This window comes from Dendrobates tinctorius, unplaced genomic scaffold (assembly GCF_039654945.1).
Source record: "Dendrobates tinctorius isolate UK_male_01 unplaced genomic scaffold, ASM3965494v1 ptg000139l, whole genome shotgun sequence".
Taxonomy (NCBI): Eukaryota; Metazoa; Chordata; class Amphibia; order Anura; family Dendrobatidae; genus Dendrobates; species Dendrobates tinctorius.
The window spans coordinates 9,881,211-10,328,440 of record NW_027361807.1 but is presented as its reverse complement, the minus strand read 5'-3'; the positions used below and the strand labels follow the sequence as shown (position 1 = coordinate 10,328,440).

The window sequence follows — 447,230 nt, the reverse complement described above, 5'->3', positions numbered from 1 at the left end:
CAGTGCTGCAAGACGAGTAGGACTGCCACCAGTTCCTTGTTAGATATAAGTCTGATTCATTAATGGGATTTTATCGGGCCAGAAATCATTCCTGGTTGCTTGGGAAGTTAAACCAAGGAACGGATGTGTGGATTCGTGGATCGATATAAAAGAGCAGCTCAAGGTTAGATGATGTAATTAATCGCCTTAAGGGCACACTAGACTATACACTATAAACACAATGGTTACACATACACAATGGTCAGATTTGCAAATACAGATAGTGGTAGGACAAAAGATATCACAATATATGTCAATCACCAGGTGATGTTAGATCATGGGTGAGATGGGCCAGAGTGGGCATAAGCTGTCTGCTTGGTCTCTTCTCAGCACATTACTCGACGTGGCCCCCTCTTTCAAAGAGAGAGGGACCACCGTACACTATCCTTTATATCCTTTGAGTCACTCCCCTCCTGCTCTCTGGGATTAACTTAAATCCCATACCCTTGCCTCTGCAAACTTCAAAACCTACCAAAGCTCATAGCTCCTTTCTGGATGGTCCTAAGGTGGTGGTTCGGGGGCCATCAGATCCAGCCGGGCCCCTGCTACACATTAAGACCAAACACAGCTTTGCTATCTGGTTTCTACTGGCTGTACTATGTTCTCCATACCCTTGAGTGCTATAACGGGTCGATACCCAGCTGGGTGCTCACCATGTTCTGCGTATCTCGGAAATCTAACCAGTGTGTGGCCAAGACATACGGTAAGTCTATATTCTCCTTATGAAATCATAGCTGACTCAACAAAGTAGTTATCACATGGTTTAGATCCACATGGCAAGCAAGCCTTTTTTTTTGCTCTGAGCTGGCTCAAGTTGCCAAATCTGTCATTCATAGACTTTGAGGCTTGACCCCTCTGCTGAGCTAGCTGCACACTGAAGGGTGCTGTTTATTTTTCAAAGCATCTGCAATTCAACCTTGCATGCTGGATATCAGGGTCTGAACCAAATAATGACTGATGAAATCCATTATTGCCTAAGCAGTGCTTAGATGTTATCACAATTTCTGTTTATCCACCGCTTTTGTAGGGTTGGCCACAGCTTCTCAGTGAGATTGAAATCTGGGACACTTTCCGGACATGGATCCAAAATGTCAAAGTTGTATTCTCCGAGCCACTTATCTATCATTTTTGGCCTTGTAACATGGATCATTCTTCATGCGTGGCAGTGTAAAGCAAAATTATGAGTGAGCCCACTGCATGCATGAAAAGCAACCCCAAACATGAATGGTCTCAGGATACTTTACTGCTGGCTTGGCATAGGACTCATTTTTTCTTCTCCTGACAATTATGCTTTCAGATGTCTGAAAGAGTGGGGACTCCATCAAGAAAAAAAACCTGCTGGAAAGACAGGGATTAGACACTGATATCTTACAGTGCACAACAATTCAATATATATATATACATATATATATACAGTATATGCATACACATATCTGCCTTCCTGGTCATTTAAAGCATCTGTGGCATGATAAGAAGAGGATTAAATGACGGTGAAACTATAAAAATGCAAAATAAAATGCAGGAACCTAATCCTTGACTGCCCCTAGTGATAAGTCCTGAACAGGGAGGGGATGGGGAGGCGCCAGTGAGCCCCCACTAGCACTAAAGGCAAAGCAGGAAGACGGACAAGGGGATACACTTAAGACAACACAAGAGAGCTCACACCAGGCAATCCTCCAAGAGGCTCCAAGAAGAAACTAGTGGAGTTCTAGCACTTCCAACAGACAGAGGTAAATAAAGCTAACACCAGCACGTAGCTGAAGGGACTCAGGATATTTAAACATCCGGCAAGGGTATGTCAATAAGCAGCAGAAGGTGAAGGTCGCTGCTAGGTCCTAAAGGGAGAATAATATCAGTCCATACAGAGATGAAAATCAAGAAGGTGCTTGCAAAGCCAAGTGCAATGACCTTCTAAAGCTGGATCCAAAATGACTGTCTGTTGCATTTGGTACACCCGTGACAGTACCCTCCCTTCTACAAGTGGACTCCAGACACTCATAACCCAGTTTCTCAGGATGAGAGGAATGGAATGAAAAAAACAGCCTAGGGGCATTCAACTCTGATGCTGAAACCCACATCTTCTCTTCTGGACCATATCCTCCCAGTGCACCAAGGACTGCAGGGAACGACGCTTAAGACGAGAATCAAAAATCCTCGAAATCTGGAACTCCAAATTACCAGCAGCAATGATTGGGGGCGGTGGCAGGGGGGAGGACTTAAGAGGTTCAACAGACTTCTTGATAAGAGACCTGTGGAGCACATTGTGGATTTTAAGAGCCAGGATTAACTCAAGCAGAAAAACTGCAGGGTTAATGACACCAGTTATTTTATAGGGGCCAATAAACCTAGGTCCCAGTCTACAGGAAGGGATCTTCAACTTGATATTCCTGGTACACAACCATACAAAGCCATTATTCACACTTAGGTCCGGACCTGGCGATTATTTCCTGTCAGCCATACGTTTGAACCTGTCTCCCATGACCTTCAAATTACTCTGAACCCCTCCCGCAACACAGAAGAGAGTGACGAAGCAAAACGTTCCTCATCAGGACCTCTCAAAGCCCCTACCCCACTAGAGGTACCAAATTGTGCATGGAAACCGTATGCACCAAAGAATGGTGACCTGCCAGTAGATTCTTGGCAATGACAATTAATAGCAAACTCGGCCAACAGTAAGTAAGATGCTCAATCTTCATGGTTTTTGGAGACAAAACACCTGAGGTAAGTCTCTAAATTCTTATTAATGCAATAGGTCTGTCCATTCGACTGAGGATGGAAAGCAGAGGAAAAGGACAGCTGCACCCCCAGCTGGGTCCAGAAAGCTTTCCAGAACTTAGAAACAAATTGTGTCCTCCAATCTGACACCACATCTGAGGGAACCCCGTGAAGCTTCACAATCTCATTAATAAAAACATGAGCAAGAGTCTTGGTGTTCGGAAGTACCGGTAATGCGATGAAATGCATCATTTTACTTAACCTATCTACAATCACCAGAACCACAGTCTCGCCTGCCGATACCGGTAGGTCAGTAATAAAATCCATAGACAGGTGTGTCCATGGTCTACTTGGAATGGGCAGTGGAAAAATAGGACCAGATGGAGGGGTATGCAATACTTTAGAATGTGCACAAACACTGCAAGTAGACACCTATTCAACCACATCCCGATGCAACCCCAGCCACCGAAAATGAAGAGAAAGGAGGTCCGCCGTTGCTGCTAGGTAATGGCGGAAGAATAGAGCGGTGTAAAAACAGGCACACATGGGTTATATCGGGCAGCACGGTGGCTCAGTGGTTAGCGCTGCAGCCTTGGAGTCCTGGGTTCGAATCCCACCAAGGACAACATCTGCAAGGAGTTTGTATGTTCTTCCTGTGTTTGTGTGGGTTTCCTCCTACACTCGAAAGACATACTGATAGGGAATATAGATTGTGAGCTCCATCTGGGACAGTGATGAAAATGTGTGCAAACTGTAAAGCGCTGCGGAATATGTTAGCGCTATATAAAAATAAAGATTATTATTAAGATTATTATTTATGTCACCCAATGTGAACAGGAGCGGACGTGGATGCCGGAGCTTGTTTAACTCACAGAGCCCGGCCAAAGAGCGCACAGCAAGTGGCCACAGAACTCTACCCCAAGGACACGGGGTTAGTGTTAGGAGTCAGATTTCTGCCCTGACTATAGCAGTAATCTAGACCAGGGTTTCCCAACTCCAGTCCTCAAGGCACACCAACAGGTCATGTTTTCAGGATTTCCTTTGTATTGCACAGGATAATTGCTTCACCTGTGCAATACAAAGGAAATCCTGAAAACATGATCTGTTGGTGTGCCTTGAGGACTGGAGTTGGGAAACCCTGATCTAGACCCTCACATTCTGCAGTCTTCTGCTCTTTGTCCACTGCAGAAGGGATTGCAGAGGAGATTGCTTTGCAGCAACTCTCTCCGGAGGCTAAGTCCTTCATCCCATCCTCTGAGCATGCTCGTGGGACGATCTCCCATTGGAGTTCAGGAGTCAGGTGCTCAGGTCCTGCTCCTGATTCCATTGGTCCAGCTCAGGGTTCTGGAGACTTCCGGAAGGTCCCGTTAGCTATAAAAAGTGCGCATGGCTGTTCCGCCATGCGCTAGTATAGTCATGCTTGCTGCTGTGTGTTTGTTGATGGATGCATGATCTGATGAATGACGCATTTGAAACCCCCATTCCTATGATATTACGAATGTGTGAGGGAATGAGATAGAGCCAGTATTTGCGCCATAGCTCCACAGCAACACTTGCTAGCGCCTGCGTTTTAGCGGTGTCTCTCTGCGGCACTTTCCTCACCGCGCTGCAGTTGCAGCCTAGTTGTGCATCCATGGTTGCGATGCTCTGCACACAAGTAGCTACGGTAGGTCTTTCGGTTGTAGTGCCGTAATATATAACTACTCCGGTGACCATCTACCATGTGTGTGCCGCTGAGTCCCTGTGCTGCTAACAGGCTCAGCGTTACCATATTTATTATTTGTTATAGCAGCTCTGTGTCCTCAACAGAGACTGCTTGTTACACCTGGGTGATATCAAACCCTGTGCTCATTACCGCCATAGTGCTCTGCTACCATCTAGCAGCGGTTTCGACATCAACCACACGGTGGACCCCGAGCAGCGAACACGCTTTATTTATATTTTTATTTAGCATGTTCCGCCGTTCATAACAGTTAGAGTCCTTCTAGGCCCAATGAGTGCGCGGCGTCGCTGCCACGAGCACCGCTATAGACGCTGACTATGGAGTGTGGAGCACGGGGCACTGAGGCGTGCCGAGTCACTGATGATGGCTAATGCCTGACTCAAACTCTGACCTACCTACGCCTAAGCCCGGGCGCTAGCAGGCTAGGCTGCACAACACATGTGTACCAAGGGTAGGGGTTTCATAATGAGTCAGTCACCAGAGACATTCATACGTGCATACACCACTCACTCCTTATAGTCTGAAAATACAGGCTATCCTAGCTCATGGCTGAGCGGCCATGCGAACCTTTTATAGCCACGAGCGTCTGGGACCTTCCTTGCTTCTCGGATGGGCCAATCCGAACACGAGCAGGACCTGAGCACGTGACCCTTGATCTCCAATGGGAGATCACTCCACGGGCATGCTCAGTGGCCCGACATGGAAACTTAGTCCCTGGAGAATCTCGCTGCTGAGCAGCATGCATTGCCATAGCTGTGCCAGAGGTAGCAGCAGCAAGCAAACCCACGGAGTTGGTCTGGGCAGAGCGCTGGGACCGACGAGTTTGCTGAGCAACTTTCTCTGCGGCTGGAGAGGAATGGGAGACCGCCAGAAGTAAGGCTCGGGATTCCCGCTGTGCAGTGACAGGAACCCGACGCCTAACACCCCCTGGTTGACCAGCAAGCACCAAGTTATGATGTTCCCTAATTACGGAGCAAATCAGATGGTACAAATAACCTCCCCAAAGGTCAGGAGGCAGAAGCATCCCCCCTGAGCCTCCAACACCTCTCCCTCCAGGTTGGGGTATAAGGTTGAAATAACTACCCCTTCTGCAAAATTGGGGCAGGTTCCTTATGGTCAGCACCACCAGGGAAGCTCAGGGACAAAGCATCTGCCTTCCGCCTTAGTTTTTTTTACTCAAAGATTGAATCTGGAAAAGAACACGGACCAGCCAGGTTGTCTAGGGTTAAGATGTTTAACAGATTGAAGATATGACAGGTTCTTGTGGTTGGATGGACTCCATCCAGTGTCGCCAATCCTCAAGCGCAAAATTAATTGCCAAACACTCCTTATTACCCACGTCATAATTTCTCTCAGCTGAGGATAATATTTTTGAAAAGGAGCATGGACACCATTTACAAGGGGACGGACCCTAAGACAACACAGCCCCAACCCCCATCTCCGACACATCCACTTCTACGATAAAAGGTTGAGAGACATCGGGTTGACTGAGTATAGGTGCAGTGTCAAAACAACTCTTTAAGGAGGAAAATGCCTGCTGTGTAGCATCCAACCATTTAAAAAAATCAGACCCCTTCTGTCACGGCACAGCCTTACCTCCTGAGTAAGCCCTCTGGCTTTTTTCTTCCCCTACCCAGGGAAGAGGGGGCACTACTGTGCACAGCAGTACACCAACCTGAAAACAAGGCAACACAAACAAGGGTTAACAGAAAACTCCAGGCATACAAAATATTCACTCACATGTAACAGAGGAATGCACTGGGGTGTGAAGGTAGGGAAATAAACCAAAACAGAGAAGGATAAGGAATTACCACACATACAAACCAAGCAACAGTCACTATTAATGCTTTCAACTCTCCTTTTCATAAGTACTCCTCTCCCACTGTTAGCCATGCAGCAAATGCTTGCTCTTGTCACGTGGACCCGTCCTGTGTGACACGACCAGCAGGTTGGTAACTAAAACAACAAGACACGGCACGTGTAACTGTCCTGTGTGACACGACCTGCAGGCCGGTAACTAAAACAACAAGACACGGGGGAAGGGGAAACAGTTACAACGGTGGGCCCTGCGATAGGGAACGGGGGCGTGGAGACCTCCTGCACTCCCCTGAGTCAGTGTCCCTCATACTCCTAACGTTCCCTATACAGGCCCCTCACCTGTTGCCAAGCTGGAACCTGTCACCCTAGCACACCCTACACCTATCCCTTACTAGGGAGCTGGGTGGTGCAGGCACTGGCCCCACCGCTGTACTAATACACACCAGGGAAAAATACGAACAGGGATGACACCACTTAGCTTTGCTCTGTTGCTCTTGCTCCCAGCAACAGAGTCCACCACAAGAATGCAGCTTTCCTCCAGAATAGCTGCTACTTCTCCAAGCTTTGTCAGAGCTGCAAGGAACACCTCTCTGTAATTCCTTCCTTCACCAGACTTTACACCAGAGCTCCCCTGAGCTGCTCTCTGTAGTTCCTTCCTTCACCAGTCTTGGTTGGAAATGAGCAATATCACCAACAGTGATTGCAACACCTGACACTCTTTTATAGGTCAGAGCCAGAGCAATCACACCTGCTTTATAATCATATGCACTAAACTAAAGTAACCAGAGTGCAATGACCCTAACGGCCACCAGGGGCAAAACTAGAACTGAAACCACACAGAGCAATGACCCTAATGGCCACCGGGGGCAAAATCTAACTTTAAGCACACAGCTTAAGGAAAAAAAAAGGTTACTAGTGCTTTTATTTGTCATGATCCAGCATGGATCATGACAGCTCTGACATGGATTAGTAACAGAGCCCAGATAAAAAAGGGGAAGGGAGTGGCTAACCGAGCTCAGCTGTGAACACAGGGATTCCCTACATTGCCGATTAACCCCTGTTCTACCAGAAGAAATAAACACATATAAAATGAAGCAGGATTGCTTCTTCTCAGTGCCAAAGTAGGAGCAATCAGACATTGCAGTCTTCTGGATCCACACTGTCGTGGTAACCCCGTGACACCTTCCTTGTCAAATCAGTAAGGGGTTTCACCATTACTGAACAACTTTGAATAAACTTCCGTTAAAAATTAGTAAAGCCCAGAAAGCTCTGTAATGCCTTCAGGTTCTTGGAACGGTCCCGATCAAGTGCAACATAAACTTTCTCTGGATCCTTCCAAAAACCCTGGATCCCCTTCCCTGCCACAGCTCAAGCTCACTAGACATCTTTGAGCCTGTTTCAGAAGAAGAAGTTTCCAAACTCCTCGCTTCTGCTCAGCCTACAACCTGCAACAGTGACCCCATTCCTTCAAATCTCCTGCAGTCTCTCTCACCAGTGGTCACCACTCACCTGACTAAAATATTTAACCTCTCTCTTTCTTCAGGTATATTTCCCTCCTCATTTAAACATGCCATCATAACCCTTTTACTTAAAAAGCCATCCCTGGACCAGAACTGCACTGCTAACTACAGACCAGTCTCTAACCTTTCCTTCATCTCTAAACTCCTGGAACGCATGGTCGACTCCCGTTTAATCCGCTATCTCTTGCATAACTCTCTTCTCGACCCCTTACAATCTGGATTCCGCTATTTACACTCCACTGAAACTGCCCTCACTAAAGTCTCTAATGATCTAATAACAGCTAAATCGAAAGGTCATTGCTCCCTGCTGATTCTCCTGGATCTCTCTGCCGCATTTGACACTGTGGATCACCAGCTCCTCCTCACTATGCTCTGCTCTATAGGCCTCAAGCACACAGCCCTCTCCTGGTTCTCCTCCTACCTCTCTGACCGCTCCTTCACTGTTTCTTTTGCCAGCTCCTCTTCCTCTCCTCGTCCCCTTACTATTGGGGTCCCGCAGGGCTCAGTCCTAGGCCCCCTCCTCTTCTCTCTATACACTGCCCCTATTGGACAAACAATCAGCAGATTTGGATTCCAGTATCATCTCTATGCTGATGACACACAATTATACACTGATATCACCCCTACCCTAATTCAAAATACCAAGGATTGTCTGTCTGCTGTCTCTAAAGCCCCTGTTACACACTGCGATATCGCTAGCAATATCGCTGTAAAGTCACTGATTTTGTGACGTTGCAGCGATATTGCTAGCGATATCGCTGCATGTGATACTTACCTCCGACCGGCTCCCCCGCTGGTTATCGCTTATCGCGCGAGAAGCTCCTGGATCATTTCTCGTCGGTCACTTCCTGCTGGGCTTCCTGTGGCGCCGACGAGCGACACATGGAGCCGGACGGGAGGACGCAGGATCGCCACGTCTGACAGGTAAGTAGCGATCCCCGTCCCCAGCGATGTCGCTGGTGAGATCTGCCTGTGTGGCAGCTCACTAGCGACCACCTAGCGATGCACCAGCGATCCTGACCGCGTCATATCGCTGGTCGGGATCGCTGGTGTATCGCTAGGTGTAACGGTACCCTAACATCATGTCCTCCCTCTATCTGAAACTAAATCTCTCCAAAATTGAACTTCTTGGGTTTCTCCCCTCAACTAACCTCGCTCTACCTAACATCGAAATAACCCTGGAGGGTTCAACCATAACTCCCAAGCAGCATGCCCGCTGTCTTGGGGTCATATTCGAGCCGAACTTTCCTTTACTCCCTATATCCAATCACTCACTCACTCTTGTCACCTGCATCTTAAAAACATCTCCAGAATCCGACCTTTTCTCACCTTTGAAACTGCTAAGACTCGTAATGTCGCTCTTATTCAATCTCGTCTGGACTACTGCAACTCTCTTCTGATCGGTCTCCCTCTTACCAAACTTTCTCCTCTCCTATCCATCTTGAATGCGGCAGCCAGGGTCATATTTCTGTCCAGCCGCTTCACCGATGCCTCCATCTTGTGCCAGTCTTTACACTGGCTACCTATTCGCTACAGGGTCCAGTATAAACTCATCTCTCTCACCCACAAAGCTCTCCACAGTTCTGCACCGCCTTATATCTCCTCTCTGTCTATCGCCCTACACATGCCCTCCGTTCTACAAATGACCTAAGATTGACATCCCCCGTAATCCAAACCTCGCACATCCTTCTCCAATACTTCTGTCATGCTGCGCCAGCTCTCTGGATTGCACTTCCCCAGACGATCAGACTGATACCTAGCCCCGACCTATTCAAGCGCGCTTTGAAAACCCATCTCTTCAAACAAGCCTACCACATCAACTACTCAGTAAACTAACTTTGCCCTGTTCCCTCCTTCCAAATATTATTCTGAATCTGCACCCAACTATTCATCTGTCTCCACACCCTCCCTGCACTTGATACTAGTCTATTGCACTTAAACACACGGCTGATGACCGGATTATGCAGCTTTATTTGAAAATCCCTATTTATTATAATTGTCAGCCCTGAAATAACAAGCACTTTTTACCTACTGTGTCCCCCCCATTTCCTTGTAGATTGTAAGCTTGCGAGCAGGGACCTCACTCCTAATGTCACTGTTTAAATTGTCTTAACTTGTATTGAATTTATTGTCTGTACATGTCCACGCTTAATTCTAAAGTGCTGTGGAATATGCTGACGCTATATAAATAAAAATTATTATCATTATTATTATTATTATTATTATTAAAACCTGAAGATGATAACAGGTGCCCCTAAAACTGTACCACCTGGACGGCAAAAAACATTTCTCTAGTTTGGTGTAAAGCTTGTTATCCATTAATATCTGAATCGCCTGTTTAACATGCCCCTGATGTGTCTCTAAATCAGGTGAATAAACCAAAATATCATCCAGATAGAGCACCACAAACCTGCCCATCAAATGATGGACAATATAATTTATAAAATGCTGGAAAACCGCTCGAGCATTGGTCAGACTGAAAGGCATTACCAGACTGTCGAAATGTCCCTCAGGGGTTCTGAATGCCATTTTCCATTTGTTTCCTTCCCTGATTCTAACCAGGCTATAGGCCCCCCTTAAATCAAACTTGGAGAACACCTTAGCACCTACAACCTGGTTGAATAAATCTGGAATCAGAGGAAGAGGATATGGATCTCAGATAGTAATTAGATTCAATTCCCGGAGATCTAAACAGGAACGGAGACCGCCATCTTTCTTCTTCACGAAAAAGAGCCCTCCCACCACGGGGAAGATGAAGGTCTGATATGTCCTTTCCAAGAATCTCAGCAATAAAATCTTTCATAGATCATCTCTGAGGACTGGATAGATTGTACAATCTGGACTTGAGTAGTTTTGCTCCGGGAGTCAGGTTAATTGGACAGTCATATGAACGATGGGGGGGGCAAAACCTGACACCTCTTCTCAGAAAATACATCCCCCTAACCAGACAAAAACACAGGTAAGGTCCCCGTAGATAACGCAGAAAGGGAAATGTTTAAGCAGTTATCATGGCAATAATCTCCCCATTCCACAATTTCTCTGGATTGCCAATCCACTATCGGATTATGTTTCACCAACCAGGGTAAATCCAGTACAATTGAAGTGGGGAAACCCTCCAGAACATAACAAGGAATTATCTCATAATGAAAAGACCCCACCTTCAGTCTTATGTTATGTACAATCTGCGTCAAAGCTCTCTGTGCAAGTGCTTTTGAGTCAATGGCGTAAATAGGAATGGGCTTAGCTAAGGTAGAGCAAGCAAGCTCATGAGTTCTAGTAAACTCAGCATCCACCATACTGACTCCAGCTCCATTGTCTACAAACACAAAAATTCTATCAGTCCTGCTCTCTAGCACCATCTCTGCTGTCAAGACAAACTGAGAATTATAGGTTGAAGACAAAAACATACCCCTTGATTATCCAACTCCAGACTACCAAGGGTTAAATAAGTCACTTTTTGCTTAGGAATCAGAGGACAAGCCCCAATAAAATGCCTATTCCTCCCACAAAACACACCCTTTTGCTTGCGAATCTCAGGGGAGACATATGACGCAGGAGCATATCCTAACTGCATTTCCTCTAACTCCACATGTACTGGTTCACCCCCAGATCGTCCCCCTGGCACAGGAGTATTGTCCTTTAAAAAGGGCTCAGGACAAGGTGGTCTTACCTACCTATCTCGCAGGTGTCTATCCACACGTATAGCTAATGACATGGCAGCATCCAAGGTCTTGAGGGTTTCGTACACTGCCAAGGCATCTTTCAGCCTTTGTGTAAGACCTTGACAAAATTGACTTCTATGAACTGGGTCATTCCATTTAGTATCGTTTTCCCACCTACGAAATTCAGAGATATAAGTCTCCACCAAACAATTCCCTTGCTGAAGACAATGCAGCCTGGATTCAGCCAAGGACAATCGGTCAGGATCATTACAGATAAAGGCTAAAGCCCTGAAAAATCACTCTACCATACCATTATCCTATTGAACTTTTGCACTGCTCTTTCCATCTAGCCTCTGCATCACAGGATTACTCGGAGATTTTCCCAGACTATTGATGGAACAGGACATAACTCTATACTCTATCCATCTTTTATATATTATTTTTAGTGATGAGGGATGCTCAGGTTTTTCCGAGCATGCTCGGGTGTCCTCCGAGTATTTTGGCGTGCTTGAAGATTTAGTTTCCATCGTCTCAGCTGCATGATTTGCGACTGCTAGACAGGCTGAATACATGTGTGGAATGCCTGTTTGTTAGGGAATTCCCACATGTGTTCAGCCTGTCTACAAGTCGCAAATCATGCAGCTGAGACGACGAAAACTACATCTCCGAGCACGCCAAAATACTCGGAGATCACCCGAGCATGCTCGGGAAAACCCTAGCAACGCGTATACTCGCTCATCACTAATTATTTTGTACCCATGATAGCCACCTGCTGCATTATAAGTACCAGGGTTGCAATACCAATTTGCCATACTTTATTTCCTCTATTCTGTCTGTGTTCACTGGTTAACACCTCGCTGTGTCTCCAGTCTTTGATATCTCTGCTTATTTTAATTATTGACACTTTAATATTTTGGTATTTAATAAACATTATTTTTTTTTATCATGGTTCTCGTCTCCATTCTATCCTTTACATCTATGCACAAACAAGAAGTATTCAGCTCACCCCTCTTCATTCCTGATCACACCTCCGACGCACGGAAACACCCTGACCCGGGTGTATAGTGCATGCACAACATAAAGAAGGATTTTTCCAGCGTCTCCAGGAGATAAAATAATAATTGCTTTATTGAGAATATAAAATCTTCATACCATCAGGTAAAAACGACATAAAGAGGCGTATGGAGGGGAGCAATTTCCTACGCGTTTCACCCTGAAAGGGCTTAATCATGGAATGCGTAAGAAAGGTCTCCAAGCAAATATTTAAACACATCAAGAAAACAGGTGAATCAATTAGGTGAAAAACACACCCATTCATTTAGCATGAACAAAACCAAATTTAAATCAACTGTGCAAAGGATGGAGACCAACACACAAAAAGTTTTTTAACTTCTAACCCCTTTTTTTACCCTATTCAGTCTAGGCCATCTATCCTAGATACCTTTCAGGAAAAGGTGGAGGCAGATCTTGTTGTTCTAGATAGAAACACTGGTATTGATAAAAACAATCTTAATCCTCAAGAAATTCTGGCACTGCAAGATCTGCAATCCAACACAGGTTTAATTATTAGGGAAGCAGATAAGGGGGGAGGGGTCGTAGTTCTGGACTCTTCACTTTATTTTAAAATAAATCATGACATTCTATCTGACGAAAAAACCTACCTACATCTCCAGGGAGACCCTACTAATTTTTATAAAAGTAAAATGGATAAATTACTTCAGGATGGTTTGGAGGGGGGCATTTTTTCTCAGAAAATATATGAATATTTAAAAGTGGATTTTCCTATTATCCCCATTTATCATGCCCTCCCCAAACTCCATAAAGGTATCTTTCCACCACCATTCAGGCCTATTATATCAGGCATAGCTTCCCTTGGAGAAAAGCTGGGTGCTTGGATAGATCATTTTTTGCAACCTTTAGTTAGGGACATGCCAGGCTTTCTGAGAGACACCAAATCTTTAATAAATAATTTAAATTCTATCTCATGGCAAGCAGGCTATATGTGGCTGACTTGTGATATTGTCAGCCTATATCCGTCTATACCACACTATGTAGCCATAGATTGTCTTCAGGTGTTTCTCAGGAAACATAGCTCTTATCCTCCACAGACTCAAAATTTTATTATCACAGCTATTAATTTTTTGTTGACACATAATTATCTTTCTTTTGATGGGGAATTTTTTCTTCAGAAGTGTGGCGTTAGCATGGGAGGGAAATTTTCCCCCTCCCTTGCTAACATTGTGGTCGCCATTTTTGAAGAATTTTATATTTTTGATGATGACAATAATTTTTCAGAACATATAATTTTTTATACACGTTATATTGATGATCTATTATTTATTTGGAAGGGAGATGTTGCTACAGCACATTCCTTCATAAATCATCTCAATCAAAATTCTTTTAACCTTAAATTTACTTTTTCAGTCCATCCGTATACCATCAATTATTTGGATGTGACTCTTTTTGGTAACCACAACATAATTGACATTCTTCCCTACCATAAGGAAACTGACTCCAATTCCATTTTGTTAGCCAGTTCATGTCACCCTCCACATATGGTGAAAAATATCCCCATTGGAGAATTGATCAGACTTAAACGTAATTGTTCTAGGTCTGATCTTCTCCCACATGAAACTAATAAAGCTATTACTAAACTAAAACATAGGGGGTATTCTAACTGGTGTCTGAATAGAGCCCAAAAGATAGTGAATCAAATTGATAGATTGGATCTTTTTTCAGACCATCACAAAAATAAATATAATATCAATCATCAATTAACTTTTTCTACCAATTTTTCTCCGCAATTCAAGGATATTGTAAAAATAATACAAAAACATTTACCGATTTTATCACAGGATAATTTACTTTGCCGTATTCTAGAAAAAAATAAAATTAGTTTCGTAGCAAAAAGGGCGCCCAATTTAGCCCAATATTTTGTCACCTAGTTTAGTAGTCAGTAATAATAATAAAAAAAGTAATTCCAAAAATTGGTTATCATGTACTGGCTTTTTTGGCTGTGGGCATAATTTCTGCATTTCATGTAAACATGTCAAGAAATGCAAATCATTCACTTCTATGTTTACTGGTTTAACTTACAACATTAGGGATTTTATTAATTGTAATACCCCTAATGTTGTTTATCTTATTGAATGTACTTCTTGCTCAATTCAATATGTAGGTTGTACGACTTGTCCTCTTAAACAGCGTATACGCAGACATATGTCAGATACATTAAATCCTTCTGCAGTAAATGTTTCTGCAGTCTCGAGCCACTTTATTACTATTCATAATAGGTGCCTGGATTCCCTTACATTCACTGGCATTGAAAAGGTGTACAAACCAACCAGGGGAGGGGACCACCGCAGAAAGATGTGTTTTTTTAACTTTTATATTATACACTAGTATTTTTTTTTTTTTTTTATTATTTTTTTTCCCTTTCTTTTTTCCTCCCTTTTTTTTTTTTTTATCTTTTTTGTCATTACATTCTTTTTGTGTGTTTGTCTCCATCCTTTGCACAGTTGATTTAAATTTGGTTTTGTTCATGCTAAATGAGTGTTTTTCACCTAATTGATTCACCTGTTTTCTTGATGTGTTTAAATATTTGCTTGGAGACCTTTCTTATGCATTCCATGATTAAGCCCTCTTAGGGTGAAACGCGTAGGAAATTGCTCCCCTCCATACGCCTCTTTATGTCGTTTTTACCTGATGGTATGAAGATTTTATATTCTCAATAAAGCAATTATTATTTTATCTCCTGGAGACGCTGGAAAAATCCTTCTTTATGTTGTGCAATCTTTACATCTATAGTTCGAATATTTTTTGTTCATCGTAGTCAATGAAGTGCCTATATTACCTGTGGACACCATTATATAATTAAGCTCCAACTGGGACCCTTAAAGGGATCATACGGATCCTAAAATGTATTTTCTAGCTTTCCATCCTTATACCCAAGCCACTTTTGTAGTTTGCTTGATTATTCAATACCCTACAATTTTCCTTATCTGGCTAATTCCTAAATGTGTTTTTTTACTTTACTTCTTGTGATATTTCATTTGAGTGGACTCAAACATGACATCACAGCAGGCTAGGACTGCACTCATTTCCCTGCAGCGTCTATCAACCCTCTTGGAAGGGAATGTCACGGGGGCAGCGCTGCAGTTTTTCACTAGTTTCTTGCATTGCCGTCCCCTATGAAGAAGTTTTGGCTCCTGGGCGATGGACGTTTAGCAGTTAATGATACCATCACCCTCAAAAAAATCATCAGCATGGGGAAGCCTCTTTCAGGGCCCCCTGCTGACGACTCATTTGAGGGCAGTGCTAGAAGCTGTGGGGTGGTGCTGGTGCTACTCACTGCTTCTATTTATGCCCCCTGATGATCTCTTCTTTCACAGAAGCTGTGGCAGAGACAGAAGCAAACTGCTGGAGCTGCACTGCACTGCCAGAATGCCCATCACCCAGGATCCTGGACATCTTCAGTGGCGTGGTGATGCAACAAACTAGTCACTAATTGCAGTGCGGTCCCCTGGTGACATCCTGTTCCAGAAGGGGCGATGAACGCTGCAGGGAGTGAATGTTGCCCCAGCCTCCTGTGACATCACATTTGAGTCTCCTATCAAACAAAAAGTCATAGGAAGTGCATTAAAAAAAAGAACATATAGAGATAAGATAGATATTGAAAAGTGTAGGATATTGTGTAATAAAGCAATTTACAAAAGTGAATAAGGTGTACACATAGATATTTAGAAAAAGTGCTGGACCACCCCTCTAAAGATGCAGTGAATTTATCAGTTGGGCAGAGAGAAGAATGGTTTACTAAAGCTAAGGAAATAATATCAAGCTAACTAAAAAAAAAAGCCATTTGAACGTCATATCAGGACTACACTAGAGATGAGCGACTTTCAATCTTCGGTTCGGATTCCGATCGCCAAATTTGCAAAAGCCTTTGGAGTAAATGGGAGGCAAAAGCAAACGCTTACACAACACCTTCAATTGGACCCAAAAGCTGCCAAAAAACATCAAATTAAGGGCAGACACCAGGAAAGTGGTACGAATTTTAGACTGGAATTTACAGCTTTGAATTGAAGCCCAAATTAAGATGAGGTGGGTGAGGCATTGGCGTAGGCCTGCTGTGCTGGGGGCCCTGATACCACATGCAACAGCTCAACCTGCTTTTATGCTCAGCCACACTCAGGTGGCACAAATATCAGTTTTGTAGACTACCATTGTCAGAAAAATGTAAATATAGTTACACGGGCGTTTGACCCAAAGCAACTGGAGGCCTGCCAATCTCAGAGGCAAACTGCTAAAGGCAACATTCATGAAGGAGACCCAACCAGGACTCTACACATTTATAAAAATTAGTGGCAGACCCTACCAAAGTGGCATCAACTTCAAAAGTATAGAACTAGTATAATGGGGACCAACACCTAGCCAACTACAGCCAACCCACCATTTGTTGGTGTCTGCCACATTTCCAACAATTATTGGCAGACACCAACAAAGTGGCATCAATTCCAGGTTGGCTGTAGTGGAAGACATGTCGCTCCCTATTATACTATTTCAACTGTGGTGAAATTGATACCATTTTGGTGGTGTCTGCCAATAATGTTTCAAGACGTGAACATTCCTGGTTGAGTGCCCATCTGCTGGGTTGGCTGCACTGGAAGAGAGATCGGTCCCTATTATACTATTTCTACTCTCGTGAAATTGATGCCACTTCAGTGATGTCAGGCCTCATTTTATGAAATCTGTTCGTAATAATAGAACCAAAATATACATATGGCACAATGGGTGCACTGCTAACCAGATAAAAATATCAGTGTCAATTCAAACTGCGACATACGATTAGCACCAATAGTTCAAACCAATGATACCAATAGTTGATATAAACAAAAAAAGGTACATGTAATAAAAATGTTTTATACGTATTGATGATATTAGTAACTTTTTACACTGTGATACAAGTAAATTTGAATAATCAAGACAATTAGTACTAGATGTTAACTATAAAGAAAAAGGCTTACACTATAAATTCATACCTATTTACTTGTCACCAGTCAAATATATACGGGAATATAAATAGAGTTATTATATACCAATAGTGGATAATTTCAATTAAATACACATAGTGTGATTGTGGCTTGTAGGATCGCTACTTCCAACAGGTGGCACTATAGAGTTCAAGTCCTCTTTCTCTCTGCAAATTTGCAAATTAAATACACAAATATCCACATTGATTCAAAAAACACGGACAGATAGTATGCAAGATTTTGGTAAATCCTATTAAGGGTAATATTATAATAACTTTGTGTATAGTTATTTTGCTTGTTTGGGAACAGGAACAGGAATCAAGGTCGTAAAACTGTTGGCAAAATTCCACACAGAAATTGATACAATAGGTCCAGCAAATACCAAAACCAGTAACAATAACAATTCGCATTATAACACACCATGCATAAAGTAGTTCAAACCAATGATACCAGCTGTTGAAATCATCAGAAAGGGTGCATACATAAAAATGTATTAAAATGTAAAAATGTATTAAAATGTATTGTGCATATTGAAGGTATTGGTGACCATTCAAACTGGGACACAGATAAACTTGATTAATCAAAGCAATTGGTACCAGCTGTTATGTTATACGTGGAAATAAAAAAGTGTACACTATAAATTAATGCTTGTTATCTTATCACCAGTCAAAAGAAATTGTGCATATTACACCAAAAATAAAAATATTATATGCCAACTAGCTATGAACCCGTTCTACGCCCGGGTGGCGAGCATTTTTATTGGTACATGGCCTCCTATCCTGGTATGTGCTGCCCCCCTCCTATCCTGGTATGCATGGTCCCCCCACCCCCCTAATCCTGGTATGCACAGTCCCCTCACCCCCCAATCCTGGTATGTTTGGTCCCCTCACTCCATTATCCTGGAATGCATGGTCCCCCTCACCCTCTCTATCCTGGTATGCATGGTCCCCTCACTCCCTTATCCTGGTATGCATGGTCCCCCTCACTCCCCTATCCTGGCATGCATGGTCCACCTCACCCCCCTATCCTGGTATGCATAGTCCCCTCGTCCCCCAATCCTGGTATGCATGGTTCCCTCACCCCCCAATCCTGGCATGCATGGTCCTCTCGCCCCCCCTATCCTGGTATGTATGGTCCTCTCACCCCCCCATCCTGGTATGCATGGTCCCCTCACCAACCTATCCTGGTATGCATGGTCCCCTCACCCCCCCTATCCTGGTATGCATGGTCCTCTCGCCCCCCCCTATCCTGGTATGCATGGTCCCCTCACCCCTCTATCCTGGTATGCATGGTCGCCTCACCCCCCTATCCCGGTATGCATGGTCCCCTCGCCCCCCTATCCTGGTATGTATGGTCTTCTCACCCACCTTTCATGGTATGCATGGTCCTCTCACCCCCATTACTGGTATGTATGGTCCTCTCACCCCCCCCATCCTGGTGTGCATGGTACCCTCATCACTCTATCCTGGTATGCATGGTCCCCTCACCCCCTTTCCTGGTATGCATGGTCCTCTCTCCCCGCCATCCTGGTATGCATGGTCCCTGTACCCCCCTATCCTGGTATGCATGGTCCCCTCACCCCCCTTTCCTGGTATGCATGGTTCTCTCGCCCCCCCTTATCCTGGTATGCATGGTCCTCTCGCCCCCCCTATACTGGTATGCATGGTCCCCTCACCCCCCAATCCTGGTATGCATGGTGCCCTCACCCTCCAATCCTGGCTTGCATGGTCCCTTCACCTCCCAATCCTGGCATGCATGGTCGCCTCACCCCCCAGTCCTGGTATGCATAGTCCTCTCGCCCCCCCTATCCTGGTATGTATGGTCCTTTCACCCCCCATTCATGGTATGCATGGTCCTCTCACCCCCCTTTCCTGGTATGCATGGTCCTCTAACCCCGCCATCCTGGTATGCATGGTACCCTCATCACCCTATCCTGGTATGCATGGTCTCCTCACCCCCTATCCTGGTATGCATGGTCCTCTCACCCCGCCATCCTGGTATGCATGGTCCCCGTACCCCCTATCCTGGTATGCATGGTCCCCTCACCCCCCTATCCTGGTATGCATGGTTCCCTCGCCCCAGAATCCTGGTATGCATGGTTCCCTCACCCCCTAATCCTGGTATGCATGGTCCCCCCACCACCCTATCCTGGTATGCATGGTCCTCTCACCCCCTATCCTGTTATGTATGGTCCCCTCACCACCCTATCCTGGTATGCATGGTCCCTTCACCCCCCAATCCTGGCATGCATGGTCCCCTCACCCCCCAATCCTGGTATGCATGGTCCTCTCGCCCCCCCTATCCTGGTATGTATGGTCCTCTCATCCTCCTTTCATGGTATGCATGGTCCTCTCACTTCCCTTTCCTGGTATGCATGGTACTCTCACCCCGCCATCCTGGTATGCATGGCACCCTCATCACCCTATCCTGGTATGCATTGTCTCCTCACCCCACTATCCTGGCATGCATGGTCCTCTCACCCCGCCATCCTGGTATGCATGGTCCCCATACCCCCCAATCCTGGTATGCATGGTCCCCTCACCCCCCTATCCTGGTATGCATGGTCCCCTCGCCCCCCAATCCTGGTGTGCATGATCCCCTCACCCCTTAATCCTGGTATGCATGGTCCCTCACCCCCCAGTCCTGGTATGCATAGTCCCTTCACCACCCTATCCTAGTATGCATGATCCCCTCACCGCCTAATCCTGGTTTGCATGGTCCCCTCACCCCCCAATCCTGGAATGCATGGTCCTCTCGCCCCCCCTTATCCTGGTATGTATGGTCCTCTCACCCCCCTTTCATGGTATGCATGGTCCTCTAACCCCGCCATCCTGGTATGCATGGTACCCTCATCACCCTATCCTGGTATGCATGGTCTCCTCACCCCCTATCCTGGTATGCATGGTCCTCTCACCGCGCCATCCTGGTATGCATGGTCCCCGTACCCCCTATCCTGGTATGCATGGTCCCCTCACCCCCCTATCCTGGTATGCATGGTCCCCTCGCCCCAGAATCCTGGTATGCATGGTTCCCTCACCCCCTAATCCTGGTATGCATGGTCCCCCCACCACCCTATCCTGGTATGCATGGTCCTCTCACCCCCTATCCTGTTATGTATGGTCCCCTCACCACCCTATCCTGGTATGCATGGTCCCTTCACCCCCCAATCCTGGCATGCATAGTCCCCTCACCCCCCAATCCTGGCATGCATGGTCCCCTCACCCCCCTATCCTGGTATGCATGGTCCCCTCGCCCCCAAATCCTGGTGTGCATGATCCCCTCACCCCCTAATCCTGGTATGCATGGTCCCTCACCCCCCAGTCCTGGTATGCATAGTCCCTTCACCACCCTATCCTAGTATGCATGATCCCCTCACCGCCTAATCCTGGTTTGCATGGTCCCCTCACCCCCCAATCCTGGAATGCATGGTCCTCTCGCCCCCCCTTATCCTGGTATGTATGGTCCTCTCACCCCCCTTTCATGGTATGCATGGTCCTCTCACCCCCCCATCCTGGTATGCATGGTCCCCGTACCCCCCTATCCTGGTATGCATGGTCCCCTCAGCCCCCTTTCCTGGTATGCATTGTCCTCTCTCCCCCCATCCTGGTATGCATGGTCCTCTAGCACCCCCTAATCCTGGTGTGCATGGTCCCTTCACCCCCCAATCCTGGTATGCATGGTCCTATCACCCCCCCCCCTATCCTGGAATGCATGGTCCCCTCACCCCTTATCCTGGTATGCATGGTCCCCTCACCCCCCAATCCTGGTTTGCATGGTCCCCTCACCCCCTATCCTGCTATACATGGTCCCCTCACCCCCCAATCCTGGTATGCATGGTCCTCTCGCCCCCCATCCTGGTATGCATGACCCCCTCACCCCCCCATCCTGGTATGCATGGTCCCCCTCACCCCCCCATCCTGGTATGCATGGTCCCCCTCACCCCCCTATCCTGGTATGCATGGTCCCCCTCACCCCCCTATCCTGGTATGCATGGTCCCCTCACCCCCCCTATCCTGGTATGCATGGTCCCCTCGCCCCCCAATCCTGGTGTGCATGATCCCCTCACCCCCTAATCCTGGTATGCATGGTCCCTCACCCCCCAGTCCTGGTATGCATAGTCCCTTCACCACCCTATCCTAGTATGCATGATCCCCTCACCGCCTAATCCTGGTTTGCATGGTCCCCTCACCCCCCAATCCTGGAATGCATGGTCCTCTTGCCCCCCTTATCCTGGTATGTATGGTCCTCTCACCCCCCTTTCATGGTATGCATGGTCCTCTAACCCCGCCATCCTGGTATGCATGGTACCCTCATCACCCTATCCTGGTATGCATGGTCTCCTCACCCCCTATCCTGGTATGCGTGGTCCTCTCACCGCGCCATCCTGGTATGCATGGTCCCCGTACCCCCCTATCCTGGTATGCATGGTCCCCTCACCCCCCTATCCTGGTATGCATGGTCCCCTCGCCCCAGAATCCTGGTATGCATGGTTCCCTCACCCCCTAATCCTGGTATGCATGGTCCCCTCGCCCCCCAATCCTGGTGTGCATGATCCCCTCACCCCTTAATCCTGGTATGCATGGTCCCTCACCCCCCAGTCCTGGTATGCATAGTCCCTTCACCACCCTATCCTAGTATGCATGATCCCCTCACCGCCTAATCCTGGTTTGCATGGTCCCCTCACCCCCCAATCCTGGAATGCATGGTCCTCTCGCCCCCCCTTATCCTGGTATGTATGGTCCTCTCACCCCCCTTTCATGGTATGCATGGTCCTCTAACCCCGCCATCCTGGTATGCATGGTACCCTCATCACCCTATCCTGGTATGCATGGTCTCCTCACCCCCTATCCTGGTATGCATGGTCCTCTCACCGCGCCATCCTGGTATGCATGGTCCCCGTACCCCCTATCCTGGTATGCATGGTCCCCTCACCCCCCTATCCTGGTATGCATGGTCCCCTCGCCCCAGAATCCTGGTATGCATGGTTCCCTCACCCCCTAATCCTGGTATGCATGGTCCCCCCACCACCCTATCCTGGTATGCATGGTCCTCTCACCCCCTATCCTGTTATGTATGGTCCCCTCACCACCCTATCCTGGTATGCATGGTCCCTTCACCCCCCAATCCTGGCATGCATAGTCCCCTCACCCCCCAATCCTGGCATGCATGGTCCCCTCACCCCCCTATCCTGGTATGCATGGTCCCCTCGCCCCCAAATCCTGGTGTGCATGATCCCCTCACCCCCTAATCCTGGTATGCATGGTCCCTCACCCCCCAGTCCTGGTATGCATAGTCCCTTCACCACCCTATCCTAGTATGCATGATCCCCTCACCGCCTAATCCTGGTTTGCATGGTCCCCTCACCCCCCAATCCTGGAATGCATGGTCCTCTCGCCCCCCCTTATCCTGGTATGTATGGTCCTCTCACCCCCCTTTCATGGTATGCATGGTCCTCTCACCCCCCCCATCCTGGTATGCATGGTCCCCGTACCCCCCTATCCTGGTATGCATGGTCCCCTCAGCCCCCTTTCCTGGTATGCATTGTCCTCTCTCCCCCCATCCTGGTATGCATGGTCCTCTAGCACCCCCTATACTGGTATGCAGGGTCCCCTCGCCCCCCAATCCTGGTATGCATGATCCCCTCACCCCCTAATCCTGGTGTGCATGGTCCCTTCACCCCCCAATCCTGGTATGCATGGTCCTATCACCCCCCCCTATCCTGGAATGCATGGTCCCCTCACCCCTTATCCTGGTATGCATGGTCCCCTCACCCCCCAATCCTGGTTTGCATGGTCCCCTCACCCCCTATCCTGCTATACATGGTCCCCTCACCCCCCAATCCTGGTATGCATGGTCCTCTCGCCCCCCATCCTGGTATGCATGACCCCCTCACCCCCCCATCCTGGTATGCATGGTCCCCCTCACCCCCCCATCCTGGTATGTATGGTCCCCCTCACCCCCCTATCCTGGTATGCATGGTCACCCTCACCCCCCTATCCTGGTATGCATGGTCCCCTCACCCCCCCTATCCTGGTATGCATGGTCCCCTCGCCCCCCAATCCTGGTGTGCATGATCCCCTCACCCCCTAATCCTGGTATGCATGGTCCCTCACTCCCCAGTCCTGGTATGCATAGTCCCTTCACCACCCTATCCTAGTATGCATGATCCCCTCACCGCCTAATCCTGGTTTGCATGGTCCCCTCACCCCCCAATCCTGGAATGCATGGTCCTCTTGCCCCCCTTATCCTGGTATGTATGGTCCTCTCACCCCCCTTTCATGGTATGCATGGTCCTCTAACCCCGCCATCCTGGTATGCATGGTACCCTCATCACCCTATCCTGGTATGCATGGTCTCCTCACCCCCTATCCTGGTATGCGTGGTCCTCTCACCGCGCCATCCTGGTATGCATGGTCCCCGTACCCCCCTATCCTGGTATGCATGGTCCCCTCACCCCCCTATCCTGGTATGCATGGTCCCCTCACCCCAGAATCCTGGTATGCATGGTTCCCTCACCCCCTAATCCTGGTATGCATGGTCCCCCCACCACCCTATCCTGGTATGCATGGTCCCCTCACCCCCCTATCCTGGTATGCATGGTCCCCTCACCCCAGAATCCTGGTATGCATGGTTCCCTCACCCCCTAATCCTGGTATGCATGGTCCCCTCACCACCCTATCCTGGTATGCATGGTCCCTTCACCCCCCAATCCTGGCATGCATGGTCCCCTCACCCCCCAATCCTGGCATGCATGGTCCCCTCACCCCCCTATCCTGGTATGCATGGTCCCCTCGCCCCCAAATCCTGGTGTGCATGATCCCCTCACCCCCTAATCCTGGTATGCATGGTCCCTCACCCCCCAGTCCTGGTATGCATAGTCCCTTCACCACCCTATCCTAGTATGCATGATCCCTTCACCGCCTAATCCTGGTTTGCATGGTCCCCTCACCCCCCAATCCTGGAATGCATGGTCCTCTCGCCCCCCCTTATCCTGGTATGTATGGTCCTCTCACCCCCCTTTCATGGTATGCATGGTCCTCTCACCCCCCCATCCTGGTATGCATGGTCCCCGTACCCCCCTATCCTGGTATGCATGGTCCCCTCAGCCCCCTTTCCTGGTATGCATTGTCCTCTCTCCCCCCATCCTGGTATGCATGGTCCTCTAGCACCCCCTATACTGGTATGCAGGGTCCCCTCGCCCCCCAATCCTGGTATGCATGATCCCCTCACCCCCTAATCCTGGTGTGCATGGTCCCTTCACCCCCCAATCCTGGTATGCATGGTCCTATCACCCCCCCTATCCTGGAATGCATGGTCCCCTCACCCCTTATCCTGGTATGCATGGTCCCCTCACCCCCCAATCCTGGTTTGCATGGTCCCCTCACCCCCTATCCTGGTTTGCATGGTCCCCTCACCCCCTATCCTGCTATGCATGGTCCCCTCACCCCCCAATCCTGGAATGCATGGTCCTCTCGCCCCCCATCCTGGTATGCATGACCCCCTCACCCCCCCATCCTGATATGCATGGTCCCCCTCACCCCCCCATCCTGGTATGTATGGTCCCCCTCACCCCCCTATCCTGGTATGCATGGTCCCCCTCACCCCCCTATCCTGGTATGCATGGTCCCCCTCACCCCCCATATCCTGGTATGCATGGTCCCTTCGCCCCTATTAAACTGCACACATACACAAAAAAAACATTTAAACTCACCTTGCTTCCTTGTGTTCCAGCGCTGTCACATTCTGCTGGGGCGGGGGGAGGAGTGCGGCGCCGGAGTATGCGCATGCCCATACCGCGCGGTCCGGCACCTTATTGCTGAAGACACACTGCAAATGTGTTTTCAGTAAAATGGCGTCAGATAGCGTTATGCGCATGCGCGATACTCACGCGCACTCCGGCCGAAGAGAAGCGCCGTGGCAACGTTCCTCCGGGTCAGGTAAGTATGCAAGTATGGCGCCGGAAATCGCGGTATGCAGTGTGTACGGTACCGCCATCTCTGGCGCCATACACACTGCTCACTGCTGGATGCCTCATTCTGGCTGTAGCCAGATTGCGCAGGCGCGTCGCGCTTGCGCAGTCTATAAAGACTTCAGAGTGACGCTCCCACGGTTATATTATAGATAGTAGATGGTTATACAAAAAAATACAATTATCCTCATTGATTGAAAACAAACCTTCTGCATATTTCACCTATTTGACTGTAGGAAACATGAGTAAACAGTGTCCAAATAGCTGCATTGGATATAAAAGTCCCGACTAAGTCCTTGAATCTGCATGGATCAGTCCTTAAATTGCCAATCTATAATACAGCCAATGTAGTAAATACCTCAAGTAAATACCTCAGGTACTGTCCTGTATTGCTAAACATAATCTGAAGGGAAAAAGACCTAGAATGATCCGTGGTGCACCTCGTTTCAGGGAGTCCTGGCCGGGTGTGGGGAAGGTGACTTGACGGACAGACTTGACTGGAAGTAGGAGGGAACGGTTGGTGCACTATGGACGGAGATTGACAAGGACAGCAGGGTGATAGCTGGGAAAGACAGATAAGAGAGTGCAGTACCTAGAAATGACCACAAGATGGCAGGGGGGAGTAGTTCAGGACTCAACAGCAGCTTAGGGCTTGAGAAACTCTTAGTCATGGGGGGCGGGGAGAAAGGAACCCAGGAGGGGAATTCCCGGTGAGAGAGGGGATAAATTGGACTGGTTGGGGTTCCAGGCAGGCTAGTCCCGGGAGGAGCTCAGGTGAAAGAGACTCAGTACAGAAGACTGACGACGGTGGAGAGCTTGACCAGGGGACGGACAGGAAGAGACAGTCAGGGGGGTGGCCCTAACACAACGGACCGCAGGACAGACGAGGCCCTGGGGGTACCGATTGGACGACGACCTCGGGCAGGTGAAGCGCTGGCGGTAGATTGGTCTAGGACAGCCCCAGCGAAAGATCCGCGAGGAACGTCACTATGACAGAAGGAAAGGTGAAGGTACCCAGGCCTGGATACGGAGAGCTGTAAAGGTGCTGCGGTGTATGGCTACAGTCGTCAGGAGGACAGCCAATAAACTCGGACCTGTTACAACTGAAATCTGCCTCCGTCTCGTCTTTGCATCGTCTGGTCGCGGTAAGCAGTGTACCACCCCCCAATCCGGGCCCCTACCACACGGTGACCACCCAAAGTAGTGTAAGCCGCGTGTGAAAGCAGTCGGCGTGTGACGTCACTGTGTTGTTCGTGTGCGGAGTCCTGGAGGGGTCGTACAATCGCTCACGCATTTCGGAGATGCATCTAACTCCTTCATCAGAGGGTATTACAAGACTGTGGCTCTCTGCTTTATGTCCTAGAGGTCCAGTGTAGTCAGTGGGTAAGTAATGCATTTATCTGTTCACAATTTTCTAATCGCAATTTTAAACTATTCATAACACCAACAGCTATATGGATATTAATAATTATAAAATGGCAATATATATTGAAAAAATGTATAATAGAAAGTTATTGAAAAATGAAAGAATATATATAATAGAAAATAATAATAAATGAAAAATATAAAAAGTATATGTGGCGCCCCTGAGGGTTCAGTTGCCACAGAGGTACTGCACCTCCTCCTGAGGTGTGGTGCCCCACCATCCAGGTAAGGTGGGAACTCCTGACCTCGCTCCAACTCTCGCATCCCACACAACACAGTAGCTCAGCAAAGTCACATTGCGGCTCCCTGCTTGGAGTGTAGCAGAGCACCTTTGGTGGCTTCTTGCTTGGAACACTAAACGTGCTGGGAGGTGGGTGGAGTTTAGAATACATAATAGAGAGGGAAGGTTTAGAATTTCAGACTGTTCGAGGTCAGTCACTCAGAGAGGAGTGAGGAGAGGAGATCCCTGGAAGAGGGATGGAGGAAGGAGTGCTGCAGCTGCCTCAGTGATCTGAGCCAGCTGGCACGGGAAAGGAAAGAAGGAGAAAGACATTGAACTGAAACATGATCTTCCATAAAAAGGAAAGAATAGTACGGAACGTAGGAGTAAAAGGGAACAGAGGACGTGGGTTAGAGGAAGAACCCTGCCTAGAAGTTCTAAGCGCAAAGCAGGGGCCCGGTCCCCGAGGTTGTATGGACACTAATGGTTCTGCAGCAGACACCGGTGGAGCAGTGGGCTGTAAATGCACTACTCCCATCTAAGACTTGGGGGCACAACAGCAACATTGATAGTGAGCCGGGACTCAGGAGTAAGGAGTCCCCGAAGCAGGCTACAGCTGTCTGCCGTACAAGTAGAGTTCTTGGGAACATCTGTCAGGAGGAACTCCAGTGTAACTCAGTACTAGGAGATCTTCACACTTAAAGGCCCTATAGAGGAGACGTTCAGAAAGGCACATGTTGGCGGAGTGTTGGAGGGGAGCGTTCTATCTTGCCTGGAGGTCGACTGAGCCCCTGACCCGGAGGACACAGCACGGAGGCAGGCACCTGTGTGTACTACAGACTGTGAGTAAAACTTTGGAACTACAAGCTTTGGTGTCCTCCATTCATTCCTGCGCCAACACCCCTAGTGCCGCTGCATCTGGGTGCCAGCTTCTACACTGCCTGCGCCTCTCAGCTACCCCTACATCTACACTGCCCTGGGACTACAGCTCCACCTGTGGGGAGCTTCACCATCTTGGCTGCAACACACCACCAGTCCCAGAGGATCTGCATGCAGCGTCGGCCTAACATCTCACTTGCCGAACACCACAGGTGGCGTCACAAACTATTCATCAATTCTATTTCATTGTTCTTTCACCCCCTTTTGCCATGGAGCCCCAGGGCTACGGACCGGGTCACAGCTTCCGTGACAACTCCCATTGAGATCAACGGGCCCGGTGCCGAGTACCCTGATAGCCCTGGTTGGGCGCTCCATATAGATAATAGAAGGTAATGAGTAAATGAAAAGTTTATGAAAAAATAGAAAAAAGAAATAATACTAAAAACAATTTTGTTATAACTGTAAATTTTTATTAACATTTCATCAATTTTTGACAAAGGAAAGTCAAGACAAGCTTTTACAGTGCAAAGCAGAGAAAATAAGGAGAATGTCAATGACTCTCCAACCAAACTACAGGGTAATGAAACAATTGCCATATATACTTGAGTATAAGCTGACCCGAGTATAAGCAGAGGTACCTAATTTTGGCACAGAAAACTGGGTAACCTTATTGACTCAAGTATAAGCTAGGTATGCATTGTTCCCTCATCCCTGTGTGGCTTCCCTATCGCTGTCCTGGTATACGTGGCTCCCCCCATCGCTGTCCTGATATGTGTGGCTTACCCGTCCTGTCCTGGTATGCGTGGCTCCTCCTGTTTTGTCCTAGTATGCGTGGCTCCCCCTGTAGCTGTCCTGGTATGTGTGGCTCCCCTGTAGCTGTCCTGGTATGCATGGCTCCACCATCCTCTCCTGGTATGCGAGGCTCTCCCCCTCCCATCCTTGTATCCATGCTTCCTATTATAAAAAAAAAATCCTACTCACCTTCCAGTGTGCCCTCGCAGCATCTCATTGGTGACGGCTTCATGCAGCTCTTCCTGTGCCGAGCAATCACATAGCACTGCTCATTAAGGTAATGAATATGTGCTCCATGCCTATGGGAGTGGAGACACGTGCATATTCATTACCTTAATGAGTGGTACCACGTGATTGCTCAGCACAGGAAGAGCTGCAGGAAGCTGACACCAATGAGATGCTGCAAGGGCGCCGGCACCAACGAGATGCTGCGAGGGCATGCTGGAGGGTGAGTAGGATGTCTTCTGGAAGCTGGCAGCTGCGTGCTATAGGAGAAATGAATATTCATTTTTCTTAAGCAGCACAGACTTTAGCCACAGCTGCCAGCTCCTGCCTCTGTCACCCCCTTCTCCACCACTCCCCCTCCCTCGCCGGCTTTCTGGGACAATGACTCGTGTATAAGCCGAAGGGGGAATTTTCAGCACAAAAAAAGTACTGAAAAACTCGGCTTATGCACAAGTATATACAGTAATCAAGCATGTAACCTTAATTTGTATGAACAATAAGACAGGACACACACCATAAGGAAAGGAAGGGAAGGGGAGAGAGCAAGTACCAGAGGGAGGGAGGATCAAGCATTCAATTACTGAGTTAATCAATTCTCTGCGCCCAGAAGTAATTCCATGGAGCCCGGTCTGAATCAAAATTCTCCACACTCGCATTCAGTCAGAATCGCCGTCACATATTTCATCCTTCGGATGTCATTAACTCTATATAGTAAACAAAGGTGTGACGGCGGAGAGACCTGTCTCCAGTTGAGGGCGATCAAGCATCTTGCCGCAGTAAGAATGTGTAATAGCAATTTAGCTGACTTTGTCCCCATTCCTTTAGGAGTGAGATTTAGTAGGTATATGATCGGGTCCAGTCCCACTTCAGCAAAAAGAACCTTGGAAATCAACAAACCCACCTCCCTCCAAAAACTCCCAATCTCCAGACATGACCTAAAGATATGATACAGCGTGACCAATGATGTCACTGATGCTGTGCAGCCTCCCAGCCTGACCTGCAGTGAACTCAGCAGCGTGGGAAAATGAACCGTCACTTTCCCACATTGTAGAGTTCACCGTGGGAGAGGCTGGGAGGCTGCGCAGGCAGCTTTTCACTCATTCTTCCGTGGTTTATAGCCGGGGCGGTCGCATTAGCACCGATCCCGGTTGTAAACTATTTAACCCCTTGAGAAGGACTGTGTCGTGGGTAGAGTTGAGCGAAATGGGTCGGTCATATTCAAAAGTGGCCGATTTTCGCTGAAGTCGGGTTTCATGAAAAGAAACCCGACCATAGCGTGAGGTCGGCCAGGAGGTCGGCGACCAGAGCACCAAAGTCGCGTTTCAAAAGATGCTTCCAGCGCCCTTTTTGAGCCAATGATGGAGGACGCACACTGTGGGCAACCCGATGACATAGGCATCGGTCACCACCATCTTTGAGAAGGGCATGCAAATGATTGGCTGGCTTTGTGTGGCGTCACAGGGGCTATAAAAGGGCATGAACGCCGACCGCCATCTTACTTATGCCGATCTTAGCATAGGGAGAGCTGCTGCTGCTGATTCTGTAGGGAGAGCGTTAGGCAGGGAAGAAGAACCAAAAAACTGCTTCTGCTGTTAGCGATTTCCACTTACAACACAACACTTTGTGTGCAGTGACAGGGGAGGCTCTATTTTTTGTGCATCAGCTCTGTTGGTTATTAGGCTGCCTTATAAGGCTCCCTGATAGCTGCATTGCTGTTTGCACACTGCTGTGCAAACTGCTTTTCTAAAAGCAAAAATACTTTTCTTCCTCTTTTCTGCACAGTTACCAAGGGTTCATTTTTCCACCCTTTTGTGTGTGCACTGTGCAGCAGTCCTGCTTATTAGGCTGCCTGCGTCCATACTTGGACTGAGAGCATCATTGTCAGCGTCCTCAAATCTCTAGTGAGATCCAAAATCTCACCAATCCTATAGACACCCTCCACCTTGTCATACACCATCCAATTTCAGCCTGTTACATTGAGGTGTAATCTCTCCTGGGCCAGAGACAATAGTTCTGCATCCTCAAATCGACAGTGAGATCCAAATTCTCACCAATCCTATAGACACCCTACACCTTGTCATACACCATCCTATTTCAGCCTGTTACATTGAGGTGTAATCTCTCCTGGGCCAGAGACAATAGTTCTGCGTCCTCAAATCTATATTGAGATTCAAATTCTCACCAATCCTATAGACACCCTACACCTTGTCATACACCATCCAATTTCAGACTGTTACATTGAGGTATAATCTCTACTGGGCTAGAGACAATAGTTCTGCGTCCTCAAATCTCTAGTGAGATTCAAATTCTCACAAATAGCAGATACACCTTCTACCTTGTTTTACAGTACCATATAGCTGGTGGTATTTTGGGTACATTTTCACAAATATGAGCAAGTATGGTGGAAGACGCCATGGAAGTGGGCGGGGGTAGCCAGCTGGTCCCGATGGTGGTGATGGTGGTGTTGCATCTGTTGGTAGTGGCAAAAGCACAATAGCACCTAAGGCAGGAGGTGTTGAGCCTGCGTCATCGTCTGGCTCCACAAGGCCTCGAAGGCTCTCTTTTCTGGGAGTAGGTAAACCACTTTTAAAGCCGGAGCTTCAGGAACAAGTTTTGGCTTACATTGCTGACACAGCCTCCAGCTCTCTCGCCTCCTCTTCTGAAGTTTCAAAAAATAAAAGCACTGAGTCATCATTGGAGGCTCCTGGTCAGGAACAACACCTTTCCTTGTGTCCTTCACCCCTACCAAAAGTGAAGGATGTGGCAGGCCACACTACCGATTACTCCATGGAGCTCTTTTCACATACCATGCCTGGGTTAGCAAGTCAAATCGTGAATTCCCCAGTCCAAGATGAATCTGACATGGAGAGCACTGATGCACAGCCACTGCTAGATTTTTATGCTGGTACATTGACTCAGAGCACTACATTGTCCTCGCAGTGTACTGAGGCAGAATCAGACCCTGATGAAACTCAGGTGCCCCTTCCCGCATACTATACCACCTTACATGGTGACACAGAGGAAGGTGCACATGAAATTGAAGAGGAGGTGATGGATGACCCATTTGTTGACACAGATTGGCATCCATTGGGGGAAGAGGGTGCCGCTGCCAATAGCTCAGAAGAGGAGGAGGAGGATCTGCAGCAGGCAACAACATCGCAACAGCTGTTATCTGGCGGGACCGTAGCAGTCCAAAAACGTGTTACAAAAAACAAAAGAGTTGCAGGACAGCTTGGCCAGACGGTCAAATTAGCACAGCGTGCAAGGTCTCAAAATGTCTTCCATAGTAGGAAGAGTGCAATGTGGCACTTTTTTGAACAAAATCCTAATGATCAGGCAAAAGTTATCTGTAAGAAGTGCGCAAAGACCTTTAGCCGAGGGAAAAATCTGAGAAATTTGAATACCTATTGCATGCTTACACATTTAACCACCATGCACTTGCAAGTGGGTCGCCCTCCCAGGGCTGTGGGGTACTCGGTACCGGGCCGGTGTCAGGGGGATGTGTTACAGCAGCGGTGACACGGTCCGTAGCCCTGGGCGCCCAAGCAATGGGGAGATGTAGTTAATGGTAGGATAGTTTGTGACGCCACCCGTGGTGTTTGGCAAATATGGTGTTAGGCCAAAGCTGCATACAGATCCACTGGGACTGATGGTATGTGCAGCTTAGATGGTAAAGCTCCCCACAGGAGGAGCTTTAGTCCCAGGGCAGTGTAGATGTAGCTGGCATGGGGATGTAGCAGTGCCGAAAGCGTAGGGAACAGACAAGACACAGCGGTTGTAGTTTCTGTACCTTTACTGAGTATATGCAGTCCAGAGTTCTGACTACAGATGGTATTGGAGCAGGTTAGCCTGGAAGCAGATCAGGATTCTCTCTCAGCAGAAGGGCTGTGCAGTCTCCTTCCTAGCACTTTGTAGTGTGAAGCACTCCAGTACTTAGTTACTCTGAAATGCCTCTCTTCAGATGTTCCTAGAACTTTACTTGTATGACAGACAGCTGTAGCCTCTCTCGGGGACTCCTCTCCTGAGTCCTGGCTCACTAGTCAATTGCTGTTGTGTCCCAAGTTTTTGCTGGGAGCAGGGCATTTACAGCCTCCTACTCCTCTGGTAACTGTGGTAGGACCGTCAGTATCCGTACCACCGTGGAGACCAGGCTCCAGCTCTGTGCGCTCTCAAGCTGAGGGAGCTCGCCTTCTGCAGCTCAACCTCTCAGCTTCGCACCTCCCGTCTGCACACTTCACCCTCTGCAGACTATCTGATCTTTTTCCCTCCTGGCCCTCAGAGGACACTCCTTTCCAGAATCCTGGTTCAGAGTTCCCCCTGCTGGCCCGGAGTGGAACTGTGTTGCATGCATTAGGTTAACTGCTGGAGAGACCCATCACTGCTTCCAAGCCTGGCATTACCCTCCCCTGGAGGAAGGCAAAGCCAGTGTGGCGACCATACACCTGGGGGCGCCACATTCCCCCCTAGTGAAAGTCAGCACTCCTGGGCTGAACAAAAACATGAAAAACAACATATAAACATTTAAACAACAATAATTGTACAAGATTTGAAAAAGAGAAAAATGTACAAAAACCAAGAGCTCAAAAATGGTCCTATGATGATAAGTCCAGCATCATTGTCCATGGTCCATCCCTGGGCAAATGGTAAAAGTTTTTGACCACACACAAGTCCTGTGGTTCAGTGTTCATAAAACAAACCAAAGAGAACTCTTACAGGTCACCTGTAGGTACAAAACTTGAAAAACAGTTACATATTTACACAATTTCAACAATTACATTACTTTATATACAATATCTAACTGGTAGTATGCCTTGTGTGGTGCGGGTAGATCTGCGTAAGACTGGTGCAGTGGGTAATGTACTGGATACACTACTGGGTGCTCCACATGGCACAGGAATTCTAGATTGTCTAGTAACTCTTGGACTCACCATGGGCATAACAGGTTCACCACTGGCAGGGCGAGGGTTCTCTGGCTCCAGTGCTGGTGTGGCCTCTGTTGCCTGATTTTCTCGATCTTCAAGGTCTTCTTGAGTCCTATTCTCCTGTGCTTCTACTTGGGGAAATAACAACACCGGCACCACGATTGCATCATTAACTCTAGTCCAATTCGCAGGGAACTCTCCCAGTACGGTACTGACTGTCTTTTCTTCCTCTTTAGGTGGGATGTTATCTGATCCTCCCGCTTTTTCTTTCAACTGGTCAGGGCATAACTTCAAGTGATCCCTGGATACCGCTGCTGAGGTCTCTCCTCCATCTTTGCTAACAAGGCATACTTTGGCATTATCAAAGTTCGAGGGCAGAATTGTATAGGGCTCCTCTTCCCATTGATCATCCAGCTTATGCAGTCTTCTTTTTCTCTTGAGAACTTGTTCTCATGGCGAAAAAGGAACAACAGGTGCATTTTGGTTATAAAGTTTCTCCTGCTTCTGCCTTGCCTGAGCAGACTCTTCTCCACACACTCCTGTACCCTTCTGTACTGCTGCTGCCTCTCCTTGTCCCAGTCAGCATCTGGTGACGTTACTTCAGCTGTCAGGACTCCCATATCCAAGTCAATAGGCAGCTTACCAGGCCTTGCTCTCATCAGGTACGCTGGAGTACAGTTGGTAGAGTTCACTGGGATATGGTTGTAGAGATCTACCAGATCGGGTAACTTTTCTGGCCACAGATTTCTCTCCTCCAAGGGCAATGTCTTCAGTAAATCAATCACTACCTGGTTCATCTTCTCGCACATGCCGTTGGTCTGTGGGTGATAAGGTGTTGTCCGGATCTTCTTACAACCATACAAGTTGCAGAACTCATGGAACACTTCTGCCTCGAAAGCTGGACCTTGATCTGTGAGTACCCATGTGGCCTACAGAAGTGCTGTTGGAAGGCTCTGGCCACTGTCCTGGCCGTTAGATCTTTGACAGGCACAACCACCAGGAATCTTGAATAGTGGTCCACAATGGTAAAGGCATAGAGGTAGCCTGACCGGCTTGGAACCAGCTTCACATGGTCCAGGGCTACCAACTCCAGGGGCTGTTTGGTGATGATTGCCCGTAAGGGAGCTCTCTGGCTGTCTTGATCCTTTCTGCGCAGGTTACACTGTCCACACTCCCAGCACCACCTCTCAATGGCCTTCCACATGCCAGTCCAGTAGAACCTCTCTCGGAGCAATGTTTCTAACTTCTTCCAACCAAAGTGTCCAGCTCCATTGTGGTATGCTCCTAGGACCATTGATGCATCTCTCTTTGGGACCACTGCCTGCCAGACCAGCTCATGTATGCGGGCATTGATACTCCTCCGACACAGCTTCCCTTCATAAATGAACAGCCGACTTCTTTCCTTCCACAACTGATGAGTTTCTTCAGGAGAATTCAACTCTGGGCATGAGTCACCTTGTGTCAGCAGCTCTTTCACCAGGCGGACTGCAGGGTCATTATCTTGCGCTTCTGCCCAATCATGATGGGGCAACGGATTCAGAGTGACTTCCTTCAAGCCAGGCCGCCTGTTTCTCACTCCTTGAGCACGTTGGGCCGCCAGTGGTCGGTGGAAGGGAGGCAATTCTACCTCTTCCAGAGCCTCAGGGTCCTCTCCTGCATCTAGCAGATTAGGCATCCTGGATAGCGCATCAGCATTGGCATTCTTGTGCCCTGCCCGGTACTTGATGGTAAACTCCTAATTGGATAACCGAGCCATCCATCGCTGCTCCAGTGCTCCTAGCTTGGCAGTGTCCAAGTGGGTCAACGGGTTGTTGTCCATGAAGATTGTAAATTTGGCAGAAGCTAGGTAATGCCTGAACCTTTCGGTGACAGCCCAGACTATGGCAAGGAACTCCAGCTTAAAAGAACTGTAATTATCAGGGTTCCTCTCAGTGGGACTCAGCTTCCTGCTGGCGTAGGAGATCACTCTCTCTTTTCCATTCTGTACCTGCGACAGTACTGCGTACCGAGGTATTGTGGCTTCCTCCTCCCCACAATTCAGAAGGCGTACAGGTACTCTCCCCTTTCGTACATCAACCACCCCTCTGGCTGTCAGGACAGTGGACCTGCTATCTGAATATACTGGCTGTACCAATGCCTGGTAATCCTGCCCTCTGAGCCCTATGGCTGCCCAACACCAAACCAACATTTCACATCTGGGGGGTATCACAATGGGAAAAGCATCACTCACTCTGACGCTGCCAATCTCTCCACCAGAGAGTTCTACCTGTTGCCTTTGCATCAGGGCTTGGATCTCCTTCTGCAGGACTCTTTGTTCTCCGGAACCAGCAGTCTCAGCCACCTGTTGCAACAAGACAATAACCTCGGACAGACAGTTTTCAATTACATTTGTACCAAGAGTCATCATGGGATTACATTCACGTCGATCAATATCAACAATTATCAGACCTTGTGATTTTAGTTCCACCCGGCCCACTTTAACAGTAATTTCCTTGCATCCAATCTTTGGCAAGGCATGACCATTACTAGCAACTACTGTTAGTTCATCAGTTGGGCCACGGGTGAGTTCAGAATCAGCCCAGTACCTCTTGTTCAAAATATACGGCATAGTGGTCACCTGGGAGCCAGTGTCCAGCAAAGCGTTCATGGGGATGCCGTCAATCACCACAGGAAGGATCGGTCTCCCTCCCACATACTTGGCTCTCCAATTCTTTGGGCCTGGTGATCCTACTCCTGGGGGTTGGCCCTCTGCCCCAGGGGTTGCTCATTTAAAGGACAGTACCTTGCAAGATGACCTGCCTTGTAACAGCGGCGACAGATGGGACGTCCGTTCTGGTCGTAGCGATCGTTGTTCCTTCCTCGAAGTGGCGGGGTTCTCCTCCTCCGGAGCCACGGGACATCCTGTGGACTGGAAGCAAGCTGGACCTTTTCTTTGGAGGAATCCTGCAGGGACTGCACGGTTCTGGTGAGTGCAGCCATCCCTTTGGTCAGCTCCTGGACTTGAAGACGCAGCTCCTCAGTTGGATCTTTATCCAGGGTCTGGGCATCAGCCTCCACAGGGATGGAAGGAAAGGATGTAGCTTCCTGATGGTAGGTGATCACTGGGCGCCTAGGGAGCGCTGGACGGTTGTCAGAGGATTCCTGTAGTACCCGGATAGCCCTGTCCTTGAAATTAGCAAAGTCCAGATCATGGTCTTGCAGGGTTAAAATACGCAACTGCCCTCTGTTGGTACTGGACAGGAGCCCTTCAATGAACTGCTCCTTTAACAGTTGATCTTCTTCCTTTACACTGTCAGGGTCAACTTGTTTAATTGCTCGCAGCGCCTCCTGCAGGTTGAGAGCATAGTCTCTGATACTGTCCTGTGCCCTCTGTTTACAGCCAAAGAACCTCATCTTGATTTCAGCTGCAGTGCGGGTGTCAAAAGTGCTCTTCAGCTTGGCCAGGACCTTTGCAACAGTCTCTTTATCAGTGTCTTGCCAAGCTTTCACCTCCCTCAGTGCTGCACCCGTTAGCTGTCCAATCAGGATATTCACTTTCTGGCTTTCAGACAGGTGGTAAACTTTAAACAAGCTGCACAGTCTCTCTTTAAATTCACTCAGGGTATGTGACTCACCCGAGTACTGCAGTAGCCAGGCCGCTCCCGGTATGTAGGGCATGGATAGCGGCATTATGGGGACCGCTGCGGCGGGTGCTCATCCTGGCGGTACCGCGGGGTTGGCAGCAGCGTCTGCCGCTGCATTGGCTTGTGGCGCAGACATTCTCCCGTGGTGTTTGTCAAATATGGTGTTAGGCCAACGCTGCATACAGATCCACTGGGACTGATGGTATGTGCAGCTTAGATGGTAAAGCTCCCCACAGGAGGAGCTGTAGTCCCAGGGCAGTGTAGATGTAGCTGGCACGGGGATGTAGCAGTGCCGAAAGCGTAGGGAACAGACAAGACACAGCGGTTGTAGTTTCTGTACCTTTACTGAGTATATGCAGTCCAGAGTCCTGATTACAGATGGTATTGGAGCAGGTTAGCCTGGAAGCAGATCAGGATTCTCTCTCAACAGAAGGGCTGTGCTGTCTCCTTCCTAGCACTTTGTAGTGTGAAGCACTCCAGTACTTAGTTACTCTGAAATGCGTCTCTTCAGATGTTCCTAGAACTTTACTTGTATGACAGACAGCTGTAGCCTCTCTCGGGGACTCCTCTCCTGAGTCCTGGCTCACTAGTCAATTGCTGTTGTGTCCCAAGTCTTTGCTGGGAGCAGGGCATTTACAGACTCCTACTCCTCTGGTATCTGTGGTAGGACCGTCAGTATCCGTACCACCGTGGAGACCAGGCTCAGTTCTGTGCGCTCTCAAGTTGAGGGAGCTCGCCTTCTGCAGCTCAACCTCTCAGCTTCGCACTTCCCGTCTGCACACTTCACCCTCCGCAGACTATTTGATCTTTTTCCCTCCTGGCCCTCAGAGGACACTCATTTCCAGAATCCTGGTTCAGAGTTCCCCCTGCTGGCCAGGAGTGGAACTGTGTTGCATGCATTAGGTTAACTGCTGGAGAGACCCATCACTGCTTCCAAGCCTGGCATTACCCTCCCCTGGAGGAAGGCAAAGCCAGTGTGGCGACCATACCCCTGGGGGCGCCACACAAGCGTGGACGGACTACCAAACCTCACGTACCACATGTGCACCTGCTCCAAATGAAGGTAGTCAGCAACGCTACATTGCTTCCCCCACTGTAAGCCCACCGGTTAGCACACCACCAGCAGCAAATGTCGAGGTGTCGTCGCAAGGGCAAAGCAGTCATGGAATCACAATGTTATTTCTACGAAAGACTGAATCTAGGCCATCAGCAACACCACCAACACCATCACCTTCACCAACCCTCTCTCAGTCTGCCATGTCCACCGCTAGTTCCACCATATGCAGCTCTCAAGTCCAGCTCACCCTACCAGAGACTCTGAGTAGGACAAGAAAGTACTCATCCTCTCATCCGCGTACACTGGCTTTGAACGCCTACATTGCCAAACTAATCTCGTTAGAGATGATGCCCTAGCTTTCTGCGAGCTCATGGCCTACGCAGTACCACGCTATGACCTACCCAGTCGGCACTTCTTTTCACGAAAAGCCATCCCAGCCCTCCACGTGCATGTGAAAGACTGCATTGTCCATGCACTCAAGCAATCAGTGAGCGGAAAGGTGCACCTCACACCAGATGCATGGTCCAGTTGGCATGGCCAGGGCCGTTACGTGTCCATCACTGCGCACTGGGTTAATGTGGTGGATGCAGGGTCCACAGGGGACAGTGGCGTTGGGACAGTGTTGTTTAGCCCACGGCATAGGAAACAGTTGGCAGTAGGCGTTCGACCCTCCTCCTCCTCATCCAGAAGCGAAAGCTCGTCCACAGAGCGCAGTCGCACGAGCACACCATCCGCAGCTGCCAGTGTTGCACACGAGGTGTCCCACTATCGAACAGCTAGTGGTAACCTCAGCAGGCTGTGTTGAAGATGATGTGTTTGGGCGACAACAGACACACCGCGGAGGCACTGGCCGACTACTTGCAGCGACAAACTGAGTTATGGCTGGGCAGCCTACATCTTGAGGCAGGCAAGGTAGTTAGTGATAATGGCTGGAATTTTGTGGCAGCCATAGCCCTTTCAAAACTCAGACACATACCTTGCCTGGCTCACACCTTGAACCTGGTGGTGCAGTACTTCCTTAATAATTACCTGGAGTTAACACCCCTGCTCCATAAGGTGTGAAGACTGTGCTCACACATCCGCAGGTCGCCTGTACACTCCAGTCGTATGCAGAAGCTGCAGCGATTGCTCCACCTTCCCAAGCACCGCCTAATTATCGACGTTGCAACAAGGTGGAACTCCACCCTGCACATGGTTCAGAGGCTGTGCGAACAGAGGCAGGCTGTAATTCATTTGTGGGAGGATACACGGGCAGGCAGTTTGCAGGCAGACATGGAGTTGTCTGGTGTGCAGTGGTCGAAGCTGAAAGACCTCTGTAAAGTCCTTCAGTGTTTTGAGGAATGCACACGGCTGGTAAGCGCAGATGACACAATCATAAGCATGAGCATCCCACTTATGCGTCTGCTCATGCAAACTTTGACGCAAATTAAGGAGCAGGCGTCTGCAGCCGAGGAGGAAGAAGAGGAGGGAAGCCTTGATGACAGTCAGCCATTTTCTGGTCAGGGAAATCTCGTGGACGAGGTGGAGGAAGAAGAGGAAGAGGAGGAGGATGATGGGGATCATTATTTTGGGGAGGAGGATGCTTCTTAGGGGGCAAGAAAAAATGTTGGCGTGGCAAGGTCAGGTATAGGGTTTGTGCGTGACTGGAGGGATGTGGATTTGCCAGAAAGTGCTCCTCCACCCAGCACTCGCAGTGCATCATTGACACCTGGAACATTGGCCCACATGTCTGATTATGCCTTGCAGATCCTAAAAAGGGACCCCCGCATGGCCAAAATGATGAACGATGACGACTACTGGTTGGCCATCATCCTGGATCCACGCTATAAAGGCAAATTCCAAAACATCATGCCACAGGAGAACCTAGAGCTAATATTGGCTAACAAACAAGCAACTCTGATAAACCGTTTGTTTGAGGCATTCCCAGCACACAGCGGTGGTCATTGTAATACTATTGTAGGAACTCGAGGATTCTGATAGCGTGGGGCAATGATCAGACAGAAGCGGGTTACTTTAGTGCAAATTGTGTATTTTATAACAGCAGTGACACCCAAAAACAATATGCTGATAACCTGAAATGAGACAAGTCCTAAAGCTATATAGCCATTCAGTAAAGTTCTTAAGACAGAGTCCTCATAGACATGTGATCCAAAGGTGAGTGTAACACTCAGGTGACGTGGCGCAGTTCACACAGTAGTGATGCAGAAAGAGTCCAATCCAGGTATGTAGCAGCACAGGGAAGTCCAGAACAAGTCTATAGGTAAATCCCAGATGAGAGAAAGCACAGGAAAGTCCAAAAACTGATTTACAAGTTGATCCCAGGAGCGGCGTGAACACAGGTGAGTCCAGGAACAGGTTCACATTAAAGCATACGGTTGGTGACAGTTCCGACTGCTCTCACTGGGGAGAGTGAAGGGTTAAGAATAACACATAGTTCAGGAACATAGTTCTTACCAGATAAAGTGAACCAAGGGTTAAGTTCCAAAGATGAGTGCAGCTTTCCCTACAGAGAACAGGGAATGTCCAGAGCCACAGCAGAAGCACACTAAGAAGCAAACAGCACAGCTGAAGGAAGCAGAATACTCCAGCAAGGAAAGCAGCACCTGAGCCGGGTTTTATACACATGAACAGGAAGTAGGGCAAACAAGAACAGCAACCTCCATCTTGACAAAGGGCAAATTCATTCACAAGGTGATTTAGAAAACCCGGAATACTGACAGTCACGTTTTTCCAACAAGCCGTAGGTGGAAACATGAATCCAAAGGGAGTTTGTAGCTATATTCCGCGCTGCCGCTTTAGACAAATTCCAGGAGAGTGCTGTATGATTGCAGTGGTTTTATTCTACGCGTTTCAGGGGTCTCATGCCCCCTTCATCAGGAAATACCACCTGGATTTTGTCCCACCCTCCCCTGCTGACACGTAGGTTGCCAGAAAAATGGCTTGCTTTTGTCCTCCTCTTCCGCGGACTTCTCCAATTACTCCATTTGCAGCTGCTGAATTTCCAACATCAACATATGTCAATTTTTCCACCTCCCTAACTGGGCTGCCTCCCCCCACAGGGCCGGGGTCACCACCTGGCGCACGCACCCGTGCGAGTGCCGTTGCCCTGGACAGGTGGGCGGGCACACTGTTTGGCAACGGCACTGGCACAAGGTCCCTCATAGTAGAATCAAGTGTCTCTGATGGTGGGGGTGCACACCCGCCGTCAAACACACCGGCGTACTATGAGGGGCCCTGTGCCAGTGCCGTCGCCAATGAGTGGGCCCCCCCTGCTTGCTCAGGATCACAGCACTTGCAAAGTAGAAATACTTACTTCTCCCTGCTCCACCGCCGTGACGTCTTCCGCGTTTCCTGACAGTGACATTCTGGTCAGAGAGCGTGATGACATCACATCTGTACGCCCTCTGCCTAAACAGTCCAAGTGCAGTGAGATGGAAGATGGGGACGACGAGGAGTCCAGACTAGTACAGGGATTCCCTAGCGAGGAGACTTATTTAATTGTTTTCAATGTTGGGACAGCTATTTTTGGGGAGCACTATACTTTGGAGAATGATATATGAGGCCCACCATACACTGGAGCATTGCAAAGGTGGACATCAGACACTGGAGCAGCATTTACAGGGCCCATTATGCACTGGAGCATTAGAAATGGGGTCCATTATATATGGAGCATTATTTGGGCCCATAAGACAGTGGAGCTTCATCCATGGGGCCCATCATATACTGTAGCATTTTTGTGGAGCTCATCATATACTGTTTCAAACATTATATGGGACCAATGATTCTGTATGGAGAAATATATGGGCCTCATTACTCTGTATATCGCACTATGCGGTGGCCATAATACTGTATGGAGTAATATACTGTCCGTTTTTGGAGCTATTGGAGAATTTAAAATGGATATCAGTCATGAGATGTAAGAAGTAAAGCATTTTTCATTGTACTATACCGCTATTTCTCTGCCGTATCAGAGGATTATGAATTGTGGCATGTGTTAAAGGAGCCCATTGACACTCTTTGGCCCTGGGCCCATGAAAATCTGGAGCCAGCCCTACCCCCCCCACAACTTTAGCCAAATAACCCCCAGTTTTCAATGCCTAACTATTATTATAAAGTAAATTAAGGTTGACAAGCTTAAGTAATAAGAATTGATGCTTTTGGCATTAAAATAGGCACTGTAGGTGTGTTTCCTGTCCTCCACTCACTGCCGACTTTTCTTCCCCATTGACTTGCACTGGGTTTCGTGTTTCAGTCGGCCTTCGACTTTTCACGATAATCGGCCAATTTAGTTCGACCAGACTTTTGAGAAAGTCGGGTTTCATGAAACCCGACTCGACCCGAAAAAAGGCAAAGTCGCTCATCTCTAGTCATGGGACTTGACTGTACGGCGGATAGATATGGGATATTGTTGCTTTTTTATTTTTGAATTTTTACAGGAGAATGATGGATTCACTTGGATTGGGAGTTTAATAAACATGGGAGACCAATGTGTTTAATTATTTCATTAAAAGACTTCATTGTTAATGTCTGTGTTGTGGTGTAGTGACCACTGTGTCCACTAGGGGCGCTGTGTGGATGTCCCAAGAGAGAGAATGAGTGGCAGAATACAGAAGGACCATTATGTATCTCAAGGTGGGTGGCCTTGAGATGGAGACTGATGCATGTGTTGATCAGCAGTGATACTGCTGAGGTGCTGTGTCAATGTATCAGGGATAAGTCTCCAGGTAGCTGGGGAGATGGGCAGTCCAGTTACCTACAAACCCACCCAGGGGTGTGTTTAAGGATGCTAGTGCGATATGGGGCAAGAAGCAGGCACGGATTAAATTTGGAACTCTGCAAAAAGGAAAGGAAGAGGGAGGACTGGTCGCACCAAATCCATGGGTCTATTTCTTGGCAGTACAGGGCCAGCATGTCAGGGGATGGAGAGAGCTCGATTGTGGAGGAGCAGCTCACCGGGTGCTGGTACATGTGACGGGGAGATGCCCACTTATCCAGGGTCTAGAGGATGGTACCTTTATAAGAAACTGGGAGCACCATATCCTACCATAGGCATGATTCAGAAGGTATGGGACACCATTAAAAGGATCAGAGGGGTGGATGAGCTGACTAGGTACTCACCGGTGTGGGACAATGAGCATCTGCCGGAACTTAATAAGCTGCGTCAAATGGGCAATTGGAAGGCGAAAGGAGTAAGATATGTGTGCCAGCTGCAGAGTGGAACGGACCTGAAGACCTTTGAGACATTGAGAGAGGAATTTGATTTGCCTTCGGTATGGGGGTTTCAATACTATATGCTTCGACATGCTTGGAGGGCACAGTGTAGATTGGGAGCCATGACGATTCAGGGCGACATTGTACTAGACTTTGTGTGTATGAAGGGAGGGACGAGGGGAGTTATATCGAGCATATATCATGATCTACTACACTCCTATCTGGGGGACAATCACCTCACTGCAAAGAGTAAATGGGAAAGGGAGGTGGGTACCCTCACAACAGAACAATGGGAGACTATTCTTGAATATGTCCCGAAGATCTCTCTAAGCGAGCAGGCACGGCTCTCCCAATTACGTAATACATAGAACATACAAAACCGCTGGTCCTATTCAAGGCGGGCTTGAGGGGAGACTCTAGCTGCCCTAGATGTCGCACAGACCAGGCCGGACTGTTACATATGTTATGGTCGTGTCCGCGGCTGGTGGCATACTGGCTGATCGTTATCAACAAAATTGAGAGAGCTTATGCATGTACGCTCGACAGGAATCCAGTGCTGTGTGTTTCGGGGGAGGTGGATGGGATACCTGTCTCAGAACATTACAAAGTGGCAATAGCGAGGTTGCTGTATGTGGCACGCAAACTAATAGCACGAAAATGGAAGGATTCGGAACCCCCCACTAGGAGGGAATTTATTGCTTAGACACGTACGGTAATGCATTTAGAGGAAAGCATTTACAGGCGAAGGCATGGTGAAAGCACTTTCGAAAAAATATGGTCCGCCTGGATGGCGGTGATATGATTGCTAAGACTCTCAAGTATACCCGGCATAAGGAGTATTGGGGGAGGGGGGGTGGCTTTGATTGTATTACTACAAGATATGTGAATTATTACATGTATATTGATTTCCACTGTTTATTGTTTAAAATCTTTTGAAACCTAAATAAAAATAACTGGTTTAAAAAAAAAAAGGATGCTAGTGCAAAGTGTGCATGAATGGTTCAAGGACCTGTGATGAGGTCATAGCCATGTGACCCGGTGGGCGTGGCTACGGACCAGATAAGGTGGCCAGGGTAGGTCACATGAGGTGAATGCAGGGACCTGGTTGGCCCATGGTGGAAGGTCCCGCTGAGAGATGGGGCTGTCTGCCTGACAGCAAAGAAGTGGCTGTGTGTAATGGCTGCATGTGCCTGATGATTTCCTAGAGGGAATGGATGTCTGCAGCATGGAGGAACAGCCATGAGGAAACCCTGACGTGGGTGAGATAACTGAGGCTGAAGAGCCTGTGTATGCGTAACCTGTGTGACCACAAGGGATTACAGAGCTGAACTCTGTCATTGATGCTATCCTGATGAAGTGAACTGTATGTCATGCTGTGGGTTTATGCTGCATAATAAACCGCATGGACTATAATGGTTTTATGGAAAACCCGAGCTGGATCGGGTTTTCTGGTGGCTAAGCGAGTATCCCCTATGTGAATGACAGCACTACCTCACAGTGTGTTGTTTTGTTTTTTTTAACCCCTTCATACTATTGTATTAATAGTAGATAGGTGTCTGTAACGAATGGAAGTTCACATTCGTTGTTTATTGCAATATTTGTGGAACCTGTGACTAAGTGAGCCCCAGAAACCCGTAGTAAGTCCCCTCGAACAGGGTCAAAAAGGAATGTCTGGAGAACACTGGTGCTACCTCCAGTTAGACCACGGACACGTGGCAGTTGTCCCAGCGGGACAGACGGATAAAAAGGGTAACAGAAATGGTGGAGCTGACCGGTGGTCCCGGGTATAAGCTCCCACAGGCGTAGTCCAGTGGTTCAGTTGGCTGAGTGGCGGAGCTGGACAGAACTGGCGTAGATGGTCCAGATGTCGTCCTGGACAGCCGGGTAACAGGTAACAGACAGTCTGCGGAGACAAACAGTATAAGCGGAATACTTGACAGAACACTGCAGGTGCAGAAGTACAACAGCAGCGGAACCAGAAGCTAGCAACAGAACATACTTGTTGCTCCGGCACCCTCCCTATGGTGGAGGGGCTAGAAATAGTAATTACTAACACGCCATTGGTCAGAAGTATTTTTGAAAAATGCTTTAAGAGACCAGGAGCGTGCACGCGACCTAAGCACTCTACCGGGGACCTGCTGGCCGTACGCCAGGAAGGAGGGGAAAGTGAGGAAGCAGAGGCTGCAGCAGGATGGCGTGGGGCCGGTACAAGGTGGGAGTCCCGACGGGGACCCCGCGGAGGTACGGGACTGGGATCGGGTGTAACAGTGTTTTATTGACATCTCTGCATTATTAACCAGGCTTAATGTCACCTTACAATAACAAGGTGACATTAACCCCTTATTACTCCATATGCCACCCGCTACAGGGCAATGGGAAGAGAGAGGCTAAGTGCCGGAATTGGCGCATCTTACAGATGCGCCTTTTCTGGGGTGGCTGGGGGCAGATGTTTTTAACCGGGGGGGGGGCAATAACCATGGTCCCTCTCTAGGCTATTAATATCTGTCCTCAGTACCGGGTTTTCCTTCTCTGGCAAAGAAAATTGCACGGGAGCCAACGCAATTTTTTTCTGTGATTTAATTCTTTAATATAACTCCTACAGCTACAAATTTTTACACACATACACTAGTAACATTAGTAGTCGGGGACATATATAAATCAAAATGATATGCAATGGTTTACTGTATGTAATCCATGTGTCACATCCTGTCTGTTTTGCAATTAGTTTACAGAAGCCGACAATTGAATTATTGGCTATTCTACTATCTATATCTCTATCAAATATAAAGATATATATGTATATATATCACTGGCACACACATATATATATGTATATATACACACACACCTATTCTATGTGTATACATGCATTCTATGTTTTCTATTTTAACCTGTCAGTGTGATTTTACTGTACAGCCGCATATGAATTGCCGGCTTTCAAAGGACATCGGTGTGTAAAAATCGCACAGCACTTGCATGGTGCGAGTGCTGTGCGATTTTGTATCGCACCCATTGACTTCTATTGGGGGATGCGATCCAATGCGATCTGTTTTGCGATTACAATCGCAGCATGATGAGATTTTTTTTTTTTTTTTCCCAACCCGATCTTGATCCGATCCGAGCTGGAAAAAATAGTCAGATGAAGACACCATAGATTAACATTGGCACAAATTCAATCCAATTTTTTACCGGATTGAATTCGTCCGATTTCATCGCAAGTGAGCATGAGCCCTAAGAGTATGTTCACACGTTGAGGATTTGGCTGCGGATTTTCCCACGTGGATTTGGCTGAATCTGCAGGTAAAATAACCTGCGTTTTACCTGCGGATTTAGTGCAGATTTCCTGGGGAATTTCTGCAGATTTTGTGCGGATTCCTATAATGGGAGAGGTGTAAAAACGCTGCAGATTCCGCACAAAGAATTGACATGCTGCAGGAAATAAACCACAGCAAATCTGCGCAGAATTTTCCGCAGCAAGTGCACAGTGGATTTGGTTTTCCATAGGTTTACATGGTACTGTACACCGCAGCAGAAACTGCTGCAGATCCGCAGGGCCAAATCCGCTGCGGATCCAAAGCCAAATCCGCAACGTGTGCACAGACCCTAAGGCTGGAGTCACACACAACCATTAAAAAATCGGTCACATTTTAACGGTACGAAATCGCACAAAGAATTCTTGGCCAGATATCCATCTGTCATCCCATTTTCCGGCAAGGAACCAATTTTAATCGCATCTAAGCATCAAATTGACATCCAATGCCAATGCCTGATGCCCTATCCTGTAGACCTGGAGAAGTTGTGCGATTTAATCGCAAGTCACACGTTTGGTGCCTTTTCCATGCGTTTTTTTTATCGCATCCATAGACTTGCATTGGGGAATCCGATCCGAAAATCGGTGACAATCGCAGCATGCTGCGATTGTCTCGGTCTGAGGATTGGATGCGATAAAAAATCGCATGATGTGAGCTGCCCCATAGAATAACATGGGTTCGAATGCAATGCGATTTTTTTTTTTATCGCATTGCATTCGACCGTTTTAATCGCTAGTGTGACTCCGGCCTAAGAGAGGAAATCCTGCCAATTAATGAAAGCGAGAGCGGCTTCCATTTGTCTAATGTGACCCCTGTTACAGCTAGGGGGTGCTGTATGTACTCATCAGGATATGTATGGAGACATAATGGTGATAGTGAGACAGATACCAGTGTCATTGTGAATGGCCGGTATGTGTCGCAGAGGAGATCCTCTGCACTGTAAGCCAGTAGTGTTGCTCTGGGACCTGTAGTCCTACAAGCTTTGTTTTTGCTTATTTACTTATAAGGGAGGCTTACAGGGTTAACCCCTTAACGACAAGGGGTATTTTTGGTTTTGCATTTCAATTTTTTGCTCCCCTTCTTCCCAGAGACATAACTTTTTTATTTTTTGTTCAAAATAGCCATGTGATGGCTTGTTTTTTGCGGGACAAACTGTAATTTTGAACTACACTATTGGTTTTACCATGTCGTATAAGAGAAAACAGGAAAAAAATTCCAAGTGCGGTGAAATTGCAAAAAAAGTGCAATCCCACACTTGGTTTTGTTTGGCTTTTTTTGCTAGGTTCACAAATGCTAAAACTGACCAGCCATTTTGATTCTCCAGGTCATTACGAGTTCATAGACACCAAACAGGCCGATGTTCTTTTTTTTCTAAGTGGTTAAAAAAATTCCAAAGTTTGTAAAAAAAAAAAAAGTTGCCATTTTCCAAGACCCATAGCGTCTTCATTTTTTGGGATCTGGGGCCAGGTGAAGGCTTATTTTTTGCGTGCCGATCTGACATTTTTATTGATATTATTTTGGTGCAGACACGTTCTTTTGATCGCTTGTTATTGCATTTTATTGCAATGTTGCAGCGAACAAAAAAATGTAATTTGGGCATTTTGTTTTTTTTTTTCTTGCTACGCCGTTTACCGATTCGATTAATTCTTTTTTATATTGATTCCTCAGGCGATTTTGAACGTGGCGATACCAAATATGTGTATTTTTAATTTTTTAAATATTTCTAAAAACTTCTTTTTTTTTTTAACTTTTTACTTGCTTCAATAGTCTCCATGTGAGACTTGAAGCTGAACTGGTCTGATCGCTTCTGATACATAGAGTAGGGCTGCAGCCCTGCTCTATGTATCAGGAATGCTCATTTGCTATGAGCGCCGACCACTAGGTAGCGTTCATAGCTATGCATCAATGACAACCACAGGGATCTTCACCTGATCCAGGGTTGTCATGCCAACCCGTCGGCGACCCGCGATCATATGACACGAGCACCGATGGGAGCAAGAAAGGACGCGCAGGACACTGTCAGAGTTTGACAGCGGCATTTAACATGTTAACAGCCGCAGGTGAATCGCGATTTCACCTGCGGCTGTTAGGGGAACATGTCAGCTGATCAGATCAGCTGTCATGTACCATAAAAGGTGTGGGCTCATCGCCGGAACCCGCACCAAAGAGGGGGAGGCGTCCAATGACGGACTATATCTGTCATTGGACATTAAGGGGTTAGTTGGAGAGCTGGGCAGGACTGACTAACCACACATACACCACCCACTTTTGGGGGTGGCTACAGCTACATACAGTTGTGGCCAAAAGTATTGACACCCCTGCAATTCTGTCAGATAATACTCAGTTTCTTCCTGAAAATGATTGTGAACACAAATTCTTTGGTATTATTATCTTCATTTAATTTGTCTTAAATGAAAAAACACAAAAAGAATTGTCCTAAAGCCAAATTGGATATAATTCCACACCAAACATAAAAAAGAGGGTGGACAAAAGTATTGGCACTGTTCGAAAAATCATGTGATGCTTCTCTAATTTGGGTAATTAACAGCACCTGTAACTTACCTGTGGCACCTAACAGGTGTTGGCAATAACTAAATCACACTTGCAGCCAGTTGACATGGATTAAAGTTGACTCAACCTCTGTGTCCTTGTGTGTACCACATTGAGCATGGAGAAAAGAAAGAAGACCAAAGAACTGTCTGATGACTTGAGAAACCAAATTGTGAGGAAGCATGAGCAATCTCAAGGCTACAAGTCCATCTCCAAAGACCTGAATGTTCCTGTGTCTACCATGCGCAGTGTCATCAAGAAGTGTAAAGCCCATGACACTGTGGCTAACCTCCTTAGATGTGGACGGAAAAGAAAAATTGACAAGAGATTTCAACGCAAGATTGTGCAGATGTTGGATAAAGAACCTCGACTAACATCCAAACAAGTTCAAGCTGCCCTGCAGTCCGAGGGTGCAACAGTGTCAACCCGTACTATCCGTCGGCGTCTGAATGAAAAGTGACTGTATGGTAGGAGACCCAGGAAGACCCCCACTTCTTACCCCGAGACATAAAAAAGCCAGGCTGGAGTTTGCCAAAACTTACCTGAAAAAGCCTAAAACGTTTTGGAAGAATGTTCTCTTGTCAGATGAGACAAAAGTAGAGCTTTTTGGGCAAAGGCATCAACATAGAGTTTACAGTAGAAAAAAAGAGGCATTCAAAGAAAAGAACACGGTCCCTACAGTCACACATGGCGGAGGTTCCCTGATGTTTTGGGGTTGCTTTGCTGCCTCTGGCACTGGACTGCTTGACCGTGCATGGCATTATGAAATCTGAAGACTACCAACAAATTTTGCAGCATAATGTAGGGCCCAGTGTGAGAAAGCTGGGCCTCCCTCAGAAGTCATGGGTCTTCCAGCAGGACAATGTCCCAAAACACACCTCAAAAAGCACTAGAAAATTATATGAGAGAAAGCACTGGAGACTTCTAAGGTGGCCAGCAATGAGTCAAGACCTGAATCCCATAGAACACCTGTGGAGAGATTTAAAAATGGCAGTTTGGAGAAGGCACCCTTCAAATATTAGGGACCTGGAGCAGTTTGCCAAAGAAGAATGGTCTAAAATTCCAGCAGAGCATTGTAAGAAACTCATTGATGGTTACCGGAAGCGGTTGGTCGCAGTTATTTTGGCTAAAGGTTGTGCAACCAAGTATTAGGCTGAGGGTGCCAATACTTTTGTCTGGCCCATTTTTGGAGTTTTGTGTGAAATGATCAATGTTTTGCTTTTTGCTTCATTCTCTTTTGTGTTTTTTCATTTAAGACAAATTAAATGAAGATACTGTAATAATACCAAAGAATTTGTGTTTGCAATCATTTTCAGGAAGAAACTGAGTATTATCTGACAGAACTGCAGGGGTGTCAATACTTTTGGCCACAACTGTAGTGTGACCATGGTTGGGTCACATGGTGAGAGTGTATGGACCTCAATGGTAAGAGTGTAAGGACCTGGATGGCCTGTGTTGGAAGATCCTGGGAGTAGGATCGGATTCCTAAAAAGCACATGGTGAGGCCATGGACCTGAAGGCCTGTGCATTGGAAGGCCAAGGCGTGGACTTCCTGAATAGCACATGGAGTGGCCGTATGTGCAGAGTCTGTGACAGCACTGCATTGGGGAAGCTACCGTTCCTTCTGCGCTTCTGAACTGGCGGGAGTACTCTGGTCACAAGGACGGTGATCCCAGTAAGGCAGCTTTCCCCAGGAGAGAGGACTGACAGGAGTCAGCGTGTGGATCAGGAGCGCTTGTAAGATAACTCCAGACAAGGGGGTTATGGGCAGACAAGTATCTGCCAGTAGAACAGACTGTTAGTGCCTATGATGTTCCATGGATGTTTATGAACTGTGTGGTCACCCATTGTAACTGGACAGAGTAAGGTCCAGCATGTTTAGAGACTGCAACTTAATGTTGTCTGTGGGTGCCTGTTGTGTTCTGTGAACATTAATAAACTGTTCGGTGTGCGGTTGCCCACAGTAACTGGACAAAGAAGTCCAGGATGTTTAGTGACTGCGAGGTAAAGCTGCACATTATGAAGTGCTATGGACTAAGTTAGGTCTGTAAAGTGTAACATGGCCTAAGATGTGGTTTATGATGCTCAAATAAACTGTTTTGTGAGAAAAACATGCCTGTGTGACTGAATCCCGTTGCCACGCGAGTGTCCCCCAACACAAGCAGTAAGTGCTGTCTTACATATGGTGGAGAATGCGTGCATGGTCCAGGGAGTACAAATTTTTTTTCTGGACAGTTTGTTGTGGATCAGCAGGTCCACAACGATTACAAGAGTTTGGTTGTAACTCGGCATGGTTACGAAGTTTCCTGTGTCGTCCGGATGTCTGCAGAGCTGTCTGAAGGTCTGCAGTGCCGCTTGGAGCTGTACAGTGCTTGGCAGAACCTTGCAGAGCTGTGCAAAGTGGTGTAGAGCTGTGCAGAGCAGTGCGGAGCTTCGCTGTACAGAACCGTGCAGAGCCTTGCGGAGCCGGACAGAGCCTGGCAGAGCAGTACAGAGCCGTGCAGAGCCTTGCGGGGAGGAGCTGCAGTTTCAGTGGTCGCAGCAAGAGGTTCTGCAGCAGGAGCTGCAGTTGCAGCACCAGCGGCTTGTGATCAGCAGCCGGAGGTGGCAGTGGTTTGTGGCTGCAGCAGGAGCTGTGGCAGTCCCAGCGGGAGCTGGTGAGGTGTCATAAGGACATTAGTAGTCCTGGTCGTACAAACTCTTAAAGGACCAGTGCAAGCCCAGAGACATATTGGTGTATTGTGCGAATTGGGGCCTGAGTGTGTGGTGGGGGAGTCCAAAGGGTGTACCCCAAAAAGGAGGCGGTGACCCAAACTGGGATGGTTGCCCAAAAGGGGTGGAGTCCCAAAAGGGGGCGGTAACCAAAACAGGGATGGTTGCCAAAAAAAAGGGGTGGAGTCCCAAAAGGGGGCAGTAACCCAAATAGGAGTGATGGCAAAAAAAAGGTGGTGGCGAATGCGCCATTGGACTGTAGCCAGGAACAACGTAGTTCATGCTATGTAGGTTCATGCTATGCTGTGGATTGCTCGGCCAATTAGACATCATGACAGTGTCCATACTGGCTAGATGGGGAAAGTGTGATGGGACAGTTAGACCCGAAGAGTAGAGTTATGTCATGTCTGTCATGTCTGCCCTGTCTGTTTTCTCTCAAGAACTCCTGGAGCGATGTGCATGCGCATATCTTGTCTGTCCTGCTCGTTCCCTAGAGCAGTGTGCACACTCACCTCATGTCTGAGCTGCAGGATGCTTGCGTTTCTGCTCTGTCTTCTGTGATCTTCTCGTCATGTTTAGAATCTCTGATCACGTGTCCCTGTCTGGATCCTGCACTGTCTGGTTCTGCAATCATCTCGTCATGTCTGTAACGCTGATCATGTGACCTTTCCTAGGATCCTGCACTGTCTGGTTTGGTAATCATCTCGTCATGTCTAGAACTCTGATCACGTGACCTGTCTAGGTTTCGGCACTGATTCTGCAGTCGTCTCGTCATGTCTGAACTCTGATCATGTGACTACACTCTGTTATCCTGGGTCTGAACCCGGAAGTGCTCCCCTGGTCCTGACCTGGAAGAGGAGGTGCTATGCCCTATATCAGGCCGCCCCTTCCTATGCTCAGGGCCTGAGTATTGTGTCCCTGCATGGCTGCTTGGTCTGTGGGGCGCTCCTTCTATTCTGTGCCCTTGCACTCTGCTCTGTCGTGCATCTCTGCACACGCACCGTGCTCGTATTCCGTCTCTTGTCTCGTGCCTTTTCTAGTGTTTGTCCTTCGTGCCATGTTTTGTCTTTGCCCTGCTTTGCCTTGCTTTGCCTTGTAGTCCTTGTTTGCTCTGACTCTGTTCCGTGTTTCTTTCCATGTTTCCTGTCTCGCTCTGCTTTGTGGCTTCAGGTACCCTGCCTCTGTCTCTGCCCTGAGGTGTCCTTACACGTCCAGGTCTCCATCTCTGTACCCTGCCCTGACGTGTCCTTTCACGTCCAGGTCTCCGTCTCTGTACCCTGCCCTGGCGTGTCTCTACACGTGCAGATCTCCGCTCTGAACCTCTCCGTGGTGTGTCTCTACACATGCAGGCCTCGCTCTGTACCCTGTCTAGTCCCAATGTTCTTCCTTTGCGCCGCTCTGGGCTTCGGCCTACCCTCTGCTGCTAGACTGTCCCTGTCCCTGGCATGCTCTCCGCATGCGCAGGTCTCTGTCTCATTCTTTGTCTTGTCCCTGTTGTTTCGTGCGCTCTTGCACATTTCGTACTAGGCTTTGCCATGCTGTCTCGCATGTGGCTCTGTCCTGTACCCTTTGCCTAGCCCTGCCTTGTGGCTCCATGCCTCCGTGCACGTGCCTGGTCGCCTGCCTGGTGTGCCTCAGCCGTGCCGCCTCTAGTCGTGCTCGCCTGTGTGCCACAGCCGTTCCCTGTCCAGTGCTATAGTGGTCTGCCTGCGTGGCCCCGCAGCGGTGCCGCCTCTAGTCGTGCCCGCTTGCAACTGCGATCGTCGGTACCACCTGCCGGTGCTTCCAGCCATGGTCTATGTGCTTCCTTGCACTCACGCTGGTTCTCACACTGTGCCTTTTCATGCTACTCTTGCACAAATCCTTTGTCTCTTTTGCTCTTCTCTGACCCCTAGTTCGCCTGCCGGATTCCATAACCTGCCGACCGCTGCCAGAGGTCCGGACCTAGATGACTGCGGGCTGATGTCCGTAGCCAGATACCTGGACCCTGTCGGTCGATGCCAGCATTTGGATTCCGATGCCACCGTACTGTGCCTCCCCCTGGCATGCCCCTTGGCATGAGCAGGCCACTGTCCTGTGAACCTGACCCGTCCCTGGCATGCCCCTTGGCATGCGCAGGCCACCGTCCTGTGAACCTGACCCGTCCCTGGCATGCCCCTTGCCATGCGCAGGTCTCTGTTCTGTGAACCTGATCCTGGCGTGTCCGTTGACACGCACCATGTCACTAACTCTATCTTGTTTCCTTGCATGGAGCCCTGGCTGACTTCTGGATGTCCGGATCCTGCCGATCATCCTCTGAGCTACAGACCCTGATGCCCTGGTTGATCGTGGACTGTTGTCCGATGTCCGCGAACCATCTGCACGTTCCATGCTTGTACTTCGGCGTGCCATTGCATGCACCCTGTTCCACAAACTCTGTATGTTCACGTTTGCTCCTGTTGCACCCTGAAGAGTTCCTCAAGTCTTGGACCTCGGCGTGCTCTTGCACGCACCTTGCCTTATGTTCTGTGTGTCCACGTTTTGCACCTGTTGTATATGAAGTCTTCCTTAATGAAGTTTCTTTGAATTAACGACTCGTCTTGCCTTGTCTTGTTTCCCTGAGCCGGCCGTCTGGTCCAGCTGCCATGGTGGCTCACCCCCTTGGTCTTGCCCCTGACACTCCCTGTATAGGGGGTGGTTCTCATTAGGTCAGCTTGCCCTAGGTGGGTGGGTGCCACTGCCCAGAGGGTCCACTCTTTCTAAGAAGAACGACTCAGCGTAAGCTGACGCTCGTCACAAGTTAATTTGCTGAGGATACTTCCTGAACGTTCTGGGTCACCTGGAACAGTGCCAAGAGTGAATGGCCCCAGTGGGGACGTTAAAGGACCTTTGACAGTCTACCTCTACATTGACACGACTGAGGGGTCCACGTACCCTGAAGTGATGGTAGTCCTGGACTTACTGTATACTATGGTAATAGGTCGGGACTTGGAAGCCCTGTGGGACTGGTGGATAGATGGAAAGGTGTCTGTGGAATTAATATGTGTCAGAGGTAAAGCTATGGAGAATGCGCCCCCTAGAGTTGACAGTCCTAAGTTAGGCATGACCAAGGGGAATGGTGGAAGGGCCCAACTTAGCGACATGACAGTGGCTGCAATACCAGAAAGTATGACCGGACGGAAGTGTGGGTCTGACCAATTCTAGGACTTGGCAGAGGTGAACAACAGTGTGACCTGTTATGAATGAGTCACTGTAGGAGGCAAAAAACAGAAATAATAGCTATGTCCAGAAAACCAGAGAAGTTGGCAGCTATCAGATTGCAGACCCCTGAACCTATCAACAACAACTAGCAGTAGCCGTGGGGAGTTCCTACGGTGCCCTAGACCCCTCGATCACAGCCGGAGCGCTAAATAGCCTAAAGACAGAAAGAGAAATCTAAACTACCCCAGAGCAGACCCCAAAGCAATAGGCAGCCCCCAACATATAATGACGGTGAAGCAAGATGAAAAAACAATCACACAGACAGAAAGATAGGTTGAGCAAACGATGGGGCCCAAGCTAACTAAATAGGACAGGATAGGACAGCGGCTGTCTGCAATCTGCCAAAACCCTTTCAAAAACAAGAGCCAACAGACTGATATGGAAAAAGGCCCTGAAGACGCTAGGCTTCAAAAAGACTATATCAGTACTCAGGTATTTTCTGAAGACAGAGCAAAAAGGAATTCAGCTCACCCCAGCAGGGAATGGCAGAAATCCAGAAAAACAAAGCAAAACAAAACACAAATGCAAAAAGCAGAGCAGTAAACTTAGCTTTTGAGGAGCAGGAATCAGACTGGTCTCCAAGAATCCCTCAGAGAAATCACCCGCAAGGCAGAAGGGAGTCGGCTGCCTTATATCCAGTCCGTAACTCCAGACACCCAGTCATCATCCTTCAGCTCAGGTGTTTGGTAATCAGCCTCACTACCTTCCTTAACCAGAAGAGGGAGTTCATCAGACCTCAATGGCGAAGGGGAAAATGAACTCACAACAGTGACCGTTGAAAACGGGGTAGTTCCAGTGAAGGGGTCTGACACCTGTTTAAATGGGGACTTGTTGTGCCAGGGTGACTACAATTCAGACTGTGACTCTAACGCAAGGGGAAAAGAGTGCAGTAAGGTTGACTCAGGTACAATGGCAAGTCTTCATCCTATCATCCCGTCACCGGAGATATAAAGGGCGAAAAGGGGCTGAACAAGTTGCACCCTTTGAGGATATCAATAAAGAAAAAAACAGTGACTTGTGCTTTTATTCAGGGTGTTAGTACTCTTCCAGACACTGAAGAGGTCGGAAAGGAAAGTGACATGTCATTGCCATTAGCAACTGCTAGCGCTGAGTACAATGTTGTGCTGTCAGAAACACTGACACAGTGTAACGGCAATGCTCCACAAGGTGAAGGCTCCAGAAAACATGAGGCTGAAGAGCTGGAGAGGGTGGAGTTCTCTGAAGTTCTGGAGAGATAAGAGGTACCTAAGGGTGATCGGGCAGAGTCTCAAGAGAGATTGAAGGTGTGAAGTATGGAAATCGCCAGCTCCGCGCCGCTAGATCAGGCGAGTCAACTGGAGTCTGAGCTCTTGGCAGTCAAGACTCAGACTGGCGAGAAGGAAGTGCAAGAACAGAAAGCAGAGAAAAATGCGGTTTTGGAGTCTGGGAGCGAGAACAGTGATTCTGCAGAGAGCCCAGCAGAGATCTTAGAGGCGGTCGAAGATGATAAACGGAAGACCCCAGAGAAAGTGGAACCTGTTGATGAAGGAACAGGTAGAACTCTGAAGTGGCAGAGTGTGGGTGGGTAAGATGGCCTATCTGAAAATATAATTAAAGAAGTGATGGTGCGACACGTGCTGGCCAAAAGAGAACAGGATCATGAGATAGAGCTGCTTAAAAAGACCGTGGAAGAGCATGTGAAACGAGAAAGGGGTCTGAGACAAGCGGCTGAGCGCAGAGTGGATGAGCTGGAGAAGGAAGTCTCTGAGCTCAGAGGTCAAATTGTGACCAAGGCCTTAAGGGAAGATTTGGAAGTGCTCAGAGAAGCATTAGGAGTAGAGTTGCGCGAAACAGATCGGCCAGATTCATAAGTCGCCGACTTATGGCAAAGTCGGGTTTCGCCGACCGAAACGCGACCACAGCGTGAAGTCGGGCCATGCGGTCGGCAAAACGAGCGCAAAAGTCGGAGTTCTCAGAATGCTTGTACGTGACATGTGCAGCATCCAGGGAGAGAGAGATTTTGCGCACTTTAAAAAAGCGGTCCGGAATGTAGGTGTGTTTACTGTCCTCCACTCCCTGCCGACTTTGCTTCCCCATTGACTTGCATTGGGTTTCGTGTTTCAGTTGGACCTTCGACTTTTCCCGATAGTCAGCCGATTTCTTTCGACTCGACTTTTGAGAAAGTCGGGTTTCATGAAACCCGACTCGACCCTAAAAAGGACAAAGTCGCTCATTTCTAATTAGGAGGCCTTCTGCAAGAGAAGAAGTTGGTGGTCATAGCCTTACAGCAGCAGTGCCTGAGTGGTAACAAGGCGGAGCTGCAAATGTGCATCTTGACAGGGGGTCTGGAAGTGTGTGAAGTTGAGGGAGAGTGTGCGCTAAAAGCAGAACAAGACAGTCACCTGGTCGTGGCAGATGTCTTGGTGGAAAGGTCCATGGCAAAGTGGGAGTCATTCGTCCATGAAGAGGAGACTTCGCTCTTCAAGTGCGTGATAGAGGTACCCGAAGACATGCAAGAAGCATGTACCAGTGAGGATGTGCATGAGGCCTTTAGAAAGGCGGTAGAAGCGTGTAGTGTACACTGGGCACCTGAGACTCAGCAGTTGATCATACTGTTGACTAGAGAAGTCACAGTGAAGCAGATGGCGGTCCTGAGGGATAGGCATCTACAATGCCTCCGCATGAAACAGATGATCATGTTGAGGAATAAGGAAGCCACTCAACATTTGGAGCATGCCAGGAAAGCTCAAACTCGGCTGGGCTTTGTGCAAGACATCGTTCAAGTGCCAAGAAATCTGGTGAGGTGAGTCTTTGGGAGACATGGAAAGGTGATGCAAGAACTCGTGATAGATCCGGTGTGGTGAGAGTGTGGATTCCAGCTGGGTAGCTGGTGAAGATGAGATAATTTCATTTGTCATTGTGGGCTCAGTGGAGAGCCTTAAAAATATCCGAATGCGCCTCGAATATCGGGTGACGTACCTACGAGAGGTAGAGCAGCTGAACCGAGAAAAAATGCAGATTAAGGTACAGCTACTGGAGTTGGAAGGGAGATGGCGGCCACCTTCAACCCAAGGTAAAGAGAAAAGAAGGGACCCTCCAAATAATGGAATTGCTGTTAGCCAAAGACAGCCAGCAATAAGACGCCTGGGATGCAGAGAATCTGAAAGTGGCAGTTCTCTCAGTACAAAGCTAAGGGATATGGACAATAGCTCCTGTAACGTATTAGATGGGTCATACTCAGACCGGACAGTAGGCTCGACTGTCAATGGGATGTATGACCGCACCAACCGTGGATGGTAGCCATGGAGAGAAAGGTCGGGTGAAGAGGCGTACTTGAGAAATATGGAAACTAAAAAGGCTCTGGTGACACAGACAAATGGTGACTAGTGATGAGTGAACGTGCTCACCACTACTTATTACTCACTCGAGTATTTCGGTACTTGGTGTACTCGGCGAGCACCGAGTATTTCCTGGATTACTCTGCGGGAACTCGGGCATCCACCCAGCTTTTTTGGCGGACATTAGAGACCCAATCACGATGCAGGGATTGTCAGTCATTCAATGAAATGCCGCAGCCATCTTTGTTGTGGTCGTGCAGTGATTGGCTGGCCGCATAGCATCATCAGGGATATAAGAGACCGGACGCCGCCATGCTCGGCGCATTCAGCTATGGATTTAGACAGTGTAGGGAGAGTGACTGCCGAGATAGGGTCAGATTTATTAGTCAGTGTGGGGTCTACCATCGCAAACTACTCAAATCCAACTAAACCAACAGTCCTTCTAAGGACTAATTCCGGAGTATATAGGTTGCAGTGTTAGGTAGGCAGGGTAGTGTACGTCGCTCTACACATATCAGTGTAAGGCCTGCAGGCACTGTAAGTATGTATATCCCTAGAACGCATACCTGGGGCCTCGCAGGCCTGCTAGGTTAATTGTTTTCTATTTTCTGTAAGATTTCTTTAGTTAGAATTGTGAGACTCTAGGTATTCCTCAGGTATATAGTTGATAGTAATTTCCAGTTGTTCATATATTTTTATGTTACAGGCATTTCGGTATAACAACTCTTTTTTGGGAAAAAGGTTTACATGTGATCCTCAGTCTTTTTGTCTTTACAATTGCTGGGGAAGACTTTGTCTTTATGACTCAGTCTTTATGACTCTGCTGTTGCTGTGAAGAGTGTGGATTCTGCCTGACTACATGGTCATGTGATCTTGGGAAGGAGGCTCCCTCACAAAGTCATGCGTCTCTGACATCATCACAGGTCCTGAACACACTGGACCAGGAGGACAGACAACATCCTGTGCATTGTGTGCTACTTGCTGAAGAGACTTTGGAGGAAGGAGTCAGCTTTCTTGTTTCTGCAAAAAGAAACTTTCTGAGATACAAAAATCCAGAGGCTTCTACTGCACCTAAAAGAAAGTGGTAACCTGTTGAAGGAGAGAGGAGGCGGTCTGCACTTTACCCTAAGCACACACACTAACAAAGAGTGTACAATCCTGATTGTAATCATATTTTTTTTCTTCATTTTAGTTTACTGACATCTAAGGTTACAATGGCACAGTCTACATCCAGGGGCTTGACTGACCAAAAAAATCGAAGCAATCATTTTTGATAGTGATGAAGACAGTGAACTTTCTTTGTCTGATGAAGAGTACATGCCACGAGCTAATGTCTCTACTTCATCGTCCAGTGATTCTTCAGATGATGAAGAAGTAGTGGATCCAGCAGAACGATTAAATAGAACATCCAAAACTAATGTTTTTTGGAACAGTATTGCTGGGGTTCTTGGACGCACCCCATCACATAATATTGTAAGACTTGCTCAAGGAACAGTAGGAATTCCACAATTCTTGTCCAAAAGAGATGTTTTCTGTAAATTTTTTTCAGATGATATTGTAGATGAGGTAGCTCTGTGTACTAGCTTAGAAGGAAAACGTATCTCTTCAGGAAGAAAAAAAACATGGAAAAATATAACAAAAGAGGAACTGTATGCTTATATTGCCCTTACTCTTCTGGCAGGGTGTACAAAATCATACGATGTTCCAATCAGGGAGTTATTTCTGAACCTTTTTCAGATCCACACTACAAAGCTACGTTAGTCCATAGATTTGAGAATATTCGGAGAAGCCTTCGTTTTGATAAGAGAACTCGTCCTGTGAGGTTGGATACAGATAAATTAGCCCCTATTAGTTACATCTGGAATCTTTTTATCAAGAACTGTACAAAGTCTTACCCTTCTAGTGACAATGCGATAGTGGATGAGCAACCTCTTGCCTTAAGGGGACGTTGCAAATTCATTCAGTATATGCCCAGTAAACCTGCCAAGTATGGAATAAAAATTTTCTGGATGTGTGATTCTGCAAGCTATTATGGGATGAATGGTCTGATTTACTGTGGCAAAGAAGTTGATGCTCCAGTCCAGAAAGACCTATGTTCTGACGTAGTGAAAACATTTGCTGTACCAATTTTCAATTCTGGAAAAAATATAACAATGGACAACTACTTTACCAATCTTGAACTGGGCAAATTTTTGCTTCAGAAACAACTTACACTTGTTGGTACTATGAAGCCAAACCGCTGAGAAATTCCTCCAATCATGAAGCACAATCCACAGCGAACACTTTATGAGAGTGTCTTTGGTTTCTGCAATCAAGCAACAATGGTGTCTTATAAAGCAAAGGAAGAATAATCCGTGATATTACTGAGTACCATGCATCATGATGGAAGTATTGACACCAATGACAGGAAACAGAAACCAGAAATCAACCTGCATTATAATAAAACTAAAGCAGGTGTGGACAAAATGATTAGAGAGTATTCGTGCAAGAGGCAGACAAAACGTTGACCTGGAGTCATTTTTTCTAATATGCTTGATATGTCAGCCCTCAATACCTATATTGTTTATAGTGAAACTCATCCAGAATTCCATGCCAACAGGAACGAGAAGAGACGTCTATTCTTGACGGAACTTTGCTATGAACTTTTAATGCCTACCATGATGGAGCGAAGCAACATGAAATGCTTGCCAAGGCAAGCTACGGAAGCTATGATCCGATGTGGTATACATTTTCAGGAACATCCAGAGCCAAGAGAAAAAAAAAAGAAAGCGTTGTTATATTTGTCCAGCAAAAAAGGAAAGGAAATCTGAGCGTATCTGTACTACTTGTGGACAAAATGTCTGCAAGGAACATTCTTCCGAACAGATAACATGTGAAAATTGTTGGGGTCATCAGTAAAGTTGAAAAGGAAAGTTTGAAAAGAAATATTCCTGCACCATGTTTACTACAACTTTTATACAAAAAACGTTTAGACAAAAAAATCGTTATTATAAAGAATTATATAGAATGCATATATTGGGCGTTTTATGCACGTGTACTTACTTTTTTGTTGCTTTTTTGCACATAATTATAATGTTTTGAAATATTCACATCTTAGGCTGTGTTCCCACTGGCGCTGGGGTCCGCCAGGAGGGGATCCGTAATGGATCTGATCTCTTGGTAACTCCAGTTAAGGCTGCCGGAATGCCAGAATTCCGCCAGCCTTAGCTGGGGTCACCAGGAGGTCAGATCCATTACGGATCCCCTCCTGGCGGACCCCAGCGCTAGTGGGAATGCATCCTTACTTTACAGTTTTCAAATAAACTTTGAAAAGTATTTTTATTTGAGTTATTCCATGTTATTTGCACACAGGCCTGAAAGGCCCCAGGTATGTGAAAGTGTAGATTTCTATAGTTATGCGTTCTAGGTATATACATATCATTGCATACATCAAGAGGGTCTATTCCCTTCCTGTCTGCTGGCGCTGCTGCTGCTACCGATATATTGACCGTATTTACCTAGCCCCAGATCTAATTGGCTTGGAAAAAATTTTTGGCCATGGTTAATAGAGCTTTTTTTATTGCAAAGCAATCCAGAGCCCTTTTTTTCCTCCATTTGCTTTTTGACAGTGTACAATTCAGCCAGTTCCTTTTCCTAGCACAGCGTGAAAATCCTGCAATTTTAAAGGGGTCCCAAAAATCACTTTTGAGTGCATAGAGAAATATTTGATTTTTATGTGGTATGATAGAGTAGATTTTTTTTTTTTGAGTGTCTTACACAATTTCTTGACACCATTTTGCATTTTACAGTGGGGTATATCTGTGACACGCCTCATACATCCGTGTGATAAAAATTTGGGGGTTTTAGGCCAGTATTCCAGTGTTTTCCTGTCTGTTACTCAAGTTCTATACAGCACTATGTTGCATTTTTTTAAAAAACAGGCCACATTTTACAGTGTGGTACATCTGTGACACGCCTCATATATCCATGTGAAAAAAATTGGGAATTTTAGGCCATTATTCCAGTGTTTTCATGTCTGTTACTCAAGTTATATACAGCACTGTGTTGCATTTAAAAAAAAAAAAAACAGGCCCCATATTTTACAGTGTGGTATATCTGTGACACGCCTCATACATCCGTGTGCAAATTTTTTTTTGCATTTTAGGCCTAAATTCACTTTTTTTTGCAGTCTGTCACTCTAGTTATATCCAGCACTCTTTTGCATAAAAAAAACAGGCCACATATTTTACAGTGGGGTATATCTGAGACACGCCTCATACATCCGTGTGGTAAAAATTTTGGGGTTTTAGGCCAGTACTCCAGTGTTTTCCTGTCTGTTACTCTAGTTATATACAGCACTCTGTTGCATTTTTTAAAAAACATACCACACTGTAAAATATGGCCTATCTGTGACATGCCTCATACATCTGTGTGCTAAAAATTTGGGCATTTTAGGCCTACATATTCTAGTGTTTTTGCAGTCTGATACCATACTTATTGACACCAATTTGATAACCAAAAAAACATTTTTAACTACAGTCCTGATAGGTTAAAGTGTGGCTTTCCCGCACACGTATCACATTCAATTTCGCTCTAAATTCAGCCATTTGTAGTGAATGTGTAAAATATTCTAGTCCATTTATAATGGTCAAGGCGCGTTGCAAGGGACAGGGAAGTGGACGTGATGGTGCATGCCGAGGCCATAGGCAAGCTGAAATTGGGCCACAGAAAACACCCACATCTTCTCATTGGACCTTAGTGTCCAAAGTCCTAGGGGACCGCACCAAGACAGCACTATTGAAACCAGAGCACTGTGAAAAGGTTGTGGTGGCCATGTAACTGGATGTATTATCTGCTATCCAACCAACAATCAGCACCTTGTCTTACACACGGTCATGTCTGAGTAGCCGTGAATCTTGGCCGCATATTCCTCACCCTGATCCTCCTTCCTCCCACCATGCTGAGTGCCCTAAGACATCTGATTCCACACTCTGTCACTCTGAAGAGCTGTTCACTTTTCCATTTATAGATTCATGTCTCTCGCCTGGTCCACTTGAAGCGGGGCAAGATGAGATTCCATGCAGCGATGCACAAATATTTGAGCAGCCACAGTCACAAGAGATGGACGATGATGAGACACATTTTCCGGAAAGTCCAGAAGAGGACCATGGTGCCGAAGAGGATGCAGAGGTGGTGGATGATATAGTAACTGACCCAACCTGGCAGGAGGACATGCAGAATGAGGACAGCAGCACACAGTAGGAGGGAGGCGTAGCACCCCTTCAGGCAGGAAGAAGCCGTGTGGTGGATGCAGACAGAAGGCGGGCAACCATTCCCCGTAACACCAACATGTTGGAAGTTGCCAGTCCAACTGTTAGGTCTTCCCAAGTTTGGTTATTTTGTAAAGAATTTTTTAAAAATAAAAAATACAGCCTACATATTGAACAGTCTGGTATGGCTGTCAGACGTCTGATGTATTTGTGGCCTACAACTTTTGGCAATTCTGGACTACATTCCAATGTATTTGCTGTCTGTTACCCTAGTTCTCTACACTATTTTGGGGTAGAAATAGAGGTCACATATTGAACAGTGTGGTATCTCAGTAAAAAGAATTCTGTTTCAAGTTGTTATGGCTGCTTCATGACTGTCTTAAATGCTCCAACCACTACCACCATCATCATCTTCAGCCTAGAGGTAGACACTGTGCAGATAGAAAGTCTGAGGAGCAGAGGGTGAATGCTTGGGCGGTGTTGTACTCTGTCTCTGTATTACGAAGGCTAAATCTTCTAGATGAAATCATGACTGGGAAAGCCAGAGCAAGAGCACATGGAAGAGCACAGGGGAAGGACTCGCTACTACTGAAGCCTGGTGTTCCTGGGCTGGATTCTGACAAGCCCTCACCTACTAATACTGAACTGGTTGGATGATGACGTCAAAAAGGAGCGCCTGCATTTTCTATAACAGAAGCTAGAGATTTTGACATTTTTGCTGCATTTCAAGGGATGTCAATTGGAGAGTGTAGTGGTCGTAGATATGACTTTTACACCACCACCCGAGCTGCCGCCTCTCCACCACCCGAGGTGCCGCACCCCCGACCTTATGTCTCTTCCCTTTATTCCCGCAGAATGAAAGTCCGCAAGGACAAGATCCTCTCCCCTCTGTTCCAGTCTGTCTTTGTAATTTTGTTCACTGTAAACAATATCTATTACTTTGTATGTAATGCCTTCTCATGTACAGCACCATGGAATTAATGGCCCTATATATATAAATAAATAATAATAATAATAATAATAATAATAATAATACTATATGGGCGTTTCCATCCAACATGTTATTGAATCAAAATCTTGTTTTTCTGATAGTTTGTGCACAGCTGAACAGAGTTATGTCAAATTGGTAGCTACAACCCAGTGGGTGTTGGCACAGTGTCATGTGGATTACAGTCCCCAGATGTTATCTAGATCCCTAATCTCACCTCTACTTTAGCAGCATGATGAATTAGTAGGAAAAGCACATGGTATTGATGGAACCATTGTTTTCTTGCCAGAGAAACTCAATAAGATCAATGAGGTGGTTAGCCGCTGTGACGGGCTCAGGTTCTGCTGAGCCCATTTTTTGAGTGGACCCTCTGCGTCGTGGCACCCACCAACCGAGGGCGAGCTGACCTTGTGAGGAACCACCCCTATACATCAGGAGTATCAGGGGCAAGACCAAGGGGGTGAGCCACCACGACAGCTGGGACCAGACGGCCAGCTCAGGGGGACACTATGTGAGTGTCTGTCGACCAGGGACAAGCAGGAAACAAGACAAGACGAGACGTAAGTTCAAGGTATCTTCATTTAGACAACTGCAGGAACATTCATGCAAAAACGTGAGAACAAGCAAACACGGCAAGGTGCGTGTGTGGGCACGCCAAGGTCCATAACATGGTACGTGCCAGGTGGCACGCCTGGGTACAGGCAAAGGCACAATGGCATCGGACTCCGGACAGCTGGCAACGATCGACATGATCAGGGCATCAGGCTGCGGACATCAGCTCCGGACAGCAGGCCGCAGTCATCTCTGGCAGCGATCGGCAGGTTCCGGGCATCCGGCAGGCAAACCAGGGTTCAGGCAAGGAGGCACAACAGATATCCAAACATGGTGCGTGTTAGGGAACATGCCGAGGTCCAAGGCAGGATTCCAGGCAGGGTGCATGCTAGGGGCACACCAGGGTCAAGGCAGGGTGCGTGTGTAGGGGACACGCCAGGGTTCAAAGCAAGGTGCAAGGCAAGGTGCGTGTGTAGGGGACACGCTAGGGTTCAAAGCAACAAACAAGACAGGGTGCGTGTGTAGAGACACGCCTAGGCACAAAGTTTAACAAACAAGACAGGGTGCGTGTATAGAGACACGCCAAGGCACAAGGTACAAGGCAGAGTCCTGCGCGTGTCAAGGGGCATGCCAGGGTCTGGTTCAACATACAAGACAGGGCCCTGCGCGTGCACAGGGGCACGCCAGGGTCAGGGTTCAAGGCAGGGTGCGTGCTAGGAGCCACGCCAGGGTTCGAGGCAGGGTGCGTGCTAGGAGCCACGCCAGGGTTCGAGGCAGGGTGCGTGCTAGGAGCCACGCCAGGGTTCGGGGCAGGGTGCGTGCTAGGAGCCACGCCAGGGTTCGAGGCAGGGTGCGTGCTAGGAGCCACCCCAGGGTTCGAGGCAGGGTGCGTGCTAGGAGCCATGCCAGGGTTCGAGGCAGGGTGCGTGCTAGGAGCCACGCCAGGGTTCGAGGCAGGTTGCGTGCTAGGAGCCACGCCAGGGTTCGAGGCAGGTTGCGTGCTAGGAGCCACGCCAGGGTTCAAGGCAGGTTGCGTGCTAGGAGACACGCCAGGGTTCGAGGCAGGGTGCGTGCTAGGAGCCACGCCAGGGTTCGAGGCAGGGTGCGTGCTAGGAGCCACGCCAGGGTTCAAGGCAGGAGACACGCCTCACTGGCCAGCGCACACGGCTGAGACACAAGCACGCGACACGACTAAGGCACAGGAGGCGGGCAAGGGCAATTTGTCAAGTATGCCTGTCCTGTGTGACACGACTCAAAGGCCGGTAACTAAAACAACAGGACTGACTAATGACCCTGTCCTGTGTGACGCGACCAACAGGTCGGTACTGAAACAACAAGACAGGGGGAAAGGAAAACCAACAGGGCAAGGAAAAGACACAGCAAGAAGCGGAACCTGAAGAGGAACATAGGCAGAAACACAGAGTGAGAGAGAGAACAGAGCTAGTAGCAGAGCATAGGCCGAAGCCCAGAGCCGGGCCAAGGCAGAGCCTTGGGACTAGTCAGGAGTGTGCTAGAGAGCACCAGAAGACAGAGTACGGAAAACCAGGCAGAGACAAAGAACGTGGAAGTACTACAAGGCTCAGAATAGCAAAGGCCAGACATGGCGAAACAGGCAAGGCAGAGAACAGAGGAAGGACTACAAGTCAAAGAATAGTTAAGGCGAGAAATAGTAAAACAGGCTAAGGCAGAGAACAGCGGAAGTACTACAAGGCAAAGCAAGGCAAGGATAAACATGACACAAGAGACAACACAAGACATGGCACGAGACAAGAGGCAGAGTACAAGCACAGAGCGTGTGCAGAGACGCACAACAGGGCAGAGTGCAGGGGCGCAGAATACAGGGAGCGACCGAGCAAACCAAGCAGCCATGCAGAGAAGCAACACGGTAATCAGGCCCTGACCATAGGGAGGGGCGGTCTGATATAGCACCATAGCACCTGCAGTTCCGGGTCAGGATCATGGAAGGACTTCCGGTTCAGATCCTCCAGGATCATAGAGTGCATCGCTAGAACAGCCTGGGTAGAACCATAGAGCAGGTCACATGATCAGGAGTTCCAGGAATACAGCGGATTGCAGAACCAGAGCAGGGCTGGAAGATAGCAAAGGTCACATGATCAGAGGTTCCAGGAGTACAACAGATTGCAGAGTCAGACAGAGACGGATGGTTACCCAGCAACAGCGTGCAGCCATGAGGTAAGGCACGCGTGCACACTGCTCCAGGCAACTTGCGGCATAACAGACATGGCGGACATGGCAGACATGACAGTCGCACACGGAATGGAGAAATTGTCATTTTTACTATTAGTTTCACATTTGATGTAAAACACACTTCACCAACTTGCTTTCACTCTTGAAACACTATATTCTGAAGCCTTGAAGAAAAATATGAATATATTGTGAAGCACATACTGTAGGTATGAATAATTATTTATCAGACAAATGATTGTCATGGTATAGGACACGGTTAATGTCCTGCTCTCTCAGGGTTAACTTTTGCTGGCCTCCCTTTGGATCTGGGAGGGGTATTTATACTCACTCTAGACTAGGATTCCCTGTCAGCTATACTGTTGTTCTGACACTGTGTCTGACCCCCCCTTGTATACTGCATTGCTTGATTGCCTCCCTTGTATGACATGGTCTGTCTGCTCACTCTGTTCTCTGTCTCACATTTTGGCACTATTGTCTTCGGTTCTGACCTCCTGGCTTGGCTATTGTTACTCCTTTACAGTTTGTCCCTATTGTACCGTCTATTGCCCGTTCTGGTTTACTGATCTCTTGCAACATCCTGACTATCCGTTCTGTCTAATCCTTTGGTATTGTCGTGCTGTCTCGTGCTTTGACCCCGGCCTGTTCTGGTTTACATCCCTGTCTATGCCCCTTGGTAACTTTGTCCCATAGTTACACTTCTAGGAGTTTTCCTTCAGCTCCTAGCTCTCCGGAGCTTAGGCCACGCCACCAGCAGTAAAGTGCTTAAGGTCCAATCTGGCCTGAAGCAATCTCTCTCTGCTCCTGCTTCCTCTGAGATACCTGTGGCTGGCTCCACCCCTTCGCAGTCACGTGCTTCAGGTCCTGTTTGTCTGAAGCACGCATCTTCACCGCTGCTGCCTCACTACACAGGTATCTTTGAGCACAGTTTGTTTTACTCTAGAAACACGCACTGGCTCAGTGAGCAAGTGCGGTGTTCCTGACATTATAGTTGAACACAGAGTCTTCCCCTGGTGGTGGGGTGTTAGCACATTATGAATCCGGTACAGGCTCTCACTGAGCAGGTTAATGAGCTCTCCCAGCTTATGCAGAAGCTGTCTATGGAGTATCAAAACCTGGTTCATTTGCACCAAGAGGTGCAGAGATGTAGCAGATCCTCTACCGGGGTCTGTTCTGTCAGGGTTCCGGGAGGGGTGCCCCACTGATGTATATCTTGCAGACCATAATCCACCGGTAAAGTCACCCGACAATTTTTCCGAAGATAAAAAAATTGTTTAGGGTCTATAAGGAGGGCTGCAAGTTGTTCTTTGAATTGCATCCCCGGACCTCTGGCAATGAAAGGCAGTGGGTGGGGATCATAATGTCCTTGTTAAGGGGGGCTCCGCAAGCAAGAGCTTTCTTTCTCTCTTCCTCTGCTCCTGAACGTATGTTGGTGAACTTGTTCTTTGAGGCTCTGGGGCACATCTAATACGAGCCTGATAGAGTGCGTCTAGCAGAGGATACGGTGATGAGTGTGACACAGGGGAGGCACTCTGCTGAATGGTTCTGCTCAGAGTTTAGATGTTGGGCCGCCGAAGTATCCTGGAACGACGACACCCTGAGGGGGTTGTTTCGCAGGGGCCTGTCTAACCGTCTGCAGGACGCTCTGGCATTACGTCCTCCTCCCGATACCCTGGAGGGTGCCATGATGCAGGCAGTTTGTATGGACTGGAGACCGTGCTAGGGGAATGATGCAACAAGAGACTCCCTTGTACTCCAAATTGTGTTACACTGCACCCGTATCAGAGCCCATGGAGATTGAGATTGTCTCAGGAAAGGAAAGAAAGGGAAGACACCGTAAAGACAACCATATATGCTTTTACTGTGGAGCCTCTGGACATTGGAAAAGGGGCTGTCCTTCCTGCCCTTCATCTGTAAAATTGTTGGGAAAACAACTGAGTCTGGGCAACAATCGAGGAGGTTGCCCAGATTTAGTACCTGGAACCAAACTACTCAAAGCTATGAAAGAGTATGGTTAGGTCTATATATATTTGGACAGAGACAACATTTTTCTCATTTTGGTTCTAGACATTACCCCAATGAATTTTAAACAAAACAATTCAAATGCAGTTGAAGTTCAGACTTTCAGCTTTCATTTGAGGGTATCCACATTAAAATTGGATGAAGGGTTTAGGAGTTTCAGCTGTTTTTAAAGGGACCAAAAGTAATTGGACAATTGACGCCAAGGCTATTTCATGGATAGGTGTGGGCAATCTCTTTGTAATGTCATTCTCAATTAAGCAGATAAAAAGCCTGGAGTTGATTTGAGGTGTGATGTTTGCATTTGGAAGGTTTTGCTGTGAATGAAACATGTGGTCAAAGGAGCTCTCCATGCAGGTGAAACAAGCCATCCTTAAGCTGCAAAAACAGAAAAAAAAATCCGAGAAATTGCTACAACATTAGGAGTGGCAAAATCTACAGTTATGTAAATCCTGAGAAAGAAAGAAAGAAAGCACTGATAAACTTATCAATGCATAAAGACCTGGGTGCCCACAGAAGACAACAGTGGTGGATGATCGCATAATAATCTCCATGGTGAAGAGAAACCCCTTCACAACAGCCAACCAAGTGAACAACACTCTCCAGGAGGTAGGCGTATCAATATCCAAATCTACCATAAAGAGAAGACTGCATGAAAGTAAATACAGAGGGTTCACTGCACGGTGCAAGCCACTCATAAGCATCAAGAGTCAAAAGGCTAGACTGGACTTTGCTAAAAAACATCTAAAGAAGCCAGCACAGTTCTGGAAGAACATTCTTTGGACAGATGAAACCAAGATCAACCTCTACCAGAATGATGAAAAGAGAAAAGTATGGTGAAGGCGTGGTACAGCTCATGATCCAAAGCATACCACATCATCTGTAAAACACGGTGGAGGCAGTGTGATGGCTTGGGCATGCATGGCTGCCAGTGGCACTGGGTCACTAGTGTTTATTGATGATGTGACACAGGGACAGAAGGAGCCGAATGAATTCTGAGGTATTCAGAGCCATACTGCGTGCTCAGATCCAGCCAAATGCAGCCAAACTGATTGGTCATTTCATACTACAGATGAACAATGACCCAAAACATAAAGCCAAAGCAACCCAGGAGTTTATTAAAGCAAAGAAGTGGAATATTCTAGAATGGCCAAGTCAGTCACCTGATCTCAACCCAATTGAGCATGCATTTCACTTGTTAAAAGCTAAACTTCAGACAGAAATGCCCACAAACGAACAGCAACTGAAAACCACCGCAGTGAAGGCCTGGCAGAGCATCAAAAAGGAGCGTCTGGTGATGTTCAAGACTTCAGGCAGTCTTTGCCAACTGAAGAATCTGCTGAGTTTTGGGGTGCCAGTTACTAGTAATTAAAAGGAACTACTTGATCTTTAAAAGGGGGTTTATTACAAACAAGGTATTTACAATGACATACATAAGGGAAGTCTAACTAAGAGGAAAGGATACAATTAAAGGGAAGAGGTTAAAGGAAGAGGGTAGTAGCAGCAGGGATGTAGGGAAGAGAGAGAGATATAAATCTGATCCTCACATATATATTAAACCAATATACATCCACACCCACATACAAGCCATGACTCCACCCTTGCTCTGGTATCCTTTGTAGTAGAGTGTCCAATCATCTTCCCCTTGATGGCGTCCTTGGATTTAGGATAAAGTCCTGGTGTCAAAAGGCCTGAGGGCATTCAGTTTAGGCCAAGACAAGATGTCCATCTGAAGAACAATGGCTTGTACTTCACCTCCACATGGAATGTGTGTCCAAGATAAGATATTCAATTGAGGAGTAATTGCTTATACTCCCAACCACACAGGGGTTATGTATCCTCCAAGAGGTTGGAGACACAATGTACATCTACAAAGTAGATTCTCTTTATTGAAATAACAAAGGACTTTTCCATCCTGGACATAATTGCCTTCCTGTGTAATCACATCTTAGATCTTATGGTCAGTCCCTTTGATGTAGGTTTTAGCTGTTATGTAGAGCTCAAAGAATATTCACTGCCCTTATAATATATAAACTGTTCATGTTGGCTCCAACACCAACAAAGGGTTTTCAACCAAGTACTAGAAATGAACATTTTATTTACAATTATTTAATCTGTCCAATTACTTTTGGTCCCTTTAAAAACTGGGTGGCACGTTAAGGAGCTGAAACTTCTAAACCCTTCATCCAATTTTAATGTGGATACCCTCAAATGAAAGCTGAAAGTCTGAACTTCAACCGCATCTGAATTGTTTTGTTTAAAATTCATTGTGGTAATGTCTAGAACCAAAATTAGAAAAATGTTGTCTCTGTCCAAATATATATGGACCTAACTGTACATCAAAGAGAGCCTTCACAAGGGGCATACTCGGCCCTCAGTCTCACCCGTGGCAGCGGGGTTTGTCTTTTTAAAGAAAAAAGATGGTGGGTTGCGACCATGCCTCAACTTTTGGGAACTGAAGAAAATTACCGTTAAGAACACGTATCCTCACCCGCTGATTCCTGATTTATGCAACCAACTCACGGGGGCAAAATGGTTTTCAAAGCTCGATCTACGAGGGGCTAACCTTAAAAGGATCCGGGAGGGGACGAATGGAAAACAGCGTTCCTGACAACCCTAATTCCAACTCTAAAGGCCCTTTTACATTTAGCGATGCACCAGCGATCCAACCAGCGATCCGACCCGGTCAGGATCGCTGGTGCATCGCTAAATGATCGCTAGTGAGCTTTCATACAGAAAGATCTCACAGCGATGCAGCAGCGACGCAGCGCACGATACTCACCATTCACACACAGCGATCCTGCGTCCTCCCGCCCGCCTCCACGCGTCGCTGGACGTCACAGCAGGAAGTCTCAGCAGGAAGCGCCCGACGAGAAATGGAGCCGGACATTCTCGCGCGATGAGCGATGGACAGCGGGGGAGCCGGTCGCTGGTAAGTATCACACATAGCGATATCGCTAGCAATATCGCTATAATGTCACAAAACCAGTGACGTTTTAGCGATTTTGCTAGCAATATCGCTTAGTGTAAAACCCGCTTAACCCTAACTTTAGCCCAAACCCTAACCCTAACTGTAGCCCCAACCTTAACAATAATGGGAAAATGGAAAGAAATACATTTTTTTATTTTATTATTTTTCCCTAACTAAGGGGGTGATAAAGGGGGGTTTGATTTACTATTTATAGTGGGTGTTTATAGTTTTTGCATCACCACATTTTGAGAGCTTTAACTTTTTTATTTTTCTGCTGCTGTTTCTGTTTGGTGGATTTTTTTTTGCGGGACAAGATGACGTTTTCAGCGGTACCATTTTTATTTACATCCGCCTTTTTGATCGCGTTTTATTGCACTTTTTGTTTTGCGGTATGATGATAAAGCATTGTTTTTTGCCTCGTTTTTTATTTATTTTTTATGGTGTTCACTGAAGGGGTTAATGAGTGGGTTAGTTTTATAGAGTGGGTCGTTACGGACGTGGCGATACCAAATATGTGGTATACTTTTATTGTTTTGTTTATTTACATAAATAAATGGATTTCTTGGAAAAATATTTATTTTTTCTTTATTTGGGGATTTAAAAAAAAAAAAAAAAACACATTTTTACACATCATTTTTTTTCAAATTTTATAACATTGTCCCAGGTTGGGACATCACTATATCATGTCAGATCGCTGATCTGACACTGTTCATAGCACAGAGTCAGATCAGCAATTTGACAGGCAGTGAAGGTGGCTTGCACTAAGAAGTTACTTCCCTGCAGGACCTGTCGGCCATCTTGGAGCCGGGGGTCACCATGGAGACCACCGGAACAACGCGATCGTATCGCCATGTTCTGGTGGGAGAGCACAGGGCGCCCCCTCCCTGCGCGATTCTTCTCTATACCGCCGTCAGTACTGACAGCGGCATCAGAGGGGTTAAATGCCCACGATCGGTGCTAGTACCAATCGTGGACATTGATGTGGATTGTCAGCTGTCACATACAGCTGACACAAGCATGTGATCACTGCGCCGCTCAGCGTGAGGCCGCGCGATCGTTCTACTGCCGTACTAGTACTGCTGTTTGCGGGAGCGCCTTATGGCGTATGTTGGGGAGGGGTTAATTTCACAGTAGTGGAGACAGCAAATAGTGTCTCTTGTGAAAGGAGAAGCTCCTTTGGGCTGTAAGGCCCGATGTGTCCGGTTAAATTTAAAGGGAGTGGAGACTGCGTCGCCTAAAGCCCCCGCTACACACTGCGATATCGCTAGCAATATCGCTGTAAAGTCACCGATTTTATGACGTTGCAGCGATATTGCTAGCAATATCGCTGCATGTGATACTTACCTCCGACCGGCTCCCTCGCTGGTCATCGTTGGTCGCGCGAGAACGTCCTGGACCATTCCTCGTCGGCCACTTCCTGCTGCGCTTCCTGTGGAGGCGGGCGGGAGGACGCCTGGATTATTATTATTATTATTTATTGTTATTGCGCCATTTATTCCATGGAGCTTTACATGTAAGGAGGGGTGTACATAATAAAAACAAGTACAATAATCTTAAACAATACAAGTCATAACTGGTACAGGAGGAGAGAGGACCCTGCCTGCGAAGGCTCACAATCTACAAGGGATGGGTGAGAATACAGTAGGCGAGGGTAGAGCTGGTCATGCAGCGGTTTGGTCGATCGGTGGTTACTGCAGGTTATAGGCTTGTCGGAAGAGGTGGGTCTTCAGGCTCTTTTTGAAGGTTTCGATGGTAGGTGAGAGTCTGATATGTTGTGGTAGAGAGTTCCAGAGTAGGGGTGATGCGCGAGAGAAATCTTGTATGCGATTGTGGGAAGAGGAGATAAGAGGGGAGTAGAGAAGGAGATCTTGTGAGGATCGGAGGTTGCGTGCAGGAAAGTACCGGGAGACGAGGTCACAGATGTATGGAGGAGCCAGGTTGTGGATTGCTTTGTATGTCATGGTTAGGGTTTTTGTACTGGAGTCTCTGGCAATGGGGAGCCAGTGAAGGGATTGACAGAGGGGAGAAGCTGGGGAATAGCGGGGGGACAGGTGGATTAGTCAGGCAGCAGAGTTTAGAATAGGTTGGAGGGGTGCGAGAGTGTTTGAGGGGAGGCCACTGAGCAGGAGGTTTCAGTAGTCAAGGCGAGAGATGATGAGGGCATGGACTAGGGTTTTTGCAGATTTTTGGTTGAGGAATGAACGGATTTGTGAAATATTTTTGAGTTGAAGTCGGCAGGAAGTGGAAAGGGCTTGGCTATGTGGTTTGAAGGAGAGATCAGCGTCAAGGATTACCCCGAGGCAGCGAGCTTGTGGGACTGGGGAGAGTGGGCAGCCATTTACTGTAATGGATAGGTTCGTTGGGGGGGGGGTCACATGAGATGGGGGAAAGATGATGAATTCTGTTTTGTCCATGTTAAGTCACCGCGTCTGACAGGTAAGTAGCGACCCCCGACCCCCCCGCTATGTCGCTGGTGAGATCTGCCTGTGTGGCAGCTCACTAGCGACCACTTAGCGATGCACCAGCAATCCATATCGTTGTTGGGATCGCTGGTGCATCGCTAAGTGTAACGGTACCCTACGATGGAGGCAAATATTTCCTGAAGAATTATATTAACATTTTCTGGTCCATCTGATTCAGGGTTTCCCCTCACTCTAATGTTACACCTCCTGCCCCTGATATCCAAATCCTCTACTTGAACCTGCTTCTGCTGCATAATAGAAGTCTGCTGTAAGTAAGCCACATGGGATCTTTTATCATGCTCTCCTTCCAAAGAATCAATTCTGCTTGCTAAAAGCTGCAGGTCCTGTCGCACGCACGCAGTTTCTGACCTGCAAGTGTCTTGACCTCCGTTATTAATGCCTTAGGCTGAGTGCAGACGGACTTTTTGGCCCTGCAGATTTTTCCGCGCAGAATGGAAGAAATCCGCAGGTCAAATGACCTGCATTTTTCCTGCGGATTTCTTCCATTTTTCATGCGGTTTTTGTGCAGTTTTCCATCGCGGTTTTCCCCCTGCGGTTTTGGTGACAGGGGAGATGGAGAACCGCACAAAAGAAGTAACATGCTGCGGATTTTGTACCGTGGGAAAACCGCATGGAAAAATCTGCAGCGTCTGCACAGCGTTTTTTTTTTTACATTGATTTAAAGGCTACTGTACATCACAATGCGGATATGCAACGTTTCTGCGCGGTAAAATCCGCTGCGGAACCACTGCAAATCTGCATCGTGTGCACACAGCCTTAAAGTTCTTCCTTGAAGGGAAACGAGAGAGGAACTTCAGCCACTGTGGGGGTACATGATAGTCCGAGGGGTCACCCTCTTCATCAGAGGACCCCTCCAAATAATCGCTCCCATCTTTAGTTCAGGTATTATTAGGGGTTAACTTAGGAGGTTCTCTATGAGGGGCAGAGACCCCTTTATTTCCCTGAGATCCATTCCCCGCCATATGAGAATGTGTGGGTGATCTGTTGTAAGGGACCTGTAGGCTCAGACTGATCAGGTGGGGGAGGAAAATGGCTTCTCCCCACAGCATGCTGCACAGCTCCCAGGACCGCAGCATGCTGGCCAGGAGAATAGGGCTCTTGCAATAATCCAGCAGGGCAGCACAAGTTTGGAGTGTCATTTAAATGTGGAGCTATGTCCCCAGGTAGCCCAGTGTCAGCATGGCCTGAAGACCTCTCACCAGTACCTCGGATAACAACCCCAGCGTCCTCTGCCTGTTTCTGAGCCGCCTCCTCCATGAGGAAAAATGGCGCCCCAACTCCAGTGGAGCCCTGATCCCGGAGGAGGAAGGCATTCAGAGCCGTCGCGGAACCCGCGGACGCCGCTCCAGACAATGCCGGGTACCTGGATCTCCTGGGGCCCATCTAGTAAGGTATTTGAGCGCTGATGCAGCATGCTTCAACCTTTAGTCTTATGTGCCCGGAGAGAGTTCCGCAGCTACACGACCGCTCACGCTGATATCAGGACATGCCCCCCCCGTACTAAAAGCAATTTTAATATAATTATTTAAAAATTGTGTAAATAATTGACAAATTTGTCGAAAGTTACAATTTTTTTTTGTGAAATTAGGAAAAATTACAATTAAATGTCCACATACTGTATTCAAAAGTGAACAGTTCAATATCAAAATTCAGTCCATTAGGGACTAAAGTATTTACATTAAAAATCCATTTGGATTCACTTCTAGACTTGAACGTAACATAATTGCCCCCTCTCCAATTTCTAGGAATGTTTCCTAAACCTAAAAATACAGTATTTATAATAGATTGGCTATGTTTAATGAAAAAATGACACGATAAGGGATGTCCTTTAAAACCTCATTTGATGTTATAAATATGTTCCCTAATTCGGACCGACAACAATAAATACAGTAGTTTACCATACGGGCAAATGACTTCCTTTGTATGGCATGTTTATAAATTCATTGAGTTTAAAGGTTGTGGACTTATCAGAGCTAGCAATTTATTTGAACATCTTTTGAGTACCATTAGTATTTTTACAACCATAGCAAAGACCACGCCTACAAAAACCTTTTGGTCTTTGTTGGAAAAAAATGTCTGTGGTTATTTGATTATTTATATTTTTATTTATGTTTGTAATGAAATTCTTAGCCCTTTAACAGATCTTGCCTTTCCATTTTGATTTTGCACTGTAGCAGTCACTAGATTACCTAAATTTTGGGCTTTACGAAATGCAAATACAGGTTTTTAAAAAATAAGTTGCCCCGTTGCGGGGTCCTGTTTTAGTATACCGTTTTTTTTTAGAACTCGGCAACGAGATCTCGTTGACGAGATCTCAATCTAAGCATGCGCCGCCCCCAGCGGCTATTTTCCTGGAGGCCACTGCATCGCAGCAATGGATATACGGGGCCTCTGGGCTTTCACAAGATGCCGGTGGAGCCCCCCACACACCGCAGAGCACCACCGCCGAACCTGCCACTCCAGCCTGGGAAAGGATTTCCTGGAGACCACCGCATCACAGCAATGCATATGCGGGGCCTCCGGGCTTTTACAAGATACAAGCGGAGCCCCCCCGCACCACAGAAAACCACCGCCGAACCTGCCACACCAACCTGGGATGGGATTTCCCGGAGGCCACCACACCTGCTGCACCAGTCTGGAATGGGGGTCATATCGCCAGACCATCGAACACTCCCTGTGACCCCGCTCCACCAGCGCTGCTGATGCCCCCCGGGTAAGCTGAATTCGGACTGTAAGACGCACCCGCATTTGACACATAAATTTTTTCCCATATTTTCTTTCTGAAAATTTGGGGTGCGTTTTATGGTCCGCTGTGTCTTACAGTCTGAAAAATACGGTAGGCCAAAAAGTATTTATTATAAAACAACACCGTGACAGACTTACCCCCTGAGACTGTACAAGTGTCCAGAGATGTGCTGGGAAAGCCGGGAACTTCTGCTGTAATGTGGGATGCTGCTGTGAGCACGCCTGCAGGTGGACAGGACCTGCAGCACGTGACCACTGTGGGAGTGGTTTGGAGATGGGGCTAGATCCTGAACTCCCAGGGATGATGCCAGGAGTCGGGGAAGCCCAGAGAAGTGTCAGGCGAGCCGAGGTCAGACCAAAGAACAGCGCGTTAGCCAAGGGGACAGACAAATAGCATGGTAAGAGATGAGCCGGGGACAGAAACCAGAGAGAGATACAAGGTACCAGAGGGACTAACGAGCAGACAGTCGGGGGACAAAGGAGAGATCAAAACCAGGAGTATCACGAGAAGTACCGAATCAGGAGACAATGCAAAACGGGGAACAGACCATACACAGGTCATACACAAGCACACAAACAGATACAAGCAATACAGACAGGTATTCACAGGGTCAGCTGCTCACCCAAGGTTGGATGTATAACTGACAACGGGCATAGATCAGGAGCTCTCCCCAACCAAAGAGAGGCCACATGGTGTTAACCCTAGAAGCACTGTCAAAGAACTCCTGAGCAAACCATGGCAGTACCCCCCCTCTCAACAGGGGGGCCACTGGACCCCCAGGCTTCCCAGGATGCCTGGCATAAAATGCCCAGACCAGGTGATCGGCATGCACCGAATGGGCTCGGGCACCTGACCGATCCTCTGGATCATACCCCTTCCAGTGTACCAAATACTGCAGTGTACGACGCACCCAACGGGAATATATAATGCGTCCCACCTTGTATTCCAAGTCACCCTCCACCAATACCAGAGGAATGGCGGACAAAGAACTCTCCTCAACAGCTCCCAAAGGCTTCAACAGCGACTTGTGGAACACGTTGGAAATTTTCAACGAAGCCGGGAGACGTAATCTACAAGCCACTTGATTAATAATCTCCACGATCTCATACGGGCCATTGAACTTCGGACCCAACTTGGCTGATGGGACCGTGAATTTTATATTACGAGTGGACAACCATACCTTCTCCTCTACCTGGAATGTTGGACCTTAGACCATTTTCTTGTCTGCAAAAAACTTGTATCTCCCCTGAGCCTTGGAGATGTTATGACGAACCTCAGCACACAGCACCTTTAGAAGCTGTACGGTACTCTCATCCCCAGGACAACCCAAGTCCAGACGAGAATACTCCCCAAAATGCGGACAGAACCCATAGGTAACAAGAAAGGGAGACATACCAGTGGACTGACTCACACGACTATTGAAAGCAAACTCAGCCAAAGGTAAAGCATCACACCACTCATTCTGCCTAGTAGAGGCCAAGCACTGCAGAATTTGCTCCAGGGACTGATTAGTACATTCAGTTTGTCCGTTAGACTCAGGGTGATAGGCAGAAGAAAACGACAAAGTAATCCCCAATTTCTTACAAAACGCCCTCCAGAATTTAGCGACGAACTGCAGACCTCTGTCAGACACATTCGTCGGCACACCATGCAAGCGCACATGTTGCACAAACAGTCTGGACAAGGTCTGCTCTGAGGGCAATGAGGACAAGGGTAAAAAATGGGCCTGTTTGAAGAACCTATCCACCACCACCCACACAGCGGTATTACCTCTGGAAAGAGGGAGGTCGGTGATAAAATCCATGGACAGATGAGTCCATGGTCTATCAGGAACTGTTAGAGGTACCAATTCCCCAGCCATTAAAGGCCATCAAAAGACTCTAGCTACTGCCTCTCTTGTGGCCGAAATACCTGGGTGGGCACTCAGTTTTGAATCATGGAACTCCCGCAGGAGCTTGGTGCGTAAATGCTGCGGAACAAACAATTTGTTTTCAGGTTTGGACCTTGGAGCTAAAGATTGAGCCCCCACAATCTCCCGTTCCAATTCCGACGATACTTCGGCTATAACGAAATTGGGTTAAAAAAATGGAGGATGGTGGATCAGGGGCGGTTAGCGGCTCAAAACTACGTGACAAAGCATCAGCTTTCACGTTTTTAGACCCTGGACAAGAGGTTATAGAGAATTGGAATCTGGGAAAAAAAGAGACCAACAGGCCTGTCTAGGAGTCAATCTTTTAGCAGACTTAATATACTCTAGGTTTTTGTGATCAGTGATGGGGTGAGCCGCCCCCTCCAAAGAATGCCTCCATTCCTCAAACGCCAACTTGATTGCTAAGAGTTCTCTATTATCTACGTCTTAATGCCTCTCAGCCTGAGAAATTTTTTTTAGAGAAATAAGCACAAGGTTTAAGGTTAGTCAGAGAAGTAGATCCCTGTGACAACACTGCCCCCACCCCCGCAGCATCATTTTTTTGGGGGCCCCCCTATTTTAATAGCCAGTAAAGGCTATGCAGACAGCTGTGGGCTGATATTCATAGCCTGGGAAGGGGCCATGGGTATAGCCCCGTTGCCAGGCTACAAATATTGGCTCCCGGCCGTCAGCAATCCCCCTCTGGTGCAGAAAATTGTTATATAGCCATATATATTTAAAAAAAAACAAAAAAAAAACGGAAAATTGCGTGGGTTCCCGCACAATTGTCTGCGCCAGAGGGGAAAAGCCGACGGCCGGGGGCCAATATTTGTAGCCTGGGAAGGGGGTAATACCCATGGCCCCTTCCCAGGCTATGAATATCAGTCCGCAGCTGTCTGTATAGCCTTTACTGGGTATTACAATAGGGGGATCCCCCCCCCCAAAAAATGACGTGAGGTCCCCCTATTTTTTTAGCCAGAAAGGCTAGGCAGACAGCTTCGGGCTAATATTCATAGCCTAGGAAGGGGCTATGGATATTGCCCCCCCCCGGCTACAAATACCAGCCCACAGCAGCCCCAGAAATGGCGCATCTCTAAGATGCGCCAATTCTGGCACTTAGCCCCTCTCTTCCCACTGCCGTGTAGCGGTAGCATATGGGGTAATAAGGGGTTAATGTCACCTTGCTATTGTAAGGTGACATTAAGCCCAGTTAATAATGGAGAGGTGTCAATAAGACGCCTATCCGTTATTAATCTTATATTACTAAAGGGTTAAAAAAAGACAGCCAGAAAAAAGAATTTTAATGAAATAAAACATGACACGGTTTTTCATTTTTATTGTACGCCCAGATCCTAGTGAAGCCATCGATCACCTGCAAAAAATTTAAAAATACAAACCAACCTATACTCACCTTTTCGACGCAGTCCCTCGACGATCTCCCCTTTAGAGCAGTCACATCAGCAGATGTGACCGCTCTACAGGGCCTCCAATGACACACTGACCAGAGATAACCCTCCCACAATGTATCATTGGAGTTCACTTTATGGCAGTACTGCTGCGTGAGAAAATTCCCACGCTGTAGTGCTGCTGTAAGTCACAGGTGAACTCCTGTGAGTTATACAGCGCAGAGGGTTATTTCCGTCACTGTATCGCTGGAGCCCCTGGAGAGCGGTCGCATCAGCTCATGTGGCAGCTCTCCACGGGAGATCGTCGTGGGGCCCTTAATATTATGTTTTTTGGTGCACTGGTAAAAATGGCATGAAACTCTGAAAAAATAGTTTAGAGCGGTGAACTAGGAGTCAGGAATGCTTCAAGGGGCGATCCCCATGATGTCCCCGTGTCATTTGAGCAGTGTTTCCACCATTTTCTGATGTTTTCACACCTTAAAAGGACCCCCGGGGGGGATCGCAGTAAAAATGCTCAGGTCTCGGGTCTTCCATAGACTTACATTGGGCTCGTTGTTCTGTCCGAGTACCCATTGTGCTTGACCCGAGCAACGAGCGCCCGAGCATTTTAGTGCTCGCTCATCACTAGTGTGCATGAGATTTCCGAAATCTCAGACTTTGCTGGTACTGTAAAAAACTGCATTAAAAAAGCAGCAAAAATGCAAAGTGTGCACATAGCCTAAAAATCACAGCATGCGTCAGTTTCTGCTGAGGAGACTCGCCTATTCATGTCTATGGCAGCACTAAAAAAAAGAAAACCAAACAACTGATCCCACGAGATCATCGGTGTAGCAGCCAGTTTGTACATATACAGTTGTTACCTAAGGAAACGGGTTTTGGTCTGGTACATTTGAATTACAGCCTACAACCAGATGCCGCACAGATGTGTGACCTTGGACTTAACCTCAGATTGTTGCACCATCCAGTCCCACGGAAAGCCCGTCAGTGCCATGTCACCCGGCTGTAGTGCAGCACGGAGGTCCGGCACACGGCGCCGAGCTTCCTGTTAGCCCAGCGCGGCGGTGGGAGGCTCCAGCTCATCCCGTGACATCACGCTGCACAGGAGCTGCTCCATTCCCGAGACGATCACTCTGCTCCGGCCCCTGAGCCCGCAGGGAGGGGAAGAAGCGTACGTCTGCGAGCAGGAAGCGACACCGGACTGCAGGCAGCACAGGATGGCCGGTGTCCTGTGCTTACCGGAGCCGCTCACGGCCCAGCAGCTGAAGCGGCTGGAGGAGCACAAGTACAGCGTGGCCGGTCGCTCCCTGCTGGAGCCCCTCATGCAGGTCTACTGGAACTGGCTGGTGGAGAAGGTGCCCCTATGGCTGGCACCCAACACTATCACCATGGTCGGGCTGGTCATGAATGTTCTCACGACCCTCATTGTGGTATACTATTGCCCTACTGCCACCGAGGAGGTAAGAAGACACAGGGGTGGCAGGGTGGGCTACAGGGCTTGGAGCAGTGCCAGGTCTGTGTATACATGATAATGGCAGTGCCAGGTATGTGTATACATGATAATAGGCAGTGCCAGGTCTGTGTATACGTGTATATAATATAATGGCAGTGCCAGGTCTGTGTATACGTGTATAGTCTATAATGGCAGTGCCAGGTCTGTGTATACGTGTATAGTCTATAATGGCAGTGCCAGGTCTGTGTATAGGTGTATATTCCATAGTGGCAGTGCCAGGTCTGTGTATACGTGTATATTCTATAATGGCAGTGTCAGGTCTGTATATACGTGTATATTCTATAATGGCAGTGTCAGGTCTGTGTATACGTGTATATTCCATAATGGCAGTGCCAGGTCTGTGTATACGTGTATATTCCATAATGGCAGTGCCAGGTCTGTGTATACATGTATATTCTATAAAGGCAGTGCCAGGTCTGTGTATACATGATAATGGCAGTGCCAGGTCTGTGTATACATGATAATGGGCAGTGTCAGGTCTGTGTATACATGATAATGGCAGTGCCAGGTCTGTGTATACGTGTATATTCTATAATGGCGGTGCCAGGTCTGTGTATACGTGTATATTCTATAATGGCAGTGTCAGGTCTGTGTATATTCTATAATGGCAGTGCCAGATCTGTGTATACGTGTATATTCCATAATGGCAGTGTCAGGTCTGTGTATATTCTATAATGGCAGTGCCAGGTCTGTGTATGCGTGTATATTCTATAATGGCAGTGCCAGATCTGTGTATACGTGTATATTCTATAATGGCAGTGTCAGGTCTGTGTATATTCTATAATGGCAGTGCCAGGTCTGTGTATGCGTGTATATTCTATAATGGCAGTGCCAGATCTGTGTATACGTGTATATTCCATAATGGCAGTGTCAGGTCTGTGTATACGTGTATATTCTATAATGGCAGTGCCAGGTCTGTGTATACGTGTATATTCCATAATGGCAGTGTCAGGTCTGTGTATACGTGTATATTCTATAATGGCAGTGCCAGGTCTGTGTATATTCTATAATGGCAGTGCCAGGTCTGTGTATGCGTGTATATTCTATAATGGCAGTGCCAGGTCTGTGTATACGTGTATATTCCATAATGGCAGTGTCAGGTCTGTGTATACGTGTATATTCTATAATGGCAGTGCCAGGTCTGTGTATACATGATAATGGGCAGTGTCAGGTCTGTGTATACGTGTATATTCTATAATGGCAGTGCCAGGTCTGTGTATATTCTATAATTGCAGTGCCAGGTCTGTGTATACGTGTATATTCTATAAAGGCAGTGCCAGGTCTGTGTATACATGATAATGGCAGTGCCAGGTCTGTGTATACATGATAATGGCAGTGCCAGGTCTGTGTATACATGATAATGGGCAGTGTCAGGTCTGTGTATACATGATAATGGCAGTGCCAGGTCTGTGTATACGTGTATATTCTATAATGGCAGTGCCAGGTCTGTGTATATTCTATAATGGCAGTGCCAGGTCTGTGTATGCGTGTATATTCTATAATGGCAGTGCCAGATCTGTGTATACGTGTATATTCCATAATGGCAGTGTCAGGTCTGTGTATACGTGTATATTCTATAATGGCAGTGCCAGGTCTGTGTATACGTGTATATTCCATAATGGCAGTGTCAGGTCTGTGTATACGTGTATATTCTATAATGGCAGTGCCAGGTCTGTGTATATTCTATAATGGCAGTGCCAGGTCTGTGTATGCGTGTATATTCTATAATGGCAGTGCCAGGTCTGTGTATACGTGTATATTCCATAATGGCAGTGTCAGGTCTGTGTATACGTGTATATTCTATAATGGCAGTGCCAGGTCTGTGTATACATGATAATGGGCAGTGTCAGGTCTGTGTATACGTGTATATTCTATAATGGCAGTGCCAGGTCTGTGTATATTCTATAATGGCAGTGCCAGGTCTGTGTATACGTGTATATTCTATAATGGCAGTGCCAGGTCTGTGTATACGTGTATATTCCATAATGGCAGTGTCAGGTCTGTGTATACGTGTATATTCTATAATGGCGGTGCCAGGTCTGTGTATACGTGTATATTCTATAATGGCAGTGCCAGGTCTGTGTATATTCTATAATGGCAGTGCCAGGTCTGTGTATACGTGTATATTCTATAATGGCAGTGCCAGGTCTGTGTATACGTGTATATTCTATAATGGCAGTGTCAGGTCTGTGTATCCGTGTATATTCCATAATGGCAGTGCCAGGTCTGTGTATACGTGTATATTCTATAATGGCAGTGCCAGGTCTGTGTATACGTGTATATTCTATAATGGCAGTGCCAGGTCTGTGTATACGTGTGTATTATATAATGGCAGTGCCAGGTCTGTGTATACGTGTATATTCTATAATGGCAGTGCCAGGTCTGTGTATACATGATAATGGCAGTGCCAGGTCTGTGTATACATTATAATGGGCAGTGTCAGGTCTGTGTATACGTGTATATTCTGTAATGGCAGTGCCAGGTCTGTGTATACGTGTATATTCTGTAATGGCAGTGCCAGGTCTGTGTATACGTGTATATTCCATAATGGCAGTGTCAGGTCTGTGTATACGTGTATATTCTATAATGGCGGTGCCAGGTCTGTGTATACGTGTATATTCTATAATGGCAGTGCCAGGTCTGTGTATATTCTATAATGGCAGTGCCAGGTCTGTGTATACGTGTATATTCTATAATGGCAGTGCCAGGTCTGTGTATCCGTGTATATTCCATAATGGCAGTGCCAGGTCTGTGTATACGTGTATATTCTATAATGGCAGTGCCAGGTCTGTGTATATTCTATAATGGCAGTGCCAGGTCTGTGTATACGTGTATATTCTATAATGGCAGTGTCAGGTCTGTGTATCCGTGTATATTCCATAATGGCAGTGCCAGGTCTGTGTATACGTGTATATTCTATAATGGCAGTGCCAGGTCTGTGTATACGTGTATATTCTATAATGGCAGTGCCAGGTCTGTGTATACGTGTGTATTATATAATGGCAGTGCCAGGTCTGTGTATACGTGTATATTCTATAATGGCAGTGCCAGGTCTGTGTATACATGATAATGGCAGTGCCAGGTCTGTGTATACATTATAATGGGCAGTGTCAGGTCTGTGTATACGTGTATATTCTGTAATGGCAGTGCCAGGTCTGTGTATACGTGTATATTCTGTAATGGCAGTGCCAGGTCTGTGTATACGTGTATATTCTATAATGGCAGTGTCAGGTCTGTGTATGCGTGTATAGTCTATAATGGCAGTGCCAGGTCTGTGTATACATGATAATGGCAGTGCCAGGTCTGTGTATACATGATAATGGCAGTGCCAGGTCTGTGTAAACATGATAATGGCAGTGCCAGGTCTGTGTATACATGATAATGGCAGTGCCAGGTCTGTGTATACATGATAATGGCAGTGCCAGGTCTGTGTATACATGATAATGGCAGTGCCAGGTCTGTGTATACATGATAATGGCAGTGCCAGGTCTGTGTATACATGATAATGGCAGTGCCAGGTCTGTGTATACATGATAATGGCAGTGCCAGGTCTGTGTATACATGATAATGGCAGTGCCAGGTCTGTGTATACATGATAATGGCAGTGCCAGGTCTGTGTATACATGATAATGGCAGTGCCAGGTCTGTGTATACATGATAATGGCAGTGCCAGGTCTGTGTATACATGATAATGGGCAGTGTCAGGTCTGTGTATACGTGTATATTCTATAATGGCAGTGCCAGGTCTGTGTATATTCTATAATGGCAGTGCCAGGTCTGTGTATACGTGTATATTCTATAATGGCAGTGCCAGGTCTGTGTATACGTGTATATTCTATAATGGCAGTGTCAGGTCTGTGTATCCGTGTATATTCCATAATGGCAGTGCCAGGTCTGTGTATATTCTATAATGGCAGTGCCAGGTCTGTGTATACGTGTATATTCTATAATGGCAGTGCCAGGTCTGTGTATACGTGTATATTATATAATGGCAGTGCCAGGTCTGTGTATACGTGTATATTCTATAATGGCAGTGCCAGGTCTGTGTATACGTGTATATTCCATAATGGCAGTGTCAGGTCTGTGTATACGTGTATATTCTATAATGGCGGTGCCAGGTCTGTGTATACGTGTATATTCTATAATGGCAGTGCCAGGTCTGTGTATATTCTATAATGGCAGTGCCAGGTCTGTGTATACGTGTATATTCTATAATGGCAGTACCAGGTCTGTGTATCCGTGTATATTCCATAATGGCAGTGCCAGGTCTGTGTATACGTGTATATTCTATAATGGCAGTGCCAGGTCTGTGTATATTCTATAATGGCAGTGCCAGGTCTGTGTATACGTGTATATTCTATAATGGCAGTGTCAGGTCTGTGTATCCGTGTATATTCCATAATGGCAGTGCCAGGTCTGTGTATACGTGTATATTCTATAATGGCAGTGCCAGGTCTGTGTATACGTGTATATTCTATAATGGCAGTGTCAGGTCTGTGTATACGTGTATATTCTATAATGGCGGTGCCAGGTCTGTGTATACGTGTATATTCTATAATGGCAGTGCCAGGTCTGTGTATATTCTATAATGGCAGTGCCAGGTCTGTGTATACGTGTATATTCTATAATGGCAGTGCCAGGTCTGTGTATACGTGTATATTCTATAATGGCAGTGTCAGGTCTGTGTATCCGTGTATATTCCATAATGGCAGTGCCAGGTCTGTGTATACGTGTATATTCTATAATGGCAGTGCCAGGTCTGTGTATACGTGTATATTCTATAATGGCAGTGCCAGGTCTGTGTATACGTGTGTATTATATAATGGCAGTGCCAGGTCTGTGTATACGTGTATATTCTATAATGGCAGTGCCAGGTCTGTGTATACATGATAATGGCAGTGCCAGGTCTGTGTATACATTATAATGGGCAGTGTCAGGTCTGTGTATACGTGTATATTCTGTAATGGCAGTGCCAGGTCTGTGTATACGTGTATATTCTGTAATGGCAGTGCCAGGTCTGTGTATACGTGTATATTCCATAATGGCAGTGTCAGGTCTGTGTATACGTGTATATTCTATAATGGCGGTGCCAGGTCTGTGTATACGTGTATATTCTATAATGGCAGTGCCAGGTCTGTGTATATTCTATAATGGCAGTGCCAGGTCTGTGTATACGTGTATATTCTATAATGGCAGTGCCAGGTCTGTGTATCCGTGTATATTCCATAATGGCAGTGCCAGGTCTGTGTATACGTGTATATTCTATAATGGCAGTGCCAGGTCTGTGTATATTCTATAATGGCAGTGCCAGGTCTGTGTATACGTGTATATTCTATAATGGCAGTGTCAGGTCTGTGTATCCGTGTATATTCCATAATGGCAGTGCCAGGTCTGTGTATACGTGTATATTCTATAATGGCAGTGCCAGGTCTGTGTATACGTGTATATTCTATAATGGCAGTGCCAGGTCTGTGTATACGTGTGTATTATATAATGGCAGTGCCAGGTCTGTGTATACGTGTATATTCTATAATGGCAGTGCCAGGTCTGTGTATACATGATAATGGCAGTGCCAGGTCTGTGTATACATTATAATGGGCAGTGTCAGGTCTGTGTATACGTGTATATTCTGTAATGGCAGTGCCAGGTCTGTGTATACGTGTATATTCTGTAATGGCAGTGCCAGGTCTGTGTATACGTGTATATTCTATAATGGCAGTGTCAGGTCTGTGTATGCGTGTATAGTCTATAATGGCAGTGCCAGGTCTGTGTATACATGATAATGGCAGTGCCAGGTCTGTGTATACATGATAATGGCAGTGCCAGGTCTGTGTAAACATGATAATGGCAGTGCCAGGTCTGTGTATACATGATAATGGCAGTGCCAGGTCTGTGTATACATGATAATGGCAGTGCCAGGTCTGTGTATACATGATAATGGCAGTGCCAGGTCTGTGTATACATGATAATGGCAGTGCCAGGTCTGTGTATACATGATAATGGCAGTGCCAGGTCTGTGTATACATGATAATGGCAGTGCCAGGTCTGTGTATACATGATAATGGCAGTGCCAGGTCTGTGTATACATGATAATGGCAGTGCCAGGTCTGTGTATACATGATAATGGCAGTGCCAGGTCTGTGTATACATGATAATGGCAGTGCCAGGTCTGTGTATACATGATAATGGGCAGTGTCAGGTCTGTGTATACGTGTATATTCTATAATGGCAGTGCCAGGTCTGTGTATATTCTATAATGGCAGTGCCAGGTCTGTGTATACGTGTATATTCTATAATGGCAGTGCCAGGTCTGTGTATACGTGTATATTCTATAATGGCAGTGTCAGGTCTGTGTATCCGTGTATATTCCATAATGGCAGTGCCAGGTCTGTGTATATTCTATAATGGCAGTGCCAGGTCTGTGTATACGTGTATATTCTATAATGGCAGTGCCAGGTCTGTGTATACGTGTATATTATATAATGGCAGTGCCAGGTCTGTGTATACGTGTATATTCTATAATGGCAGTGCCAGGTCTGTGTATACGTGTATATTCCATAATGGCAGTGTCAGGTCTGTGTATACGTGTATATTCTATAATGGCGGTGCCAGGTCTGTGTATACGTGTATATTCTATAATGGCAGTGCCAGGTCTGTGTATATTCTATAATGGCAGTGCCAGGTCTGTGTATACGTGTATATTCTATAATGGCAGTACCAGGTCTGTGTATCCGTGTATATTCCATAATGGCAGTGCCAGGTCTGTGTATACGTGTATATTCTATAATGGCAGTGCCAGGTCTGTGTATATTCTATAATGGCAGTGCCAGGTCTGTGTATACGTGTATATTCTATAATGGCAGTGTCAGGTCTGTGTATCCGTGTATATTCCATAATGGCAGTGCCAGGTCTGTGTATACGTGTATATTCTATAATGGCAGTGCCAGGTCTGTGTATACGTGTATATTCTATAATGGCAGTGCCAGGTCTGTGTATACGTGTATATTCTATAATGGCAGTGCCAGGTCTGTGTATACGTGTATATTATATAATGGCAGTGCCAGGTCTGTGTATACGTGTATATTCTATAATGGCAGTGCCAGGTCTGTGTATACATGATAATGGCAGTGCCAGGTCTGTGTATACATTATAATGGGCAGTGTCAGGTCTGTGTATACGTGTATATTCTGTAATGGCAGTGCCAGGTCTGTGTATACATGATAATGGCAGTGCCAGGTCTGTGTATACATTATAATGGCAGTGCCAGGTCTGTGTATACATGATAATGGCAGTGCCAGGTCTGTGTATACATTATAATGGGCAGTGTCAGGTCTGTGTATACGTGTTTATTCTATAATGGCAGTGCCAGGTCTGTGTATGCGTGTATATTCTATAATGGCAGTGTCAGGTCTGTGTATATTCCATAGTGGCAGTGCCAGGTCTGTGTATACGTGTATAGTCTATAATGGCAGTGTCAGGTCTGTGTATACGTGTATAGTCTATAATGGCAGTGTCAGGTCTGTGTATACGTGTATAGTCTGTAATTGCAGTGCCAGGTCTGTGTATACGTGTATATTCTATAATGGCAGTGCCAGGTCTGTGTATATTCCATAGTGGCAGTGCCAGGTCTGTGTATACGTGTATAGTCTATAATGGCAGTGTCAGGTCTGTGTATACGTGTATAGTCTATAATGGCAGTGCCAGGTCTGTGTATACGTGTATATTCTATAATGGCAGTGTCAGGTCTGTGTATGCGTGTATAGTCTATAATGGCAGTGCCAGGTCTGTGTATACGTGTATATTCTATAATGGCAGTGCCAGGTCTGTGTATGCGTGTATATTCTATAATGGCAGTGTCAGGTCTGTGTATGCGTGTATATTCTATAATGGCAGTGTCAGGTCTGTGTATATTCCATAGTGGCAGTGCCAGGTCTGTGTATACGTGTATAGTCTATAATGGCAGTGTCAGGTCTGTGTATGCGTGTATATTCTATAATGGCAGTGTCAGGTCTGTGTATGCGTGTATATTCTATAATGGCAGTGTCAGGTCTGTGTATGCGTGTATATTCTATAATGGCAGTGCCAGGTCTGTGTATACGTGTATATTCTATAATGGCAGTGCCAGGTCTGTGTATGCGTGTATATTCTATAATGGCAGTGCCAGGTCTGTGTATACGTGTATATTTTATAATGGCAGTGCCAGGTCTGTGTATACGTGTTTATTCTATAATGGCAGTGCCAGGTCTGTGTATGCGTGTATATTCTATAATGGCAGTGTCAGGTCTGTGTATATTCCATAGTGGCAGTGCCAGGTCTGTGTATACGTGTATAGTCTATAATGGCAGTGTCAGGTCTGTGTATACGTGTATAGTCTATAATTGCAGTGCCAGGTCTGTGTATACGTGTATATTCTATAATGGCAGTGCCAGGTCTGTGTATATTCCATAGTGGCAGTGCCAGGTCTGTGTATACGTGTATAGTCTATAATGGCAGTGTCAGGTCTGTGTATACGTGTATAGTCTATAATGGCAGTGCCAGGTCTGTGTATACGTGTATATTCTATAATGGCAGTGTCAGGTCTGTGTATGCGTGTATAGTCTATAATGGCAGTGCCAGGTCTGTGTATACGTGTATATTCTATAATGGCAGTGCCAGGTCTGTGTATGCGTGTATATTCTATAATGGCAGTGTCAGGTCTGTGTATGCGTGTATATTCTATAATGGCAGTGTCAGGTCTGTGTATGCGTGTATATTCTATAATGGCAGTGCCAGGTCTGTGTATACGTGTATATTCTATAATGGCAGTGCCAGGTCTGTGTATGCGTGTATATTCTATAATGGCAGTGCCAGGTCTGTGTATATGTGTATAATCTATAATGGCAGTGTCAGGTCTGTGTATACGTGTATATTCTATAATGGCAGTGCCAGGTCTGTGTATACGTGTATATTCTGTAATGGCAGTGCCAGGTCTGTGTATATTCTATAATGGCAGTGCCAGGTCTGTGTATACGTGTATATTCTATAATGGCAGTGTCAGGTCTGTGTATGCGTGTATAGTCTATAATGGCAGTGCCAGGTCTGTGTTTGCGTGTATATTCTATAATGGCAGTGTCAGGTCTGTTTATGCGTGTATATTCTATAATGGCAGTGTCAGGTCTGTGTATGCGTGTATATTCTATAATGGCAGTGCCAGGTCTGTGTATACGTGTATATTCTATAATGGCAGTGCCAGGTCTGTGTATGCGTGTATATTCTATAATGGCAGTGCCAGGTCTGTGTATACGTGTATATTCTATAATGGCAGTGCCAGGTCTGTGTATATTCTATAATGGCAGTGCCAGGTCTGTGTATACGTGTATATTCTATAATGGCAATGCCAGGTCTGTGTATACGTGTATATTCTATAATGGCAGTGCCAGGTCTGTGTATACGTGTATATTCCATAATGGCAGTGTCAGGTCTGTTTATACGTGTATATTCTATAATGGCAGTGTCAGGTCTGTGTATACGTGTATATTCTATAATGGCAGTGCCAGGTCTGTGTATATTCTATAATGGCAGTGCCAGGTCTGTGTATAGTCTATAATGGCAGTGTCAGGTCTGTGTATACGTGTATAGTCTATAATGGCAGTGCCAAGTCTGTGTATACGTGTATATTCTATAATGGCAGTGTCAGGTCTGTGTATGCGTGTATAGTCTATAATGGCAGTGTCAGGTCTGTGTATGCGTGTATATTCTATAATGGCAGTGTCAGGTCTGTGTATGCGTGTATATTCTATAATGGCAGTGCCAGGTCTGTGTATGCGTGTATATTCTATAATGGCAGTGCCAGGTCTGTGTATACGTGTATATTCTATAATGGCAGTGCCAGGTCTGTGTATACGTGTATATTCTATAATGGCAGTGTCAGGTCTGTGTATAGGTGTATATTCCATAGTGGCAGTGCCAGGTCTGTGTATACGTGTATATTCTATAATGGCAGTGCCAGGTCTGTGTATAAGTGTATATTCTATAATGGCAGTGCCAGGTCTGTGTATACGTGTATATTCTATAATGGCAGTGCCAGGTCTGTGTATATTCTATAATGGCAGTGCCAGGTCTGTGTATACGTGTATATTCTGTAATGGCAGTGTCAGGTCTGTGTATGCGTGTATATTCTATAATGGCAGTGTCAGGTCTGTGTATGCGTGTATATTCTATAATGGCAGTGTCAGGTCTGTGTATACGTGTATATTCTATAATGGCAGTGTCAGGTCTGTGTATACGTGTATATTCTATAATGGCAGTGTCAGGTCTGTGTATACGTGTATATTCTATAATGGCAGTGCCAGGTCTGTGTATATTCTATAATGGCAGTGCCAGGTCTGTGTATACGTGTATATTCTATAATGGCAGTGTCAGGTCTGTGTATGTGTGTATATTCTATAATGGCAGTGCCAGGTCTGTGTATACGTGTATATTCTAGAATGGCAGTGTCAGGTCTGTGTATATGTGTATATTCCACAGGGCTGTGGAGTCGGTAAGCCAAACTTGCGACTCCGACTCCTCAATTTCCCTTACTCCGACTCCAACTCCGACTCCGACTCCACGACTCCGACTCCGACTCCGACTCCCACACATATTGCTTATATTTAAGTGAAAAATTTATTGTAGTACAATGTGAACCTCAGACATTTAATCATTTTTATGATCCAATAATCAAGATATTTAGATAGAACAGAATATATATTGGTGTACTACCCGGTTATCATTCTTTTTGGTACAGATACGATATGGATAGACAGATATGGATAAATGGATAGAGCAGATTTCTAATCTGCTTTTGCTATTGAAAACATTATCTATGAGCTCAAAAACCTTTCAGGTGATGCAGTTTTTTAAAAAGATGATCAGCTTATGCAGCTGAAAAACGTATCCTCAAAAAACACAGGAAAAACACTGTGTGTGAATGTAGCCTTAGATCAGGAATATAACAGCCATTTATAGGACATTTCATAACTTTCCCAAACTCCTATGAAAAAATATTCAGCACATCCTGCATTGAACTACTGTACCCAATTTATTATATATTTTATGAGTCGGAGTCGGTCCATTTTATACCGACTCCAACTCCGACTCCGACTACACCAAAATGAGCACGGACTCCGACTCCAACTCCGACTCCACAGCCCTGATATTCCATAATGGCAGTGCCAGGTCTGTGTATACGTGTATATTCTATAATGGCAGTACCAGGTCTGTGTATACGTGTATATTCTATAATGGCAGTGTCAGGTCTGTGTATACGTGTATATTCTATAATGGCAGTGTCAGGTCTGTGTATACGTGTATATTCTATAATGGCAGTGCCAGGTCTGTGTATACGTGTATATTCTATAATGGCAGTGCCAGGTCTGTGTATATTCTATAATGGCAGTGTCAGGTCTGTGTATACGTGTATATTCTATAATGGCAGTGTCAGGTCTGTGTATACGTGTATATTCTATAATGGCAGTGCCAGGTCTGTGTATATTCTATAATGGCAGTGCCAGGTCTGTGTATATGTGTATATTCTTTAATGGCAGTGTCAAGTCTGTGTATGCGTGTATATTCTATAATGGCAGTGCCAGGTCTGTGTATGCGTGTATATTCTATAATGGCAGTGCCAGGTCTGTGTATACGAGTATATTCTATAATGGCAGTGTCAGGTCTGTGTATACGTGTATATTCTGTAATGGCAGTGTCAGGTCTGTGTATGCGTGTATATTCTATAATGGCAGTGCCAGGTCTGTGTATACGTGTATATTCTATAATGGCAGTGTCAGGTCTGTGTATACGTGTATATTCTATAATGGCAGTGTCAGGTCTGTGTATACGTGTATATTTTATAATGGCAGTGCCAGGTCTGTGTATATTCTATAATGGCAGTGCCAGGTCTGTGTATACGTGTATATTCTATAATGGCAGTGTCAGGTCTGTGTATGCGTGTATATTCCATAATGGCAGTGCCAGGTCTGTGTATACGTGTATATTCTATAATGGCAATGCCAGGTCTGTGTATACGTGTATATTCTATAATGGCAGTGCCAGGTCTGTGTATACGTGTATATTCCATAATGGCAGTGTCAGGTCTGTGTATACGTGTATATTCTATAATGGCAGTGCTAGGTCTGTGTATCCGTGTATATTCTATAATGGCAGTGCCAGGTCTGTGTATACGTGTATATTCTATAATGGCAGTACCAGGTCTGTGTATATTCTGTAATGGCAGTGCCAGGTCTGTGTATATTCTATAATGGCAGTGTCAGGTCTGTGTATCCGTGTATATTCCATAATGGCAGTGTCAGGTCTGTGTATACGTGTATATTCTATAATGGCAGTGTCAGGTCTGTGTATATGTGTATATTCTATAATGGCAGTACCAGGTCTGTGTATATTCTGTAATGGCAGTGTCAGGTCTGTGTATACATTATAATGGGCAGTGTCAGGTCTGTGTGTATGTGTATATTCTATAATGGCAGTACCAGGTCTGTGTATATTCTGTAATGGCAGTGCCAGGTCTGTGTATATTCTATAATGGCAGTGTCAGGTCTGTGTATACGTGTATATTCTATAATGGCAGTGTCAGGTCTGTGTATCCGTGTATATTCCATAATGGCAGTGCCAGGTCTGTGTATATTCTATAATGGCAGTGCCAGGTCTGTGTATACGTGTATATTCTATAATGGCAGTGCCAGGTCTGTGTATACGTGTATATTATATAATGGCAGTGCCAGGTCTGTGTATACGTGTATATTCTATAATGGCAGTGCCAGGTCTGTGTATACGTGTATATTCCATAATGGCAGTGTCAGGTCTGTGTATACGTGTATATTCTATAATGGCGGTGCCAGGTCTGTGTATACGTGTATATTCTATAATGGCAGTGCCAGGTCTGTGTATATTCTATAATGGCAGTGCCAGGTCTGTGTATACGTGTATATTCTATAATGGCAGTACCAGGTCTGTGTATCCGTGTATATTCCATAATGGCAGTGCCAGGTCTGTGTATACGTGTATATTCTATAATGGCAGTGCCAGGTCTGTGTATATTCTATAATGGCAGTGCCAGGTCTGTGTATACGTGTATATTCTATAATGGCAGTGTCAGGTCTGTGTATCCGTGTATATTCCATAATGGCAGTGCCAGGTCTGTGTATACGTGTATATTCTATAATGGCAGTGCCAGGTCTGTGTATACGTGTATATTCTATAATGGCAGTGTCAGGTCTGTGTATACGTGTATATTCTATAATGGCGGTGCCAGGTCTGTGTATACGTGTATATTCTATAATGGCAGTGCCAGGTCTGTGTATATTCTATAATGGCAGTGCCAGGTCTGTGTATACGTGTATATTCTATAATGGCAGTGCCAGGTCTGTGTATACGTGTATATTCTATAATGGCAGTGTCAGGTCTGTGTATCCGTGTATATTCCATAATGGCAGTGCCAGGTCTGTGTATACGTGTATATTCTATAATGGCAGTGCCAGGTCTGTGTATACGTGTATATTCTATAATGGCAGTGCCAGGTCTGTGTATACGTGTGTATTATATAATGGCAGTGCCAGGTCTGTGTATACGTGTATATTCTATAATGGCAGTGCCAGGTCTGTGTATACATGATAATGGCAGTGCCAGGTCTGTGTATACATTATAATGGGCAGTGTCAGGTCTGTGTATACGTGTATATTCTGTAATGGCAGTGCCAGGTCTGTGTATACGTGTATATTCTGTAATGGCAGTGCCAGGTCTGTGTATACGTGTATATTCCATAATGGCAGTGTCAGGTCTGTGTATACGTGTATATTCTATAATGGCGGTGCCAGGTCTGTGTATACGTGTATATTCTATAATGGCAGTGCCAGGTCTGTGTATATTCTATAATGGCAGTGCCAGGTCTGTGTATACGTGTATATTCTATAATGGCAGTGCCAGGTCTGTGTATCCGTGTATATTCCATAATGGCAGTGCCAGGTCTGTGTATACGTGTATATTCTATAATGGCAGTGCCAGGTCTGTGTATATTCTATAATGGCAGTGCCAGGTCTGTGTATACGTGTATATTCTATAATGGCAGTGTCAGGTCTGTGTATCCGTGTATATTCCATAATGGCAGTGCCAGGTCTGTGTATACGTGTATATTCTATAATGGCAGTGCCAGGTCTGTGTATACGTGTATATTCTATAATGGCAGTGCCAGGTCTGTGTATACGTGTGTATTATATAATGGCAGTGCCAGGTCTGTGTATACGTGTATATTCTATAATGGCAGTGCCAGGTCTGTGTATACATGATAATGGCAGTGCCAGGTCTGTGTATACATTATAATGGGCAGTGTCAGGTCTGTGTATACGTGTATATTCTGTAATGGCAGTGCCAGGTCTGTGTATACGTGTATATTCTGTAATGGCAGTGCCAGGTCTGTGTATACGTGTATATTCTATAATGGCAGTGTCAGGTCTGTGTATGCGTGTATAGTCTATAATGGCAGTGCCAGGTCTGTGTATACATGATAATGGCAGTGCCAGGTCTGTGTATACATGATAATGGCAGTGCCAGGTCTGTGTAAACATGATAATGGCAGTGCCAGGTCTGTGTATACATGATAATGGCAGTGCCAGGTCTGTGTATACATGATAATGGCAGTGCCAGGTCTGTGTATACATGATAATGGCAGTGCCAGGTCTGTGTATACATGATAATGGCAGTGCCAGGTCTGTGTATACATGATAATGGCAGTGCCAGGTCTGTGTATACATGATAATGGCAGTGCCAGGTCTGTGTATACATGATAATGGCAGTGCCAGGTCTGTGTATACATGATAATGGCAGTGCCAGGTCTGTGTATACATGATAATGGCAGTGCCAGGTCTGTGTATACATGATAATGGCAGTGCCAGGTCTGTGTATACATGATAATGGGCAGTGTCAGGTCTGTGTATACGTGTATATTCTATAATGGCAGTGCCAGGTCTGTGTATATTCTATAATGGCAGTGCCAGGTCTGTGTATACGTGTATATTCTATAATGGCAGTGCCAGGTCTGTGTATACGTGTATATTCTATAATGGCAGTGTCAGGTCTGTGTATCCGTGTATATTCCATAATGGCAGTGCCAGGTCTGTGTATATTCTATAATGGCAGTGCCAGGTCTGTGTATACGTGTATATTCTATAATGGCAGTGCCAGGTCTGTGTATACGTGTATATTATATAATGGCAGTGCCAGGTCTGTGTATACGTGTATATTCTATAATGGCAGTGCCAGGTCTGTGTATACGTGTATATTCCATAATGGCAGTGTCAGGTCTGTGTATACGTGTATATTCTATAATGGCGGTGCCAGGTCTGTGTATACGTGTATATTCTATAATGGCAGTGCCAGGTCTGTGTATATTCTATAATGGCAGTGCCAGGTCTGTGTATACGTGTATATTCTATAATGGCAGTACCAGGTCTGTGTATCCGTGTATATTCCATAATGGCAGTGCCAGGTCTGTGTATACGTGTATATTCTATAATGGCAGTGCCAGGTCTGTGTATATTCTATAATGGCAGTGCCAGGTCTGTGTATACGTGTATATTCTATAATGGCAGTGTCAGGTCTGTGTATCCGTGTATATTCCATAATGGCAGTGCCAGGTCTGTGTATACGTGTATATTCTATAATGGCAGTGCCAGGTCTGTGTATACGTGTATATTCTATAATGGCAGTGCCAGGTCTGTGTATACGTGTATATTCTATAATGGCAGTGCCAGGTCTGTGTATACGTGTATATTATATAATGGCAGTGCCAGGTCTGTGTATACGTGTATATTCTATAATGGCAGTGCCAGGTCTGTGTATACATGATAATGGCAGTGCCAGGTCTGTGTATACATTATAATGGGCAGTGTCAGGTCTGTGTATACGTGTATATTCTGTAATGGCAGTGCCAGGTCTGTGTATACATGATAATGGCAGTGCCAGGTCTGTGTATACATTATAATGGCAGTGCCAGGTCTGTGTATACATGATAATGGCAGTGCCAGGTCTGTGTATACATTATAATGGGCAGTGTCAGGTCTGTGTATACGTGTTTATTCTATAATGGCAGTGCCAGGTCTGTGTATGCGTGTATATTCTATAATGGCAGTGTCAGGTCTGTGTATATTCCATAGTGGCAGTGCCAGGTCTGTGTATACGTGTATAGTCTATAATGGCAGTGTCAGGTCTGTGTATACGTGTATAGTCTATAATGGCAGTGTCAGGTCTGTGTATACGTGTATAGTCTGTAATTGCAGTGCCAGGTCTGTGTATACGTGTATATTCTATAATGGCAGTGCCAGGTCTGTGTATATTCCATAGTGGCAGTGCCAGGTCTGTGTATACGTGTATAGTCTATAATGGCAGTGTCAGGTCTGTGTATACGTGTATAGTCTATAATGGCAGTGCCAGGTCTGTGTATACGTGTATATTCTATAATGGCAGTGTCAGGTCTGTGTATGCGTGTATAGTCTATAATGGCAGTGCCAGGTCTGTGTATACGTGTATATTCTATAATGGCAGTGCCAGGTCTGTGTATGCGTGTATATTCTATAATGGCAGTGTCAGGTCTGTGTATGCGTGTATATTCTATAATGGCAGTGTCAGGTCTGTGTATATTCCATAGTGGCAGTGCCAGGTCTGTGTATACGTGTATAGTCTATAATGGCAGTGTCAGGTCTGTGTATGCGTGTATATTCTATAATGGCAGTGTCAGGTCTGTGTATGCGTGTATATTCTATAATGGCAGTGTCAGGTCTGTGTATGCGTGTATATTCTATAATGGCAGTGCCAGGTCTGTGTATACGTGTATATTCTATAATGGCAGTGCCAGGTCTGTGTATGCGTGTATATTCTATAATGGCAGTGCCAGGTCTGTGTATACGTGTATATTTTATAATGGCAGTGCCAGGTCTGTGTATACGTGTTTATTCTATAATGGCAGTGCCAGGTCTGTGTATGCGTGTATATTCTATAATGGCAGTGTCAGGTCTGTGTATATTCCATAGTGGCAGTGCCAGGTCTGTGTATACGTGTATAGTCTATAATGGCAGTGTCAGGTCTGTGTATACGTGTATAGTCTATAATTGCAGTGCCAGGTCTGTGTATACGTGTATATTCTATAATGGCAGTGCCAGGTCTGTGTATATTCCATAGTGGCAGTGCCAGGTCTGTGTATACGTGTATAGTCTATAATGGCAGTGTCAGGTCTGTGTATACGTGTATAGTCTATAATGGCAGTGCCAGGTCTGTGTATACGTGTATATTCTATAATGGCAGTGTCAGGTCTGTGTATGCGTGTATAGTCTATAATGGCAGTGCCAGGTCTGTGTATACGTGTATATTCTATAATGGCAGTGCCAGGTCTGTGTATGCGTGTATATTCTATAATGGCAGTGTCAGGTCTGTGTATGCGTGTATATTCTATAATGGCAGTGTCAGGTCTGTGTATGCGTGTATATTCTATAATGGCAGTGCCAGGTCTGTGTATACGTGTATATTCTATAATGGCAGTGCCAGGTCTGTGTATGCGTGTATATTCTATAATGGCAGTGCCAGGTCTGTGTATATGTGTATAATCTATAATGGCAGTGTCAGGTCTGTGTATACGTGTATATTCTATAATGGCAGTGCCAGGTCTGTGTATACGTGTATATTCTGTAATGGCAGTGCCAGGTCTGTGTATATTCTATAATGGCAGTGCCAGGTCTGTGTATACGTGTATATTCTATAATGGCAGTGTCAGGTCTGTGTATGCGTGTATAGTCTATAATGGCAGTGCCAGGTCTGTGTTTGCGTGTATATTCTATAATGGCAGTGTCAGGTCTGTTTATGCGTGTATATTCTATAATGGCAGTGTCAGGTCTGTGTATGCGTGTATATTCTATAATGGCAGTGCCAGGTCTGTGTATACGTGTATATTCTATAATGGCAGTGCCAGGTCTGTGTATGCGTGTATATTCTATAATGGCAGTGCCAGGTCTGTGTATACGTGTATATTCTATAATGGCAGTGCCAGGTCTGTGTATATTCTATAATGGCAGTGCCAGGTCTGTGTATACGTGTATATTCTATAATGGCAATGCCAGGTCTGTGTATACGTGTATATTCTATAATGGCAGTGCCAGGTCTGTGTATACGTGTATATTCCATAATGGCAGTGTCAGGTCTGTTTATACGTGTATATTCTATAATGGCAGTGTCAGGTCTGTGTATACGTGTATATTCTATAATGGCAGTGCCAGGTCTGTGTATATTCTATAATGGCAGTGCCAGGTCTGTGTATAGTCTATAATGGCAGTGTCAGGTCTGTGTATACGTGTATAGTCTATAATGGCAGTGCCAAGTCTGTGTATACGTGTATATTCTATAATGGCAGTGTCAGGTCTGTGTATGCGTGTATAGTCTATAATGGCAGTGTCAGGTCTGTGTATGCGTGTATATTCTATAATGGCAGTGTCAGGTCTGTGTATGCGTGTATATTCTATAATGGCAGTGCCAGGTCTGTGTATGCGTGTATATTCTATAATGGCAGTGCCAGGTCTGTGTATACGTGTATATTCTATAATGGCAGTGCCAGGTCTGTGTATACGTGTATATTCTATAATGGCAGTGTCAGGTCTGTGTATAGGTGTATATTCCATAGTGGCAGTGCCAGGTCTGTGTATACGTGTATATTCTATAATGGCAGTGCCAGGTCTGTGTATAAGTGTATATTCTATAATGGCAGTGCCAGGTCTGTGTATACGTGTATATTCTATAATGGCAGTGCCAGGTCTGTGTATATTCTATAATGGCAGTGCCAGGTCTGTGTATACGTGTATATTCTGTAATGGCAGTGTCAGGTCTGTGTATGCGTGTATATTCTATAATGGCAGTGTCAGGTCTGTGTATGCGTGTATATTCTATAATGGCAGTGTCAGGTCTGTGTATACGTGTATATTCTATAATGGCAGTGTCAGGTCTGTGTATACGTGTATATTCTATAATGGCAGTGTCAGGTCTGTGTATACGTGTATATTCTATAATGGCAGTGCCAGGTCTGTGTATATTCTATAATGGCAGTGCCAGGTCTGTGTATACGTGTATATTCTATAATGGCAGTGTCAGGTCTGTGTATGTGTGTATATTCTATAATGGCAGTGCCAGGTCTGTGTATACGTGTATATTCTAGAATGGCAGTGTCAGGTCTGTGTATATGTGTATATTCCACAGGGCTGTGGAGTCGGTAAGCCAAACTTGCGACTCCGACTCCTCAATTTCCCTTACTCCGACTCCAACTCCGACTCCGACTCCACGACTCCGACTCCGACTCCGACTCCCACACATATTGCTTATATTTAAGTGAAAAATTTATTGTAGTACAATGTGAACCTCAGACATTTAATCATTTTTATGATCCAATAATCAAGATATTTAGATAGAACAGAATATATATTGGTGTACTACCCGGTTATCATTCTTTTTGGTACAGATACGATATGGATAGACAGATATGGATAAATGGATAGAGCAGATTTCTAATCTGCTTTTGCTATTGAAAACATTATCTATGAGCTCAAAAACCTTTCAGGTGATGCAGTTTTTTAAAAAGATGATCAGCTTATGCAGCTGAAAAACGTATCCTCAAAAAACACAGGAAAAACACTGTGTGTGAATGTAGCCTTAGATCAGGAATATAACAGCCATTTATAGGACATTTCATAACTTTCCCAAACTCCTATGAAAAAATATTCAGCACATCCTGCATTGAACTACTGTACCCAATTTATTATATATTTTATGAGTCGGAGTCGGTCCATTTTATACCGACTCCAACTCCGACTCCGACTACACCAAAATGAGCACGGACTCCGACTCCAACTCCGACTCCACAGCCCTGATATTCCATAATGGCAGTGCCAGGTCTGTGTATACGTGTATATTCTATAATGGCAGTACCAGGTCTGTGTATACGTGTATATTCTATAATGGCAGTGTCAGGTCTGTGTATACGTGTATATTCTATAATGGCAGTGTCAGGTCTGTGTATACGTGTATATTCTATAATGGCAGTGCCAGGTCTGTGTATACGTGTATATTCTATAATGGCAGTGCCAGGTCTGTGTATATTCTATAATGGCAGTGTCAGGTCTGTGTATACGTGTATATTCTATAATGGCAGTGTCAGGTCTGTGTATACGTGTATATTCTATAATGGCAGTGCCAGGTCTGTGTATATTCTATAATGGCAGTGCCAGGTCTGTGTATATGTGTATATTCTTTAATGGCAGTGTCAAGTCTGTGTATGCGTGTATATTCTATAATGGCAGTGCCAGGTCTGTGTATGCGTGTATATTCTATAATGGCAGTGCCAGGTCTGTGTATACGAGTATATTCTATAATGGCAGTGTCAGGTCTGTGTATACGTGTATATTCTGTAATGGCAGTGTCAGGTCTGTGTATGCGTGTATATTCTATAATGGCAGTGCCAGGTCTGTGTATACGTGTATATTCTATAATGGCAGTGTCAGGTCTGTGTATACGTGTATATTCTATAATGGCAGTGTCAGGTCTGTGTATACGTGTATATTTTATAATGGCAGTGCCAGGTCTGTGTATATTCTATAATGGCAGTGCCAGGTCTGTGTATACGTGTATATTCTATAATGGCAGTGTCAGGTCTGTGTATGCGTGTATATTCCATAATGGCAGTGCCAGGTCTGTGTATACGTGTATATTCTATAATGGCAATGCCAGGTCTGTGTATACGTGTATATTCTATAATGGCAGTGCCAGGTCTGTGTATACGTGTATATTCCATAATGGCAGTGTCAGGTCTGTGTATACGTGTATATTCTATAATGGCAGTGCTAGGTCTGTGTATCCGTGTATATTCTATAATGGCAGTGCCAGGTCTGTGTATACGTGTATATTCTATAATGGCAGTACCAGGTCTGTGTATATTCTGTAATGGCAGTGCCAGGTCTGTGTATATTCTATAATGGCAGTGTCAGGTCTGTGTATCCGTGTATATTCCATAATGGCAGTGTCAGGTCTGTGTATACGTGTATATTCTATAATGGCAGTGTCAGGTCTGTGTATATGTGTATATTCTATAATGGCAGTACCAGGTCTGTGTATATTCTGTAATGGCAGTGTCAGGTCTGTGTATACATTATAATGGGCAGTGTCAGGTCTGTGTGTATGTGTATATTCTATAATGGCAGTACCAGGTCTGTGTATATTCTGTAATGGCAGTGCCAGGTCTGTGTATATTCTATAATGGCAGTGTCAGGTCTGTGTATCCGTGTATATTCCATAATGGCAGTGTCAGGTCTGTGTATACGTGTATATTCTATAATGGCAGTGTCAGGTCTGTGTATATGTGTATATTCTATAATGGCAGTACCAGGTCTGTGTATATTCTGTAATGGCAGTGTCAGGTCTGTGTATACATTATAATGGGCAGTGTCAGGTCTGTGTTTATGTTTATATTCTATAATGGCAGTACCAGGTCTGTGTATATTCTATAATGGCAGTGCCAGGTCTGTGTATATTCTATAATGGCAGTGTAAGGTCTGTGTATCCGTGTATATTCCATAACGGCAGTGTCAGGTCTGTGTATACGTGTATATTCTATAATGGCAGTGTCAGGTCTGTGTATGCGTGTATATTCTATAATCGCAGTGTCAGGTCTGTGTATACGTGTATATTCTGTAATGGCAGTGTCAGGTCTGTGTATACGTGTATATTCTATAATGGCAGTACCAGGTCTGTGTATATTCTATAATGGCAGTGCCAGGTCTGTGTATATTCTATAATGGCAGTGTCAGGTCTGTGTATCCGTGTATATTCCATAACGGCAGTGTCAGGTCTGTGTATACGTGTATATTCTGTAATGGCAGTGTCAGGTCTGTGTTTATGTTTATATTCTATAATGGCAGTACCAGGTCTGTGTATATTCTATAATGGCAGTGCCAGGTCTGTGTATATTCTATAATGGCAGTGTCAGGTCTGTGTATCCGTGTATATTCCATAACGGCAGTGTCAGGTCTGTGTATACGTGTATATTCTATAATGGCAGTGCCAGGTCTGTGTATGCGTGTATATTCTATAATCGCAGTGTCAGGTCTGTGTATACGTGTATATTCTGTAATGGCAGTGTCAGGTCTGTGTATACGTGTATATTCTATAATGGCAGTGTCAGGTCTGTGTATATTCTATAATGGCAGTACCAGGTCTGTGTATATTCTATAATGGCAGTGTCAGGTCTGTGTATACGTGTATATTCTGTAATGGCAGTGTCAGGTCTGTGTATATTCTGTAATGGCAGTGTCAGGTCTGTGTATACGTGTCTATTCTATAATGGCAGTGTCAGGTCTGTGCATACGTGTATATTCTGTAATGGCAGTGTCAGGTCTGTGTATGCGTGTATATTCTATAATGGCAGTGTCAGGTCTGTGTATACATGATAATGGCAGTGCCAGGTCTGTGTATACATTATAATGGGCAGTGTCAGGTCTGTGTATACGTGTATATTCTATAATGGCAGTGTCAGGTCTGTGTATACCTGTCTGTTCTATAATGGCAGTGTCAGGTCTGTGTATACATGATAATGGTAGTGCCAGGTCTGTGTATACGTGTATATTCTATAATGGCAGTGTCAGTTCTGTGTATGCGTGTATATTCTATAATGGCAGTGCCACGTCTGTGTATACGTGTATATTCTATAATGGCAGTGTCAGGTCTGTGTATACGTGTATATTCTATAATGGCAGTGCCAGGTCTGTGTATATTCTATAATGGCATTTTCAGGTCTGTGTATACGTGTATATTCTATAATGGCAGTGTCAGGTCTGTGTATGCGTGTATATTCTATAATGGCAGTGTCAGGTCTGTGTATGCGTGTATATTCTATAATGGCAGTGTCAGGTCTGTGTATGCGTGTATATTCTATAATGGCAGTGCCAGGTCTGTGTATGCGTGTATATTCTATAATGGCAGTGCCAGGTGGTATACGTGTTGTGGTGTAGTTACCACTGTGTCGGCTAGGGGGCGCTGTGTGGGTGTCCCAGGACGGGTGTACAGGCACATTCAGTGTGGTAACAGGAGCAGGGTCCTAAATGACCATTGTGGGTCTCAAGGTGGGTGGCCTTGGATGCAGTCTCCAGGGTGTATTGATCAGCAGAGGTACTGCTGATCTTTCTGTTACACTGTGTCAGGGAAGCCTGTGTGTCTATACAACCTTTGGTGATGTCATAGCCATGTGATCCCCTTTGGGTGTGGTTACAGGGCTATGTAATTGAGGTGTTTGGCACATGTGAGAGAGTGGAGGGAGTCTGTCAGAGTGTGGACAGACTTCCATGTGTCCAGGTGGGACACTACAGAGAGTGTATATGGGGAGGACTACAGCTCCCAGCATGTGCTGAGACTCTCAGTCCGAGTCTGAAGCCACGGACATTTCTGTTCCTTTGCCTGAAGTGAAGGTTACATTTCAGTGTTATGCTGTCTATGGTTTATGGAGCAAATAAACCTTATGAACTTTGGGAAGAACCTGCCTCATGATTGTCTCCCGCTGCACCTGAGCGAGTCACATCCCTACAATTGGTGACAGACTGCGGGCAGCGACTCCCAGAAGCACGTGTGGCAGTGCTGGCGATTCTGAGCCAGGAGAGCAGACGGTCTGACAACCGTGAGTAATACTGACCGAGGTCAGAGAAAGTGACTGTATTAATATTTGTGGGATACCTCTGAGGAGAAGAGGCGTCCAGGAACCTGTGTGGCCGACACAGGTAACAGACAGGAGTCTGTGTTGCACTGACCTGGGTCAGTGAGAGACTGTGTTCCTGGAGGGTTCAGTGAGCAAGGTCCTGGAGGGTCAGTGTTGGGAGGTTCTGGGAGAGGAATCGGATCCCTGGAACACATGCTATGACCTTGGACCTGATGAGGCGTGTGTTGGGCAGTCTCAGGCGGAGACGGATGTCCTGAAGAGCACCCGCTGAGCCCCTGGACCTGGTGAGGCTGGTGTGTTGGGAGACCCTGGGAGGAGGGTCGGCTCCCTGAATAGCACCCAGTGTGCCCTGTGTGGTGGACGGTCTCAGGCGGAGACGGTACGTCCTGAGTGGCACACGAACAGGACATGTGAGAGACTGTGCATGTGTTTTTTTTCTTTTTTTTTTCTTTTCCTCTGCAAAACCTGAAGGTGCTTGCTGTGGCTCAGTGGGGTCACGAAGGTCTCGCAGCACAGGGACCTGGTGTTTTCTTTAAGGGATCTGCCCTGGGAGCATTGGTAGCAGACGCTGTCTGTCTACACCATCCTGCTGCAGCTTTATTGCATGTGACTAAGTGGATACAGTAGTTGTGGCTTTACACAACTATTAAGGGTGAGTACCCTGTATTATTGCTGCATAACCCATTATATCTGCACTGGTAAGGCCCTATGGGCGCACTTTTGTGGCTTTTTTATCTTTGAGGGTGACAAGCGGCTTCCAGTAACCCGGCGGGGTTACGAAGGTGACAAGCGGCTTCCGGTGGATCGGCGGGTCCACGAAGATGGCGCAGCAGGAGCTGCATTGACACCAGCCGCTGTGTATGTGTGTGAACAGCAGCCGGAGGTGCCGCTGATCAGTGACAGCAGGAGCTGTGGTGGTGCCAGCAAAGAGTTGTGTGGTATCGTGAGAGACAAACTGTACTGTGTGAACTGTGGCATAAGAAGTTCTGCAGAACGGACATGGGGAAATCCCAAAAGGGGGCGGTGACCCAAAAGGGAGTGGTAACCAAAAAAGGGGTGGAGTCCCAAAAGGGGGCGGTGACCCAAATTAGAGTGGTAACCCAAAAAGGGGTGGAGTCACAAAAGGGGAGGTGACCCAAATTGGAGTGGTAACCCAAAAGGGGGTGGAGTCCCGAAAGGGGGCGGTGACCCAAATTGGAGTGGCAACCCAAAGCGGGGTGGTGGTCCAGAAAGGGGCCAAGTTTGAAGAAGTGACAGCACTAGGTGACTCAGTAGGTACGTCTGGAGTACCGCAGTGTATGTGCAGGTCTTTTTCAGAATGTGGAATATCCTTTCCAGGTAGTAATGACGGGCCACAGATGTGTACAGTGATGCTGCACCGGGAAGGAGCCTTTGGTCGGCTGGACTCAGAGAGTCAGGTGACTCTGACAGGAACTCCTCTCGTTTTCTCTCTGACCGAGAAAAACGTCAGGGTTCACTGTAAACACGGGGTCACGGTGAACTACGCAGTAGACACAGTAGTGTTTGAGGGGACCAAAGGTGGTGAGTGCCAAGGTAGAGGGATACCACGGGACTTAGTCTATGCCTGGGAGAGGGGCCGGGACTTTCTTTTGTTTGATGACATTTGGTCGGATGATGGAGATGCTTCGACTATGGGGCCAGCGGACACTGAGACAGTGACGGCTCCTGACATGGACAGGTCAGAGGTAGAACTGACCAGAGGAAGAAGTACATCTGCCCAACTGACGGACTTGACGTCTCGTGATAAGACAGATGGTGGGCTGGGAGATGAGACTACTGGACTAGACACATTGGTGCTGGACGGTAACTGGAGGGTTCACTCGACTGGGGTGACTGACCCAGTGGTACCCTTTAACGATATAATTAAAGAGGTAGTGGTGCGACACGTGATGGACAAAAGAGAACAAGATCGTGAGATACAGCTGATAAAGGAGACTGTAACAGAACATGTCGAACGGGAAAGAGTCCTAAGGCAAGCAGCTGAGCACAGAGTGGATGAGCTGGAGAAGGAAGTCTCTGAGCTCAGAGGTCACCTGTCAGCATGTAAAACCATGAACAAGACCCTGTTGGAAGATATGGAGGTGCTCAGAGAAGCCCAAGAGAAGCATCAACAGGAGATTCTCAGGAGAGAGGATCAGCATCGCTACCTGGCAGAGGAGCGAGATAAAGTTCTGCAAGAACTCAGTGGAGTAGTAAAAGGTCTTCTGCAGAAGAAGTGGATGGGCAAAGACGTACAGCGGCCTTGCCCGACTGATAGCAAGGCAGAACTGCCAAAGCCCATCTTGGAGAAGGGTCCTGAAGACTGTAAATCTCAGGAAGATGGTGAGCCAAGAGCTGCACAAGACAGTCACCCGGTCTTGGCAGATACCATGAGGGAAGTGTCCGTGCGGAACCCAGAGCCATCTGTCCAGGATGAGAGCAAGTCCATGACCTTCAATTGCGTGATGGAGGTACCCGAAGACATGCGAGAAGCGTGTGCCAGCGAAGGTGTGCATGAGACCTTTAAAAAGGCAGTAAAGGCCTATAGTGTGAGCTGGGCACCAGAAACAGACCAGTTGGTGATACTGGCAGAAACGGAAGACACAGAGAGAAGGGTGGCTGTCCTGAAGGAGATGCACCTACAATGTCTCCGCACGAAACAGATGCTCGTGGAGCGTAATAGGAAAGCCGCTCGACGTCTGGAGCTTGCAAGGGAAGCACAAAGTCGGCTGGGCTTTGTGGAAGACATAATTCCGGTACCCAGAAATCTAGTGGGGAAAGTCGTTGGCAGACTTGGAAAGGTGATGCAGGAGATGGTGAATCGATCCTGTGTGAAGAGAGTGAGGATCCCACCTGCTGGTGAAATCCAAGTAGTTATTGAAGATGACATGGTTCCTGTCATTGTGGTTGGTTCGGTGGAAAGCATTGGGAAGCTTCGCATGCTCCTGGAATATCGGGTAGCGTACCTGAAGGAGATTGAGCAGCTAAGACAGGATCGACTGCAGATGAATGAGCAGATAGAGAACGTCAGGTGGCGTCCACCTCCAACCCAAGGTGTAAGGACCCGAAGGGATCCTCCAAGGAATGAAAGGACAGGTAGTCGAAGGCAAGAACGTCGAGAGTCCGCAAGTGGCCGTTCTAATCGTAGTAACATAGGCACGAGACCCGGTGGTGGACATAGTGACAGAGGGTCAGACTCAGACCAGCCAGTTGGCCCAGCTGGACGTGGGACTCATGACAGTGTGAACTGGGAGAGCCGGCCGGTGAGAGAAAGGTCGGGTGACAGAGCGCACTGCAAACAGGTGGAGACTAAAGAGTGTCTGATCACACTGACGGACGTTGACGGGAAGGCCAAAGCCCAAGGCCGAGATACTGACCGCTGGGGCGGGGGAGGCCTAACGTGAATATGAGGCAGTTTGACTACCGAAACAGACGGAGATGGTCCTCTCGACTTGTAGGGCAAGGTGACATGGGTGCCAGGTCTCAAGATACCTGGGTGATGTCATGTGTTCAACCCCACAAGTTTGAACAGAGGGGGGAGGTATGTGGTGTAGTTACCACTGTGTCGGCTAGGGGGCGCTGTGTGGGTGTCCCAGGACGGGTGTACAGGCACATTCAGTGTGGTAACAGGAGCAGGGTCCTAAATGACCATTGTGGGTCTCAAGGTGGGTGGCCTTGGGATGCAGGCTCCAGGGTGTATTGATCAGCAGAGGTACTGCTGATCTTTCTGTTACACTGTGTCAGGGAAGCCTGTGTGTCTATACAACCTTTGGTGATGTCATAGCCATGTGATCCCCTTTGGGTGTGGTTACAGGCAGCGTCGGACTGGCCCACCGGGGAACCGGAGGATTCTCCGGTGGGCCCTGGCATCTGGTGGGCCCTGGCACCTGCAGGCATACAGGGCCAGCAGTTGCCTAGGGCCCCCGCTGCTCCAGGGGCCCCCAGCCAGTGGTGTGTCGCACACCATGCAGCTGCTATGGGGGCCCCTGCCAGCGGAGCAGCAGCGGGTGTCAGGAGGCAGGAGCCCCTGTCCCCGCTGCTAAAGAGAAATGAATATTCACTGCGAAGCAGTGAATATCATTTCAGGTCTCCACCCCCAGAGGCCCCGCCCCCAGCCCAGTAAGCTGCTCTGCATCTGTAAATCAGGGCCGGCGCCGCCCTCAGGCCCCTCTGCTCCTGACTCACAGCCAGTGCGCGATGACGTCACTACATCGCGCACCCGCTGGGTGTCTGGCAGAGGGGGCAGCTCCTGACACTGAAGCCGGGATCAGCGTGGGAGCGAGGAGGAGAGGTGAGTATTGTTTTGTTTGTTTTTTTTATATCTCTCTCGCTCTCTCTATCTGTCTCTCTCTATCTATCTATCTCTATTTCTCAATATATCTCTATATATCTCTCTCTCTCTATCTCTCATATCTATCTTTCTATCTCTATCTATTATCTATATCTATCTATCTCTATATCTATCTCTATCTATTATCTATATCTATCTCTATCGCTCTATCTTTATATCTATCTTTCTATCTCTACATCTATCTCTATATCTATCTATCTCTATATCTTTCTATATATATCTCTATATCTATCTATTATGTCTATCTATCTATCTCTATATCTATTATCTCTATATTTATTATCTATCTAGCTACCATCTATATCTATCTATCTTTATCTATATATATCTCTATCTAATATCTATATCTATCTATCTCTATACCTATCTATTTATCTATCCGTTATCTATCTCTATATCTTTTCTCTGTATCTATCTCTATATCTATATCTCTCGCTATCTATCGCTCTATCTCTATATCTATCTTTATATCTATATATCTATCTCTATCTATCTCTATATCTATCTCTATTTCTCTCTATATCTATCTCTATATCTCTATAGCTATCTATCTATATATCTCTATCTATCTCTATATCTATCTCTCTATCTCTATATCTATCTATCTTTATCTATTTATCTCTATATCTTTTCTCTGTATCTATCTCTCTATATCTATCTATCTCTATATATATCTATTATCTCTATATCTATATCTATTTCTCTCTATATCTATCTATTTATCTCTATCTCTATATCGATCTCTCTGTATATCTATCTTTCTATCTCTATATCTATCTATCTATTTATCTCTATCTATTATCTATATCTATCTCTATCTATCGCTCTATCTCTATATCTATCTTTCTATATCTATCTTTCTATCTATATCTATCTATATCTATCTATTATGTCTATCTAGCTATCTCTATTATCTATATCTACCTATCTCTATATCTTTCTATCTTACTCTATCTCTATATCTATCTGTTATCTCTATATTTATTATCTATCTATCTCTATCTATATCTATCTCTCTATTTATCGATCTCTGTATCTATCTCTCTCTCTATCTACCGCTCTCTCTATCTCTATCTATCTTTATATCTATATCTATCTATATCTATTATCTCTATATCTATCTCTATATCTATCTCTATATATATATCTGTTTCTCTCTATATCTATCTCTATATCTCTCTCTCTATAGCCATCTATATATTATCTCTATATCTATATATTATCTCTATATCTATCTATCTCTATATCTATCTCTATATCTGTTATCTCTATATCCATATCTATCTTTCTATCTAACACTATATCTCTATATCTATCTCTATATCTCATTATCTATCAATCTCTATCTCTCTCTCTTTATCTATCTATTGATCTATCCATCTATCTCTATATCTATCTCTATATCTATCTATTATCTCTATTATCTATATCTATCTATCCATCTATCTAGCTATCTCTATCTATCTCTATATCTCTCTATATCTTTCTAACTCTATATCTATCTATATCTAGCTATTATCTCTATATCTATCTTTCTATATCTATCTGTCTCTATATCTATTATCTCTATATCTATCTATCTCTATATATCTCTATATCTATTTTTATTTATAGCCATCTATCTATATATATTTATCTCTATATCTATCTATATATGTCTATATTATTATTATTATTATTATTATTATTATTATTATATCTGTATATCTATATCTATTATCTATCTCTATCTATTATCTTTCTCTATCTATATATCTATCTATCTCTATATCTTTCTATCTATAGCTATCTATCTCTATATCTATCTATCTATCTATCTATCCATTATCTATTTTCTATCTATCTCTATATCTATCTACCTATCGATCTATCTATATTTCTTTCTATATCTATCTTTATATCTATCTCTATGAATCTTTCTATCTGTATCTATCCATTATCTACTATCTATCTCTATATCTATCTATTTCTACATCTATCTTTCTATCTATTTCTATCTAACTCTATATCTATATATCTATATAGCATTATACCCTATGAGGGGGTGCATTATTCCCTATGAGGGGGCAGCATTATACCCTATGAGGAGGCAGCATTATACCCTATGAGGAGGCAGCATTATACCCTATGAGGAGGGCAGCATTATTCCCTATGAGGGGATGCATTATTCCCTATGAGGGGGGCAGTATTATACCCTATGAGGGGGGGCAGTATTATACCCTATGAGGGGGGCAGCATTATACCCTATGAGGGGGCAGCATTATTCCCTATGAGGGGATGCATTATTCCCTATGAGGGGGGCAGTATTATACCCTATGAGGAGGCAGCATTATACCCTATGAGGGGGTGCATTATTCCCTATGAGGGGGGCAGTATTATACCCTATGAGGGGGGCAGTATTATACCCTATGAGGGGGCAGCATTATACCCTATGAGGGGGTGCATTATTCCCTATGAGGGGATGCATTATTCCCTATGAGGGGGGCAGTATTATACCCTATGAGGGGGGCAGTATTATACCCTATGAGGGGGTGCATTATACCCTATGAGGGGGTGCATTATACCCTATGAGGGGGTGCATTATTCCCTATGAGGGGGGCAGTATTATACCCTATGAGGGGGGCAGTATTATATTCTATGAGATGGCTGCATTATACTATGAGGGGGCTACCCCAACTCCTGCTACATAATTAAGACATGTACAACCTTATATTATACCCAGATATTAGCGTGTTTTACCGCATAATTGGTGGTCTGGTATTTAACTCTATGCAGCTACATAGTGGGCCCCAAGAATGATTTTCTCTGGTGGGCCCAAGGTGTTCCAGTCCGACGCTGGTTACAGGGCTATGTAATTGAGGTGTTTGGCACATGTGAGAGAGTGGAGGGAGTCTGTCAGAGTGTGGACAGACTTCCATGTGTCCAGGTGGGACACTACAGAGAGTGTATATGGGGAGGACTACAGCTCCCAGCATGTGCTGAGACTCTCAGTCCGAGTCTGAAGCCACGGACATTTCTGTTCCTTTGCCTGAAGTGAAGGTTACATTTCAGTGTTATGCTGTCTATGGTTTATGGAGCAAATAAACCTTATGAACTTTGGGAAGAACCTGCCTCATGATTGTCTCCCGCTGCACCTGAGCGAGTCACATCCCTACAATTGGTGACAGACTGCGGGCAGCGACTCCCAGAAGCACGTGTGGCAGTGCTGGCGATTCTGAGCCAGGAGAGCAGACGGTCTGACAACCGTGAGTAATACTGACCGAGGTCAGAGAAAGTGACTGTATTAATATTTGTGGGATACCTCTGAGGAGAAGAGGCGTCCAGGAACCTGTGTGGCCGACACAGGTAACAGACAGGAGTCTGTGTTGCACTGACCTGGGTCAGTGAGAGACTGTGTTCCTGGAGGGTTCAGTGAGCAAGGTCCTGGAGGGTCAGTGTTGGGAGGTTCTGGGAGAGGAATCGGATCCCTGGAACACATGCTATGACCTTGGACCTGATGAGGCGTGTGTTGGGCAGTCTCAGGCGGAGACGGATGTCCTGAAGAGCACCCGCTGAGCCCCTGGACCTGGTGAGGCTGGTGTGTTGGGAGACCCTGGGAGGAGGGTCGGCTCCCTGAATAGCACCCAGTGTGCCCTGTGTGGTGGACGGTCTCAGGCGGAGACGGTACGTCCTGAGTGGCACACGAACAGGACATGTGAGAGACTGTGCATGTGTTTTTTTTCTTTTTTTTTTCTTTTCCTCTGCAAAACCTGAAGGTGCTTGCTGTGGCTCAGTGGGGTCACGAAGGTCTCGCAGCACAGGGACCTGGTGTTTTCTTTAAGGGATCTGCCCTGGGAGCATTGGTAGCAGACGCTGTCTGTCTACACCATCCTGCTGCAGCTTTATTGCATGTGACTAAGTGGATACAGTAGTTGTGGCTTTACACAACTATTAAGGGTGAGTACCCTGTATTATTGCTGCATAACCCATTATATCTGCACTGGTAAGGCCCTATGGGCGCACTTTTGTGGCTTTTTTATCTTTGAGGGTGACAAGCGGCTTCCAGTAACCCGGCGGGGTTACGAAGGTGACAAGCGGCTTCCGGTGGATCGGCGGGTCCACGAAGATGGCGCAGCAGGAGCTGCATTGACACCAGCCGCTGTGTATGTGTGTGAACAGCAGCCGGAGGTGCCGCTGATCAGTGACAGCAGGAGCTGTGGTGGTGCCAGCAAAGAGTTGTGTGGTATCGTGAGAGACAAACTGTACTGTGTGAACTGTGGCATAAGAAGTTCTGCAGAACGGACATGGGGAAATCCCAAAAGGGGGCGGTGACCCAAAAGGGAGTGGTAACCAAAAAAGGGGTGGAGTCCCAAAAGGGGGCGGTGACCCAAATTAGAGTGGTAACCCAAAAAGGGGTGGAGTCACAAAAGGGGAGGTGACCCAAATTGGAGTGGTAACCCAAAAGGGGGTGGAGTCCCGAAAGGGGGCGGTGACCCAAATTGGAGTGGCAACCCAAAGCGGGGTGGTGGTCCAGAAAGGGGCCAAGTTTGAAGAAGTGACAGCACTAGGTGACTCAGTAGGTACGTCTGGAGTACCGCAGTGTATGTGCAGGTCTTTTTCAGAATGTGGAATATCCTTTCCAGGTAGTAATGACGGGCCACAGATGTGTACAGTGATGCTGCACCGGGAAGGAGCCTTTGGTCGGCTGGACTCAGAGAGTCAGGTGACTCTGACAGGAACTCCTCTCGTTTTCTCTCTGACCGAGAAAAACGTCAGGGTTCACTGTAAACACGGGGTCACGGTGAACTACGCAGTAGACACAGTAGTGTTTGAGGGGACCAAAGGTGGTGAGTGCCAAGGTAGAGGGATACCACGGGACTTAGTCTATGCCTGGGAGAGGGGCCGGGACTTTCTTTTGTTTGATGACATTTGGTCGGATGATGGAGATGCTTCGACTATGGGGCCAGCGGACACTGAGACAGTGACGGCTCCTGACATGGACAGGTCAGAGGTAGAACTGACCAGAGGAAGAAGTACATCTGCCCAACTGACGGACTTGACGTCTCGTGATAAGACAGATGGTGGGCTGGGAGATGAGACTACTGGACTAGACACATTGGTGCTGGACGGTAACTGGAGGGTTCACTCGACTGGGGTGACTGACCCAGTGGTACCCTTTAACGATATAATTAAAGAGGTAGTGGTGCGACACGTGATGGACAAAAGAGAACAAGATCGTGAGATACAGCTGATAAAGGAGACTGTAACAGAACATGTCGAACGGGAAAGAGTCCTAAGGCAAGCAGCTGAGCACAGAGTGGATGAGCTGGAGAAGGAAGTCTCTGAGCTCAGAGGTCACCTGTCAGCATGTAAAACCATGAACAAGACCCTGTTGGAAGATATGGAGGTGCTCAGAGAAGCCCAAGAGAAGCATCAACAGGAGATTCTCAGGAGAGAGGATCAGCATCGCTACCTGGCAGAGGAGCGAGATAAAGTTCTGCAAGAACTCAGTGGAGTAGTAAAAGGTCTTCTGCAGAAGAAGTGGATGGGCAAAGACGTACAGCGGCCTTGCCCGACTGATAGCAAGGCAGAACTGCCAAAGCCCATCTTGGAGAAGGGTCCTGAAGACTGTAAATCTCAGGAAGATGGTGAGCCAAGAGCTGCACAAGACAGTCACCCGGTCTTGGCAGATACCATGAGGGAAGTGTCCGTGCGGAACCCAGAGCCATCTGTCCAGGATGAGAGCAAGTCCATGACCTTCAATTGCGTGATGGAGGTACCCGAAGACATGCGAGAAGCGTGTGCCAGCGAAGGTGTGCATGAGACCTTTAAAAAGGCAGTAAAGGCCTATAGTGTGAGCTGGGCACCAGAAACAGACCAGTTGGTGATACTGGCAGAAACGGAAGACACAGAGAGAAGGGTGGCTGTCCTGAAGGAGATGCACCTACAATGTCTCCGCACGAAACAGATGCTCGTGGAGCGTAATAGGAAAGCCGCTCGACGTCTGGAGCTTGCAAGGGAAGCACAAAGTCGGCTGGGCTTTGTGGAAGACATAATTCCGGTACCCAGAAATCTAGTGGGGAAAGTCGTTGGCAGACTTGGAAAGGTGATGCAGGAGATGGTGAATCGATCCTGTGTGAAGAGAGTGAGGATCCCACCTGCTGGTGAAATCCAAGTAGTTATTGAAGATGACATGGTTCCTGTCATTGTGGTTGGTTCGGTGGAAAGCATTGGGAAGCTTCGCATGCTCCTGGAATATCGGGTAGCGTACCTGAAGGAGATTGAGCAGCTAAGACAGGATCGACTGCAGATGAATGAGCAGATAGAGAACGTCAGGTGGCGTCCACCTCCAACCCAAGGTGTAAGGACCCGAAGGGATCCTCCAAGGAATGAAAGGACAGGTAGTCGAAGGCAAGAACGTCGAGAGTCCGCAAGTGGCCGTTCTAATCGTAGTAACATAGGCACGAGACCCGGTGGTGGACATAGTGACAGAGGGTCAGACTCAGACCAGCCAGTTGGCCCAGCTGGACGTGGGACTCATGACAGTGTGAACTGGGAGAGCCGGCCGGTGAGAGAAAGGTCGGGTGACAGAGCGCACTGCAAACAGGTGGAGACTAAAGAGTGTCTGATCACACTGACGGACGTTGACGGGAAGGCCAAAGCCCAAGGCCGAGATACTGACCGCTGGGGCGGGGGAGGCCTAACGTGAATATGAGGCAGTTTGACTACCGAAACAGACGGAGATGGTCCTCTCGACTTGTAGGGCAAGGTGACATGGGTGCCAGGTCTCAAGATACCTGGGTGATGTCATGTGTTCAACCCCACAAGTTTGAACAGAGGGGGGAGGTATGTGGTGTAGTTACCACTGTGTCGGCTAGGGGGCGCTGTGTGGGTGTCCCAGGACGGGTGTACAGGCACATTCAGTGTGGTAACAGGAGCAGGGTCCTAAATGACCATTGTGGGTCTCAAGGTGGGTGGCCTTGGGATGCAGGCTCCAGGGTGTATTGATCAGCAGAGGTACTGCTGATCTTTCTGTTACACTGTGTCAGGGAAGCCTGTGTGTCTATACAACCTTTGGTGATGTCATAGCCATGTGATCCCCTTTGGGTGTGGTTACAGGCAGCGTCGGACTGGCCCACCGGGGAACCGGAGGATTCTCCGGTGGGCCCTGGCATCTGGTGGGCCCTGGCACCTGCAGGCATACAGGGCCAGCAGTTGCCTAGGGCCCCCGCTGCTCCAGGGGCCCCCAGCCAGTGGTGTGTCGCACACCATGCAGCTGCTATGGGGGCCCCTGCCAGCGGAGCAGCAGCGGGTGTCAGGAGGCAGGAGCCCCTGTCCCCGCTGCTAAAGAGAAATGAATATTCACTGCGAAGCAGTGAATATCATTTCAGGTCTCCACCCCCAGAGGCCCCGCCCCCAGCCCAGTAAGCTGCTCTGCATCTGTAAATCAGGGCCGGCGCCGCCCTCAGGCCCCTCTGCTCCTGACTCACAGCCAGTGCGCGATGACGTCACTACATCGCGCACCCGCTGGGTGTCTGGCAGAGGGGGCAGCTCCTGACACTGAAGCCGGGATCAGCGTGGGAGCGAGGAGGAGAGGTGAGTATTGTTTTTTTTTTTTTTTTTATATCTCTCTCGCTCTCTCTATCTGTCTCTCTCTATCTATCTATCTCTATTTCTCAATATATCTCTATATATCTCTCTCTCTCTATCTCTCATATCTATCTTTCTATCTCTATCTATTATCTATATCTATCTATCTCTATATCTATCTCTATCTATTATCTATATCTATCTCTATCGCTCTATCTTTATATCTATCTTTCTATCTCTACATCTATCTCTATATCTATCTATCTCTATATCTTTCTATATATATCTCTATATCTATCTATTATGTCTATCTATCTATCTCTATATCTATTATCTCTATATTTATTATCTATCTAGCTACCATCTATATCTATCTATCTTTATCTATATATATCTCTATCTAATATCTATATCTATCTATCTCTATACCTATCTATTTATCTATCCGTTATCTATCTCTATATCTTTTCTCTGTATCTATCTCTATATCAATATCTCTCGCTATCTATCGCTCTATCTCTATATCTATCTTTATATCTATATATCTATCTCTATCTATCTCTATATCTATCTCTATTTCTCTCTATATCTATCTCTATATCTCTATAGCTATCTATCTATATATCTCTATCTATCTCTATATCTATCTCTCTATCTCTATATCTATCTATCTTTATCTATTTATCTCTATATCTTTTCTCTGTATCTATCTCTCTATATCTATCTATCTCTATATATATCTATTATCTCTATATCTATATCTATTTCTCTCTATATCTATCTATTTATCTCTATCTCTATATCGATCTCTCTGTATATCTATCTTTCTATCTCTATATCTATCTATCTATTTATCTCTATCTATTATCTATATCTATCTCTATCTATCGCTCTATCTCTATATCTATCTTTCTATATCTATCTTTCTATCTATATCTATCTATATCTATCTATTATGTCTATCTAGCTATCTCTATTATCTATATCTACCTATCTCTATATCTTTCTATCTTACTCTATCTCTATATCTATCTGTTATCTCTATATTTATTATCTATCTATCTCTATCTATATCTATCTCTCTATTTATCGATCTCTGTATCTATCTCTCTCTCTATCTACCGCTCTCTCTATCTCTATCTATCTTTATATCTATATCTATCTATATCTATTATCTCTATATCTATCTCTATATCTATCTCTATATATATATCTGTTTCTCTCTATATCTATCTCTATATCTCTCTCTCTATAGCCATCTATATATTATCTCTATATCTATATATTATCTCTATATCTATCTATCTCTATATCTATCTCTATATCTGTTATCTCTATATCCATATCTATCTTTCTATCTAACACTATATCTCTATATCTATCTCTATATCTCATTATCTATCAATCTCTATCTCTCTCTCTTTATCTATCTATTGATCTATCCATCTATCTCTATATCTATCTCTATATCTATCTATTATCTCTATTATCTATATCTATCTATCCATCTATCTAGCTATCTCTATCTATCTCTATATCTCTCTATATCTTTCTAACTCTATATCTATCTATCTCTATACATATCTCTATATCTAGCTATTATCTCTATATCTATCTTTCTATATCTATCTGTCTCTATATCTATTATCTCTATATCTATCTATCTCTATATATCTCTATATCTATTTTTATTTATAGCCATCTATCTATATATATTTATCTCTATATCTATCTATATATGTCTATATTATTATTATTATTATTATTATTATTATTATTATTATTATTATTATTATTATATCTGTATATCTATATCTATTATCTATCTCTATCTATTATCTTTCTCTATCTATATATCTATCTATCTCTATATCTTTCTATCTATAGCTATCTATCTCTATATCTATCTATCTATCTATCTATCTATCTATCTATCTATCTATCTATCTATCCATTATCTATTTTCTATCTATCTCTATATCTATCTACCTATCGATCTATCTATATTTCTTTCTATATCTATCTTTATATCTATCTCTATGAATCTTTCTATCTGTATCTATCCATTATCTACTATCTATCTCTATATCTATCTATTTCTACATCTATCTTTCTATCTATTTCTATCTAACTCTATATCTATATATCTATATAGCATTATACCCTATGAGGGGGTGCATTATTCCCTATGAGGGGGCAGCATTATACCCTATGAGGAGGCAGCATTATACCCTATGAGGAGGCAGCATTATACCCTATGAGGAGGGCAGCATTATTCCCTATGAGGGGATGCATTATTCCCTATGAGGGGGGCAGTATTATACCCTATGAGGGGGGGCAGTATTATACCCTATGAGGGGGGCAGCATTATACCCTATGAGGGGGCAGCATTATTCCCTATGAGGGGATGCATTATTCCCTATGAGGGGGGCAGTATTATACCCTATGAGGAGGCAGCATTATACCCTATGAGGGGGTGCATTATTCCCTATGAGGGGGGCAGTATTATACCCTATGAGGGGGGCAGTATTATACCCTATGAGGGGGCAGCATTATACCCTATGAGGGGGTGCATTATTCCCTATGAGGGGATGCATTATTCCCTATGAGGGGGGCAGTATTATACCCTATGAGGGGGGCAGTATTATACCCTATGAGGGGGTGCATTATACCCTATGAGGGGGTGCATTATACCCTATGAGGGGGTGCATTATTCCCTATGAGGGGGGCAGTATTATACCCTATGAGGGGGGCAGTATTATATTCTATGAGATGGCTGCATTATACTATGAGGGGGCTACCCCAACTCCTGCTACATAATTAAGACATGTACAACCTTATATTATACCCAGATATTAGCGTGTTTTACCGCATAATTGGTGGTCTGGTATTTAACTCTATGCAGCTACATAGTGGGCCCCAAGAATGATTTTCTCTGGTGGGCCCAAGGTGTTCCAGTCCGACGCTGGTTACAGGGCTATGTAATTGAGGTGTTTGGCACATGTGAGAGAGTGGAGGGAGTCTGTCAGAGTGTGGACAGACTTCCATGTGTCCAGGTGGGACACTACAGAGAGTGTATATGGGGAGGACTACAGCTCCCAGCATGTGCTGAGACTCTCAGTCCGAGTCTGAAGCCATGGACATTTCTGTTCCTTTGCCTGAAGTGAAGGTTACATTTCAGTGTTATGCTGTCTATGGTTTATGGAGCAAATAAACCTTATGAACTTTGGGAAGAACCTGCCTCATGATTGTCTCCCGCTGCACCTGAGCGAGTCACATCCCTACAGTGTATATTCTATAATGGCAGTGCCAGGTCTGTGTATACGTGTATATTCTACAATGGCAGTGTCAGGTCTGTGTATAGGTGTATATTCCATAGTGGCAGTGTCAGGTCTGTGTATACGTGTATATTCTATAATGGCAGTGCCAGGTCTGTGTATATTCTATAATGGCACTGCCAGGTCTGTGTATACGTGTATATTCTATAATGGCAGTGTCAGGTCTGTGTATACGTGTATATTCTATAATGGCAGTGTCAGGTCTGTGTATGCGTGTATATTCTATAATGGCAGTGTCAGGTCTGTGTATGCGTGTATATTCTATAATGGCAGTGCCAGGTCTGTGTATGCATGTATATTCTATAATGGCAGTGCCAGGTCTGTGTATATTCTATAATGGCAGTGCCAGGTCTGTGTATACGTGTATATTCTATAATGGCAGTGTCGGGTCTGTGTATACGTGTATATTCTATAATGGCAGTGTCAGGTCTGTGTATATTCTATAATGGCAGTGCCAGGTCTGTGTATACGTGTATATTCTATAATGGCAGTGTCAGGTCTGTATATGTGTGTATATTCTATAATGGCAGTGCCAGGTCTGTGTATACGTGTATATTCTATAATGGCAGTGTCAGGTCTGTGTATACGTGTATATTCTATAATGGCAGTGTCAGGTCTGTGTATACGTGTATATTCTATAATGGCAGTGCCAGGTCTGTGTATATTCTATAATGGCAGTGTCAGGTCTGTGTATACGTGTATATTCTATAATGGCTGTGCCAGGTCTGTGTATATTCTATAATGGCAGTGCCAGGTCTGTGTATAGGTGTATATTCCATAGTGGCAGTGCCAGGTCTGTGTATACGTGTATATTCTATAATGGCAGTGCCAGGTCTGTGTATACGTGTATATTCTATAATGGCAGTGCCAGGTCTGTGTATATTCTATAATGGCAGTGCTAGGTCTATGTATACGTGTATATTCTATAATGGCAGTGTCAGGTCTGTGTATGCGTGTATATTCTATAATGGCCGTGCCAGGTCTGTGTATACGTGTATATTCTATAATGGCAGTGTCAGGTCTGTGTATGCGTGTATATTCTATAATGGCAGTGTCAGGTCTGTGTATGCGTGTATATTCTATAATGGCAGTGTCAGGTCTGTGTATGCGTGCATATTCTATAATGGCAGTGCCAGGTCTGTGTATGCGTGTATATTCTATAATGGCAGTGCCAGGTCTGTGTATACGTGTATATTCTATAATGGCAGTGCCAGGTCTGTGTATACGTGTATATTCTATAATGGCAGTGTCAGGTCTGTGTATAGGTGTATATTCCATAGTGGCAGTGCCAGGTCTGTGTATACGTGTATATTCTATGATGGCAGTGTCAAGTCTGTGTATGCGTGTATATTCAATAATGGCAGTGCCAGGTCTGTGTATACGTGTATATTCTATAATGGCAGTGTCAGGTCTGTGTATACGTGTATATTCTATAATGGCAGTGTCAGGTCTGTGTATACGTGTATATTCTATAATGGCAGTGCCAGGTCTGTGTATATTCTATAATGGCAGTGCCAGGTCTGTGTATAATCTATAATGGCAGTGCCAGGTCTGTGTATACGTGTATATTCTGTAATGGCAGTGTCAAGTCTGTGTATGCGTGTATATTCTATAATGGCAGTGCCAGGTCTGTGTATACGTGTATATTCTATAATGGCAGTGTCAGGTCTGTGTATACGTGTATATTCTATAATGGCAGTGTCAGGTCTGTGTATACGTGTATATTCTATAATGGCAGTGCCAGGTCTGTGTATATTCTATAATGGCAGTGCCAGGTCTGTGTATACGTGTATATTCTATAATGGCAGTGTCAGGTCTGTGTATGCGTGTATATTCTATAATGGCAGTGCCAGGTCTGTGTATACGTGTATATTCTATAATGGCAGTGCCAGGTCTGTGTATACGTGTATATTCTATAATGGCAGTGTCAGGTCTGTGTATACATTATAATGGGCAGTGTCAGGTCTGTGTATACGTGTATATTCTATAATGGCAGTGTCAGGTCTATGTATGCGTGTATATTCTATAATGGCAGTGCCAGGTCTGTGTATACGTGTATATTCTATAATGGCAGTGTCAGGTCTGTGTATACGTGTATATTCTATAATGGCAGTGCCAGGTCTGTGTATATTCTATAATGGCAGTGCCAGGTCTGTGTATAGTCTATAATGGCAGTGTCAGGTCTGTGTATACGTGTATAGTCTATAATGGCAGTGCCAGGTCTGTGTATACGTGTATATTCTATAATGGCAGTGTCAGGTCTGTGTATGCGTGTATAGTCTATAATGGCAGTGCCAGGTCTGTGTATACGTGTATATTCTATAATGGCAGTGTCAGGTCTGTGTATGCGTGTATATTCTATAATGGCAATGTCAGGTGTATGCGTGTATATTCTATAATGTCAGTGCCAGGTCTGTGTATGCGTGTATATTCTATAATGGCAGTGTCAGGTCTGTGTATGAGTGTATATTCTATAATGGCAGTGCCAGGTCTGTGTATGCGTGTATATTCTATAATGGCAGTGCCAGGTCTGTGTATACGTGTATATTCTATAATGGCTGTGCCAGGTCTGTGTATACGTGTATATTCTATAATGGCAGTGCCAGGTCTGTGTATGCGTGTATATTCTATAATGGCAGTGTCAGGTCTGTGTATGAGTGTATATTCTATAATGGCAGTGCCAGGTCTGTGTATATTCTATAATGGCAGTGCCAGGTCTGTGTATAGTCTATAATGGCAGTGTCAGGTCTGTGTATACGTGTATAGTCTATAATGGCAGTGCCAAGTCTGTGTATACGTGTATATTCTATAATGGCAGTGTCAGGTCTGTGTATGCGTGTATAGTCTATAATGGCAGTGCCAGGTCTGTGTATACGTGTATATTCTATAATCGCAGTGTCAGGTCTGTGTATACGTGTATATTCTATAATGGCAGTGTCAGGTCTGTGTATGCGTGTATATTCTATAATGGCAGTGTCAGGTCTGTGTATGCGTGTATATTCTATAATGGCAGTGTCAGGTCTGTGTATGCGTGTATATTCTATAATGGCAGTGCCAGGTCTGTGTATGCGTGTATATTCTATAATGGCAGTGCCAGGTCTGTGTATACATGTATATTCTATAATGGCAGTGCCAGGTCTGTGTATACGTGTATATTCTATAATGGCAGTGCCAGGACTGTGTATATTCTATAATGGCAGTGCCAGGTCTGTGTATACGTGTATATTCTGTAATGGCAGTGTCAGGTCTGTGTATGCGTGTATATTCTATAATGGCAGTGCCAGGTCTGTGTATACGTGTATATTCTATAATGGCAGTGTCAGGTCTGTGTATACGTGTATATTCTATAATGGCAGTGCCAGGTCTGTGTATATTCTATAATGGCAGTGCCAGGTCTGTGTATATTCTATAATGGCAGTGCCAGGTCTGTGTATATTCTATAATAGCAGTGCCAGGTCTGTGTATACGTGTATATTCTATAATGGCAGTGTCAGGTCTGTATATGTGTGTATATTCTATAATGGAAGTGCCAGGTCTGTGTATACGTGTATATTCTATAATGGCAGTGTCAGGTCTGTGTATACGTGTATATTCTATAATGGCAGTGTCAGGTCTGTGTATACGTGTATATTCTATAATGGCAGTGCCAGGTCTGTGCATATTCTATAATGGCAGTGCCAGGTCTGTGTATACGTGTATAGTCTGTAATGGCAGTGCCAGGTCTGTGTATACGTGTATATTCTATAATGGCAGTGTCAGGTCTGTGTATGCGTGTATAGTCTATAATGGCAGTGTCAGGTCTGTGTATGCGTGTATATTCTATAATGGCAGTGTCAGGTCTGTGTATGCGTGTATATTCTATAATGGCAGTGCCAGGTCTGTGTATGCGTGTATATTCTATAATGGCAGTGTCAGGTCTGTGTATGCGTGTATATTCTATAATGGCAGTGCCAGGTCTGTGTATGCGTGTATATTCTATAATGGCAGTGCCAGGTCTGTGTATGCGTGTATATTCTATAATGGCAGTGCCAGGTCTGTGTATACGTGTATATTCTACAATGGCAGTGTCAGGTCTGTGTATAGGTGTATATTCCATAGTGGCAGTGCCAGGTCTGTGTATACGTGTATATTCTATAATGGCAGTGCCAGGTCTGTGTATACGTGTATATTCTATAATGGCAGTGCCAGGTCTGTGTATATTCTATAATGGCAGTGCTAGGTATGTGTATACGTGTATATTCTATAATGGCAGTGTCAGGTCTGTGTATGCGTGTATATTCTATGATGTCAGTGCCAGGTCTGTGTATACGTGTATATTCTATAATGGCAGTGTCAGGTCTGTGTATACGTGTATATTCTGTAATGGCAGTGCCAGGTCTGTGTATATTCTATAATGGCAGTGCCAGGTCTGTGTATAGTCTATAATGGCAGTGTCAGGTCTGTGTATACGTGAATAGTCTATAATGGCAGTGCCAAGTCTGTGTATACGTGTATATTCTATAATGGCAGTGTCAGGTCTGTGTATGCGTGTATATTCTATAATGGCAGTGTCAGGTCTGTGTATGCGTGTATATTCTATAATGGCAGTGTCAGGTCTGTGTATGCGTGTATATTCTATAATGGCAGTGCCAGGTCTGTGTATGCGTGTATATTCTATAATGGCAGTGCCAGGTCTGTGTATACGTGTATATTCTATAATGGCAGTGTCAGGTCTGTGTATAGGTGTATATTCCATAGTGGCACTGCCAGGTCTGTGTATACGTGTATATTCTATAATGGCAGTGCCAGGTCTGTGTATACGTGTATATTCTATAATGGCAATGCCAGGTCTGTGTATATTCTATAATGGCAGTGCCAGGTCTGTGTATACGTGTATATTCTGTAATGGCAGTGTCAGGTCTGTGTATGCGTGTATATTCTGTAATGGCAGTGTCAGGTCTGTGTATGCGTGTATATTCTATAATTGCAGTGCCAGGTCTGTGTATACGTGTATATTCTATAATGGCAGTGTCAGGTCTGTGTATACGTGTATATTCTATAATGGCAGTGCCAGGTCTGTGTATATTCTATAATGGCAGTGCCAGGTCTGTGTATACGTGTATATTCTATAATGGCAGTGTCAGGTCTGTATATGTGTGTATATTCTATAATGGCAGTGCCAGGTCTGTGTATACGTGTATATTCTATAATGGCAGTGCCAGGTCTGTGTATGCGTGTATATTCTATAATGGCAGTGCCAGGTCTGTGTATACGTGTATATTCTATAATGGCAGTGTCAGGTCTGTGTATAGGTGTATATTCCATAATGGCAGTGCCAGGTCTGTGTATACGTGTATATTCTATAATGGCAGTGCCAGGTCTGTGTATCCGTGTATATTCTATAATGGCAGTGCCAGGTCTGTGTATACGTGTATATTCTATAATGGCAGTGTCAGGTCTGTGTATACGTGTATATTCTATAATGGCAGTGTCAGGTCTGTGTATACGTGTATATTCTATAATGGCAGTGCCAGGTCTGTGTATATTCTATAATGGCAGTGCCAGGTCTGTGTATACGTGTATATTCTATAATGGCAGTGTCAGGTCTGTGTATGCGTGTATAGTCTATAATGGCAGTGTCAGGTCTGTGTATACATGTATATTCCATAATGGCAGTGCCAGGTCTGTGTATACGTGTATATTCTATAATGGCAATGCCAGGTCTGTGTATACGTGTATATTCTATAATGGCAGTGCCAGGTCTGTGTATACGTGTATATTCCATAATGGCAGTGTCAGGTCTGTGTATACGTGTATATTCTATAATGGCAGTGCCAGGTCTGTGTATCCCTGTATATTCTATAATGGCAGTGCCAGGTCTGTGTATACGTGTATATTTTATAATGGCAGTGTCAGGTCTGTGTATACGTGTATATTCTATAATGGCAGTGTCAGGTCTGTGTATACGTGTATATTCTATAATGGCAGTGTCAGGTCTGTGTATACGTGTATATTCTATAATGGCAGTGCCAGGTCTGTGTATATTCTATAATGGCAGTGCCAGGTCTGTGTATACGTGTATATTCTATAATGGCAGTGTCAGGTCTGTGTATACGTGTATATTCTATAATGGCAGTGTCAGGTCTGTGTATACGTGTATATTCTATAATGGCAGTGTCAGGTCTGTGTATACGTGTATATTCCATAATGGCAGTGCCAGGTCTGTGTATACGTGTATATTCTATAATGGCAGTGCCAGGTCTGTGTATACGTGTATATTCTATAATGGCAGTGCCAGGTCTGTGTATACGTGTATATTCTATAATGGCAGTGCCAGGTCTGTGTATACGTGTATATTCTATAATGGCAGTGCCAGGTCTGTGTATACGTGTATATTCTATAATGGCAGTGCCAGGTCTGTGTATACGTGTATATTCTATAATGGCAGTGCCAGGTCTGTGTATATTCCATAATGGCAGTGCCAGGTCTGTGTATGCGTGTTTATTCTATAATGGCAGTGTCAGGTCTGTGTATACGTGTATATTCCATAATGGCAGTGCCAGGTCTATGTATATTCTATAATGGCAGTGCCAGGTCTGTGTATACGTGTATATTCTATAATGGCAGTGCCAGGTCTGTGTATACGTGTATATTCTATAATGGCAGTGCCAGGTCTGTGTATATGTGTATATTCCATAATGGCAGCGCCAGGTCTGTGTATACGTGTATATTCCATAATGGCAGTGCCAGGTCTGTGTATACGTGTATATTCCATAATGGCAGTGCCAGGTCTGTGTATACGTGTATATTCTATAATGGCAGTGCCAGGTCTGTGTATACGTGTATATTCCATAATGGCAGTGCCAGGTCTGTGTATATTCTATAATGGCAGTGCCAGGTCTGTGTATACGTATATATTCCATAATGGCAGTGCCAGTTCTGTGTATACGTGTATATTCTATAATGGCAGTGCCAGGTCTGTGTATACGTGTATATTCTATAATGGCAGTGCCAGGTCTGTGTATACGTGTATAGTCTATAGTGGCAGTGCCAGGTCTGTGTATACGTGTATAGTCTATAATCGCAGTGCCAGGTCTGTGTATACGTGTATAGTCTGTAATGGCAGTGCCAGGTCTGTGTATACGTGTATATTCTATAATGGCAGTGTCAGGTCTGTGTATACGTGTATAGTCTATAATGGCAGTGCCAGGTCTGTGTATACGTGTATATTCTATAATGGCAGTGCCACGTCTGTGTATACGTGTATATTCTATAATGGCAGTGTCAGGTCTGTGTATACGTGTATATTCTATAATCGCAGTGCCAGGTCTGTGTATACGTGTATATTCTATAATGGCAGTGCCAGGTCTGTGTATATTCTATAATGGCAGTGTCAGGTCTGTGTATACGTGTATAGTCTGTAATGGCAGTGCCAGGTCTGTGTATACGTGTATATTCTATAATGGCAGTGACAGGTCTGTGTATACGTGTATATTCTATAATGGCAGTGCCAGGCATGTGTATATGTGTATATTCTATAATGGCAGTGCCAGGTCTGTGTATATTCTATAATGGCAGTGTCAGGTCTGTGTATACGTGTATATTCTGTAATGGCAGTGCCAGATCTGTGTATACGTGTATATTCTGTAATGGCAGTGCCAGGTCTGTGTATACGTGTATATTCTATAATGGCAGTGCCAGGTCTGTGTATACGTGTATATTCTATAATGGCAGTGCCAGGCATGTGTATATGTGTATATTCTATAATGGCAGTGCCAGGTCTGTGTATATTCTATAATGGCAGTGTCAGGTCTGTGTATACGTGTATATTCTGTAATGGCAGTGCCAGATCTGTGTATACGTGTATATTCCATAATGGCAGTGCCAGGTCTGTGTATACGTGTATATTCTATAATGGCAGTGCCAGGTCTGTGTATACGTGTATATTCTATAATGGCAGTGCCAGGTCTGTGTATACGTGTATATAATATAATGGCAGTGCCAGGTCTGTGTATACGTGTATATTCCATAATGGCAGTGCCAGGTCTGTGTATACGTGTATATTCCATAATGGCAGTGCCAGGTCTGTGTATACGTGTATATTCCATAATGGCAGTGCCAGGTCTGTGTATACGTGTATATTCTATAATGGCAGTGCCAGGTCTGTGTATACGTGTATATTCCATAATGGCAGTGCCAGGTCTGTGTATATTCTATAATGGCAGTGCCAGCTCTGTGTATACGTGTATATTCCATAATGGCAGTGCCAGGTCTGTGTATACGTGTATATTCTATAATGGCAGTGCCAGGTCTGTGTATACGTGTATATTCTATAATGGCAGTGCCAGGTCTGTGTATACGTGTATAGTCTATAATGGCAGTGCCAGGTCTGTGTATACGTGTATAGTCTATAATGGCAGTGCCAGGTCTGTGTATACGTGTATAGTCTGTAATGGCAGTGCCAGGTCTGTGTATACGTGTATATTCTATAATGGCAGTGTCAGGTCTGTGTATACGTGTATAGTCTATAATGGCAGTGCCAGGTCTGTGTATACGTGTATATTCTATAATGGCAGTGCCAGGTCTGTGTATACGTGTATATTCTATAATGGCAGTGCCACGTCTGTGTATACGTGTATATTCTATAATGGCAGTGCCACGTCTGTGTATACGTGTATATTCTATAATGGCGGTGCCAGGTCTGTGTATCCGTTTATATTCTATATTGGCAGTGTCAGATCTGTGTATATTCTATAATGGCAGTGCCAGGTCTGTGTATACGTGTATATTTTATAATGGCAGTGTCAGGTCTGTGTATATTCTATAATGGCAGTGCCAGGTCTGTGTATACGTGTATATTCCATGATGGCAGTGCCAGGTCTGTGTATACGTGTATATCCTATAATGGCAGTGCCAGGTCTGTGTATACGTGTATATTCCATAATGGCAGTGCCAGGTCTGTGTATACGTGTATATTCTATAATGGCAGTGCCAGGTCTGTGTATACGTGTATATTCTATAATGCAGGGCTGTGGAGTCGGTAAGCCAAACCTGCGACTCCGACTCCGACTCCGACTCCTCAATTTCCTTTACACCGACTCAGACTCCAACTCCGACTCCGACTCCGACTCCCACACATATTGCTTATATTTAAGTGAAAAATTTATTGTAGTACAATGTGAACCTCAGACATTTAATCATTTTTATGATCCAATAATCAAGATATTTAGATAGAACAGAATATATATTGGTGTACTACCCGGTTTTCATTCTTTTTCGTACAGATACGATATGGATAGACAGATATGGATAAATGGATATATAGATAGAGCAGATTTCTAATCTGCTTTTGCTATTGAAAACATTATCTATGAGCTCAAAAACCTTTCAGGTGATGCAGTTTTTTTAAAAAGATGATCAGCTTTTGCAGCTGAAAAACGTATCCTCAAAAAACACAGGAAAAATGCTGTGTGTGAATGTAGCCTTAGATCAGGAATATAACAGCCATTTATAGGACATTTCATAACTTTCCCAAACTCCTATGAAAAAATATTCAGCACATCCTGCATTGAACTACTGTACCCAATTTATTATATATTTTAGGAGTCGGTCCATTTTATACCGACTCCAACTCTGACTCCGACTCCACCAAAATGAGCACCGACTCCGACTCCGACTCCACGACTCCGACTCCGACTCCACAGCCCTGCTATAATGGCAGTGTCAGGTCTGTGTATACGTGTATATTCTATAATGGCAGTGCCAGGCATGTGTATATGTGTATATTCTATAATGGCAGTGCCAGGTCTGTGTATATTCTATAATGGCAGTGCCAGGTCTGTGTATATTCTATAATGGCAGTGCCAGGTCTGTGTATATTCTATAATGGCAGTGCCAGGTCTGTGTATATTCTATAATGGCAGTGCCAGGTCTGTGTATATTCTATAATGGCAGTGCCAGGCCTGTGTATATTCTATAATGGCAGTGCCAGGTCTGTGTATACATGTATATTCTATAATGGCAGTGCCAGGTCTGTGTATGCGTGTATATCTGCTATATAATCGTCTAATTCTGTCTGTAATGGAAATCCCGCGTCGCTGATTGGTCAGCGACTGCGCGAATTGGCGCGGAATTCGATCGACACACGCCACCGCTACCGTCGGGACATCTGCGGCGCGCTAGCCGCTGATCTCCCGACGGTTGCCGCGGGTCATCTCCTGTCGCACGGAGGTCAGCGGCGACGCAGCGCTCAATGTACGGATGATATCCATGGTCCGGAGGAGAGGAGAGTCTCCTCGAGGCACTGGGTACCATAAACTTGTAAAAAATAGAATTAAAATAAAAAATAGTGATATACTCACCTTCCGACGGCCCCCGGACTCTCTCTGTTCTCACCACGCTTCCGGCATCTTCCGGTCCCAGTAATACTTTGCGCGAAAGACCGCTGATGACGTTGCGCTCTTGCGAGACTGACATCATCTCCAGTCCTTCGTGCTAAACATTACTGCGACTGGAAGGTGCCGGGAGTGTGGTGAGAAGATCGGGGGCCGTCAGAAGGTGAGTATAACCCCCGCTGGCCATATTCTAGAATACCCGATGCGTTAGAATCGGGCCACCATCTAGTATTCTATAATTCAGTGCCAGGTCTGTGTACACGCGTGTATTCTATAATGGCAGTGCCAGGTCTGTGTATACATGTATATTCTATAATGGCAGTGCCAGGTCAGTGTATACATGTATATTCTATAATGGCAGTGCCAGGTCAGTGTATACATGTATATTCTATAATGGCAGTGCCAGATCTCTGTGTACATGTATATTCTATAATGGCAGTGCCTGGTCTGTGTATACATGTATATTCTATAATTGCAGTGCCTGGTCTGTGTATACATGTATATTCTATAACGGCAGTGCCAGGTCTCTGTGTACACGTATATTCTATAATGGCAGTGCCAGGTCTGTGTATACATGTATATTCTATAACTAGCTGCTGGCCCGATTCTAAAGCATCAGGTACTCTAGAACATGGCCAGCGGCAGATTAAAATAAAAAATGTGATATACTTACCATCCGACGGCCCCCGGAATCTGTCCCACCTCGCTGCCGGCATCTTCCTTTCCCAGTACTGCTTTGCACCAAAGACCGCTACTGACGTCCTCTCGTGAGAGCGTTGACGTCATCAGCGGTATTTTGCGCAAAGCAGTACTGGGAACAGAAGATGCCGGCAGCTTGGAGAGGAGGGACAGATTCCGGGGGCCGTCAGAAGGTGAGTAGATCACTATTTTTTATTTCAATTCTATTTTTTACACGTTTATGGTACCGAGGGTCCGAAGGAGTCTCTTCTCCTCCGGACACTGGGTACCGGCTAGCGCTGGGCATCTCCGGCTGCGTCGCCGCTGACGCCCCTGCCCCCGGAGATGACCCACGGCAACCGTCGGGAGATCAGCGGCTAGTGCCGCTGATCTCCCGACGGCACGGTAGCGGTGGCGTGCGTCCTGCTATTTGTGGACTGCGCCTGTTGCTGATTGGTCGCAGCCGCCAGGCCGCAACCAGTCAGCGCAGCGGGATTTCGGTTACAGACAGACATAAGGCGTATATATATATATATATATATATATATATATATATATATATATATATATATTCCCTAGGACTTTCAGATTCCAATCAACAGACAGTCTCCAGGGTCCCATAGGTGACGGCCTGTAGTCTGCTGAGCAGATCTTAGTGCCATAACAGACAGTGTGCCAGTCTGCGACCACCCTATAGTATTATTTGGATCTGGCCCTTGCATTGAGAAGGCCCCTAGAGTGTATGGATATGTGCTCCGATGACAGGGCACATATGTAGTACACGTGTATTAGAAGGGTATGTGTTGTGTAGTAGTGGGGGACGTTTTTGTTGGTCTTCAGCTCAGCTCACCTAGAGATGTAACATCTTTGGCATTTTGTTACTATTATGTGTGTAAATATTTTGGAACGAGCTTCCTAATCCACAGAAGTGTGCACATTGTATCATGTACTACATGTTTCCTCCTTGTTGTTAATAATTTATCAGCTATTGATTGCAACATGAAGATCTGACAAGATGGGAAGGTATTGAATTCCCCCCTATGGAAGCAACCATTTGCATTTCAGCGTAGAGTAAAGCCTAAAGTTATTTTGACACGGGACATGAATTGTGCTGAATAAATGGCGATAGATCCACTATAAAAGCAGTGGATAAAGTGAAATACAGTGGGGGAAAAAAGTATTTAGTCAGCCACCAATTGTGCAAGTTCTCCCACTTAAAAACATGAGAGAGGCCTGTAACTGACATCATAGGTAGACCACAACTATGAGAGTCAAAATGAGAAAACAAATCCAGAAAATCACCTTGTCTGATTTGGCAAGATTTATTTTGCAAATTATGGTGTAAAATAAGTATTTGTTCATTAACAAAAGTTCATGTCAATATTTTGTTATATATCCTTTTTTGGCAGTGACAGAGGTCAAACGTTTTCCTTCCTCCGTCAGGCACAATAGATCTGACAGGCACACAGTAATTAGTTTCACTTCTCTCTCCTTGCCCACTTATCAGAAAACCCCACCCCTCCTAGTTATCTCCTGACTCTACAGGCTCTGTGAAACCTGATATCACAGTGACTCAGCAGACCTTCTAGTGAGCAGATATCAACACTTTGGCTTCTCAGGCACATTGCGCCTGATTTCAACACAAATTGAAAGGTTAGTATTTTCTTTTTTTATTCATCACGATTGTGTATTTAGCTTGTTTTATGAAGGATTAATGCTAAGTTAGTGTACATAAGTACTGTTTTCTTAGACAAAAGGAGGGTGGCTTCTAAGGCACATTGCGCCCTAACACATACTCTTTCTCTCTTGCTTCAGATTTTCTGCTGCAATGGCCAGAAAACAGTATGATTCATCTAAACCCCTTCATTTAGAAGAAATGAAGATTTTTTTGTTAGAAGATGATGAGGAAGAACCAGCAGTAACTGAGGATTTAGAGGAATCTAGTGACATTTCATCTGAAGATGAGGTAGCAGAATGTAACACTGATTCTGGAACAGAGCAGGATGGTGATGACACTGATACAGAGGAAACAGACACAGATCTAGCTTATTATTTGGGCAAAGATAAAAATACAAAGGACGTCCCAAGGACGTTCCAGAACAAACACCGACTCTACCACCTTCTAAAAGACGCAGTTGTACTACCTGCTCATTTGTATCTGGTTTCAGAAGGCTTTCTAAATATGACTGCAAAATATGTAAAGAATCAATCTGCCTTTCCCATGCAACTTTCGTCTGCCAGCCTTGCTTTTCTAAGTGTACCTGTGCTGCTTCTGCTGCAATTGAAACCACTGAAGATGAGTAGAAAATAATTAAGTAACATCTAAGTGCAATATCCTTTAAGTTTTTTTCCATAATTTTATATTTATGCAATAGTTAAGTAAAGATAACTGGAGCCTATTTGGCGGTACTACCGAAAAGTGGTACTTTTAGTTTTAATAAGTTTATGGTTAATAAATGTTTTTTTTGCATCTGATTTGGTGTAATCTCTTTTAACACATTCCTATGAAGGTCACTGACTACTTCTATAGTCCTGAAATTGAAATATGTAGCTACTATAGGTGGTTTTCTGACCTGTGCTTGTCAGGCACATTGCGCATGAACTGAGGAGAATCTATATTGCGCCTGACGGAGGGTTAAGTCTTCACAAGGTTGACACACTGTTGGTGGTATGTTGGCCCATTCCTCCATGCAGATCTCCTCTAGAGCAGTGATGTTTTGGGCATATTGCTGGGCAACACGGATTTTCAAATTCCTCCAAAGGTTAACTATGGGGTTGAGATCTGGAGACTGGCTAGGCCACTCCAGGACCTTCATATGCTTCTTAGGAAGCCACTCCTTCGTTGCCCTGGCGGTGTGGTTGGAATCATTATCATGCTGAAAGACCCATCCACGTTCCACTTTCAATGCCGTTGCTGATGGAAGGAGGTTTGCACTCAAAATCTTACGACACATGGCCCCATTCATTCTTTCATGTACACGGAGCAGTCGTCCTGGTCCCTTTGCAGAGAAACAGCTCCAAAGCATGATGTTGCCACCCCCATGCTTCACAGTAAGTATGGTGTTCTTTGGATGCAACGTCGCATTCTGTCTCCTCCAAACACAACAAGTTTTGTTTTTACCAAACAGTTCTACTTTGGTTTCATCAGACCATATGACATTCTCCCAATACTCTTCTGGATAATCCAAATGCTCTCTAGCAAACTTCAGATGGGCCTGGACATGTACTGGCTTAAGCAGGTGGACACGTCTGGCACTGCAGGATCTGAGTCCCTGGCAGCGTAGTGTTATGAGCTCATTTTCTCATTCACCTTTGATGTCCGATGAACTCCCTCTGCTGGTGAAAGGAGGTGGTGAAACTGATTTGGATGGGAGAGACCTGTCACCTGAACAGGTGGATTGCGATTGGACATCTGGAATCTCTGAGTGGATATAAGGCAGCCAACGCCCTGTAGGGTTGCTGGTGATTTCTCTGCTCTGAGCTCTGGCCTCCAGTTCAGTTCCTGTCTTCTAAAGCTAAGTTTTTGCTCTGTTATTGTTCCATGAGATTTTGTCTGATTTGCTTAGTTTTGTGTTCAGCCAGCCCGGCTGGGGCTTTGCTGAATTTCCATTTTTGTCCCTGATCGGTTAATTCTCTTTTGCTCTGTCTTCAGTATATATCGGAGTGCTGATATAGTGTTTTGAAGTCTAGTGACTTCAGGGCTGTTTTTCCTATCAGACGTGTTGGGACATTTTTGGTAGGGTTTTTGCGGATTGCAGCCAGCATCTTTTCTGTCCTTTCCTATCTAGTTAGTTGGGCCCCATTGTTTGCTCTGCCTGTCTTTCTGTCTGTGTTTGTGTTTTCATCTGTTTTCACCGTCAATACATGTTGGGGGCTGTCTATTGCTTTGGGGTCTGCTCTGGGGCAGTTTAGATTTCCCCTTTCTTTCTTTAGGCTTATTTAGTTCTCCGGCTGTGACAAGGCGTCTAGGAACACCGTAGGAATGCTCCACGGCTACTGTTAGTTGTTGTGAATAGGATCAGGGGTCTGCAATCCGCTAGCTACCAACCTCTCCGGTTTTCTGGACTTAGCTTGTATTTTTGTTTTTTCCTCCTCCGGTGACTCATTCATAACAGAATCACCAGCCATACGCAGATTCTTAGGATCTGAAAGGCATAATCTGATATGTGGGCCAATGTTCCCGGTGTCAATGATGCACTGCGAGTGCTGGGTGGAGGAGCACTTTCTGGCAAATCCACATCCCTCCAGTCACGCACAAACCCTGTACCAGACCTTGCCACGCCAACATTTTCACTTGCCCCACGAGATGCATCCTCCTCCCCTAAGTAATCATCCCCATCATCCTCCTCCTCCTCCACCTCGTCCAGGAGAGGTCCCTGAGCAGATAATGGCTGAATGTCATCAAGGATTCCCTCCTCCTCTTCCTCCTCATCAACATTGGCTGCAGACGCCTGCTCCTTAAGGTGCGTCAAAGTTTGCATGAGCAGACGCATAAGTGGGATGCTCATGCTTAGGATGGCGTCGTCTGCGCTTACCAGCCGTGTGCATTCCTCAAAACACTGAAGGACTTTACAAAGGTCTTTCAGCTTCGACCACTGCACGCCTGTCAACTCCATGTCTGCTCTCAAAGTGCCTGGCCGTGTATCCTCCCACAAATGCATTATGGCCTGCCTCTGCTCGCACAGCCGCTCCACCATGTGCAGGGTGGAGTTCCACCTTGTTGCAATGTCGATAATGAGGCGGTGGTTGGGAAGGTGGAGCAATCGCTGCAGCTTCTGCATACGAACGGAGTGTACAGGCGACCGGCGGATGTGCGCGCACAGTCTTCGCACCTTCTGGAGCAGGGCTGTTAACTCCGGATAATTTTTGAGGAAGCACTGCACCACCAGGTTCAAGGTGTGAGCCAAGCAAGGTATGTGGCTGAGTTTTGAAAGGGCTATGGCTGCCACAAAATTACGGCCGTTAACACTAACTACCTTGCCTGCCTCAAGATGTACACTGCCCAGCCATGACTCAGTTTGTCACTTCAAGTACTCGGCCAGCACCTCGGCGGTGTGTCTGTTGCCCAAACACATCATCTGCAACACAGCCTGCTGACGCTTTCCACTAGCTGCTCGATAGGGGGACACATCGGATCCGGCAAATGTTTTGTAAAACCTGATGTGCCGGATCCGGTTTTCTGCCGGATCCGTCTTGTTCTTGACAGACAAAACCGGATCCGTCTCATCCGGTTCATCCGTTTTTCTATCCGTTTTTCGACGGATTACGCCGGATCTGGTTTTTAAAATTGACCCTTGTGGCCTTCCGAACGGGATTGGCTACTGGAAAACTATATATAGCATGTTCCTACAGCCCTTCTTTGACAGGTTGTAGAGGAGAAAGTGCAGGTTGGAGAGAAGAGCAAGTTACTGGCGAAGATGGATGTTGTCATTGGAAATATTACCACTAGAAGTTCTGTGACGGTTTCAGTAATGAGGGACAATTTTGCACTGTACTTTGTCACCTCAAGGCAGAGTACACTGGCAGGATGACAGAGTGTGAAAGATTTGTGCCCTAACCAAACTTGTGTACCTTCTGGACCAACAGTATATACCTTTGCCAACCAAAGTTGGCTATCTTGTCATGGTCTTACTATTTTTAGCTTTAGGCCACAGGTGTGTACCTGGTTGTGTTTTATGCAAAGTATTTCACCTTTTAACAAAAGTTGTGTACATTGTTAGGAAATCACCAACAATAAACACAACTTTTCAGGTGAAATACTTTGCTTCAAACACAACCAGGAACACAACTGTGGCAAAAAGCTAAAATTTACCCACAGTTATATACCTGGTTTTGAATACCTTTTTACCTTTTAAATACCCTGTATTTAACCTTTTTTTTTAAACATATTTCGCCGCAGAAAGAAATGACAGACAACCAGTGTAAACAATAATTTAACTTTTATTTAAAATATTTTTTTTTGTGTAAACTGTTTTTAAAGTTAAAAAAACTTTTTTAATAAAGGTTTGAAACCAACCAAATGGGCATTTTTTATTACAAAAAAAACATAACTCGGTGTAGTGTGGGGTGGAAATACTGCTGGAGGGGCTGCGGGACACTTCGACAATGGGAGTGTGGAGAGAGGACTGGGATCGTGGTGGGGAAGGAACAGTTAGAGGTGATGGTGTGGAAAAAGCTACAGAATGGGTGGACATGTGGGAGGCAGAAGAGGTGGTGGGCGGTGGAGTGGAGGGTTGGGCAGGGACTGTAGGAGCAGATGATGTTGATGGAAAGTTGTATGGGGAAGGAGTTTGGTACGGGGAAGGAGTTTGGTACGGGGAAGGAGTTTGGTACGGGGCAGGTTGCTGGAAGTGGGGAGATGTCTGGTACTGGGGAGGTTGCTGGTACTGGGAAGGTTGCTGGTACTGGTGAGGTTGCTGGTATGTAATAGGAGGGGGAGGATGGAAAGTGGCTGGAGGGGGTGCAGATGTAATAGGAGGGGGAGGATGGAAAGTGGCTGGAGGGGGTGCAGGTGGAGGAACTACAGTGGTGGGAGGTGGAGGTTGGGAGGTAACCTGCTGTAGAGCACCGTGGCACGAATGCATTACATGCATCTGCTGGGTAGGAGATAGTGTTGCCATGCGCTCCACAACAGACCTGAAAAAGGTGTGGTTTGGCGAAGATCTTGCTTCTGAATGCATGGTTTGCAGAAGTGTCTTCACCTCCAGAATGCTGGAGTTGATCTGCTGAAAGCCTGCGGAGATTTGCTCTGACAAGACTTTTAGACAGTTCTGGAAAGATGCATTCAGATGCAAGAACTCTGGCGCATAACTCTTTTCCTGACCCCTCTGCCGCTGCCGCCCTGTACCCGCAGGTGTACTAGAGGTGGCAGGGGCAGAAGGGTGGGGTAAAGGGAAAGCGATCTCACCAGCAGCTTCATGTAATGTAGGCGGCCACGATGCTCCTGTGCTGGTGGATGGGACAGATGGGTCGAATGTGTGGGAAGGCTGGGAAGGTGCAGATGTACCGGGGCGGTCGAAGTGTCCCTCGGTGCCGGTCTCCTCAGGGATCGCCTCAGAAGGGTCCAATCGTGCAGGCTCCCGAGTGCTGCTCACCGTGCTGTGGAATAAAGAGAAAAAAAAACATTTAAAATACTGACATGGTATGGCCCTGGCTGAAAAAAAAAAAGTTACATCTAACATTTGTTTTCACATGTGGTGTGTAATATTTACCTTCTAGTGACCATTGTTTCCCGGAGGAACGACAGGGCTTGTGCGTACTTGTACTTGCTCCTGCGTCCTCCAGATCCACTCGGGGCCCGCATCTCTTTATTGAACTCCTTCTTGAAAGGAGTGGTTAGTATACAACATCAGTGTTTCACAAACTCCAGTCCTCATGGTCCCCAGGGGTCATGTTTTCAGGATTTCCATAGTAAATAGAAATCCTGAACACATGATCCGTGGGGACCACGACGACTGGAGTTCGGGAAACACTGGTTTACATCAAGCAACCGGTACTGTATATACTTACGCTCTTTAATCTGGGCCCGAACATCGAGGTCCTCCCAGCGGCCCACAAGGAGCGAACAGATTTCCTCCCAGAGTCGTCGGGTAACGATAAGGTCAGCGTGGCGGCGGTCAGCCATATTCCAGAGCGGCTCCCTTTCTCTGACGAGATCGATGAGGTGGTCCACATCGAGTCCTCCATCCTCACCGTCAGAGTTGGGAGCACGCTGTGAAGGCTGTTAAAGAAAAAGACAAAAATAACATAATTAGCCTCCACAAAAGAAATGAAATAAAAAGTGCAAAAAAACAAAGCAAAAATATTTATACTTACACGCTGGTGACCGCCGCGTTGCTGTCGCCGACGACCCTGGGAGGCACTGCGAGGACCTCTTGGCCGAGCACCAGATTGGGAAGACTAGAGAAGAAAACAAAAAATGTTATGTCTTTGGATGTAGGCATTTGTTTGCTGTGTGTGGTCTGCAGAACATTGTTTTCTATGTGTTGTGTGTAGTGTGAAGTTGTGTTTCTGCGTTTGATGCAAAAAACTTACCAATTGTGAGCCCACTCCAAGTGTCTGTCCACCCCTTCCTTCTTCTTCTGGGAGCTCCTCTTCATCTTGTGAATCCTGTTTTGAAATAAAAGGCAATGAATAGACATATATTACAGAGATGATGGATTTTGGAAATAAAAACTTACCGTCAAACGCTGACGATGCGAGGGAGGGCTCCCAGAAGATGATGTGCTGTCTTCCTGGTGGCCACACTCCATGCCTGTGGGTGGTGTTCCAGCTGCTGCCATTGCTGCTGCTGCTGCTGCATCTATTGGGCGGCTGTTGAATAAAGAGAAACAAAGGGCCAATGAATATCTTGATATTCAATAGCCCTAGTTTGGAGGAATGGGGGATTTGATAATTACCGTCTCTCATCTGCTGCTGGCCTCCCCTCCTCAGCATGTTCCATTTGCTGCTCCATTTGGGGTGGTGGTGGTGCTGATGGTGCTGCAGTGGTCTCCTGCCTTCTCCTGCTGCGCTTGGTTGCTTTCTTGGGTGGCATGTTGGGTGTGGCTGTGGGTCCCACTGTCTTGCTTTTATATATGTCTTGTGGGCAGAGCTACTGAGCATGCTCAGACCAAAAAAACCGGATCCGGCCACCGGATCCGGCTTTCGCCGGATCAGGCGCATTGCGGCGCTCATAGGCTTTCATTGTGTGAAAAAGCCGGCGCGTCCGGCTTTTTCGCCGGAGACAAAAAAACGTTACAGTAGCCGTTTTTTCCAGACGCCGGATCGCGACACATTGCCGGATCCGGCGAAAACCGGATGAAACGCATGGCCATCCGGCGCGATCCGGCGCAAATGCAAGTCAATGGGGGGGAAACCGGATCCGGCATTGCATTTCGCCGGATCCGGTTTCTGTCAAAAGCGCCGGATCGCGCCTGACGGCGAAAACCTGATGTGTGAAAGAGGCCTAAGGAGTAGGCCAAAATACCTGTCGAGAGGTGCAGAAGTCTCATTGACAGTTACAGTAATTGTTTGATTGCAGTGATTACCTCAAAAGGTTGTGCAACAAAATATTAAGTTAAGGGTACCTTCATTTCTGTCCAGGCCTATTTCATGAGTTTTGTTTTTTTTTTAAATTCTGTGGAAGCATGGTTGAAAAGCAATGTCTGACTTTAATTTTAATAGATTTTATATTTATTATTACTTTTGTCAGATTCAAGTTATTTCTGTCACCATTGTGGGTTTTTCTGTCATTAAACGAGGGGTACCAACAATTTTGACCATGTGTGTATTTATCCAGGTGATGCTGAATGGCCAGAACAGCTATGTGTTGGTATATACAGGTGTAAAGTGAGGAGACATCACATGTTACCCAGGTATATGTGTGGAACCATTTAAATGTTATGAAGCATGCATAACAAATATCTTGAATTATGCAAAAAACCCGGTATTCCGTGTACTAAGGGTTGTAGTGCAACCACGCACACAAGTGCTCACGAGTGAGCCAATACCTGAGACTATTGGTCTAATAGAAATAGGTAACAAAAATGTATGTCTTCACTAGGGCGTGTATGGTAGGAATAACAGGAAAAATTACATGCAAACATTCTACTTCTTTTTTGGAAAAAATACCCATGGAAAAACCTTTCGATTATTTTCTCACCAAAAAAATGAGGTAGGATGGTTAGTGATAGATGTTTTTGTCCTGTGAATGCGAGTCAATGGCTGCAACATAATCAGAGTCATACAGAACATCCACTGAGCCACCCTTACCGGACATTTTTATAACTACCGTATTTTTCGGACTATAAGACGCACCGGACCATAAGACGCACCCCAATTTTCAGAAGGAAAATAGGGAAAAAAATAATAATGTGTCAAATGGGGGTCTGTCTTACAGTCCGAATTCAGCTTACCTGGGAAGGGATCCGGCACAGGTGGAGGAGTAGTCACAGGGGTCATTCAGTGGTCCAGGCTCGTGCGGTGGCGGCTCTGTGCTGGGGAAGGTTGGTTGTGCTGGGGCAGCTGTGCTGGGGCAGCTGTCCTGAGGCTGGGACAGCTGTGCTGGGGCAGGGGCAGCTGTCCTGAGGCTGGGGCAGCTGTGCTGGGGCAGGGGCAGCTGTGCTGGGGCAGCTGTCCTGAGGCTGGGGCAGCTGTCCTGAGGCTGGGGCAGTTGTGCTGGGGCAGGTGGGCCTCTGCGGGGCGGTGGTGGTGGCGGGCTGTGCTCCGGTGCAGGGGCGGCGGCTCCGCCGGCATTTCCTCCAAGCCCGGAGGCCCCCCACACATCCCTTGCTGGCCGGCGCCATGTTGCGGTGGCCTCCGGGAACATGGACGCCGGGAAGATGGCTGCCGGTCCGGGAACGGCGCATGCGCGGCTTCAGATCTCATCACGATCTCGGGACGAGATCTGAAGCCACGCATGCGCCGTCCCCGGACCGGCGGCCTTCTTCCCGGCGTCCATGTTCCCGGAGGCCACCTCAACATGGCGGCGGCCAGCAAGGGATGTGCGGGGGGCCTCCGGGCTTGGAGGAAATGCTGGCGGAGCCGCCGCCACCACCGCCCCGCCCGCTGCCACCACCGCAGAGCCCCGCCCGCTGCCACCACCGCACTGCAGAGCCCCGGAGGTGAGTATATTGCGACCATAAGACGCACCCCCCACTTTCCCCCAAAATTTTGCGCTGCCCGGGCATAGTAACTAACTACCGATAGTTATAACAAATTATAATGATTATATCTATATAAAGCTGAGTGTAGAGCCCCGCCCACACTGCATAGCCACATTCACTATAATATCCCACATCATCCCGTCAGCCAGAGCCACTGGACTACTACCCATAATATCCCACATCATCCCGTCAGAGACAGTAAAAGTAGAATAGTGAAATTGCACAGAAACATGGTTCACTAAGATCCCAGGTTTTCTACTGATCAGGCTGATATTCTCACTTAACTGCCACCATAAATCCCACAGTCATGCTTTTCACCAATGGATAGGCACAAACCTTATACATTAGTACAGTAGAGAAACCTTCACACACATTTTCATGCACCGTCAACTTGTAATTTGTCCGGCTGAGTTGTTCATGGATGTAGAGCATCTGTATGCAGTGTAGTATCATATTTAATGGGTTGTTATGGGAAAAGCATTATGTGTTACATGGGTATATTCAGGTGAATTATGGGGAAAGTAGCACTTTAAAAAAACTCACAGCACAGTAACACATCAATAATGCATAAAAGTGTCTGTGAGAAAATATTAAATCCACATGACATTTAATATGTGTACTTTCCTACATGCATGTGTGTCATTTAATGATACCACATGGGAGGGGGGGGATTCATTTCTGTCATGTACTCACTGCTCCTTTCTGGGGGACAGACGATGGCTGGGAGCTTATGCTCCTGGGGATGCTAGATTTCTCCCACCATGTCAGTGTCTGCTGAGGTGTTGTCAAGTGGGAAAACTTGCACATAGCAACCAATCACAGCTCAGCTACTTTTAACCAGCTCTGGTGAAATGAGAGATGCTTAGTGATTGGTTGCAAGGAAAACTGTTGGTCATAGCAACCAATCACAGCTTAGCTTCTTTTGAACAGCTGTGGTGAAATGAATGATGCTTCGTGATTAGTTGGTGATTTTTATATATAGAGATAAGATTTTGCAAAGCACTTGATTAACAACCAGTTCAATTTGCAGTTCACTTGCAATTATCATCATGAAAAAATTACATTCTTGGACTTGGAACTGTCTGGTTCAGATGGATATACTGTCGTTACTCACAAACACAGGAAGCCCTCAGCTGGTAATACAATTTTAGATGCACGTAGTTTCCATCCTTTTCATGTTAATAAGGCAATTCCTGTAGGCAAATTCATCAGAGCCAAAAGAAATTGTAGTACCACTGAGGGCTTTTGGATTGAATCTGAAAACATCACATGACGTTTATCTGACCGTCATTATCCAATGTGGGGTCTAAACAGAGCACAGAAAATTGCCACTAATCGGGACAGAGTTGATTTAGTCAATAAAAAATCAGAACCCAAAGCCAAAAAAAAACAAACAAATGCACTAAGGCTGGTTTCACATTAGCGTTTTTTAGCGCAGCACATTGTGCGTGTCCATGCGCATGCACCCCTATAGACAGAGGGGCGCATTGTCTAGCGTTTGCACACGTTTGTATGCATTTTCGTGCGCATGCGTTTTTTGTAGTGAGCGCCTAGGCGCGCCGGACGCAACCTGTTACATTTTTGGTCCCTCCAACCCGTGTCAAAAAAAGCATGCGCACGGAATGCGCCAGAATAACACATTACAGTCTATGGGAACGCGTTTCAAGTCGCATGCGTTTTAAGAGTTAACATGGCTAGAAACGCATGCGCCTAAATAAAGCAAAAGCATGCAAAACGCATGATGCGTTTTTTGCATGCGTTTCTATTGCGCACGAAGAGCAACGCTAAAAACAGCTAATGTGACAGTAGCCTAACTTTGGTTTTGCACATAGTCCATACTTTCAGTCCATCTCCCATATAGTGCAGCGCAATTTACTTTTTTTATATGATGATCCCATTGTTATGGATATATTTCAAGACGGTGTCGGGATTGTACCCAGAACAGAAAGGAATATTAGGAAACTCATTATCTCCAAGTTTGCATATTGATTATTCCAACAAACCCAGTTCTGAAACGGGGTTGTCTCTCAAAGGCTATTACAAGTGTGGCCAATTACCATGTAAAACCTATCATTTTTTTCGACCATGACCACAGTAAGAAGATTTTTATAAAAAAACTTTTTGAATTCTAACAGTGATCATGTGGTTTGTGTTACTGAGTGTACAATTTGCAGTCTTAAATATGTCGGTTCCACTATCTGAAAACTATAAATCTAGAATAAGAGAACACCTCTATGATATTGAAGGATTTAAAGATGGAAACATATCACACGTCTCCAGACATTTTATGGAAAGTCACCATCGTAGTATAGTAGGTTTTCGTGCATATGCCATTGAACATATGCCTAGACATATTAGAGCTGGTAAAAACCTTCTCAAAAACATGAATATACCAAATAAGAGTCCAGAATGAAAAAGACTCAAATTTATTAAATGGCACAAAAAGGGATGACAGAACAAATGGATACAATTAATTACCATAAATTAATATCACAAGGAGATGGATACATATTAAACACATTGGCCATAACAACAGTATTCATATGAATATAATAAAGTGCATAGTATATAAATACTTAAAATAAAATTAATCATAAAGTGCAAACAAATACCAAAACATAGATACCCGTGATAGATGGCACAGTGTGTCTAAGGCGCCCTCCAACGTACGTTTCGCCTACCGTGGCTTTTTCAAGGACTCCACGTCACAGGAAAGTACTACCAGGGGCGATGGAGTCCGGAGGACAGCAACAGGTCCGCCAACGTCAGAGAACTACATGCGGTCTGGAAAGTACTGCTCGTCGCCGGGTCTCACGTGAAGAACAAACATGTCAAAATACTGTCAGACAATACCACGACAGTAGCCTTTCTCTGCCACCAGGGCGGACCAAGACACCCGACACTTCAGGCGTTAGCAGATCAAATCTTCAGATGGGCGGAGAAGGAGGTCCTCTCAATCTCAGCCGTGCATCTGGAGGGCTCCAGGAACCAGATCGCGGACTTCCTCAGCAGAAGAAGGATAACCGCAACAGACTGGGAGCTCAACAACGAAGTGTTCAGCAGCCTGTGCGACCGTTGGGGACAACCAAGAATAGACCTGTTCGCGGACAAAGGGAAAGCAAAAGTCAGGGCCTTCTACTCCCTGAACCTCCTGGGAAATCCGACAGGGATAGATGCCCTATCACAGTCCTGGAGCAGGGGCCTGTTGTATGTCTTCCCGCCCCTAGCCCTCATTCCACGGGTCCTCAGAATAATCTGCGAGGACAAAGCCAGGGTCATATTAGTGGTTTCCCCTACTCAGGAAATTAGCGGGCGAGGAACCCATTCTCCTGCTAAGAAGAGAAGACCTCCTCCATCAGGGTTCGGTCCTACATCAAAGGCCGGAGGCTTTCCAGTTGTCAGCCTGGATCCTGAGTGGCGGGTCCTAAGAGCAAGGGGTCTATCAGACGAAGTCATTTCTACCCTACAAGCAAGTAGGAAACCCGTGACCGCAGAAATATATAATAAAATCTGCAAAAAGTACTGCAGCTTTTGTGGAGAGGAGACAGTCGGAACTGACCAACCCAACATCCCGAAGATAATTGACTTCTTGCAGCAAGGGTTCAAAAAGGACCTTAGACCCAGCACTCTGAGAGTGCAGATAGCAGCCTTGAGCATGTTCTATGACACAGCCCTATCATCACACCCGTGGATAGCCCGGTTCTCGAGAGCGGTGCAAAGGCTTAAACCCTTAATAAGGAAGAGCATCCCGCTCAGGGACCTTAACCTAGTCCTCAGTGCGCTATGTAAACAGCCATACCAGCTAGGGGCAAAGATAAATATTGGTAATCTCTCTCTCAAAACAGCCTTTCTAGTGGCAGTTACCTCAGCCAAGAGGTTAGGAGAACTGCAGGCCTTATCGACCCAAGACCCCTACTTACAAGTGTTTAGATACCGCTTAGTCCTAAGACTCGACCCGGCCTTCCTACCCAAAGTTATCTCAAACACAAACATGAATCAGGAAGTAGTACTCCCTTCTTTTTTCCAGTCTCCCAAGAATAGCAGGGAAGAAGCCTACCATAACTTGGATGTAAGGGAAACTGTACTCAGGTATCTGGACGCAACCAGACCCTGGAGGCAGGACAGCAATCTTTTTGTCCAATATAGAGGCCCTAATAAGGGGAAGAAGGCGTCAAAATCAACAATAGCAAGGTGGATTAGATCCACTATTAGCATGGCCTATAGAGCACAGGGTCAGATTCGCCCGGGGATCCTGAGAGCCCACTCAACTAGGGCCATGGCCGCATCATGGGCAGAAAAGGGAGGAGCCTCGGCAGAACAGATCTGCAGAGCAGCGTCTTGGGTCAGTCTTAGTACTTTCTCCAAGCACTATAAATTAAACGTAGCATCCACACAGCTAGCATTTGGGAGAAAGGTACTCCATGCAGTAGTCCCGCCCTAGGACCAATATACTTTGGTACTACTCCAGTGTGCTGTCAGGTGGTGACCTGGAAAACGGTAATTAGACCTACCAGTAATTGTGTTTCCAGGAAACCATCCTGACAGCACTGTTAGATCCCTCCCTATGACACTTTCCATACAACTGTGATGTAACATGTATATGAAGAATGTTGGATTAAATAAAGTCTATGTTTGCATCCATCCAGATGTGTTACTTTGTGAAATCACTGAGGGATGGCAAGGGGAGGATCCTTTTAAACTCTCGTGGTTTCCTGTCCCACTACGGATGAGAAGGACGTCCTCCAGTGTGCTGTCAGGATGGATTCCTGGAAGCACAATTACCGGTAGGTCTAATTACCGTTGATTTTTCTCTGTGCAGTCTCATATACAGTATGACAGTATGTGCCATGTTTTTTTATTTTTCCTTGATTATGTGTGAGTACTGTATTTTTTCGGACTATAAGACGCACTTTTCCCCCAAAAAATTTCGAGGGAAAATGGGGGTGCGTCTTATAGTCGGAATATACTTACAAAATACAGTGGCGGTGGTACCAGTCCGACGCTGCAGGGCAATGCAGCCTCCCTTCCCAGGCTGGTGCGGCGATGATGTTCTGTGGTGTGGTATATTTAAATCCAAGTTTGTATACCACTCTTTATCCAGTGTTCAAGAGCCATGTAGCTCGAAAAGCATATGGATTGATTCCTGTTACACAACTCACCCCTCTTTATTGCTTTGTTGTCTGAGATGCCCATTTTTTCATCACTTTTATTTTTAAAGGATTTTCAATAAAGATTTTGTGAATTTTTAATTTTTTCGGTGTGTTGAGCTGGTTCCACCCCTATTTTCCTCATTGAATAGACACACCTGCCCACAATGTAACACCACCACCACCAAAGGCTCGTCTGGTGACACAGTGGCTGATACATAGTGCTCTCTTTGACGTCTCCAACATCATTGGCGGTCTTTATTTATGCTCAGCCTGAATTGACTTACATCAATGAACACCACTGAGGCTCACTGGTCCCTCGTACAGCGTAGATGCTCCCTGGCCCATGCAAGACTAGGACTCGTGCCTGCTAGTGTGGTCAGGTCTGATGCTCTTGCTGATCATCTAGCACACAGACCACACTGATGAAAACGGTTTGGAATGGTCTGACATGACACTTGGTGCAGCTCCTCTCCCTTCAATGTGCTTGGAGTTATGAGGTATTCATCATCCAGTTCTATTCACAATAAAGCGATCATCAGTGGGATGTGGCCAAAGGACGTACACTTTTCCTCCTTTCTGTGACTCTTCCAATCTCTATGTATCTCTGTTGCAACTTGTTGATGACACTCTGTGACACTCTATGCTCAGTGGCCACTTCTGACTGAATATCCTGCTTGAAGACTCACGAAGGTGAGGTATCAATTGTTAGGAGTCATCTTGGTCTCATGATGTCAAAATAGCATAATGAGGATGACATAACAATTTTAATTGAACACCAAAATTTGTTGGCCAATTAATGGATCAAACACCTATTGTGGATTTTGCAATGAAGCTCCTTGAAACATTGAACAGTTGGACATGTACATTCAAACATTTAGAGACGTTTACATTAAGTTTACCTGAAAAGGTTAGAGGGCATTTTAGGAGCATCCTGAAATTTCACCAGAAAGCCAAATATCCCTAACTTTTTGTGACTACTGTGTATATATAATTTATATTCTTGAAGTCTTTTGATTATATGGCTTGAAAGTTTGAACCCTTTGTTACAGTAAGAAGAGTGAAGACGCTGCTGACTGAGGAGTCATGAGCAGCTCTTTACACAACTGTACCGATTTCCGTGTCCGTTTAAGCTGTGTTTGAAAAAGCCACTCCTTGGATTCAGCCCTTATCGTTGGCCCTGTTTGTTAGCATGATTAGTCATATTCACATACACACAGATCTCTTCAGGAAATAAACGTGCTCATCGCTTCTTGTTTCATACTTGCTTTATGCACCAGTCAGGTCAGTCAATAAGTGGATAGAACTGTTGAGCACTTCTGATATACCAAAGTTGGTATTGATGGCTGTGTGGTCTTCAGCAGGCACAGGCCTGTACATATTGAATTGACTGTCTGGTTTTGAATTTCAGTCCCAGAGAGGTGGTACCTGTTCTAATAAAAGGTACGACAATCAGTAGATTTGGTTTCCAGTACCATCTCTATGCTGATGACACCAAATTATGCGCTTCTTCTCCTGACATCACGCCAGCCTTTCTAGAAAACACCGGCAATTGTCTAAACGCTGTGTCTAACATCATGTCCTCACTATATCTGAAACTGAACCTGTCAAAGACTGAACTCCTGGTGTTTCCTCCCTCTACTAATGTACCTATACCCGACATTGCCATTTCTGTGTGTGGTTCCACTATTACTCCCCAGCAACAGGCCCGCTGTCTTGGGGTCATACTTGATTCCGAGCTTTCCTTTGCCCCCCACATTCAATCACTGGCTCGCTCTTGTCATCTGCACCTCAAAAACATTTCTAGAATTCGACCTTTTCTTACTTTTGACTCTGCAAAAACTCTTACTGTTTCTCTTATTCATTCTCGTCTCGACTATTGTAACTCTCTTCTAATCGGTGTCCCTCTTACCAAACTCTCCCCTCTCCAATCTGTCTTGAATGCTGCAGCCAGGATCATATTCCTCACCAATCGTTACAACGATGCCTCTACCTTGTGCCAGTCATTACACTGGCTACCCATCCATTCCAGAATTCAGTATAAACTTATTACCCTCACCCACAAAGACCTCCATGGCTCAGCACCACCCTACATCTCCTCCCTTGTTTCAGTATACCACCCTACCCACGCCCTCCGTTCTGCTGATGACCTGAGGTTAGCATCCTCATTAGTCAGAACATCCCACTCCCGCCTCCAAGACTTTACACGTGCTGCACCAATTCTTTGGAATGCACTTCCCTGGTCAATACGATTAGTCCCCAATCCCCACAATTTTAAGCGTGCCCTTAAAACGCATTTATTCAGACTGGCCTATCGCCTCAACACATTAACCTAATCTATCCCTGTGTGGCACAGCCAAAAGTTTTACCATAACCAGATTCCCTGCATCATGTTCCCACATGCTTTATGCATCCATTAGCCCTCTGTGTCTGTACTGTTACACACTTAACATTATGGCTGGTCCATACATTCAGAGCAACTGTTACCACCCACCTTTCGTGTCTACAGTACCTCTTTCCTCATAGACTGTAAGCTTGCGAGCAGGGCCCTCTTTCCTCTTGGTATTTGTTATAATCTATTTGATTATTGTTATTCTGTAATGTCTATTGTCTGTACAAATCCCCTCTGAAATATAAAGTGCTGCGGAATATGTCGGCGCTATAGAAATAAAATTTATTATTATTATTACGACCAAAACACTGCAACTACTGAGCTGGGGCCGATAAACAATGGGGAGGGAGTGTCAAACTTTCAGGATGCGAACCACCATCTGATGTCCTTTTTTAAGGAGAGGCCATCAATATGAAAGTCACAAAACCACTTGCAATAGATGACACAAGTTGTAACAGTTTGTGAGTATCTGTATTTGCTATTAAATAATTTCAGATCAGATTTCTCTATAAGGCTATGTGCACAATAAGGCCCTGATTATTCAAAACCGGCAGTTTTCCCACTGGGCCTTGATGAGGGGGATGTGGTGGAGTCACACACTCCTGATTTATAAAGTGGTGCAAGTGAAAAAACACACTCAAGAGTAAAGTTGTTTTACAATAGAGTAGGAAGTTAAAGGGAAGGTAAAATATGAAAAATAATTTTAAAAGGTTTGTTATTTCCACTTTTAAACACTAGGGGGAGCAGCTACTGAAATTTGACACAAAAACCTAGTGTACAACTAGCTCACATTACGACTGCAGTAAATATGGGCAGAATCTGCTCACGTGTGTAATATCACTCCTCTCCTCACCTTCTGGGTGTTTGCTAAGGGAAAAGAGAGGATGAGATTTAGTATCACAGTGCGGAGCTATTTTGTCGGTGACTGTAAAGTTATACTGACAATTAGACGGTCACCGAGGAGGGCAGGCAGCAAGGATTCTGTTGGTGCTGCACGCTGTATCTTAAACTGGGAAATATACATGCACGCCCACACATTAAAATACATGCTCACACTAGCATGCTCACGCTCAGCCAGACACCCTCATTACTAAGTCGATATGTAAACACAAACACACGCAAACCTACACACAATGTCACCAGCCTATGTAGGAGTGTTAACAGTATGAACATACATAGGCTGTAACCAGACAGCATCTCTTAATTTAAAAAAAAAAAAAAATGACAAAAAAACTGCGTGGGCTCCCGCTTAATTTTAATAACCAGCAGAGGGAAAGCCGATGGCTGGGGGCCAATGTTTATAGCCTGGGAAAGGGATAATACCCATTGAGCATCCCAGGCTATTAATAACTGTTCACAGCGATATACATAGCCTTTACTGAGTAATGAAATGGGGGACCCCCCAAAAAATGACGTGGGGTACCCCTATAATTGATATCCAGCAAAGGCTATGCAGACAGCTGCGAGCTGATATTAATAGCCTAGGAAGGGGCCATGGTTATTGCCCCCCCCAGGCCAAAACATCAGCTCTCAGCCATCCCAGAAAAGGCGCATCTATAAGATGCACCAAATCTGGCGCTTAGCCTTGCTCTTCCCACTTGCCCTGTAGCGGTGGCAAGTGAGGTTCATATTTGTAGGGTTCATGTCACCTTTTTATTGTCAGGTGACAGCAAGTCACAGGTTAGTAATGAAGACGTGTCTATAAGACACGTATCCGTTACTAACCCCATAGTGATATTGTATAAAAACACAGACACCCAGACTTAAGTCCTTTATTTGAAATAATGTCAGACTCCTTTAATAATCTTAATTAAACCATACTCATTGAATGCCTAATCCACCGACACCAATGTCTCCTGCAACAAAAATAAAATAAACCACAATGTTCCTCACCTGTCCACAGAGAAGATAATCCATAATGTCCCACGATGATCCTGATCACTTTGATAGCAGTCATATCAGTGATGTGACTGCTCTCAGACATCTGGCGATAGAATGACAGGAGGTAATCACTTTCGCAGTGTATGACTGAGCTGCAGTGAGAGAGTTCACCAGCTGATCAGCTCCGGTGATCTCCCTTATGGCACCACTGCTGTGTGGGAAAGTTCTCATGCAGCGGTGCCGTAAGTGAGGGCACTGGAGCTGATGAACTCCGGTGAACTTTGACGGCAGCTCAGTGATATACTGCGTGAGCTATTAACACCTGTCAGTGTATCGCTGGCGGCCGGGTAGAGTAGTCACCTCCCCTGACGTGACTGTTCTACGTGCGAGATCGCCGTGGGACACAAAGGATTATGTGGACTTTGGCGGACAGATGAATATATGTTGTTTTTTTATTTTATATTATTTCTAGGAGATGATGGCATCAGGGATTTGGTGTTAGGTGAGTATAATGGGTTTTTATTTGACTATGTATGTAGTTTTACTTTTTTTTTTATATCGGTGAGCACAGGCGCTAGCACATGATACTACTCTCCCATCAGCGGCACCTGCTGTCACTATTATCAGTGACAGCAGACATAGCCTGATGGGAGCAGTAGTCTCATTGGCCCATGCCTGCTTTTTTACTGCAAGTTACCGCTGCGGGTCACTGTCAGCTGCGGAATCATGCTGACATCTGCCAGCATGATCCCACAGTGCAGTGACCGACAGTACCGGCGGTAACGTTACCACAGATGACAGTCACAGCTGCGGGTTCATGCTAACATGTGACAGCATGACCCCGCAGCGCTTTGACTGGCGGTCTTACTGGCCACCAAATCTGCTGCTGTGTGAAGACATCAGTGACGCAGAACTGTCTCATTCACAGCAGAGGCTTTGTCACAGAACAGATTATATCAGTGACTGACATAACCTGTGCAGATTAGAAGCTGCAGACCCCCATCACTGGCCATCACACAGTCTGTTCTCACTGCTGCCAGCAGCTGAGCCCCATCACTGCCAGCCCAAGCCCCATCACTTCCAGCAGCCTGGAACACTGAGGGAAGGAATCACTGATAAGGAGTGAGTTATGTATTGTAATCATGAAGTGGCCCAGAATACAGGACGATTTTCCCTCCTCACTAGAGTTTCACTTTCCATAGATCACTGTTCAGTGTGTGTATGGGGGAGGAGCAGCTGGGTGGTTCTGCTCTCTGCACTGAGGCTGCTAGAGGGGGGAAGATTTGTTACTGTGTGAGGAGGGCTTGTTCATGTGGACGGGGAGGGCTTGTTGCTGTGGAGGGTGGGGTTGTTGCTATAGAGGGCAGGTTTTTAGTAGAGTAGGAGGAAACGACCAGTTCTCATTTCAATGCCAGAACACACCCCCCCTTGGACATTCTGATCAAAAGCAAGAGAGAGTGATATCTAGAAAACCCTGCAAACTGGTGACAGAAGGTAAATTACTTATTGTCACCATTCTGCAGCCCAGCTATGTACTGAGATTATGTGAAAAGCCCGGACAACCCCTTTAAGGCTGGGTTCACATTGCGTTTGTGGGCAGCGTTTAACACATCGGTTACATAGCGGCATTAACGCTATGTAACCGATGCGTTAACGCACCCATAGACTGCAATAGACGAGTGCATCGCCAACGCATGTCATAATTGGCATGCGTTCGCAATGTGCCGTCATTCTGTGACGGACACTGGCTGCGGCGTCCGAGGGTCCGTCATTGCTAGCGCAGATAGGGAAGCTGCGCTAGCGTGATCGGTAAACGCGATCACAATATGACAGTAGCGTTAATGTAGTTGTCAACACTAGTGTTGAGCATTCCGATACCGCAAGTATCGGGTATCGGCCGATACTTGCTGTATCGGAATTCCGATACCGACTTCCGATATTTTTTCAATATCGGGATTCGGCATCGGAATCGGAAGTTCAAAGTTGATTGACAGACTGACGTCATCATGATGCGCGGTGTGTGCGCATCATGATGCGCCGTCATTTCGGGCCTTCCGGGGGTCTCTGCCGGCCTGCCGGGGGGCTGTGCCGGCCTGCCGGGGGGCTGTGTGGACTGCCCGGGGTCTGTACCGGCCTGCCGGGGGGCTGTGCCGGCCTGCCGGTGGTCTGTGCACCCTGTGGGGGTCTGTACCGGCCTGCCGGGGGGCTGTGCCGGCCTGCCGGTGGTCTGTGCACCCTGTGGGGGTCTGTACCGGCCTGCCGGGGGGCTGTGCCGGCCTGCCGGGGGGCTGTGCACCCTGTGGGGGTCTGTACCGGCCTGCCGGGGGGCTGTGCCGGCCTGCCGGGGGGCTGTGCTGATGTCCGGGGGTCTGTGCAAGCATCGTCCGATGGGACTACAAGTCCCATCGGGCGATGCCTGCTACCATGACAGTGATTGACACATTAGCCAATGATGGGACAGTAGTAGTCCCATCATCCGGCTAATGTGTTAAATGTTAAAAAAAAAAAAAAAAAAAAAAAAAAAAAAAATACTACATACATACTACATGCATGCTACATACATACTACATGCTACATACATACTACATATATACTACATATATACTACATACATACTACATACATGCTACATGCATGCTACATACATACCACATACATACTACATATATACTACATGCATGCTACATACATACTACATGCTACATACATACCACATACATACTACATACATGCTACATACTACATACATACTACATACATACTACATACATACTACATGCATGCTACATGCATGCTACATACATACTACATACATACTACATGCATGCTACATACATACTACATGCTACATACATACCACATACATACTACATACATGCTACATACTACATACATACTACATACTACATACATACTACATACATGCTACATACATGCTACATACATGCATGCTACATACATACTACATGCATGCTACATACATACTACATACATACCACATACATACTACATACATACTACATGCTACATACATACTACATATATACTACATGCATGCTACATACATACTACATGCTACATACATACCACATACATACTACATACATGCTACATACATACTACATATATACTACATGCATGCTACATACATACTACATATATACTACATGCATGCTACATACATACTGCATGCTACATGCATGCTACATACATACTACATACATACTACATGCTACATACATACCACATATATACTACATACATACAATACATTCATACAATACATACATAGACATACAGTACATATAACATAGAGTAACATACTTACCAATACTTGTCACATTGTTCCCCGAAGCCATTGTCTTTTCCGGAATAAATATTAACATAACAAACCACAAAAATACTCACCCACGATCCGAAGCAGTCCACGAGTGTGTCCCACGACGATCTTGGGTAGAGAACGGCAGCATCAGATGATGCTGCCGTTCTCTACGGGCTGCAGGAATCCAATGACGGAAGGTAGGTATCCTTCCGCACTGTATTCCTCCGCCACTTAAAAAAAAATAAAGTCCCTAGTCTCACTTTATGCCATTGCTGCGTGGGAAATTCCCACACAGCAATGGCATAAAGTGAGACTAGGGACTTTTTTTTTTTTTAAGTGGCGGAGGAATACAGTGCGGAAGGATACCTACCTTCCGTCATTGGATTCCTGCAGCCCGTAGAGAACGGCAGCATCATCTGATGCTGCCGTTCTCTACCCAAGATCGTCGTGGGACACACTCGTGGACTGCTTCGGATCGTGGGTGAGTATTTTTGTGGTTTGTTATATTAATATTTATTCCGGAAAAGACAATGGCTTCGGGGAACAATGTGACAAGTATTGGTAAGTATGTTACTCTATGTTATATGTACTGTATGTCTATGTATGTATTGTATGAATGTATTGTATGTATGTAGTATATATGTGGTATGTATGTAGCATGTAGTATGTATGTAGTATGTATGTAGCATGCATGTAGCATGCAGTATGTATGTAGCATGCATGTAGTATATATGTAGTATGTATGTAGCATGCATGTAGTATATATGTAGTATGTATGTAGCATGTATGTAGTATGTATGTGGTATGTATGTAGCATGTAGTATGTATGTAGCATGCATGTAGTATATATGTAGTATGTATGTAGCATGTAGTATGTATGTAGCATGCATGTAGTATGTATGTAGCATGCATGTAGTATGTATGTAGTATGTATGTAGTATGTATGTAGTATGTATGTAGTATGTATGTAGTATGTAGCATGTATGTAGTATGTAGCATGTATGTAGTATGTATGTGGTATGTATGTAGCATGTGGTATGTATGTAGCATGTGGTATGTATGTAGCATGCATGTAGTATGTATGTAGCATGCATGTAGTATGTATGTAGTATGTATGTAGCATGTATGTAGTATGTATGTGGTATGTATGTAGCATGTAGTATGTATGTAGCATGCATGTAGTATATATGTAGTATGTATGTATGTGGTATGTATGTAGCATGTGGTATGTATGTAGCATGTAGTATGTATGTAGCATGCATGTAGTATATATGTAGCATGTATGTAGCATGTATGTAGCATGTATGTAGCATGTATGTAGCATGTATGTAGTATGTATGTAGTATATATGTAGTATGTATGTAGCATGTAGTATGTATGTAGCATGCATGTAGTATGTATGTAGTGTGTATTTTTTTTTTTTTTTTTAACATTTAACACATTAGCCGGATGATGGGACTACTACTGTCCCATCATTGGCTAATGTGTCAATCACTGTCATGGTAGCAGGCATCGCCCGATGGGACTTGTAGTCCCATCGGACGATGCCTGCACAGACCCCCGAAGCCTGCACAGCCCCCCGGCAGGCCGGCACAGCCCCCCGGAGCCTGCACAGCCCCCCGGCAGGCCGGCACAGCCCCCCGGAGCCTGCACAGCCCCCCGGCAGGCCGGCACAGCCCCCCGGCAGGCCGGCACAGCCCCCCGGCAGGCCGGCACAGCCCACCGGAGCCTGCACAGACCACCGGCAGGCCGGCACAGCCCCCCGGCAGGCCGGCACAGACCACCGGAGCCTGCACAGCCCCCCGAAAGGCCCGTACAGACCCCAGAGAGGCTGTACAAGGGCAGGAAAGGGTTTTTCTTATTCCGATACCGGAAGTCCCATAGACTTGAATGGGACTTCCGGTATCGGAATCGGCGATACCGATACTTTTTTTAAAGATCGGCCGATACCATCCGATACGATACTTTGAAGTATCGGACGGTATCGCTCAACTCTAGTCAACACTATTCTTTGAACGGACTGCGTTAATGCAATGTGAACTTAGCCTTATACTGTTCAGAGCTCAATTACATGATAATTACATGGCTAGGCTCTGAACACAACAATGGTGAGAACACATATCGGTAGAATGACCTGTTCTCACTGCTGGAAGAAGTCCCTTTTCATAGCACTGCTCTCACCGCCGCTCAGAGCAGGACTGCAGAGGTAACTTCTTCCAGCAGTAAAACAAGTCGCTAGGCTGGAATTAGTAGTACAATATCAGACTTACCTACACGTTCTCGCTGTCGCTACCTTGGTGCCTGGACCTCCTGTTATTGCAGTGCAAATAGCCATGATTGGGGGAATTTGTAGCTCAGCACTCAGAGTTGTGATACAAAAGATCGCGCCCGATTCCACCTACAGCAGTCAACTGGGCTGTCCAAGGGGAACACGCATCTCACAGCTGAGACAGCCAAAGTATAGATGTCGTTTGACATAGACGACAGTCTACTATGGCCTGGGGTTTCATTACTTGCATTGTGTAAATGTAGTACTCCCAACACTTACGCACTTGCAAATCTAAATGGCAACCCCAAGTAGGTGATGAAGAAAAAAATGAAGAAAAAAAAATGTTAAAGGGGTTGTCCGCTACTTGGAAAACCCCTTCTTAACCTCTTAGTGACAGAGACAATTTTGACCTTAATGACCAGGCCAAATTTCTGTTTTGGCCCCAAATTTGTAATTTTCATAATAGATGATAGGAGAAAATGGACCCAATAACTTGTTGCGCAATTTGTTCTGAATGTGACTATACCCTATATGTGGTCAAAAACTTCTGCTTGGGCACATGGCAGGGCTTGGAAAGGAAAGCACGCTATTTGCCTGGGATAGATTGTGAACACCATGTTGCATTCAAAGAGCTCTGGACATGTGTCAGCGTTCGTTGTTTTGACGTACCCACCGACCGCATGGGAACACAACATGTAAATCAATGCAGTTTTCTGTAGAGACTGTTTGGATTTCAAATGCTGTAGTGTTTGTAATTGGGTAAACTTCTGCCTCATGACAAGTTTTCCTTTTGCCCACAGGCACCATCATGGGCACTTCTGCTCTGTGCTATAGGCTTGTTTGTGTACCAGTCATTGGATGCTATTGATGGGAAACAAGCTCGAAGAACCAACAGTAGCTCCCCACTCGGGGAATTGTTTGACCACGGATGTGACTCTATATCAATAGGTGATACTTCTTTTCATCGAACTTGATTCTGTCTGTTTTATTTTTCATTCTTGTATGTGTGTATGTTTTTTTTTTTTTTTTTACTAAGATTCCACAAATCAGGAGGGAGTTCTTTTGTGTAATATTTGTTCCTTTCCCCACAGTGTTTGTAGCAGTGGGGACGATAGCTGCAGTACGTCTTGGAACTATGCCCAGTTGGATGTTTTACTGCTGCTTTGTCAGCATGTTCATGTTCTTTTGTGCGCAGTGGCAGAGCTATGTGTGTGGTACCCTGAAGTTTGGATTGTAAGTTGGTATTTTTAATATATGATTTTATGTATGTGTGTGTGTATACACAGTAGATCACAAAAGTAATTACACTCATTACATTTTTGTAAATGTTATGTGATATCCTTTCATGGGACAACACTGAAGATATGACACTTTGATAGAACGTAGTTTTAGTGTGCAACTTGTATAACTGTAAATTTGGTGTACCATCTAAATAACACACAGCCTGTAATGTCTAAACCGCTGCCAACAAAAGTGAGTACACCCCTAAGTGAAAATGGCCAAATTGTGCCCAGTTGGCCATTTTCCCTCCCAGTGTCATGTGACTCATTAGTGTTATAAGGTCTCGGCTACAGTTGTGGCCAAAAGTATTGACACCTCTGCAATTCTGTCAGATAATACTCAGTTTCTTCCTGAAAATGATTGCAATCACAAATTCTTTGGTATTATTATCTTCATTTAATTTGTCTTAAATGAAAAACACAAAAGAGAATGAAGCAAAAAGCCAAACATTGATCATTTCACACAAAACTCCAAAAATGGGCCAGACAAAAGTATTGGCACCCTCAGCCTAATACTTGGTTGCACAACCTTTAGTAAAAATAACTGCGACCAACCCCTTCCGGTAACCATCAATGAGTTTCTTACAATGCTCTGCTGGAATTTTAGACCATTCTTCTTTGGCAAACTGCTCCAGGTCCCTGATATTAGAAGGGTGCCTTCTCCAAACTGCCATTTTTAGATCTCTCCACAGGTATTCTATGGGATTCAGGTCTGGACTCATTGCTGGCCACCTTAGAAGTCTCCAGTGCTTTCTCTCAAACCATTTTCTAGTGCTTTTTGAAGTGTGTTTTGGGTCATTGTCCTGCTGGAAGACCCATGACCTCTGAGGGAGACCCAACTTTCTCACACTGGGCCCTACATTATGCTGCAAAATTTGTTGGTAGTCTTCAGACTTCATATTGCCATGCACACGGTCAAGCAGTCCAGTGCCAGAGGCAGCAAAGCAACACCAAAACATCAGGGAACCTCCGCCATGTTTGACTGTAGGGACCGTGTTTTTATCTTTGAATGCCTCTTTTTTTCTCCTGTAAACTCTATGTTGATGCCTTTGCCCAAAAAGCTCTACTTTTTGTCTCATCTGACCAGAGAACATTCTTCCAAAACGTTTTAGGCTTTTTCAGGTAAGTTTTGGCAAACTCCAGCCTGGCTTTTTTATGTCTCGGTGTAAGAAGTGGGGTCTTCCTGTGTCTCCTACTATACAGTCCCTTTTCATTCAGACGCCGACGGATAGTATAGGTTGACACTGTTGTACCCTCGGACTGCAGGGCAGCTTGAACTTGTTTGGATGTTTAGTCGAGGTTCTTTATCCAACCTCCGCACAATCTTGCGTTGAAATCTCTTGTCAATTTTTCTTTTCCGTCCAAATCTAGGGAGGTTAGCCACAGTGCCATGGGCTTTAAACTTCTTGATGACACTGCGCACGGTAGACACAGGAACATTCAGGTCTTTGGAGATGGACAATAAGCCTTCAGATTGCTCATGCTTCCTCACAATCTGGTTTTCAAAAGGCCTCAGACAGTACTTTGGTCTTCTTTCTTTTCTCCATGCTCAATGTGGTACACACAAGGACGCAGGACAGAGGTTGAGTCAACTTTAATCCATGTCAACTGGCTGCAAGTGTGATTTAGTTATTGCCAACACATGTAAGGTGCCACAGGTAAGTTACAGGTGCTGTTAATTGCACAAATTAGAGAAGCATCACATGATTTTTCGAACAGTGCCAATACTTTTGTCCACCCTCTTTTTATGTCTGGTGTGTAATTATATCCAATTTGGCTTTAGGACAATTGTTTTTGTGTTTTTTCATTTAAGACAAATTAAATGAAGATAATAATACCAAAGAATTTGTGTTTGCAATAATTTTCAGGAAGAAACTGAGTATTATCTGACAAAATTGCAGGGGTGTCAATACTTTTGGCCACAACTGTATGAATGGGGAGCAGGTGTGTAAAATTTTATGTTATCGCTCTCACACGCTTACTGGTCACTGGAAGTTCAGCATGGCACCTCATGGCAAAGAACTCTCTGAGGATCTGAAAAAATGATTGTTGCTCTACATAAAGATTGCCTAGTGTCACGTGGACCCGTCCTGTGTGACACGACCCTCAGGCCGGTAACTAAGACAGCAAGACACGGCACGTGTAACTGTCCTGTGTGACACGACCCGCAGGCCGGTAACTAAAACAACAAGACACGGGGGAAGGGGAAACAATTACAACGGTGGGCCCTGCGGTAGGGGACGGGAACGTGTAGACCTTCTGCACACCCCTGAGTCAGTGTCCCTCACACTCCTAACGTTCTCTAGGCCGGTTCCGCACCGGGCGCCGATCAGGATACCTGTCACCCTAGCACACCCTACACCTATCCCTTGCTAGGGAGCTGGGTGGTGCAGGCACTGGCCCCACCGCTGTACTAATACATACCAGGGAAAAATACAAACAGGGAAACACAACTTAGCTTTGCTCTGTTGCTATTGCTCCCAGCAACAGTCCACCACCAGAATGCCGCTTTCCCCTGAAGCTCGACACCTGAGTTCAGCTTCCACCAGAAGCTATACACCAGAGCTCCCCTGAGCTGCCAGGAACTCTTCTCTGTACTTCCTTTCTCCACCAGACTTGGTTGGAAAAGAGTAATATCACCAACACCTGCTCATAGACCATGTGACCCTATATAGGAAAAGGGGATGGTCAAATGATCTGGGGCAAAAAGCTTCTATAACCCCACTGACCACCGGGGGCAAAAGGCAAAGCAAAGAAAACATTAAGTGCAATGACCCTAATGGCCACCGGGGGCAAACCTATCATTAAGCACACAGCTTAAGGAGAGAAAAAAAGGTTACTAGTGCATTTTATCTGTCATGATCCAGCATGGATCGTGACACCTAGGCTATGAGATTGCCAACACCCTGATCCTGTGCTGCAGCAGGGTGGCCAAGACCATAGAATGGTTTAACAAGGCAGGTTCCACTCAGAACTGGCCTCGCCATGGTTGACTAAAGAGGTTGAGTGCACGTGCTCATTGTCATATCCAGAGGTTGTCTTTTCAAAATCGACGTGTGAGTGCTGCCAGCATTGCTGCAGAGGTAAAAAGGGATGAGGGTCAGCCTGTCAGTGCTCAGACCATACACCACACACTGCATCTAATTGGTCTGCATGGCTGTGATCCCAGAAGGGGAAGCTTCTTCTAAACTTGATGCACAAGAAAGCCTGCAACTATTTTACTGAAGACAAGCAGTCTAGGGCTATGTACACATATTGCATTTTTGTTGCGTTTTTCGTTATTCAAATTTTAAGCTGCGTTTTACAGTACCAGCAAAGTCTGAGAATTCAGAAATCTTATGCACATGCATTGTTTAATTTTTCCTGATCGATGTGGAAAACGGCTGCGTTTTTGCAAACTATAGCATGTACAATTGTGGCAAAAAGTATTGACACCCCTGCAATTTTGTCAGATAATGCTCAGTTTCTTCCTGAAAATGATTGCAAACACAAATTCTTTGGTATTATTATCTTCATTTAATTTGTCTTAAATGAAAAAACACAAAAAGAATTGTCCTAAAGCCAAATTGGATATAATTCCACACCAAACATAAAAAAGAGGGTGGACAAAAGTATTGGCACTGTTTTAAAAATCATGTGATGCTTCTCTAATTTGTGTAATTAACAGCACCTGTAACTTACCTGTGGCACCTAACAGGTGTTGGCAATAACTAAATCACACTTGCAACCAGTTGACATGGATTAAAGTTGACTTAACCTCTGTCCTGTGTCCTTGTGTGTACCACATTGAGCATGGAGAAAAGAAAGAAGACCAAAGAACTGTCTGAGGACTTGAGGAAGCATGAGCAATCTGGAGGCTACAAGTCCATCTCCAAAGACCTGAATGTTCCTGTGTCTACCGTGCGCAGTGTCATCAAGAAGTGTAAAGCCCATGACACTGTGGCTAACCTCCTTAGATGTGGACGGAAAAGAAAAATTGACAAGAGATTGCAACGCAAGATTGTGCAGATGTTGGATAAAGAACCTCGACTAACATCCAAACAAGTTCAAGCTGCCCTGCAGTCCGAGGGTGCAACAGTGTCAACCCGTACTATCCGTCGGCGTCTGACTGAAAAGGGACTGTATGGAAGGAGTCCCAGGAAGACCCCACTTCTTACCCCGAGACATAAAAAAGCCAGGCTGGAGTTTGCCAAAACTTACTTGAAAAAGCCTAAAACGTTTTGGAAGAATGTTCTCTGGTCAGATGAGACAAAAGTAGAGCTTTTTGGGCAAAGGCATCAACATAGAGTTTACAGGAGAAAAAAAGAGGCATTCAAAGAAAAGAAAACGGTCCCTACAGTCAAACATGGCGGAGGCTCCCCGATGTTTTGGGGTTGCTTTGCTGCCTCTGGCACTGGACTGCTTGACCGTGTGCATGGCTTTATGAAGTCTGAAGACTACCAACAAATTTTGCAGCATAATGTAGGGCCCAGTGTGAGAAAGCTGGGTCTCCCTCAGAGGTCATGGGTCTTCCAGCAGGACAATGACCCAAAACACACTTCAAAAAGCACTAGAAAATGGTTTGAGAGAAAGCACTGGAGACTTCTAAGGTGGCCAGCAATGAGTCCAGACCTGAATCCCATAGAATACCTGTGGAGAGATCTAAAAATGGCAGTTTGGAGAAGGCACCCTTCAAATATCAGGGGCCTGGAGCAGTTTGCCAAAGAAGAATGGTCTAAAATTCCAGCAGAGCATTGTAAGAAACTCATTGATGGTTACCGGAAGCGGTTGGTCGCAGTTATTTTGGCTAAAGGTTGTGCAACCAAGTATTAGGCTGAGGGTGCCAATACTTTTGTCTGGCCCATTTTTGGAGTTTTGTGTGAAATGATCAATGTTTTGCTTTTTGCTTCATTCTCTTTTGTGTTTTTTCATTTAAGACAAATTAAATGAAGATAATACAAAAGAATTTGTGTTTGCAATCATTCTCAGGAAGAAACTGAGTATTATCTGACAGAATTGCAGGGGTGTCAATATTTTTGGCCACAACTGTAACTTCTTTCAGCATTTTTCACCCATAGGAAACTATGGATAAGTGCAAAAATGCAGCAAGAACGCAGGTATCAGTTTTTGCTGCAGTTTTGGTGCAAAAATCTAAGGAAGTTAAATCATTCTTTTTTATTCGGACTCCCATGACAGCACCACGAGAGAGGGGATCCGCCCTTCGGGAACAGGAAACCTACAGATACAAAAAGGGCGGCACCTCTCCCACGCATCAGTTGGTTTCCTGTTCCTGAAGGGACGGGATCCTGCAGATGACCAGATCCCAGGCCGGCCGGCCGGTGCAGGTAGCGAGGGGGTCTCCTACCTCGGCCTGGTGCGGAGCTCCTGGAAGACGCCACGGTGGCCCAGGATGGGTGGCACGGCGGTGGCGTAGACAGCAGGGAGCGGCGTCCGGAGTAGGTCTGTCTCCATAAGCAGACCACGCCGGTGAGTATACCCCCTGGGACTCCCAACTCCAGCGGCGCGATCGCGGTGGTCGGGTGGGGGGGGCGGCGCGGCTGCAGAGCGTTGAGGCCGGGGAGCGCTCCATAGTGCAGTGCCCGGGAGTCCCGCGTGACTTCCGGTCACGCCGGAGTCGCGGTGACGTCAGGGGGCGGAGCCTCGGGGCGCTTCCGGGTCGGCGGCGCCACTGCGCAGGCGCGGTGACCCAAGATGGCGGCGCCCATCGGGAGGACTCCGGTAAGCGCTGGTTCCCCTACCAAAAGCGGTGCCAGCTGGGGAAGGGGGCCCTATTAGGGGGGCGTGGCAGGAGGATATCTGCTGTCCGGAGGAGGGGTATATAGGCAGGACCCTAGATGGGTGCCTTGCCTTGGCCACATTATTGCAAGCCAGTAATGGAGAGCGAGCAGCAAAAGCAGCAGCAAAAGCAGCAGCAACGGCGGCAACAGCGACAATCTTCACTGCTGTCCCTGGATGACCTTAGGCAGGTCAAACAGAAGAAGAAAGAGTCCCTGTCCCAACCAGAGAGTGTAAGGGGTGAGGACCCGGTGGAGTCGGATTCCTCGACAGAGTGGAGGAGAAGTAAAGGCTCCTATATTTCATCTCCCTCGTCCTCAGAAGAAGACGACTCTGGTCGGTTTTGCCTGCCGCTCGACCGAGTAGACAAATTGGTAAAAGCGGTCAGAGGAACAATGGAGGTGGAGGAGCCGAAGCCTCAATTATCCATGCAGGATGTGATGTTCGAGGGGCTGGAGCAGAGGAAGCGTAGGGTCTTCCCACTAAATGAAAAGATCCAGGATCTCATCTGCAGAGAGTGGAAAAAGCCAGATAAAAGAGGGTCGCTACCACCAGCCCTCAAGCGGAGATATCCCTTTGACGACACAGCAATGAATACTTGGGACAAGGCCCCCAAATTAGATGCAGCTATTGCGAAAGCATCCAAAAAATCCTCGCTACCCTTTGAGGACATGGGGTCCCTTAAAGATCCTCTAGACAGGAAGGCAGATACCTTCCTTAAAAATACCTGGGAGATGGCAGCCGGTTCCTTAAGACCAGCAGTAGCATCGACTTGCACGGCCAGGTCCATGATGGTCTGGTTGGACCAGTTAGAGTCGCAGTTAAAACAGGGAACATCTAGACAGGCAATCCTGGGGGCCCTCCCAATCATCCAGGATGGCGCAGCCTTCCTAGCGGATGCCTTGGCTGATGCATTCAGAATGGCCTACAGGGCAGCAGGACTCTCTAATGCGGCTCGGAGAGCCCTGTGGCTGAAGTGCTGGCCGGGAGATATTCAGTCCAGGGCGAAACTCTGTACTATCCCGTGTGAGGGGGAATATTTATTCGGAGCAGTCCTGGACGAATTACTGGAGAAGGTCGGGGATGATAAAAAGAAATTCCCAAACCTTTGGTCCGCATCTTACCGTCGTCCGTTTAATAGGAGGCGATTCGGTCAAGGGAGAAGACGTAACCCTTCACCTAATAGAGACCGTCCCACATGGGATGATAGAAGGAGAAGAGGTACGGGCTTCATGTTCAGACGCTCGTCGAGAGAGCGTAAAAGACAAAACCAATGACTAGCAATTCCCGTGGGGGGTAGACTGTCATCCTTCCTCCCAGCATGGCTACAGGTCACCAATAGTGACTGGGTGCGGAATGTGATATCCACCGGACTCAGGTTGGAGTTCACGCAAGTCCCACGGGATAACTTTAAACCAACACCCTTAAGGTCTTCACCCTTCGAGCAAGCGGCTTTAGAAGCAGAGGTCTTGAACCTGTGTCTAAAAAAACGTTCTGATAGAGGTTCCAGAGTCTGAGAGAGGAAGAGGATTCTACTCTCCCTTATTCCTAATCCAAAAGCCGGATAAAACATTCAGAACGATTATTAATTTACGTTTCCTTAATGAAATTTTGGTTAAATGCACCTTTAAAATGGAATCCATTAGTTCTACAATAAAGATGCTGTTTGAAGGGTGTTTTATGGCGGTAGTGGACTTAAAAGACGCATACTATCATGTGCCCATCCACGCAGATTTCCAGCAGTTCCTGAGAGTGGCGTTATCAATGGACGGTATAATCCGTCATTATCAATGTAGAGCCCTTCCCTTTGGTCTCTCAGCAGCGCCCCGGGTATTTACAAAAATAGTGGCCGAGGTTATGGCTCATTTACAGGAAGTTGACATCTTAGTTATCCCATACTTGGATGATTTTTTGATTGTGGGAAATTCAGTGGACCATTGTCTATTTCAGATTAAAAAAGCTAAGTCCAGATTAGAGAACCTCGGATGGATTATAAATTACGAAAAGTCCCGATTTCAGCCCTTAAAGGTCCAGAAGTTTCTAGGCTTGCTGTTAAATTCAGAAACCCAGCAGTGTCTGTTACCCGTAGATAAATTACAGCAGATACAGCAGCAGGTTCTTCGGGCAATCGATAGACCCTCCATGACCATCAGGCAGGCCATGTCCCTGTTAGGCTCCCTAACCTCATGTATCCCAGCGGTCAAGTGGGCACAATTCCACACTAGGGCCCTTCAGAATGACGTCCTGGTTAATAGCAGAACCTTAGAGGGCTTCTTGCAGGGTCAGGTATTGCTAAGCCACTCAACTATTACATCTCTTAGGTGGTGGCTCGATGTCGGAAATTTAGCCTCGGGGGTGCCCTGGGTGATGCAGATAACCCGCGTAATAACCACAGATGCTAGTCCTTGGGGTTGGGGGGGCCCATATGGGGGACATAGTGGTACAGGGACAGTGGAACTCCGATGCCGAGAACTCATCTAACCAGAGGGAGCTGCTGGTGATTGAATTGGCCATTAAAAAAACTCATTATGTATCTACAGGGCCATCATGTGAGGATACTTTCGGACAACCAGGTAGCGGTAGCCTATGTCAACCACCAAGGTGGAACCCGCTCCAACGCCCTGATGCGGATAACGGAACGTCTCCTTCAGATAGCAGAGAAAAATTTTCTATCTTTAACCGCACTCCACATCAGCGGAAAAGACAACGTGAAGGCAGACTTTCTAAGCCGCAGGGCCCTAAGGCAGGGAGAATGGGCCTTAAACTCAGACATCTACAATCAGATTGTCCGCAAATGGGGTCGACCGGAGGTGGACCTCTTTGCCACCAAGGAAAACAGGAAGGAAAAAACTTTCTGTTCCCTAAATCCCAGGGAAAATCCACTGGCAGTGGACACCCTCCTAATAAAATGGGACTTTTCGCTGGCCTACGCCTTTCCGCCTTTGAACCTTCTACCTCTGGTAGTGAGGAAGATCAGGGAAGACGGGGCAAGAGTCATATTGATTGCCCCCTTCTGGCCCAGAAGGACCTGGTTTGCATGGTTGAGGACCATGTCAGTAGGCGATCCTTGGGTACTGCCGAACCTTCCAGATCTCCTCTACCAGGGGCCAATCAACCACCCACAAGTAGTAGGACTCCGTTTGACGGCATGGTGTTTGAGAGGACACTATTGAGGGATAGAGGGTTCTCAGAAAATGTAATCAATACACTCCTAAAAAGTAGGAAACAAACCACCACAGGTATATATGCTAGAACCTGGAGGCGATTCCTGTCCACCTGTGAGTTTAATATCAGGGATGGAATACCTGTAAAACAGATCCTAGAATTCCTCCAGAGGGGTCTCGAGTTGGGCCTTTCCACTAGCACATTGAAAGTGCAAGTTTCAGCTTTAGGGGCCCTATTTGAATGCGACATTTCCGGTAACCATTGGGTAGCGAGATTCATTAAAGCAGTTACCAGATCAAGACCCATACTCAAAGATAGGTGTATGCCTTGGGACTTAAATTTAGTCCTGACAGCCATGACAGAGAAACCGTTTGAACCTCTGGATTCTGCTTCACTAAAGATGATATCACTTAAGACAGCCTTTTTGGTAGCAATAACATCTGCACGTAGGATAGGCGACATACAGGCACTTTCCAGATTACCTCCATACACAGAATTCTTACAGGATAGAGTAATCCTAAGGCCAGACCCAGCATACCTTCCCAAGGTAGCATCTCATTTTCATAGGACACAAGAGATAGTTCTGCCTTCCTTCCTCCCTAATCCAACCAATCCTAAAGAACAAAAACTTCAGGCTCTAGATGTTAAGAGATGCCTACTTAAATATTTAGCAGCCACAGATCCTTGGAGGAAGGAGAACGCATTATTTTTATCCTTCCAAGGTCCCAGGAAAGGGTATAGAGTGTCAAAGCGCACGTTAGCAAGGTGGATTAGGGAGGCTATCTCTCTTGCCTACACAGCAGGTGGCGGTCCGGCTCCACAGAACCTGAGGGCGCATTCCACCCGTGCCATGGCATCATCCTGGGCAGAGAGATCGGGAGTATCAATTGACCAGATATGTAAGGCGGCCACCTGGTCATCTCCTTCTACCTTTTTTAACCACTATCGGTTAGACATGGGTGCCTCCTCAGATCTCACCTTCGGGCTAAGGGTGCTGCAGGCTGTAGTCCCTCCCTAATTTAGTTTACATCTCTGTAATTCTCTCGTGGTGCTGTCATGGGAGTCCGAATAAAGTATTAAGTTACGTACCGGTAACGGTATTTTTCGGAAGCCCATGACAGCACCCTTAGTTCCCTCCCTTGTTCACGTAGAAGGGTGCACCCCTTTTAGAGGATTGTTTTTGCAAGTTCACCTTATGTGGGAGATGGTTTAAAGAATTGTAAATAGGATAGATAGGTTGTATATATTGTGTATATGCGGTGTACTAACCATGGTAGCCTCTCAAGCTCTGTAATCCAACTGATGCGTGGGAGATGTGCCTCCCTTTTTGTATCTGTAGGTTTCCTGTTCCCGAAGGGCGGATCCCCTCTCTCGTGGTGCTGTCATAGGCTTCCGAAAAATACCGTTACCGGTACGTAACTTAATACTTTTTGGACCACTAAACTTTATCAGCATGAACAAGACACAATAAAAATGCAGCAAAAACTTGACAAAACATGCATTTTGTAAGCCACGTTACCTCTAAGAAAGCAGGTTTTGCTCGTAGAAAAAAAAAACTCCGCAAAAACGCAACATGTGAACATAGCCTAGGAACATGGATTACTGGAACCATGTCTTCTGGTCTGATGAGACCAAGATAAACTTATTTGGTTTGATGAATATCAAGCGTGTGTGGCGGAAACCAGGCGAGGAGTACCAAGATAAATATGTCTTGCTTCAATCATGGTGGTGGGAGTGTCATGGTTTGGGGCTGCATGAGTGCTGCTGCCTGTGGGGAGCTACAATTCATTGAGGGAACCATGAATGCCAGCAATTACTATGGCATACTGAAGCAGAGCATGATCCCCCATCCCTTCGGAAACTGGGCCGCAAGATAGTATTCCAAGATAACGACTTCAAACACTCCTCCAAGATGACCACTTCCTTGCTAAAGAAACTGAGGGTAAAGTTAATGGAATGACAAAACATGTCTACAGACTTAAACCCTAATTAATATCTGTGGGGCATCATCACATGGAAGGTGGTGGAACGCAAGGTCTCTAACATCCACCAGCTCTGTGATGTCATCATGGAGCAATGGAAGAGGAATTCATTGGCAACCTGTGAAGCAATAGTGAACTCCATGTTCAAGAGAGTTAAGGCAGTGTTTGAAAATAATGGTGGACGCACAAAATATTGACACTTTGGGCACAATTTGGCCATTTTGACTTAGGGGTTTACTCACTATTGTTGCCAGCAGTTTAGACATTAATGGCTGTGTGTTGAGTTACTTGGAGGGCACACCAAATTACTGGTTATGAACCAGTTAACAAATGGCAGTTGCATGCATCAAGTCATGCTTCAAGGTTCAGGCATGTCAAATTTTCAATATGATCATTCCTTTGTTCCTAAAGAAGATAACTCCACCTGTACGCTCAGCTGAATTGAGCCGAGTATGCATGTGGGTTAAACAAGGGTTTACCTGAGGACTATTGAAGTATGACCACCTACATTGTCTGAATAAGCGCAAATTTTAAGAGATTTTTTTTTTATTTAGTGAATAGTAAAAATTTGATTTGTAAACTTAACCCCTTTTCAACATCGGTCGTAATAATACGCCAATGTTGGACACCCTCCCTTTGATGTGGGCTTCGGTGCTGAGCCCACATCTTTTCCTGCACATGATTATTTTGAACAGCTGACTTTGCCCGGAACAGCTGCGAGTGGAATTGCGATCTACCCGCGGCTATTAACCCGTTAAATGCCGCTGTCAAACTCTGACAGCGACATTTAACACGCGCTTCTGGCAAGCGCACCGGAAATCCGCCCATAAGTGACCCCCGATCTCGCAGGTCACCGATGGGTTGGCATGACAACCAGAGGTCTCCTGCAGACCTCTATGGTTGTCACTACCGGACTGCTATGAGCGCCGGCCGGTGGTTGGCGCTCATAGCAAGTCAGCAATTGTGCTACTTACAGGCGATCTGATCATCGCCTGTATGTAGCAGAGCCGAGACTATTGAAGCATGCCAAAAGTTTAAAAAAAAAAAATTAAAAAAAAAGTTTTTAACCCCTTTCTGCCATCAGACGTACTATCCCGTACATGGGACACGGGCCCCTATGCCCATGGACGGGAAAGTATGTCTAGCGCGATCAGCCGCGCCCACGTGGTGAGCGCCGCTGATCGCTCCCGGGTGTCAGCTGATTATCACAGCTGACACCCGGCACTATGTCAGAGGCAGTCACGGACTGCCCCCGACACGTTAACTCCTTGCACACCGCGATCAAACACGATCGCGGTGTACCGGGGGTTAAAGGGAAGCATCGGCAGGGAGGGGGCTCCCTCCGTGCTTCCCTGAGCCCTCCACCGCAGCGCAATGTGCAGCGCTGCTGCAGGGGTCTCTTTCCCTACAGGTCTCCGGATCCACGATGGTGACGGGGACCTTCGGGGGCCTGTAGGGAGCTGACTTCGTCAGTGCCTGCAAAGCGCAGGCATGAGGAAGTCTGCGTCTATGCCTGTGACAGATCGCTGATCTGTCACAGTGATCTGTGATGTGACAGATCAGCGATCTGTCACAGGACAGTGATGTCCCCCCTGGGACAACCTAATAAAGTTAAAAAAAAAAAAAAAAAAGTGTAAAAATAATTTTTTAAAAATCGCTAAATAAATTAAAAAAAAAAAAAAAAATCCCCTAATTCATTTTTTGTAAATAATAATTAAAAAAAAAAACAATAAAAGTAAACATATTTGGTGTCGCCGCGTCCGTACCGACCTGCCCTATAAAATTGTCCCATTAGTTAACCCCTTTAGCGAACCCCTTAAAAAATAAAAATAAAAAACGAAGCAAAAAATAATGATTTATTATCATACTGCCGAACAAAAAGTGCAATAATGCGCGATCAAAAAGACGCAAATAAATATCCATGGTACCGCTGAAAACGTCATCTTGTCCCACAAAAAACGAGCCGCCATACAGCATCATCAGAGAAAAAATAAAAAAGTTATAGCTCGCACAATAAAGCGATGCAAAAATAATTATTTTTTATAGAAAATTGTTTTTATTGCATAAAAGTGCCAAAACATAAAAAAACAACATAAATGAGGTATCGCTGTAACCGTACTGACCCGAAGAATAAAACCGCTTTATCAATTTTACCGCACGCGGAACGGTGTAAACGCACTCCCCCCAAAAAATTCATGAAACGCTGGTTTTTGTTCATTCTGCGTCCCAAAAATCGGAATAAAAAGCGATCAAAAAATGTCACGTGCCCGAACATGATACCAATAAAAGTTTCAACTCGTCCCGCAAAAAATAAGACCTCACATGACTCAGTGGCTCAAAATACGGAAAAATTATAGCTCTCAATATTTGGTGATGCAAAAACTATTTTTACAATAAAAAGCGTCTTTTAGCGTGTGACAGCTGCCAAAAATAAAAACCGCCATAAATAGTAAATCAAACCCCCCGTTATCACCCCCTTAGTTAGGGAAAAATAATAAAATTTTAAAAATGTATTTATTTCCATTTTCCCATTAGGGCTAGGGTTAGGGCTGAGATTAGGGATAGGGGTGTGTTGGGTTTAGGGTTGCAGTTAGAATTGGGGGGTTTCCACTGTTTGGGCACATCAGGTGCTCTCCAAACGCAACATGGCGTCTGATCTCAATTCCAGCCAATTCTGCGTTGAAAAAGTCAAATGGTGCTCCTTCCCTTCCAAGCTCTGTTATGCGCCCAAACAGTGTTTTACCCCCACATATGGGGTATCAGCCTACTCAGGACAAATTGTAAAACAACTTTTGCGGTCCATTTTCTCCTGTTACCCTTAGGAAAATAAAAAAAATGGGGGCAAAAACATTTTTGTGGGAAAAAAATATGATTTTTTTTATTTTCACGCCCGGGCGTTATAAACTTCTGTGAAGCCCTTGGGGGTTCAAAGTGCTCACCACACATCTAGATAAGTTCCTTAGGGGGTCTAGTTTCCAAAATGGTGTCATTTGTGGGGGTTTCCACTGTTTAGGTACATCAGGGGCTCTCCAAAGGCAACATGACACCCGCAGACCATTCCATCAATGTCTGCATTCCAAAAAGTCACTACTTCCCTTCCGAGCCCCGACGTGTGCCCATACAGTAGTTTTCTCCCAGATATGGGGTATCGGTGTACTCAGGACAAATTGGACAGCAACTTTTGGGGTGCATTTTCTCCTGGTCCCATTGGGAAAAAAAAAGGGGACTAAATGATCATGTTTGTGGAAAAAATACGATTTTTTTATTTTCACGCCCGGGCGTTATAAACTTCTGTGAAGCACTGGGGGAGTTCAAAGTGCTCACCACACATCTAGATAAGTTCCTTAGGGGGTCTAGTTTCCAAAATGCGGTCACTTGTGGGGGGATTCCACTGTTTAGGTACATCAGGGGCTTTCCAAACGCGATATGGTGTCCGATCTCAATTCCAGCCAAAAAAGTCAAATGGCGCTGCTTCCCTTCCGAGCTCTGCCATGCACCCAAATAGTCGTTTACACCCACATATGGGGTAACCGCGTAGTCAGGACAAATTGCACAATAACTTTTAGTGTCCTGTTACCCTTGGGAAAATAAAAAATTGGGGGTGAAAAGATCATTTTTGTGGAAAAAATGATTTTTTAATTGTACCGCTGTACGTTATAAACTTCTGTGAAGCCCTTGTGGGTTCAAAGTTCTCACCACATATCTAGATAAGTTCCTTCGGGGGGGTCTAGTTTCAAAAATGGGGTCACTTGTGGGGGGTTTCCACTGTTTAGGTACATCAGGAACTCTCCAAATGTGACATGGCGTCCGATCAGAATTCCAGCCAATTTTGCATTGAAAAAGTCAAACTGCGCTCCTTCCCTTCTGAGCTCTGCCATGCGCCGAAACAGTGGTTCCCCCCCACATATCAGGTATCAGCGTACTCAGGACAAATTGCACAATAACTTTTCCAGTCCAATTTCTCCTGTTACCCTTGGTAAAATAAAAAAAAATTAACCTTATTATTTTTTTTTTTGTGAAAAAAAGTTAAATGTTAATTTTTTTAAATATTCAAAAAATTCCTGTGAAGCACCTGAAGGGTTAATAAACTTCTTGAATGTGGTTTTGAGTACCTTGAGGGGTGCAGTTTTTAGAATGGTGTCACTTTTGGGTATTTTCTATCAATATAGACCCCTCAAAGTGGCTTCAAATGTGATGTGGTCCGTAAAAATAAACTGGTGTTGTAAAAATGAGAAATCACTGGTCAACTTTTAACCCTTATAACTTCCTAACAAAAAAAAATTTTGGTTCCAAAATTGTGCTGATGTAAAGTAAACATGTGGGAAATGTTACTTATTAAGTTTTTTGTGTGCTGTATCTCTGTGATTCAAGGGCATAAAAATTCAAAGTTGGAAAATTGCGAAATTTTCAAAATTTTCGCCAAATTTCCATGTTTTTCACAAACGCAAGTTATATGAATGAAATTTTACCACTAACATGAAGTACAATATGTCACGAGAAAACAGTGTCAGAATCACCGGGATCCATGGAAGTGTTTCAGAGTTATTACCTCATAAAGGGACAGTGGTCAGAATTGTAAAAATTGGCCCGGTCATGAACGTGCAAACCACCCTTGGGGGTGAAGGGGTTAAAAATATAAAAGTTCAAATCACCCCACTTTCGCCCCATTCAAAATAAAACAATTAAAAAAAATCAAACACATACACATGTTTGGTAGCTCCGCTTTCAGAATCTCCTAATCTATCAATATATAAAAATAATTTAACCGATCGCTAAACGGCGTAATGAGAAGAAAGTCAAAATGTCAGAATTATGTATTTTTGGTCGCCGCAACATTGCATTAAAATATAGTAACAAGCAATCAAAAGATCGTATCTGCACCAAATTGGTATAAATAAAAATGTCAGCTCAGTGCACAAAAAATAAGCCCTCACCCAACCTGAGATCACAAAAAATAGAGACGCTACGGGTCTTGGAAAATGGCGCAATGTTTTTTTTTATCAAACTTTGGAATTATTTTCACCACTTAAATAAAAAAGAACCTAGACATGTTTGGTGTCTATGAGCTCGAACTGACCTGGAGAATCATAATGGCAGGTCAGTTTTGGCATTTAGTGAACATAGTAAAAAGGCAAAACAAAAAAACAATTGTGGAATTTTTTTTCCGTTTTCCAGTACAGAATATGATAAAGCCAATGGTGTCATTCAAAAGTACAGCTCGTCTCGCAAAAACCCCCCCCCTCACATGGCCATATTGACCAAAAAATAAAAAGGTTATAGCTCTGGGACGAAGGGAATGAAAAAATGCAAAAATGAAAATACCTCTGGTCATGAAAGTGTTAAACATTAACTGAAATGTTATATTTTCTAGGATTGATGTCACCGAGCTACAGCTTTCTGTGACTGCAGTATTTTTGCTGACTGCGTTTTGCGGAACTACATTGTGGGACTATGAGGTAATATATAAAACCATCATAAGAGATTCTCATTTTGGGTATGGTAAGTCCTGCATGTGAATGATAAATCAATGGTACGCCTAAATATTACAGTCACTTTTGCATGCTTTTCTAGGACCACTGTAATTTCCTCATTAGGACTCACTTTCCTTTTTATGGAATTCCCCATATTTAAAGGGTTATTCCCATCTTCAAGATCCTGTCCCTATATGTAGTAAGTAAAACAATATTAGCAAATTCCTGCAATTAGAAATGTAGTATAGTTTTTCTGATTCGCTATGTCACTTCACTCATGTGCATGCATTGCAGGACCTTAGGTATCCATGGTTTACGACGACTCATATAGTGACAGTAAGTTAGCTAGTTGCTAGTGGTTGTAACCATGGATATATAAGGTCCTGCAATGCCTGCACATGAGGGAAGAGACATAGCGAATCCAAAAAACTAAACTACATTTCTAATTGGAGGTATTTGCTAATATTATTATTACACCTGCTACATATTGGGATAGGATCTTAGAGATGGGAATACCCCTTTAATGATGTGTCGTGAGGTACCCTAAAATAAACACCAATTATTAGTATATTTATATGATCAATCCATGGATTGCGGACACTTGCAGGCCGCACTGTTTTGTGTCAGGAAGGTGGCTAACTGATGAGCATAGGTCTGTCCTTTATAGCAATGCAAATATGTATGTAATATTATTTCTATGAAGCTGTGGAATTAATGGTGCTAGACAAGCGAGTAAAATAAATGAATCGCTAATATTTAGTCTTCGGTCATTTCAATGTGTACTCCGCTAATGGTCAGCCCCACAACTAGACTCACTAGTCTGATGATAGAGCTCTCTTTTTTTACCTTTAGCTGTTTAGAAAGGTGGTTTATGCCACAATTAGCATCTTGTATCAGGTAGAACTCACTTGAGCCTCTTACTTGCTTTCTTTTCACTTTCTGCTGCCAAATGGAAGAGTATTAAAGATCACTGGATTCCCAGGTAATTATTTTGATGATAGTTGTTTTATCAAAATATCCAATTAAAATGAGCAATGCCATATACACATATGATTTATTAGTTTTGCTAAACTGCTGAAAAACAATTAAAAAAAAAAAAAGTCATGTGATAGTGTCCTGGTGTGCTAATATCTAGGGAACCATATGCTGTTGAGCAGTGGTCTTCTACTGTCCTCCAGGGAAAATTACGACCCTTAGTAAGTCCTGACACCCGCAGGTAAAAGTAAAACAGAGTTACAGTATACAGTACTAATAAAAATAAGCTTGAATTACTAAATAGCTAATGCAACACATCTTAGTCCAGTGCATTGAAGTATAGCTACACTTAAAGGGGTTGTCCATTATTCAGGCAAACTTTTCTCAATTACAGTATTCCTTTATGTAGAATAAAGTCACCTTATACTCCACTCCAGGACCAGTGCCATTTCACCAACATCGACAACGTATCTCCCGTTGCTAGAGTGATATTACCGTATGTCACGTGAGCCCTGCAGCCAATCAGTGGCTGCTAATGGTCCATGTAACTGACTTACGGTAATTTAGACAAACTAACAGCTGAAAGAAATGTGAGCTGCCAATGTCAGTTTTGTCCAAAGGAAGTAAGGGTGAAGTGGCCGCATGGCTTATGTGACATTACATTGCTAGAGCACCAGGACACTTGTCACTGGAACAACACTGGCACCAAAGGCAAGTACAGTTAGGTCCATATATATTTGGACAGAGACAACATTTTTCTAATTTTGGTTCTAGACATTACCACAATGAATTTTAAACAAAACAATTCAGATGCAGTTGAAGTTCAGACTTTCAGCTTTCATTTGAGGGTATCCACATTAAAATTGGATGAAGGGTTTAGGAGTTTCAACTCCTTAACATGTGCCACCCTGTTTTTAAAGGGACCAAAAGTAATTGGACAGATTAAATAAAATGTTCATTTCTAGTACTTGGTTGAAAACCCTTTGTTGGCAATGACTGCCTGAAGTCTTGAACTCATGGACATCACCAGACGCTGTGTTTCCGCCTTTTTGATGCTCTGCCAGGCCTTCACTGCGGTGGTTTTCAGTTGCTGATTGTTTGTGGGCCTTTCTGTCTGAAGTTTAGTCTTTAACAAGTGAAATGCATGCTCAATTGGGTTGAGATCAGGTGACTGACTTGGCCATTCAAGAATATTCCACTTCTTTGCTTTAATAAACTCCTGGGTTGCTTTGGCTTTATGTTTTGGGTCATATATATATTCTGCAGGCAGGCAGCCTGATCGCATATGTAATGTGTATGTAATTCATTTCTTTCATGTTATCCTTTAAAAAAAAAAAAAATTCATAAAAAAAATATAAATCAGTCTGAAAATGGCACCGCCCACACCTATGAAGTAGCAGCCATCGGTGACCCCATAGCTGCTGCTGCACAGGCGGCGCCATCTTGGAGGAGGACATTTTTTTTTTTTTAAATAAAAAGGCAGATCCGGGCACCAATTGCTGCAGCTTTTGCAGTGACTTAGAGACCAGCACCTCATATACCTCATATACAGTGCCTTGCAAAAGTATTCGGCCCCCTGGAACTTTTCATCCTTTTCCCACATATCATGCTTCAAACATAAAGATACCAAATGTAAATTTTTGGTGAAGAATCAACAACAAGTGGGACACAATTGTGAAGTTGAACGAAATTTATTGATTATTTTAAATTTTTGTGGAAATTCAAAAACTGAAAAGTAGGGCGTGCAATATTATTTGGCCCCTTTAACCTAATACTTTGTTGCGCAACCTTTTGCTGCGATTACAGCTGCAAGTCGCTTGGTGTATGTCTCTATCAGTTTTGTACATCGAGAGACTGAAATTCTTGCCCATTCTTCCTTGGCAAACAGCTCGAGCTCAGTGAGGTTTGATGGAGGTTTTCAGCTCTTTCCACAGATTCTCGATTGGATTCAGGTCTGGACTTTGGCTTGGCCATTCTAACACCTGGATACGTTTTTTTTGTGAACCATTCCATTGTAGATTTTGCTTTATGTTTAGGATCATTGTCTTATTAGAAGACAAATCTCCGTCCCAGTCTCAGGTCTTTTGCAGACTCCAACAGGTTTTCTTCAAGAATGGTCCTGTATTTGGCTCCATCCATCTTCCCATCAATTTTAACCATCTTCCCTATCCCTGCTGAAGAAAAGCAGGCCCAAACCATGATGCTGCCAGTCACCACCTTGTTTGACAGTGGGGATGGTGTATTCAGGGTGATGAGCTGTGTTGCCTTTACGCCAAACATATCATTTGACATTGTTGCCAAAAAGTTCGATTTTGGTTTCATCTGACCAGAGCACCTTTTTCCACATGTTTCGTGTGTCTCCCAGGTGGCTTGTTGCAAACTTTAAACAACACTTTTTATGGATATCTTCGAGAAATGGCTTTCTTCTTGCCACTCTTCAATAAAGGCCAGATTTGTGTAGTGTACGACTGATTGTTGTCCTATGGACAGACTGTCCCACCTCAACTGTAGATCTCTGCAGTTCATTCAGATTGATCATGGACCTCTTGGCTGCATCTTTGATCAGTCTTCTTGTCTGAGATGAAAGTTTAGAGGGATGGCCGGGTCTTGGTAGATTTGCAGTGGTATGATACTCCTTCCATTTCAATATGATTCCTTGCACATTGCTCCTTGGGATGTTTAAAGTTTTGGAAATCATTTTGTATCCAAATCCGGCTTTAAACTTCTCCACAACATTATCATGGACCTGCCTGTTGTGTTCCTTGGTCTTCATGATGCTCTCTGTGCTTCAAACAGAACCCTGAGACTATCACAGAGCAGGTGTATTTATACGGAGACTTGATTACACACAGGTGGATTATATTTATCATCATTAGTCATTTAGGACAACATTGGATCATTCAGAGATCCACAATGAACTTCTGGAGAGAGTTTGCAGCACTGAAAGTAAAGGGGCCGAATAATATTGCACGCCCCACTTTTCAGTTTTTGAATTTCCACAAAAGTTTAAAATAACCAATAAATATCGTTCAACTTCACAATTGTGTCCCACTTGTTGTTAATTCTTCACCAAAAATTTACATTTGGTATCTTTGTTTGAAGCATGATATGTGGGAAAAGGTTGAAAAGTTCCAGGGGGACGAATACTTTCGCAAGACACTGTATATATTATTCATTATGTAAAGTAGGGAGCAGGTCACTGAGGGCGACAGCCTGACACCGTCTGTATGTCATTGAGCACAATCCTGCGGATAGATTCCCTTTAACGCATGTTTCGCGTCAACTTTTTCTGAAGGGGTGTATAGTGACCCAGGTTACCCGTCTTAAATAATAACCAAATCACCTCAAGTAAAAACACTCCCAGTCTCTAGCCTTGAAAATCATAAGGCTGTTGATGACATAAATAGTTATCAAATAACTAATGGGTGAGGAGAATCGCCATAATCAAGAGAGGATTTGATACAATAATATAAATTTTTATTGCATATATATATAATAAAGACATACAAAGTGCTTAAGGTGAGGTAGAAGAAAAAGTAGCAACCAAAAAATGGCATAATACATAGATGACAAATATAGTGCCAAGACAGAATAAACGTCTCAGGGCTGAAAACTGCACGAGATCAAGTTACTGGTAGCAGTAATTCAAATTCAAGGCACTATGGCAGCAGGGATGTAAGCTTAGAACTTTCAACACCATTATTTAGGATTGCAGCTGATTATCAGACTATATATTTGGGGTACTATTTCAGGCTCCAATTCTGATATCTCAAGTATGCCTAGATAATACTGCTCATTTCAATTGTTTAAATACTGTTTGGTTTTGGTATTTTGCATGATCAGCAGATTTCATATTTTTACTTACCCTACGTAGGTCCATCGCTGCTACCATAGTGCCTTGAATTTGAATTACTGCTACCAGTAACTTGATCTCGTGCAGTTTTCAGTCCTGAGACGTTTATTCTGTCTTGGCACTATATTTGTCATCTATGCATTATGCCATTATTTTTTAGTTGCTACTTTTTCTTCTACCTCACCGTAAGCACTTTGTATGTCTTTATTATATATGTGCAATAAAAATTTATATTATTGTATCAAATCCTCTCTTGATTATGGTGATTCTCCTCACCCATTAGTTATTTGATAATTATTTATGTCATCAACAGCCTTATGATTTTCTAGGCTAGCAACTGGGAGTGTTTTTGCTTTGTTTTTTTCTGTTGTAGTTTGAGGCCTGAGAGGTATATCCGTATGGCCACGGAAATGTTTTAGGTTGATAAAAAAATCACCTCAAGTGTTAAGCACAAATGGTGCTGTCATCATGGGGACGAGCATCTCTGGCGTCCATTTTGATGTCTGATATCATGTTCCACCTCTCAACACATCACAGCAGGGGGCGGGGCACCCAACATCACAGTGATGTGTCAACAAGACAGGCATGAGGTTCAGCCGTGCATGGAAGCACGCTGTGCTGCACCCTGGGTTCAAGTCTTCACATTGCAGCTCAAGCTTGGAACACCAGTTTGTATATAAGACTGCAAAAATGCAATTATTAAGAAATCCCTTAATTAAATATTGGGACCTCGAAGTATATGGGATCTATTTATATCAAAGAGCATATTTCAGTCACTGTAGTGAATATTTTAATTACTAAAATCATAAATTGTTGTGATGTACTAACATGTGTGAGGCAGTGATTGGTGTTATATGCGTGGGTCGCTATGTGTCCCCCGGGATGGGCAAAGAAGCATATGGAGGCTGTGGGCGTGCATTGCAGTCACAGGCATAGCTGTGATTGCAATGCAAAATAAAAATGAGTATTGGTTCTGGGCATGCTATGTGTCCAGGGCAGAAATAAGAAAACCTGTTCTGGGCTTTTATTTTTGAAACGGACTACAGGATGGCAGCGGTGCAGTCTGTTTCCTCCCCGGCCCTGGGTTTTCTATGTGGCTGACGGCCACAGATTCTTTTGTAAAAACCCCTGCAGAAGAGGGTAAGTTGTGTCAGTTTGGTCTTGGAAGCAGGCAAAGGAGGAGGCTCTACAGAGCTCAACTTGTGTGAGGCAATACAGGGCCATCCATTGGTTGTATAAATTATTATTTTGAAAGCTGAAACCCTCCGAAATGTGGTTTAGGTTAAGAAAATAAATTGCCATCAATGCAGAAATATTGATCATTTAATGGACACAGAATGGTCAGATTTTTGCAAGACAAAAGTTTTGTCGCCTGGTCATATAATGCACCCTATCCTAGTTTACATCCTCACCTGTGCTCAGTAAATGATCGGTTAATTAGTGGGTGTGTATAAAAAGAAACTCAGCACCCCAGACCTTCTCTTGAGCTGCAACTTGAGCTCTGACAACATGCCAAAAATCCATCCTGCAACCAAATCCTGGATTATCAAGAGGCTAAAGACCAGATCCACTGCAGAGGTGACTGGCACCTTTAATGTGTCTAAGCGTCAAGAAGAAAGAATTAAAAAAAAAAAAAAAGATTCAAAGAGACTGGAGATGTGTTTGACAAGCCCAGGTCCGGCAGACCCTGCAAGACAACTGCTCAGGAGGAACGTTTGTTGGTTTGAAAATCCAAAGCAAGCCCCTCTTCCACTCTTCCACACAGCAGGGCTCCAACAGGCCTGGTCACCTCAAATCCCTGTGTCAACTAGAACAGTTTGTAGGATTCTATCTCGAAATGGCCTCCATGGTCGAATCAGTGCCCAGAAGCCAGCACTAAACAAAAGGCAAATAAAAAACTGTGTGGCATTTGTAAAGTCCACAGCCTGCTAAACAAATGGATGCTGGAAAAGTGGCAGAAGATGGATTTCTCTGATGAGTCTTCAGTAGGATTACACCACAGCCAACGCAAATACTGCAGGAGACCTACTGGAGCCCGTATGGATCCAAAATACACCCAGAAAACAGTTAAATTTGGTGGTGGAAAGATCATGGTCTGGGGTTACATTCAGTATGGGGGTGCGCGAAACATTTGCAAGGTGGAAGGCAATATCAATAGCCTAAAATATCAAGAAGTATTAGCTACCTCTTATAATCCAAATCATAAAAGGGGTCAAATTCTGCAGCAGGATGGTGCTCCATCTCATACATCCATCTCTAAAACAAAGTTCCTCCAGGCAAAAAAGATCAAGGTGCTCAAGGACAGGCCAGCTCGGTCACCAGACATGAACATCATTGAGCATGTTTGGGGTAGGATGAAAGAGGAACTTGGAAGACAAAACCAAAGAATCTAGATGAACTCTGGGAGGCATGTAAGACTGCATTCTTTGCTATTCCTGATGACTTCATTAATAAATTGTATGAATCAATTGTTGAACCGCATGGATGCAGTCCTTCAAGCTCATGGAAGTCACACAAAATATTAAATATGACTCTAATAGCACCACAACTTAATTAACCAATGTTATGCAACATATATTTGTATTTTAAGTTACCGTAATTATTTGTTTGAATATCACATTACTTTCTGTGGCTGACAAAACTTTTGTCTTGCCAAAATCTGACCATTCTATGTCCATTAAATGATTAATATTTCTGCATTGATGGCAATTTATTTTCTTAACCTAAACCACATTTCGGAGGGTTTCAGCTTTCAAAAGAATAATTTATACAACCAGTGGATGAATTTAACGTCCGGTTATAAGCTTTTATTTACATAACATGGATAAGCGGCATAACTTCTGTCAGGGAGTGTAGAGGTATTGACGGAGAGGTCGAGGAGACCCCACTGATCCCTGAGCTGGGGGTGTCCCCTGGTAAGTTAATGACAGCTCAACTCCAGGATCCCACCCACGCCCAGGCATGAGGAAGGGTGATTGAAATTAGTGGAGTAGCTCAGCAACCTGGTGCTGAGACCGTTTTTCCCTGCATGGCTATCCACCAGGAGCTGTTAATACCTGGTGGATAAAGTCTGGGATGAAGTGGTGGAACAGCTGGTAGTGCCCTATTCCTACCGTTGGGCGGTGCTCGACATAGGTCACACCCACATGCTAAGAGGGCACTTGGGGGCCAAAAAGACACAGGAGCACATTCTGCAGCGTTTTTTTGGCCTGGGTCTACGCGGAGGTAGAGGTACTGTGACACGTGTCCGGAATGCCAACTATCCTCACCCACCGCAAACTACTGGAATCCATTGGTACCTCTGCCCATCATAGAGGTACCATTTGAGTGGATGGCAATGGACCTGGTAGGCCACATAGTGAAATCCACCCAGAGCCACCAACATGTTGTAGTGGATTATGCCACGCGGTACCCAGAGGCGATACCACTTCGCAACACGTTAGCCAAGCCAATCGCTTGTGAGCTATTTGGAATGTTTTGCCGCCTTGGGCTGTCTATGGAGATCCTTACCGATCAGGGGACTCCTTATATGTCGAAGGTGACCAGGGAGCTATGTAAGCTGCTCCAGATCAAACAGCTACACACATTGGTGTACCACCCACAAACTGACGGGTTGGTGGAGAGGTTTAATAAGACCCTTAAGTCAATGCTATAAAAAGGTGGTCGCCAAGAACGGGAGGGATTGGGACATGCTACTGCTCTATCTAGTGTTCGCTATCCACGAGGTACTGCAGGCGTTCACGGGGTTTTCTCCATTTGAGCTATTGTATGGCAGGCATCCGAGAGGACTGCTGGACATAGCCAAGGAGACGTGGGAATAGGCGCTCCACATAAGTGTCATCAAGCATGTGGCAAGCATGCAAGACTGGATTGTGGCAGTACGTCCCATAGTAAAGGAGCATCTCATGGATGCTCAGGCCGCACAGAGCGGCAGGTATAATAAAAGAACCACGGGCAGGACCTTTAAAGGAGGGGACCGGGTATTGGTACTAGTGCCCACCCCAGAGAGTAAGCTCATGGCCAAGTGGCAAGGGCCATGAGAGACACGGGGTAAGGTGGGAGAAGTGAATTATAGAGTGTACCAACCCAGTAAAAGGAATAATAATCTTTATTTTTATATAGCGCTAACATATTCCGCAGCGCTTTACAGTTTGCACACATTATCATAACTGTCCCCGATGGGGCTCACAATTTAAATTCCCTATTAGTATGTCTTTGGAATGTGAGAGGAAACCAGAGTACCCGGAGGAAACCCACGCAAACACGGGAGAACATACAAACTCCTTGCAGATGTTGTCCTTGGTGGGATTTGAACCCAGGACTCCAGAGCTACAAGGCTGCAGTGCTATCCACTGAGCCACAGTGCAACGATACCATGTCAACCTGCTAAAAGCCTGGAAGGACCAGGAATGTTTGGTCACGGAGGCGACTCTGGTCGTACCAGCGGGGATCCCTCTGGCACCAGCCCAGGACACAGCAGGGGATCAGGTTAAAATCAATGATACCCTCACCAAACAGCAGTGGCGGGAGGCTCGGGCTCTGTTGCAGTGGTGCAGTGGAATACGAACGTATTCTCAGAGCTGCAGGGGACGAACCTCTGTGATACAGCATTTCATTGTCACCGAGCCCCGGGTAAGGATGAAACCGTACCGGATGCCAAAAGCCCGAAGGCAAGCCATCGCGGCCAAGGTGAAGCAAATGCTCCAGTTGGGAGCCATTGAGGAGTCCGGAAGTGAATGGGTCAGCACCATAGTCCTAATTCCAAAACCAGACGGGTGATTATGCTTCTGTAATGACTTCAGGAAATTAAATGAGGTGTCAAAATTTGACCTCTATCCCATTCCACGGGTGGACGAGCTAATTGATAGACTGGGGAAGGCCCAGTACTTCACCACTCTCGACCTCACAAAAGGTTACTGGCAGGTCCCTTTAACAGTCAGCCAAAGAAAAGACCTGTTTTATAATACCAGAGGATCTCTACCAATATGTCTTCTTGCATTGTAGGTTAAATGGGGCTCCGGCTACATTCCAGAGGCTGATGAACATAGTGTTAGCATCGGAAATATATGTCGGCAAATCTAGATGACATAGTCATCTTTAGTGCAGACTGGAACACCCACCTGTCCCAGGTACAAGCAATACTGGAGTCTCTCCAGATCGCGGGGTTGACGGCAAACCCAAAGGAATGCACGTTAGGACTCAGGGAAGCCCGGTACTTAGGTTACGTGATCGGTCGCAGGGTTATCAATCCCCAGGTAAACAAGATCGAGGCCATCCAAAACTGGCCCAAGCCATTGAGTGTTGTGAGTTCATTTTCCCCTTCGTCACTGGGGTCTGGTGAACTCCCTATTCTGGTAAAGGAAGGTAATGAATAAAAAACAATAAAAAACAAATCTGGACTGAGAAAAGTAAGTTAATGTGTATGCTCAATGTAAGTGCATATTAACACATGACCATTAACCAGAGAAAACGAAAAGCAAAAAACACAAATATCCTGAACTAAAAGTAAAAAATATACTGCAAATAATGCATAAAGGTAATAATAATAATAAGGGTATTTAGTAAACATAATTTTGATCAAAATAATTTACAAGCCATCCCGCCACGTCACGGCAACCCTTGTGGGACAGTCCCTACTCTAGTATTTAAAACCTTTTCACTTGCCAAGTGGCGTGAATGTGAATAAGGGTCGAGCGGCTGAACCACTAGTAACAGCTTATGGTGTGACCGCCCTCTTTCTGAGCTGGAAAAGCCATCCAGTCTGGCCTAAGCTGTTACTAGTGGTTCAGCCGCTCGACCCTTATTCACATTCACGCCACTTGGCAAGTGAAAAGGTTTTAAATACTAGAGTAGCGACTGTCCCACAAGGGTTGCCGTGACGTGGCGGGATGGCTTGTACATTATTTTGATCAAAATTATGTTTACTAAATACCCTTATTATTATTATTACCTTTATGCATTATTTGCAGTATATTTTTTACTTTTAGTTCAGGATATTTGTGTTTTTTGCTTTTCGTTTTCAAAGGAAGGTAATGAGCCTGATTATCAGGCACCTGAGTCTAATGAGGATGACTGGCTGAGTGGAGTCACGGACTGGATATAAGGCTGCCGACGCCCTTCTGCCCTGCGGGTGATTTCTCTGTGGACTTCTAGGACACCAGTCTGATTCCTGCTCCTCTAAAGCTAAGTTTTCTGTTTTGCCTGTTAGCTTTTTTGTTTTTGTTTTTTGTTTGCCTTGCTTTTCAGTATTCTGACATTCCCTGCTGGGGTGAGCTGAATCTCCTTTTGCCTGTAGCTCTGTCTTCAGTATATTCCTGAGTACTGACATAGCTTTTTTGAAGCCTAGCGTCTTCAGGGCCTTTTTGACTGTCAGGCTCTTATTTTTATAGGGTTTTTCACGGATTGCAGACAGCAGCCTTCCTGTCCTTTTCCACCTAGTTAGCTTGGGCCCCTCTTTGCTCAGTCTATCTTTCTGTCTGTGTTAGTATTTTCATCTTGCTTCACCGTCATTATATGTTGGGGGCTTCCTATTGCTTTGGGGTCTGCTCTGGGGCAGTTTAGATTTCCCCTTTCTTTCTTTAGGCCTATTTAATTCTCCGGCTGTGATCGAGGGGTCTAGGGCATCGTAGGAACCCCCCACGGCTACTGCTAGTTGTGTTGATAGGTTCAGGGGTCTGCAATCCGATAGCTGCCAACTTCTCTGGTTTTCTGGACTTAGCTAGCATTTCTGTTTTTGCCTCCTACGGTGACTCAATCATAACATTTGAGTACCAAACAGGTGAGGGCATTTCTCGGCATCATTGGGTCCTATCGCCGGTTCATACCCAATTTTGCGGGGAAGTCAGCACCCCTAACTGACCTGTTAAAAGGTAAGAAGTCAGTTATGGTCCACTGGAATCCTCAAGCGGAGGAAGTATTCCAGTCCTTGAAGTTGGCGTTGTGTTGACAGCCAGTTCTCATCAGCCCCAACTTCAAGGAAACCTTTATCGTGCAAGCCAATGCCTCAGAGGTAGGCCTAGAAGCAAACTGTGCTGTTGCAAGAGGTGAACGGGGATGAGCATCCAGTCACCTATTTGGGCAGTAAACTGACCCCGGCGGAGAAAAATTATAGCGTAGTGGAGAAGGAGTGCTTGTCGATTAATTGGGCCTTGGAGTCCCTACATTACTATTTGCTCAGGCGTCCGTTTCATTTGGTAAAGGACCATTCACCCCTCATCTGGATGAGAAAGACAAAAGAGAGGAATGCTCGGGTCACCAGATGATTCCTGTCCCTGCAAAACTTTAGTTTCTCAGTGGAATATCGAGCGAGGAGGTCACAGGGAATTGCAGATCCTCTATCACGGGCCCCCTGTATGGTGACAAATGTTTAACCCCACAAGTTTGAACGGGGGGGGGGGGGTGTATGTGAGGCAGTGACCGGTGTTATATGCAGGGGTCGCTATGTGTCCCCCAGGATTGGCAAAGAAGCATATGGAGGCCGTGGAGTGCATTGCAGTCACAGACATATCTGTGATTGCAATGCAAAATAAAAGTGAGTATTGGTCCTGGGCATGCTATGTGTCTGGGCAGATATAAGAAAACTTGTTCTGGGCTTTTATTTTTGAAGCGGACTACAGGATGGCAGCGGGCCAGTCCGTTTCCTCCCTAGCCCCGGGTTCTCCATGTTGCTCACGGTCATATGTTCTTTTGTAAAAAAAAAAAAACCCTGCAGCAGAGGGTGGGGGGGTCTGTCACTTTGGTCTTGGAAGCAGTCAGAGCAGAAGGCTCTGTTTGAGGCAACACAGGGCCAAGAGGAAAGGCCTGGCACCCTCATTTCGAGGTGATATTAGTCAAAAGAAAAAGTGATTATTTACATGACTGACACAAATGCTAAGTGGTCAAAAATACTCAGTTTGTAAAAGTGACATTTAAAAAAATACTAAAGTAAATTATATTGCTGTGAAGAACATTTTCTGTATTAAGCACCTAATCTTAGATGTGAAGGTGGATGGGGTTAGGGAGAATTTTTTTGTTAATAATTTATAACATTATTAAGGGTGGTTTCACATTAGCGCTTTTTAAGCGCACGCACGGCCGGGGGTAGCTCCGCCCCCGAGCCGGCTCTCTGCCCAGCGTGCCCGCCCCTTGCTTGTAGCGCCGCCTCCTAGCGCACAGTGGCGCCTGCGATTGGCGCACCCTATCTTTAGCATAGGGTGCGCAGATCGTGCGCAGGCCGTGTGCTAGTTGCGCTTTGACCTGCGCTGCGCACTTTTGACGGTGCGCCGTGCGCGCCAAAATCCGAAAAGTCTGATTTTGGCGCGCACGGCGCACCGTCAAAAGTGCGCAGCGCAGGTCAAAGCGCAACTAGCGCACGGCCTGCGCACGATCTGCGCACCCTATGCTAAAGATAGGGTGCGCCGATCGCAGGCGGCGCTGTGCGCTAGGAGGCGGCGCTACAAGCAAGGGGCGGGCATGCCGGGCAGAGAGCCGGCTCGGGGGCGGAGCTACCCCCGGCCGTGCGTGCGCTTAAAAAGCGCTAATGTGAAACCACCCTAACAATGTCACTCAAAGTACATTGTTATGAACCCCTGTAATTGCACGATATTAAAGATTACATCAAAGAAATCTATTTTCGGTAAAGCACAGATGGTGACGATATTTTAGACAAATAGTGTAACCTATGCTAAAATATGAAAAAAGTGTGCTATCAATCAATGCTTATTTTTTTTGTAAAAATACTTAAAAAGCAGGGCAGAAAGACTTCAACATCACAACCACCATAGCCACACACAATAGGTGTTCTGCCTTCTTACACGCTGACACGGTGTGCATTCCAGCATACAGCATAAACCACCTTCTATCTTCCAAAATAAGCAGACTGTTCTCTGTAGTCTAACTTGTTTATTGGTGAAGAGTATAGAACATGCAGTAAAACTATAAAGAATACAAACGACATGGGTAAGTATTGGGCAGATGATCACACAGCTAACACAAGTACAGGAAGTATTCATTGTGATGCAAACTTCATAAGGAATACACAGGTGTCTAATTACATCTGCTGTGCACTGGCTACTATACAGTTAATAATATCTCTGTAACACTGCATTGCAAGAAAAGATATTAACCTTACCAGATATGCTTTACCAGGATAACGAACTGCGTTACAGGAGGACAAGTAAACACATGTGTCCTTATGAAATACACAGAAGAAAATGGCATCTCCCTCATCCCAGAATACATTGCTTCAATCCCATAGGGCAACACTCTGTTAAAGAGACAGGCTGTAAATGCTATTACAGACACAGCTATAAATTCAGCCACCACTAGATGGTGCTATAATTAAACCAGCACATAATACAAACATACTTGCCCTATTCAGAGGGCAGGACAATAGGTGTAAGGGAAAAGTCAGTTGCCCCACCTTCCAACAACCTCATATGGAATATGTTCTATAGACAAAAGCAACAGGAAAAAAATAAGAAAATTCCCCCCAAACCTCAAAAAATGAATATGTATACATAGACATTCTAATGTTTTTCTGAGGCTCTAGCTGAACATTTGACCACACCAAAGTAACACATCATGAAAAATGCTACTAAAGGTCATGAGTGAAACAAGTCTTACCCATGTATGTTTTCCTTTAAGATTCCTATGATTGGATTGCCACTGAAATTTATTCCACTTATGGGAATTGTATTGGGAACAATTTACTCCTGTAGCAACTATTTTAGAGTCATTCTCAGCGGTGGAGTAGGCAAAAATGGATCTACGGTTGCTGTAAGTATATTTTACATATACTGAGTGTTATGTATGCTATGGTGTACATAGATTTATTGCAAATGTGGGTTACTGAAGTTAAATTGGTTGATATTGAAAAGAAAAAATTGTTATGCCTGCACAATTGTTAGTTCATATACACAGGCAAATCAAAAGCTTGTACAACTAAACTTACTGTATGTACATTCCGATTGGGAGTACTGTATTTACTGCATTATGATTTGTGTATACACCAAACAGATGAAGCAGGCAGCGGAGATGTGACGGGGCAACAGCAGCAGGGGTCTGCTGTAAAATATAGTTAGAACTAGAACCAACTCCGATCCCAGCAGTTTAACTACTTGTATGCCATGGTAAATAGCAACCACGGCATCTACTGAATTTGACAGATGGAGGTTGTTCACTTTGTCGTCCTTTCAGCCTCTCGCTCTCCTTTCTCCACCCATCACAAAGCGATCCCAAAGTGCAGATGTAGGGTCTAATGGGCTCACTGTCACTAGAAAACCGACATACACTGAATATGCTGCATTATATAAGGAGTGCACTGTATTAACTACACAATCAAAGGATTGCATGTTTCTTTGTAGGATTCATTAATATTATGGAACAAAAAAGAGAAGGAAACCTTCAAAATCCCAGTTTAAAAAAAAAGTGAAAAAATATAGACGCATATTTGACAATGTTGCATACATTCTGTTTCAATCAAAATTATTCAGTCTCCATTGCAAATTAGGTTTATTAGCAGAATGTGCCAGCTTTCTTCTGTTTTGGTTTGTTGCAATCATACAATGAGAACTCAAGAATATTAGTTAACTGGATGACATTTCCCATAAGGATTGGGCTAAGATTCTTCAGGAACACTGCCAAATTCTGTTGTCTGAAGTATTGTAGAGTGGTGATGAAGGAGGAACAGGGATACCAGATTTTTCTTGAAGCAGTGTAGCGGCACAGTGAGTGCTTGCCTGGCGTCCATAAAGAGGCACTTTCACCAAATTTATCATGTTGACCTGAACACAGGATGTAACAGTGGTTGCAGAGCAGAATACAAATTTGTATTTTATTTTTGTTCAATCCTAAGCTGTCAAATACTTTTGTTCAATTCAACATGAGGAATTTGTTGAAAGGTCCTCTTTAATGGTATGGGCAACAGCAGACCCTGCTCAAAAGGTTTACCAGCAGTTCTCTCTGTATATTTGGTTCTATCACATGTTTGCATAAAGCGTAGCTTAATAAAATATGTAGGAGGTGGGTGGATGGGCATGGGGTCCTGTATAATTAGGTGTTGTGTGTGAGGTTGTTTGTATTGAGTGTATGAATGTTTCTTTATTTGTTAGTTATTTTTTAAGTAGAGTCAGAAGTTTGTTTTTGACATTATTATTATACTCTGTTGAAAGGTTAGAATCTCCAATCATCTTTTTGAACATGCTTCAGGGAACATTGATGATACCTATTACAGTACTTCATTTGTGTGATTCTACTGGTTGTTGTTGTAAATATTTTTATTGTGTTAAATGGAAGATAAAAACTTTTTTTTAAGTTCTCTTTAATAAGCAAATTACAGCAGTCAAGAGGAGTTTGTCATCAGTTACTTTGCAAAAGGCAGTGACTGAGATGACAAAGCTCTTATTATGAGGAATTGCTGCTGAGTACAGAAGCCAATGACAAGCTCATCTCAATGGCTGCATTCTGTATAGAGAGTGACTGAGAAGAAAAAACTCATCTTGATGAAGTGATCTTCGTCATCTTGGTTCGTGCCTATGCGGAGTGTAGCAGCCTATTACAAACTCATCTCAACAGCTGTGCTCTGCCTAGGCAGCGAGTCAAATGCCATAGGTTACACTGTCCTCTCCGTTGCAATTTTCTGATAGGAGAGTGACCGATTTCTTGGGGTGCTGTCCAAGATATTAAAAAGTTTCCCCTGTATAAACAAACAACTAAAAAAAAAAAGTTATAATGAACCATGAGTTTTTACATACTTTTTTAATTCTAGAGATAGCGTTAGGTTTAAACACACAGGTTTAAACACAAAAATATTAAAATAAACTAATAACAATGTATATCTACATTTAAGAAGGGTCTGGATGCCTTTCTTGAAAAGTATAATGTTACAGGGTATATATAGTAGTTTCCTTGATATTGCGTTATTCCATGGAACTAGTCTGATTGCCGTATGTTGAGTCGGAAAGGAATTTTTTCCCCAATGTGGAGCTTAGTGTTTGCAGCATGGGTTTTTTTTGCCTTCCTCTGGATCAACATGTTAGGCTATGGGGTGAACTAGATGGAGTTAGTCTCCCTTCAACCTTAAATACTATGTTACTATGTCAATGTGTTGTTGAATTTCAGCAAAAAGAAGATAACTAGAAGGTCAAGGGACACTTTATAATTGTATAAGTATTTTTCTTTTAAATACTATAAATGTGTTTAGGGAACAGGGGTTTCAATACTGAACTGGTGGATGGGACTAAGGGAGTTCTGACTATCCACATGTAAGGATGTGCAAAATACTTCCGTTACCCCAGGTGTTGGCGATGCATCGCATTTGCAGCGGGTCACAAAACGCACAAGATACTCTACGAAGTTTACAGTTGCTTGTCATGAAGGGGTTGAAAAATTCTTAGACTGCAGTAATCATTTATACCTTCCCAACAGTAAACGTACTGGTACTTCCAGTTTCTCATCTCTGTTTTTGATGCAGGCTCATGAGCTGACTTTGTGTTATTCCTGGCAGATGATGGCTGTGTGAACTAGACTGGGATTTGAATGAAGCTATAGGTTGGAGCTTGTGTAGTTTTCGACCAATCACATTCACTGTCTCTAAGGCCTCTTTCACACTTCAGTTTTTTACAATCAGTCACAATCCGCCAGGTTTTGAAAAAAAACGGATCCTCAATTTTTTTTTGAGGATCCGTTTTTTTCCCCATTGACTTGCATTAATGGCGGATTGCTGTCCGTTGCATCCGTTTTTTTTGAGGATCCGCCAAAAGTTGTTGTCCGTCATCATCCTCAAAGATTTCAAAACGGAGCTTGTAACGTTTTTTTCTCTGGCGGATCCTCCAGACACTAATTTAACCCGAAATTCTTTCTGGGTGCCGGACAAAAAAAAAAAAATAATCTCTCTCTCTCTCCCTCCCTCCCTCCCTCCCTCCCTGCGTTTCCTTTAAATTTCCTGATTTTCAGGATCCGTCTCAAAACGGATCCTGTGCCATCCGTTCACATCAGCTAAGAACGGATCCGCTTGTCTGACTTTTTGGCGGATTTCAACTGATGCAAAAAACTGAAGTGTGAAAGAGGCCTAAGCAGAACATACCAAGGCCAATAAGCAGTCATCTTTTAAAGAAAGCAACAGCAAACTTATTGAGCAGCAATTTTGACTAATAAAAAAATTTTTTTTATCCACTTTCTAACAGGGAACGAGTGTATTATCTCCTGGTCTTCATATTGGATTAATCCTCATGTTGGGGCTAATGATTTACAAGAAGTCAACCACAGATTTATTCTACAAACATCCATGTCTATACACCTTAACCTTTGGGTTTGTAAGTGCCAAAATTACTATTAAGCTTGTGGTAAGTCTCTAAATGTACTTAATTCTGAACTGTCAAATGAATTGTGGAACAACTCTAAGGCTTCATTCAGATGCCAACTTTTTTCACATACAAGAAAATTGATCTAGTTCTTGCAGTTTTTTTTTTTTTTTTTACATATGAGAACAAAAAAAAAAAGTTTCTCCACCTTTTGCTATCCATCACTCGGTGAAAAACTGGCACGCAGATGGCATCCGAATGCTGTTAGATTTTTTTCACTGACGTATAAACTTGCATTGCTGATTTTGGTTCAACACTCGGATCAAAGTTTAACATTATTTTGTGATTTTCCTCTGTCTGAGGGAAAAATCTGACCTGTGAACAGCCCTATAGGCTATCGTATGTATGACTGCTATCAATTAGACATGTGAATATGGCCTAACAGTTGAAATAATGTTATACAAATAGCAGATATAGATTTTTTTTTTTGTTTATAAATATGAAAAACCTGTATAAAATGTAAAAAGTGCTATTATTATATAAATATATATGTATAACCGCATTATATAATGCCACTTTTATATTGGCTTCTTTCAGCTTGCTCACATGACCAAAAGTGAACTCTATCTTCAGGATTCTGCATTTATTGGACCTGGTCTTCTATTTTTTGATCAGTATTTCAACAGTTTCATTGATGAATACATTGTTTTGTGGCTGGCAATGGTAAGTAGTTTATTATACTGATGTGCAATCCATGTACTAATGTCCCCTCTTTGTGTATATCATATGTTTAACAATTGCTTAGTAATAAATATTCACATGCTGCAGAAAGTTTTCACTGACAAATCCGCAGTAAATCAGTGACAGAATAAGCCTGTCATACTCCTGGATTTCCCCTTACTCCATTGCAGAGCATTGAATATGGTAAAATACAGAATGAAAATCCACACAAGAATGATCACGTTGCAAATTTTAAATCTACACCATGCTCTTATTTTCGTGCTTCCTTTTTATCCACTACTTTTCAATGAGATTTTGAAAACTCCATTTGCTTATATTTCAATATAAATTGCTGCTGATTTGAAGTGCAGAATCTGCATTGTAATTCTGCAGCAACTTATCCTTGTGTGTTTTTTAACCCCATAAAGCCAAAGCCAGTTCTCACCTTTCAGACCATGCAAATTTGTTAAAATTTGACTTGTCACTATATGTACTAATAACTATCGAAAGCTTTTAAATGGGAGTGAGTGATAAATTAACTATTTATGTCTGCTAGACACGGCTGGTTTCCTATCTGGTTGACAGAAGCAAAGTAAATGTTTTCAGATAAAACATTCCTACAGAAAATGTACCCACCTATAATGCTGCATTTAAAGAGCTCACTAAAATATGAGGAACAAATAGTCTCGTGGTGGGAGGTGCAGAGCCTTGAGCATTACCTTAAGAATAACATTGTGCTGCGTGGATGGTGCATCACCCTCCTTTCGGCATCAAGAAGCAGAAATTCACAATAAATGTCTGAGTGGGAAAGGGAAGCTATGAATACAGTCATGGCCAAAAGTTTTGAGAATGACACAAATATTATATTTTCACATGATCTGCTGGCCTCTGGTTTTTATGTGTGTTTGTCAGATGTTTTTATCACATACAGAAATATAATTGCAATCATATTATGAGTAGCAAAAGGTTATATTGACAGTTAGAATGAGTTAATGCAGCAAGTCAATATTTGCAGTGTTGACCCTTCTTCTTCAGGACCTCAGCAATTCTCCCTGGCATGCTCTCAGTCAACTTCTGGATCAAATCCTGACTGATAGCAGTCCATTCTTGCAAAATCAATGCTTTTATTTTGTCTGAATTTGAAGGTTTTTGTTTGTCCACCCGTCTCTTGATGATTGACCACAAGTTCTCAATGGGATTAAGATCTGGGGAGTTTCCAGGCCATGGTCCCAAAATCTCTATGTTTTGTTCCCTGAGCCATTTAGTTATCACCTTTGCTTTATGGCAAGGTGCTCTATCATGTTGAAAAAGGCATTGTTGATCGCCAAACTGCTCTTGGACGGTTGGGAGAAGTTGCTCTTGGAGGACATTCTGGTACCATTCTTTATTCATGGCTGTGTTTTTAGGCAAGACTGAGAGAGAGCCCATTCCCTTGGCTGAGAAGCAACCCCACACATGAATGGTTTCAGGATGCTTGACAGTTGGCATGAGACAAGACTGGTGGTAGCGCTCACCTGGTCTTCTCCGAATAAGCCGTTTTCCAGATGTCCCAAACAATCGAAAAGGGGATTCATCAGAGAAAATGACTTTACCCCAGTCCTCAGCAGTCCACTCCCTGTACCTCTTGCAGAATATCAGTCTGTCCATGATGTTTTTCCTGGAGAGAAGTGGCTTCTTTGCTGCCCTCCTTGAGACCAGGCCTTGCTCCAAGAGTCTCCGCCTCACAGCATGTGCAGATGCACTCACACCTGCCTGCTGCCATTCCTGAGCAAGCTCTGCACTGCTGGTAGCCCGATCCCGCAGCTGAAACACTTTTAAGAGACGGTCCTGGCGCTTGCTGGTCTTTCTTGGGCGCCCTGGAGCCTTTTTGGCAACAAGGCAACCTCTCTCCTTGAAGTTCTTGATGATGCGATAGATTGTTGACTGAGGTGCAATCTTTCTAGCTGCGATACTCTTCCCTGTTAGGCCATTTTTGTGCAGTGCAATGATGACTGCACGTGTTTCTTTAGAGATAACCATGGTTAACAGAAGAGAAACAATGATGCCAAGCACCAGCCTCCTTTTAAAGTGTCCAGTGGTGTCATTCTTACTTAATCATGACAGATTGATCTCCAGCCCTGTCCTCATCAACACCCACACCTGTGTTAATGGAGCAATCACTGAAACGATGTTAGCTGGTCCTTTTAAGGCAGGGCTGCAATGATGTTGAAATGTGTTTTGGGGGATAAAGTTCATTTTCTAGGCAAATATTGACTTTGCAAGTAATTGCTGTTAAGCTGTTCATTCTTTATAACATTCTGGAGTATATGCAAATTGCCATTAGAAAAAATGAAGCCGTAGACTTTGCAAAAATTAATATTGTGTCATTCTCAATACTTTTGGCCATGACTGTAGTTCTTTAAAATTCATGCTACTTCTGCTGGAAGAAGAAATAAGTATTCTTTCTTCGTTGAATAATAAACTAAACGAGAAGATTAAATTTAAAAGAAAAAAAAAAAAATTCCAGGGTGAGGAGATTTTAATGCCAAAGAAACTACACTACAGAATACAATTGAGAGGTTCCAATATCACTTAAAGGAACACAAACAGTACCTCGTGGACCTCCAAGACTTTTTTTTAAATAAAGTACTTTTTATTAAGGCATATATACAGTCTGACAACTCCAGACATATACCAAAATAACAAGGCAGATTGATACATTTTCCTTTTACATGAACTAGCCCCTTTACCAAATATCCTACCCCTTCTCTCCCTCCCCACCTCTCCCCCAAACCCCATTCCCATATCCTTCATTGTCAAGCTAATACATCACATCTTGATAAATTTAAACACAGCTTTACATAGGCTCAGCCGCACAAGTATGATTCCTACTGATGCAATTATCCAGCTACCAACCTAGTCTGCAATAGCTCAGCAGACGCCACACCCGGACACTCCATCCATCCACCTCACACATTTTCAAATTTTGTATGTTGACCTCTCTTAACATATATATTCCTTTCCATTAGGACAATAAAGTTTATTTTATTCACAAACTCTTTCCTTACTGGTGGTTTCTTATCTAACCAATGCATCACACTAAGCTTCCTAGCGGCATAAAGCAATCTTGCAATAACCAATTTCCCACACTCATCCGTGGCAATATCTTCCATGCATCCCAAAAGGCAAGTCAGCGGGTCTTGCACAACATTTACCCCCGTCACTTCTTGAATCAGATTGAGCACTTTCACCCAAAAGGGCTGCAGACGAGAACACGACCACATCATGTGTAGGAGATCGGCTCCTTCCTCAGAACACCTTGGACATTTTGAGTCTCTCCTCATTCCTGCCTCCATCATCCATAGCGGGGTCCAATATACTCTATAGACTAGATATAGCTGTGACACCTTATTAGCCTCACTCAGAGAAACCTTGGGAATATATTGTATTATGGACTCCCACTGAGACTCCGATAAAAGATCCAGATCTGTTATCCATTTTCCCCTCACCGTTAACAGATGTTTCAGTAAAAAAATGTCCAACAGGCCCCTATACATCAAGGTAATCAACCCCCTCGAATTTCTCCGAGGTCCTATGAGATTCAACAAACTATCTGACTGCAAAACTACACATGACATTTCGTTCTGTTTATTTAGGGCATGTCTCAGCTGCAGATACTGGAAAAACATCTTCTGGCTCAAAGGAAACGCCTTCCTGAGCATTTCAAACGTCTTAATCACACCACCATCAAACAACTGAGACACGAACCAAATGCCATTACGCCTCCATTGACCAAACACCCGCAATCTCATGAGCTCCGCCATTCTAAGGTCAAACCGAATTGATGCATATCGAGTAAATTCTGTGACCCTCCTCCAAGGTCTAATTTTCTGCCAAATTTCCCCCATCATAACTATGGTTGGAAATTTTTCTGGGTTCAGTCTAAATCTAACCGCTACCAAACTAGCTAACAATAGACCCTTCCCCACTATAAATTCAGTGATTATTTCAGCTAATGTACTTTGGCTAGAATCTCCCCAGCCCACCATGTTTTGACATTGAGACGCTATATAATATATCCAAGGGTTAGGGACCGCCAAACCACCCTCATCCTTAGATCTGTGCAGATGTTCTAATTTGATGTGTGCCCATCCACCCTTCCAATTTAAATCCCTAAACAGAGTATTAATTCTATAGAATTTTTTCTGCATCAACTACACTGGAGCGTTATGCAGTATATAAAGAAGCTGAGGCATATGTATCATTTTGATCAGATAGACTCTACCTGCCACTGTCAAAAATAGTTTCTTCCAAGCCCCAATCTTTTGCTGAAATTTTCCAAGCAAAGGCGTCAGGTTGAGCCGCACATAATCCTCTATCTTAGCCAAAACTACAATACCCATATATTTGAACTCAGAACCCATCCGTAGGGGAATCGCAGGATCTGCTGTCAGGGGAGCCGCTACGTCCAAGGGTAGCAACACAGACTTATCCCAGTTAATAGATAGTCCCGAAAGATCCCCAAATTTAGTAATACTATGCATAGGCCACCCTCAAAGACTCCTGCATATCTTCCAGAAATAATACATCATCCGCGTACAGAGCTATCTTCTCTTTGTGACTTCCATATCTATATCCCTTTATACCCCTATCCCCTCATATCGCCGCCGCCAGAGGCTCTATAACAATCTCAAACAGCAGAGGAGACAAAGGACACACCTGCCGCGTTCCCCTATACAAGGGAAAATCCCGAGACAGAAGGCCGTTCACCCGTACCCTAGCTCTCGGAGATGCGTATAACAGCTGCACCCAGCTTTTGAATTTCTCGCCAAAACCCATAACCCTGAAGATGGCCCACAAATACCTCCACTCCACACTATCAAATGCCTTAGCAGCGTCCAGAGACATTACCACCCTCCGACCCACATTATCCGCCTTTGCCTGCATATTAAGAAATAATCGCCTGAGGTTGTGTGCCCTAGAACTATTGGGCATAAACCCAGATTGATCCCTATGTATTATTGTTACTATCACCTTATTTAGGCGGTTAGCCAGCATCTTAGCCAAAATTTTAACATCTGTTGTCAACAACGAAATTGGACGATAAGAGGCTGGATCTACCGGATCCTTACCCTGTTTCGGCAGGACAACAATTATTGCCTCTCGCATGGACCGTGGCAACTCCCCCTCCACCAAACCGGCACCGTACATCTCCAGCAAAGCAGGAAGAAGCGTGTCTCTATATTTTTTTGTATACCTCTCACGGGATCCCGTCCACCCCTGGAGCCTTATCATTAGGCATAGAGGCCAGTGCGGCATCAAATTCCTCCAAATTAAATGGCTCCTCAAGAAGCCCCTGGTCATCCACTGTGAGTCTGGGGAGCTGCAACTCCGACAAATAACTATCCATCTTCTCCTCTGTCGGCCACACCTTTGATTTATAAAGATCCGAATAATACTCCGTCCTCACCTCCAACACTGCCCCGCTACCAGTATGTTCACACCCACCCTTTCCACTCAGAACAGCTGTATGTGTGGAATCTCTCTGTGCCGCCGCTATCCTAGAAAGGACATGGCCCGCCCTGTCCCCCCCCCTCAAAGTATTTAATATTTTGAAACATTCTCTTGTGTTCCGCCGCTTTCATTGCCATCTGACCCACTCTAGTCTGTGCTTCCTTAATCCTCCCCTGTGCCTCCGGGAACCGATCATTGATTAGTGCTTCCTCCAATTCTCTAATCAGCATCTGGTCCTTCCTGCCAGTTTCTGCCTTTACCCCTCCATAAATCATACAGAGCAGTTTCCTTCAGGACCGCTCCAGTTGGTGTACAGTTACCCCCGGGTTTAAAGGGTTCCCGTCTACCCCTGTCCCAGTGTGTGTCTGGAATGTTGTTAACCCCTTCATGACCAAGCCTATTTTGACCTTAATGACAAGGCCATTTTTTGCAATTCTAACCAGTGTCCCTTTAGGCTACGTTCACACGTAGCGGAACTCTCGCGGAAGTTACCGCGAGAATTCCGGAATTCCATTCCGCGGGAAAATCACATTTTAAATTCTTGTGGAAAAACTAGCGTTTTGCAAGCGTAATTAGCTTGCAGAATGCTAGCGTTTTCTAAGTGATCTGGAGCATCACTTGGAAAACTGATTGACAGGTTGGTCACACTCGTGAAACAGTGTTTGACAAGTGTGACCAACTTTTTACTACTGATGCTGCCTATGCAGCATCAGTAGTAAAATATAAAAAATAATAATAAAAAAAAAAAATTGTTGTTCTCACCTTCCGGCGTCCCGCGCAGCCTTCCCGCCTCTCTCCACGCTCCCGATCCCAGTAATCCTTTGCGCGAATGATCGCGAGACGTCATCGCGAATGATCGTGAGACGTCATCGCAAATGATCGCGACGTCATCGCGGTCATTCTCGCAAAGGATTACTGGGACCGTGGAGAGAGGCGGGAAGGCTGCGCGGGATGCCGAAGGTGAGAATAACAATATTTTCTCCTTCGTCTCATTGGGGGACACAGGTACTGTGGGGTGTATGCTACTGCCATCTGGAGGCTGACACTAGGCAATACAACGCAAGGTTAGCTCCTCCCCCGCCGCATACACCCTTGCCCTGATTGCGGGCGGAAACCAGTTTTTTGCTTAGTGTCTTATGGATGCACACGCAGTCTGGATCTCTCCAGACTATTTTTTTATAGTTTACTATGAAGATGAGACAGGGGCGACGGATCCTATTGAAAGGGTCCGATCTCCCCAAACCAACAACGAACGAGCACGCGTTGAGTATCGCCTCCGCGTATCCTTTCCCGCACCGAGAAATCTCGGACTTTTCCCCAGACATCTATTTTTTCTTTGTTTTTTATTTTATGAAGATAAGACAGGGGCAACGCATCCTATTGAAAGGATCCGATTTCCCCAAACCATCAACGGGCGACCACGTGAGAGTGTCGCCTCCACGTCTCCTCTCCCGCGACGTGGGACATTATGCCAGACTTAGCCCTGTCCACCCCTAGGTATTGAAACCATGGGCTTGCACAGAGGCACAAGACTAGTCTGTGCGGCCCCCACTGCTCCACCAACGCAAGACGGAGGTGCTGCAAGGCGGCGGACGGTCCCTCTCCTCGGCTGAAGCTGGACGGAGTTAGGGTACCTGCACCATCCTGGATCCCCCACCATCCCTCTCCTCCCCGGTATACCTGGTGGAGTCGTCAGAGATCGCGAATCACCGGCCGTGTGTGTGGGGCTCCTGGGCAGTGCGGACACAGCAGCGGTGTGCGGGGAGCGTGCAGCAAATCCTTCCCGGTGCTTCCTCCTGCAGGTAAGCTGGCGCCTGTCGCCGCCACCTCCGCCGCCACCTCCAACCACTCCTGTTGCGGAGCCTGGCGCAGTCGCGCTGCTGCAGCGTTTGCGGCTGTGCCGCTGCGGCGTCCTCGGCCGCATCCCGCGGGCGGATGGTGTAAAATTGAGCCCGCGGCTTTGGCCGGAGCTAGGCCGCGGCGGAGGTCCCGCCTCTGTCGGGATGTCACTTCCGGTGGCCCGCCCCTTGAAGCCGGGCAGGCGCCGAATTAATTGAGGCCCTAGCTTCGGGGTGGGATAGGCCGCGGGAGGTAGGGTGGTCGGCCTGCCCCAGAGCGATACCTCCCGAGGGTAGGTGCGCAGGAGTGGTGGCGTAGAGGATGCAGGAGCGGGTAAGGCGCAGCTGAGCTGCAGGTGCACGCTGGACACGCAGGGGGTGCCCTCCTGCCCCCCCCCTCCATTCCCTCTCTGAAAAAAAAAACAAAAAAAATGGAAAAGAGAGAAGGAGTAAAAACGCCTGGCTCATGCAATATGGCCACGGAGGGTAAAGCACACTTTTATTTTTTTTTGTTTTGTTTTTTACGCTGCATACATCTCCTGTAGAGAAGCTTGGGCTGTTAAGCAGCCTGAGCCAGGGCCAGGACCCAAATGGGAGACCTAAGCCCAAACGTCCCCAGGAGCCCCCCTCCGGTAGCTGAGTCCAGAGAGCCAAATCCTCCGGAAGGCTATCACTATGGCGTCGCTAACAAAGGCGATCAACTCTTCATGCCCGGAGAAGGGTCCTCCATCTCACGAGAACCCTCAGCCTGCAGGGGCCGCTCTCATGACACAGATGCCAAAGGAACGCACCTACACGAGGTCTTTCCGGGTTGCCCGGTGCCTTGGCATCTGGGAGTTCAGCATCACTCTCTGTCACCTATGTTTGGGAGCAGGCAGAGTGTGGATTGGGACTCAGATGCTCCGCCGGACCTGGATATCCGGAATAGACAGCCTCATTGGAGCTGTCAAGCAAACCTTGGGGGTAGAGAATGAAGTTACACTGGCCTTGAGCTATAAAGTAGCCTTGAGACAGGCCAGGCGTCCGCACGGAGTCTTTGGCACTCACCCTGAGTTTGAAGGAGTCAGGGTCTATGGAGGCAAGATATCCATTTGCCCCTGAACTCTGTGTAAAAAAAAAAAAAAGACGGAATCACCAGTGGTGGATCCACCAGTATCTCGTCTGGCCTCGAGGTCCATTAAGAATCCCTCTGATAGGCTCAATGAGAGCTTGGCTCGATTAGTGTGTTTGAAGCGTCAGCTTCAGCGCTCGCCCCCTCCTTTGCGGTGCCACCCGCCATTCTAGGCCGAGCATGATTGCATTCATCAGGTGGCGGCCGCTAAGCAACTTGAGCCTTGGCCGGAACCCGAATGGGAGACCAGCCCGTGCTAGCAGGTCTGGGGTCATGCGTTACAACAGGGTGAACCAAGGCCATGATGTCATGGTCTGAGTCAGTGAATAAGGCTTTGCGAGATAGATACCTGCCTGCGGAGGTGTTAGAGGTCACAATTCAGATTCCTATGGCCAGAGACTACTTGATCAATGCCTCCTTGGATGCAGCCAATTGTGCAGCATCGGCAGCCGCTAACGCGGTAGCCATTAGGAGACCCCCTTTGGTTAAGGGCTTGGCGAGAGGATTCTATTTCCAAGAGGTCTCTGACTTCCGTACCCTATCAAGGGCCTGTTCGGGGAAAGATTTGGATCAGCGCATTTCTGACGCGGCAGGAGGAAAGAGCAGCTTCCTTCCACAGCAGAAGATCAGGCAACCTTTTTTCCTAGTTTCCGACATAGTTTCGGGTCTTTCGCAACTCCGGGGGGACGGCGGCAGCCAGTTCGGCCGGTCCAAGTCGCCCCAGCCAGAACAGGGAGCGACAGGTCTCATGTAGACCCAATCCAGTGGAGGGTTCCGCGCCCGCCAGGTCGAGAGGTGCCAGGAACCCCCAGCCAAATGACGCGGGCGCCTGCTCTTATTTCGTCATTCTGGGTCGAGTTAACACACGGCTTATAGGGGACGAAACTGGTGTCTACGGGTGCGACTTACAGTTTGAGGAACCCCCAAGACGGTTTTTTGTCTGCCCAACTTCCCAGGGTACAGTCCAGGGCAGGGACGTTGCGGGGGGCCGTCAGGTCACTCCAGGACGACAGGTCATTATTCCATACCAGAGCTTGAGAGGGCTCAGAGGTTTTATTCCAATCTCTTCACAGTCCCCGAAAGGGACGGGACAGTCAGGACGATTTTGAACCTGAGGCTCCTGAACAAGTCCATCAAGGTCACACATTTCAGGATGGAATAGCTTCGTTCGGTTATATCGGGCATGGTGCAGAGAGAATACATAGCCTAAGCCCGGTTTTTAGGATGCCTACCTGCATAGGCGTGAGGGCCGTCTTACACTCTCGGGGCATAGTCGTCTTGCATACTTAGACGACCTCTTGGTGAAGGGTCCCTCTTTTTGAGCATGCAAGGAGAATGTCGGCATTACGCTAAAATATGCTATTCCGCTTAGGATGGTTGGTCAACAGGGAAAGGTCATCCCTTGTCCCAACCCACAGGATTTTCTTCCTAGCAATGATCTTCGATACATCCCAAGGGTTGATGAGTCTCCCTCAAGACAGAGCCGTACCGCTCCAGCAGGGAGTCCGGAAGCTCCAGCAGCCAGTTCCTCGCTCCATTCGTTTCGGGATGAGGATGCTAGGGAAGATGGTGGCATGTTGTGAGTTCATTTTCCCCTTCACTACTGAGGCCCGAGGAACTCCCTCTTCTGGTGAAGAAAGGTAGTGAGCCTGATTGTCAAACACCTGGGGCTGATGATGATGACTGGCTAAGTGGAGTTAATGACTGGATATAAGGCTGCCGACGCCCTTCTGGCCTGCGGGTGATTTCTCTGTGGACTTCTAGGAAACCAGTCTGATTCCTGCTCATCTAAAGCTAAGATTTCTGCTTTGCCTTTTTGCATTAGTGTTTTGTTTTCCTTGCTTTTCTGGATTCTGCCATTCCCTGCTGGGGTGAGCTGAATCTCCTTTTGCCTGTTGCTCTGTCTTCAGAATATTCCTGAGTACTGACATAGCTTTTTTGAAGCCTAGCGTCTTCAGGGCCTTTTTTACTGTCAGTTTGTTGGCTCTTATTTTCATAGGGTTTTTCACGGATTGCAGACAGCAGCCTTCCTGTCCTTTCCTATTTAAGCTAGCGTGGGCCCCATCTTTGCTCAGTCTATCTTTCTGTCTGTGTTTTGTTCTTTCTTCTTGCTTCACCGTCATTATATGTGGGGGGCTGCCTTTTGCTTTGGGGTCTGCTCTGGGGCAGTTCAGATTTCCCTTTCTGTCTTTAGGCTATGTAGTCCTCCGGCTGTGATCGAGGGGCCTAGGGCATCATAGGAACCCCCCACGGCTACTGCTAGTTGTGTTGATAGGTTCAGGGGTCTGCAATCCGATAGCTGCCAACTTCTCTGGTTTTCTGGACTTAGCTAGCATTTCTATTTTTGCCTCCTACGGTGACTCAATCATAACAGTGGCAGCAAGGAAAGCGATTCCGTTTGCCCAGTTTCCTTCCTTCACCCGCTACAGCAGGCTCTCTTGTTAGATTGGGATAAGAATCCATTTGCCCTCGATCAGCGGTACCAGCTATCCTCTCAGATCAGATAGTCACTGGAGTGGTGTACGGTCAGATCTTCGCTTCTTCAGGGTAAACCTTTTCCCCCAGAGCACTGGCTAGTGGTCACAACAGATGCCAGCCTCCTGGGTCTGGGGAGCAATGTTTCATCACCACAGGACTCAGGGCCAATGGTCGCGACAGGAGGCACGCCTCCAGGCCAACTTGTTGGAGATACGTATAGTCCGGCGGACGATGCAGTATTTTCGGCACTTCCTAGCCTAACCACCCGTTCGGAGTCAGTCAATGCCACGGTAGTGGCTTACGTAAGTCATCAAAGGGGCACGCGCAGCAGGACAACCATGCGTGAGACGGGACACGTCCGGCAGTGAGCCGAGAACATCCAGCGGTATTTTCGGCGGGCCACATCCCAGGGGTAGAGATTTGGGCAGTCTACTTCTTCAGCCTACAGGAGGTCGTGGCTGGGGAGGGGCCCGGCCCCCCCCGAGGTTGTTCAGCATATTTGCAACGATGGGGGACACCAGATGTAGATCTGATGGCGTCCAAAATGATCGCCAAGGTGCCCGTGTTCGTTGCTTGGGCACGGGTCCCACGAGTGTTCGGGGTGGAGGCGTTGGTTCTACCAGGGGACCAGTTTCGCTTTTCCATACCTGTTTCCTCCATTGCCATCACTTCCAGGAGTTATCAGAAAGATCAAGGTAGAAGGGGTACCAGTAGAGCTGCTGGCACCAGATGGGCCCTGACGGGCATGCTATGCAGATCCGATACAGCGGCTCACCGACATCCAGTGGCGATTGCCGCAGTGTGCGGATCGGCTGTCCCAAGGACCGATCTGCCACCCGAACTCGGGGGGGCCCTGGGTTACATGGCATGGCCGTTGAATCTTGGATTCTAGCTCAAGCGGGGTTTTCACCACGAGGTGGGCGCTACAATGGTTAGCGCCAGGAAGCATACCTCGGCGAGAGTCTATCGTTACTCCTGAAAGTTGTTCTTTACTTAGGGTCGAGAGCATGGTCTTTCGCCCTGTACATTCTCTATTCCCGGCATCTTGGCCTCTCTCTCTAGTCGGGCCTAGATGCAGGATTAGCCCGAGCTCTCTTAGAAGTCAGATATCGGCATTGTCCTTCCTATCCGAGTGTAGAATGGCTACTAATATGCAGGTAAGGTCTTTCATCCAGGGAGACTCTCATCTAGTACCTCTCTATAAGGCGCCAATGGGCACCGGGGACCTTATCCTAGTCCTGAGTGTTCTGCAGGAAGCTCCCTTTGAGCCGCTACAGGTCTTTCCTTTACCATTTCGGTGTGGAAGGGGGTATTTTTGGTAGCCGTCACCCCAGTTAGGCGATTGTCGGAGTGGGCGGCGCTGTCGTGCAGAGCACCGTTCCTCGCTTTCCGCAAGATAAGGTGGTGCTTAAGTCAGCTCCCCCCTTTTTTTTTTTTTTTCTTCCAAAGAGGTATCCTCATTCCATATCAAGGAGGATATTGTCTTGCGCTCGTCCTGTCCTGTATAAGTGCATCGCGTGGAAGAAGCGCTGCACACATTAGGCCTGGTAAGAGCTCTCCGGAGGTACGTGTCAAGGACAGCACCCTTGCGCCAGACGGATGCGCCGTTCGTGCTCCCTGAAGGGCCCAGGAAGGGACTCGCTGCCTCAAAAATTGACCATAGCCAGAGGGATCCATTTAACTATTCAAGAGGCCTATCGCATCAGAGGGGCGCTGGTTCCATCAGGGATCAAAGCGCATTTTACTCAGGCAGTGGGCGCCTCCTGGGCGCTTCGGCGGCGGAGCAGGTATGCAAAGCAGCAACCTGGTCCAGCCTGTACATGTTTACTAGATGTTACATTGTCCATACTCAGGCTTCGGTGGATGCGAGCCTGGGTAGAAGGATTCTCCAAGCAGCGGTAACGCACCTTTAAACAAGGGATGCATGGAGCTTGGATAGGTGAGTCAATCTCCCACCCAGGGACTGCTTTAGGACGTCCCACAGTACCTGTGTCCCCCAATGAGACGAAGGAGAAACATGGATTTTTGTGAGTACTCACCTTAAAATCCTTTTCTCCGAGACGCTCATTAGGGGACACAGCACCCACCCTGTTAGCCTGTTGGCTCTTGTTTATTTGATTAATGTGTATGTTGTGGTGAATGTCAGGGTGGTCCTTTGCCAGACATATTGTTTACTGCATTAAGGCTAATGGTTATTGCTCTCCTACTTCTTTTGCACTAAACTGGTTTCCGCCCGCAATCAGGGCGAGGGGCTAACCTTGTGTTGTATTGCCTAGTGTCAGCCTCCAGATGGCAGTAGCATACACCCCACAGTACCTGTGTCCCCCAATGAGCGTCTCGGAGAAAAGGATTTTACGGTGAGTACTTACAAAAATCCATGTTTTTATTTTAATTCTATTTTTTTACAGGGATATGGTACCCAAAGCCCGGAGGACAGTCTCCTCTCCTCCGGACCGTGGGTACCATCCGCAAATGTTCTGCTTACTTTTCGCATGGTGGGCACATCCACATGTGGAAAGTGAGTAGAACAATGCATTCATATGTGGACGGAATCGCCGCGATTCCGCTAAATTAATGAGCATGCTGCGTTTTTCACCGTGAAGCGATTCCACCGTGGAAAAAGACGCAGCAATATCACAGCATTGCGGAATCCTATAGGATTGCATGCTTATTTTTCACGTTTTCGCGGCAAAATCATGCTTTTAAAACCGCCGCGAAAAAAACGACGTGTGAACTCAGCCTTATGAGGTAAAAACGCGAACGCTTCAACGGATCGTAGCGATTCTGAGACTGTTTTCTCGTGACATATTGGGCTTCATGTTAGTGGTAAATTTAGGTTGATCATTTTTGCGTTTTTTTGTGAAAAAAATGTAAATTTGGGAAAATTTTGAAAATTTTGCAATTTTCAAATTTTGCATTTTTATTCTGTTAAACGAGTTATTTGACACAAAATAGTTAAGAAATAACATTTCCCACATGTCTACTTTACATCAGCACAATCTTGGAAACAAATTTTTTGGTTAGGAAGTTATAAGGGTTAAAAGTTGACCAGCGATTTCTCATTTTTACAAAAAAATTTACAAAACCATTTTTTTAGGGACCACCGCACATTTGAAGTCACTTTGAGGGGTCTATATGGCAGAAAATACCCAAAAGTGACACCATTCTAAAATCTGCACCCCTCAAGCTACTCAAAACTACATTCAAGAAGATTATTATCCCTTCAGGTGCTTCACAGGCACTAAAGCAACGTGGAAGGAAAAAATGGACATTTTAATTTTTCCAACAAAAATTTTCCTTTGGCCTCAGTTTTTTCATTTTCACATGTGCAACACGCTAAAATGGATCCTAAAATTTGTTGGGCAATTTCTCCTGAGTACAATGATACCTCATAGGTGGTCATAAACCACTGTTTGGGCGCACGGCAGGACCCGGAAGGGAAGGAACGCTATTTGACTTTTTGAATAGAAAATTAGCTCCAATCGTTAGCGGACACCATGTTGCGTTTGGAGAGCCCCTGTGTGCCTAAACATTGGAGAGCCCCCACAAGTGACCCCATTTTGGAAACTAGACCCCCCCAAGGAACTTATCTAGATGTGGGGTGAGCACTTTGAACCCCCAAGTGCTTCACAGAAGTTTATAACGCAGAACAATGAAAATAAAAAAATCATTTTTTTTCCTCAAAAATGAGTTTTGCCCGCTATTTTTTTATTTTCAGAAGGCTAACAGGAGAAATTGGACAGCAAAGGTTGTTGTGCAATTTGTCCTGAGTACAACGATACCCCATATGTGGGGGTGAACCACTGTTTGGGCGCATGGGAGAGCTCAGAAGGGAAGGAGTACCATTTTGGAATGCAGACTTTAATGGAATGTTCTGCGGGCGTCATGTTGCGTTTGCAGAGCCCCTGATGTGCCTAAACAGTAGAAACCCCCCACAAGTGACCCCATTTTGGAAACTAGACCCCCCCCCAAGGAGCTTATCTAGATGTGTAGTGAGCACTTTGAACCCCAAGTGCTTCACAGAAGTTTTTAAATGCAGAGCCATGAAAATAAATCTTTTTTTCCTCATAAATATTTTAGCCCGCTATTTTTTATTTTCCCAAGGGTAACAGGATAAATTGGACCCCAAAAGTTGTTGTCCAGTTTGTCCTGAGTACACTGGTACCCCATATGTGGGGGGAACCACTGTTTGGGTGCACGGCAGGGCTCAGAAGGGAAGGAGCGCCATTTGACTTTTTGAATGGAAAATTAGCTCCAATCGTTAGTGGACACCATGTCGTGTTTGGAGAGCCCCTTTGTGCCTAAACTTTGGAGCTCCCCCACAAATGACCCCATTTTGGAAACTAGAACCCCTAAGGAACTTATCTAGATGCATAGTGAGCACTTTGAACCCCCAGGTGCTTCACAGAAGTGTATAACGCAGAGCCGTGAAAATAAAAATAATTTTTTTCCTCAAAAAATGATTTTTTAGCTATTTTTTATTTTCACAAGGGAAATTGGACCCCAAAAGTTGTTGTCCAGTTTGTCCTGAGTACGCTGGTACCCCATATGTGGGGGGGAACCACGGGTACACGACGGGGCTCGGAAGGGAAGTAGTAACGTTTTGAAATGTCGACTTTGATGGAATGGTCTGCGGGCGTCATGTACGTTTGCAGAGCCCCTGATGTGCCTAAACAGGAGAAACTCCCCACAAGTGACCCCATTTTGGAAACTAGACCCCCTAAGGAACGTATCTAGATGTATGGTGAGCACTTTGAACCCCCAAGTGCTTCACAGAAGTTTTTAACGCAGAGCCGTGAAAATAAAAAATCATTTTTTCCACAAAAATTTTTTTAGTCCCCAATTTTTTATTTTCCCAAGGGAAAAGGAGAAATTAGACCCCCAAAGATGTTGTTCAATATTTCCTGAGTACGCTGATACCCCATATGTGGGGGTAAACCACTGTTTGGGCACACGTTGGGGCTCGGAATGGAGGGAGCACTGTTTGACTTTTTGAACTCAAAATTGGCTGGAATAAATTATGGCGCCATGTCGCGTTTGGAGATCCCGTGATGTGCCTAAACAGTGGAAACCCCTCAATTCTAACTCCAACCCTAACCCCAGCACACCCCTAACCCTAATCATAACCCTAACCACAACCCTAACCCCAACACACCCCTAACCCTAATCCCAACTCTAACCCTAACCACAAGCCTAACCCTAATCCCAACCCACCCCTAATCTTAACCCTAATTCCAACCCTAACCTTAATTCCAACCCTAACCCTATTTCTAAATCTATCTCTAACCCTAATTCCAACCCTAATGGAAAAATATATTTTTTTTAAATTTTATTATTTGTGACTACCTATGGGGGTGATAAGGAGGGGGTGTATTTACTTTTTTTTTATTTTGATCACTAAAAAAATGAATCTGCAGCGCGACCTGCGCACACCATTTTCCAAGATGGCGGTACCCATGATCCCGGATGGCGGGACACCGGGACGGCCAGAGAGACATCGGAGGCACCGTGGAGGGTGAGGGGGGGAGCGGAGGGAAGCGGTAGGGGAGCAGATGGTGCCGGCGGCGGCATTGCTATTGCAGCATCGGCCATGGCTGGATTGTAATATTTCACAAAATTTCATTGGTGAAATATTACAAATCGCTCTGATTGGCTGTTAAAAGTGAAACAGCCAATCAGAGCGATCATAGGCACGTGAGGGCTAAGCCACCCCCCTGGGGCGAACTACAAAGGGTCCTCTGTGCGGGTCAGGTGACCTTTCTGTGACCCCGGTCACCCGACCAGCAGTAGGGCAATCAATTCATGACGCAACATAGGCGTCATTGGTCGGATTGGCACCGACTTTCATGACGCCTACGTGGCGTCATTGGTCGGGAAGGGGTTAAAGTCACCCATAATCAGAAATGGTACCCCCGGGGTCTCCTCCACTATTTCTAGAACTTTGTATAGCAGTTTCCCACAATATGGCGGTGGAATATATATTGAGACCAGCCACATCAAGAAACCATACACCTTACAAAGTAGGCACACAAATCTACCTGTCTGGTCTGTAATCACTCTGTGATACTCAAAAGATACCCCAGGACATATGAGAATGCTAACCCCTCTGGAATATGTAGAATACGTGGCATGATATCCCGCCTGTACCCATCTCTTGGCTAAAAAGTGTGTTCTCTCTTTAATCATTAGTTTCCTGCAAGCAAATCACTGACTGCTTGACATTGCACAAAAACTTAAACACAGCTTGCCGCTTCATCCCAGACGCCAAAGCCCTGACATTCCAACTCACCACTCTCATTCTTCCCGACATTTTCTTTCCTCAGAACATATTGCCCCATATTTTTTCATCCAAGTGCAGCTGAAGCCATAACAGCAATGATCAGTGACATACATTGTATAAATGTTTTCCCCTCCCCCCCCCCCCCAAACAGCAAAACACATCCCCCAACCAAACCCAATCCCATCTTTCAGTCTCCTAATGTGGAGAAGAGAGCGCACTTTATCCAGAACAGTCTCACCCAAGAGTCCCCCCACTTATCCCAACCCATTGGACTTCCACATGACTTGTAGATTGCAGCCAGGTAAATCACCACAGTTTCCAATTCTTCCAAAAAAGTCTCATGACCAACAGGGAGCTATGAACACGATCCCAAAAACCTAAAAATAAAAATACCAAGAAGGAAAAAAGAGCCATCGGTTCACTCCAGAGAATATAGCAGTAGGCATGTGGAGCAACCTCGTCAAATAGCTGAGTCCTTTGATTTCGCCTGGTGCAAGTGTTGCTCATTGCTGTGCAGGCATCTGAGTGCCTCTTTATCCTCCGTGAAAAATTGGTACTACCCCCTCAACAACCACTCTCAATTTGGCCGGGTACAACATTGAGTAGGTGACACCCAGCTCCCTCAGCCTCCTCTTGATATTCACAAATTTAGCCGGTTGTTTCTGCACTGTGGAAAATTCAGCAAATATAGAGATCCTGGAGCCGTTTATCTTGAGATCCGGATGTTCTCTGGCGTACCTAAGAATTGCGTCTCTGTCACGATAGTGCAGGACCTTAACCAGCACTTGTCTGGGAAGGCGTCCAGGGGGGAGGGGAGGTGTAGGAACACAATGGGCCCTTTCATTTGCATACATGCGGGACAACTTGTCAGAGCCAATGTTTAATAGCCATTTTTCAAAAAACTCTGTCGGCGCCGCTCTTTCCGTCTTTTCTGGCACTCCAACCAACCGCACGTTATTGCGCCTAGACCTGTTTTCAAGGTCATCCGTTTTTGCTTCTATGGCAGAAATCGCAGCACTCACGTGTTTAGAGGCCTTATCTGCTTTTGATATATAGTCCTCAGCATTACTGATGCACTTTTCAGCCTCTCCCATTCTTTCCTTAGTCACATGCATTGAATGCTGCAGGACCCCTAGTTGCGCAGCCACATTGGTGATAGTAGTATGACTGTGAAGGACCACCTTAAACACATCTTTCAGAGTGGGCTCCTCAGGGATCTGAAGCCCGCCTATGCATGTTACAGTGTCTCTCTCAGTCTCTCCACCATCCACGTCATCTCCCTCCTTCCTGTCAGCACACCTCTCACCATCACTTTCTGCTCCCTCCTCCTCCCCCTTTTCCTCCTGTTCCACATATCGGTCAGTCCTGCTTTGTGTCTCATTAATCACCGCTTGGCTCCAGGTTGCATCACCTGTGCAAATATCCTGAGCTTAGCCGCAGCATCAGCTCCCCTAAGATTCTCCCCAACCTCCTCCAGCTCTGCTGGCAGCGTTTCCTCCCGGCCGGTGCCATCTTGGATCTTTCTCTCCTGCTCCCCCGCCGCCTTTCTGCTGCTATTCCTGTCATTTCTCCGCAGGTATGAGCTCTCGTAGGCACTGCACAGGGTGCAGTTTTCCCTGGTAAATGTGGGTATTTGACCTCGATTTTGAAGGCTGCAATCACTATAATGGCTGATATTGAGCAGAAGTTCCTGCCTCAGACATCCACTCACATCCCGTTTAGGCCACGCCCCCCGACCTCCAAGATTTTAAGGAGAACAAGGTATGTCAGGGGAGAACGTAGGGATAGGGAAACTGGCCTATGCTTGACAGACACTGAAGTCTCATTTAAAGAAACCCAATTTAAACCCCAGAGGGGAAGAGGAAGAGGCAAATACAGGATTGAACGCCAAAGTGCCCCCCCCCCATTCCTTTAATGCTGTTTTTTTATATGGAAATTATCGCCTCAGAAATCGCAATCCGCAAGTGAGAGACAAAATACGGCTTGCCAGGTTATCAATCTGTCTAATAGACCCCTGACCGTGAGATAATGGTTTTCATTTGTACCAAACAGTGATTTCTGTTTGTTTAAATAGGTTGAGGATATTCACTTTTTTGCAAGGAAACTTAAATGGTGCGAGCACGTTGTCCAACAAAACAAACATATATTTGCATGGACTTAAACCCCCCTCCCCCCCCGCCCCAGACCTTTTGCCTGATGTCCAAGAGCTAGAATCCCTAAATGAATATACCTCAGATATAATGGGTCGTGGGCCTTTTACACCTCTTAAAAATAGGAGCAATAAAATGCCACCAATATCCAAGGGGTAACGTTTCTCCTTTTAGAGAGTGACGTGTTAAGCATGCCGAGATGAGGAGACTTAAATCCAGAATGCTCCTCTGGGAAATATGCAAATTGTCTCTTCAGGGAGGAAGAGGACTAACACTCTAGTGCCACCTATAGGAAGTAGCACTTCCTATAGGTGGCAATGTCAACCCTTTAACAAGTCTTGTCACATGACTTAGGATAAAAGCTAAAACCAGAATCTCAATTTGCAGACACTGTCTTTGCAGTGACGAGGAGCACTCGTCACTGCAAATTGAGATTCTGGAAGTGTCACTCTACGCAAGGAAAACCGTTGCCCCTTGCATACCGGTCAGACTATGTCTGTGATATCTGATGTACAATTGTTGACTGGGTTCAGCCTCAGACAATGGCATGGTTAGTCGTACCAATACTGTGGGGATTATGATGCATTAGCATATCCCTGTTTTATTATGAAGACAAATCCAAATGTGTTTATTATTAATAATACAACTGCTTGCTTCAAGCAGTTCACCCTCTGTATACAACACTATAACTTGATACAAGGGAGAGGAGGCTCTCGATCCTCTCTAAGACACAAAACCGCTTATTTCATTTTCTGATGAGCTCCTTTTGGGAATGATGATTAAATTTCTTATTTTTTCTACTGAAGCTTGTTTGACAGAATACTGCATGCCCTATCCAGCACATAAGATATTTTTTCTCTGATGAAAGCACACGATCACTTTATATACGGGCTATAATTTATGTAATTGCCGTACTAGGGTTAATAGGGATAGCTGTTGAGGCCTGGGGGCGCCACTGTCGTCCTCTATAAGGGTGCCAACCTCCACTGACAGGTAGGGGCACTACAGGGAGAGTTCATTATCCCCCCTCCCCTCTTTATACAGTATATACAGGGTGGTCCAAAAGTAGGTGAACAGTATGTGTAATAGGGTTATGAAGGGGGAGATTTATCAAACATGGTGTAAAGTGAAACTGACTCAGTTGCCCTTAGCAACCAATCAGATTCCACTTTTCAGTCTTCACAGACTCTGGAAAATGAAAGGTGGAATCTGGTTGCTAAGGGCAACTGAGTCAGTTTCACAGATTCAGTTTTCACAGATAAATCTCCCCCAATGCTGTTTTCTTTTCAGATAATTCAGATAACCCATAATGGCAAATAAATTTAATACAGATCTAAGAAAATGGACTTTAAAAGAGTATTGGAAATCTCAAAATGCTGAAACAGAGCAAATTGGGTAGAAGCATTTGGTACTCAAGCCCCAAAGAGACAAACCATTTACCGCATTCGTGACAAATTCAATGCCACTGGCTCAATCCTTAACGCTCCAAAAACTGGTCGACTCAAAACAGCCTGTAGAGAAAATAAGCAATTTGTTGCTGAAACATTTGTTAGTCTCTTTATAAAGGGTTGATTGTGACTTGTAGGATCGCTACTACCAATAGGTGGCGCTGTAGAGTCTCTCTCTCTGAAGAGGCAATTTGCATATTAAATTTCCCAGAGGAGCATTGCACGGCGAATAAGCCTCCTTACCTTGACAAGCCAGAGCTGGTATGTCACTCTCCACAAGGTGAAACCTTACCCCTTAGACCTCAGTCCAGAACCTCTCACCTAGCCAAATCAGATCTCATACTTTGCACTGACGAGGGCCTATAGCCCGAAACACCGTGTCTGCAAATTGAGATTCTGATTTGGCTTTTATCCTAAGTTATATTACAAGACTCGTTAAAGGGTTGATTGTGACTTGTAGGATCGCTACTACTAATAGGTGGCGCTGTAGAGTAAAAGTCCTCTTTCTCTCTGAAGAAGCAATTTGCATATCTCTTTAGAACTGGGAATTTCACGAGCATCCATCATGCGAATCCTGAAATCTATTGGGTGGAAAGCTTATCGTCCACGTCTAATTCGTGGTTTATTGGAGGATGATCCAGACAGGCGGCTGCAATTTAGTGAGATTATGCGTAACAAAATTGAAGAAAATCCGGTAATTTTAGATAACATTATGTGGAGTGATGATGAAGCTTCTTTCAAATTATCTGGCCAAATTAACAGGCATAATTGTATTTACTATTATAATGAGAACATGCATTTAACATTAGAGCAACAACTAATTGAGCCTGGTATCAATGTTTGGGGTGGTATTTGGTGTTTTTGGACCTTTTTTTATGTAACAGTCACAGGAGATAAGTATCTCAAAATTCTAATGAATCAAGTTGTTCCCCAGTTACAGCCAACAGCCTAATTCAAATGACCTTTATTTCCAACAAGATGGGGCCTCTCCACATTATTCAAGAGTGATCTACGAGTATCTTGATGAAACACTTCCTAATAAATGGATTGGCCGAAGAGGTCCACTTGATTGGCCGGCACGTTCACCAGACTTGACCCAATGGATTTTTTCTTTTGGGGAGTACTCAAGGACAAAGTTTATAGTCGAAAACCAAAAAGTGTCAGTGATTTGAAAAATTACATAAGAGATGCATTTCAAGAAATTAATACCCAAAGAGACTTGTGCAAAAATGTTTGTCAAAGCGTAAGAGGCAGACTTCAAAGCTGTGCAAATTGGGATGGAAAACAGTTTGCAGCACCTGTGTTGCTAAAATTTAAGGGCTTTTTTATTATTGTTCAGAATAAAATTTAATTGTAAATGTTATGCTTGTGTTAGTAAATATAATTTTATATATAAATCGAAATAAATGTTATTATTTTCTGTCCACCTACTTTTGGACCACCCTGTATTTTTCAATAGTCACTCCTCCCCTTCTTCTTACCAGATTGGCTGACATTTGGTTAATTCACAAAACCCATAGAGTAAAATTACAACTGAACCTTAACCAGCCTTACAACTTCAAACACCCGGTTAGACCAATAGGTTGTTTATTCTGCCTCCTATACAGGGTCTCTCAGGGTTAGAAGGGAGAGCCGACATTGAGTGGGGGCACCACGTGCGCAAGAAAAGGGTGCCAACCTCCGTTGGTAGGTAGGGCTTGTAGAGCAGGGGCAGGCACCTCTCCCTGGTTTCTCTATCTAGTGTCTTTTTGACATTCTTTCTAATGGTGGTGGTAGTTTTGTTATTTGCACTTTGTAACTTTAATTTATCTCTTAATATTATTTTGATCAATTTGGAGTCTCTTCAATGAATGTGATGGAGCTGTATGGCAGCTTGTTTTTTGTGAGACCAGATGACATTTACAGAAGGGGATAACTAGATACTCTATTAGCATGCTCGCTCATCACTAGGTCTGATCAAAAGTTGGGAAAAGAGGGGGTGGGGGGCACCATCAGATCCATATAAACAATGGGATACAAGCTGACGAAGCCACGACCCTCCAGTTTGGTAAACACCCTGGTCATGCTGAATTTATCTTGCTTGGCTCTTTTTATTATTGAGCTATTTGCATTGATTTATTTCTGATGCCTTGGCATTCTATTGGTCTGATCTATTTCTTTTGCTCTTTTGTATAGAATCGTTTTCTTTCATTGCTGCATGTAGCCCTCCGCAGGTCACCATAGTCTTATCTTCATATTGGTTGCACAGACGCCATCTAGTGGCCAGTCATTATATCAGACAATCTAATATATAAAGCTCAAAGTGTGTATGTATGTGTGTATATGTGTGTGTATATCCGGGATAGGCATCCGCACCGTCGCAGCTACAGCCACAAAATTTGGCACAGTCACACGTCTGGACCCCGAGAGCGTCCTAAGCTATGTTGTGAGGCGAAATTTTAACCCCACGAGTTCCAAATTACCAAACAATTTTGCCCCTATCTACATAATGGGGAAACAGTGTGTGCGTATCAAGCCCCGTCCCTCATTATGATGTCATAATGGTTGCCATGGCGACGCTGATATCATAGGTTGCAAGCCCCGCCGCTCATTATGTCATAATGGTTGACTATGGGATGGAGGATGTGTGATGGGTATATGGGCACTGGACTATGGGATGGAGGATATGTATGACGGGTATATGGGCACGGGACTATGGGATGGAGGATGTGTGATGGGTATATGGGCACTGGACTATGGGATGGAGGATATGTATGACGGGTATATGGGCACGGGACTATGGGATGGCGGATATGTATGATGGGTATATGGACACGGGACTATGGGATGGACGATATGTATGATGGGTATATGGGCATGGGACTATGGGATGGAGGATGTGTGATGGGTATATGAGCATGGGACTATGGGATGGAGGATGGGTATATGGGCACTCGACTATGGGATGGAGGATATGTATGATGGGTATATGGGCACGCGCCTATGGGATCGTGGATATGTATGATGGGTATATGGGCACAGGACTATGGGATGGAGGATAATTATAATTTGTTATAATGAACCACAGTTAGTTACTATGCCCGGGCAGCGCTGGGCTCTAGAGCTAGTCTAATATATAAAGCTCAAAGTGTGTATGTATGTATATATGTGTGTGTGTGTGTGTGTGTGTGTGTATGTATGTATGTGTGTATGTCCGGGATTGGCATCCGCACCGTCGCAGCTGCAGCCATAAAATTTGGCACAGTCACACGTCTGGACCCCGAGAGCGTCCTAGGCTATGTTGTGAGGCGAAATTTTAACCCCGCGCGTTCCAATTCACCAAACAATTTTGCCCCTATTTACATAATGGGAAAAAGTGTGTGTATCAAGCCGCTGATTTCATCATAGGTTGCAAGCCCCACTGCTCATTATGTCATAATGGTTGACTATGGGGTGGAGGATGTGTGATGGGTATATGGGCACTGGACTATGGGATGGAGGATATGTATGACGGGTATATGGGCACGGGACTATGGGATGGAGGATGTATGATGGGTATATGGGCACTGGACTATGGGATGGAGGATGTGTGATGGGTATATGGGCACGGGACTATGGGATGGCGGATATGTATGATGGGTATATGGGCACGGGACTATGAGTTGAAGGATATATGTATGATGGGTATATGGGCATGGGATGAAGGATATGTATGATGGGTATATGAGCATGGGACTATGAGTTGAAGGATGTGTGATGGGTATATGGGCACTCGACTATGGGATGGCGAATATGTATGATGAGTATATGGGCATGGGACTATGGGATGGAGGATGTGTGATGGGTATATGGGCATGGGACTATGGGATGGAGGATATGTATGATGGGTATATGGGCACGGGACTATGGGATGGCGGATATGTATATGGGCATGGGACTATGGGACGGAGGATGTGTGATGGGTATATGGGCATGGGACTATGGGATGGAGGATATGTATGATCGGTATATGGGCACGGGACTATGGGATGGCGGATATGTATATGGGCATGGGACTATGGGATGGAGGATGTGTGATGGGTATATGGGCACGGGACTATGGGATGGAGGATATGTATGATGGGTATATGGGCATGGGACTATGAGATGAAGGATGTGTGGGTATATGGGCACTCGACTATGGGATGGCGAATATGTATGATGGGTATATGGGCATGGGACTGGGATGGAGAATATGTATGATGGGTATATGGGCACGGGCCTATGGAATTGTGGATATGTATGATGGGTATATGGGCTCTCGACTATGGGATGGAGGATATGTATGATGGGTATATGGGCACGGGCCTATGGGATAGTGGATATGTATGATGGGTATATGGGCACGGGACTATGGGATGGAGGATAATTATAATTTACTATAACTAACCACAGTTAGTTACTATTCCCGGGCAGCGCCGGGCTCTTCAGCTAGTTATCTACTATAATTGGAGCCTTGCTGCAGCAGTTGTATTTATATCCCTGTGTATGTATTGTTATTATATCTTATCCTCAGGCCTTTGGGGGATTTATGAGCATAATATGGTGACCATTGCATAAATATAATTAATTGCTCATCAATCTCTCTATAGATTTTTTTGGTCCATTTGACCATATTAGTTCACATGGGATTATAATCAGGTACATTGTGTTTCCAGCCATTCAGGGGGATGTAACACCAGATGGAGGCTTTGTGTCCTTGTTTTTAATTGTTTTTATTAACTCGTGGTGTGTGTTTTCTGTGATCAACTGAATAAAGAATTTCACAATTTGTACATATTGGTGATCCCTGGTGCATAGTATGTCTCTTTTTCTCGTTTTTACATAGGTCTGATCAAAAGAGTACACAGACATTATAGCAGAAGATTACAGCTGATTCTTTTTGTGAAGTAAAACTTTAATCTGCCTGTTTTTAAATAGTGTTTTACTTCAAAGAAAGAATCATCTGTGACCCTATGCTGTTAATATCTCTATATTCTCTTTTGCTTCCTCCCCTGCCCAAGAGCTGTGGTATGATCAGATCATGTTCCTGTACGGTGAGACATGGCCATTACACAGTACATAGCAGGGGCAGATTTATAAGAATATCAGCACAGGAACATTTTATTTAAACACATCCAATTGTGGAACTTATTAGTATTCCTAGATCTGTGGATTAAAATCATTTTTTTTTTTTTTTTTCATAATGAGTGGAGAAAATTCTGCAGCAAAATGAATGTCAAAAATATGCATTTTTTTTTTTCCTGTCAAGAGCTGCAGAAATGTCTGTACCAAATACTTTGTGTGTGCATTCCCTTAGTACAGCAAGAGCCGCTAATTAGTAGCAGCTTCTACTACCTGCAACTTCTGTCAGATTGGGCTGATAAAATATAAAGCTTATGCTATTTTCTAAGTATTTTTGATAGATTTGGTGCTCAACAGTGAAGCACTCCCAACTAATACCGACTAAATGTACTGTCTCCTGGTACTCATGCCTGCTCCTTCTTGTGAAGGCCTTCACCCCGTGACTAATAAATTGTTCTCTTATCTCTTCACCTTTCTTTGTGTATGAGAGGTGTAGCTAGGGTTTTGGTTCAGGGGGGAATTTTAGTGGGCCCCTAACCAGGTAACCTTGATTACAACTGGGTGACACACCCTAATAGTGGATGTATTAGAACCTCAGCAGATGACCGCACTGTTGCTGAAAATTATCTCTATACAATGACCAGCACTGATATTACCATCATACGACCAGTGGTAGATACCAGTCCTACAGACCATATAAGAGATCACCGCACAGTTAAAGATAGTGTCTTACAGCTGACGTTCTTTCTGATGGAATCGTTCACTTTTCCCGTCTTTTCCATCTGGCGTAGACCACCATGTCAACATCTTCCAACCACAACTTGGCTGCCGATATTACAACAGACGCATTTTACTTCTCATATTTTCAGCACTGTCCCCAACCTGCACAAATCCTACTAATACCCCACTGCTGAGCCGCTGCTGCCGTATGTGTTCCTATTACTGCATCTACTGTGTGTTATCTAAATTTTAAAGCAACCCTCTAGAATATATTAATGCCGTGTGCAAGTGCTCTAGAAAACAGTGGCCACATTTTGCCCCCTAAAAAGTAATAATGCCGTCTGTGTGCCTGTCCACGGGGTCCTTCTCCAGTATCACACAATCAACAAAGCAACAGAAGAGTGAAGAATCCCAAGACCTTCTATTTAGGAAAAAATATGAAAGGTCCATATACAATCCACCACACAAAGGATAAGATAGTCCAGAACCCGAATGCAGCTCAGTAACAGGATAAAATCCTTGGGAGATGAGAGTCCAACAATCCAGCAGACAGAGAACAACATAGTCCATATACTCTATCTCTCTGAGGTGCTGTGCTCACATCATCATTCCACACAGGCTCTGATCTTGTGTCTTACCTCCCTGATATTTTAAGTCATTCCATCCTCATTCACAGGTCGGGGGGGGGGGGGGGTCTCAGGAGTTCATTGTTTCAACAAGCTACTTCAATATGTCATTAGCATATTAGCTAACAGCATTTATTCACTGACCCTGTGGAAAGATAACAGTAATGTACTGTGGGGGGATGATATCAGATGGCAACACCAGCAATTCATCAATTAGCAAATGACAACTCATCCTACAAGAGAACACCATAAAAATCAGTAAGCTATTAATACAAACAAAATGATATCCACATACCATATCCCACCATTAGTGTCCCTTTGACAGTTACAGTAACCTGAGTTCTCCTATAACAAAAAGTGCCCACTTTACATTTAATGTCCAGGGTATCAGGGGAACAGCTCCCCTATACACAGTGTGATGCCCTCTCATTGTATAGTACTGCCCACACAGTATACTATTATTGTTATTATTATTTATTTATATAGTACCATTAATGCCATGGTGCTGGACATGAGAAGGGGTTACAAACAAAGTTATAGATATTGTTTACAATAAACAAATTCACAATGACTGACTGGTACAGAGCGGAGAGGACCCTGTCCTTGCGGACTTACATTCTACGGGATAATGGGGAAGAGACAGAAGGTCGGGGGTGCAGCAGTTCTGGTGGTGGTGAGGAGGCAGAATGGTTATTGTAGGCTGTAAGCTTTCCTGCAGAGATGGGTTTTCAGGTTCCGTTTGATGGATCCGAGGGTGGTGGATAATCAGACGTGTTGAAGCATGGAATTCCAGAGGATAGGGGATATTCGGGAGGAATCTTGGAGGCGGTTGTGTGAGAAACAAATAAGTGTGGAGGAGAGTAGGTGGTCTTGGGAGGATCGAAGATTACGTGAGGGAAGATATTGACCCCTTAGGCCTGTTTCACACTTCCGTTTTTGTGTCCGCCAAACGGATCCGTTTCCGTTTTTTTGACGGAAACGGATGCAAACGGATCCGTTTTTTAAAAAACGGATCCGTTTTTTGACGGATCCGCGGTAACCGCTATGGGACAAAAACGGATCCTGCAAAAAAATGGCGGATCCGTTTTTTTACGGAAACTAACGGATTTTGACGGATTTGAAAAAACGGAAGTGTGAAACAGGCCTTAGTATCCCCCAAACTGTTTGATGGCTCCAACACTGTAATCTTCACAATGTATGATGGCCCCCTAGATAGCCTCCATATAATATAATGCATAGTCCTCATTGTAGTATAATGAACTCTCCATAGGCCTCCATATAGTATAATGCACTCATAGGCCTCTATAGTATAATGCACTCCCCATAGGCAGACTCTATAAAGTATAATGCATTCCTCATATGCAAACTCTAAATTGTATAATGCATCCCCATAGGGAGACTTTATAGTATAATGCACTCCCATAGACAGACTCTATATAGTATCTTAGTCCTCATATGCAGACTCTATATTGTATAATACACCCCTAGAGACAGACTATATTGTATAATGCACCCCATAGGCAGATTCAATATTGTATAATGCACCTCCCATAGGGAGACTCCATACAGTATAATGCACTCCCCCATTGGCACACTCTATATTGTATAATGCTCCCCCCATAGGCAGACTCTATATAATATAAAGCATCCCCATAAAATAAATACAATACTTACCTCTCCTCATTTACTCACTGCTCTGAGCATCCGCACATCTCTGGACAGCGGGTGCCAAGTAGTGACGTCATCGCTTCGGGTGTCTGCGTCAGTGACGTCAGATGCTGAGAGAGGAAGCGTAACGCTCCCACTCTCATCAATGCGGCCAACTGTATCCAGCCGATACAGTTGAACTTGTGATTATGTGCTGGGAGCCCTCTCCCTACTGCTCAGGGGCCCTAGAGCAGCCAGGTAGTAGAGCAGGGAGATCAATTCTCCCTGCTCTGCCACAGAGTGTAACTGTATGGATGCATTGTGCACGCGGATACAGTTACAGTAGTGTAGCTCCGCGTGAGCCACCATAGGGCGACCCCCCCCCCCCCTTCGTTAGCTACGCTACTGGTATTAATGTGACCTTTACAATCCCTTCTACATCTAGCTTTTATGGTTTATCATCAGCAAATTTAATTAGTGTACCCTGAATTCCTTCATCTAAATCATTGGTAAAGATGTTGAACAAAACTGGGCCCAGAAGAGAGCCCTGTGGTACCCTACTTGAGACATTCTTCCAACTGGATGTGCAGCCATTTATGACCACTATTTGGGTCCGATCACTAAGCCAGTTATGAATACACCTAACCGTTGCCTTGTCCATTCCATACGTAGTCATTGTTTCAATAAGGATGGTGTGAGATACTTTGTCAAATGCTTTGCTGAAGTCGAGATATACTATATCTACCGCATTTCCCCGATCCATGCAGTCAGTGATTCTGTCATAGAAGTGTCATGATCCAGTTTGGATCTGACAGTTTAAATTCACAAAGTGAACTTTTTTTTTCCTTTGGCTTGGTGCCAAAGTGGGTTGATTGCCCCCGGTGGCCATTAGAATTATTGCACTTGGTGTCGTTTGTTCTAAGTTGCCCCGGTGGTGGTATCACACTTTAGTTTTAAAGTGCACGTTAATTATAAAGCAGGTGTGACGCTCTATAAAGGAGTGTTAGGTGTGTGCAATCATTGTTGGTGATATTGATTGTGTGTTCATTTGGGAAGTAAGGCTGGGTGAGGAAGGAGCTGAACATGAGTCCTGCGCAGCCCAGCCAGAGGGGACGAGTGGCAGCTATGTGGTCTGCAAGAAGGGCTGGCATGGCGTGGTGGAGTCACAGTTTATGGTGTCAGCAGGAAGTGCTTGCATGGCTTGGTGGAGTGGCGACTATGGAGAGAGTTGCACTCAGCATGCGGTTCTTGGTTGCTGAGAGCTGGACTCAAGCATGCTTGACTTTTTGGGCAGGAGCTGAACTCATCTTTGGTACTTTGTTACTGGACTTCTGCAATTGGTGGTGGACTCTGCTCCAAGGCTGCACTATGGTGAAGGATTAAGTTATGGTGATGGATCCTGGTGGAGGAGAAGATGCACGCAGGTGGTGGGCTCTGTTGCTATTAGTGTACGCAACAGAGCAAAGCTAAGTGGTGTTTCCCCTGTTTTGTCATCTTTCCTCATGTGTGTTTAATGCAGTGGTGGGATTAGTTTCCGCACCGACCAATTCCCTAGTGAGGGTTTAGGTGCAGGGCGAGTCAGGGTTTTAAGGTACGCGTGCGTCGCCCGGTGCGGAACCGGCATAGGGAACGTTAGGAGTGCAGGGACACTGGCTCAGGGGAGTACAGGAGGTCTCCACTTCCCCATTTCCCTATGGCAGGGCCCTCCATTGTCAATGTTACCCAGGTTCCCCTTTATTATTTAACTTCGCCTTACTGGAGGCGGGGTTTCCAGACTATTGTATAAATACGTGTAATACCTAAATTCGCCAGTTGGAGGCGGTGTATCCAGCTGCACGTTTTATTATTTAAATTCGCCCTACTGGAGGCGGTGTATCCAGGGTCACGCGTATCATGGGTTTGCTTTGCGGTACTCGCTGCGTCCAGACACACGTGACCGTGACAAGAAGAAAATTAAGTTAGTCTGAATATGGCTTATTAGTTACTAACCCATTGTGACTCTGGTTAATCACTCCATTCTTACCCAGGTACGTACATACATGTTGTTTAATAATTTGTTCAAATGGTATAGAAGTCAGACTCGGCGGCCTATAATTAACTGGGTCCACCTTCTTCTCCTTTTTGAAGATAGGAACAACGTTTGCTCTTCTCCAGTCTTCTGGGACTTCTCCTGATCTCCAAGAATTTTCAAAGATTACGGAGAGTGGTTCAAAAATTTCTTCTGCTATCTCCTTCAGTTCTCTGGACCTGGAGACTTGAATTAATTTATGTTAGCTAAGTATTCCCTCACTACCTGTTTATAGATAGCCTGGATTCTTCTATTCCTTTAATAGGACAGTGAAGATCAGTTAATGTTACATTTCCTTTCTGAGAGAAAACAGATGCAAAATAGGAATTTAAAAGTTTGGCCTTCTCAACATCCTTTCTTACCATTTCATAATTTTCATCTTATAAAAATCCTATAGCACCTTTGACTTTTTTTTACTTTTGATATATCCCCAAAATCCTTTTTTTTTGCTATGGACGTCTCTTGCAAGCCTTAAATCATTATCCGCTTTAGATAATCTGATGCGTCACCTGCAGGTTCTGCAGACAGCATTATATTATTCTTTAGATACAGTACAGACCAAAAGTTTGGACACACCTCATTCAGAGTTTTCTATATTTTCATGACTATGAAAATTGTAGATTCACTCTGAAGGCATCAAAACTATGAATTAACACATGTGGAATTATATAATTAACAAAAAAAGTGTGAAACAAATGAAAATGTCTTATTTTCTAGGTTCTTCAAAGTAGCCACCTTTTGCTTTTGCTCACCTGGTTAGGATGAAAAAAGCAAAGGCTGGCAGCTGCTGCGGATCCACAGGTCCTCAACGAACAGAGGTAATCACGTATACGTGGTATTTTCTGACGAAGGGGGCATGAGACCCCCGAAACGCGTTGAATAAACCACTGTGAATCTTTGACATCTATCTCCTGGAGTGCTTTCTTGTGGCAGCGTGGAATATAACTAAAAATTCCCCTGAATACATACTTATTAAACCTGACGGCACACCTGTGAAGTGAAAACCATTTCTGGTGACTACCTCTTGAAGCTCATCAAGACACTGCCAAGAGTGTGCAAAGCAGTAATCAAAGCAAAAGATGGCTACTTTGAAGAACCTAGAATATAAGACATATTTTCAGTTGTTTCACACTTTTTTGTTAATTATATAATTCCACATGTGTTAATTCATAGTTTTGATGCCTTCAGAGTGAATCTACAATTTTCATAGTCATGAAGATAAAGAAAACTCTTTGAATGAAAAGGTGTGTCTAAACTTTTGGTCTGTACTGTATGTCTCCCTCTTTCCATTTGATAAACATTTCCTTCTTCCTTTTTAGCACGTGTTAGTTCTGTGTTCATCCATCCTGGATTCCTTAAATGCTTCCTATTCTTCCATGTTTTCGGAATTGTCAACGATTGTGCGTTGAGAATCACATTTTTCAAAACTTCCCATTCTTCCTGGACATTTTTGTCCTTAAGAATATCCAGCCATTGGATCCCTCCGATTCTCTTTTCTGAGTCCTTTAAATCTGCCTTTCTGAAATCTAACCTTGAAGTTTGAGTCTTCACAGGTCTTCCTCCTCTAGTTATCCAAAATTCTAAAATAGCATGGTCGCTACCTCCTAGGGTCCCAGCCACTCTTACACATGTAGTCAAAATTGTTGGTACCCCTCGTGTAATGACAGAAAAACCCACAATGGTCACAGAAATAACTTGAAACTGACAAAAGTAATAAATAAAAAATCTATGAAAATGAACAAATGAAAGTCAGTCATTGCTTTTTAACCTTGCTTCCACAGCATTTTAAAAAAATAACTCATGAAATAGGCTTGGACAGAAGTTATGGTACCCTTAACTTAATATTGCACAACCTTTTGAGGTAATCACTGCAATCAAACGATTCCTGTAACTGTCAGTGAGAATTCTTCACCTCTCGACAGGTATTTTGGCCAACTCTTTAAGAGCAAAATGCTCCAGTTGTCTCGTGTTTGAAGGGTGCCTTTTCGAGACGGCATGTTTCAGCTCTTTCCAAAGATGCTCAATAGGATTTAGGTCAGGGTTTATAGAAGGCCACTTGAGAATAGTCCAGTGATTTCATCTTAGCCATTCTTGGGTGTTTTTAGCTGTGTGTTTTTGGTCATTTTCCTTTTTGACACTGGGCAGCACATTTCTCTTTAGAATCCCTTGATAGTTTTGAGATTTCATTGTACCCTTTACAGGTTCTAGACACCCTTTGTCAGATGCAACAAAACAGCCCCAGAACATAATAGAGCCTCCTCCATGTTTTCTTGATATGCTTCATTTTTCCATCTGTGAACATAGATCCGATGTGCCTTGCTAAAAAGCTCCATTTTTTTCTCATTTGTCCATAGGACATTCTCCCAGAAGCTTTGTGGCATGTCAACATGTAGTTTGGCAAATTCCAGCTTGGCATTTTTATATTTTTTTAACAATGGTGTCCTCCTTGGTTGTCTCCTATGAAGTCCACTTTGGCCCAAACAATGACAGATGGTGTGATCTGACACTGATGTTCCTTGAGCTTGAAGTTCACCTTTAATCTGTTTAGAGGTTTTTCTGGGCTCTTTTGTTACCATTCGTATTATTTGTCATCAATTTTCTTCCTGCGGCCAAATCCAGAGAGGTTGGCTGCAGTCCCATGGACCTTAAATTTCTGAATAAAATGTGCAACTGTAGTCAGAGGAACATCAAGTGCTTGGAAGATGGTCTTATAACTTTTACCTTTAACATGTTTGTCTATAATTTTCTTTCTAATCTCCTGAGGCAACTCTTTCCTTCGCTTCCTCTGGTCCATGTTGAGTATGATACACACCATGTCACCATACAGCACAGTGAGTATCTGTAGCCCTCTATACAGGCCCAATAATAATAATTTTATTTCTATAGCGCCAACATATTCCGCAGCACTTTACATTATAGAGGGGACTTCTACAGACAATAGACATTACAGCATACCAATAAACACATAGATCAAAACAGATACCAAGAGGAGTGAGGGCCCTGCTCACAAGCTTACAATCTATAAGGAAAAAGGGGAGACACGAAAGGTGTAAGATGGTAACAATTGCTTTTATTGTTTGGATCAGCCATAGTGTAAGAATTGGGTGTTCCTGTTGCTGCATGAACCAGATAACAGTCTAATTTTGTAACAGTACAGACACAGAGGGCTATTAAATGCATAAAGCATGTGAGAACATGATGCGAGAAACTTGGTTATGGTAAAAAATTTTGAATGAGCCACACAGGGATATTTAGGTTAATGCGTTGAGGCGGTAGGCCAGTCTGAACAAACAGCTGAGGGTTGCAGCCTCCAGCTGTGAGTTTTGCCTGGCTTGTTATCAAAAATAGGGGGAAACCATCGCCTTTTTTTATTTATTTACGGTGCAGGAGGTGCAGATGAATACTTCCATCCGCCGTTCGTGATCTCAGTGTAATTAGCGGCTGCAGGTATCGGATGATGGGAGCAGTTGTCCCATCAGCTGACACCAGTGACCGGAGGTAAGCTTTATACCTCCGATCACAGCTGAGCGCTCTCGCTGTATTCTGACAGCGTGGGAACTACAGCTCTCTGGCAGGGATGATTTCCCCGCCGATCAGAAGCTGTGTTTGCTGCGATGTCATGCATATGACAGCGTGTCAAACACTGTATTGTCAGGCTCCCCATTCAAGTGAATGGGATTCGTATCCGCTCTGCTGGATGATAGGCTGTATGAACGCATCATGCAGCCTGCCAAATAGAGGTAGCAGAGCCGAGTATGAGGTCACATCCGGCTGTCCTTGACTTTTCTGCAGCAAATACGCTGCAAAAAAGTCAACCTGCGTATTTGCAGCGTTTTTTCACCATCCATTCAAGTCAATGGGTGAAAAACACTGCAAAAACGCTGAAAGTGACATGCTCTTTAAAAAAAAAAAAAAAACACTGCAAAGCACAAAATCCTGATGACAAAAAAAAACGTGTGTGCATGAGATTTCTGAAATCTCATATGCTTTGCTGGTACTGTAAAAAGCAGCTGGAAATTCTGAAAATTAGCATTAAAGGGGTTGACCGGGCTTTTCACATAATCTCAGTACATATCTGGGCTGCAGAATTACGGGGAGGGCCTGTAGCTATGGAGGGTGGGGTTGTTGCTATAGAGGGCATGTTTGGAGGTTACGACTAGTTCTCATTTCAATGCCATAACACACCCCCCTTGGACGTTCTGTTCAGAATATCTAGAAAACCGTGCAAACTCGTGACAGAAAGTAAATTACTTATTATCATAATTCTGCAGCCCAGATATGTACTGAGATTGTGAAAAGCCCGGACAACCTCTTTAAACAAGCAGCAAAAAACGCCCAGTGTGAACATACTCTAAAGTTGCAAACTCCAGTCCCTTAAAAGGCATTTGATTGTTTGTTTAGGATAAATAATCTATTTACTTTTTGTATAACAAAGGCTTGTATAGGTATGAAATAAGTCCATTGCCGGCTCTTCACAGCTGCTAAGATCTCGGTTTACTGGCCGCAGCAGTAACATCACGACTGAAACACACATAACCATTGCAGTTGATCACAAGTTTCACAGTTTGTCATCTACATCCTTTTAATAAAATTAATACCAATATGACTAATATTTTTTTTATTAACGTGTGTGAAAATGTTATTTGATATGTATGTTTTAGTGTATACAGTATTTATGGAGACTGAACTTTGGTCAGATAATATATTTGTAAAATACACTAATGTGCATTTCAGAATACACTATTTGTACATGAGACTTAATTGAACTTATTTTTTTTTTTTTTAGGCCATCTCTTTGTTTGAATTGCTGAGATACTGCATAGGAGTTTGCCTGCAAATAGCAACACATCTGCGAATATCAGTCTTCCGAATCCCTCCTATGCCAGCTGCAGAGCAGGTTCAAAATCCAAACCATAGTGATTGACTGCTACAGCAAGTGGAGGAAAAGAAACATTGAGCAATTATTGCATGCTGAGTTTATAATACTAAGCAGAAAAATTAGGAATGAATGAAATGCATATTAATTATTGTCTAATACCTTGACAAATAGTGCTCTTTAATTAAGCAAAATTTAATTAGAGATTAATCTTTTTGGGAAATAAGCACAATTAGTTTTCCCACACCCATCTTAAACAATAGAGGGGATCGATATATTGTTAAAAAAACAAAAAAAACAATTAATACCTCTTATGTTTGGATCGGTTGCAGCTTCAGTGACCAAATCCACTCAGTATGGTGGGATTCTTTTTGATTCGGGAGTGTGGCTTTTTATGTTTGCCATTATTTTGGATGTTGATGGCACTTTGTAAATCACAGAATACATTTTGTTTATGAATATAACTGTTGGTTAGTGAGAAAAAAATATCCATAACCCTATACCAAAATCCGTTTGTTTACTATTTTGTTGAATCCAAATGGTCTTGCTCTGTATTCAGATAATTGGGCTTAATATTTTGCCAGTCACATGAAATTAAGTTTCTTCTCCTCCACATGTGCAGTTCTAAATCTTGACATTTTATAGTGAGAGGGAATTTGTTAAACCATTTTATTTATTTAGGAAGTGGCATACTAAACAAAGAATTCACACAGTTCTGAAAATTTCTTTTTCAAGGATTCCAGATTCCTATGCGTGACCCTGAGTCTCCTCCGGACCAACAGAATTATTTTTTTTATAATCATAGTTCTGAAATAATTATACAGTATTAAACTGGAAAACAATCTATTTATGAAACTTTCATACTGTCCATAACCTTGGACTTTGTGGAGCTGAATAATTTATTTTCATTATAAAAGTAAAAGCCAAAAAAAAGGCTTATTGGCCAGAATTATATTTATCTGTTTAATAAATGTTTTATTAAATATGCTTTACTGTGTTTTGCTTCAAAGTCCATACAAAAACACAAATTTTATTATGCAGTGTGATTAAATAATCCAAATCGGAGATTATTAAAGTGGAAATGCATTGTGTAAAAGTAATTTGTTCAATATTGTTTTATCCTAATGAGGCAATGACACTATTTAGAATAATTGACACTCACTGAATGTTTATTAGGGTCAGTAGAATTATATTTAACCACAGACACAACTGCTAAATTAGTTACAAAACATGTTGGTCTGTAGAATATCAAATAGTTGGATGTAGCAGATGGTGTGTTTATATTCAATAAAGTTACTAGTTAGTGTTTCATAGAACATACATGAGTATAGACTACAGTAATAAAGTTCAGTGGTTTTATGAGATTAAAAAGAAAATGCTGTCTGACTTCTCTTCCCCAACCACCCCTCCTCCCCAATAGACACAGTACTGCTTTTGGGCAGTGTCTGGTATGGCAACACAACAACTTTTACTGGAATATCAAACAAGCCAATATCATGACTTTTTAACTGGAAGAAAACCAACTTTTTTACTCTCATAAAACCCGTTAACATATTTTTGCTTTAACATATCTATAACATTTCACTATTTAGTTACATAAACCAAATATAACTTTCTAAATCATGCCTTACTATGCAACTTTGTGTATTGGTGGATAATTCTATATTGTATGTTACATAGGTACAAGTTATTCCGTCAGGGATCCATCAGAATAACATTGACTGAAGAGACTTTCGAACACTTGCCATCTCTTGCTGTTGCTGGTAGAAGAAAAAGGACACTGGTGTTTAAACTATTTTTTATACTTATATTTTCATAATAAAGCTTTATGGAAAAATCAGTATGCGCAATGTGTCATATCAAAATAGAGTATTTGACCTTGACTTACAGTGTCCATCAATATTTTTTTCTGTAGCATAGCCATTTCCTTCTTGAGCTCGTTTTGAGCACTGGTTAAAAGGTTTCCGTTGTTTTTTTCTAGTTCCTGCATGCTCTATAAAAGAAAATACTGTAAATACATCTACACATTATGGCGTGGATTTGCTGTGAACAACATGGAAAATCTCTGGCAAGCATTAGGCTATGTGCACACGATGCAGATTTCCAGCGGGTCCGCAGCGGATTTTACCACGCAGAAACAATGCATATCCGCATTGTGATGTACAGTAGCATGTAAATCAATTGAAAAAAAAAAACCGCTGTGCAGACGCGTATTTTTCCGTGCGGTTTTCTTGCGGTACAAAATATGCAGCATCTCACTTCTTTTGTGCGGTTTTCCACCTGCTCCATTCTCCAAATCCGCAGGGAAAAACCGCAAGAAAACTGCAATAAAAAGAAGAAATCCACAGGAAAAATGCAGGTCATTTGACCTGCGGATTTCTTCAATTCTGTGCGGAAAAATCCGCAGGGCAAAAAAGTACGTGTGCACTTAGCCTTAATCAGGAGCAAGCATGCTAGTTTTCCACAATTCCACTGACACATTCAGGAACAAGTCTGCATGAATTTAAAAGGTTACTTTCAAAATTACAGTGTACTGTATATTCAGTGGTGCCAAAAACTCCTTTTTTTAACCCCTATTTGCACATAGTACATCCCTATTGTTCTATTGACCATGCAGTTGCCATTGATGTAATTTTCATTGTCCATCATGCACAGTCTCAGCTAGCTGACTCCCACATATCTGCAACTGAGCTGTTTCTGTGAGGGATGATGTCAGAGAAAGAGGCAGAGCTCCCCTTATTACCCTGCAGAGAGCTCCTATCAGGAAACAGCAGTAGGCATGTAACTAAAGGGCATGTCACACTAAAGGCCCTTTTACATTTAGCGATGCACCAGCGATCCAACCAGCGATCCGACCCGGTCAGGATCGCTGGTGCATCGCTAAATGATCGCTAGTGAGCTTTCATACAGAAAGACCTCACAGCGATGCAGCAGCGACGCAGCGCACGATACTTACCATTCACACACAGCGATCCTGCGTCCTCCCGCCCGCCTCCACACGTCGCTCGTCATCACAGCAGGAAGTGCCCGACGAGAAATGGAGCCGGACATTCTCGCGCGATCAGCGATGAGCAGCAGGGGAGCCGGTCGCTGGTAAGTATCACACATAGCGATATCGCTAGCAATATCGCTATAACGTCACAAAACCGGTGACGTTTTAGCGATATTGCTAGCGATATTGCTTAGTGTAAAACCCCCTTTAGAGATATCGCTAGCAATATCGCTATAACTAGTGACGTTATAGCGATATTGCTAGCGATATCTCTGTGTCTGATACTTACCTTCGACCGGCTCCCCCGCTGGTTATTGCTGATGGCGCGAGAACGTCCAGGACTGTTTCTCGTCGGTCACTTCCTGCGGCGCGTCCTGCTGTGAAGGCGAGCGACGCGTGGAGCCGGGCGGGAGGACGCAGGATCGCCTGGTGTGACAGGTAAGTAGCGACCCCCGTCCCCAGCGATGTCGCTAGTGAGATCTGCCTGTGTGGCAGCTCACTAGCGACCACTTAGCGATGTACCAGCGATCCTGACCGCGTCATATCGCTGGTCGGGATCGCTGGTACATCGCTAAGTGTGACAGTACCTTAAGAGGAGAGATGTACTGAAGGCTGGTTGCACATTAGCGTTAGTGTGCACAACGTTTGATCCGCATAGATCTGCATGCGTACATATATTTAACATGTTGTACGCAGACACGTGTTCACATGCTTTTGCGTACGCAAGTGTCGTTTCGCGGTGTCCGGCAAACGCAACATGTTGCGTTTTTTGAGGCGTTAAAAATCCGTCAAATATGCGCAGGCATGCGGATGAGTGTGCAAAAAAAGGCATTACTGTCTATGGGAACGCATTTGTACGCAAGGGCATTGCGTACTGTGGGGAATAGATAGCTCAGCTGGGATCTTTGCTTTGGCACAAGCGTGTGGCTATGAAGTCACTTCAGCAGACTAGCAAGATCCACATGAATATGGACACGGCATATTTATTGTGCACACTTGTTACTCAATGTTACACATGCCAAACATGAAATAAAACATCTAAGGCCGTCTGGCCACTAACTAACAATAGCAGGCTAACTACAAAATAAACCTATATAACAGCAAAGAAGTCCATGTAATCTTACTGTGTCAGCTCCCAGCTCAGCAGACGAGATAGACTGAGAGATCCCAGCTCCTCCTGATTATATCAGCTGGACCAGTCAGGAAACCAAAACCTGGATTGAATAAATGGAGGGGAACTACCAGTCCTTTCCCTGCTGATCACTAAGGAAACCAGGACTGGATTACAGTGAGATAAACTGGCTTCATCATCAGTACAGGGAGACATATGAAATGAAACGGGGAGAAATATACCTGTTTTCTAGTACCTCTCCCCTTGGCACCTCACACACCCCCTTCCTCTGTTCGAGCCCGTGGGGTCGGACACGACGAGTCACCAAGCAGTGCGTTCTAGACAACGCATCTGCATTTCTGTGCGCTGTGCCCGCCCTGTGCTCAACGGAAAATTTAAACCCTTGTAATGCTAAGAACCAGCGTGTCACCCGCGCATTGCCTTCTTTTGCCCGGGACATCCACGTTAGGGGCGAATGGTCCGTCACTAGCCTAAACTGGCGACCTAGTAAATAATAGCGCAAGGTGCACAGGGCCCATTTCACAGCCAGGGCTTCCCGCTCAACTACACTGTAGTTCTTTTCTGCTCTCGTAAGCTTTCTGCTTAGATAGGCCACTGGGTGTTCCTCGCCATTTACTTCTTGAGACAAAACCGCGCCGAGGCCCACCCCAGAGGCGTCCGTTTGGACAATAAACTCCCATTTAAAGTCTGGTGCAACCAACACTGGTTGGTCACAGAGGACTGTTTTCAATCGCTGAAAGGCCTCCTCTGCTTCTGCGTTCCACTTTATTGTGACAGATTTCGACCCCTTAGTAAGATCTGTGAGAGGAGCTGCGATGGTCGCAAAATGTTTGATGAACCGCCTATAGTAACCAACGATCCCTAAAAAAGCTCCAACCTGTTTTTTGGTTACCGGTCGTGGCCAATTTTGAATAGCGTCCACTTTATTGGCTTGAGGCTTCACGACGCCTCTCCCTATGCTATATCCCAGATAGCGAGCCTCTTCCAATCCCAACGTACATTTCTTGGGATTGGCAGTCAACCCAGCTGTTTTTAGGGAGTCTAAGACTGCTTGTACTTTTGACAAATGCGTGTCCCAGTCATCGCTAAAGATAATGATGTCGTCCAAGTACGCGGATGCATACTGGCCATGGGGTTTTAGGACAATATCCATTAGACGTTAGAAGGTGGCTGCGGCACCATGCAACCCAAATGGCATATCTCGGTACTGGAATAATCCCTGGGGCGTAACAAAGGCAGTTTTCTCTTTGGCTGATTCCGTGAGGGGAATCTGCCAATAACCTTTTGTTAAGTCAATAGTGGATATGTACCTAGCCGAACCCAGTCTCTCTATCAGTTCATCGACTCTTGGCATCAAATTTCGATACTTCGTTTACTTTCCGAAAATCGTTACAAAATCGGATAATCCCATCGGGTTTGGGCACCAGTACGATAGGGCTAGCCCATCACTCCGGGACTCCTCAATGACCCCGAGCTCTAACATCATCTTCACTTCCTGGGCAATGGCTTGTCTCCGAGCCTCCGGAATTCGATATGGTTTTAGCCGTACCCGCGCCTGTGGATCAGTAATAATGTCATGTTTAATTAGGTGAGTCCGGCCAGGAAGTTCCGAGAAAATAACTGCGTTCCTCTGTATGAAGTCCCTGGTCTCTCGTTTTTGGCTTTCGGATAGCGTGTCTGGAATACCCACTTCTGGCGGAGCTACCTGGGGGTCCTTTACCTTAGAAGGTGGTGCCCCTCGAGGCCCATCCTCAAGGGCAGCTCCTGCCACCAGACTCTCCCTGTCCCGCCAGGCCTTAAGCAAGTTTATGTGGTATATTTGTTCGGGCTTTCTCTTGTCTGGTTGGTGTATCTTATAATTTACTTCACCAATTCGTTCCAGCACTTCGTATGGTCCCTGCCATTTCGCAAGAAATTTATTCTCTACAGTAGGCACCAATACCAACACCCTGTCTCCGGGTTGAAAGATTCATGTTTTTGCCGCTCGGTTGTATACCGTGCTTTGGGCATGTTGTGCGCGCTCTAAACACTCTTTAACTATTGGCATAACTGCTGCAATTCGGTCCTGCATAAGTGTTATGTGTTCAATTACACTGCGATAAGGAGTCACCTCTTGTTCCCAAGTCTCCTTGGCAATATCTAACAGGCCTCTAGGACACCGCCCATAAACCAACTCAAAAGGTGAAAAGCCTGTGGAGGATTGGGGTACCTCACGTATAGCGAACAGGAGGTATGGTAGTAGGGCATCCCAATCTCTCCCGTCCTTATCCACCACCCTTTTCAACATTCTCTTTAGGGTTTTGTTAAAGCGCTCCACCAAACCATCAGTCTGAGGGTGATATACTGAGGTAGGCAAATGGGAGATTTTTAGTAGTTTACATAAATCCTTAAGTATACGAGACATAAAGGGGGTCCCTTGATCCGTAAGTATCTCTTTCGGAATGCCGGTGCGGGAAAACATATTAACCAGCTCCTTTGAAATTGATTTTGCATTGGCATTCCGCAAGGGCACTGCTTCGGGATAACGCGTGGCGTAATCCAATACTACCAAAATGTACTGATGACCCCTGGCAGATTTTACTAATGGACCGACTATATCCATTGCTATCCTCTCGAAGGGAACCTCTATTATTGGTAAGGGCACTAAGGGGCTTCTAAAATGTGACATAGGTGCGGTCAATTGACACGTAGGACATGACCGACAGTACTGGGTCACGTCTCCCACTAGACCCGGCCAAAAGAAACATTGCAGAATACGGTGTTTTGTCTTTTCTACCGCCAGGTGTCCTCCCAAGGGATGTTTATGTGCCAACTCCAAAACTACCTGGCAAAAGGACTTAGGTACCACTAGTTGTTCTACCACCACCCCTCGCACCTTGTCTATGTGATACAACATATCCTGCTGCACCGCCACGTGTGGGAACTCGTTTTGAGCCCCTGGGTACAATGGTCTTCCCTCGGAGACCTTTATGTTTTCCTACGCCCTTGCTAGAGTAGGATCCTGGTGCTGAGCGGTCCCGAACTTACCACGGGCCACCTCAAGATCAGGCATTTCTAAAACATCCTCTAGCTGGTCTGCCTCGCCTGCATACACAGCCAGAGGAGAGTCCACAGATTCTAGTACTTCCTCTGAGATGAGTTCTCCGTCGTCTTGCTGTAATGGTTCAGGGGCTAGCTCCGGAGCACCGTCTTCAACTAGAGGGTTCATGCCACTTTTGAAGTTCCACAAGTCCCAAAATAAGGGAAAGTCTCTCCCCAGGATTACACTGTGTCCCATAGACTTTATGACTGCTGCCTGATGTCTTTTGGTCCCTACTGGCGTGGCAAGAGTAACCCAGGCAGTGGGGTAGTTCTTGGTATCCCCATGGATGCAACTAATGCCCACGGTTAAGTTCGTTAGGGCGCTTGAGTCCACCAAACTGGCATGTACCAAAGTTACTTGACTGCCGGAATCCAAGACGGCATTCACACTATAACCGTCTACCTCGACGTGGCACACGTGTTGTTCATTTCCCGTGAGGGTCTCCGCCACACAGACTGCACATATAACGAAAGACGCCTCATAGCGTTACAGTCCATTGGCTCTGTAGTCATTGGGCAGTTAGCTGCTACATGGCCAAGCCCGCGACATCGCCAACATTGTATAGGCCCTTGTCTCCTCGATGGAGATCCCAGATGAGGTCTGCTGGCTTGATGTGAGACCGTACCACCTCCATAGTCCTTTGTAGGTCTGCTACCCTTCATTGTGACGTTCTCTTCTTTTGAAGATGAAGTAGGTTTCGCAGGACTCTCCAGCGATTTCTTGGGGAGCCAGTGGGGTGCTAACGTCCCTTGGAGTAGGCTTTCAGAAGCATTGTAGCGTTTGACCATATTCACCAACTGGTCAGCGGAAGTTGGGTCACCTGTCCAACCCACCTCTGGATCTTAGCGGGTAAGGACCGCAGGTACTTGTCTAGAACAACACGCTCCACCATCTGTGCGGACGTCAAAGCCTCTGGTTGCAGCCATTTTTTTACTAGATGGATGAGATCATGCATTTGTGAGCGGGCTGGCTGATGCTCCACAAAATTCCATAAATGCACCCTCTGTGCGCGTACATACGTGTTTACTCCCAGCCTTGCCAGGATTTCGCCTTTGAGTTTGATATAGTCCATAGCATCCGCTCCACTCAGATCGTAATAGGCCTTTTGTGGATCTCCGCTCAGAAATGGAGCAACTACCTCAGCCCATCTGTCCAGCGGTAAGTGCTCACGTTCTGCAATACGTTCAAACACGGTGAGGTATGCTTCCACATCATCGTCTGCGGTCATTTTAAGCAAAGTCTTCTGTACGGCTTTCTGCGCACCAGCAGCGCTTTGTGCACGGGTCTCCCTTATCTCGGGGTTGCCGAACCAAGGCCTGTTTTTATTGCCTCCAACTGCTCTTGCTGCATCTGGTGTTGCTGCTCCAGAGCCTTCTGGAAGCAAGTATTAGTCTGCTGTTGTTGCACATTTGCTTGCAATAACTGCTTCACTAGTTCCTCCATATTACTGGACTCTTGGCTCTTCAAAAGCGCAGAAGCTTTCAGCCAGGACATACACAGCGTTTTCTCTGCAGTCACAGTCCAGCAGCCACAAGTGCCCGCATTCAAAACACCATTTGTGGGGAATAGATAGCTCAGCTGGGATCTTTGCTTTGGCACAAGCGTGTGGCTATGAAGTCACTTCAGCAGACTAGCAAGTTCCACATGAATATGGACACGGCATATTTATTGTGCACACTTGTTACTCAATGTTACACATGCCAAACATGAAATAAAACATCTAAGGCCGTCTGGCCACTAACTAACAATAGCAGGCTAACTACAAAATAAACCTATATAACAGCAAAGAAGTCCATGTAATCTTGCTGTGTCAGCTCCCAGCTCAGCAGATGAGATAGACTGAGAGAACCCAGCTCCTCCTGATTATATCAGCTGGACCAGTCAGGAAACCAAAACCAGGATTGAATAAATGGAGGGGAACTACCAGTCCTTTCCATGCTGATCACTAAGGAAACCAGGACTGGATTACAGTGAAATAAACTGGCTTCATCATCAGTACAGGGAGACATATGAAATGAAACGGGGAGAAATATACCTGTTTTCTAGTACCTCTCCCCTTGGCATCTCACAGTACGCATGCGTTCAATAGGCATGCTTTCTTCAAAATGTAAGTAAAAATCCCATGAGACTCTCCCATTTTTGTCTGGTGTCGTATCGAACGCATGCGCATAAACAACACAAACGCATACACACGCAGCGTTTTTTGGCGTCATGCGTAAGATGATGCACATTAAAAAAAGCTGTGTAAACATGCGTTTTTGCATGCGTTTGCGGCTGATATGCTGCGGACTCAAACGCTAATGTGAACCTAGCCTCAGAGTGGCTGAGAGGAGAGATATGATATACTATGGAGTATGTGGAAGGAGTGATACTGCAGCATGTTATCCCCATGCTAAAGACCTTTCTGCATTCTCCAAATGCTGCATTCTGTAGTGATTTATATTATAACATGGTGTTGGTAAATACGGCCACATTTCTTTTCTGTGAAAACTCAACTCAAATTCAGACTAGCCTAAACATATCCAGCCGAACGAAGAAATCCATTAACAATATTATGCTTTATTGGTAACATAAAAACAGTACTAAAAGAAAAAGAAGGAAAGCAAGATGAACTAAAATAAGCAGAATGCCCAATAAGGGGTTCAATGTGAATGTCCTGTATTAGGCTACTTTCACACTTCAGGTTTTCGGCGTCAGGCGCGATCCGGCGTCGTGCCGGAACGCCGGATCCGGCAAATGTTTAGTAAAACCGGATGTGACGGATCCGGTTTTCTGCCGGATCCGTCTTTTTCTTGACAGACAAAACCGGATCCGTCTCATCCGGTTCATCCGTTTTTCTATCCGTTTTTTGACGGATTACGCCGGATACGGTTTTTAAAATTGACCCTTGTGGCCTTCCGAACGGGATTGGCTACTGGAAAACTATATATAGCATGTTCCTACAGCCCTTCTTTGACAGGTTGTAGAGGAGAAAGTGCAGGTTGGAGAGAAGAGCAAGTTACTGGCGAAGATGGATGTTGTCATTGGAAATATTTTGAAGAATTTGGCGGATTTTATAGCGGAGGCGAATCGTTTGAGGGTGATTGTTCTGGAGAAGGAGAGAGCAAGACAGCAGCGCATCAGGCATCGTTGATGACGTTTGTGGATCCACCCCATCACAGCCAAGAGAATGATGCGTGGGGTCTATTCTACACTCTGCATGGACCTTCGACGAAACCCGGATAAATTTTTTGGATATGTTAGGATGAAAATGGAGAATTTTGATTACTTGGTGGAGCGCATTGCACACCTCATAAGAAAAGCGGACACCTATTGCCGCTTCTCTGTTTCACCCACAGAGCGTCTGATGGTGACTTTAAGGTAAGCCACATTTATTGGATGTGATCGCATCAGAGCACACTTTCACTGCAATCTTGGTGGTAGTTTGTATCTCCAAGTGTTATAGCTCAGTTTTGGTATGTAATGCTGTGATTTAAAACTAATTTATTGTTTTTTAATTCCCCACAGATTTCTTGCAACTGGAGAATCCCTTTCGTCACTGCATTTCCAGTACAGACTCGGGATTTCCACCATATCTGGAATAGTGAAGTACACATGCCGTGCACTGTGGGACTCCTTAGCTGAAGAGTTTTTACCAGAGCCCACAACAGAGAGGTGGATTGAAATTGCTGACAAGTTTCAACAGATATGTCAGTTTCCCAACTGCTTGGACGCTGTGGACGGGAAACATATCCGCATTGTAAAGCCAGCTGGATCGGGATCGGAATATTTCAATTACAAGAAATATTTTTCAATTGTCCTCATGGCCATCGCTGACGCGGAATACAAATTTATTGCGGTTGATATTGGGGCCTATGGCCGCTCCAATGACTCTCAAGTTTTCAAACTGTCTGCCATGGGGCGTAAACTGTATGGAAACACCTTCCAGTTCCCACCACCTAGACCGCTGCCGCAAACATCTGGTCCACCTATGCCATTTGTCTGTGTAGGGGATGAAGCCTTCCAGCTGTCAGAACACCTTTTGAAACCGTACTCTAGCAGAGGATTGACAAGACCAAAACGCATTTTTAATTACCGCCTCACAAGAGCAAGAAGAATGGTTGAATGTACCTTTGGTATTCTGACAGCCAAATGGCGGGTCCTATTGACTGCGATCAACCTCAAGACAGAAACTGTGGACGAGGTGATCAAAGCGTGCGTGGTACTCCACAATTTTGTTATCTGCAAGGAACCCATTTCCATTGAGGACACCTCTGAAGAAACCACCTTGCAAGATTACCATGACATTACCACTAGAAGTTCTGTGACGGTTTCAGTAATGAGGGACAATTTTGCACTATACTTTATGTCACCTCAAGGCAGAGTACACTGGCAGGATGACAGAGTGTGAAAGATTTGTGCCCAACCAAACTTGTGTACCTTCTGTACCAACAGTATATACCTTTGCCAACCAAAGTTGGCTATCTTGTCATGGTCTCTATTTTTAGCTTTAGGCCACAGGTGTGTACCTGGTTGTGTTTTATGCAAAGTATTTCACCTTTTAACAAAAGTTGTGTACATTGTTATGAAATCACCAACAATAAACACAACTTTTTAGGTGAAATACTTTGCTTCAAACACAACCAGGAACACAACTGTGGCAAAAAGCTAAAATTTACCCACAGTTATATACCTAGTTTTGAATACCATTTCACCTTTTAAATACCCTGTATTTAACCTTTTTCGCCGCAGAAAGAAATGACAGACACCAAGTGTAAAATAATTTAACTTTTATTGAAAAATGTTTTTTTTAGTAAACTTTTTTAAAATTTTAATAAACTTGTTTAATAAAGCTTTGAAACCATAAAACTGGTCATTTTTATTTAAATACACACATTATAAATCTGTGTAGTGTGTGGTGGAAATACTGCTGTAGGGGCTGCGGGACACTTCGACACTGGGAGTGTGGAGAGAGGACTGGGATCGTGGTGGGGAAGGAACAGTTAGAGGTGAAGGTGTGGAAAAAACTACAGAATGGGTGGACATGTGGGAAGCAGAAGAGGTGGTGGGTGGTGGAGTGGAGGGTTGGGCAGGGACTGTAGGAGCAGATGATGTTGATGGCAAGTTGTATGGGGAAGGAGTTTGGTACGGGGCAGGTTGCTGGAAGTGGGGAGATGTCTGGTACGGGGCAGGTTGCTGGAAGTGGGGAGATGTCTGGTACGGGGCAGGTTGCTGGAAGTGGGGAGATGTCTGGTACGGGGCAGGTTGCTGGAAGTGGGGAGATGTCTGGTACTGGGGAGATTGCTGGTACTGGGGAGGTTGCTGGTACTGGGGAGGTTGCTGGTGCTGGGGAGGTGGATGGTGCTGGGGAGGTGGATGGTGCTGGGGAGGTGGATGGTATGTAATAGGAGGGGGAGGATGGAAAGTGGCTGGAGGGGGTGTAGATGTAATAGGAGGGGGAGGATGGAAAGTGGCTGGAGGGGGTGTAGATGTAATAGGAGGGGGAGGATGGAAAGTGGCTGGAGGGGGTGCAGGTGGAGGAACTTCTGTGGTGGGAGGAGGAGGTTGGGAGGTAATTTGCTGGAGAGCAGCGTGGCATGAATGCATTACATGCATCTGCTGGGCAGGAGAGAGCGTTTCCATGCGCTCCACAACAGACCTGAAAAAGGTGTGGTTTGGCGAAGATCTTGCTTCTGAATGCATGGTTTGCAGAAGTGTCTTCACCTCCAGAATGCTGGAGTTGATCTGCTGATAGCCTGCGGAGATTTGCTCTGACAAGACTTTGAGACAGTTCTGGAAAGATGCATTCAGATGCAAGAACTCTGGCGCATAAGTCTTTTCCTGACCCCTCTGCCGCTGCCGCCCAGTACCCGCAGGTGTACTAGAGGTGGCAGGGGCAGAAGGGTGGGGTAAAGGGAAAGCGATCTCCTCACCAGCAGCTTCATGTAATGTAGGCGGCCACGATGCTCCTGTGCTGGTGGATGGGACAGATGGGTCGAATGTGTGGGAAGGCTGGGAAGGTGCAGATGTACCGGGGCGGTCGAAGTGTCCCTCGGTGCCGGTCTCCTCAGGGATCGCCTCAGAAGGGTCCAATCGTGCAGGCTCCCGAGTGATGCTCACCGTGCTGTGGAATAAAGAGAAAAAAAAACAATTAAAATAGTGACATGGTATGGCCCTGGCTGAAAAAAAAAAGTTACATCTAAACATTTTTTTGTCACATGTGGTGTGTAATATTTACCTTCTGGTGAGCATTATCTCCCGGAGGAACGACAGGGCTCGTGCGTACTTGTACTTGCTCCTGCGTCCTCCAGATCCACTCGGGGCCCGCATCTCTTTATTGAACTCCTTCTTGAAACGATCCCTCACAGACCGCCACCGCTTCACAATTCTCTCCCCTGAAACGAGAAAGGACAAAGTGGTTAGTATACAACATCAGTGTTTCCCAAACTCCAGTCCTCATGGTCCCCAGGGGTCATGTTTTCAGGATTTCCAAAGTAAATAGAAATCCTGAACACATGATCCGTGGGGACCACGAGGACTGGAGTTCGGGAAACACTGGTTTAAATCAAGCAACCGGTACTGTATATACTTACGCTCTTTAATCTGGGCCCGAGCTTCGAGGTCCTCCCAGCGGTCCACAAGGAGCGAACAGATTTCCTCCCAGAGTCGTCGGGTAACGATCAGGTCAGCGTGGCGTCGGTCAGCCATATTCCAGAGCGGCTCCCTTTCTCTGACGAGATCGATGAGGCAGTTCACATCAATCCCTCCATCCTCACCGTCAGAGTCGGGAGCACGCTGTGAAGGCTGTTAAAGAAAAAGACAAAAATAACATAATTAGCCTCCACAAAAGAAATTAAATAAAAAGTGCAAAAAAAACAAAGCAAAAATATTTATACTTACACGCTGGTGACCGCCGCGTTGCTGTCTCCGACGACCCTGGGAGGCACTGCGAGGACCTCTTGGCCGAGCACCAGATTGGGAAGACTAGAGAAGAAAACAAAAAATGTTATGTCTTTGGATGTAGGCATTTGTTTGCTGTGTGTGGTCTGCAGAACATTGTTTTCTATGTGTTGTGTGTAGTGTGATGTTGTGTTTCTGCGTTTGATGCAAAAAACTTACCAATTGTGAGCCCACTCCAAGTGTCTGTCCACCCCTTCCTTCTTCTTCTGGGAGCTCCTCTTCATCTTGTGATTCCTGTTTTGAAATAAAAGGCAATGAATACACATATATTACAGAGATGATGGATTTTGGAAATAAAAACTTACCGTCAAACGCTGACGATGCGAGGGAGGGCTCCCAGAAGATGTGCTGTCTTCCTCATGGCCAGACTCCATGGCTGTGGGTGGTGTTTCTGCTGCTGCCATTGCTGCTGCTGCTGCATCTATTGGGCGGCTGTTGAATAAAGAGACACAAAGGGCCAATGAATATCTTGATATTCCATAGCCCTAGTTTGGAGGAATGGGGGATTTGATAATTACCGTCTCTCATCTGCTGCTGGACTCCCCTCCCGTTGTTCAGCATGCTGCTCCATTTGGGGTGGTGCTGATGGTGCTGCTGCTGCAGATGTCTGCTGCCTTCTCCTGCTCCTGGTTCTTGGCTTGGGTGGCATGTTGGGTGTGGCTGAGGGTCCCATTGTCTTGCTTTTATATATGTCCTGTGGGCAGAGCTACTGAGCATGCTCAGACCAAAGAAACCGGATCCGGCGCATTGCGGCGCTCATAGGCTTTCATTATATGAAAAAGCCGGACACGCCGGATCCGGCGTGTCCGGCTTTTTCGACGGATACAAAAAACGTTACAGTCACCGTTTTTTCCAGACGCCGGATCGCGTCACATTGCCGGATCCGGTGAAAATCGGATGAAACGCATGGCCATCCGGCTCGATCCGGCTCTAATGCAAGTCAATGGGGGGGAAACCGGATCCGGCATTGCATTTCGACGGATCCGGTTTTAGTCAAAAGCGCCGGATCGCGCCTGAAGCAGAAAACCTGATGTGTGAAAGAGGCCTTAAGGGTGTGATATATGATAGTATACAGTAGTGGCCAAAATTGTGGATACACTTCAAATTTTTGTCATTTTATTTTTAAAGTTTTTAGCATGCATTCATACAAAGTGTTTATAACAATAATGCCACAAGTATTCTAAGGTAGATTAGAACACCTCTACATAGAAAAAAGCTTACCATAATACAAAATATCTCATTACTTCTATAAGAACAGCGGAATGGCAGAATGAAAATATCATGTCCTATCATGTCCTAATACTGTATGTTAATTTCATGCTATCTCTATGTGTTAATTCTTTAGCAGTGTGTAGGGTATCCTTTAGCATTGATAACAGCTTTGTATCTACTTAGCATTGATTCAACAAGACTTCTCAGGTTTCTGTGGTTATAACATGGTACCAGGAACTGATAACAGCTGCAATCAATGCCTGTTTGTTTCTCGGTCGCTTACTAGAAACCAGTCGCTTTAATCTTGACCACAGATTTTCGATAGGGTTCAGATCAGGACTATTTCCTGGCCATGAAAGCAGATAAATTTGCTTGCTTTGAAACCATTTTAGACATTCCCTTGCATTGTGACATGGTGCTCCATCCTGTTGAAAAATAATTTCGATCTGTTCCTTGCCAAGGTCACAAGTTAATGGGATGAGCTTTTGTTCAAGGACGACATGAATATATTTTTAAGAATTTACAGTTCCATCAAGGACCTGTATTCCCCCAATTCCATGCAGGACATACAGCCCCATATCATAACACTCTCAGGATGTTTCATTGTAGCTGTCATACATTCTGGAAGACAGTCTTCCTTTGGCCTTCTCTGAACATAACGCACTCCTTTGCTACCAAAAATTGATATGCTCATTTCATAACTCCAGATTACTTTCTACCAATCTTCAGTTGTCCAGCTAAGATGTTCTTTGGCTCAGGAAATTCTCTTACTTCTGTTTAAGATTTAGGAATGTTTTTTTCCTTGGTGTCCGTACTTACACACCGACGTCAAGTAATTGGCGACGTACTGTTCTATCCAACACCGAAATGCCTCCATTGTTCAAGGACTGGTTGAGTTCCTTGGCTGATTCTCTTCTGTTTTGCAAGGCTATCCTAACAATTCTGTTTTTGGAGTTGTTGCCTTTTTCCATCCTCTTCCACTCTTAGGGTACCATTACACAACAATACGACCTGGTAGGGATCGCAGGTGCATCACTAAATGGTCGCTAGTAAGCTGTCAAAAAGACAGATTTACCCAACGATGCAGCAGCGATCCATATGACGACCTCGGCGGGTCGTTGGGAACTTGTCACACAGCAGCGATTCTGATGACTCCCGCCTGCGTCCATGATTTCTGAGTCGCTAACGAGGTCGCTCATCGGTGTCAAACACAGCGATGTGCGCTGGCCAGCGAGACACCAGTGATCAAAAGATGGCCCAGGACATTCGAGCACGATCAGCGACATCGCAGCCGGGGCCTGGTCGCTGCTACGTGTCACACGTAGCGAGGTTGCTACGTGTCACACGTAGCGAGATCGCTGGCGAGGTCGCAGTTGCGTCACAAAATCGGTGACGCTTCAGCGATCTCGCTAACATCTCGCTATGTAAGACGGGGCCTTTAATTTCGATGCTGCAACTATCAACAAAACGTGAACAAGTGTTTCTATGTAATAATCAGAATAAGGCAAACGATCTTTATGTAAGGAGATACAGCTTGCAAAACATCAATCAGAATTATAATACAATATACATGTCAAATAACCGGTAGGTATAAGCTATAAAAATCATTACCTCAGTGAAAGGCCCAGGGTATAACCTGCACGACAGACCCGATGTTCCCCTCCCTCACCCGACACACTTTACGCAATTTCATCTTCCGGGGGCTTATTTTAGTTCATCTTGCTTTCCTTCTGATTTTTTAATACTGTTTTTATATTGTTACCAATAAAGCCTAATATTAGTGGATCTCTTCGTTCTGCTGGATATTTTTGTTAGTCGGAATTTGAGTTGACAGACCTCTATAGTAGGATCTGATAAACTGAGATAATACGGACACAGAGACCATTTTTAGGATAGCATTCATCACCACCCTATGATCGCTTGGCAGGGGTTTCGGTGGTCTGATCAAGGGAGTGAGCTCACTGTGTGAAATTATTCTCCTGTCATTGTCAGTAATATGTGATGAGTCAGTGTTAGGATTCAGGCTGTGTGCCCACATAAGCGTTTTTTTCGCTTTTAAGCGTTTTTTCCATGCAAAAACGCAAACATTAAGCATCCCATTCTTATAATGCATTCCGCATTTTTTGTGCACATGATGCGTTTTTTTCTGCATAAAAAACGTAGCATGTTCATTAATTTTGCGGTAAACGCATTTCCAACCATATTCTATGAGACTGGGGATGCTCCGGAAAAAAACGCATAAAAAACGCACAGGAAACGCGTTTTTCCTGGGAAGGAGTCCGGTTTTTAGTCAGGGATTTTCTGCATACGTGGGTACATAGCCTCAAGCTAGCTCCAATTCCAGCACATGCAGCAGGAGCTTAGCGGTGTATTACAGCTGGCTCCTTATACAGATGGCATAAACAAAACTTCTGTGCCAGTTTTATCCCTGGGACCTAACTGCCCTGTTACTGTAATACATTTACATATGTACAATTACGCTCATTTGCAGGAAGGGTTTAAAATGAATGGAATAGAGCTGCACTAGCACACTCAATTTGTGGACAGATGTGGCACTGTTTTTGGAAGAAAGCAGCGTTGTTTTTGAATCCTGGTCAGCCTAGTTTAAAGGGAACCTGTCAGCAGGACTGTGCACAGTAACCTACAGATAGTGTCAGGTTGGTGCCGTTAAACTGATTAAAATGATACCTTGGTTGATGAAATCCGTCTTGTGGTTTTATCTTTATTTTCAGTTTTGAGTTAATGATATTCTCATGCTCTGGAGCGGCCTGTGAGGGGTCATCATGTGGTGCTCTGTTTAGGTATTCATAATGAAGACTGCTGACATGTCCGCGACCTACCCCCTAGTTAACATAATGAATATTATATATTCATACTGGAAAAAAAAACCCTTCTGCAGGCAGGTGCATATGTACTGTTACTATAATTATTATGGTTGAGCTTATCCTGATATTCAAAAATAAAAATCATTTGAAAATGGTGCTTGTCGCGCCTGCGCAGTAGCAGCTATCTGTGTATCTAGAGGTGATCCGATAGCTGCTACTGTGCAGGCGCCGGCAACACCATCATGGAGCAGGAAATTAATTTTTTTTCCTGTAGGAAGATGGCGCCGCCTGCACAGTAGCAACCATCGGATCACCTCTATATACACACTCCATTTTCAAATGGTTTTTATTTTTTTTAATCTCAGGATAACCTCAACCATAATGATAATATACATATTACACATGCGATTATGAGGGATCAGTGACCTGTCAGCACTCTGCATTATAAATAACTAAGCAGAGCACCATATAAAGACCCACCCCCACACAGGCCACCCAGGACGAAGAGCATATCATTAACTCCAAACTGAAAACAAAGATTAAACAACCACAAGACTAATTTCCTCAAGAGAAATGTGCTGTCTTCCAGGTGCAAAAATTAAAGATGTGTCTGACAGGATATCAGGACTTTTCAGACCTACAGATGACTACCCATTCCTGCTAATACATGTGGGGACAAATGACACAGCAAGAAACGGCCTGGAAACCATCTGCAGTGACTTTGAAAATTTAGGTAAAAAAGTGAAAGAACTGGGAGCGCAAGTGGTCTTCTCTTCCATCCTCCCAGTGGATGGCCATGGAACAAGGAGGTGGAATAAGATTCTGCAGGTGAACAACTGGCTACGTCGATGGTGCCGTCAGCAAGGATTTGGATTTCTGGATCACGGAGTGAATTACCTATACGATGGACTACTTGCTAGAGATGGGGTGCACCTTACGAAGACTGGAAAACACGTATTTGGAAGTCGCCTTGCTACACTCATCAGGAGAGCTTTAAACTAGTGTGGGAAGGGAAGCAAAAGGCCAGAAAAAGCCATACACCTGACAAATGCTATTGAGAACTCTGCCATTAAAAGTGGGAATAAAGACAAAGACAAAAAAATCTAAATAATAAAAATATTGGAGAAAGAGAAACCAATCACAAACTAAAATGTTTCTATACTAATGCACAAAGCATGGGCAACAAACAAGGAGAATTGGAACTACTAACACAGGAAAAGAAATATGATGTCATTGGAATCACTGAAACTTGCTGGGACAATACACATGATTGGAATACAAGACTAGAAGGATACAACTTATTTGCAAGAAAGACTTGATAAACGAGGAGGAGGTGTCGCATTGTATGTTAGAAACGCGTATATCTGCATAGAGATTGAAGCTTCAGAGACTGGGAGTTCTGTAGAGACTGGGAGTTCAGTGGAAACTGGGTAAGAATACAAGGACAGAACAATGGACAGGATACCATTGTAGGCATTTACTACAGACCGCCTGTGCAAGTTGAAGATATGGATGAATTCTTTATGCATCAAATGGCCAAGTTCTCCAAAAAATATGACATGGTTGTCATGGGAGATTTCAACTATCCAGACATTTGTTGGGAATCTCTCTCAAGCAAAACTAACAGGTCAAGAAAATTCTTATCCTCTCTTGCTGACAACTTTATCTTCCAAAAGGTAGGCGAGAAAACAAGGGGAACTGCTACCTTGGATCTAATCCGTATAACAAGGAGGAAATGGTTCAGAAGGTAAAAGTGGCTGGGACCCTAGGAGGCAGCAACCATGCTATTTTAGAATTTTGGATAACTAGAGGAGGAAGACCTGTGAAGACTCAGATGTCAAGGTTAGATTTCAGAAAGGCAGATTTTAAGGGATTCAGAAAGAGAATTGGAGCGATCCAATGGCTGGATATCCTTAAGAACAAAAATGTCCAGGAAGGATGGGAAATCTTGAAAAATGAAATTCTCAAAGCACAATCGTTAACAATTCCGAAAAGAGGGAAGAATAGGAAGCATTTAAGGAAAACCAGGCTGGATGAACACAGAACTTAAGCACATGCTAAAAAGGAAGAAAGAAATGTTTATAAAATGGAAAGAGGGAGGCATATCTAAAGAAGAATATAATGCTGTCTGCAGAACCTGCAGGGCACAAATCAGATTATTAAAGCTGACAATGAATTGAGGCTTGCAAGAGACGTCAAAAGCAATAATAAAGGATTTGGGGGATATGTCAAAAGTAAAAGTCAAAGATGCTATAGGATTTTTACAGGATGAAAATAATGAAATGGTAAGACAGGATGTTGAGAAGGCCGAACTTTTAAATTCCTTTTGTGCATCTGTTTTCTCTCAGAAAGGAAATGTAACATCAACTGTTCTACACTGTCCTATTAAGGGAATAGAAGAATCCAGGATATCTATAAACAGAAATATAGTGAGGAAATACTTAGCTAACCTAAATGAATTCAAGTCTCCAGGTCAAGATGAATTACACCCCAGAGTACTGAAGGAGATAGCAGAAGAAATTTTTGAACCCCTCTCCATAATCTTTGAAAATTCTTGGAGAACAGGAGAAGTCCCAGAAGACTGGAGAAGAGCAAATGTTGTTCCTATCTTCAAAAAGGGGAAGAAGGTGGACCCATGCAACTATAGGCCGGTGAGTCTGACTTCTATATCAGTAAAGATCTTTGAACAAATTATTAAACAACATGTATGTAAGTACCTGGATAAGAATAAAGTGATTAAACAGAGTCAGCATGGGTTTGTAACTAATAAGTCATGTCAGACTAACTTAATTTCCTTCTATGACAGAATCACTGATTGGGTGGATCAGGGAAATGCTGTAGATATAGTATATCTTGACTTCAGCAAAGCATTTGACAATGTATCTCACACAATCCTTATTGAAAAAATGACTAAGTATGGAATGGACAAGGCAACTGTTAGGTGGATTCAAAACTGGCTTAGTGATAGGACCCAAAGATTGGTCGTAAATGACTGCACATCCAGTTGAAAGAATGTCTCAAGTGAGGTACCACAGGGCTGTGTCCTGGACGCTGTATTGTTCAACATCTTTATCAATGATTTAGATGAAGGAATTGAGGGTAAACTGATTAAACTTGCTGATGACACAAAGCTAGGAGGGATAGCTAATACTAGAGAAGAGAGAGAGAATTAAGAGATATAAATAAATTGGAGCAGTGGGCAGCAATTAACAGAATGCATTTTTCCCTGTTAAAAACTAAAGTACTACATCTGGGCAATAAAAATGAAAAAAGCATATACAGAATGGGAGAAATATGGCTAAGCAACAGCACATGTGAAAAAGACGGGTATACTAATAGATCACAAACTGAATATGAGTCAACAGTGTGATGCAGCAGCAAAAAAGGCAAATGCAATTTTAGGATGTATTAATAGAAGCATACAGTCTAGATCACGTGAAGTCATTATTGCCCTCTACTCCTCTTTGGTCAGACCTCATCTGGAATACTGTGTCCAGTTCTAGGCACCACATTTTAAAAAAAGACATCAACAACTGGAGCAAGTTCAGAAAAGAGTGACCAGAATGGTGACCGGTCTGCAAACCCTGTCTTATGAGGAAAGGTTGCAGGATTTGGGAATGTTTAGCTAGCAAAAGAGAAGACTGAGAGACTTAATAGCTCTCTACAAATATCTCAAGGGCTGTCACATTGTAGAAGGATCATTTTTATTCTCATTTGCACCAGGAAAGACTAGAAGCAACGGAATGAAACTGAAGGGGAGGAGACACAGATTAGATATTAGAAAAAACTTTTTGAAAGTTAGAGTGATCAATGAGTGGAACAGGCTGCCACGAGAGGTGGTGAGTTCTCCAATTGAAGTCTTCAAACAGAGGCTGGACAGACATCTGGGATGATTTAGCGAATCCTGCTTTGAGCAGGGGGTTGGACCAGATGGCCCAGGAGGTCCCTTCCAACTCTACGATTCTATCATTCTATGCTCAACCAAGGTATAATTTTAATCAGTATAACGGTGCCGACCTGACACTGTAGGTTACTGAGCACAATCCTGCTGACAGGTTCCCTTTAAAGGGGTATTCCTGCCTAAACAAATTGATATCTAATCAATGTATTGGGCAATCACTGGCTGCATGAATGACATGTGGCACCTCTGCAGATAGAAATTGGCTGCAGTGGTCACATGTTCTTGTGGCCTAAATAGGATGTACTTAGCCAGTCGCCATACTGCCAGAATAGGATGCACAGTCAGTAACCTCTGCAACCAATCGCCGAAAACGGCAATGATATGTTGATAAATGTATCGAGCTATTTGAATACAACAATCACATCATCTGCTACATAAGCAATCGTTGATAATGGTGGGAGATCAAACAGAGCTGAAAGTGGAGTGGCAGGGGATCAGTGAGGTGAGTATTCTTAATTTTGTTATTTTAATCCTCAAAGTTGTCTTTTTAGAAGTGGAAAACGACTTTTAAAGAGATTCAGGCAGAACAAAATCACCGTTCAAACCAAGCACAAGAACTTTGTGCACCCATGTCTTGGCCAAGCAGTTCTGTGACTCTTCCCACCTACTTATTTTTCATATATTCTCTGGCTCCTGTAAAGCCAAAACTGTCAATCAAGGAAGAGGAGGGAAGAGCTAGGTGAAAAAACAAGTAGTTGACCAAGCGTGCTCTGATATCGTGTTATCCGAGTATCTTGAGTAAGCTCGAGTAATAAGTTTGAGTCAGTCCCCGCGGCTGTTAGACAGCCGCAACACATGCGGGGATTGACTGTTAGCCAATCCACACGTTGCGGTTGTCTAACAGCTGCGAGACATGCAGCCTTGGGGACCTGAACATATAACTCGAGCATGCCGAAGATATTCAGATAACATGATATCTGAGCACACTCGCTCATCACTAATGAAAAGGTGTATTGAATTTTTCTGCCACATCAAAGGTGCACTGTGTACAAAGTGACTGTACTTGGTTTGAACACTCATTTTGTGCTGACAGATTCAGTTAAAGGGAACCTGTCATGTAAAGTAGCACTATTAACCTGTAGATATGGGGTTAATAGCATTTTGACACCGTTCTGCGCCTGCACTGAGAGCCCAGCAGCTGGGAGGAAATAAACTTTATTAGCCTGGCAGCATTGCTCTTTCAAATACAGAGGTGGCACAAGCATACAGTGTATACAAAGCAGCGGTTATAACAGCGCCTGCAGCTCTGAAAGAAGTCGCAAAATAATGATCATATCTGAACTGTATAAGTGACCTTAGGATGTGTTCACACTTGTATTAATTTCCATACTAGCAGACCAATTTTAAATAAAACAATAGATCTGGATCGCAATGGACCTTTTATATCTACCATGGGATTATACCTGTGTATAAAAGACCAAAAGACTAACTAGCGCTGATAAAAGTATTTCCTTAATCTTTATCATGTAAAAAAAATATTTTAGAACCTTTTTAAAGGTAATCTGTCAGTAGGTTTTTGCTATGTAAAGAGGACAGCGTGAGGTTAGGGGTTAAAACACAAATTTCAACGATGTGTCACATGTCAGGCTGTGTGCTGTTTACTTACAATGAATGTTTTATCACCTGGTTATTATCTTTGCTGGTTCTACTCTGCCCCTTCTCTGATAAGGACCTCACTGTCAATAGAAAATGTATCCTGGTATGCATGGTGTCCCCTCACCCCCCAATCCTGGTGTGCATGGTTTCTCACTCCCCAATCCTGGTATACATAGTCCCCTCACCCCCCAATCCTGGTATGCATGCTACCCCTCAGTCCTGGTATGCATGGTCTCTCACCCCTCAATCCTGGTATGCATGGTCCTCTCACCCCCCTATCCTGGTATGCATGGTCCCCTCACCCCCCCTTTCATGGTATGCATTGTCCCCACACTCCCCCTTTTGTGGTATGCATGGTCTCCCCTCACTCCTCCTTTCGTGGTATGCATAGTCCCTTCACCCTCCCCCTTTCCTGGTATGCATGATCCCCTCACTCCCCCTTTCGTGGTATGCATGGTCCCCTCACCCCCCCAATCCTGATATGCATCGTCCCCTCACTCCCCTTTCGTGGTATCCATGGTCCCCTCACCCCCCTTTTCTGGTATGCATGCTACCTCTCACCCCCCTATCCTGATATGTATGGTCCCCCTGACCCCTATTAAACTGCACACATACAAAAAAAAATTATACTACCCTTTCTTCCCTGTGCTCCAGCGCTGACACGTTCTGCCGGAGGGAGGAGGCTGACGCCGGAGTACGCGCATGCCCATACCGCGCTGTCCGGCGCCATATTACTGAAGAGACACTGCAAATGTGTCTTCAGTTCAGTAAAATGGTGCCGGATAGCGCTATGCGCATGCGCGATTCCCACAAGCACTTCGGCCCCGGTCTCCGCTGTGGCAAGGCTCCTCCTGGTGAGGTAAGTAAGTATGGCGCCGGACATAGCGGTATGCACTGTGTACGCATACCGCCATCTCCGGCGCCATACACACTCTTCTTACCGCTGGATGCCTCATTCTGCCTGGAGCCAGACTGCGCAGGCACGTCGTGCATGCACAGTCTATAAAGGCTTCAGACAGAGTGACGCTACCATGGTTATATTATACAGCCTGTTGCCTAGTAGACTGACAATCACTGTAGTGGCAGAACATACAAAATGCTTACAAGTTTTGGAAGCATTGCCGAGTATTAGAACAGTAATCACAGCAGAGAAAGTTGATGTCCTATCCTGGCACAATGTAAAAAAAAGTTAATAAAACTTGTAAAAATATAAAAAATTCACAAAAAAAAAAAATTAATGGAATAAATACATTTATGTAAAAATAAAAAAGTAAACATTTGGAATATCCGTATCCCGAACGACCCACCCTATAAATCTGTATGACTAATCAACCTCTTCAGTCAACACTAGAGATGGGCGGACCCCTAGATGTTTGGGTCAGGCAGGTTTCATCGAACAGATAAAAAGAAAACTTCGGCTACCAGATCCCGGTCCCCATTGACTTGAATGGGGGCCCCGAACATCCAGTGTTTGCCACGCTTATGATCAGCAGTAAAATTTACCTCCAGTCACTGGCTACATACCTTGCCTTATCTTCTAAATCCACCATCTGTCTGTATCTTTTCCCTACCCAGGGAAGAGGGGAGTAGCACTGTACTGACGTACACCAACCAGACAGTAAAACAAACGGGAAACAGAAAATACCAGATATACAAATATACACTCACATAACAGAGGAAGGCACCAGGGAGTGGCAAAAGGGATTTATCACTCTCACTAAGTAACAGTCACAGATAAATCCACCAAATGCCTTCTCTTATAACCACCACCTACTTTCCTCCCAGCCATGCAGCATAAGCCAGCTCTGTCGATGTGTGTCAGTCAGGACCCAGATTTTTTTAAGGGATAGGAGTGGCTAACCGTGCTCAGCTGAGAACGCTAGTTCCCAGAGCTCTCAACATGGCAGACTATCCCCTGTACTGCCAAAAGAAATTTACACTGTTTAAAAAGGTGAAGTGCTTCTATTCAGCACAGGAGTAGTAGCAATCAGACACTGCAGTCTTCTAGCTCCTCTCTGTCGCGGTAACCCCGTGACAGTACCTCACTTCTATGAGGGATCTCCGGAAACGGGTTTATCAGGGTGTGCCACGTGAAAAGACCAGATCAGTGTGGCCATATGGACATCAGATGCTGGTACCCACATCTTTTTCAGAAATCTAATCATGGACATAATCCCCATCTTCTTTACAAAGAAAAACCCTGCAGTAATGGAGGACGAGGATGGTTTGATATGACCCTTTGCCAGACTTTTCGCGATATAGTCCTTCAGGGCTTGCCTTTCTGGACCAGAAATATAACAGTCTGCTCTTGAGCAGTTTGGCCCCAGGAACAAGATTAATGGAGCAGTCATAAGGACGACGGGGAGGAAGTACTTGGCACCCCTGCTCTGAGAAAACTTCCCCTTAAGTCATACAGGTATTTAGGCACAGACTGGGTATCCACCCTAGCAAACCAGGTACCCAAGCAGTATCCATGACAATACTCACTCCCCTTTACCACTTCCCAAGTCTGCTAATCTACCACAGGATTGTGCAGAGTGTGCCAAGGAATTCCAAGAACCACGGGAAAGAGGAAACCCTCTAGCACATAAGTCAATAACTTCAGAATGCATGGCTCCTACCTGAAGATGTAAGCCTTGGAAGGCTTGAGTAAAATACCCTTTCTCAAGGGGGTGGAGTCTATGGTGATTATGGGTCTGGACAGTGTGTGTGGATTGAGGCCCTGGGCCTGTATGGATCTAGGGGCCCATTGTCCAGAAATGCAGACACAACCACCTTAATTTCACCCAGATGAATCTCAGCTGGCAGAAAAAATTGTGTCCTACCAATAGAGGTGATAAGTACATCAGGTTTGCTAACCTCCCCGCAACCCGGGCTTCTTAGTTTTCCGGTGGCTGTTTACCGTGAGATTGGGAAGGACATGTGCCCACGAAATTGCCCTTTTTGCCACAGTAAAAAAATACTCCCACTTTGCACCAAACAGACCACTTTTCAGGATGAGATGCTGCACCCAACTGCATGGGTACCTCAGATGACTCTGACCCGATTTCCATTGGCCCCGGACCTCCCGCACATTGGCGTAACTCGCTATGTCTCCGGCGAAGACGGTAATCAACCCGGATAGCCAGAGACATAGCTGCCTCAAGAGAAGCTGGAGTCTCATACAGGGCTAAGGCATCCTTCACAGCAACTGATAGCCCCTCACTTCGCTGCAGTTGCCCTGTCAGAGCAGTAATATGATCCATAATGGATCAAAAACCACCATGGTTACTTACCGGTAGCCGTTTTTTCCGGAATCCATGACCGCACACCTGAGAGAGGGATCCGCCCTGCCAGGACAGGAATCTACTGAGATATAAGGGGCGGCACCTCTCCCCTGCTTCAGTTGGTTACAGAGCATTGAGAGGACTTCCCAGTTAGTTACATGTTAATCCAACACATCACACAAATGCACCCTACTAATCGTGCACACCCATACGGTGAAAAGGGGGGGGGAATATACGGGTGCTGTCATGGGTTCCAGAAAAACCGGCTACCGGTAAGTAACCATGGTGGTTTTCCCTTTACCCATGACAGCACACCTGAGAGATTTTTGGAGACTTCGAAACACCTTAGGGAGGGACCACCGCTTGCAGCACCCTTCTACTAAAGGTTAAGTCAGCAGAGGAGGATAGATTTAATCTATTGTGCTTAAAGAAGGTTGCAGGTGAGGCCCCAGGTAGCGGCCTTACAAATCTGCTCAATCGATACCTCTGCCTTTTCAGCCCAGGAGGTCGCCACGACTCTGTTGGAATGAGCCTTGATGCCGTCAGGAATCGGAACACCACTAGCTGAGTAGGCTACACTAATGGCCTCCCTAATCCATCTGGCAATAGTCCCTTTTGAAACTCCATAGCCTTTCCTAGCACCCTGAAAAGCTACGAATAGGGACTGGGACCTCCTCCACTGGTTGGTGACAGATATACTCTAGCAGGGCTCTCTTAACGTCCAATCTATGGAATTTTTCCTCCCCTAAATTCTTTGGATTGTCGCAAAAGGATGGAAGGATAATCTCTTGACCTCGATGGAAATCTGATGCTGCCTTAGGCAGATAAGCGGGGTCTGTTCTCAATATCACCCTGTCCTGAAAAACTTGTGTATAGGGTGGATTTACTGAGAGAGCCTGCAGGTCGCTTACTCTACGGGCCGATGTAAGGGCCACTAAAATGATCGTTTTTAGGGTCAGATATTTTATGGGTAGCTGTTGTAAAGGCTCATAAGGTTCTTTTGTAAGGGCCTCTAGTACCAGGTTAAATCCCACGGGCCTATTCTAGGGATTGGGATAGGCCTAGACCTATGGCAGGATTTGATAAATCTGGCTACCCATCTATTTGCTGCCAAGTTGCAGTTATAGAGCGCTCCTAGTGCAGATGCCTGAACTTTAAGAGTGTTTACCGCTAACCCCAGCTGCAATCCTGGTTGTAAAAACTCTAAGATGGCGCTAATCGGGGGTTCTTGTTCTAACGGCTTACCTAGGAACTGCAGAAATTTATTCAATGTTCTGCCGTAGATATTGGTCATCACTAGTGTTGAGCATTCCGATACGGCAAGTATCGGGTATCGGCCGATATTAGCTGTATCGGAATTCCGATACTTAGTTCCGATACTTTTTTCATATCGAATACCGGAATCGGAAGTTCCCATAATGCTAGGAGCCCGCTCGATTTGATTCAGCCAATGGGGATCCTCAGAAGTGTGGGCACATCCTGTTAGGCATGTAGGCATGTTAACTACTGGCATGGCTGTGATTGGCTGCTGAAATGATGTCATGATGCACTATAAAAACCGCTGCAGCCGCCATTTCTGGTCACTCTGCTGTGAATTCAGTTAGGGACAGGCTGCTGTTGAAGACTGTGAGGGACAGTTAGAAATAGCGATTCTAAAAACAATATTGTGCTTTATCCAGGCTACATAAACCACCACTGTAGCTTTCTTTTGCCTAGCAGCAGTGTTCACAGCTGTCTGCAAGGGCAGTGTGAGTGCAGACCCACGCTGTGTAGTGTGTCCTGCAGGCACGTCTGCTTGTAGGCCGCCCAGCGTGTGTCTCTGCCTCATACACATTTTTCTTTTATTGCTGCTTTTTTTTTCTCCTGTATAGTGTGCTTCCATACGTATCCATATACTTTGGTTGCAAACACTAAAGGAGTGGACAGCGGAGCCTTTCAGCAGCCTTTCAGTGCTATAGCCCATTTCTCTGCACTGTTTTTGGCTGTCTGATAGGTCTCTCTGTGTGTGAGTGCAGCTCACGTTGCAGTGTGTTCTACAGCCACCGCTAGCTGTAGTCCGCTCAGCGTGCGTCACTGCCTTATACATAGTCCTTTTTTTGCAGCTAATTTAGCCAGATTTTTGCTCCTATATTAGTGTGCTTCCAACCGCATCCATTGTCATTGGTTGGTTGCAAACACTATAGAGGATTAGATAGAGGAGCCTTTTTGGTGGCTTGTGCCCTTCAGGGCCAGACAGACTAGTATCACCCTATTTTTTGGAGCCTCATCAATTGCATTGTAGGTTAGCTCCCTGCATTGTAATCGCTCCAAAAAGTTTGTGATACTATAGCTTTCAAACTTTGGTCACATCCTTTTCTTTCCCCCCCCCCCCAAAAAAAAAGGAAATAAAGTTCACCAAACACTCCACTTTACAGTTGTGTAGGCCACATTAGATCATATTAAAGTGTAGTACACACACTCTTAGCCAAATTAGTGTTTCTTATACTGGTTAGCAGGTGTTCAGGAATAAGAACACTAAGCCACCCCTTTTTTACTTTTCTGCCTATCTTTATCAGTCTACCAAGATGAAGAAGGCAGGGAGTAAGGCACGTGGTCGTGGCCGTGGAGTTTCAGCAGGGAGAGGACGGGGGGATTCAGCAGGGAGAGGACGTGGGGATTCGGTGTCTGCTGCGGCCACCAGTGACCCGGCATCCCCCACTTTTACCAGGCAACAGTCCTTCATGCGCAGCTTTGTAGGACCTCGCCGTACCCCACTGCTGCGTGACGAACAAATTGAAGCCGTTGTCGGATGGATGGCAGCTAACGCATCCACTTCAATGACTTCCGCATCCTCCCAAGGCCAGAGCACTGAAGAGCAACCATCTGTCTCTTCACCACCTGCCAAATTGCCCAGGCAGTCTGAGAGCCCTGGACAGGAGCCATCTCAATCTTTACTTCTGTTCTCAGAATCTGTTGGCTTGGAAAGAGGTGGCCAGCCAAGCAGCATTCTAGAGCGTGAAGAAGAGGGAGTATGCAGTGATACGCAACTGCTTTGTCCCTCTGAATCTGAAGAGGTGGGTGGGCCAGTGCCTATTGTCAGCACACCTCAGTGCTCATCTGATGATGATGAGACTCAGTTGCCAATTTCTGGTGCGTACGGTGCTGGCGAGACAACCCAGGACCAGCCGGTGCTTGAAGAGGGGAGTGGAGATGATGAGGTCCTTGACCCATCATGGAGTCAGCCACAGGAAGGTGGTGGGAGCAGCTCTGAGGAAGAGATTCCCCGAACGTCCAAAAGAGGAGGGAGAGGGCGGGGGCAGACTTGGTTGCCTGTAGCCTCCACTTTGGCACCCGTGAGGAGCAATCCTCTTCCAAAACACAAAACGGGCGCTCCCAGGACTTGCAGTGCGTGGTCTTTTTTTGACACAGTTGCAGATGACATTTGCTTTGTCAAATGCAAGCTGTGTCATCAGAAAGTGAAACGAGGGAAAAATGTGAGCAACCTCAATACCACAAATATGTGGAAACATGTGCGTACCAAGCACGAGGTGGAGTTACACAGACACACTGAAGATGTAGGCCAACCTTCAGTAGCACCTACCACCTCTTCAGCTCGTGTTGGGGCCTCTTCCTCCAGCTCACACACAGCTGGTTCAGCTTCCTCACTGGAACACCATGGAAGAACCACTGCCACTGTTGTCCAGAGACCCAGTGAAATTCCACCCACTGAACCACGTTCGCAGTCATCAGCACACTCCCAGGCCGCTCACCAGCAATCGGTAGCACAGGCATGGGAGAAAAAGCGGCCATACTCGGCAAACCATCCCCGAGCACTGGCTCTGAATGCCGGCATTGCCAAACTACTGGCCCTTGAGATGCTGTCATTCAGGCTGGTGGAGACTGACACCTTCCGGAACTTTATGTCATTGGCAGTTCCACAATACAATGTGCCCAGCCGCTTTTATTTTAGCAGGCAAGTCGTCCCTGCCCTGCAAAAGCATGTGGAGGGAAAAATTAAAAATGCGCTACTAAATGCCGTCAGTAGCAAGGTCCACCTGACCACCGATGCGTGGACCAGTAGCCATGGACAGGGACGATACCTTTCCCTCACTGCCCATTGGGTCAATGTTGTGGAGCCGGGTACAGATCTGGAGAGTGGCTCTGTACGTATTCTGCCAACTCCAAGGATTGCAGGAATGCAGTCTGTACATATTGAGTCCTCCTCCTACTCTAGTTCCTCGGAATCAGCACTGCGTGAGCCTGTTAGGCCAGATATGAGCACAGGTGTGGCTAAACGTCAACAGGCCGTCCTTAAATTAATTTCTTTGGGGAATCGGAGCCACACAGCACAGGAGCTCTGGAATGCCATCAAGCAGGAGAGCGATGTGTGGTTTGTGCCAGCGAATCTCCAGCCAGGTTTGGTAGTGAGTGACAATGGCCGAAATCTAGTGGCAGCTCTGGGCCTAGGCAACCTCACTCACATACCATGTCTGGCACACGTGCTCAATTTGGTCGTGCAGAGCTTTCTGAGGGACTATCCGGATCTTGATGCACTGCTGCACAAGGTTCGCCTAGAGTGCGCTCACTTGCGGCGTTCCAACATGGCAAGATCGCGCGTGGCATCTCTGCAACGACGATTCCGCCTGCCAGAACATCGCATCATATGTGACCTCCCCACCAGGTGGAATTCAATGTTACATATGTTGGAGCGGTTGTGTGAGCAGCAGGCAGCAGTAATGGAGTACCAGCTGCATCAGGCGCAAACAAGTCGCACTGTGCGCTGGACACACTTCACCACCACTGAGTGGGCCACTATGAGGGACATCTGCTAAGTTTTGCGTGCCTTCGATGACTCCACGCGGATGGCCAGTGCAGATGGTGCACTAATCAGCATGACTGTCCCCCTCATCTGTCTGCTTCAAAAAACCTTACAAGCACTAAGTGAGGAGGTTTTTGAAGAGGTCAAGGATGAGCAGTCAGAAATGCCATCTGCTTCTGGCAAATCTGCGCAACGTGCTTCCACACAAAGGCCCAGGCAGGGGACACTTAGTGAGGAGAATGACGAGGAGTCAATGGAGGAGGAGGAACACATCTCTCCAGAGGAGGGAGGTACACAAGGCTCTAGTAGTCAGTGTGTACAGCGAGGGTGGGGTGATGCTGAGCAGGCAGAGATGCTGCCTCAAGCTGGGGACAGCGCTTCCGGTCCAGTTGGCAGTCTGCAGCACATGGTTGATTTCATGCTGCAGTGCTTGTTAAATGACCGCCGCATCGCCAACATTCTCCACACGGCTGATTATTGGGTGTACACTAGGGTGACCGGTCTCATATGGGGGGAAAAAATGTCAGAATCTTGTTAGTCTGGACCCCACAAAACGATTCCCCTTTCCAGATATTGAGAGAGCCAAAATTTGAGCTCGATCAAACGACGTTAACCCGTGCCGCTCGTCACTCAAAGTTTGAAAAAATCCAAATTGCGGTATTTTAAGATTTAGGTATTTTGCATAGTCTGTTAGACTATAAAGAATGTGACAACAACATTGCAGAAATAGCCCTGACCAAATTTTCGAACCATTTGTGGTATTTGAATGCAGAGTTGGTGGGATTATCGTTTTTTGATCCCACCATTACAGACAATGAAAAGTTGTTAATGGCTAATAAATTGCTCAGTAGCACAGATGAACCATCAGAGCACGCTAACCTACATGAGTTGATAATTTTACATAGTTATCTAATCTATTCTAGAGCTTTTGTTAAAGTAGTTTTTGAAACGTCAGAATATAATGCTCGGCATTTGCTTACAACTTGCATGTTCTTCATCTTTTGTCAGAAGGTCGTTAAAGTCGGTTAGAATCATAGAATCGTAGAGTTGGAAGGGACCTCCTGGGCCATCTGGTCCAACCCCCTGCTCAAAGCAGGATTCGCTAAATCATCCCAGTCAGATGTCTGTCCAGCCTCTGTTTGAAGACTTCCATTGAAGGAGAACTCACCACTTCTTGTGGCAGCCTGTTCCACTCATTGATCACTCTAACTGTCAAAAAGTTTTTTCTAATATCTAATCTGTGTCTCTTCCCATTCAGTTTCATCCCATTGCTTCTAGTCTTTCCTTGTGCAAATGAGAATAAAGTTGATCCTTCTTCTATGTGACAGCCCTTTAGATATTTGTAGACAGCTATTAAGTCTCCTCTCAGTCTTCTCTTTTGCAAACTAAACATTCCCAAATCCTGCAACCTTTCCTCATAAGACAGGGTTTGCAGACCGGTCACCATTCTGGTCGCTCTTTTCTGAACTTGCTCCAGTTTGTTGATGTCTTTTTTAAAATGTGGTGCCCAAAACTGGACACAATATTCCAGATGAGGTCTGACCAAAGAGGAGTAGAGGGAAATAATGACTTCACGTGATCTAGACTGTATGCTTCTGTTAATACATCCTAGAATTGCATTTGCCTTTTTTGCTGCTGCATCACACTGTTGACTCATATTCAGTCTGTGATCTATTAGTATACCCAAGTCTTTTTCACATGTGCTGTCACTTAGCCCTATTCCTCCCATTCTATATATGCTTTTTTCATTTTTATTGCCCAGATGTAGTACTTTGCATTTCTCCCTGTTAAAAACCATTCTGTTAGTTGCTGCCCACTTCTCCAGTTTATTTAAATCTTTTTGAATCCTCTCTCTCTCTTCTCTAGTATTAGCTATCCCTCCTAGCTTTGTGTCATCAGCAAATTTAATCAGTTTACCCTCAATTCCTTCATCTAAATCGTTGATAAAGATGTTTAACAATACAGGGCCCAGGACAGAGCCCTGTGGTACCCCACTTGAGACATTCTTCCAACTGGATGTGCAGCCATTTACGACCACTCTTTGGGTCCGATCACTAAGCCAGTTATGAATCCACCTAACAGTTGCCTTGTCCATTCCATACTTAGTCATTTTTTCAATAAGGATTGTATGAGAGACTTTGTCAAATGCTTTGCTGAAGTCAAGATATACTATATCTACAGCATTTCCTTGATCCACCCAATCAGTGATACCGTCGTAGAAGGAAATTAAGTTAGTCTGACATGACTTATTAGTTACAAACCCATGCTGACTCTGTTTAATCACTTCATTCTTATCCAGGTATTGACATACATGTTGTTTAATAATTTGTTCAAAGATCTTTCCTGGTTACTTCCTACCTCTTTTAATTTTTCTTTCCTAACTTTTGGATTTTCAACCCTAGCGTGCTCTGATGGTTCATCTGTGCTACTGAGCAATTTATTAGCCATTAACAACTTTTCATTGTCTGTAATGGTGGGATCAAAAAACGATAATCCCACCAACTCTGCATTCAAATACCACAAATGGGTCGAAAATTTGGTCAGGGCTATTTCTGCAATGTTGTTGTCACATTCTTTATAGTCTAACAGACTATGCAAAATACCTAAATCTTAAAATACCTCAATTTGGATTTTTTCAAACTTTGAGCGACGAGCGGCACGGGTTAACGTCGTTTGATCGAGCTCAAATTTTGGCTCTCTCAATATCTGGAAAGGGGAATCGTTTGTGGGGTCCAGACGGCAAAAATTCCGACATCGATTTTTTGCGCTCATCCTAGTGTACACCCTCCTAGATCCTCGCTACCGGGACAACTTACAAAGCCTCATACCACAGTTGAACCGGGAGCGAAAAATGCGGGAGTACCAAGAAACACTTGTGCAGGCCATCATGTTCTCCATTCCCACCGCAAGTGTTGCTGGTAGTGCTTTTCAAAGCAGCCATGTGGGTAGAGGCAGTGGAGGAAGCTCTGCACAAAGAGGTAGCAGAGGCAGTGCCGCAGGACAAGGCAAGGCCAGTATGGCCCAAATGTGGAAAAGTTTTGTGGGACCGCCACAAACAGCTACACCATCACAGACGGCTCCAGTCAGCAGGAGGCAACGTTTCCGTCAGATGGTGACAGACTACTTGTCGTGCCCTGTTAGTGTTCTCCCAGACGGCTCTTCCCCGTTCAAGTATTGGGTCTCTAAGCTGGATACATGGCCAGAGCTTAGCCAGTATGCATTGGAGGTGCTGGCTTGCCCTGCTGCCAGTGTATTATCGGAACGTGTCTTTAGTGCTGCAGGTGGTGTGGTAACAGACCGTCGCACGCGACTATCCGCCAATAAGTTGACCGGCTTACTTTTGTGAAAATGAACAAGGCCTGGATCTCACCTGAATTTGCCAGTCCTCTTCCAGAATAAATAATTGGCTGGCAACAGGATCCAGGTCTCCTGTTGTCTTCATGTTTCTATGACCTGAACTTTATTTCCTGGGCGACAGCAACGCCCGTTGTTGTTCAGAAGTGCTGTCCGCACAGACAAAACACTCGCTCATGTGTAAGTGGGGTTCGGTAATGTCAGCTGATCCCCTGCTGTGTGTATGGCAAAGTGTCCTGCTCCCTCCACAGTCAAACAACCTCAGATTTACACCTGGCTCCAAGTAGGCCTCGGCCTACTACCTGATTTTCCCTGGGCTCCGACACCGCCAGTTGGTGCTCAGAAGTGCTGTGCGCACAGACAAAACACTCGCTCATGTGTAAGTGGGTTCGGTAACGTCAGCTGATCCCCTGCTGTGTGTACGGCAAACTCTCCTGCTGCCTACAACTTCTGACTACCTCTGATTTAATATGTTCTCTGATTTGCCCTCTGTCTCCACTCTGTTTTGAGTATTTCCTCCGGCCTACAACACCGCCTGTTTCTGCTCTCAAGTGCCGTCTGCACAATCCACACTTGTTCCTGTGTTACCTGGATCCTGTAACATCTGCTCATCTCCAGAGGTGAGCACGGCAATGTCTCCTGCTTTGTCGACATTCCCACTACTTGTAGTGGAAATGTGGACAGAGCAGGAGACATTGCCTGACTCACCTCTAGGGAGAAGCTGGTGTTACAGAACCCCAGTAACACAGGAACAAGTGTGGGTTGTGCAGATGGCATTTCAGAGCAGCAACTGGCGTGGTTGGAAGCCAGAGGAAATACTCGAAACAGAGTGAAGACAGAGGCCTAATTGGAGTACGTTGACAGTTAGTAGTAGTCTAGAAACAATCGCAAACTGCCACCAAGTAGGCCTCGGCCTACTACCTGATTTTCCCTGGGCTCCGACACCGCTAGTTGGGCTCAGAAGTGCTGTCCGCACAGACAAAACACTCGCTCAAGTGTAAGTGGGGTTCGGTAACGTCAGCTGATCCCCTGCTGTGTGTACGGCAAACTGCTGCTGCCTCCAAATTCAAACAACGTCTTATCTTAAACTGCCTCCAAGTTGGCCTTAGCCTACAAAATGACTATCCCTGGGCTCCAACATCATCAGTTGTTGCTCGGAAGTGCTGTCCACACAGAAAAACACACTTGTTCATGTGAAAGTGGGGGTCAGTAACGTCAGCTGATCCCCTGCTGTGTGGAGGGCAAAGTGTCCTGCTCCCTCCAAAGTCAAACAACGTCTTATCTTAAACTGCCTCCAAGTAGGCCTCAGCCTACAAAATGACTATCCCTGGGCTCCAACATCGTCAGTTGTTGCTCGGAAGTGCTGTCCACACAGAAAAACACACTCGTTCATGTGAAAGTGGGGGTCGGTAACGTCAGCTGATCCCCTGCTGTGTGGAGGGCAAACTGCTGCTGCCTCCAAATTGTAACTACTTCAGATTTAAACATTCTCTGATTTGGCCTCTGTCTCCACTCTGTCTCTAGTATTTCCCCTGACCTCCAACACCGCCAGTTCCTGCTCACAGTTGCCGTCCACGCATTCCACACTTGTTCCTGTGTTACTGGGGTTCTGTAACGTCAGCAGATCCCCCAATATGTGTCCGCCACTGTCTCCTGCACTGTCCACCTTCCCACTGCAAGCGGTAGGAATGTGGACAGAGCAGGAGACAGTGGCAGACAAACATCAGGGGATCTGCTGACATTACAGAACACCAGTAACACGTGTGGATTGGGCAGACGGCTACTGTACGCATAAACTGGCGGTGTTGGTGTTCACGTGAAATCCTGGAAACAGAGTGGAGACAGATGCCTAATTGGAGCACGTTGACAGTCTGTTGTAGCCTACAAACAATCTAAAACTACCACCAAGTAGGCCTCGGCCTACACCATGATTGTCCCTGGGCTCCAACAACGCCAGTTGGTGCTCGGCAGTGTCTTTGGCACGGGGACTCCCTGTTTCCCAGCCTGGTTCCAGCACGCCTGCTGTTTCCGGGTAGTGTCAACGTCACTATGCCACCAATCCGTTGTCCTGTTGTCTTGCGGCCGGGTTAGCCGACTCTACGTTGCCTGCAGTTTAGGTGACTCCTATGTGGGCTACGGGAACTGGCACTGAAGGCTGGATCCGTAGTGCCAATGGGACATGGACCCCCTGTAGGACTGTGGGTTTCGGTAACTGCGGCCGGTTTGCGGCCTGGCTACTTTGCTTTGAATGGGTACCTTCTGCTACCCACCCGGGTTCCGGCACTGTCTGCTGGTTCTCGCCAGAGCCTTTGGCCTAGGTGCCTCCATCTCGGTATCAGAAGTCCAGCACCGTCAGCTGGTCCTTGGTAGTGCTTTCTAGCACAGGTACCTCCTGCCTAGTAACCGTGGTCCAGCACCGTCAGCTGTTCCTCGGTAGTGCCATTGGCTCTTGTAGCTTTTGCTACCCATCTGGGTTCCAGCACCGTCAGCTGGTTCTCGGCAGTGTCTTTGGCACGGGGACTCCCTGTTGCCCAGCCTGGTTCCAGCACGCCTGCTGTGTCCGGGTAGTGTCAAGGTCACTATGCCACCAATCCGTTGTCCTGTCGTCTTGCGGCCGGGTTAGCCGACTCTACGGTGCCTGCAGTTTAGGTGACTCCTATGTGGGCTGCGGGAACTGGCACTGAAGGCTGGATCCGTAGTGCCAATGGGACATGGACCCCCTGTAGGACTGTGGGTTTCGGTAACTGCGGCCGGCTTGCGGCCTGGCTACTTTGCTTTGAATGGGTACCTTCTGCTACCCACCCGGGTTCCAGCACTGTCTGCTGGTTCTCGCCAGAGCCTTTGGCCTAGGTGCCTCCATCTCGGTATCTGAAGTCCAGCACCGTCAGCTGGTCCTTGGTAGTGCTTTCTAGCACAGGTACCTCCTGCCTAGTAACCGTGGTCCAGCACAGTCAGCTGTTCCTCGGTAGTGCCATTGGCTCTTGTAGCTTTTGCTACCCATCTGGGTTCCAGCACCGTCAGCTGGTTCTCGGCAGTGTCTTTGGCACGGGGACTCCCTGTTGCCCAGCCTGGTTCCAGCACGCCTGCTGTTTCCGGGTAGTGTCAAGGTCACTATGCCACCAATCCGTTGTCCTGTCGTCTTGCGGCCGGGTTAGCCGACTCTACGGTGCCTGCAGTTTAGGTGACTCCTATGTGGGCTGCGGGAACTGGCACTGAAGGCTGGATCCGTAGTGCCAATGGGACATGGACCCCCTGTAGGACTGTGGGTTTCGGTAACTGCGGCCGGCTTGCGGCCTGGCTACTTTGCTTTGAATGGGTACCTTCTGCTACCCACCCGGGTTCCAGCACTGTCTGCTGGTTCTCGCCAGAGCCTTTGGCCTAGGTGCCTCCATCTCGGTATCCGAAGTCCAGCACCGTCAGCTGGTCCTTGGTAGTGCTTTTTAGCACAGGTACCTTCTGCTTAGTAACCGTGGTCCAGCACCGTCAGTTGGTCCTCGGTAGTGCCATTGGCTCTTGTAGCTTTTGCTACCCATCTGGGTTCCAGCACCGTCAGCTGGTTCTCGGCAGTGTCTTTGGCACGGGTACTCCCTGTTGCCCAGCCTGTTTTCAGCACGCCTGCTGTTTCCGGGTAGTGTCAAGGTCACTATGCCACCAATCCGTTGTCCTGTCATCTTGCGGCCGGGTTAGCCGACTCTACGGTGCCTGCAGTTTAGGTGACTCCTATGTGGGCTGCGGGAACTGGCACTGAAGGCTGGATCCGTAGTGCCAATGGGACATGGACCCCCTGTAGGACTGTGGGTTTCGGTAACTGCGGCCGGCTTGCGGCCTGGCTACTTTGCTTTGAATGGGTACCTTCTGCTACCCACCCGGGTTCCAGCACTGTCTGCTGGTTCTCGCCAGAGCCTTTGGCCTAGGTGCCTCCATCTCGGTATCCGAAGTCCAGCACCGTCAGCTGGTCCTTGGTAGTGCTTTTTAGCACAGGTACCTTCTGCTTAGTAACCGTGGTCCAGCACAGTCAGTTGGTCCTCGGTAGTGCCATTGGCTCTTGTTCCTTCTGCTACCCATCCGGGTGCCAGCACTGTCTGCTGGTTCTCGCCACAGCCTTTGGCCTAGGTGCCTCTATCTCGGTATCCGACGTCCAGCACCATCAGCTGGTCCTTGGTAGTGCTTTTTAGCACAGATACCTTCTGCTTAGTAACCGTGGTCCAGCACCGTCAGTTGGTCCTCGGTAGTGCCATTGGCTCTTGTTCCTTCTGCTACCCATCCGGGTGCCAGCACTGTCTGCTGGTTCTCGCCACAGCCTTTTGCCTAGGTGCCTCCATCTCGGTATCCGAGGTCCAGCACTGTCAGCTGGTCCTTGGTAGTGCTTTTTAGCACAGGTACCTTCTGCTTAGTAACCGTTGTCCAGCACCGTCAGTTGGTCCTCGGTAGTGCCATTGGCTCTTGTTCCTTCTGCTACCAATCCGGGTGCCAGCACTGTGTGCTGGTTCTCGCCACAGCCTTTGGCCTAGGTGCCTCCATCTCGGTATCCGAGGTCCAGCACCGTCAGCTGGTCCTTGGTAGTGCTTTTTAGCACAGGTACCTTCTGCTTAGTAACCGTGGTCCAGCACCGTCAGTTGGTCCTCGGTAGTGCCATTGGCTCTTGTTCCTTCTGCTACCCATCCGGGTGCCAGCACTGTCTGCTGGTTCTCGCCAGTTTCTCAGCCTTCTTGTACCTTCTGCTACATTTCCAAGATCAAGCTTTTTGAAATTGTCTTTGGTAATCCTTATTGATCTCCATGACGACGACCCTGATGATGACGACCCTGAAGACCACACCAAAGAAGACCAGAAATATGACCCTAAATAATAAGACCAAGAGGACAAAGAACATGAAGACAACCACCAAGATACAGAACAAAAGACAGAAGAACAAGAAGCAGAAGAAGCAAAAGCAGAAGAACAGAAAGCAGAAGAACATTAAGCATAAGACAAAAAATCAGCATAGAAGAAATCAAAATTATAAGCAGAAGACGACTAAGCAGTAAATGGGGGTGAGTCCGTTCCTCCTCGTGGTGCCCCTGGGAAATGCCTGCTGCTGCAGGCCAAACTGAACGCGGATAAATCCTGTTGTAAATCTTTTGTGACAGGCAGAACGTAAGGTGTAATCTTATAACTTTTATAGATAAGTACTACAGGAATGCCTGTCACCATAAGAAAATGAAGACAAAGAAGAATAGGAAGAAGATGAAGAAATAGCATATAAAAATTAATAATAGCTGAATAAGAAGAATATGAAGAATGGAAAAAAAAATTAATGGGAAGAAGATGAAGAAGAAGAAGATGAATAAGGTGAAGAAAAAGTTGATGAAAAAAATGCTACTGCTGCGGATCATGAAGGAGAAAGTGTGAGAGAAGTACAAAAGAAGGTGAAGAGCATGGAAGTTGTGAAACATACAGTACATATCTGACAAAATATAAAAAAGGTTAACATAGTCAATATCTTTTTAACTCCGAACGTATTGAAAAAAAAATTGGAATTAATGCTATGCCATGTGATTTGAATAAACCACTATGCTTTTAATGTCTCCTCCACCTCCCACAATACATTCTACATGATTCTTATTTGTTTTCAATTATGTAGAATTAGCCAACAAGGAAATAAAGGGCTTTTTTTTAATTCCGATACCGGAAGTCCCATTGACTTGAATGGGAAATCCGGTATCGGAATCGGCGATACCCGATATTTTTTTCGTATCGGGCGATACCATCCGATACGATATTTTTGGGTATCGAACGGTATCGCTCAACACTAGTCATCACTGGTTTCCTACTCTTTAGGAGGGTGGCCACCAAACCGGGAGAGAACCCTCTATCCATTAGAAGCGACCTTTCAAATTCCACGCCGTCAGATGGAATCCCTTGACCTGAGCGTGGAATATTGGACCTTGAACTAGTAGGTCCGGGATTTCTGGCAGAACCCATGGATCGGAGAGGGACATCATTCGTAGCAGAGCAAACCAGGGCCTCTTTGGCCAAAATGGGGGTATTAGGATCACCCTGGCTTGATCGTTCCTGATCTTCTTAACTACTGTTGGGATCAGGGCCACTGGGGGGAACGCATTGGCTAGTCTGAAGTCCCACGGAATCTGTAATGAGTCCACTGCCCATGGTTTTTCCCTTGGGTTTAGCGAGCAAAACCTCTCTATTTGCCTGTTGTACTTGTTGGCAAAGAGGTCTATCACCGGCTTCCCCCAAAGCGGTGTTATTTTTTGAAAAACGGACCGATTTATAGCCCATTCCCCTTGCCTCAGAGTATTGTGGCTCAGGAAATCAGCTTCTGTTTTCTGCCCCCTTTATGTGCAAGGCTGTTAAGGAGTGTAGGTGTTGCTCTGCTCTGCCAAGAATGTCGCCCGCTGCCTTCATTAGGGAGTGTGATCTTCTCCCCCCCTGGTGGTTGATGTACGCCACCGTTACTTTGTTGTCCGACATCCGGACATTGCGACCCCTGAGTAGGGGAATGAAGTGGCTTAGGGCTTTGTTCACTGCCCACAGTTCTCTCAGGTTGGAAGATGCCCCCATTTCTTGAGGCCTCCAGGAACCCTGGGCTACATGACCCCTTAGGTGTGCGCCCCACCCCAAGGAGCTTGCGTCTGTCAGTATCACGTCGATCGTCTGTCTGTCCCATGGCATTCCCGAAGCAAAGTTTGTCCTGTCCAGCCACCAGTTGAGAGTCTCTGGCCTCTAAGGAAAGTTCCAGTCTTCCTTCTAAACGCCATCTCAGCGATCTTTGTGCTGACAGTATCTCCCCCTGGAGCTGTCGGGTGTGAAATTGAGCCCACCTGACCGCCGGAATACAGGCCGTCAGGGTACCTAGTAGAGACATCGCGTTTCTTAATGTCATATGAGGATGGTCTCGGGCAGTCATGGTCATGTTCTGTACCTTCTCTATTTTGGTATCCGGTAGCAGACAAGCTTGCTGTTCTGAATCCAGGATAAATCCCAGGAAGGTCTGTTTTCTTAGGGGCTGTAGTTTTGATTTTTTGAAATTTATTATCCACCCTAATTCCTGTAAGGTGTCGGTCACCCGGCTCAATTGTGCCATACAGTGGTCCTTTGAGCTGCCCACTATAAGGAAATCGTCCAAATAGGGTATTATGACAGTATCGTGAATTCGGAGGAAGGCTGTTACCTCCGCTATGACCTTGGTAAAAACCCTTGGGGGCTATAGATATGCCAAATGGAAGAGCCCTGAATTGGAAATGCCTGAGCACGCCCTGGATATAGAGCCACCCTCAAGTATTTTTGGTAACCTGGATGGATAGGGATGTGATAATATGCATCCTTTAAATCGACTACGGCCATAAAACAGTCTTGATGTAGCAGCTTTATGGCCGTAGCCACCGATTCCATCTTGAAGGTCTGATTCTTTATCCATCGATTGAGGCCTCTGAGATTTATGATTGTCCTGAACGATTGATCTGGTTTCTTTATCAGAAAAAGGGGGGAATAGAACCCCCTTCCTTCCTGTGTGTTTGGGACTTCGAAAAGGACCTGCTTGTCTATTAGGCTCAGGATCTCTAATTCCAAGGCCAACTGTTCTTCGATTGCCTTCCTGATAGGGGTGATGACAAACGCAGCTTTTGGCTGGCGAACAAAGGGGATTTTCAGGTCCTCTCTTAAAATGCCTAGGATCCAGGTATTGGAAGAGACCTTCCCCCAGGTCTGAGAAAAGAGTGCCAATCTCCCCCCTACCGGAATGCTGGCGTCATTGTGGAGATTTTTTCAAAGTGGAGGTGCCTCCACCAAACATAAACCCGACTCCTTTTTTCTTTTATCTTCCCATATTCTTCTATCGGCCGGAGGACGACCCCTATTGAATCTTCCTCTCCGAAAGGGCTGCCTTCTCTGATCTGTCGGGAATCTGGGGAAGCCTTTCTTCCTATCATTCGCCTTTTCCAGGATATCCTCTAAGTTCTTCCCGAATAAAAAACGACCATCGCAGGGGAGAGCACAGTTCAGCTTTAGACTGCAGGTCACCTGTACAGCCTTTAAGCCACAACGCGCGTCTGGCGGCATTTGATAACCCTGCCGCCCTAGCTGTCAACCTCATAGAATCGGCCGAGGTGTCTGCCAAAAAAGCTGCTGCCCCATGCAGAAGATACATATCTGCCAATATCTTCTCTCTTGGGACTTTTGACGCTAGTCTCTCTTCTAACTGCTGCAGTCAAATCATTAGGGAAAGCGCCGTGCAGGTGCCTGCTATTGCCGGCTTCAATCCTCCTGCTGTTGCATCCCATGCATGCCTTAAATAGGAGTCTGCTTTTTTGTCTAGCTGGTCCCTAAGAACCCCTGAGTCTTCCAGAGGCAAGGCCGATTTTTTGGAAGACCTGGACACCGCTGCGTCAATCTTTGGAACTTTGTCCCATATTTCTGCATCTCTGTGCTCAAAGGGGTATCATCTCTTAGAGGCGGAGGGAAGAGCCCCTGATCTCTCGGGTTTCCTCCATTCTCTCTCAATAAGCGCTTGGATCTTTTCATTAATTGGAAAGGTCCGTTTTTTCCTCTCTTGTAGTCCCCCAAACATGACGTCCTCTAGGGATTTAGCCACTTTCTCTTCCTGTAGGCACATTGTTGTTCTAATGGCCTTCAGGAGAGCATCCGTGTCTTCTACGGGAAAACATGGCTTACCCCCCGTGTCACTGTCTGAGGAATCTGAGGAGGATGGCTGTTCGGTCTGAGACAAGGCCGAAGAGGAGTTTGATGGAGAACTAGGGGGATTCTTTTTACCTTTCTTCCCCTTTTTCAACAAGGTCTTAATTGAACCCTCCATTTCTGACCTAAGGGCCGATATAAGGTTAGCTGCGAAACTAGGCGCTTCTTCTGCTATGGTTCGCTGAATGCAACTGGCGCAGAGGTCTTTCTGCCAGTCTCTTGCTAAGGGGCTTTTACATATGGCATAGTCCCTATTATTCTTCTTACTTCCCGCTTTTTTAGGCTTCTCCTACGGGTTAAACATACAACAGGGAACCCCTATTAAGATAATGCTAGCATTCACGAAGATCACTCACCACCCGTAATCAAGGGTACCGGACTCGGAGGCTGCGTCGGAGCACGTGACCTGTGCTCTCTGGATCTTGAGGAGTCCCCCGACCTGCGGCTGGGGCGACTGCTGCTTGAACGGCTTCCATGTTTGCAGCCGGAGGGCTGTGAGGGAGGCAGAGACAGAGATTGCTCCTGCTCTGACTCCATCTTTGCACCGCCCGCTCTGCCGCTCTTCTTTGTTTAAATACTGCGCCTCCGTCCTGGTGGGTGCCTCCCCTCCCCCCTGCGATTGCCGGCCGACCGCTTCAGAAAGTCGGCCGGCGTCGCATCCGGCGCCATGACACCGTCGCCCTGCTGACGTCAGACGGCGTGCCCATGATCCTCTGCGCCGCTGACGTCAGCGGCCAGAAGACGCCCGCGGCTCTCCCCTGCTAGCTGCTCTGGGGGATCGAGGTCACGTGAGGGCCTGCACGAGGGGAGGGCGGCGCAGTGGAGCGTCCAGGAGCCGCCGGGACCCGCCACATGCGCCCACACGAACCCGGAGCCCAAGGGGTCACCGGGGACTGTGCATCCAGGACCCGACGGCCGACGCAACAGGTGAGAGCCCTGTTCTTCCCACGCCGGGACGGGCCTGGGACCTTTTTCTTTTTCCCCTTTCTTTTTCGCCCATGACAGGCACCGCCGACAGTGGGATTCCTTCCAGGACAGGAACCCAACTGAAGCGAGGGAGAGGTGTCGCCCCTTATATCTCAGTAGGTTCCCGTCCTGGCGGGGCAGATCCCTCTCTCAGGTGTGCTGTCATGGGTGTAGGGAAAAACTGTTTTGGTCAGAGATAATGTCACGACTCAGTTGTCAGGTGACCTGGGAACAGGGGGCGTCCTAGCTTGCCCTTTTCCCTTGGTTATTTCTGAAGGTGAAGATGTTGGGGCCACGTATCTTGCCTTATCTCCTGAATCCGCCCTTCATCTGTACCCTTCTCCAACGCAAGGAAAAGGGGAGGAGCAATGCACCGAAGTACACCAACCAGATGAACAAGGTAAGACGAACAGGGGAGATGGAAAATACCAGGCATACAAATGTACACACTGTGATAAAACACTCCGGGATCGCCTTTGCTGGGGTCAAAGGTCACGTGAGTTCAGCATGAAACTCAGGCGCACAGCCGGGGTCCGGGTATAACTGACACTGGGTCAGGTTTATTAACGGTGAAAGCAATGCATAAAGAAAAAACAAAACAAATCCTTGCCTGTCCGGCACTAACTAAACAAAGTACAACCTAACTACCAACTGGCGGGCTTCTCCCGTCCAGCCAAACCACAGTTGCAGTGGGCACTGCTTTCACTCACGTGTTTCTCTCACACAGACAGGCTGTGTTCCCAGGCTGAGACACTCACACAACCACCTGGCATCCTTTTATATCCGCCCTTCCCATATTCATTAGTAAACAGGTGCGAAACTGACCAGACTAGGCCACATAGGAAAGGTATCTGGGAGAGATATACCTGCCCTCATCCACTATTCCCACATGATTCTCACAACACATATAACAGAAGAATGCACCAGGGAGTGAAAGATGGGGTAAAAGCAAAGTTGGAGAACAAAGGGAATTATCACAATCACTAAACCAAGCAATAGTTACAGATAAATCCACCAAATGCCTTCTGTTATAACCACCAACTACTATCCACCCAGCCATGCAGCATAAGCTAACTCTGATTATGTGTGTCACTAAAGACCCAGATTATATAGGGGATAGGAGTGGCTAACCATGCTCCGCTGAGAGTTCTAACTCCCAGAGCTCTCAACATGGCAGATTAACCCCTGTACTGCCAAAAGAAATTTACAATGTTTAAAAAGAAGGTGAAGTGCTTCTATTCAGCGCAGGAGTAGGAGCAATCAGACACTGCAGTCTTCTGGCTCCTCTCTGTCGCAGTAACCCCGTGACAATTCTATCAAAATCTACGTTCTAAAAAGTCACTTCATTCTTTCTGAGCTCTGACGTGCAACCAAACAGTAGTTTTCCCTCACATATAGGATATCAGCGTACTCAGCAGAAAATGGACCCCAACATTTGTTTTACAATTTCTCCTGTTACCCTTATGAAAATAAATTGGTGTTGAAAGATTTTTGTGGGGAAAATGTGATTTTTTTTTTTTTTTTGTTTTACACAGCTCATTGCTATAAACTTTTATGAAGCACCTGGGGGCTCAAAGTGCTCATCACACATCTAGATAAAGTTCCTGAGGGGTCTAGTTTGTAAAATGGGGTCACTTGTGTTAGGATTCCACTCTTTAGGCACATCAGGGGCTCTCCAAACTCCTTCCCTTCCGAGCCCAGTATTCCTCCACATATTGGGCATCTGCCTACTCAGGAGAAATTTCATAACAAATTGTATGGTGCATTTTTTCCTCTTACCTTTGTAAAAATAAAAATGTGGATCTAAAGTAACATTTTTGTGGAAAAAATGATTTTTTTTTAATTATTTTTATGTCTCAGCGGTATAAACTTCTGTGAAGCACCTGGGAATTCAAGGTGTTTACTACACATCTAAATAAGTTCCTTGAAGGGTCTAGTTTACAAAATAGTGTCACTTGTGTGGGGGTTTCCACTCTTTAGGCACATCAGGGCGCTCCAAACGTGACATAATGTCCGCTAATTATTCCAGCAAATTTTACATTCAAAAAATCAAATGGCACTCCTTCCCTTCTGAGCTCTGCCATGTCCGCAATCAGTGTTCTTTCCCCACGTATCGGGTGTTGACATGCTCTGCAGAAATTGCACAACATGTTTGTGAAAAAAAAAGTTAAATGTTCATTTTTTCATACCACATTCCATTAATTCATGTGCAGAACCTGAAGGGTTAATTAACTTCTTGAATATGGTTTTCATTACCTTGAAGGGTTCAGTTGTTAGAATGGTGTAACTTTTTGGTATTTTCTGTCATATAAGACGCTTCAAATGTAATCTGGGCCTTAAAAATGGTTTTGTAAATTTCGTTGCAAAATTGAGAAATCGCTGGTTAACTTTTAACCCTTATAATTTCCTAACAAATAAAAAATATGTTTCAAAAATTGTGCGGATATAAAGTAGACAAGTGAAAAATGTTATTTATTAACTATTTTGTGTGATACAACTCTAATTTAACCACTTTACCCCGGAGGGTGGTTTGCACGTTAATGACCGGGTCAATTTTTACAATTCTGACCACTGTCCCTTTATGAGGTCATAACTCGAACTCTTCAACGGATCTTGGTGATTCTGAGACTGTTTTTTCGTGACATTGTACTTCACGTTAGTGGTAAAATTTCTTCGATATAACTTGAATTTATTTGTGCAAAAAACTGGAAGTTTGGAGAAAATTTGGAAAATTTAGCAATTTTCAAACTTTTAATTTTTATGCCCTTAAAACAGAAAAATATGTCACACAAAATAGTTAATAACATTTCCCACATGTCTACTTTACATCAGCACAATTTTGGAAACCAAATTTTTTTTGTTAGGAAGTTATAAGGGTTAAAAGTTGACCAGCGATTTCTCATTTTTACAACAAAATTTACAGAACCATTTTTTTAGGGACCACCTCACATTTGAAGTCACTTTGAAGGGTCTATATGGCAGAAAATATCCAAAAGTGACAACATTCTAAAAACTGGACCCCTCAAGCTGATCAAAACCACATTCCAGAAGTTTATTACCCCTTCAAGTGTTTCACAGGAGCAGAAGCAATGTGGAAGGAAAAAATGAACATTTAACTTTTTAGTCACAAAAATTATCTTTTAGCAACTTTTTTTTTATTTTCCCAAGGGTAATGAGAAAATGAACCCCAAAAGTTGTTGTCCAATTTGTCCTGAGTATGCTGGTACCCATATGTGGGAGAAAACTACTGTTTGGGCACACGTCAGGGCTCGGAAGAGAAGTAGTGACGTTTTGGAATGCAGACTTTGATGGAATGGTCTGCGGGCGTCATGTTCCGTTTGCAGAGCCCCTTATGTGCCTAAACAGTAGAAACCCCCCACAAGTAACCCCATTTTGGAAACTAGACCCCCCTAAGAAACTTATCTAGATGTGTGGTGAGTACTTTGAACCCCCAAAAAGTTGTCCAATTTGTCCTGAGTACGCCGATACCCCAAATGTGGGGGAACCAATGTTTGGGAGTATGGCAGGGCTCGGAAGGGAAGGAGCGTCATTTGACTTCTTCAAACTGAAATTGGCTGGAATTGAGATCAAATAAAAAAGAGAGAGAAGCCAGCGCTGCCTAAGGTTATAATGCAATACATAACGTGCATATGCACATATTAATTTCTATCTGTACTTTAAAATGAGACATTTAGCAAATAATTGATCAATTGTTTGAACCGCCACGCCAAGGCATTCTCATATGGGGCAGTCCTACTCGACGTTTTTAATATTCGCTGTGCCATTACGGCCTCCTAAAAAAATTAAAAGCAAGACTGCATAAAATGCAAAATGTACCTGAAGTGTCCCAGAATCACTCCCATGGCGCCAGAAAGGGCAAGCGCAGATAAAGGCTGACCAGGTCCGGACATGGACATATCAGGTCTAACCCCAACACTGTCTGACCAGCAACCACAGATGAAGGGTGAAACAGGCCCAGATACAGGTGCACAATCAAACAGAGCCTAGGGCAGGGCTGCTGTGTGTGAGCACAGCAGCCTAGATCAATCACAAAAAGACACAGAAAGAATGGCGCGCACAACCCAGCGCGCACAGCAACCTGTGGTGGTCAGCCACAACCAATATCATATAAAAAAGAGAGAGAAGCCAGCGCTGCCTAAGGTTATAACACAATACATAAAGTGCATATGCACTTGAGAATTTAGATCAGACGCCATGTCGCGCTTGGAGAGCTCCTGATGTGCCTAAACAGTGGAAACCCCCACAAGTGACCCCATTTTGGAAGATGTTTATAATTCCCCGGCGTGAAAAAAAAAAAATTCCACAAACATGTTCGTTTAGTCCACAATTTTAAATTTTCCCAAGGGTAACAGGAGAAATTGAACCCCAAATGTTGTTGTCCAATTTGTCCTGAGCGCGCTGGTACCCCATATGTGGGAGAAAACTACTGTTGGGGCTCGGAAGGGAAGTAGTGAGTGTTTTGGAATGCAGACTTTGATGGAATGGTTTGTGGGAGTCATGTTCCATTTGCAGAGCCCCTGATGTGCCTAAACAGTAAAAAAAAAAAAAAAAGCACAAGTGACATCATTTTGGAAACTAGACCTCCAAGGAACTTATCTAGATGTGCCCCCTCTTTGGAACTAATCTACTGTTTCCTGTAAATCCTGTAAGTAAATTAGTAGTGCATGGAGGTGTGGTACAGTTTGAAGCATTCTTTCATACACAGGCCAGGTGTCGCATTGATAAGTGGTGTCCTTGAGTATTCCCCTTTTGTAACACACTCGGCACCTTTTTTGCGACTTACCTCTTTTTCCAGTTTGCGGGACCTCCCCCGGTAAATGCTGACCTGGTACGATACGAGCACCTTCAGTTCCGGAAGTGCTGGGGCCCGCTCTTTCCTGAGTGCAAAATATCAGGGTCTTAACCACTACCTCCTGGAACTGAAGGTACGAGGTATCGGTGTGGCGTGCACAACGTGACAGCAGGAAAGCGTTGAGCACTGCCATTTGTATGATATCCACGGCTAGCTTTTTGTACCACATCCTGGCCTTTCTCAAAGCACTGAATGGTTGGAGGAGTTGATCGGAGAGAAAAAAAGAGGGGGCAAGGGAAAGGGGTGATGGGGTAGATGAAGAGAGATCGGGCAGGGATCAGGGATCAACACTTACGGTTGTAGTCTCTCTTCTTTCTTCAGCAGGGATTGTGGTGTTACAGACTTCTGTAGCACCACAAGGCCCAGCACAGGAAGAGCTCAAGCAGTGTGACTGCTCTGCAGGAATCCTCAGCTAGTGTGAGGGCTTGCAGAGCAGTCACAGACAGGTCACAGAAAGGTGAGAGACAGGTCACAGAGCGGTCATACTGCTGCTGTGACCTGTCATTAGTGGGATCGATGATCATTGGTGGGATCGATGATCACATCGATCCCACCAATCAGAGCATTCTCTGGTGACCCTGACAACAGCCTAGGATTGGAGCTCACAGCTCCGATCCTAGGCAGGTCACCGGCAGGTCACCAGCAGGGCACATTGCGGTCACACCGTAGCTGTGCCCTGTGATTGGCGCGATCGACGCGCGATCGAGTCTTCTTGGGAATGATGCAGTAAGTTTTTCACACCTGGATTTGGGGATCCTCTGCCATTCTTCCTTGCAGATAGTCTCCAGTTCCATCATTTTGAATGGTGAATGTTGATGGACAGCCATTTTCCGGTCTCTCCAGAGATGCTCAATTGGGTTTAGGTCAGGGCTCTGGCTTGGCCAGTCAAGAATTGTCACAGAATTGTTCTGAAGCCACTCCTTTGTTATTTTAGCTGCGTGCTTAAGGTCATTGTCTTGTTGGAAGGTGAACCTTCGGCCAAGTCTGAGATCCAGAGCACGTTTTCATCCAGGATATCTCTGTACTTGGGCGCATCCATGTTTCCTTCAATTGCAATCAGTCATCCTGTCCCTGCAGCTGAAAAACAAAACCCCCATAGCATGATGCTGCCACCATCATTTTTCACTGTTGGGGTTGTATTGGGCAGGTGGTGAGCAGTGCCTGGTTTTCTCCACACATACCGCTTAGAATTATCACCAAAAAGTTCTGTCTCCATCTCATCAGACTAGAGAATCTTATTTCTCATAGTATGGAAGTCCTTCATGTGTTTTTTAGTAAACTCTACGCAGGCTTTCATATGTCTGGCACAGGAGAGACTTCCGTCAGGCCACTCTGCCATAAAGGCCCGACTGGTGGGGGCTGCAGTGATAGTTGACTTTGTGGAACTGTCTCCCATCTTCCTACTGCATCTGTGGAGCTCAGCCACAATGATCTTGGGGTTCTTCTTTATCTCTGTCACCAAGGCTCTTCTCCCTCGATTACTCAGTTTTGCTGGACGGCCAAGTCTAGGAAGACTTCTGGTGGTCCCAAACTTGTTCCATTTAAGGATTATGGAGGCCACAATGCTCTTAGGAACCTTGAGTCTCTCAGCACCTTGGCCAGTTCCTTTGACCTCATGATTCTCATTTGGTCTGACATGCACTATGAGCTGTGAGGTCTTATGTAGACAGGTGTGTGCCTTTACAAATCAAGTCCTATCAGTTTAATTAAACACAGCTGGACTCCAATAAAGGAGTAGAACCATCTCAAGAAGGATCACAAGGAAATGGACAGCATGTGACTTAAATCTGAGTGTCTGAGCAAAGGGTCTGAATAATTATGACCATGTGATATTTCAGTTTTTCTTTTTTAATAAACTTGCAAAAATATCTACATTTCTGTTTTTTCAGTCAAGATGGGGTGCAGAGTGTACATTAATGAGAGAAAAAAAATGAAGTTTTTTGCATTTACCAAATGGCTGCAATGAAAGAACGGGTGAAAAATTTAAAGGGGTCTGAATACTTTCCGTACCCATTGTAAATGCAAGGCATATTGAACAAATGTTACCACTATCATGACGTACAATATGTCCCAAAAATCTTTCTCAGAATCAGTGGGATCTGTTGAAGCATTCCAGAGTTATTACCGCATAAAGTGACACTGGTGAGAATTGTAAAATTTGGCAAGAACAGGCTTCGGGGTGAAGGGGAGATCTCAAACTAAATTTTATTTTACTCCTATGAAATGTCATAATATAATCCTTTTTTATAATATATACTAATTAAAAAGTCCCTACTGTTCCGACACTACTCTAACTGCTTTATTTTTTTTAATCTACGACTTTCTCTTTAACGTTTCATTTGAAAATCCCAGTGAATGCTGGGATATTCAAATGAGTCATCATAAGGGGGTAGAAGCTGCGGTCACTGCCACAGCCTCGGCCCCCTCCTGAAAATGAAGTGTCATCAGTGACCTCCATTTCAGGGGCTGGGCTAGTGAGTACTCTACTGAAGCAGACGTCCGATGTCAATTCCAATGGATGCTCAGTAAGGTCATAGAAAAATATTTAGAATTGAGAGTCCTCAGTGGTTGATAGCTTTTAATGGCTAACTGAAAAGATGGTAACAAATTGCAAGCTTTTGAGACTACTCACGTCTCATCATCAGGCTAGACTAATACAACATCTGAAGAATCACATATTTATACACAAGACAGCACAGTAGTCTTGAAAGCTTGCAATTTGTTACCATCTCTTCAGTTAGCCATTAAAAGGACTCTCAATTCTAAATATTTTTCTATCTACTGGCTAACACGGTACGAAGATATATATCTTTCCTGTATTAGTAAGGTCGTGTCATTGTGCACTGTTCTTCTCATTACAAGGTGACAATGCGCTCTCTCACCAGCTCTATCAAATGTGACAAGCTGGAAAGAGAGCACACGGTCATTGTACTGTACTACTTAAGCAGAGAATGAGTGGGCAGAAATGAAATTAAAGCATATTAGAAAAATGATTAGATATTGCCCTTTTTGGTCCTACCCTTTAATAGAAGATATAGGGATATAATATTGAATGATATTCAAAATGTGATGTATTGTAAATACTTTCAAATATCAAATTATTAATTTTCAATATGGCATAATGTCTAATAAACAATACAATTGGAAATTACCTTTAAGAACTGTTCATAGAGTTGCTTGATTGCTTTTAATCTCTGGTTCTGAACTATTCTGGCCTGTTGAAAAAGTTTTTGTTGCTGACGGAACATATTCTAGTTTGTGAAAGGAAATAAAGCTTTTAGGTTATGTGAACCTAAGTTCAGATGCGCATATTTATATTTTAATTTTTACATTCTAATATTTTACATTCAGTATGATCTTTGTGTGCATGGAACAATGGTAAGACAATCGCATAATTCCAAAAAACATTTTATGCTAAAATTAATGTAAACATTGGATAAAAATTTCAAAGAAAGTGGCAATATATCTATATAATAAAGAATTATCCATATATAAATCTTATGACAACATAAGATATATGTTGTATAAGTATATATGTGTATAAGTATAGTACCATATATATTGTATATTAGTCGATAATTATATTCATTTATAAGTAGTAGCTGGAATATGGGTATACATCTAACAAGAGACATATGTAAAAATAAACCATAATAATAGTGATATAGTTCATTACTGTATAAGTATAATAATCAAATCTGAAGTATTAATTACTATAGATGGAAATACAACTATATAACAAAATTACATGTCTCAAGCTGCCACAATAGCCTGAAAATAACCATTTATACATTAATAAACATGGATAATATAACCATGTAACATGATGGGGAAAGAAAAAAGTTCACTGTGTCCATGGCACTTAATTTCCAGATGTTTTCACCTGATTCCTCATTTGCACCTTTTTGAAAATTTGGAAAATTTTTTGCACAAACGTATTCCAATCCCAACCACAATAATTTTATCTACACCAAAAACTTTTGCACAAGTTTTGCAACACATGACTCTTCATGCTAAAAGGTTGCAAAAACTGTAACAAACAAAAATAAAGACCATTTTTGACTTTGTGCAAAGTTCATGAACCATATTGTGTCCCACGAATGGGAACAACCTGTAATGTATATTTCTCTGTGTTTAGTTCTTCATCCAATCAGCAAAATTCCCGGTTGCTGCTAGGTAGAATTAGACTATGTGAAAATTGTCCCTATGTCCAGGGCTGTGGAGTCGGAGTTAGTTTTGGTTGGAGTCGGAGTTGGTAGAAATGTACCGACTCCAACTCCAGCTTTAAAAAAAATGTATTAATATTTCATAATTGAACTTTCATATGAATTTTATAAATGTTACTCAAATATATATGTTCTATCAAACTATGAACAACAGTGATAAGCAGTTCTGCTGGAGATAGAGACATTTCTTACTTCTTGTGTGTCACTGTTCTCCACTGCCCCTATCTAATCTTATACTTGGTTAACCTCATGCTGCCCCAACCCCCCTACTTACAATGTATGAAACTGAAAGTGAAAATGTGTTGCAAATTCTTAGTAGTAAAGCTCCTCCTCTAGACTAGATCATACTAGGTGTGCGTCTTCCAAGCATCTCACAGCTGCCTGCTACTCAGAAGAGGAAGACTGTAAGAAGTATTATCCGTTCAACAAACTTTGCATCAGTTAACTGTGAGTACATGAGGAATAATAACAGTATTACTGACCACTATATCAGTTGTACGACCTGGCAATAATTTTGTACAATTGTTTTTAGGAAAAACAATTGTCATTTGGATTGTGAATGCAGAATTAAAAACCTGAGAATGTCAAAGAAGCATCACATTAAATCAGCTGTATTTGAACATTTCACCATCACTCAAGATAGAAAACATTATGTCTGTCAGTGTATGACAAATGATCCAGACGAAAACAAATGCTGTGAAGCCAAGATGAATGCATATTCAGGCAAAGATAAAAATGCTCCTACCAGAGCTTCTAATCTAAAGAGACATTTACAGCGCTTTCATCCAGAAGTACTGAAAGCAGTGGATGAGAAAGACTGCATCCAAACCAATGAACCAGTGCCCAGCTCTTCCAGCCAAACAAAGGAGCAGAGAACTTTGCAGCCATCAGTTGCAAGATATTTTGTCAGTGACAAAGTTACTGTGACAATGACAGTAGATACATTTAAAAAAAATCATAGAGCTTGTTGTAAAGGATAGTGTGCCTATTTCATTATTTTCACGACCAGCTTTTATGTGTCTGAATGGGGAAATGGCCCGCAAGCTTGGTGTTTCTCTGGAGAGAGAGAGTATTAGAAAATTAGTAATCAAAGAAGCTTTTCTTCTTATTAACTGCATAAAAGTGTTTATTGCATATTTACTTACAGTTTATAAAAGTTTATAAAAGTTATTTGCTATATTCTAATTGTATTCTAATAAATGTAGTTTTTGCTCTAAGTGGTCTGATTACTTATATGATGGTGAGAAACTGAATAAGCACGATGTTTAATATTTTACAACAGTAAATTTGTTGTTATGAATTGGCCATTTATGAAGGAGTCGGAGCCGGAGTCGGAGCCTGATAAAATCCAGGAGTCGGAGTCGCAACTGTGGCTTACCGACTCCACAGCCCTGCCTATGTCCCTCCTGTAGTTGAGCTCTGTATTAGGTTGCTCCTCCCTTCTTCTTCAGTTTAGCATACAGCAGCCATTACTCAAAACGCATGTGTACTCCCCTGTACAGAATACCCCTTTTTTCACCTACTGTCCATTGTAAACTAATACAAGATTTTGGAAGAAAACAGCATCGTTTCTCCTGGTCTTTCTATAGTTGAATTGCCAGTGGAGTTAAAACTAACTGAGGACGCCTGGTGGTGTGGTGTAAGTACAAGTTATACAATTATCTAAGAAGCTGATAGAACACTTGGGATTTCTCACCAGCAGGAAGAGTCAGAAAAGTAAAAAGGGGTAGCTGTGACAAGAAATAGTATACAGCTCTAATCCAAGAACAGGATCATTTATAACCCTAATGTAAAGCCACAACAACAGCAGCTTACATGGCTGCAGACATTCTCTTTGCTCTTCACCTCATAAAATTGCACAGTGAGAGATTTAACCTGTTACTAAGAACAGTTGACAGCCTGTAATCCAGAGAAAGGATCCATTTATAAGCTATTGAGAAGCTGCAGTTTACATAGACTTGTATCACATTCTGTGCTGTCCAGTTCAACTAGTTGCAACTTTGTATTGGTCTCCTTGACAACCAGGAGCAGGCCAGCCCCCACCCTTGCACTCCTGTCACTATGTCCCAGGTTAAAAGAACCCTTTAACTGCTAGTCCTGCAGCAGCAAGAAATGGAAACCAAACTTCTCAGTTTGCAGTGAAATATCCAAACGATCAACCAATCCTACATGGAAGGTCAAAGAGAACCTAGAATCCACCAAAGGTAAACTGCTACACCATACAGCTTCTCTATGGAAAAGAGTACTAGACCAAGCTACTGTCTTAACTGTGCCCAGCTCTCACGAGTTACCACCAGAGGGAGCCCTTGAACAATTGTACTCTGTATACCAGTCTTATAAAGACACTTGTAAAAAATCCATCTCTACTCTGCTGAAATTAAATATGCAAGAGTCTTTAAAGGAAATCCAGGACTTCCAACAGCTCAATGCGAACGAGACTGCACCGTGCGTGACATTGTGAACAATACAGAAGCAAAAATCGCACAGATGTTAGAAGCTCCATCGCACAGATGCAGGTCTGCTAGGAGCTCAAAGCACTCAGTCAAGTCAAGGCTCATCTACAGTTGTGGCCAAAAGTATTGACACCCCTGCAATTCTGTCAGATAATACTCAGTTTCTTCCTGAAAATGATTGCAAACACAAATTCTTTGGTATTATTATCTTCATTTAATTTGTCTTAAATGAAAAAAAACACAAAAGAGAATGAAGCAAAAAGTAAAACATTGATCATTTCACACAAAACTCCAAAAATGGGCCATACAAAAGTATTGGCACCCTCAGCCTAATACTTGGTTGCACAACCTTTAGCCAAAATAACTGCAACCAACCGCTTCTGGTAACCATCAATGAGTTTCTTACAATGCTCTGCTGGAATTTTAGACCATTCTTCTTTGGCAAATTGCTCCAGGTCCCTGATATTTGAAGGGTGCCTCCTCCAAACTGCCATTTTTAGATCTCTCCACAGGTATTCTATGGGATTCAGGTCTGGACTCATTGCTGGCCACCTTAGAAGTCTCCAGTGCTTTCTCTCAAACCATTTTCTAGTGCTTTTTGAAGTGTTTTGGGTCATTGTCCTGCTGGAAGACCCATGACCTCTGAGGGAGACCCAGCTTTCTCACACTGGGCCCTACATTATGCTGCAAAATTTGTTGGTAGTCTTCTGACTTCATAATGCCATGCACACGGTCAAGCAGTCCAGTGCCAGAGGCAGCAAAGCAACCCCAAAACATCAGGGAACCTCCGCCATGTGTGACTGTAGGGACCATGTTCTTTTCTTTGAATCAGGGCTGTGGAGTCGGAGTCGTGGAGTCGGAGTTAGTTTTGGTTGGAGTCGGAGTCGGTAGAAATGTACCGAGACTCCGACTCCAGCTTTAAAAAAAATGTATTAATATTTCATAATTGAACTTTCATATGAATTTTATAAATGTTACTCAAATATATATGTTCTATCAAACTATGAACAACAGTGATAAGCAGTTCTGCTGGAGATAGAGACATTTCTTACTTCTTGTGTGTCACTGTTCTCCACTGCCCTTATCTAATCTTATACTTGGTTAACCTCATGCTGCCCCAACCCCCCTACTTACAATGTATGAAACTGAAAGTGAATATGTGTTGCAAATTCTTAGTAGTAAAGCTCCTCCTCTAGACTAGATCATACTAGGTGTGCGTCTTCCAAGCATCTCACAGCTGCCTGCTACTCAGAAGAGGAAGACTGTAAGAAGTATTATCCTTTCAACAAACTTTGCATCAGTTAACTGTGAGTACATGAGGAATAATAACAGTATTACTGACCACTATATCAGTTGTACGACCTGGCAATAATTTTGTACAATTGTTTTTAGGAAAAACAATTGTCATTTGGATTGTGAATGCAGAATTAAAAACCTGAGAATGTCAAAGAAGCATCACATTAAATCAGCTGTATTTGAACATTTCACCATCACTCAAGATAGAAAACATTATGTCTGTCAGTGTATGACAAATGATCCAGACGAAAACAAATGCTGTGAAGCCAAGATGAATGCATATTCAGGCAAAGATAAAAATGCTCCTACCAGAGCTTCTAATCTAAAGAGACATTTACAGCGCTTTCATCCAGAAGTACTGAAAGCAGTGGATGAGAAAGACTGCATCCAAACCAATGAACCAGTGCCCAGCTCTTCCAGCCAAACAAAGGAGCAGAGAACTTTGCAGCCATCAGTTGCAAGATATTTTGTCAGTGACAAAGTTACTGTGACAATGACAGTAGATACATTTAAAAAACAGATCATAGAGCTTGTAAAGGATAGTGTGCCTATTTCATTATTTTCACGACCAGCTTTTATGTGTCTGAATGGGGAAATGGCCCACAAGCTTGGTGTTTCTCTGGAGAGAGAGCGTATTAGAAAATTAGTAATCGAAGAAGCTTTTAAACAAAAGGAAGAACTTAAAAAAACTCTCAAGGGACGTTTTATGTTTCTTAAAATGGATGCCTGCACACGTCACAGAGTGACCTATTTTGCCATCAATGTCCGGTTTGTTTGTGACAAAAATGAAATAGTTACCAAGACATTGGCAGTAAAAGACACCAAAGCTCATCACACCAGTGAGTTTCTCCAGGTCTTGGTGGAAAAGGTTCTGCAAGACTATGAACTTAAAAAAGAGCAAGTTCTTTCTGTCGTAACTGACAATGCTTCAAATATGATAAGTACTATTAAGCTAATGAATGAGAGTAATGATGGTGACCAGCAGCTAGAAGAACATTCTGGGTCCACAGACACAGAAATGTTTGAAATAGAGGAACACAGTATTGTAACTGAGGAGCAAACTGAAGTTGCTTCAGATGAACAGCAACATGATAGTTTAGATCAGTGGTCCCCAACCTTTTTTGCACCAGGGACCGGTTTCAAGCAAGACCATTCATCCATGGCCTGGCAGGGCGGGGATGGAGGTGTGGCAGGGGCAGGGCTTTGGTCATAAGGGGGCGGGGCTATGGACACGGTTGTAGTGTAGCAGTGCATACTTATAATTAAATAACATTTATAATGTGACTCAACTCACCATAGGTTTTGAATAAGTGCTCCATCACCCCCTTCTCCCCATCATTGCCTTCACCCCATCACTCCCTTCTCCCCATCACTGCCGTCTCCCCATCACTCCCTTCTCCCCATCATTGCCTTCACCCCATCACTCCCTTCTCCCCATCACTGCCGTCTCCCCATCTCTCCCTTCTCCCCATCATTGCCTTCACCCCATCACTCCCTTCTCCCCATCACTGCCGTCTCCCCATCACTCCCTTCTCCCCATCATTGCCTTCTCCCCATCACTGACGTCTCTCCATCATGGCCTTCAACCCATCACTCCCCTCTCCCCATCACTGCCATCTCCCCATCATTGCCTTCACCCCATCACTGCTGTCTCCCCATCATTGCCTTCACCCCATCACTCCCTTCTCCCCATCATTGCCTTCACCCCATCACTCCCCTCTCCCCATCACTGCCGTCTCTCCATCACTCCCCTCATGGCCTTCTCCTCATGTCCCCATCTCCTCCAGGGCCAGGCTACACAAACACAGACCAACACACACACACACACACACACAGACACACATTATACATACACACAGACACCACCTCTCTCCTCTCACCTGCACGCCGCCCGCGCTTCCTCGTTCTGACACAGCGGCCGCACTCTCCTCTCTGTGTCAGTCAGAGACAGGAAGCGCGGGCAGCGGGCAGGAAGCTGGACGGGTCCGTGCAGCTCCGCTCCTGCTATTCCCTCTTGCAGGCAGCGGAGCTGCTTGGATCGCTCCCTGGCCGCCGCTAAGAACTGCTGCGTGCCGCCCCAGCCCCCGCTACGCCACTGACCGCCCCTGGCTCCCCTTGTGTCCGTGGACCGGAAAGGGCACTGCAGCGGCCCGGTGCTGGGCCGTGGACCGGCGGTTGGGGACCCCTGGTTTAGATGATCTTGTTGAAACTGTGTCAATATGTTCTTTCATTCATCACATGCGCTGTGTTGTGCATACGCTACAGCTGGCTATAAGAGACAGTCTGCAAGAAGGACATGCTGCACTGATTGGCAAGGTGAGAAAATTGGCTACTGTTGCCAGAACCCCTAAAGTTGACTCAATTTTGAAGAGATGTGCTGGAAAAGGGGCAATTATTGATCAAGCCACACGATGGGGCAGCACTTACTTAATGATTCAGCGCTTGGTTGAACTGAAAACCTTTCTTGTAGACATGGCTAACCCTCAACTGACGCTAAATGAAAGTCAGTGGAAGCAGGTGACTGAGCTGGAAAAATTGCTAGAGCACCCATTTACAGTGACTAAAAAATTACAAGCAGAGGACTTAACTCCAGGTATTTTCTTAAAGGAGTGGAAGAACCTGATGTTTCGCCTGTCCCAAAGAGGAGGGTTAATTGCAAGTGGCATTGCTACATCAATGAAACGGAGAGAGGAGCTACTATTACAAAATAACATTCTTTTGGCAGCTGTTTATGTAGACCCAATGCATCGGATTCTTCTAGATGATCAACAGCTAAGTAAAGGAAAAGAAGCTCTGTTTGAAATAGCAGTAAGGATGAAAGGGTTGCAGAACAGTCAGGAGGAACAAGAAGAATTTGGTCGTCCTGCCACATCTTCACCCTCATCATCAACTGATAAAGAATTTAATTTCGAAAAATATTTGGATCACAAGGACCGTGCAAAGCGTTCCCGCATAGTAGAAGAGTCATCCCCATCAAGGAACACAGCCAGTACATTTCAGCAGAATTTTTCATGTGCACTAAAAGAAATTGAGAAATTTGACCGTTCATCAAAAATAACAGTGCAACAAGCGATTCCTCTGTATCCTGACATTGTCAGAGATGTTGCCCGAGTGGTTACTGCTTTGCCACCAACACAAGTTAGTGTAGAGAGGTTGTTCTCTGCTCTCAAAATAATTAGATCAGATTTGAGGGCATCCATGAAGGAGGATCTGACAGAGGCAATACTTTTTCTGAGGACAAATTTATAGATTTCTTCTTATTAACTGCATAAAAGTGTTTATTGCATATTTACTTACAGTTTAGAAAAGTTTATAAAAGTTGTTTGCTATATTCTAATTGTATTCTAATAAATGTAGTTTTGGCTCTAAGTGGTCTGATTACTTATATGATGGTGAGAAACTGAATAAGCACGATGTTTAATATTTTACAACAGTAAATTTGTTGTTATGAATTGGCCATTTATGAAGGAGTCGAAGTCGGAGCCAGAGTCGGAGCCTGATAAAGTCCAGGAGTCGGAGTCGCAACTGTGGCTTACCGACTCCACAGCCCTGCTTTGAATGCCTCTTTTTTTCTGCTGTAAACTCTATGTTGATGCCTTTGCCCAAAAAGCTCTACTTTTGTCTCATCTGACCAGAGAACATTCTTCCAAAACGTTTTAGGCTTTTCAGGTAAGTTTTGGCAAACTCCAGCCTGGCTTTTTTTATGTCTCGGGGTAAGAAGTGGGATCTTCCTGGGTCTCCTACCATACAGTACCTTTTCATTCAGACGCCGACGGATAGTACGGGTTGACACTGTTGTACCCTCGGACTGCAGGGCAGCTTGAACTTGTTTGGATGTTAGTCAAGGTTTTTTATCCAACATCCGCACAATCTTGCGTTGAAATCTCTTGTCAATTTTTCTTTTCCGTCCACATCTAGGGAGGTTAGCCACAGTGCCATGGGCTTTAAACTTCTTGATGACACTGCGCACGGTAGACACAGGAACATTCAGGTCTTTGGAGATGGACTTGTAGCCTTGAGATTGCTCATGCTTCCTCACAATTTGGTTTCTCAAGTCCTCAGACAGCTCTTTGGTCTTCTTTCTTTTCTCCATGCTCAATGTGGTACACACAAGGACACAGGACAGAGGTTGAGTCAACTTTAATCCATGTCAACTGGCTGCAAGTGTGATTTAGTTATTGCCAACACCTGTTAGGTGCCACAGGTAAGTTACAGGTGCTGTTAATTACACAAATTAGAGAAGCATCACATGATTTTTTGGACAGTGCCAATACTTTTGTCCACCCTCTTTTTTATGTTTGGTGTGGAATTATATCCAATTTGGCTTTAGGACAATTCTTTTTGTGTTTTTTCATTTAAGACAAATTAAATGAAGATAATACCAAAGAATTTGTGTTTGCAATCATTTTCAGGAAGAAACTGAGTATTATCTGACAAAATTGCAAGGGTGTCAATACTTTTGGCCACAACTGTAGGTACTCAACCCTCAGTGAGCAATTCGTAGGAGCACGCGCCAAGGCAGAATCTACAAAAGTGCAAGCCGTTTTCACCCAAAGGAAGGCAGAGAGAAAAATGGAATCTGCACGCAAGAATGCAGAGAGAGACGCTGAATGTGCACGCAAGAAAGTAGAAATGGAAGCTGAATCTGCACGCCAGAAGGCGGAATTAGAAGCCCTGCAGAAGGAAAACGAACATGCAGCAGCCATGGCAAAGCTAAACGTCTTCCAGCAAGCCCTAGCTGGGAGCCGAGGAGACAGCCTCAATTTGTGCGAATTCAACACAGAAGACTTACTTAAGCGCACAAGAGACTATGTGCTGAGCCAAGCCGGGAAACCTCTGACCACCATCAACATTCCCATCAGTACCAATCCCTCTCCAAAGCATCAAGATATCGATCCGCTTGCAGCTCCCAGCTTTCAAGGTCAGTCCAATGTGCCACAAACACAAACCCGAACCTCCGTCATGCTTCAATACTCAGCCAGATCTTACACCCCAGCAAAGCCATACAGCTCCAGTCTCATCTATGGTAGAAACTATTCTCAGTAAACCAGTTACTGCACTAAATGCTTATGCCGCACCATACTATCCTACGTTTCTAAGTCAAGAAGCTACAGACAATATAAACAGCGCTACTCAGCCAGCAATTGTCTTCCCAAAGTCAGAGAAAACCGACATGTCTGACTTTGCAAGGTACATGGTTCGCCGTGAACTTACTAAGACCGGTCAGACAAGGTTCAATGATCAACCAGAGAACTATAGAGGTTGGAAATGTGCCTTTAAAGCCGCAAATAGTGACCTTGGCATCACTGCTGCTGAAGAGCTGGATCTGCTAATCAGGTGGCTCGGACTTCAACCCATGGAGCTGGTCAAGAGGCTCAGATCCATCCACATCAGTAATCCAGCAGCTGGTCTCATGGCTGCATGGGAAAGACTAGAACGTAGCTTTGGCAGTCCTGAAGCCATAGAGAATGCATTGTTCAAGCGACTAAAGGATTTCCCCAAAATATCCGGCAAGGACAGTTCAAAATTCTTAGAGCTCAGTGACCTGCTGTTAGAGCTCCAGTTAGCCAAGGCAGACAAGCACCTACCTAGCCTCAGCTACCTGGACACCGCTCGTGGGGTGAAACCCATAGTTGCCAAGTTACCCTATAACATACAAGAAAGGTGGACTATACGAGGGTCAAACTTCAAAAGACAATACCAAGTCCCTTTTCCTCCATTTTCCAATTTCTGTGACTTCATCAAGGAGATTTCAGCGTGAAAAAACCGACCCCAACTTCTGCTGTGAAGAACCCATCAGCTCTGCATCATCCCCTAAGTACGGGAGTTCGTGCTCTCACGACAGCAACCGCAGTGGTCCGGTGTCTGCAAAAAAGACAGAAGTTCTGCCTACACCGACATCAGCGCCAGACAAAGTCAATGAAGGTGAGAAGGTTGAAAATCCGAACCGTCAGTGTCCAATTCACAAATTGCCACATCCCCTAAAGAAGTGCATCAGCTTCAGGAAGAAACCCCTTCAAGAATGAAAGGAGCTCTTGAAGAAGTTTGGAGTATGCTTCAGGTGCTGCATCTCTATCGAACATCTTGCGAAGGACTGTGTCATCGCCATCAAGTGTCTAGAGTGCGACAGAGAAGACCATGTACAAGCGCTCCATCCATCACAGCCTGACTCTGCGTCTACACCTCCCACCAGAAGCCATGGCGGGGAGAGTTCAGTCCAAGCAACAAGCCAAGTTGCGGTATCATCCTCATGCACCGAAGTCTTCAGAGAAGGTCTTCGAGACAAGTCCTGCATGAAGATTTGCCTGGCAAGGGTGTATCCCAAGGGTCATCCAGAGAAGGCAGTCAAGGTGTACGTTAGTCTTGACGACCAGAGCAACAAATCACTGTTCAAGTCAGAACTCTTTGCCTTAAAAGGAGACGTCTATCCTTACACTTTGGGCACCTGCAGTGGCGTTATAAAAACCTCTGGAAGAAGGCCCGGTGGCCTCCTAATAACTTCTCTTGAGAAGGACGCCATGGAGATACCACTACCCATGCTTGTTGAGTGTAACCAAATTCCATTCAACAAGGAAGAAATCCCAACGCCAGAAGTCGCTCTTCAGCATTCTCATCTCAGAATGATAGCCAAAGAGATGCCACCCCTGGATGACAAGGCAGACATCCTAATTCTTCTCGGCAGAGACATTAAACAACTACACAAGATGCGTCAACAAATCCACGGACTACTCAATGAACCATACACCCAGAACCTCGAGCTAGGCTGGGTTATCATCGGCAATGTCTGTAGCAACCAGAAACAGGATCCAAGCAACATCTCCTCTTACAAAACGCTTTTCACTTCAGATCACCATGACTTGTCCCCCCTGCCAGACCCACGTCATTACTGGATGAAGAAGTCAAATGTCACAAAATGTCAACAACAACCATCTTTTTTAAAATGTGGTGCCCAAAACTGGACACAATATTCCAGATGAGGTCTGACCAAAGAGGAGTAGAGGGAAATAATGACTTCACGTGATCTAGACTGTATGCTTCTGTTAATACATCCTAGAATTGCATTTGCCTTTTTTGCTGCTGCATCACACTGTTGACTCATATTCAGTCTGTGATCTATTAGTATACCCAAGTCTTTTTCACATGTGCTGTTGCTTAGACCTATTCCTCCCATTCTGTATATGCTCTTTTCATTTTTATTGCCCAGATGTAGTACTTTGCATTTTTCCCTGTTAAAAACCATTCTGTTAGTTGCTGCCCACTTCTCCAGTTTATTTATATCTTTTTGAATCCTCTCTCTCTCTTCTCTAGTATTAGCTATCCCTCCTAGCTTTGTGTCATCAGCAAATTTAATCAGTTTACCCTCAATTCCTTCATCTAAATCGTTGATAAAGATGTTGAACAATACAGGGCCCAGGACAGAGCCCTGTGGTACCCCACTTGAGACATTCTTCCAACTGGATGTGCAGCCATTTACGACCACTCTTTGGGTCCGATCACTAAGCCAGTTATGAATCCACCTAACGGTTGCCTTGTCCATTCCATACTTAGTCATTTTTCCAATAAGGATTGTATGAGATACTTTGTCAAATGCTTTGCTGAAGTCAAGATATACTATATCTACAGCATTTCCTTGATCCACCCAATCAGTGATTCCGTCATAGAAGGAAATTAAGTTAGTCTGACATGACTTATTAGTTACAAACCCATGCTGACTCTGTTTAATCACTTCATTTTTATCCAGGTACTGACATACATGTTGTTTAATAATTTGTTCAAAGATCTTTCCTGGTATAGAAGTCAGACTCACCGGCCTACAGTTGCCTGGGTCCACCTTCTTCCCCTTTTTGAAGATAGGAACAACATTTGCTCTTCTCCAGTCTTCTGGGACTTCTCCTGTTCTCCAAGAATTTTCAAAGATTATGGAGAGGGGTTCAAAAATTTCTTCTGCTATCTCCTTAAGTACTCTGGGGTGTAATTCATCTGGACCTGGAGACTTGAATTCATTTAGGTTAGCTAAGTGTTTCCTCACTATCTTTCTGTTTATAGATATCCCGGTTTCTTCTATTCCCTTAATAGGACAGTGAAGAATACTTGATGTTACATTTCCTTTCTGAGAGAAAACAGATGCAAAATAGGAATTTAAAAGTTCAGCCTTCTCAACATCCTGTCTTACCATTTCATCATTTTCATCCTGTAAAAATCCTATAGCATCTTTGACTTTTCTTTTACTTTTGACATATCCCCAAAATCCTTTATTATTGCTTTTGACATCTCTTGCAAGCCTCAATTCATTGTCAGCTTTAGCTAATCTGATTTGTGCCCTGCAGGTTCTGCAGACAGCATTATATTCTTCTTTAGCTATGCCTCCCTCTTTCCATTTTATAAACATTTTTTTCTTCCTTTTTAGCATGTGCTTAAGTTCTGTGTTCATCCATCCTGGCTTCCTTAAATGCTTCCTATTCTTCCCTGTTTTTGGAATTGTTAACAATTGTGCTTTGAGAATTTCATTTTTCAAGATTTCCCATCCTTCCTGGACATTTTTGTCTTTAAGGATATCCAGCCATTGGATCCCTCCAATTCTCTTTCTGAATCCCTTAAAATCTGCCTTTCTGAAATCTAACCTTGACGTCTGAGTCTTCACAGGTCTTCCTCCTCTAGTTATCCAAAATTCTAAAATAGCATGGTCGCTACCTCCAAGGGTCCCAGCCACTTTTACCTCCTCAACCATTTCCTCCCTGTTTATAAGGATTAGATCCAAGGTAGCAGTTCCCCTTGTTTTCTCCCCTACCTTTTGGAAGATAAAGTTGTCAGCAAGAGAGGATAAGAATTTCCTTGACCTGTTAGTTTTGCCTGAGAGAGATTCCCAACAAATGTCTGGATAGTTGAAATCTCCCATGACCACTATGTCATATTTTTTGGAGAACTTGGCCATTTGATGCATAAAGAGGTCATCCATATCTTCAGTTTGCACAGGTGGCCTGTAGTAAATGCCTACAATGGTGTCCTTTTCATTGTTCAGTCCTTGTATTCTTACCCAAACAGTTTCCACAGAACTCCCAGTCTCTGAAGCTTCAATCTCTGTGCAGATATACGCGTTTCTAACATACAATGCGACACCTCCTCCTCGTTTATCAAGTCTGTTTCTTGCAAATAAGTTGTATCCTTCTAGCCTTGTATTCCAATTATGTGTATTGTCCCACCAAGTTTCAGTGATTCCAATGACATCATATTTCTTTTTCTGTGTTAGTAGTTCCAATTCTCCTTGTTTGTTGCCCATGCTTTGTGCATTAGTATAGAAACATTTTAGTTTGTGATTGGTTTCTCTTTCTCCAATATTTTTATTAATTAGATTCTTTTGTCTTTGTTCTTCCTTTCCACTTCTAATAGCAGAGTTCTCAATAGCATTTGTCAGATGTATGGCTTTTTCTGGTCTTTTGCTTCCCTTCCCATGTTGTTCTAGTTTAAAGCTCTCCTTACAAGTGTAGCAAGGCGACTTCCAAATACATGTTTTCCAGTCTTCGTAAGGTGCACCCCATCTCTAGCAAGTAGTCCATCGTAAAGGTAATTCACTCCGTGATCCAGAAATCCAAATCGTTGCCGACGGCACCATCGACGTAGCCAGTTGTTCACCTGCAGAATCCTATTCCACCTCCTTGTTCCATGGCCATCCACTGGGAGGATGGAAGAGAAGACCACCTGCGCTCCCAGTTCTTTCACTTTCTTGCCTAAGACTTCAAAGTCTCTGCAGATGGTTTCCAGGTCGTTTCTTGAGGTGTCATTTGTTCCCACATGTAGTAGCAGGAATGGGTAGTCATCTGTAGGTCTGAAGAGTCCTGATATCCTGTCAGACACATCTTTAATTTTTGCACCTGGAAGACAGCACATTTCTCTTGAAGTTATATCCGGTCTGCAGATAGCGGCTTCTGTTCCTCTCAACAGGGAATCCCCCATGACCACCACTCTCCGTTTCTTCTTCACAACATTTTTCTTTCTCCATCCAGGCGGACTCTGAAGGCGTACAAGGTTGCTGTTTGTGGGCAAAGTCTTATCCTGATGTATTTCTTCATCGTTTTCCTTCATCTGACAATTCAAGTCTGCTTTATCCTCGAGACTACAACCTTGAGACAACAGCACTCGATCCTTCAACCAAGGACAACAACTCGCTACCTACAGAGGAAGACAAGGTGATCATCCGGGTCATGAGCATCAAACCCACCAACAACAACTATAACAGCTGGGTAGCTCCCTCACCTTCTCTTCCCGCAAAGTCTGAGTTGCCAAGGGATTCACAGCAAGCAACTGCTAAGTTCCCAGGTTTTGACGCCTATCTCAATCACAAGCCTGGTCAAGCCGGAGACATGCTAGACTTCAGTACTCAGAGTGAGAGCCCCTCTCGCAACAGCCTGTCTTTTACTGATAGTGCTAGCATTCTCCCCACACAACTCAGCCTCAGCACACTGTCGGATGTCGAACAAGACACGTTCACTTCCCTAGCATCACCCTGTGATGAACACGTTAATGAACTTGGGAAAAGAGGACCAGAGTCCAGGAAGGATCTCGAGCCAACTTGAATGGCAAGTTGTTTGTCAAAGGTGCCAGTACGGAAGCTGGGATCTGATCACCCTGGACATCCTTCCAACTGGTCAGTCATTGTGCCTGCTGACATGAATTTCAGGTTCGTCGTCTGCTGGCTCCTTCGAGCAGGAGTCACATGAACTTGGCTTTGTCGCTGGACTCTGCCACAGCGGGGAGCATACCCTCGCATTCTACTATCGTGCTAGGACTCAGGATTATCAGCATCCAACTGAACTTTAACTTACCCTTGTGGACTGGAACTTCTTTTTTTGGGTTGGTGGAAGAGTTGGCATGTTGCGGCTTCCCCAATCCGAAGATGGGTTGTCTATTGGACTAATTTTTCATTTTTTTATTCAAGGTCTACGTTTTACTACAAGTATGGTACTTGATTTCTGCATTATGTTGCATTGTTTTTCTTTTTTCCTCTCATTGCAGGTTTCACAACATCGAGGGACAGAGTCATCTCTGTTGTGAGTTCATTTTCCCCTTTGTCACTGAGGTCTGGTGAACTCCCTATTCCGGTAAAGGAAGGTAATGAGCCTGATTATCAGGCACCTGAGTCTAATGAGGATGACTGGCTGAGTGGAGTCACTGACTGGATATAAGGCTGCCGACGCCCTTCTGCCCTGCGGGTGAGTTCTCTGTGGACTTCTAGGACACCAGTCTGATTCCTGCTTCCCTAAAGCTAAGTTTTCTGCTTTGCCTGTTTGCATTTATGTTTTGATTTTGTTTTCCTTGTTTTTCTGGATTCTGCCATTCCCTGCTGGGATGAGCTGAATCTCCTTTTGCCGGTTGCTCTGTCTTCAGAATATTCCTGAGTACTGACATAGCTTTTTTGAAGCCTAGCGTCTTCAGGGCCTTTTTCACTGTCAGTCTGTTGGCTCTTATTTTCATAGGGTTTTTCACGGATTGCAGACAGCAGCCTTCCTGTCCTTTCCTATCTAGGTAGTTTGGGCCCCGTCTTTGCTCAGTCTATCTTTCTGTCTGTGTTAGTGTTTTCATCTTGCTTCACCGTCATTATGTGTTGGGGGCTTCCTATTGCTTTGGGGTCTGCTCTGGGGCAGTTTAGATTTCCCCTTTCTTTCTTTAGGCCTATTTAATTCTCTGGCTGTGATCGAGGGGTCTAGGGCATCGTAGGAACCCCCCATGGCTACTGCTAGTTGTGTTGATAGGTTCAGGGGTCTGCAATCCGATAGCTGCCAACTTCTCTGGTTTTCTGGACTTAGCTAGCATTTCTGTTTTTGCCTCCTACGGTGACTCAATCATAACAGAATCACCCGCCATACCGCAGATCCTAGGGTACTCAATAGCAGGAAAGAATTGTGTTTAAAAAAGAAAAAAAAAAAAAAAAAAGTGTGTGTATATTCTTTCCTCTATATCTCTGAGGCCGTAGGGGGAATTTTTTTTCTCTCAATGGAGATAAAGCAATTGTCTGATCGTGTGGAGCAGCTCGCTGCGGAAGTGCTGGGAATTTCCGCCTACCTTGCTCGTTCGCATGCTGTTGAACCAAAGATCCCTACACCTGATGTATTTTTTGGGGGTTCGATCTAAATTTTTGAGTTTCAAAAATAATTGTAAATTATTTTTTGCCTTGAAGCCTAACTCGTCAGGGAGCTCCGCGCAGCAGGTTAAAATTGTCATCTCTTTGCTGCGTGGCGATCCCCAGGATTGGGCGTTTTCTTTGAAACCAGATGATCCTATTCTGACTAATGTGAATGCATTCTTTCAAGCTTTGGGGTTGTTGTATGACGAACCTAATGCTATTGATCAGGCTGAAAAGACCCTGTTAGCATTAAACCAGGGTCGAGATTCTGCAGAGTTGTACTGTCAAAAGTTCCGAAAGTGGGAGGTCCTTACTACCTGGAATGATAATGCCTTGGCTGCTCTCTTTCGGAAGGGTTTGTCAGAAGCCGTAAAAGATACTATGGTGGGATTTCCTGTTCCCTCTGGTCTGGACGATTCTATGTCATTAGCCATTCAGGTTAATCGGCGTTTACGTGAACGCAGGATTGCACGAGAGGTGTTGCCACCGGTTGAACAGACGTCTGAACCTATGCAATGTGATAGGGTTTTGTCTAAGGCGCAACATCAGGAGTTCAGAAGGCGTAATAAGCTGTGTTTTTTCTGTGGAGATGCCTCGCATATTATTTCTGTTTGTCCTAAACGAGAGAAACGCTTTGCACACAAGTTTTCTGTTGGTGGTGTTCAACCTAAGTTTCTTCTGGCAATTACTCTGATCTGCTCCCTATCCACATTTTCCGCCAAGGCTTTTGTGGATTCGGGAGCAGCGCTAAACCTAATGGACTTGGATTTTGCTAAACGTTGTGGATTTCCGATGACACCTCTGCAGACGCCTATCCCTTTGAGGGGGATTGATGCTACTCCTTTGGCGAAAAATAAACCTCAGTTTTGGACCCAGGTGGTCATGCGGGTCGCCCCAGACCATCAAGAAAATTGCAGATTTTTGGTGTTGCATGGTCTGCATGATGCCGTTGTTCTGGGGTTTCCCTGGTTGCAAATTCATAATCCTGTTTTGGATTGGAAGTCTGTGTCTGTGGTGAGTCGGGGTTGTCGGTGTGCCTTTAGTGAGGCTCCGGTTTTTTCCACCTCTCCTCAGTCGCATGATGTTCCTGACTATTTGGCGAACTTTTATGATGTATTTAGTGAGAATGAGTCTGCGTCCTTGCCTCCTCATAGGAGTTATGACTGTGCTATTGAACTAAGCCCGGGGTGTAAATTTCCCAAGGGTCGGCTCTTCAATTTATCTGTACCCGAGCACGAGGCTATGCGGTCCTATATTAAGGACATTATGGATACTAGAGTTAGAGATCAATGCTGGTTATCATCTATGGATACTGTTTTTAATGGAGATGGTAGATCCAGTAGCACTGCAGAGGGTGGGCAAAGCTCGGACCTCAAGAGTTCAATAAAAATCCTGTTAAAGAAAAGGACGAGGATGTGGTGGACTAAGGCATCATTAGAGAGTTATCTGGCAAAGAATCTTATACCCCGAGGTCTAAGGGTTAGAATCATGCCATCATATCCAGTGGAGGATTCCACTTTCCGTACAAGATGGGAGGAGGTATGCAATACATGCTCCAGATCACTTATAGAGTTACTTATTGGGAATAATAAAAAGAGTCTGGATAAAGTAGACTTAGAAATTGAACTTATTCGTACCAAGTTGCTTGAGAAATTATCTGGATCAGAGGTGGAGACCTTTAACAAGGAAATAGATGCCCAATTGAATATCTGGGAAAAAGAGGTCAAAGATACTAAGGCCAGGAAGTTTCAAAGGGATCTGAATGATTTCAATAATGGCCACATATATAGGTGGCAAACCATCAATAAAGACAGTTTGGAAACCTCCAGGTCATCTTCTATGTCCTCTGTCTCTTCAAGAGAAGATGAATATAGATCTGATCATAGGGTATATAATTTAAGGAAGAATAATTTTAAGAGAAGGTATGAACAGCATAGAAAAAGAGAGAAGAAAGTGGATACTTTGGCTCCCTCTAGATTACAGGTAATAAATCTTTCAGATCTGCAGCTAACACAATCACAGATGGAAGTCTTGAGCTTAGGCCTTTCTTTTTCACCGACGGCTCCATTTAACTGTTTTACAGCAGTAAAGGATCTCCATTTGTTTGCACGAAAATTAATACTTAAAAAATTACATGATAAGGGCAATGATGGTGAAGTATGGAGTCCTAAAGAAATTGAGGCTATTGCTACTTTGGAGGAACTCAGTGATGAAAATGAGAGAACCACCAACACGGGTAAGTTTAAACCGCCGGTGTCAAAAAAGTTCCCCTCTTTGAATTTATATTCGAATATTGAAATCTTTGTCCGTCTGGTCACTGATGAGTTTGAAAAAATTTCGAGACGCGTCTCATATGGCAATCTTTCTTTTGCTCATAGAGAAGCGCTCAAGGAACTTGGCAAACTTAAAGAAGTGTTGATTAAACCCGCAGACAAAGGGGGAAATGTGGTGTTATGGCCTGTGGCAGCCTATGAGAGAGAGGCATTCAGACAGTTGAGGGATAGCCAATGCTATCAAAAAATGACCTATAATCCCACGTCAGCCTACCAGCAAGAAATTAAGGCAATCTTAGATCGTGCCTTTCTTGATGGATTGATTAATCAGGAACTCAGGGACAATCTAGTACCTGAATTCCCCAAAGTAGCATGTATATATTTCATACCCAAAATCCATAAGAACAGTACTACCCCGCCAGGACGACCAATTGTGTCTGGAAACGGGAGTCTATGTGAGGTTGTGTCCAAATATCTAGACTTCTATATGAAACCTCTGGTCCATGATCTCCCATCATATGTAAAAGACACGAGTGATGTCCTCAGAAAAATTGAGGGCATCCCTATTGAGGAGGACATGTGGCTAGTTAGTTTTGATGTGGAGTCCCTATACACTTCCATCCAACATTTGGATGGTGTACGGGCTACTCAGACTTATCTCATGATGTCTGATCATGATGAGAGATTTGTTCATTTATTAGTGACATTATTGAGATTTGCCCTTGAGCATAATTACTTTATGTTCAAGGAATCCATTTACTTGCAAAAACAAGGGACTGCTATGGGGGCGGCCTTTGCCCCCTCATATGCAAATTTATTTTTGGGCATGTGGGAAAGAGACATCTTTTTTTACCCGGCCTGTTGCCTTTATTGAGAAGGTCCTGTTCTGGGCCCGCTATATTGATGACATTCTCATGATATGGCAGGGAACAGAGCAGGACCTTCTCGGTTTCCTCAAGATATTGAATAACAATTCTATCAATGTCAGGCTCACTTGCAAGTATAGTCAGTCTGACATAGATTTTCTGGATGTTAAAATCTTTAAAGGACCTGATGGTTTTTTACACACGGACATGTTCCGGAAGGAAACTGCGGTAAATTCAATTTTACACGCTACATCCTCACATCCAAAATCATTGGTGGAAGGAATTCCAACTGGTCAATTCCTCAGGGCAAAACGTATCTGCTCTAGTGAGGAAGCGTATCTAAGACAAGCAGAGGACTTGACATCAAGATTTGCATCTAGAGGCTACTCCAAACGTAGTATCCTCAGGGGAATGAAGAGAGCGAATCGGGCTAAACGGGTGGACCTACTTGTTCCCAAACAAAGATCCACATTGACACAAAAAGTAAGGTTTATCTCTCCGTACAATGACAAGTGGTATGAGATGAAGCAGGCCTTAAATAAGTATTGGCCTATTCTTATGACTGACAGGACTCTGCAACAGTACATTCCCAAATATCCCTCTATTACATACAAAAGGTCAAGTAATCTGCAAGACAAACTAGTGCATAGCTATTATGAGGGCCCAAGACCAGAGAAAGCATTTGGTTCCAAAGGCCCTAAATGGGGATTTTTTCCTTGCAGAGAATGTATTGCATGCCCTAACATGAAACAAGCGTCCTCTTTTGTATCTAGTGATGGTGGCACCACGTATAATATTACACAACATATTACTTGTAACACTAATGGTGTAATATATTATGCCGTATGTCCATGTGAAAGGATTTATGTTGGTATGACCTCTAGACCTCTGAGAGTCAGAGTGAGAGAACATCATAGGGACATTAAGAATGCCTCTAAGATAGAGGATGAAATGATGCTTAAACCAATCCCGAGACACTTTAAGTTGTGCCATGAGAGTGATCCCAAACTACTTAAAGTTTGTGGAATAGATAGGGTTCATATTGACCATCGTGGTGGCAACTGGAGGAAGAAATTAGCTCAGAAAGAAGTTGAATGGATATACAAATTAGGTACGGTCCAACCTAAAGGACTTAATGAGGTCTTGAGCTTTGCCCCCTTCCTGTAGGATGCTTTTGCTATGGTGATGGATTATATGTTTTTAACTCATTTTTATTTTTCAGTTTTATTCTAGTGTATCTACTTCTTCGTACTTTCGATGTGATGGGCATGAGGTGCATTGTGAACAGTGGGTTGGGATGTCGTCTTCCAGCAACGTGTTGGTGGATTTATCATACCATCATATTTGGAGAATATTCGAAAAATGTGTGGGCCATATTCAAGGAAAATCTGATTAACTTGAGTTTGCGCACTGTAAAAAGACATATCCACTAATCTACCAGTGTGATTTTGTAAGCCACAATATGTATGATACATTTATCTTAGGGATTAGTCTGTACATTTTTGTATGCCATTCATTGGACAATTCTCACACCATGATCCTTTACATTTTGTTATGGAATGATTAGGATGTTTTATGTGTATAAAAATTCTCTTCATATTATGCATTGGTTGTTTAAATTTCAAATATAATATAGAGATGTTTTTGAATTTTTGATATGTTACTTTGTATATTTCTGTAACTATCTAGTGGTATGGTATGTACATTTATAACATCATTCTTTGAGGTGTGCTGCACTAGTCATTGGAATTTATGAACTATATGTGCAATTTGAATATGGCACTATGTATACTGCATTTAATATAATTTGTATTTTTGGTGGGAAATGTCATATGCCGTTTCTCTGTAAGACTATAATATTATATTAAAATTTGGGTACAATGTTGGGCATTATACTATAATATGTAGCATATGTTTTTTAATCTCACTTTTTGATACTTTATGGCAGTGACCAATAGTAAAAATACTTTCCTAAACATCCTTTCATTTTTCTGTACAATTGTAATATGACATTGAACTTTTGGTATCGGTTTTTTACATCTTTCCACTTGGCATTGCTTGGAGCACTGTGCACACGCTGTATAGAGGCGTCTGTTTGATGTGCGGGCCGCTTCTCCGTCCTGACACGTCGGGCGGGGGAGTGGCTTGTATGTCCTCAGCGCCATCTTGCAGCGTGGTGGGTTGCCATGGTTGCGCGTTCTCTCAGGCCCTTATCTTCTGTCTCCACATCGTGACGTGTGCGATGGGGAGTGGCTGTGGGGCCGGGAGGTGCGCGCCATGATGACGTCACACGCCGGGCTCCATGTTACTTTCAGGTGTGAGGAATTTTTCGGTAATTATATCGCATATATGCCTTCATGCACTTTAGATCCACAATCATTCACCTCCCAGGACGAAGCTAAGGCGAAACGCGCGTCGGGGATTGCGGTGTCACAGGTCATGTATACTCCTTTATGAGGGACTGCTACCATTAACTTTAATGGGGGTAAACTTGTTTGTATTATGCCCCCTGACTTACCGTCAGGATGATGCTCATACTTAGGATTTTCCGTGCATATTATTAAAGTTGCATATGATACATTTGGGCGCATGACTATAGTAAATCATAATATAGCGCCCATACTATGATCTTATTGTATCTTTCTTTTTGGCGGTATAGTACTGTGTTTTGAGCCCTCTATTTTCCATTTTTGGATGCTATGTATTTGTGACACCCACTGGTATACACATCTCCTTTTATCATGTATGTGTGTCTTGTATGTACTTTAATAAAGCAATGCGTATTTTATGGCTATATGCTTCTTTAGTCTGTTTGGTTTACTATATTAAGGAGGCGTTGGAGAAGGGTCATATTAGACCATCCTCTTCACCCTTAGGTGCCGAGTTTTTTTTTGTGGCCAAGAAGGATGGTTCTTTAAGGCCTTGTATTGATTATCGTGCCCTCAATAAAATTACTATTAAATATCAGTATCCGTTACCCCTGATTTCGGATCTATTCTCTAGAGTTAGAGGTGCTTGCTGGTTTACCAAGCTTGACCTCAGGGGGGCGTATAATCTTATCCGCATTAAGCAGGGGGATGAATGGAAGACGGCGTTTAATACTCCGGAGGGACATTTTGAGTACCTGGTGATGCCTTTTGGGCTCACTAATGCCCCTTCTGTCTTCCAGTGCTTCATGAACGATATTTTCCGAGACTTTGTCGATAAATTTTTGATTATCTATCTGGATGATATTTTGATCTTCTCCAAGGATTGGGATTCTCATGTGGAACATATTCGGACTGTGTTCTGGATCTTGAGGGAGAATTCCCTGTATGTCAAAGGATCGAAATGCCTTTTTGGAGTACAGGGGATTTCATTTTTGGGATTTATTTTGTCTCCGTCAACTATTGAAATGGACCCGGCCAAGGTACAGGCCATTTATGATTGGGTTCAGCCCACTTCTTTGAAGGCCCTCCAGAAGTTTTTGGATTTTGCTAATTGTTATCGGAAATTTATAGCAAAATTTTCTAGTATTGCCAAGCCATTGACTGATCTGACTAAAAAGGGTGATGTGTTGAATTGGTCTCCGGAGGCTGTTGCTTCCTTTCAGGAGCTGAAGCGAAGATTTACCTCCGCCCCGGTTTTGCGGCAACCTTATGTCTCACTCCCGTTCCAGGTAGAGGTGGATGCTTCTGAGATTGGTGCAGGAGCTATTTTGTCCCAAAAGGATCCTGTAACATCTAAAATGAATCCCTGTGCTTTCTTTTCCCGAAAGTTCTCTCCATCTGAACGTAACTATGATGTGGGGAATCGGGAACTGTTGGCCATGAAATGGGCATTTGAGGAGTGGAGACATTGGTTGGAGGGAGCTAAACATCAAGTTGTGGTCCTCACTGACCACAAGAATTTGATTTACCTAGAGTGGGCCAAACGCTTGAACCCTAGACAGGCTAGGTGGGCCTTGTTTTTTACACGTTTTGATTTTGTGGTCTTTTCTTCCTGGAACTAAGAATGTCAAGGCAGATGCCCTCTCTAGGAGTTTCTTTGCTGATTCTCCTGTGGTGACCAAGCCTGCTACCATCTTAGGCGAAGGGGTAGTTCTTTCTGCCATCTCGCCCGATTTGAGACTTGCTCTGCAAGAGTTCCAGGAGGACAAACCTGAGCGTTGTCCCTGTGGAAAGTTGTATGTTCCTGACCAGTGGAAGAAGAGAGTGATGTCTGAAGTTCATTGCTCTGCATTGGCTGGTCATCCAGGTATTTTTGGTACTAGAGATCTGGTGAGTCCCTCTTTTTGGTGGCCCACCTTGTCTCATGATGTCAGGAATTTTGTGCAGTCCTGTGGGACTTGCTCCCGGTCTAAATCTTGTTCTCGCTCTAGTGGGTTGTTGATGCCTTTGCCGGTCCCCAGGAGGCCATGGACCCATATTTCAATGGATTTCATCTCTGATATGCCGGTCTCTCAAAGAATGACTTATTTGGGTGATTTGTGATAGGTTCTCTAAGATGGTTCATCTTGTACCACTCCCTAAGTTGCCATCTTCCTCTGAGTTGGTGCCCCTGTTTTTGCAACAGGTGGTTCGCTTGCACGGGATTCCTGAGAACATTGTATCTGACAGAGGAGTTCAGTTTGTATCTAGATTTTGGAGGACTTTCTGTTCCAAGCTGGGAATTCAGTTGTCCTTCTCCTCTGCTTTTCACCCTCAGACCAATGGGCAGACAGAGAGAACAAACCAGACCTTGGAGTCGTATTTGAGATGTTTTATTTCCGCTGATCAGGATGATTGGGTTTCATTTTTGCCCTTGGCCGAATTTGCTTTAAATAATAGAGCTAGTTCTGCCACTTTGATGTCACCTTTTTTTTGTAACTTTTGGTTTCATCCTCTATTTTCTTCAGGGCAGGTGGAGCCTTCTGCCTGCCCAGGTGTTGACACTGTGGTGGAGAGAATGCACCAGATCTGGGACCAAGTGGTGGATAAGTTATCTCTCTCCCAGGAAAAGGCCCAGCGGTTTTCCAATCGACATAGGACCATTGGTCCCCAGTTTAAGATTGGTGATATGGTGTGGTTATCATCAAAAAATATTGCTATGAAGGTGGCTTCTCCTAAGTTTAAGCCTAGATTTATTGGACCTTACAAGATTTTGGAGATTATTAATCCGGTCTCTTTTCGTTTGGCTCTTCCTGTCACATTTAAAATCCATAATGTGTTCCATAAGTCCTTGTTGAAGAGGTTTGTTGAACCAGTTGCTCCTGGGGTGGCACCTCCAGACCCTGTATTGGTTGAAGGTAACATGGAATATGAGGTAGAGAAAATACTGGATTCCCGTCTGGCTAGACGGAGACTCCAGTATTTGGTTAAGTGGAAGGGTTATGGTCAGGAGGATAATTCCTGGGTCTCTGCCTCTGATATTCATGCCAAAAGATTGGTGAGTGCCTTTCACCGGACTCACCCTGATCGCCCTGGTGGCATGGTTGAGGGTTCGGTGACCCCTCCTCAAGGGGGAGGTACTGTTGTGAGTTAATTTTCCCCTTCGTCACTGAGGTCTGGTGAACTCCCTATTCCGGTAAAGGAAGGTAATGAGCCTGATTATCAGGCACCTGAGTCTAATGAGGATGACTGGCTGAGTGGAGTCACTGACTGGATATAAGGCTGCCGACGCCCTTCTGCCCTGCGGGTGAGTTCTCTGTGGACTTCTAGGACACCAGTCTGATTCCTGCTTCCCTAAAGCTGTTTTCTGCTTTGCCTGTTTGCATTTATGTTTTGTTTTTGTTTTCCTTGCTTTTCTGGATTCTGCCATTCCCTGCTGGGATGAGCTGAATCTCCTTTTGCCGGTTGCTCTGTCTTAAGAATATTCCTGAGTACTGACACAGCTTTTTTGAAGCCTAGCGTCTTCAGGGCCTTTTTCACTGTCAGTCTGCTGGCTTCATAGGGTTTTTCACGGATTGCAGACAGCAGCCTTCCTGTCCTTTCCTATCTAGGTAGTTTGGGCCCCGTCTTTGCTCAGTCTATCTTTCTGTCTGTGTTAGTGTTTTCATCTTGCTTCACCGTCATTATATGTTGGGGGCTGCCTATTGCTTTGGAGTCTGCTCTGGGGCAGTTTAGATTTCCCCTTTCTTTCTTTAGGCCTATTTAATTCTCCGGCTGTGATCGAGGGGTCTAGGGCATCGTAGAAACCCCCCACGGCTACTGCTAGTTGTGTTGATAGGTTCAGGGGTCTGCAATCCGATAGCTGCCAACTTCTCTGGTTTTCTGGACTTAGCTAGCATTTCTGTTTTTGCCTCCTACGGTGACTCAATCATAACACATCTCCTTATGTCGCACAAGGACTAATGAAATCTGATGATTTCAGACAGGGAGTGTTGTGTCCCACGAATGGGAACAACCTGTAATGTATATTTCTCTGTGTTTATTTCTTCCTCCAATCAGTAAAAATCCCTGTTGTTGCTAGGTAGAATTAGACTGTGTGAAAATTGTCCATATGTCCCGCCTGTAGTTGAGCTCTGTATTAGGCTGCTTCTCCCTTCTTCAGTTTAGCCTACAGCAGCCATTACTCAAGATGCATGTGTACTCCCCTGTACAGATTACCCCTTTATACCTACTGTCCATTATAAACTAATACGAGATTTTGGAAGAAAACAGCATAATTTCTCCTGGTCTTTCTACAGTTGCATTGTCAGTGGAGGTAAAACTAACTGAGGAAGCCTGGTGGTGTAAGTACAAGTTATACATTTAATCATAGAACATAGAATCGTAGAGTTGGAAGGGACCTCCTGGGCCATCTGGTCCAACCCCCCGCTCAAAGCAGGATTCGCTAAATCATCCCTGACAGATGTCTGTCCAGCCTCTGTTTGAAGACTTCCATTGAAGTAGCACTCACCACCTCTCGTGGCAGCCTGTTCCACTCATTGATCACTCTGTCAAAAAGTTTTTTCTAATATCTAATCTGTGTCTCCTCCCATTCAGTTTCATCCCATTGCTTTTAGTCTTTCCTTGTGCAAATGAGAATAAAGATGATCCTTCTACAATGTGACAGCCCTTGAGATATTTGTAGACAGCTATTAAGTCTCCCCTCAGTCTTCTCTTTGGCAAGCTAAACATTCCCAAATCATGCAACCCTTCCTCATAAGACAGGGTTTGCAGACCGGTCACCATTCTGGTCGCTCTTTTCTGAACTTGCTCCAGTTTGTTGATGTCTTTTTTAAAATGTGGCGCCCAAAACTGGACACAGTGTTCCAGATGAGGTCTGACCAAAGAGGAGTAGAGGGCAATAATGACTTCACGTGATCTAGACTGTATACTTCTGTAAATACATCCCAGAATTGCATTTGCCTTTGTTGCTGCTGCATCACACTGTGGACTCATATTCAGTCTGTGATCTATTAGTATACCCAAGTCTCTTTCACATGTGCTGTTGCTTAGCCCTATTCCTCCCATTCTGTATATACTTTTTTCATTTTTATTGCCCAGATGTAGTACTTTGCATTTTTCCCTGTTAAAAACCATTCTGTTAGTTGCTGCCCACTGCTCCAGTTTCTTTATATCTTTTTGAATCCTCTCTCTCTCTTCTCTAGTATTAGCTATCCCTCCTAGCTTTGTGTCATCAGCAAATTTAATCAGTTTACTCTCAATTCCTTCATCTAAATCGTTGATAAAGATGTTGAACAATACAGGGCCCAGGACAGAGCCCTGTGGTACCCCACTTGAGACATTCTTCCAACTGGATGTGCAGCCATTTACGACCACTCTTTGGGTCCGATCACTAAGCCGGTTATGAATCCACCTAACAGTTGCCTTGTCCATTCCATACCTAGTCATTTTTTCAATAAGGATTGTGTGAGATACTTTGTCAAATGCTTTGCTGAAGTCAAGATATTCTATATCTACAGCATTTCCCTGATCCACCCAATCAGTGATTCCGTCATAGAAGGAAATTAAGTTAGTCTGACATGACTTATTAGTTACAAACCCATGCTGACTCTGTTTAATCACTTCATTCTTATCCAGGTACTGACATACATGTTGTTTAATAATTTGTTCAAAGATCATTCCTGGTATAGAAGTCAGACTCACCGGCTTATAGTTGCCTGGGTCCAACTTCTTCCCCTTTTTGAAGATAGGAACAACATTTGCTCTTCTCCAGTCTTCTGGGACTTCTCCTGTTCTCCAAGAATTTTCAAAGATTATGGAGAGGGGTTCAAAAATTTCTTCTGCTATCTCCTTCAGTACTCTGGGGTGTAATTCATCTGGACCTGGAGACTTGAATTCATTTAGGATAGCTAAATGTTTCCTCACTATCTTTCTGTTTATAGATATCCTGGATTCTTCTATTCCCTTAATAGGACAGTGAAGAACAGTTGTTGTTACATTTCCTTTCTGAGAGAAAACAGATGCAAAATAGGAATTTAAAAGTTCGGCCTTCTCAACATCCTGTCTTACCATTTCATCATTATCATCCTGTAAAAATCCTATAGCATCTTTGACTTTTCTTTTACTTTTGACATATCCACAAAATCCTTTATTGCTTTTGATGTCTCTTGCAAGCCTCAATTCATTGTCAGCTTTAGATAATCTGATTTGTGCCCTGCAGGTTCTGCAGACAGCATTATATTCTTCTTTAGATATGCCTCCCTCTTTCCATTTTAAAAACATTTCTTTCTTCCTTTTTAGCATGTGCTTAAGTTCTGTGTTCATCCATCCTGGTTTCCTTAAATGCTTCCTATTTTTTCCTCTTTTCGGAATTGTTAACAATTGTGCTTTGAGAATTTCATTTTTCAAGATTTCCAATCCATCCTGGACGTTTTTATCCTTAAGGATATCCAGCCATTGGATCCCTCCAATTCTCTTTCTGAATCCCTTAAAATCTGCCTTTCTGAAATCTAACCTTGACGTCTGAGTCTTCACAGGTCTTCCTCCTCTAGTTATCCAAAATTCTAAAATAGCATGGTCGCTACCTCCTAGGGTCCCAGCCACTTTTGCCTCCTCAACCATTTCCTCCCTGTTTATAAGGATTAGATCCAAGGTAGCAGTTCCCCTTGTTTTCTCCCCTACCTTTTGGAAGATAAAGTTGTCAGCAAGAGAGGATAAGAATTTCCTTGACCTGTTCGTTTTGCCTGAGAGAGATTCCCAACAAATGTACAGCTATGTCATATTTTTTGGAGAACTTGGCCGTTTGATGCATAAAAAGTTCATCCATATCTTCAGCTTGCACAGGCGGCCTGTATTAAATGCCTACAATGGTGTCCTTTGCATTGTTCTGTCCTTGTATTCTTACCCAAACAGTTTCCACAGAACCCCCAGTCTCTGAAGGTTCAATCTCTGTGCAGATATACGCGTTTCTAATATACAATGCAACACCTCCTTCTCGTTTATCAAGTCTGTTTCTTTCAAATAAGTTGCATCCTTCTAGCCTTGTATTCCAATCATGTGTATCGTCCCACCAAGTTTCAGTGATTACAATGACATCATTTTTCTTTTCCTGTGTTAGTAGTTCCAGTTCTCCTTGTTTGTTGCCCATGCTTTGTGCATTAGTATAGAAACATTTTAGTTTGTGATTGGTTTCTCTTTCTCCAATATTTTTATTTAGATTCTTTTGTCTTTGTTCTTCCTTTCCACTTCTAATAGCAGAGTTCTCAATAGCATTTGCCAGGTGTATGGCTTTTTCTTGCCTTTTGCTTACCTTCCCACATTGTTCTAGTTTAAAGCTCTCCTGATGAGTGTAGCAAGGCGACTTCCAAATACATGTTTTCCAGTCTTTGTAAGGTGCACCCCATCTCTAGCAAGTAGTCCGTCATGTAGGTAATTCACTCCGTGATCCAGAAATCCAAATCCTTGCTGACTGCACCATCGACATAGCCAGTTATTCACCTGCAGAATCTTATTCCACCTCCTTGTTCCATGGCCATCTACTGGGAGGATGGAAGAGAAGACCACCTGCACTCCCAGTTCTTTCACTTTCTTGCCTAAGTTTTCAAAGTCACTGCAGATGGTTTCCAGGCCGTTTCTTGCTGTGTCATTTGTTCCCACATGCATTAGCAGGAATGGGTAGTCATCTGTAGGTCTGAAGAGTCCTGATATCCTGTCAGCCACATCTTTAATTTTTGCACCTGGAAGACAGCACATTTCTCTTGCGGTTATATCCGGTCTGCAGATAGCAGCCTCTGTTCCTCTCAACAGGGAATCCCCCATGACCACCACTCTCCGTTTCTTCTTCACAACATTTTTCTTTCTCCATCCAGGAGGATTCTGAAGGCGTACAAGGTTGCTGTTTGTGGGCAAAGTCTTATCCTGATGTATTTCTTCATCGTTCTCCTGCGTGAGAGCCTGGTACTGGTTCCTGAGCAGTATGGGTGCTGACTGCCTCCCGATCCTCCTGCTTCTCTGGGTCACATGCTTCCATTCCTCTGTTTCTTCAGGTGCACTTCAAATTTCTTCTCTTTCTGTAACATGAAGAGATAATTCTGCTCTGTCTAAGAACTCTTCACCTTCCTTAATGATCTTCAACCTAGCTAACCTCTCTTCGAGATTTTGCAACTTTTCCACCAACAGGGACACAAGCTTGCATTTGTGGCATGTGAAGTTTGGCTTTTCCACTGGTAAGTATGTGAACATGTAGCAAGAAATGCAGCTCACCAAATGGCTCCTGGCCTCTTCCATATTGTTATAGTTATAGAGATTTCAAAATGATGAAAAATGAGCTAAAATTCGTGTGCCGATAGGCGCACGGTTTACCGATTTCCTCTTTTCAGCTGCAACAGCCAAAATCCAGTGATCGTTGAGCTCGCGGAGACTCTTCACTTATCCCAGAAGGCACTGGGAATATGCAAATGATCTCCTCAGAACTCTTCCCCTGGTTTATACAATTATTTAAGAAGCTGATAGAACACTTGGGATTTACAGCCAGCAGGAAGAGTCAGATTAAATCACATGCACCATTATGAAAAATTCGGCAGAAAAAAACAGCAACGAATACCACAAGTAAAAAAATGACAAAAAAAACTCCACACAAATGAATTTAAACTAAAAACATAGGAACTGGGGTGCAGAAAAATAGAAGTAGAAGCTCTAGACTGATGAGTCAAAATGTAAAACATTTGGCTGTAACATTAGGCACTTGGTTTACTGAAGGGCAGAAGAGCAGTACAATAATAAATGTCTGCAAATAACAGTGAGGCACTATGGAGGTTCCTTGCAAGTTTTTGGTTGCATTTCAGCAAATGGAGATGGTTATTTGGTCAAGGTTATTACTGTTCTCCATGCTGAAAAATACAGGATAATATCCCACGAAGGACAACATCAGTAAGGAATTTCTTTGCTATCCCTGTGTTTGCGTGGGTTTCCTTTGGGTAGTTTGGTTTCCTCCCATACTCCAAAGACATACTGATAGGGAATTTAGATTGTGAGCAACAATGCGGACAGTGATGATGTCTGTAGAGAGCGCTGTGGAATAAGATGGTGCTAAATAAGCAAAGTATAATAAACAGGCATTCATCAGGGAGGCGTCTGATGGGCTCCAGATTTATTCTGCAGCAGGGCAATAAGCCCAATCATACAACCAATGTCATTAAGAAGTATCTTTAGAGTACAGAAGAACAAGATATTCTAGAAGTGATGATATGAACCCCACAGAGCCCTGTTTTCAACATCATTGAAGTTGTCTGGGATTGCATTACGTTTTGAAGGCAAACTGTGATCACACCAAATATTGGTTTGATTTAGATATCTCTTCTGTTCATTCAGTTTCCATTTTGTTGATTGATATAAATACATTTTTGACACTTCTATGTTTGAAAGCATTCTTATTTTGCCATATTTTTTTCCGGATCAGCCTAAAATGTTTGCACAGTACTGTAAACAATGCATGGTATTACCGTTACTTTTTCTTCTTGTTCTTCTGCTTTTTGCACATCATCTTCCCATTGCTGAAATAAAGTCTTAAATTGTTGAGAATACTCATCATTCATCTTCTGCCTGTAATAAAACATCAGTTTTAAATTTTACTTGATACTGCAGTAATTTTTAGTAGCTAGTAAAAATCTATATATATAAAATTGAATGTATGTGTGTGTGTATCACCAACCAATCACCAAGCATCTTTCATTTCACCAGAGCTGTTAAAAAGAAGCTGAGCTGTGATTGGTTGCTATGAGTAACAGTTTTCTTTGCAACCAATCACTAACTATCTTTCATTTCACCAGAGCTGTTTAAAAGAAGCTGAGCTGTGGTTGGTTGCTATGAGCAACAGTTTTCCCACTCGACAACACCTCAGCAGACACTAACATGGTGGGAGAAATCTAACATCCCTGGAAACATAAGCTCCCAGCCATTTTCTGCCCCCCAGAGAGGAGCAGAGAGCACATGACAAATGAATCACCCCTCCCGTGCCCATATACCCATGACACATCCTCTATCCCATAGGCACATCTCCCCTCTTAGGGTGTGTGCACACGCTGCGGATTCTGCTGCGGATCCGAAGCGAATTTGGTGCTGCGGTTTACAGTACCATTATAATCAATGGAAAATGAAATCCGCAGTGCACACGGTGCGGAATTTTCCACGCGGATTTGCTGTAGTTTCAAAACTGCAGCATGTCAATTCTTTGTGCGGATTCCGCTGCAGTTTGGCACCTGCTCCATGGCAGGTGCCAAACCGCAGGGGAAACCTGCAGGCTAAACCGTAGAAAATCTGCAGATAAACTGCAGTTCTTTTGACCTGTGGTTTTACCTGCGGATTCAGACAAATCCGCGAGGAAAATTCCGCAGCAGAATCCGAAACGTGTGCACACACCCTTAAAGAGATCATAGTAACATAGTTTTGAAGGCTGAAGGAAGACCTTATGTCCATCTAGTTGAGCTTATTTTTAGTGCAGCTGTTCTGCATTGTTGATCCTGGGGAAGGCAAAAAACCCACAGAGCAGAAGCCAATTTTCTCCATAGGGAAAAAAATTCCTTCCCCTAAGCTGGGTCAACCATCTACCTATAATATTATGTTATTCGTAACCTTCTATACTGTTACTCACAAGAAAAGCATCCATTCCTTTCTTAAATTAATTTAGTGTGTTGGCCATCACCACTTCCTCAGAAAAAGAGAAATTCCAGAGCCTCACTACTCTTACAATGAAGAACCCTCTTTTATGCTGGTGCAGAAATTGTCTTTCCTCCAATTGTCTCCGGTATGGAAGTCAGGGCAAATCCCTCAGCGCTCTGATTCTGACCCCAGGCCTCTCAACAGGATCATTGGTATGGAAGTCAGGGAAAATCCATCCAGTGCTTTGGTTTTGACCCCAGGACTCTCTTAAAGGGATCCCTGGTATGGAATTAGGATCGTTCCACTAAGCGCTGTGGTTCTGACCCCAAGGTCTCTTAAAGGGATCATTGGTATGGAAGTTAGGGCAATTCCACTAAGCGCTCTGGTTCTGACCCCAGCCCTCTCTTAAAGGGATCCCCAGTATGGAAGTTAGGGCAATTCCACTAAGCACTCTGGTTCTGACCCCAGGCCCCTCTTAAAGGGATCCCCGGTAAGGAAGTGACGGCAAATCCACTCTGCACTTTGTTACTGACCCCAGGCCTCTCTTAAAGGGATCATTCATATGGAAGTCAGGGCAAATCCATCTAGCATTTTGGCTCTGACGCCAGGCCTCTCTTAAAGGGATAATTGGTATGGAAGTCAGGGCAAATCCATCCAGCACTTTGGTTTTAACCCCAGGCCTCTCTTAAGGGGATCCCCGATATGGAAGTTAAGACCGTTCCACTCAGCGCTGTGGTTCTGATCCCAGGGCCTCTTAAAGGGATCATTGGTATGGAAGTTAGGGTAATTCCACTAAGCGATCTGGTTCTGACCCCAGGCCTCTCTTAAAGGGATCCCTGGTATGGAAGTTAGGGCAATTCCACTCTGCGCTCTGATTCTGACCCCAGGCCCCTCTTAAAGGGATCACCGTTATGGAAGTGAGGGCAAATCCACTCTGCACTTTGGTACTGACCCCAGGCCTCTCTTAAAGGGATCTCTGGTATGGAAGTTAGGGTAAATCCCTCAGCGCTCTGATTCTCACCCCAGGCTTCTATTAAAGGGATCATTGGTATGGAAGTCAGGGCAAATCTACTCAGTGCTCTGGTTCTGACACCAGGCATCTCTTAAAAGGATCCCCAGTATGGAAGTTAGGGCCATTCCACTCAGCGCTCTTGTTCTGACCCCAGGCTGACGGGATGATGTGGGATATTAGGGATAGCAGTCCGGTGGCTCTGGCCGACGGGATGATGTGGGATATTAGGAGTAGTAGTCCAGTGGCTCTGGCTGACGGGATAATGTGGGATATTAGGGGTAGTAGTCCGGTGGCTCTGGCTCACAGGACAATGTGGAATATTAGGGGTAGGTGTCCGGTAGCTATGGCTGACGGTATGATGTGGGATATTATAGTGAATGCGGCTATGTGGAGTGGTCGGGGCTATACACACAGCTATATATATATATATATATATACACACTCACTGGCCACTTTATTAGGTACACCATGCTAATAACGGGTTGGACCCCCTTTTGCCTTCAGAACTGCCTCAATTCTTCGTGGCAGAGATTCAACAAGGTGCTGGAAGCATTCCTCAGAGATTTTGGACCATATTGACATGATGGCATCACACAGTTGGCGCAGATTTGTCGGCTGCACATCCCTGATGCGAATCTCCCGTTCCACCACATCCCAAAGATGCTCTATTGGATTGAGATCTGGTGACTGAGGAGGCCATTTGAGTACAGTGAACTCATTGTCATGTTCAAGAAACCAATCTGAGATGATTCGAGCTTTATGACATGGCGCATTATCCTGCTGAAAGTAGCCATCAGATGTTGGGTACATTGTGGTCATAAAGGGATGGACATGGTCAGCAACAATACTCAGGTAGGCTGTGGCGTTGCAACGATGCTCAATTGGTACCAAGGGGCCCAAAGAGTGCCAAGAAAAAATTCCCCACACCATGACACCACCACCATCAGCCTGAACCGTTGATACAAGGCAGGATGGATCCATGCTTTCATGTTGTTTACGCCAAATTCTGACCCTACCATCCGAATGTCGCAGCAGAAATCGAGACTCATCAGACCAGGCAACGTTTTTCCAATCTTCTACTGTCCAATTTCGATGAGCTTGTGCAAATTGTAGCCTCAGTTTCCTGTTCTTAGCTGAGAGGAGTGGAACCCGGTGTGGTCTTCTGCTGCTGTAGCCCATCTGCCTCAAAGTTCGACGCACTGTGCGTTCAGAGATGCTCTTCTGCCTACCTTGGTTGTAACGGGTGGCAATTTGAGTCACTGTTGCCTTTCTATCAGCTCGAACCAGTCTGCCCATTCTCCTCTGACCTCTGGCATCAACAAGGCATTTCCGGCCACAGAACTGCCGCTCACTGGATTTTTTTTCTTTTTCGGACCATTCTCTGTAAACCCTAGAGATGGTTGTGCGTGAAAATCCCAGTAGATCAGCAGTTTCTGAAATACTCAGACCAGCCCTTCTGGCACCAACAATCATGCCACGTTCAAAGGCACTCAAATCACCTTTCTTCCCCATACTGATGCTCGGTTTGAACTGCAGGAGATTGTCTTGACCATGTCTACATGCTTAAATGCACTGAGTTGCCGCCATGTGATTGGCTGATTAGAAATTAAGTCTTAACACACAGTTGGACAGGTGTACCTAATAAAGTGGCCAGTGAGTGTATATAATCATTATAATCTGTTATAACTAACCGTAGTTAGCTACTATGCCCGGGCAGTTCCGGGCTCTTCAGCTAGTGTATTTATATTAGGCTGCATAAAGGATATTAATCCTTTACTTCCCAGTAATATTACATTGCTTTAACCCCTTTACTCCCAAGGGTGGTTTGCATGTTAATGCCCAGGCCAATTTTTACAATTCTTATCACTGTCCCTTTATGAGGTAATAACTCTGGAACGCTTCCATGGATACTGGTGATTCTGACATTGTTTTCTTGTGACATATTGTACTTCATGCTAGTGGTAAAATTTCATTCATATAACTTGCGTTTATTTGTGAAAAAAATGGAAATTTGGCGAAAATTTTGAAAATTTCGCAATTTTCCAACTTTGAATTTTTATGCTCTTAAATCACAGAGATATGGCACTCAAAAAACTTAATAAGTAACATTTCCCACATGTTTACTTTACATCAGCACAATTTGGGAACCAAGATTTTTTTGTTAGGAAGTTATAAGGGTTAAAAGTTGACCAGCGATTTCTCATTTTTACAACACCATTTTATTTTTAGGGACCACATCACATTTGAAGTCACTTTGAGGGGTCTATATGATAGAAAATACCCAAAAGTGACGCCATTCTAAAAACTGCACCCCTCAAGGTGCTCAAAACCACATTAAAGAAGCTTATTAACCCTTCAGGTGCTTCACAGAAATTTTTTGAATGTTTAAAAAAAATGAACATTTAACTTTTTTTCACAAAAAAATTACTTCAGGTTCAATTTTTTTATTTTACCAAGGGTAACAGGAGAAATTAGACTGGAAAAGTTATTGTGCAATTTGTCCTGAGTGCGCCGATACCCGATATGTGGGGGGGAACCACTGTATAGCGGGTTTTTATATTTGGCAGCTGTCGCACGCTAAAAGACGCTTTTTATTGTAAAAATAGTTTATGCATCACCACATTTTGAGAGCTATAATTTTTCCATATTTTGACCCACCGAGTCATGTGAGGTCTTATTTTTTGCGGGCCGAGTTGACATATTTATTGGTACTATTTTCGGGCATGTGCCTTTTTTTGATCGCTTTTTATTCCGATTTTTGGGACGCAGAATGAACAAAAACCAGCGTTTCATGAATTTCTTTTGGGGGGTGCATTTACACCATTCCTCGTGCGGTAAAATTGATAAAGCGGTTTTATTCTTCGGGTCAGTACGGTTACAGCGATACCTCATTTATGTAGTTTTTTTTATGTTTTGGTGCTTTTATGCAATGAAAACTATTTTATATAAAAAATAATTATTTTTGCATCGCTTTATTCTGCGAGGTATAACTTTTTTTATTTTTTCGCTGACAACGTTGTGTGGCGGCTCGTTTTTTGCGGGACAAGATGACGTTTTCAGCGGTACCATGGGTATTTATATCCGTCTTTTTGATTGCGCGTTATTGCACTTTTTATTCGGCGGTATGATGATAAAGCATTATTTTTTGCTTCATTTTTTATTTTTTAAGGGGTTCAATAAAGGGGTTAACTAGTGGGACAGTTTTATAGGGCAGGTCGTTACGGACTCGGCAATACCAAATATGTGTACTTTTATTGTTTGTTTGTTTTCAAAAAATGAATTTATTAGGGAATTTTTTATTTTTTTAATTTATTTATCGATTTTTTATAAATTATTTTTACACTTTTTTTTTTTCTTTATTACATTGTTCCAGGGGGGACATCACTGTCATGTGACAGATAGCCGATCTGTCACATCACAGATCGCTGTGACAGATCAGCGATCTGTCACAGGCAGTGCAGAAGGCTTCCTCATGCCGGCTCCCTTCAGGCCCCCGAAGGTCCCCGCCGCCATATTGAATCTGGGGACCTGCAGGGAAGGAGACCCCCGCAGCAGCGCTGCACATCGCGCTGCTGCAGAGGGCTCCAGGAAGCACGGAGGGAGCCCCCTCCTTGCGCGCTTCTCTCCTATGCCACCGGTACACTGCGATCATGTTTGATCGCAGTATGCCGGGGGTTAATGTGTCGGGGGCGGTCCATGACCGCCCCTGACACATGGTGCCGGGTGTCAGCTGTGATAATCAGCTGACACCCAGCCGCGATCAGCTGCGCTCCCCCCCAGGAGCGCCGCTGATCTTGCTAGACCAGGGTTCCCCAACTCCAGTCCTCAAGGCCCACCATCAGGTCATGTTTTCAGGATTTCCTTAGTATTGCACAGGTGATAATTGCATCACCTGTACAATACAAGGGAAATCCTGAAAACATGACCTGTTGGTGGACCTTGTGGACTGGAGTTGGGGAACCCTGAGCTAGATGTACTATTCCGTCCTTGGGACTTAGGTCCCAGGTCACATGGACGGAATAGTACATCTAATGTAGGAAAGGGGTTAAGATAGTCATTCCTGTTAATCACCATATTATTCCATCACAGTGTTGGCGTAGGAACAGGGGCACCGCTCAGCTAAAAGTCGGCATGCGGTGCTTTGCATTACTATAGTTTGGTTGGCTACCATCAAGCAGATGGACATTTCAAACTTTGCCTATGCCTATTTTTTTCTTCCATAGCACTAGTATCTGTCTGAAACGTTTTTAAAAAAAGGTTATAAAAACAGTACTATCCAGCTTGCATAGTAATTTACCTTTGATCTTGTTGTGTTCTCCAAACATTTTCAATCTTCTGATTACTGGTTTTTAAGGATGCCTTTGTATACATTTCCAACCTCTTACGTTTTGCTAGTAGAGCCTTGCTAATATCCGCTGTTTTTGAAAGAATGGTAAAAGTTAACAATTCTTATCTATGATAACAATCCCTTCAACTTATAGATATTTTCAGAATAGGTCATCATGGGTGCTGGTGGAGATCATCCTGTAAAGACCCCTGCCAATAACGAAAAGGACCAAAGGAGATAGATACAACTGATTAATCAAATTGTAAAGCCAGAATATTGCTGGTGATTGAAATAATAGTTTGAGACTGTGTGCCCACGTAAGCATTTTTTTCGTGTTTTTTCCATGCAAAAACGCTTAAAAAACGCATACATTAAGCATCCCATTCTTTTAATGCATTCCGCATTTTTTGTGCACATGATGCGTTTTTTTCCGCCCAAAAAAATCGCATCGTGGAAAAAATGCAGCATGTTCATTAATTTTGCGGAAAAAAACACATTTCAAACTATATTCAATGAGAATGTGGATGCTCCTGAAAAAAAAAAAAACAACAAAAACGCGAAAAATAAAAATGAGGATTTCCTGGGAAGGAATCAGGTTTTGCTCAGGAAATTTCTGCATACGTGGGCACATAGCCTGAATGTGCACAGTCAGTGTTGCTCATTGGTTAAGCACTGTTACTTTACAGCACTGGAGTCCTGGGTTCAAATTGCACCAAGGAAAATAAGAGAAACACAAATGGATGTACAAAGTCTACACCTCTGTTGAAAATAATCATACTAAGGCATCATTTCATAACTTTTTCCACCTTTAATGTCACCTTTAATCTGTACAATTCAACTGAAAAATAAACTGGAACTTCTGGTGGAAAAAAATAACTAAGGCTACTTTCACACTAGCGTTTTTGTCAAAAGTGCATGCAAACGCTGGTAAACTCTGCGTTATTTTGTAGCATTATTGTGCGCATAACAACAAAAAATCGCAGCGCTTTTATGCGTTTGTAAGTGTTTTTCATGCGTTTGCATTTTTTATGCGTAATAAACTGGAGAAAAAATCCTTGAAAAATTCTTGCAACACACTCCACCAATGGGACACCAGTGGGCGTGTCTATGGAAATTCTTTATATAGACCCTGTTTACACCTGAATTCTTCACATTTGCTTGCATTTGACTTGAGAAACATGGATCTGCGCTGGAAGAGCTTTTACTTTGACTTGGATCTGGACATGAGGACGGCTCAGGCTTATGCCGCTGCTTGCCATGAACAGAGGGAGAGAGAGAGGCAGTGAAGACGGCAGCGGCGTCGTATGTGGATACATCCCATTATGGAACTCCGGGAGAGCCGTGGAGCGTACCACACCCTCTACAGCGAGCTACAGGAAAACCCGGAGAAATTTACAGATTATACCCGGATGACCCAAGAAACCTTTCACTATTTGCTTGGTCGTGTAAAAGAAGTCATCCAGGGACAGGACACGCATCTCCGGCGTGCGATTACTCCTGAGGAACGGCTCCTGGTCACATTAAGGTACGTAGTTTTGCTAAACCAATGTCTGCTGAATTTTCTTGCTTTTGACATGTACTCTTCCAAGTCTGTCAGAATTACAGTTCTGCCATGTTGGTAACTACAAGCTGCGTTAATTTTTGGATGGCATGTATTGAACCAAAGGCTGCAGAATTTTTTTTTTTTTTAATGTAACGTGTGTAAAAAAATTACATAAACACAAATATTAATTTTTGTTGTTTTCTTTCTGTCACAGATTCCTGGCTACTGGAGAGACCCTCTCCTCACTGCACTTCCAGTACCGGATTGGAATCTCCACGTTGTCTGGAATTGTAGCGGACACCTGCCGGGCTCTCTGGAACGTTCTTTATCCCGAATTCATGCCCATGCCAACCGCAGAAAAGTGGTTGGACATCGCTGAAAGATTCTGGACTGTATGCAATTTCCCTAACTGTTTGGGAGCGGTGGATGGGAAACACATCAGGATTATCAAGCCCAAAGAACAGGCTCTAAGTTCTTTAACTACAAAAAGTACTTTTCTACTGTACTGTTGGCCATTGCGGATGCAGACTATACGTTTATTGCAGTGGACATTGGGGCATTTTGCCGTGGTAATGACTCCCTGGCTTTTAAGACATCAGACATGGGCAGGAGGTTGTATGGCAACAACTTCAATTTCCCCATGCCACGGCCTCTTCCCAACACCGAAGGTCCACCACAGCCATTTGTAATAGTTGGTGATGAAGCGTTCCAGATGTGCCAACACCTCCTCAAACCCTACTCCAGCCGGGACTTGAACCTACAAAAAAGAATTTTCAATTACAGGCTGACCAGGGCCAGGAGAACAGTAGAGTGTGCCTTCGGTACACTTGTATCTAGATGACGCATTCTTGGCACAGCTATTAATCTGAAACTGGAAACAGTGGATGAGGTGGTCAAGGCCTGTGTTGTTCTACATAACTTTGTACTTTCTCGAGAGCACCCAAACTTTGATCTTGATGATGTTGATCCTAATCCATTGCCTGAATTTACACAGCACCCTCTCAGGTCATCTGTTGAAGTTGGCCAAATGAGGGACCAATTTGCGGCATACTTCAACTCAGATGTAGGACGGGTGGAATGGCAAGAGCAAATGGTTTAAAAAATTTGTCTTTCATGTTGTTTGTAGGTTAATAAAAAAAAAACGTTTTGATACCTGTACTGAGTGCATTCTCCGTTTTTACACTCCCAATACCATTACCAAGTAGCCATGTGTATCTGTGAATTTATGATGCTGTGTTTTGTGCATCATGAATTCACTAATACTCCTGAATTGGTGACTATATAGATTATGTGGTTATTTACAAGGCATATCTATAGTTCCTTGCATTTTTTAAATGAGAATAATAGATATACCTTGCACTCAACACCATCCTCTATAGCAAGAGTTTTAAAACTTTTCTCCTAATGTCAACCAACATATCATGTTTACATTTTTTTAACTCCAATGTAATTACTAAAAACATGCTAAGTTGGTTTGGTTTGAACACTGTAGTTAGGGAAACCAACTCTATTCAGTTTGCAATACACCAGATATCTCGATTACCGACGTTTCTTGTGTCAGTCTTGGAGATATGTTTTGTCAACGAAACCAATCTACTTCTTCACCAACTCTACAAGGTTCAACAACAGATCATGTTGTAATGAAATCCATAGTTGCAAAAAAATTTTCAAACAGAGGATTCCATACAACATGATCTTTTGTTGGACCTTGAGGACTGGAGTTGGGGAACCCTGCTGGATGCAGTCTGTGCAATATTCCTAGAATGTAGAGACTGTTCTGGAAAAGGAAAGTCATGTAGATTTGGTTTGTTGACAACACATATCTCCAAGACTGACACAAGAAACAAGTGTCATACAATAATCAGTAATGGAGATATATGTTTTTGCTAAAACCCTAAGTGTATGGCGCAGTGTGTGTAGTCGGCGATAGACACAGTAAACCAATACCAATTTTTTGAAAGCACAATTGCATATTTATTTTGAAACCAAAAAGAAACCAGTAAAATGTTATTATGAAAGACGTTTGGGGGAAGATTGGGATACTTTGGGTGTGTGGAGAGACGAGGAACGACTGGAGGTAGAGGAAGGGGTTCTAGGAGAAGGGGTGACAAACGTACTCTAGGAAGGGAGCTCTGGAATGGACATTGAGGCAGGTTGAGACACCTTAGGAGGAGACAGTGGATGGACAAAGTTTTTTTTTTTTCTTCTTCTTTTTTGGCACAGGCATATCCTGCCCCGACCTACTTGCAGCCAGTGACCGCCTTTCTTTTGTAGACCGCCTGGTGACTGTGGAGTGTGGCGTTTCCCTGTAAAATAGGGAATGCGGATCACCCCTTAGCTGCTCTGTGGTGGCGGTGCTGCTCAAAGTGGCAGTGGCGGTGCTACTAGAAGGGGAGCATGTTGGGTCGGTGCTACGTGAAGGAGGCTGTGTATCACGTATCTCAGCCAAAGTTCTTGGGGGACTATGAGGAGGAGAATTGGTGGCGGTGCTCTGAAGATGAGGAGTGGTGGCGGTGCTCCTTTGAAGAGGAGTGCTGGTGGTGCTCCTTTGATGAGGATTGATGGTGGTGCTCCTTTGATGAGGATTGCTGGCGGTGCTCCTTTGATGAGGAGTGCTGGCGGTGCTCTGTTGCTGAGGAGTGCTGGTGGTGCTCTGCTGCTGAGGAGTGCTGGCGGTGCTCTGCTGCTGAGGAGTGCTGGCCGTGCTCTGTTGCTGAGGAGTGCTGGCGGTGCTCCGTTGCTGTTGACTGCTGGTGTCGGTGGCCCAAGCAGGTTCTGTGGTGGTTTGGCTCCAAGCTGGTGGTGCTGTGGCGGTGCTCCATACAGGAGCAGCGCTTGCCATAGTGGTGGTGGCGGAGGAGTGTCTAGCAGCACTCAGACTTGAGGTGGTGTAGTGATGTCCGGCTTCGCTGGGAATGCAGGTGGCCGTGCAGTGGTATGCAGCAGAAGTCGGTAGTGTGGTTAAGCAAGTCAGCGGTGGAACTGTTTGAAATGACACCACTGACTGCTGAACATACCGATTCTGCTGCATAGCCTGCAAGTAAGCAGTGTTGCAGGCCTGTAACACACTCAGCTGTTGCTCAGGACTAAGGTGTTCTGCCATGCCCTGTTCAATTTTACTGAAAAAATGGTGCGTTGGTCTGTTGAGGTCGGCCTCCAGACGGTCAAGGCGCTGGTCGACAGAGTGGAAGCGGTGTTCCATGTGGTTAAAACCACGCTCCATCAGGGAAAAAACGCTTTCCATTCTGGCGGCCAGCGCCTTGAGGCTGGCCTTAAAGGCCTCGCTCAAGTGCATGAACTCGGGCATGACATTCCTGTCCAAGGCCCTTTGCCGCTGGCGGGTAGTGCCCACATAACCAGTGACAGAGACATGGGACAGGGGAACACCTGATGGTCCAGCTTCCTGGTCACCAGCTGTCTTGTGTTGCTGACTTGCAAGATGCTTCCTGGCTGTCGGATGGCTGGGACGGGTCCAAGGTGGATCGGTGAAGAACCGCTCCCAGGACAGGGTCAGGTTGCAGGGTGCTGCTCCAAGTGCTGTGGAAAGAAAGGGAAAACATGAGTATCATGCATTTACAAGAAGCATCACCTGTGGAATAGAAAAGCACATAGTAATAACAAAACAAAAAAAAAAAAAAACTTACGCTCTGCTGGCAAGGACCGGTCTCAGGAAAGCCAACTCGCGATGGTAGCGGTACTTTCTTCTACGCCTTGCCGCAGAACCACTCCGAACCTGTCCCTCAGCACGAACATCAGTGTTGAAGCGGACCTTCATCGAGCGCCAAAGTGTGTGGATTTTTTGCACTGTTGGTAGAAAAAAAAAATTAAAAATGCACTACTTTAACGTCATTCTCACCACACACACCTGATTGAACTTTGAAAACAGTCACTGCTGCAATACCAATAAAATTCTAGCCACAATGCGTAACTGTTGAGACGGAGGACACTGCTATGTTTCCTGCTACAATATATGTATCAGCGAAAACAACAGTATCATCAGGAACAAGATTGAAAACATGATCAAGACAGCAGCTGAAAAATCAATCACAGTTCTCAACAAGGCATTGGTGTTTTTCATGCAAGAATATATCTTGCCAAAAAAACACCACCACCGTCAGGTCCAAAAAACAATGCAGCAGTTGAAGACACAAATCAATCACAGTTTTCAACAAGGCATTGGTGCTTTTCATGCAAGAATATATCTTGCCAAAAAAACACCACCACCGTCGGGTCCAAAAAACAATGCAGCAGTTGAAGACACAAATCAATCACAGTTTTCCACCAGGCATTGGTGTTGAATGCAAGAATATATCTTGCAAAAAACACATCAGCACCATCCGGTCCAAAAATAAATGCTGTATCACAGAGCATCTTTATACTTACTGAACGCCCTTTTTGAAGCTGCAGAGGCGCTGTCCCAGCCATCCATCATCGCTGCGGCCACCTCATTCCAGAGCTGCCGGGTCACCACTGTGTCTTTGTACTGCTGGTCACGGCTGTCCCACAACGGGATGCGCTCCTCAACGAGGTGGATGAGGTGCTCGTTGTCAATGTAGACTTCGTCATCCCGCTGTGGAACCTAGAAAAATAAATATAGAATGTTTAGAAGTATGGAAAAGATACAAAAAGAAACAGAAAAGAAGCAAAAGAAAGAAAGACAGAAAAAAAAAAAAAAAAATACATTGCGTCTCCTCGCCAAGACTTGACTACGCTGCTCCCGCTCAGAATCCTCAGAATGCTCCCGCTCACACCGTTCCCGCTCAGACCGCTGCCGCTCAGACCGCTCCCGCACTCCATCTTCACTGCCCGTGTCCAATGTCTGTAAAGAAAGAAAAAATTAAAACACATTTGTAGAGGAAGCTATACTTACCAAAAGGCAGCAAGATTCTCACCTCACGATCAGCTTTGGCCAGTTCTTGCCGAGATGGTGAATAGACCAATCCGGAAGAAGATATGCTGAAAAGAAAACAAAAAATACATTAGTACATAATAAATTGTACAGGACACGCAGACATTATTTTTAAGAATACTCACATTTTGGCTCCTGAAGCTTGAATCCACAGGTAGAAGGCTCTTGTAGAATGCTTGTCTGGTCTCTGTAAGGCTGTATGTAGAGTAATTGTCTGACCCTGAAGACACCTTCTTTTATGTACAGTCCTCCAAAGCAATGTTGCTTGTTTAGGTGGAGTTCTAGACAAGTGTCTAGACATTGTTTACTCAAATCGCGTGCGCGCAAAAGGCGCTGACGTGCGCGGTGCCAAGCGCTCGTCAGCGACCACATAGAATGTAATGCTATTTTTGTGCGCACACCGAGCGCACACGGGCGTGCGCAATTTTTTTTAACGATGCCGCCAGAAAAAAAAATGCAACATGTAGCGTACGGCGCGTCTGGGCGCACATCTGTAAAATGCGCAGCGCACGCTAATCACTGAAGAGCGCGTACATTCGCAAGACCCTGCGATCACCATGATAAAGATAGGGGGACATTGAGCATGCGCCCGATAGCGCACGATGCGCTGCGTGATCAAACGCTAGTGTGAAACCAGCCTTAAACAATGTAGTTGTATAAACAAACCCTTAAACTAATACTTTGTTGAAGTACCCTTTGAATTTATGACAGCATGGTACATCTAGAATTATAAATCTGTGTCCACTCTTCCTTGCAGTAGTGCTCCAAATGTGTCAGATTCTAAGGGCATCTCCTGTGTGAAGCCATGGATTCAGGTCTAGGCTCCGGCAGGGCCACTCCAAAACTTTGATCTTCTTCTGGCAAAGCCATTCATTTGTCAATTTGGAGGTATGCTAAGGCTGAAAGAAGGTGAAATTTCTATTCATCTTTTTAGCTGAGGCCTGAAAGTTTTGTTTTAAAATTGACGGATATTTGGAACTATTCACAATTTCATCTGTTATGAATGAGTCACCGAGGAGGAAAAACAAAAACAAGCTAAGCCACAGAAAACCAGAGAGGTTGGTAACTAAGCGGATTGCAGACCCCTGATCCTATCCACACAACTAGCAGTAGCCGTGGAGCGTACCTACGATGATCCTAGATGCCTCGTCACAGCCGGAGAACTAAATAAGCCTAAAGCAAGAAAAGGGTAAATCTAAACTGCCCCAGAGCAGACCCCAAAGCAATAGACAGCCCCCAAACATGTATTGACGGTGAGACAAGATGAAAACACAAACACAGATAGAAAAATAGGCAGAGCAAATGATGGGGCCCACACTAACTAGAAAGGACAGTAAAGGAAATATGCTGTCTGCAATCATGCACAAAACCCTGCCAAAAAATGTCCAACACTTTCTGATAACAAAAACCCTGAAGTCGCTAGACTTCAATTCCCTATATCAGCACTCTGGTATATTCTGAAGACAGAGCAAAAAGAGACCAATCTGATCAGGGACAAAAAACAAACCATAAACAGAGACATAAGAATGGAAATTCAGCACAGCCCCAGCAGGGGCTGGCTGACCACAAAAAGTGAGTAAACCAGACAACTGAGTAAACCAGACCAAATCTCATGTGAAAAAATAACAGAGTATACTTAGTTTGAGAAGGCAGGAAAAGAAATGGAAACCAGAACCTCAGGGCAGGAAAAAATAACCAGCACAAAATTAGGGAGTCGGCTGTCTTAAATCCAGTCAGAGACTCCTGATGTCCACTCACAGTCCTCCTCCTCAGGTGGTAGGTCTCTGCCATTTAGATCAGCTTCATTACCTACTGTCACCACTAGAGGGAGCCCGGATGGAGAACTCACGACTCCTCTGTCAACACAGCCAGCTCCACCACCCTCACCAGAAGCCAGAGGTAAACCAGAAAATGAGTTCACAACATTCATCCATCTTGACTAATTCCCCAGTACCAGCTGCTGAAAAACAGCTAAAAGCATACTGCTGCCTACACCATGCTTCATTGTGTGCATGGTGTTCTTTTAGTGATTTATAGTGTTAGCTTTACACCAACCATACCTTTTGGAATTATAGCCAAAAAGTTCATCCTTGGTCTTATCAGACCATAACTCATTTTCCCACATGCTTTTGGCAGACTTTATGTAAGTTTTTTCAAAGCATAGCCAGTCTTGGATGTTTTTAATTTGTAAGAAAAAGCTTCCTTCTTGCTGCCCTATCACACAGGCCATACATATGATGAATATGGGAGATTGTTGTCTCATGTATTAGACAACCAGTACTTGCCAGAAATCCCTGCAGCTTCTTTAAAGTTGCTGTAGGCCACTTAGGAGCCTCCCATACCAATTTTCTTCTTGGCTTTTCATCAATTTTTGAGGGATGTCTAGTTCCAGATAGCCACTTCTTGATGAATGTCTACTTAGTGTTCCATGGTAAATCTAATGCTGTGGATTTTTTTGTACCCATCTCCTGACTGATAACTTTCAGCAATGAGATCCCTGCTATAAGCTATTTACGGACCATTGCTTTTTTTTAAAAAAAAAAAATGTGACTACGAAGATGTCAGACAGATTCTACTAAAACATTAAAGCTTTATAATGGGAATCACTTTAAATAATTATCTTTGTACTGACAACTATTTAACAGGAGTTTAAATGTGATTGGCTAATTTTGAACCCAACACCATTCCCAATTATAAGGTGTTCACAATTATGCACACCATAATAATAATAATAATAATACATTATTTTAGTTTTGTTATTTTTATTGTCCCCCTCAAAATTATTTCAGTTTGTTACTCAATGGATTTGTACAAATTATGGTTGACATTACAGGTAGAAAAAGTACTGAAATGATTCTTCTTAGTATGATTTTTTAAATGACAAAAACCTGACAATTTAACAGGGGTAAGTAGAATTTTTATATTCACGATAGAAATATGTTCTCCTTGTGTTCTTGTGAGATTTTCTCTTGGTACTTTGTCTTTGGAGAGTGGAAAGAAAACATACTGTTTGGAAATTTATATTGTGAGCCCCAATGGGAACAGAGATGATAAAGTCTGTAAAGCACCATGGAATATGTTGGTGCTATATAAGCAAGCCTAATAAATTAGTAAACAATGATGCCACAATTAGAAGCATACTGAAAAGTATAACTTCGCTAGGAGTGGATAAAAAGCATGTTCAAGTTAAAAAGAATGTCAGCTTAAATTAGGATGGCAAAATTGATCTTTAAATAAGAAAAGCACTGTAGCCTTGCAGCACTGGGTTCACATCCTACCAAGGACAACATCTGCAGGGAGTTTGTGTGGGGTTTCTCCAGGTTCTGTATTTTAATCCTACACTCCAAAGTATACTGATAGAGAATTTAGATTGTGAGCACTGGTGGGGACAGAGATGATAATTTCTGTGGAATTAATCTCACTAGATAAGTGGGTAAAATAAATAAAACCAACCACCACTAAAGCTAGGACTAATGAGACTTCAGTGGAAGTGTTTGACAAAAAATAAAACTGAATTCCCAAAAATATCTTTTACAATCGATCAAGTATAGTCGTGAAGGAATGTGTATTGCAGCTCATATGCCGCAGTGGGATCTGTGAAACCTACAGTCATTAACCCCTTTCTAACATTTGTCGTAATAATACGTCCCTGTGCCCTGGGCCTATCTGACCAGGGACGTATTATTATGACATCGCGATCACCAGCGCACACAGGCTGTGCGTGGGTGATCGCCGCCGGGTGTCAGCTGATTCTGACAGCTGACACCCGACACTTCTACCCCCTAAATGCTGCAATCGAACAAGATTGCAGCATTCCAGAAACTGGCAGAGGGCTGGCAGCCCCTCTGCCTTTGGATCGGAGACCCCGCTGCATGATGCAGGGTCCCCGATCTTTGCCATGGTGACCCAATGTCGTCATGACAACTTCCGGGTCACCAGAGCTAGAAAACTTGCTGATCATGCCCAATGCATGATAAGCAAGTTTCTGTCAATGCAGAACTGACAGTTTATACAGCATGGGGATGCTGCTACAAGCGATCAGCCTGCAAAAAATGATGTCCCATATTCAGACAAAGTAAAAAAGTTAACTTTTTTTAAAATAATTGTATAAATATAAAAGAAAAACAAAAATAATTATAAATCAAAACATTGTATCTATAAGTATTTGAATGAAAAAAATATAAACTATAAAAATACACACTTGGTATAGCTGCGTCTGCAACGACTCGACCTATAAAACTGTACCACAGATAATCCCTTTAGTGAATACTAGTGATGGGCGAGCACTAAAATGCTCGGGTGCTCATTTTTCGGGTCGAGCAAATTGGAATGCTCGGGTGCTCGATCCGAGCAACGAGCCCAATGTAAGTCTATGGAATACCCGAGCAATTTTGCCATGATCTCCCCCCTCCCCCGGGGCTCTTTTTAGGGTCTAAAAACGAAATCGATGGGAACAGTGCTGAAATGACATGGGAAAATCATGGGGAAGACCCCTGAAAGCATTTCTGACTCCCAGGTCACCACTGTGAACAATGTTGACAGAGTCTTACGCCACTTTTCCGGGCGCACAATAAAATATACAAAAAAGAGACCAAAATTGATTTTCCTGGGAAATATGTTAAGGAACATCCTTTCCAGGGTAATGATTTGTATGTAAGGCAAAATAAATAACCCAAAACAAAAATGTTCCTCCACCACTTGGGCTATGTTCACATGTAGCGTTTTTGATGCGTTTTTCAACTTTAGCATTGCTTTCAAGCAAGACAAATGCATTCATTGGGAAATGTCATTTTAAAATTTTACAACCTTAGCTGGCCATGTGGTGTGAGACACATCATCAGACACATCCTGTTTCATTTATGAAGGAGGGACTGTTTAAGGAGGAGGACCATCAGGCAGACTTTAATGTTCTTAAAGGGACAGCAGTTGGTCCTCACTATTCTTAGAGAGCCATCAGCCGGCTATGCTTTGTTGCTCCCATTATTAAGCAGTGGGTCTCCTATACTGTTATTGCCTATACATTGAATGCAAGGCCTGCCCCAAATTTGGACGCACCCCAATAACCCATTGAACAGACGTCCTGGATGGCCACATGAAACCAAAGTTCCCATTTTTCTTAATTTGCTACTCTCATAATGTTAAATCAGAAATATAAGGCCTAAAAAATGGCACTTATTTTATTTTCAAGGAAACTTTTTATTTACAGAGAAAAAGGAACGGCAATGGGGGCAGCATTTGCTCCCTCATATGCCAATTTATTTTTAGGCATGTGGGAGAGAAAATTATTTTTTGTACGTCCCATAGCCTTTTGTTATGAATGGGTCACCGAGGAGAAAAAGACTAAACAAGCAAAGTCACAGAAAACCAGAGAGGTTGGCAACTATGCAGACTGCAGATCACTGATCCCAACCACACAACCAGCAGTAGCCGTGGAGCGCGCCCACGATGTTCCCAGACGCCTCGTCACAGCCGGAGGACTAAATAAGTCTAAAGCAAGAAAAGGGGAAAACTAACTGTCCCAGAGCAGACCGCAAAGCAAAGACAGCCCCCACACATGTATTGATGGTGAAACAAGATGAAAGCACAAACACAGGCAGGAAAATAGGCTGAGCAAACGATGGGGCCCAAACTAACTAGTCAGAATAGTAAAGGAAAGACACTGTCTGCAATCTGCCAAAAACCCTACAAAAATAATGTCCAACACTTCTGATAGCAAAATTAACCCTGAAGTCACTAGACTTCTCCCACTATATCAGCACTCTGAAATATTCTGAGACAGAGCAAAAAAGAGGCCAATCTAATAAAGGACAAAAAAGCAAATTGCCAAATACAGATAAATAAGAGTGGAAAATCAGCACAGCCCCAGCCGGGGCTGGCTGACCACACAAAAAACTGAACAGACCAACAAAATCAAGTGTGAACATTAGCAGAAAACTTAGCTTGAAATGACTGGAACAGAGCTGAAGACCAAGACCTGACAAGCAGAAGGAATCACCAGCACCAGAATAGTGCGTCGGCTGTCTTAAATCCAGTCTGAGATTCCTGAGGTCCAATCGTCATCCTCATTATCAGATGGCAGATCTCTACTGATTAAATCAGCCTCACTACCTCCAGTTACCACCAGAGAAAGCCTGGAAGAACTCACAACTGGTGGACCGGAAAATGAACTCACAACAGTGCCCCCCCCTTGAGGAGGGGTCACCGAACCCTCATCCACGCCACCAGGCCGATCAGGATGGGCCCGGTGAAAAGCATGAACCAATCTATTGGCATGAATATCAGAGGCAGAGACCCAAGAATTATACTCCTAGCCATAACCCTTCCATTTGACCAGATACTGGAGTCTCCGTCTAACCAAACGAGAATCCAATATTTTCTCTACCTCATATTCCACATTGCCTTCAACCAACACAGGGTCAGGAGGTGCCGCCTTAGGAACCACTGTCTCAACAAACCTCTTCAACAGAGACTTGTGAAATACGTTATGGATCTTGAACGTAACTGGGAGAGCCAATCGAAAAGAAACAGGATTAAGAATCTCCAAAATCTTATAAGGTCCAATAAATCTTGGCTTAAATTTTGGAGATGCAACCTTCATAGAAATATTCTTAGACGACAACTAAACCAGATCACCCACTTTTTAAACCGGGGACCAATGTTTCTATGCCGGTTGGAAAATCGCTGGGCCTTTTCCTGAGAGAGTGACAACTTATCCACCACTTGGTCCCATATCTGCTGCATTCTCTCAACCACAGTGTCCACACCTGGGCAGGACGAAGATTCCACTTGCCCTGAAGAGAATCGAGGATGAAACCCAAAATTACAGAAAAAGGGTGACATCAAAGTGGCAGAACTAGCTCTATTGTTCAGTGCGAATTCGGCCAAGGGCAAAAATGAGACCCAATCATCCTGATCAGCAGAAATAAAATATCTTAAATAAGACTCCAAGGTCTGGTTTGTTCTCTCAGTCTGTCCATTGGTCTGGGGATGAAACGTGGAGGAGAAAGATAACTGAATTTCCAGATTGGAACAAAAGGCTTTCCAGATCTGGAAACAAACTGGACTCCTCTGTCGGACACAATGTTCTCAGGAATCCCATGTAACCGAACCACCTGTTGTAAAAACAAGGGCACCAACTCAGCGGAAGATGGCAACTTTGGAAGTGGTACAAGATGGACCATCTTTGAAAATCTATCACAAATCACCCAGATAAGTCATTTTCTGAGAGACAGGAAGATCAGAAATAAAATCCATTGAGATATGGGTCCATGGCCTCTTTGTCACCGGCAGGGGCATCAAAAACCCACTAGAAAGAGAACAGGGTTTAGACTGAGAACAATCCCACAGGACTGTACAAAATTCCTGATGTCACGAGACAAGGCAGGCCACCAAGGATGGTAGTAGGCTCGGTCACATTAAGAGAATCGGCAAAGAAACTCCTAGAAAGGGCGTCTGCCTTAACATTCTTAGTGCCCGGAAGAAAAGAGACCACAAAATTAAAACGCGTGAAAAACAAGGCCCATCTAGCCTGTCTAGGATTCAAATGTTTGGCCGACTCCAGATAAATCAAATTCTTGTGATCGGTGAGGCCCACAACTTGATGTCTTGCTCCCTCCAACCAATGTCTCCACTCCTCAAATGCCCATTTCATGGCCAACAATTCCCGATTCCCCACGTCATAGTTGCGTTCAGATGGGGAAAACTTTCGAGAAAAGAAGGCACAGGGATTCATCTTAGAAGTCACAGGGTCTTTTTGGGACAAAACAGCTCCTGCAACAATCTCAGAAGCATCTACCTCCACCTGAAATGGAAGTGAGACGTCAGGTTGCCATAAAACTGGAGCTGAAGTAAATCTCCACTTAAAAGGGAAGGTGCCGTGTTTTTTCATAATTGAATGTAAAAAAAAAAAAAAATAGTTTAAAAAGATATTGTCCCCTAAGCTTGACTCAGTGGTGTGTATGTATTTTTTTTTTTCTGTAGTAATGCAGCCACTGGGGGCTGCCATCTTACCTCTCTGGCTGCTGAACGACACTTTCCATGCTCATTTACGGCAGTCCCTGGACATAAGACATAACGGTCGGCTCCCGACCCCTATCTCTATCATTGCAGCTGCATCAGGAGGGAACTGGCCACGCCTCTGTGGGCAGCTCAATTCACAGCTGTAGGTGTGGCCAGGCGCCATCTTATTAGAGCCCAGTGCTTTCCTGTTAGCTCCAGTTAAACTCTATTGCAAGCCCTGGGTGCTGTACTGTTCCAGCATAACAGGGCTTGAATGTTCACTCTGCACATACTAGCTGTAAGAGAGGAACCAGGACGAGCTGCTGGAGACCGAGCTGCTCTTTCCAAATCACCCGACCAGCTGCTTCCCCTGCAAAACATAGGAGGAGCTGCTCCCTGCTGTTTCAAAACACTTGGCAATCTGCTGGACATCTAATCCTCTCCTGTGTGATACTGACTGCTGAGCCGTGTATCTAATCCTCTCCTGTGTGATACTGACTGCTGAGCCGTGTATCTAATCCTCTCCTGTGTGATACTGACTGCTGAGTTATGTATCTAATCCTCTCCTGTGTGCTGAGCTATGTATCTAATCCTCTCCTGTGATACTGTCTGCTGAGCTGTGTATCTAATCCTATCCTGTGTGATACTGACTGCTGAGCTGTGTATCTAATCCTATCCTGTGTGATACTGTCTGCTGAGCCGTGTATCTAATCCTATCCTGTGTGATACTGTCTGCTGAGCCGTGTATCTAATCCTCTCCTGTGTGATACTGTCTGCTGAGCCGTGTATCTAATCCTCTCCTGTGTGATACTGTGTGCTGAGCCGTGTATCTAATCCTCTCCTGTGTGATACTGTGTGCTGAGCCGTGTATCTAATCCTCTCCTGGGTGATACTGTCTGCTGAGCTGTGTATCTGAAGGTACTGTCACACTTAGGCTAGTTTCACACTAGCGCTTTTGAGCGCAGCGACGGCCTGCGCACGGCCGCCACTAAGCCCCGCCCCCTGCCATGCCTCAGCCGGTAGCTCCGCCTACCGGCGCATGACGCTGCATGCGTCCTGCGTCCCCTATCTTTATCACTGGGGGCGCAGGCCGTGCGCAGTATGCGTTTGGCGGCGCATGCGCCTTTTTGACGGTGCGCCGGCGCAACCAAACTGCAGCAGGTTGCGTTTGGCGCAGGTCGGCGCACCGTCAAAAGGACGCATGCACCGCCAAACGCATACTGCGCACAGCCTGCACCCCCAGTGATAAAGATAGGGGACGCAGGACGCATGCAGCGTCCTGCGCCGGTAGGCGGAGCTACCGGCGGAGGCGTATCAGGGGGCGGGGCTTAGCGGCGGCCGTGCGCAGGCCGTCGCTGCGCTCAAAAGCGCTAGTGTGAAACTAGCCTTAGCGATGTACCAGCGATCCCGACCAGTGATATGACCCGGTCAGGATCGCTGGTACATCGCTAAGTGGTCGCTAGTGAGCTGCCACACAGGCAGATCTCACCAGCGACATCGCTGGGGACGGGGGTCACTACTTACCTGTCACACCAGGTGATCCTGACGTCCTCCCGCCCGGCTCCACGCGTCGCTCGTTTTTACAGCAGGAAGCGCCGCAGGAAGCTGACGACGAGAAACAGTCCTGAACGTTCTCGCGCGATCAGCGATAATCAGCGGGGGAGCGTGTCGTAGGTAAGTATCAGACACAGCGATGTCGCTAGCAATATCGCTATAATGTCACAAGTTATAGCGATATCTCTTAGTGTGACAGGCCCTTAATCCTATCCCGTGTGATACTGCTCTCCTGAAATACTCTGTGCTGCTGTCTCCCTGCTCCCAGAATCCTTGCTGCCTGCCATCCTCAGTGACCGAAGACCCCATTCCTCTCCTCAGATCCTGTCCTGGCGATGTGTGAAAGTGAGGCGACAGGGGCCTGATGTATGGTGGAAGGAGCAGGGCGACAGCAGCACAGAGTATTTCAGGAGAGCAGTGTGCTGGTCTATGGGGGACACCCTGATCGGTGCCAGGGAATGTACATAGAGCGCTGTGTTTTATACACATGGATGGACCGTCTGCTTGTCTGCTCCACAGAAATCCAGGAAACATTTCTGCTGATTGGTGACCTGTTCTGATCCAGACTTTACATGAAAAGTCAGTAACTTTGCAGGCCCATCAAAATGGCTGCTCACTGTGTTCCTAGATGTCATCCTCTCTTTTCCCTTAGCAAACACCCAGAAGGGGAGGAGAGGAGTGACATCACACACATGTCAGCAGACTCCGCCCATATTTACTCCAGTGCAGTAATGTGAGCTAGTTGCACTAGGTTTTTGTGCCAAACTTCAGTAGCTGCTCCCCCTAGTGTTAACAAGTGGAAATGCCAAACTTTTTAAAATTATTTTTCATATTTTACAAAATTAAAAACAAATGATAATATTTTTTAAGAAAATGTAAACATTAATTCTTTACATTTTTTCAAATGCTGAAAAAATTTTTTTTTGGATGTCACCTTCCCTTTAAGCTCCTGAAATGCTGAGACAGCCTCAGGAGACCAATTCAGCACATCAGCGCCCTTCTTGGTCAGATCAGTCAGTGGTTTGACAAGACCAGAAAAATTACCTATAAATTTACGATAGAAATTGGCAAAACCCAAAAACTTCTGGAGGGCCTTCAAAGAAGTAGGCTGAACCCAATCATAAATGGCCTGTACCTTGGCCGGGTCCATTTCAATAGTCGATGGAGACAAGATAAATCCCAAAAATGAAATCCTCTGTACACCAAAAAGGCATTTCGATTCCTTAACAAACAGGGAATTCTCCCTCAAAATCCAGAACACAGTCCGGACGTGTTCCACATGAGATTCCCAATCGCTAGAAAAGATCAAAATATCATCCAGATAGATGATCAAAAACTTATCCACAAAGTCACGGAAAATATAATTCTTAAAGGACTGGAAGACAGAAGGGGCATTAGTGAGCCCAAAAGGCATCACCAGGTACTCAAAATGTCCCTCAGGAGTATTTAGCGCCGTCTTCCATTCATCCCTGTGCTTGATGCGAATAAGATTATACGCTCCCCTGAGGTCAAGCTTAGTAAACCAGCAGGCACTCTTAACTCTGGAGAATAAATCAGACATCAGAGGTAACGGGTACTGATATTTAACCGTCATCTTGTTAAGGGAATGATAATCAATACACGGTCTTAATGAACCATCTTTCTTGGCCACAAAAAAACCCCCAGCACCTAAAGGTGACGAGGATCGTCTAATATGACACTTCTCCAATGACTCCTTAATATAGGATCGCATAGCATCATGTTCGGGTACTGATAAGTTGAAAAGCCGACCCTTGGGAAATTTACACCCAGACATCAACTCAATAGCACAGTCATAACTCCTATGAGGAGGCAAAGACGCAGACTTACTCTCACTAAATACATCAGAAAAGTCAGCTAGATAATCAGGAATATCATGGGACTGAGGAGAGGTGGACAAAACAGGAGCATCCCTAAGAACACATTGACAACCCTAACTCACCACAGACCCAGACTTCCAATCCAAAACTGGAATATGAGTTTGCAACCAGGGAAAACCCAGAACAATAGTATCATGCAGATTATGCAGCACCAAAAATTTACAATTTTCTTGGTGGTCTGGGGCAACTCGCATTATCACCTGGGTCCAAAACTGAGGTTTATTCTCCGCCAAAGGAGTAGCATCAATACCTCTCAAAGGAATAGGCGTCCGCAGAGGCGTCATGGAAAAACCACAACGTTTAGCAAAGTCCAAATCCATCAGATTCAACACTGCTCCTGAATCCACGAAAGCCTTAGTAGAAAACGTGGATAAGGAGCAGATCAGGGTAATTGCCAAAAGGAACTTAGGTTGTACACTGCCCACCGCAAGTGTGTGTGCAAAACGTTTCTCTCGTTTAGGGCAGACAGAAATAGTATGAGAGGCGTCTCCACAGAAAAAACACAGCTTATTATGCCTTCTAAACTCCTGACGTTGCGCCCTAGACAAAACCCCATTACATTGCATAGGTTCAGACGTTTGTTAAAAAGGTGGCAGCGCCTCCCGTGTAGTTTTACGTTCACGTAAACGCCGATCAACTTGAATGGCAAATGACATAGAATCATCCAGACCAGAGGGAACAGGAAATCCCACCATAACATCTTTTACGGTCTCTGATAAACCCTTCCGAAAGAGAGCTGCCAATGCACCATCATTCCATGTAGTAAGGACCGCCCACTTTCAGAATTTTTGACAGTATAACTCTGCAGAATCCTGACCCTGTTTTAATGCCAACAGGGTTCTCTCAGCTTGATAAACAGCATTAGGTTCATCATACAACAACCCCAAGGCTTGAAAAAATGCATCCACATTAGTCAGAATAGGATTTTCAGGTGTCAGATAAAGAGCCCAATCCTGGGGATCGCCGCGCAGCAAGGAGATGACAACTTTAACCTGCTGCACAGAGTTCCCCGATGAGTTAGGCTTCAAGGCAAGAAATAATTTACAATTATTCTTAAAATTCAGAAATTTAGACCGATCCCCAGAAAACACATCAGGAGTAGGGATCTTAGGTTCAGCAGCATGTGACTGAATGAGGTAGGTGGAAATTCCCTGCACTTCAGCAGCAAGTTGCTCCACATGATCAGACAATTGCTTAATCTCCATTAGGAAAGAAAAAAATCCACCTACGGCCCCAGAAAAAAAAAAAAAAATAAATAAATTAAAAAAAAAAAATTCTGACACTTTTCCTTTTTTTTTTCTTTCAATTTTAACAACTTTTTCCTGCTTTTGAGTACCCTAGAATCTGCGGTATGGCTGGTGATTCTGTTATGAATGGGTCACCGAAGAGAAAAAGACTAAACAAGCCAAGTCACAGAAAACCAGAGAGGTTGGCAACTATGCAGACTGCAGATCCCTGATCCCAACCACACAACCAGCAGCAGCCATGGAGCGCGCCCACAATGTTCCCAGACGCCTCGTCACAGCCGGAGGACTAAATAAGTCTAAAGCAAGAAAAGGGGAAAACTAACTGCCCCAGAGCAGACCCCAAAGGAAAGACAGCCCCCACACATGTATTGATGGTGAAACAAGATGAAAGCACAAACACAGGCAGGAAAATAGGCTGAGCAAACGATGGGGTCCAAATTAACTAGGCAGAATAGGAAAGGAAAGACACTGTCTGCAATCTGCCAAAAACCCTACAAAAATAATGTCCAACACTTCTGATAGCAAAATTAACCCTGAAGGCACTAGACTTCTCCCACTATATCAGCACTCTGAAATATTCTGAGACAGAGCAAAAAAGAGGCCAATCTAATCAAGGATAAAAAAGCAAATTGGCAAATACAGATAAATAAGAGAGGAAATTCAGCACAGCCTCAGCCGGGGCTGGCTGACCACACAAAAAACTGAATAGACCAACAAAATCAAGTGTGAACATTAGCAGAAAACTTAGCTTGAAATGACTGGAACAGAGCTGAAGACCAAGACCTGACAAGCAGAAGGAATCTCCAGCACCAGAATAGGGCGTCGGCTGTCTTAAATCCAGTCTGAGATTCCTGAAGTCCAATTGTCGTCCTCATTATCAGGTGGCAGATCTCTACTGATTAAATCAGCCTCACTATCTCCAGTTACCACCAGAGAAAGCCCGGAAGGAAAACTCACAACTGGTGGACCGGAAAATGAACTCACAACAGCCTTTATTGAGAAGGTCCTGTTCTGGGTCCGCTATATTGACGATATTTTGATGATTTGGCAGGGGACAGAACAGGACCTTCTCAGTTTTCTTAGTATTTTGAATGATAATTCTTTAAGTGTAAAGTTAACGAGCAAATAGTCAAACTTGTATTGATTTCTTAGACATCAAGATATTGAGGGGAGCCAAAGGTGTATTAGAAACAAATGTTCATTTGAAAGAGACTGCAGTCAATGCTTTATTGCATGCGACATCATCACATCCTAAGCCACTGATCGAAGGAATTCCCACCGGACAGTTTCTCAGGGCAAGAAGAATTTGCTCAAGTGAAGAGACCTTTCTTGAACAAGCTGATGATCGTACCTCTAGATTTTTGGATAGTGGGTACTCCAAGAGAAGCATTAAAAGAGGCCTACAGAAAGCCACTAGAGCTAAATGGATGGATGTATTGACACCCAGAACTAAATCAGCCGAAGAACCAAAGGTGAGATTTATATCCACCTACAATGATAAGTGGTTAGAGGTCAAATGGAGAAATACTGGCCTCTTCTACTAACTGATAAAATGCTTGGGAAGCATAGCTTCCATAGGCCTTCCAGAAGATTCAGGAAATCAAGCAATCTTAAAGACCGGCTAGTTCACAGTTATTACGCAGGACCTAATCCAGATAAAGCATTTGGATCACAAAATCAAAAATATTTTTTTTTTCCCTGTAGGAACTGCATCTCGTGTCCGAATATGCATAAGGCATCCACTTTTGTTTCCAGCGGTGGCGACAGGACATTTAATATCACCCAGCATATCACTTGTAATACTGTTGGGGTGATATACTATGCCACATGCCCATGCAAGAAAATCTATGTGGGCCTTACCTCAAGATCTTTGAAAGTCAGGGTCAGGGAGCACTACAGAGATAATAAAAATGTGCGAGAGATGTAAGATCTTCTTAATCTTAAACCTGTACCGAGACACTTTAAGGCTGCTCATGACTGTAACCCCAGCCTCCTTAGGGTCACTGGTATAATTAAAGTCCACAGACAACAGAGGTGGTGACTGGAAAAGAGCCTAGCTCAACTAGAGGCTCGATGGATTTACAAGATTGGTTCAATGCAGCCTAATGGACTGAATGAGGTCATAAGCTTTGCCCCCTTCTTAACGTTTCAAGTGTGTGTTTTCTTTTTTATTGTCTCTTAATTGTTTTTAATGCATGTTTCATTCTTTCTAGATATTCCTGTGCTTCCATTTTTTGGTGATGATTCTGTATGCGGATAGGGTTCAGAGGTCTTTGGAATAGGTCTTGCAAAAGGATGTCATTGTGATGGAACATGTGGACTTAATAAGCACCTACATGAAGTTTAATGGAACAAGAATTATTGTGGACAATTGTTTTGTTTCATCTCACCGTATTGAGAAAGTGGACACATTTTGTGGGCTTCCCTTTATTTTCTTTTTCTACTGCTGTGGATCTATAGAATTTTTTAACTTTGTACCATGCTGTTCTATGTGGTACCCCAACCCTGGACACACTCCTATATATGATGTTTAAGTCAAATATGGATTGTCCCATTGTTGTCCATATTTGATATATGTTGAGTTTATATACTTATATATACATGGTGTCTCTTTCATCTATTTTGAAGATATTGGGTTGTTTTTAACTTTGCAGTGGTGAAGCATGTCTGCCCCATCCTAGACGCCTATCTCTTCAATAAGATGCTTTGAATGGTCCACCTGTACTTCACCTGGTATGGACCTGTGGTGATTTAAATTTAATTTGCTGCTTCATTAGGCCCATGTATATCTTTTGGCCCCAAAACTATCTGAATAGCCCTTTGGCTTCTTTTTCATTTATTATAATGATATTGGGTGGTTTTATCTTAATTCTGTAGAGGTGTAATCTGTCTTCTCCATCTTAAGCTCCGATCCCCCCTATTAAGACTTCCTTAAAGGTCCATCTCTTTGTCATAATAATAATAATAATCTTTATTTTTATATAGCGCTAAGAAATTCCGCAGCGCTTTACAGTTTGCACACATTATCATCACTGTCCCCGATGGGGCTCACGATCTAAATTCCCTATCAGTATGTCTTTGTCATCTGGTGATATAAATTATTTTTCACCTTATTGTACACCAGTGTGGTGATGCATAAATGGTTTTCCCCTGGGTAATTTGTATATGTCTTTTTATCTGTTTGTATGCACCTATATGGCACTTTATTGCACTTTTAATAAATTAAGATCGGATTAATAGTAAATTTGTCTTGCACTGGTATTAGCACTTTATTTAATAATACTGGATGTCTATTTTTTCCTAACCGAAACTCTTTTTGAGATATATGACACAGCTATAGAGCACTCTGCACTCTTGACACAGTTATATGCCCTTTATATATCTGCAGCACGTTAGCACTATATCTCTTTCTTATAATTAATATACAGTACATGCCTGCCCTTCCTTGAGCCCTGTTGGGCCATATGGACACTTTCACTTTACCCTTCTTTATCTAACGCTGCGGGTGACGTACGTTCGCAATGCTGGCTGACACCGCATCTCCTTCCTGACACGTCAGAGGGGGATGCAGCTAAGCGGCAAGTGACGCCAACCCGTGGTGTATCAGGTTGCCGGGGGAACGCGTCTCGCTGCCTGCCGACACCGCCCCTTCTCTCTGACGTGCCGGGAGGAGGTGCAGTTAAGAAGCACATGACTGCACACGCTGGGCTCTGCTACACAGGCGCCATGATTCATCACTGCCACTAATGATTTATGGGAATATAAAAGAAAGTAAGTCTGATACGGTCACACAGAACAACCCCTGGGAAAAAGCTAATGCGAAACATGCATCGGGGATCTGCACTGCGACACTCATGTAATATATCCTTTTCTTAAGCCTTTTTGCATTGCTTGCACTTTCTGTTTTATTGGTTTTCCATGATTAATGCCATAGTGGAGACTAGCAAGAATTAATGTCTACGGAAATGTGCACTTGCGCTCTACATTAACCCTTATTCCCTGCAGTAAACAAAGCAATACTAGCTTGGGCATCCGTCAGACTTACTATTCATGCATGCTTTTGTTAGGAAATATTAGTCTTGGTATGGTTCTACCCGCCCTGATACATTTAGGGCTAGCATTTATAAACTTGCAGTGGCATTAATCTTAAGAAACTGTGCTTTATAATCTTAGAGTTCATATCTGATTTTGGGATTTAACCATATTTATGAGGATTCTATATGAAACTATGTTTTCCATTGTGGATATATACGTTTTTGGCCTGCATATGGAATAGCACGGCAGTATATACTATGTTGCATGTTTATACGGTTTATTTTTGTGTTGTACAAACCTATCTAATATATAAAGCTCAAGTGTGTGTGTGTGTGTATGTCCGGGATAGGCATCCGCACCGTCGCAGCTACAGCTACAAAATTTGGCACAGTCACACGTCTGGACCCCGAGAGTGTCCTAAGCTATGTTGTGAGGTGAAATTTTAACCCCGCGCATTCCAATTCACCAAACAATTTTGCCCCTATCTACATACTGGGGAAAAAGTGTGCGCATCAAGCCCCGCCCCTCATTATGATGTCACAATGGTTGCCATGGCGACGCTGATGTCATCATAGGTTGCAAGCCCCGCCGCTCATTATGATGTCATAATGGTTGACTATGGGATGGAGGATGTGTGATGGGCATATGGGCACTGGACTATGGGATGGAGGATATGTATGATGGGTATATGGGCACGGGACTATGGGATGGAGGATATGTATGACGGGTATATGGGCACGGGACTATGGGATGGCGGATATGTATGATGGGTATATGGGCATGGGATTATGGGATGGAGGATATGTATGATGGGTATATGGGCATTGGACTATGAGATGAAGGATGTGTGATGGGTATATGGGCACTCGACTATGGGATGGCGAATATGTATGATGGGTATATGGGCATGGGACTATGGGATGGAGGATGTGTGATGAGTATATGGGCACTCGACTATGGGATGGAGGATATGTATGATGGGTATATGGGCACGGGCCTATGGGATCGTGGATATGTATAATGGGTATATGGGCACGGGACTATGGGATGGAGGATAATTATAATTTGCTATAACTAACCACAGTTAGTTACTAAAAATATAGACAGCCCCCAAACATATAGATAGAGTCTTCTGTCTTAAATCCAGTCAAAAACTCCAGATGTCCAATCGTCCTCCTCATTATCAGGTGGCAGGCCTCAGTTAATTAGATCCGCTCCATTACCTCCTGTAACCACCAGAGGTAGCCCGGAAAGAGAACTTGCGACCCCTCTGTCAATATAACCACCTCCACTTCCTTCACTAGTAACCAGAGGTAGGCCAGAAAGTGAATTCACAACAGTACCCCCCCTTGAGGAGAGGTCACCAAACCCTCATCCACGCCACCAGGCCAATCAGGATGGGCCCAGTGAAAAGCACGAACCAATCTATCGGCATGAATGTCAGAAGCAGAGACCCAAGAATTATCCTCTTGGCCATAACCCTTCCATTTGACCAAGTACTGGAGTCTCCGTCTAGCCAAACGAGAATCCAATATATTCTCTACCTCTTATTCCACATTGCCTTTAACCAATACAGGGTCAGGAGGTGCCGCCATAGGAACTACTGGCTCCACAAACCTCTTCAACAGAGATTTATGAAACATGTTATGGATCTTAAACGTAACTGGAAGAGCCAATCGAAAAGAAACAGGATTAAGAATCTCCAGAATCTTATAAGGTCCAATGAATCTTGGCTTGAACTTAGGAGACGCAACCTTCATAGGAATATTCTTATTCTTTGACGACAACCAAACCATATCACCCACTTTAAACCGTGGACCAATGGTCCTATGCCGGTTGGAAAACCGTTGGGCTTTTTCCTCAGAGAGGGACAACTTATCCACCACTTGGTCCCAAATCTGCTGCACTCTCTCTACCACAGTGTCCATACTTGGGCAGGTCGAAGATTCCATTTCCCCTGAAGAAAATCGAGGATGAAACCCAAAGTTACAGAAAAAGGGCAACATCAAAGTGGCAGAACTAGCTCTATTGTTTAGCGCGAATTCGGCCAAGGGCAAAAATGAGACCCAGTCATCCTGATCATCAGATATAAAACATCTCAAATAGGACTCCAAAGTCTGGTATGTTCTCTCAGTCTGCCCATTGGTGTGAGGATGAAACGCAGAGGAGAAAGATAACTGAATTCCCAGATTGGAACAAAAAGTTCTCCAAAATCTGGAAACAAACTGGACTCCTCTGTCCGACACAATGTTCTCAGGAATCCCATACAACCGAACCACCTGTTGTAATAACAAGGGCACCAACTCTGAAGAAGATGGCAACTTTGGGAGTGGTACAAGATGGATCACCTTAGAAAATCTATCATAAATCACCCAGATAACAGTCATTCTCTGAGAGACAGGAAGATCAGAAATAAAATTCATTGAGATATGGGTCCATGGCCTCTTGGGCACCGGCAGGGGCATCAACAACCCACTAGAACGAGAACAGGGTTTAGACCGAGAACAAATCCCACAGGACTGCACAAAATTCCTGACATCACGAGATAAGGCAGGCCACCAAAAATACCGACTCACCAAATCTCTGGTACCAAAAATACCTGGATGATCAGCCAACGCGGAGCAATGAATTTCAGACATCCCTCTCTTCCTCCACTGGTAAAGAACATACAATTTTCCTATAAGGCAACGCTCAGGTTTGTCCTCCTGAAATTCCTCCATGGCACGTCTCAAATCGGGCGAGATGGCGGAAAGAACTACCCCCTCACCTAAAATGGCAGCAGACTCGGTCACAATAAGGAAATCCGCAAAGAAACTCCTAGAAAGGGCGTCCGCCTTAACATTCTTAGTGCCCGGAAGAAAAGAGACCACAAAATTAAAACGCGTGAAAAACAAGGCCCACCTAGCCTGCCTAAGATTCAAGCGTTTGGCTGATTCAAGATAAATCAAATTCTTGTGGTTGGTGAGGACCACAACTTGATGTCTATTCCAGCCAATTCTGCATTGAAAAAGTCAAATGGTGCTCCTTCCCTTCCAAGCTCTGCCATGCGCCCAAACAGTGTTTTACCCCCACACATTGCAAAACAACTTTTGGGGTCCAATTTCTCCTGTTACCCTTAGGAAAATAAAAAATTGGGGGCAAAAATATCATTTTTGTGGAAAAAATACGATTTTTTTTATTTCCATGCCCGGGCGTTATAAACTTCTGGGAAGCCCTTGGGGGTTCAAAGTGCTCACCACACATCTAGATAAGGGGGTCTAGTTTCCAAAATGGGGTCATTTGTGGGGGGTTTCCACTGTTTAGGCACATCAGGGACTCTCCAAAAGCAACATGACACCCGCAGACCATTCCATCAAAGTCTGCATTCCAAAACGTCACTACTTCCCTTCCAAGCCCCGACGTGTGCCCATACAGTAGTTTTCTCCCACATATGAGGTATCAGTGTACTCAGGACAAATTGGACAGAAACTTTTGGGGTCCAATTTCTCCTGTTACCCTTGGGAATAAAAAGAAATTGGGGACTAATTGATCATGTTTGTGGAAAAAATACGATTTTTTTATTTTCATGCCCGGGCATTATAAACTTCTGTGAAGCCCTTAGGGGTTCAAAGTGCTCACCACACATCTAGATAAGTTCCTTAGGGGGTCTAGTTTCCAAAATGGGGTCACTTGTGGGGGGTTTCCACTGTTTAGGTACATCAGGGGCTCTCCAAAAGCAACATGACACCCGCAGATCATTCCATCAAAGTCTGCATTCCAAACGTCACTACTTCCCTTCCTGTTACCCTTGGGAATAAAAAAAAATTGGGGACTAATTGATCATGTTTGTGGAAACAATATGATTTTTTTATTTTCACGCCCAGGCATTATAAACTTCTGTGAAGCACTGGGGGGTTCAAAGTTATCACCACACATCTAGATAAGTTCCTTGGGGGGGTCCAGTATCCAAAATGGTGTCATTTGTGGGGGGTTTCCACTGTTTTGGTACATCAGGGGCTTTCCAAACGCGACATGGTATCCGATCTCAATTCCAGCCAAAAACGTCAAATGGCGCTGCTTCCCTTCCGAGCTCTCCCATGCGCCCAAATAGTGGTTTACCCCCACATGTGGGGTATCAACGTACTCAGGACAAATTGCACAATAACTTTTAGGGTCCTGTTACCCTTGGAAAAATAAGAATTGAGGATGAAAAGATCATTTTTGTGGAAAAAATATGATTTTTTAATTGTACGGCTGTATGTTATAAACTTCTGTGAAGCCCTTGGGGGTTCAAAGTTCTAACCACACATCTAGATAAGGTCCTTGGGGGGTCTAGTTTCCAAAATGGTGTCATTTGTGGGGGGTTTCCACTGTTTTGGTACATCAGGGGTTTTCCAATTGCGACATGGTGTCCGATCTCAATTCCAGCCAAAAACGTCAAATGGCGCTGCTTCCCTTCCGAGGTCTACCATGCGCCCAAATAGTGGTTTACCCCCACATGTGGGGTATCAGGGTACTCAGGACAAATTGCACAATAACTTCTGGGGTCCTGTTACCCTTGGGAAAATAAAAATTGGGGGTGAAAAGATCATTTTTGTGGAAAAAATATGATTTCTTAATTGTACCGCTGTATGTTATAAACTTCTGTGTAGCCCTTGTGGGCTCAAAGTTCTCATCACATATCTAGATAAGTTCCTTGGGGGGTCTAGTTTCCAAAATGGTGTCATTTGTGGGGGGTTTCCACTGTTTTGGTACATCAGGGGTTTTCCAATCGCGACATGGTGTCCGATCTCAATTCCAGCCAAAAACGTCAAATGGCGCTGCTTCCCTTCCGAGCTCTGCCATGCGCCCAAATAGTGGTTTACCCCCAAATGTGGGGTATTAGCGTACTCAGGACAAATTGCACAATAACTTCTGGGGTCCTGTTACCCTTGGGAAAATAAAAATTGGGGGTGAAAAGATCATTTTTGTGGAAAAAATATGATTTTTCAATTGTACCGCTGTACGTTATAAACTTCTGTGAAGCCCTTGTGGGCTCAAAGTTCTCACCACATATCTAGATAAGTTCTTTGGGGGGTCTAGTTTCCAAAATGGGGTCACTTGTGGGGGGTTTCCACTGTTTAGGTACATTAGGGGCTTTCCAAACGCGACATGGCGTCCAATCTGAATTCCAGCCAATTTTGCATTGAAAAAGTCAAACGGCGCTCCTTCCCTTCTGAGCTCTGCCATGCGCCGAAACAGTAGTTCCCCCCCACATGTCAGGTATCAGCGTACTCAGGACAAATTGCACAATAACTTTTGCAGTCCAATTTCTCCTGTTACCCTTGGTAAAATAAAAAAATTGAACCTGAAGTATTTTTTTTGTGAAAAAAAGTTAAATGTTAATTTTTTTTTTTTAAATATTCAAAAAATTCCTGTGACGCACCTAAAGGGTTAATAAACTTCTTGAATGTGGTTTTGAGCACCTTAAGGGGTGCAGTTTTTAGAATGGTGTCATTTTTGGGAATTTTCTATCATATAGACCCCGCAAAGTGGCTTAAAATGTGATGTGGTCCGTAAAAATAAAATGGTGTTGCAAAAATGAGAAATCGCTGGTCAATTTTTAACCCTTATAACTTTTTAACAAAAAAAATTTTGGTTCCAAAATTGTGCTGATGTTAAGTAAACATGTGGGAAATGTTACTTATCAAGTTTTTTGTGTGCCGTATCTCTGTGATTTAAGGGCATAAAAATTCAAAGTTGTAAAATTGCAAAATTTTCAAAATTTTCGCCAAATTTCCGTTTTTTTCACAAATAAACGCAAGTTATTTGTATGAAATTTTACCACTAACATGAAGTACAATATGTCACGAGAAAATAATGTCAGAATCACCGGGATCCATGGAAGCGTTTCAGAGTTATTACCTCATAAATGGACAGTGGTCAGAATTGTAAAAATTGGCCCGGTCATGAACGTGCAAACCACCCTTGGGGCTTAAGGGGTTAAACGCCGTCTTCCATTCATCCCCATGCTTCATGCGAATAAGATTATACACCCCCATGAGGTCAAGCTTAGTAAACCAGCAGGCACTTTTAACTCTGGAAAATAAATCTGAAATCAGGGGTAACGGGTACTGATATTTAACAGTGATTTTGTTAAGGGAACGATAGTCAATACAAGGCCTTAATGAACCATCTTTCTTGGTCACAAAAAAAAAAACAGCACCTAAGGGTGAAGAGGATGGTCTAATATGACCCTTCTCCAACGACTCCCTGATATAAGATCGCATAGCATCATGTTTGGGTACCGATAAGTTGAAAAGCCGACCCTTGGGAATTTTACACCCGGGCATTAACTTAATTGCATAGTCATAACTCCTATGAGGAGGCAAAGACGCAGACTTACTCTCACTAAATACATCAGAAAAATCAGCCAAATAATCAGGAATATCATGAGACTGGGGAGAGGTGGAGAAAACAGGAGTGTCACTAAGAACACACTGACAACCCCAACTCACCTTAGACACAGATTTCCAATCCAAAACAGGATTGAGTTTGCAACCAGGGAAAACCCAGAACAATAGTATCATGCAAATTGTGCAGCACCAAAAATTTACAATTTTCTTGGTGGTCCAGGGTGACCCGCATTACCACCTAGGTCCAAAACGGGGGTTTATTCTCCGCCAAAGGAGTATAATCAATACCCCTCAAAGGGATAGGAGTCCGCAGGGGTATCATAGGAAAACCACAACGTTTAGCAAAGTCCAAATCTATCAGATACAAAGCTGCTCCTGAATCCACAAAAGCCTTAACGGAAAATGTAGATAAGGAGCAGATCAGAGTAATTGCCAAAAGGAACTTAGGTTGTACACTGCCCACAGCAAATGTGTGCGCAAAACGTTTCTCTTGTTTAGGGCAGACAGAAATAGTATGAGAGGCGTCCCCACAAAAAAACACAGCTTATTACGCCTTCTAAACTCCTGACGTTGTGCCCTAGACAAAACTCTATCACATTGCATGGGTTCAGACGTTTGTTCAAAAGGCGGCAATGCCTCTCGTGTAATCTTACGTTCACGTAAACGCCGATCAACTTGAATAGCTATTGACATAGAATCATCAAGGAAATACCACCATAACATCCTTTACGGTTTCTGATAAACCCTTCCGAAAGACAGCTGCTAAGGCACCGTCATTCTATGTAGTAAGGACCGCCCACTTTTGGAATTTTTGACAGTATAACTCTGCAGAATCCTGACCCTGGTTCAATGGTGAGTTAGGCTTCAAGGCAAGAAATAGTTTACAATTATTCTTAAAATTCAAAAATTTAGACCGATCCCCAGAAAACACATCAGGAGTAGGGATTTTTGGTTCAACAGCAGGTGATTGAGTGAAATAGGCGGAAATTCCCCGCACTTCAGCAGCGAGCTGCTCAACACGATCAGACAATTGCTTAATCTCCATTAAAGAAAAAAAATCCTCCTACGGCCCAAGAGAAAAAAAAAAAGAGGAAAAAATATATATATAAAAAAACTGACACTTTTTTTTTACAATCCTCTCCTGTTTTTGAGTACCCTAGAATCTGCAGTTTAGACTGGAGATTCTGTTATAATTGGGTCACTGAGGAGGAAAGCAAGTCCAAGCTAAGCCACAGAAAACCAGAGAGGTTGGTAACTAAGCGGATTGCAGACCCCTGATCCTATCTACACAACTAGCAGTAGCCGTGGAGCGTACCTACGATGATTCTAGACGCCTCGACACAGCCAGAGAACTAAATAAGCCTAAAGCAAGGTTGCAAGCCCCGCCGCTCATTATGTCATAATGGTTGCCTATGGGATGGAAGATGTGTGATGGGTATATGGGCACTCGACTATGGGATGGCGGATATGTATGATGGGTATATGGACATGGGATGGAGAATATGTATGATGGGTATATGGGCATGGGACTATGGGATGGAGGATGTGTGATGGGTATATGGGCACTCGACTATGGGATGGAGGATATGTATGATGGGTATATGGGCACGGGCCTATGGGATCGTGGATATGTATGATGGGTATATGGGCACGGGACTATGGGATGGAGGATAATTATAATTTGCTATAACTAAGCACAGTTAGTTACTATGCCCGGGCAGCGCCGGGCTCTTCAGCTAGTTACCTATATACTCTCAGGCTGTATATACCTACTGATTCTAGTCTCCTTGATTTCGTTGTGGGCTAAATGTTATTTCCTTTTTTGGATACTCATACCCTGGATGTTTTGGACATATAGACCAGGTTGGCAGTTATTGGAATGTATCTTCTTTTAACACAGCTTTTATTCATGATTTGTCATAAAGTTTGCTCACTTTATGGCATTTAGCTTCTGGTATCTTTTCTGAATTTTTGGCCCATAATGTTAGCCTATGCATTGAATGCAAGCCCTGCCTGTTATGATTGGGTCACCGAGGAGGAAAGCAAGACCAAGCTAAGCCACAGAAAACCAGAGAAGTTGGTAACTAAGCAGATTGCAGAACCCTGATCCTATCTACACAACTAGCAGTAGCCGTGGAGCGTACCTACGATGATTCTAGTTGCCTCGACACAGCCGGAGAACTAAATAAGCCTAAAGCATGAAAAGGGAAATCTAAACTGCCCCAGAGCAGACCCCAAAGGAATAGACAGCCCCCAAACATATACTGTTGGTGAGACAAGATGAAAACACAAACGCAGGTAGGAAAATAGGCTGAGCAAACGATGGGGCCCACACTAACTAGACAGGACAGGAAAGGAAAGACACTGTCTGCAATCACGCAAAAAAAAAACTGCAAAAAATGCCCAACACGTCTGATAGAAAAATACTGAAGTCACTAGACTTCACCCACTATATCAGCACGCTGGCATATTCTGAGAGCAGAGCAAAAAAGAGGCCAATCTGGTAAGGGACAAAAACAAACTGGCACAAGCAATAACATAAGGATGGAAATTCAGCACAGCCCCAGCCGGGACTGGCTGACCACATAAAACTGAATAGACAAAACCAAATCAAATATGAGCAATAGCAAAAGAACACTTAGCTTGAGCATACAGTGATTGAGCTGTAACTAAGACCTCAGGAGGCAGGAAAAAATCACCAGCAGGGATAGAGGCAGTCAGCTATCTTAAATCCAGTCAAAAACTCCAGATGTCCAATCGTCCTCCTCATTATCAGGTGGCAGGCCTCTGTTAATTAGATCCGCTCCATTACCTCCTGTAACCACCAGAGGGTGCCCGGAAAGAGAACTCGCGACCACTCTGTCAATATAACCAGCTCCATTACCTTCACTAGTAACCAGAGGTAGGCCAGAAAGTGAATTCACAACACCTGCCCCAAAGTTACACGCACCCCAATAACCCTTTGAACCAACATACTGGATGGCCACATGAAACCAAAGTTCACATTATTCATAATTTGCTACTCCCATAATGCTAGTCTATGCATTTAATGCAAGGCCTGCCCTGCCCCAAAGTTACACGCCCTCCAATAACCCTTTGAACCAACGTACTAGATGGCCACATGAAACCAAAGTTCCCATTTTTCTTAATTTGCTAATCCCATAATGTTTGCCTACGCATTGAATGAAAGGCTTGCCTTGCTCCAAAGTTACACACACCCCATTAATTCTTTGAACCAATGTACTGGATGGCCACATGAAACCAAATTTCCCATTTTCTTAATTAGCTACTCCCATAATGTTAGCGTATGCATTGAATGCAAGGTGTTATGAACGGGTAGCCGAGGAGAAAATAAAAAACAACACAAGCTAAGTCTCAGAAAACCAAAGAGGTTGGTAACTATACAGACTGCAGATCCCAGATTCTAACCACACAACTAGTAGCAGTCGTGGAGCATTCCTAGGTTGGTCCTAGACGCCTTGTCACAACCGGAGAGCTACATAAGCCTAAAGCAGGAAAAGAGGAAAACTAACTGCCCCAGAGCAGACCCCAAAGGAAAGACAGCCCCCCACATGTTTTGATGGTGAAACAAGATCAAAACACACAAAGGCAGGAAAATAGGCTGAGCAAACGACGGGGTCCGACTAACTAGAAAGGACAGGAAAGGAAAGACACTGTCTGCAGTCTGCCAAAAAACCCTACAAAATGTCCAACACAACTGATAGCAAAATTAACCCTGAAGTCACTAGACTTCTCCCACTATATCAGCACTCTGAAATATTCTGAGACAGAGCAAAAAGAGGCCAATCTAACAAGGGACAAAAAAAAGGCAATTTGGCATATAAGAGTGGAAATTCAGCACAGCCCAGCCGGGCTGGCTGACCACACAAAAAACTGAAAAGACCAACAAGAGCAAGTGTGAACATTAGCAAATAAACAAACTTATCTTGAAAGACTGGAACAAAGCTGAGTCCCAGACCTGAGAAGCAGACTGAATCACCAGCAACAGGATAGGGCGTCGGCTGTCTTATATCCAGTCTGATACTCCAGAGATCCAATCATTATCTTCCTCAGCAGGTGGCAGATCACTACCACTTAAACCAACCTCACTACCTCCCGTCACCACCAGAGGGAGAACGGAAGGGGAACTCTCAACTGGTGGAGCAGAAAATGAGCTCATAACAGCAAGGCCTGCCGTGCCCCAAAGTTACATGCACTCCAATAACCTTTTGAACCAACGTACTGAATGGCAACATGAAACCAAAGTTCCCATTTTTATTAATTTGCTACTCCCATAATGTTTTCCTACGAAGTGAATGCAAGGCCTGCTCCAAATTTGGATGCACTCCAATACCCCTTGGACGAGACGTGGAGGAGGGCCTCCTAAAATTCTTTTCCCAATTTAAAGGAGCAGGTCTCCTATACTTGTAATGCCAATGAGATAAGTGTATGGGCTGACGACAAACATTTCCCCTGGGGGGTACACCTCAACATACAGTATAAACTTTTTTTTACGGTCATCATAAACACCCTTGGAAAAAAAAAAAACCTGGCTGTTGTGTAGATACGCAGGATGCAGTGAAGAGACAGGAGTCAGAGTGAACCTAAAATGTAACTTTTATATATATATATATATATATATATATATATATATATATATATATATATATATGTATATATATATATATATATATATATACACACAGTGGGGAAAAAAAGTATTTAGTCAGTCAGCAATAGTGCAAGTTCCACCACTTAAAAAGATGAGAGGCGTCTGTAATTTACATCATAGGTAGACCTCAACTATGGGAGACAAACTGAGAAAAAAAAAATCCAGAAAATCACATTGTCTGTTTTTTTTTCATTTTATTTGCATATTATGGTGGAAAATAAGTATTTGGTCAGAAACAAGCAAACAAGATTTCTGGCTCTCACAGACCTGTAACTTCTTCTTTAAGAGTCTCCTCTTTCCTCCACTCATTACCTGTAGTAATGGCACCGGTTTAAACTTGTTATCAGTATAAAAAGACACCTGTGCACACCCTCAAACAGTCTGACTCCAAACTCCACTATGGTGAAGACCAAAGAGCTGTCAAAGCACACCAGAAACAAAATTGTAGCCCTGCACCAGGCTGGGAAGACTGAATCTGCAATAGCCAACCAGCTTGGAGTGAAGAAATCAACTGTGGGAGCAATAATTAGAAAATGGAAGACATACAAGACCACTGATTATCTCCCTCGATCTGGTGCTCCACGCAAAATCCCACCCCGTGGGGTCAGAATGATCACAAGAACGGTGAGCAAAAATCCCAGAACCACGCGGGGGGACCTAGTGAATGAACTGCAGAGAGCTGGGACCAATGTAACAAGTCCTACCATAAGCAACACACTACGCCACCATGGACTCAGATCCTGCAGTGCCAGACGTGTCCCACTGCTTAAGCCTGTACATGTCCGGGCCTGTCTGAAGTTTGCTAGAGAGCATTTGGATGATCCAGAGGAGTTTTGGGAGAATGTCCTATGGTCTGATGAAACCAAACTGGAACTGTTTGGTAGAAACACAACTTGTCGTGTTTGGAGGAAAAAGAATACTGAGTTGCATCCATCAAACACCATACCTACTGTAAAGCATGGTGGTGGAAACATCATGCTTTGGGGCTGTTTCTCTGGAAAGGGGCCAGGACGACTGATCCGGGTATATGAAAGAATGAATGGGGCCATGTATCGTGAGATTTTGAGTGCAAACCTCCTTCCATCAGCAAGGGCATTGAAGATGAAACGTGGCTGGGTCTTTCAACATGACAATGATCCAAAGCACACCGCCAGGGCAACAAAGGAGTGGCTTCGTAAGAAGCATTTCAAGGTCCTGGAGTGGCCTAGCCAGTCTCCAGATCTCAACCCTATAGAAAACCTTTGGAGGGAGTTGAAAGTCCGTGTTGCCAAGCGAAAAGCCAAAAACATCACTGCTCTAGAGGAGATCTGCATGGAGGAATGGGCCAACATACCAACAACAGTGTGTGGCAACCTTGTGAAGACTTACAGAAAACGTTTGACCTCTGTAATTGCCAACAAAGGATATATCACAAAGTATTGAGATGAAATTTTGTTTCTGACCAAATACTTATTTTCCACCATAATATGCAAATAAAATGAAAAAAAACCAGACAATGTGATTTTCTGGATTTTTTTTTCTCAGTTTGTCTCCCATAGTTGAGGTCTACCTATGATGTAAATTACAGACGCCTCTCATCTTTTTAAGTGGTGGAACTTGCACTATTGCTGACTGACTAAATACTTTTTTCCCCACTGTATATATATATATATATATATATATATATATTTGCATCTATAAGGGCTTTCTTGAGTAACCGAAAAGCTAACAACAGTTATCCTCATTAAACAACTAACTGGAGATGGTGAGAGAAAACCTGAAAAAAGCCAAGCAAATAAAATAGTAATAATAATAAGGGGAATAAAAACAATGTGGCAGAATAAAATAGCCATCTCCAGTTAGTTGCTTAATTTCACACCGGATGGTCTGCCATCTATTTTTGGGAGAGGGCACACTGGTCACTCATTTATTCACTGGTTTTTAATTTTATTACCATATTATCCTCTTTCTAATTGCAACAGCTATTCTCGCAGGGATCAGAACAATAATACACAGGTAACTCGAACACGACTACCCGGTCGGAACCAGTAACTATGGGGGCCACGTTGTGGCCGACTACGGGTCCAGGAGCTACAGGTTATCAACTACGACGTGTCACTTGTCCTCGGATCTCAATTCCAGCCAATTCTGCATTGAAAAAGTCAAATGGTGCTCCTTCCCTTCCAAGCTCTGCCATGCGCCCAAACAGTGTTTTACCCCCACATATAGGGTATCAGCCTACTCAGGACAAATTGCACAACAACTTTTGGGGTCCAATTTCTCCTGTTACCCTTGGGAAAATAAAAAATTGGGGGCAAAAATATCATTTTTGTGGAAAAAAATATTTTTTTATTTTTATGGCTCTACGTTATAAAATGTTGTGAAGCACTTGGGGGTTCAAAGTGCTCACCACACATCTAGATAAGTTACTTGGGGGGTCTAGTTTGCAAAATGGGGTCACTTGTGGTAGGTTTCCACAGTTTAGGCACATCAGGGGCTCTCCAAACGCGACAAGACATCCACAGACCATTCCATCAAAGTCTGCATTCCAAAACGTCACTACTTCCCTTCCAAGCCCCGATGTGTGCCCATACAGTAGTTTTCTCCCACATATGGGGTATCAGCGTACTCAGAACAAATTGGACAACAACATTTGGGGTCCAATTTCTCATGTTACCCTTGGGAAAATAAAAAAAATTGGGGACTAAATGATCATGTTTGTGGAAAAAATATGATTTTTTTATTTTCACGTCCGGGCGTTATAAACTTCTGTGAAGCACTTGGGGGTTCAAAGTGCTCACTACATATCTAGATAAGTTCCATAGGGGGTCTAGCTTCCAAAATGGGGTCACTTGTGGGGGTTTTCAACTGTCCAGGCACATCAGGGGCTCCCCAAACGTGACATGATGCCCTATCTCAATTTCAGCCAATTTTGCGTCAAACAGCGCTCCTTCCCTTCTGAGCTCTGCCATGCGCCCAAACAGTGTTTTATCCCCACATAAGGGGTATCAGCGTACTAAGGACAAATTGCACAATAACTTTTGTGGTCCTGTTTTCCTTAGGAAAATAAAAATTGGGGGTAAAAAGATCATTTTTGTGGAAAAAATTATTCTTTTTAATTTTACGGCTGTACGTTATAAACTTCTGTGAAGCCCTTGGGGGTTCAAAGTTCTCACTACACATCTAGATAAGTTCCTTGGGGGGTCTAGTTTTCAAAATGGTGTCATTTGTGGGGGGGTTTCCACTGTTTAGGCACATCAGGGGCTCTACAAACGTGATATGGCGTCCGATCTCAATTCCAGCCAATTTTGCATTAAAAAAGTCAAACGGCGCTCGTTCCCTTCTGAGCTCTGCCATGCGCCGAAACAGTGGTTCCCCCCACATATCAGGTATCAGCATACTCAGGACAAATTGACAAATTGCACAATAACTTTTATGGTCCAATTTCTCCTGTTACCCTTGGTAAAATAAAAAAAATTGGACCTGAAGTAATTTTTTGTGGTTTTGAGTACCGTCAGGGATTCAGTTTTTAGAATGGTGCCACTTTTGGGTATTTTCTATCATGTAGACCCCTCAAAGGGACTTTAAATGTGATGTGCACCCTAAAAAAATGGTGTTGTAAAAATGAGAAATTGCTGGTCAACTTTTAACACTTATAACTTCCTAACAAGAAAAACTTTGGTTCCAAAATTGTGCTGATGGAAAGTAAACAAATGGTAAATGTTATTTATTAAGTTTTTTGTGTGCCATATCTCTGTGATTTAAGGGCATAAAAATTCAAAGTTGGAAAATTGTGAAATTTTCAAAATTTTCACCAAATTTCCATTTTTTTAACAAATAAATGCAAGTTATATGAATGAAATTTTACCATTAAGATGAAGTACAATATGTCATGAGAAAACAATGTCAGAATCACCGGGATCCATGGAAGCGTTCCAGAGTTATTACCTCATAAAAGGACAGTTTTCAGAATTGTAAAAATTGGCCTGTTCATTAACATGCAAATCACCCTTGGGGGTAAAGGGGTTAAAGAATGTTAGATCCACTGTGCACGAACAACAGAATCAGAGCCTGGCTGCATGATGGCAGCAAGGTATGCCTCTCCTACAGCATTGCAGCATTTCAGAGAACGCATAGTTGAAAAACGGGTGCCAGTTTCTAAAAGAACTCTTAAATATACACATGTGATAAGGACCTGTTAGTCAACTAGAACAAAGTGTGGAAAAGCCGACCGGGGAAGCATTTGGTTAGTCACAGTCTCTCTTTAGGCTACATTCCCATGATCAGGAAGTAGCAGCGCTTTGGATGCAGAGTATTTTAGCTTAGTTCTATTGAACGCAGGTAAATCCGCATGTGTTCAGTGATTCATGCAGATTTACCACATTCAGGACATTGTATTGATGAAATTTCTGTTGCAGAGACGAGAATCTCCACAAGAGAGATTGAAATGCTGCAGTCCTGAGAGATGCGCTGCATGTCAGTGAAGCGCCCCAGGGGCCGTTGGTTACTCGGTACCGGGCCGGTGTCTTAAAGGGGAAGTGTCGTGGTGGCAGTGACCCGGTCCATGGCCCCAAGCGTTCATGTAAAAATTAAGGGAATGAATAAGGAATAAAGTCTGTGTATAAATAAGTTTGTGACGCCACCTGTGGTATCTGGTCAGGGTGACCAGCGCTGCAGGGCAGATCCTCTGGGTCAGATGGTGTGATGCAGCACAGATGTAATAGCTCTCCACAGGCAGAGCTGTAGTCCCAGGGCAGTTGAGAGAAATTTGGAAATGGTGAGGTAGTGTGGAGTAAAAGGGGGTAGCAGTGCTGGGTTGTGTCGCAGGAAGAAGACAGATGACACAGTTGAATGCAGTTCAAAGACTTTACTCACAGTTCTGGTGCACACAGATGCCCGCCTCAGTGCTTTGTTCTTCAGGTGAGGGGTCCAGCCAACTTCCAGGTGAAATGAAGTACACCCTTCCAGCACTCCCTGTCAGTATGTACCTTCCCTGGCCGTCTCCACAATGCTGCTTTCCACTTTCCCTCCTTTCCAGCAACTCACAGTCAGTGTCCCTGGCCAGCAGCAGCGAATCCTGTCAGACAACGTATACAATCCGCTTCTTTGATTCTATATAGCTGCCTTTCTGGTGAGAATAACTGTGGTAATTTGCTGTGGCCCATACAGTGACCACAACTGTCAGCTTGCTAGTTGAGTTCGATATACACTCCACTAGGCTAGGGGCTGAGACCCTTTTGCGACCTGGTTCCTTCCTCCACCTGAAGTCCGTCAGCGTGGAATGAGACCCACGGGGAGCACGCTTCACCTGTGCCTCTGGAAGAACCCCTTTCCTGTTCAGGGAGCTTTCTGTCCAAACCAATCCGTCCAGCACCTCCTACTGCCAGGAGCTACTCCAGACACGTCCTGTCTCCTCCCCTCCCTCTGAGGGAATTCACCTCCCATCCTTCAATTCTCCCTCTCTCTTCCTATGCTCCGCCCATCTCCCAACACCCTTTATCTACCAAGCAGGGGCCATAAAGGGTTCTCTGCTATTCTACGTGTGTGTCCTTATGGATATGTTATTCTCAGGCTTACTGTGCGCTGCTTGACCAGGATAAAATCACCACAACATGAGAGATTTGACCATTTAATTCCCAACGCGTTTCAAAGTGTGAACCACTTCTTCTTCAGGGGATGACATGTCATCCCCTGAAGAAGAAGTGGTTCACACTTTGAGACGCGTTGGGAATTAAATGGTCAAATCTCTCATGTTGTGGTGATTTTATCCTGGTCAAGCAGCGCACAGTAAGCCCGAGAATAACATTATATCCATAAGGATTCCTATTGGAGGTCACGCAGTGGACCTTCGGGCGTGCAGCAAGCTGACGGCGGGTTTATATGCTTATACCTCTCCTGGAAAGGGTGAGTAGACTTCTGTCATATCTATTCAATTGTCCATCAGATAAGACCCTATTGCGCTTTTCTGTTTCCTAGTTTCAGTATATTGATTCTACGTGTGTGTGGGATGCGGGTGTGGAATGTGGTCAGGTGTCTCCATCTTACCTGGTCGTGGGATACCACACCTCTGGGTGAGGTGCAGTACCTCTGTGGCGACTGAACCCTCAGGGGTGCCACATCAGTTTCCACAGGTGATCCGTAGGCGCACATACATGAATAGTGGACAAGGGATATCTAGAAATCCCATCCACTATGCTGTAACATCTGGACGCTATGGTTTTCATGCTGCATAAATGTGCAGTGTCAAAACCGCAGCAATTCCTGATCGTGGGCACATACTCTTACAGTCACCAATTAGCTTTTCATACTATGTTTTCTCTGAAAAGAAAAAGACATACCTGGCTGCAATCATGTAGCCAGGCTCTTAATAATGCAGCCCGTGGTTTTGATCACAGCTGTTTTTCTAGGAATTGCTCCTAGAACTGTATGTGTTGACATTTTGCCCTATGGAGAAAATTGTGTCCTTTACATTTCTTCAAAATTGCAACACATATGGGAGCTTGTGGGATGTGGTAAAAATGGAAACTATTTAAGCCCCTAAGTATGAATATTATTTTTCATGTCCACAAAAAATGTAATATGACTTCTGTGCTAGATGTTTTTAAAATCATTTAACAAGAAAATGGAATTGATAGTAGAGAAAAAAGTAAACTTACCTCCAAATCTTTCCAGCATACTTTGTACCTCTCCACTACAAAAAAAAAAAAAAAGTAGTTAAAGAATATAGACTTTTGGAGACTTTTTTTTTCTTTACTTATATATACAGTTGTGGCCAAAAGTATTGACACCCCTGCAATTCTGTCAGATAATACTGTTTCTTCCTGAAAATGATTGCAAACACAAATTCTTTGGTATTATTAACTTCATTTAATTTGTCTTAAATGAAAAAACACAAAAAGAATTGTCCTAAAGCCAAATTGGATATAATTCCACACCAAACATAAAAAACAGGGTGGACAAAAGTATTGGCACCTTTCGAAAAATCATGTGATGTTTCTCTAATTTGTGTAATTACAGCACCTGTAATTTACTTACCTGTGGCACCTAACGGGTGTTGGTAATAACTAAATCACACTTGCAGCCAGTTGACATGGATAAGTTGAATCAACCTCTGTCCTGTGTCCTTGTGTGTACCACATTGAGCATGGAGAAAAGAAAGAAGACCAAATAACTGTCTGAGGTCTTGAGAAACCAAATCGTGAGGAAGCATGAGCAATCTCAAGGCTACAAGTCCATCTCCAAAGACCTGAATGTTCCTGTGTCTACTGTGCGCAGTGTCATCAAGAAGTTTAAAGCCCATGGCACTGTGGCTAACCTCCCTAGATGTGGACGGAAAAGAAAAATTGACAAGAGATTTCAACGCAAGATTGTGCGGAAGTTGGATAAAGAACCTCGAATAACATCCAGACAAGTTCAAGCTGCCCTGCAGTCCGAGGGTACAACGGTGTCAACCCATACTATCCGTTGGTGTCTGACTGAAAAGCGACTATGTTGTGAACTCATTTTCTGGTTTACCTCTGGCTTCTGGTGAGGGTGGTGGAGCTGGATGTGTTGACAGAGGAGTCGTGAGTTCTCCATCCGGGCTCCCTCTAGTGGTAACAGTAGGTAATGAAGCTGATCTAAATGGCAGAGACCTGCCACCTCAGGATGAGGACTGTGAGTGGACATTAGGAGTCTCTGACTGGATTTAAGACAGCCGACTACCTAATTTTGTGCTGGTGATTTTTTCCTGCCCTGAGGTTCTGGTTTCCAGTTCTGTTCCTGCCTTCTCAAGCTAAGTGTGCTCTGCTATTTTTTCACATGAGATTTGGTCTATTTACTCAGTTTTTGTGGTCAGCCAGCCCCTGCTGGGGCTGTGCTGAATTTCCATTCTTATGTCTCTGTTTATGCCAGTTTGCTTTTTGTCCCTGATCAGATTGGTATATTCTGAAGACAGAGCAAAAAGAGACCAAAGTGCTGATATAGGGAATTGAAGTCTAGTGACTTCAGGGTTTTTGTTATCAGAAAGTGTTGGACATTTTCTGGCAGGGTTTTGTGCGTGATTGCAGACAGCATCTTTCCTTTCCTGTCCTTTCTAGTTAGTGTGGGCCCCATCGATGCTCAACCTATTTTTTCTATCTGTGTTTGTGTTTTCATCTTCTCTCACCAACAATACATGTTTGGGGGCTGTCTATTGCTTTGGGGTCTGCTCCGGGGCAGTTTAGATTTCCCCTTTTCTTGCTTTAGGTTTATTTAGTTCTCCGGCTGTGACGAGGCGTCTAGGATCATCGCAGGTACGCTCCACGGCTACTGCTAGTTGTGTGGATAGGATCAGGGGTCTGCAATCTGCTTAGTTACCAACCTCTCTGGTTTTCTGTGGCTTAGCTTGTTTTTCCTCCTCGGTGACTCATTCATAACAGAATCACCAGCCATACCGCATATTCTAGGGTACTCAAAAGCAGGAAAAAAAAAAAAAAAGTGTCAGAATTTTTTTTTTTTATATGCATTTTTTTCCTCTTTTTCTCTGGGGCTGTAGGAGGATTTTTTTCCTTAATGGAGATTAAGCAATTGTCTGATCGTGTGGAGCAGCTCGCTGCTGAAGTGTGGGGAATTTCCGACTATCTCGCTCAATCACATGCGGTTGAACCCAAAATCCCTACTCCTAATTTGTTTTCTGAGGATCGGTCTAAATTTTTGAATTTTAAGAATAATTGTAAACTATTTCTTGCCTTGAAGCCTAACTCATCGGGGAGCAGGTTAAAATTGTCATCTCCTTGCTGTGCGGTGATCCCCAGGATTGGGCGTTTTCTTTCACACCTGAAAATTCTATTCTAATGTGGATGCATTTTTTCAGGTCTTGGGGTTGTTGTATGATGAACCTAATGCTATTGATCAAGCTGAGAAAGCCCTATTGGCATTGAACCAGGGTCAGGATTCTGCAGAGTTATACTGTCAAAAATTCCGAAAGTGGGTGGTCCTTACTACATGGAATGATGGTGCCTTGGCAGCTCTCTTTCGCAAGGGTTTATCAGGAACCGTAAAAGATATTATGGTGGGATTTCCTGTTCCCTCTGGTCTTGACGATTCTGTCATTAGCCATTCAAGTTGATCGGCGTTTATGTGAACGTAAAACTAAACGAGAGGTGTTGCCACCTTTTGAAGAAACGTCTGAACCTATGCAATGTGATAGTTTTGTCTAGGGTGCAACGTCAGGAGTATAGAAGGCGTAATAAAAGCTGTGTTTTTTCTGTGGAGATGCCTCTCATATTATTTCTGTCTGCCCTAAACGAGAGAAACGTTTTGCACACACATTTGCTGTGGGTGGCGTACATCTTAAGTTTCTTTTGGCAATTACTCTGATCTGTTCCTTATCCACATTTTCCACCAAGGCTTTTGTGGATTCAGGAGCGGCTTTGAATCTGATGGATTTGGATTTTGCTAAACGCTGTGGTTTTCCCATGATACCTCTGCGGACGCCTATTCCTTTGAGGGGTATTGATGCTACTCCTTTGGCGGAGAATAAACCTCAGTTTTGGACCCAGGTGATAATGCGGGTCGCCCAAGACCACCAAGAAAATTGTAGATTTTTGGTATTGCATAATTTGCATGATACTATTGTTCTGGGTTTTCCCTGGTTGCAAATCCATAATCCAGTTTTGGATTGGAAATCTGTGTCTGTGGTGAGTTGGGGCTGTCGGTGTGCTCTTGGTGACACTCCTGTTTTCTCCACCTCTCCCCAGTCTCATGATGTTCCTGACTATTTGGCAGTTTTTTATGATGTTTTTTAGTGAGAGTAAGTCTGCGCCCCTGCCTCCTCATAGGAGTTATGATTGTGCAATTGAGTTGAGGTCTGGGTGTAAATTTCCCAAGGGTCGGCTTTTCAACTTATCAGTACCTGAACACGAGGCTCTGCGATCTTATATTAAGGAGTCATTGGAGAAGGGTCATATTAGACCATCCTTTTCACGCTTTTTTTTGTGGCGAAGAAAGATGGTTCATTAAGGCCTTGTATTGACTATCGTTCCGTTAACAAGATTACGGTTAAATATCAGTATCCGTTACCCCTGATTTATTTATTTTCCAGACTTAAGGGTGCCTGCTGGTTTACTAAGCTTGACCTCGGGGGGGCGTATAATCTTATTCGCATCAAGCATGGGGATGAATGGAAGACGGCGTTTAATACTCCGGAGGGACATTTTGAGTACCTGGTGATGCCTTTTGGGCTCACTAATGCCCCTTCTGTCTTCCAATCCTTCATGAATAATATTTTCCGGGACTTTGTAGATAAGTTTTTGATCATCTATTTGGATGATATTCTGATCTTTTCCAGTGATTGGGATTCTCATGTGGAACATGTTCGAACTGTGTTTCGGATTTTGAGGGAGAATTCCCTGCATGTTAAGGGATCAAAATGCCTTTTTGGGCTACAGAGGATTTCATTTTTGGGATTTATTTTGTATCCGTCAACTATTGAAATGGACCCGGCCAAGGTATAGGCCATTTATGATTGGGTTCAGCCCACTTCTTTGAAGGCTCTCCAGAAGTTCTTGGGTTTTGCTAATTTCTATCATAAATTTATAGCTAATTTTTCTGGTATTGCCAAACCTCTGATTGATCTGACCAAGAAGGGCGCTGATGTGCTGAATTGGTCTCCAGAGGCTGTTTTGGCATTTCAGGAGCTGAAGCGGAGGTTCACTACTGCTCCGGTTTAACGGCAACCTGATGTCTCACTTCCATTTCAGGTAGAGGTAGATGCTTCGGAGATTGGAGCAGGAGCTGTTTTGTCCCAAAAAGATCCAGTGACTTCTAAAATGAATCCCTGTGCCTTCTTTTCCCGAACGTTCTCCCCATCTGAACGCAACTATGATGTGGGGAATCGGGAATTGTTGGCCATGAAGTGGGCATTCGAGGAGTGGAGACATTGGTTGGAGGGAGCTAGACATCAAGTTGTGGTCCTTACTGACCACAAGAATTTGATTTACCTGGAGTCGGCCAAACGCTTTAATCCTAGACAGGCTAGGTGAGCCTTGTTTTTCATGTGTTTTGATTTTGTGGTCTCATTTCTTCCGGGCACTAAGAATGTTAAGGCTGACGCCCTTGCTAAGAGTTTCTTTGCTGATTGTCCTATTGTGACCAAACCTACTACCATCCTAGGTGAGGGGGTAGTTCTTTCTGACATGTTGCCCGATTTCAGACGTGCCCTGGAAGAATTTCAGGAGGACAAACCTGAGCATTGTCCTATGGGAAAATTGTATGTTCCTGACCAGTGGAGGAAGAGAGTTGTTATGAATGAGTCACCGTAGGAGGCAAAAACAGAAATACTAGCTAAGTCCAGAAAACCAGAGAAGTTAGCAGCTATCGGATTGCAGACCCCTGAACCTAACAACAACAACTAGCAGTAGCCGTGGGGGGTTCCTACGGTGCCCTAGACCCCTCGATCACAGCCGGAGAACTACATAGCCTAAAGACAGAAAGGGAAATCTAAACTGCCCCAGAGCAGACCCCAAAGCAATAGGCAGCCCCCAACATATAATGACGGTGAAGCAAGATGAAAAAACACTCACACAGATAGAAAGATAGGCTGAGCAAATGATGGGGCCCAAGCTAACTAAATAGGACAGAATAGAAAAGCTGCTGTCTGCAATCCGCCAAAACCCTCTCAAAAGCAAGAGCCAACAGACTGATAGGGAAAAAAGCCCTGAAGACGCTAGGCTTCAAAAAGACTATATCAGTACTCAGGTATTATCTGAAGACAGAGCAAAAAGGAATTCAGCTCACCCAGCAGGGAAAGGCAGAAATCCAGAAAAACAAGGCAAAACAAAACCAAAACACAAATGCAAAAAGTAGAGCAGAAAATTTAGCTTTTGAGGAGCAGGAATCAGACTGGTCTCCAAGAATCCCTCAGAGTAATCACTCGCAAGGCAGAAGGGCGTCAGCTGCCTTATATCCAGTCAGCAATCCCAGTCATCATTCTGCTCAGGTGCTTTGTAATCAGCCTCACTACCTTCCTTCACCAGAAGAGGGAGTTCATCAGACCTCAATGGTGAAGGGGAAAATGAACTCACAACAGAGAGTGAGTGATGTCTGAAGTTCATTGCTCTGCGTTGGCTGGTCATCCAGGTATTTTTGGTACCAGAGATTTGGTGAGTCAGTCTTTTTGGTGGCCCGTCTTATCTCGTGATGTCAGGAATTTTGTGCAGTCTTGTGGGACTTGTTCCCGGTCTAAACCCTGTTCTCGTTCTAGTAGGTTGTTGATGCCCCTGCCAGTGCCCAAGAGGCCATGGACCCATATCTCAATGGATTTTATTTCTGATCTTCCTGTCTCTCAGAGAATGACTGTTATCTGGGTGATTTGTGATAGATTTTCTAAGATGGTCCATCTTGTACCACTCCCAAAGCTGCCATCTTCGTCAGAGTTGGTGCCCTTGTTTTTACAACAGGTGGTTCGGTTGCATGGGATTCCTGAGAACATTGTGTTGGACAGAGTGGTCCAGTTTGTCTCCAGATTTTGGAAAGCTTTTTGTTCCAAGCTGGGAATTCAGTTACCCTTCTCCTCTGCGTTTCACCCACAGACCAATGGGCAGCCTGAGAGAACAAACCAGGCTTTGGAATCTTATTTGAGATGTTTTATATCTGCTGATCAGGATGATTGGGTCTCATTTTTGCCCTTGGCCGAATTCGCCCTAAATAATAGAGCTAGTTCTGCCACATTGATGTCACCCTTTTTCTGTAACTTTGGGTTTCATCCTCGATTTTCTTCAGGTCAAGTGGAATCTTCAGCCTGCCCAGGTGTTGACACTGTGGTAGAGAGAATGCAGCAGATTTGGGACCAAGTGGAGGATAAGTTGTCCCTCTCTCAAGAAAAGGCCAGCGGTTTTCCAACCGGCATAGGACCATTGGTCCCCGGTTTAAAGTGGGTGATATGGTTTGGTTGTCGTCAAAAAATATCTCTATGAAGGTTGCGTCTCCAAAGTTCAAGCCAAGATTTATTGGACCTTATAGGATTTTGGAGATTCTTAACCCGGTTTCTTTTCGATTGGCTCTTCCAGTTACGTTTAATATCCATAACGTGTTTCATAAGTCTCTGTTGAAGAGGTTTGTTGAGCCAGTGGTTCCTATGGCGGCACCTCCTGACCCTGTGTTGGTTGAAGGTAATATGGAATATGAGGTAGAGAAAATACTGGATTCTCGTCTGGCTAGACGGAGACTCCAGTATTTGGTCAAGTGGAAGGGTTATGGCCAGGAGGACAATTCTTGGGTCCCTGTCTCTGACATTCATGCCGACAGATTGGTTCGTGCTTTTCACCGTTCCCATCCTGATCGGCCCGGTGGCATGAATGAGGGTTCAGTGACCCCTCCTCAAGGGGGGTACTGTTGTGAACTCATTTTCTGGTTTACCTCTGGCTTCTGGTGAGGGTGGTGGAGCTGGATGTGTTGACAGAGGAGTCGTGAGTTCTCCATCTGGACTCCCTCTAGTGGTAACAGTAGGTAATGAAGCTGATCTAAATGGCAGAGACCTGCCACCTGAGGAGGAGGACTGTGAGTGGACATCAGGAGTCTCTGACTGGATTTAAGACAGCCGACTCCCTAATTTTGTACTGGTGATTTTTTCCTGCCTTGAGGTTCTGGTTTCCAGTTCTGTTCCTGCCTTCTCAAGCTAAGTGTGCTCTGCTATTTTTTGACATGAGATTTGGTCTGTTTACTCAGCTTTTGTGGTCAGCCAGGGGCTGTGCTGAATTTCCATTCTTATGTCTCTGCTTATGCCAGTTTGCTTTTTGTCCCTGATCAGATTGGTCTCTTTTTGCTCTGTCTTCAGAATATACCAGAGTGCTGATATAGGGAATTGAAGTCTAGTGACTTCAGGGTTTTTGTTATCAGAAAGTGTTGGACATTTTTTGGCAGGGCTTTGTGCGTGATTGCAGACAGCATCTTTCCTTTCCTGTCCTTTCTAGTTAGTGTGGGCCCCATTGTTTGCTCAGCCTATTTTTTCTATCCGTGTTTGTGTTTTCATCTTGTCTCACCGACAATACATGTTTAGGGGTTGTCTATTGCTTTGGGGTCTGCTCTGGGGCAGTTTAGATTTCCCCTTTTCTTGCTTTAGGTTTATTTAGTTCTCCGGCTGTGACGAGGCGTCTAGGATCATCGTAGGTACGCTTCACGGCTACTGCTAGTTGTGTGGATAGGATCAGGGGTCTGCAATCCGCTTAGTTACCAACCTCTTTGGTTTTCTGTGGCTTAGCTTGTTTTTGTTTTTCCTCCTCGGTGACTCATTCATAACAGGACTATATGGTAGGAGACCCAGGAAGACCCCACTTCTTAACCCGAGACATAAAAAAGCCAGGCTGGAGTTTGCCAAAACTTACCTGAAAAAGCCTAAAACGTTTTGGAAGAATGTTCTCTGGTCAGATGAACAAAAGTAGAGCTTTTTGGGCAAAGGCATCAACATAGAGTTTACAGGGGAAAAAAAGAGGCATTCAAAGAAAAGAACATGGTCCCTACAGTCAAACATGGCGGAGGTTCCCTGATGTTTTGGGGTTGCTTTGCTGCCTCTGGCACTGGAATACTTGACCGTGTGCATGGCATTATGAAGTCTGAAGACTACCAACAAATTTTGCAGCATAATGTAGGGCCCAGTGTGAGAAAGCTGGCTCTCCCTCAGAGGTCATGGGTCTTCCAGCAGGACAATGACCCAAAACACACTTCAAAAAGCACTAGAAAATGGTTTGTGAGAAAGCACTGGAGACTCCTAGGGTGGCCAGCAATGAGTCCAGACCTGAATCCCATAGAACACCTGTGGAGACATCTAAAAATGGCAGTTTGGAGAAGGCACCCTTCAAATATCAGGGACCTGGAGCAGTTTGCCAAAGAAGAATTTTCTAAAATTCCAGCAGAGCATTGTAAGAAACTTATTGATGGTTACCGGAAGCGGTTGGTCGCAGTTATTTTGGCTAAAGGTTGTGCAACCAAGTATTAGGCTGAGGGTGCCAATACTTTTGTCTGGTCCATTTTTGGAGTTTTGTGTGAAATGATCAATGTTTTGCTTTTTGCTTCATTCTCTTTTGTGTTTTTTCATTTAAGACAAATTAAATGAAGATAATAATACCAAAGAATTTGTGTTTGCAATAATTTTCAGGAAGAAACTGAGTATTATCTGACAGAATTGCAGGGGTGTCAATATTTTTGGCCACAACTGTATTATCAACTCTTAAATGGGTATTCCTATCTGTAAATTGATGGTATAGCTACAGATGACACCCACATCTACAGTGGGTATGGAAAGTATTCAGACCCCTTTATATTTTTCACTCTTTGTTTCATTGCAGCCATTTGGAAAATTCAAAAAAGTTCATTTTTCTTTCTCATTAATGTACACTCTGCACCCCATCTTCACTGAAAAAAAACAAAAATGTAGACTTTTTGCAAATTTATTAAAGAAAATCTGAAATATCACATTTTCATAAGTATTCAGACCCTTTGCTCAGACATTCATATTTAAGTCAAATGCTGTCCATTTCCTTGTTATCCTCCCCTTGAGATGGTTCTACTCCTTCATTGGAGTCCAGCTGTGTTTATTTAAACTGATAGGACTTGATTTGTAAAGGCACACAACTGTCTATACAAGAACTCACAGCTCACAGTGATGTCAGACCAAATGAGAATCATGACGTCAAAGGAACTGGCCAAAGAGCTGAGACAGAAATGTGGCAGGGCACAGATCTGGGCAAGGTTAGAAAAGAATTTCTACAGTACTCAAGGTTCCTAAGAGCACAGTGTCCTCCGTAATCCTTAAATGGAAGAAGTTTGGGACCACCAGAAGTCTTTCTAGATAGAGTAGATAAAAAATTTAGTGTTACAATGTCAAATGTCTAAAACGTTAACTGGATTCGGGGAGGTTGAGTACCAAATGGTGCCTGCAAGTGTTAAGTAGTAATGGAAGCATTAAGAGGCGGATTCATTTTGATGCACCAAATTCATTAAATTTTGTTCTTTTTTCAGTGTTTTGTGTCATTGTACACCTCGCCAGAAATGCTAGTCCAGTCCAGTCAAACACATGAATAGTATTATTTGCATATATAATTGCGTAATTTTTGATGAATCTGGTTGTCATGTGTCACCATGCCTTATTTATGCTTCGTCCACTTTGGCAGATTTTGTGTGAAAAAACAAAAAACTTAGAAAAAGTTTGCGCAACTTCCCTTTGTGCAAAATGTTGCCACATTTTCAAAGTGGTTTGTGCCAGAAATCTGGCGTAAACTCTGATGAACTGAACCCTAGGATTCTGAATTAAAATGGGTTTACCTATCTATTCATACGAATGGGTCTGGCCGAATTTCCTGGAAAAATTAGCTCGGTAGCTATTGGTGCTACAGTTATGGAAAAACAGTGAATGGAAAATGAGAAGCAGTGAGGGGGATCATATGCAAGGGTCGATATGTGTCCCCCATGATGCAAACGGAGTCTTATTAAACCCGCTGATGTGCCTTGGGTTCACAGCAGGACGCCTGTGAATCACAAGGCAAAATAAAATGTGAATTGGGTCCAAGTAGAGACTCAGTCAGTATCTTAGGAAAACCTGTTAAGGGCTTTTATTTTTAGAGTGATTTGCAGGTTTGGTAGTGGGACGAATCCCTCTCTCCATGCCGGATTTTGGATATAGCTCTACGATTACGATTCCATTTAAATCTGTCATTTCTTTGGGTTGGGTGTGTCAGTTTGGAGTTTGCAAGTTGCAGAGTAGGTGTCTCTGTGCAACCCAGGTTTGTATGGAGCTATCACAGAGCCAGGGACTTCCAGGCAGTTGGCGCACCAAAAGGACATGGCAGTGCCATTGTTCACAGCAACGGGTTCTGAGTTCTGGACTGTGTTTACGGAAACCCGGCTGCAAATCGGAGTTTGTGTGAGTTTTTTTGCACATTAAAGACATTTTCTTTGAGCTTTCCTGTGGTCCCTGCCTATCTGTTGCAATGCACCTACCTCGCTGCACTACAAAACATGCTAAACCAGTGGATATCAGATCAGATCACATTTTCTAGCCATTTTCTAATCAAGAAAATGAAAACTGAAATCTGAAACTGCTCAATCTTCCGGTTGTACTGCTAGTGTCTTTGTGTTACACTGCTATGTTATGTTCTAGCACAGGGGTCTAAAACGCGCGGCCCGCATGCAGCGGCCTTCAGGCACTGTAGACCCACTGTAACGAGTCTCCACTATCTATGGACGGGGAGTACTCACTTGGCTGGTCGTTGAAGATATATACCGGGACACTCACGGTTAAAAATCCATTCAGTTTATTAATACACAGCATAAACCTCTCGTCAGGAACTTGATAACATGCAGTACCCTATGTATCGTCCGGCAACCGTTCGACTTTATAGAATCCCACGGTTCTCGCTGAGTCCCGATGTGCCTAATATGGATTACTGTCCGCTAATTGTCCGTGACGACCGCACAGATTCCTGGACACCACGTATACTCAGAGGCGTCCTCACTCTGGCTCAGACTAGTCAGCACTGCTGTGCATGCACCAAAAAGAAAGGCTCCATCTTGGGTGTTCAGACACATCCCCTGCGGTGGGGTATGTAGGTGACTGGACCCACCCATCTCTCCAGGTCACCTGGAAGCCTTCCCAATGTATAGTAAACCTCAGCAGTAGATCTGCTGAGCAACATAAGCTCAGGCTTCCATCACAGGGCCACGCACTTATGTTATACATAACTCCCATTAACCACATGGGCAGTTGCCATACCAAATATCTCCCCCCTTTGCCTAAAGCCGTGTGGCTTGGTACTTTCTATTACCTGACCAGAGACCATTCTCGGTCCACTCTGACAGTCAAACCGTCTGTCAAAGTCGGGTCCTGTTACTGAATCCTTTTGGTACCATCCTGTTGTGAATTCTCTTGATCTGAGTTCTGAGTTGGGGCCCGGCTCCACAAGGCTCTGCACAGCGAGGCTCTGCACTGCTTTGCAAGGCTCTGTATGGCTCCGCAAGGCTCTGCACCTCTCTGCATGGCTCTGCACTGCTCTGCACCACTCTGCAGATTTTGTGCCCGATCCACAGCAAGCCGCCCGGAGTTCTCCTAGGTACCTTCTGGACCGATGGCCGCAGTCTGGCACCAACTGTAACATGTCTACACTATTTGTGGATGGGAAGAACTCACTTGGCTAGTCATTGAGGAATATATCGGGACCCTCAGGGTTAAAAAGTCCACTCGGTTTATTAGTAACAGCATAAACCTCTCTTCAGGAACTGATAACATGCAGTACCCCATGCATTGTCCGGCAACTGTTCGACTTTATAGATCCCATGGTCCCTGCTGAGCCCCGGTGTGCCTAATACGAAAGAGTGTCCGTTAACTGTCCGTGACGACCGCACAGGTTCCCGGACACCTCTTATCCTCAGAGGCGTCCTCTACGGAGGTATATCACAGGCCTCCTCACTCTGGCTCAGACTAGCCAGCACTGCCACGCATGCACAAATCACACAGGCTCCATCTTGGGTGTTCAGACACACCTCCTGTTGTGGGGTATGTAGGTGACTGGACCCACCCATCTCTCCAAGTCACCTGGAAGCCTTCCCAATGTATAGTGAACCTCAGCAGTAGATCTGCAGAGCAACACAAGCCCAGGCTTCCATCACAGGGCCACGCATCTATGTGATACATATCTCCCATTAACCACATGGGCAGTCGCCATACCACACCAATGACATCCCTGCCCAGTTCAGGGGATCTGCCGATGGCAGCGTTTTATTTTAGCCGAATGTGTTCCCTTAGAAGCACATTCAATTGAAACAATGTACCTGCTGTGGTGGGGAGGTGAGGGAGCAGCAGCAGCGGACCTGCGGGTCACAGAAGGCAGGAGTCGGCTGCCGCAGCTAGCCCCTTTGCCCACTGCTAAAGAGAAATCAATATTCATGACTCTCCATGTCCATGAAAGTGAAGAGCAATGAATATTCATTTCTCTCTGAGTGGGCACAGTAAACGCAGCCGCTGGCTTCCTGCCGCAGCCGTGCGATCACGTGTGCCCGCTACTAAAGAGAATGAATATTCACTGCTGTCCACACCAGGACTATAGAAGTGGAGAGCAGTGAATATTCATTCCCTTTAATAGCAGACACACATGATGGCCCGGCCACAGGAAGCTGGCTACTATGCTCGCTATTAAAGATCAATGAATATTCACTGCTCTCCACTCCTATAGACCCGTTGTTGAGAACAGTGTGAATTCCAGCAGCTGTCCTATGCTTGTAAGCAGGGCATGACGTCATTGCCATGCACTGCTTACAATCATAAATCAGCTGCTGGCATCAGAACAAGATGCTGTGAGGGAGTGGAGGGAAGGTAGGTATAAAGATTTATGTTTTTTTTAAAAAATGTTTTTTCTGATGGGGGCCATGTATACCAGGATACAGATGAGGAGGCCATGCATACAGTTAGGTCCATATACATTTGGACAGAGACAACATTTTTCTAATTTTGGTTCTAGACATTACCACAATGAATTTTAAACAAAACAATTCAGATGCAGTAGAAGTTCAGACTTTCAGCTTTCATTTGAGGGTATCCACATTAAACTTGGATGAAGGGTTTAGGAGTGTCAGCTCCTTAACATGTGCCACCATGTTTTTAAAGGGACCAAAAGTAATTAGACAATTGACTCCAAGGCTATTTCATGGACAGGTGTGGGCAATCCCTTCGTTATGTCATTCTCAATTAAGCAGATAAAGGGCCTGGAGTTGATTTGAGGTGTGGTGCTTGCATTTGGAAGGTTTTGCTGTGAAGAAAATATGCGGTCAAAGGAACTCTCCATGCAGGCGAAACAAGCCATCCTTAAGCTGCAAAAACAGAAAAAACCCATCTGAGAAATTGCTACAACATTAGCAGTGGCAAAATCTACAGTTTGGTACATCCTGACAAAGAAAGAAAGCACTGGTGAACTCATCAATGCAAAAAGACCTGGGCGCCCACGGAAGATAACAGTGGTGGATGATCGCAGAATAATCTCCATGGTGAAGAGAAACCCCTTCAGAATAGTCAACCAAGTGAACAACACTCTCCAGGAGGTAGGTGTATCAATATCCAAATCTACCATAAAGAGAACTGCATGAAAGTAAATACAGAGGGTTCACTGCACGGTGCAAACCACTCATAAGCATCAAGAATAAAAAGGCTAGACTGGACTTTGCTAAAAAAAACATCTAAAAAAGCCAGCACAGTTCTGGAAGAACATTCTTTGGACAGATGAAACCAAGATCAACCTCTACCAGAATGATGGAAAGAGAAAAGTATGGCGAAGGCATGGTACAGCTCATGATCCAAAGCATACCACATCATCTGTAAAACACGGCGGAGGTAGTGTGATGGCTTGGGCATGCATGGCTGCCAGTGGCACTGGGTCACTAGTGTTTATTGATGATGTGACACAGGACAGAAGCAGTCGAATGAATTCTAAAGTATTCAGTATTCTGTGTGCTCAGATCCAGCCAAATGCAGCCAAACTGATTGGTCGTCGTTTCATACTACAGATGGACAATGACCCAAAACATAAAGCCAAAGCAACCCAGGAGTTTATTAAAGCAAAGAAGTGGATTATTCTTGAATGGCCAAGTCAGTCACCTGATCTCAACCCAATTGAGCATGCTTTTCACTTGTTAAAGACTAAACTTCAGACAGAAAGGCCCACAAACAAACAGCAACTGAAAACCACCGCAGTGAATGCCTGGCAGAGCATCAAAAAGGAGGAAACACAGCGTCTGGTGATGTCCATGAGTTCAAGACTTCAGGCAGTCATTGCCAACAAAGGGTTTTCAGCCAAGTACTAGAAATGAACATTTTATTTAATCTGTCCAATTACTTTTGGTCCCTTTAAAAACAGGGTGGCACATGTTAAGGAGCTGAAACTCCTAAACCCTTGGATACCCTCAAATGAAAGCTGAAAGTCTGAACTTCAACTGCATATGAATTGTTTTGTTTAAAATTCATTGTGGTAATGTCTAGAACCAAAATTAGAAAAATGTTGTCTCTGTCCAAATATATATGGACCTAACTGTACATATGATAGGGATGAGGAGGCCATGCATACCAGGATAGGGATGAGGGGGCCATGCATGCCAGGAGGGGGGTAAGGAGGCCATGCATATCAGTATAGGGATGAGGGGACCATGCATACCACGACAGGGATGATGAGGCCATGCATACCAGTAAAGGGATGAGGAGGCCATGCATATCAGTATAGTGATGAGGGGGCCATGCATACCAGGATGGGGATAAAGGGACCATGCATAAAAGTATGGGGATGAGGGGGCCATGCATACCAGAATGGGGATGGGGCCACACATACCAGGATAGGCATGAGAGTGCCATGCATACCAGGATAGGAATGAGAGGGCCATACATGCCAGGATTAGGATGGGGCCATGCTTACCAGGATAGTAATGAGGGGGCCAAATATAACAGGATTGGGATGAGGGGGCATGCATACCAGGATGGGGATGAAGGGGCCATGCATACCAGGATAGAGATGAGGAGGCCATGAATACCAGGATGGGGATAAGGGGGTCATGCATACCAGTATGGGGATGTTGGGGGCCATGCGTACCAGGATGGGGATGAGGAGGCCATGTGTACCAGGATGGGGATGAGGGGGCAAGTATACCAGGATGGGGGCCATGCATACCAGTATAGGGATGAGGGGGCCGTGCGTACCAGGATGGGGATGAGGAGACCATGTGTACCAGGATAGAGATGAGGAGGCCATGGGTACAAGGGTGGGGATAAGGGGGCCATGCATACCAGTATGGGGAAGAGGAGGCCATGTGTACCAGGATGGGGATGAGGGGTCCATGCATACCAGGATGAGGATGGGGCCATTCATACCGGGATGGGGATGAAGGGATCGTGAATAGAAGGAAGGATGAGGGGGCCATGCATATCAGGATGGGGATTAGGAGGCCATGCATACCAGGATGGGAATGAGGGGGCCATGCAAGCAATGATAGGGATGAGAAGGCCATGTATTTTGGTATAGGGAAGAGGAGGCCAGCCATATATCGGTATAGGGATGAGGTGGCCATGCATACCAGGATAGGGATGAGGAGGCCATGTATACCAGTATAGGGATGATGAGGCAATGTATACCAGTTTAGGGATGAGGGGGCCATGCATACCAGGATAGGGATGAGGGGGCCAGGCATACCAAGAGAGGGATGAGGAGGTGATGCACACCAAGATAGGCAAGATAGGGATGAGGAGGCCATGCATACCAGGATGGGGATGAGGTGGCCATGCATACCAGTATAGAGATGAAGGGGGCCATGCCTACCGCGATAGGGATGAGGCCATGCATACCAGTATAGGGATGAGGGGGCCATGCATACCAGGATGGGGATGAAGGGGCCATGCATACCAGGATAGAGATGAGGAGGCCATGAATACCAGGATGGGGATAAGGGGGTCATGCATACCAGTATGGGGATGTTGGGGGCCATGCGTACCAGGATGGGGATGAGGAGGCCATGTGTACCAGGATGGGGATGAGGGGGCAAGTATACCAGGATGGGGGCCATGCATACCAGTATAGGGATGAGGGGGCCGTGCGTACCAGGATGGGGATGAGGAGACCATGTGTACCAGGATAGAGATGAGGAGGCCATGTGTACAAGGGTGGGGATAAGGGGGCCATGCATACCAGTATGGGGAAGAGGAGGCCATGTGTACCAGGATGGGGATGAGGGGTCCATGCATACCAGGATGAGGATGGGGCCATTCATACCGGGATGGGGATGAAGGGATCGTGAATAGAAGCAAGGATGAGGGGGCCATGCATATCAGGATGGGGATTAGGAGGCCATGCATACCAGGATGGGAATGAGGGGGCCATGCAAGCAATGATAGGGATGAGAAGGCCATGTATTTTGGTATAGGGGAGAGGAGGCCAGCCATATATCGGTATAGGGATGAGGTGGCCATGCATACCAGGATAGGGATGAGGAGGCCATGTATACCAGTATAGGGATGAGGCAATGTATACCAGTTTAGGGATGAGGGGGCCATGCATACCAGGATAGGGATGAGGGGGCCAGGCATACCAAGAGAGGGATGAGGAGGTGATGCACACCAAGATAGGCAAGATAGGGATGAGGAGGCCATGCATACCAGGATGGGGATGAGGTGGCCATGCATACCAGTATAGAGATGAAGGGGGCCATGCCTACCGCGATAGGGATGAGGCCATGCATACCAGTATAGGGATGAGGGGGCCATGCATACCAAACTGGGGATAAGTGGGCCATACATATCAGTATGGGGATGAAGGAGCCATTTGTAGCAGGATGGGGATGGGTGTCATGCATGAGTATAGGGATGAGGGGGTCATGCATACCAGAATAGGGATGAGAGGGCGATGCATACCAGGATGAGGATGGGATCATTCATACCAGGACTGGGATGAGGGGGCCATGCATACCAGAATGGGGATGAAGGGGCCATGCATATCAGGATGGGGAAGTGGAGGCCATGCATACTGGGATGGGAAGGAGGGGGCCATGCACACAAAGATAGGGATGAGGGGGCAATGAATACTAAGATGGGGATGAGGGGATCTTGCATTCTAGGATAGGGATGAGGAGGCCATGCATACCAGGATAAGGATGAGGGGGCCAAGCATACCAGGATGGGGATGATAGGGTTATGCATACCAGGATGGGGATAGGGGCCATGCATACCAGGATGGGGGTCATGCATACCAGGATAGGGATGAGGGGGCCATGCATACCAGGACAGGGATGAGAGGGCTATGCACACCAGGATGGGGTCATGCAAATTTGGATGGGGATGGAGGTCATACATGCCAGGATAGGGATGAGGGCGCCATGCATACCAGGAGAGGGATGAAGGGGCCATGCATAACAGTAAAGGTATGAGGAGGCTATGCGTAACAGGAGGGGGTGAGGATGACATGCACACCACTATAGGGATGAGGGGGCAATGCATACAAGGATGGGGGAGAAGGGGCCATGCATAAAAGGAAAGGAATGAGGAGGCAATGCATATGTGTATAGGGAAGAGGAGGCTATGCATACTAGGGGAGGTGAGGAAGACATGCATACCAGTATAGGGATGAGGGCAGCCATGCATACCAGTATATGGATGAGGAGGCAATGCATACCAGTATAGGGATGAGGGGACCCTACATACCAGGATGGTGATAAGGGGGTCATGCATACCAGGATAGGGATGAGAAGGCCATGCATACCAGGATAGGGATGAGAGGGCCATGCATACCAGGAGGAGGATAGGGGTCATGCATAACAGTATAGGGATGAGGAGGCTATGTGTAACAGGAGGGGTGAGGATGACATGAACACCAGTATAGGGATGAGGGGGGCAATGCATACAAGGATGGGGAAGAAGGGGCCATGCATACCAGGATAGGGATGAGGAGGCAATGCATACGTGTATAGGGAAGAGGAGGCTATGCATACTAGGGGAGGTGAGGAGGCCATGCATACCAGTATAGGGATGAGGGCAACCATGCATACCAGTATATGGATGAGGAGGCCATGCATACCAGTATAGAAATGAGGGCAGCCATGCATACCAGTATATGGATGAGGAGGCCATGCATACCAGGATAGGGACGAGGAGGCCATGCATACCAGGATAGGGATGAGGAGGCCATGCATACCAGGATGGAGATGGGTGTCATGCATACCAAGATAGGGATGAGGGGGTCATGCATTCCAGAATAGGGATGAGAGGGCCATGCATACCAGGATGAGGATGTGGGTCATGCATACCAGGATTGGGATGAGGGGGCCATGCATACCAGAATAGGGATGAGAGGGCCATGCATATCAGGATGGGGATGGGTGTCATGCATACCAGGATAGGGATGAGGGGGCCATGCATACCAGAATATGGATGAGAGGGCCATGCATACCAGGATGAGGATGAAGGGGCCATGCATATCAGGATGGGGAAGAGGGAGCCATGTATTCTGGGATGGGGATGATAAGGCCATGCATACCAGGATGGTAATGATAGGTCCATGCATACCTGTTATGAGCTCATTTTCTGCTCCACCAGTTGAGAGTTCCCCTTCCGTTCTCCTTCTGGTGGTGACAGGAGGTAGTGAGGTTGGTTTAAGTGGTAATGATCTGCCACCTGGTGAGGAAGATAATGATTAGATCTCTGGAGTATCAGACTGGATATAAGACAGCCGACGCCCTATCCTGGTGCTGGTGATTCAGTCTGCTTCTCAGGTCTAGGATTCAGCTCTGTTCCAGTCTTCTCAAGATAAGTTTGCTTTTTGCTAATGTTCACACTTGCTCTTGCTGGTCTTTTCAGTTTTTTGTGTGGTCAGCCAGCCCGGCTGGGCTGTGCTGAATTTCCACTCTTATTTGCCAAATTGCCTTTTTTTGTCCCTTATTAGATTGGCCTCTTTTTGCTCTGTCTCAGAATATTTCAGAGTGCTGATATAGTGGGAGAAGTCTAGTGACTTCAGGGTTAATTTTGCTATCAGTTGTGTTGGACATTTTGTAGGGTTTTTTGGCAGACTGCAGACAGTGTCTTTCCTTTCCTGTCCTTTCTAGGTAGTTTGGCCCCATCGTTTGCTCAGCCTATTTTCCTGCCTTTGTTTGTGTTTTCATCTTTTTTCACCGTCAATACATGTGGGGGGCTGTCTCTCCTTTGGGGTCTGCTCTGGGGCAGTTAGTTTTCCTCTTTTCCTGCTTTAAGCTTATTTAGTTCTCCAGTTGTGACGAGGCGTCTAGGATCACCGTAGGAACGCTCCACGACTGCTGCTAGTTGCGTGTTAGGATCAGGGGTCTGCAGTCTGCATAGTTACCAACCTCTTTGGTTTTCTGAGACTTAGCTTGTGTTGTTTTTTATTTCCTCCTCGGCTACCCGTTCATAACACAATCACCAGCCATACCGCAGATTCTAGGGTACTCAAGAGCAGAAAAAAAAAGTGTCACAATTTTATATTTTATATGCATTTTTTCCTCTTTTTCTCTGGGGCCGTAGGAGGATTTCTTCCTTAATGGAGTTATGACTGTGCAATTGAGTTGATGCCTGGGTGTAAATTTCCCAAGGGTCGGCTTTTTAAATATCAGTACCCGTTACCTCTAATGTCTGATTTATTCTCCAGAGTTAAGAGTGCCTGCTGGTTTACTAAGCTTGACCTCAGGGGGGTGTATAATCTTATTCGCATCATGCACGGGGATGAATGGAAGACGGCGTTTAATACTCCGGAGGGACATTTTGAGTACCTGGTGATGCCTTTTGGGCTCTCCAATGCCCCTTCTGTCTTCCAGTCCTTTATGAATGATATTTTCCGAGACTTTGTGGATAAGTTTTTGATCATCTATCTGGATGATATTTTGATCTTTTCTAATGATTGGGATTCCCATGTGGAACATGTCCGGACTGTGTTTCGGATTTTGAGGGAGAATTCCCTGTTTGTTAAGGAATCGAAATGTCTCTTTGGTGTACAGAGGATTTCATTTTTGGGATTTATCTTATCTCCATCGACTATTGAAATGGACCCGGCCAAGGTACAGGCCATTTATGATTGGGTTCAGCCTACTTCTCTGAAGGCTCTTCAGAAGTTTTTGGGTTTTGCTAATTTCTATCGTAAATTTATAGGTAATTTTTCTAGTATTGTGAAACCACTGACTGATCTGACCAAGAAGGGAGCTGATGTGCTGAATTGGTCTCCTGAGGCTGTCTCAGCATTTCAGGAGGTTTACTTCAGCTCCAGTTTTATGGCAACCTGATGTCTCACTTCCATTTCAAGTGGAGGTAGACGCTTCTGAGATTGGTGCAGGAGCTGTTTTGTCCCAAAAAGACCCTGTGACTTCTAAGATGAATCCCTGTGCCTTCTTTTCTCGAAAGTTCTCCCCATCTGAACGCAACTATGACGTAGAGAATCAGGAATTGTTGGTCATGAAATGGGCATTTGAGGAGTGGAGACATTGGTTGGAGGGAGCTAGACATCAATTTGTGGTCCTCACCGATCACAAGAATTGGACTTATCTGGAGTCGGCTAAATGCTTGAATCCTAGACAGGCTAGATGGGCCTTGTTTTTCACGCATTTTAATTTTGTGGCCTCTTTTCTTCCGGGCACTAAGAATGTTAAGGCAGACACCCTTTCTAGGAGTTTCTTTGCTGATTCTCTTAATGTGACCGAGCCTACTACTATCCTAGGTGAGGGGGTAGTTCTTTCTGCCATTTCGCCCGATTTGAGACGCGTCCTGGAGGAATTTCAGGAGGATAAACCTGAGCGTTGCCCTATGGGAAGATTGTATGTTCCGGACCAGTGGAGAAAGAGAGTGATGTCTGAAGTCCATTGCTCCGCATTGGCTGGTCATCCAGGTATTTTTGGTACCAGAGATTTGGTGAGTCGGTCGTTTTGGTGGCCTGCCTTATCTCGTGATGTCAGGAATTTTGTACAGTCCTGTGGGACTTGTTCTCGGTCTAAACCCTGTTCTCATTCTAGTGGGTTGCTGGTGCCCCTGCCGGTGCCCAAGAGGCCATGGACCCATATCTCAATGGATTTTATTTCTGATCTTCCTGTCTCTCAGAGAATGACTGTTATCTGGGTAATTTGTGATAGATTTTCGAAGATGGTCCATCTTGTACCACTCCCAAAGTTGCCATCTTCAGCTGAGTTGGTACCCTTGTTTTTACAACAGGTGGTTCGGTTACACGGGATTCCTGAGAACATTGTGTCCGATAGAGGGGTCCAGTTTGTTTCCAAATTTTGGAAAGCCTTTTGTTCCAATCTGGGAATTCAGTTATCCTTCTCCTCCGCGTTTCATCCCCAGACCAATGGGCAGACTGAGAGAACAAACCAGACCTTGGAGTCTTATTTAAGATGTTTTATATCTGCTGATCAAGATGATTGGGTCTCATTTTTGCCTGTGGCTGAATTTGCGCTGAACAATAGAGCTAGTTCTGCCACCTTGATGTCACCCTTTTTCTGTAATTTTGGGTTTCATCCTCGATTCTCTTCAGGGCAAGTAGAATCTTCGTCCTGCTCAGGTGTGGACACTGTGGTTGTGAGAATGCAGCAGATATGGGACCAAGTGGTGAATAATTTGTCTCTCTCTCAGGAAAAGGCCCAGTGTTTTTCCAACCGGCATAGGACCCGGTTTAAAGTGGGTGATATGGTTTGGTTGTCGTCTAAGAATATTCCTATGAAGGTTGCATCTCCAAAATTTAAGCCAAGATTTATTGGACCTTATAGGATTTTGGAGATTCTTAATCCTGTTTCTTTTCGGTTGGCTCTTCCAGTTACGTTCAAAATCCATAACGTATTTCACAAATCACTGTTGAAGAGGTTTGTTGAGCCAGTAGTTCCTGTGGCGGCACATCCTGACCCTGTGTTGGTTAAAGGCAATATGGAATATGAGGTGGAGAAAATATTGGATTCTCGTTTGGTTAGACGGAGACTCCAGTATTTGGTCAAATGGAAGGGTTATGGCCAGGAGGATAATTCTTGGGTCTCTGCCTCTGATATTCATGCCAATAAATTGGTTCGTGCTTTTCACCGGGCCCATGCTGATTGGCCTGGGGCATGGATGAGGGTTCGGTGACCCCTCCTCAAGGGGGGGGTACTGTTATGAGCTCATTTTCTGCTCCACCAGTTGAGATTTCCCCTTCCGTTCTCCCTCAGGTGGTGACAGGAGGTAGTGAGGTTGGTTTAAGTGGTAGTGATCTGCCACCTGGTGAGGAAGATAATGATTGGATCTCTGGAGTATCAGACTGGATATAAGACAGCCGACACCCTATCCTGGTGCTGGTGATTCAGTCAGCTTCTCAGGTCTAGGACTCAGCTCTGTTCCAGTCTTCACAAGATAAGTTTGTTTTTTGCTAATGTTCACACTTGCTCTTGTTGGTCTTTTCAGTTTTTTGTGTGGTCAGCCAGCCCGGCTGGGCTGTGCTGAATTTCCACTCTTATTTGCCAAATTGCCTTTTTTTGTCCCTTATTAGATTGGCCTCTTTTTGCTCTGTCTCAGAATATTTCAGAGTGCTGATATAGTGGGAGAAGTCTAGTGACTTCAGGGTTAATTTTGCTATCAGTTTGTTGGACATTTTGTAGGGTTTTTTGGCAGAATGCAGACAGTGTCTTTCCTTTCCTGTCCTTTCTAGTTAGTTTGGCCAAATAGTTTGCTAAGCCTATTTTCCTGCCTTTGTTTGTGTTTTCATCTTTTTTCACCGTCAATACATGTGGGGGGCTGTCTCTCCTTTGGGGTCTGCTCTGGGGTAGTTAGTTTTCCTCTTTTCCTGCTTTAGGCTTATTTAGTTCTCCGGTTGTGACGAGGCGTCTAGGACCACCGTAGGAACGCTCCACGACTGCTGCTAGTTGCGTGTTAGGATCAGGGGTCTGCAGTCTGCATAGTTACCAACCTCTATGGTTTTCTGAGACTTAGCTTGTGTTGTTTTTTATTTCCTCCTCGGCTACCCGTTCATAACACATACCAGGATGGGGATGGGGCCATGCATACCAGGATAGGGATGAGAGGGCTATGCATACCAGGATGGGGCCATGCATACTTGGATGGGAATGGGGGCCATGCATGCCAGGATAGGGATGAAGGGGCCATGCATAACAGTATAGGGATGAGGAGGCTACGCATAACAGGAGGGGGTGAGGATGACATGCACACCAGTATAGGGATGAGGTGGGGCCATGCACACAAGGATGGGGAAGAAGGGGCCATGCATACCAGGATAGGGATGAGGAGGCAATGCATACGTGTATACGGAGGAGGAGGCTATGCATACTAGGGGAGGTGAGGAGGATATGCATACCAGTATAGGGATGAGGGCAGCCACACATACCAGGATGGTGATAAGGGGGTCATGCATAGCAGGATAGGGATGAGGAGGTCATGTATATCAGGATGGGGATGGGAGTCATGCATACCAGTCGGGATGAGGGGGGCATTCATACCAGAACAGGGATAAGAGGGCTATGCATACCAGGATGAGGGTGGGGATCATGCATACCAGGATTGGGATGAGAGGGCCATGCATACCAGAATAGGGATGAGAGGTGCATGCATACCAGGATGGGGATGGGTGTCATGCATACCAGGAAAGAGATGAGGGGTCCACGCATACCAGAATAGGGATGAGAGAGCCATGCATGCCAGGATGAGGATGGGGGGGCCATGCATACCAGGATGGGGATGAGAGGGCCATGCATACCATGATGAGGATGGGGGTCATGCATACCAGGATAGGGATGGGGGTCATGCATACCAGGATAGGGATGAGGGGGCCATGTGTTATGATTGGGTCACCGAGGAGGAAAGCAAGACCAAGCTAAGCCACAGAAAACCAGAGAGGTTGGTAACTAAGCGGATTGCAGACCACTGATCCTATCCACACAACTAGCAGTAGCTGTGGAGCGTGCCTACAATGATCCTAGACGCCTCGACACAGCCGGAGAGCTAAATAAGCCTAAAGCAAGAAAGGGGAAATCTAAACTGCCCCAGAGCAGACCCCAAAGGAATAGATAGTCCCCAAACATATATTGTCGGTGAGACAAGATGAAAATACAAACGCAGATAGGAAAATAGACTGAGCAAACGATGGGGCCCACGCTAACTAGACAGGAGAGGAAAGGAAAGACACTGTCTGCAATAAAGCAAAAAACCCTGCAAAAAATGTCCAACACGTCTGATAGAAAAATACTGAAGTCACATGACTTTGCCCACTATATCAGCACTGTGGTATATTCTGAAAGCAGTGCAAAAAGAGGCCAAATAAGGGAGAAAAACAAACTGGCACAAGCAATAACATATGGATAGAGATTCAGCACAGCCCCAGCCGGAGCTGGCTGACCACACAAAACTGAAATAGACAAAACCAGATCAAATGTGAACAATAGCAAAAGAACACTTAGCTGAGCATGCAGGGACTGAGCTGGAAACTAAGACCACAGGAGGCAGGAAAAAATCACCAGCAGGGATAGAGGGAGTCGGCTGTCTTATATCCAGTTAGGGGGGCACTCCTTGCATCCTTCTTCAACTCTGTTGTGGCATCAGTCATCTTCTTTGGTGTGGCGTGCCGGGGTAGTGGCATATCAACCAGGGACAGGAATAGGCTGGACAAACTGATTAGAAGGGCCAGCTCTGTCCTGGGATGCCCCCTTGATCCAGTTCAGGAAGTAGGCGACAGGAGGATACTGGCCAAGGTGAACTACATAGTGCAGAATGATTCCCATCCCATGCATGAGACCGTGACAAAGATGTGCAGTACTGTCAGTGACCGGCTACTTCATCCTAAATGTGAGAGAGAGCGCTATCGAAAGTCCTTCCTTCCTGCTGCAGTTAGGCTGTATAACCAGCACTGTCCAAAACGGAGAACGACCCAAACAGTGAACTGATAGATCCAAAGTTGGGATAGTCCGGTTATATCTTTTTTTTTTTTTCGTATATGAACCTACCTACTGTCAATGTAATGCCTTTATGTATCTGTACTTGTTCCTGCCTTGCTGCTGTAATGCTCTGAATTTCCCCATGGTGGGACGATTAAAGGATTATCTTATCTTATCTTAAACCCCAGATCTCCAATCGTCCTCCTCATTATCAAGTGGCAAGCCTCTGTTAATCAGATCAGCTCCATTACCTCCATTAACCACCAGAGGGAGCCCAGAAAGAGAACTCGCGACCCCTCTGTCAATATAACCATCTCCACTACCTTCACTAGTAACCAGAGGTAAGCCAGAAAGCGAATTCACAACAGCCATGCATACCAGAATAGGGATGAGAGGGCCATGCATACCAGGATGAGAAATGTGCGTCATGCATACCAGGATTGGGATGAGGAGGCCATGCATACCAGGATGGGGATGAGGAGGCCATGCACACAACGATAGGCATGAGGAGGCCATGTATACCAGTATAGGGATGAGGAGGCCATGAATACTAGTATAGGGATGAGGGGGCCATGAATACTAGGATGGGGATGAGGGGACCATGCATACCAGGATAGGAATGAGGAAGCCATACCTGGATAGGAATGAGGAAGCCATACCAGGATAGGGATGAGGAGGCCATGCATACCAGGATGGGGATGAGGGGGCCTAGCATACCAGGATGTGGATGGGGGTCATGCATGCCAGGATAGGGATGAAGGGGCCATGAATACCAGGATGGGGAAGAAGGGGCCATGCATACCAGGATAGGGATCAGGGGGCCATGAAACCAGGATGAGGATGAGGAGGGCATGCATACCACAATTGGGATGAGGAGCCAGGCATACCAGGATAGGGATGATAGGGCCATGTATACCAGTATAAAGATGAGGGGGGGGCATGCATACCAGGATAGTGATGAGGAGGACATGCATATCAGGAGAGGGATGAGGGGGCCATGCATACTAGGATAGGGATGAGGGGGCCATGCATATCAGGATGGGGATGGGGGTCATGCAAACCAGGATGGGAATGAGGGGGCCATGCATACCAGGATGGGGATAAGGGGGCCATGCATACCAGGATGAGGATGAGGGGGGCCATGCATACCAGTATGTGGATGAGGGGACCATGAATACTAGCATGTGGATTAGGGGACCATGCATACCAGGATGGGATGGGCGCCATGAATAGCAGGATAGGGATAGGCGAATGCATAGCAGGATGGGGATGGGCACCATGCTTACCAGGATAGGGATGAGAGGGCCATGCACACCAGGATAGGGATGAGGGTGCCATGCATACCAGGATAGGGATGAGGGGGCCATGAATACCAGGATAGGGATGAGGGGGCCATGCATACCAGGATGTGGATAAAGCGGCCATGTATACCTGGATTGGGGACATATACTGTATATGACAAGATGGGGGACATAAGTACAGAATTGACCATATTTTTTGCTTCACTTTTTTTCTGTTTTCTGCCTCTATGGACATAACTACAATATGGAGACCTATACACTTCATGGATAAATCATTTGCTCAGATAGATACAGCTAGAAAAGATGCAATCACTTAATACCATTGTACAAGCTGGAGCAAGAAGATGTATGAAAGGACAATATAGAGAAAGTCGCACTGAAAACTGAATATATAAGGAAAAAACAAACGACCAAAAATCTCACAAGGAATGTAATAATACAAAATATAATTTATTGAACAATCAATAAGACCAGAACATGTGAGGAACACAGTAACATGGAAAATCCAAGTCTGTTTGTACATGCAGAAAAACACCAAAGGACACACATGTGTCAGGAGGGGGAAGGAGGAAGTGTAAAGCACATATGTAGTGCCTGTCAGCAGAAATAAATATAATTATACTGACGCATAACAAAATTGCACATCCCACACTAAGCCTCATGGAATCCACATCACCAGGCATGTATCCATACTGGACAAGAAAGTGTAATAAAGAACTGGCGTATTGAAGTCATACCTGGTAAGAATGGGAGGCAGCCCGACAGGTGTGTGTCCCCCCCGACGCGCGTTTCGGCGTGAGAAAGGCATTTCACGCCGAAACGCGCGTCGGGGGGGGACACACACCAGTCGGGCTGCCTCCCATTCTTACCAGGTATGACTTCAATACGCCAGTTCTTTATTACACTTTCTTGTCCAGTATGGATACATGCCTGGTGATGTGGATTCCATGAGGCTTAGTGTGGGATGTGCAATTTTGTTATGCGTCAGTATAATTATATTTATTTCTGCTGACAGGCACTACATATGTGCTTTACACTTCCTCCTTCCCCCTCCTGACACATGTGTGTCCTTTGGTGTTTTTCTGCATGCACAAGCAGACTTGGATTTTCCATGTTACTGTGTTCCTCACATGCTCTGGTCTTATTGATTGTTCAATAAATTATATTTTGTATTATTACATTCCTTGTGAGATTTTTGGTCGTTTGTTTTTTCCTTATATATTCAATATGGAGACCTGGATATGGGGACATATCTACAATATGGGGACCTGGATGGGCCATAACTACAATATGAGGACCTGGGTGGGGACATAACTACGATATGGGGACATTGCTACAATATGGGGACCTGGATGGGGACATAACTACAATATGGGGACGTAAATACAATATGAGAACCTGGATGGGGACATATCTACAATATGGGGACTTGGATGGGGACACAACTACAATATGGGGACATAACTACAATATGAGGACCTGGATGGGGACATAACAACAAATGTGCACTCATATTGTAATCACCACATCCATAATGACGCAAGTTCTAAACATTGTTTTAAAAAAAACGCCAAAAATTTTCAAAAAAAAAAATTGTATCACTAAAAATGTCACTTTGTCCTTCAAAGAATGCGGACCCCCAAATTCAATTTTTTTGCATATCTGGGGCCAATAACCCAGATGAGTTTGAGGTCCCCTGTACTAGCACATACTGCTACTGCTAAAAGTCAAATTTCAAGTAATGATCTCTAGTCTTCAGGTGCATGGGGTTTTCATAAACTAAAAAATATAATCACCCCATGTCATCTGCAACTCCTTGATTCATCACTTGTGCAGGACGCTTCTTCCCATGTTTGTCAATCAGCATATCTTTATCTGTGGGGAAAAAAAAAAATCGTACACAAGTTTGCTGGCATACCTGAAACAAAGTCACAAAGAAACAAAAAGTAGATGTCTGCTTTAGACTTTTTTTTTACAAAGTGCTCAGTTGTAATCTGTGGAAGAATTCAGAAGTGACACCACAGGGAAAAATAAATGTCATGCCTTTTGAATAGGACATGCATGAGATACACAGCTGTGCAATGGCTAAGGCTAGGTTCACATTTGCGGTTGAGTCCGCAGCGTTTCGTCCGCAACCATGAACACATGCAAACATACGTAAACGCATAAAAACGTAGCGTTTTTTTAGCCGCATCATCTTACGCAAGACGTAAAAAAAACGCTGCTTTGTTATGCGTTCATATTCGTTTTTGCATGCGTTTGCGTTTTTTATGCGCATGCTTCCCATAAGGAAAAATTTTTCAAGGATATTTTCTGAGACACAAGCCATACCCAATGGACGTGTCTCATGGGATTTCGTTATATAGACCCTTGTAGAGCTGAAATCATCTGCTTTTGCTCCTGTATCCTGGGTCAAGATGGATATTCGCAAGGTGAGTTTCTATTTTAAACTGGATTTGGATATCAAATTGTTTCTTGCCTTTGCTTGTGAGCAAGAACGGAAAAGAGAAAGACGGAGAAGACGGCGTTGGCGCTTTTGGCAACACCCCATTGTTGAAATCTGGGAGAGCTGTGGAGCCTACCATTCCTTACTGAGTGAACTCAGTGAAAACCCGGATAAATATTTTGATTACATGAGGATGTCTCAAGAGAGCTTCAGGGATTTGCTGGGTCATGTACAAGGAGCCATCAGCAGGCAGGACACCAAGCTCCGTAGAGCTATTCCAGCTGAGGAACGTCTGCTGGTGACACTAAGGTGCGTAATATTTAAAACTAAACATCTGTCATAATTATTATTGTTCTGCAATGTCCTTTTATTTTTTTTTACTTTATTTTTTTCAAATCCCGTCGTGAATATTATTATTCTGAATATTTTTTTTCTTTCTCTGGCAGATTCCTGGCTACCGGAGAGAGCCTATCATCGCTCCATTTCCAGTTCCGGATTGGCCTTTCCACCCTTTCTGGGATTGTTGCAGACACTTGCCGGGCTTTGTGGGAGGGTCTTCTTCAAGAATTTATCCCCCTACCCACCATGGAAATCTGGCAGGAAACTGCTGAAAAATTCTGGGAAATGTGTAATTTCCCCAACTGTTTGGGAACAGTGGATGGGAAACATATTAGGATTACCAAACCGGCTCGAAATGGATCCGAGTACTTTAATTATAAAAAATACTTCTCAATAGTGCTCATGGCCATTGCAGCTGCAGACTGTAGATTTATTGCCGTGGACATTGGTACTTTTGTTCGTGGAAATGACTCCCAGACCTCCTTTAAAAACTCTGACATGGGCCAACGGTTGTATAGTAACAATTTTAATTTCCCCCTCCCACAACCTCTTCCCAACACTAAAGGCCCGCCAATACCATTTGTTGTGGTTGGTGATGAGGCTTTTCAGATGTATGGAAACCTACTGAAGCCATACTCCAGTCGGGACTTGAACCACACAAAAACGATTTTTAATTACTGACTGAGCAGGGCACGATGAACTGTTGAGTCTCCCTTTGGCATTCTTGTCTCGAAATGGCGCATTTGAGGGACAGCAATTAATCTCAAAATTGAGACAGCCGATGAGGTGGTCAAGGCGTGTGTGGTTCTCCACAACTACATAATGGCTAAAGAGCGACCAAACTTTGAACTTGATGAACCTGTTTGTAACCCGTTGCCAGATTACCATCATCACCCTCTGAGAACAACAAGGGAAGTTGCCCAAATGAGGGATACATTTGCAGACTACTTTGCTTCTGAGATTGGACGTGTGGCATGGCAAGATGCAATGGTTTAGAAAAATCTTGAAATTTTATGTAATGTTATGGCCTTTTAATTTTAACATGTACTTTAAATGTTTTATGTTAACTAAAAAAATTTAGTACAACACCTGTTTACTTTGTTTTATGTCCCCCATGCTTTACACTTCGCCTGTTCTATTTGTCAGTGCTATGGTTGGTAACTTCTCATTAGCTCCATCGTCTCTTCAGTTTGCATTAATCTATAGTCCAATAGATTAATGCACACTGAAGAGATGATGGAGGAAATCCACCTCATATCTTTACTCACCTGCCCGTGTGTCTGAACTACTGCACTCAGGATACAGAAAACACAGCATCCTGAGTGCAATAGTACTGACACCTGGGCAGGTGAGTATTGCAGACCACTGACCCTTAGTGTTGTTTACCTTTTTTTGGGGGGGAGGATTTTCAGTCCTCTTTGTGGTTTTGCCACCTCATAGCTCCATGACACACACAAGAAAGAAAAGGAAGAGAAGATTGTGTTTCATGGAGCTATGAGGTGGAAAAAAACAGAGTGTGTTTATACGGCGATTTGTGTGTTGATAACGCATGGTGTATGTTGCCGGCGACGAAAGAGACAAAGAGGAAGCAGTTATTTACAAAAAAGAATAAAAATTACTTTTTACAAAATGGGGGGGGAAATGTTACGGACCAGTGGGTGTGGAGACGGGAGGATTGGCTTGGGGTGGACAAAGAAGGGGTTCCAGGGGAAGGGGCTAATAGATGTGTGGGGTCTGGGAGATCAAGGATCGAAGTTGACATATTAGGAGTGGAAACATGGGACGGGAGAGACACATTAGAAGGGAGTGACAAATTGGACAAAACAGGCACAATGGGAGGTGAGGGTGGTGGAGGGAGCACAACTGTTCTTTCACGCCTCTGTTCCCGTTTCCTACTTTTGTGTTCTCCATGGGTTTGCTGGCTTCTTCTTCTCCTTGGAAGGGTAGGAGTGGTGGGTACAGAAGGCATGGTGGTGGCGGTGGATGACCGTGCAGGACCCGGAATCTGCGTGCTGGTGGACGGGTGTGCAGGAGCAGGACTCTGCGTGATGGTGGCGGTGGACATCCGTGCAGGAGCAGGACTCGGTGTGGTTGTGGAGTGGCTTTCAACTGCACTTGGCATTGGTGGTGGCGCTGTAGTGGAGTGTGGCAGGACTGGGCATGGTAGTGGCCATACAGCAGTATGCAGCAGAACTCGGTAGAGATGTAAACCGGGTAACTGGTGGCACAGTTGGAAAGGTAACGTGCATGCGGGTATAACCGAGTCTGCTGCATAGCCTGAACGTAAGCAGCATTGCAGGCCTGCATCACATTCAGCTGAAGTTCAGGCGTAAGGTTTTCCGCCATGCCCCGTTTTATGGCCGTAAAAAAATAATATGCTGGTCTGTGGATCTCAGTTTCCAGACGGTCAAGGCGCTGGTGGACAGACTGGAAAAGTGTGTCAATATGGTTCAAATCACTATGCAGTCTATCTACCAACAACTTCAAGCCATCCTGGAAAACCGAGCTCAAGTGTAGAAACTCGGGCATGAGTGTCCTGTCCGAGGCTTTCTGCCGCTGTCGGGAAGACCCAACATAAAAGACGGAGGAGGTCTGGGACAGGGGAAGACCTGAAGGACCAGCTGCCTGTTCTCCAGCCTGTGACGCCGGCCCACTCGCTGCCTCGCTGGTGGATGGCTGGGACTGCTCCAAGGCTGTTCGCTGAAGGACCGCTCCAGAGGACAATCCAGGTTCGAGGGTGCTGCTCCAGGTTCTGTGAAAAGAAAAGAAAAACATTACTACCAAAAAAAAACAATTCTACAAGCGCCAACTCCTGTGGAATAGAAAAATTCAGATTAGGGAACACAACACAATATAATACAACACAAAAATACTTACGTTCTCTGAGCAAGGACAGGCCTCAGGAAAGCCAGCATCCGATGACACCTATATTTCCTGACGCTTGCTGCACTACAACTGCGAACCTGGTTCTCCTGTCTGAGGTCCTTGTTGAAGCGATCCTTCATTGAACGCCAGCGGGTTCTGACTTTGTTCACTGTGAAGGGGGGTAAAAAATTTAAACAATGCACTTTAGGCCGGGATCACACAACCGTGTGTGATGTGAGAAACTCGCAGGAAAAGATAAACAAGAAAAACAAAAAAAAAAGAGAGAAAAAAAAGGCCAGAAAAACTATTAACACAAAAAAAAAAAAAAAAAAGAAAAACTTACACGCTGTCTTGCCACAGGTACTTGTGCCTCCCTCTGCTCCTTGCTCCTCCTGCTCCTGTTCCTCTGCACTTGAAGTGTTCTGTAAAAGAAAAAACATGATTTTGGCACATATGTACAGTGATACTTACCAATCAGTTGCAAAGGTACTCACTTCAGAATCCTGTCCTGTTTGCTCAGGGCTAGAGGCCATGGTGAAGAATGCTGCAAGAAAGAGACAGAAATGATTACAGACTGCAGGAAGGAAAACTGCAGGGAGACACACAGACATTAGCTTGTATACTCACATTTCTGTAAATTCAGTGTCTTCACAGATGTCTTGCCTTGCAGTCTCCAGAGGTTTGAGAGTAATGGACAATGAGTGCCCACGACCTCTCTTTATAAATCTTTGTGTGGGGGGTGGCTAATTAGTGTCTAGACAGGTTTACTCTGGAAAAAGGAGATTTTTGTGTACTCACCGTAAAATCTCTTTCTCTTAGCCTCTAATTGGGGGACACAGAACCATGGGTGTTATGCTGCTGTCCACTAGGAGGCGACACTATGCATAATCTGAAAAAGATTAACTTTGGCTCCTCCTCTGCAGTATACACCCCTGGACGGCGTCAGCCCTCTCCAGTTTTGTGCAAAAGCATTAGGAGGAACATAACCAAATAACATAACCATGCCTGTAAGAAGGCTACTATGTACGAGCTCAAAGAACAATATGAGAACTCAACCGTAAACAACGGCCCATAAGGGCAACAGGGTGGGAGCTGTGTCCCCCAATTAGAGGCTAAGAGAAAGAGATTTTACGGTGAGTACACAAAAATCTCCTTTACTCTGTCGCCTCATTGGGGGACACAGAACCATGGGACGTCCCAAAGCAGTCCCTGGGTGAGAAGCAATGGACGAATATTGTGCTAGCAGGTCCCTAAATTTGGGGCACTGCCACCTGCAGAACCAGTCTACCCAGGCTCGCATCCGCTGAGGACTGGGTATGAACACTGTAGTGTTTCGTAAACGTGTGTAGGCTAGTCCAAGTGGCCGCCTTACACACTTGTTGTGCCGAAGCCTGGTGCCGAATGGCCCAGGAGGCCCCTACTGCCCGTGTAGAGTGTGACGTGATACCGGCCGGAAGAGGGGAACTGTTAAGTCGGTAGGCCTCATGTATGGTGGACTTGATCCACCTGGCAAGGGTAGCCTTGGAAGCCGGCAGTCCCTTGCGACTACCCTCTGGAAGAAAGAAGAGGGAATCAGACTTCCGGAAAGGTGCAGTCCTGGACACGTAAATCCGCAATGCTCTGACGAGGTCAAGCGTATGCAGAGCCTTGTCCACTCTATGAACCGGAACCGGGCAAAGGGATGGCAGTGAAATCTCCTCATTGAGGTGAAAGTTGGACACAACCTTCGGAAGGAAGGATGGTACCGTGCGGAGAACCACCTTGTCCTGGTGAAAGGCTAGGAAAGGCCGTCTGCAGGAAAGTGCTGACAATTCCGACACTCTGCGTAACGAGGTGATCGCCACTAGAAAAACCACTTTCTGAGACAGAATGGAGAGTGGAACTCCTCTAAGAGGTTCGAAGGGTGGAGCTTGCAATGCTGTCAGGACCAGATTGAGGTCCCATGTATCCAGCGGACGTCTGTAGGGAGGAACCAATCAGGAAACTCCCTGGATGAAAGTCCTTACTTGCGGTTTATTAGCAATGCGCTTTTGAAAAAGGACTGAAAGCGCCGACACCTGACTCTTAAGCGAGCCTAAGGAGAGCTTGGCGTCTAGACCCGATTGAAGAAAACCTAGTACCTTTGGGAGGGAATAAGGGAGTGGGACTTGTCCATGAGATTCGCACCAAGAAAAGAAAGCTCTCCAGGTACGATAATAGATCTTGGCGTAGGCAGGCTTCCTTGCCCTGATCATAGTCGCAATGACTGCGGGTGAAAAACCTGCCTGGGTTAGAATCCAGGTTTCAAGGGCCATGCCGTCAAATTGAGAGCCCCTGAATTCTGATGGAAGAACGGACCTTGAGACAGAAGGTCGTGACGGTCGGGTAGACGCCAGGAGACGTCTGCTGTAAGTTGAACGATGTCTGCGTACCATGTACGTCTGGGCCAGTCTGGCGCGATGAGGATGGTTGGAACTCCCTCTTGCTTGATCTTCCTCACGACCCTGGAGATTAGGGGGAGGGGTGGAAAATGTACAGGAGTCGGAACTGGGACCAGTCCTGGACCAGGGCATCCGCTCCGAGCGACCGCGGGTCGTGTGTCCTGGCCATGAAATTGGGGACCTTGGTATTGAGATGGGATGCCATTAGGTCCACCTCCGGGGTTCCCCAGCGTTGACAGATCTGGTAAAAAGTCTCGGGATGGAGAGACCACTCCCCCGAGTCCATTCCTTGCCTGCTGAGGAAGTCGGCTTCCCAGTTTTCTACACCCGGAATGTGGACCGCAGAAAGTACCGACCTCGTGTCTTCCGCCCAGCGGAGGATATGCGCCACTTCTCTCATCGCCTGGGCGCTGCGGGTCCCGCCTTGGTGGTTCACGTATGCCACAGCCGTGGCATTGTCTGACTGTATCCGTATGTGCGAGGCTGCAAGCAAGTGATGAAAGGCTCTCAGTGCCAAGAGGATGGCCCTGATTTCTAGAATATTGATGGGCAATGTCACTTCCCTCGGTGACCAATTGCCTTGTGCCCTGTGATGTAGGTGCACCGCCCCCCAGCCTGTCAGGCTTGCATCGGTAGTCAGGATCTTCCATTGTCCTGAGAGAAAGGGCTTCCCTCGTGTAAGCGAGGTTGGTTTGAGCCACCAATGCAGGGACCTCCTGGTTGACGACGTCAACCTGAACTCCCTGTCGAGGGAGAAGGGATTCCTGTCCCAAGAGCCGAGTATGGCTAGTTGAAGGACCCTGAGGTGAAACTGGGCAAATGGCACTGCCTCTATTGCTGCTGCCATCCGGCCGAGGACTCTCATGGCAAACCGGAGAGATCGAGGAGGACTGCGAAGGAGTGTACGAACTCCCAGACGGATGGCCAGTGTCTTGTCCTTGGGAAGGAGCACCAGGCCCCTGGAGGTGTCGAATAACATTCCCAGGAATGTTAGAGTCTGACTTGAGATAGTCGACGATTTCTGTAGGTTGACTAGCCATCCCAGGCGACTCAGTGTGTCTATTGTGATTGAGACACTGACCTCGCAGTCTTTGAAAGTGGGAGACTTGATGAGGAGGTCGTCCAGGTACGGGATGACTAGAATGCCTCTTGAGTGCAGAACGTCCATGGTGGCCGCCATGACCTTGGTGAACGTTCTTGGAGCCGTGGCGAGTCCGAACGGAAGGGCGACAAACTGGTAGTGGTTTTGGTTGACCGCGAACCTGAGAAACCTTTGGAGGGCGGGGGCAATTGGTATGTGCAGATACGCATCCTGTATGTCTATGGAGGCAAGGTATTCTCCCTGCTCCATGGATGCAATGATGGACCGGAGGGACTCCATGCGGAAGTGACGGACCCGTACTTACTTGTTGAGCTGTTTTAGGTCCAGTATGGGTCGGACGCTGCCTCCTTTCTTGGGGACTACGAACAGATTTGAGTAGAACCCTCGGAATCTCTCGTTCTCGGGAACCGGCACCACAACTCCTGCTTGAAGGAGAGAGGAGACCGCTTGGTGGAAAGCACGAGCCTTGTCTGGTGGTGTTGGAGGAATAGAAAGGAAGAACCGGTTCAGTGGAGCGGAAGTGAACTCTATCTTGTATCCGGAAAACACTATTTCCCTGACCCACCTGTCTTCTGTAATAGGCAGCCAGACTTGCTGAAAGAGTAGAAGTCGCCCTCCCACTGGTGGTGTGTCTTCCGGAGTTCGGGAGTCATGATGAAGCGAAGTTCTGAGGTCTTCCTCCCTTGGGTTTCGCTTGGCCTGCTTTCGACTGCCAAGACCTGTCCGTGGGTTGTCCCTGCGTGGAGAGCGGTTACGGTTTTGCGCTGGGCGCGAGACGGACCAGCCCGAGGAATTCCGAAAGGATCGGAATCGCGTCTGGTTTCTTCGTTTAAACGTGCGTTTCGGTTTTAGTTGAGGGAGAGAGGTACTCTTACCCCCAGTGGCATTGGCTATCATTGTGTCCAGCTTTTCGCCGAAAAGTCTTCCAGTAAGATACGGAAGTCGCATCCGCCTTCCATTCTCGCAGCCAGAGGATGCGTCGGATCGTGATGGCGTTTGATGCTATTCCCGCTACACCTCTTGCGGAATCCAGGGCTGCATGAAGCATGTAGTCTGCTACCACTGCTATCTGGACCGCTTGGTCCGAGAGCTCGGGATTTGAAGCTTGAAGACCCTCCTGTAGTTTTTTGGCCCAAGCCAGGATGGCCTTGGCCGCCCAAACTGAAGCAAACGCAGGGCCCAGAGAGGCGCCTGCCGCTTCAAAAATAGAACGAGCCATGCGTTCTACTTGCCGGTCTGCTGCGTCCCTGAGGGTTGAGCTATCTGGCAGAGAGAGTAAGGTCTGCGCTGCTAGCGTAGAAACCGGGGGGTCCACTTCAGGTGGATCTGTCCATTGTTTGGTGTCTGTCTGTGGGAAGGGGTACTTCGCTTCCAAATATTTGCGATTAGCAAATTTTTTCTCAGGCTGCGCAAACTGTTTGGTAAGTATTTCCTCAAACTCATGGTGATTAGGGAAGACCTTAGGTGGTTTCTGAACACTTTCGAAGCAAATCCTATGTTCTGGGACTTCTGGGGCCGACTCTGGAATTTTTAGCACCCGATGAATGGCAGAGATTATGTCCTCAACTAGCGTTGTATTGCTAGGGGGAGAAGGTACCACGGACCTCTCCGTTTCGTTATCTGAGTCGGAGTCACAGATGCCCTCCGAATCCTGTGCCTCACTAAGGTGATCCCTGGAGGGCGACCTGGGGCAGGGGTCTTCTGTGGTGGGGGATCTCTGTGGTAAATTGCACTGTCTGTCTGTGACAGGGGACTGCCTAGGAGACCTGGAATGACGCTGTCTCTCCCTGGGGGGGGGACGACCTTGTGCTATAGGCCGACTCAGGTGATCAAGACCTGTGGGTCCGCTTACGTCTGTGAGAGTCGGAAGCAACATGTTCCTGAGACAAGCTGTCCGTTTGCTGTGTAACGTCCATAGCCGGGGCCCGACTCTGCAGAGCTTGCAGCAATGCGGCAGTTAGGTTGTCTATGGACTGTGTCATAGACTGTGACATCTGAGTTGTCCATTCCGGCGTGGCCTGTGACACTGAAGCGTCAGTAGGGACTCCCTGGGGTTCTGACCCAGAGTTCTGGATGCAGTCCCGGCAGTGCGGATATGTGCTACCACTAGGGAGCGTGGCTTTGCAGGCTGTGCAGAATGCATAGAAACATTCCTGCCTGGTTCTCTTCCTTGAGCCCGGCATAGTGCACAGAGGCTGGCTATCAGGGATCGTACAGGGGTGGCTACACAGAGGGAACCCACAGAGAGCCTTCTAGGAAGTATGGATTCACAGCTGAGTAATGAGAACCCAGCTGTGAGCTTACCCCACCGGTGTGCCCCTAGGTCCAGCGCCGACAGATCCCAGTTCTGTGCCCCCCGGAGACCGCTGTGATGCTCCTCTCCTGGATCTCATCCAAAAAAAATGGCCACCAGGACTCTGAGGAGAGGGAGGAGGGGGCGGAGAGCTGAAAAGGGCGCACTGGGCTTGTAAAAACGCGCCCTTTCTGCCTCAATCCGCCCCTTCTATGACACTCCAGCGTGTCATTTTAGTCATCCGGGGGGCGGGCCGGGGGCGGGGAAAAGGCGGCGGCTTCAGCTAGGCCAAAGCCGCGGTCTAGATTAGAGGCCTGATGCCCAGGAGGGCTCCAGAGCGGCGCGGTAAATCCGGGAGGGGGTCGGATTTGCACCGGACCCCCCCGGAATGGGCGACTGGCTAGCGGTGGGGGCAGCAGGGCTAGCGGTACCTGAGTGGGGGGTCCCTGGAGCACCATGGAGCCACTGCTGCTGCAGAGGCAGGGGAGCAGAAAGCCCTGTCTCTGCTGTGCCACGTCTGCCTGCACCCTCCCCCGGCCCCAGCAGGATCCCACAGCTGGGCTGGAGTCCCTGGTGCAGAATGCTGTCTGTACTCCGACCCTACCTGCGGCGTCTCAACCTAATGCCCCCTGCGGGGGATTAGGGAGGGTGCGTCTGTCACCGTCAGGGGGTCTTCATCCTTGCCTCAACCTCAACCCAGACCCTGAAGGGGGTTGGGGAAGGAGGGGGGTCTCAACTTCGGACCAGTACCCGAGGGACTGGGGAAGGAGCGACATGGGGAACCGCCATCTCCACTTCAACTGGGCACCCCTAAAAAGGGGGGCCAAGGAAGGAGCCATGCCGGGAGTCTCGCTGGAGACCCACTTTTCTTCATCTGTTCCGATGAAAGGAAAAAAAGAAAAAAGGTGTGCCTCCTTGCGACACTAAGCAAAAACTGGAGAGGGCTGACGCCGTCCAGGGGTGTATACTGCAGAGGAGGAGCCAAAGTTAATCTTTTTCAGATTATGCATAGTGTCGCCTCCTAGTGGACAGCAGCATAACACCCATGGTTCTGTGTCCCCCAATGAGGCGACAGAGTAAACACATGCGTAAGAAAACGCAAGCGAACGCGTGTGCTTGCGTACGTATGCGTTCTCATAGACTAATTCATTGTTTCAACGCCTTCCTTCCTCAAGTGTCCGCATGCGTATGGCGGTGGCAATTTGCTGCCTCCAAAATTGTAACGTTGCGTTGGCTGCGCCCCGCCACACAACCCGAAACGAAGCATGCGTAGTCAAACGCGGCCGAATGCATACGAACGCATGTACCTGCGTCCACAACGTTAAAGATAGGAAAACACAACGCATGCAGATGTATGCATCAGGAACACTGCGGACACAACCACATATGTGAATCCAGGCTTAGTCTATGTTCACTTCACTTAGGCTTCAACAAGAGCCCCAAGTTGTAGAATGCATTATATTTAAGCGTTCATGCAAAAGTCCGTCAATCTCAGTCTGATCTTGGACCACAATGCATGAACTGGCAGCAGTTCTCCCGACAGGAGCATGACAGCTTCATGTATTTTCATGAGGCGATGACATTAGGTTCGGCAGATCCATGGGAAGTACGTGCACTGTGGTTCGAGATTGGACCGAGATCCACGGACGTCTGCATAAGCCCTTAAAATCAAGCTGTCACCCCCTTGACGATTTTGAGCTATTACTATGGGCAAACAGGTAATAGAATGGTTAAACCGTCAAACCAATCTGTCCTATATGCCTCAGAGCTGTGGTGTAGATCTTGAGAAATGCAGTTATGTTTTATGTTAATGATTTGTTTCAGGCTCCGGGTCGTGTGGTGCCTGGAAGAAATCCCTGCCTCCTCTATTCATTATAATGGCAACTCCTTCCATGCACGCCACACTGACCTGAGACATGCAGTCGCAGCGCTGTAATAACGCGCATGCACCATCCACTCCTGAAGTAATATGAAACTTAATTGCCATTCTATGGGCAGAGTCTTCATCGATCTTCTGCGCAGGTGCCAGCAAGTCACTGAGCAATAGCAGAGGCTCGCCAGTGCAGAACATCAATGAAGGCTATGCCCATAGAAGTGCGGATAAGAATCACATGACTGCATGAGTGGACGGCGCATGTGCAGGGTTGCAGTGCTGCAACTGCATGTCACAGGTTAGTGTGACATGCATGGGAGGGGGGGTGCAATTATATTGAAGATTAGGAGGCATGGATTTCTTCCAGGCACCGCCTGCTGCGGAGCCTGGAACAAATTATTGACATAAAACATTCTAACTGCATTTCTCAAGATCTACACCGCAGCTATGAGGCATACCCGTAAAACTGGTTAAAATATTCTGTTACCTATATGCCCATAGTAATAGCTCATAATTGTCCAGGGGGTGACAGATTCCCTTTAAAGGAAGAACAGAACAGCATACAGTGCTATTCTTCCTATCAAAATAATGTCCTTCATTTCATGAAGCCACCATTGTCTCCTGGCCTCTGTATATTTAACAGAAAATCATTATGCAGATTTTAATACAGCCTTATTGATAGAGGATCCCAAAAGGGGACTTCACCTATGAACTCAGAATTCCCTAACAACATATTTGAAAATGGGTTTGGTTTGAAAGTTTGAGACACAAGAGAATTCACTGTCACCTCCTCATACCATTACCACGCAGATATATACCTTCTGAGATGTCTTCATCTGATCCACTCAGAGTTTTCGGTTCTGGATCTACAAAGTCATAGGGATGCACTTTGTCATTTTGGATTGTTTTTTCTGATTTCACTGACTTCCTTCCAGGGGCCATGGCTTCAATATCTGTTATTTATGAATAAGATATTTAAATTAAGTATTGTTTTCAATTATTTGTTTAGTTTAATATTTTATATTCTGCAGTGTTTACCAATACATAGCACAAAATGCTAACAACAGCAAAACAAACACAAGGAAGACAAAAGTTATGATTAGTGATGAGCGAGCATGCCTGGATAAGGTGTTATCCGAGCACGCTTGTGTGCTGACAGAGTATCTAGGGCGTGTTAGAATAGTATGTTCCGAGTCGCTGTGGCTGCATGTCTCGCAGCTGTTGCACAGTATTAGCACCACGCCGGAGTTCTGCTCTGACAGGCAGGGTCTCCGGCGTGTCTCTTCACTCACCCTTGCTGCGGTCAGTTCTTCCCTTCCCAATGCTCTGCATGCTTCCAGCCGGTCCTCTAGCCATGTCCTTAGGGCATGCACGTGTGCACTCCCGCCCTCTTAAAGGGTCAGCGTGTGCACTTGATATTTCCTCCCCAGCCAATAGCTGTGGGACGTTATGTATATACTAGAAATAGGCCTGATGCTATTGCATCGGGAGTGCGGTGAAATGAATATCCGCCGGCGGGCGGCTCAGACAATGAGCGTTGCCGCGCGGCTTGGGTGGGGGATTCAAATCCCCCACCCCGCCAGCTGAGCCAATGAGCTATGCCGCTCGGGATTTGAATGCATGCATGGCCCTCTCACCCCCCTATCCTGGTATGTATGGTCATCTCACCCCCTATCCTGGTACACATGGTTCCCTCAACCCCTTTTCCTGATATGCATGGTCCCCTCACCACCCTTTTCTGGTATGCACGGCCCTCTCACCCCCCTATCCTGGTATGCATGGACCTCTCACCCCTCTATCCTGGCATGCATGGTCCTCTCACCTTCCTATCCTGGTATGCATGGTCCTTTCACCCCCCCATCCTGGTATGCATGGTCCTTTCACCCCCCCATCGTGGTATGAATGGTCCTCTCATCCTCCTATCCTGGTATGCATGGTCCCCTCACCCCCTATCCTGACATGCATGGTCCCCCCTCATCCCTGTCCTGGTATGCATGGTCCCCTCACCCCCCAATCCTGGTATGCATTGTCCCCTCAACCCCTATCCTGGTATGCATGGTCCCCTCAACCCCTATCCTGGTATGCATGGTCCTCTCACCCTCCTATCCTGATATGCATGGTCCCCTCAGCCCCCTTTCCTGGTATGCATGGACCTCTCACCCCCCTATCCTGGTATGCATGGTCCTCTCACCTCCCTATCCTGGTATGCATGGTCCTTTCACCCCCCTATCCTGGTATGCATGGCCCTCTCTCTCCCCAATCCTGGTATGCATGGTCCCCTCATCCCCCTATCCTGGTATACATGGTCCCCTCACCTCCCAATCCTGATATGCATGGTCCCCCCTCATCCCTATCCTGGAATGCATGGTCCCCTCACCCCTTAATCCTAGTATACTTGGTCCTCTCCCCCCCTTATCCTGGTATGCATGGTCCTCTCACCCCCCCATCCTGGTATGCATGGTCCATGAACCCCCCTGTCCTGGTATGCATGGTCCTCTCACCCCCCTTTCCTGGTATGCATAGTCCCCTCACCCCCCAATCCTAATATGCATGGTCCCCTCACCTCATATCCTGGTATGCATGCTACCTCTCATCCCCCTATCCTGATATGTATGGTCCTCTCACCCATATTAAACTGCACACATACAAGAAAAAAAATTATGCTTACCTTTCTTCCCTGTGCTCCAGCGCTGTCCCGTTCTGCCGGAGGAGCGCCGGAGTACGCTCATGTCCATACTGTGCTGTCCGGCGCCATATTGCTGAAGGCACACTGCAAATGTCTTCAGTAAAATGGCACTGGATAGTGCTATGTGCATGTGCGATTCCAACACCGCACACCTGCCCCGGTCTCCCTTGTATATATGGCTCCGCTCCCACTCTCCCTCCCTTATATATATATATATGGCTCCGCTCCCACTCTCCCTCCCTTGTATATATGGCTCCGCTCCCACTCTCTCTCCCTTATATATATATGGCTCCACTCCCACTCTCCCTCCCTTATATATATATATAGCTCCGCTCCCACTCTCCCTCCCTTATATATATACACTCACTGGCCACTTTATTAGGTACACCATGCTAGTAACGGGTTGGACCCCCTTTTGCCTTCAGAACTGCCTCAATTCTTCGTGGCAGAGATTCAACAAGGTGCTGGAAGCATTCCTCAGAGATTTTGGACCATATTGACATGATGGCATCACACAGTTGGCGCAGATTTGTCGGCTGCACATCCCTGATGCGAATCTCCCGTTCCACCACATCCCAAAGATGCTCTATTGGATTGAGATCTGGTGACTGAGGAGGCCATTTGAGTACAGTGAACTCATTGTCATGTTCAAGAAACCAATCTGAGATGATTCGAGCTTTATGACATGGCGCATTATCCTGCTGAAAGTAGCCATCAGATGTTGGGTACATTGTGGTCATAAAGGGATGGACATGGTCAGCAACAATACTCAGGTAGGCTGTGGCGTTGCAACGATGCTCAATTGGTACCAAGGGGCCCAAAGAGTGCCAAGAAAAAATTCCCCACACCATGACACCACCACCATCAGCCTGAACCGTTGATACAAGGCAGGATGGATCCATGCTTTCATGTTGTTTACGCCAAATTCTGACCCTACCATCCGAATGTCGCAGCAGAAATCGAGACTCATCAGACCAGGCAACGTTTTTCCAATCTTCTACTGTCCAATTTCGATGAGCTTGTGCAAATTGTAGCCTCAGTTTCCTGTTCTTAGCTGAGAGGAGTGGTACCCGGTGTGGTCTTCTGCTGCTGTAGCCCATCTGCCTCAAAGTTCGACGCACTGTGCGTTTAAAGATGCTCTTCTGCCTACCTTGGTTGTAACGGGTGGCAATTTGAGTCACTGTTGCCTTTCTATCAGCTCGAACCAGTCTGCCCATTCTCCTCTGACCTCTGGCATCAACAAGGCATTTCCGGCCACAGAACTGCCGCTCACTGGATTTTTTTTCTTTTTCGGACCATTCTCTGTAAACCCTAGAGATGGTTGTGCGTGAAAATCCCAGTAGATCAGCAGTTTCTGAAATACTCAGACCAGCCCTTCTGGCACCAACAATCATGCCACGTTCAAAGGCACTCAAATCACCTTTCTTCCCCACACTGATGCTCGGTTTGAACTGCAGGAGATTGTCTTGACCATGTCTACATGCCTAAATGCACTGAGTTGCCGCCATGTGATTGGCTGATTAGAAATTAAGTCTTAACACACAGTTGGACAGGTGTACCTAATAAAGTGGCCAGTGAGTGTATATATATATATATATGGCTCCGCTCCCACTCTCCCTCCCTTGTATATATGGCTCCGTTCGGCTCCCCCATCATACTTACCCTCACATCGCTGACCTTCCTTCCCGCCGCTGCACGTCCCTGCATCTCGCGGCGCTTCAGCTCCTGTGCGGAGCGGTCACGTGCTACCGCTCATTAAGGTCTATGAATATGGACGCCACGCCTATGGGAGATGAGTGGCGTCCATATTCATGACCTTAAATGAGCGGTACACTTGACCACTCAGCGCTGGAGGAAGCCGCCGCGCCAACAGGGACCGGTGATTATCAGCTGCTGCACCGCCGCCGGCTGCCCTTGTGTCCGCGGACCGGCAAGGGCACTGCAACGGCCCGGTGCTGGGCCGCGGAACGGTGGTTGGGGACCCCCGCTCTAGTGCAAACCCTGTCTGCTCCGATTCGAACTGTCTGCTGCATTCTAATACAAACTCTGCCAGCTGCTCCCTCCAGTCTGTCCTCTGGGTCCAGCTGCTGCGCGTCCATTGGTCTGTCCTGGAGTGGCACCTGGCATCCATTGGGAGCCAAGTCTAATCTCACCATCTGAGGCTCTAGTGAATAGTCAGATGTTCGCTTAGTCATGCCCCTCCAGGCTCTCCATGGTCCGTGGCACAGTGGTTCCACAAACCGTGACTGTTTGCTCAGGCCATGGATCCTGCTGGACCACGGATCCTGACTGTTCGGACCATGTACCAGGAGTTTTGCAGACAGAAAGATGCACAAGAAGTGTTTTCCATACAGCTGCAGTCTTTAACCACTAAGTTGGAGGCTTTAAACATCTCTCCAGAGTTCCAGCATGTTGAAGCAGCCATGTCTTCTCCAGAGTCTTCCCAGACAGTTTACTTAGTTCGAGATCCAGGTCTCCGACTCCCAGCTCCACCACGTTTTGATGGCAATCCGAAGTTCTGCCGTAGGTTTATCAATCAGTGCCGGCTACATTTTGAACTTCTTCCGCACCACTTCCCATTGGATCGAGTAAAAGTAGCATTCCTTATGTCGCACCTTGGAGGCGAAGCCCTGGCATGGTTGAACCCATTATGGGAGAGAGAGGATCCGATCATCTCCAATTTGCCTACATTATTGGAAGCTTTTCGCAAAGTGGAATGTAAGTCTGCAAGACAGGGTCCTCTCGCCTCTGCACCAGTCTGTCATTGTAAATTTGTTTAATCTTAACATTATCTATAACTTTGTATGTAACCCCCTTCTCATGTACAGCACCATGGAATTAATGGTGCTATATAAATTAATAATAATAATAATAAATTGTTCGATGAACCCGGGCGAACCACCTCGGCAGCTTCCGTTTTTTTCCATTTACGTCAGTCCAATTCTTCTGTGGGACAATATGCGGTTCACTTTCGCACCCTGGCGTCCGAACTGGGATGGAATAACGAAGCTTTGGTGGCAACATTCTGGGAGGAGCTTTCCGGAGACATTAATGATCAGCTAGCCGGTCGAGACCTACCAACTACCCTCGAGGACCTGATCTCCCTTGCCATCCGTACCGACCTCCGCTTCCGTGAGTATGCTAGTGAGGTGGCACGTGAAAGAGAACCGCGGCGCCTTGCTCCGTCTTTTCAAGGACCGCCTGTTCCTTCGACTATCCCTTGTAAAAGACTCATCAGAATCCATGCAGATCAACCACCTTGCCCTTGCTCCCTTGCTAGACAGCGACTGAGGGATTGTCATGCTAAGGACCAGCGCCTGTATTGTAGAGTTATGGGTCAGTCCATTCGAGTCTGCCCGGTGAGACCGGCATCTAGGGGCGGTAGGAGAGGCCTCCCTAGACGGAAAGGACATCTCTCTACCCTTGACCCTTACTGTGGCCATTTTCTTTATAAATTTACATTGCCACACCAAAATATTTGGATAATACCAATGAGAAATTGTTTGTGCGACAGGTCTAAAGGTGTTAAGTACCGGTAACGGTATTTTTCGGAAGCCCATGACAGCACCACGAGAGGGGGGGGGGATCCGCCCTTCAGGAACAGGAAACCTACAGATACAAAAGGGCGGCACCTCTCCCACGCATCAGTTGGATTACAGAGCTTGAGAGGCTACCATGGTTAGTACACCGCATATACACAATATATACAACCAATCTATCCTATTTACAATTCTTTAAACCATCTCCCACATAAGGTGAACTCGTGAAAACAATCTTCTAAAGGGGTGCACCCCTATACGTGAACAAGGGAGGGAACTAAGGGTGCTGTCATGGGCTTCCGAAAAATACCGTTACTGGTACGTAACTTAATACTTTATTCGGACTCCCATGACAGCACCACGAGAGAATTACAGAGATGTAAACTAATCTAGGGAGGGACTACAGCCTGCAGCACCCTTAGCCCGAAGGTGAGATCTGAGGAGGCACCCATGTCTAACCGATAGTGGTTAAAAAAAGGTGGAAGGAGATGACCAGGTGGACTTACATATCTGGTCAATTGATACTCCCGATCTCTCTGCCCAGGATGATGCCATGGCATGAGTGGAATGCGCCCTCAGGTTCTGTGGAGCCGGACCGCCACCTGCTGTATAGGCCAGAGAGATAGCCTCCCTAATTCACCTCGCTAACGTGCGCTTTGACACTCTACACCCTTTCCTGGGACCTTGGAAGGATAAAAATAATGCGTTCTCCCTCCTCCAAGGATCCGTGGCTGCTAAATATTTAAGTAGGTATCTCTTAACATCTAGAGCTTGAAGTTTTTGTTCTTTAGGATTGGTTGGATTAGGGAGGAAGGAAGGCAGAACTATCTCTTGTGTCCTATGAAAATGAGATGCTACCTTGGGAAGGTATGCCGGGTCTGGCCTTAGGATTACTCTATCCTGTAAGAATTCTGTGAAAGGGGGAATCTGGAAAGTGCCTGTATGCCGCTTATTCTACGTGCAGATGTTATTGCTACCAAAAAGGCTGTCGTAAGTGATATCATCTTTAGTGAAGCAGAATCCAGGAGGTTCAAACGGTTTTTCTGTCATGGCTGTCAGGACTAAATTCAAGTCCCAAGGTATACCCCTATCCTTGAGTATGGGCCTCGATCTGGTAACTGCCTTAATGAATCTCGCCACCCAATGGTTGCCGGCAATGTCGCATGCAAATAGGGCCCCTAAAGCTGAAACCTGTACTTTTAATGTACTAGTGGAAAGGCCCAACTCGAGACCCCTCTGGAGGAATTCCAGAATCTGTTTTATGGGTATTCCATCCCTGATATTAAACTCAAAGGTGGACAGGAATCGCCTCCAGGTTCTAGCATAGATATCTGTGGTGGTTTGTTTCCTACTTTTTAGGAGTGTATCGATTATATTTTTTGAGAAACCTCTGTCCTTCAATAGTGCCCTCTCAAACACCATGCCGTCAAACGGAGTCTCGCTACTTGTGGGTGATTGACTGGCCCCTGGTAGAGGAGATCTGGAAGGTTCGGCAGTACCCAGGGATCGCTTACTGACATGGTCCTCAACCATGCAAACCAGGTCCTTCTGGGCCAGAAGGGGGCAATCAATATGACCCTTGCCCCGTCTTCCCTGATCTTCCTCACTACTAGAGGTAGAAGGTTCAAAGGCGGAAAAGCATAAGCCAGCGAGAAGTCCCATTTTATTAGGAGGGCGTCCACGGCCAGTGGATTTTCCCTGGGATTTAGGGAGCAGAAAGTTTTTTCCTTCCTGTTTTCTTTGGTGGCAAAGAGGTCCACCTCCGGTTGACCCCATTTGCGGACAATCTGGTTGTAGATGTCTGAGTTTAAAGCCTGCGGCTTAGAAAGTCTGCCTTCATGTTGTCTTTTCCCCTGATGTGGAGCGCAGTTAAAGATAGAAAATTTTTCTCGGCTATTTGAAGGAGACATTTCGTTATCCGCATCAGGGCGTCGGAGCGGGATCCACCTTGGTGGTTGACATAGGCTACCGCTACCTGGTTGTCCGAGAGTATCCTCACATGATGGCCCTGTAGATACATAATGAGTTTTTTTAACGGCCAACTCAATCGTCAGCAGCTCCCTCTGGTTAGATGAGGTCTCAGCATCGGAGTCCCACTGTTCCTGTACCACTATGTCCCCCATATGGGCCCCCCAACCCCAAGGACTAGCATCTGTGGTTTTTACGCGGGTTATCTGCATCACCCAGGGCACCCCCGAGGCTAAATTTTCGTCATCGAGCCACCACCTAAGAGATGTAATAGTTGAGGGGCTTAGCACTACTTGACCCTGCAAGGAGCCCTCTAAGGTCCTGCTATTAACCAGGACGTCTTTCTGAAGGGCCCTAGTGAGGAATTGTGCCCACTTGATCGCTGGGATACATGAGGTTAGGGAGCCTAACAGGGACATGGCCTGCCTGAGGCTCATGGAGGGTTTATCGATTGCCAGAAGAACCTGCTGCTGTATCTGCTGTAATTTATCTACGGGTAACAGACACTGCTGAGTTTTTGAATTTAACAGCAAGCCTAGAAACTTCTGGACCCTTAAGGGCTGAAAACGGGATTTCTCATAATTTATTATCCATCCGAGGTTCTCTAATCTGGACTTAGCTTTTTCTATCTGAGATAGACAATGGCCCACTGAATTTCCCACAATCAAAAAATCATCTAAGTATGGGACAATTAAGATGTCAACTTCCCGTAAATGAGCCATAACTTCGGCCACTATTTTTGTAAATACCCGGGGCGCTGCTGAGAGACCAAAGGGAAGGGCTCTATATTGATAATGACGGATTATACCGTCTATTGATACCGCCACTCTCAGGAACTGCTAGAAATCTGCGTGGATAGGCACATGATAGTACGCGTCTTTCAAGTCCACGACTGCCATAAAACACCCTTCAAACAGCATTTTTATTGTTGAATTGATGGACTCCATTTTAAAGGTGCGATTAACCAAAAATTCATTAAGGAAACGCAAATTAATAATCGTTCTAAAGGTTTTATCCGGTTTTTGGATTAGGAATAAGGGAGAGTAGAAACCTCTTCCTCTCTCAGATTCTGGAACCTCTATCAGAACGTTTTTCAGGCACAGGTTCCAGACCTCTGATTCTAAAGCCGCTTGTTCGAGGGGTGAAGATCTTAAGGGTGTTGGTTTAAAGGTATCCCGTGGGACTTGAGTAAACTCCAACCTGAGCCTGGTGGATATCACATTCCGCACCCAGTCACTATTGGTGACCTGTAACCATGCTGGCAGGAAGGATGACAGTCTACCCCCCACGGGAATTGCTAGTCATTGGTTCTGTCTTTTTCGTTCTCTCGACGAGCGCCTGAACATGAAGCCCGTACCTCTTCTCCTATCTTCCCATCTGGGACGGTCTCTATTAGGTGAAGGGTTGCACCTTCTCCTTTGACCGAATCTCCTATTAAATGGACGTCGGTAAGATGCGGACCAAAGATTTGGGAATTTTTTCTTATCATCACCGGCCTTCTCCAGCAGTTCGTCCAGGACTGCTCCGAATAAATATTCCCCCTCACATGGGATAGTACAGAGTTTCGCCCTGGACTGAATATCTCCCGGCCAGCACTTTAGCCACAGGGCTCTCCGAGCCGCATTAGAGAGTCCTGCTGCCCTGGCGGCCATTCTGACTGCATCAGCAGAGGCATCTGCTAGGAAGGCTGCGCCATCCTGGATTATTGGTAGGGCCCCAAGGATTGCCTGTCTAGATGTTCCTTGTTTTAACTGCGACAGTAACTGGTCCAACCAGACCATCATGGACCTGGCCGTGCATGTTGATGCTACTGCTGGTCTTAAGGAACCGGCTGCCATCTCCCAGGTATTTTTAAGGAAGGTATCTGCCTTCCTGTCTAGAGGATCTTTAAGGGACCCCATGTCCTCAAAGGGTAGTGAGGATCTCTTTGATGCCTTCGCAATAGCTGCATCTAATTTGGGGGCCTTGTCCCAATTATTTATTGTTGAATCGTCAAAGGGATATCTCCGCTTGAGGGCTGGTGGTAGCGACCCTCTTTTATCTGGCTTTTTCCACTCTCTGCGGATCAGATCCTGAATCTTTTCGTTTAGTGGGAAGACTCTACGCTTCCTCTGCTCCAGCCCCCCGAACATGACATCCTGCATGGATAATTGAGGCTTCGGCTCCTCCACCTCCATTGTCCCTCTGACTGCTTTCACTAACTTGTCTACCCGGTCAAGCGGCAGGCAAAACCGACCAGAGTCCTCTTCTTCTGAGGAGGATGAGGGAGATGAAACATGGGAGTCCTTACTTCTCCTCCACTCTGTCGAGGAATCCGACTCCACCGGGTCCTCACCCCTTAAACTTTCTGGTTGGGACAGGGATTTTAGGGTTTCCTTCATCTCTGCACTGACTATATCCCTTAAACACGTCGCTACTGCGGGCGACTCCTCCGCCACTGTCTGCTGGATACAGGGGGGGACACAATCTTTTGGGGCATGAGTCTGGTAACGGGCAAGCACAGAGTGTGCATTCCCTGTGTTTGGTTTTACTCGTAGCATTCTTCCCCAGAGAGTGAGGGGGATTTTTCTCAGTCGATGCTCCTGTCCGCCTAAAGGAGCCTTTATGACTGAATTGGTCACTTCGTCCCGGACGCTCCTTACTGTCACGGGACTCTTTCTTCTTCTGTTTGACCTGCCTAAGGTCATCCAGGGGCGGCAGTGAAGATTGTCGCTGTTGCTGCTGCTTTTGCTGCTACTGCTCCTGATCGCTCTCCATTACTGCACGCAATAATGTGGCCAAGGCAAGGCACCCATCTAGGGTCCTACCTATAAACCCCTCCTCCCCCGGACAGCAGATTTTCCTCCTGCCGTGCCCTCCCCCCCCATAGGGCCTCCCTCCCCAGCTGGCGCCGCTCTGGGTAGGAGAACCGGCGCTTACCGGCGTCCTCCCTATGGGCGCCGCCATCTTGGGTCCCCGCACCTGCGCAGTGGCGCCGCCGACCAGGAAGCGCCCCCAGGCCCCGCCCCGATGTCACCGCGACTCCGACGTGACCGGAAGTCACGCGGGATGCCCGGGCGCTACACTATGGAGCGCTCCCCGGCCTCAGCGCCCTGCAGCCGCGCCGGCCCCCCGACCACCGCGATCGCGCCACCGGAGTTGGGAGCCCCCGGGGGGCATACTTACCGGCGGCAGCTACCATATATGGAGACGGACCTCCTCCGGACGCCGCTCCCTGCTGTATATGCCACCGCCGTGCCACCCATCCTGGTCCACCGTGGCGTCCTCCAGGAGCTCCGGACCAGGCCGAGGTAGGAGACCCCCTCGCTACCTGTACCGGCCGGCCTGGGATCCGGTATTTCATCTGTAGGATCCCGTCCCCTCAGGAACAGGAAACCAACTGATGCGTGGGAAAGGTGCTGCCCTTTTGTATCTGTAGGTTTCCTGTTCCTGAAGGGCGGATCCTCTCTCTCGTGGTGCTGTCATGGGAATCCGAATAAACAGCTATTTACAGAAAGATACAGGATAGACAAAAGAAGCCTCATCTAGAGAAAGACTAGTAAAAATGTGCCTCGAGTATCTAGTGACACAGCTAGGGCTGTGAACTAATGAAGGAAAGCCTAGTCATTCCTCGACTGCTCAGTGCCCAAGCAAGGAACAAGGGAAAACTTGTGCTGTTCACATAGATTGAAATAATGCTAAACTGTAACCTTAAAATGGCATTTTATTTAGAAATCTCTAACATTGCTACATTAACAGAGACCTCTGACTGCACTGATGTATGTTCACAATTTAACTCTTTAGGCCAGTTAAACTGCAGTTCAGGCGTAGCTCTTTACAGGATCCATATAAAACATACCAGGTATGAACCTGAAATAGCTTCTTGTTTATGAACACAGCTCATTGCCCCTTATAATAGTTAGGCCACATGTAGTGGCGACAGGCCGGGCTGTGGAGTCGGAGTCGTGGAGTCGGAGCTCATTTTGGTGGAGTCGGTATAAAATGGACCAACTCAGACTCCTAAAATATATAATAAATTGGGTACAGTAGTTCAATGCAGAATGTGCTGAATATTTTTTCATAGGAATTTGGGAAAGTTATGAAATGTCCTATAAATGGATGATCTATTCCTGATCTAAGGCTACATTCACACAAGAACAGGTTCTTGCTATTGTGACTGACAATGCTTCAAACATGATTAAGTACAATTAAACTGATGAATGAGAGTAATGAACAACAGCTAGAAGAAAATTTTGGCTTCAGTACGATTGAGATGGAAGGCCACAGTGCTGTTCATGTAACTGAAGAACAAACAAACAGAAGAACAACAAAATTATACTTTAGAAATAGATGATCTTGTTGAAGATGCTTTAAAACACTTTCATATTCATCACATGCGCTGTGTTGTGCACACGCTGCAGCTGGCAATAAGAGATAGTCTGCAAGAGGGACATGCTGGAAATCTGATTGGAAAAGTGAGGAAATTGGTTATTGGCGCCAGAACCCCTAAAATTGATTCCATCTTGGAGACATGTGCTGAGAAAGGGGCAATTGTCGATCAAGCCTCTCGGTGGGGCAGCACTTATTTAATGATTGAGCGATTGCTTGAACTAAAACAGTTTCTTATAGATATGGCGAACCATCAGGTAACCCTAAATGAAGGTCAATGGACACAGGTGGCTGAATTGAAGGAATTGCTTAATCACCCATTTACCGTGACTAAAAAATTACAAGCTGAGGATTTAACTCTTGGCATTTTCATAAGGGAGTGGAAGAACTTGCTATTTTGCCTGTCCCAAAGAGGAGGTTTAATCGCAGATGGCATTGCTGCTTCAATGAAACGGAGAGAGACACAGCTATTGGAAAATAAAAATTTTCTGGCAGCTGTTTATGTGGACCCAAGTCATCGTATACTACTTGATGATCAACAGCTTACTAAAGGAAAATAAGCTCTGACTGAGGTAGCAGTTAGGATGTGTGGCCTACAGGAGGACTGCCAGGCACAAGAGGACTTGGGTCCTGACAGTACTACTGCTGCCATATCTTCATCCTCATCAGATGAGGAGTTTGACTTTGACAAGTATTTGGATGACATGGAGCAGGCAAAGCGTTGCCGCAAGGAAAAATATTTCACTCCGTCTCCTATAGCAAGCAGATTGACCATATTTCAGCAAAATGTTTCACTTGCTCTCAAAGAAATAGAAAAATTCAACCGTTCATCAAAACTGACTGTGCACGAGGCAATTTTTTTATACCCGGAAATTGTTAGAGATGTTGCCCTTGTGGTTACTGCTTTGCCTCCAACCCAAGTTAGTGTAGAGAGATTGTTCTCTAGCCTTAAAATTAATACAGCTGTGGCCAAAAGTATTGACACCCCTGCAATTCTGTCAGATAATACTCAGTTTCTTCCTGTAAATGATTGCAAACACAAATTCTTTGGTATTATTATCTTCATTTAATTTGTCTTAAATGAAAAAACACAAAAAGAATTGTCCTAAAGCCAAATTGGATATAATTCCACACCAAACATAAAAAGAGGGTGGACAAAAGTATTGGCACTGTTCGAAAAATCATGTGATGCTTCTCTAATTTGTGTAATTAACAGCACCTGTAACTTACCTGTGGCACCTAACAGGTGTTGGCAATAACTAAATCACACTTGCAGCCAGTTGACATGGATTAAAGTTGACTCAACCTCTGTCCTGTGTCCTTGTGTATACCTCAATGAGCATGGAGAAAAGAAAGAAGACCAAAGAACTGTTTGAGGACTTGAGAAACCAAATTGTGAGGAAGCATGAGCAATCTCAAGGCTTCAAGTCCATCTCCAAAGACCAGCATGTTCCTGTGTCTACTGTGCGCAGTGTCATCAAGAAGTTTAAAGCCCATGGCACTGTGGCTAACCTCCCTAGATGTGGACGGAAAAGAAAAATTGACAAGAGATTTCAACGCAAGATTGTGCGGATGTTGGATAAAGAACCTCGACTAACATCCAAACAAGTTCAAGCTGCCCTGCAGTCCGAGGGTACAACAGTGTCAACCCGTACTATCCGTCGGCGTCTGAATGAAAAGGGACTGTATGGTAGGAGAACCAGGAAGACCCCACTTCTTACCCCGAGACATAAAAAAGCCAGGCTGGAGTTTGCCAAAACTTACCTGAAAAAGCCTAAAACGTTTTGGAAGAATGTTCTCTGGTCAGATGAACAAAAGTAGAGCTTTTTGGGCAAAGGCATCAACATAGAGTTTACAGGAGAAAAAAAGAGGCATTCAAAGAAAAGAACACGGTCCCTACAGTCAAACATGGCGGAGGTTCGCTGATGTTTTGGGGTTGCTTTGCTGCCTCTGGCACTGGACTACTTGACCGTGTGCATGGCATTATGAAGTCAGAAGACTACCAACAAATTTTGCAGCATAATGTAGGGCCCAGTGTGAGAAAGCTGGCTCTCCCTCAGAGGTCATGGGTCTTCCAGCAGGACAATGACCCAAAACACACTTCAAAAAGTACTAGAAAATGGTTTGAGAGAAAGCACTGGAGACTTCTAAGGTGGCCAGCAATGAGTCCAGACCTGAATCCCATAGAACACCTGTGGAGAGATCTAAAAATGGCAGTTTGGAGAAGGCACCCTTCTAATATCAGGGACCTGGAGCAGTTTGCCAAAGAAGAATGGTCTAAAATTCCAGCACAGCATTGTAAGAAACTCATTGATGGTTACCGGAAGCGGTTTGTCGCAGTTATTTTGGCTAAAGGTTGTACAACCAAGTATTAGGCTGAGGGTGCCAATACTTTTGTCTGGCCCATTTTTGGACTTCTGTGTGAAATGATCAATGTTTTGCTTTTTGCTTCATTCTCTTTTGTGTTTTTTCATTTAAGACAAATTAAATGAAGATAATAATACCAAAGAATTTGTGTTTGCAATCATTTTCAGGAAGAAACTGAGTATTATCTGACAGAATTGCAGGGGTGTCAATACTTTTGGCCACAACTGTAGGTCAGATTTGAGGTCATCTATGAAGGAGGATCTGATGGAAGCAATTCTATTTCTTAGCACAAATTCATAGACTACACAAATGTTATTTAGTATGTTTTTGTTGAAAACTGTTTTTTGCCACTTACATAGTTTATTACATAGTGTGTATATATATATATATATACACACACACACATATACACACAGTATATGTAATCGATATTACATAGTGTATTAATTACATATTTACAATTTATTACAGTTTTTTGTGTTCTAAAGTTGTACTCCAATAAATATATATTATGTTCTATCTAAATATCTAGATTATTGTATCATAAAAATGATTACCGTAAATATCTGATGTTCACATCATACTACAATAAATTTTTCACTTAAATATAAGCAATATATGTGGGAGTCGGAGTCGGTGTAAGGGAAATTGAGGAGTTGGAGTCACAGGTTTGGCGACAGGGACTGAATTGTAACTGTATTGTAGTCAACAGCTCCATCAACATGCAATTTTAGGCTCGGCTACATTTAAGCAGCCAAGTTTCCTAGAGCGCCTCCTGGGGGCAACTACCAGGTGCTTCATAAGGGCATGCTCACACACATCATTTTGATGCGGTTATTTTTCCATACTTCTTTTTAGCCCCTAAAAAAACATACAGTAGTTCTAACTAGCAATATGAATGAAATATTTAAAATGTTCACATGGTGCATTTTTTTTTCACTTTTTTTAAATACAGCCTGGTCATTTCTTTAGACTGTGTTCAGAATACTGATACTATACTAATTTTTCCGCTCCCTTTTTTTGTGTACAAAAAATCAACTGTGCAAGCAAAGTGGATGATGTGATTACCTGGAGACTCATATGCCCACTATACGTTTGTAGACGCAGTTGAACTTTGAGTATCTTTAAGGGTACCGTTACACCTAGCGATGCACCAGCGATCCCGACCAGCGATATGACGCGGTCAGGATCGCTGGTGCATCGCTAGGTGGTCGCTAGTGAGCTGCCACACAGGCAGATCTCACCATCGACATCGCTGGGGACGGGGATCGCTACTTACCTGTCAGATGCGGCGATCCTGCGTTCTCCCGCCCGGCTCCACGCGCCGCTCGTCGGCGCCACAGGAAGCCCAGCAGGAAGTGACCGACGAGGAATGGTCCAGCAGCTTCTCGCGTGATCAGCGATAACCAGCGGGGGAGCCGGTCGGAGGTAAGCATCAGACACAGCAATATCGCTGCAACATCACAAAATCGGTGACTTTACAGCGATATTGCTAGCGATATCGCAGTGTGTAACAGGGGCTTAAGTGTTTTTTTGTCTTTGGGGAGACTGAAAAAAATGCAATTGCATTTTTAAGTGCAGAAGCAACGCTCTTCTATACTAAAAAAAAACAAGCTAAATAATGCTGCTTCAAATGTACATTAAAAAAAATCAAAGGGAGCAAAAAAAAAAAGCACTAAAAACACAGTAATCAGAGATTGTTATTATTTTGGTGCGTACACCTGCAGAGAACGTGCAGATAAAAAAAAACAGCAGAAAAAGAGCATTTATGTTATGCTTGATTTGAACATATGCTTAGGGTTTTCCTGCAGTTTCTCCCTAATGAGATCAAAAAGGTTAATTGAGAAGGGGAAAAAAAACCTTCATCCACATTTTGTGGGATTTCCAGGGCAGTTTTCCAGTCATACTGTTTTTTTTATGCAGAAAAAAATGCCATGAGCGAACAAACCCCTAAGTCAACGTGCACACGTTGAGTATTTGGCGAGTTTTTACCTCAGTATGTGTAAGCCCAAACCAGGAGCGGGTGATAAATCCAGAAGTGGTGACAGGTTTCTATTCATACTATTCCTCTCCTGGTTTTGGCTTAGACATCCTGAGGTAAAATACTGACCAAATACTGAACATGTGAACGTGGCTTTTCTGCTGTACTATTACTTTCAAATTGCTAACTTTTGTTAATGGCTGCTGTTTTTACAGAACGCACAAGGCCACTGACAGTAGGCCAGCCAAATTGTCATGAATTTCCAACAATACTGCAGAAAGCCAGAGTTTTAGAAACAAGCGGCTTTGCAGTCGCTCCTTGTATACACGTGTCGACCGCTATGTGTGACACCTGCCTTACTGTAAATTGCTCCGTTTCTCTACTTGCCAGTAAAGGCGGTACGGTTTTGTGGGTAAAAATTCCAATTAAAGCCCAGCAATTAAAAACGGACTACCACACAAGTGTGCATTAAAGCCAAATATCGGGGCGGCGCTTGGCTGCAAAGTGGCCACTACACATGGACTAACCTAACAAGACAGATAACCAGTCTTATGCTTACGTTTTTCACACTGATATTATTAACCCTATTCTAATTTTTTTCGTCACATATCTGTTCTTAGCAACAACAACAAAAAAAAGATATGCTGAGAGAAAAATTACGTCCTAAATACGGAGCAATCTGACAGGAAGGCACACAAACAGATGAGGGATAATATTCTCTGCATTGTGTAGGGATAACAGCTTCGGCGCCACACATCACCGTCCTATGGCAATATGAGACAGCTAAAAACGATTATGTACATTCCCTCACACTGCACAATACTCGCCCGTTTTTGTAGAAAGTGGGGACAGATTTACCAAGTGCTACTAAAGATTCAGCGTGTGGAGAGGGCGGGAAAATCAATTCAATTCAACTACTCTGCACAGCAGAGAAAGTGACGCGGGCAGGCGCAGGGCTGAGCAGCAGACGAGTGACGTGGGCGCAGTGCTGAGGAGACTAGAGTGACGCGGGCAGGCGCAGGGCTGAGGAGTGACGCGGGCGGGTGGGCGCAGAGCTGAGCAGCAGACGAGTGACGCGGGCGGGCGCAGGGCTGAGGAGAGTGACGCGGGCGGGCGGGAAGTTCCTAAGGAACGCTTATGGCGCTCTGTTTTGTGGATGAAATCACATGTCGATAGTCCAGTGCCTTTTCTGCCACGATCACCTTGGTACAGCAGTATATATCGGGTGTGTTTTCTCCTCAGTGAAGTCACACAAGACAAATCATAAATACTAGCACCTCATAAAATATCTGCTTCCATCCTGCAGTGTCACTGACAAGTGTGGAGAGCTTTAAGGCCCCTTTCACATCAGTTTTTTGGCGTCAGTCACAATCCGTTGCTTCGACGGATCTTTCGCAGATTGTCAAAAACTGATGCTATGGATCCGTTTTTTCTCCGGATCTGACTGCCCTACCTGGTAATAATAATTGGAGTATGCTCAGTCTAAAAAAATGGAATCCATCGCTGGATACCCTCAGAGACAGATATGGCACCCATAGGCTTTCATTTTAGCAAACTACGGACGGCGCAGGATCCGTCTCTTTTCGACGGAGACAAAAAACGTTACTTTGTCCGTTGTCTCCGGCCGCCGGACACAAAATTTCCGACGGATCCGGCGAGCAATAGATGAAACATGAGGCCATCCGTCGCTATTACAAGTCTATGAGAAAAAAATGGATCCGGCGGCATCCTTTGGCCGATCCGTTTTTTTCAAAACTTGCCAGATTGCAACTGATGTCAGAAAACTGATATGCGAAAGCAGCCTTATTTGGTAATAGAAACAAATTCATACAAGACTGTGGAAATCGAAAAAATTGTCAAAGTAAAGTACAAAGGTTAAAGGAAATCTGTCACCCCATTTTAGCCCTATAAGCTGCGGCCACCAATATCAGGGGCATATCTACATCATTCTGTAATGCTGTAGATAAGCCCCCAATGTAACCTGAAAGAGAATAAAAACGAGTTAGATTATACTCAACTGGGCGTCCGGTCCGGTCCGATGGGTGTCGCGGTACAGTCCGGTGCCTCCCATCTTCATATGATGACATCCTCCTTCTTCTGCCTGTTGAGGGCAGAGTAATGCACTGCGGTGCGCAGGCGCCAGACCTCTCTGACCTTTCCCGGCGCCTGCGCACTGCAGTACTTTACTCTGCCCTCAATAGGGCAGATAAAGTACGCCTGCGCAGGAGCCTAGGCAGAAGTAAGAAGTCGGACGTCATGTATGAAGAGGCGCTGGATCGGACCGCGACAACCACCTCCCCCGCCCCCCCGGTGAGTGTAATCTAACTTGTTTTTTTATCGTTCAGGTTACATAGGGGGCTTATCTACAGCACTGCAGAATGCTGTAGATAAGCCCCTGATGGCAGTGGCCGCAGCTTACAGGTCTAAAAATAGGTGACAGATTGCCTTTAATTCCACTGAAAAAAAATTCTAAAAATGTGGAAAGTCATTTTAGTACAGTGTACAAGCAGAGTGCCCTCTATGTATGCTATACAGGCAAGAGCTACAAATCAAAGTAAAAAAAAAAGCACTAAACATTTTTAAATGTAATTTGCTTTTGGCTCATATTTGGAGCTCCACTCTTTTAGGCTAGGTTCACATTTGCGGTTGTGTCCGCAACGTATCGTCCGCAACCGCAAATGCATGCAAAAACGCATACAAACACATGCATGCGTTTGCGGACGATAGGCAAGTGCTATTTTCACGTCTTCCATGACGGCACACATGAGAGAGGGGATCTGCCCACTCAGGACAAGAACCCTACTGAAGATAAAAGGGCAGTATCTCTCCCTCGCTTCAGTTGGGTTTCCTGTCCTGACAGCGACCCGTGCGCTGAAGAAAGTGGTGTCAAGTGTGCGCACCTGCCCCCTCCCGTTCCGGCATGGAAGAACAGGCAGGACCTGTGCGCTGGGCTTCAGGGGTGCAAGCGCTGTCCGCGGGTCCCCCGGGGGCTCCGCGTCCTAGCGGGCGTCAGCGCAGCACGCTTAGGGGTCCAGGGGCTCTTCCGTGTCTGCCGCACCACCCTCTCTCCTCTGCCGGCGTCCAGGTGGCGCCTGATCCAATATGGCGGCACTCATGAACCGAACGCCGTCCGGCAAAATCCATCCCGGCGGGGGGGAGGGTCTGTCGATGGGCACCGGAGGGGGCGGAGAGTGCAGTGACCACAGATGACGCACTCATGCCCAAAGCTTCACAATGGAAGTGGGACAGGAAGAGCCACAGCAACACCAGAAGTCTTTTCTGCAGGAGCTCTCACCAGATGACTTGCCGAGCCGCCAGCATACCAGGAGTAGCCGCTCGAGTGGTAGGAGCGGCAGTCGTCCTGACCGGCAAGACCCTCCGACGTCCAGAAGGGACATCACACGGGCATCTGATCTGCCTCCGAAACCGGTACCCTTGATTGACAGCGGTGGTGAGTGATCTACGTGAATGTCACCCTTATGGTGACGGGGGTTCCATATTTCTGCTTGATCACTAGGGGTTGAGGAAGTCTAGCGGCAAATCAAAGAACAGAGAATGTGCACTATGCAAAAACCCACTGGCAGTTCAGTGGCAGAAAAATCTCTGTGCTGACTGTATTAATAAAACCATATGGCTACGTGTACACGTAGTTTTAGGACCTGCGGATTTTTCCGTGCGGATTTGGAAAAATCCGCAGGTAAATCCACAGGTCAAAAGACCTGCGGATTAGCCTGCGGTTTCACACCTCTACAATGGAGAAGGTGTGAAACCGCTGCGGAGTCCGCACAAAGAATTGACATGCTGCGGATTTGAACCCGCAGCAAATCCGTGCGGAAAAATCTGCAGCATTTGCACAGCGTTTTTCAGTTTACCATTGAAAACAATGGTACTGTACAACGCAGCTAAATTTGCTGCGGACCCGCAGCTCCTGAAAAGCTGCGGATCCGCAGCAGAATCCGCAACGTGTGCACATAGCCTATGTGATGAGACCCCTGACTTTGTCACTAGCCTTAGGGCTATAATTCAGGAGGAAGTAAAAAGGTCCGTAAAAGCAGCCCTTAAAAAATCGAGTAAAAGAAGCCGCAAGTTGGATTCTAATTCGGAAGCCTCTCTAGTGCAGGAAGGTCGGGAAAAATCCCTGTCCCCCTCCGCTTCCTCCTCCTCTGCTCAGTCCTCGGAATCCTCCTCAGACAGCGATATAGGGGGCCGACCGTGTTTTCCAACGGAGGACATAGAAAAACTGGTCAAAGCTGTCAGGTCTACAATGGACCTTAAAGAGGAAAAAACACCTAGGTCATTAGAGGACGTTTTATACGGAGGGTTGGAAGAGAAAAGAAAATGCACTTTCCCTGTCAATGACAAGATAAATGGAAAAAGCCAGAGAGGTCAGGTACCTTACCCTCTGCATCAAAGAGGAGGTACCCATTTGAGGAGAAGGACTCCGAACCTTAGGAAAAGACCCCTAAAATTGATGGGGCCGTGGCTAGGTCCTCGAAAAAGCTATCACTACCATTAGAGGACTCTGGCATACTGAAAGACCCGCTTAAAAAACAAGCAGATGGCGTTTTGAGAAATATCTGGGAAGCATCGGCAGGGGGGATAAAACCAGCAATAGCAGGTACTTGTACCTCCCGTGCCCTCAAGGTTTGGTTACAACAGATTCCAAGGGACGAGATCCTAACAAACATGACACTGGTACATGGAGCAGCGGCTTTCCTAGCGGATGCCTCGGCAGATTCCGCAAGGTTAACAGCCATATCGGCAGGCTTGTCCAGTGCAGCAAGATGAGACCTGTGGCTCAAGGAGTGTCCAAGGGATTTGCCATCCAAACATAGACTCTGTTCCATTCCATGTGACGATCAGTTCCTTTTCGGTAAGAAATTGGAGGAAATTTTGGAGCATGCAGGAGATAAAAGGAAAGGCTTTCCCCTGTTTCATGCAGACACCTGACGAATGCACTCACACTCAGCCTAAAATGGCCGGTTGCACTAGCCCAGCACCTCTTTGGGTCTTTTCAAGACAAAAAAAATCGTAAGTGAAATTGGGCAAAATGCATGACCCTGGACATACGAGCACAGGCTGGTCTCCCATACGGGTCCCAGCACAAGCTCAAGCCGCTTTGCGGCCGCCACCTGACAAATGCACTCATGCTTAACCTAGAATGGCAGGTGGTGCTAGCCCAGCACCTCTTTGGGTCTTTTCAAGACAACAAAAATCGGAAGTGAAATTCGGCAAAATGCATGACCCTGGACGTTCGAGCGCGGGCTGGTCTTCCATTCGGGTCCCAGCCCACGCTGCTTACCGGCTGCCACCTGACAAATGCACTCACGCTCAGCCTGGAATGGCCGGTGGCACTAGCCCAGCACTTCTTTGGGTCTTTTCAAGACAAAAAAAAATTGGACGTGAAATTGGGCAAAATGCATGACCCCAGACCTGCGAGCGCGGGATGGTCTCCCATCCAGGTCCCAGCCAAGGCTCAAGCTGCTTAGTGGCCGCCACCTAACAAAAGCACTCACACTCAGCCTAGAATGGCCAGTGGCGCTAGCCCTGCACCTCTTTGGGTCTTTTCAAGACAAAAAAAATAAGAAGTGAAATTGGGCAAAATGCATGACCCCAGACATCCAAGCGCAGGCTGGTCTTCTATTCGGGTCCCAGCCCACCCTCAAGCTGCTTACCAGCTGCCACCTGACGAATGCACTCACGCTCAGCCTAGAATAGCCAGTGGCACTAGCCTAACACCTCATTGGGTCTTTTCAAGACAAAAAAAATCAGAAGTGAAATTTGGCAAAATGCATGACCCCAGACCTGCGAGCGTGGGCTGGTCTCCCATTCGGGACCCAGCCCGGGTTGCTTGGTGGCTGCCACCTGCCGAATGCACGTTCGCTGAGCCTAGAATGGCCGGTGGCACTAACCCAGTACCTCTTTGGGTCTTTTCAAGACAAAAAAAATCAGATGTGAAATTGGGTAAAATGCATGACCCCACACCTGCAAGCGCAGGGTGGTCTACCATTCGGTTCCCAGCCCAGTCTCATGCTGTTTTGCAGCTGCCACCTGACAAACGCACTCACGCTCAGCCTAGAATGGCCCGTTGCGCTAGCCTGGCACCTCTTTGGGTCTTTTCAAGACAAAAAAAATCAGAAGGTACATTGGGCAAAATGCATGACCCCGGACCTGCAGGTGTGGCGCCCCCAGGAGTACGGTCGCCACACTGGCTTTGCCTTCCTCCAGGGGAGGGTAATGCCAGGCTTGCAGGCAATGATGGGACTCTCTCACAGTCAATCCATGCATACAACACAGTTTCACTCCTGACCAGCAGGGGGAGCTGTGATTCAGGTTTGAGGGGAGGAGTGATCCCTGAGGGCCAGGAGGATGTAGGGTGAGTTGGTCTGCAGAGGGTGAAGTGAGCAGACCATAGGAACAAAGCTGAGAGGTTGAGCTGCACGAGGCGAGCTCCCTCAGCTTGAGAGCGCACAGAACTGGAGTCGGGTCTCCATGGTGGTACGGGTACTAATGGCCCTGCCACAGATACCTGAGGAGTAGGAGGCTGTAGATGCCCTGCTCCCGTCAAAGACTTGAGGCACAACAGCCAAACGGATAGAGAGCCGGGGATTCAGAGAGTGAGAGGAGTCCTAGAGAGAGAGAGGCTACAGCTGTCTGCCGTGCAAGGAGAGTTCTAGGAACATTTGACAGGAGAAACTTCAGAGTAACTAAGGACTGGAGTGCTTCACACACACAGCACTATTAAGGAGACTGCACAGCCCGTCTGTGATAGAGAATTCCTGAGTTGCTTCCAGGCTAGCCTGCTCCACACCATCTGTAATCAGGACCCTGGACTGCAGTTACCAAGTAAAGGTACAGAAATTGCACCCGCTATGTTGTGTCTGCTTCCTAACCTGTCGGCACTGCTACATCCCTGTGCCCATCAGTTATACACTGCCCTGGGGTTACAGCTTCACCTGTGGGGAGCTACACCATCTAAGCTGCAACACACCATCAACCCTAGAGGATCTGCACACAGCGTTGGCTAACATCTCACTTGCCAAATACCACGGGTGGCGTCACGAACTATACTAATAAACTCTAACACCTTTAACACCACCGCCATTGATATTGGTCGCCCAGGGTCACGGAACGGGTCACCGCTGCTGTGGCACATTCCCCTGACACCAGCCCGGTACCGAGTACCCCACAGCCCTGGAAGGGCGACCCAATTTTGGCATCACGAACAGGATACAGAGCCCGATATCCCCGGGTCCTGTGTGCCATAGACCGTGATTGTGAACTGTGTGAAATTTGGCGCCAGTTGCCGCCATTGCCGCGCTGCTTGGCGCACGCGGGAAGAAAAGAGGCAGGCCTTCGTGGGCGGAGCCTGCCACAGAGCACGAAGCGGTGAAGTGCTGCGCGGGAAGGGGGAAGAGCGCGCAAGAGGAGGAGGAGCTGAGGCCTACTGCTCGGAGCATCGGGCCTGCAAAGCGGCCGCCGGTGAACTCCTACAACCCCCTGGCCCTGGCTAACGTTCACTAGGGGGTGGAGAAGATGTCCGCGCCACAAGCCGGCGCAGCGGCGTACGCCGCCGCCAACCCCGCGCTACCGCCAGGAGATGCACCCGCCACAGTGGTGCCCATTATGCCGCTGTCTATGCCCTACATACCGGGAGCGGCCTGGCTACCGCAGTACTCGGGTGAGTCTCACACCCTGAGTGAGTTCAAGGAAAGACTGTGCAGCTTGTTTAACGTTTACCTCCTGTCGGAAAGCCAGAAAGTAAATATCCTGATTGGACAGTTAACGGGTGCCGCGCTGAGAGAAGTGAAAGCCTGGCAGGACATAAAAGAGACTGTTGCAAAAGTCGTGGCCAAACTGAAGAGCACTTTTGACACCCGCACTGCTGCTGAGATTAAGATGAGGTTCTTTGGCTGCAAGCAGAGGGCACAGGACAGTATCATAGACTACGCTCTCAGTCTGCAGGAGGCGCTGCGAGCAGTTAAACAAGTGGATCCTGACAGCGTAAAGGAAGAAGATAAACTGTTGAAAGAGCAGTTCATTGCAGGACTCCTGTCCAGTACCCACAGAGGACAGTTGCGCATTATAACCCTGCAAGACCCTGATCTGGACTTTGCTGAATTTAAGGACAGGGCTATCCGGGTACTGCAGGAGTCCACTGACAGCCGTCCAGCGCCCCCTAGACGCCCAGCGATCACCTATCATCAGGAAGCAACATCTTTTCCTTCCATCCCTGTGGAGGCCGATGCACAGACTTTGGACAAGGACCCCACCGAGGAGCTGCGTCTACAGGTCCAGGAGTTGACCAAGGGAATGGCTGCACTCACCAAAACCGTGCAGTCCCTACAGATGTCTCCCAGAGACAAGATCCAGCTTGCTTCCTTTCTAGAGGATGTCCCGTGGCTCCAGAGAAGGCGAGCCCCGCCACTTCGAGGAAGGACCAATGATCGCTATGACCAGGACGGACGTCCCATCTGTCGTAGCTGTCAGAAGGCAGGTCATCTTGCCAGGTACTGTCCTTTAAATGAGCAACCCCTGGAGCAGAGGGCCAACCCCCAGGAGTAGGATCCCCAGGCCCAAGGAACTGGAGAGCCAAGTATGTGGGAGGGAGACCAATCCTTCCTGTGGTGATTGATGGTATCCCAATGAACGCTTTGCTGGACACTGGCTCCCAGGTGACCACAATGCCGTATATTTTGTACAAGAGGTACTGAGCTGATTCTGAACTCACTCGTAGCCCAACTGATGAACTAACAGTAGTCGCTAGTAATGGTCATACCTTGCCACAGATTGGATGCAAGGAAATTACTGTTAAAGTGGGGTGGGTGGAGCTAAAATCACAAGGACTGATAATTGTTGATATTGATCGACGTGAATGTAATCCCATGATGACTCTTGATACAAATGTAATTGAAAACTGTCTGTCCGAGGTTATTGTCTTGTTGCAACAGGTGGCTGAGACTGCTTGTTCCGGAGAACAAAGAGTCCTGCAGAAGGAGATCCGAGCCCTGTTGCAAAGGCAACAAGTGGAACTCACTGGTGGTGAGATTGGCAGCGTCAGAGTGAGTGATGCCTTCCCCATTGCAATACTCCCCAGATGTGAAATGTTGGTATGGTGTCGGGCAGCCATAGGGAGAGACTACCAGGCATTGGTAGAACCAGTATACTCCGAGAGTAGGCCCGCTGTCCTGACAGCCAGAGGGGTGGTTGATGTAAAAAAAGGGAGAGTACCTGTACGTCTTCTGAATTGTGGGGAAGAGGAAGCCATAATACCTCCGTACGCCACAGTTGCTAAGCTGCTCACCGTTAACAACAATTCTTTGCAGGCAGCAGAGCCTTTGGTCTCATCCGATCAGGGGGAGGACAATGGTTCTGTGAAACAGCCGGAGGAGTGGTGTCAGCAACTGCAGGTGGGAACTGACTCTACATCTTCATACCAGAGAAATGGGGTCTACAGAGTGACACAAGAGTACGAGCGGGTATTCAGCAAACACCCACTAAATTTTGGGCAAGCAAAAGGGGTCCAACATCATATCCCCATAGGAGACCATCCACCCATAAAGGAGAGGTACAGACCAATACCCCCAACACAGTACCAGTGTGCTAAGAGTATGTTGAGGGAGATGAAAGAGGCTGGGGTTATCAGAGACAGTTGTAGCCCCTGGGCAGCTCCCATTGTGTTTTTAAAGAAAAAGGGTGGTACCATGAGAATGTGTATTGATTACAGAAAAATTAATAGCATTACACATAAAGATGCCTACTAGTGTTGAGCGATACCGTTCGATACCCAAAAATATCGTATCGGATGGTATCGCCCGATACGAAAACAATATCGGGTATCGCCGATTCCGATACCGGAAGTCCCATTCAAGTCAATGGGACTTCCGGTATCGGAATTAAAAAAAGGCCTTTATTTCCTTGTTGGCTAATTCTACATAATTGAAAACAAATAAGAATCATGTAGAATGTATTGTGGGAGGTGGAGGAGACATTAAAAGCATAGTGGTTTATTCAAATCACATGGCATAGCATTAATTCCAATTTTTTTTTTCAAGACGTTCGGAGTTAAAAAGATATTGACTATGTTAACTTTTTTATATTTAGTCAGATATGTATGTTTCACAACTTCCATGCTCTTCACCTTCTTTTGTACTTCTCCCACACTTTCTCCTTCATGATCCGCAGCAGTAGCATTTTTTTCATCAACTTTTTCTTCACCTTATTCATCTTCTTCTTCTTCACCTTCTTCCCATTAATTTTTTTTTCCATTCTTCATATTCTTCTTATTCAGCTATTATTAATTTTCATATGCTATTTCTTCATCTTCTTCCTATTCTTCTTTTTCTTCATTTTCTTATGGCGACAGGCATTCCTGTAGTACTTATCTATAAAAGGTATAAGATTACACCTTACGTTCTGCCTGTCACAAAAGATTTACAACAGGATTTGTCCGCGTTCAGTTTGGCCTGCAGCAGCAGGCATTTTCCAGGGGCACCACGAGGAGGAACGGACTCACCCCCATTTACTGCTTAGTCTTCTTCTGCTTATAATTTTGATTTCTTCTATGCTGATTTTTTGTCTTATGCTTAATGTTCTTCTGCTTTCTGTTCTTCTGCTTTTGCTTCTTCTGCATCTTGTTCTTCTGTATCTTGGTGGTTGTCTTCATGCGAGAACCAGCTGACAGTACTGGAACCCGTAGTGGCAGCAGAAGGAACAATAGCCAATGGCACTACTGAGGAACAGCTGACGGTGCTGGACCTCGGTTACTATGCAGGAGGTACCTGTGCTAGAAACCACTACCAAGGACCAGCTGACGGTGCTGGACCTCGGATACCGAGATGGAGGCACCTAGGCCAAAGGCTGTGGCGAGAACCAGCAGACAGTGCTGGCATCCGGATGGGTAGCAGAAGGAACAAGAGCCAATGGCACTACCGAGGACCAACTGACGGTGCTGGACCACGGTTACTAAGCAGAAAGTACCTGTGCTAAAAAGCACTACCAAGGACCAGCTGACAGTGCTGGACCTCGGATACCGAGATGGAGGCACCTAGGCCAAAGGCTGTGGCGAGAACCAGCAGACAGTGCTGGCACCCGGATGGGTAGCAGAAGGAACAAGAGCCAATGGCACTACCGAGGACCAACTGACGGTGCTGGACCACGGTAACTAAGCAGAAGGTACCTGTGCTAAAAAGCACTACCAAGGACCAGCTGACGGTGCTGGACCTCAGATACCGAGATGGAGGCACCTAGGCCAAAGGCTGTGGCGAGAACCAGCAGACAGTGCTGGCACCCGGATGGGTAGCAGAAGGAACAAGAGCCAATGGCACTACCGAGGACCAACTGATGGTGCTGGACAACGGTTACTAAGCAGAAGGTACCTGTGCTAAAAAGCACTACCAAGGACCAGCTGACGGTGCTGGACCTCGGATAACGAGATGGAGGCACCTAGGCCAAAGGCTGTGGCGAGAACCAGCAGACAGTGCTGGCACCCGGATGGGTAGCAGAAGGAACAAGAGCCAATGGCACTACCGAGGACCAACTGACGGTGCTGGACCACGGTTACTAAGCAGAAGGTACCTGTGCTAAAAAGCACTACCAAGGACCAGCTGACGGTGCTGGACCTCGGATACCGAGATGGAGGCACCTAGGCCAAAGGCTCTGGCGAGAACCAGCAGACAGTGCTGGAACCCGGGTGGGTAGCAGAAGGTACCCATTGAAAGCAAAGTAGCCAGGCCGCAAGCCGGCCGCAGTTACCGAAACCCACAGTCCTACAGGGGGTCCATGTCCCATTGGCACTACGGATCCAGCCTTCAGTGCCAGTTCCCGCAGCCCACATAGGAGTCACCTAAACTGCAGGCACCGTAGAGTCGGCTAACCCGGCCACAAGACGACAGGACAACGGATTGGTGGCATAGTGACCTTGACACTACCCGGAAACAGCAGGCGTGACTTTGTCACTAGCCTTAGGGCTATAATTCAGGAGGAAGTAAAAAGGTCCGTAAAAGCAGCCCTTAAAAAATCGAGTAAAAAAAGCCGCAAGTTGGATTCTAATTCGGAAGCCTCTCTAGTGCAGGAAGGTCGGGAAAAATCCCTGTCCCCCTCCGCTTCCTCCTCCTCTGCTCAGTCCTCGGAATCCTCCTCAGACAGCGATATAGGGGGCCGACCGTGTTTTCCAACGGAGGACATAGAAAAACTGGTCAAAGCTGTCAGGTCTACAATGGACCTTAAAGAGGAAAAAACACCTAGGTCATTAGAGGACGTTTTATACGGAGGGTTGGAAGAGAAAAGAAAATGCACTTTCCCTGTCAATGACAAGATAAATGGAAAAAGCCAGAGAGGTCAGGTACCTTACCCTCTGCATCAAAGAGGAGGTACCCATTTGAGGAGAAGGACTCCGAACCTTAGGAAAAGACCCCTAAAATTGATGGGGCCGTGGCTAGGTCCTCGAAAAAGCTATCACTACCATTAGAGGACTCTGGCATACTGAAAGACCCGCTTAAAAAACAAGCAGATGGCTTTTTGAGAAATATCTGGGAAGCATCGGCAGGGGGGATAAAACCAGCAATAGCAGGTACTTGTACCTCCCGTGCCCTCAAGGTTTGGTTACAACAGATTCCAAGGGACGAGATCCTAACAAACATGACACTGGTACATGGAGCAGCGGCTTTCCTAGCGGATGCCTCGGCAGATTCCGCAAGGTTAACAGCCATATCGGCAGGCTTGTCCAGTGCAGCAAGACGAGACCTGTGGCTCAAGGGATTTGCCATCCAAACATAGACTCTGTTCCATTCCATGTGACGATCAGTTCCTTTTCGGTAAGAAATTGGAGGAAATTTTGGAGCATGCAGGAGATAAAAGGAAAGGCTTTCCCCTGTTTCATGCAGACACCTGACGAATGCACTCACACTCAGCCTAAAATGGCCGGTTGCACTAGCCCAGCACCTCTTTGGGTCTTTTCAAGACAAAAAAAATCGTAAGTGAAATTGGGCAAAATGCATGACCCTGGACATACGAGCACAGGCTGGTCTCCCATACGGGTCCCAGCACAAGCTCAAGCCGCTTTGCGGCCGCCACCTGACAAATGCACTCATGCTTAACCTAGAATGGCAGGTGGTGCTAGCCCAGCACCTCTTTGGGTCTTTTCAAGACAACAAAAAACGGAAGTGAAATTTGGCAAAATGCATGACCCTGGACGTCCGAGCGCGGGCTGGTCTTCCATTCGGGTCCCAGCCCACGCTGCTTACCGGCTGCCACCTGACAAATGCACTCACGCTCAACCTGGAATGGCCGGTGGCACTAGCCCAGCACTTCTTTGGGTCTTTTCAAGACAAAAAAAATTGGACGTGAAATTGGGCAAAATGCATGACCCCAGACCTGCGAGCGCGGGCTGGTCTCCCATCCAGGTCCCAGCCAAGGCTCAAGCTGCTTAGTGGCCGCCACCTAACAAAAGCACTCACACTCAGCCTAGAATGGCCAGTGGCGCTAGCCCTGCACCTCTTTGGGTCTTTTCAAGACAAAAAAAATAAGAAGTGAAATTGGGCAAAATGCATGACCCCAGACATCCAAGCGCAGGCTGGTCTTCTATTCGGGTCCCAGCCCACCCTCAAGCTGCTTACCAGCTGCCACCTGACGAATGCACTCACGCTCAGCCTAGAATAGCCAGTGGCACTAGCCTAACACCTCATTGGGTCTTTTCAAGACAAAAAAAATCAGAAGTGAAATTTGGCAAAATGCATTACCCCAGACCTGCGAGCATGGGCTGGTCTCCCATTCGGGACCCAGCCCAGGTTGCTTGGTGGCCGCCACCTGAGGAATGCACGTTCGCTGAGCCTAGAATGGCCGGTGGCACTAACCCAGTACCTCTTTGGGTCTTTTCAAGACAAAAAAAATCAGATGTGAAATTGGGTAAAATGCATGACCCCAGACCTGCAAGCGCAGGGTGGTCTACCATTCGGTTCCCTGCCCAGTCTCAAGCTGTTTTGCAGCTGCCACCTGACAAACGCACTCACGCTCAGCCTAGAATGGCCCATTGCACTAGCCTGGCACCTCTTTGGGTCTTTTCAAGACAAAAAAAATCGGAAGTGAAATTGTGCAAAATGCATGACCCCGGACGTCTGAGCACAGGCAGGTCTTCCATTTGGGTCCCAGCCCACGCTCAAGCTGCTTACTGGCTGCCACCTGACGAATGCACTCACACTCAGCCTAGAATAGCCAGTGGCACTAACCTAGCACCTCATTGGGTCTTTTCAAGACAAAAAAATCATAAGTGAAATTGGGCAAGATGCATGACCCCAGAACTGGATGTTCTCCCATTCGGGTCCCAGCCTAGGCTGCTTAGCGGCCGCCACCTGACGAATGAACGCTCGCTGAGCCTAGAATGGCCGGTGGCGCTAACACTGCACCTCTTTGGGTCTTTTCAAGACAAAAAAAAATCAGAAGTGAAATTGGGTAAAATGCATGACCCTGGACCTGCGAGCACAGGCTGGTCTCCCATTCGGGTCCCAACCCAGTCTCAAGCTGTTTCGCAGCCTCCACCTCACAAACGCACTCACGCGCAGCCTAGAATGGCCCATTGCGCTAGTCTAGCACCTCTTTGGGTCTTTTCAAGACAAAAATAATGGGAAGTGAAATTGAGCAAAATGCACGACCCCCGGACCTGCGAGCACCAGCTTGTCTCCCATTCAGGTCCCAGGCCAGGCTCAAGCTGCTTGGTGACTGCCTCCTGACAAACGCACTCACACTCAGCCTAGAATGGCTGATGGTACTAGCCTAGAATCACCTCTTTGGGTCTTTTCAAGACAAAAAAAATTGGAAGTGAAATTGGGCAAAATGCACCACGAGCTGGTTTCCCATTCGGGTTGCAGCCCAGTATCAAGTTGTTTAGCAGCCACCACCTGACAAATGAACTCATGCTCAGCCTAGAACGGCCGCTGGCGCTAGCACAGCACCTCTTTGGGTGCTTTCAAGACAAAAAAATCGGAAGTGAAATTCGGCAAAATGCATGACCCCGGATCTCCGAGGGCGGGCTGGTCTCCCATTTGAGTCCCAGCCCAGGCTCAAGCTGCTTAGCGGCTGCCACCTGACAAATGCACTCACGCTTAGCCTAGCATAGACAGTGGCACTATCCCAGCACTTCATTGGGTCTTTTCAAGACAATAAAAAAATCAGAAGTGAAATTGGGCAAAGCACATAACCCCAGACCAGCGAGAGCGTTCTGGTCTCCCATTTGAGTCCCAGCCCAGGATGCTTGACGGCCGCCACCTGACGAATGCACGCTTGCTGAGCCTAGAATTGCCATTGGCACTAACCCAGCACCTCTTTGGGTCTTTTCAAGACAAAAAAAAATCAGAAGTGAAATAGGGTAAAACACATGACCCCGCACATACAAGCGCAGCCCAGTCTCAAGCTGTTCTGCTGCCGCCACCTGACGAACACACTCACACGCAGCCTAGAATGGCCAGTTGCGCTAGCCCAGCACCTCTTTGGGTCTTTTCAAGACAAAAATAATAGGAAGTGAAATTGGGCAAAATGCATTACACCGGACCGGCAAGTCTCCCATTCAGGTCCCAGCCCAGGCTAAAGCTGCTTGGTGGCTGTTTCCTGACAAACACACTCGCACTCAGCATAGAATGGCAAGTGGCACTAGACAATCACCTCTTTGGGTCTTTTCAAGACAAAAAAAAATCAGAAGTGAAATTGGGCAGAATGCATGACCTCGGACCTGCAAGTGCAGGTTGGTCTCCCATTCGGGTCCCAGCCCATGCTGCTTAGTGGCCAGCACCTGAAGGATGCACTCACGCTCAGCCTAGCATGGCCAGTGGCACTAGCCCAGCACCTCTTTGGGTCTTTTCAAGACAAAAATAAATCAGAAGTGAAATTGGGCAAAATGCAAAATGCATGATCTCTGACCTGCAAGTGGAGGCTGGTCTCCCATTTTGATCCCAGCCCAGGTTCAAGCTGCTTAGCAAACACCAACTGACAACTACACTCACGCTCAGCCTAGAATTGCCGAAGGCGCTAGCCCAGCACCTCTTTGGATCTTTTCAAAACAAAAAACAATTGGAAGTGAATTTGGGCAAAATGCACTACCCCAGACTGATCTCCCTTTCAGTTCCCAGCCCAGGCTCAAGCTGCTTGGCAGACACCACCTGACAAAAGTAGTCACACTCAGCCAAGAATGGCTGGTGGCACAAGCATAGCACCTTTTTGGGTGTTTTCCAGAAAAAAAAAAATCAGAAGGGAAATTGGGCGAAAAGCATGACCCCAGACCTGCCTGTGCAGGATGGTCTCCCATTTGGGTCTCAGATCAGGATCAGGCTGTTTAGCAGCCGCCACCTGGCAAATGCCATCATGCTCGGCCTAGAATGGCCGGTTGCGCAAGCCAAGCACCTCTTTGGGTGTTTTCAAGAAAAAAAAATCGGAAGGGAAATTGGGCAAAACGCATGACTCCGGACCAGCAGATGCGGGCTGGTCTCCCATTCTGGACCCAGACCTGGCTCAGGCTGCTTAGCAGCCGCCACCTGACGAAAGCAGTCACGATCAGCCTGGAACAGCCGGTGGCGCATGCCCAGCACCTCTTTGGGTGTTTTCAAGAAAAAAAAAATCAGAAGGTACATTGGGCAAAATGCATGACCCCGGACCTGCAGGTGTGGCGCCCCCAGGAGTGCGGTCGCCACACTGGCTTTGCCTTCCTCCAGGGGAGGGTAATGCCAGGCTTGGAGGCAATGATGGGACTCTCTCACAGTCAATCCATGCATACAACACAGTTTCACTCCTAAGAATGAAAGACAGCAAAATGTGCTGGAGTGGGTTATCAAAATCATAGTGATTTAGATGTGTTGGTAATCACAACCAAGATTCCAGCACATGAATGGATAGTGCAGAACACACTGCATATAACCATAGCAACTGACGAAAAGCAGTGAAAAAGTCCTCATATCACAAGGTAAAGTGCAAAGTAGGTTTTTATTGAAAGGTGAAACAAACAGAACATGGCTAAAAAGTGACATTGGTAGGAAAAGAAAGGCCGGGTAACCATGGCAGCTCCAAATAAATAGTCATGAGAAAAGCATGAACATTGTGAAGTGTCTAACTGTCTAAACATGAAAAGTGTTTGCCCATGGTCGTGACCATAACTACAGGGAAAAAATCCCTAAATGAATAATGACAGGCAAAAACATACAATATGGTAATCAAGGGGACACTTACACAAGAGGAGCAGCAAGGGAGACCACAGCCGTACCCCAACGCGCGTTTCGGCGATAATGCCTTCCTCAGGGGGCATGTGTAACTGCTGACAAAGGCCCATTATATAGGGGAAGTGAAAGTGAAAGTAAAAATCATGCCCAGGATCAAGACACGCCCACACAGCGGTCACAGCTAATACAGACAAATCACAGGGGATGGTTGAAAGTGAAAGCACCAATCACGTCCAAGCACCGGACACACCCACCATCCCAGCCAATGAACACCGCTGATGTAGACAAACCACGGGGCCCCGTGCAGTCAAACGTCAGACGGTGGCCAGGAGGGAGGAGGGTAATGTCACGTGGTCCGTGACGCAATCGGCGCATGCGCAGTACAGACAGAGTCAACAGCGGCCATTTTGGAAAGGGGAAAAATGTAAGGGCAAAGCTGGAATCAGCGCCAGCATATAATTAACGCAGTATATAGCGGCCAATATAACGATAGACATAGGGGAAGCCAAAGCAGGATAGATGTCATACTAAGTACAGGCAACCAATGGATAGATGAATGTATCTATATCTGTATCTCTCTCTCTTACGGTACTATAATGTATACATGAAACAAGTAAATGTGAGAGAATGATAACAATAATAATAATACAAAAAGTTGAATTAAAATAAAAGGAGTCCATACAAGGACCTAACTACACATGAACCAAATCTGACTAGAAAAGGACATATATACACAGCATATTGTTGGCCCAAATGCAGATCCAAAAGAAGAGAAATGTCCAGTGCAAAGATCAGGAAACCAAAGGTTGGGTGTGTAATGTGGATCCGTTAGGCATCACATCCCCATGGAACAGGACTGAAATGTTCATCCACATGAGGGGCCGAGAGGCAGCAGAAACACGAAGTCACTATAATAAGAATAAAATAAATTAAAAACATGCTAAAAAACATACAAACCAATATCACATAATTGGATTATAGGAAAGGAGCAAAAGAGAGGCTCTCATTAAGGCCATGTGGGTGAACAGTCTTGAGTCGCCAGATCCACCGGGCTTCGAGCTGGCTGAGTCTTTTGGATAAACCCCCGCCTCGGACATCAATTTTGAGCGCATCAATACCTTTAACCTTCAATAGGGCAGCGTCACAGTCATGGAAATCAAAAAAATGACGTGGTATGGTTCTGAGGGTAGCGGGGTCATCATGTGTGCGTGCCGCTAGGATGCCCAGCACATGTTCCCGCACTCTTACTTTAAGTTGGCGTGTTGTGAGGCCGATATAAATCAGGCCTCAAGGGCAGGTGGCATAATATATGACATATCTAGTGGTACAAGTTATTCTCTGACAAATGTCATATGTAGTGGTACCACTAGAGTCACAAAAAGAGTTATCACGTATTATATTGGGACATGCCACACAACCACCACACGGGACACAGCCACCCCCAGGACTAAGTTTATCCAAGAAGGTCTGTGGTTTACGAGCAATGTAATGACTGGAGACCAAATGGTCTCTAAGATTCTTAGAGCGCCTAAAGGACATAGATGGTCTATGGGATAGAAACTGATTGATAATCGGGTCAACCCGAAGGATCGGCCAGGCTCTCTGTAAGGCCATACGTACCTGGTTGGACCTAGAGCTAAATGTAGTAACGAACCTAATAGTCCCATCTTTATTTGGGTGCTGGACAGATTCAGAGCGATATAAAAGATCATGGCGGGAAGCATACTTGGCCCTATTAAGGGCCCGCTTGATGGACCTGTGGCTATAGCCACGTACCAGAAAACGTTGGCGCAAAATTTCAGCCTGCCTAAAAAAAAACCTAAAAACCTACTTTGCACTTTACCTTGTGATATGAGGACTTTTTCACTGCTTTTCGTCAGTTGCTATGGTTATATGCAGTGTGTTCTGCACTATCCATTCATGTGCTGGAATCTTGGTTGTGATTACCAACACATCTAAATCACTATGATTTTGATAACCCACTCCAGCACATTTTGCTGTCTTTCATTCTTACGATTTACTCTTGCTGTGTTATGCACAGGTCTCTCAGTCAGCACTATGGATTTCCGAGCCAGAGAACAAACCTGGCTGTCCCAAATGGATCGGGTGTTCAGCGGCAACACGGCTGATTCATTACAGACTCCGGATTTAGGATTGGAGGACAAATTTTCTGTGATTAAAAATATGCTCCTTAAGAGGTCCAAACTTTGGTGGAACAGGAGTTTTTTGGACAAATATGTAACTAACAAAATGATCCCCAGAGGTCTGAGGGTTAAAATTATTCCGTCCTTTCCCATTGATGATGAGGCTCTCATCACTAAGTGGGAGGAAACATGTAATGTATGTTCAGTATCTCTGATGAGATTGCTTATTGAGCACAATACATCCGTTATTAATAATCTTGATACTATAATTGACACGTCCCTAAATGAATTCCGCACCTTATGTCCATCTGATAAAATGCTCAAATTTGAGACTGATCTTGATAAAACTATGGACTCCCTTGTTAAAAAGATTCAGGATTCTCAAGTTTCCAAATTTAACAGGGACTCTAGAGATTACTCATCCAAGAGAGTTTATCTATGGAGACAGAGTGTTATCCAGCCTTCCTCACGTAAGGCTTCTTCTGCTCTGTCTATCTCTTCCATGAGTGGGAAGTCTGATGTATCGTCTACCTCTTCACTATCTGCTTCCAACAATGAGATGGCAAGATTGCGGGACCATACGTTCCATCCGTACAAGCGGAATCTGGGCGCTTCTGGACACGATAATAAGGTGATTAATCTTAGTGACGTTTCCCTTTCTGCGGCAGATCTGCGGCTCCTCAGTAGGGGTCTCTCTTTCTCTCCAGCGTCTGGTTTTGATCTATTTGACACCATTAAGGATCTCCACCTATTTGCGCGATCGTTGCTATTTAAGAGATATTTTCACTCTAACGACATGCAATCCCTGTTTCCCACAGAGGAGGAACAGGCGGCGTTAACCATATTGGAGGAGCTGGCATCTGGAAATGAAAATGATGGAGGTAAGATTCCCCCGTCCATTCGACCAAAATCCAAGAAGTTCCCCCCATTATCCTCTTGTGCCGCCATTGACATGTTCGTCCGGGTGGTTACGGAGGAGTTCTATAATATTCCTCGGTTTATTACTAATGACAATATTTCCCTTGGGGAGAGATGTAGGCTGAGAGCACTTCAAAATATACCTGGGGTTCTTATTAAACCTGCTGACAAGGGTGGTAATGTCGTCCTGTGGCCGGTAGACATGTACGAGAAGGAGGTATTTAGACAACTGAATAACATCGTCTGTTATAAGAAATTAACATATAACCCTCTCTCTGCCTACTCCGTCATGTTGGAGACTATTCTAAAAAATGCTACACAGGACGACATTATCACTAAAGAGCTACATAATGCTCTTATTGTACCCGAACCCAAAGTCTCCACCCTATATCTTCTCCCCAAGATTCATAAGAGCTCCTCTGCTCCACCCGGGCGGCCTATTGTCTCGGGACGGGGGAATTTCTTGGAAAATGTTAATAAATGGATTTATTTCCACCTGCAGCCCCTTGTCACTAGCCTTCCCTCCTTTCTTCGTGATACAGGTGATCTGTTGCGCAGGGTCGACGGGTTGTGCCTTGGGGGTGATACTCTTCTAGTCTCAGCGGATGTGGAATCCCTATATACCAATATCAAACACACTGATGGCCTTAAGGCGGTCAAATACTTTTTAAGTACTTCCAACCTTAGTCCAGGTTTAAGGGACCTCCTGCTGAGACTACTTGAGTTCACCCTCACTCACAATTTCTTTGTCTTCAAGGGGTCCTTCTACCTACAGCTTCAGGGGACCGCGATGGGTGCGGCCTATGCGCCCTCCTATGCGGGTCTTTTCCTGGGGCTGTGGGAGAGGGACCTCTTTATGTCAGACGAAGGTCTCTCAATGTGCCGTGTCCCCCTGTGGACGCGGTACATTGATGATATTTTCTTCGTCTGGCATGGCACACCCGCCGACCTTGAACAACTCATTACTCTCTTAAATGGCAACGATCTGAATATCCATCTAACGTTTTCATATAGTGGGGAGTCCCTTGATTTTTTAGATGTTACCATTAAGAGGGACCGCGCTGGGGTCCTGCAGACGGACATCTTCAGGAAGGCAACCGCCACTAATTCTTTGTTACATGCTAGTTCTAGCCATCCGAAGCACATTATTCGTGCCGTTCCCGTGGGGCAGTTCCTACGTCTCCGTAGGATCTGCTCCACGGATGATGATTTTTTTAGGCAGGCTGAAATTTTGCGCCAACGTTTTCTGGTACGTGGCTATAGCCACAGGTCCATCAAGCGGGCCCTTAATAGGGCCAAGTATGCTTCCCGCCATGATCTTTTATATCGCTCTGAATCTGTCCAGCACCCAAATAAAGATGGGACTATTAGGTTCGTTACTACATTTAGCTCTAGGTCCAACCAGGTACGTATGGCCTTACAGAGAGCCTGGCCGATCCTTCGGGTTGACCCGATTATCAATCAGTTTCTATCCCATAGACCATCTGTCCTTTAGGCGCTCTAAGAATCTTAGAGACCATTTGGTCTCCAGTCATTACATTGCTCGTAAACCACAGACCTTCTTGGATAAACTTAGTCCTGGGGGTGGCTGTGTCCCGTGTGGTGGTTGTGTGGCATGTCCCAATATAATACGTGATAACTCTTTTTGTGACTCTAGTGGTACCACTACATATGACATTCGTCAGAGAATAACTTGTACCACTAGATATGTCATATATTATGCCACCTGCCCTTGTGGCCTGATTTATATCGGCCTCACAACACGCCAACTTAAAGTAAGAGTGCGGGAACATGTGCTGGGCATCCTAGCGGCACGCACACATGATGACCCCGCTACCCTCAGAACCATACCACGTCATTTTTTTGATTTCCATGACTGTGACGCTGCCCTATTGAAGGTTAAAGGTATTGATGCGCTCAAAATTGATGTCCGAGGCGGGGGTTTATCCAAAAGACTCAGCCAGCTCGAAGCCCGGTGGATCTGGCGACTCAAGACTGTTCACCCACATGGCCTTAATGAGAGCCTCTCTTTTGCTCCTTTCCTATAATCCAATTATGTGATATTGGTTTGTATGTTTTTTAGCATGTTTTTAATTTATTTTATTCTTATTATAGTGACTTCGTGTTTCTGCTGCCTCTCGGCCCCTCATGTGGATGAACATTTCAGTCCTGTTCCATGGGGATGTGATGCCTAACGGATCCTCATTACACACCCAACCTTTGGTTTCCTGATCTTTGCACTGGACATTTCTCTTCTTTTGGATCTGCATTTGGGCCAACAATATGCTGTGTATATATGTCCTTTTCTAGTCAGACTTGGTTCATGTGTAGTTAGGTCCTTGTATGGACTCCTTTTATTTTAATTCAACTTTTTGTATTATTATTATTGTTATCATTCTCTCACATTTACTTGTTTCATGTATACATTATAGTACCGTAAGAGAGAGAGATACAGATATAGATACATTCATCTATCCATTGGTTGCCTGTACTTAGTATGACATCTATCCTGCTTTGGCTTCCCCTATGTCTATCGTTATTTTGGCCGCTATATACTGCGTTAATTATATGCTGGCGCTGATTCCAGCTTTGCCCTTACATTTTTCCCCTTTCCAAAATGGCCGCTGTTGACTCTGTCTGTACTGCGCATGCGCCGATTGCGTCACGGACCACGTGACATTACCCTCCTCCCTCCTGGCCACCGTCTGACGTTTGACTGCACGGGGCCCCGTGGTTTGTCTACGTCAGCGGTGTTCATTGGCTGGGATGGTGGGTGTGTCCGGTGCTTGGACGTGATTGGTGCTTTCACTTTCAACCATCCCCTGTGATTTGTCTGTATTAGCTGTGACCGCTGTGTGGGCGTGTCTTGATCCTGGGCATGATTTTTACTTTCACTTTCACTTCCCCTATATAATGGGCCTTTGTCAGCAGTTACACATGCCCCCTGAGGAAGGCATTATCGCCGAAACGCGCGTTGGGGTACGGCTGTGGTCTCCCTTGCTGCTCCTCTTGTGTAAGTGTCCCCTTGATTACCATATTGTATGTTTTTGCCTGTCATTATTCATTTAGGGATTTTTTCCCTGTAGTTATGGTCACGACCATGGGCAAACACTTTTCATGTTTAGACAGTTAGACACTTCACAATGTTCATGCTTTTCTCATGACTATTTATTTGGAGCTGCCATGGTTACCCGACCTTTCTTTTCCTACCAATGTCACTTTTTAGCCATGTTCTGTTTGTTTCACCTTTCAATAAAAACCTACTTTGCACTTTACCTTGTGATATGAGGACTTTTTCACTGCTTTTCGTCAGTTGCTACAGTTTCACTCCTGACTAGCAGGGGGAGCTCTGACTCAGGTTAGAGGGGAGGAGTGATCCCTGAGGGCCAGGAGGAAGTAGGGTGAGTTGGTCTGCGGAGGGTGAAGTGAGCAGACGGGAGGAACGAAGCTGAGAGGTTGAGCTGCACGAGGCAAGCTCCCTCAGCTTGAGAGCGCACAGAACTGGAGTCGGGTCTCCATGGTGGTACGGGTACTAACGGCCCTGCCACAGATACCCGAGGAGTAGGAGGCTGTAGATGCCCTGCTCCCATGAAAGACTTGAGGCACAACAGCGAAACGGATAGAGAGCCGGGGATTCAGAGAGTGAGAGGAGTCCTAGAGAGAGAGGCTACAGCTGTCTGCCGTGCAATGAGAGTTCTAGGAACATTTGACAGGAGGAACTTCAGAGTAACGAAGGACTGGAGTGCTTCACACACACAGCGCTATTAAGGAGACTGCACAGCCCGTCTGTGAGAGAGAATTCCTGAGTTGCTTCCAGGCTAGCCTGCTCCACACCATCTGTAATCAGGACCCTGGACTGCAGTTACCAAGTAAAGGTAAAGAAATTGCACCCGCTGTGTTGTGTCTGCCTCCTAACCTGTCGGCACTGGTACATCCCTCTGCCCATCACTTATACACTGCCCTGGGGTTACAGCTTCACCTGTGGGGAGCTACACCATCTAAGCTGCAACACACCATCAACCCCAGAGGATCTGCACGCAGCGTTGGCTAACATCTCACTTGCCAAATACCACAGGTGGCGTCACGAACTATACTAATAAACACCTTTAACATCACCGCCATTGATATTGGGCGGACCGGGTCACCGCTGCTGTGACACATTCCCCTCACACCGGCCCGGTACCGAATACCCCACAGTCCTGGGAGGGCGACCCACAGGTGCAAGATGGTTTCCCATTCGGGTCCCAGGCAAAACGCATGACCACGGACCTACAAGCGAGGGCTGGTCTCCCACTTGGGTCCCGGACCAGGCTCAAGGTGCTTAGCAGCCGCCACCTTACGAAGGCAGTCATGCTTGACCTAGAATGACCATTGGCACAAGCCTAGCACCTCTTTGGGTGTTTTCAAGAAAAAAAAATCGGAAGGGAAATTGGGCAAAATACATGACCCCGGACCTGCAGGTGTGGCGCCCCCAGGAGTACGGTCGCCACACTGGCTTTGCCTTCCTCCAGGGGAGGGTAATGCCAGGCTTGGAGGCAATGATGGGACTCTCTCACAGTCAATCCATGCATACAACACAGTTTCACTCCTGACCAGCAGGGGGAGCTGTGATTCAGGTTTGAGGGGAGGAGTGATCCCTGAGGGCCAGGAGGATGTAGGGTGAGTTGGTCTGCAGAGGGTGAAGTGAGCAGACCATAGGAACAAAGCTGAGAGGTTGAGCTGCACGAGGCGAGCTCCCTCAGCTTGAGAGCGCACAGAACTGGAGTCGGGTCTCCATGGTGGTACGGGTACTAATGGCCCTGCCACAGATACCTGAGGAGTAGGAGGCTGTAGATGCCCTGCTCCCGTCAAAGACTTGAGGCACAACAGCCAAACGGATAGAGAGCCGGGGATTCAGAGAGTGAGAGGAGTCCTAGAGAGAGAGAGGCTACAGCTGTCTGCCGTGCAATGAGAGTTCTAGGAACATTTGACAGGAGGAACTTCAGAGTAACTAAGGACTGGAGTGCTTCACACACACAGCACTATTAAGGAGACTGCACAGCCCGTCTGTGATAGAGAATTCCTGAGTTGCTTCCAGGCTAGCCTGCTCCACACCATCTGTAATCAGGACCCTGGACTGCAGTTACCAAGTAAAGGTACAGAAATTGCACCCACTATGTTGTGTCTGCTTCCTAACCTGTCGGCACTGCTACATCCCTGTGCCCATCAGTTATACACTGCCCTGGGGTTACAGCTTCACCTGTGGGGAGCTACACCAGCTAAGCTGCAACACACCATCAACCCTAGAGGATCTGCACACAGCGTTGGCTAACATCTCACTTGCCAAATACCACGGGTGGCGTCACGAACTATACTAATAAACTCTAACACCTTTAACACCACCGCCATTGATATTGGTCGCCCAGGGTCACGGACCGGGTCACCGCTGCTGTGGCACATTCCCCTGACACCAGCCCGGTACCGAGTACCCCACAGCCCTGGGAGGGCGACCCAATTTTGGCATCACGAACAGGATACAGAGCCCGATATCCCCGGGTCCTGTGTGCCATAGACCGTGATTGTGAACTGTGTGAAATTTGGCGCCAGTTGCCGCCATTGCCGCGCTGCTTGGCGCACGCAGGAAGAAAAGAGGCAGGCCTTCGTGGGCGGAGCCTGCCACAGAGCACGAAGCGGTGAAGTGCTGCGCGGGAAGGGGGAAGAGCGCGCAAGAGGAGGAGGAGCTGAGGCCTACTGCTCGGAGCATCGGGCCTGCAAAGCGGCCGCCGGTGAACTCCTACAACCCCCTGGCCCTGGCTAACGTTCACTAGGGGGTGGAGAAGATGTCCGCGCCACAAGCCGGCGCAGCGGCGTATGCCGCCGCCAACCCCGCGCTACCGCCAGGAGATGCACCCGCCACAGTGGTGCCCATTATGCCGCTGTCTATGCCCTACATACCGGGAGCGGCCTGGCTACCGCAGTACTCGGGTGAGTCTCACACCCTGAGTGAGTTCAAGGAAAGACTGTGCAGCTTGTTTAAAGTTTACCTTCTGTCGGAAAGCCAGAAAGTAAATATCCTGATTGGACAGTTAACGGGTGCCGCGCTGAGAGAAGTGAAAGCCTGGCAGGACATAAAAGAGACTGTTGCAAAAGTCGTGGCCAAACTGAAGAGCACTTTTGACACCCGCACTGCTGCTGAGATTAAGATGAGGTTCTTTGGCTGCAAGCAGAGGGCACAGGACAGTATCATAGACTACGCTCTCAGTCTGCAGGAGGCGCTGCGAGCAGTTAAACAAGTGGATCCTGACAGCGTAAAGGAAGAAGATAAACTGTTGAAAGAGCAGTTCATTGCAGGACTCTTGTCCAGTACCCACAGAGGACAGTTGCACATTATAACCCTGCAAGACCCTGATCTGGACTTTGCTGAATTTAAGGACAGGGCTATCCGGGTACTGCAGGAGTCCACTGACAGCCGTCCAGCGCCCCCTAGACGCCCAGCGATCACCTATCATCAGGAAGCAACATCTTTTCCTTCCATCTCTGTGGAGGCCGATGCACAGACTTTGGACAAGGACCCCACCGAGGAGCTGCGTCTACAGGTCCAGGAGTTGACCAAGGGAATGGCTGCACTCACCAAAACCGTGCAGTCCCTACAGATGTCTCCCAGAGACAAGATCCAGCTTGCTTCCTTTCTAGAGGATGTCCCGTGGCTCCAGAGAAGGCGAGCCCCGCCACTTCGAGGAAGGACCAATGATCGCTATGACCAGGACGGACGTCCCATCTGTCGTAGCTGTCAGAAGGCAGGTCATCTTGCCAGGTACTGTCCTTTAAATGAGCAACCCCTGGAGCAGAGGGCCAACCCCCAGGAGTAGGATCCCCAGGCCCAAGGAACTGGAGAGCCAAGTATGTGGGAGGGAGACCAATCCTTCCTGTGGTGATTGATGGTATCCCAATGAACGCTTTGCTGGACACTGGCTCCCAGGTGACCACTATGCCGTATATTTTGTACAAGAGGTACTGAGCTGATTCTGAACTCACCCGTAGCCCAACTGATGAACTAACAGTAGTCGCTAGTAATGGTCATACCTTGCCACAGATTGGATGCAAGGAAATTACTGTTAAAGTGGGGTGGGTGGAGCTAAAATCACAAGGACTGATAATTGTTGATATTGATCGACGTGAATGTAATCCCATGATGACTCTTGATACAAATGTAATTGAAAACTGTCTGTCCGAGGTTATTGTCTTGTTGCAACAGGTGGCTGAGACTGCTTGTTCCGGAGAACAAAGAGTCCTGCAGAAGGCGATCCGAGCCCTGTTGCAAAGGCAACAAGTGGAACTCACTGGTGGTGAGATTGGCAGCGTCAGAGTGAGTGATGCCTTCCCCATTGCAATACTCCCCAGATGTGAAATATTGGTATGGTGTCGGGCAGCCATAGGGAGAGACTACCAGGCATTGGTAGAACCAGTATACTCCGAGAGTAGGCCCACTGTCCTGACAGCCAGAGGGGTGGTTGATGTAAAAAAAGGGAGAGTACCTGTACGTCTTCTGAATTGTGGGG

At 45.4% G+C, this 447,230-nt stretch overlaps 2 protein-coding genes across 4 annotated transcripts; one reads left to right on the top strand and one right to left on the bottom strand.

Moving 5' to 3' along the window:
* The first annotated feature begins 82,456 nt into the window (after window positions 1-82,456).
* CHPT1 (choline phosphotransferase 1) lies at window positions 82,457-232,879 on the top strand. The gene is made up of 9 exons (XM_073545007.1): window positions 82,457-82,944; window positions 159,522-159,669; window positions 159,813-159,954; window positions 176,295-176,379; window positions 190,847-190,978; window positions 194,386-194,544; window positions 195,100-195,225; window positions 230,950-231,060; window positions 232,720-232,879. The coding sequence occupies exons 1-9, from the start codon at window positions 82,702-82,704 to the stop codon at window positions 232,762-232,764; spliced, it is 1,191 nt and encodes a 396-aa protein (XP_073401108.1). The 5' UTR covers window positions 82,457-82,701; the 3' UTR covers window positions 232,765-232,879.
* On the bottom strand, window positions 232,663-420,532 carry SYCP3 (synaptonemal complex protein 3). 3 transcript variants are annotated; one of them, XM_073545008.1, is made up of 9 exons: window positions 420,260-420,532; window positions 403,342-403,476; window positions 390,982-391,060; window positions 363,170-363,204; window positions 322,275-322,392; window positions 315,810-315,909; window positions 283,882-283,980; window positions 232,928-233,032; window positions 232,663-232,799 (listed from the first exon to the last, which is right to left on the bottom strand). In XM_073545008.1, the coding sequence occupies exons 2-9, from the start codon at window positions 403,463-403,465 to the stop codon at window positions 232,746-232,748; spliced, it is 714 nt and encodes a 237-aa protein (XP_073401109.1). In that variant the 5' UTR covers window positions 403,466-403,476; window positions 420,260-420,532; the 3' UTR covers window positions 232,663-232,745. The 3 variants fall into 3 exon arrangements, with proteins under 3 accessions (XP_073401109.1, XP_073401111.1, XP_073401110.1); XM_073545010.1 differs by having other exon boundaries at window positions 283,882-283,944; XM_073545009.1 differs by having other exon boundaries at window positions 420,291-420,532.
* Window positions 420,533-447,230: the final 26,698 nt, after the last annotated feature.

Coding starts and splice junctions, on each gene's coding strand:
- CHPT1 (XM_073545007.1), top strand. CDS start 82,702: ATGGCCGGTGTCCTGTGCTTACCGGAGCCGCTCACGGCCCAGCAGCTG. Junction 82,945..159,521: donor GCCCTACTGCCACCGAGGAG/GTAAGAAGACAC, acceptor TTTTGCCCACAG/GCACCATCATGGGCACTTCT. Junction 195,226..230,949: donor TTGTTTTGTGGCTGGCAATG/GTAAGTAGTTTA, acceptor TTTTTTTTTTAG/GCCATCTCTTTGTTTGAATT.
- SYCP3 (XM_073545008.1), bottom strand. CDS start 403,465: ATGGCCCCTGGAAGGAAGTCAGTGAAATCAGAAAAAACAATCCAAAAT. Junction 315,910..322,274: donor AGAACACAACAAGATCAAAG/GTAAATTACTAT, acceptor GTTTTATTACAG/GCAGAAGATGAATGATGAGT. Junction 233,033..283,881: donor TCTATGAACAGTTCTTAAAG/GTAATTTCCAAT, acceptor TTTCTTTTATAG/AGCATGCAGGAACTAGAAAA.